Here is a 576,716-nt window from a genome sequence, read left to right as displayed (position 1 = left end):
TTGTATATTTAGTATAGATGGGGTTCAGCCATTTTGGCCAGGCTGGTCTCAAAGTCCTGGCCTCAAGTGATCCCCCTGCCTTGACCTCCCAAAGTGCTGGGATTATAGGCATGAGGCACTGTGTCTGGCCCAGACCCTGTATCAAAAAAAAAAAAAAAGAGAATTATAGACTCAAAAAGTTGCAAATATACTACAGAGAAATCCCATGTGCCCCTTGAACCCAGCTTCTCCCAGTAGTAATATCTTACATATCTACAGTTATCCAAACTAGGAAATTGACATTGACGTAATGCAGTTAACTAGATAATAGATCTTAACTCAGATTTCACATACTCATTTCAGTTTTTACATGCACTCATTTTTCATTTTCTTGTATGTCTGTGTGTATAATTCTAATTATTAAAACAAATACTTTTAGGCTGGACCTAGTGTCTCACACCTATAATCCCAGCACTTCAAAAAAAGATTAAAAATTAGCAGGGCTTTATGGCATGCACCTGTAGTCCCACTTACTCAGGAGGCTGAGGCAGGAGGTTCACTTGAACCGAGGAGGTTGAGGCTGCAGTGAGCCATGATCATGCCACTGCACTCCAGCCTGGGTGACAGAGTGAGACCCTATCTCAAAAAACAAACATGCAGTGAGCCATGATCATGCCACTGCACTGCAGCATGGGCAATAGATCAAGACCCTGTCTTTAAAAATAATAATAATAATAATAATTTTAAGCATAATTTTAGGTTTACAGGAAAGTTGCAAAGACAATACAGAGAGTTCCCACACAGCATTCACCCACTTTCCCCTGTTGTTGACATCTTGCAGTGTTGACATCTTGCAGTGTTGACATCTTGCAGTGTTGTTGACATCTTGCAATTTATACATTTGTTACAGCTAAGGAGCCAGCGTTGGCACACTACCATTCAACTCCACATTTTATTTGGATTTTACTAGTTTTCCCCTAGTGTCTTTTTTCAGTTCCTGAATCAGCCAGGTTACCATATTACACTTAGTCATTATTTTCCCTTAGGTTCATCTATACTGTGGCAGTTTTTCACATTTTCCTTGTTTTTGATGATTTTGATAACTTTGAAGAACACTGGTAACTCATTTCATAGAATGTCCATGAATTTGGTTTTGTCTGATGGTTTTCTCAGGGTTAGGCTGGAGTTATAGGTTATTGAGAAGGTCACAGAGGTGATGAAGTGCAGTTTTTGTCACAGATCGTGGATGTGTGCGGTCAGTATGATGTGTCCCTGTTGATGCTGACTGTGACCACCTGGTGAGGGAGTGTTGGCCAGGGTTTCTACTGTGAAGTTCCTCTGTCCTGCCCCTTTTCATTCTCGTTGGAACAAGTCACTAAGTGCAACTTGCACTCAAGGTGTGGGAGGTCTTAAACCTCCTGGAGAGGGGGATTGTCTACCAAGATTAATTGAATTCTTCTAACAGGTCTTTTTAAACTTGATGAAAACAGCATGAGTACCGAATCAGTCTAATATGTCTGTTCTTTGCAGGGTGGGAAACCCCGTAAACACCGGAAGGATCGGCTACAAGATTTAATTGATATAGGCTTTGGCTATGATGAGACAGATCCATTTATTGATAACTCAGAGGCTGTGAGTAATGTATCTTTAATATAGCAGCTGATTCATTGTTTGTATGGGATAGTAGAAGTCAAGGGTAAAGTAACTTAAATAGTGCAGTGAATGTTTTTATTTGTGCTTTTAAAAGCCATGTTCACTACTTAAAGATTTTTTTACCTTTTTTTTTTTAAAAGGATACTGCAGATTGAGAATTTTGTAATTTCGGGTTTGTCTGTGGTGAGTTGTTATTACACTGTTAAAATAGACCAAGTTTTATGGAACCTTTTTTGTAAAAGGCTACATAAGTATTTTAGACTTTGTGAACCCTATGGTTTCCGTTACAATTACACAAGTTTACCATTGTAGCATGAGAGCAGCCATAGATAATACCTAAAGAATAGTGTGGCTGCATTACAGTGAAACTTGACTTATGGTCTGGGAAATTTAAATTTCATATCATTTTCATGTGTCATGAAATATTAATTTCTTTTGTTTTTTTTTTCCAATAATTTTTAAAATGTAAAATCCATTTCTAGCTTGCAAGCTGGTGGGCTAGATTTGGTCAGTGAATCTCATGGTTGCTGACTCTGTACAATGTCTTTATTTTCATATGCTCTGCTCCTTTCCAGTTACTGAAAGAACCTCTTGGGATTCTCTAATAGTTGCTCATTTTCACATGTCTAATTATAGCGTTGACTCCATCATCATCCCTTGCTCAAACTGAGAACAAAAATAAGTTTTTAAAAAGGAAAAAGGAAAATCAAATGCTGAAAAACATTATGTTAAGCTAATGATTCTCAATCAAGGATGAGAATATTAGTACACTTATCTTAACTCAGACTTAAGGAATTAGGATTTCTGGAGGTGAGACCTACAGAGATTTTAGTGTTTTTTGTTTTGTTTTGTTTTTTAATATAAGATTAACATGCTTATGGTAAAACAACAATAAAGTACAAGGTGATTATGAAGTAGAAGGTAAAGTACACAAAGGCCCCACTCCTGAGAGGTAAATACTAAAAATCTTCTTGTGTAGTTGTCCAGAAATTTCAGAATTTCAGTGATACATATTAGTACATGGATATAATCCTAATGGCTGTTAGCAAATATACCTAAAGTACATAGTGTATTTGTCTAGTCCTATTTGATGTACATCTAAATTGTTTCTGGTTTTATGTACATACAAATAATTGAGCATCTGGATGCTTTTATCTACTTAAGGAAATGTGTATGAAGGGTATTTGGAGAGTGCATTTATATGGGTAGGGTAAATTTCTAACAGTGGAATTTATTGGTCAAAGGGCATATATTTGCATCTTGATTTTTACTGATATTCCCAAACTTGGGCAGGTGTGTTTCAAAATGACTTCCAACATAAGAGCCATGCAGTCTTAAATATTGGTGCTACTAGGTTGAAATTAATCTGGCAGACATCTCAAATACCTATTTAATTCTTTATTGCTGCCATGCCTTATTACCAGGATGGTATATTGAATGCCAGTCTTTATCACCAGTCTGTTTTGATTGAGCCCTACAGCTTTTCCCCTGGAATCCCCTTTCTCTTATAAAAGGAAGAGGAATTTAGGAGAGCATTTAAGGACTGTAGCAGCCCCTTGATCACATAGCAAATGAAAGACAGCAAGTCATGTTTTGCAGTAGAGAACGTGTATGTTCTTCCATTCTTGTTTATATACTAGAGTAATCTAATCCCTGGGATTATGATATCCTCTGCGATGTGCAGTAATTAAGGATATACAGAAAGTGATGCTAGGTGACTATTACACTCCCCACAAATTATATAGTATGTCTTTTTTCCTGTTGCTACACTGCTTGCTTATAAAGTTGATGACAGAACTTATAAAGTTAGTAGAATGACAGTAAGGACTCCAACCTGAGGCACATTGGATACTCTGTCAAACTCCTAAGTTGCTTCTGGTGTCCTGACATGATCTTATTTACCATACTAGGCAGCCTGGTCTGTAGAAGTAATATATTGCCAGCGCCCTTTGGAGTAAAGTGGGCTTCGTATTACAAAAAAGATTGTCAACCAATAAATCAGGGCATGGAATGTTTTTCCAGAGTCTTGACCTTGATTTGTAACTCAGTGAAGAAGTCTAGATTATAATCTTAATTCAGTTTGTAATTTGCTGTGTAGCCAGGAGCAAGTCTTTCAGCACTGCCCAGTTTTCTCTGCTGTGACTTGCTTACCTCACAGAATTATTGAGCCTTAAATAAGGTAATGAATGTCAACTAGCTGAAGAACGTGAAGCAAGTGCAAAGCATCAGTAGGAGTGTTAATATTATGTGTACATTTTGAATTCTAAATAACCCAAGAAGGAACTTAGCCATATATAAATGGGCATCACATGTACTCACACTTAAATAGCTTTTTTTAATTAATAAACTTTATTTTCTTAGAGCAGTTTTAGAGTCACAGCAAAACTGAGCAGAAAGTACAGAGCTTCCATGAACACCTTGCCCCCATGCACACACTACCTTCCCCGCTCTCAGCATCCTGTACCACAGTAGTACATTTGTTATAGTTGATGAGCCCGAATTGTGACACATCATTGTCACCAAAGTCCATAGTTCACATTAGGGTTCATTCTTGGGGTTGTATATTTTGTGGGTTTGGACAAATGAATAATGACATGTATCTACGATGGTAGTATCACACAGAAGTATAGTATCACTTCCCTCAAAATCTTCTGTGCTCTGCCTATTTATTCCTCCTTCCCTCCTAATCACTGGCAACTACTGGTCTTAACTGTCTTCATAGTTTTACCTTTTCCAGAATGTCTTATAGAGAAAATCATATAGTATGTAACTTTTATAAATAGCATTTTCAATATCTCCTTTTGTAGCATTTAGGATATTTTCATGCTGACTTTTGTAACCCATAATTGGATTATACATCAACTTAAAGGACATGACTGGTATTTTTAAAGAAAATGAACTCAAATAGAATCGGAATTAGTACATCATTGGTAGACTATGCGGTTTTTATTGTGTGTGTATGTGTGTGCTAGATTTTGATGGGTAATGTATTTTCCACTTGGATTGTGGTAAAGAAAAGTTGAAAGCTACTGTTAATTAATAAGTTAGGATAAATTTTGTAGATACAAATTGTTTAGTCAAACAACTAGTTTCTGAACAAGATAGGTTCCTGTTTTAGAAGAAGAAATTGAACTGAAATGCAGGTTGCTTGACTTACAAAATAACCTAGTATCTTTGCCCTTGACATATTGGTTTTTTTTCATGAGATAATTCAGACATAAAACAACTATGGTCGAACCAAATGATTCTTGTTCTTTTTATTTATCGTATTGCCAATAAGCTTTCTGCGTTGGCATATTTTTGATATATTCTGAATCATGCACTAATTACTAAAAATAAATACCTGAAAATAAATGCTTTTGAAGATTATTTTTAGTCTCATATTTATGCTACCAAATTGTAAAAGAGCTGAAAGAAAATGTTTTATTTATTATTAATGATATGAGGCATGAATCACACTTTATTTATTTAGATAATCTCTTTTAAATTTCACTAGAACTTTGTGAAGTAATATTGTCCCTGTTTTATAACCGTCCAAAATTGATGTTAAGTGATTTTCCCTGGGTCATAGTAGCTAGTCATAGGCAAGGAATCGAAATCCAGGACTTTGAATTCTTAAGTTCAGTGTATTACCTCTTAATACATTCTACTGAAATGGCTAAACTAAGTATTCATAAAGAGTGTATTCCCCTGAAGAGTGTTCGGATAGGAAAAGCTCAGCAGAGTACTGCATAAGAAAACAGACTTTGAGCACATCAGAATTGCCCTGGATACCTGGGGATGAACATGTTTCACTCCCACGTGAAGCTGCTTGATATAGTAGATGGGTTGGAGGCAGCCACTGACTTTGCCATAAAGGTGTATAGAATTGCTTTGGTAAGGTACTTACCCGGCTTTCACTTTTAAAGTGGGAGTAATATTTGCCTTTTTTACCTCACAAGGGTATCATGAGGACCAAATGAAATAATTTATATGAAGAAGTATTGAAAATTATAAAACATGGTACAGAACAATGTAGGCAAAGAGTACAGGTGTTTTTATCTTGTCACAGTTAGTTTTCAGAATTATTACAGTCTTTTCACTTTTAATCCTTCACTCCTCACATCACTTCTTTATATGCAGATGGTCCTGCCCCTTTTCTTCAAGATCTTTATAGTAGTGTAGCTCTTTGTAGTAGATTTTTCTAGTAGTGTATCAAGTAGAGCAATAAGAAGGTAGTTCATTTTTTTCTTTTACCTTTCTTCAATCATTTTATTTCTTTTTAATTCAGTGTAATTGAACTGGACCCTCTTCCTTTTTCCATTCTCCATATAATTGAAAAGGATACAGGTTAAAGTTACAGCTTTTGTAGTTAGCCTTAATATTCTTACAGTAACTAATAGGGTATGTATATTCCTTGCCCATGGCAAAGAAGTTTCCCTAAAAATCTGACTTTCTTAAAGACTAGTTAGATAATGTGAAGAACCTCAAAAGTAGAGGTCTGGAGATCCCAGGTAACAGATATCTTTCTGCAATCAGATAAGTTCCTTTTTTATTTCCTACTTTGAACACCTTCATTGGTTAAGTTGTTTATCAGGTGAGGTAATGGTAAACCTTAAGATGCAGCCTTTGGGGACATAAGTGTGATTTAAACAAATTGAGTTCCTTTCTCCAAGCAAAGTGCCTCCTCATTCTAGGTCCTCAAGTATGTGCTTTCTGAACAGGGCAGTTGTTTTTCTGTGCTATTCTTCTTTTAAAATATGTGCTATTCTTTTTCTAAAATGTATTTGCTGTTTTTCTTTCTTTCTCTTTTTATTTCTGAGACACAGTTTCACTGTGTCACCCAGTCTGGAGTGCAGTGGTATGATCTCGGCTCACTGCAACCTCCACCTCCCGGGTTCAAGCAATTCTCCTGTCTCAGCCTCCCAAGTAGCTGGGACTACAGGCACCCCCACCCCACCGGCTAATTTTCTTTTTGTATTTTTAGTAGAGATGGGATTTCACTATGTTGGCCAGGCTGGTCTTGAACTCCTGACCTCATGATCCGCCCGCCTTGGCCTCCCAAAGTTCTGGGATTGCAGGCGTGAGCCAACATGCCCGGCCTAAATTAAATGTTTTTAAAATTTTCTCCACTTAAAAGCATATGGCTAAGACAGGAACAAAAAAGTTTCTGTTAAATAAAATGTTGTGTTGTTTTTTGTTTTTTTAGACTGAGTTTTGCTCTTGTTGTGCAATGGTGCAATCTTGGCACACTGCAACCTCCACCTCCCAGGTTCAAGGGATTCTCCTGTCTCAGCCTTCTAAGTCACTGGGATTACAGGTGTACGCCCGGCTACTTTTTGGTATTTTTAGTAGAGACGGGGTTTCACCATGTTGGCCAGGCTGGTCTTGAACTCCTGACCCCAGGTGATCCGCCTCCCTCCACCTCCCAAAGTGCTGGGATTATAGGCTCCAGCTACCATGCCCAGCCAGTTTTGTTATTCTTTATAAAATCTCCTTATGGTAGGAAATGAAATTTACTCCTTATCTGGACACTTAGTCATCTTTTTAAACTTGATTTCTCATCAGAACCATTTGTCATTAAGAATAGTAGCAGTGGGAAGGAAAAAAAAAAAAAGGAATAGTAGCAGTGATCCTTAAATTTTTCTCAGCAGGTGATATATTTAGAATTTATTATTTCAGAAGTTTTTTTCTTATACCAAATTATCAGAGCTAATTTTTATTCCAGATAGTAACTTTTTCTAAATTTATTTTATAAACATCCTCATTGCAGTCTGTGTTGCAGTTAGGATTTAAGGGAGATGCTGCCATGGTGGATGAATTTCTTTGACATTTATAGAGTTAAAGACAATAGGATATAGCTGAAACTTTTTTTTTTAATCTAGTATGACGAATTAGTTCCCGCTTCTCTAACAACAAAATATGGAGGCTTTTATATCAACACTGGCACTCTACAGTTTCGCCAAGCTTCAGATACTGAAGAAGATGATATTACAGACAACCAAAAGCACAAGCCACCCAAAGTGAGTTTATCAAACATTGCAACAGTAATGAGAATGTTCAGTTATTAGAATTTTTTTTAACGTTACTTGTGTCACAAGTGTGAATGTAAGGAAAAGTAAAATACAAACCATTGTGTCATGGATATATAGTTACATGCTTTAAAATTAAATTATGTAGATACGGGAAAATTGGTATTTACATCATAGAATTATATTTTCTTTGAAAAACTTCTCTTTACAAATGTGGGCTAATAATTTACTGTTACTGGGAGAAGGTTATATTTCTCGGATAGGTTAAGACTTCCTATAGAAATGACTAATAGCTGTTACCTTTCCTGAGATGTCATTTGTAACAAACTCTATAGAATTTGTATACATTGTCTTTGGGAAAGATAGAGTGTCCTTAGATAAATGTTTCTTGAAGTGTGGTCCAAAGACTTACTTATACCGGAATCACCAGAATGCTTGTTTAAAATGCAAATTATGAGGTCCTACCCCAGATAACTGAATCGAAACCGGAGGTGAGAGTGCTCTTGAACCCCAAGGATCTGCATTTATAACAAGCGATTGTAATGCACACTGACATTTGAGAAAAACCACTGCTAATGCTGGATTGCTAACGTCAAAGAGTAAAGCATTGATACTTTCATAAATGATCATTCTTTTACCATTTTGCAGGTCCCCAAAATAAAAGAAGATGATATTGAGATGAAGAAGCGGAAGCGGAAAGAGGAAGGGGAAAAGGAGAAGAAGCCAAGGAAAAAAGTACCCAAACAACTGGGGTACGTTCAGTTAAACCTAAGAAGGGAACTGGTGTCACAGTATGACTGTCTCTCCCTTTAGAAAGATATCTTGCCATTAACTAATTCAACTTAGCTGAGTCTAATTTAGTACGTTATTGACAAATATTAGTGACTTATATTTAATACTACTGTAGTATTTGTTCATAAGTAGAAGGCCTTGTAATCTTAGAGACTGAGTGTTTTAGATGAAATTTATAGATTGGTTCATTAAGTATTTTGCTCATTATAACTTTTACCAACAAGAACCAGTTTGAAAAGATATTATAAACATTGAAAAAACTGTTCTAATCTTTTGGTACTAAAACTAAGATGCCTGGGGAATGAGGATTAGCAGTAGCCTATATGGGAACAATTTATGGTTGTTCTAATATTTAAAATTTTGATTTGATTGATTGATTGATTGATTAGAGACAGATTCTCATTCTATCACCCAGGCTGGAATACAGTGGCCCAATCTAGGCTCACCGCAATTTCTGTCTCCTGGGTTCAAGCGATTCTTGTGCCTCAGTCTCCCAAGTAGCTGGGATTACAGGTGTATGCCATCACACCCAGCTAATTTTTCTATTTTTAGTAGAGAATATTTTAGTAGTGAAACATGAGGGTTTCACTATGTTGGCCAGGCTGGTCTCAAACTCCTGACTTCAGGTATTCCGCCTCCCTCAGCCTCCCAAAGTGCTGGGATTACAGACGTGAGCCACCCACTGCACGCAGCCAAAATTTTCATTGATTGTATATAGCTGTTCTTTTTTTTTTTTCCCCTCCTTGAGACAGGGTCTTCTGGCACAATCATGGCTCACTGCAGCCTCAACCTCCTGGGATCAAGGGATCCTCCTGCCTCAACTACCTGAGTAGCTGGGACTATAGGCATGTACCACTATGCCCAGCTAATTTTTATATTTTTGTACAGATGGTGTTTCGCTGTGTTACCTAGGCTGGTCTTGAACTCCTGGGCTCAAGTGATTCACTAGCCTCAGCCTCCCAAAGTGCTGGGATTACAGGCATGAGCCACTGCACACAGCCAGTATATAGCTAGTATTAATGATATTGCTGCTAAAAACGAAATAGAATTTCTCAGAAGCCTTACATCAGAAGAACAAAATATTTGTATAATGTAGTCAAAAATTACCAATTGCCTTGACGTCTCTGTGGCTTTTTTCACAGAGCTAAGGGAAAGACACTTGCGAGAGGCTGAATTTTCTTACTCTACTTAGCAGTGGAGGCACATCTGAATTTTGGGTTATCAATATCCATAAGGTTGATGTAGGGGGTATTTCTCTCCCTCTAAAACTTGGGATTACAGTCATTAAAAAATTAGGAGAAAAAATGTATGTATTACTAATGGTTGTCTTAAATGTTCATTATTTACAAGTAGACTTCTTTGGAAACGTAGGCTACAAGTAATCCCTTTTATTGAATGTGTTGTTTTTCAACTTTATAACTTATTAATGTATTCAGCTAATATTTATTAAGTACCCTGCTGTATATGAGGCACTGATGTAGGGTTTGGGTTGTATAACAGTGACTGAAACATGGGGCTGCCTTCAAGATGCTAATAACCTTTTAGGTTCTGTAGTGCACATAGAAGCATTTAAGCTATAGGATTTAGAAAAGATTTCTAGGAGGAAGTAATAGCTAAACTGAGCTATTTCCACATTTTCTTCACTATAATGGCCATTTACCTATTTGCCTTTCATGGGTGACATTCCAGATTATTCTGAAGAAGATGCTATTGTAATGGTATAAGTTAATAAGAAATTAAGAAAACTGCTCTGTCACCTGTCAAATGATTATTTTAATTCTGTGCCTGCTTATTTATATGACACTTTAAAATCACACATAGCCTAACTGATCATTTTTTTCTTCACAGAGTTGTGGCTCTAAATTCACACAAGTCTGAAAAAAAGAAGAAACGTTATAAAGATTCTCTTTCTCTGGCTGCCATGATCAGAAAATTCCAGAAAGAGAAGGATGCATTAAAGAAGGAGTCTAACCCCAAAGTCCCAGTGACCTTGTCAACCCCCTCTCTAAATAAACCCCCATGTGCTGCTGCAGCACTGGGGAACGATGTCCCGGACTTAAATCTGAGCAGCACTGATCCAGACCTTCCCATTTTTGTTAGCACAAATGAACATGAGCTGTTTCAGGAAGCTGAAAATGCCCTAGAGATGCTAGATGATTTCGACTTCGACAGATTACTGGATGCTGCTTCTGATGGTAGCCCCCTATCTGAATCGGGGGGTGAAAATGGAACCACCACCCAGCCAACCTACACTTCTCAGGTTATGCCCAAAGTGGTACCTACACTCCCAGAGGGTCTACCTGTACTTCTTGAAAAACGTATTGAAGACCTTCGTGTAGTAAGTGTAATAATTCTCTTGCTTTTTATTTGCTGCACAAACATGAGAATTAATGCTTTTGTTTGTTTGTTTTTATTTTCCACATAACACTGATATAATTGCTTTTGTTTTTTAAAAGATAATAACCTACAATCCCAACATTTTTATAACTTTTTTTTTTTTTTTTTTTTTTTTTGAGACGGAGTCTCGCTCTGTCGCCCAGGCTGGAGTGCAGTGGTGCGATCTCGGCTCACTGCAAGCTCCATCTCCCGGGTTCACGCCATTCTCCCGCCTCAGCCTCCGAGTAGCTGGGACTACAGGCGCCCGCCACCACGCCCGGCTAGTTTTTTGTATTTTTTTTTAGTAGAGACGGGGTTTCACCATGTTAGCCAGGATGGTCTCGATCTCCTGACCTCGTGATCCACCCGCCTCGGCCTCCCAAAGTGCTGGGATTACAGGCTTGAGCCACCGCGCCCGGCCTATAACTTTTTATTTTCCATGTTTCCTTTTAGACCTTTCTTTTTTTTGAGACGAAGCCTTGGTCCATCGCCCAGGCTGGAGTGCAGTGGCGTGCTCTGCTCACTGCAAATTCCACCTCCTGGGTTCAAGTGATTCTCCTGCCTCAGCCTCCTGAGTATCTGGTATTACAGGCGCCCACCACCTCCCCCAGCTAATTTTTGTATGTTTAGTAGAAATGGGGTTTCACCATGTTGGCCAGGCTGGTCTTGAATTCCTGACTTCAGGTAAACTGCCTGCTTCGACCTCCCAAAGTGCTGGGATTACAGGCATGACCCACCGCACCCGGCCTAGACCTTTTCTTTTAAATAGAAATAACTGGCTGGGCGTGATGGCACATGCATGTAATCCTAGCACTTTGGGAGGCCAAGGCGGGTGAACCACTTGAGGTCAGGAGTTTGAGACTAGCCTGGTCAATATGGTGAAACCCTGTCTCTACTAAAAATACAAAAAAAAATTAGGTGGGCGTGGTGATGCGTGCCTGTAATGCCAGCTACTTGGGAGGCTGAGGCAGAGAATTGCTTGAACCTGGGAGGTCGAGGTTTCAGTGAGCCGAGATTGTGCCACTACACTCCAGCCTGGGTGACAGAGCAAGACTCCGTCTCAAAAAAAGAAAAAAAACCCAAATAAATAAATAGAAATATCTTAGTGATAACATCAATAGAGTTGATTCTTTTATTATTAAATAGGATTCACCTGACTCTAGAGGAGATGGCATAGGTATTTTGTTATCCCATGTGGCCCCATCTCTATAATCTTAGTTTCTTTTTTTTTTTTTTTTTTGAGACGGAGTCTTACTGTGTCGCCCAGGCTGGAGTGCAGTGGCCGGATCTCAGCTCACTGCAAGCTCCGCCTCCCGGGTTCACGCCATTCTCCTGCCTCAGCCTCCCAAGTAGCTGGGACTACAGGCGCCCGCCACCTCGCCCGGCTAGTTTTTTGTATTTTTTTAGTAGAGACGGGGTTTCACCGTGTTAGCCAGGATGGTCTCGATCTCCTGACCTCGTGATCCGCCCGTCTCGGCCTCCCAAAGTGCTGGGATTACAGGCTTGAGCCACCGCGCCCGGCCCGATCTTAGTTTCTTTTAGGTTTTAAAAAGTGCTAATGATGCAATTCAGGTTTTTCAAGGTGTAATTATTAATAATGGCTTATCATTTATTTAGTAAGAACCAGTCCTGTGTGTTAGTTCCTTATTTATAAGATAGGGACTGCAACACCATCTTTTTTGGCTGTTACGAAGGTTAAACATGGTGATGAGCATGAAGTCAGACACATGGTAGGCAGTAACGTGTATAGAAAGTGAGACATCTCCTTTCTGTCACCTTTCTGTTACCTTGGAAATCACAGCAAGAATTGATAAACCTATGGATAATCAAAATACACAAGATAGCCAAAGTATTTGCCTCATTTTGTGAATTTAGGAAGATAAATTATATGTATTGTATGTGTATATATATCAAATATGAAAGAGAAGGGTATGTATGCTGAATTTCAACACTCAAACTGCATACCAAGGATACAAAGTTAAGTGAATTATAGCCCTACCCTCAAGGAGCTTATTCTTTTTTTTTTTTTTTTTTTTTTTTTTTTGAGACGGAGTCTCGGTCTGTCCCCCAGGCTGGAGCGCAGTGGCCGGATCTCAGCTCACTGCAAGCTCCGCCTCCCGGGTTCACGCCATTCTCCGGCCTCAGCCTCCTGAGTAGCTGGGACTACAGGCGCCCGCCACCTCGCCCGGCTAGTTTTTTGTATTTCTTAATAGAGACGGGGTTTCACCGTGTTAGCCAGGATGGTCTCGATCTCCTGACCTCGTGATCCGCCCGTCTCGGCCTCCCAGAGTGCTGGGATTACAGGCTTGAGCCACCGCGCCCGGCCGAGCTTATTCTTTAGTAAATAGATATGGAAACAGTATCTTGTTTTTTGAACTGTGGATTGAGACTTATCAATGGGTTGGAAATCACAATAGAAGGTAAAGGCCAGCATATTTAAAAAATGAAATAAAAATGGCCAGGTGCGGTGGCTCACACCTGTAATCCCAGCGCTTTGAGAGGCTGAGGTGGGCAGATCACCTGAGGTCGGGAGTTTGAGACCAGCCTAGGCAACATGGTGAAACCCCATCTCTACTAAAAATACAAAAATTAGCCCCGCATGGTGGCAGGCGCCTGTAATCCCAACTAGTTGGGAGACTGAGGCAGGAGAATCGCTTGAACCCGGGATGCGGAGGTTGCGGTGAGCTGAGCCTGCCACTGCACTCCAGCCTGGGCAACAGAGCAAGACTCCATCTCAAAAAAAAAAAAAAAAAAGGATAGGAATACGTGCTAATACATCAAAAGTAGGTTCCAAAAGTATTGTTGTATGACATTTTTGTTTATATACGTGTGTAACTACTGGATGACTAAATCTAATTTTCTATAGCTAGGTCATATAAAAAGTCTTGCGGTTATAAAGTTTAAAATTCTATCAGAAATTCTTCTAGATGTTTTTACTCAAAGGAAATCTATTTTTTATTCACATTAGGCTTTGGTAAGTACTATAGATACATCATGGAGACATTATAACTTAATTTGCAGTTTGATACCTTTTATGACCTGTGATGGTGATTGAATTTAAAAATAGGCAGTACTAATTTATTATTCACATTACTTTTTAAAAAATATTGTTTTTGCCTTCACCAAATCATCAGTTAAATGACCTTTTAAAAAATCCTTTATTTCAACAGTTGTACTATTGATTCCATATTACTTTTTCACTACATGTTTGACTTTTTAACTTCCTCTTAGAGATTACCAACTCTACTGATTTTTTTGTTGTTGTTGAGTATATCTAAGATTATTTTTTTCCCCAAAATATAGCACACTGCCTCCAGCCACACATTTCAGCTGGATGATTGACTGTATCCTGGTCAGCAATCCTCATGGAATGTAGCTAACTCTATTAATAATTATGTCAGTGACTCCTTAAGGACAGAGTCATAGAATCTGTCTTCTTGGATTCAAGTTAGATATGGCACCAGATTCTTTTGTCTGCTCGTAGAAGTCTGCAGCTTCAGTGTGGGTCGATCACACGATTTGGACCTTTTTTTTTTTTTTATCCTACACTATTTTTGTTTGTTTGTTTTGAGACGGAGTGCAGTGGTGCAATCTCAGCTCTCTGCACCCTCCACCTCCCTGCAACCTCCGCCTCCCGGGTTCAGGTGATTCCTGCCTCAGCCTCCCAAGTAGCTGGGACTACAGGCGCGTGCCATCACACCTGACTAATTTTTTGTATTTTTAGTAGAGATGGGGTTTCATTGTGTTAGCCAGGATGGTCTTGATCTCCTGCTTCAGCCTCCCAAAGTGCTGGGGTTACAGATGTGGGCCACTGCACCCGGCCGATATTTTAAAAATCTGTGAAAGTTGTGATCCTAAGAATATGAAAAACAAACAGATCAATTCCCATCAAGGTTAAGAGCCTCTGGAGGGACCATGGGCCTGCTGACACCTTGATTTCAGCCCAGTGATACTGACTTTGTACTTTGGACTGAGGAAGGATAAATTTCTCTTGTTTTAAGCCAAAAAGTTTGTAGTTTGTTACAGTAGCTGAAGGAAACTTACACAGTACCCAGCTGAACTTGAATCTCTCAAATGGCTTTGCCTGTCTGTTCATCACAACTCATTTGGTGTTCTGATAGGAGCTTCTTTTTTTTTTTCATTAGATATTAATCTCAAAGTAATTGTTTATTGCAGCAGGGCACAGTGGTACATACCTATAATCCCAGCTACTTGGGAAACTGTAAGGTGGGAGGATTGCTTGAGCCCAGGAGTTTGATACCAACCTGGGCAACATAGTGAGGCCCTATCTCAAAAAACAAAACAAAACAAAAACCAAAAAACCTTTGAACATGTGTCCTAAGAATACAAAATAGAGTAATGGCTTATTTTGAATTATGACCATCTTTCTTGTTTCTCTAGGCTGCCAAACTTTTTGATGAAGAAGGAAGGAAAAAATTCTTTACACAGGATATGAATAATATTCTTCTGGAGTAAGTAATTTTCTTTAAAAAAAAATTAAGAATGATTCATTAAAAAATGTAATAGGCCTTTGAGCTACTGGGTGATTGGCAAGTCTTGGGCATGAGTTCTTCCCTTTAAGCCTTACAGCATGTGTGATTCACATTTGTTTCTCAGCAAAATTATGTTTCTGCATGTATTGGTTTTCCTGGACCACTTAGGATAATCAAAGCTTCCAGTAGTTACAACTGCCAGAGCAAGTGACCACTGTACAGGTTGGATATTTAGCTAGACTTAAATGTACTTCATGTCACCTTATGTGAAAGTGTCTTTCTGGGAAATGTTAGAGCATTTATATATGGATTTAGCATGATTTTCCATCTACTTTTATTACTTACATTGGGGAATAGTAATTCCATTGATACCTAGTGAGGTTAATTATAATTTGTACAAACTTTTATAGTCAAATGGAAAGTACAGTTTTGTAAAGAAATTGTGGTTGTGAGGTAGGATAGAGATAATGTAGAGGAGATAGCAGTTAGATTGAGAATAAGGTGAAGGAGGATATATAATATAGATTGTATTTAAATTAGCAAATTTTATATTTAACTTAGCAATAATTTTTTTTTTTTTTTTTTTTTTTTTTTTTTGGGGCCAGGTCTGGCTCTGTCATGGCCAGGCTGGAGATGCAGTGGCGGATCTCCAGCTCACTGCAAGCTCCATCTCTCCGGGTTTACGCCATTCTCCTGCCTCAGCCTCCCGGGTAGCTGGGACCACAGGCGCCCGCCACCTCGCCGGCTAGTTTTGTATTTTTAGTAGAGGCGGGGTTTCACCGTGTTAGCCAGGATGGTCACCGAATCTCTGACCTTATGATCCGCCCGTCTCAGCCTCCCAAAGTGCTGGGATTACGGGCTTGAGCCACCGCGCCCGGAGTAACTTAGCAATAATTTTGCACTCAGAGTTTGATACTAATGAAGCTGTAGGTTCTAAGGTTGTGGTCAAATAAACCGAACTTGTAAACCTTGTTCTATCGACTTAGATTTTAACCATTGTTTCCAGGAATCAGCTATATAATTGGATGCAGAACTGGTCAAAAAGTAATCATGGGGAAAATAGCAAATTTTCACCTCTCTGGTGAAAATAATATTTGCTTATTCTTAGTGATTTAGTAGCATCATATATTATAGAAAGACACAGGAAAGGCTAGGCATGGTGGCTCATGCCTGTAATCCCAACACTTTGGAAGGCCAGGGTGGGAGGATCACTTGAGCTGAGGAATTTGAGAACAACTTGGGGAATATAGTGAAACTCCATTTCTATAAAATACACAGAAAAATTAGCCAGGTGTGGTGGTGCACACCTATCATGTCAGCTACTCGGGAGGCTAAGGTGGGAGGATTCATTAAGCCTGGGAGATTGAACCTTCAGTGAGCTGTGTTAAGTGCCCTCTTGTCCCAACCTGGGTGATAGAGTGAGACCCTGTCTCCAAAAAAAAAAAAAAAAAAAAAAAAGAGAGGGAAAAGGGAAATAACGGGAAAAGGAAAAAAGGAAAAGGAAAGTAGTATTTATAATACTATAATTGCCATCTTTTAAATACATAATGGAGATAGTTTCTCATGAGATGTGAAGAAGGGCTGGTTGAATCATTGCTTCTGATAATGCTTGTAATTTATTACAGTCTATTATTTTGGAGTACTTAAAAATAGACTCAGAAAACATATAGTCTGCTGCTAGTATAGTGGCAGAGGAGTTTCTCATTTCTGTTCCTAGTTATTTTAACCAGGAATTTTCAGATGGAGTCTTTCTGCCTGGCAGCCAGACAAATGCTTTCTATCTACACCAGCTCCTTTTCCCTAGTTCCGTTTAAAACTCCAGACTCAGTGAACAGTGCAGCCATGACTTGTCAGAGCTGTTCCAGATTCCATAGTCAGGGATCTGACCAACTCTTCTTTTTCTTTCCACCTGTGAACCCAAAATGTGATCAGGTCCTTCTCTTGTGACTGAGGCTGTTCTTTTTTATTTTACTCTTCTGTAAAAGGGAGCAACTGTTTCTGTCCTGGGAGAGTCAAAAGACCATCCTTGGGACATAGCTTCTCAGATAAGCAGAATATCAGCATTCCATATACAGGCTTTCCTATTTATTCCTCTCATGTCTATCTTAAAACGAATCTTTTCATTTTTTGGAGCCCATCTGCTTTTTATTTCACAGAGGGTATGCCTCCAATTTCACAAGTACTAGTGTTCTGAGTTGAAGTTTTTCCCTTTTAGTCACTTTCTTATTCCCTCAGCCTCTTTTTCCACTTTCCTAAACAAACATGTCTTATTTTCTGTATTGAGTTGCCCTCCTAAGAGAATATGGAACATAATTATTTAGAGTAGGAACTCCTGTGAAGCTATCCAGTTGTATTGGTGATGCCTCGCCTTTGCTTCCTTATACTAGGGGAAAAAAAGATCAGTTTGTTGGAATAGGGAACCCTCTTCCCCCTTTTTTGCCTGATTGAATTTTGCCTACTCAGAACACTAGATCAAGAGATACACAACATGCTGACTTGATTTCCTTGCCTACTACCTAGAACAGACATTGCTCATAATTTTTTTTTTTTCTTTTTTGAGACAGGGTGTCGCTCTGTTGCCCAGGCTGGAGTAGTGATGTGCTCATGGCGCACTGCTGCCTTGACCTGCAGGCAGTTGCCACTGGGCTGAGGGGTAGTATAATATCTCTTTGAGGAAAAGAGCTTTTGGTTAATTACAAATTTATTGTGCTTTACCTGAAAACATAGAGTTTGCCCTTGTAACCCAAAAAATATTTCCAGCTTTTTCATGGTTATAGAAGTTCTACTCTTAGACTAATAGAATACTTTTATAGCATTACTATTTATTGGTATGGGGCTGGGCGCAGTGGCTCACACCTGTAATCCCACACTTTGGGATCAAAGGCCAAGGCGTGTGGATCACCTAAGGCCAGTAGTTCAAGACCAGCCTGGCCAACATGGTAAAACCCCGTCTCTACTGAAAATACAAAAAACTTAGCTGGTCATGGTGGCGGGTGCCTGTAATCCTGGCTACCTGGGAGGCTGAGGCAGGAGAATCGCTTGAACCCAGGAGGCAGAGGTTGCAGTGAGCCGAGACCATGACATTGCATTCCAGCCTGGGCTACAAGAATGAAACTCTGCCTCTAAATAAATAAACAATTTATTGCTATGGGTTTTTTTCCCCCCCCATGAAAAATACTCTTTAGGAAATCATGAAAAGATAAAATGAGAACAAGAACTGGCTTTGTTTTCTTGTCTGTACAATGCCACCTAAAACAAATTCTATATTGTTCATTGTTGTTAACTTTTTTGGCCAGCATTGAGTTACAGCTACAAGAACTAGGCCCTGTCATTCGCAGTGGTGTCTACTCCCACCTTGAAGCTTTTGTGCCCTGCAATAAAGAAACACTAGTAAAACGTCTAAAGAAGTTACATCTCAATGTCCAGGTAAGAGGAAGAACAATAATATCTACATCTTGGGTTTCATAACCTGTAAAGACAACTTGTTTTTATTTGGGGCCTTTGCACATTAATTGATTTAATATAAGTACTCACCTTTTTTTTTTTTTTTTTTGCTTTTAATACAGGGTCTTTCCCTGTTTCCCAGACCGGAGTGCTGTGGCGTGAACATGGCTCTCACTGCAGCCTTAACCTCCTGGGCTCAAGCAGTCCTCCCACCTCAGCCTCCCAAGTAGCTGGGACTACAGGCTGGCATCATCACACCTGGCCATTTTTTAATTTTTTTTGTAGGGACAGGGTCTCACTATGTTGCCCAGGCTGGTCTTGAACCCCTGGCAAATTTGAAGTTATTTAATATCCCTTTGGCTGTGGAAGAAAGATATCTTACCCTTGCTTTTCTTTATATGGTTTTATCACATATATTTGTATCCCTAAACATTTTATTTAGTTTTGCATGGTTTTGAGCTTCATATAAAGAAATACTGTCTGCTTTCTTCTGTAGCTTGTAATGTCCAACATTGTGCACCTGAGATTCATCTTATGTCTACATATAGCAGAATTTTTTTTTTTGGAGACACAGTCTCGCTCAGCCCAGGCTGGAGTGCAGTGGCGTGATCTCAGCTCACTGCAACCACCATCTCCCAGGTTCAAGCGATTCTCCTGTCTCAGCCTCCCGAGTAGCTGGGATTATAGGCACCCGCCATCATGCCCAGCTAGTTTCGTATTTTAGTAGAGACGGGATTTCTCCGTGTTGGCCAGGCTGGGGTCTTGAACTCCTGACCTCAGGTGATCCTCCCAGCTCAGCCTCCCAAAGTGCTAGGATTATAGGCGTGAGCCAACATGCCCAGCCGGAAATACATTCATTTTTACTGCTGGGTACACAGCATTCCATTGTGTGAATATATCCCAATTAATTTGTCCATTTGACTATTTATGGATATTTGGGTTGTTTCCGGGAAGAAGTCTAAGCTACATAATTCTTCAAAAGTAATCATCTAGGAACGATGATACTGGATGTTCACTTTTTTTTTTTCTGGCCACTGCGCTTGGCCAGATGTTCACATTTTTAAAAATAAGATTTTATGTCATATGTGTTATCATATTTATTTACTGGTGTTCATGGAATAGGTTAATATGTACATTTTTAAACATAGGATTTTACGTTATATGTGCTGTAATATTTACTGGTGTTCATGGAATAGGTTAATACGCTTATTTGTAATATTCGTGTTTTTAAAATATTTTCTTTACCAAAAATCACATTTTAAAAACAGTTGTTTTGGCTCGGTAGCTCACACCTATAATCCCAGCACTTTGGGAGGCTGAGGCAGGCACATCACTTGAGGCCAGGAGTTTGAGAACAGCCTGGCCAACATGGCAAAACCCTGTCCTACTAAAAATAGAAAAATTAGTTGGGTGTGGTGATACACACCTGTAGTCCCAGCTACGCAGGGCTAAGGCACGATAATCACTTGAACCCAGAGGGCGGAGGTTGCAGTGAGCCAAGATGGTGCCACTGCACTCCAGCCTGTGTGACAGAGCGAGACTCTGTCTCCAAAAAAAAAATTGTTTCGGTGAAGAAAAGTAAAGTCTTATAATATTTCTGCACCTATAATGGTGATAAAAGTATGTTTTAAGTAGTTACATATATATAGTTGCTTGTAAGATGAAAGTAGTAAATTGCAAGCCTACTTTCTTTTTTGTCCGGAAAACCCACATGAATAAGAGTTTTCGGGTTCCTTTCACTTTGTCCTTGACCTTGCATTTTTACTTGCAGCCTAAGTCAGAATTACTAACCGTAAGAGAATAGGATACCAACATCCGGTTGGTAGTCATCCAAACCAAACACGTGTGTTTGTGTTCCAGAGCAGTGTCTCTTCTTAGGGCACTGGTTTCCCATCATAATGGAGATTAACCAGTAGTAGTCTATACAAGTAGAAGACAATGATTTTGTTTTATGTTATCTATATGAAAGTGTCCATGGGGCATTTTTAAGAGTGTAATGGAACACCATTAATAACTATGCTGGGCAACAGGGAAAAACTGGGACTCTTCTTGGGTAACTTGGAAATGTCAGTCTAATTGTGTATCTAGTGTGTATTACAAAAAGTCAGTGTTGTAGGAGAAATGTCCATATTTAGATATGCTAATATTTCAAATCTATAATTGGTATCTAAAACATAATTTTTATCTTTTGAGGACCTGCTTACAAAATTTTGTGAATATGTCTGATAAAAACTTTTAGTATGTTTTTCTTTTTAGGATGATCGTTTAAGAGAACCTCTGCAAAAACTGAAACTGGCTGTTAGCAATGTCATGCCTGAACAGCTATTTAAATACCAGGAGGACTGCCAGGCTCGTAGTCAAGCTAAGTGTGCCAAGTATGTATCTCTTCTATTTGGACTGGCTTTTGTATTTGAGAAGTGTATGTATGTATGTATGTATGTATGTATGTGTGTATTTTGAGACGGAGTCTCACTCTGTTGCCCAGGCTGGAGTGGAGTGGTACGATTTTAGCTCACTGCAACTTCTGCCTCCCGGGTTCAAGTGATTCTCCTGCCTCAGCCTCACAAGTAGCTGGGATTACAGGCACCTGCCACCACACCCGGCTAATTTTTGTATTTTTAGTAGAGAGAGGGTTTTACCATGTTGGCCAGGCTGGTCTCAAACTCCTTACCTCAGGTGATCCACCCGCCTCAGCCTCCCAAAGTGCTGGGATTACAGGTGTAAGCCACCGTGTCTGGACGTGCATTTGAGAAGTGCTTTTAGCTGTTCTGATGTTAAGTGGACCTCATTCTCAAGTAGAAATCCACATATACCACTGACATGATATAATTGAGTATTTTGTAAATGGCACTCAGTTGCTTTGGAGTCAGAGACAAAAGGTGTTTGTTAATGGATTGTACGGAGGTGATCAAGCAAGAGCTGACACTGTTGAGACATTTCACAACCCCACCTTGACTTGCTGTGGTTGAATGCAAGCATTTTCTGAACTAAAAGATGAATGTTGGTGCCTTTACATTGTAATTTGAAGTCCTTGTTTACCAAACTACTTTATAACTCCTTTCAAATTCGAAGTATTTTGTGGAAAGGTAGATTCCCTCTTTACCCTCTCTTTTAACATTCAACTAAGCAATTCAACAAGTGTTTATGGAGCATATTATATAGGCAGTGATGGGTTGAAAGTTTGTTTTGTAAAGTGGTTTTCATTTTTAGATTGCATACAGATGAAGAACGTGAAAAAAATGGATCCGAAGAAGATGATGATGAGAAACCAGGAAAACGTATCATAGGACCAAGAAAGAAATTCCACTGGGATGATACCATCAGGTAAGATTTAATTAGTTTTCACTTTTAATGTATAATGCAGAAGTAAGATTCCTCATTTAAAAAAAAAAAAACAAAAAACTCTGTAATAAATATAAAACTAGATTGGAAGCAACCAAAGATTAGTGTGTAGGAAAAAATTATTCAAGAGAAGATTAACTGGGCTCTACTATCCTCAGAGTATTATTGATTTTATTTTCATATACACTGTAATACTTTTTATAAACTGATCTAATAATGGAGTGAGTCATACTGGTTTCAGAAGGTGAAGTACTTTCAACATATTTCTTCTTGAGCCATCTTTCTCAATAGTATTTCTGTACCCCAAGTAGAGAACCATCCCTTTCAATCTTTGGTGCTTTGATTAAAGATACCAAAGGAAATTGTTTCATATTGGGGGTTTGACTGTGGTGCAATGAATGATATATGTTAGAAATTGTTATTTTCTAAATTTTTCACATAATCTGTATTATTGCTGCCAAATTTATGTTCTTCTAAAAAAAGTTTCAAATTTAATTTTCAATCTGTTTAGAACTTTGTTATGTAACCTTGTTGAGATCAAATTGGGATGCTATGAGTTAGAACCAAATAAAAGCCAGTCTGCTGAAGATTATCTTAAGTCTTTTATGGAGACAGAGGTGAAGCCCCTGTGGCCTAAGGGCTGGATGCAGGCAAGGTAAGAAATGCAACTTACTGGATTTTATTTAATTTTATTATTATTGCTGTTATTAAAGATATACATACACATACACATACATGACATTGATTTTGCTAAGAACCTAATGTATTCAGCATGCTGTATAGTCATCTCAGATGATCCTTGCTTTGAAGACCTTAAGCACTTAAATGACAAAACAGTCATGCATACACAGAGATAGATGTAAAGGTGATATTTTACTTAACATTTTTTTTAACACCCAAATTTGCTAGTAGAGAAAAAGAGAGAAGACTCCCAAATGGTTATGAAGTTTGGAAGAGGAACTTCATATGGGTAACATGAAGATAAGGAACCAAATACGGGATTAGAGCATAAGCAAAGAGACATAGCCTTAGGTTCTATTGAAAATAGTCATTGTAGAGGCCGGGCGCGGTGGCTTATGCCTGTAATCCCAGCACTTTGGGGGGCCAAGGCAGGCGGATCGCCTGAGGTCAGGAGTTCAAGACCAGCCTGACCAACATGGAGAACCTCGTCTCTACTAAAAATACAAAATTAGCCAGGGTGGTGGCGCATGCTTGTAATCCTAGCTACTTGGAAGCTGAGGCAGGAGAATCGCTTGAACCCAGGAGGTGGAGGTTGCAGTGAGCCGAGATCGCACCATTGCACTCCAACCTGGGCAACAAGAATGAAACTCCATCTCAAAAAAAAAAAAGAAAAAAGAAAATAGTCATTGTAGGCCAGGTTCCCAGTGGCTCACACCTGTAATCTCAGCAGTTTGGAAGGCCAAGGTGAGAGGATTACTTTGAGCCCCAGGAGTTTGAGAACAGTTTCAAAAAATAAGTAAATAAATAAAATATTCAGTGTAGAGAAGTATCTCAAGAAACTAAGAGTCACTCTGTTTAAAATCTCAAGGGTTGGCCGGGCGTGGTGGCTCAAGTCTATAATCCCAGCACTTTGGGAGGCCGAGACGGGCGGATCACAAAGTCAGGAGATTGAGAGCATCCTGGCTAACACGGTGAAACCCCGTCTCTACTAAAATATACAAAAAATTAGCTGGGCGAGGTGGTGGGTGCCTGTAGTCCCAGCTACTTGGGAGGCTGAGGCAGGAGAATGGCATAAACCCGGGAGGCAGAGCTTGCAGTGAGTTGAGATCTGGCCACTGCACTCCAGCCTGGGCAACAGAGCGAGACTCCGTCTCAAAAAAAAAAAAAAAAATCTCAAGGATTAAGTAAAGAATGTCGCCCGTTGCGGTGGCTCACACCTGTAATTGCAGCACTTTGGGAGGCCGAGGCAGGTGGATCACCTGAGGTCAGGAGTTCGAGACCAGCCTGGCCAACATGGTGAAACCCTGTATCTACTAAAAATACAAAAATTAGCTGGGCGTGGTGGTGGGCACCTGTAGTCCCAGCTACTCAGGAGGCTGAAGCAGGAGAATCACTTGAACCTGGGAGGCAGATGTTACAGTGAGCCGAGATTGCGCCATTGCACTCCACCTGGGCAACAAGAGCAAAACTCTGTCTCAAAAAAAAGAGTTAAGTAAAGAATGTAAAAATTAAATTTGGCTAGTTCTACCCATGATCTTAAATTACTCCATCTTACATCAACAGAAAAGATCTGTTGACCAGGTGTGGTAGCTCACCCCTGTATTCTCAGCACTTTAGGAGGCACAGGGCCACGGTGTGAGGATTGCTTGAGGCCAGGGGTTCAAGACCAGCCCGGGCAACATAGTGAGATCTCTGACTCTGCAAAAAGTTTTAAAAATTAGCTGGGCATGGTGGCACACACCTGTAATTCCAGCTTCTTTGAAGGCTGAGTTAGGAGGACCATTTGAGCCCAGAAGGCCTAGGTTACAGTGAGCTATGAATAAAACTCTCCATAAAATAGATTATTGAGTATACTGTACCATTATAACTTTTATTTGGTAAATAAGCAAGTAATAGTCTGTTGAAAATTAAATTACTTTAAAAATAAAACAATTATGTTATTATCTGCTATAAAAAAATAATAATTGTGTTCTTTAAATTTTTCCAGAATGCTTTTTAAGGAAAGCCGGAGTGTTCATAATCATCTTACTTCTGCTCCGTGAGTAAATGCAGACTCCAGATTGCTTCATTTATTCACATTATGTGCTTTAGTGATCAAAAGTATCATTTATTAAATGCTAGTTGGAATAGGACTTAAAAAGATCATTTTGACCATTGACTATTTAGATTTCAGAACACATTTATCTATTGAAATAATTGTCAGGCTACTCTCTAAACACCTACTAAATGCATAGTGTGACACATAATGGCCTGGGATTCTGGTAGTAGGGAAGCGTGAAGGCTCAGGGGTTTTCCTTTGTTCCTGGGCCTTCTACCTGCCAGTCTTTTTCTCCACCTCTTAATGTCCATCTGCATTTGTAATCCACAGCCCTCTGCTGTCTTGAGTTACCAGGACAGATCCATATGCACACCCACCCTTGCTGTGCTGCAGAGTGTTTTCCATAAAATTCACCGACTCTTGAAGTCTTTCCTTCTGTTCAAAACGGGGTATTTCCTTAGTGATGTGATTACTAGAGAAAGATCTTTTATCTTACCCACATAAAACAAAAAGGCAAGTTTTTTCTGTGGTCACCTTTTTGGTTGACTATTGGTCAATTCCAAAACAGTTTTATTTTTCCCTACAACTTGGGGCACCTTCTCTGTAGCCTGCAAGGGTGGCATTAAGGGTTAAAACCTGGCAGAGTGGCTCACGCCTGTAATCCCAGCACTTTCGGAGGCCGAGGTGGGTGGATTGCTTGCCTAGGAGTTAGAGACTGGCTTGGGCAACATGGCGAAACTCCTTCTCTACAAAAAATACAAAACTTAGCCAGGCATGGTGGTGTGTGCCTGTAGTCCCAGCTACCCAGGAGGCTGAGGTGGGAGGATGGCTTACGCCAGCCAGGGAGGTGGAGATTGTAATAGTGGAGATCATGCCACTGCCCTCCAGCCTGGGGGACAAAGCAGACCTTGTTTCTAGGGAAAAAAAAGGGGGTTATTAAAATATAAAATTAGCAAGTTACTGAGAATTTACTGAACACTCTAATTCAATATTATGCTGAGAGGTCTGTTTAACATCTTTTGGGCAACATTATAAAATTCCTACTCTCCTTGTATGCAATTATATAGGAATTTTTTAGTTTTTAGGAAGGACATTTCATTATTACAGTTGACCCTTGGAACAACACAGGAGTTAGGGATTTCACCCCCTCACCCCACACAGACAAAAATCCACGTGTAACTTTCAGCTCTCCCAGAACTTCACTGCTGATAGCCTACTGTTGACCCGAAGCCTTACTGATAACATAAATAGTTCATGAACACATTTTGTATATTTTATGTACCATATACTGTATTCTTAACAATAAAGTAAGCTAGAGAAAAGAAAATGTTAATAAGAAAATCATAAGGAAGAGAAATTATATTTACTGTTCATTAAGTGGAAGCAAATCATCATAAAGGTCTTCATCCTCAGGAGTCAACTGTATATCATCAGGGATGTATTGAGTTGGTTGTGGTTTTTGGTTCTTAGTGTTTTTTTAGTGTAAGTTCTAAGTAGTTTGGTTTCATATATTATAGGCTTACTTGTTGCAAGTGTTTTTGTTGTCTTTGAAATAAATTTTATATACATATGTATATGTTTGTGTCAGTAGTATTTTTGGCTTTAATTTCCCTGTACGGTAGTCCCCCTTATCCTCAGACAATATACTCCAAGATGCCTGCAGTGGATGCCAAAACTGCAGACAGTACCGAACCCTACATAGACTATTTTTTCCTATACAGACATTCCTATGATAGATTTGAGTTTACAAATTGGGCGCAGTAAGAGATTGACAACAACAATAATAAAAGAGAACAGTTTAACAATATACTATAATAAAAGTTATGTGAATGTGGTTTCTCTCTATTTCTGGAATTTTCCATTTAATATTTTCAGACCTCAGTTGACCACAGGCAACTGAAACCGCAGAAATTGAAAACTGTGGATAAGGGGGGGCTACTGTAGTTCCAAAGCCATATATGCATTACAATTCAGGTACAAATAATGCATTCCTTTAATTCTAAAGGTGTTTACAAAAGATGTCTCCCTCTCTGTCTTTTTTTTTTTTTTTTGAGATGGAGTCTTGCTCTGTCACCCAAGCTGGAGAACAATCTCGACTCACTGCAACCTCCATCTCCCAGGTTCAAGCACTTCTTCTGCCTCAGCCTCCCGAGTAGCTGGGACTACGGGCGTGAGCCACCACACCTGGCTAATTTTTGTATTTTTAGTAGAGACGGGGTTTCACCATGTTGGCCAGGCTGGTCTCAAACTCCTGGCCTCACATGATCTGCCTGCCTCAGCCCAAAGTGCTAGGATTACAGGCTTGAGCCACTGCACCCAGCCTCCTTCTCCCTTTTTTAAAATATCTTCATTATGATCATTAACTTTGTGTTTTGTTTAACTTTGTGTTTTGTTTTGTACTGTAAAGTAGGAATCTATGGGATAAGTGGGCCTAGAGGTCGTTTCCCTAAATGGCCTTCATCAAAAAAAACTTAGAAAATTACTGTTGCCTAAATGAAGTTGTAAGTTGACAGTTTTAATCAAGATTCTTGTTAATCTAGTTAGTGACATTTTAGCCAAGTGAGGTAGACAAGGTGAAGTATTTTAGCTTGTCAACACTTATTCAACAAACATTTCAATACTTTGACTTACTATGGAACTCGTTAGTTTTTTTTAATCTTTGAACTTTTTCATAGTTTTCCAAAACTTCCAAGATTCCATAGTAATTTTTCTTGCCCTTTTTCTCCCTGTCATTTTGACATTTTTTATTTGAATTTTTACATTACAAAAATTTTTCTTTAAAAGCTCAGGGGTTTTTTTGTTTTGGTTAAGTTAAATCTCATTCACACTTTCTTTGCATGGTTTAATTTGAGCCTGAAGTTCCTTGAAGCTCTTTTAGGAGGGGGGTTGTTTTACAGTTTATGTATTTACATTTAATTTTTAGAAAATTGTATTATCTACATTTCATGTTTTACTGGTTGTTTGGCCTTTCAGTTAATCTGAATTGGGGAATATGTTGCTACACACTTAGTATAAACTGAGCACTTAAATATGGTTCCTTCAAAGAGCTTTCCAAATAGCAGAAGGAATTATTTACCACATAATTACAAAGCTATTTATTATAATTTTCTAATGAGCAATATAACTGCTACTGAAATAGCCTTTTAAAATCATTTTATCTTAGGGCAAAGAAAAAGGTGATTCCTGCACCTAAACCCAAAGTAAAGGTAAGTATTAAAACAAAATCTTTAATTAGTTATAGTTGGTGAATGTGAAATACATTCGTAAGATGAAAAAGATTTATGGTATTTAGCAGAGGTCAGTAGGCACTATAAGATAGGTGTTTTCAACTTCATAATAATCTTAGAACTTTTGTATTTGGGAGAATAGATTCCTGTGTAGCAGTGGGAAATATGCATATGCCAATTATAAAGCTTAACTTTATTAATACTTGGAAATGCTAGGTAAACTATAACAAATATTCTTTCATAGCACAGCTGAGATTGAAAATATGTAAGAAAAATTCCTAAGACCAAAAACAAAAAAGGAGCTGACAGTGTTAATCTGTCGCTTAAACTTTGGTTGCCCTTGGAGGCATTTGGCACTTTCTACCCATCACTTTATGGTTTCTTTTTATGTTTCTTCTCAGAGCATAGCAGTTAGGGTTTTCTTGGGCTTGTACAGGTTAAAACTTGGGATGAAATCTGTGTAAAGCTGGACCTTCAAACTATAACGTATTTAGTAAAAGAAAGAACTAGAAAAAAATCCAGCCACCAGCAGAAGACATTAAGAAAAGTGGCTCTTGGCCGGGCGCAGTGGCTCACGCCTGTAATCCCAGCAATTTGGGAGGCCGAGGCGGGCGGATCACGAGGTCAAGAGATCGAGACCATCCAAGCTAACATGGTGAAACCCTGTCTCTACTAAAAATACAAAAAACTAGCCGGGCGTGATGGTGGGCGCCTGTAGTCCCAGCTCCTTGGGAGGCTGAGGCAGGAGAATGGCGTGAACCCGGGAGGCGGAGCTTGCAGTGAGCTGAGATCGGGCCACTGCACTCCAGCCTGGGAGACAGAGCCAGACTCCGCCTCAAAAAAAAAAAAAGAAAAGTGACTGTCTTGGACTGGGTTCTGGTTTGGAGGAAGAATGTCCTTGCTGAAAATTTTTCTTGGCTTAGGAGTTTAAGTTACACTACCTCTACAATCTGAGAAAACCCCAAGCGGAAAAAGTAACTTAGTTATTGGATTAGTAGTAACCCAGGGCCTCTGGCAAAAGTAAATTCTATGTGGCATAATGTGCCCTCTTCAGAGGCCTCAAAGGCCTTCCTCCTATAAACCACGTCAGACCTGAACTTACAGTCTGAAATACAGAATACATGAGAGGATAAGTTACTATGAGTGAGAGTCAGTAGGAACAATAAACAACAGTTAGATCCCTAAGACAGACAAGTAGTGCATTTATGGAATTTAGTAAATAAAATAATTTTACTTAAAATTTTTTAATATTTAGAGAAATAGAAAAGGGAATAAAAGATATCCTATCAAAATAGACAAAGTAGATTTGAAAGAGAATCAAAATATAACCTCTGAAAGTAAAAACTATAGTCATTTGAAATTAAAATTTTAATGAAAGCCCATACCTTTTAGGTTTTACACTTTGCTCTGTAGCCTTTGTCTCTTTGGTTTTTTGTTGTTGTTGTTGTTGTTGTTTTTAACAGATGAGTTTCTTTGCTTGTAAGATTGTGTCCAGATGGTCAATATTTATTATTCTGTGGCCTTCCTGACTTTTTTGGTGTTAGAGCCTCTTTAAATGCAGGGTACATAGTCTTTTTCTTTTTTCTTTCTTTTTTTTTTTTTTTTTTTTTGAGACAGTCTTGCCATGTCACCCAGGCTGGAGTGCAGTGGTGCGGTGCGATCTCGGCTTACTGCAACCTCCACCTCCCAGGTTCAAGCAATTCTCCTGCCTCAGCCTCCTGAGTAGCTGGGATTACAGGCGCGTACCACCACGCCTGGCTAATTTTTGTATTTTTAGTAGAGACAGGGTTTCACCATGTTGGTCATGCTGGTCTCGAACTCCTGACCACGTGGTCCACCTGCCTTGGCTTCCCAAAGTGTTGGGATTTCAGGTGTGAGCCACCGTGCCCAGCCAATAGTCCTCTTTTTCTTAATAACCTACTACTTTGTCTTCTGATCCAAATAATATTGAGCCAATCTTTCATTAAATCTCTTGAGTTTGGACTTTGTTTTGACACTTCACTTTATTTTTATTAGAATACTAAAGTTTTAATAGCCTCCATAAAGGATTGGTTACATTTTGATACATCTGTTCAAACATATGATTAATAGAATAATTGGATAGGAAATTTATTAAATTCTAACACTGGATGTGTTAGAATGATATGGGGGAGTCATCAGTTTTTTTGTTTGTTTCCTTCTCTATGGTTAAATTACTTTTTCCTTTTCCCAAAATGGAAAAGCTATATTGTTGATGTGGTTTTTTTCCTACTGTAACTCCCCATACTGTTTCTAGTTACAAAGGTTAAAATAAGGAAATGCCTATAATAAAAAATGCAAATAACACAGAAAAGTAAGGAGAAAAGTAAAAGTATCTATAAATTTCTCCTCAGTGAGAGAATAAAAGCTCTTGGCTTTCTAGGACACATCTTCCTTCCCTTCTTCTGAAACTCTGTTCTTCCCTCCCTCCCTTCCATTCATCCATCCATGCATCTATCCAATTAGCTATCCATTTATTTAGTCTTTTATATAAATGGGACAACCTGCTTTTTTGACTCAGTTATATATCCTGAACAATTCTCTGCCAGTATAAATGTACACAGTATTCTATTAGAGTGCATTTGATGTTTTTATAAATAAAAATTAATAATCAAAAAGTCACTTTAAAACAGCAGTTTTATACTAGTAATACTTCCAACATTTGGATACATTTCCCACCCTTTATTTTGTACTTTTTATAATGGTATTTTCACTAATTACGTAAGTGGATGGCATATCAAAACAAACGTGTCTCATTTGTATTACCTATTCTTCTTAGCAGACATTTGTGACCTTAATGTAGTACACTTGTACTTCCAATAGGCAGTGAGGTTTTTAATCAGGGGTTTTAGAATAAAAGCTTAGAAAAAATACTAAGGAAGTTAGAGTGTAACAGTATTCTTAACAGCTTGCTTATGTAATACCTTAGGAGGTGATGGTAAAGACCCTTCCTCTCCATTCTTTCCCCACTATGCTTAAGGTAAGTGCTATGGTTGTATAAATCAGTATATAATATAACACTCTAGGTTTGTTTGGGTTTGTTTAAGAAACTAATTGAGGAGACTTTGATATGACTTTTATGTAATAGGTTTTTGCTTCTCAATCTTAATAAAATGAGTCAAATACTTTATTTATCTTTAAAAATAAATAGATGCTTTTTAATTATTTTGCTCTTTGAATATTGTAAACTGTGCTCTAGTTATTTTCCTTAAATATTAAGAAGGTTGATTCTTTGAGAAACAGACTCTAACAACTGTTAGGTATTCAGAGTTGTAATTCTTAATACCCTTGTTTTCTTAGCATAGAGCCCTGCTCACAGCGGACACTTAATGGATATATATTGAATAAACGACAAATGAATAATTTACAAATAAATTACAGATTCACCATAACAAATAGCATAATTTATATATGCTTGGATTGAATCATCTGCCACTTTGACGTACCAGTTTTTCTATGTACTGGCTGTAGGGTAGCTGCAGGACAGGGCATACAAAGAGGCAGAAATGCATGGAAGCAGAAAGTGAAGGTCAGCCTCCTAGCAAACCATCCCAGACGAGAAGGGGAGAGTCTTAATATAAAGGCAGAATTTCTCCTGAGTGCAGGGGAATAAAAAGAGAATAATCTGAACAGATGGATTTGGAGCAGGATGTGAAGATCTGATGCAGGTGAGGGAGGCTCATCAGTAATGTTACTAGTATATGAATGTTCCTTCCACTTGGTGTTAAGCTTACCAAGGTATGACAGCTATGTGCAATATATCAGATACTTTGTCTTGTGAGGACAGCTCAGTCAGGAGCTCTGTCATCTCAAAAATTATTTTTGTTTTGATAGTCTCTAAACATTTCCAGTAGAAAAACAATTTTAATTGTCATGAAAATCTCTTAGTTATTTAAAATTAACTTTGTAATTTTTTATTCACCATTTCTATTTTTTTCATATGATGCTTTACATTAGGAGTATAGTCCAAAAAAGGACCAGAAAACTCCGGCATCCCTGGTGGCTTCGGTTAGCGGTCCTCCAACGAGCTCCAGCACAACTGCCGTTGCTGCAGCCAGCTCTAGCTCTGCACCAGCCCAAGAAACCATCTGCCTCGACGACTCACTAGATGAAGACCTTTCTTTCCATTCACCTTCACTGGATCTTGTTTCTGAAGCTTTAGCGGTTATCAACAGCGGGAACAAGGGCCCTCCTGTTGGCTCAAGGATAAGCATGCCAACCACAAAGCCTCGTCCAGGACTGAGAGAAGAAAAATTAGCTAGTATCATGAGTAAGCTGCCACTGGCTACTCCCAAAAAACTAGATTCTACTCAGCCTACACATTCTTCAAGTCTTATTGCTGGTCACACAGGGCCAGTACCAAAGAAACCCCAGGATTTAGCTCATACTGGCATCTCTTCAGGCCTTATTGCTGGTTCTTCCATTCAGAACCCTAAAGTTTCTTTAGAACCTTTGCCAGCCAGGCTACTTCAACAAGGACTTCAGAGGTCAAGCCAGATTCACACTTCTTCCTCTTCACAGACCCACGTCTCCTCTTCTTCCCAAGCCCAAATTGCTGCCTCTTCTCATGCTCTGGGAACATCCGAGGCCCAAGATGCTTCTTCATTAACACAAGTAACAAAGGTGCACCAGCATTCAGCTGTCCAGCAGAACTATGTGTCTCCATTACAGGCCACCATCAGTAAATCCCAGACCAACCCTGTGGTGAAGTTAAGTAATAATCCCCAACTCTCCTGTCCCTCCTCGCTTATTAAGACTTCAGATAAGCCACTTATGTACCGCCTTCCTTTATCTACCCCCTCACCTGGAAATGGTTCTCAAGGGTCCCACCCCCTGGTTTCTAGGACAGTACCTAGCACCACTACCTCCAGTAACTATTTAGCCAAGGCTATGGTGTCACAGATCTCCACGCAGGGTTTCAAATCTCCCTTCTCGATGGCTGCCTCCCCAAAACTTGCCGCATCTCCCAAGCCTGCCACATCTCCTAAACCCCTGCCCTCGCCTAAGCCTTCTGCCTCACCCAAGCCCTCTCTGTCAGCTAAGCCTTCAGTATCAACTAAACTTATTTCTAAATCCAACCCGACTCCCAAGCCTACTGTATCCCCAAGTAGTTCCAGTCCAAATGCACTAGTAGCCCAGAGTAGCCACTCCAGCACTAACAACCCGGTCCATAAACAGCCCAGTGGAATGAACATCAGCAGACAGTCTCCCACCTTGAATTTATTGCCCTCTAATCGCACTTCAGGCCTTCCATCTACAAAAAATCTTCAGGCCCCCTCAAAGCTAACAAACTCATCATCCACTGGAACTGTTGGGAAGAATAGCTTGAGTGGAATTGCAATGAATGTACCTGCCAGCAGAGGTAGCAACCTTAACTCAAGCGGAGCTAATAGGACTAGTCTATCTGGGGGAACAGGAAGTGGAACACAGGGTGCTACCAAACCATTGTCTACTCCACATAGACCATCCACTGCCTCAGGGTCTTCAGTGGTAACAGCCAGTGTGCAGGTATGTATGTTCTGTATATCCATGTGATAAACTGTAAGATTGCATAGTGTCATCTTTCTTGTAGGTAACTTTAATAAGCTTTTTATGATATGTGGATTGTTCTCAATAGGCTTATTATAGCCTGTGGCCATGGAATATTCCTGATGCTGACATCATAGTGGTAGGCACACTTGTAGATGAGGTATTTGTTGGGATGTGGATTTTTTTTTTTAAACAAAGTAACAAAGGTGCACCAGCATTCAGCTGTCCGACAGAACGATGTCTTCATTACAAGCAACCATCACTAAATCAACTTTAAAATTATTTGAAAAAGCACAACTAAAATGCATATTTCAAACTTTCTTATCAAAATTCAGAACAAAGTAGTAACTTAGGAATTTAACATTCACTTAACTCTTCCCTTCCCTTTTTCTCCTGCCAGCTTTCTTATTTTTAAATCAAATTTTTACATTCCTGTTATTTTTTAATCATTTACCTTCTCAAAATTTTTATTTTGCATTAATTTTATAGTGCTATATAATTTTCTGTGTCAAATTAGTGTCAGTTGTCCTTTTATTCCACAGTTTTCCCGTTCATGAATTTTTAGTTTAAACTTATCTCTCGATTAGCTGAGTGCCTCACTCAAGCAATCTTTTTAAGAAGGGTAGCCTGGCGTGGTGGCTCATGCCTCTAATCCCAGCACTTTGGGAGGCCAAGGCAGGAGGAACACTTGAGGTCAGGAGTTCAAGACCAACCTGGCCAACATGGTGAAACCCTGGCTACTAAAAATACAAAAAAATTAGCCAGGCATGGTGACGCATGCCTGTAGTCGCAGCTGTTTGGGAGGCCGAGGCAGGAGAGTCGCTTGAACCCAGGAGGCAGAGGTTGCAGTGAATGATATCACGCCATTGCACTCCGGCCTGGGTGACAGAGCGAAACTCCATCTCAAAAAAAAAAAATAGTAATAAATTTTAAAAAGGGTAGCATGAATGCTATTTTACCTTAGCTCATGTGCACCTGGTAATTTCTTTCTGTGCTATCACACTTGAGTGGGCATAACCTTCTTGGGGCACTAACTGTTCCACTTCAAATTTTGTAAATACTCTTCCACTGACTCTTGCTTAGTATTTAGGATTATGGAGAAGTCTGAGACCATTCTCAGACTTTTCTCATTCTCCTTTTGTTACCTCATCATTAATGTGTTTTCTCTGCCTAGTTTTCATTAGTTGTATACCTAGAACATAATAATAGCATTCCATCTCAGACCTGGTTATTTATTTTAGATCAAGAATATTTTATTGTATTATGTGTCTGATTACTGTTTCTGATGCATTTATCCTAAGTTTTTTGAGAACCCTTTATTATATCTATTTATTTATTTTTTAATTTTTCCCTGAGACGGAGTCTCACTCTGTTGTACAGGCTAGAGGGCAGTGACGCAATCTTGGCTCACTGCAACCTCCGCTTCTTGGTTTCAAGAGATTCTCCTGCCTCATGCTCCCAAGTAGCTGGAATTACAGGCACCTGCCACCATGCCTGGCTAATTTTTGTATGTTTATTTATTTATTGTTATTTTTTGAGACCAAGTCTCCTCTGTCGCCCAAGCTGGAGTGCAATGGTGTGATCCCGGCGCACTGCAACCTCCACCTCTGGGGTTCAAGCAATTCTCCCTACCTCAGCCTCCTGAGTAGCTGGGATTATAGGCACCCACCACCGTGCATAGAGACAGTATTTTGCCATGTTGGCCAGGCTGGTCTTGAAATCCTGACCTCAGGTGATCCACCCACCTCGGCCTCCCAAACTGCTGGGATTACAGGCGTGAGCCACCACGCTCGGCCTAACTTTTACATTTTTAGTAGAGTTGGAGTTTCACCATGTTGACTGGGCTGGTCTCAAACTCCTAACCTCAAGTGATCCGCCTGCCTCGGCCTCCCAAAGTGCTGGGATGATAGGCATGAGCCACCACACCCAGCCTATGTTTCGTCTCTCTCTGCCACTTCTTTGTATTCTGACACTTTCTCAGATTTGTCCTTTATGTTAATGGTTTAGATTCTTTAACTTTTTTCCCCTGAAAGTAATTAATATGTGTTCATTGAAGTCAAATTTAGAAAAAAGAAAATAAAAATCACCTATTAATCCAACACTGTTTACGCTTTGTAGGTACTTTTTAAGACTTTTTTCGATAAAATGTGTTTTATATATTTCATTTTATAACTGGCCAAAAAAAAAAATACCATTTTATGATATGCAAGTTCTTAGGTTCTTAAATATTCTTTGAAAACATAACTTTTATTGATTTATGGAATTGCATTGTCTAAGGAAGTAGTCTTTGTACTGCCTCCTATTTATGTGGAACAGCAACATCTAATGAGAAGAGTTTCCCCTTGCTGTATGTCAAGGTTTACTGCTGTTCAATACAGTCTAAGGGTTGATACTCAATATACATTGCGTACATTCAGTATACGTATATTCACATCATCATTCTGCCACTGATGTAGGCATAGGAATGACTAGATGTCAGAATTCTAATGTAGAACAAATTCAGCTAACTGGTAATTCATTAATTGAAATCTAGGATTAACTGATGTTTTAGTTATGTACATTTACTTTCATCAGAAATAAAATAAAAACAAATTGATATTAGGGATTATATGTTAAAATGTATATGGAGATGAATGAATAAAGACCTTCCCTTATGAAAAAAAAGTATGTGGAAGATTGGAGTTAGTCTGCATTACTGTCTATATTATCTTTATTAAAAAATTTACTCTTGTTAAGATTCTTAATTTGATAAAAGGAATAAGTGAAAAGATAGCATAAATGGTAGTTCCCTGCCCCATATCCTCCTCCTAGGGTTAACTACTTTTAACCCTTTCAGCATTTTCTTTAGTGTTTTTAAATAAGAATAATAAATGGAAAACTCTTAATTTTATCAATTTTATAAAAATTTGAGGAGTTATTTCTGGAATTAAAAACTCCTTTTTATTTTCATTTGCTTCATTTTCTTTGAACTTAAGATTAAATCTTTCTTCATCCTTTGTCATCTCTACAATCTGTCAGTTCTATTTTGTTCCCAAAGATCTTCCTGTATTTGATCATTTATCGCAAAAGAACCCCTGTATCGTCTAACAAATAATTGGTTTGTCAGCATGGAGGCTACTTGGCAAAATATGCATTTCTGAAGACTAGCTACTCCCTCCCGGTTTTCTTCCTCTCCCAAATGGCTTTATGATTTGGAGACTGAAGTGTTCCTGTCTTCATATCTGATCTTTTTTTCTTTTTTCTGTCTTACTGGTTTGACTGAAGAAAAGTTTAATAATTCATTAAGGGCATTTCTACCCCTTGACGAAACTAAAGTTCTTTTTGTTTTAACGTAGCATCTCAGTGAAGTCTTACCAGCTATCTTGTGGCCTCTAGAACCTGTCTATAGCTCTCCAGTACTGAAAACAGATTTCCTATCTATGCGTGTAAAGCATTCACCTTCTGTCTGAAAGGCATCTGTGGGTGTCTACTCATTTGCAGAGTGAAAATGACAGGTCCTTTAACAAATGGCAAAAGGTAAACTCCTTCTGGGTTCAGGTTGTTAGCTCTGCTTGCTTTCTATTTAATAACTTTCCGCACAGGGGTTTCCTCCTGTTTCTTACCCTTCAATTTACTGATTTTCTTTGAATCTTGTCTTTGCCACTTTATAATTCCAAACATCATTCATTCATTAAGCAAATGTTTATTGAATGTTTACTATGTGCCAGGCACTCTTCTAGGTGCTGGGGAAATAGGGATGAACAGCACTCTCAGCATTCCTGCTCTCATGGAGCATATAGTCTATGTAGGAAGACAAGCAAAAATACAAGTTTTATGAAAAAATAAAATTTGTAGGATAATATGATAAAGAGTTATTGCTGCCACCATAAAGAAGGTGAAGAAGGTTTGAGGAGGTAACATTTGATCTGAGAATTGAATGAGCAGAAGCCAGCCATGTGGAGAAAAGAGGGGAAAAATAATTCAGGCCAGAGGGAACACTTGTATGAAGACACTGAGATGGAAAAGAGCCTGAAGTGAAGGCCTGCATGTCTGGACCATGGAGAGAGAGTGGTAGGTGATGAGATCAGAGAGAGACCAGAACCATGTCATGGAGGACCTTGTGAGCCACAGTAAGGACTTTGGATTTTATTCTCTGTGCAGTGGGAAGCTATTGGAGTTTCTTAAGCAGGGGACTGGTATGGTCTGATTTGCATTTCAAAAGGTTACTCTGAGTGTTGTGGGAAATAGGGGATCAGTGCACTCACCAAAGTAAAGTATGTGGTTTAAAAAAAATTTAATTGCAGCCGGTCACAGTGGTCACACCTGTAATCCCAACACTTTGGGAGGCCGAGGTGGGTGGATCACAAGGTCAGGAGAGCAAGGTCATCCTGGCCACCATGGGGAAACCCTGTCTCTACTAAAAATGCAAAAATTAGCTGGGTGTGGTGGCATGTGCCTGTAATCCCAGCTACACAGGAGGCTGAGGCAGGAGAATCACTGGAATCTGGGAGTCGGAGGTTGCAGTGAGCTGAGATCGCGCCACTGCACTCCAGCCTGGCAACAGAGGGAGACACCATCTCAAAAAAAAAAAAATTAATGCCCACTATGGGAAGAGCAAGGTTTCCCTTCAATGTTTTTTTCCCCTGGGAATAAAATGTAGAGGTCACGGAAACTATTTTTGACTGTGGGGCATAATCCTGAACTATTTAGCTGCTTCATGCTGACTTCTTGTGCATGATCCCAGATTATGTCAACATTGGAATACCCCACTGCTGAAAGGTCTCCATCTTTTAGGTTAGAGAGATTTGCAAATACCCATGTCACATTTAGATTATCTGATGCTTCCATTTATATTTATAAACAAAGTGGATATAGAAGTTACTTGAAAGTGTAAAATGTTAGGCAGTTATGGCATAGTATCACTTTTTTATTGCCCTGCCTAATTTACATCTTGCTTTTTTTTTTTTTGAGACAGGGTCTCGCTCTGTTGCCCAGGCTGGAGTGCAGTGGCGTGGTCTTGGCTCACTGCAGCCTCCGCCTCCAGGGTTCAAGCACTTCTCCTGCCTCAGCCTCCTGAGTACCTGGGATTACAGGCAAGCGCCACCATGCCCGGCTTATTTTTGTATTTTTAGTAGAGACGGTGTTTCACCATGTTGGCCAGGCTGGTCTTGAATTCCTGGCCTCAGGTGATTCACCCACCTCAGCCTCCCAAAGTGCTGGGATAATAGGAGTGAGCCATAGTGACTGGCCCTCATTTTGCATCTATTTTAATGCTTCAATTGCACTCCTCCAGAAAAGCTTTAAAAGATTCCTTTTATTAACAGTATTTAATGTTCCTCACTAGGGAACTCCAGTTGGGGCACACAGCCTTGGAGACTCTTTATCATTCCAAGACTGCAGTAGAATTATGATTAAAAGAAGAAGCAACTCTGGTTAATTTTTTTTTTCCCCGAGATAGGGTCTTGCTGTGTCGTCCAGGCTAGAGTACAGTGGCGCAATCTCGGCTCACGGCAACTCCGCCTCCCAGGTTCAAGCGGTTCTCCTGCCTCAGCCTCCCGAGTAGCTGGGACTACAGACATGTGCCACCACACCTGGCTAATTTTTGTATTGAATTAATTATTGTAATTTCGTATTTTTAGTAGAGACAGAGTTAGTAGAGACCACCATGTTAGTCAGGCTGGTCTCGAATTCCTGATCTCATGATCCGCCCACCTTGGCCTCCCAAAGTGCTAGGATTACAGGCGTGAGCCACTGCACTGGCCAACACTGGTTCATTTTTAAGTTGATGCGGGATCTTTTCTATCCTGGTTGCATTAAGATACTATTATCTCTAACTTGGTAATTTTTTTCCTAAATGCACTCACTTTGTATATCGTGGTTGGCACAGTACAGGAAAAGACTGGCAAATAAAAACTGTCAGGTTCAAACATGGAGTGGTGAAGGTTTGTACTTACGTGTAAGAGAAAATTTTGGCAAAAAAGAAAGAATGGGTTTGTTGACTATAATGTCATCATTTTATGATACTTGAAAACTAAGATTTCAAGCCTAAGTGACTGGAAAGAATGGAATTCCTTGGTGAAAGCAGTTGACAGAAGATGGGGGAACCCATTGGAGAAGATGATTTCAGCTTTGGATATGTCAAGTTGGTGCTAGATATTCAAGCGGAATTATTCAGTTAACTCTCAGATATACAGGATGGAAACAGATGAGAGGCCAGAACTACGGATATAAATTTCAGTTGTAAAATTTGTTATTTTTATTAACAAATAAAGGAGAACTGGGGAGGGAGGCAGTTAAAGAACCAGAAAGAAGGCCGCTTGTGGATATTCTTCATTTGTTTGTTCAGCAGTGGCATAACCTCTTAAGTGTACAAATATATGTAATGTTATGTGGTGTGTGTGTGGAAAGATTGTCTGCATTTTTCTTATACATTAAGAAATACCCGGCCGGGCGCGGTGGCTCAAGCCTGTAATCCCAGCACTTTGGGAGGCCGAGACGGGCGGATCACGAGGTCAGGAGATCGAGACCATCCTGGCTAACACGGTGAAACCCCGTCTCTACTAAAAAATACAAAAAACTAGCCGGGCGAAGTGGCGGGCGCCTGTGGTCCCAGCTACTCGGGAGGCTGAGGCAGGAGAATGGCGTGAACCCGGGAGGCGGCGCTGGCAGTGCGGAGACCCGGCCACCGCACTCCAGCCTGGGCGACAGAGCCAGACTCAGTCTCAAAAAAAAAAAAAAAAAGAAATACCCCACTAGCAGCAAAAGGACCAAGATTTTTAAAATAATAAGTCCTTAATTAATAATGCTTATTGATACACATAAAACTGGAAAGAGCTAACATTTATTATTTTTAAAATAGTCAACAAATTCCATTTTCCTGATCAAATTTAGATTTAGTGGGACGCGGTGGCTCATGCCTATAATCCCAGCACTTTGGGAGGCCAAGGCAGGCAGATCACTTGAGCACAGGAGTTCGAGACCATCCTGGCCAACATGGTGAAACCCCATCTCTACTAAAAATACAAAAATTAGCTGGGCATGGTGGCACATGCCTGTAGTCCCAGCTACTCAGGAGGCCGAGGCAGGAGAATTGCTTGAACCCAGGAGGTGGAGGTTGCAGTGAGCCAAGATTGCAGCACTACACTGCAGCCTGGGCAACAGAGTGAGACTCCCGTCTAAAAAAAAAAAAAAAAAAAAAAAAAACCAAAGAAAACCAAAAAAAAAGTTAAAGTTTTGACCAGGAAAATTTGGATTTGGTAAAATAAGACTACAAAAGAAATCTCAGAATGACAGAAACTATAATAGATAACATATGATAATGAGAAAATTTGATTGTATCAACTCCCTGTTGGTAAGTAAGTGCACATAGAAAAGAACAATGTTGGCCAGGCATGGTGTCTCATGCCTGTAATCTCAGTGCTTTGGAAGGCCTAGGTGTGAGGATTGCTGGAGCCCAGGAGTTCGAGGCTAGCCTGAGCAACGTAGACACCGTCTCTACAAAAACATTTTAAAAAGTTAGCTGGGTCTGGTGGCACACGCCTGTAGTCCCAGCTACTTGGGAGGCTGAGGTGGGAGGATCACTTGCACCCAGGAGTTTGAGTCTGCCGTGAGCTACAATTGTGCCACTGCTCTCTAGCCTGGGGAACAGAGTGAAACCCCGTCTCTCAAAAAATAATAATCTTTTTAAAAAAAAAATCAAAATGGAAAAAATGTAATTGTTGTGTAGAAAACTGTTCAAAGAATTAAACTAGGTATAGGAAGATATTTGCCAGGCGTTCTGGCTCACGCTATAATTCTAGCACTTTGGGAGGCACAGGCAGTGAGGAGATCACTTGAGCGTAGGAGTTCAAGCCCAGCCTGGGCAACATGGTGAAACCCCATGTATAATAAATACAAAAAATGTTAGCCAGGTATGGTGGCATGTGCCTGTAGTCTTAGCTACTCGGGAGGCTGAGGTGAGGGGATCACTTGAGCCTCCAGGAGGTTTGAGATGGCAGTTAGCTGTGATTGCACTGCTATACTCCAGCGTGGGCAACAGGAGACCCTGTCTCAAAAAGGGGGCGGAGTTTGGGCAGGGGGAATATATTTAAGTAAGTTCTCTGTGAAAGCCCATCCAGGTCAGCATATTTCTTATTTATTTTATTTTTTTAAAGTCCTCCCTGCAGTCCAAATATGTTAGCATATTTCTGATTTCAGTGTTTTTATTCGTAAACATGGCGTCAAAGCCCAGGTAGGGGAGTGTGAAAACACTGTCCAGTTTATCTTTTACCTTAAGGAGTATAATTTCAGAAAAGTAATAAAGTGAAAATCGCTTTCAGGACTTAAGTGACTAGAACTAAGGAAACTGAAGTCTGTCATTCTGTTTGATAATAAAAGGAAGACAAATTAGATAGTGGCTAGGAGTCGAGGAAGAGCTAGAATAACGGCGTGGTTATAAAAAGAAATAGTAAGTTTCTGTATCTGAGAAGGCAGAGGAAACATGGAAAAGGGGCAGTACTAGATATTTGTACAAGAAAGTTCTATACGGTGAGAATTCATGGTGTAAGTCAGGTGGTTAGCTTTGGAGAAGGGCAGGTGAGGCTCATGGCGAGGAAGAATGCCTCGGCCTGGTCTCTAAGCTGATGTGATGACAGTAAAGGATACTGGGTAGGGCCCTGAAAGCAGCAGTCTAGAGCAGCCGCTGCAGGAAAGATGATGAGACAGATAGTAAAGTGAGCATTTTCAGAGACCCAGCCAAAATTGCACGGGATTGTTTACTCATGGTTCAGGTATTTGGGCTAGGAGGCAAAAGTGGAGGAGTGCAAGTGTAAGGTTGGGAATTAGTAGATTGAGAGAGTGCGTGAGTGTTCATATAAGTGCCACTAAAATAACAGCGTCTGAGGAAACTACAGTGGTAATGAAGAGCCTGTCTCACAACGTTTCTGTCAGAGCAGATGTAAGGCATAGTCTTGCATCTGTGAGGATATTATAGAAAATAAATCAATTTGGATTACTTTATTTCTTACGTATTTTGACCCCTGGTTTCTGCACAGTCCACAGCAGGAGCATCATTATTGGCTAATGCCTCACCTCTGACTCTCATGACATCACCTTTGTCTGTAACAAATCAAAATGTGACTCCTTTTGGGATGCTGGGTGGCCTTGTTCCAGTGACCATGCCCTTCCCGTTTCCCTTGGAGATATTTGGCTTTGGAACGGACACAGCTGGAGTGACAACCACCTCGGGATCTACCTCAGCCGCTTTCCACCATAGCCTAACTCAGAGTAAGTGGGGCTCTTCTATTTGCTTGGGCTGTCTAGCTTGACAGAACAGGAAACCTTATAAATTTATTCTAATTAAGAGTAGTCCAGTTGGAGTTAATGAAGATTATAGTTTTTTCTTAAGAAATGCAGTTTATATGTATATATAGTAAGTAAAATTATTGGACACTGGGGTTTTATATACAGTTTTTAAGCTATCTATACCACATTTCCATCTTAATGAAATTTTTAAGAGGAAGTCAATTGTGTTGGGTTATGTGCATACACATACATTAAAATAAGTAAATTTTTAAAAACATGCTCTAGTTTTAGAAGGCCTTCGAAGTCAGGTGCTGTGCCGGCATTACATAAATCAGTTTTCATTTTTGAACTAAAAGGGCTCCAATCTGGATTTAAAGATGACTGACAAGTCTGTTTTCCTCTCAGATTTACTCAAGGGTTTACAGCCAGGAGGAGCCCAGCATGCAGCAGCGCTTTCCCACTCACCTCTGCCTGCACACTCACAGCAAGCATTTCACGGTGAGAATGCCGTCTCCTTCTTCCTCTCGTTCTTATTTGTATAGGCTTGTAGATATGGATTATACTTTTCTGAAAACATTGTGAACTGAATCACAAAGGCTGGAAAATGGAAATTTTCATAGACTGAATCCTCATTCCTCATTAGCAACAAATTCCTTTTAAGAGGAAGGAAATAGGTAAACGAGATCTTCTGTAACCTAAAAGCCTTTTTGAAGGTGTTTATTATGTGGAAATGATGACTAATGAGAGGATTCATAAGATGGTTAAAACTTATGTACAGTAATGATAGTTGTTTACATTTATTGAAAGCTTACTAAATGCCATATAGTCTTGTGGCAGCTTACATGGATAGCTTAGTCCTTAGATGACGGTCTCCATTTTACAGATCACGAAACTGAATCAGAGAGCTAAGCAACTTGCCCAAGATAATACACAACTTGCCCAGATAACAAATGCTTGATCTGAGATTCACACCCAGGAGATCTGACTCCATGACCTATATTCTTAGTCATTAAATGTCTTGGCATTTTAGCAGAGATGAAATTAATGTGATCCTGCCAGGCACAGTGGCTCGCTCTTGTAATCCCAGCACTTTGGGAGGCCAAGGTGGGCAGGTCACTTGAGGTTGGGAGTTTCAAGACCAGCCTAGCCAATATGGTGAAACCCCGTCTCTACTAAAAATACAAAAGTTACCTGGGCCTGGTGGCACGTGCCTGTAGTCCCAGCTACTCGGGAGGCTGAGGCAGGAGAATTGCTTGAACCCGGGAGGTGGAGGTTGCGGTGAGCCGAGATCACGCCACTGCACTCCAGCCTGGGCAACAGAGTAAGACTGTCTCAGAAAATAAACATTAATATGATCCAAGCTGTATGCATTATGTCCTTGTAGGCAGCCAGATCGCTCTGAAATCTGATATTAGGCAGTCAGATTAGGCAGTGTGCCAAACACACTGGGCTCCAGCTTCTCGTTTTCCCTAGCAGTTGACCTCCATAGACGCTGATATCATTCTGAAGCCCATTTTCAGGATCTTTTGAGCAGAAGTAACTGCTCAGCTGCCCGCTTAACTTTGAAAGTTGACTAGGCCTCACTTTTTTTTTTTTTTTTTTTTTTTTTTTGGCCACTGAATCAAAATGATCTTTGAACCAGTTTACATTAACCACAGTGCAGAGATGGGAACTGAGGAGCAATCTTGAGGCAACAGATTGCCATTAATCCTCTGAAAGAACTAAGTGGTGAGCTGTCCCAGTCTTACCCTTGAGAATGAGCATAAAACCACAGTTATGTAAAATGGGTAACAGAGAGTCGTGGCACAAATGTCAACAATCCCAATCTTCCTGAACTCTGACTAGTTTAAATATCTAAAGAGAATTGCCCTGTGACTAAAGCAGTTCCTCCCTGGGTGTAGACAACTGTTCGGTATAATGAATCCAGCTGAGGGTAGTGTACTCATGAGCAGATTGGCATGAATGTGGCCACCTGCAAGGAATTAAACAAGCAGGATTCTCATGGCTCAAAAAGACCCCAGTGTTCGCTCTTACACGAACTATCTCGTTTATCAATGCAGCACTGCTATTCCAGAGGGAGAAAGGAAATATGACTGTCAGTATTTTCCAAATAACTAAAGTTAAAAAGTTTAAAATTTTTCAACCAGCCTTGGTAGCTCATGCCTGTAATCCCAGCATTTTGGGAAGCCAAGCAGGCAGGTGGCTTGAGTCCAGGAGTTCGAGACCAGCCTGGTCAACATGGTGAAATGCTGTCTCTACAAAAAATTTTCTGGGCATTGTAGTGTGCCCCTGTAGTCCCAGCTACCCGGCAGGCTGAGGTGGGAGGATCACCTGTAGCTGGGAGGTCGAGGCTGCAGTGAGCTCTGATTATGCCACTACACTCCAGTCTGGGTGACAGAGTGAGAGTCTGTCTCCAAAAAAAAAAAGAGTTTAAAATTTTTCCCTTAAGACCCATTTTAAAGTATAAGTCACTGAACTTGAGGATCAGACTTGGATTTTTGAATTACAGAACTGCCAGTTTGAATAGGTTTAACTTGTTTGAACATCACTTTCTCTTGTAAACTGGAGACAACAAATGTTTTTAAGGACTTCATATGAGAATTTAATAAAAAATAATTGATTTAAAGCTTCTAGCATGGCACCTGGTGCATAGTAAGAGCTCAATTAATGTTAATTAATTTTATGTAGTGTAAAAGCTCAGTAAAATTTTTCTGTAAAGGGCCAAATAGCAAATATCTTAGGCTTTGCAGTCCATGTGGTCTCTGTCGCCACTACTCAACTGACCATTGTAGTGAAAAACAGCCATAAGAAGTATTTAAACAAATGAGTATGACTGTAAATAAAACTTTACATACAAAAGCAAGCAGGGAACCAGATTTGGCCTATGGGCTGTAGTTTGCCAAACCCTGGTCAAATTTATTCCTTTTCACCTGTGTATTTCTGCCATTCATGCCTCTTCCCTCAGAATAAAAGGTTTCCTTTCCCTGTCCTTTGCTGTCAGACCTGGGTTGTCTATGAGGCCTTATTTTTCTTGCTAAGGCCATGACCTGTTGGAGACTTTCTCCATATTCTGTTGGCTCTCCAGGTCATGGGGCCCTACCCTTGCCCTGGTATCCCCCTTTCCTCTCCTCCTGGCCAGTTTTTGTAGGTAATTTAGTTGAGGATTAAATGCAGTAATCAACAGTTTTTCTGCAAGCATTTAAACAGCAGTGTGTAAAAACAGAAATTATTTTGAGCTGGTCTGGTGGCACACACCAGTAGTCCCACTACTTAGAAGGCTAAGGCAAGAGGGTCGCTTGAGCCCAGGAATTTGAGGCTGTGGTGCGCTATGATCGTATCTGTGCATAGCCACTGCACTCCAGCCTGGAAAACATAGCAAGACTCTCTCTTTAAAAAAGAAACAGCCGGGCGTGGTGGCTCACGCCTGTAATCCCAGCACTTTGGGAGGCCGAGGTGGGCGGATCATGAGGTCAGGAGTTTGAAACCAGCCTGACTAACATGGTGAAACCCCGTCTCTACTAAAAGTACAAAAATTAGCCGGGCATGGTGGTGCGCACCTGTAATCCCAGCTACTAGGGAGGCTGAGATAGGAGAATTGCTTGAACCTGGGAGGCAGAGGTTGCAGTGAGCCGAGATCGCGCCATTGTACTCCAGCCTGAGCAACAGACTAAGACGCCGTCTCAAAAAAAAGAAAAGAAAGACCATTGTCCCATTAGCAGACTTTCCTGTCACTTAAAGCTAGGTTAGAATGAGCACACAGACTCAGCTGAATGTTTTTCACTACAGATTAAAAGTTTGCTACATTTGTTTACACAATCAGGAATTATGAAATGCTGTGTCCCAGGTTGAAATTTTATTTCACTTACCAAAAAAAAATGAAGTTGACTTGTCTTCTAAAGGAATTGAAAGATGTAGTGGGTCCCTCTGAGGTAGGAATTGTGTCTTCTGGTTCCTTTATAACCCTCTTACAGCATTTGACACAATTGGCTGGGACGTAAATAATAAAAACTTATTGAAATGGTATTTATAGAACACTGAAAACCACAGTCATTTGAAAGAAGAGGATCATTTTTCTTGAGTTTTTATCTCCATGATGTTTTATCAACCTCTATAATGCTATATGGCATGCAAGATATTAAAAGTTATATCTTTTCAGAGATGTCATCCACAAAAGATAAAAGTTAATTGTTCTTTTTGCTTTGTTTTTCTTACCTGGTTTTTTTAACATATGGACCCATACCAATTTAATATCTCTTTTTCTCAGATGGAGGCCAAAGTAAAGGGGACACTAAATTACCACGGAAATCTCAGTGACTGCCCAGCAAGCAAAGGAGACGAAATGTTTAGTTGACTGATGGAATCTACCTGATGGGAAAGTACTTATGTGGTCATAGGGCTGCTGTTTCTGTCGATGTTTACATTCTCTCGTCCCAAGCACTGTGGTGAGGAGGAAAAAGAAAAGAAAACATTACTTGAGCAAAGCCAGGTGCAGGAGGAAGAAATGCTTTTGTGCAAAGTTAGTGACCTTTGGTCTCTTCTAAAGAATGACAAAGTTACCGTATTAATAGACTTGAAAGAGACTCAGTTGTCAAACCCACAGAAATACAAATTTGATTTTTCCCGGGGGAGGAAGAAGGAAGTCAAGAGAATTTGGGTAAACTCCATCCATCCTGGGGGTTGGATCTGAACACTTAATAGACATAATTGCTAATAAAAGGCATTAAAAACTGGAATTAGGCCAGTTTGTCAGGAATAATGATCATGTCTATTTGAGTGGACTGTGTAGCAAATTTGCCACAAAAAATAATAACAATAGTGATTCTATCTCCGATATACAGTAGCTGAAGAAATACCATACCCTCAAAAATCCTGAACAAACTTGAATCTTCTCCAGTGTGTAGCAACTCCCCTAAATCAGTGGACTAAAGATCCTTCAGGAAAGTTATTTTAGCACAGTGATATATATTATTAAATCATCTAGATTTTTAAAAATCAGGAAGTTGAGCCTGTTGCTCTTAAGAGATGAAACCTAGATGTCCCCTTTTTGTAAAAGGGTCAATTTCATCTTCCATTCAGAAGCAGGTACTTAACTCTTTTCTTCAGGTGATTTGTGCATCTAGTATTGACTGGTTAATTCTTATTTCCATTCTTGATGTTAAAATGTGACTGTGTTCACATTTTTCTCTTGAGAAATGGGGATCTTTACAGGGTTATTGCTTTGCTGCTATTAGCCCTTGCAGCAACATAAACTCTTAAGTTTCCCCAATTCATCTAACTTCACAACTTCTCCTTCTGTTCTTTTAGCTAGTGGTCCTTCAGGTGATTATTAGCTATTGGTATAAACAGGCAGAAGTGTACACTATGTTTCTTCATTGGTCATTCAAATGGCATGAATATAGTTTTCGAAGTTTTAAGATGGTATTTTAAAGGGAGGAATCACATTAGGATCACAGTCACAGTGTATTTTTACTCCTTGTATCCAGTGTAGTGAAATTGTTTGGAGCATTTGAGATCCTAAAGCTTTACTAAAATTTACTCAGTGTATTGATATGTGAGTAAATCTGCAGAAGATAAGACTCCTTAGTTATTATAGCTTCCTTATGCAAATAGCATATTCAACAAAGGATGTTAAGGGAAAAATTTATGGTTCTCCTTGGATGCATTTGATTTGATTTTTTTTTTTTTTTTTTTTTTTGCTGTATTATTCTAGTTTTTTAAGCTCTGTATTTTCAAACTATATCAGAGAATGGTGTAAACTCTAAATGGTATAAGCTTGATCCATTTATAATGACACACTAACCTAAAAAAATCAATAGACTGGTAGTGGCAACATTTCTTGCATATGTGTTTATTACAGATTACCCTATACCATTAGATTACTCAATTAAGAGTGTTAACCAGGCCCTTTTTTCTTTTATACGCAAAAGTCCCAGATATCCTACAGGACTGTGAATAAATAACCACAGATCTGTTTAGATCTGTATGCCTATATTTTGACTTCAAAGTCACATTGGCTTGCTTCCTAGCAAAAAAGTTAATAAATAACTGAAAACTTTAGTTCCAAGAACTTGTTACAGTAAAGGGAAAGGATTATTTCAAAGGAATCACTGATATAATTTCTTGACTCTAAGAATTTAGTTTATCAATAAAACAATATGGATATAGTATGAACCCCAGTAGATACTTTGGAAGGATACTGGAAGGATGTTGCAGAGAGGTTTGACTTGAATTCAGTATGTCTGATGAAGATTTGCTTGGTTTCAGTTAGGGAAGCTTGCCCAATTTTTTTACTTTTTCAGATGTAGTGGACCTCTTGCTTTTATGAAAATTGAATAAAAAGGTCTTTGCTTAATACTAGGGGAAGTGATGAGATTTTCCTTTGGGAAGGTAACTTGTTTTACTTCTCATACCACAAGAGAAGTCAAAGTGCATATTAATCTCTCTTCTGGAATACTTGTATGTATGTGTGTATGTGTGTATATATATATACACACACACATACACACATATATTCATATAAATGACTAGTTTGAGTCAAAAAATCATTTGAATTTCTTAAAACCATCAATTCTGAATCATGCCATGTGAAGATCCCTGGTGACTCTCATCATTAGAAAAGAACAGGATAATCAGTTCTTTTCCCTGTAACATTTTATACTAACCAGTAAAAATATCTGAAGGCCCTTGGCTCCAAGAATATAATATGGAGATTCTTCTGTGTTCTCTTTAGTCTTGATTCCTTGAGGACTGCTGTCAGATCCCTACTTTAAACCCCCATCTGCACTGACAACTTACATTCATTTCAGTCAGGACCCCTCTTTTATGTTGTATGAATCAGTCAAACATCCTTGTATTTCTGTATAGATAAAGTATGATCAGAGAGTTTCTACATGTAAATACTAATCTATTTCTTTTCTAGATCATAACATTGAAAAAGGTGCCCATACTTTATGGTCACCTGTCTTTACCGTTTTTATTACTAAAAACAAACATATAAATTGGTTATTTTTTAGCACAGAGACTTGTGACTCATACTGTATTTTTGCACTTAAAAATCAAATTATGTTATTTTTTAAAATGGTGAGTCATTGGAAAGGATATCTATAGAGCAACGTGTATTTCTGAAGAGCATTAGCAACATCCAAATGCAAAAATAATCAGCACACATGATTATATCCCACTCCTCGGGATTCTTGATTCAGGAAGATTAAGCTGTTTGTTTTCAACTGTTTTATATTTTAAATTGCCTTCACTGATATATAAGCTGTTACTGTACATACAAGTTAATCCTCAGTATTCACAAGCAATAACAGTCAGCAGAGTTGTCCTTGGAGATAGCTGTGCTGAGCCTCAGTTGGAGACTGGGAGCAAAGTGTCAAGCTCATTCAGAGCATCCAGTATAAATGCAAGCAATAATTTCCACTATAAGTCAATTATAATTCTTGTATGCTTTTGAGGTCGGAGGGTAAATGAAATCATGATTTCAAAACAGCCTGAAGGAAAAGGTTTTGGGAAAGGAAATGAGGCTAATTCGTAGTCATAAAATTCTAATACTTTGCGGGAATTGGAAGATGGTGATAGTGCATTCTTTCGTGCCCACCACCCCTCTGATGGATGTTGTTAGCCCAAATTACATTGTTCATATCATGGACATTGAGTAGGGTTTATTGAATCACGAAGGTAAGGGGAAGAACCGGGCACATATGTGTTGGAATACTGTGGGTTTGACACCTGGTTGAAAACAATTTATTGGACATGATTTTTAACCCAGGATATTTTTTTTCCCAAAGCAGATCTAAATTGTTTACTACCCAGGGTTGGAAAGGGCAGGCACCTCTAATCTAGTCTTTCTCCTCTGGTTGCCCTCTCCCACACCCCTTTCCACCTATACTTGGTTCAAGACATTTTCTGAAACAAAAATTCTACTGTTATTCAAACTGCCATTGGTTATGAGAACTCTGTGTCCTTTGGGATCATCTCTTAGAACTCCAGTGATCTATCATATTTGCTGCTACATTTGTAAAATGAACTTTGCCTGTATTGGTTGACTTTAATCTAATTTACAGTTCTTTATTTCTAGGATGTTCTGTCCTCTAATTTGACTCATGTATAGAATTAGGATACTTTATTTTAGGAGTGTACCATAAAAGCACACTGGTCCCTATGTTGTTTTTATTATTTAGGTTTGGAATTTGTTTGCTTTTTTGTTTTTTGTTTTGTTTTTTTAAAGTTGGAAATAGAAGAATGAGAAAAATCTATAATCAGGCCAAACTTGAGAACTGTCCTGTGCTTCAGCACTGTAATTCTGCTGACCTAATGTTCTCAAAAGGGCACTTTTACTTTCTGTTGTGCATGTATGATTGTTGTTTTTTGCTTTTGGGGGGGCTTTTGTGTTTGTAATAATGAAGCAGAAGAAAAGTGCAGTAGTAGATAAATGACTGATCACAAACATGTTATGCAATTTTATTTTATAAAATTTTAAGGGGAAAAGTTTAACTCTTTGTAAATCATTTCTTAGCTCTGGTAAAATGCTTATATTACTCCTCTAAAACATGCTCAATTCAGGCCTTTGTCTTTGTTAAGTGCCTTTTTTCTTTCTTTTTTCCCCTCTTTTGAAACTGTTGTCAGATTATCTTAAAGTACAGACTGATAAGTCAGGGGATTGAGGAGGAAGAATCTCACACTTGCCAACGTCATGTCATGCTGTAACCCTCTTCCTTTTCTTTCTATGTATATGGATATATATGTAAGATACGTACATTACATATATATAAAACTAGGAGCTGCTGTACCATTGCATCCTTTCCAAACACTCCCCTTTCAATGTTTGCAAAACTTCTGCCTTGTTTATTCCATTGCTTTTAGTTGATTAAAGTGGGTGGATTAGAAAAGTATCTTTTCGGCCTGGCGCGGTGGCTCACACCTGTAATCCCGGCTCTTTAGGGGGCCGAGGCGGGCGGATCACGATGTCAGGAGATCGAGACCATCCTGGCTAATACGGTGAAACCCCGTCTTTACTAAAAATACAAAAAATTAGCCGGGCGTGGTGGCAGGCGCCTGTGGTCCCAGCTACTCGGGAGGCTGAGGCAGGAGAATGGCGTAAACCTGGGTGGTGGCGGAGCTTGTAGTGAGCTGAGATCGTGCCACTGCACTCCAGCCTGGGTGACAGAGCAAGACTCTGTCTCAAATTAAAAAAAAAAAAAAAAAGAAAAGAGAAGTATCTTTTCACAAGAGGCCATCTTTGCCCTTTGAATATCTGCTTGTAGAAGTTGACAGTAACAACACACACACACACGTCAGTTACTACAAGTAAAATAAACTTAGTGAATCATTGACTATTCTTGGATGTAACCCACTTTTCTTTGCTCTTTAATCTTGGCATAAGTAATACAGGAGAAAGCATTGGAATAACAAGAGTACCTTACAAGTCACATTGGTAAGGTGCGCTAGATTAAACATGTGAGAAGGCTAGTGTTAGAACCATGATATGGTATCTAAATAAGTTTAGAAGGAAGTTAGCAACTTGCAATGTTAAAAATGTATCATATTTTCTTCTGGAAAATGATTTTTGAAGAAACCATATAGCTGCATATCTATCTGTTAAAAGGTTAATAAACTCAGAAGTAGAAAGACTTCAGATGCTGAGGAAAACATTCATATAATCTATAGCATTCTTGAGAGATTTTCCATTTGCTTTTTATTTGCTAGATAATTACATTTGGCTTAATCTGATTTTATTGTTATTTAGATTTCTCCCTTGAGCAAAATAACATAATTTTCAGTATCTGAGATTCATTGATTTCTTGTTGAAAACAAATAGACATGTTAAGGGAGACCAAGTTGAACCATCCCTCAAACCCAGTACTAATATACCTAGTAAGTGCCCCCTTTTCAATACATTCTAATTGGAAAGAAGAGACTAGTGGCTTAAAAGGAAAAAGCAGAAGCTCCTGGTAGTGTTACCTGATAGCAAAACTTGCCAGGCAGTTGGAATTCACAAGTATTATTCTTGAATGACTAGGGGGAATATCGTTTAACCTTCGTGCCTCAGATTACCCATTAGACAATTGGGTATAATCATATTCACCTACCTCCCAGGGATATCAGAGACTTTACTATTTCAAAAATATTTTGAGTTTTTGTAAAATGTCCTATATAATTAAAAATAGTATTATCATCTTCCTGCAGAGGCTAGAAAATGTTTTCCTTATAATAAGTATAAAAAGCACCCTATGATTTTTAAATTTAAAAATCACTGGAATTTTAATTTAGATACGTATTTGTTATTTAAACATCTTTGAAGTGGGATAAAATGTTTAGTTTCAGGTTAACAAGGGAGAGAGATAACACTAAGTTTAAGTAGTTTTTGTTTTGTTTTGTTTTTAGCCTTTTACGGTGTTATTGTGATTTTTGTCAAGGTTATGGAGCTAAAGTTAGATAAAGTTATGATGCTTGGTTGTTGGAGTTGATAAATGATCCTGGAAGATTTAACTGCCTCACTTTCCCATCTTCTCAGTCTAATTTCCTTTTATTGCTTGTTTGGGGACGGAGAGCTAAGCTTTTTAACTTTCTAAGAATGAGTAGGATGTCTCCTCATTCTTGCAAATCAGAGATTGTGTACTAATTCCATTAACTGTAGGTGTATCCAGCTCTGCACTGAAGAGGTGAACACTACACACAGCCAGCTGGGTACTCTTGTAGCCATTGCACCTTTGTAATTCATGCTTCTTCAACCCGTGAAAGAGGTGGAGCCATCAGCTGCTCAGGTTGTAAGAAAATGGGAGACGGAAGGCAGGATTCACTTTCTAACTGCGTCGGGGTGGGGAAGGTCAGGGTAGAAGGAAACATGTTTCTCCCAGCTCCCAGGAAGAGACGAAGATCATTTTATCCCACCTTCCATCCCTGCATATTAAGTAGTACTACTACATAGAATTTTCCCATTATCATTGAAAATAGTAACAACAGGAAAAAAATGGATGCTGCAGTTTTAGTTGGGGTAAATGCTGAGCAATGATTGTTGGAGTGTATGTGTAAATTTAAATTGTAGCACATATTCAGGGTCAGGAAAGGAGAATGTGGGGGATGAGGAACCAATTTTATCAGGTTCAAGTGAGTCAGTAGAAAGCACCAGGTCCAAGCAGGCAAAGCATCTGGTTAATTTCCAGAATTGGGTGAGGTCCATTGACTCTCTAATGATGGGTTTTTGTTGCTTTTTCCTGTGTGTGTGTGTGTGTGTGTGTGTGTGTGTCTGTCTGTCTTTTTGGGTTTTTGTTGCTTTTTCCAGATAAGGCCTTAGTTAGTAGCCTCTAAATATCAACTATGCAGACAAACATACTTCTTTTTTTTTTCACATTTCCCTGTCTTTCCCATTCTCAGATAACAAATGTTAAGACCCAAAGAAATAAGGCATAAGGGTTTTTGTTGAATGTGTGTTTGTTCCTCTAGGGAAAATTAACAGAAGCATAAAATAGAGATACTTTGTGTGTTCATCTATCCTAAAATGTGAACTCTGCATTCAAAGACTATCTACAGATCCTTTCACTGGTGCAAAGCTGTAGTTAGTATCATGGAATGTCTTTGGGTTGTTAATGATAAAATCATCCCAGTGTTCAATTCTGAGAGTTTTAGATTATATGACGCGATGTTCAGGTTTATAGAGCTGAATGGGTGGTCAAACTCTAATTAAAAATAGCTTTGAATATTAATGTCGAATTCTTCTTTCTTGGTTTCCTTTAGTCTTCATTCTTTATTCAGAGCTCTTAATCATATTGCTACTCTAGAATATGAGTTGTGTATTAGGAGTCTGGGGAGGAAAGGTTAAATTGTCTTTTACATCCTCTTCTCACTCACTCTGGCAACCTGTCCTGTGTGCCCATAGAACTGAAAAGTAAAGCCCTGTGCAGGCCTGCTTTAGAAGACTGTTTACATCCCAGCAGAGGACTCGGGCAGGGACTCTCTTAGGATTTTAATCAGACTGCCTTTGAATAATGTGATACTAAATTTTATTTTTCTCATAGACTCTCAAAGTACCACTTGCTTGAAAGTAGCTACTTGTGATCTTTAATTTCCTCATATTGTAATAGTTCTACTTCTCAGTCTTTCCTGTGTATCTCCATTTCATAGTAGGTTAGTACTTAAACTTCCGACACTTTTCCAAACTGTTAAGTCAGGAATGCTTTTCAGAATCGCAGTAGTATTATTAGGGTCTCTGTATCTAGGACTTACAGTCATCGGTGGTCATCACTGGGACTAGAGGGGGTTTTTTTTCGTCTTCTCCTTTGTATTAAAAAATAGATTTTGCTACTGTATAATGCGGCATTTCATGACTTCCTCTTGTTACTTTTTCAAGGTTATTCTAAAGAGATGGAGATCTTTATTAGGAGCTATTTCTCATAACAGTCTGCCTTGCTTATTTTCATACTCCCCCTGAAATAAGCCTACTTTTGCAAACAGGCCATATGAATCAAATTTTATGTTTGTTCCTCACAAAATTTTCTATACATTATTTGTTCCCACTTTGCTAATAATAATATAATGATTTTATTGTAAATCTGTGTTTTAAATATTTTATAATAGAACACTAATGGAAACCTAATAAATACAAGCAAGATGACTATTACCCAAGATAACATGGAAATACTTCTGTTTTTGAAGTTAATAACACCATCTGCCCTCAAAGCACATTTAGGTGTATCAACCAAGACCAGCCAGTTGACATGTTTTTCTGTGTGACAGCCTGCCCATCAATTGTCAGCTCTTAGCTATCTTGTGTTTGCTGTGCTTGCAGCCATAAGCTTTCCTCCTTTTTTGCTTATCCCTGCTGTTTGTAGGGTTAGTGTGCCCTCTGTCAGCAAATTGGGTTTTCTTTACTGTACCTGCAAAATTACCAAGGGTTACCCCAATAGTGTCTAAAGGAATTAAAAAGAACTTATTCTCAGTTGACAGAAGTATTACTGTTTTACATAGTTAATTGGAAAGTTGGCCAACTTTGGTCAGCTATTTTTGAGTCTTGGCTATGCGTTTGTAATTAATTACATATACCTTCTGAGACCTTCAGATAATCAATGGGCCCTTCCCCATTAGAGGTAGGTTCCCAACCTACAAATAATTTCCTGTGATCCATGGCAAGCCTCCAGAGAAAAGATTCAAGCTTTGCACTGCCCTTTTGTTGGTTGTCACTGAAAACTTACTTTATTTTAGAAAGTATCAAAAATACCAAATTGGTCTTTCAGAGAGTATGTAAATCTGGGGCTTGCCCTTACATTTCATTTGTTAAACACCCTCAAACTTAAGAAAATAAATCTCCAGCTGGTGACAGTTTTGTGCCCCCCATAATATATTAATCCAAATCTACCAAGGTAACTAAGTGATGGGTGTTTTCTCTCTTTTCTTACAAGCAAGAAAGTGTATTTGCAGTTGTAAAAACGATTACAGAACTCCAGGCCTATTTGCTGTAACTGATTGGAAATAATGATTCTGATTTTTAGTCTGGGTGAGCACATACTTCTAACCCTTATGGTATGAATTTTGATAAGGGAAAGACTTGTTTGGTAGCCCAAGGAAAAACAGGATGTGTTTATACAGTGAATGTTCACTCTGCAGAGGAACTTCCCTCCAGTTACATCTTCCTCATACATTAGCCACCTCCACACCTGACATAGGTGCCAACATGTTTTAAAACCAATCTTGAAGGAGCCTAAAGAGTTGATGGTCCTCTAGGTGAAAGGCACGAATTACTGTATCGCATTTACTTATATGGAGGTGTGTTTTTGCTAACTTGAAGGGATATACTGTATTTCAAATAAGTGTGTGACTTAATATTTTGGGATTTTTTTTTCCTCCTTTAAAAACTGGACCTGAACACAAGCTTTGAGTTGATATTTGTAATAATCTCAGGACCTGAAAGATTGTAGCATTTAGTGTGTCTTAAAAATTATGTACTGTACCAGCCATGGATTTTTGTAAATATACCTGTCTCCCTTTTTTGTATTTTAGTAAAAAAAAAATAATAAATCTAAATAAAAGGGGGTGGTGATGACATGTGAATGGGTGTGGGTATGTGTGTGTGTGTGTTTGTATAAGGCTCTTTTGAGATGAACTGGTGCTTGTTTAATTTCCAGCTCAAATCGGAGCAGGAATATGGACAAACTGCTGCTACTGAACCCTGCACTGAGCCGAGGTATTTCCATTTGGTTAATTAAACGCTAGCTACCAGGAAATGACGCAGAAGTCACGTTCTTCTTCCCACTGCCATCTTGCCTTTGCATTCTCAGTTCTACGTGCCCTTTGAACTTTAATGGTAAAACATTTCAAACTTTGGGTGGTTTGCTTGTCTCTAGTTTTTAGAAAGCTCTTATTACTCCTTCCTAAGAAAAAAGAAGGACAGGTAAATTTTTTTAACCAAAATCACATATTTCATAAAACCCTGATGAATTTTGGATATGTGAGAGGGCATAAACATTCCTAAATATGGACCTGTGAATTTAGTAAATTATTCCCATGAATATACTCCTTCAGTGCAGGGATTTTTGTGGGGTTTTTTGGTTTGTTTTTTTGTTTTTAATTTTTTTGCAACAGCCTTGCTCATATTCCAGGTGTAGCTAGCAAACCCCTGTTTTTGAAGCAAGAGCCTTATTTGATTCAGTGTAGGTGTTTCCTGTCTATCCTTTGTGACAGGGCCTTTTAATGAGTGTTTTTTCTTTTTGTATATGTTACGTGTTTGTTGTTGTATTCAATAAAGAGGAATGTACATACTACCCTCGTGTCTGTTGTGTTATTGAGTTACCTTGGGTTCTAACATCACACTGTCAGCTCTGGGGGAGTATCTCCTGCCCATATCACACTGTGGTAGGCTTACAGGGTACAAGAAGCAAAGGACACAGTCTCCTGCCTCCCAGTGTACTCAAAATTTGCAGTCACATGATAAGTTAAAAGATAATGGTTCAAAATTTGTCACAAAGCTGCGGTCTGTTGTCACCTGACATTTGAGTTCACAGTGGGGAAGAAATGAGACTGGAGTAATCTGGGGAGACTCAGTGCGATGGATGGCATTTGAGGTAGGCCTCCAAGAACTGGTGGAATTTGGCCAAATCAGGAAGGTAGATCATCTGCTGTGAGGGGCATGTTTGGACAAGTGCAGGAAGGCAGAGTGTGGGAGTCCTTGATTGTGACTCACTCTAGGTTTTTTGGGTAATAGGGTATGTGTGTATTTGATGATGCTACTATGATCAGGACTTGAAATGTAGATGTGGGAATCATACAAAAATAATTCAACCTTAGAAATTCAGGTAAGAGGCTGGGTGCAGTGGCTCACGCCTGTAATCCCAGCACTTTGGGAGGTAGAGGCGCGCAGATCATGAGGTCAGGAGATTGAGACCATCCTGGCCAACATGATGCAACCCCGTCTCTACTGAAAATACAAAAATTAGCTGGGCGTGGTGGCATGTGCCTGTAATCCCAGCTACTTGGGAGGCTGAGACAGGAGAATCGCTTGAACCAGGGAGTCAGAGGTTGCAGTGAGCCGAGATCGCGCCACCGCACTCCAGCCTGGTGACAGAGTGAGACTCCGTCTCAACAAAAAAAAAAGAAGAAATTCAGGTAAGGGGTGGGAGAAGGGTGAAGAGAGAGAAAGCAACTTGCCAGAGAAAGTGGTTAATTCATTATTTTTAAGTGTATGTGTGATCTGCATAGAAAATATCAAAAAGGTTATTGCTGAAATGGGGTTGTAGGAAAAAATATCAAAAAGGACATACACCCCAAAATATAGAGTGATGGTATGAGTGCTTTTTATTTTTTCCTTTCAAGTGTATTTTCAGTGTGTTGTCATGAAGATGAAAAGAACTAAGAAATTCAAAAGGCATAGACCTCATACATTAGGGGATGAGGGGGACTGTAAGTGCCTTTATCATTTAAGGACAGTTTTGCAAAAGTGTGTTCTTGTCAGCAGCACTCCTCAAGATGATTTTTGACAAAACCAGAAACCCTGTGGTTATGTAATTGAACTGTACTTAACCATGTTTTCACCATCTTGTAAATGTAAACATAAAAAGGTGTCATTGTTAAACAAATTTTTTTTAAAAACTTACATTTCTACCAAGAGTATTTGGCATGGGACACTTTTTTAATGTAATTCCAATTAACATTAAATTTTAAAAGGTGGCCAAGGCGGGTGGATCACCTGAGGTCGGGAGTTCGAGATCAGCCTGACCAACATGGAGAAACCCCGTCTTCTACTAAAAATATAAAATTAGCCAGGCATGGTGGCGCACGCTTGTAATCCCAGCTATTCAGGAGGCTAAGACACAAGAATCGCTTGAACCCAGGAGGCGGAGGTTGCAGTAAGCCAAGATCGCGCCACTGCCCTCCATTCTGGGTGATTGTAAGTGTAAATACATGTGTGTGTACATACATGCATTAGAAAATACACAAAAGAACATATACCCCAAAATGTAGAGTGGTGGTATTAGTACTTTTTCTTATTTTTCCTTTTACTTAAATATATTTTCTATGAATGGATAACATGAGTATTGTTTTATGTAACAAATAGGTGACTTTTTGGTTGAAAACAGGGAGAAAGAAATGGGAAGGGGCCTCTCCCTGTCTTATCACTGGAAGAAGGGGAAAGGAAGGAATATATTTCTTCCACTCAGACCTTAGTAGATCCTAACACTGGATTTGGCTTGGAGGGAAAATGCAATAAACTGCTTGATTGAAAATAAAGATATGTTGGCCGGGTGCAGTGGCTCACGCCTGTAATCCCAGCACTTTGGGAGGCAGAGGCGAGCGGATCACTTGAGGTCAGGAGATCGAGACCAGCCTGGCCAACATGGTGAAACCCCATCTCTACTAAAAATACAAAAATTAGCTGGGTGTGGTGGTAGGCACCTGTAGTCCCAGCTACTCAGGAGGCTGAGGCAAGAGAATCGCTTGAACCCAGGAAGCAGAGCTTGCAGTGAGCCGAGATCGCGCCACTGCACTCCAGCCTGGGCGACAGAGCGAGACTCCGTCTCAAAAAAAAAAAAAAGAAAATAAAGATGTGTTTTGCTTTGGGAGACTGAGGTGAGAGGATCACTTGAGCCCAGGAGGTTAAGGTTGCAGTGATCTATCCTGGGCAACAGAGCAAGACCGTGTGTCTAAAAAAAAAGTTTATATTTGGTAGGGAAAAAAAGTACAAAGTACATGGGGATATAATGCGTGCAAAGCAAATCTTCCTACCCACAGTCCCATCTTCCTTCCCCAGAGCAACCACCTATCAATTTCTCCAGTTAAAAGCAATGATATGTATCTGAGTTTGTAATATAAACTTAGCATACATAGCTGGGCACAGTGGTTACGCCTTTAATCCCAGCATTTTGGGAGGCCAAGGGAGGCAGATCACTTGAGGTCAGGAGTTTGAAACTAACCTGGCCAACATGGTGAGACCTCATCTCTACCAAAAATACAAAAAAATCAGCCGGGCATGGTGACGCATGTCTGCAATCCCAGATACTCAGGAGGCTGAGGCAGGAGAATCGCTTGTGCTTGGGAGGCGGAGGTTGCGGTGAGCCAAGATCGTGCTACTGCACTCCAGCCTGGGCCACAGAGTGAGATTCCGTCTCAAAAGTAAATAAATACATAAACTTAGCATACATATACACTGTATTTAGCATTTTTAAGTTAATCTTGGAGGTTATTTCACAGTACCTAGAGGTCTGTCTGGTTCTTTGAACAGCTTCATAGTATTCTATAGTTGTGATACCACTTATTGATGGGTGATTAGGTTACTATCAGAGGTAAACCACAATATCCTTTATATATTTGCCATCTGTATATAATGCAAATGGACAGTCAAAAGTTTGCTTTGCCATGGACAATAAATGATCTAACTAGATTTGAGTCTGTCTGAAATCTCTACCACTGCTTCCTATACATACAAAGCTTTGAGAAATACTTGAGAAAATCAGTCTTTTGTTTAAGATTTTTGATAATTGGAAACAGGCAGAAGAGATGCCTTTGAATTTAGTGAGGGTTGGGTTAATCATGAGATCATACACTTTTCAAAGGACAATGACAATCTCTTCTCAGGCAGGCATACTCTGACATGTCATGAGTGTCCTTACTTCAGAAAACATCGGTCCTCCATACGTGCCTAGGCATAGTTTGGTTTTTCTCCTTCTGTATATTTGCCTCTTCTGTGTCTCTGTGTTTGTCCCTTCTTCATTTCCCTATCATCTTTTCTAGTGGGTGGCGTGGTGTGAAGAACAGGTTGACGGCAGACAGACGGGTTCACAGGACCCCATTGTGAAGCTGTGTCACTCTAGACAAGATGCTTTCCCTTTCAAGCCCATTTTCTCATGTGCACAGGGATGGGACCCCAGACGGGTGTGTTGTTTGGATTAGAGACAAGGTATGGAAAGCACCTAGCGCAGTGCCTAGCACATAATAAGAGCTTATAAATGGTGGCTACTATTATTCTGTCTCTTGTCTTTTTACTTCTTAAATGTATGCTTCCTCTTGGTCCCCTAATTTCCCAAAAGTATAGAAGTGAAGTTATAGTGTTGTTTAAAAATCTGGTGTATTTATTGCTTAAAGTACAGGCATAGATAGATAGCAGTTAAAATTGTTTCATCACAGGTATCAGAAACTCCTGGCTGAAAAAGTCAAGGGAATCTTCTGGTTCATCTGAGTAGTCTTACAGATACATGGTTTAGTTGAAGCGTCATGGAGTGACTCCGTGTCACCAAGATCCAGCTCTGTCTGCTCTGCCATTCCGAGGACCTGGCTCCGCAGGGAGTCCATGATAGCCTCAGTCTCTCTCTCTGTAATCAAATGCGTGCTGTAGTTTCAAACTATATGTGAGTATGTGCTGTGGATAATTTCTACTTTGTACTCAAATGCAAAGTAATGCGTCAATCATATGCCTTGATTCATAGCACATTGTCATCATCAGTCAGCTCGAGAACTCATTCCCTCACTTCATTATCCATTAAGTTTCTCCTCTTCCTTAGTCCCCACTCTGCTGTGTCCCATAGTCTCCACCCTTACTTTTTTGATATGCGTCCCTTGTTTTGCAGGCATTCTTCAAAGTAAGTAGTATTGTGTTTATGTATACAATTCTAATTCATACCAATGGTACTGTGATAGCCATGTTTCCTGTTTTCTACTTAGATGCATCCATGTTGCTGTGCGTCCATTCAGGGTGTTGCTTCTTACTGCTGCACAGATTCCCTAGTGTGCACGCACCACGTTATACACACCTGTTCCCCTCACAGTGGATAACTAGGTTATGTTCAATTCCTTATTACCAAAAACAAGGTGCTAGTTAGTCTTCCCTTCTGTCAGTTGGGTGCTGATCTTTGCTCATTGTGCAATTGCATTTTGGTGTCTTGTTGTGGATATTAATCTCTTACCAGTTTTAGATGTGTCAGTTACTTTTGTCTGTTACCTGTCTTTTAACTTTGTCTGTGACATACTTTATTGAACAGAAATCCTTACTTTTTGATTAATCTACTTTTTGTCTTATGTTTGTGTTTGGGACAGTTTACTTATGAAATATTTCCCTAGTCCTATGCCACAAAGATCCTCCAGAATTTTCTCCTATGAGCGTTATAGTTTTGCCTTCACATTTTCATTCACAATCCATCTGGCATCTACCTTTGTATATTGTGTAATGTAGGGATCCAACTTTATTATTCTATGTTTAGTGAAGCAGTTTTCCCAATGCCACCTAACAGATTAATACTTCTCCCATTAATTTGTGGTACCATTTTTATCATATACCCAGTTCTCATATATGGAAAGATCTATTTTTGAGCTTTGTTCTGTTCCATTGCTTTTTTTATTTCCACACCAGTATCTTACTGTTTTCTATTACCATAGACTTAACAATATGCCTTAATATCTAGTAAAGAGAGTCCCATCTTTGTTATTCTATGTTGGCCCAGCTAATTATGGATTTTTATTCTTCCATATAAATTTTAGAATAAACTGTCCACTTCCATTTAAAATCCAGTTGAAATATTGATTAGGATTGAATTTGCATTGAATTCACCTTCTTTGAGGCCTGTAGAGTGGTTTAAGGAGAACAATAGAATCTTTAAGTTACAGATTGTTTAGTGTGTCTTCCAATAAAGCTTGTAACACTTCTCTATGAAGGTCTTGTTTATACATTAATTTCTAGGTATTTTATAGCTGTTGCTTCCGTGAATTGTATCTTATTCTTTGTTTTCTGATTTGTTGTCAGTACTAAGGAATGCTGTTGATCCTTTAAAGTTGATTTTATATCCAGCAATTTTGCTAAACTGTTATTCTAATAACTCATCTGATTATTTTATTAGCTTTTCAATGGAAGTGATCATATAATGTACAAATAACAATGGTTTTATCTCTTTCAATTTCACATTTTACATCTTGTCTTAGAGCATTAGACTGATCCTTTAATACTATGCTAAACAGTAATGGGGAAAGTGGCATCTGTGTTCCGTATTTTAATGGGAACATTAAAATCTTGTTCCTTATTGATCTAAGTCTTCTCCATTAAGTATGGTGTTATTCTAGATTTTTGATATATAGTTTTCATGAACTTAAAGTTCTATTCCTAATTTTCTAGGAAGGTTGATTATATGCATGAGTTGAATTAGATCAAGTGCTTTTCCCATAATACCTATATATGATCAACACTGACAGAATTTTTTTTTCTTTTGAGACAGAGAGTTATGCTCTTGTTGCCCAGGCTGGAGTGCAGTGGCGCGATCTCGGCTCATTGCAACCTCCGCCTCCCGGGTTCAAGCGATTCTCCTGCCTCAGCCTCCCAAGTAGCTGGGATTACAGGCGTGTGCCACCACGCCCAGCTAATTTTGTATTTTTAGTAGAGATGGGGTTTCACCATGTTGGTCAGGCTGGCCTTGAACTCCTGACCTCAGGTGATCCACCTGCCTCAGCCTCCCAAAGTTCTGGGATTATAGGCGTGAGTCACCGCACCTGGCCCAGAAATTATTTTAGAAGTGTATTTGTGGCTGGGTGCAGTGGCTCACGCCTGTAATCCCAGCACTTTGGGAGGCTAAGGCGGGTGGATCACAAGGTCAGGAGTTCGAGACTAGCCTGGCCAATATGGTGAAAGCCTATTTCTACTAAAAATACAAAAATTGGCTGGGCGTGGTGGTGGGTGCCTGTAGTCCCAGTTACTGGGGAGTCTGAGGCAGGAGAATCACTTGAACCCAGGAGGCAGAGGTTGAAGTGAGCCGAGATCACGCCACTGCACTCCAGCCTGGACAACAGAGCAAGACTCTGTCTCAAAAAAATAAATAAAATAAAATAAAATAAAATAAAATAAAATAAAATAAAAAGTGTATTTGTGGGCCGGGCGCAATGGCTCACGCCTGTAATCCCAGCACTTTGGGAGGCCGAGGCGGGCGGATCACCTGAGGTCGGAGTTTGAGACCAGCCTGACCAACACGGAGAAACCCCGTCTCTACTAAAAATACAAAATTAGCTGGGCATGGTGGCACATGCCTGTAATCCCAGCTACTAGGGAGGCTGAGGCAGGAGAATCGCTTGAACCTGGGAGGCGGAGGTTGCGGTGAGCCGAGATCGCACCATTGCACTCCAGCCTGGGCAATAAGGGTGAAACTCCGTCTCAAAAAAAAAAAAAAAGTGTATTTGTGGATTTATTTATTTATTTATTTAGACATAGTCTCTGTCACCGAGGCTGGAGTGCTATGGTATGATCTCAACTCACTGTAACCTCTGTCTCCCGGGTTCAAGCTAGTGTCCTGCCTCAGCCTCCCAAGTAGCTGGAATTATAGGCATGTGCCATCGCACCCAGCTACTTTTTGTATTTTTAGTAGAGACAGGGTTTCACCATGTTGGCCAGGATGGTCTCAAACTCCTGACTTCAAGGGATCTGCCCATCTTGATCTCCCAAAGTGCTGGGATTACAGACGTGAGCCACCATGCCCGGCCAGTTTTTAATTGTTTGTAATCTCCTGTGTGTTTGTTTCTGTTTTCATGCTGTGCTTTGTTTAGATGCATCATCTTACTCTTAATCAGTCTTGCCATTCTTCCTTCTCAATAACTTTTCAAAGAACCATGAATGTTTTTGGATGCATATATGTTCATTATGGTTGTATCTTTTTGATATAATATCTTTTTAAAAATATGGACTGCTTCACGAATTTGTGTATCATCTTTGTGCAGGGGCGGTGCTAATCTTTGGATCATTCCAGTTTTAGTAGATGTGCTGCTGAAGCGAGCACTGATACAATGTTCTTTTACCAATATGATGTCCCTCATTTTTCTTTGTGACTGTTTCCCTGTCTGGTATTAAATTTAATATCCAGATATCTATACTCCAAATAATATCTCGTTGTATGAATATGTCACAGTTTGCCCATTCATCAGTTGACAGACACTTGGACTGTTTCCACTTTTTAGCTATTATGAATAATGCTCCTATTAACACTTGTGCACAAGTTTTTATGTGGATATATGTTTTCAGTCCTCTTAGGTATAGACCTGGGAGTGGAATTGCTGGGTTTCATGGTAACTATGTTTCATTTGAGGAATTACCAAGCTCTTTTCCACAGTAACCAAACCATTTTACATTCCCACCAGCAATGTATAAGAGTTCCAGTTCTGGCCGGGCACAGTGGCTCAGGCCAGGCACGGTGGCTCACACCTGTAATCCCAGCACTTTGTGGGACAGAGGCAGGCAGATCACCTGAGGTCAGGAGTTTGAGACCAGCTTGGCCAACATGGTGAAACCCTGTCTCTACTAAAAACACAAAAATTAGCCAGGCGTGGTGGCAGGTGCCTGTAATCCCAGCTACTGGGGAGGCTGAGGCAGGAGAATTGGTTGAACCTGGGAAGCAGAGGTTGCAGTGAGCTATCGCGCCATTGCACTCCAGCCTGGGGGACAAGAGCGAGACTTAATCTAAAAAAAAAAAAAAGAGTTCCAGTTCCTCTACATTCTCATCAGCATTTGTCATTTTTCATTTTTTAAATTATGGCTGTCATCTCCCAGTGGGTATAAGTGGTATCTTGTTATTCTTTTGATTTGAATGTTCATAATGACTAATGGTGTTGAACATCTTTTCATGTGCTTAGTAAGTTCTTAGTATATGAAGTATAATATACTTATATGAAGTATAAAAGTACTTATTCCAGGAGAGTTTTCAGAGAGGCTTCTGTGCTGGTTTTAAACTTGTTAAAACCTTGTATGTCTGAAAGTATCATCTTTGCTTCTTCACATTTAAATAATAGTTTAATGGGATGTAATTTTCTAGGTTCTTTTCCTTCATCACTTAGAAATATAATTTTATGGCCATATACGGTGGCTCATGCCTATAATCCCAGCACTTTGGGAGGCCGAGGCAAGCAGATCAGCCTGGCCAACATGGTGAAAACCCATCTCTACTACAAATACAAAACTTAGCTGGGCATGGTGGCAGGGGCCTGTAATCCCAGTTGCTCGGGAGGCGGAGTCTAGAGAATCACTTGAACCCAGGAAGCAAAGGCTGCAATGAGCAGAGATCACGCCACTGCACTCCAGCCTGAATGGCAAGAGTGAAACTCTGTCTCAAAAAAATAAAATTATATATATATAAAAATATAAATTAAAAAAATGTGTGTGTATATATATATAGTTTCATTGCTTTTTTGTCTCTAATTTTTCTGTTAGGAAGACTAATGCCAATCCAATTTTTATTCTTTTGTGAACTATATTCCTTCTTTCAATTTTGCTTTCTTTTTTTTTTTTTTTTTGGTCTTCGATGTTCCTAAATTTCTTTTTTTTTTTGAGATGGAGTCTTACTCTGTCACCCAGGCTGGAGTGCAATGGTGTGGTCTTGGCTCACTGCAACCTCTGCCTCCTGGGTTCAAGCAATTCTCCCACCTCAACCTCCCGAGTAGCTAGGACTACAGGCCAGTGTTCCTAAATTTCATTACAGTATGTCAAAGTTTAGATTTTTCCTTCTCTATTCTGTTTGATGTTCCACAAGACCTTTGCATTGCGATCTTTTTATCATTAATCTTTATTATTATTATTTGAGATAGGGTCTTGCTCTGCCATCCAAGCTGGAGTGCACAGCTCACTGCAGCCTCCACCTCCCAGGCTCAACTGATCCGCCCACCTCAGCCTCCCAAGTAGTTGGAACTATATGGTGCATACCATCACACCCAGCTAATTTTTAATTTTTTTTAGAGACAGGGTCTCACTACATTGCCCAGTCTGGTCTCCAAATTAATCTTTAAAACTTCACACTTAAGCATTTTTTTCTTCTTCTTCTTCTTTTTTTTTGACTCCCAACAGGAAATACACACACTTAAAATTTTTTAATACATTCTCTTTCTTACATCCATTTTCTCTTTTTCTGGAACTTGTATTAGGCAGATATTGACACTAATATTTTCCGTATCTCTTAAACGTTCTTTGGTATTTTCCATCTCCTTATTACTTTTCAGTACTTTCTAGAAAAATTTCTTCAGCTGATTTATTATTCATTTTTCAGCTATTCTTGTTTTTTTGTTTTTTTTTTTTGAGACACAGTCTCGCTCTGTTGTCCAGGCTGGAGTGCAGTGGCACAATCTTGGCTCACTGCAACCTCCACCTCCTGCGTTCAAGTGATTCTCCTGCCTCAGCCTCCCAAGTAGCCGGGATCACAAGTGCCTGCCACCATACCCAGTTAATTTTTGCATTTTTAGTAGAGATGGGGTCTCACCATGTTGGCCAGGCTAGTCTCAAACTCCTGACCTCGGATGAGCCACCCACCTCGGCCTCCCAAAGTGCTGGGATTACAGGCATGAGCCACCACAGGCAGCCCAACTATTATTGTTTTTATCCACTCTACTGAGTTTGTTACCAACTTCATATCAGTGTTTCCACTGGATTCTGTGCCACTGCTTGTTCCTCGTTACCATCCTCTTATCTCTCTGAGGATCTTTGTTGTGCTTATTTTAGAGTCCTGATTTGTGTAGGACAGTTTGTCTTCTTTGATGTGATTGTACTCTTAAAATATCTGGTGATTTTAACCTCCAAGCTTGTTTTTCCCTGAGCTTATCAGCTTCCTTAGCTGGTGACATACAGTCAGGGGCATGGGCAAAGTCCAGCCCCCAGCCTGTGCTTTAGCAAGTGGGCTGGGAGCACCAGCAGCCTTTCCTAGAGCAAACTTCCAGGCACCTGAGTCAGACCTGAACTTAGACTGTGGGTCTGATTGTGCAGTTTACTGTTTTCTACCAACTTGCTCATGGTGGCTTATTTCTCTGTGTGTTTAGTGATTTTTGTATGATATATCCCTGCACTTCAGAACTTTATGGACATTCCTTGAGGCCTGGATATTTCGTTTGTTTGTGTTTTTAAGACAGTGTTTCACTGTATGCCCAGGCCAGAATGCAGTGACATGATCATTTCTTACTGCAGCCCTGACCTCTTTGGCTCAAGTGGTCCTCCCACCTCAGCCTCCCAAATAGTTGGGCCTGCAGGTGCGTGCCACCACACCCAACTAATTTTTTTAAAATTTGAGGCCTGGATTTAAAGAAGAAGGATTTCTCCTTTAGAGAGGACTTGCTTTGCTTCTTCCAGGTTCCTAGGGACATTACTGACCCAAGACTGACCCTTCCAAATTAATTTTCAGCTTAGGATCTCTGGGCTGCGAAGTTAGGATGGATTTCAGCCACAAACTCATGCAAGTGGTAAGAGCTGGTGGTTAAGCACTCCTGTGGGCGGTTCTCCGGCTGGTGGTTAAGGACTCCTGTGGGGGTTTTCCACCCTGCCACCCACCCAACACTGCAGTCAAGACAGAAAAGCTTCTTCTCAGCAAGGTCAGGGATGCTTTTTTCATTCTCAGCAATTTCCTGTCTTTGAGGCCCCAGCATTAGGCAAGAGTGCAAGAATCTTTTTTTTTTTTTTTGAGATGGAATGTTGCTCTGTTGCCCAGGCTGGAGTTCAGAGGTGCAATCTCAGCTCACTGAAACCTCTTGCCTCCCGGGCTCAAGCAATTCTCCTGCCTCAGTCTCCCAAGTAGCTGGGATGACAGGTGGGCACCACCATGCCTGGCTAATTTTTGTATTTTTAGTAGAGACGGGGTTTCGCCATGTTGGCCAGGCTGATCTCGAACTCCTGACCTCCAGCAATCTGCCATCCTTGGCTTCCCGAAGTGCTGGGATTACAGACATGAGCTGGGATTACAGGCATGAGCCTTGATCTGCTGTCCCACCATGCCTGTCTGGGGCCTTCTTTCCTTTTGGTTGCCTGAGGCAAATTAAAAATCCACATTCTAAAGCCAGTTGCGCAGATGCCCACCTGTAGTCCCAGCTACCTTGGAGGCTGAGGCAAGAGGATTGCTTGAGTCCAGGAGTTCAAGTCCAGCCTGGGCAACATAGCAGACACTCCATCTCTAAAAAATAAAAAATGATAAGAAATTCCAGCCTCTAGGCCACCAGGGATTACCATAGGCCCTCAAGGCAAACGCCGCTGTTCCTTTCTCCTTCCAGGCCCTCCTCCTCTGACCGCCAGTTATTCTGGCCTTCTTTACTTCCCTGGTAGCTCAGTCATGCTTTAAAGTATTTTTTTATGTATTTATTAAAATTTCACCCAACACTCAAAGTAGTCTCTATTGACAGAGATTTCTCTGCACATCTAATTATCCATAATTTCAAAAACAAAAATTCTGACCAGGCGCGATGGCTCATGCCTATAATCCCAGCAGTTTGGGAGGCCGAGGCTGGCAGATCACCTGAGGTCAGGAGTTTGAGACCAACCTAGCCAACATGGTGAAACCCCGTCTCTACTAAAAATACAAACATTAGCCGGGCGTGGTAGCGAGTGCCTGTAATCCCAGCTACTCAGGAGGCTGAGGCAGGAGAATCGTTTGACCTGGGAGGCGGAGGTTGCAGTGAGGCAAGATGACAATACTGCACTCCAGCCTGGGCGACAGAGACTCTGTCTCAAAAACAAAACAAAATTTCACCCAACACTTTAAGGTAGCCTATATTGACAGAGATTTATCTGCACGTCTAATTATCCATAATGTCAAAAACAAAAATTCTGGCAAAGTGCTGGGATTTTAGTCACAGTGGCTCATGCCTATAATCCCAACACCTAGGGAGGCCGAAGTGGGCGGATCACTTGAGGTCAGATGTTAGAGACCAGCCTGGCCAACATGGTGAAACCCCATCTCTACTAAAAATACAAAAATTAGCCAGGTGTGTTAGTGGGCACCTGTAATCCGAGCTACTCAGGAGGCTGAGGCAGGAGGATCACTTGAAGCCGGGAGGCGGAGGTTGCAGTGAGCCAAGATCATGCCACTGCACTCCAGCTTGGGCGACAGGGTGAGACTCCATCTCAAAAAAAAAAAGAAAAAGAAAAGAAAAACATCCTCTATATATTTTATATAAAAAGCCATATTAATGTAAGGATGTAATATATAAATATGTAATAATTCTGTATTAGCTATGCCTTCACACAGCCCGCTTCCTAAGTCAGGCTGTCATGAGGCACCTGCGGCACATCAGGTATCCTGGCGTGAGGAAGGGGTTACTTTTTATAATGACAATTTCTTTTACTAAAATGGAACTCTTTCTGTGTCAGTTTCACCAGAGACCCCAAAGGCTGAGAACAAAATAGTAGGTGCCAAGTACTTCCACATTCTAAAGGCAGGAGGAGCTGGATCACCTTGGCAGCTCATGCTGAGGTTGTAAAACCATTCGCTCCACATTGGGAAGGATTAGCTTGGCATCCACATCCCGGCCTTGGCGGAACGTGAGAGGCTTGCTTTGGAGCAGTTGTCTGTGTGCTGGACATGGCCCTTCTCCCTAGGCAGGAGGGGGTGGGTGCCTCATCTTCAGCTCATGCTAAATAATGGAGCACTTCAAGAGGACCTTTTGGAAAGTGTGACATGTCTTCTGGAGTTTGAGGGACACGCGGACTGGGATTTGACTCCCTGTCGGTGGCTAGCCCCTGGAGATGGCCGCCTTTGGCGTGGTTCGCACTCTCAGAGTTCCTGCAGGCCTGCCGTGGTTTTCTAGAAAGGGAGGCGGCCTGGTTCCCCCCAAAGGGAACACCGGAGGGATGGGGTAACCTCAGAGGAGGGGAGGACTTCTGGAGCCTAAGGGGCTGGGCAGATATCCTAGTGTCCAGCTGGAGAAGGTGTAGCCTCGGGGGGACAGCAGGTGGCCTGGGGGTGGAGACTCTGCAGAACCCATGAGAAGACACCTAGGAGAAAAGAAGCACCATTTGGAATCTGTCACTCCCCGACTCAACTCATGGAGTGAAACCTGACCTTCCTTCGCCTGCTTCCCCAGGACAGCAGCAGGCCAGGGACAGCAGCCAGCGAGGCGGGAGGAGGCAGTATGAGAAAGAGGAATGACACTGACCGTGACCCCACACGCTCCAGGCTGGAGAAGGAGAGAGGCTTTCAAGTCAATGACATTTGAAGTTTTGAGATGACACTGGATAAGACTGACTAATACCTAGAAAAAGAGACTTTTCTTTTTTTTCTTTTTTTTTTCTTTTTTTGTTTTTGAGACAGAATCTTGTGTCACCCAGGCTGGAGTGCCGTGGCGCAATCTCGGCTCACTGCAACCTCTCCCTCCCAGGTTCAAGTGATACTCCTGCCTCAGCCTCTGGAGTAGCTGGGACTATAGACACGTGCCACTACACCTGGCTAATTTGTGTATTTTTAGTAGAGATGGGGTTTCATCATGTTAGCCAGGCTGGTCTTGAACTCCTGACCTCAGGTGATCCACCCACCTCAGCTTCCCAAAGTGCTGGGATTACAGGCATGAGCCACCGCGCCCAGCCAAGACTATTTTTTAAGAAAACAAAAACAAAACAAAACAAGAAACTCTTTAACCTGTTTGTTACCCAAAAGAGGCTGGAAAAACTATAAATGTCATCCAGGCCTAGGAAAGAACATATCATTACAACTGATTTGTAGGGGCACTCCTGAGAAAGCAAAGTTGTTTTTTGTTCATACCTTAGCTCCTTCAGCAAAAGGCTGCATGGGAGTGTAGAAGGACAGGTCAGGGAAACAGGTGGGCCATGTCCCCTGGCCCTCTTGGCCCACTTCCAGGCCAGGGCAATCTAAGCCAGCAATGGGAAGATGTTTCATTGGAACTTTGGAGTTTTCATGTTATACCATCTGGACTTTTGGTTTTTTTTGAGACGGAGTCTCACTCTGTCGCCAGGCTGGAGTGCTGTGGCGTCCCACCACACCCAGCAAATTTTTGTATTTTTAGTATAGACGGGGTTTCACCATGTTGGCCAGGATGGTCTCAATCTCGATCTCCTGACCTCACGATCTGCCCACCTTGGCCTCCCAAAGTGCTGGGATTACAGGCGTGAGCCACCGCGCTCGGCTGGATTTTTTTAAAAAACCAAAGAGGAAGATTGTTCTGCTATTTCCTGGAAGGGCTGTGTAAACCACCCCCCGTTTCACACAGGACAGAAAGAAGTCACCCAGGAAGCTGACAAGTGGCAGTGATGAGAAGGAATCGCTCACTCTCTCCTTGCATCCAGCAGGTCCAACTTGCCTGTTATGAGCTTCATAATATTCTGAGTATTATCATGTACTGCAGTTTCCATGCCGCAGGATGTCATCAGTGGGTTCACTTGATTAAAAGCAAGACCTTCAAATAACAGAAACTACCATGTAATGGAAAGAAGCCATGAAAATCTCATATACAAGAATTGTTGGCTGGGTGCAGTGGTTCATACCTGTAATCCCAGCACTTTAGGAGGCCAAGGTGGGCAGATCACTTGAGGTCAGGAGTTCAAGCTCAGCCTGGCCAACATGGTGAAACCTTGTCTCTACCAAAAAATACAAAAATCAGCTGGGTGTCAAATTCAAAATTAATCACCTAGTTTTCTTTTACAAAAGAGTCAAACATTTCTCATATACTGACCTCTCCTTTGATGACAAGAGGCTGTCAGGAGTGTGCTGCCCTGAGGTTCACAGCATATTTTTGGCAATCAGGCTTCGTTCCCAAATTTTTATATGCTACTCTCCGTATTACAAGGGCTAGAATTATGGAAACTGCATTTCTTAATATCTCTTGCCTGCAAGCTTCTGGACTGAATTTTTTTTTTTTTTTTTTTTTTTCTTTTTGAGACAGAGTCTCACTCTTATCGCTTAGGCTGGAGTTCAGTGGCGTGATCTCGGCTCATTGCAACCTCCGCCTCCCAGATTCAAGTCATTCTCCTGCCTCAGCCTCCTGAGTAGCTGGGATTACAGGCGCCCGCCACCACGCCTGGCTAATTTTGGTATTTTTAGTAGAGATAGAGTTTCACCATGTTGGCCAGGCTGGTCTCGAATAGATGTGATTTTTTTGTACTCATGCAAGTTCTCGTAGGTGCAAGGAAAAAGTGGTATTATTATTTTGGAGGCCATGGTAGACCTAAAATCCCACAGTAGCCTCCAAGTGATCCATTAGCCCCATCTCAGTGCTTTGGGACCTCTGCCATCAACAGGGGTTTCCTGCATTTTCCTGACCTGGGTGATAGAAGCAACCAACCTCCCGTACTCTGAAGCACTGTGTGGTGGCAGGCTCCCCCTAGCCCCTAATTCCCGCTGCCGTTCTTATGATGTCATAAGCATTTAAATACCCTGCACTCAATTCCTGTCTGCTTGAAAGGCCTACAGTGGTTCCCTTTTTCTTGCTAAACCCTGACTAATATGGATGCCTAGCTGATATTTGGGAAAAAATGGAGATCCTTAATGGGTCTCTTCAAGTTAAAAATTTTTTTAAGGTTTAATTAGACATGAACTGCCAATTTTAAAAGAAACTTATACTATGAAGAGAGAAATTTGAAAAATGAATGTTTAGAAATGTTTATCACTGTGCAATTTTGTTGCCTGAAATAATGTGCTAAAGATTTTTCAGAATATGGCTGGCTGCGGTGGCTCACGCCTGTAATCCCAGCACTTTGGGAGGCTGAGGCAGGCAGATCTCCTCAGGTCAGAAGTTCGAAACCAGCCTGGCCAATATGGCGAAACCCTGTCTCTACTAAACATACAAAAATTACCCGGGCACAGGCAGGAGAATCACTTGAACCTGGGAGGCAGAAGTTGTAGTGAGCCGAGATTGCACCATTGCACTCCAGCCTGGGCGACAGAGTGAGACTATGTCTCAAAAAAATAAACAAACAAATAAGATTTTTCAGAACAATGAAACATGCTGAATTACGTTGTTGTCAATAAAATACACAATAATCTTTCTTTACTGAGAGAAATTAGGACTTTTTTTAGTGTTGATAAAAATATTTTCAAAAATATTTTCAAAACATTTTCAAAACATTTCAAAAATGTTTTTAAAATATTTCTATTTTTTCATATTTTATAATGCTTCAGTAGTAAATGTATATAATTTAAAAATAAATACAAAGGCTTACAGGGGAGTGACAAGACTTTTACTGATACGAGTACATAATTAAAAAGTTTAGAAATCACTCTTTTTTTTTTTGAGACAGTCTTGCTCTGTCACTCAGGCTGGAGTGCAATGGCGCGATCTTGGCTCACTACAACCTCTGCCTCCTGGGTTCAAGTGATTCTCTTGCCTCAGCCTCCTGAGTAGCTGGGATTACAGGCGCCCGCCACCACGCCCGGCTAATGTTTTGTATTTTTAATAGAGATGGGGGTTCACCATGTTGGCCAGGCTAGTCTCGAACTCTTGACCTCAAGCGATCCACCTGTCTCGGCCTCCCAAAGTGCTGGGATTTGAGGCATGAGCCACTGTGCCTGGCCGAAATCACTGCTTTCAGACACAACATCTATAGCATCACACTCGACAGAAATGCATGCATACACATATACTCTGATGTATACTCATTTTCATCAGTCCTGACACTTGCCCACCAAAATCTCCCCCCATTTATGGTAGCACATCCAGGTTGCCAGTCCTTGCTGTAGTTGAAGAGTAAAGATGGGGCCCTCGGAGTCTGTCCCCACAGTTTCACTGGGCATAGTAAACTGTTGTCCCAGAACTCCTTTACCTTTACACAAAGCTTGAAGGACAGGATGGAGGAGACCTGACAATGGCTGGGGAGTGAAGGTAGGGTTTCTCTAGTTAAAAACATGGGCATTGGCCGGGCGCGGTGGCTCAAGCCTGTAATCCCAGCACTTTGGGAGGCCGAGACGGGCGGATCACGAGGTCAGGAGATCGAGACCATCCTGGCGAACACGGTGAAACCCCGTCTCTACTAAAAAATACAAAAAAAACTAGCCGGGCGAGGTGGCGGGCGCTTGTAGTCCCAGCTACTCGGGAAGGCTGAGGCAGGAGAATGGCGTAAACCCGGGAGGCGGAGCTTGCAGTGAGCTGAGAACCGGCCACTGCACTCCAGCCTGGGCTACAGAGCGAGACTCCGTCTCAAAAAAAAAAAAAAAAAACATGGGCATTGCACCAGGCACCGTGGCTCACGCCTGTAATCCCAGCACTTTGGGAGGCTAAGTGGGGTGGATCACTTGAGGCCAGGGGTTTGAGACCAGCCTGGTCAACATGGAGAAACCCCATCTCTACTAGGAACACAAAAATTAGCCGGGCATGGTGGCATGTACCTGTAGTCCCAGCTACTCGGGAGGCTGAGGCAGGAGAATCGCTTCAACCCAGGAGGCAGAGTTTGCAGTGAACCAGGATCTGCCTGGGCAACAGAGCAAGACTCTGTCTCAAAACAAACAAACAAAAAATGGGCATTGCCCCATATAGCATATGTACACACACATGTTGAAAATGGCAGAACCCTCCTATCATTTGCCTCTCAGCTCAAATATCACTTTCTCAGGAAGGACCTCCAGAACACATTACAAAGCAACAGGTCCAGTCCCCAGCCCTGGCTTTATTTTTCCCCATAGCACACATCACGCTTTGACAAACTTTGTTTTACTTGTTATTTATCATTGTCTGCCCGTCTCTTGAACAGAAGCTTTGTGAGGATAGGAACTTTTACCTGTTTTGCTTGCTCTGATTTCCTTAGCACCTAAAAGAGTGCCTAACTCATAGCAGGTGTGCAGTAAAATTCATTGAATGATAAAATATTTGCCTTCCCAGGCTTCCCTGAAGCCAAGACATGGGCACATCACCCAGGCCATGCCAATTAGAACCACCCACTTCAGAACATGACCCAGATGATGACTTAGACTCATCCTGGCACACGTGGGAGCAGAGAAGCCAGCCACTGCCAGTGTGCTGCAGCAGTAGCTTTGGTGCAGGTGTCCAGGTCCGGCCCAGGGCCACTGTGTCAGCATTGCAAACTGTGGTGACTGTGCCTGGGGATGTTTTCACTGGACCAGATCTGTGGCAGGATTTTGGGTGAGGTTGTTGGCTATGTCACTCCCAAGCCTGGTCTCTAGCCTTACCATAAAATTGTGAGAGGCACCCTGCATCCTTTTAATAAACGTATTTTCTTCTTCTTCTTTTCTTTTTATTTTATTTTATTTGTTTATCTTTTTTGAGACGGAGTTTCACTTTTGTTGCCCAGGCTGGAGTGCAATGGCGCAGTCGCAGCTTACCGCAACCTCTGCCTCCTGGGTTCAAGCGATTATCCTGCCTCAGCCTCCTGAGTAGCTAGAATTACAGGCATGCGCCACCACACCCAGCTAATTTGTATTTTTAGTAGAGACGAGGTTTCTCCATGTTGGTCAGGCTGGTCTCAAACTCCCGACCTCAGGTGATCCGCCCACCTCAGCCTCCCAAAGTGTTGGGATTACAGGCGTGAGCCACTGTACCCAGCCCAGAGCCAACATTTTATTATTTACTCTGTGTATTAGTCTATTTTGTGTTACTATCAGAGAATACCACAGACTAGGTAATTTATAAAGAAAATGTATTTATCATAATTCTGGGGGCTGGGAAGTCCAATATCAAGGTGCTGGCATCTGGTGAGGGCCTTTGTGTTATGTCAGAAGGCAGAAGGACAAGAAAGCAAAAGGGGCCCAAACTCACTTTTATAACAAGCCCACTCTAGTGACAGTGAACACTCTGCAATAACAATAGTAATGCACTCTGTCCTCATGACCTAATCACTTACTAGGCCTCACCTCCCAACACTTGCACTAGGAACCTAGTTTCCAACATATGAACTTTGGGGGATACATTAAAACCATAGCACTCTGCCTGAATGAACTAATAGCATAGAATGGAAGGTAAGAGTCTTCCGGCAGTTCAGTAAATCCAGAATTCTTATCACTTGTTACCACAACAGTTATTGAAGACTTATTTCCAGAAAATTATCCCACTTCTTCAGGGCTGGCTAAAATCTGCTGCATCCTTAGAAAACTGCTTAAATTTCTATCACAAGGAGAATAACTCATAGAATTCTCCCTAATCCCTCCTGTATATTTGCCCTTTAAAACCATATACTTATGAACTAGAGGTTGATAAACATGAGTGTGAGTGGGACAGATTAATTCATTATCCTTAAGTTATATAGTTTCCTCTTCTGTTGACTCTGGAAGTGTCAGGATTCCAGCTAGGGTTTGAAAGATTATATCAAAAGGAGCTGTATTCATCTATTTTCACCCTGCTATAAAGAACTACCTGAGACTGGGTAATGTATAAAGAAAAGAGCTTTAATTGATTCACAGTTCCATATGGCTGGGGAGGCCTTGGGAAACTTACAATCATGAGGGAAGGTGAAGAGGAAGCAAGGCACGTCTTACATGGTGTCAGGGGAGAGAGTGAAGGGGGAAGTGCCACACTTTAAAACCATCAGCTCTCGTAAGAAATCACTATCATGAGAATAGCAAGGGGGAAATCCACCCTCATGATCCAATCACCTTCCACGAGGCCCTTCCCTTGACATGTGGGGATTACCATTTGACATGAGATTTTGGTGGGGACACAGAGCCAAACCATATCAGGGGCCACAGCTAGAGCCAGTGGACCCTGACAGGGACCTAGGACAGAAGAGCTGCTAGAGTGAGAAGTCCTGACTGAGCAGTTGCATCCTGGCTCACGTGGAAGATGAGACATAGGTCATCTATCTTGTACTGGGAAAGAGTCCAGGGAAAATTAGGATGAATCATGACTCACACCAAAGATGAACCAGCATCAGCATTATGAAACTCACAAAAATATGTTAAATCAGAAATCAGATAGTCAGGTATGGTGGCACATGCCTATAGTCCCTGCTATTCAGGAGGCTGAGGCAGGAGGATTGCTTGAGCTGGGGCAGTCGAGGCTGCAGTGAGCTATGATCATACCACTGCATTCCACAACAGACTGAGACCCTGTCTCAAGAAAAAAAAAAAAAAGGAAAAGAAATTAGAAACCTGTCAGTAGAAACTAAAGATTAAACTCAAATGCAGAGGTTTTTAGCAGCAATTTAAAAATAATGAACTTCAGGCAGGCCGTGGTGGCTCACAACTGTAATCCCAGCATGTTGGGAGGCTGAGATGGGAGGATTGCTTGAGCCCAGGCATTTGAGACCAACCTGGGAAATATAGCAAGATCCAATCTCTATTTTTTTTTTTTTTTTGGTAATTATAAACTTCAAGGCCAAAGGCAGAAATTAGTGTGAAATAAAGCCAGGGAACGATTTAGCGGTCAGTATGGCCAGTTGCTGTGGCAAAATATTTTTTTTTTTCAAAAATAAGACTTGTTTCTTTTTTCTTACAGGGGCCTTGCCTTAGAGATGTCTCTGAACAATTTGGACCCTGACAACAAGGGTAAAGGAGAAATTGGAATACTCTTGTGATTCCCCCAGTCAACCACTGTTCCAGTTGCTCATCTGCTGAGACAGCAGTTCTTGACCCCAGCTACACATTAAGCTTGAAAAAAAGAATATTACTGTTGCCTGGACCCTAGCCCAACTTGTGAATCAGAATTTCTGGGAGTGGGTCCCAGTCACTCGTGTTTTTGAAAGTTTCCCTGGGTAATTCTAATGTATATTCAGCATTGAGCCCCACTGGCCTGACACTTTCATTCCCACTGAAACAGAAGTAATCCACTACAGAGAAGAGAAGGTTGTTCCATTCGAAGCCATAGGAGTTTTTAGTTATCATAGCTCCAAACCCATAGGAACTGGCAAGAGAGCATTCTTACATGGGCGATGGAGGTAAGAGCTTCAGGAAGTCTCAGAACATCTTGTCCCAGTATGTTTCTACTTGTACAGCTATTCAAAATGAGGGCCAAACCCTTCTTTGGAATCCAACTTTGCTCTAGGCTGGTTGGCTGCCCCCAGACCAGGATTTAGCACCCACAAACTGAGAATGTGATCAGAGGATTGGGGCCACTAACATAACTGGAAAGGAAAAGCAGAAAAACATTCTCCCAAATCCTGTTCCATTAATTCACCAAATAGCTGTGGCCATGGCTGGAAAGGTACCAAGGTGCAATGATTAAGAACTCTAGCTTTGGGGTCAGATAGTCCTGGGTTCTCATGCTGGCTCCACAAGGCCCACAAGTTGTGCACTCTGGGCAAGGTACCATATGACCCTGAAGTCCCCAACTCCCCCACCACCAAAAATCCTCAGAAAAGAGTTGTCTTGTAGTCAAGCCCTTACAACACCTCTCATATTATAAGGTGCCCTCTCAATTACTTGGAAAAATAACTATTTGCTTCAAATGTACATCACCTTAGATGACCTCAATTAATGCAAGTTTGGGGTATCTATAGAGGACAAAAATCAAACAAAATCAGTTTTTTAAGTGACAGAGAAATTTTTCAATTTTTAAGTGTATGAGAAATTCAGAACATTTATCATTCTTAACTATGTTTTAAGTGTTAAGTATATTTTCATTGTTGTAAAATAGATCTCCAGATCTTGTAGAACTGAAACTGTGTACTCATTAAACAACTCCTTTTTGCCTCTTACCTCCAGCTCCTGGTAACCACCATTCAACTCTCTCTATCTATGACTCTGACAACTGTAGATACCTCATATAAGTGAAATCATGTAGTATTTGTCCTTCTGTGACTGGCTTATGTCACTTAGTGTAATGTCTTCAAGGTTAGTCATGTTGTTTGTCATGTGACAGGATTTCCTTCCTCTGTAAGGCTGAATATTACATGCTGTGAATAGAGCACATTTTATTTATCCATTCATCCATTGATGGACACGTGGGCTGTTTCCACCTCTTGGCTATTGCGAATAATGCTGCCATGAATGAATGTGGGTGTACAAATATCTGTGTGAGTTTCTACTTTCAATTCTTTTGGATATATACCCAGAAGTGGGGCTGTTGAATCTTATGGTAGTTCTATTTTTAATTTTTCGAAGAACTGCCATACAGTTTTCCTTAGCGGTTGCACCATTTTACAATACCACTGTTGGGTTTTTCTCACACCTCTTCAACACCAAATAAGGGTAGTTGTTTTTTTCCCTTCCTGACACCAACCTATTCTCCAACTCTCCAGACACCAACCGAGAATCCTACCATTCAATTCCATTTTGACAGTAAGAGTTACTCTAAGACTCACAGGTTGAAGCATTCAGTCCCACAAGACTGCCTTCACTTATACGACTTGGGCCAGTCTCTAGCATTGGGTCCCCAAGTTACCCACACTTCTGTCTGACATAACTATAAACTCAGGGGTTCCCACAATCCTCCCAGATTTGATAATTTGCTAGAATGACTCACAGGACCCAGGAAAGTGCATTACTTACTATCGTCAGGTTATTATAAAGGATACACCTTAGGAACAGCCAAATGGAAGAAATGCATAGAGCAAAGTATGGGGACGGGATAAGTGGAGCTTCCATGCCCTCTCTGGGTATACCACCCTACTAGCACCTCAATGCATTACCAACCCCGAAGCTCCCAAAACCCTGTTGTATAGAAATTTTAGTGGCAGTTTCATACACAGTTACATGTAGGCCTGACTGATTCGACCATTGGCCATTGCTCATGGACTCAATCTAGAACCTCTCTCCTCTCCCAACAGAGGCATGGCTTTCAGGAAGAGAAAGTATTTCCCCTCCACTGAAACCAGGGCAGGCAATTAGGAGGGTTATGGAGAAAGGATGAGAGGGTTTTTTGTGAGTGAGCTACTCTGTTGAAAAGTGGATCTGGGCCGGGCGTGGTGGCTCACGCCTGTAATCCCAGCACTTTGGGAGGCCTAGGCGGACGGATCACGAGGTCAGGAGATGGAGCCCATCCTGGTTAACATGGTGAAACCCCGTCTCTATTAAAAATACAAAAAAATTAGCCAGGCATGATGGCGGGCCCCTGTAGTCCCAGCTACTCGGGAGGCTGAGGCAGGAGAATGGCGTGAACCTGGGAAGCCGAGCTTGCAGTGAGCGGAGATGGCGCCACTGCACTCCAGCCTGGGCGACAGCGCAACCATCTCAAAAATAAACAAACAAATAAATAAACAAATAAATAAAAGTGGATCTGCTGGACATGGTGGCTCATGACTGTAAACACAGCACTTTGGGAGGCCAAGGTGGGTGGATCACTTGAGGTTAGGAGTTCGAGACCTCACTGGCCAACATGGCGAAATCCCGTCTCTACCAAAAAATACAAAATTTACCTGGGTGCAGTGGCATGTGCCTGTAATCCCAGCTACTCGGGAGGCTGAGGCAGGAGAATTGCTACTTGAACCCGGGAGGCAGAGGTTGCAGTGAGCCGAGATGGTGCCACAGCACTCCCGCCTAGGCAGCAGAGTGAGACCCCGTCTCAAAAAAAAAAAAAAAAGAAAAGAAAAGAAAAGTGGATCTAATGGAATAGTTTTTCCTTCACTGAGGTTTCACCTTCCAGCTTGTTACTGCTATCAACCGATGTCTGAAAATGGGTGAGTACAGTACAGTTAGATGTTTTGAGAGACCACATTCACATAAACTTTATTATAGTATACTGTTATAATTGTTATATTTTATTAGTCATTAGTCTCTTACTGTACCTAATTTATAAATTAAATCTTGTCATAGGTATGTGTGTATAGGAAAAAACAGTCTATATAGGATTCAGTACTATCTGCAGTTTCAGGCATCCACTGAGGGTCTTGGAACCTACAGCCCTCGGATAAGGGGGAACTACTGAATCGGCACAGAGTGAAACTACAATGGTTTGAAGAAGCCCATAAAGTGCTGGGGAATGCCGCATAGAAGCCAATATTATGGCACTGGTTTCTGAGGGAAAAAAAAGCTTTATTATCACAAGTCAACTGGCAAGGAGATAGGAGGGAGGCAGCCGCCAAACTTGTCTCTCCAGTCTGCGGGTGGGTCCAGCCTTTATGGCCTGGCCATCTAGTCTGAGGGGATGCCAATGCAGCTGGTCTGCCAGGCTAGTGGTGGTAACAATGTAATTAGGAGGTTACAGCCCTTTCTATTGCACATGCCTGGACAATTTTGGCTCCGTGTCACCTGTCACAACTTGAGCAATGGTTAATCAGCTTGAGCTTGTCCCACGGCTACAAAAGGAAGCTCAGTCCCTAGATGACTTTTTAGAGCAGAGCTGCCGTACTAACCTGGAACGACCACTTCTAGACTATTATGCAACATAAATATTTTTTATTTAATTTTTAATTTAAGCTACTGTGTTTGAGGTCTCTTTGTTACAGCAGTTTAGCCTTTAATTAATACATATAGGAAATCAGTTCAGAAAGAGAAGACAACTGATAGACACAGAGTTTTCTGACCTGACTTCATCTGCTTAAAGTAGACAATTTTTATTTATTTATTTATTTTTCAGATGGAGTTTTGCTCTTCTCTCCCAGGCTAGAATGCAATGGTGCGATCTTGGCTCACTGCAACCTCTGGCTCCCAGTTCAAGCGATTCTCCTGCCTCAGCCTCCTGAGTAGCTGGGATTACAGGTGTCTACCACCACGCCCGGCAAAGTTTTGTATTTTTAGTAGAGACGAGGTTTCACAATGTTGGCCAGCCTGGTCTCGAACTCCAGATCCACCCGCCTCGGCCTCCCAAAGTGCTGGGATCATAGGCGTGAGCCACCGCTCCTGGCCTTTTTTCTTTTCTTTTCTTTTGAGACAGAGTCTTGCTCTGTCACCCAGGCTGGAGTGCAATGGTACAATCTCAGCTCATTGCAACCTCCGCCTCCTGGGTTCAAGCGATTTTTGTGCCTCAGACTCCCAAGTAGCTGGGATCACAGGTATGCGCCAGCAAGCCCGGCTAGTTTTTGTATTTTTAGTAGAGACGGGGTTTTGTCACGTTGGCCAGGCTGGTTTCAAACTCCTGACCTCAAGTGATCCGCCTGCTTTGGCCTCCCAAAGTGCTGGGATTACAGGCATGAGCCACCATGTCCGGCTAAAGTATACAATTTAATGGTTTTTGATATAACTGAAACCACTACCCCAAATGAGATTTCTGTCACTATAGATTGATTTGCATTTTATATAAATGGATCATATAGTATGTAGGCTTTGTGTCTGGTTTTGCTCAGGATAATGACTTTAGATTCCTCCGTGTTATGCATCAGTAATTTGTCCCTTTTTATTGCTGAGTAGTATTCCACTGCAGATATGCTACATTTTATTTATTCATCCCTGTTGATGGACATTTTAATGAGTCTATTATTCACATATCGAGTATGACTCCAAATGTGATGTCATTTCTTTTATATTCAACCTCATTTTCAAGTGGTCAAGCAGTCGCTAAGCAACAGCTCAGTGCCTAACACTGCAGCAGTTTCTAGACTGACTTGCTAAACTTCCACAGACCCAGTCAAGAAGGAGACAATGAGTCCAATGGGTTCAGATAGTTTATTATTTACACAGACAGCAAAAGCAAGATGGTGTCTGCTCCCATGTCCCCAGTCCAGCAGGATGACGATGAATCACAGAAAGCAAATGATAGCTTAAGTGGTGGATTGCTCTGCCACGGAGCCAAACCCAACTACAGCCAAGGCGTTTTATAAACTTATGCAGAAGTCTGCAGCTATACCATAAGCTAGAATAAAGTGGAAAGTTCTGTGCTCAACTGACATTAGAGAAGTTGATGAGAAATGGCCCTGTAGCAGTCTCCCAAAAAATAGGGATGAGAAACTATCCCCTTTTTGCATCAGGAGCAATCACAGGGCTTTCTACTGAAAAGTGGGGAAGTAGATTTTGGGGGTGCCTAACTGCAATATATGTGGCCTACATGGAGACATGCATGGTTGCCAAGATGCCGTGGCAGACCATTCCTACACTCATCTTCTACCATAATGACATCTTTTTTTTTTTTTTTTGAGATGGAGTTTCGCTCTTATTGCCCAGACCGGAGTGCAGTGGCACTATCTCAGCTCACTGCAACCTCCACCTCCTGGGTTCAAGTGATTCTCCTGCCTCAGCCTCCTGAGTAGCTGGGATTACAGGTGCCCGCCACCACGTCCAGCTAATTTTTTTGTATTTTTAGCAGAGATGGGGTTTCATCATGTTGGCCAGACTGGTTTTGAACTCTTGACCTCAGGTGATCCACCCACCTCAGCCTCCTAAAGTGCAGGGATTACAGGCGTGAGCCACTGCACCTGGCTTCCATAATGATATCTTAAGTCACATGCCATGACAACAAAAATGCACTAAAAAATGACTAGCAGAATGAATTTGTGTAATTCACTGAGCTTAAGATTTCTCACATAAAATAAAAGTAGCACCTAAATGAATTCCAAGGTCACTTCTACGTCATTTGAATCAATTCAGAATTGTGACTGTACCAAATGATTGTCATTAAATTCATCATGCTAGGTGCATTCAACCTGATAGTCAGGTTTCACCTCAGTAAATCATATACTTTCCCTCAAGTGTTCTTATTACAAACAGCATAGCAAATAGGAACCAAAGAAGTAAACTGTTTAGGTTTCTTTTTCTTTTCTCTTTTTTTTTTTTTTTTTTTTTTTTGAGGCGGAGTTTCGCTCTTGTTGCCCAGGCCGGAGTACAATGGCGCGATCTCGGCTCACCACTACCTCCACCCCTGGGTTCAAGCGATTCTCCTGACTCAGCCTCCCGAGTAGCTGGATTACAGTCATGCACCACCACACCCGGCTAATTTTTTATTTTTTTCATAGAGGTAGGGTTTCTCCATGTCAGTCGGTCAGGCTAGTCCTGAACTCCCGACCTCAGGTGATCCGCCCACCTTGGCCTCTCAAAGTGCTGGGATTACAGGCGTGAGCCACTGCGCCCAGCATTTCTAAGAGTCTCAGGAAAACTGTCTCCCTGGAGGTTCTATGCCATCTCTATTTGACAATTATTGGAAAAATGATGGCAACTGAGAGAGCTGTCTCAAAATATCATCACTCAGGTACGACATATTCCATAATAGTGGACCATCTCCAAACAAAGCTAACAGCACTTTGCAGGTTCTCTCGTGGAGATCAGCTATTCCAGGGCCAGCCCCAAAGAACATAGCTCCGCATGGGAGCTATATTACATCATCATCACGACCCAGGTAGGTACCAAACTCTCTGGGTGATAGCTTTAATTTAATTTAATTCATTCGTTTTAATTATTATTTTATTATGTTTTAATGTTTTTACTCTTTTAAAACCTGGCTGGGCACAGTGGCTCATGCCTGTGATCCCAGCACTTTGGGAAGCCAAGGCGAGCAGATTACTTAAGGTCAAGAGTTCGAGACCAGCCTGGCCAACATGGTGAAACCCCATCTTTACTAAAAATACAAAAATTTGTTGCGTGTGGTGGTGCACGCCTGTAATCCCAGCTACTCCGGAGGCTTGAACCTGGGAGGCGGATATTGCAGTGAGCTGAGATTGCGCCACTGCACTCCAACCTGGGTGACAGAGAGAGATTCTGTCTCAAAAATAAATAAATAAATAAATAAAATAAACCACTTCAAAAAGAAAAAACAAAATGTCTGGTGTGATGGCTCACGCCTGTAATCCTAGCACTTTGGGAGGCCAAGGTGGGTGTATCACTTGAGGTCAGGAGTGAAACCAACATAGTGAAACCCCATCCCTATTAAAAACACAAAATTACCATCCTGGCTAACAAGGTGAAATCCCATCTCTACTAAAAACACAAAAAATTAGCCAGGCTTGGTGGCGGGGCACCTGTAGTCCCAGCTACTCGGGAGGCTGAGGCAGGAGAATGGCATGAACCTGGGAGGCGGAGCTTGCAGTGAGCTGAGATTGTATCACTGCACGCCAGCCTGGGCGACACAGCGAGACTCCGTCTCAAAAAACAAAACAAAACAAAATTATCTGGGCATGATGGCATGTGCCTATAGTCCCAGCTACTCGGGAGGCTAAGGCAGGAGAATCACTTGAACCCGGGAGGTGGAGGTTGCAGTGAGCTGAGATCGTGCCACTGCACTCCAGCCTGGGCAACAGAGTGAGACTGTATCTCAAACAAAACAAAACAAAACAAAACAAAACAGAAAAACCTTCACAAAAAGAAAAAAGAATTTTTTTTGAGACAGGGTCCCACTCTGATACCCACGCTAGAGTGTAGTGGTGTGATCAAGGCTCACCACAGGCTCAAGCGATTCTCTCACCTCAGCCTCCCAAGTAGCTGGGAATACAGGCACACACCACCACACCTGGGTAAGTTTAAATTTTTTTTTGTAGAAGTGGGTTTTCGCTGTTGCCCAGGCTGGTCTCAAACTTCTGAGCTCAAGCAATCCGTCTGCCTCAGCCTTCCAAAATGCTGGGATTACAGGCTGGGATTACAGCCTCCCAAAGTGCTGGGATTACAGGCTGGGATTATAGCCTCCCAAAGTGCTGGGATTATTGTTATAATAATAATAACAATTATTATTATTTTAGAGATAGGGTTTCGCTGTCATCTGGCGTGCCATGCAGTGGAGAGATAATAGCTCAGTGCAGCCTGGAACTTCTGGGCTCAAGTGATCCTCAAACTACTGTGTAGCTAGAACTACAGTCACGCACCACCATCTATACGGCAATCTATTTTTTGTTAAGATGGGGTCTTGCTTTGTTGCCCAGGCTGCTGGCTATCACTGTACACTCAGTTAAATAATCAGTTGGTGTGTCTAGCCAAAAAGTACTATCCGAAAACCCTGAGTCTGAAAATATGTAAGAGCGGGGAACTTTTTTTTTTTTAGACAGGTTCGCGCTCGCTATGTCACCTAGGCTGGATTGCAACCTCTGCCTCCCGGGTTCAAGCAATTCTCCTGCCTCAGCTTCCAGAGCAGCTGGGACTACAAGCACACACTGCCACGCCCAGCTAATTCTTGTAATTTTAGTGGAGAATGTGTTTTTGTCATGTTGGTCAGGCTGCTCTTGAACTCCTGGCCTCAAGTGATCTGCCTACCTTGGCTTCCCAAAGTGCTGGGATTATAGGCATGAGCCACATCACCCGGCCAAGAGTGGGGAACATTTAAAATGGTAATCTTGAGAAAGCTGTTTAAGATGTTAAAGTTCCTTAATTTAGCCAGTGTGGTAATCAGCTGAGGGTGCTGAAGAGTGACCTATAATGAGACTGGGTTTTGAACAGAATCTTACATGTTAATACAAATGAGTTTACTACATTTTGTATTTATTATCAGGAGCATTTTTTTCCTAAAGATAAGGCAGGGTATCAGGCTAAGGAGATAACAGGAAAGAAGAAAATCATCTAAAAACTTAAAAAGACAATAAAGCTTTAAAAATTTTTCCAAAAAAATAAAAAGGCAGAATCATCAAAGCAGCTTTTTTTTCCCATGAAGTAGGCACACCACATGTTTTTACCTTTTCTTAACTTTGAATCCTACCGCCCTTTTTTTTTTTCTTCCTTCTTTCTTTACAGACTAGAAGTCTGTGGGGCTGTTCTGTTTGGCATGCAGTACTTTTTTTTTTTTTTTTTTTGAGACAGAGTTTCACTCTTGTTGCCCAGGCTGGAGTGCAGTGGCGAGATCTTGGCTCACCACAACCTCCGCCTCCTGGGTTCACGCAATTATCCTACCTCATCCTCCCAAGCAGCTGGGATTACAGGCATGCGCCATCACACCCAGCTAATTTTTTATTTTTGGTAGAGATGGGGTTTCTCCATGTTGGCCAGGCTGGTCTTGAACTCCTGACCTCAGGTGATCCGCCCACCTCGGCCTCCCAAAGTGCTGGGATTACAGGCGTGAGCTACCGTGCCCAGCAGCATGTAGTACTTTTAAAGTATTCATTAGTAGCCAATATTTAGAAGGAAAGCTATAGTATTAAAACAGATTTCCAGAGTTTCCTGAAAAATAATTTTTTTAAAGGATTTGCTTTCCTAAAATAGCAACAATCAGTGGAGGTGAGTAATGGCTGCCCCCTGGACAGGTGGGCTAGGTGCTGTCCAGTTCACCAGGTTTCCAACCAAGTCAGCTTTCCTCATTAATGAACAATTGATGTTCCATTTGTTTGTCATTCCTGCTCAGTAGGTTATGTCTCCTAGCCATCGGGGCCAGACAGTGCCAATCCCTTTAGGAGCTTCAGACTAAGCTGTTATGACTATCCTACCAAGGAGTAAAGCCTGGTGAAGAAACAGGCTTTTCTGTTAGGCACAGGGCTTTCGGAGCTGAACAATTTCCCAGTCTGATGGAGGAGCCTGACAATTACAGCATGGAGTAGTGGCCATGTACCTACATTAAGAGTTATTTATGATGAGTAAATAAAGGGAGCAACAGGGGACCAGAGGAGGTGAAATTGTAGCAGGACGAGCCGCAGACAAAACTCCTCAGACACCGGATTAAAGAAGGAAGAGGTTTTTTTATTCGGCCGGGAGCGTTGGCAGACTCGCATCTTAAGAACCGAGCTCCCTGAAGAAGAAATACATGGCCTTTTTAAAGGCTTACAACTTTAAGAGATCCATGTAAAAGGGTCATGATAAATCAAGCATGCGTGGAAAACGTGACGAGGGGCTACATGCATCAGCTAACAGAACAAAAAGTTTTACAGTGCTTTCTCATACAATGTCTGGAATTTACAGATAACACTAGTAGTTTTGGTCAGGGGTTAATATTATCATTATTATTTTAACCACCAGGGCCAGGTGGTGGTGCGCGTGAACCCGTGGGGGCGGAGCTTGCAGTGAGCCGAGATCGCGCCTCACTGCACTCCAGCCTGGGGCACACAGCAAGACTCCGTCTCAAAAAAAAAACACAAATGGTTAAGTTTCAGGCAGAGGGAATAACAGGTAAGGTGTGTGGTGGGGAAGAGACAATGAAAGTGGAGATACCTGGAGCAGAGGGTGACAAGAAGCGAAGTGAGAGATGAAGATTAAGATATAAGCGAGGATCAATTTATGTCGTCTGAACTTAGGGACAATGGGAAGCCCCTGTGATACTATAAGTAAGGGTAAGTTTACTGGGACTCTGAAGTGTTTTGTTCAAGTTATACAATTAGGGACGGAACCAAAAAATGAACTGCTAATTTTAAAAATTAATTCCTAATCAATGTACTATTACTTCCCCGCTCTCCCATGTTTATCGCTGACCCACCAATTCAAAGGACACGGCACATGTTTTTTTTTGAGATGGAGTTTCGCTCTTGTTGCCTGGGCTGGAGTGCAATGGCGCGATCTCGGCTCACTGCAACCTCCGCCTCCAGGGTTCAAGCAATTCTCCTGCCTCTGCCTCCCGAGTAGCTGGGATTACAAGCATGCGCCACCACGCCCGGCTAATTTTGTATTTTTGGCAGAGACAGGGTTTCTCCGTGTTGGTCAGGTTGGTTTCACATTCCCGACCTAAGATGATCTGAGGCTGATCCGCCCGCCTCTGGCCGCCCAAAATGCTGGGATTACAGGCGTAAGCAACCGCGCTCGGCCTGCGGAAATGGCCTCAACGCTTCAACCGGAAGCAGAAACTGACCGCGGCAGGCACCACCTAACGGCCGCTGGAGCAAATCTCCACCCGGAAAGTCGCAACACCGGAAAAGGTCAGACTGTTTCCGGTAAAAACCCAACAGGGCTGACGTTCAGAGGGCGAGTCTCGAATATCCGGCCAATTTACCCAGCGCGCGTGCTCCGCGACGACGTATGCCTGCTTTTGCGCAGGCGCGGGGACTACTGCGCAGGCAAGCGCGTACGCAAACGCGTGCGCGTGCCCGTTCAACGTCCGGAGCATCGGTGCAGTTTCGAGGGTAAAGCGTTTGGCGCAGTAATGTGGACTTTTGTTCTCTAACTACAAGTCCCAGCATACGTCACCCCTCACGTGGGCGCTAGGTGTGGTTTCGTGGGATAGGGTAAGGCAAAAATGAAATGACGATGACGTACCAAAGAGGAAAATAATTGAATATGTTGCTTGAGCGCGTCGCTCACAGAAGCCCCAGTGGCCTAATGGATAAGGCATTGGCCTCCTAAGCCAGGGATTGTGGGTTCGAGTCCCATCTGGGGTGGCCTGAAATTTTTGGCGTTTAAAGTACTTTTTTCCCTTTCTAAACAAAGCGAAATATGCCAACTTTACTTTTTTTTTTTAAATGGGAAGCGCGTGTGTTTGTGTTTTTACTAGCTGCAATTTTCGAGAATCTGCACACTCCCATGTCCTTTCTCTGAGCCGCAGGTGCCCTGGGATTTGGGGAAACGTCAGTACGTTGACTTTTGATATCCCTTCTATAAATCATTTTAAAATGTCTTCTCAGCGTGTTCCGTATCAAATCCACACCCACACCCCGCGCTGGGCCCGCTCCTCCTGAGACTCAGCGGTTGGTCGGCTAACGGGCATCTTAAATGACGTCGTGAAGAAAGGCCCCTATTTACCCAAATCCTTGTTGTGGGTTAGAGGACCTGGTAGCGTCAGTTAACGCTTGGGTTTTGTTTGCTTTTCTTGTTAGGGCGCCCCTCGGCCTTCGATTAATAAGGCTCGGTACAACGGACAAGTGAGCGGTTCCACTGCTAGTCAGTCGATAGGAGGAGCCGGTAGTCGTCCGACCGTACCATTAGGCGCCTGGGCGGGAGGAGGGGTTTTGCAGGGTCGTAGGACGCCGTCGGGCACCAGGCTCGGAGAAGGACAGGAAAATGGCGGCCTTAGGGTCCCCGGCGCGCACTTTGCGAGGACTTCTGCGGGAGTTGCGCTACCTGAGCGCGGCCACCGGCCGACCCTATCGCGACACCGCGGCCTATCGGTACCTTGTGAAGGCTTTCCGTGCACATCGGGTACGGGAGCCCTGTCCCAGGTTCTCCACGTGCTGGGGAGGGAGGAAGAGTCGGGTCTGGGCTGGGATGGGGAGCACGGTGTCTGATTCCGGTATTTCTGAGGCCAACCCTCCCACGGAGCCCTGGTTCTGACCAAATCAACCCAGGCCCTAGGCTCCATGCTCTGGCATAAACTCGGGGACCAAAGGACCGGCGGGGGCGCAGAGTCGCTCTGGGGACGTCAGTCTGTCCTGCAGAGGGGCGGACCCGTCCCGAAGGATTTCATTGGCTGGTCTGTTGCCTTTGTGGAGGGTAAAGTCAGGAAAGTGGAATAGAGGAAATGCTGGGGATTAAAGAATGAAGATGGACTTGAAGGGTGTACTGTCACTAGATTTAAAGCCACAGCATTTGGCCAACAATCTCCTCGTCCGTCCCCTAGAAAAGTTATTCCAAGAAGCATTTCTTTTTGAGACGGAAAAGAAAAACTGGGCTTTAGGGAAGGAAACTTGCTGCCCTTGAGCAATGTTGGGAAAGGGAGAACGATCAACTGTCGAATTTCTGAGCCGTGGACGTCAGAATGTAAAATCTTAGAACTCAAATTCACCTAGTTTTTAAAAGGTGATAACTTAGGGGCTGTGCTAGGAACCTGGTCTAAATAGAAAGAATCAGATGCACATGGGTCCTGTCCTTTAAGAAGCTTGCTCCCCACCTGAGGGAGCAATACTGTAAAGCACTTAGGATAAATAAGTGCTCAAGGTGTAGACAACAGGGGCTGGGGTATAAAGAAGGGGTAGTTAGGGAAGGTTTTCCGGAGGAAATTAATCAGGGACCTGAGGGCTAATTTGGAGTTAGCAAGTAAATTGGGGTTAGGGTCCAGATTTAAAAGCTAAACAATTGAAAGCCAAAGGGGAGAAAAATTGCCAATTGAGAGTGGTTTAGCCCTAGGGTGTGGTGGATGAAGTGGAGGTAGATGAGGTGGTAGGCGGAACAAGAATTTAAACTTTTTTGTAAATGTAATGGGAAGCCATTCTAAGATTGCGATCTCGGCTCAGCGCAACCTCCAGCAACCTCCGCTTCCCAGGTTCAAGCCATTCTCCTGCCTCAGCCTCCCAAGTAGTACAGGCCTGCGACACCATGCCCAGATAATTTTATTTTTCTTGGAGACGGGTTTCTCCATGTTGGTCAGGCTGGTCTTGAACTCCCGACCTCAGGTGATCCGCCTGCCTCAGCCTCCGAAAGTGTGATTACAGGCGAGCTACCGAACCCGGCCCCATTCTAAGATTTTTAAGGAGGTGACATGATTATAGTTGTACCTTATGGGGATACCATTACCCTTGAGAGAGACTTGGTAATGGTTCTGAAATTCATGGTACATTCTGGAAATACCACTCTGGAATGCACTTGAGCATAGGGGAAATGGTTTCTATTTCCTTCAGGCTCAGAGCTAACTCAGCCATCCCATTTTCTCTATCCTTTCCCTCTGGAGAAGGGATTCTATTAGGGAGAAACCTCCCTTCACAGGGAAAATGCAGTGTTCTATTTCATTTGATCTCTTTTATGTTCTTGTGATCTATTTACTGTTTCCTGTCTATTGCTGACCCTTCTGTCCTCATGATTCAGGCTCAACCAAATCAAGGGCAGTATTCTATCCTACGTTAACCTAGAATTCCCATGTCAAATTCCACACATTTAGGCTTATATATTAATAGAAATGGATGCTATGATTTGTTAATGCTTGATATTGGTGTTGATTTCTCATAAAGTTTTGATTACTAAAAAGTTAAATTTGTATTAAAGCAGATTAATAATGTTTTTAAGCAGCTAATGAATGTTGCTTTCAACATGATCTGCAGATCCTGAAACCCACATTCTAACAGCATGGGCAATATAGTGTAGTGAGACCTCCTCTCCAAAAAATTTGAAAATTATCCAGGTGTGGTGTCCCATCCTCTAGTTCCAGTTAATTGGGAAGCTGAGGTGGGAGGATCACTTGAGCCCAGAAAGTCAATCAAGGCTGCAGTGAGCCATGTTCATACCACTGCTCTCCAGCATAGGCCACAGAGCGAGACTCTGTCTCAAAAACCAAGAAGCCACACACATTCTAGTTTTCAGATTCTAACGCTAGATATTCAAATAGAGAAAGGGGATTAGACCAGTAGCAGTGGCTCACGCCTGTAATCCCGGCACTCTGGGAAGAGGCGGTGGGTGGATCGCTTGTGCCCAGGAGTTCAAGACCAGCCTGGCAACATGGTGAAACCCTGTTTTCATAAAAAATAGCCGGATATGGTGGCACGCATCTGTAGTCCCAGCTACCTGCGGGGCTGAGGCAGGAGGATCACTTGAGCTAGGGAGATCAACAGCCATGTTCACGCCATTGCACTCTAGCCTGGGTAACAAAGTGAGACCCTGTCTCAAGAAAAAAAAAGGTGGGGGTGGGGATTATGTAGGCAGTGGTACCCAGATTAATCCACACTTGGACATGGCTCCTTTAGTCACTCAGAGTTATGTACACATCCCCATTTCACTTTTCCTGCCCCTTTCTCACAGCCTTGAATACAGAACTAGTCAAAGAGGGTGCAGTGAATCTCAAAAGTATGATGAAGAAAAAAGGTTTAGAGTCATTTGGGGACTTTGGAATGGATATGGAATTTCTAGCTTCTTAAAGTCATGAGTCCAGATTTTTCAGATGGATAAGCAAATGGTGAGAGCAAGAACAACTATTTCTCAGTAACTCTGGGGATTGGTTCCAGGACACCCCCCAGCCCTGCTCAGGGATACCAAAATCCACGGATGCTCAAGTCCCTGAGATAAAATGCTGTAGTATTTGCAATATAACCTATGCACATCCTCCTGTATACTTTGTTATCTCTAGATTATAATACCTTGTGCAATGTAAACGCTATGTAAGTAGTTGTTATACTACATTGTTTAGGGAATAATGATAAAACATATGTTTGGTAAGACATGATCATCCCTTTATTTTTTTCTGAGTATTTTTGATCAGAAGTTGATTGAATCTAAAGATGCAGAATCCATGGATATGGAGGGCCAATTGTAATAAGTAATATGAACATAAGCATACTACTTTTATACATAAAACCTTCATTTTTTACTATTTAGCACAAAGCTATCATTTTTCAGACAAAGCAAGTTTTCAGTTTTCTTTTTTTTGTTGTTGTTGTTGAGATGGAGTCTCACTTTGTCGCCCAGACTGGAGTGCAGTGGCCTGATCTTGCCTCACTGCAAGCTCTGCCTCCTGGGTTCACATCATTCTCCCACCTCAGCCTCCAAAGTAGTTGGGACTACAGGCACTTGCCACCATGCCCAGCTAATTTTGTTTTGTTTTTTAGAGACGGGGTGTCACCGTATTAGCCAGGATGGTCTCTATCCCCTGACCTCGTGATCTGCCCGCCTCGGCCTCCCAAAGTGCTGGGATTACAGGTGTGAGCCACCACGCCCAGCCAAGTTTTCAATTTTCATTGTAATGAAAGGTGTATGCCACATTAATCAAAGTCACAGAAATATAAATAAAGCAGTCCTTTATTTGCTTGAAAGGGAGAAAGTTCTACATTATATTATTTAGGTGACATTAATGATCAGTGACCTAATTATAATTTCCATATCTACCATTAACCAACCTTTGAGCATCTCTGAGCTTTAGTTTCCTCATCTGTAAAATGAAGGAATTGAAACTAGTGACTTCTTGCAGTACTGACTGAATACAGGAACATTCAATGCAACTCCTTTTAAAAATCCGAAGTAGGGTCAGCTTTACTAATAATTACAGAGTGCTTTTATAGATGTAGTAGAGGTCAGCTTTACTAATAGAGTGCCTTTACAGATGTATTAAGTATACATGTATATATATACATGTCTGTATTTCCTCTGTGCAATTTACTTTCACTCTAGTGAATGCTTATTTATTAAATCTGTCTCTGTGGACCTGTATCTGTAGCTGGGTTAAGAGTTTCTGACTTGCTGCTTCTCTAGGTCACCAGTGAAAAGTTGTGCAGAGCCCAACATGAGCTTCATTTCCAAGCTGCCACCTATCTCTGCCTCCTGCGTAGCATCCGGGAACATGTGGCCCTACATCAGGAATTTCATGGCAAGGGTGAGCGCTCAGTGGAGGAGTCTGCTGGCTTGGTGGGTCTCACGTTGCCCCATCAGCCTGGAGGGAAGGGCTGGGAGCCGTGAACATGGAGAGTATCCTCGGATGCTACATTCATAGGAGAACTGAATAATTTCTATCAATATGTATTTACCATTAAATTTTTTTTAAGTTTAAGATTTTTCTCTGTAATTTTGTTTACTAGTTCTTAGGGGAATTAAGTGGAGGTTTCATGTTTACTCTCAGTGAATTTACTGAACTTTTTGCACTAGACTGATGTTGTTTTTCTACTTAAAAAAAATTTTTTTTTTTTTTAATTTAAAAAATAGTACAAGCCTTGGCCAGGCGTGGTGGCTGTAATCCCAGCCTGTAATCCCAGCACTTTGGGAGGCTGAGGCAGGTGGATCACCTGAGGTCGGGAGTTCGAGATCAGCCTGACCAACATGGAAAAACCCCGTCTCTACTAAAAATACAAAATTAGCTGGGCATGGTGGCACATGCCTGTAATCCCAGCTACTCAGGAGGCTGGGATAGGAGAATCGCTTGAAACCGGGAAGCGGAGGTTGTGGTGAGCCGAGATCACACCATGGCACTCCAGCCTGGGCAACAACAACAACAAAGTAGTACAGGCCTTTTGTTTAAGGAATTCAAATGTTATAAAATAAGAGAAGGCCTCTTTTCCTTTGTTCCTCCTCCCTTGTCCCCATTACCAAGTGGTCACTATTACTAACAGTTTGATGTGCATCTTTCCAGATATTTCCTATACATATACAGTTATACATACATACCTCATTTAAAAATACATAAATATGATGTGTTACAGTCCTGGCAGGAAATAGGTGGCACACTCAAATAGGGTCATTGAGGAGAGTTAAAGGGATACATAAAGGTGTGGGTGAATTAAGGTCAAGATGGTGAAGCTCTTAGGGGTTCTCAGTAGTAGAGGTCTTTTTATCTTTTAGTTTTAATTGGGCAGGGCCCGAACCAGAATAGGTTAAGAGAGACTCTAGTGGGGAGTTCTCACCTCCCCAGGCCTGACCAGTGCAGGCCCTTGGGTTGAGGAACATGGCCACAGCTCAGCTATAATCCACAGAGGGGGATGGATGAGTACATTGACATCTCTTTCTGTCTCCTAATCTTGTCAAATTGTTCCTCCTTTTGAACTCTCTATCTGGGCAAATAGCTCCACCATGCACTTGCTAACCAAGACAGAAACTTGGGCTTCATTTGCTATTCCTCTCTCTCCTTATTTTTCACAATTATTCAGCAATTTCGGCTTCTGCAATAGCTCTAATAACCTTCTCCCCCTCTGTCTCCACTGCCTCTGTCCTAATTCAAGCACTGAGAATCTTTTGGCTGAACCAATAAAATAGTCTCCTAAAGGGTCCCTTTGCTTCTTATATCCTTATTTCCTCAAAAATCATTCTTTCTGTGAATTGCCAACACTTATTTACTTTTGGCTCCTTTATGGTATATGTCAGTTTCTTCCGGTAGATAGATAACCTCTTTTCTCCTGGACTATGTCTCATTCGTGATCTTTGCAGTTTCCAAAGCACCTTCCACAGTGACTTACACATTGCATGTATTAAATGTTTTTGAATATATAACTTAGCTCCACTCGGAGAGGTACAATCTCAACAGAACTATTCATAAAGCAATTCAAGCCAGGCGTGGTGGCTCACGCCTGTAATCCCAGGACTTTGGGAAGCTGAAGTGGGCGGATCACCTGAGGTTGGGAGTTCGAGACCAGCCTGACCAACATGGAGAAGCCTCATCTCTACTAAAAACACAGAATTAGCTGGGCGTGGTGGTGCATGCCTGTAATCCCAGCTACTCAGGAGGCTGAGGCAGGAGAATCACTTGAACCCGGGAGGCGGAAGTTGCAGTGAGCCAAGATCGCACCACTGCACTCAAGCCTGGTGACAGAGTGAGACTCTCTCTCTAAAAAAGAAAAAAAGAAATATTTACATTGTGATTCTACTTTTATAATTTACCAGATGTATGCTCTTGGGCAGTTTAGTTGACCTGTGCTTTTTCCCTCTTATATTAAATGGGAAGGCCAAAAAGGTTGTTGTAATAAATGAGAATAATGTTTATATAAAACACTTAGGGCTGGGCCTGGTGGCTCACGCTTGTAATCCCAGCACTTTTGGGAGGCTGAGGCAGGTGGATCACTTGAGGTCAGGAGATTGAGACCATCCTGGCCAACATAGTGAAACCCCGTCTCTACTAAAAATACAAAAAAACTAGCCAGGTGTGGTACTAGGCCCCTGTGGTCCCAGCTACTTGGAAGGCTGAGGCAGGAGAATGGCGTGAACCCAGGAGACAGAGCTTGCAGCGAGCCGAGATCGCGCCACTGCACTCCAGCCTGGGCGACAGAGCGAGACTCCGTCTCAGAAAAAAAAAAACAACAACCAAAAAAAAACTAGCCAGATGTTGTAGCATACGCAAGTAATCCCAGCTACTTTGGAGGCTGAGGCACAAGAATTGTTTGAACCCGGGAGGCAGAGGTTGCAGTGAGCTGAGGTGGCGCCACTGCACTCCAGCCTGGGCGACAAAGCAAGACTGTCTCGGAAACAAACCAAGCAAACAAAAAAATCCAACACTTGCATGGTGCATAATGAGTATTCAACAAAAAGAAAATCTTACTGTTTTCATCTTTTTACTTTATTCTCATTCCTTTTATCATGAACCCTTTTCTAAGCCCTACTGCCACCAGTCTTCAGAAGTATATACGTATTATGTTATTATGGTTTAAATAATTTTCTCAGGCCATTTCTGTTCACATTATAACCAACCTGTATCTCCTATTCATAGTTGCACCATCAATAATCAGCTGAACTCAGTGTTAGAATCGATTCTAGAACACAAACTGTATTGGCAGTAAACTTTCTATACTGGAAGGTCCCAGCCTGGGAATCCTGAGGTTTGGTTACTAGTCTAGTGATAAGTGATAAAGCACTAGTGGAAAGTACTTTACTGCATTTCTTCACTTTGTTGTCTCTTGCTCACCTCCTTTAATGTCAGCTGCTCCCCCTCTCTGGATTCTCCTTCAATAGTACTTAATGTACATAATAATAACTTAAATATGCTTTTCCTTCTAAAAACTACTCTGCCTCTACCTCAAATGCTTTTTCAGCTACTACCCGCTGTTCCTCTTCACAAATGGATGAATTTATTCAAAGACTTGAATGAATTATATTCACTTACTATATTTTTGAAACTTCTAAAATAAGTTGTATCAAGGTACATTTACATATAATAAATATACCCATTTTAGGTGTACAGGTCAATGAATTTTGACAAATGCATACACCTGTGTCATAAACATCCCAGTAAACCAATGTAACATTTTCATCACCCCCAAAAGTTATCTTGTGCCCCTTTGCAGTCAATTCCCCTTCCCCACACCTAGTCTCAGCAACCACTGACCTGCTTATTGTCACTATAGATTTGGCTGTTCTAGTATTTTATCCAAATGCAGCCATACAGTATGTACTCTTTTGAGGCAGCTTCTTTTGTTGAGCATACTGATTTTGAGCCTTAACCTTTTTTTTTTTTGAGACGGAGTCTTGCTCTGTCGCCCAGGCTGGAGAGCAGTGGTGCGATCTCGGCTCACTGCAAGCTCTGCCTCCCGGGTTCACACCATTCTCCTGCCTCAACCTTCTGAGTAGCTGGGACTACAGGCGCCCGCCATGACACTTGGCTAATTTTTTGTATTTTTAGTAGAGATGGGGTTTCACGGTGTTAGCCAGGATGGTCTCAATCTCCTGACCTTGTGATCCGCCCGCCTCGGTCTCCTGAAGTGCTAAGATTACAGGTGTGAGCCACCGCGCCTGGCCACCTTATCTTGTTAGTAATCCATGTTGTTGTTCTGTATCCATTTTCTGCATTTTTCACCACTTATCCTCAATGCACTGCAGTCTGGTTTCCACCCCTCTACTACCATCAAAACTGTCACCCAGCGGTACAGATGACCTTCAGGACACCAAACCCCGTGGATCCTATTTATTTTTTATCTTTGTTGTCTAGGGAGCATTTGACACTATGGGCAATTCCCTGCTTTTCCCTTGGCTTTGATGACACCACCACATTATTTTTTTTTTTTGAGATGGAGTCTCGCCCTGTCACCAGGCTGGAGTGCAGTGGTGCGATCTTAGCTCTCTGCAACCTCCCCCTTCTGGGTTCAAGTGATTCTCCTGCCTCAGCCTCCTGAGTAGCTGGGATTACAGGTGCCCGCCACCACACCTGGCTAATTTTTGTATTTTTAATAAATTTTATATTTTTTAATATAAATTTATATAAATTTTAATAAATTTTGTATTTTTAATAGAGATTGGGTTTCACCATGTGACCTTGTGATTCGCCCGCCTTGGCCTCCCAAAGTGCTGAGATTACAGGTGTGAGCCACTGCGCCCGGCCCATATTCTTCTGTTTTTTTCTTACTCTAGTCATTTTTCAGTCATGTTCTGTGTATCCCTTACATGTTGGGTATTCCTCAGGGTCCTGACCAAGGTCCTTATGTCACACTCTACATGGTTTCCCCTGAGCGATCACCTTCACTTCCATGACTTCAGTTATTCTCAAAATGCTGATAACTCCAATTCAGGCTCCTCTGGCATGGTGAAGACCTGGATGTCCAACGGCCTGGCAGATGACACCACTTAGGTAACTCAGGTATCTCAAATTCAGTGTGTCCAAAATGGAACCTCCTCATCTTCCCCTACAAGTCTCTCCTGGTATTATTCCCTATCAGTTCAATGACACTTTCACTCAGTCCCTGAAGCCAGAAATCTAAGTTATTCTTTACTGCTTTCTCTCCTTCATATCTTCAGTTAAACATTCACTAAATCAGATTTTATCTCCCAACAAGGCCTTCAATTTTTGTCGCTACTATCCTAGTGTAGACCTCTTACATCTCTTCCCTTAACCACTGCCCTCCCTAATTGGTCCCTTTTACCTCCAATTGTGCTCTCTTCAAGTCCATTTTCCCCTATGCAACACAGATCTGATCTTGTCATTCTACTCAGAACCCTTCAAAGTAAGACTTTAACAAGAACCTCCAGGGCCTAGCCTTTGCCGGACCTCTTCAGCTTCATCTCTATTCTCTGTGTTTGACAGTCCAGCTAGAACTGAATACAGAAATTCAGTTACTGGGAGCCGTCGTCTTGATTTCAACATTTTGCTGTTCCTTATACAGGGAAAGTTCTTCCAATCATACTCCCCTTCAGTAGCTCTTTCCTATTCATTCTTCAGGATTTCAGGTTAAATCTCACTTTCTCTCTTTTCTTCCTTCAACAAAGATTTTTGAATGCCTACTATATGAGTGAAACTACCTTAGCTACCCTTACCTTTTCACTCTTAAAACAAAAGTGTGGGGAGGTGGCTCCTGTTTGTAATCCCAGCACAGTGGGAGGCCTGGATGGGAGGATTGCTTGAGGCCAGAAGTTTGAGACCAGCTTGAGCAACATAATGAGACCCTGTCTCTAGAAAAAATGTAAAAATTAGCCAGGTGTGGTGGCATGCCCCCATAGTCAGGAGGCTGAGGTAGGAAGATCACTTGAGCCCAGGAATTAGAGGCTGCAGGGAGCTATGATCATAGCCACTGCTCTCCAGCCTGGGTGACAGAGAAAGACCATCTCTACAAAAGAAAAAAAGCCAGGCATGGTCGCCCACACCTTTAATCCCAGCACTTTGGGAGGCTGAGGCAGGAGGATGGCTTGGAGCCAGGAGTTTGTGACCAGCCTGGGCAACGTAAGTAGACACCTTCTCTACAAAAATAAAAATAAAAAAATTAGCTGGGCATGGTGCCGCATGCCTGTAATCCTAGCTGCTCAGGACGCTGAGGTGGAAGGATCCCTTGAGGATGGAAGGTTGAGACTGCAGCAGTGAGCCACGATTGTGCCACTGTACTCACCCGGGTGACAGAGCAAGACCCCATCTCAAAGATACAAATTATTTTAAAAAGTTTCTTTCAAGCAGTATAGTTTGTATGCTTACTGATTTTAATTCCCCTGTCTTGAATAAACCGATTACTTAGTTCTTTTGGTTTAGGTTTGGCTCTTGTCATTTCTCCTCTCCACAAGCTTCAGATATTAATACATTTTCACCAGAACTCAGGATGTTTCTGGCTATAAAGTATTGAGTTCCTTGTCTGGTTAAGTGTTAGAGATACAAATATGAACGTGATAAGAACAAGATGTTCACATACTAGGATTATGTGGTGGGAAAAGTAATGTGTTGCTCTGAACCAAAGGCAGGTTAATCCAAGGCAGTCTGTAAAGTAAGTTTTAATTTAATCTGACTAAAAGATAGTAATTTTCAAAAAATTTGAACTTTAAAATCTACATTAATAGGCACCAATCGGGTGTGGTGGCTCCCGCTTGTAATCCCAGCACTGTGGGAGGCTGAGGCGGGCAGATCACCTGAGGTCAGGAGTTCGAGATCGGCCTGGCCAACATGATGAAACCCTGTCTCTACTAAAAATACAAAAATTAGCTGGGCTTGGTGACAGGCACTTGTAATCCCACCTACTCGGGAGGCTGAGGCAGGAGAATCGCTTGAACCTGGGAGGCAGAGGTTGCAGTGAGCCGAGATCACACCGCTGTACTTCAGTCTGGGCAAAAGAGCAAGACTCTGTCTCAAAAATTAATAGGCACCATGTTTATAAAATTTGATTGTATGTACTGATGCCCCAAATATAACTGCAATATTACTTTGTATGAAATAGCCTTTATTTACCATATTTAGTTCATAAATTACAATAAATTGAAGAGCTGTCTGTTGTGGACAGCTAGCAAAACATGTTACTTGTACCTATTCTGTTTTAATTACCTAGTTTTAAGTCTATAGTTCAACCCTACTTTACATGATGTTTCCCTCTGAGACCTTGTTCCTGGAAGAGGAATGAATGGTTATCATCGCTAAAATGTAGACATAGACATACAGAGATTTTTGTTTTCTTTTTCAGATGCTAAGATGAATACATAGTTACAACATTTAAACATTTTGCTTTGGGAGGCCGAGGTGGGTGGATCACGAGGTCAGAGACCATCCTGGCCAACATGGTGAAACCCCATCTCTACTAAAAATACAAAAATTAGCCAGGCATGGTGGCAGGCGCCTGTAGTCCCAGCTACTCAGGAGGCTGAGGCAGGAGAATTGCTTGAACCCAGGAGGCAAAGGTTGCAGTGAGCCTAGATTGCGCCACTGCACTCCGGCCTGGTGACAGAGCAAGACTCTGTCTCAAAAAAAAAAAAAAATTGAAGGCCAGGCACAGTGGCTCACGCCTGTAATCCCAGCACTTTGAGAGGTCGAGGCGGGCAGGCAGATTGCCTGAGCTCAGGAGTTTGAAACCAGCCTGGGCAACATGGTAAAACCCCGTCTCTACTAAAAATACAAAAAATGAGCTGGGCATGGTGGCTGGCACCTGTAATCCCAGCTACTCGGGAGGCTGAGGCAGGAGAATTACTTGAACCTGGGAGGCGGGGGTTGCAGTGAGCCGAGATCGCGCCACTGCACTCCAGCCTGGGCGATAGAGACTCGGTCTCAAAAAAGTAAAATAAAATAAAAAATTGAAAAAATGTACAAACAGGAGAACAAACTTCCAATTCTGTTAATGGCAGTCTAGGTAATTTGGAGTGACCCTTCTGTTGAAGACAACTGAAAAAAAAGTCAAAAATTTTTTTAAATTCTTAAAATCATTAAAGAGCTAATAAAACTAATAGTGAAATGCTGGGTCAGAACATAGGAGAAGACAACCAAGACAAGTAGTGTAGCACACAAAGACACATTGTTGGCTGGATGGCATTTGTCTATTTATTTATTTTTGAAGCAGAGTTTCGCTCTGTCACCCACGCTGGAGTGCAGTGGTGCGATCTTGGCTCACTGCAACCTCTGCCTCCTGGGTTCAAGCGATTCCCCTGTCTCAGCCTCCAGAGTAGATGGGATTACAGGCACGTGTCACCACAACCGGCTAATTTTTTTTATTTTTAGTAGAGATGGGGTTTCACCATGTTGGCCAGGCTGGTCTCGAACTCTTGACCTCAAGTTCTCCACTGGCCTTGGCCTCCCAAAGTGCTGGGATTACAGGTATGAGCCACCATACCCTGCCAGCATTTGCCAATTTAGTAGAAACAGCTTCAGTATTGAAACCGAGCTACACTTTGAGTGGGCTGTAGGACTGAGAGAAAAAAAGCAGTTTAGGCTCACAAAGGTAGGGACTCTAATAAATCACACCCACTTTAAGCTCGGACCCTGAAATTCAATCCCAAATGTGAATTGGAAGTAAATAAAACAAAACAAAAATCTTGCTGGACTTTTTTTTTTTTTTATTTTGAGACAGGGTCTTGCTCTGTTGTCCAGGCTGGAGTGCAGTGGTAAGGTCATGACTCATTGCAGTCTTGACCACATGGTGCTCAAGAGAGCCTCTTGCCTCAGGCTTCTGAGTAGCTGGGATTACTGGCGCACAACATGCTCTGCTAATTTTTATTTTATTTTTTTACTTTTTGTAGAGACAGGGTTTCTCCATGTTGCCCAGGCTGGTCTCAAACTCCTGGCCTCAAGTGATTCTCCTGCCTGGATCTCCCAAAGTGTGGGGATTACAGGTGTGAGCCATGGTGCCCACCCAGCCTCCTAGCCAGACTTTCCGCCCAGATTTTTGTCATTTGTTGGTCAAGAGAAAATGAGGCCTTGAACCTGTATTATGGTGGTTCCTGACTAGTAATCTCTTCAATTACCTAACAAAGTAAAATAAAAATCCTCTCTGGAGGAAGACAGGATTATATCCTATACTTAGGGCTTATATTATTTCTATAACTGGTTTTTTTTTTTTTTTTTTTTTTTTTTACAAATACATGTTCAGCACACAAAGAAAACCAGACACACAAGAAAAGATTTCATATGTGAGAACCAACACGAACAACAGACCACAAAAAACCTTAAGATATTAGAATTGGCTAACTCAGATTACACAACAATTGTTCACTAAGGTCAAAGAAGCAGCCAAGCTTGGAAATTTCATCAGGGAACCAGAAACTATAAAATGACATTATAGGTTTGATAAAGAACCTAATACAAATTCTAGAACTGAAAAATAATTCAACTGATGTATTTAACAAATTAGATACAGCTCTATAATGAGATTAGTGAACTATAAAATTTGTCAGAAAAAGGCATCAGCTTTGAAAGACCAAGGTAAAAGTGCAAAACTGAGAGTAAAGAGATGAGAGAGGATACAGTGAAAACTATCTAATATGCATGTATTTAAATGTCCAGAAGTTGATGAGAGAGGCAATATCTGAGGAGGTAAGAGCTAAGAATTTCCTAAATTGACAAAAGATGTTAGTTGATGGATTCTCAATGAATGAATGAAGGCTCATTGTTCAGTGAGTCCATAGCATGATAAAGTAGTCAGCTATCTTTAAAAGAGTGAAAAACAGAACTAACTTCTTAGGAGCAGTGGAGGGTAAAAGGTCATGTAGAATGTATGTGCCTAAAGAAAATAACCACTGGGCGTGGTAGCTCACACCTGTAATCTCAGCACTTCAGGAGGCTGAGGTGGGCAGATTGCTTGAGCCCAGGAGTTCCAGACCGACCTGGGCAACATAGGGAGATGTTGTCTCTACAAGAAAAATTTTAAAAATTAGCTCAGTGTGGTGGTGCATACCTGCAGTCCCAGCTACTTGGGGGGCTGAGGTGGGAGGATCACTTGAGCCTAGGAAGCCAAGGCTGCAGTGAGCCAAGGCAAGATCTCACCACTGCACTCCAGCCTGGGTGACAGAGCAAGACCCTATCTCAAAAAAAAAAAAAAAAAAAAAAAAAGAACCTCCAACCTTGGATTTAGTTGATAAAAATATCCATCTAGAATTTAAAGCAAAATAAAGATCTTTTTAGATAAACAAAATGGGAGCTTTCTCCCAACTAGCCGACCAACACAAAAGCAAACCCTGAAGCAAGGGAGGCAAACTTTATAGTCAGGCCGGGTACGGTGGTTCACCCTGGTAATCCCAGCACTTTGGGAGGCTGAGGCGGGTGGATCACTTAAGGTCAGGAGTTTGAGACTAGCCTGGCCAACATGGTGAAACCCTGTCTTAAAAACAAAACAAAACAAAACAGTCAGATAGTAAATATTTGAGTCTTGTAGGCCACACAGTATGGGATCCCTCACAGACCACTCAACTCTACTGTGGGGCAAAAGCAACCATTAACAATATGTAAATGAATGAGCCTGGCAGTATTCAAATGAAACTTTATTCACAAAAATAGGCCGTGGGCTGCATTTGGCCTGTGGACCGTAGCTTGCTGACTCCTGTGGTAAAGGATAAACTTCAGACAAAAGGGAAATGATCCCAGGTGGACAGGCAGAGATTTACGAAGGAATGAAGAGCAAAATAAGTGGTAAATAAAGAACACTGATTATATAAAACTTGGTTTTAAAAAATAAGACCTGGTAACTAGAGCATGTAACTTGGGATGAGAGTAAATGGAGTTAGTGTTCTAGGTTTCTTGTATTACTTCTCTTGGGGGAGGGGGGTATAAAAGTATTGATTAAATTAGAGTTTGATACCTTAAGGATACACATTATAACTTCTAGGGTAATCACTGAAAGAACAAAAATATAATAAAATGAAACTTCCACACTACTAGAGTGGAAAAAATTGGAATGAGTAAAAATCAGGCAAGAAAGATGAGAAAAACATGAAATAGGTGAGATAAATAGACAAAAATAAGAAATGAGGTGAGACAAATAGACAAAAATAAGAGTTTTAAACCCAAACACAGGAGTAATTACATGAATATAAATAATGCTTCAAAGAGTGAACATCACTTAAGTCATTCCTCAATTTCACTCCTCAGTTTTGATCATTATGTATTGTATAGACTATTTTTAATCCCCAATTATATGCTATTTATAAGAGACATCTAAAATGTAAACAAGAACTCAAATCTCTTCACCAAAACATAATTATTCGTTTTAGTGTATTTCCCTAAATACATTGTTTTTCAGGGTCAGATCACATTGTGTACATAATAGTGCATCCCTCTAAGACATATCAATTTCCACATTTTTCTATTATTGTAATCAGTTCCCAAAGGATATCCTAGTATTTGGAGTTTGGAATTCAGAGTTCTCTGAATAACTGAAGAGAAGCTATTTTGTCTATTACTAAAGATAACGTGATTAAAAAAAAAATTTTTTTTTGAGACGGAGTCTAACACTCACCCGGGCTGGAGTGCTGTGGTGCCATCTCGGCTCACTGCAACCTCTGCCTCCTGGGTTCAAGCAGTTCTCCTGCCTCAGCCTCCCGTGTAGCTGGGATTACAGACGCACACCACCACACCCAGCTCATTTTTTCTATTTTTAGTAGAGACAGGGTTTCACCATGTTGGCCAGGCTGGTCTCAAACTCCCGACCTCATGATTCACCCACCTTGGTATCCCAAAGTGCTGGGATTACAGGTGTGAGCCACCGCGTCTGGCCTCAAAAATTTTTATTGGCCCAATATGCATTTATTTTTGAGATAGAGTCTTGCTCTATCCCCAAGCTGGAGTGCAGTGGCATGATCTCAGCTTACTGCAACCTCCACCTCCTGGGTTCAAGTGATTCTCCTGCCTCAGCCTCCGAGTAGCTGGGATTATAGGCGCGCGCCACCATGCCCGGCTAATTTTTGTATTTTTAGTCGAGATTGAATTTCACCATGTTGGTCAGGCTGGTCTTGAACTCCCGACCTGAAGGTCATCCCCCCCGCCTCTGCCTCCCAAAGTGCTGGGATTACAGGCATGAGCCATCGCTTCCAGCTGCAATATACATTTAAAGGGATTTTGGGACTATTACTACTATTCATGTTTCTTACTGATCTGCTAATAACAGTTACAAGGCGATAAATATATGTTAACGGAACACAAATCTCTATTAATAATTTCCTTTCAAAGTATCTAGAAAGTGCCTGTCTTCTTAAACATTTGATTTTATTAACTCATTAATTTTTCTTAGTTTTAAATTTTTTAAGCAACTTTTCTTCCTGCACACAGACCTATATGTCTTACTTAAGGAATTTTTTTTTTAGACGAAGTCTCCCTCTGTCGCCCAGGCTGCAGTGCAGTGGCGTGATCTCCGCTCACTGCGACCTCCGTCTCCCAGGTTCAAACGATTCTCCTGCCTCAGCCTCCCGAGTAACTGGGGAGGCGCCCGCCATCACGCCCGGCTAATTTATATATTTTTAGTAGAGACAGGGTTTCACCACGTTGGCCAGGCTGATCTTGAACTCCTGACCTCAGGCAATCCGCGTCCCTTGGCCTCCCAAAGTGCTGGGATTACAGGCGTGAGCCACCGCGCCCGGCAAGGAATAAATATTTCACTAAAACAGATTTTAGAAACACCAGGGAAAGGCTCTGGGCTAAGTATTTTATTCCAGTTTGTTCTCACAGCCACGCCATAGGAGACATGTGACCACCTCCACGAGCCCTACGAGGGGTAGAACTAAAGCCAAGGCCCCAGTCACGGGCCGGGCTTCAGAACCCAGGCTTCCCTGCGGTCAGCGCCGCTGGCTTCCTGCTCCACGAGATCGCCTCCCCAGTAGCTCAGAATACACTGAGTTTTGATGGTTTCACATTCAGACTAAGCCGCCCGCGACCTTGTAGGTAACGATGAATCCGAATGGGTCGGCGCGCCTGTTTCTTAGGGTACTACTTTTGGATGCTTTCTCCTGAAGTTGACACTTCCCAGCCGAGGAGCCTTAAAGCCCCACGCAACGGAAGGAACGCGGCCCCGGCGGCGGCGAGACAGGGCTGCTCCCGGCCGGAAAAAGGGCACGAGAACCAGGACGCGTCCACGCCACTCGGGGCGGGCGTTCGCCCCGAGCACGCCCACCTCAGACGCCAAGGAGGCTGACCGCAGTCGGGTCTGCAATGGGCATGGTCTCTACTTACTTTCTGCCCAGGCTAAGCCTCTAGCGCATTTTGCTAATTTGGGTCTGAATCGCCATCACCGCGGGCCGCGCAGCCTTAGCCGCCAGTCCTACAGCTCGGAGGGAGCCTAAGGTTTGGCGCCTCGGGGCGGATCCGGCTTGGACAGTCAGTTAAGGAACCAGAATATCGCGAGATCCAGGGTAAAGGGACGGGAGGAGCGCGCGTGCACGCGCCCAGAGCCGTTAGGGTGGAACTCCACTCGGGAGGGGCGGGCGGAGCGATACAGCTGGATGCCAGTTGGTGGAGCCCCCGCGGGAAACGACTGAGCGCGAGGAGCGTGCGCGCTCCCGTCGTGGCGACGGTGGCGGCGAGCAGCGTCAGAGCTTGGAGGGGGGGTTGACGGCTTCTGGCGGGTGGCGGTGTTGAAGGCGAGAGCTCGCTTGGCCCGTGTCGCTTCTGTCCCAAGAACCGGACGGAGAGTGAGGGCACGAGGGTCGCTGTCGGGGGCTGTCGTCTTCCACGTACACGTCGTCGTGAGGAGCGCAGTCCGGACTCTCTCGCAACCCCTCCGGCTCCCTTTCCGCACGCCTCGAGGCGGCGGCGGCCACCGAGACAGCAGCGCACCTTCCCCCATCCCTTCCCCTTATTCCCCCGCCCAAAAGGGCCCGGTCTGCGCCCCACCCCCGCCCGTCCGCCCGCTACGCCGCCGCCATGTCGGCGCAGGCCCAGATGCGCGCGATGCTGGACCAGTTGATGGGCACCTCCCGGGACGGTAAGTCTCTGCCAGGGCCCTGGGGGTGGGGGAGGGGACGGGGACGGCGAAGGGAAGGGGTTCTGAGGGCGCACCTGGGCGCGCGCGTGTGGCTGAGTAAGGGGCTCCCAGATTGGTAACACGAGGTCCCCGGCCCCCGTCCCATCCAATCAGGGCTTGGCAGGCGGGCATGGGGGGCGGTGACCATGCGGATTGGCGGGAACTGCTGCCAATGGGGTGAGGCGGGGCCTGGAGGCAGAAAGGAGAGTTTGTGCTTTTAATGTTGACTTGGCTGGGACGGGAGAGCCCGCGTCTCTCTTGCGTAGTGGGGGGCCAGTTTTGTCGCTGGTTAGGTACCTGCGGACGGCTAAGGCCTCCACCCCCGATCTGATTCCTTAACCCAGAGCTTTGGGATCATCCCTCGCCGCCGTCCTCCAGAGTACCTAGAGAGAAGCTTCCCCCTCCTCCTCTTCCTGGGTGAGGAGGAAACCTTTATTACTAACCCAGTCCCAGAGATGCACCCTCGAGCCCCACAGAAACAACCATTTTTATGGAAAATCTGACCCAAACCATGGTTTCTTAAGTGGGTGTGTTTGGCCCCATTTTGTGAGAAGGAGCATGTTATGGCCTGTTTTTCCGAGAGACCTCCATTTTGTTAGACAATTTAATAGAGGCTTTGTTCAGTAAATATTGACAAATCTTGCATGTGCCCCAAATAGAACGATTTTGAAAATTTGGTACCCAGTGAAGTAGAATTGAGGAGAACAAAGATCCTTTCAGGCGCTTAGTTTAGATTCTGTATAGAAAGCCCTTAATTGCTGGATTATCCTTTGTCATAAAGAGAATATCTGAATAAAATGATGAAATGCTATTGCTTTTTTGGTGATGATAATTAGTAATGTACTCTCAAATTCAACTTAAATCCATTTAAATATGTAGGAAAGGTCTAGTTCATTACTTTCTTAACACAGCAAAATCTTTGGTAGTTTTTATGTGTTGTTTGTTGAGGCAGATAGTTTCTTAGCCACTTAGGAAATGCTTTTTTTCTTGACAAGTTATTTAAGTGTATTGATTTAAGAGAAAAGGCACATCTTAAATTTAGTTTTTAAGTTATTCTTTTAATTTACATGAGTGCTTTACAGCAAAATATGAGTAGATTTTAAAAACTTCATTGCATTCAAATCTTTCAGCAGCGCATAGAGTGGCTTTTCAGTGTTCACATTTTCAGTTTTAATAAAAACCCATATTGGGAACTTTTCTTTGTAGAACATATGGACAAATAGGTATAGATGGCAAACCTACTTGTTGTGTAGAGAGGAAAGATTGTGAAGGAAATTAGTTTTGTATGGAAACTTAACATTAACTTAAAAATGCCACTGGAGAAACTTAACTGTTACCATTTCTCACGTTTAAATAAGAATGGTTGCTTTATCACTGCAGCATGTCTTAACATTCCTCCTTTTCCAACATGAGAGAGGGTATTGGGAACGGGCTTCATTGGATCCTAGCTAACAGAATAATTTGTGTAATAAAATTAAATAAATTATTTAAGACTTGCTTTACATGATCCTTTTAATCCTTGATGGATACCATTTTTGGGATCTTCTTCATGGATTGGATTTCTTAGTTTTACTGGGAGGGTAGTTGAATCAAGGTAAACCATCTCCTGATAAGTTTCTGAATTAGGCAGCCCATCTAGTATTGCAAAGCTAAATTTAAATATATATATTTCTGTGTGTGTAGTCAGCAGAAACATGGATTTCTTAAAATCCACTTTGTGTATTTTTTTATGTGTCTGTTACTGGATTTTTTTTTTTTTTTGACCTTCAGACTTAGAGGATTTATGATTGAACTCATATTTACGAGTCCACAGTATTGTTTAGCTGAAATGACTGGATTTTCACTGTTGTATTGGGTCAGAACTACTTTCAAGGAAAAATAATTGAGTGGAGTTTTTTTTAGATATCAAAATCCTATATATGCAAAGTAAGAATCAGAACTTTTTTTTTTTTCTTACCATTTAATGAGTTTATATATATCATTTTATGATTCAGGACTTCTAATAATTAGGATTGTTCTTTTTTAGCGTACAGTCAACTTCAAGTTACCCAGGGATAGGGGAACATGGAAACGTCCCCTGAATAACACCATGTAATTTGAAACCATTTAATGGGAAGCCTTGTATTGGACACACAAACAGCTTATGGGAACGCTGTTGGGTGTCTTTGGCACTAAGAGGTGGAAATGGGGATCCAGGAGGTGGGAGAGAGATGGAAAAGGTAGGTAGGAGGGTATTTAAGGCAACTCTGTCCTTTTTTAAAAAAAAAATTCCAGAGACTATAAAGCAGCTACTCTCTTTTTTGGTAGTGGGGTTCAAGGTGGCAATGACCCCCTCAGCCCTTAGTGTCCTGTCTGTGAAGGAATCTGAAGTGGCACAAGAGTCCTGGGGCTTTGGGAAAACATTACCTCCTCACCCCCTCAAGGTTTCTTCCTCCTCCCCTTCCCAACAGTTTTTAATTAGTTCCTTTTAAAATTCATTGGAGATTTAAGTCTGTTAGTTAAATATACCTTAACTTGAATTACATAAAGCAGTTAATCATTTAGATTACCTAAACTTCACTGGAATCCTTAGGAGTAGGAATTTTGTTAGCAGGGAATTGGAGAGGTAATTTTGGATCACTGGGCACTTCAAGAAAGGGCATTCCTGGGTGAGTGGTGGAAGTTGGGGGCTTCAGACGATCTGAGGGCAGCATGATGGTGCCGGGAGGCTGGGCAGGGGGACTGCCAGGAGGTGGGAGAGGAATGCATAAGGGAAGTGGGAGGGCCAAAGACAAACTCTGCCTTCTTTGCAATTTTGCCTAGGGCCCTGGTGGTGGCAACCGCCTGTGTGCCACTGAAAATCGTGCCGATGCCTGGCATACTGCATAAATGGAAGCAGGGTACCGCGTGAGTTGAAACATTGGTCACACTATATAAAGTTTGTATATGTGAATCAGTGTAACTCATACCCATATAACTGGGGGTCTGACTGTATTTGGATTTTTCTGATAAGGCATCATGGGCTAAGGAAAAGAGCACTGGGCTGAGACTCAGGAGACCTGGTTTCTAGCCCCAGCTGTACCTCTAATTGTAACCTTGGGTAAGTCACTTACTTAACCTTTTTTGCCTCAAGTTAAATCTGTAATTTGTTATATGGGAAACCAAATAATTTCCTATGTTATACTCAGAAATGTTAAAAAATAAATATATTTTAAGTTTTTTTAGAAAGGAGGAGCTGTAAGTAGATAGTAATTACTGGTATCTTATTTTATCTTATTTATGCTTCATTACGTTTTATAAATATCTTTCTGTTTTAGTTGTTAGTATTAGCACGGGGGAGAGGGATAATTTGTTTTCCCTAAACATATTCATTCTATTTGAAAGCAGGGAAGAGGTGCACAGGAAAATCCAAGAAACAGTTTTGAGAATTGTCTGTGTGACGATTGGAAGAACCCACTCCCCTCACGCAGACTAGGATCATTTTTACTCAGTTGGATTAATTGCAAGGATGTTCCTTAGCTAAAGCCCCTTTGCCAACGAATATGATTTGGTCATAAGTCTCTGGTCTTGATCCCAGCAGTCTAGGAAGATGCATGCAATAAGAATTAAAGAAAATTGAGGCTGTGGATTTAGATTACATTTTTTTTTTTTTTTTTTTTTTTTTTTGAGACAGGGTCTCTGTCGCCCAGGCTGAAATGTAGTGGCACAATCTCAGCTCACTGCTGCAACCTCCACCTCCTGGGTTCGAGTGATTCTCCTGCCTCAGCCTCCCGAGTAGCTGGGATTACAGGTGGCCACCACCATGCCTGGCTAATTTTTGTATTTTTAGTAGAGACGGGGTTTCTCCACGTTGGCCAGGCCGGTCTCGAACTCCTGACCTCAGGTGATCCACCACTCCCAGCCTAGATTACATTTTAAGGTTAGAAATTAGGTAAGTTACAGAAGGTAATTCTGAGGGTTCTGTATCTCTTAATTGCTTTTACCTTTAAATGGGAGCAGAGACCACCTTTGAAAGATTAAAATAGGCCAGGAGTGGCAGCCTGCCCTCCAAAACAACAAGTAGACTAGGAACGTTAGATAGAATTTTATAGCATCATTAGTTGTCTCTTATGGTTAGGGACTGTTTTGGGCAAGTTAAAACTTTCAATAATTTTAACTATTTTAAATGTTAATCTTTCTAAATTGTAGGTAATCTTTCTAAATTGTAGGATATACTTACTCAGTTAATATATTAATCATAATATTTTTGCTGATCAGTTGTACAGTAGTTATAGTTTGTGGGATATAAAACTGAAAGGATACTCACACTCATCTCATACCCAGGAAAATACAGTTAGGAAAGCCATTTACCTGTTGCTAATGTAAGATTAGTAATACATACCCATATAATCTGTAGGATAGTATGACATTTGTGCCTTTCTGCAAAATTACGAAACCAAAGTTTGAAGTAGTGCGTTCTTTAATGGATTTTATTTATAAAATCATCTTTACTGTAATCTGTGTTCCTTGACTTTTCATCAACATTGAAAACATTTTCTCTTAATTTTTTTCTCATTAACATAATGAACCATATTATTTTTTGGTGAGTTATAAGCCATTCTTTTATTCCACTTGGATTGTTCATTTTAAGTGAAGGAGGCGGAGCCTTTAATGTATAAGCAGACGTTTTTGAAATAACAACAGGATATTTCTTAGTCTAGAGCTTGTAAATTCTTTAATATAAGGAATTCTATAGGATTAAACAGTAGTTTCTCTGAGTTTCAGTTAACTGTTTAACTTTATCAGAGTTTCAGGCATATCCAAAACACTGAAAGCACCTGCATAGTGAATCAATGAAAAAAGAAAAGTTTTCCTCATTTTGCATTTTGAACTCTGAATAATATTTCTATCTACACAGCAGCCCAGAAAACAATAAAAGTATCACTTCATATAACATTGCATCGTTCCTGGATTCTCTACAGTTGTTTAGCTCTCCTCAAGTAAGCATATGCTTCTGAGACATTCTTTTACTTCAGGTAAATATAAGCAAAACAAAGAAAAATCATTTTGTCTATTTCTGCATCAGTTCTATAAGGAGCAAGTAAATTCTTTATTTTCGTTTAGGTTGGATGTTGTCATATAAGGATAGACGGTAGTGTTCTACATGTTCAAGATGGGCAATAGGAATTCAATGGCCATGAGGTGTCATGGATCAAGGTCAGGTTTAGTGAATCAGGTACTCTTCAGTAACAGGTGGTTCATACAACGCATTGAAGCTTAAAGTTGCTGTGAGTTCAGCAAGCAGGAGGATTGAGAAAACAGGTTTAAAACTAAAGGTCAGTAAGTGGGCAAGACTAGTTAAAGGAGGCAGGTACTCCCCAAAGATGGAATTCCAGAAAAATGCTTGAAAAGGACTGAATCCTTAAGCCTGCTGCTGTTACTATGTAGAGTTCTTGAGGAAACAAGCAGTTTGACATAATTTAATCAGTCTACTAAGAAACTATAAGAAGATGAAGTTGGAACATCTTGCTGGAAAAAGAATGAGGGAGTAAATGAGGGTAAGTTTCTGACTGGAATCTTGTGAATTCAGAACTTGCAGAAAAGCTATTCTGTTTCCTTTTTGTTTAGGTTGTCATGCACTCGCAGCAGCTAGAGTAGATATTGGGAGGCAGGGCCAACATAGATCAGTTTTGCAAGATTATTGAGGATATAGAGGAAAGTAATTTGTAAAAACTCTGAAATCATCTGCAGCTCCATGTTTTTGTTTGAACTAAATAACTTAGGACTTTGAGAAGTCAAAGCCGTCAGAAAGTAACATGAAGTCCATTCAACTGAATGTCATATTTTGCTATTAGCATAGAAAAGAATCTTTAAAACTTCTTTTCCAAAAAGCACTCAGTATTGACCCATATGTTCCAATGTAGTTGTGAACCATGTACAACTGATGTTTGACTTACTTGACTCAACATGAAAGGAATTTAACCAGCTGCCCTTGCTGAATCTTGTCTCCTGAATATGGTAAATGGTTTTTGTTTTTAATCTTCTTAATACCTTAGATTTCTGCAGACCCCAGTTTTTTCTTTTAAGAGTTAATTGATAATTATTGGATAGTATCTATAGTAATTACCTGGCTGTTCTTTTCTGTATTCTGCCCTGCTATTTGTTTAAACGGTAGACTCTTCTCTTAAAGTAACTTTAATAGTTTAACTAATAGTTAAAGTTACTTGAGGGTATGTTTTAGATCAGGGACTGGCACTATGGCCTCCTGCTTTTGGTAAATAAAGTGTTACTGGAACACAACCATGCCAATTCATATACATATTGTCTGTGGCTGCTTTGGCTTATGACAACAGAGTTGAATGGTTGCAACAGAGTCATATGGCCTGCAAACCTGAAACATTTATCATTTGACTCTTTAACAAAAAGCTTGTCGGTCACTGTTCTGGTTTAGTTATTCTCAAAGTGTGGTCCTTGGACCAGCAATTCAGCATCACCTCAGCATCACCTTGTATTGTTAGAAATGCAAATTCTTGGATCCACCTACTGAGTCAGAAATTCTGGGAATAGGCCCTGGTAATCTATGTTTTTAGAAACCTTCCAGGTGATTCTGATACACATTAAAAGTTTGAGAAACCTTCTTCTAGATAAATGTTTCCCAAATGTTTGTCACACTTACTGCCTTTATTATTATTTATTTTTATTTATTTTTTTGAGACAGAGTCTCTGTCACCCAGGCGTGAAGTGCAGTAGCCTGATCTTGGCTCACTGCAGCGGCCTGATCTTGGCTCACTGCAACCTCCACCTCTCGGGTTCAGGCGATTACCTTAGCTTCCCGAGTAGCTGAGATTACAGGTGTGCACTGTTACGCCCTGCCAATTTTTGTATTTTTAGTAGAGATGCGGTTTCGCCATGTTGGCCAGGCTGGTCTCAAACTCCTGACCTCAAGTGATATACCTGCTTTGGCCTCCCAAAGTGCTAGGATTACAGGTGTGAGCCACCATGCCTGGCCTTGCCTTTATTATTTTTTACTGTTTTCTATTTATTTAATGTTTTCCTTTATGTCAACTCACTTTCTAAAAATTTTAAGTTAATTTTAAAATGAAAGTTTATACCACCATAAAAATAAATACAATGAAAACAAAATAATTACTATACCCTAAAGTATAGTAATTATTGTGTTTTGTTAACTAGACTCTTGTCACTTAGGCTTCCTGTGCTAAAAATTAGAAGTTGTTAAATTTATTAAACAAGTACTGTTGCAAATGGGAACTTTTTTTCTTGTGATTAATAATTTTCTAAGTGAGTGGTATTTAAACGTCATATTGGCAAAATCATGTAACACTTAAAGTCATCTTCTGTTTAGATCTCATACTTTGGAAATTACTGTTCCAGAGAGTATTCATGTGAAAGGAAAGCTGTTTGAACTATATATATACCCAAGCCAGTAAGCAGAAATGACTGGACAGAAATACAAGCCTGTGAGACAGAGAGATCTAGGAGATGTCTAGAGAGGTCCAGCTAGACCTCCAGGGTGAAATTACCTCATTTAGCTCAATTTCTCACCTCTCCTTTAGTGCTTTGGTCCTCGGGGGTCAGTGGTTCTGCAGGATTTCACCAACTGGTTCCACAATGGGAATGTGAAAAGGGGCCTGACTGTGGGAGAAGCTGCTTATCAAAGAGAGGCCTGATAGAAATGCTAGGGGAAGTGGCTGTGAGTCTGCATTACGGATGGAAGCAGAGCGGCAGGGCATGTTGCTAGGACTAAGCAGTCGATTCACCTAAGTCTGGACACCATGTATGAGTATTTGAAAAAGTCCTGTTACAATTTAATTTACTCCATGGTGTTAGAGGGAATGCTTCCCTGCACATGGTGTTCTATATATGTATTGGTTGGTGTGCTTTAGGGTATAGTAATTATTTATAGCAATAGATTCTTAACTTTGCATAGTATCCCCAGGTTGCTGAGTTGCTTTAGTTATATCTTTATTTCCTTTTCTTAGAGATTATAGACATAATTTGCTTCTGTCATCTTTTGACTGAAAATCTATTGGGAATGAATAATTACACTTGAATGTTTATTTTTAAGTAATAAGTTCTATGATAGGTGTCTGCATTTGAAAAAAATGTTTTAAAAAGTACAAAGGTCAAGGCCGGGCGCGGTGGCTCAAGCCTGTAATCCCAGCACTTTGGGAGGCCGAGAGGGGCGGATCACGAGGTCAGGAGATCGAGACCATCCTGGCTAACACGGTGAAACCCCATCTCTACTAAAAAATACAAAAAACTAGCCGGGCGAGGTGGCGGGCGCCTGTAGTCCCAGCTACTCGGGAGGCTGAGGCAGGAGAATGGCGTAAACCCGGGAGGCGGAGCTTGCAGTGAACTGAGATCCGGCCACTGCACTCCAGCCTGGGCGACAGAGCGAGACTCCGTCTCCAAAAAAAAAAAAAAAAAAAGTACAAAGGTCAAACAAGCATCTATATGATTGAACAAATGTTATTTTGCATACTTCTGTCAAATTTTAAAAAGTGGATAAAGCGGCCGGGCATTGTGGCTCACGCCTGTAATCCCAGCACTTTGGGAGGCCAAGGCGGGTGGATCACCTGAGGTCAGGAGTTCAAGACCGGCCTGGCCAAGGTGGTGAAACCCCGTCTCTACTAAAAATATAAAAATTAGCTGGATATGGTGGTGGGTGCCTGTAATCCCAGCCACCTGGGAGGCTGAGGCAGGAGAATTGTTTGAACCCAGGAGACGGAAGTTGCAGTGAGCCGACACGGTGCCAGTGTACTCCAGCCTGGGCGACAAAGTGAGACACCATCTCAAAAAAAAAAAAAAGCAACAAAAACTAGGAAGAAGTGGATAAAGCATTACAAATAAAGTCTTTTGTGGTCCCCTTCACAGTCTCAGTCCTTTCCCCAGAGGCAACCCTTTTCGTAAATTTGTTGTATATTCACTGTGACGTGGTATTTCTGCTGTGTTTAGTTTTAAGGCGCACGTCTCCTTCATGGCAATCTGTTTTTCATTTTAACTTCTTCCTTTATCATTGGGTTGTCTGTCACCTCTGTCCTTTGATATCCTTATCTTTTTTTTTTTTTTTTATTTCTTTTCTTATAGATTTGGGGAGGCTCTACTTGGCTTCTGTAACTATCACCAGCTCATGAGAACTTGTCTTTTTTAATAGATAAATCAGCCGGTCACTTTTTCTTTGAATCTTTTCAACTATTGCTTGGTAGCCAAAAGATAGCTTTCATTACTTCTAATTTTGTATATAGAAAGTTCTGGATGATAGGAAGGCACCAGCTATCCAGAGTGCAGTTGTTACTGTATCAGAATTGCAGCTCTGCAAGTAAGTATCAACATAAAAAATTTAGCAGGCTGCAACTTTTTATGCCATGTATCTTAAATTCTTTATAACCCATTTTAGGACTTAAAGTAACTATTCAGGCTTTTCTGGTGTCTCTTGTAAATTTAAGAAGAGAAATAAGCTGATAGATTTCCTAAAGCAGGTACCCCCCAAAACATGATGGCATTGATCCCTGCCAGCTGCCAAGACCTTTTGCTTATATTAATACAGTGAGAGAAGATAGGTGCAGGGCATGGAATAGAGCCCTTGGAATGGAGATTCTTTAGTATTCCTGTTCTCACATTTTCATCATCACTATTCTGGTTAGCTTCAAAAGATCCTACGAGCTTTTTCTTCTACTATCAAGGCTGTTTCCCAGTCTCATTCTTTATAATCTTGTGATACGGATTTTCACAGACAAGTGGGCCAGATTTTTAACATTTTAAAAATGTTATTAATCTTTGATCTTATCCAGCAAGAATGAACTTGTTCTGGAAATTTCTTCTATAATGGGCATTGCATTTTTAAAATGTTCGGCTTGTCGTGGGGATTATGGTGGGGGGTGATACTAGTACTTATTTCTGATTATAAACTTGTGGGACCATATGAACCAGAAGATTAAGGAGGATAGCTTTTCTGAGCTGTATGGCACCCTTGTGTTTGCATTTTCTGGAGGAAAGGAAAGCTGCTTTGTTTTATTAGAGATTACTTGATGTCACATTTGGAAGGCAGACTGTCATAATTGTTTTTTCCCGTTGCCATCTTTGGCATAGTAATCTTTCTTCCCTTATGTAATAAATATATGCCTGGAAAGTTTTACATAGATCAAGACATATTAAATGTTTTCAAAGCATCTGTATTATTATGTTAAGACATGGTGTGATGAGTCCTTTTGTAAAATGAACCCTATACTTTGGACTGTTTAAATATACAGTGAGTTAAACTGAGTGTATGTATGAACAAGGGAACATGTAGTAAGGGAGTAATGTTTTTTTAAAAGGTTAATTACAAAAGGATTTGTATAGGTGGATTTTAAGCTGAATTCTAAAGGAACAACAAAGGTAGGTGGGAGAATTTGGTAGAGTGGGTGAGAAAGTTTGAGGAAGGTGTAAAAATGATCAGATTGGCTCCTTAGTATAATAGTTACTGTGCAGCAGTAGTCATCGCTTTTACTTTGATTCCACATGAAGACACAAGGGTTTTTTGTTTGCTTGTTTTCAGAGAGAGAGCCTTGCTCTGTGGGCCAGGCTGGAGTGCACTGGCGCTCTCAGCTCACTGCAACCTCCAATTCCCAGGTTCAAGTGATTCTCCCATCTCAGCTTCTTGAGTAGCTGATATTACAGACATGTGCCACTACACCCAGCTAATTTTTATATTTTTAGTAGCAACGGGGTTTCACCATGTTAGCCAGGCTAGCCTTGAACTCCTGACCTCAGGTGATCTGCCTGCCTTGGCCACCCAAAGTGCTGGGATTACAGACATGAGCCACCGTGCCCAGTGACACAAGGTTTTACTTGTGCACTGCTTTAGATCTCTTCCTGCCCTGGGCTAGACTAGAAATTGGCCGTGGATCTTTGTACAGTTCCCACATTATTATATGTGAACTCAGCAGCTTATGTTGGAAGAAATGGAGGGAGGAAATTAGAGGGAAAAAGAGGGAGGAACATTTCTCTGCATTTAGGGATTCAAGGGGTCAGAAAAACAAGCTTTATTTAAGCTTTTGGTTGTACACCTCTTGAGCTCTAGCTTTCCTTTCACTGAAGGGTTATGGATCTTATTTCAGAGGGAAGGAAACTGTCCTGTCCCAAGCCCACTGTGACACGTGACCCTTAACTAGTGTACCTGTGGGGAGGGCTTCAATTGCCACACTAGAGAATGTGGGAGGGCTTCCCTTCCCCTGCCCCCATTTATAGACATGGGAGTGTCTCCATTGCTTTGTATGCTGTTGCATTTTCTCCTCCCTCTTTGTTTTTCCTAAGCTAAGCTCTAAGCTAATTCTGTGCAAAATAAATACTGATTGTTTTTATAAATTGCTTGCCATGAATGCCTGATAATGTACAGTAAAATAGGATTCTGCATACCATTAAATATGTCAAATATTACAAACTTTAAGGTTCTTTTGAAATTACAATACTAAACTCAGTTCACTTTTGCTTAGCCTTCACAGTTGTTGATCACATAGCATGGTCATCCACTCACAGCTTAAAAAAATACAGGGAGCATCGGAGAGAATGGGTAAAGTAAAATTTTGATGTTTTTAAAATAGCACCTAAATCTATGAAAGTTGATTTGGTTTCTTGTTTGTACGGGAGGGAGAGGGTGGGTAGTACTGGGGGGAGGGGGTGGATATTGGGAAGATAGCATGCAACGTATAAAATCATGTCGGATACTACCTAGGCTAAGGTTGTAATGTTACTAATAAAATTTAAGTGTTAATACATTAAGTTTCAGAAAAGGCAGGACCATAGAATGGAAGTGTTGGGAATTACAGTGGGCTTATTTTTTTCCCTCCTGACATATGGAAGGGGATTTTGAGAATAGCAGTATTTGAGTCAAATTTAGAGAGGAGGCCTCTTTTTAAAGTGACCTGTCCATATTCCCTGAATGGAACTGACTGCCTCAGTACCACGTTAGGTTCTGATACATTGGTGACAGACCTGGAGATGAATAATATGCATCCTCTTTTTTATTGTGTACTTGTGACTCAGGTGTTCTCAAAGATTATAATTCATGAAACTCATGAAGGGGTTGAACAAAAGAGGGAGGTAAGAGAGTTGTTGCTTGGCAGAGAATTTGGTAGAAATAGGAATTATTAGAAAAGTTGATGTTTCTATTAAAATGAAAAACACTTGCTAGAGTTCTAAATCTAGTTTCTAATTCTAAAAACTTGGCTGTGTAGTTATGTACAAGGCCTAATGAACTATTGTAGAGGTTATAGGACAGATCTCCATGGTTTTATAGGTGGGATATTTTTTGTTGTTGACAGAAGTAACTTCGTCTGATTTCTCTTCCATTATATTATTTTATTTTATTTTTTTACTTTATACACTAAAAATTTGGATTAAAAAATGAAAATTGTAAGAAATCAAATGTTACTCAAAAAGTGTTGTTCTGATCCCAACTCTGCAATTCTTCTACATGAAGCCATTTGCCAAAGCCAAATACGGTTTACTTAGGACTGTCCCCCCAAACCTTGTTTCTATAAGCTTTGTCAAAGCTATTACTCCAGGTTGTAGTGCTTGTTTTTCTACTTTCCTTTGATCTAAGTCCTGTCTTTCCTTCGAATTTTGGCTACTTACTGCATGAAGCTTTTCCCAATATCTCCATTCTTGGTGGTAATTTTAGTCTAAGAATTCCTGAAGTACTACCTAATTGAAACATACATTTGATACTTGGATCATGTTATCTTGTATTATAACTTATTACTCCATTAATATATCCTCGGCCGGGTGCAGTGGCTCCTGCCTGTAATCCCAGCATGTTGCAAGGCCGAGGAGGGAGGGTCATTTGAGGCCAGGAGTTGGAGATCAGTCTGGGCAACGTAGTGAGACCCTGTCTCTACAAAAAAATTTAAAAAATTTTAAAAATTAGTATGTCCTATCTCTTTAGCAAAATCGTTGGCTCCTTGTGGGGAGAGAGCTTGTCTTATATGCCCCTTTGTAATTCCATTGCCTAGCACAGCAGATGTGGTCACTGATAGGTTTGATTCTGTGATTTGGATCCAATGTCAGTGTGACAGGATACTTTTTTTCCCCCCATAATTTAGGTTATTTTTATATGACTTTATGCCCACAAAACCCAAAGATAAAACACACTAAATTGAAAATAATTTCTTTTATTATAAGGTGATTTGGTTCCTATTTGCAGTTCTTCTTCTTTTTATAAAGTAGGCGCTGTTTTACCTAGTTTCTTACGAAAAACATGGTTTGGGCCAGATATCTTGACAGAAACCAAATTATACCAGCATTTTTCTTTTAAAAATCATTGTTGATTTAGCTGAATTGTACTTCCATGGAATAAGCCCAAATAAATTTGTTAAGTACTGCATGGTTATGCAGCCAGATTGTTTTAAAATGTCAACCTTTATTAAAGTCCCCTAAGCAGAACTTTAAAAATATCAATAAACAGTCAGTTGCTATTCCCTCTCAGAGTATTTCTGTATCTGAAATTATTAAGCGTTTTATTATATCATTGTTTTAAAGATTTCTATAATGGCTGCTGTTTGATAGCTGTATTTGTTGTGTTTGCTACAGTTATCAAATATTTATGGAGCACCCATTCATTTGCAGTGAGAAGTTATTTTAAAATGCTTTTTGGCATTTATAGAAACAGATTCTGATTTTAAAAGCTCACCAGGGAAAATATGTACAATTACTATGTATCCATAAAAATTTTAAAAAACACGAAAAAACTCACTAGGGATACTTGCTGGTTTGCTATATTCCTATTAGGAATTGTTCATATTTTAACTGATAGCTGTGTCTTCAGGGCACAATTAACTTAATATTTGAATGTAAATTGTTAAGCAGAAATCAGTTACTCTAGTTGATGAAATGTTTGATTAGTAAACGTCATGAAAACTGATTTTATTCTAAGGCCTGAGCCATTAGTTTAACAGAGCACTGAAATGATTCTGCTGTTGCATTACCAAAACATTTAGATACTTTTAGCAGGAAAACTAATAGATACATAAGGGTTTTTTTGTTTTGTTTTGTTTTTTTGTTTCAACTTTAAAATTTTATCATTTTAAAATTCCTTAATATAATTAGGGTACAGATTTAAAATGAAATTTTTTTCTTAAATGATAGGAAGCAAAACGCCTGTAATTAAATAGCATTGACATTCTGATATGAGCTTATCATAGTACCATTCTAACATGAGCTTGAGGTCCTCACCAAAGTCTTGATGAAACATACTTTTTAAAGACATAATTTTTTAAAACCCCACTTGGTTCAGAGACATTGTCCAGAGCTCCAGCTTTGGACTTTTACCTGTAGTTAGTCAAACAATTATCTGGGGTTATGCTTGTTAAGTCAGTATTTTAAAAATGAAACACCCTGATTTTGTTCACTTTTGTTTTTATATAAAAGAATCTTTACAGTCAACATGTACTTCTAGATGCTGTATTGAAATTGCTGGCAGAGTTTATTCTATACAAAATGAACAATCTGGCCCCTTGTTTTATTTGTAAAGGTTCAATGTATCTATGCCTGCCTACCTCAATCTGCAAGGGAGTGTCAGAAAGGCCCCGCATTCGCCAAGCCGTGAGTTATCGCTAACTTTTCAGATGTGTTAATGAATGTGGAACAAAAGCAGTTGTGTTTAAAAGGAAAAAGGACCATCAAAATAACTTTCATTATAGTAGCAGGCGTAAACACTAAACTGAATATTCCAAATTGTGTCAAAAATAACCTACTAGAGACGAGCTTCTAGAAAACCTATTGTTGAACTGCTCTGAAGCCATCGTTTTAACTATAAATTACTGTTGTTAAAATTTTATATACCCTGGTTGCAAATTAGAATGTTTTGAAAATATCTTTAACCAAGTTAAAACAATTTGAACAAAATCTTACCCCATCTAAAAATGATAGTATTTAGTTGAATTTAAGTTAAGCTCTTTAGTATATGACCATATAAAGGGGTAAAATTTTAATCTTTTTTGTTACTTACATGTGAAAATACAGAAACTAAATGATTGAATCACATCCTACACGAAAGTTTTTGGAGTGCTCCAGGCATATCATGTGAAGTACGGAGGTATTTATATCTCTTTTGGCACCAATAGTTCTCGCTTCAGTATTTCACCAGTAGGTTTTCATTCATCGATAGTGTATCAGTTTAAGGCTAAAATAAAACACCTACATTTCTTAGGGCTTATTCTGTATAGAAAGGAAACATCCTTATGAGTTTTTTCTTTTGTCCTTCCGAAGAGATTCTAAGCAAAAAAATTGTAACTAACATCTGTATTTTGTTATTGGAGCTAGTTACCTTTCTTTTTCTTAGATTCTTTAACGTTTTGAGTAGATAGCCATATTTGATAAGCAGGTTGGATGCTTCTTTTGCTTAGGAGGTAGGTGTATTGTGTTATATGAAGACAGAATGAATTTAAATATACCCAGTTTGGCAGCATAGAAAAGCTCAGACTACATAAAACTTGGAGGTATGGAACCTTTGGACGCATTAAAGTTAACGTTTCATTAGGCAATGTGCCTTTGTTTGACTGGTGTGTAAGTCCTTCTTCCAGGTTTGTACGCTCTTAAACGCGTTATTCTACCCTCTCTAACTCCTCCCAGCAGCAAAAGGGAGACACTTCAGCTGGAACAAAATAGTGGAAGAAATGGCGTCTGGGGTTCAGTGGGGATTCGCAGTGTGTATGCAATGTTTGCAAGATTATTTTTTATGTTTTTCAATTACTGTAAATAAAAATATATCAATGCTTAGTGTCAAGAAGGGAACATTGTATACCAGTATAAACTCTCTTAGTGGGTCTGCAAGTTGCTTAACCTCTCGGGGCCTCAGTTTTCTCATCTGCAGTATGAAGGAGTTGGACTCGATAATCTTTAAAGTCCATTCCTGCTCTAAAATCCTATGCTTTTCTGAAGTACTCTATTTAACAGAATGCATTGCTTTCTCACTTTGACTATTTGAATTATGTATGCAGTACACTTACTGCAACTGCATGTTGTCTAAAATAGTTTTTCTATAGGATGTATATAAAAACTAATCCCTCTTGAGCTGATTTATAATGTGTGTATATAGCCACACATAAAAAGCTAGTAATAGTAGGGCTCTCAGAATAATACTTTCCAGTTGTCTAACCTTGAATGTTATTAACTCTTCTATATTACAGGAGATACTACTCGTCAACGAATCAAATTCAGTGATGACAGAGTATGCAAGAGTCACCTTCTCAACTGTTGTCCTCATGATGTCCTTTCTGGAACTGTATGTATTTACTAAATGTATTGTTTGATTACTGATATGCTGCAGTAATGAACTACTTGATAAAGTTTTAATTCTGTGTCAAAAGAATTGACTTGTGAGGGGGGATTTGCATCCTTTATTGTTTGTTTATTCAGGATGATTACTTAAATCTTCAGTAATGGGTTTCCTCCCAAAAGTGGTTGATATGTTTTGTTTTACAATATTTTCCATTCTTTACAGCAATTTTTTAAAAGCATGTTTTATTTGGAATACAGAGGTAGTTATATAGCATTTGTACTTTTAGTTCAAAAATAAAATTTTTTTAAAGTAGTTCCTTTTACTGTTAAACAGAGTAGACTTTTATCTAGTACAGTAGTATATATTTTTGTTAAGATTTTTACACACTTATATTGTGGAATCAGTGGGGAAATGTATTAGTAAATACTTATATCCACACAGCTTAATTTGGGAGTATTATCACTTAAAATATTGCTCCTGCTAATAATGTAAAGCTCAATTTTGATTCTATGTCTGCAGAGATGTTGATCTTAGAGTATCATTGTTTTAATTTGGAAGATAAACTGCATAATGGTGGACCTGTTGGAATATGGAACAAAGAATTTGATTCTCTGACTTTTGGATTTGGTTGAAATGATTACAAGTAGCTTCCCTTCATAGCTGCATCTGATGCTGGTGGGGAGCTAGTAGGGGCTAAACCTTGAGCTGGCTTTAGTTCTCATTTGCCAGAAATGACTGAAATGAAGAAAGATTTCTGACTTGCCTTTTCAGAAGCAATGAGTTTCTTAGCCAAATGAGTGGTTTCTTCTTTGATAGGAAGAGTTAAAATTAAGGACGTGCCCCAAAGAGATATGTATCAAGGCATATGCAACAGGAAACACCTTTGACTTTTTCCAGTAGGAAAGAGAGTTGAAACTGTTATGTTAATGGGAAAAAAAGAGCCTAGGTTTATTTTAAAGTATAATACTGGCCAGGCGCGGTGGCTTGCGCCTTTAATCCTAGCACTTTGGGAGGCTGAGGCAGGCAGATCACGAAGTCAGGATATTGAGATCATCCTGGCTAACACGGTGAAACCCCGTCCCTACTAAAAATACAAAAAAAAAAAAAAAAAAAAATTAGCTGAGCTTGGTGGCGGGCACCTGTAGTCCCAGCTACTCGGGAGGCTGAGGCGGAAGAATGGTGTGAACCCGGGAGGCGGAACTTGCAGTGAGTCAAGATCGCGTCACTGCACTCCAGCCTGGGCGACACAGCGAGACTCCATCTCAAAAAAAAAAAAAAAAAAAAGGTGTAATACTACAAGGCAAGAAATCCAGTTTCTGAGAACAGGAATTTGGAAGGACTATGGCAGATAATAAATATAATGAACTCTAAACTTTTTTTTTTTTAATACAGTCTCGCTCTGTCACCCAGGCTTGGAGTGCAGTGGTGTGATCTCAGCTCACTCTTACCTCCAACGCCTGGCTTCAGGCAATTCTCCTGCCTCAGCCTCTGGTGTAGCTGGGATTATAGGCGTACACCACCATGCCCAGCTAATTTTTGTATTTTTATTTTTATTTATTTATTTATTTTTTGAGATGGAGTCTTGCTCTTGTCACCCAAGCTGGAGTGCAGTGGCATGATCTTGGCTTATTGCAGCCTCTGCCTCCTGGGTTCAAGCGATTCTCCTGCCTCAGCCTCCCAAGTAGCTGGGATTATAGACACCTGCCACCACGCCTAGCTAATTTTTGTATTTTTAGTAGAGCTGAAGTTTCGTCATATTGGCCAGGCTGGTCTTGAACTCCTGACCTCGTGATTCACCCATCTTGGCCTTCCAAAGTGCTGGGATTATAGGCATGAGCCACCGTGCCCAGCCCTAACGTTTGTATTTTTAGTAGAGATGGGGTTTCACCATGTTGGTGAGGCTGGTCTTGAACTCCTGACCTCTTGATCTGTCCGCCTTGGCCTCCCAAAGTGCTGGAATTATAGGCATGAGCTACCGCGCCTGGCTTTTTTTTTTTTGAGACAGAGTCTTACTCTGTCAGCCAGGCTGTGAACACTGCCCAGTGCAGCCTCCACTTCCTGGGCTCATGAGTTTCTCCCACCTCAACCTCCTGAGTAGTTGGAGCTACAGGCGCGCACCACCATGCTCGACTAATTTTTGTATTTTTTATAGAGACTAGGTCACGCCATTTTACCCAGGCTTGTCTCCAACTCCTGGCCTCAAGTAATCCTCCTGCCTCAGCCTCCCAAAGTACTGGGATTACAGGCGTGAACCACAGCACCCAGCCATAATAAACTCCCTTGTCTACTTTCTAACATTTTCATAATTATTTTATACCACGCTATACTGCATCTGAAATCTATAAAATCTGTGGTTGTCTATAGTATACTGTGAGTCTCCGTGTTTAATATTGTATAAAATTTAACTGTTAAAGTTATTTTAAACATTTATTTTTAATTTTTATTTACTGGCTAAATTACCACTTGAGATACATTTTGAGAACAGCATTAACAAAACCACTTGAGGCCAGGAGTTTGAGACTAGTCTGGTCAACATAGTGAAGGCCTGTCTCTACAAAAAGAATAAAAAAAAAAATTAGCTTGGCATGGTGGTATCTCCTGAAGTCCTAACTGTCTGGGAAGCTGAGACAGGAGGGTTGCTTGAGCTCAGGAATTCAAGACTTCCAAGTGAGCTATGATCACACCACTACATTCTACCCTGGGCAACAGAGTGAGACCCTGCCTCAAAACAAACAAACAAACAAAAAACAAAAAAGGAAATAAGAATCAACAGTTATAATTCAGTGTTTTTCATTCTTCATTTGAACAGCAGAGTAGAAATAGCATCTTGAACATAAAGAGGTGTGAACTATCACACTCTGTCCCAAAAAGCATTTGTTCTATAGGGAATGACTGCTACGAAGCCATAGCTCTGTAATTACAAGCTATTTGTACACAGGGTGAGCTGTTAAGTTTTTCAGGTCCTTAAGTACACCATTGTATGACGCTTTTGGAGTCTTACAATGTCCTTTACCTAGTCCTCAAATCTCTGCTTCAATTCTGAAAGGTTCATAACTCAAGCAGTCCTCCCATCTCAGCCTCCCAAAGCACTAGGATTACAGGCAGGAGCCACTGTGTCTGGCCTTAACTGTTGACTTTATGATGCTTTTTCTTTGTTGTGTACCTAAAGATCATATGACTAAAGGTTGCCCTTTAGTTTTCTGGACCTTGTGTCTAAGATCTGTCACTTGCAGCAGAATATGATTTACCAGTATTTTAGATTATTTAGAAAAAGAATACAGAAAAGCCAGGCATGGTGGTACGTACCTATAGCCCCAGCTACTTTGGAGGCTGAGGTGGGGAAGATTTCCTCAACTCAGGATTTCATATGTAGCCTGGACAACATAGTAAGACTGTCACAAAGGAAAAAAGTATCCAGAAATGCATTTCCAAGCCTTTTCTTCATTGTAAAGAGGTTGGAACTTTATATCAAGCACTTAGAAATGGAGAGTGTGATTTCTAAAAATTCTCTTCATAACTGACAGTTTGGAATTTTTTGCTATTGAGTTTCATGAAAATGCACGTAAAACGTTTTACCTTTCATTACTCTAGTATAACTAATGCTTTTTTTTTTTTTTTTCCCCCTGAGACAGAGACTCGCTCTGTTGGGCCAGGCTGGAGTGCAGTGGCACAATCTTGGCTCACTGCAACCTCCACCTCTGGGTTCAAGTGATTTCTGCCTCAGCCTCCGGAGTAGCTGGGATTACAGGCGTGTGCTACCACACCCAGTTCGCCAGGGTGGTTTTGAACTCCTGACCTCAGGTGGTCTACCTGCCTCAGCCTCCCAAAGTGCTGGGATTATGGGCCTGAGCCGCCGTGCCTGGTCTGGCATAACTAATTCTTAAAATAAATTAATCAGGGCTGGGTGTGGTGGTTCACGCCTGTAATCCCAGCAGTTTGGGAGGCCGATCACTTGAGGTCAGGAGTTTGACACCAGCCTGACCAACCAATATGGTGAAACCCCATGTCCACTGAAAATGTAAAAAAACAGCCAGGCGTAGTGGCCTGCACCTGTAATCCCAGCTACTTAGGAAGCTGAGGCAGGAGTATTACTTGAACCCTGGAGGTAAAGGTTGCAGAGAGCCGAGATCACACCACTGCACTCTAGCCTGGGTGACAGAGCAAGACTCTGTCTCAAAATAAATAAATAAATAATAAATTAATCAGAGGAAGTAAGACAGAACAGAGGATCAAAATAATTATATGTTTAATGATTTTTATAAGAAATATGAATATTTTCTTTATCTCAGAAAGTTACTATACTTCAAAAGCTTGTGGCTGGGTGCAGTGGCTCATGCCTGTAGTCCCAGCACTTTGGGAGGCCGAGCCGGGGGAATCATCTGAGGTCAGGAGTTCGAGACCAGCCTGGCTAATGTGTTGAAACCCCGTCTCTACTAAAAATACAAAAAAATTATCCGGGCATGGTGGTGGGTGCCTGTGATTCCAGCTACTCTGGAGGCTGAGGCAGGAGAATTGCTCGAACCCTGGAGGTAGAGGTTGCAGTGAGCTGAGATTGTGCCACTGCACTCCAGCCTGAGCAAAAGAGCGAGACTCTGTTTAAAAAAATAAATAAAAGAAAAAATAAAAAGCTTGGATTACTTTTCTATTCTTCTAGAATATTTTCATATTGTAGTCTCTCTCTTTTCCTCATTTTGGCCCACTTTCTCCCTGCTAAATTCACTGTAGGCAGTATGCCCTTTCAGATTTAAGCAAAACAGAAAAACCTAAACCAAGTTGTCATTTTTTTCCCCAACACATTTCTTCTGGTACATATCTTCCCTGAGGAAAGATAAGGAAATAGATAGCTTTAAAAAATATTTCCATTTAGTTCCTTGTCATCTCGAAAAAAGATACGTGACGAATAATTTATAGTAGGCTTTAAATATAAAGCAAAGATGTTAACAGAAACTTGAAATTAAGATCTTAGGACGTGGAAAATGTATACTGTCATAGTATGCCTGTTCAAAATTCAGAAATCAGCACCACTAATTTTATTATAGACCTCATCATAGTGTAACTTTATCGTAGATAGACCCTCATATCTTCTAGTGTAAAGTCATCATTTTACAGTTGAGGAAAACTAAGGCTTAGAGAAATTGTGCTGCTAAGTGTCTCACAATAAAAAAACCACGGTATTCTATACCGTTTAGGAATCTTAAATCTAGAAATACTTAAAACAATTTTTTGTTAGTTTTTTAGGTAATTCAGTTACGTAGGGCAGTGACTTTCAGATGTTTCTGAAACATCCTTGGAGGCATCTCATGCACTAAGGATTTGGGAGTAGGCTAGTTCATTCTGTTTCAACTGGAATTTTACATATTTTGTTTTATTTTATTGAGACAAGGTCACACTCTTGCCCAGGCTGGAATGCAGTGATGCCATCTTGGCTCACTGCAACCTCTGCCTCCTGGGATCAAGCAAGTCTCCTGCCTCAGCCTCCCGAGTAGCTGTGATTACAGGTGTGTGCCACTAGGCTCGGCTAATCTTTTTTTTTTTTTGAGCCAGAGTCTTGCTCTGTTGCCCAGGCTGGAGTGCAGTGGTATGATCTCGGCTCACTGCAACCTCCCACTCCCGAGTTCAAGTGATTTTCCTGCCCCAGCCTCCCAAGTGGCTGAGATTACAGGCACATGCCACCATGCCTGCCTACTTTTGTATTTTTTGTAGAAACGGGGTTTCGCCATGTTGGTCAGGCTGGTCTCAAACTGCTGACCTCAGATGATCTGCCCGCCTCACCCTCTGAGAGTGCTGGGATTACAGGCATGAGCCACTGCGCCCGGCCTAATTTTTTTTTTCGAGGTGGAGTCTTGCTCTGACACCAGGCTGGAGTACAATGGCACAGTCTCGGCTCACTGCAACCTCAGCCTCCCAGATTCAAGCGATTCCCCTGCCTCAGCCTCCCGAACAGCTGGGACTACAGGCACACGCCACCAGGCCTGGATAATTTTTTGTATTTTTGTATTTTAGTAGAGTTGGAGTTTCACCATGTTGGCCAGGATGGTCTCAATCTCCTGACCTCATGATCTGCCTACCTCGGCCTCCCAAAGTGCTGGGATTACAGGCATGAGCCACCACCCGTGGCTAATTTTTGTATTTTTAATAGAGATTGGGTTTTACCATGTTGCCCAGGCTGGTCTCAAACTCTTGACCTCAAGTGATCTGCCTGCCTCAGCCTCCTAAAAAGAACCAGTCTTGAAAAATACTTATAGATAGGGTTAGGGACTTTGATATTGTCACAGTCAATATTATTTTTTATTGGGGACTTTGATATTGTCACAGTCTTATTTATTTATTTATTGAGACAGTCTCTCCCTGTCGCCCAGGCTGGAGTGCAGTGGTGTTATCTTAGCTCACTGCAACCTCTGCCTCCTGAGTTCAAGTGATTCTCCTGCCTGAGTCTCCCAAGTAGCTGGAACAACAGCTATGCCCAGCCACACCCGGCTTATTTTTGTGTTATTTTTGTAGAGACAAAGTTTCACTTTCACCATGTTGTCCTGGCTGGTCTCATACTCCTGGGCTCTAGGGATCCACCAGCCTAGGCCTCTCAAAGTGCTGAGATTACAGGAATGTGGCAGCATGCCCAGCCGAAAGTCATTAAAGTAAAAATTTATCTGCGTATTTGAAGTGATTGGATGGGATTATTGGTTGTCAGATATTCCAGCCAAATTTTATGGTGCCCCAGTAGGTTCCAGGTTTTATCCCAGGTGCACCTTTTATATTTGAAACTCCTTTTTTTATTGCTTCCCTGACTCTCTTTTAAAGCCTAATCTGAAAATCAGCTACGTGGGTACATACAAACCCAAACTTTAAAAACTGCTGAAGTATCTTTTTTGTTTTGGAGAAGGAGTGTTGGTTTGTTGCCCAGGTTGGAGTGCACTGGTGTGATCTTAGCTCACTGCAACCTCCGCTTCCTAGGTATAAACAATTCTCCTTCCTCTCCAAAGTAGGTGGGATTACAGGCGCATGCCACCATGCCTGGCTAATTTTTATACTTTTAGTAGAGATGGGGTGTCACCATGTTGGTTGGCCAGGCTGGTCTCAAACTCCTGACCTCAGGTGATAGCCCACCTTGGCCTCCCAAAGTGCCGAGATTACAGGCGTGATCCATCACTCCTGGCCCTGAAGTATCTTTGATAGTACATATGCAAAAGCCATGAGAATATGGAAATACAGAATAAGTGCTGAGAAGTAGACTTGCATAAAATTTTCTCAACCAGCCACTAGAATGTAAGTTCATAAGGGCGGGGACATTGTATTGTTTACTGCTATATCCAAAGCATCTAGAACAGGGTCTATTTATTGTATCAGATGAATGATCAGTCTACCCAAAAGTAGAATGCTACATAAATTATTTCAAAAACTAACTTTGAATTTCAAAAATTAACAATTATTAATGGCAAAAGGGTTACAGATATGGAGCTGGAGAGTATCTTGGTTTTATTGGATTTCCTTTTTTTTTTTTTTTTTGGTTGAGACGGAGTTTTGCTCTTGTTGCCCAAGCTGGATTTTGGCTCACTTCAACCTCGGCCTCTCGGACTCAAGCAGTTCTCCTGCCTCAGCCTCCCCAGTAGCTGGGATTACAGGTGCTGTGCACCACCATGCCCGGCTAATTTTTTGTATTTTAAGTAGAAACAGGGTTTTACCATGTTAGCCAGGCTGGTCTTGGAACTCCTGACCTCAGGTGATCCACCCATCTCGGCCTTCCAAAGGGCTGGGATTACAGATGCAAGCCACCACGCCCGGCCTGGATGTCTTTTTTTTTTTCCTTTTTTTTTTTTTTTTTTTTTGAGACAGAGTCTTGCTCTGTCGCCTAGGCTGGAGTGCAGTGGCATGATCTCAGTTCACTGCAACCTCCGCCTCCCAGGTTCAAGTGATTCTCCTGCCTCAGCCTCCCGAGTAGCTGGGGCTACAGGTGCCTGCTACCATGCCTGGCTAATTTTTTTTTTTTTTTTTTTGTATTTTTAGTAGAGACGATTTTACCATGTTGGCCGGGCTGGTTTCAAACTCCTGACCTCAAGTAATCCACCCACCTTGGCCTCCCAAAGCGCTGGGATTACAGGCGTAAGCCACCTCACCTGACCCGGCCTGTATTTCTTATCAAAATATGACACCAGTGGTTACCTGTGCAAGTGTGAAAAATCAATCTGTAAATTGTTTAAATCTTTTCCCATAAATAGTTTATTTTGGGCTGCCTTGGTATTATTTAAAGGTTTAAGTATTATTTAACTAAGATTAAAATTTGAAGAGATCTGAATGTGGAGATCTGATGTTCTTGGCATTAACCGTGTTTATTGGCTTAATATTTAGTCATATATATATATATGGTGTGTATTTCATATATACTCCAGGCTGGAGTGCAGTAGCGAGATCACAGCTCACTGCGACCTCTGCCTCTCAGGCTCAAGCGATTCTCCTGCCTTAGCCTCCCAAGTAGCTGGGATTACAGGATTGTGCCACCATGACCAGCTAATTTCCAAATTTAGATTTAAAGTGTGTTGTATTCTTATTTTAAGCAGATTTGCTGTATTTTATTGTTCTCAGTCTATTACAAAAATATACATTCTCTTAACTGTTTCTAGAGACTGTCTAAATAAAAAATGCATTTGGTGCCCAGAAAGTTAACAGCGCTTTAAAAGATTGTCAGTGAATAATTAAAATTTTACTATTAAACCTTAAAAACCAAGGCTTTAATCGTTTAAAGCATTTTTGGCAAATAGGAACAAGAATACTCAGAAATATTCAACTTGGGGTACTTACGCCCTTTGGAAATAATCCATTTCTGTCATTCTGAATAATAATTATTTTTTTAAGAGTTAGGGGGTCTCACTGTGTTGTCCAGGCTGGAGTGCAGTGACTATTTATAGGAGCAATCATGGTGCCCTACAGCCTTGAACTCCTGGGCTCAGGTGATCCTTCCAATTCAGCCTCCTAAGTAGCTGGGACTACTGTAGATGCACACCACCATATCTGGCTCTGTTCTGAATAATCTGAGATCATTCATTTTATATACTATTTAAAATAGTACAATTCAGGCTTATGGAGGTAGGTAATTTTTTTCCCCACGGTGACCCGTGTATAGTAATAAACCATGTATAAACCATGTATAGTAATACCTTGTTCTGGTTTAGTCTTTGTTTCTAGTTGAGGGTTGTCAGCACTTTTGTGTATTACTTGTATTAATGATTAAGTACAGATATATGTTCATATGGGTATGGCAGACTGTTGTGTTGATGTTTATTTAATGAATTCCATGTACCCATCAGCCAGCTTCAGGAAATATTTTACACACAGACTACTGTATTTTATTTATAATCATGTATATTCCCCCTGCAGCTTTTTTTTTTTTTTGAAGTACATCTTCAAAAGTCTTGAAACTATCAGTTAGGACGCCTTTTTTTTTTTTTTTTTTTAATTAAAGAAGCAGTCTCACTCGGGCACCCAGGCTGGAGTGCAGTGGTATAATCGTAGCCACTGCAGTCTTGAACTCTGGGGCTCAAGTGATCCTCCTGCCTCAGCCTCCCAAGTAGCAAGGACAGCAGGCTCATGCCACCATGCCCAGTTAATTTTTAAATTTTTGTAGAGACAAACTCTTGCCATGTTGTTCAGGCTCTTCTCAAACTCCTGACCTTGAAGGATCCTCATGCTTGGGCCTCTCAAACGTGCTGGGATACAGGTGTGAACAACTGTACTCAGCCGTAGGATGACTCTTGAAGTTAAAGAGAGTAGTAAAGACCAGTTATTCCCAAATAAAGTAGGAGGTCTGGGAGTCATTGAAGCCGATTGTTTTTCATAGTCTAGTACTGGTTAATATATTTCAGTGTCACGTTGATTTCTTTGTATGATGAGTCTCAATAAATGCTTATTAGCTAAGAATCAGGAATTATTCTCTTAGTATTTCCTGGACCCTCCAGATGTTTTTTAGAGATAAGTAGTTTTATTAACTGTATTTTAACACTTCTAAGGAAACAAGCGTGTTCTCTGAAACTGTTTGTTGAAAAAGGGAGTGTGGAGTTATAAATGCATCATTTGGAGGATGTAGTTCATTGAACACAATAGTAAGAAATGAAAACTTGAAACCGATAAATTTTTTTTTGAGACCAGAGTCTTGCTGTGTCTCCCAGGCTGGAGTGCAATGGCACAATCTTGGCTTACTGCAGCCTCCACCTCCCAGGTTGAAGTGATTCTCATGCCTCAGCCTCCTGAGTAGCTGGGATTTACAGGCACCCACCACCACGCCTGGCTAATATTTGTATTTTTAGTAGAGATGGGGTTTTGCCATGTTGGCCAAGCTGGTCTTAACTCCTGGCCTCAAGTAATCCACCTGCCTCGACCTCTCAAAGTGCTGGGATTACAGGCCTGAACCACTGTGCCCAGCCTAAAAATATTGTTTATATAGGCGATTAACCACAAACATCAAGCAAATTTACAAAGAATTACGAATTCTCTGTCACTGGAAATATTTTTTAACATGTGATGAGTTCTACCTTTAGGCAGGACCTACATGCTTTCTAGTTGATTCTTACTCATTAAGGGAACTTCTAAAAGCTCATTAGTGTTTTACTTTAACCTGTATAGGATTAAAGGATTTTTTTTTTTGGTTTTTTTGTTTTGTTTTTTTTGAGACAGAGTTTTGCTCTTGTTCCCCAGGCTAGAGTGCAATGGCTCAATCTTAGCTCACTGCAGCCGCCTCCGTCTGGGTTCAAGCTATTTTCCTGCCTCAGCTTCCCAAGTAGCTGGATTACAGGCATGTGCCACCATGCCTGGCTAGTTTTTTGTATTTGTAGTAGAGACGGTTTCACCATGTTGGCCAGGCTGGTCTCGGACTCCTGGCCTCAGGTGATCTGCCCACCTCAGCCTCCCAAAGTGCTGGAATTACAGGCATGAGCCACTGTGCCTGGCCAAAGCACTTTGAGAATAAATGGTCTCATAAACTTTTTTGGCTTACAGGATCAAAAATAAAGATGTGTGTTGATTTTACTCAGATAATATGACTTGTAAAACTTACTCTTTTTTTTTTTTGAGACGGAGTCTAGCTCTGTTGCCCAGGCTGGAGTGCAGTGGTGTGATCTCAGCTCACTGTAAGCTCTGCCTCCCGGGTTCACGCCATTCTCCTCCTCAGCCTCCTGAGTAGCTGGGACTACAGGCGTCCGCTACCACGCCTGGCTATTTTTTTGAATTTTTAGTAGAGACAGGGTTTCACTGTGTTAGCCAAGATGGTCTCAATCTCCTGACCTCGTGATCCGCCCATCTCAGCCTCCCAAAATGCTGGGATTACAGGCATGAGCCACCGCGCCTGGTGACTTGTAAAACTTCTAAGTTAGATAAAGTTTTTGTGTTTTTCTCCTTATATTTATTACAAAAATGTTTAGAGTGATCAAATTTAAGTGATAATTGGAATTAAGCAGAGGAAGAAATAGAAAAGGGTGAGCAAGAAGGATCAGATTAATAAGGTCTGAATAGAGAAAGTAAAGATAATTCACGGTACTTGTTTTGTAATTTCTGAAGTCGCATCATAAACAAATACCCATGTGACTGTAACTTTAACAAATAAAGACTAATTGTAAATTAGCTTTTACATTTAAAATCTAATAAAAATTAACAAATTACTTCAAATTACTCATTGAAGTAATTTGTTATTTTTTTTCTCTCTCTGAGGGTATTGCTGATGGCGGAAGTTAGCAATCATTCATTCACTCACTTAAATACTTGAGTACCTACTATGTGTACTGTGGTAGGTGGTGGGAATACAAATGTGGACCTGGGTTTCTGTTCCAGTGGTGGGAGTTTACATTGTAATGTGGGAGGCACACAGCCAAATATGAAAACAAATACTGTGATTTTAGGTAGTAATGAGTGTTATGACACAAAAGCATAGTTTGGTAATTCAGAGTGGGAATGGGGTGGGAGAGGGGGCCAAGGCCAAGGAGCTGCTCTGGCAGGGTTGTTGGAGAAAATTTTTATTTACTTTTTAAAATTCTTTCTTTTGGCCGGGTGCGGTGACTCAAGCCTGTAATCCCAGCACTTTGGGAGGCCAAGACGGGCGAATCACGAGTTCAGGAGATCGAGACCATCCTGGCTAACACAGATCAAGACCATCCTGGCTAACACGGTGAAACTCCGTCTCTACTAAAAAATACAAAAAAAACTAGCCGGGCGAGGTAGCGGGCGCCTGTAGCCCCAGCTACTCGGGAGGCTGAGGCAGGAGAATGGCGTAAACCTGGGTGGTGGCGGAGCTTGTAGTGAGCTGAGATCCGGCCACTGCACTCCAGCCTGGGCGACAGAGTGAGACTCTGTCTCAAAAAAAAAAAAAATTAAAATTAAATAAATAAATAAAATAAAATTCTTTCTTTTTTGAGACGGAGTCTTACTTTGTCTCCCAGGCTGGAGTACAGCGGTGCGATCTTGGCTCACTGCAACCTCCACCTCCCGGGCTCAAGTGATCTCCTACCTCAGCCTCCCGAGTAGCTGGGACTAGAGATATGCGCCACCACATCCAGCTAATTTTTGTATTTTCAGTAGAGACACGGTTTTACCGTGTTGTCCGGGCTGGTCTTGAATTCCTGACCTCAAGCGACCCACCCCTCCCAAAGTGCTGGGATTACAGGTGTGAGCCACTGCGCCTGGCTGAAAATTTTTATTTTATTTTTTATATGAGAACTCTTGTTTCCTAATGGAGAAAATTTTTGATGAAGTGACATTTGAAGAGATCCGAATGTGGAGAAGAAGGTAGTCATTTCTGAATGGGAATCAACTTGCCATTTTGTTCCTACGCAAAACTTGTGGTAGTTCTCTATTGTTTATACCTGTACTGAAAAATTTAAAATACTTACCCAGGGTACTTCTCCCTTGAATGAATAAATAGTGTAAGTTGTTTTTTCTTTTCCTTTTTTTTTTTTTTTTTTTGGAGACAGAATCTTGCTCTGTCACGCAGGGCTGAAGTGCAGTAGTGTCATTATAGCTCACTGGAGCCTGGAACTCTTGGCCTCACAGAGTGTTGGGATTGCAGGTGTGAGCCACCGTGCCTGGCTGGTTCCCTCATTTGACCAAACTGATTTGCTTATTGTCTCACTCCTTTCTTTCCCGCGCATGCTTCTCATTTTTGTTTACGCTCTTTTCCTCTGCTTGCAATATTCTTTCTCCTCACTAAAAATTTAAATCCTGTCTGGCTTACTATATGTGATTGCCTTACCCTGTAGCAGTTTAGCCTCTCAACCCCAGTATAACACCTGCTTTCTGTACTACTGAAAAAAAATGTGTTATTTATCTCATTTGTGTATATAGTTTCATTTTCTCTCTCTTTCCAGTTAGGTAGTACACCATAGTCTTTGTGTGACAAGACCTCTTGTTTTAACTTTTTCTAGTTTTCTTTGCACATCTAGGGTCAGAAATGGATACAAAAATATTTCCTACGTTCTTAAAAAAATTATAAAAAAGTAGAAAAATATCATGATTTATCTTTACTCTGGGAAAAATGGGTTTGGAGGTGGAACATACACAAGTGGAAAGAGGCAGTTAAGAAATTGGGAAGTTGTAGAAAACCAACAACGTTATATATGCACAATGTGCCCCATTTCTCTTCACCCTATACTCATGTCTAAGGTATAGTTGTTAACATGGAGGTCAGACTCTGTGTTCTTGTGTAATTTGTTACACGGTCTTCTGGAAAAATGCTTGAGCTGTAACTCTGGGGAGGAATATGTAAAACTTTCACCCTGGAAAACTTGAATAAAGAAAGCCTGTAGTGAATGTAGTCATATATCTGTATCATACTAGATGCTGCCACTTAGATTTCCTGTTATTCCTCAAAATCATCTTGTCCAGAGCAAGACATTTTTCCTCATAGAAAGTTTTCCCATTTGATTTAGTCAGTTCTCTTGGTGGCATCATTGTTTTCTCATGTTTGAAATGCTTGAAACCCTGAAAAGACTCCTTTTTCTTTCTTTCCACACTTAATTTCCATTTAGCTAATACCTGTAGGTTGAAAGTGATTGTGTTATTGAAAGAATATTGAGCTATATTAAAGACCTGTTGAGATTTTTACTCTGCCGCCATTAGCTTATGATCTTAGGCAGATGTTGATCTGAGTCTTGATTTCCCCATTTGTAAGAAGGTGTGATGGGATTCATTATTCTAGAGACACTTCACATTTTTTAAATGGTTTTGTTTGTTTGTTGGTTTGTGTGTGTGTGTGGGTTTTTTGTTTGTTTGTTTGTTTGTTTGTTTTTTAATTCTTCGGCAGTCTGATATACCTCTATCACCTGCTTTCTCTTTTCTGTTCTAATTTGACCCCAGTGGCTTTATTCCTAGGTTCTTGTAATATCTTCTCTTGCCCTTTGTCTCTTTCTTCTAGTCAATCTGTCTAGTGTTAATTGTTCTGAAACATGGATTTTATTGTGTCATATTTCTGCCTAAGTAGTCAAGTATTCTTTTCCTACAGAATAAATTCTGCATTTTTTTGACTCATTTTCAGACTCTTTCACAATCTAGTCAGAGGCTGTAAACTAGTGGCCTGTGGGCCAGTATAAATCCTACATCCTCTTTCCCCCCCATCATTTTCCTTTATCTTCTAGTAGAAATCATCTCGTTCCAGTTAAGTTGTTCCTCTTTATTTTCCTGATAGGAAATATTGTATTCTCCCTTGAAGCATTTGCTCTGGCTCTTTCCCTCTATTCTGTGTCTTCTGTGTAAATTATCTGCACTTGTCCTAGAAACTTCCTCATACACACTGATATTTAATAAAGATAGCCCTCTTTTGTGAATTCACTTGAAAATGGAAGCATTAGAAGTATGTAAAGTTATGAGCCAAGGAAATAAGTTCTTCACTGAACAAATAATTGAGCTGTAATATACTATTGTGTCATATTATATAACACAATATTGAGTACCTATTATGTGGTGAACAGTGTTATCTGATTGGGGTTGTTAGAATGATCAAGAAAGGCTGTGTTCCTCCCTCATTGAGCTTATATCCCATTGCAATCAATATGCAAAATAACTAGGTTGACAGCCTGCCTTCAGAGTGCTTTTATAAACATCTTACTTGATCTGAACAGCAATCCTGAAGTACTTGAGAAAACAGAAGTTCAGCTGGCACAGGCAGGATCACTTGAGGCCAGGAGTTACCAGCCTGGACAACACAGCAAGATTCCATCTCAACAAAAAAAATAATTAACTCGGTGTGGCATGCACATGTCGTCCTAGCTACTGAGGAGACTGAAGCAGGAAGATCACTTAAGTCTAGGAGTTCAAGGCCACAGTGAGCTATGGTCGTGCCAGTGCACTCTAGCTTGGAAGTTCAGAGTTTAAGTGAATTTCTCAGGATCAAATGGATAATACAAGGTGAAGGGAGGTGTTCTGATGTGGTCTAGTTCCCAGTCTCTTTTCTTTTCTTTTTTTTTTTTGGAGACCAGGGTCTCACTATTCCTAAAACGTTTGGTGGTGCCATCTGTTCACAACCTCCGCCTCCTGGGTTCAAGTGATTCTCCTGCTTTCAGCCTCTTGAGCAGCTGGGACTTTGTTTTGTGCCTACACACCCTTCTTTTGTATTTTTTTTTTTTTTGAGCCGAGGTCTGGCTCTGTCGCCCGGCTGGAGTGCGTGGCTGGATCTCCGGCTCTGCGAGCTCGCCTCCGGGTTGTATGCCGTTATCCTGCCTCAGCTCCCGGTAGCTGGGACTACCGAGCCGCCACCTCACCCGGCTAGTTTTTGTATTTTTAGTAGAGGCGGTTTCACACACGTGAAGTAGCCAGTATGGTCTCGTCATCCTGACCTCGTGATCCGCCCGACCGACCTCCCAAAGTGCTGGGATTACAGGCTTGAGCCACCGTTACTTGACCAATTTTTGTATTTTTAGTAGAGGTGGGACATGCTTTGTGCGGCTGGTCTCAAAGCTTCTGACCTCGGTGATCCTGAAATCCCAAAGTGCTGGGATTACAGACGTGAGCCACTGCGCCTGGCCTAGTCTGTCTTATTACTTAGACAATGTAGTTTTTAAGTACAAGAGAATAAAGCATAAAACATGAATGTTTCCAATTATACCTCACCCTCCTTCTCAGATCTAAACCTTGTCAACTATTTACTGTACATCTTTCACTCTCCTTTCTGTGCATTTACACAAGGTTATGTGTTTTAACGGATGGCGTTAAATTGTTTGAATTTTTTTTCACTTGTGTTGGAGAGGTTTCCGTATCAATTGTCTGCATTTTAAAAAATGCCTGAATAATATTTTGTAGTGTGGCTGTTCTCTTATCTTTTATATGCAGTGAGTATTAATAATAGTCTTTGTTTCTGTTTTTGGTGTACACTGTGGCAGTCAAATCCTTGTATGTACATCTTTGTAGACATTTGCAGCTATTGCTTTAATGTCTTGATTTCCATTGTGAATATAAATTCCTTGATTGTAGAAATTATATTCTCATGCTGTTCTGTAATTTTGTTCAGGATCTGGTTCATAGAACTGAACAAATGTTGAAACACATAACAAAGCAGGTGTATTTACAATTACGTGGAGCTATTACTATGCCAAATTCTATCGTTTATATATTAACATATTGCTACTATTAATTTACACTTAACAGTACACTCAAAATGTATAAATCAACCTTTTGATTTGCTCTACCATAATATTTCTATTCGTTAATTTTAATGTATAGTTTTCACATGCCTCTCAATTTTTTTTTCTCTAAAATTAAATTGGCTTCTTTTTTTTGGAGGAGGGGACAGGGTCTGGTCTCAGTCTGTCACCCAGGCTAGAGGGCAGTGACATGATCTTGGCTCTCTGCAACCTCTGCCTCCCAGGTTCAAGTGATTCTTCTGCGTCAGCCTCCCGAGTAGTTGGGATGCAGGCATGTCACCATGCCCAGCTAATTTTTATATTTTTGGTAGAGATGGGGTTTCACCATGTTTGCCAGGCTGGTCTCGAACTCCTGACCTCTAGTGATCTGCCTGCCTCAGGCTTCCGTAGTGCTGGGACTACAGGTGTGAGCCACCACCCCTGGCCTGGCTTCTTTGATTGTTCTAACTGTAATAATAATACATGCTCATTGCTTATAATTCAACTGGTACCAGAAAGTTCAAACAACCCTCATAGTAATACAGATTTGTAAATTCCAAAATACATATTTTATTACATCTTTCTTTGCCAGCTTCTCTTTTCTCCACTTGGTATATCAAGAACATCATTTTTAAAGACTAAATAGACACTGTGTAGCTGTTCCATAGCTGAATCAACCAAACCCCTGTTGAGAGGCTCTTAAAATGTTTCTTGTTTTCTAAAAAACATTGTTAAACTTTATTCTCCATTTATCTTTTTATAATTATTTCACTATTCCTTAGAAATAGAATTCCTTAGTCAAATTATCAGGTTTATTCAATAGTCCTGGTTTGTGCAAAACTTGGTCTCCTGGGAGGGATAAGTAAGAGAAACAGACAGTTTTTCTAACGAAGCTTAGAGTTTATTTGGGGAAATAACACTCACTTTTGGAATTTCAAAAGAAAAGTTAAAAATTCTTGACAATTTGGCTTTGTTACCTTGTTGGTAAAACAACAGTATAAAACGCTGTGGGGCTATAAGTTACCAGGATCAGGTATAGTTATTTGGTCAACATTTCATGGAGTAATAGATTCAGAATGGAGAAGACAAAATGCAGAGCTGAACTTAATTACAAATAAGCATTTTAAAAAAAATCTACAATCTAAGCATTTAGATGTAAAAATTAAAAACCAAGAATAAACTTGTGGAAGGAATTTAATTATGAAGTAAGCTACCTGATTTTTTTGTTTTTTGTTTTGAGATGGAGTTTCGCTCTTGTTGCCCAGGCTGGAGTGCAGTGGCGTGATCTCGGTTCACTGCAACCTCTGCCCCCTGGGTTCAAGCGATTATCCTGCCTCAGCCTCCCGAGTAGTTGGCATGCACCACCACGCCCGGCTAATTTTGTATTATTTTAGTAGAGATGAGGTTTCTCCATGTTGGGTCAGGCTGTTCTCGAACTCCTGATCTCAAGTGATCTGCCCGCCTCGGCCTCCCAAAGTGCTGGAATTACAGGCGTGAGCAACCACTCCCAGCAGCTGCTTGTTAAATTAAAAAATAGTTTAAGACCAGGTGTGGTGGCTCAGGCCTGTAATCCTAACACTTTGGGAGGCCGAGGTGGTTGAATCACCTGAGGTCAAGAGTTTGACCAGCCTGGTCAACATGGTGAAACACCATCTCTACTAAAAATACAAAAATTAGCTGGGTGTGGTGGTGCATGCCTGTAATCCCAGCTACTAGAGAGGCTGAGGCAGGAGAATCGCTTGAACCTGGGGGGCAGAGGTTGCAGTGAGCTGATATCACGCCACTGCACTCCAGCTTGGGCAACAGAGTGAGACTCCATCTCCAAAAAATTAGCCAGGTATGGTGACTGTGCCTGTTGGTCCCAGCTACTCAGGTGTCAGGTGGCTGAAGCGGAAGGATTGCTTGACCCTGGGAGGCAGGGTTGCAGTGAGCTGAGATCATGCCACTGTACTCCAGACTGGGGGACAGAGTGAGGCCCTGTCTCTAAAAAAGTAAAAATAAATAATACACACACACACACACACACACATATTTTGTGACAGAGTCTTACTCTGTTTCCCGGGCTGGAGTGCAGTGGCACGATCTCGGCTACTGCAAACCTCTGCCTCCTGGGTTCAAGTGATTCTTGTGCCTCATCCTCCTGAGTAGATGGGATTACAGGTGCCTGCCACCACGTCCAGCTATTTTTCTGTGTTTTTAGTAGAGACAGGGTTTCACCATGTTGCCCAGGCTGGTCTCGAACTTCTGACCTCAAGTGATCTGCCTGCCTTGGCCTCCCAAAGTGCTGGGGTTTCAGGAGTGAACCACTGCATCTGACCTTGTTTTAAATTTTAAATACTCCTCATGTGCGTAGCACAGTGCCAGAGCAGATGCTTAGTAGTCATCATGGTATGGACAGAGGAACATAGATGCCTAGTATTCTGAAAATCTGCCTTGGCTATACCTACTGTCCCACTAGGTCCCTGAAGAGATAACCACTGAAGATATTCCACATACAAAAAAGCCTTCTTTGTTACAATTAGGCCCTTGGTCCTAGGGCTTGTGGTGAGGCAGGCTAGACTATGACAAACCCTGCCTCTTGGAGGAAAAAAGAAGAGTAGCTCAAAACACTTAAGAAGGTAAGGAGTCCAAGCAAAGGAGATAATCCAAGGAGAGGCTAAGGAGAACCTCCCCTCCAGAAACTCAGATTAGTTTTGTCCTGTAATTCATCTTGAACACTCTGGCTTGTTAATAAGCCCCCCTGTGTCAAATGTTCTTCTTTGCCCTTTTTTCAGTTTGATTTGTTCAGCATAGGCACATAGTAGATAAAACAGAAGAATTCTTGCTCTATGGAAGTCACATTTTAGTGAGTCAATCTTACCCCTCTCATGAATCTTCCCCATGGCATGCCTTCCCCAAAAGGCTACTCTCACCAAGAAGTCCACTATAGTGGTAAAATTGTATGTTTTCTTGTGTTCATTTTGTTCTTGGTCTACATAGTTGCTTTTCTTCCTTTGGTTGGTTGTGTGATGTAACTTTAAAGATGTGGAGGCAGGGAGCCTAGAATTCTTGCAATAGAGACAGATGTTTAGGTTAAAAACAGTGAGGCAAAATTTATGTGTTACTTTTAAGTTTTTGTTGAATACAGATTGGAAATGTAGTTGATCAGGGAACTGATGAAAGTAAGATAAAGGAGATACAGAAGAAAGAAAGTAGACAGCTGCTTTGAATCTCTGCTGTGAGCTTTTTTAGATGTTGTGGGGAATGACTTACTGAAAAATATTGGAAGGTAAGTTAGTACTGAAATAACGGGAACTAGCATGGTAAAGTGGAAGCTATATTAGACTAGGAATCAGTCTAACGAGATTTTCTGATAAGCACCCTGAGCAAGTCATTCTTTCTGTGCAAAGAATGGGAATAAAACTAGATCAGTGAGTGGTTCTCAACACTGCACATTAAAAGTACCTGGAAGGCTTTTACAACTGAGTTAGTCTTTGGGAGGTAGGAATTGGGACTTTTTAAAAAGCTTCCATCAATATTATGTAAAAGTTCCCCAGGTCTAGTTTGAGAACTACAGTGGATCAAAAAGCCTTTCCAACTGTGACATCTTGCATTTTATGAAATAAAATTTAGCGTGTGAACAGCTATAGCTGTGGAAATAAAATAGTAAGGAAGTTGTTGGCATGATTGATGTTTAGAAATTGTTAATTTCAGAAACCTACTTCCTGGCATATCAAAGACAATGACAGCCTCCTTCTGCCGTTAGCTTCTTTCATTCCTATCATGTTTTCTGGAATTCTTTCTTAGGAATATTTAAGTTTTTCTGCATTTTCTTAATAATTGTTGTTTAATGAGCACCTTTTAAATTTGAATTTCTACACATTCATAGAAAGCTTTACTTTTTGTTTATTGTCACTGAAAAAACTCCTTAGCTTGTTAAACCAGACTAATGAATTGGAGGTAAGGATTGGAGCCTGGAAAAATCTCAGCATACTCAGTAACAGTACAGTACTTTAATACCACTAAGCATGATGAGGACTTTTATAACAGTGATGAGTCCTCATTATTTCCCAAAGGATAACTTTGAGGGCAGAATTTATACATTCCCATTCATTCCATTATGTAATTAAGAACCGAAGGTAATATAGTTTTACAGAAAAACATTTTCTGTTTGTTTTTACTTTTGAGACAGGGTCTAGCTCTGTCACCCAGGCTGGAATGCAGTGGCATGATCACAGCTTACTGCAGCTTTGACCTGCAGAGCTCAAGTGATCCCCCTGCCTCTGTCTCCTGAGGAGCTGGGAGTATAAGCATGGGCCACCATGCCTGGATAATTTTTTTTTTTTTTTTTTTTTTTACTTTTTGTAGAGATGGGGTCTTCTTATGTTACCCAGGCTGGTCTGGAACTCCTAGGCTCAAGCGATCCTCCCACCTTGGCCCCCCGAAGTGCTGGAATTACTGGCATTAGCCACTGTGGCCAGAAACATTGTTGGTTTTTTGTTGTTGTTGTTGTTGTTATTTTAATAGTCACAACATGTAAGAGTCCAAAGGAAGAAAAAAACTACCTGATGGTTGAATTCTTTCCTTAATATCCTAGTAAAAGGGTTGTCAAAACAGTGTTTGAACACCTCACTTATCTGGGAACTCACTAACTCTGAGGATGTTTGTTCTACCTTTGGAAGACTTTGATTATTGAAAATATTTTCCTGATCAGGTGCAGTTGCTCATGCCTGTAGTCCAGCACTGGGGGGCTGAAGTGGGAGGATCAGTCAAGCTCAGGAGTTTGAGACCAGCCTGGGCAAGATAGCACCCTTTGTCTCTATTTAAAAAAAAAAAAAATTAGCTGGAAATGGTGGCGGGTGACTGTAGTCCCAGGTACTTGTCAGGGAGGGGTGCTTAGGTGGGAGGATCGCTTGAGCTGGGAGGTGGAGGCTACAGTGAGCCATGATCATGCCACTGCACTCCAGCCTAGGTGACAAAGTGAGACTCTGTCTCAAAAAAAGAACAAGTATTCAGAGAGTTAAAAGTCTGACTCATAATAAAACAAATAATAATATTTGTTTATTTGGCCCCATAATAAAACAAATCTATTTCTGCTGCTTTATGAAAAATTCCTCAGTTGATTGAAGTTGGTTCAGTCTTATTTTTGTCTTCTCTATTTATTTCTGTTCCCTGGCTTTTTTGTATAGCCTGGTTTTGAGATACTTATGTCCAATTTTCTTTTTTTTTTTTTTTTTGAGACGGGGTCTCGCTCTGTCGCCCAGGCTGGAGTGCAGTGGCCGGATCTCAGCTCACTGCAAGCTCCACCTACCGGGTTTACGCCATTCTCCTGCCTCAGCCTCCCGAGTAGCTGGGACTACAGGCGCCCGCCACCTCGCCCGGCTAGTTTTTTGTATTTTTTTTAGTAGAGACGGGGTTTCACCGTGTTAGCCAGGATGGACTTATGTCTAATTTTCTCATATTCCTTTTGAAATGTGTTAGTACATAGAATGTGTTTTGGAGAGCAGTGGTTTGCTTTTAAAACCAGCCTTCAGTAGAGAATTCCTGCTTTGTTTATACTGTGTCCTCTTTGAGTTAGTTTTAGACAATATAAGTTTTTCTCAGTTGTGCCATACTGTAACCGTTACTCTTGACTACTTAAATTTTTAAATTGTCTGATTCTCTGCTCATACCTACTTATTTGTAAATTTATTGTCTTGGATATGTAACTATAGGACTTCATATTTGTTTCTTTTAAATTTTATCTGGTCTGTTAATACTTTTGAATCTTGATCTCGTGAATTAACTATGCTTTTTAGTTGGGATATTTTACAAAATTAATTATCATACTTTTTATACATATTTAGATTGTTGACAAGTTAAATAGGGAGACTCATTTTTAGATACTGTATACAAAGCTAAGACTCAGACCTGTGTGCCATACTCTGTTCCTGTTCCCTGTTACCATGAACTTCCCTGTGATTAACAGTGGCATATAAATAAATAAATACTTTAAAGATCTGCTTTCTAAATCTTCTGTACAACCTGGAACATTACTTTTTGCCTTTTCCTAAGATTCATTTGCTTCTCCCTCTTGAGATCCAGTTTAATTGTATCCTCTTCAGAAAGGTCTTCTCTGACCAGCTCATCCCAAGTAGCCCCCCATAGTAATGGGGAGCATTGCTATTTTATTACATCATCTAACTTTGTTCATAGACATGATTCTTGTTATTTGTTTCCCCTCAAATAGAATGTAAGCTCCATGAAGTCAGACTGTCTCTGTCACTTAACTCTATATCCCTAGCACCTAAGATAGTGCTTACCATAGTGGGACCTTAATAGTCAAAGGAAGGAGAATGACTTGTACTCCCTTTTTACCAACCCTCCAGAGATTTTGAGGTATTCCAAGGGTGGTCACGCCTCCAGTTGGAAAATCTCTGCCTTGCTTTGATCACCGATTAATCATAACTGTAATGATCTTGCATCTTGCCAATTTTTTCTCCTCATATTTTCCCCCAAAAAAGTTTCATGAAAGTTGCCTAGATACATGTAAAAATGGATAGATTTTTAGATATTTTGTCTCAGATACGAGAAAAGCCTCTGGTTTGGTAAATAACACCTAATTGGAGTTTCCAAGTAGAAGGACCCTAGGTTCAGTAAGAGTATTTATTTCCCTGATACATGTTTATTGTAAGTGGGGTTAAATGCTTGTTCTCTGTGCACTTATATTGGGTGTTATTAGTAAATCATCTCTTTACTAGTTTATTAGTCTTGTCCCCAGACAAGACTATCAGAGTCACCAGTCTGTTTTGTTTTGGGTTTTTTTTAATTTATTTTTTATTTTTAAAAATTGAGACAGGTCTTAGTGTGTTGCTCAGGCTGGTCTCAAACTCCTGGGCTCAAGCGATCCTCCTGCCTTGGCCTTCCAAAGTGCTGGGATTACAGGCATGAGCCACCATGCCCAGCCACCAGTCTGTTTTTTGAGGACTCCATCTTTATTTGAAAAATAAGATATTCTTCAAAGCACATTGACATCGCAATGATTCAATTTATATATTCTTCTAGTTTGGTTTAAAATTAACTATCTTTTTTGTGTTGTGGAGCTAAATGAACTATGTTGTGATATAGAAGCTAGAAGCTTTTCTCAGATTCTGAAAAGCTTTTCCATATCCATTTATTGTTAAGTACAAGTGATCCCTGTTCCCATCTGTTGGTAGACAGAATTGGTGCCATTTTCTTCTTCTGACACCACGTTTTTTATTTGTCTATGAAATTTTGTAATTTGGGAGCCCCTACATAAAAAAGCATCTGTATGACTTAATATGTATTCTGAAAAGAACTGTGGTTGTTGATGCATTTTTTTAAAAAAAGTGTTTTTTTGTTTCAATATTATGTCTTTTTTCCCTTCCAGAGAATGGATCTTGGAGAATGTCTGAAAGTCCATGACCTGGCTTTAAGAGCGGATTATGAAATTGCATCCAAAGAACAAGATTTTTTCTTTGAACTTGATGTATGTGATTTTGCTTTAATGGTTTGTTATCTTTTGCTGTAAAACATGTGGATTAATCTCTCTTAATAAGAAAAACTCTTAGCAGTTTATCCTCTGTGGTTATATGAAGGGTAAGACTCAAGTAAGATCATGTATTTTCTTGACAACTCTTTTAAAAATATGAGGTGAGACTGTATTTTAAGAAAATGTGTAAAAGTCATATGATTCATATATTCTTTTGAAAATTAAGCATATTCTTCCCAACAAAGTAGTAATGATTAAGGAAATATCAAGCAAATGTAAGCAACTAATTAATAGTGTATATAACGACATATCTTTAGTAATATAGTGAGTTTTTACATTCATAATTTATTTTTATATCTACTTATATATATACATGTATGTATAGTTGGCCCCCCATATCTGTCGTGGAATCTGTAGAAGGAACCAACTGGGGATTGTAAATATTTAGCAGAAGAAAGGGATTGTTGCATCTGTACTGAACATGTGCAGACATTTTGTTCTTGTTGTTATTCCCCAAACATTACAGTATAACTGTTTACATAGCATTTACATTGTGTTAGGTATTATAAGTAATCTGGAGGCAATTTAAAGTATATGAGAGGTTGTGTAATGGGAGATTATATGCAAGTATTACATAATTTTATATTAAAAAATGCACATTCATGGATTTTGGTATCCACTGGGTATCCTGGAACCAATCTCGCACAGATAGTGAGGGACATGTGTACAGGTGTTTGGGGGAATTTTTTTTTTTTTTTTTTTGAGTCAGAGTCTCGCTCTGTCGCCCAGGCTGGAGTGCAGTGGTGCGATCTTAGCTCACTGCAGGCTCCGCCTCCCGGGTTCGTGCCATTCTCCTGCCTCAGCCTCCCAAGTAGCTGGGACTACAGGTGCTCACCACCACGCCTGGCTAATTTTTTTGTGTTTTTAGTAGAGATGGGGTTTCACCTTGTTAGCCAGGATGGTCTCGGTCTCCTGACCTCGTGATCTGCCCACCTTGGCCTCCCAAAGTGCTGGATTACAGGCGTGAGCCACCGCATCCGGCCGTTTGGGGGATATCAAGGACGATGTTTATAATGAAAAACCAAGCAATGGAAGACACCATTTAGATATCTAAAAGAGCCTGAAATGTAACTTTATATTGTTGCTTTTACATGAAAATCGTTTGCATAAAAATAAACCTTTTTTGCATATAAAGCATAACAATCAGCATTACATAAAACATACTAATGTGCATAATCTTATATATTTTATTAGTGAAATAATAGATGTTTTAAATTTAGTTTTTAGGAGATAAACCAGTAAACAGGTCCTCCTGTCTTCTGAATATCCAACAATTTCTGCTAATGGAATTGAAATTGTTTTTGGAAATACAATTTACAACAAATTTTCCCTACTTTTTTGGTGGTTTTTGGCCTTGCGGAGTACTTTTATATTTATATTGTCTGATTTATCAATCTTTAACACATCTATAGCCGGGCGTGGTGGCTCCTACGCCTGTAATCCCAGCACTTTGGGAGGCCAAGGCAGGGGTGGATCACCTAAGGTCAGGAGTTTGAGACCAGCCTAGCCAACATGGTGAAACCCCATCTCTACTAAAAATACAAAAATTAGCTGGACATGGTGGTGGGTGCCTGTAATCCCAGCCACTTGGGAGGCTGAGGCAGGAGAATCACTTGAACCCGGGAGTCAGGTTGCAGTGAGCCTAGATGTGCCACTGTGCTCCACATTGGGGGACAGAGCAAGACTCCGTCTCAAAACACAAACAGAAAAACCAAATCTATTTCATTAATTCTAAAGGCTTTTCTTTTTCTGAGGTGCTAAGAATTCTCTCCCGTGGTTTCTTCTGGCATATTTTGGCTTCATTTTATAGACTTTTCGCGTTTATTCTGGTTTAAGGAATTGAGATATGGATCTAGTCACCTCCCAATGTGACATAGCTACTTAGTCACCCAACACTATTTGCTAATTAGTCCATCTTTTCTCTCAGTGCTTTGAGATGCCACCTTTATCTTTACATAAGGAAATTTGAATAGATTTCTGTTGTGATTTAAAAAGTAAATTTCAAATTAATTAACTCTTTTTGTGTTATCACAGATAAAAGCTTTTTTAAAAATGATCCTTATTGCTTTTCACATTGAAGAAATTCTTGGGTTATCCAGCTGTTTCTGGAATTCAGTGTGAGCTGAATAAATTTGTATTTTTAGTTAAACATTTGTATCTTGAATTAGTTATATTTCTGTACAGTAAGATTTGGAAGTCCAAACTTGAGAATGAATTCTTAAAGTTTACTTTTAAATGAACTATTAATTATACACATTAATATGTGCCTCACAAATATCGTTTATATAAATATTGAATTTTTATAGTGTAGATATTGCTAAAATTCTCAATGGTTTATTCTCTGAAAAAAGATAAGTTTTCCTAATGTGTGAGACTCTTGTCTCAAAAAAGAAAAAATTATAAAGCAGTTTGGAGAATTAAAAAAGGGTAAAAATGTCAGAAATGCTTATTGTTAGCATTTTGTATAGTTTTCCATTTTTTCCGTGTTTTTGTCCATTCAGATCTAGACTTGCAGCAGATTTTTCTGTCTTTATTTTACAAAATTGGGATCTTACTGCATAACATTTGTAATTTGCTTTTTATTTACAAATGAATCCTGAACATTTCTCCATATCCTCAAGTGATTTTTTTTGAGACACACTCTCATTCTGTCACCCAGGCTAGAATGCAGGGGTGCGATCTTGGCTCAGTGCAACCTCCACCTCCCAAGTGCAAGTGGTTCTCCCGCCTCAGCCTCCTGAGTAGCTGTGATTACAGGCGCACACCACCATGCCTGGCTAATTTTTGTATTTTTAGTAGAGACGGGGTTTCACCACGTTGGCTAGCGTGGTCTCAAACTCCTGACTTCAGGTGATCTACCTGCTTCGGCCTCCAAAGTGCTGGAATTACAGGCAAGATCCACCGCGCCCAGCTGCTGCTGCTTTTTTTTTAATGACCTCACTCTGTCACCCACACTGGAGTACAATGGCATCATCAGGGCTCACTGCAGCCTCAACCTCTTTGGGCCCAAGTGTTCCTTGTGCCTCAGCCTCCCGAGTAGCTGAGACTACAGGTGTGCACCACCCACCTGGCTAATTTTTGTATTCTAAGTAGAGGCAGGATTTCGCCAAGTTGGCCAGGCTGGCCTCAAGTGATCTGCCTGCCTTAGCCTCCTAAAGTGCTTGGATTACTGATGTGAGCCACCGTGCCCCACCATGGTAGCATTTTAAAAAGCAAAATGTGATTTTTGTATGAAGATATTTCTGAATAAAGTCGACTTTCTGACAGTAATTGTCTTCAATTAAACTTTGTAGGCCATGGATCATCTGCAGTCATTCATTGCAGATTGTGATCGTAGAACAGAAGTGGCCAAGAAAAGATTAGCAGAAACTCAAGAAGAGATTAGTGCTGAAGTAGCAGCAAAGGTAAGAATTTTAATCATTTCATTAGTACGAAGTATTGTTTCGACTCCTTTTAACTTTTTATTTTGAAATAATTAGATTTGCAAGAGATTGGAAAGACATATACGAAGAATTCTGTATACTCTCTTGTCTGCCCCAATGTTAACATGTTACACAATGTAGTACAATATCAAATAAGTTGACATTGGTCTAATCCTTATATTTGATTCAGATTTTGCCAGTTATGCATGCATTTATTTGTATATGCATGTCTGTTTGTATAGCTCTGTGCAGTTTTTTTGTTTTTGTTTTTGTTTGAGACAGAGTTTTGCTGTGTTGCCCAGGCTTGAGTGCAGTGTTGTAATCTTGGCTCGCTGCATTCTCCGCCTTCTGGGCTTAAGCAAGTCTCGTGCCTCAGCTTCCTGAATAAGTGGGATTACAGGCGTTCGTCACTATTCCTAGCTAATTTTTTTTATTTTTAGCAGAGACAGAGTTTCGCCATGTTGGCCAGGCTGATCTCAAACTTCTGGCCTCAAGTGATCTGCCCACCTTGACCTCCCAAAGTGCTGGGGTTATAGGCATGAGCCACTACGCCTGGCCAGCTCTCTGTAGTTTAATCACATGTGTAATTGCAACCACAATTAGGATGCTTAACTATAGCATTGCCACAAGGCTGCCTCATGTTACCCCTTTGATAGCTACATCCATCTTCACCCCTATCCAACATCTCTCACCTTGGCCATCACTAACCTATTCTCTGTCTCTGTAGTTATGTTATTTCATGGAGTGTTATATAAATGAAATCCTGTGTACTCTTTTGAGATTTGACCTTTTTCATTCCATATAACTTTCTTGAGATTCATTCAAGTTGTTTGTATCAGTTCATTCCTTTTTATTTCTCCATTGTACAGATATACTACAGTATTTTTATTTGCTTTTAAAAGCAAATGTTAAATGTCATATTTCACCTGTAAATTATAACCAGAGTAATACATACATAAAGTTAACAGTAATTTTTTAATGTTATCCAGTATATGTTTATTTTTCTTATATAGAGTTGATTTGTTATTAGGATCCAAACAAGGTCTTCGATATTGCATTTTGTTGATGACTTATTACAACATAATTAGATTCCAGTATGATCTAGTGTGTTTTATGAAAATGCAGAATGGGAGAAAAAGAGTTACCCAGGTGGAGTTTAGATGACAGTATTAAAATATGGTGTTCAGATATGTATATGCAAATGAAAATAGATTCCATCGTTTGAGAAAAGGGTTGCTTTTAGTCAGCCTTTTCTTAAAAGTTCTCTGAAGATGGGGACTGGAAAGACGGGCATCCTGAAGTACAAAGGATCTAGTATCTCATGGTTGGAAGAGATCTGTAAGTGAGCCTGAGTTGTATTGGTTGTATTGGTTATCCATCACTACAGAAATGCTGTATAACAAACCACCTCAAAGCTCAGTGACTTAAAACAGTAAGTATTTATTTAGCCCATGACTCTGCAGTCGATGATTTAGACTGAACTTGACTGAGTAGTTATTCTTGTTTTAGCTGGGCTTACTCACATGCCTTGCAGATCGCTGGAGGATGCAGAGCCATGCCCAGCAGGCTAGCCTGGCCGTGTTCTCATGGTGGTGGCAGAGGTGCAGAAGCATCAAGCCCCATCACACAGGCCTCTCCTTTGGTCATGTTTGCTACCATCTTAATAACCAAAACAAGTTCATGGCCAAATTCAGAGTCAGAGTACGATGGTACACAATTACATGGTCAAGGACATGGATACAGGGAAAAAGAGTTTTGGACAACAGTTTAGTTGTTCAGTAATGTATTTAAAGGAAAATACCATTTGGTAGAGAGGAAGGGTAGTAATAATAGAATTAGGACTCTCGCTGAGGGAAGAAATATCTTGGGTTGAAGGATATTTGAGAAGTAAAGATTATTAATTAAACCAGTAAACTGGTTTGTTGGGACAGGAAACTCATACCAAACTAAAACCTTCGGCCGGGTGCAGTGGCTAACACCTGTAATACCAGCACTTTGTGAGGCCAAGGTGGGTGAACTACTTAAGGTCATGAGTTTGAGACCAGCCTGGCCAACATGGTGAAACCTTTCTCTACAAAAACTGCAAAATTAGCAGGCATGGTGGTGCATGCCTGTAATCTCAGCTATGGGGGAGGCTGAGACAGGAGAATCGGTTGAACTCAGGAGGCGCAGAGGTTGTAGTGAACTGAAATCGTGCCACTGCACTCCAGCCTGGGGACAGAGCAAGACTCCATCTCAGAAACAACAATAACAACAACAAAAAATTAAAACCTTCTTTGCTAACATAATTGGCCATACAGCAAAGACTTTGTGGCCCAAGATAATGATTATATGTATGTTTTATGTGCCATTAGAACAGTAAGAATGAACTAAGTTGCTAGGATGATAATAGTGATAAGGAAGAGGAATGTATTCTTTCCCAAGGCAAGAGTTAATCTCAGTGGAAAGCTAAGGACTCAGAGTGGAGTTGCCAGGCAAGTATGCTGAAAATCAGTAAGGTGCTATGCAGTGTACATACAAGGCGTATTTTCTCATTTCTCACAACTTTGTGGGATAGGTACTGTCTCTACTTCTTAGATGAGGAAATGGATTCAGGTATAAGTAATGTGGCCAAAATTACACAAATAGTAATTGGTTTAGCAATAAGTCAGATCTGTTGGACTCCTGAGCTTGATCCACCAATTCATTTCTTTAACTCATATTTGAGCCTAGGCTATTTGCTGAGCACTAGAGATACAAAGATGGGAAATACAGCTAACTGTCCTTAAAGTAGTATGATATTTATGAAAGGAACTGTCAAAAAAGATACAAAGGTGACACAAAGGAGAGAGTATGGCCATGTTTACTGATGTGTTTAAGTGGGGCTGGGATGCAGTGAATGTTAGGAATGCTTTACAGAAATGACCCTTGAGTTGGATCTTGTTGGAATGAATGAACATTCAGTAGGCAGACGAAAGGTAAGGGATCCCATCCCAGAAAGAAGAGTATATGCAAAGTCACAGAGGTAGAAAACAACAGGGTAAGTTTGGGAAACTATAGATTATGTTGTGAGGTAGAGGAGTAGCAAGAGATGGTTTAGAAAAGTACAAAGGGCCAGATCATGGAAGAAACGGTATTTTAAACTAGGAATACACCACCTCGCCAGAGGACAGAAAGTTATATTGGGCCCAGTAGTAGCCCTGACTTCATTGAGGTAAGGCAGGCAGGCTCGGAACATCCTGATGTCTCAGTTCATTTGGGATATGCTCCGAAAGCATTCTTTAACCTCCTATTGCCTTAGATAACAAGTCTCTTCTCAGCAGTTCTGAAATATCTTGAAGTTTAAAATTCATTCTCTTGTTTATTCACGACCTGTTTTTATTTCTTTTTAGGCAGAACGTGTTCATGAGTTAAATGAAGAAATTGGTAAATTGTTAGCTAAGGTGGAACAACTAGGAGCTGAAGGGAATGTGGAAGAATCCCAGAAAGTAATGGATGAAGTAGAGAAAGCACGGGCAAAGAAAAGAGAAGCAGAGGTAAATTCTTAATAGTAGTAGACGAATTCTGCTTAATTCGGTAAGACTTAAAAAAAAAGTAGTAGATGAAACTTTAATATCTATACTTCTCTAAGAACATGTATTTGAATGGAAATTATTGAACAGTTATTAAAGAGAAGTTGAACTAAAAGACAAAAACAAAACACAGAAAAAGCTGGTTGGGGTGGTGTGTGCCTTTGGTCCCAGCTATTCCACAGGCTGAGGCAGTCGCTTGAGTTCAGTTCAAGTCCAGCCTTTTTTTTTTTTTTTGAGATGGAGTTTCGCTCTTGTTGCTCAGCCTGGAGTGCAATGGCACAATCTCGGCTCATTGCAACCCCTGCCTCCCAGGTTCAAGCGATTCTTCTGCCTCAGCCTCCCAAGTAGCTGGGATTACAGGCCCACACTACCACACTTGGATAATCCATTTTTGTATTTTTAGTAGAGACAGGGTTTCTCCATGTTGGTCAGGCTGGTCTTGAACTCCCGACCTCAGGTGATCCACTTGCCTTGGCCTCCCAAAGTGCTAGGATTACAGGAGTGAACCACCGTGCCAGGCCATTTTTTTTCCCCTAAAGACAGTCTCACTCTCTAAGGCTGGAGCGCAGTGGTGCGATCTCAGTTCACTGAAACCTCTGCTTCCCGGGTTCAAGCGATTCTCTTGCCTCGGCCTGCCGTGTAGCTGGGACTGCAGGCGTGCACCACCATGCCTGGCTAATCTTCTGTATTTTTAGTAGAGACAGGCTTTCACCATGTTGGCCAGGTTGGTCTTGCTTTCCTGACCTCAGGTGATCTGTCCACCTCAGCCTCCCAAAGTGCTGGGATTACAGGCATGAGCCACCGCACCTGGCCGGTTTTTGTTGTTGTTTTTAAAATTACTTTTGGTAAATTTGTGTTTCACAAAATCTCTCTAAGTTGTATTTATTGATATAAAGTTGTTCATAATGTTCTCTTTTAATATCTGTAGAATGTTTGCAGTTCGTGTCTTCTCTTTTCTTGATTTATCTAGCTGGTCAGTTTTATTTTGTTTTTCAAAGAACCAGTCTTCTGATCTTATTGTTTTCTTGTTTTCTATATCATTGATTTCTGTTCATGTTTATTATTTCTTTCCTTATACTCCAGTGGAGAGAGGCCCTAAGGATAGAGGATGGGGATAAAGGGAACCTATAATTTTCATAACAAAATAGCCATGCTTTGTTGTAATTTTTTTTTTTTTTTTTGAGCTGGAGTCTTGCGCTGTCACCTAGGCTAGAGTGCAGTGGCATGATCTCAGCTCACTGCAACCTCCACTCCCCAGGTTCAAGCGATTCTCCTGCCTCAGCCTGCCAAGTAGCTGGGATTACAGGCACACACCACCATGCCTGGCTAATTTTTTGTATCTTTAGTAGAGATGAGGTTTCACCATGTTGGCTAGGCTGGTCTTGAACTCCCGACCTCGTGATCCACCCTCCTTGGCCTCCCAAAGTGTTGGGATTACAGGCGTGAGCCACCATGCCCGGCTGCTTTTGTGTATTCTTTAGAAAACATTTTGGTAGAAGCATAGTATATTGTATTTAATTGGATGACTTTTAGTAAGATTTATATGGTCATTGTTTTTCTCACTTTTGTTTAGGAAGTTTATCGGAATTCTATGCCAGCTTCCAGTTTTCAACAGCAGAAACTTCGAGTCTGTGAAGTCTGCTCTGCCTATTTAGGACTTCATGATAATGACAGACGACTGGCTGATCATTTTGGGGGTAAACTACACCTGGGATTTATTGAAATAAGAGAGAAGCTTGAAGAATTAAAGGTACATTGGTAAAATATTCCTCACTTTATCCTCTTGTTCTTTTGATCTGTATCAGTTGTCTTTTTGTGCAATATTCTTGACTATGGTTCAGTAATATAGTAATCTAATGATGAATACTAAACAGTGTAGGATTGCAGATGGAAATTCAAGTTGGTTTAATGGATGCTGCCTGAGAAACAGACTTAAATATTATTCTGTTATTTTGGGAGTTACCATTTTATATTAGATATGACACTGAGTTAGGAATCTTTCAAACTAGTTTCTAATAGAGTCCTGTAAAATTTCATTGTTATCGTTCTTTTCAATAAAGTCAATAAGAATGTAATATTAATACAATATTTATAAGAAGTTTGAGAAAATGAGCCCAATATTAATTTGAAATATTTTGCAATTCTTTACTAAATAACAAGCTTGCAGAATCTCTAGTTTTATTTTACGCTCCTGCTTCCACTTCAGAAAGGACTTATGAAAAAATTTATATATTTTTTAAAGGGACAATCACTATTCAATATATAGGCTTTTGTGAGGAAAACAACATAGTTTTTACTCTTGTTTAGAGGGGATAAATGTGGTATTTTTATCATATTTGGTGGTATTTCTGAAGTGATAAAGATGAGTGTTCGTGGATATAATCTATTTACCTTTTAATATGCTGATAGCTTTTTAAGAATTGTGGCACTGTAGTGTTTTTCCATGAATTGAGGACTAGCTGACAGATGGGAAACATGGGATAGTCATTTTCTTTGTAACTGTTATCACTGGAATTAACTCAAGGCCCATAGCATTTAAAATAATGTAGAATCAGAAAATGCCTATGGACATCTCCAGATTCGCAGGTAACGGTGGGCTCTTTTCAGTATTCTGAGTAGCTAGGGTGATCTCAAGTAATTTTTTAAAAATTTTCGAAAAGAGTCACTATAGCAAATAGTTATTGGGCTCCAAGTTAAAACTCCAGTGGTTCCTACTTGGGAGTCTGCACATACAGACCTAGCAACAGAACTCAAGCATTTTACTCATATCTTTAAAAGCAGCAGCATCAGGATGGTAATTGGAAGTGACCTAAATATTTCCATATTAGAAATCACAGGGCTTGGGAACTTGTAATGATTTATAATGGTTGATTTAAAAAAAAAAATACTAGATAATACTAGAAAACAGAGGAGGAAAATCTTGTAGAAGTGACTTGGAAATGTCACTAAGAAATCATGAAAGGCCAGGCGTGGTGGCTTACGCCTGTAATCCTAGCACTTTGGGAGGCCAGGGCAGGTGGATCACAAGGTCATTAGTTCAAGACCAGCCTGGCCAATATGGAGAAATCCCGTCTCTACTAAAAATATAAAAATTAGTTGGGTGTGGTGGTGCGTGCCTGTAGTCCCAGCTACTCTGGAGGCTGAGGCAGGAGAATCGCTTGAACCCGGGAGGTGGAGGTTGCAGTGAGCTGGGATTGTGCCCCTGCACTCCAATCTGGGCAACAGAGCGAGACTCTGTCTCAAAAAAAAAAAAAAAAAAAAAAAGCATGGAGCTGGGTATGGTGGCTCATGCCTGTAATCCCAGCACTTTGGGATGCCAAGGTGGCCAGATCACTTGAGTCCAGGAGTTGGAGACCAGCCCGGGCAACATGGTGAAACCCTGTCTCCACTAAAAAATATTAATACAAAAATTAGCTGGGTGTGGTGATGCATGGCTGTAATCCCAGCTCCTCAGGTAGCTGCAGCTGGCAGGTGGAGGTTGCAGTGAGCTGAGATGGCGCTACTGCACTCCAGTCTGGGCAACAGAGTAAGACTCTGTCTCTTAAAAAATAATAATAGTAAGATCGTAGGCTGATCTCAGTGGCTCGCACCTGTTAATTCCAGCACTTTGGGAGGCTGAGGTCGGAGGATCACTTGAGCCCAGGAGTTGTAGACCAATCTGGGCAACATAGCCAGTTTCTGTCTCTATTTTAAAATAATTTGTTTTCATTAAAAAAAAAAAAAAATAGAAATCATGGAGAAAGGTGAAATTTTACACATTTTCCACAAAGTGGGAAAAGATGATGGAAAGAAGACTTGTAAGCCTAATGATTATTTCTGGCAGTAATTCAAATTGAATTGTTATTAAACAGATTTTGACAGCACTTGTACTATATTAGAAACCAGATAATGTAAAGTTTAGGATAAAGCTGATTAAGAATGGACTCAGTAAATATGCTCCTCATTTATTACCATTTTTAAGAGAGTCGTAGCTGAGAAGCAGGAGAAAAGAAACCAGGAACGGCTGAAACGAAGAGAAGAAAGAGAAAGAGAAGAAAGGGAGAAGCTGAGGAGGTATGGAGTAATGGGCCAAGTAATTGAAGTTGAATCTCTGGTTCGAAAAAGAGATACAATTGATTTTAAATTTTAGATGGTGATAAATCTGTTATGGGATGTGGGAAACTTCTGCTTACTTTAAAAAATATTACTGTGCGAATTATATAAATGTTTAATTATACAAGTATCATAACTCTTGGCCATTTAACGGAATGTGGTTTCCTTTAAAATGTGTGGAAGAGTGAATAAAGAATGCTTCATATCTTGTAAGATTTATAACAAAATCCTTTTCTAGCCCTTTGATTTTTCATATTGGGCTAGATTTGTACCAGGTTAGCATAGAATTATTTTTTTATGATGTATTTTGTGAATAAAAGGTTTAAGGGTGGTTGTTTCATTGAAGGGTTTATTTTACATTGATCTTTGGTTCGTTATTTCCTCAATTCTAGGAGCCATAACCTGTTAAAAAGTCTATTAGTAATACCTCAATGTATATAATTCCTCTTACATTGGTATTCATTAATTGATAAAATCTTATAATTCTTAGTATTTGGAATGTCTAAACATTCTTCTGAGTCACTTTTACCCATTGGCAGCTAAAATCACATAGCATCATGGTGGCAACATTTTTTTGTAACTCATCTTTATAACTTTTTCAGCAGCTTTAGGATGGACAATTATATCACGAAGGATTTGCCTGTAGTCCTAATTTATAGTGTTCCCTGAATCATATTACATTTATTTTTTTATTTATTTTTTTCTTTTTTTTGAGACGGAGTCTCGCTCTGTCGCCCAGGCTGGATCACTGCAAGCTCCACCTCCCGGATTTACGCCATTCTCCTGCCTCAGCCTCCCGAGTAGCCCGGACTACAGGCACCCGCCACCGCGCCCGGCTAGTTTTTTGTATTTTTTAGTAGAGACGGGGTTTCACCATGTTAGCCAGGATGGTCTCGATCTCCTGACCTTGTGATCTGCCCGTCTCGGCCTCCCAAAGGGCAGGGATTACAGGCTTGAGCCACCGTGCCTGGCCCATATTACATTTAAATGTCTGAAAGTTAAATACTTTCTCTTCAGAGTTAGCAGATGTGCTTAAGCTAATTAAAACCCTTTGTAGTATTAGGTTATGCTCACTTCCTTCAATCTTTGAGCATATTATACTCAGTATATTTCAAGAAGTTTAAACAGAATTTATGTTACATGGCTTATAATCAGGTAATCTTTTTGCACCATAATGACAATGAAACAAAACTATATGTCTGTATGGTTCCTTTTCAGGGGAAGTGATGTCAGTCGTCTATTAAGAGAGAGAGAGTTCTTCATTTACCATAAAGTTTACCTCAGAGCTTTTATCTGCTTGTTCTTTTGTGTACACTAAGTCCTTATGGGACTGTTGCCCACTATTCTAATATATAAGTGGAATTTTCAGTAATAATTGGGAATCTCATTTTAAGATTCAATTGAGGTGACAGTAACATGGAACAAAATTTCTTTGCAGGACTACATTTTCACATTTGTAGATGATGAAAAAGTATATCACATCTTACTCCTTTGTTTGCCAAATGGCAAGTTTCTTTTGACAGTGATTATACAATGCAAATTTCAGAAATGTTAAAATAAGTTGTTGAATCTGTGAGCTTAAATACGGAAGTACGAAAGATGAGGAAATTAGAAACTAGTATAAAATTATACAAGATGGGATAAACGAAAAAAATCAGTCATTCACTGGGTGCTTATTGTATGCCAGGCACTGTAGTAAGGAATTTATCCATATTCATCTAATCTTTATAAACCCCACCCCCACTTCATCCCGGTAAAATTTATATTAGTATCCCTCTTTTGCTAGTGACAGACTAAGCTGAGAGAGGATATATAACTTACTCAGGTCACACAGACAGTGAATTGTAGAACCAGAAATAAAACTCAAATCTGGCTGATCTCAAAGCCATGCTTTCAACAATGCTATGTATCATCCAAAAAAAAATAATCCCTGTGGTGTTCTACTAACCATAATATTCACTTTACATTTTATTGAGTGTTAACTGTGTGCTAGGAAACGTGACAAGTGCCTTATGTAGAGTATCTCATTTCATTTGAAGAAACATGTTGTAAAATTGAACTAGGTGTTCTAGAGATTATATTATGAGGTTGTAGCTCCGAGAGTATATAGATCTCAGACCATAGAATTTCACTCTTCCCAGAAGAGAAAAAAGAAATGACAGTTATAAAATAATTTTTTCCAAGCAGTTAAGTGGTTTCTGAAAAATTAGCAAGTTGTGATATATAGGTTGAGCATCCCAAATCCAAAAAATCAAATCCAGTGAGCCTCAAAATCTGAAACTTTTTGAGTGCTGACAGCATTTAAAGGAGGTGCTTATTAGAGCATTTCAGGTTTTGGTTTCTGGATTTAGGGATGCTGAACTAGTGAATTATAATGCAGACACTTCAAATTTTGAACAAAAATCGGCCGCCTGTAATCCCAGCACTTTGGAAGGCCAAGGTGGTAGGATCATTTGCATCCAGGAGTTCAAGACCACCCTGGGCAACAAAAAATGTAAAAAATTTTAAAATACAGAAAAAATCCGAAATACTTCTGATCCTTAGCGTTTCAGAGTACTCAACCTGTACTGTTTTAATCTCCTAGGAGCATATTCTTTAAGAGCCAGGTATTCTGAGTTAAGCAAACCCTGCAAGGTGAAGAAATCTGCCAAGTTTGTGGTGTATTTTGGAAAATTTTATGTGCATAGGTACATGCCTTGTATTTATAAAATTAATGTAAACATTAGAAATCAGGAAGAATATAATGTAACATTGTACTGTTTTCTTATTTATAGCCACTTTTCTAAAAATACATACTCTTTTTTTAGGTCCCGATCACACAGCAAGAATCCGAAAAGGTAGGTGTATTACATAAGACAGGTATAAGTAGTGAAGTTGTCTTTTTCAAAGGTAGTTTTTATAGATTAAATGGTCCTTTAAAAAAATATTTTTTTGGCCAGAGCACGGTGATGCACGCTTGTAATCCCAGCTACTCAGGAGGCTGAGGCAGGAGAATTGCTTGAAGCCGGGTGGCAGAGGTTGCAGTGAGCCAAGATTGCATAACTGCAATCCAGCCTGGGCAACAGAGCGAGACTCTTTAAAAAAAAAAAAAAAAAAAAAAAATTTAAGTCGTTTAGATGCTCAGAGTAGAGATGTAAAAGGATTAATTTTTAAAAAATCGATTTGGGTGGTACATTTAGGAAACATGTTCTAAGAGGTTGTAGCTGTTAAAAACATAAGTAGGTTAATAGTTGGAGAAAATTTTGATTGATAGGTTAAGCAAAACCAAAATGTTGAGTATACCCTGCAGTCTTGACTTTATGTGAGTTTATTACCCATTCCTTTATACAGTGATCACAGAAAGCTTTCGGAGGCATTTGCAGCCTTAAGGAGCAAGACAATACTTTATTTTGACTTTCAGCATTAATATTTGGGGTTTGAAACCTTTCTTTATCGTTTTTGCTAGTTGGTGATACATTTTTTTGGTCTGAGAAAGGCAGGGAAATGTGTTGTATTTACATCATTCTTTCTCAATTCTTCACTTGCCACTCTCATTCCAGTCGTTGAGCTTTTCTTCATAGATCCAATCCCACCTAGAATGCCCTTTCTCAGTCTTTTCCAAATTCTACCATTCCTCTTGTTCAGATCACATCTTCTTTTAGAAATCTTCTGAGTTCTCAGCTCTAGAGACAATTTCCCAAGAACTTTTCCCTAAAAAGTAGAGAATTTGTTTTTATGAAGGAAAAACCTGGCTGAGCGCAGTGTCTCACGCTTATAATCCCAGCACTTTGGGAGGCTGATCACCTGAAGTGAAGAGTTTGAGACCAGCCTGGCCAACATGGCGAAACTCCGTCTCTACTAAAAATGCAGAAATTAGCCGGATGTGGTGGCAGGTCCCTGTAATCCCAGCTACTTGAGAGGCTGAGGCAGGAGAATCATTTGAACCCAGGAGGTGGAGGTTACAGTAAGCCGAGATTGTGCCACTGCATTCCAGCCTGGGTGACAGTGAGACTGTCTCAAAAAAAAAGAAAAGAAAAACAAAAAACTTATGGTTCTGTTAGCTAAATCTTTCAATGGTGTTTCTGCCTAAAACACAGAAAAACTAAAGAACATTAATAAGTGGGGCCTGTTGTGTCCGTTAATTTCTATTATTGGTGAATTTCTCTGATCTAGCATGGTAAGTAGAAACATTAAACTGTGATACTGTTCTTGTTTACTGTTTGATTAATATAAGCTGGTCCCTTTGTTGAAAACATAAAGTATTGCACATAGAACATCTTTAGGTATTTGGGCCAGATATTTAATTTCTACTCCTCTAGTCCAGTTACCTAGATAGTACGTTTGTAACTGGGCTCCTTACTTCTCTGTGCTTGCCCACTCCCCTTCTTCACCTCATTCTATTTTTCACACATCAGCCAGGATAAGCCCTTTAAAAAAATGAAATACATCACGTCAGCCCTCTGACTCTCCAAAGGTTTTTCATCTCATTCATAAGAGAAGTTAACATCTTTACCAAAGCTTTTACATAGAGTGACGGTGTGGTCTGGGGTGTCTCATCTTTTGGCTTCCCTGGGCCACACATCAGATACACTAATGATAACTGATGAGCTGAAAAAAAAAAATAGCAAAGAAATCTCAGAATATTTTAAGAAAGTTTACAAATTTGTGTTGGGCTGTATTCAAAGCCATCCTGGGCAGCATGCGGCTTGGAGGCTGCAGGTTGGACAAGCTTGGCATAGCCCAAACTGCCCTGGGATAGTTCTGGTTTATGTCTTTTATCTCAGAATATGTATTAATAGCTTCTCATTACACTCAGTAACTTATTCAGAGCCTTCTGGTTTGAATGATAAAAGTATCTGGTCATCCTGCCTGTAAGACCCTGATGTTACTTCCTTTTGCTCACTTCATTCCAGCCACACTGGTCTTTTCCTTCGATATGCTGAGCTTTTTCCCACCTCAGGGACTTTGCATCTGTGTTCCCTCAGCCTGAAGCACTCCTCTCTGAGATGGCTGATTCACTTGTTGCCTTTCTTCTTTTAGCTTTGCTTCAGTGCCACCCTATCAGAAAAGCCTTCCCTGCTTATTCCGTATAAATATTTCCACTCTTTTCTCTTTCTCCACCCTGTGTAATACCTCTTTTAATTCTTTTTGAGATGGAGTCTTGCTCTGTCACCCAGGCTGAAGTGCAGTGGCGCGATGCCAGCTCACTGCAACCTCCACCTCCCAGGTTCAAGTGATTTTCCTGCCTTAGGCTCCCTAGTAGCTAGGATTACAGGCACGCACCACCATGCCCTGCTAATTTTTTTTTTTTTTTTTAACCACCTGACATACCTTTATTTACTGCCTACAAACCTGTATAGATCCCTTTCTATAGTATAAGCACTAAGTTTAGTTCAAGAACTTTATTTTGCTTCTCAACCTCCCGTAGTACCTAGAACAGTGCAAAAATACCTAGTGAATATTTTTTGGATGAAAAAATTACCTAGAATTTTTTAAAAGATGAATAAAGTTACACATTGGAAGAAAAAGCATTCATTAATAACTCAAAATGAGTGGTTAAACGAAATATAATCTGATAAAACTTATATTGAGTTTTATATCTTTTCCCTCTGCTTCCTTTTGGAATTATTTCAGCTGTGGAAATACGTTTTGTTTTTGTTTTAATTTTGTTTTTGAGACAGGGTCTCGCTCTGTCCTGAGTAGCTGGGACCACAGGGGTGTGCCACCATGTCCAGCTAATTTTTAAAAATTTATTGTAGATATGGAGTCTCCCTATGTTGCCCAGGCTGGTCTTGAACTCCTTCCGTTTAAGGATTAAGCAATCCTCCCATTGTGGCCTCCCAAAGTGCTGGGATTACAGACACAAGCTACTGTACCCAGCCAGAAATACTCCTTTTAAGAGTGGCTAAAACTACATCCATGTCATGTACCTTTGTTTGACTGTAATGTTGATATAAGCTGAATGTCTTTAAGCATTGTTTATAACAATCAGTTGAACATAAACTGTATTTGTAAACTATCTCATATGTATAATACGATTTTGAACTTGCTGTATCAAATTATGAGCAAACCCCACATTCTTAAAGTGACTTAAATTTAACAGTTTTATTGAGGTATTAAAAATGATTTACTCTGAAGTCAGTGATTTTTTAGCAAATTTAAAGCTGTGCACTATCACCATAATCCAGTTGAGAACATTTCCATCATAAAGTGATTCTTCTAACAAAATTGCATGCCTTTGTTTCCCGTCAAATGTTTATGTCCTCTGCATGCCATTTCCACCCTCCCCACGCACCCCCACCGACCCCACAAGTTAGTTTGTGACCTGGTGGAGGCTATAAAAGTGTCTTACACCTTGTGGGTTTCTTTTCAAAAAATGTTTTTATTTTGCCAGCACCTTGATCGTAGATCTTCTGGGTTTTCAGAATGTTTTTTGTTTCTCTATTTCTGTGTATTCATTAGAAATACATTTTGTTATTGCAATCTGAGTCAAGTTTTCAAAAATGATTTTCGCAAGTTTTCTTTCTCCCAAACTCTTTGCTCCTTGAATAGAGAACTGTCTTACTGTGTTTTTTCTTGCTCTCTATTGCCCAGGCTGGAATGCAGTGGTGTGAACACAGCTCACTGTAGCCTTGACTTCCCAGGCTTGGGTGATCATCCTGCCTTAGCCTCCCAAAGTGCTGGGATTAAAGGCGTGAGCTACCACCCCTGGCCCTTACTCTGTTTTGATTACACTGTGACTAGGCATGCATATTGTGGGCATTAAAAACGTATTTCTATGGTTATCTCACCTTTCTAATTGAGAGAGAGAGTAATTTATCCTGACGTATGCTTCCTCATCTCTTCTCTTCTATCCAGGTCTGTCAGGTACATATTTAATTTCTAGAGAATACAAAAAATGTTCAAGATATTTAAGTGCAATTAAATTCATAACACATCTAGATAATATAGTCCCTGGCATGTAGTAGTGGTTCGAAAGTTGCTTTCACTTGAAAAACTATTTCTGATATAAATTTATACATTACTGATTGATCTCTGAGAATTATCAGTGTCTTGTTTTTGTTTTTGAGACAGAATTTCACTCTGTTGCCCAGGCTGGACTGCAGCAGTGTGATCACAGGTCATTACAGCAGCCTTGACCTCCCTGGCTCAAGTGATCCTCCCACCTCAGCTTCCTGAGTAGCTGGAACTACAGGCACGTGCCTCTGTGCCCAGCTAATTTTTGTATGTCTTATAGAGACAGAGTTTTGCCATGTTGCCTAGGCTGCTCTCAAAATCCTGAGCTCAAGCGATCCTCCTGCCTCAGACTCCCAAAGGGTTGGGATTACAGATGTGAGCCACGGCGCCTGGCTGAGAATTAAGTTTTATTTTGTTTGTTTTTTTTTTGTTTTGTTTTGTTTTGTTTTGTTTTGTTTTGTTTTGTTTTTTGAGACGGAGTCTCGCTGTGTCGCCCAGGCTGGAGTGCAGTGGCCGGATCTCAGCTCATTGCAAGCTCCGCCTCCCGGGTTTTTACGCCATTCTCCTGCCTCAGCCTCCCGAGCAGCTGGGATTACAGGCGCCCACCATCTCGCCCGGCTAGTTTTTCTGTAGTTTTTAGTAGAGACGGGGTTTCACCGTGTTAGCCAGGATGGTCTTGAACTCCTGACCTCGTGATCCGCCCATCTCGGCCTCCCAAAGTGCTGGGATTACAGGCTTGAGCCACCGCGCCCGGCCTTAAGTTTTATTTTGAATTCTAGTATGTAGTTATTAACACACCAGCAATTTAGTGTAGATTTAGCTGACTTGGAATATAATTGACATTAAGACTACTGAAAAAAAGTTTCTCTTTAAATAAAAGCCTTTAATAAATGAGAAATGTAGTAATTACAAAGATAAAAACAAAATCTAATCTTGTCTGGTAGATCCAGGTCCAGAGAGCATCGCAGACATCGATCTCGCTCCATGTCACGTGAACGCAAGAGGAGAACTCGATCCAAATCTCGGGAGAAGCGCCATCGCCACAGGTCCCGCTCCAGCAGCCGTAGCCGCAGCCGTAGCCACCAGAGAAGTCGGCACAGTTCTAGAGATAGGAGCAGAGAACGATCCAAGAGGAGGTATTGATGTGTCAATCAGAGGATATGGAGCTCCCTTAATGTTTTAGAGTTGTTTATGTTTACTTATGTTGCTTATGTTTAGAGTTCAGATTATTGGTTTGAAACTTTTGCATCTGGTAATATGTACACATTTGTGTGTGGGTGTACAACGTTTTTCTGTGATTATATGGGTAGTTTTGAAAGAATATACTTATGAGCCAGAGCAAGAAATTGGAACCAATATGTGCAGAGGTTATTGCTTTTCTCTGGTTAGTGTGTCTTGGAAAAAAGTTCTTTACAGGTAAATAATATTAAATACCAATGCCCTTAGTATGAATCAGCAAATTAGGGGCTCTGAGAAGTCCTTTCATTAAAAGAGTTGTTTAGCTTTGATTTATTGTTTTCTAAACTTATTTGAGCTGGGATGCTTTTTCAGAGCAGACACATTCTAGTATATTCTTGTTTTATCTGCACTATAGATATGTATTGTTACATACCTTTAGCTTGGCAAGGCAGACTCGTAATCTTAAGGAAGTTCCAAGACTTCCTTGGTTTAATGAGAACATTCAAAAGGTGCAGGCATAGGGTAAGGTATGTTTGAGGACTTGAATGTCTATTAAGAATAGACAAAGGATTATAATGTGGTAGAAGAGTTTAGCATTCAGTCTGTATAGATCAAGCTCTCAAAACTTCTCAGGTCACATGATGGCCCTTAAACCAGGTAATTTCTGTGTAATGTAAGCCATGTTTAAAATTGCTTTTTTCTTGACAACTATTCAAAAGTATATGTATGATAAACATTTTTTGAGTGCCTAGTACCTACTAGTCTTACATATTCTGTGGATTACTCCACATAAAATCTATAATAAAATCCACAGAAAGCTGTTAAAATCTTTCCTTTTTTTGACTCAACTTTCCATTCCCTGAAATCACTCACAAGCTGAGTTTGTTAATAGGCTCTCAATATTTTATTTCTTATATTCTGGCCTTGTTTTTAGTAGTCCTTAAGGTGATTTTAATAATAATTGTATATGTTTTACCGTAGTAGACTTAGTAAAACATAAGAAAGACATATAACATAGTTGAACAACTTTAAGTTGCTCTAAGAAGTTTCCTATGTGAGGCCGGGCACAGTGGCACATGTTTATAATCCCAGCACTTTGGGAGACCGAGATGGGTGTACCACTTGAGATCAGGAGCTCAAGACCAGCCTGGCCAACCAACCCCGTCTCTACTAAAATACAGACATTAGCTGGGCATGGTGGCGCATGCCTGTAATCCCAGCTACTCAGGAGGCTGAGGAAGGAGAATCGCTTGAACCTGAAGGTGGAGGTTGCAGTGCGCCAGGATCGCACCATTGCACTCCAGCCTGGGTGACAGAGCGAGACTCCGTCTCTCAAAAAAAAAAAAAAAAAAAAAAAAAAAATTCCTATGTGAGTTAGAACACAGGATCTACATCTTTGACAATAATTAGACTGGCATAAGACTACCACATGTTACAAAGTGCTGAACTGCATATCATAGAGTAAATGATCCGAGAGTTCAGATGAGGCAAATAACAAAGTAATCAAAAATGGCTTCAGGTAATCGATAAAATTTGAACAAGTAGAATCAGCTAGGAAAAAGATACTTCATATAGAGTGAATATCCTAGGCAAATGCAGAGAATGAGCAGGGAGTTTGTAAAGGACAGAGTGATTTGTAGGCCTCTTATCTCACGCTCTTGAAACTGATTTTGGGGGTCCACCCTCAGTGCAGTGTTCAGAAATAAGCATTTTTTAAAAAGTTACCTGTCTTATCTGCACAATGAATTTTCAGAATTATCCTGCTAGGTGATGGAAGGTTTAGACATTTTCTTGTGTCAATCTGCCCAATTGTCATTGTTGTTGCTGAACTCTTAAATGTCTTTATTGGTGGTGGGTATGGGAAGGATGGGTGTGAAGTCCCCTCATCTGAGATTGTGTTTAGTCCCTGATGCTTCCTGCGTTTATGAAGTTGTATAGGAATTTTTCCACCATACATGATACATGATCATATCTAAGATGTCAGCATGTTCATAAGGAGGATTATTTTTGTAAAACTATTAAAAGTTTTGCTTTTCTCGAGCACTTTCTCATCTTTGAATTGAAATTATTCTCTTCTAAAGCATCATTCTTTGTTTTTACTAAAAATTACCAGATAATTATTAAAACTTGGTATTTCATACAACATCAAGTTATCGCTACATATTTGGGTTTAATTTTTCAAGGTAAAAGTTCTTATTGAAAGCCTTTTATGTTTTGCTGTTCTCCTTTCCCTACTGTAGAATACTGGTCTCTGATATAAGTAGATTGTCTTTGTGACCTCTTCCTGGCAATAGTACCCCGTGTAAATGAGGACCATTTGCATCTTTCTTTTTGCTCTGTTCAGACATGTTTAGTGCAGACTCCAAAGTCAGATTACTTGGGTTCATTGGTTTAGGCTAAGTAGTTTATTTTTTTGAGACAAGATTCTCTCTCTGTCACCCAGGCTGGAGGGCAGTGGCACGATCTTGGCTCATTGCAACCTCTGCCTCCCAGGTTCAAGCGATTCTCCTGCCTCAGCCTCCCAAGTAGCTGGGATTACAGGCCCGGGCCACCACACCTGGCTAATTTTTGTATTTTTAGTAGAGACAGGGTTTCACCATGTTGGCCAGGCTGGTCTCGAACTCCCAACCTCAGGTGATCCACCCGCCTTGGCCTCCCAAAGTGCTGGGATTACAGGCGTGAGCCACCACGTCCTGCCTTGGCTAAGTAATTTAATTATCTCACCTGTCTTTCCCCATCTACTAAGTGGAGATAGTAAGAATACCTGCTTTAAGATTATTGGCAGTTTGAATAAAATAGTATATGGAAACCACTTATGTGTGGGACATAGTAGTTGATAATCATAGTTTTTCAGTTATTATTACTGATCTCTGGGACTGTTTAGCACCTAGTGTCTTTTTAGGTATCATTTTTACCGTCTCTTTTCATATTTTATTCCAACAAAGGCTATGGATAGGACTGATGTAGACATGGAATCAGTAGACTTGGCACTGTGATTTGTGGGTTTTTTTTTTTTTTTTTTGGAGATGGAGTGTCGCCCTGTCACCCAGGCTGGAGTGCCGTGATGCGATCTGTGCTCACTCACTGCAGCCTCCGCCTCCCAGGTTCAAGTGAATCTCCTGCCTCAGCCTCCCGAGTAAGTGGGACTACAGGTGCGCACCACCACACCCAGCTAATTTTTTGTATTTTATGTAGAGGCGGGGTTGCACTATGTTGGCTAGGCTGGTGTCGAACTCCTGACCTCAAGTGATCAGCCCGCCTTGACCTCCCAAAGTGCTGGGATTACAGGTGTGAGCCACTGTGCCCAGTCTTTTTATATCATTTTAAAATTAAGTTTATTAAAACATTAAGTAGAATATTCAAAGTTTACATTATTTTAGAACCTTTTTTTGTTTAACCCTCAACTATATTTCTAAAACTGAACAGTCATATTTTTTATTTTCCTGAAAGTATTAATTATTCAGGTTCTTGGTAGTGCCTCAGATCCTAATTTTGAATATGGGTTGAGTGAGATAATTATGTAAAAGTACTGTGTCACCTGTAAAGAACCAAATAAATGTAATTTGTTGGATTTTAGGTGTTGGAAGTATAGAAGATTCCATGTTTATTCTGATTCCATAATATGCTTGGTTTTCCTTCTGATTGTTATTATTTACACCTTTCTTTTTTTTTTTTTTTTTTATTGAAGTTGGGTATGGGAATGGAGAAGGTAGTAAACAGTTACGGCTAATCAAGATTTATTAGTGTGAGCATCTTTGTCTTTTTTTATTTCCCCTTGTTGGTTGAATAAGCTAACTCAGTATGAGTCGATTTTTTAAAGTGGTTATTTAAATTCATATTAATAATTGAGTAGTTCTCTTATCTAAGTCAGGTGTTGGCAAACTGTTGCCGATAGGCCAAATCTGGCCGGCAGCCTGTACAACCAGCAAGCTATGGATGGTTTTTACATTCTAAAAAGAACAGAACACTGCCACAAAGATTGCATGGACCTGCAGCACCCCAGATAGTCACCATCTGGCCCCTATTCTAAGCCATTTTAAAATTTAGACAATACCTTTCTTTCACTTTTTAAAGCTATTATCTATGTAGTAGTTTTTATATTGAAATACCTTTATGAATTGGAGAAACTCTGTTGTCTCTGAGATAATGAGAGTAGCCTGTAAGAAATTATTTTAGCCTTCTGACCCTCAACTATTTGTTTTCACCCGTCTTCTTGTTTTAATGCCCTTATCAGCTATGGTAGTGCTCAGTATTTGGTCAGAAAACTGACTCCTCTGTCATGGGTATATTCTTCTATATATCTTCAGCTATCAAGAGCTTAATATTTATCCTATTCTTTAATTTGGGTTTTTGGGTTACCCAACATATTTTGCTCCTCAAATTAATATTTTTCAGATCCTCAAAAGAAAGATTCAGAGACCAAGACTTAGCATCATGTGACAGAGACAGGAGTTCAAGAGACAGATCACCTCGTGACAGAGATCGGAAAGATAAGAAGCGGTCCTATGAGAGTGCTAATGGCAGATCAGAAGACAGGAGGAGCTCTGAAGAGCGCGAAGCAGGGGAGATCTAACTAGCTGTGTACATTTCTTCAATCCTTAAGCTTCCTATGGAGTTACGTACTATTGTTTAGTTCACAGCTGTTCAGGGCGACAGTGAGCAGATCCAGACACCAGATCCAGCTAGGCTAGATGTACAGTATCTAACTTTATCTGAACTGAACCTGTTTTCCTTGATGATGCCTAAAACTACATCCATAGTTTCTGGTGAACCTGTAATACAGTTCTGAAAGTACAGTTTTATATAATAAGATGCTGATCTCTTTATTCTTTCAAGTAAGAGTGATAGTGAACAAATTGTGTTACTTGCCTTGGGATTTTTTGAACGTTTGTAAAATGCTGTCTTCCTAGTCCAAACAGCTGCAGCTTTGGGCATTTTTCTTTTTAATTCTTCTTCCTCTGACTTTGTATCCCTTAATACCTACACTCTCCAATTGTAAGAGAAAGGGGGCAGGGAAGCAATATAGCTTCCATTCTAAGGCTGTATTCCTGTTATGAATTACTAGCTGATTACAGTTCAGAGCATTGATCCTGGAATGTGTGCCGGAGAAATTTAAAATACTGGGGTTTGTTTAATGGTGCCTATTTAGAGTTGGAAGTTGAACAGCTGTTGCATTACATACTTTTGCTTTTTTATTGAAATTTTGAAATCAAACTTGTCTTGATTTTTCTGTTCTGTTGAATTGCTATGTTCAGGATGTTCTTGGGGGGTGGGGGCAGGGACTCTTTTCGTAATAAGCACTTGTTTTATTTTGTGTGTGTGGAGTATAAAGGCTACACCCTTATTGTAAAAAATAATAAAATGAAAGAAACAATCACCACCACCATTATTAAACTGTAACTTGTCTAGTAAATTGTCACTAGAACTATTTGCTGTGGGCATTTCCTCTATTCTGTTACATCATTAACAGTGCCTTACTGTGCAAGGCACCAAAGGACATAAATATGTACTTGCAAAGATTCCAGATGAGCTGTTCACGTGGGCCCCTTGCTGACTATATTCCAGCCACTTAAGGGTTGTTTGTAATGACCATTAGAGAGAAGGACTGGACCTGCAGAAGAAACCGGGGTGTTTTTATTCTCATTCAACAAACCCAAATAAAAACAGTATATGTAACCAACATAATGAGACTTAAGTTTCTGCATTGAAGAGGTGTATATCTACTAGTAACTTAAACTGTACTTGGCAGGTATCACTTGTGATTCTAGAAATTCTGAGGAAGAAAAATTCCTTAAGTAATGAAATTAGTATCTGTGGGTAAGGTCACCTTTCAAGAACTGTTAATGTCCTTCGTCCCCAAATTTGACAGATTTGATGTCACAGGCATGTGGGCCTGTGTGAAGGTGGTGAGAGAATGGGAAACTAAGGCCATTCTAAGTGATACCAGATTACATTAAAAAAAAAAAAAAAACCCTCATCAAGTTCCCAATTTACCAAGCTATGCCTCATTAACTGAGGGTTTTCTGCTGGATTTGGTTCCACACATGCAATTTATATGACATTTAATCTGAGAGACCCATCTGCCTCAGTGGCCCGTTTCCCTTCTTTTATTTTTGGTTGCTGAGAAATGTTTTGTATCTGCTTTGTTCCTGGTAGTCTGTGCTGTTCTAAATCCTTACAAGCACTTCGGATTTCATACATTGGGGTTTGGAGTAAAATCAAAAGGACTAACTGGTTGGTGTGAGGAAGAATGTCTGGGACCTGGCCCATTATAATAGTGTATCTGGACTTAGATTTTGAACTCTAAAGCATATATACAGTTGGAATGGAACACTTGTAGAAGTAACACAGGTCTGTGTATCAGTGGTTACTGCAGTTGTGGTTTCTAGGTGGTACAGGCTGCCCCAGCACGAACAGGGCATGAAGTGCACCGTCACTGCGGGGCTGCATGCCACACTGGACCACTTCAACTGCATGGCTCTTTACATGATTGATGCCACTGAATTAGAATAAAATCTCAAATCTTAATATCACTATCTCTTACACAGTTTTTGGTCTTTCTGTGTTAGTGACTGGTAGAAAGCAGAACTAAGTATGTCGTATTTGCAAAAAACTTTTGTTCCTCTGGGGAATGTTTTGCTAGGTTTTTACCTTCAGTAAGGTTTCCTTCATTTTGCTGTCATCAAGTATTACCCTAAAGCTCCTTTGCTGAGCTTATCAACACCAACTAAAACTAAGGAAAAAAGCCTCCTTTAATAGGTACGTTTTAAAATTTATTTTATTTTTTTTTGAGATGGAGTTTCACTCTTGTTGCCCAGGCTGGAGTGCAATGGTGCAATCTCAGCTCACTGCAACCTCTGCCTCCTGGGTTCAAGCAGTTCTCCTGCCTCAGCCTCCCAAGTAGCTAGGATTACAGACGTGCACCACCACGCCTGGCTAATTTTTGTATTTTTAGTAGAGACAGGGTTTCACCATGTTGCCCAGGCTGGTCTCGAACTCCTGGCCTCAGGTGATCTGCCCACCTCGGCCTCCCAAAGTGCTGGGAGTATAAGGCATGAGCAACCCTCCCCACCCTACCCCTGCCAGGCTTGTGTTTTAAACAAAGACTTTACCTGTGATTATTAGACCTAAAACCAATATACCTTTATCTTTTCCAAGTTCCCTCTTTCCCCTCCATGTTACATTTTAAGAATCTATTTTTAGTGATAACTTTCAACATTGGCCTTTTGAGCCATCACCAAGTATGCATTACAATTTCCACGAATACTTTTGCCATTTGATGTAGTAAATTCTTTCAAAATGGTTTTTAGGTAATGGTTATGTATATCATTTAAGTTTTTTCAAATAAATGCTGGTTATAATTGTTAAATGTTTATAGTTTTTTTTGTTTTGTTTTGTTTTAATACAAGGTCTTGCTATGTCACCAAGCTAGAGCACAGTGGCATGATCTTAGTTCACTGCAACCTCAATGTCCTGGGCACAAATGATCTTCCCACTTCACCCTCCCAGTGTGCTGGAATTACAGGCACGTACCACTATGCCCAGCTAATTAGAAAAGTATTTGTACAAGCCGGGTGTGGTGATTCATGTCTGTAATATCAGCATTTTGGGAGGCCGAGGCAGGCGGATCACTTGAGGTCAGGAGTTCAAGACCAGCCTGGCCAACATGGTGAAACCCCATCTCTACTAAAAAAAAAAAAAAAAAGAAAGAAAAGTAGCCGGGTGTGGTAGCACACACCTGTAGTCTCAGCTATTTGGGAGGCTTAAGGCACGAGAATCATTTGAACCCAAGAGGCAGAGGCAGAGGCTGCAGTGAGCCGAGATACTCCAGCCTGGGCAACAGAGTGAGACTTCGTCTCAAAAAAAAACCAAACAAAATTAGCTGGGCATGGTGGCACATACCTGTAATCCCAGCTACTCCAGAGACTGAGGCAGGAGAATCACTTGAACCCTGGAGGCAGAGGTTGCAGTGAGCTGAGATGGCGCCACTGCACTCCAGCCTGGACGACAAGAGTAAAACTCCCATCTAAAAAAAAAAAAAAAATGTAGAGATGGAGTCTTGCTTTATTGCCCAGGCTGGTCTCCAACTCCTGGGCTCAAGCAATTCTCCCACCTCAGCCTCCCAAGGTGCTGAGATTACAGGCATGAGCCACCACATCCAGCCCATTTACTGATTTTTTAGCTTTAAAATTCTAAGCAAATATTACATATCTAAAAAAAAAAACACACATACCTAATGTGGGTGTTCCGCTGTTACGGCTATCCCAGTTGTGAAACCATTGAAACGTCCTTTCAACTGGTAAATTACCTGCTGCCCTGGGCTAGTTGAGTGCCTGCCTCCAACGCAAGACCAGCAAACACAGCCAGGAACCTCCAGCATTAGTTCACTACCACATGCTATACTGACTTAAATATTTTCAAACACATTCTTGTCTGTTTTGTATCTGAAAAAGCAGAAGCTATTTGATGTAATACTGATTTTCTTTCAAAAATGGTTTTTAGGTAATGGTTATCTACTTTTTAAGTTTTTTTCAAATAAATGCTGTAGGGTTTGTTTTTTCTTTTTTTTCTTTTTTAAGACAGGGTCTCACTCTGTTGCCCAGGCTGGTGTGCAGTGGCGCAAGCTCGGCTCACTACAGTCTCATCAACATGCTGGGCTCAGGCGATCTTTTACCTCAGGCCCCTGAGTAGCTGGGACGACAGGCGTATACCACCACCATTCCTGGCTAGTTGTAGTCTAAGAGACAGGGTTTCATCGTGTTGGCAAAGCTCATCTCCAACTCCTGAGCCCCAGCGATCTGCCTGCCTCGGTCTACATCATGATTTTATATCTTGACTGTTGATAATTAAAATTTCCTGGGGTATAAATAAGGCAATACAAAGTTGCCCTTTCTCAGTACTTTTCTCTGTACTGCCTGTTATTTGAAAAAGCATTTTCTCCCTCAGGGGAGTTAGGAAAGGTTAGAGAACTGAGAGAACAAGGGTTTCCCTAGGCAGAGGCTAAGTAGGGGAGAGCAGGCAGGGTTCTGTCAGCAGAGTAGTACTGGGGCCATGCGTGAGTGGGGCCTTGCAGGCTCTAGGGTCAGCAGGCAGCACACCTGCATGTTCTCCAGGTAGCAGCAGAAACAGGGTGTTAGAGGTTTGGGGTCTGTAGGCATATCTGGGGATCAGAACAAGCTAATGGCCAGCATTGGAGGGTTTAGGCTGAAGCAAGGCATTGAGACTCACAGAATTGGGCTGTCAGTCAAGCAAGGATCCAAGAGATGGGGCCAGCCAAGCAGAAGTCAAAGGTGCCAGCATCAAAATCTGCTCTGACGATCCTTTGGGAGACTGATTCTTCAAGTCTCAAATGCTGTTCACACCTGTCTGGATGCTGTTGGCCACCTGTAAAAGAAAATACGCTCAAATGGGCTTAAACTCTGAAGGGACCTTAGCAGCTCATGTGATTGAGTTGCATGCCAGCTCCATATCTTGGACTAGCACCTGAGCCCTATATCCATATGAAGAGAAACCATTCCATCTTGTGTCTCTTAAAAGCAGGGCAACTTTTCCCAGGACCTCTCGCAGCCGCCTTCTCACATCTCTGTCCCTGGCACAAAGACCTACGTAGACGATGCTCGAATGTGGAATGAATTAATGAAGTGCCTCATTGTGCCCAACATAAGTTAACCCACACGATTTCATTTGATTTGTACAGCAATCCTGTGGTTATTTGAAGGGACCATATTCTATCACCATCATGCCTGTTTTCCAGAGTAGGAAGCTGAGCCATGCTGAGTGACTAATAGGACACAGTCAGCCGACAGCTTTTTGATTCTAAGTCCAAGGCTCTTCCTGGCATAAAGTTTTGTGATAGGTAGGTCTCAGCTGGGAGTGGCAAGAAGGGAGCAACAGAAATGTCCATCACAAAAAGGACTGAAATGAATGAAGCAGGATGATAACTGCAAGTACTGTCCTATTTCCAGCACCTTTTATTCTAGTCTCATAGTATCTCAAGCTGATTGTAACAGATAAACCTGTAGTTATCCAAATAACATGGTATATAGGAGTTACCATTTTTTGTTTTTTGTTTTAGACAGGGTCTTACCATGTTGTCCAGGCTGGGGTGCAATGGTGCACATGGCTTACTACAGTTTTGACCTCCTGGGCTCAAGTAATCCTCCTGCCTCAGCCTCTTGAATAGCCCAGCCCCACCCACCACCCTCCCACTCAGCTAATTTTTTTTTTAATTTTTAAATTTTTTTTTGCAGAGATGGGATCACGCCATGTTTCCCAGGCTAGTCTCAAACCCCTGAGCTCAAGGGATCCTCCCACCTTGGCCTCCCAAAGTGCTGGGAGTATAGGCATGAGCCACCCTGCCTGGCCAGTTACATTTTTTGATTTCTTGAAGTTTTTGTTCAGAAAGTTTAATACAAATTGCTTGAAATCAATACAAAAATCTACTGGGTAATGAAATATAAAGGAGACTGAAGAGATGATAATCAGTAAAAGGGCTTGAACTCTGATTGGATGTTTGTTTAAAAGGCTGGAATAACTGGAGAAATTAGGATATGGATTGAATATGAATTTATTGCTAATTTTATTAGGTATAATGGTGGAATTACAATTACACAGAAAAATACTCTTAGGAGATAAGTGCTAAAGTATTTAAGGATGAAGCATCTGGATGTCTGTGGCTTTCAAATGGTTCAACAATTTGCTAAACACATATGCAGAGCAAGTATAACAAATTGTTCACTGTTAGATCTAAGTAGATCATTGGTTTTTCAACTTTTGTGTATTTTTGAAAATTTTCACAAAGTTGGGGGAGGAACTCTTAGATTTTCCATTTAAATAATCACTTTAGGCCAGGCGTGGTGGCTCACGCCTGTAATCCCAGGCTGAGGTGGGTGGATCACCTGAGCTCAGGAGTTCAAGACCAGCCGGGCCAACATGGTGAAACCCCATTGCTACTAAAAATACAAAAATTAGCCAGGTATGGTGGTGCACACCTGTAGTTGCAGCTACTCAGGAGGCTGAGGCACGAGAATTGCATTAATCCTGGAAGTGGAGGTTGCAGTGGGCTGATTTTGCCACTGCACTTCAGCCTAGGTGACAGAGCAAGACCCTGTCTCAAAAAATAAGTAAATAAATCATCACTTTACATTGTTATTTTCTGGAGGCCATATATATTGGTGTTTTTAAGGCAGGGTTCCTCAAAATACGATCTGTAAACATTCTGAATCAGAATCACAAAAAAAAAAAAATATTCAAATGGCCAATGAGCACATCAAAGAAGAATCAACATCATCAGTCATTATGAAATGAAAGTTAAAACTGCCGGGCGTGATGGCTAATTCCTGTAATCCCAGCACTTTGGGAGGCTGAGGTGAGCAGATGACTTGAGGTCGGGAGTTGGAGACCAGCCTGACCAACATGGAAAAACCCTGTCTCTACTAAAAATACAAAATTAGCCAGGTGTGGTGGTGCATGCCTGTAATCCCAGGTACTTGGGAGGCTGAGGCAGGAGAATCACTTGAACCCGGGAGGCGGAGGTTGCGGTGAGCCGAGATCATGCCGTTGCACTCCAGCCTGGACAACAAAAGTGAAACTCCATCTCAAAAAAAAAAAAAAAAAAAAGTTAAAACTATGAGATCCCATTATACATCCACTAGAATGTCCAAAAGTAAAAAGACTGACAGCACTAAGTGTGAATGAAGATGTGGAGCAAATGGAACTCACATTTGCTAGTGGTCGTGTTACAGGGTATAGCTATTTTGGAAAACAGGCAGCTTTTTGCAAATAAGCATATCCTTACCATATGGCCCAACAGTCCTCATTGGTGCCCAAGAGAAATGAAGACTTACATCCAAACACTTGTATTTGAACATTCATAGCAGCTGTATTCATAAGAGCAGAAATATCCATCAATTAGAAAGCAGATAAAACAGGCCAGGCGTGATGGCTCACCCCTCTAATCCCAGCACTTTGGGAGGCTGAAGCGGGTGGATAACTTGAGGTCAGGAGTTCGAAACCAGCCTGGTCAACGTGGTGAAACCCCGTCTCTACTAAAAATACAAAATTAGTTAGGCATGGTGGCAGGTGCCTATAATCCCAGCTACTTGGGAGACTGAGGCAGAAGAATCGCTTGAACCTGGGGGGTGGAGGTTGCAGCAGTGAGCCGGGATTGCACCATTATACTCCAGCCTGGGTGATAGAGTGAGACCCTGCCTCACAAAAAAAAAAAAAAAAAAAAGATAAATTGTGATATATTCCTACAAAGGAAGGGATTACTGACACAAGCAGCAACATGAATACCTTTACAACAAGCTGAGCTAATAAAAGCTGAGCTAAAGGAATGAGACACAAAAGAGTACACATACTGTACAATCAATTCTCTTTATGTGAAATCCTAGAACAGGCAAAACTGTGGTTTCTAGGGACAGAAAGCAGGTTTGCCTGGGGCCAGAGCTCAGGGAGGACCAAGGATTGACGGCAGAGGGATACAAGGGAACTTTCTTGCGTGTTGGAAATCTTCCATATTTTGACTGGCAGTGGTTACATGGGTGTCTACATTTGTCAAAAGGCAGTCTTGAAATGGGTGCACTTTTTTCATTGTGCCTCAGTAAATCTGATTGAAAATATATACACTTTTTTTTTTTTTTTTTTCCTGTTGGCAGTATGGACTCTTTTAGGCAGGGTAGCTCAAAATATGGCTTCTGGACCACCAACCAGCATCAGAATTGCCAGGAAAACTGGGAAAGACCTTGTTTGGGGACCCCCATCCCACACCTGAGCTACTGAAAAACCAAATATCCAGAGCTGCTCTTCTGTGGCCAGAGATCCGCTAGGCCATCCTGAGTCAGAGCCTGACCTCAAAAGCTCCACTGCCTAAGCTGGGGCTGGTGGTAATGTTGAGTGTCAGTTTCAAACAATAGCTGGCAGTGCGTGGTGGAAAGAGACTAGTAGAGGAATTCCATGCAGACCAACCTGCTGTGTAGCTCTTCTCTTTAAACTTCTGCTTGTAGAAAGCAAAAGATACGCTCTAAAGTAAGGTTGAAACTCATGAGAATTTACCTTGGTGAAAGAAAGGGTTGGAAGCTATTTTTAAAAAGCAATCGCAGGAAGCATTTCTGAAGTCAGAACTTCTCAACCCAGGCTGTATACCAGACTCTTGTGGACCTTTTAAAACATCTAATTTCTATTTTTATCAAAGGAGACATGAATATGGTGTTTTTTAAAAAGGTGGATATGGTTTTAAGTTTGTAAATGTATGTTTAAAAAAAAAAAAAAATAAGTCCTGACCAGGCACGGTGCCTCACACTTGTAATCCCAGCACTTTGAGAGGCTAAGGCAGGAGGATTGCTTGAGCCCGGGAGTTCGAGCCCAGCACAGGCAACAAAGGGAGATCCTGTCTCTACAAAATATTTAAAATCTAGCCAGGCACAGTGGCCTGTGCCCGTACTCCCAGCTACTTGGGAGGCTGAGGCAGGAGGATCACTGGCACCCAGGAGTTGAGACTGCATTGAGCTGTGATCACACCGCTGCACTCCAGCCCAGTCGACAGAGAGGGACTCTGTCTTTGAAAACATAGAAAAAAAAAAAAAAAAAAGTCTGCCTGCAGCCTAGTCTGTCTGTGAACTGATTCCTCTTTGGAGGGAGACATTTAAAAATTTTAAATTATATGTAGGCGAAATACATAATCTTCAGAGTACAGCTTCATGGGTTTTTATATATGTACAGTCATTCCTCAGTATCTATGGGGGATTGACTGAAGGATACCCCAGTTTTTTTGAGACGGAACCTAACTGTTCCTCAGGTCTGAGTGCAATGGCGCGATCTTGGTTCACTGCAGCCTCCGCTTCTGCTTCCGGGGTTCAAGCACCAAATCTGAGGGTGCACAAGTTTCTCATATAAAATGGTGTGGTATTTGCACATAACCTATGCATATCCTCTATGTACTTTGTCACCTCTACTTATAACACCTGATATAATGTAAATGCTATGTAAACAGTTGTTACATTGTTTGTATATTATTTTTATTTTTTTGAATGCTTTTTTTCCCAAATACTTTAAACCCAAGGTTGGTTGAATTCACCGATGTAGAATCCATGGATAGGGAGGGCCAACACCCAACTCCCACCCAGATCAAGATACAGACCATTTCCAGCACCTAGAAAGTTCCCTGATGCTCCTTCCAAGCTAATAGTCCCCACTTCTCAAGATAATCACTATTCTAACTTCGGGCACCACTGGTTAGAACAACTTTGGGTGCTTTCTGCGGTTCCTTCTTGTATTTGTTTTCATAGTTCTAAATAATGCTTATACTGCTGTTTCTTGGCTTGCCAACTTGGGACTATAGTAACTTTCTCAAACAGACTTTCACTCAGTCTCCATCCTCACCAAGTAAAGCAAAAACGTTCCAGATTTACAGGCCCCGGGGTCACTCCTACCACTACCTCGGCTTACTCAGATTGAATCCTGCACCTGGGAGGAGTCTGAGTACCCGCGGGTTTTTTTGTTTTGTTTTGTTTTTTAAGAGATGTGGTTTTGCTCTTGTTGCACAGGCTGGATACAGTGGCGCAATCTCGGCTCACCAAGCAAACTTTCTTACTCAGCTAGAGAGTTCAAATCCACCTCCTCCTGGCCTCAGTCTCCTGAGTAGCTGGATTACAGGCATGTGCCACTACATCTGGCTAATTTTTATATTTTAGTAGAGGATGAGGTTTCTCCATGTTGGCCAGGCTACTGGAATCTCCCACTCAGGTGATCAGCCTGCCTTTGGCCTACAAAGTGCTGGGGAGTATAAGCAATTAGCTGCTGCTCTTTTTGAGACAGAGTCTTTAGCTTTGCTGCCCAGGCTGAGGAGTGGGCACGACCTTGGCTCATCGTAACCTCCACTCCCTGGCTCCAAGGGATTCCTTCCCTGCCTCAGCCTCCTGAGTAGCGGGATTACAGGTGCCTGCCACTACACCCGGCTAATTTTTGCATTTTTAGTAGAGACAGGGTTTCAACCATGTTGGCAAGGCTGGTCTCGAACTCCCGACCTCAGGTGATCCGCGCCCCCCAACCCCCCGCCCCCGCCGGCCTCCCAAAGTGCTGGTAGCACTTTGGTGTGAGCCACCGTGCCCAGCATCACCTGCGTTTTTTAACCTCAGGCGATTCCAGCCGGCACCTGGCCCCGGGGAGCCCTGAGCCTGCGGTACTTGGCCCTGAGGCTGAGAGGAGCTAAAAGGCTCCTGATGTCCCAGACACAGGATGTTTGCTGAGGAACTTGGAAGTTAAAATCGAATATGTTCTCAGACTGCCAGGTTGATTTGCAGTTGAAATCAGCGGCAAGCCATGAGAATCACTAAAGTGTTTCTAAGATTTTTATTGCTTGTCAAGTACATCCTTTAAGGCTCCGTATCTAAATATTTAAGATTCCAGCTTTGCTCTTATCAGAGCTCAAATGTGGCCACAGTTCTCCCACCCTTTGCCTGGTCATAATTCAGAACCAATTTATCATCAGGGTTGGTTCTCATTCTCCTTCTCTTACTCCCAACCAGTGAGACCCGGGCTTCTGCTTACAGCTGGAGGCACTGGCCACCTACCTTCCTTCCTTGGCTGGGGGCATCAATAGTCATCTTGATGAGTCGCTGGGGCCAAAGTCTGCCCTCCCTCCCTCCCTAAGCCGTATGGATTCCTTGTGGCCTTCTGAGCCCTCTCCTTGCTACTCAAGAGTTTCCAAATCAAAAGACTTGCAGCCTGTTCCTGTTTTTCAAAAGTATTTATAAAAGCTGAATGTCAATTTTCTAGTTAGAGTTATAAATAGAAGCAGATGCTCTTGTTTGTTGATCAGCACGCTGTATTCTTACAGGGGAAGTCGAAGAATCCAAAGTGTGCTTGGGAGCATAGAACTAGCACAAGAGGGCGCCAGTGAGGCGGCGCGGGCGGCCAGGAGCTAGAGTTTGGAAACAGACCGGTTTGAGCCCTGAATCTGCCGCTTAGAAGCTGTGTGCCCTTGGGCAGCAATAATACATTTACCAAAGTCAGACTAGATAACCCCAGCGCCGAGGAGTTATCCACATCATCTCTTCATCCTTCACAACAGTAAATCTATGAGCTAGAAGTTGTCATCTCCAAACGTACAGATGAGATTGCTGAGGCTTAAAAAAAAAAAGGTACTTAGGGTGTCATGATAGGGTCTGGGGGAGTTGAATGCAGTTTGGATTAACCCCAAGACCTACTACTTTATTTTTATTGCGTTTATTCAAAGGCAAAAACCTATAAGAGATGCCTAAAAATGATAATGGCTACCTTTTAAAAAACTGCTTTGAAATGTAATTTTCCCACAATAAAATTCACCAATTTCATCTGGGCACAATTGTAATTGCTCACACCTGTAATCCCAGCACTTTGGGAGGCCGAGGGGAGTGGATCACTTGAGGTCAGGAGTTCAAGACCAGCCTGGCCAACATGGTGAAACCCCATCTCTACTAAAAATACAAAAAATTAGCCGGCATGGTGGCAGGCGCCTGTAATCCCAGCTACTCAGGAGGCTGAGGCAGGAGAATCACTGGAATCCTGGAGATGGAGGTTTCAGTGAGCCAAGATCGCGCCACTGCACTCCAGCCTGGGTGACAGAGCGAGACTCCATCTCAAAAAAAAAAAAAATCACCAATGTTAAGCATATGGTAAGTTGACAAGTGTATCCTACCACTGCAATCATGATATAGAATAGTTCCATCTCCCCACAAATTCTCTCCGGGCCTCTCCCAATCCTCTCCGCAAACCTTTGGCCCTGACAGCCACTGATCTCTCTAGCATGAGCTTTATCTTCTCTAGAACTTTATATAAATGGAGTTATTGACATACAGACTTTTGTGCCGGCTTCCTTCCCTTAACATGATGCTGCTGAGACTCACCCGGGCTGTGTGCATCAGCACATCCCACCTTTTCACGTTGAGTAGAATCCATTGTAAGGGTGTCTCGTTGCTTATCCACTTACCGTTACGTGTTTATTTGCTTTTTGTATATCTTTTTGGTGAAGTGTCTATTCAGATCTTATATATGGTCTGTAATCTTTTTTTTTTTTTTTTTTTTTTTTTGAGAGATAGGGTCTTGCTCTGTCGTCCAGGCTGGAGTGCAATGGCATAATCTTGGCTCATTGCATTGCAACCTCCACCTCCCATGTACAAGCGATTCTTCTGTCTCAGGCCTCCCGAGTAGCTGGGATTTACAGGTGCGCACTACCACACTCCGCTAATTTTTGTATTTTTTAGTAGAGATGGCGTTTCACCATATTGGCCAGGCTGGTCTCGAACTCCTGACCTCAGGTGATCCACACACCTCAGGCTCCCAAAGTGGTGGGATTACAAGCGTGAGCCATTGTGCCTGACCAGGTCTGTACTCTTAACCAACACACACTATCTGCGCGTTTTCCTTGAGTCTCATCTATTAAGTGGAAATAAAAACGCAAGCATGAAAGAAGACTGCTGTTGTTCCATCTGCCCTTCCCCCACTGTCTGGGGAACCCCCCCCCCCCCCCCGCCACACACACACCTCTGCAGTCACACGAATGTTTTAGTCAATGTCGACCTTTCCACACTGGTAACAGTGACAGCTTAGTGGTCCAGAGGTGGGTGCCTGAGCCTGTTTAAAACAATCCCAGTCCTTCCTTGGGATTAGTTTCTAACTTGGACTGGCTGTTCTCTTGAACTGAAGACGTCGCGGAAGTTGAAAGCTGTTAGTGGCCATGTGCCGCCATGTTCTCCAGGAGCAGATAAAGCTGGCCACCACAGAAGAAAGTGACCCAGACACAGGAAGAGAGGTCGAGGCAAGACGCAAGGAGCCCGGCTCCAGCCAGTCCCAGGCCCAGTTGTATCCCTACTCTTGGCCTCTCTGAGGCCCTCCTGAGTCTTCTAATCATTTCTCTTTCTTGCTTAGGCAGCTTGGAATTGGGTTTTTGTCACTAAAAGCCCAAAGAGTCCAAACTAACCCACTAATGTACTGGGTCATTGTGGGAATTCCACGCACTCTGTACATAAACTGCTCACGCACACTACCTGTGGCATGGCAGAGTTGCCACAGATGGTGGCTACATTCTAGCAGTGCCAGCTAGAATGACCAGGCACTGGGTCCTGCTGCCCTCACTTCACTCGATGTCCTTGAATAGCCACAGCCTCACCAGGACCATGTGTGCAAGGACCTTAGGGGTTTGAGGCAAGGCCGGAGCTTGACTTGACAGGGGAACAACTGAAGACCCTGTGAGTGGGAAATGCTGTCTGTGAGAAAGACGCCATTGTGCAGAACTGACTGACACAGCCTCTAGACTCTTCCTACATTCAAGAAATGAATGATTCAGCTGGGCGCAGTGGCTCACGCCTGTAATCCTAGCCCTTTGGGAGGCTGAGGCGCGTGGATCACCTGAGGTCAGGAGTTCAAGACCAGTCTGGTCAACATGGTGAAACCCATCCCTACTAAAATACAAAAATTAGCCAGGCATGATGGCTGGTGCCTGTAATCCCAGCTACTCGGGAGGCTGAGATGGGAGAATCGCTTGAACCTGGGAGACAGTGGTTGCAGTGAACCAAGATTACACTACTGCACTCCAGCCTGGACAGCTAAGGGAGACTCCGTCCAAAAAAAAAAAAAATTCATCATTAGTCTTTTGTTTGAGACAGAGTCTCACTCTGTTGCCCAGGCTGGAGTGCAGTGGCATGATCTTAGCTTACTGCAACCACCGTCTTCCAGGTTCAAGCAATTCTCAGGCCTCAGCCTCCTGAGTAGCTGGAATTACAGGCATGTACCACCACACCTGGCTAATTTTTGGTATTTTCAGTACAGATGGGGTTTTGCCACGTTGGCCATGCTGGTCTCCAACTCCTGACCTCAGGTGATCCGCCTTCTTAGGCCTCCCAAAGTGCTGGGATTATAGGCATGAGCCACCGCACCCGGCCATCATTAGTCATTTTTCTACAAATTATTAGGCATAAATTGTGAAACATTTGCAGAAAGGATTGTGTGTTTGAGATCATCTCTGGTCCAGTTCTTTGCCTTTCCCCGCATCCATGCCCTTTCCACCTGAGCCTGCAGCTCCGTCTACTCCAGGACCAGCTGGACCCCCCACCCCTGCCTGCTGAGTTTGGCTGTTTCCATGGCTCCAGCCAGTGGCCTGTTGGGGAAAGGATGGTGTGTCAGTTCTGACTTGGCCTCAAAAGGCCTTGTGTGTTTCTTTTGGCTTTCTTGCCATTGTCACAAGACTATGCCCCCCCATCCCAGTAACTGGAGGACAATGAAGGATACACAGAACAGGGCTGCCCCACCCAAGCCAGCCTGCAGATGTAGGGGAACCCAGCTGAGATTGGTGGAGCCAGCCAAATAAATGTGTATTATTCAGAAGTGCAATTTTATTTATTTTTATTTGAGATGGCGGGGTCTCACTTTGTCACCCAGGCTGGAGTGCAGTGGTGTCATTGTAGCTCACTACAGCCTTGAACTCCTGGGCTCAAGTGATCCTCCCACCTGAGTAGCTGGGGCCACAGACATGTGCCACCATGCCCTGCTATTTCCTTTGGTATATATAGGGTCTTGCTTTGTTGCCCAGGCTGGTCTAGAACTCCTGGGTCCAAGAGATCCTCCTGCCTTGGCCTCCTAAAGTATTGGAATTAGAGGCGTGAGCCACTACACTGGACCAGAAATGCAATTTTAAATGAGATACCACTATACACCGATCAGTAGGGCTCAAAGTAAAAAGACAACACCAAGTGTTGGTGAGGACTTGTAGCACCTGGACTTTCATGCATTGTTGGTGGAAACAGAACATGATACACCTTCTTTGGGAAACATTTTGGCCATTTTTTTCCCCCCACATGGAGTTTCGCTCTTGTTGTCCAGGCTGGAGTGCAATGGCACGATCTCGGCCCACTGCACCCTCCGCCTCCCAGGTTCAAGTGATTCTCTTGCCTCAACCTCCTGAATAGCTGGGATTACAGGCATGTGCCACCACACCCGGCTAATTTTGTATTTTTAATAGAGACGGGGTTTCTCCACGTTGGTCAGGCTGGTCTCAAACTCCGGACCTCATGTGATCCCCTCCACCCCCCCCACCCGCCTCGGCCTCCCAAAGTGCTGGGATTACAGACGTGAGCCACCATACCCGGCTTGGCAATTTCTTAAAAGGTGAACTATGTACTTAGCATATGACCCAGTGATCCCATCCCCAGGAATCCTGGAGATATGAAAACACTTCCATATAAGTACTTGTACTGACATGTTCATAACAGCTTAATTCATAACCACCCAGACTGGAGACAAGACTAATGTCTATCAACTGGTGAATGGATAAACACATTGTGGTACTGTGTATCCATGCAACAGAACGAGCTGCTGGTAAGTGCGACGTGAATTTCCAGAAGCATTGTGCCGCATGCAACACACATGCTCTGTGGCTCCACTTCTACGAACTCTACGACAGGGAAGATGGATGCGGTGGAACACATCAGGACAGTATTTGTCTCTGGAGTGGGTGTGGGGGGCACGGGGAAGGGCCTCGAGGGAGCTTTCTGGGGTGCTGTTAAGGGGAAACAGTTCAGATGGTTAGAGCAGGGAGAGACCAGCCCGTGCAGTTAGAGACCAGGTTTGAAAGGTGGGCGAGGCCAAGCGGCAAGGGCCTTGCGGGCATCATCTGTTTCGGCTGTTATCCCAGGCTGGGCCAGAGACTCAGTCTTCCTCTTTTTGCCCAAGCTGCCATCCCTCAAGACACTTAGTAGTTCCCTGCTTCCTCCCCAGTTTCCGGCACGTGATACTCTGAAAACATTAAAGCCTGCGGGGTAACATAAACTCTCCCTGGACCCCCCGCCTCGTGGCAAGGTGGAGGGACATGTGGATGTTGCTTGGGAATAGGGGACACAAAGGTGACGGATCAGCCCCCAGGGCTTACCGCAACAAAGTATCACAGACTGGGTGGCTTAAACAGAAATCTTTTTACCAACCTGATGCTTTTGTTTAAAAAATAATTAAAAATAATTTTTAAAAAAAAACCCCAGAAATTTATTCCCTAGTCCTGAGGTCAGAGTCCAAAACCAAGGCACGAGCAGGGCCCGTGCTCCCTCTGATGGTGCCAAGGAAGGATCTGTTTCTAGGCCTGTCTCCTGGCTACTGGTGGAAGGCCAGGCGTCCCTTTGGCTGTCTCTCTCCTGTGGCTCCTTTTATGGCTGATGTGGGCTCTATGGGCATGTCTGCTCCTGTGTTCAAATTCTGGGTTTTTTTACGCCTCTATGGGTATGTTCCGTTTCTGTGTTCAAATTTCTGCCTTTTTTTTTTTTTTTATAAGACAGAGTCTTACTCTGTCGCCCAGACTGGAGTGCAGTGGTATGATCTCTACTACGCAGCCTCCGGCCTCCCAGGTAGGTTCGAGCGATTCTTGTGCCTCAGCCTCCTGAGTAGCTGGAATTACAGGCGTGTGCCGCCACGCCTGGCTAATTTTTTTGTATTTTTAGTAGAGACTGGATCTCCCTATGTTGCCCAGGCTGATCTCGAACTCCTGTGAGCCTCCCACCTCAGCCTCCCAAAAGTGTTGGGATTATAGGCGTGAGCCACCAGAACTGACTTAATTTGTGTGTTTTATAAAAACACTAGTCAAATTGGATTAGGGTCCAACCTAATGATCTCATCTATTTTTTAAATAGAGATATGATCTCACTGTGTTGTCCAGGCTGGTCTCAGACCCGAAGGCTCAAGTGATCCTTCCTCTTCGGCCTCCCTAGTAGCTGGGACTACAGGCATGTACCACAGTGCCTGGCACAACCTCATCTTAAAAGACCCCGTTTCCAAATAAGGTCACATTCATAAGTATTGGGAATTAGGACTTCAACATTTTGGGGGACACAATCTATAACAGCAGGCTCTATTTTAATATTTATTTATATGACCTTCATCTAGCAGTCTGTCAGCTTCAACTGACAACCATCAGCTGTGCAGATTATATTTCTTTTATAAGTGTCTTGAGGCCGGCCATGGTGGCCCATGCCTGTAATCCCAGCAATTTGGGAGGCTGAGGTGGGCAGATCACCTGAGGTCAGGAGTTCAAGACCAGCCAGGTCATCATGGCAAAACACTGTCTCTACCAAAAAATACAAAAAAATAGCTAGGCGTCAATTCCATTACTGGGTATATACACAAAGGATTATAAATCATGCTGCTATAAAGACACATGCACACTCATGTTTATTGTGGCACTATACATAATAGCAGACTTGGAACCAATGCAAATGTCCATCAGTGATAGACTGGATAAAGAAAATGTGGCACATATACACCATGGAATACTATGCAGCCGTAAAAAAGGATGAGTTCATGTCCTTTGCAGGGACATGGATGAAGCTGGAAACCACCATTCTCAGCAAACTAACACAAGGACAGAAAACCAAACACGGCCGGGCGCGGTGGCTCAAGCCTGTAATCCCAGCACTTTGGGAGGCCGAGACGGGCGGATCACGAGGTCAGGAGATCGAGACCATCCTGGCTAACACAGTGAAACCCCGTCTCTACTAAAAAATACAAAAAAAAATAGCCGGGCGAGGTGGCGGGCGCCTGTAGTCCCAGCTATAGGGAGGCTGAGGCAGGAGAATGGCGTAAACCTGGGAGGCGGAGCTTGCAGTGAGCTGAGATCCGGCCACTGCACTCCAGCCTGGGCGACAGTGCGAGACTCCCTCTCAAAAAAAAAAAAAAAAGAAAACCAAACACAGCATGTTTTCATAAGTGGAAGTTGAACAGTGAAAACACAGGAAGGGGAACATCACACACTGGGGCCTGTCGGTGGGGGGCGGGGGTACGGGACTGGGGGAGGGATAGTATTAAGAGAAATACCTAATGTAAATGATGAGTTGATGGGTGCAACAAACCAACATGGCACACATAAGCCTATGTAACAAACCTGCACGTTGTGCACATGTACCCCAGAACTTAAAGTTTAAAAAAAAAAAAAAATGGGCCAGGCGCAGTGGCTCACGCCTGCAATCCCAGCACTTTGGGAGCCCCAGGCAGGTGGATCACAAGGTCAGGAGATCGAGACCATCCTGGCGAACATGGTTAAACCCCGTCTCTACTAAAAATACAAAAAATTAGCCGGGCATGTAGGTGGGCACCTGTAGTCCCAGCTACTAGGGAGGCCGAGGCAGGAGAATGGCATGAACCAGGGAGGCAGAGCTTGCAGTGAGCCGAGATCACGCCACTGCACTCCAGCCTGGGCAATAGAGTGAGACTCCGTCTCAAAAAAATAAATAAAAATAGCTGGGCATGGGGGCGCACACCTGTAGTCCCAGCTACTTGGGAGGCTGGGGCAAGAGGATCCCTTGAGCCAAGGGAGGTGGAGGTTGGAGTGAGTCAAGATTGTGCCGTTGCACTCCAGCCTGGGCAACAGAGCAAAAATGAGTGTATTGAACCTCTTGATTCATCTATTGAATAGGGCTCTCCTCTGGCTGCCACGCTCTGAACCGAGGCTGGCTGTTTAGACAGGCTGCAGCACACAGCAGAAGACTTCCTGTTTAAAAATGTCAGAATAATGCTGCTTCTCTCCAAATCTACCCCAAAGCAGCAAGGAGAACAAGCAGCAGAAATCCAGACCTTGGCACTAAGGAAACTGGGAGACATCTGAAACCCTCAGCCACGAAAGTCTGAGGAAGGGATGCCAACTGCCCTGAATGTTAAATGGGTGCAAGGAGAGGGGTGCGTCCTGGAGGCAGCCAGCTGAGCATAATTCTCCAAAGTCAGTGACACGCCAGGGAGCGAAGCATGACAGGATGCTCAGGTGGGGACTTGCCCCGACCCAGGCAGGGAGCTGGAGTGAACACAGGAGGTGAGGCTGAATGTGGAGTCACACAGACAAGCCTTGTTTGAAGGAAGGAATCTGCAGGTGAGGTTGGGCAGAGGGGAGCAACTGTCCACCATGAGCCTGCATCCGATGAGCTCGGCAGACAGAAGGAGTGAAAGTTATCCACTCATGCGGATGCTGCTCTCCTAGAGCATAGCCCAGGCCCTTCAACTCCTGACATCTGGTGGTCTAGAGCTGCCTCATTCAAAGATGACTGATAGGCCAGGCATGGTGGCTCACGCCTGTAATCCCAGCACTTTGGGAGGCTGAGGTGGGAGGATGGCTTGAGTCCAGGAGTTCAAGACCAGTCTGGGCTACATAGTGACACCTCATGTCTACAAAAAATACAAAACTTAGCTGGGCATGATGGCTCACGCCTGTAATCCCAGCACTTTGGGAGGCCATGGTGGGCAGATCAGTTGAGCTCCAAAGTTCAAGACCAGCCTGGGCAACGTGGCAAAACTTTCTCTACAAAAAATACAAAAATGAGCCAGGCATTGTGGCACACACACCTGTAGTTACATACTCAGGAGGCTGAGGCGGGAGGATCGAGGGAGCCCAGGAGGCGAAAGTCATAGTGAGTCAATATCATGCTACTATACTCCAGTCTGGGTGACAAGAGTGAGACCCCACCTCAAAACAAAACAAAAGCCATCAAAGACAGCCAGGCACAGTGGATGCAGCACAACTGAAAAGAAGTAATCCTGAAATCATAAAAAGAGCAAGAAAAAAACCAATACATTGGGATTGAGAAAAATAGTAAAGAACAAAGTAGAATAGACAAAAGTTTAAAATGGATACACAGAAAATGATAGACATGAAGATCCAAGAAGTACTATATACATTTAGTTAATATTCCTGGAGGCAAAAACAAAAATAATGGAACAGGAAAAAAACTTTTTTTTTTTTTTTTTTTTTTTTTGAGGTGAAGTCTTGCTCTGTTGCCAGGCTGGAGTGCAGTGGTGTGATCTTGGCTCACTGCAACCTCTGCCTCCCAGGTTCAAGGGATTCTCCTGCCTTAGCTTCCTGAGTAGCTGGGATTACAGGCGTGTCACCAATGCCGGGCTAATTTTTGTATTTTTAGTAGAGACAGGGTTTCACCATGTCGGCCAGGCTGGTCTCAAACTCCTGATCTCAAGTGATCCACCCGCCTTGGCCTCCCAAAGTGTTGGGATTACAGGAGTGAGCCACTGGCACCCGGCCAGGGAAGATATTTAAAGAAATAAAATACGCCAAGAGGGCTTTCTACAAATAAAATGACTTGGATCAACATGCTGATAACGTATATACCAAGCCCTAGGAAAAAATGAAACAGTATGACCAGTGTATTAGTCAGGGTTCTCTAGAGGGACAGAACTAGATGTTTAGAGGATGTATGTATAGATGAGAGGGAGTTTATTTTTTGAGACGGAGTTTCGCCCTGCCACCCAGGCTGGAGTGCAGTGGCATGATCTCAGCTCACTGCAATCTCCACCTTCTGGGTTCAAACGATTCTCCTGCCTCAGCCTCTCAAGTAGCTGGGATTACAGGTGTGTGCCACCACACCCGGCTAATGTTTGTATTTTTAGTAGAGGCGGGGTTTCACCATGTCGGCCAGGCTGGTCTCAAACTCCTGACCTTGTGATCCGCCCGCCACGGCCTGAGAGGGAGTTTACTGAGAATTGACTTGTACTATCACTAGGTTAAGTCTGTTTGCTGTCTGCAAACAGAGAAGCAAGGAAGCCAGTAGTGGCTCAGTCCAAGTCCCAAAACCTCAAAAGTAGGGAAGCCGACAGTACAGCCTTTAGTCTGTGGCCAAAAGCCTGAGAGCCTCTGGCAAACCACTGGTGTAAGTCCAAGAGTCCAAAAGCTGAAGAACTTGGAGTCTGATGTTCAAGTGCAGGAAGCACCCAGCACGGGAGAAAGATGAAGGCCAGAAGCCTCAGCAAGTCTGCTATTTCCAACTTCTTCTGCCTGCTTTTATCCTAGCCATGCTGGAAGGCTGATTAGAGGGTATCTACCCATACTGAGGGTGGGTCTGCCTCTCCCAGTCCACTGACTCAAACATTAATCTCCTTTAGCAACACCCTCATAGACACATCCAGGAACAGTACTTTGCATCCTTCAGTCCAATCAAGTTGACATTCAATATTAACTGTAACTGGGATTACACGCGCCCACCACCAGGCCTGGCTAATTTTTATATTTTTAGTAGAGATGGGGTTTCACCATGTTGGCCCGGCTGGTCTCGAACTCTTGAACTCAGGTGATCCACCCATCTCGGTCTCCCAAAAGTGCTGGTATTACAGGCGTGAGCCACCGTGCCCAGCCGGTAATTTGGTTTAGATGAGGTCAAGAAGAGGAGCCCCTATGATGGAATTAGTGACCTCATAAGAGACACTAAAGAGCTTGCTCCTCCTCTCTGTGCCACACGAGGACACAGTGAGAGGGTGGCCATCTGCAAGGCAAGAGGAGCGCCCTCACCAGGAACAGACCCTGTGGACACCCTGATCTCAGACTTCCAGCCTCCAGAACTGGAAGAAAATACATTTCTGTGGTTTATGTTTACCTTGCACCCAGTCTATGGTATATTGTTATGGTACCATGAGCAGCCAATGCAATATAAAAATAGTCACTAGTCAATGACACAAAACTCCCAAACTCTAAGATACACACCCTACAGAGCAAACAGATTAAATAGTGAGATATTTTGAACATAAATATGCAGACAGCGCTAAAACCAAACATATTTTCTCCTATCCATAAGTATAAAAATAGGCTGATCTTCCTATGAAGTCTTAGATTGAATAATGAAGCAAAACCATCATAAACTGTGGACAAGAGACGAGATTCACCCAAACACAAAGAGATTCAGGAAGGTTCATCCCTTCCTCCTTTCCACTAAGGGGAATTAAGCATTTCCTATGGGCTGGCACTATTTCCTTTTTTTTTTTTTGAGTTGGAGTCTCTCACTCTTTCACCCAGGCTGGAGTGCAGTGGTGTGATCTCAGCTCACTGCAATCTCTGCCTCCCATGTTCAAGTGATTCTCCTGCCTCACCCTCCCGAGTAGCTGGAATTACAGGTGCCCACCACTGTGCTGGGCTAATGTTTTGTATTTTCAGTAGAGACGGGGTTTCCCCACGTTGGCCAGGCTGGTCTTGAACCCCTGACCTCAGGTGATCCGCCTGCCTCGATCTCCCAAAGTGCTGGGATTACAGGCGTGAGGCTGGGCTGGCATCATTCTAAGCACCAAGGTTGGATTCATGCATAGACAAATCCTGTCCATGTGGAGCTTACGCATAATCAAGCACACAGATGATTTCAAGCAGGTGATTTCAGCCATGGAAGGAGAAGAGGGAAGGAGAAGTGACAGGCGGACTTGAGAAACAGCTGGAGGGGAGCGAGCTCAGGGAAGAAGGGACATGAGGCCTGACAGGCGGCAGGGGACCAGATCTGACATTCAGAAGAGCGGCACAGCCTACAGATGCCTTTCTGAAATCATCAGCTTATGGATGGTATTTAATGCCATGAGACAGGGTGAAATCACAGGGGGCAGATGGATCACGGGTTCTTAACCTTTTTTGGTTTCACGGACCCCTTTGGTAATCTGCCTATAGAGTCCTTCCTCCAACCCCGGCTTCTGACATCCAGTCTCCTCCTCCTCCTCCAGCACCCTCTGACCTGCCTGCCTCCCTCTTATAAGGGTGCTTGTGATTACACTGGGTACACCTGGGTAACCCAGGCTCCTCTCATCTGAAGACCCTTAATATATATGTTTTTTAAGACAGTTTTGCTCTTTAAATTTTTTATTTTTTTGAGACGGAGTTTTGCTCTTGTTGCCCAAACTGGAGTGCAATGGCACGATCCCGGTTCACTGCAACCTCCGCCTCCAGGGTTCAAGCAGTTCTCCTGCCTCAGCCTCCCGAGTAGTTGGGATTACAGGCGCGCACCACCACACCCAGCTAATGTTTTGTATTTTTAGTAGAAATGAGGTTTCCGTGTTAGCCAGGCTGGTCTCAAACTCCTGACCTCAGGTGATCCGCCCGCCTCGGTCTCCCAAAGTGCTGGGATTACAGGTGAGAGCCACCATGACCGGTCTAAAATATTTTTAAAGTTGTGATACAGTTGATAGTGTTGCTACAAACTTAGAGGCTCAAAAGAATGCAAAATGTGTACCTTACCTCTGGGAGGCCAGAAGTCTGCAGTCTGACTGAGCCAAAATCAGGGTGTCGGCAGAGCCACGTTCCCCCTGGAGGCTTGAGGGGAGAATCCGTTCTTTGAGTTTTCCAGGCTGGTTTTTTTTTTTTTTTTTTTTTTTTGAGACAGTCTCCCTCTGTCGCCCAGGCTGGAGTGCAGTGGCACAATATTGGCTCACTGCAACCTCCACCTCCTGGGTTCAAGCGATTCTCGTGCCTCAGCCTCTTGAGTAGCAGGGATTACAGGTGACTGCCACCATGGCCGGCTAATTTTTTTGTATTTTTAATAGAGACGGAGCTTCGCCATGTTGGCCAGGCTGGTCTTGAATTCCTGACCTCAAGTGATCAGCCCTCCTTGGCCTCCCAAAGTGCTGGGGTTACAGGTGTGAGCCACCGCGCCCAGCCTCTTTTTCAGCTTCTGGAATCTTCCTGCAGTCCCCTCCTTCAAAGCCAGAGTGTAGCATCTTTGAGTCCCTCCTCCTCCCCCCCTCCCCTGCCTTCTGACATCCAGCCTCCTCCTCCAGCACCCTCTGACCCACCTGCCTCCCTCTTATAAGGACGCTTGTGATTACACTGGGTACACCTGGGTAACCCAGGCTCCTCTCATCTGAAGACCCTTAATTTAATCACAGTAATCCTAAGAAAAAAGATTTTTTAAAGCAAAAATTAATTAATTTAAAAGGAAAACTGCCTTTGGTCAGTGAAAGCCTCTTCAGGTTCGTCCTCGGTTCTTTTTTTTTTTTTTTTTTTTTTTTTTTTTGTGAGACGGAGTCTCGCTCTGTCACCCAGGCTGGAGTGCAGTGGCCGGATCTCTGCTCACTGCAAGCTCCGCCTCCCGGGTTTACGCCATTCTCCTGGCTCAGCCTCCCGAGTAGCTGGGACTACAGGCGCTCGCCACCTCGCCCGGCTAGTTTTTTGTACTTTTTAGTAGAGACGGGGTTTCACCGTGTTAGCCAGGATGGTCTCGATCTCCTGACCTTGTGATCCGCCCGTCTCGGCCTCCCAAAGTGCTAGGATTACAGGCTTGAGCCACCGCGCCCGGCCATCGTCCTCGGTTCTTTTGACAGGACCTGGAAGACTCTGAGCACTTCCTTGCCTACCCTGCCACACACATCAGTGGTGTTTCCTCCAGAGCTCAGATGACAGAGAGTCCTTATTCTTTTAATGAAGTCAGCATAACATTAAAATCCGATAAAATAGCATTCGAAAGAGATAGCTTCAGATCAAATACATTTTAAATAGTCATGTGTCACTTAACAACAGGGAAATGTCTAAGAAATTTGTTGTTAGGCGATTTTATCATTGTGCAAACATCATTTAATTACACAAACCTATAGGGTAGAACCTCCTACCCACCTGGGCTCTATGGTATGGCCTATTACTCCTAGGCCACAAACCTGTACAGCATGTTACTTGTGAAAGTTGATTATATGACTTGGGTCATTCTTTTTTTTCTTTTTTTTTTTTTGAGACAGTCTCGCTCTGTCACCCAGGCTGGAGTGCAGTGGTACGATCTCAGCTCACTGCAGCCTTCACCTCCTGGGTTTAAGCCATTCTCGTGCCTCAGCCTCCCAAGTAGCTGGGATTACAGCCGCCCACCACCACACCCTGCTAATTTTTGTATTTTTAGTAGAGACTGGCGGGGGGGGGGGGTTTCACCATGTTGGCCAGGCTGGTCTCGAACTCCTGACCTCAAGTGATCTGCCCACCTCGGCCTCCCAGTGCTGGGACTACAGGCGTGAGCCACCGCGCCCGGCCTTTTGAATTGGGTCGTTCTTGTCGGACCCAATTAAAACAGTTGAGAAGCTGGGGGGAAAAAGCACTTAGAGCACATAACACAGCTCCAAGAATGCAATTCTCTGCAAGCCTGGCGGCCAAAACGGCCTGCTCTCACCTGAAACCAGTTTTATCTAATGGCTTCTGAAACATCCTGCTACCGCTCTAAATCTAGTTTTACCTACTGAAGCCACTTACCAATCAGAGCGTGCCAGCTCCCCAACACTCTACTAGTGCTAATGAACTTTCTGGAAAACAATGCATAGCATTTCTCCTTTCTCTTCTTGTCGGACACACAGGTCTGGCTGTTACTCAGGCTGGAGTGCAGGGGTACAATCATGGCTCACTGCAGCCTCAACCTCCTAGGCTCAAGCGATCCTCCATCTTCAGCCTCCCAAGCAGCTGGACTACAGGCTGGGGGCCACCACACCCAACCTATTTTTTATTTTTTTTGTAGAGATGGGGTCTCACCATGTTGTCCAGGCTGGTCTCAAACTCCTGGGCACAAGCAATCCTCCTGCCTCTGCCTCCCAAAGTCCTGTGATTACAGGTGTGAGCCACCACACCTGGCCAACATTTCTCCTTTTTATAAAACCTCCTCTTTGTTCTTTGGACATATTGAAGACCAGTCAGTCTGTGTGTATGCCTGAAGTTGCAATTCTGGTATCCCAAATAACATGAGAAATTTAGGGATTCATCTCTATATTTTAATTTTGACTTCAATATACTGCACTGAATACTGTTGGCAGCTGTATGTAACACAATGGTAAGTATTTGTGTATCTAAACATAGAAAAAGTACAGTAAAATACGGTGTAAAAGAGAAATAGGCTGGGTACAGTGGCTCACGCCTGTAATCCCAGCTACTCAAGACTAAGGCAGGATTGCTTGAACCCGGGAGGCGGAGGTTGCAGTGAACCGAGATTGCACCACTGTACTCCAGCCTGGGTGACAGAGCAAGACTCCTTCTCAAAAAATAAAATAAAATAAAATAAAATAAAACAAAATAAAATAAAATAAATTTTAAAAACAGAGAAATAGTGCTTTCTTCAGTAGCACACATACTAAAATTGGAACAATACAGAGATTAGCATGGCCGTTTAAAAATTAAATTAAAAAAAAATTGACTGGGCACAGTGGCTCACGCCTGTAATACCAGCACTTTGGGAGGCTAAGGCGGGTGGATCACAAGGTCAGGAGTTCAAGACCAGCCTGGTCAAGATGGTGAAACCCCATCTCTACTAAAAATACAAAAATTATCCAGGCATGGTGGCGAGCACCTGTAATCTCAGCTACTCGGGAGGCTGAGGCAGAGAATTGCTTGAACCCAGGAGGTGGAGGTTGCAGTGAGCCGAGATGGCATCACTGCCTTCCACACTGGGCGACAGAAGGAAGGCTCTGTCTCAAAAAAAAAAAAGCAAAAACAAAAATTGCTGGGTGTGGTGACTCACACCTGTAATCCCAGCACCTTGGGAGGCAGAGGTGGGTGGATCATCTGAGGTCAGGAGTTCAAGACCAGCCTGGCCAACATGGTGAAACCCCGTCTCTACTAAAAATACAAAAATTAGCCTGGCATGTTGCCAGGCATCTATAATTCCAGCTACTCAGAGGCTGAGGCAGGCGAATCACTTGAACCTGGGAGGCGGAGGTTGCAGTGAGCAGAGATTGTGCCACTGCACTCCAGCCTGGGGAACAGAGTGAGGCTCCACGTCAAAAAGAAAAAAAAAAAAACGGTACACTTGTATGGGGCACTTACAGGACTGGAAGTTGTTCTGGGTGAGTGGGGAGTGACTGTGAAGGTTTAGGACATTACACACTGTTGTAGACTTTATAAACACTGCACACATAGGCTACACTAAATTTATGAAAAGTAATTTTCTTTCAATAATAAATCTTACTGTAACTTCATAATTTTTTTAACTTTTTGACTTTTTTGTAATAACACTTAGCTTAAAATGCAAATATTATACACCTGTACAAAAATATTTTCTTTATATCCTTATTCTTGGCTTTTAAAATTCTATTAACAATTTTTTTTTTTTTTTTGAAATGGAGTCTCACTCTGTCACTCTGGCTGGAGTGCAATGGTGCGATTTTGCCCCACTGCAACCTCCACCTCCCGGGTTCAAGTGATTCTCCTGCCTTGGCCTCCTGAGTAGCTGGGATTACAGGCGCGCGCTACCATGCCCAGCTAATTTTTGTATTTTTAGTAAAGATGGGGTTTCACCATGTTGGCCAGGCTGGTCTCAAACACTTGACCTCATGATCCACCCATCTTGGCCTCCCAAAGTGCTGGGATTACAGGCCACTGTGCCTGGCCATATTAACAATTGTCTTGATGAATTCAGAAGTCCCACAGGTTTACAAAGCCATTTTTAAATTGTGAAATATTTCAGACACAATCAGTTTTATTTTTATTATTACTTTTTAAGCTATACCTACTGGGATGGGAGACAGTTTTAAAAGTTAATGATTTTCTTGGATGTTGCTGTTTTTAACTCCGTAAGTACTTTGGTTCTGCCAGTGCTGCCCTGAGCACTGGGGCTGGGAGAGCAGGTAGCAAGGGCTAGCACTGGATACAGCATAAAGATATATTTCTCTTCCCCTTCAAACTGGCTGTCCCTGTAACCAATAAAATGTGGCCCATGTGACACTGGGTGACTTCTGAGGCTGGCCCTCCAGAGATCCAGCTTATGCTGTCCTTTATTTAGGAATGCTCCTTCTTGTAATCCATCTGCCATGCTATGAGGAAGCTCAAGCAGCCACGTGGAGAGCCGCACGTGCAGGAGAACTAAGGCCCCCAGCTAGAAGCCTGCACCACATTGCTGGCTGAGCAAGTGAGGCCATTTTGGACTTTCCAGCCATTCCAGCACTCCATCCAATACCATCTAAAGCAGAACTGCCTGGTCAATCCACAGAATGAGGGGGAGGAAAATAGTCATCTGGGGCAAATAGTTGTTGCTAAGTTTGGGAACAATTTGTTATAAAGCAGGCCATGCACTGTGGCTCACTCCTGTAATCCCAGCACTTCGGGAGGCCAAGGCGGGCAGATCACCTGAGGTCAAGAGTTCGAGACCAGCCTGGCCAACATGACGAAACCCCATCTCTACTAAAAATACAAAAATTAGCTGGGCATGGTGGTGGATGCCTATAGTCCCAGATACTCAGGAGGCTGAGGCAGGAGAATCACTTGAACCCGGGAGGCAGAGGTTGCAGTGAGCTGAGATTATGACACTGCACTCCAGCCTGGGCATCAGAGCGAGACTGTCTCAAAAAAAAAAAAAAAAAAATTGTTATAAAGCAACAGATAACCGAGGGTGTGGATTATCACAAGTGTGAAGTAACTTGGTACCTCCTTTCTCCCTCACTCCACCTGATGGCTTCCCACTCGGCTGCCACTAATACCTTTCTAGATTCCTCTACTGTGTGCTGGGATGGAAAGAGTGTGGCCTTTGGAGTCAGACAGCAAGTGGGTTTCATTCTAGACCTTGCACTTTCTAGCTGGGTGACTTTAAGTACAACACTTCCCTTCTCTAAAAGGTACTGAGAAGGCTAGATAAGGTTTTGTATACTCATAACCTACAGATGTGTCATTTCTCCAGGCACAGACCCTGGGAACATACGGCAGGGGGTGGGAGGGTAACATACACAGCTTCTTGCCCACATAGGATGTATTTTGATTGGCATCTGCCCCACCCGAGACACCCATTTCACCTCCAGCCAGGGAATTTCCATTTCTCTTTTTTTTTTTTTTTTTTTTTTGAGACGGAGTCTTGCACTGTCGCCCAGGCTGGAGTGCAGTGGTGCAATCTTGGCTCACTGCAACCTCTGCCTCCTGGGTCAAGCAACTTTCCTATCCCCGCCTCCTGAGTAGCTGGGATTACAGGCGCCCACCACCATGCCCAGCTAATTTTTTGTGTTTTTAGTAGAGATGGGGTTTCACCATGTTGGCCAGGCTGGTCTCGAACTCTTGACCTTGTGATTCGCCCACCTCAGCCTCCCAAAGTGCTGGGATTACAGGCATGAGCCACCGCACCTGGTGTCCATTTCCCTTTTCGTTGTTACATCTCAAGAGTGTGAGAAGTGCGGGGCTGGGGGACGGATAGCATTAGGAAAAATTTCTAACGTAGATGACAGGTTAATGGGTGCAGCAAACCACCATGGCACGTATATACCTATGCAACAAATCTGCACGTTCTGCACATGTACCCCAGAACTTAAAGTATAATAATACTAATTTAAAAAAAGAGTGTGAGAAATTTCTTCCATCTAGGACTCTCCATCCCATTCTCCCAGACAGCCCATTACTGGCTCAGATGCACCAATAAGGATTTCTGTTTAGGAGGGATCTGGGTGCGTGGTCTGACTTTAGAGGGAAGGCTGGCTTGCAAGGGCCAGTTGAGTGCGTGCCCAGCACCAAGCTAAGACGGAGGCCCAGGCTCCTGCTGTTTGGAGGTCTAGCTGGACTCAAGGGACTACATAACTCTGTCAGCCACTTCCTCCAGCCTGAAGGTCTTCACCGCACCCCAGCACAGGGACTTCTTCAGGCTGGTCGTCTCTGCAGCTGTGGGCGGAAGAGCTGCCTGGAACCTGCCCGCATTTCTCTGATTTCCTTTCTCACTCAGACTTCTCAGCTTCCACTTACCAAGCTGGGGTGCTCTCCTGGCTTCTCCTGCCAGGTGGCCCTGTCCTCTCTGTCTTGTCTTACCCTTGGGCATCAACTTGCCAGGAGCCGGCCAGCCCACATGCGGGATCTCCACCCAGAACCTTCCTGTCTGCCAACCTTTTGCCAACTCTCAGGGCGGGGAAGGAAAACCTTTCTCCCCACTCCTCCCAGGCCTGACCGCTCCTTTTCCTTGGTTAATTTTCCACAGAGGCTGCCGGTAGGCTGTGTCCGACGTACACCCAGCTGCCTGGAATAGAATTCACAGCAATGACGTTATCCCTGCCAAGTCCCACTGCCACCGAACAACAGCAGACTCGTTTCCATGAGTCGGAATGAGAACCCAGATTGGAATCAGCTGTGGTTGCTAACCCTGTCTTTTTCCTCTAGGGAGAAATTGTCATTTTAATGAAACCAAGGCACAGAAATGCTAAACAACCATCCCAATGTCATCAAACCAATCATCCACAGAAGCTGGAGACTAATATTGGCACTCAGGCCTGAGGCCACAGAAAATCTCCTTTCCCTCGGATGCATCTTCCTGGGTTGAAGTCCAGCTCCTAGACTCGCTCGTGTGTGCCCCCTTGAACAGAGCAGGGAGACCTGGATGCCTGGGTCCAGGAAGAGGCTGCCCAAGCTCTCAACTGGCCTCCCCTGTAGGGGTGCTGCATCCGCCTGGCAGGCTGAGGACAGGCAGAGCCCAGATCACTGGGTCCCCTTGGCACAGACCCAGGGTCTTGGAGTGCTGCAGTTTGCAGCCACCAGAGTGCCTTCATCCAGGGCCCCGCAGTTGATATCCGGGTTGTCCTTGCCGTCCTCAGGGAGTCTGGGGAAGGGTGGGAGGGGAAAGAGGAGAGGTGTTTAGGGTGCCGGGGCCTCACTTCCCAGACAGACCCTCTAGCCTGTGTGCCTGTCACCTCTACCGGCCTGCGCACTGAGTGAGTCACTGCACTGGTCAGCCACGTAGCACTGGATGAATCCCCAAACCTCCCTGGGCAGCTGAACCCGCATCTGTAAAACAGGGGTGACAACCCTGCTTGGGTGAACGTGCTGGGAACCCAAATAAGGAGTGAAGTGACAGGGACTCATCAGGCACCAGGCCGCGAGGATGGGCGTGGGTTGCTTTCCGAGTGGCATTCCAGGTTAGGGGAGCAGCAAGGAGGTGGACCCTGGACAAATGGAGGATCCAGAACAGCAGAGGAGGAAGAAAAGCCCATGGTCACTCACAGCTGGGGCGGCAGAGGGGCCTCGTCGATCCAGTGCCAGCCCTGGGGGCCTCGCCAGGCCCCCACCCAGGAGTGCCTGGAGACTGGGTATCTGCCCAGGAAGTCCTGAGGGAGAAAAGTAAGATGGTCACTCCCCTGGACACTGGTGTGGCTCACCTGGGGCGTATGGGTTCCACAGGGTCCCACCTGGCCAATCCAGAAGGATCCGCTCAAGCCAGTGCTTGCAGAACAAAACCACCTTGAAAGCTGGATTGGATGCCTGCTGGGTGCCAGGCGCTGTGCTCAGGGCTGGGGGCCAGAATGGGGGTGACCCTGTCTCAGCCAAAGGGATGTGAACGCCAAACACTACTAAGCGATGCTCAATGGCCGTTGAGTGGGCAAAGAAACAAGGAAGCTCAGAAAGCGAGGGAGGTGGTCAGGCACGGTGGCTCATGCCTGTAACCCCAGCACATTGGGAGGCCGAGGCTAGCGGATTACCTGAAGCCAGGAGTTCGAGACAGGCCTGTCCAACATAATGAAACCCCGTTTCTATTAAAAAAAAAAAAAAAAAAAAGCTGGGCATGGTGGCAGGTGCCTGTAATCCCAGCTACTTGGGAGGCTGAAACAGGAGAATCGCTTGAGTCCAGGAGGCAGAGGTTGCAGTAAGCCAAGATTGTGCCACTGCACTCCAGCCTGGGCTGACAAGAGGGAAACTCCATCTCAAAATAATAATAATAATAATAATAATAATAATAATAATAATAATAATAATGCATGCAGACGTGCAGGAACAACAAAAACCAAAGTATGTTGGAGAGGTACTAGAGGAGACTTTTTTTTTTTCTTTTAAATATTTACCCTCAGTGTCACATTATTTTTAACAATGAATTAAAACAAAAAAGACAATGTTTTAAAGTATATATTTAAGATTTTTTTCTTTTTTTTTTGAGACAGAGCCTTGCTCTGTCACCCAGGCTGGAGTGCAGTGGCACGATCCTGGCTCACTGCAGCCTCCGCCTCCCAGGTTCAAGCGATTCTCCTGCCTCAGGCTCCTGAGAAGCTGGGACTACAGGCACGCACCACCAGGCACAGGTAATTTTCATATTGTTAGTAGGGATGGGTTTTGCCATGTTGGCCCAGGCTGGTCTGGAGCTCAAGTACCTATCCACTTCAGCCTCCCAAAGTGTAGAATTAGTGGTGTGAGCCACTGCACCCGGCCAAGATTTTTTAACTTGGAAAAAAAAGTTTAAATATTTTAAGCCCCAGGGTCGGACGTGGTGGAGGGGCAGCGATGCCGGCACAGCCCGCATCAGCCTGTTCTTTCTGAAATGCCGTTTGGCGCTATGTAACAAGAGCAGCACCACCGCTCCTGCTCCAATGGGTGATTCCGCCGGGAAATAAATCCGAGAATATAAAGGGGAAAAATGAACTTATCTAAAGATAACACGGTGCCATTTGTGAAGAAAAACCGGAAACTCCCCAAATGCTCAGCAACCGAGAAATAACAAGGCAAATTATAGGATGTCGACGTGATGGGAAATTATAGTGCTATTAAAAATGACAAGTGTATAGAAAATGTCATTATGCAGGAAAAAATGTACAGGAAACTGCCAAGTGAAAAAAAGATCGAACAAGGCCCGGGTGGGAGTTCAAGCCTGGTCCTTAGTGACTTTGGGAGGCCGACGGAGGATTGACGCAGGCCAGGATCGAGACTATCCTGGAGCACACGGCTAAACCCCGCCTCTACTAAAAAAAATACAAAACTGGCTGGCGGTGGCGGGCGCCAGTCCCAGCACTGGGGAGGGGCTGAGGCAGGAGAATGGCTGGGAACCTGGGAGGAAGGAGCTTCTGTGAGCTGAGATCCGCCACTGCACCTCCAGCCTGGGCGGCAGTGAGCCGGGACTCCTTGGTCCCAAAAACAAAAAAAAAAAAAAAAAAAAAAAGAAAAAGACTATACTTAGAGAAGTATATCACTACAAATGGGAGGGCTACACATGTTCCTCTTGGAGGCAGGCTAGGAGCAGAGTGGGTGCATAATGCGGAATTCCCCGTGTACGCTGAATTCTTCCCTGAGAAAATGGTGTGTAGCCAACAAAAGATGCTCTCCTGGGACTCAGAAAGCCAGCACTGGAGTGATGATTGTCCCGTTGCTGCCACCTCCTCCATCCTTCAGATCTGAGCTAAAGGTTGCTTTTTTTACGGACACTGGGCTGACCCTCTCCAAGGTGAACTAGGTGCTCCTCTCTCCCCTTGGTTTCCACAACTTTCACAGAATAAAGTTGCCTCTTTTTTATTTTTATTTTTGAGACGGAGCCTTGCTCAGCTGCCCAGGCTGGAGTGCAGTGCCACAATCTTGGCTCACTGCAACCACCGTCTCCCAGGTTCAAGGAATTCTCCCATCTCAGCCTCCTGAGTAGCTGGGATTACAGGCACCTGCCATCATGCCCATTTTAGTAGCGATGGGGATTCACCATATTGACCAGGCTGGTCTTGAACTCCTGACCTCAGGTGATCCACCCGCCTTGGCCTCCCAAAGTGCTAGGATTACAGGCATAAGCCACCGCACCCAGCCTCTCTTTTTTATTTTTTAAGAGACAGGATCTCACTACGTTGTCCAGGCTGGCCTTGAACCCCTGGGCTCAAGCGATGCTCCCACCTCAGCCTCCAAAGTAGCCGGGACTCATGTGCTACCTCCTAATGGCTTGCCTCCTTGTCACTTTCCTGTATTAGATGGTGAACCTGGTGCAGGCCAGGAGCTCGTCTTACTCAGCATTGCACTATGACAGCCCAGCACACAGTAGGTCAGCTCAGTGAAACTGCCTCCCCGTGCTCATTGCCAAAAATCAGCAAAAGCCACAGTGAACCCAGGCCATCAGGCCACTGCGTGTCCCAGAAGTGTCATAGAAAACCCATCTTCTGCCCCTCAAGGTTAGTACCAGTCAGTCAGCAGTCCAGAGAGAAGCCAGGGGCAACTTCCAGGCTGAAGGTTGCTAATCTTACCCTTCTTGAATCCTAAAGAGCACACAGGAAAATGGAGAGTGGTGAGTGGGCGGAACAAAGAAGGTACACTGGGCAGCTGTTCCTTGGCTGGTGCTTCGGGGACACACTGGGGCCCAGGATGGGGCTGGGCGGGGAACCCTAGAGAGGATGGGAGGGCCCCAAGCTGCTCTGAGGTGTGAGTCAGAGGGCTGAGCGGCCCAACAGCGTCTTCCTGGGAGCCCTCAGCTGCCTGTTTGGGAAGGCACACCAGGGCTCAGTGCCTCTCCAGGGCTGAGATGGGGCCAGGCTACCCCATATGCAAATTCTGGCTCCATGACTTGTGAGCCACATGACCTTAGACAAGTTACCCAACCTTTCAGAGCCGCTGGGTGGTCCTCTGTAAAATGAGGATGCTTGTGATGAGGCTTGAGATACTAACATAAAGCCAGGGCTACCTAGTACACACTCATCCCAGTCCTCTTGCCTCTGATGTGTGGTGGGCAAAGCTTGTGACCTGCCTCCGACACACATGAGCCCCTTTGATGCTTACAGCAACCTCAAGAGGACCCTGCCCTTCTGTCAGAGCCCTAAGCCATCTGCCTCTCTCTCTCCCTTCCCCTCTGGGCCTCCTGGTGACAGGAGCCGAAGGCCTCCCCCAGCCCCAACCCCGCCTAGACCCACCCACTCCATTCCATTCTTCTTTTCCTTGCAGTTGAGACTCCTGATCTCATTGTTAGCAAAAATGGTGGTGTGGGGAAGGTGTTGTTCAGAGTTATAAATAAACTCCAGGAACTACTAAGTAATTTGTGGCTGAAAGGACTGCTCTGTGCAAAAGATTCTGAGGCCTCCTTAAACTGTGGATTCTCCAACTTTCCCACTAATATGGGGAGAGGGAATGTGATCCTGTGCAGAATGGACTGAAAATCTCATCTTTTACATCTTAAAATTATAGAAAATTATTTCCTATGCCTTCATACATTTCTTTTTAAAAAAATTGTGATAAAAGATTCACGGCCAGGCATGGCTGCTCGCAGCTGTAGTCTTAGCACTTTGGGAGGCTGAGGAGGGCGGATCACTCAAGCCCAGGAGTTTGAGACCAGCCTGCGTAACATAGTGAGACCCTGTCTCTACAAAAAATACAAATATTAACCAGGTGTGGCAGCACACTGCTGTAGTCCCAGCTACTCAGGAGGCTGAGGCCGAAGGATGGTTTGACCCCGGGAGGTCGAGGCTGCAGTGAGCCATGATCGCACCACTGCACTCCAGCCTGGGTGACAGAGCAAGATCCTGACTCAAAAAAAAAAAAAAAAAAAAAAATTAATGACATAAAATTTACCATTTTAACTATGGTAAGTGTTCAGTTCAAGGGCATTAAGTATATCCACATTGTTGTGAAACGGTCATCACCATCCATCTCCTGAACTTTTTCACCTCCCCAAACTGAAGCTGTCCTCATTAAACAACTCCCCATCCCCCGCTGCCCTGGCAACCGCCATTCTACTCTCTATCTTCTACCATGTCTGTTTTTATTTTATTTTTTTTTTTTTTTGAGACTGAGTCTGGCTCTGTCAGCTTCAGGCTGGAGTGCAGGTCGATCTCAGCCACTGCAGTTCCCGCCTCCCGGTTCACGCATTCTCCTGCCTCTGCCTCCCGAGTAGCTGGGACCACAGGCTCTCGGGCCACTCTACCGCTAGTTTTTGTATGAGCAGAGACGGGGTTTCACCGTGTTAGCCAGGATGGTCTCGATCTCCTGACCTCGTGATCCGCCCGCCTCTGGCCTCCCAAAGTGCTGGGATTACAGGCTTGAGCCACCGCTACCGCCTCACATGTCTGTTTTAATATTAAAATGTTTCAAATTACTTTTCTTAATCCTAGGATGTATATGTATTCATGGTTTAAACTTTTTGAAATTAGGATCGGGCTCGAGTTCAGCATGTGCTGTTAAGGTAGCTTCCTCCCTCCTCCACTCTGCAAAGCAAAGCTGTTAGTAAACTAATGGTGAGCACTTACAACTTCCTACTTTTCACTACTCCTGAGCAAAACAGGCTTCTGGGGAAGATGAGCCACGTCTATCCTGTACCCCTGGGCGCCCTGGCCCTGGTGCGTTCCTGGGGTTTGTGTGCGCTGCTTCTATGTGTGTGTCCTGTCCTTCCCACCCTGCCTCAGCACCTTCGGGAGCTTCCAGTCCTTGTCCAGAACTCAGGAAAATTCCAGAGTTCCACAACCATTATATTCCAGATTTTAACTGCCTGGATCTTGAATCTTAGCGTTGTTCTTTTTGCAGGGAAGGGGTTTACCCAGAATGTGATATGTTTTCTGTAGATTTACTTATGTTTCAAATGATTGATGCTGTATGCATTTTTTTTGTTAAATTCTTTATCTCAGGTTCTGTTTCCAATTTGGATAGTTAAACCCACCTCCCCACACTGGCAACAAGGAGGTCTAAAATCATCTGAGGTGAACCTGTCTGACGCGAGGCCCGTTTTACTGGCTTCCTGTTGGCATTTGCTGTGCTCAGTTGGTCTGTCTCAGGACAAAATGCCATGTTCATCAGTCTTAAGCGATGGGATTCCATAAGTAAGTAATGGGATGAACTATGTCCCTGCAACAGTCTGATCCGTGCCCTGCTTGGCTCCTGGCCCCAACTCCAGGCACTCTGGAGACCACCTTTGGACCCACCTACATTCCTATAGGCCTTCAATTTGCAGATACAACCAGTCTGGGTCTGTACAGTCTTGGTACAGGAGCCTGGGGTGCTTTCTTTGCACAGCCCATTCCCATCTCAACGACAACACCTCAGGGCCCAGCCCAGGAGCTGAGCAGAAACCGTTCTCTACTGAGCTCCTCTTGCCCTCATGGGCTACTGGTGCCCTGGCATATTCCCCCAGTCACAGCCTATATTATTTGTGGAACATTTAGAAATAAATGTTATTCCTGGTTACACAGTAATCTGTGCTCACTGTAAAACATCACCTCCAGCTGGGCGCGGTGGCTCACACCTGTAATCCCAGCACTTTGGGAGGCCGAGGCGGGTGGACCATGAGGTCAGGAGATCGAGACCATCCTGGCTAACACGGTGTAACAAACAAAACAAAACAAAAAATTACCTACAGCAGATTTTTTTTTTTTTTTTTGAGATGGAGTTTCACTCTTCTTGCCCAGGCTAGAGTGCAGTGGTGCAATCTCAGCTCACTGCAACCTCCACCTCCTGAGTTCAAGCGATTCTCCTGCCTCAGCCTCCTGAATAGCTGGGATTATAGGCACGTGCCACCACGCCTGGCTAATATTTGCATTTTTTTAGTAGAGACTGGGTTTCACCATGTTTGCCAGGCCAGTCTTGAACTCCTGACCTCAGATGATCGGCCCACCTTGGCCTCCCAAAGTGTTGGTATTACAGGCGTGAGCCACTGCGCCTGGCCCTCCAGCAGATTTTTACATGGGAAAAATGGGAAGATACCAGCCACCCTTTCCTGAGCCTGCCATGGGGGTCGTGAGGGGACCAGGCCCCAGTGTTGGTGGTGGCTCCAATGTCATCGTCTTGGTCTGTTTAGTCTGTTTTCTGTTGCTGTCACAGATTACCACAGAAAGGGTAATTTATAAGGAAAATAAATTACTTCTTACAGTTTTGGAGGCTGGGTCAGGTGCAGTGGCTCATGCCTGTAATCCCAGCCCTTTGGGAGGCCGAGATGGGGAGGTTGCTTGAGGCTAGGAATTTGAGACCAGCCTGGGCAACAGAGTGAGACCCTGCCTCTACTAAAAATCAAAAAAATTAGCCAGGCGTGGTTCCAGCTACTCAGGAGGCTGAGATGGGAGGATTGCTTGAGCCTAGGAGGTGGAGGCTGCAGCAAGCCATGATCACCACACTGCACTCCAGCCTGGGCAACAGAGCAAGACCCTGTCTGAAAAAAAGAGGGCTGGGCGCAGTGGGTCACACCTGTAATCTCAGCACTTTGGGAAGCCGAGGCAGGCAGATCACTTGATATCACGAGTTTGAGACCGGCCTGGCCAACATGGCGAAACCCCACCTCTACTAAAAATACAAAAATTAGCTGCATGTGGTGGCGGGAGCCTGTAATTCCAGCTACTTGGGAGGCTGAGGCACCAGAATTGCTTGAACCTGGGAGGCAGAGGCTGCAGTGAACCAAGTGGCGACCTGCCACTGCACTCCAGCCTGGGTGACAGAGCAAGACTCTGTGTCAATTTAAAAAAAGAGAAGGAGGTTGGGCAAGTTGGCTCACGTCTGTAATCCCAGGACTTTGGGAGGCTGAGGAAGGTGAATCAACTGAGGTCAGGAGTTCGAGACCAGCCTGTATTTTGTCTCTACTAAAAATACAAAAATTATCCAGGCGTGGTGGTGGGACCTGTAATCCCAGCTACTCAGGAGGCTGAGGCAGGAGAACTGCTTGAACCTGGGAGGTAGGTTGCAGTGAGCCAAGATCGTACCACTGCACTCCAGCCTGGGTGACAGAGCCAGACTCTATCTTTAAAAAAAAAAAAAAAAAAAAAGAGAAAGAGAAATGTGGGGGACACACTGAAACCATAGCAGCAGTGTTGGGGTGGGGCTTCTGAGCCAGGCGTTTGGTGCAAATATCTTCTCTGACACTCTGATCAAGCACAGGTTACTCAGCTTTTCTTTGCCACAAGATTCCTTATCAATGAAAGAGAAAAAGGAACCATCATCTCCACATCACAGGGCTATTTGAACTGTCAGGCCTCTGAGGCCAAGCTAAGCCATCATATCCCCTGTGACCTGCACGTACACATCCAGATGGCCTGAAGTAGCTGAAGAATCACAAAAGAAGTGAAAATGGCCTGTTCCTGCCCTAACTGATGACATTACCTTGTGAAATTCCTTCTCCTGGCTCATCCTGGCTCAAAAGCTCCCCCACTGAGCACCTTGTGTCCCCCACTCCTGCCCGCCAGAGAACAACGCCCTTTGTCTGTAATTTTCCACTACTTACCCGAATCTTGTAAAACAGCCCCACCCCTGCCTCCCTTCGCTGACTCTTTTCAGACTCAGCCCGCCTGTACCCAGGTGAAATAAACAGCCTTGCTGCTCACACAAAGCCTGTTTGGTGGTCTCTTCACACAGACGCGAGTGAAATTTGGTGCCGTGACTCGGATCGGGGGACCTCCCTTGGGAGATCCCGTCCTCCTGCTCTTTGCTCCATGAGAAAGATCCACCTACGACCTCTGGTCCTCAGAACAACCAGCCCCAGGAGCATCTCACCAATTTTAAATCGGATAAGCGGCCTCTTTTTACTCTCTTCTCCAACCTCTCTCACTATTCCTCAACCTCTTTCTCCTTTCAATCTTGGCACTATCTTTCAATCTCTCCTTTCTCTTAATTTCAGTTCCTTTGCTTTTCTGGTACAGACAGGAGACGCGTTTTATCCGTGAACCCAAAACTCTGGCGCCGGTCACGGACTCGGGAAGACAGTCTTCCCTTGGTTTTTAATCATATGGGGACGCCTGCTTGATTATTCACCCACGTTTCAGAGGTGTCTGATCATGTGGGGACACTTGCCTTGGTCCTTCACCCTTAGCGGCAAGTACTGCTTTTCTGGGGGGCAAGCACTCTCCACCCCTTCTCTCCGTGTCTCCACCCTCTTTTCTCTGGACTTGCCTCCTTCACTATAGGCAAACTTCCACCCTCCATTCCTCCTTCTTCTCCCTTAGTCTGTGTTCTCAAGAACTTAAAACGTCTTCAACTCACACCTGACCTAAAATCTAAACGCCTTATTTTCTTCCGCAATGCCGCCTGACCCCAATACAAACTCGACAATCGTTCCAAATAGCCAGAAAATGGCACTTTCAATTTCTCCATCCCACAAGAGCTAGATAATTCTTGTCGTAAAATGGGAAAACAGTCTGAGGTGCCTGATGTCCAGGCATTCTTTTACACATCGGTCCCTCCCTAGTCTCTGTTCCCAATGCAACTCGTCCCAAATCCTCCTTCTTTCCCTCCCACCTGTCCCCTCAGTCCCAACCCCAAGTATTGCTGAGTCTTTCCAATCTTCCTTTTCTACAGACCCATCTGACCTCTCCCCTCCTCACCAGGCCGAGCCAGGTCCCAATTCTTTCTCAGCCTCTGCTCCCCTACTCTATAATCTTTCCATCACCTCCCCTTCTCACACGTGGTCTGGCTTACAGCTTCGTTCTGCAACTAGCCCTCCCCCACCTGCCCAGCAATTTCCTCTTAAAAGGTGGCTGGAGCTGAAGGCATAGTCAAGGTTAATGCTCCTTTTTCTTTATCCAATCTCTCTCAAATTGGCTAGCGTTTAGGCTCTTTTTCTTTTCTTTTCTTTTCTTTTTGAGACGGAGTCTCGCTCTGTCGCCCAGGCTGGAGTGCAGTGGCACACGGTCTCTACTCACTGCAAGCTCCGCCTCCCAGGTTCATGTCATTCTCCTACCTCAGCCTCCCGAGTAGCTGGGACTACAGGCGCCCGCCACCACGCCCAGCTAATTTTTTTGTATTTTTTTTTTTAAGTAGAGACGGGGTTTCACCATGTTAGCCAGGATGGTCTTGATCTCCTGACCTCGTGATCCACCCGTCTCGGCCTCCCAAAGTGCTGGGATTACAGGCTTGAGCCACCACACCTGGCCTAGGCTCTTTTTCATCAAATATAAAAACCCAGCCCAGTTCATGGCTCGTTTGGCAGCAACCCTGAGACGCTTTACAGCCCTAGACCCTGAAAAGTCAAAAAGAAGGCCGTCTTATTCTCGATATGCATTTTATTACCCAATTCGCTCCCAAAATTAAATAAAGCTCCAAAAATTAGATTCCGGCCCTCAAACCCCACAACAGGACTTCAATAACCTCGCCTTCAAGGTGTACAATAATAGAGTAGAGGCAGCCAGACGGCAACGCATTTCTGAGTTACAATTACTTGCCTCTGCTGTGAGAAAAAACCCAGCCGCACCTCCAGCACACAAGAACTTCAAAATGCCTAAGCCGCAGCAGTCAAGGATTCCTACAGGACTTCCTCCCCCAGGATCTTGCTTCAAGTGCCAGAAATCTGGCCACCGGGCCAAGGAATGCCTGCAGCCTGGGATTCCTCCTAAGTCATGTCCCATCTGTACGGGACCCCAATGGATATCAGACTGTCCAGCTTGCCTGGCAGCCACTCCCAGAGCCCCTGGAACTCTGGCCCAGGGCTCTCTGACTGACTCCTTCCCAGATCTTCTCGGCTTAGCGGCTTAAGACTGACGCTGCCAGCCGGGCGCGGTGGCTCACGCCTGTAATCCCAGCACTTTGGGAGGCCGAGGCGGGCGGATCACAAGGTCAGGAGATCGAGACCATGGTGAAACCCCGTCTCTACTAAAAATAGAAAAAATTAGCCGGGCACAGTGGCGGGCGCCTGTAGTCCCAGCTACTCGGGAGGCTGAGGCAGGAGAATGGCGTGAACCCGGGAGGCGGAGCTTGCAGTGAGCCGAGATTGCGCCACTGCACTCCAGCCTGGGCGACAGAGCAAGACTCCGTCTCAAAAAAAAAAAAAAAAAAAAAAAAAAAAAAAGACTGACGCTGCCCCATCACCTTGGAAGCCTCTCAGACCATCACAGACGCTTTGGGTAACTCTTACAGTGGAGAGTAAGTTCATCCCCTTCTTAATCAATACGAAGGCTACCCACTCCACATTACCTTCCTTTCAAGGGCCTGTTTCCCTTGCCTCCATAACTGTTGTGGGTATTGACGGCCAGGCTTCTAAACCTCTTAAAACTCCCCAACTCTGGTGCCAACTTGGACAACATTCTTTTAAGCACTCCTTTTTAGTTATCCCCACCTTCCCAGCTCCCTTATCAGGTCGAGACATTTTAACTAAATTATCTGTTTCCCTGACTATTCCTGGGCTACAGTCACACCTCATTGCTGCCCTTGGATCTCCCTACCTTAATCCACAAGTATAAGACACCTCTACTCCCTCCTTGGCAATTGATCATGCACTCCTTACCATCCCATTAAAACTTAATCACCCTTGCCCCACTAAACGCCAATATCCCATCACACAGCACGCTTTAAAAGGATTAAAGCCTGTTATCACTCGCCTGTTACAGCATGGCCTTTTAAAGTCTATAAACTCTCCTTACAATTCCCCCATTTTACCTGTCCAAAAACAGGACAAGGCTTACAGGTTAGTTCAGGATCTGCATCTTAACCAAATTGTTTCGTCTATCCTCCCTGTGGTGCCAAACCCATATACTCTCCTATCCTCAATACCTCCCTCCACAACCCATTATGCTATTCTAGATAAACCTAGCTGACCCCATAAATCCTAAATCATTTCCCCACTCCCCTTTCCATTCCTTAAAAAACAGCCCTAAAAGCTGCACCCACACTAGCTCTCCCTAACTCATCCCAATCTTTTTCATTACACACAGCTGAAGTGCAGGACTCTGTGGTCCAAATTCTTACACAAGAGCCGGGACTGCACCCTGTAGTCTTTCTGTCCAAACAATTTGACCTTACTCTTTTAGTCTAGCCCTCATGTCTGCATGTAACAGCTGCCGCTGCTTTAATACTTGTAGAGGCCTTCAAAATCACAAACTATGCTCAACTCACTCTCTACAGTTCTCATAACTTCCAAAATCTATTTTCTTCCTCACACCTGACACATATACTTTCTGCCCTCTGGATCCTTCAGCTATACTCACTCTTTGTTGAGTCTCCCACAATTACCATTGTTCCTGGCCTGGACTTCAATCCAGCCTCCCATATTATTCCTGATACCATACCTGACCCCCCATGACTGTAGCTCTCTGATCCACCTGACATTCACTCCATTTCCCCATCTTTCCTTCTTTCCTGTTCCTCACCCTGAACACACTTGGTTTATTGATGGCAGTTCCACCAGAACTAATTGCCACTCACCAGCAAAGGCAGACTATGCTATCGTATCTTCCACACCTATCATTGAGGCTACTGCTCTGCCCCGCTCCACTACCTCTCAACAAGCCAAACTCATTGCCTTAACTTGAGCCCTTGCTCTTGCAAAAGGACTGTGTCAATATTTATACTGGTTCTAAATACGCCTTCCATATCCTGCACCACCATGCTGTTATGTGGGCAGAAAGAAATTTCCTCGCTATGCAAGTGTCCTCCATCATTAATGCCTCTTTAATAAAAACTCTTCTCAAAGCCACTTTACTTTCAAAGGAAGCTAGAGTCACTCACTGCAAGCAGCCATCAAAAGGCATCAGATCCCATCGCTCAGGGCAATGTATACGCTGATAAAGTAGCTAAACAAAGCAGCTAGCATTCCAACTTCTATCCCTCATGGCAGCTTTTCTCCTTCTCATCTGGCCACTCCCACCTACTCCCCCACTCAGACTTCCACCTATCAATCTCTTCCCACACAAGGCAAATGGTTCTTGGACCAAGGAAAATATCTCCTTCCAGCCTCACAGGCCCATTCTATTCCGTCGTCAGTTCATAACCTCTTCCATGTAGGTTACAAGCCGCTAGCCCGTCTCATAGAACTTCTCATTTCCTTTCCATCGTAAAAATCTATCCTCAAAAAATCTCAGTGTTCCATCTACTATTCTACTGCTCCTCAGGGATTGTTCAGGCCCCCTCCCTTCCCTATGCATCGAGCTCGGGGATTTGCCCCCGCCCAGGACTGGCAAATTGACTTTACTCACATGCCCTGAGTCAGGAAACTAAAATACCTCTTGGTCTGGGTAGACACTTTCACTGGATGGGTAGAGGCCTTTCCCACAGGGTCTGAGAAGGCCACCGTGGTCATTTCTTCCCTTCTGTCAGACATAATTCCTCGGTTTGGCCTTCCCACCTCTATACAGCCTGATAACGGACCGGCCTTTATTAGTCAAACCACCCAAGCAGTTTCTCAGGCTCTTGGTATTCAGTGGTGCCTGGTTTTACCTCAAACTGCCACCCTTAAGTCTCTCTTTAAGTGGATAGAAGATCTTCAGTGACAAAGTACACTCCAATACTTTCACCCTGATGAAGTCCTATTCTCAACTTTTATATTCTCTTATTCTCATTCCCGTTCTTATGCCACCCTCTACCTCGCCCCAACTATCTCCACCACACTATCAATCTCACTCACTCTCTCCTAGCCATTTTTTTTTTGAGACGGAGTCTCGCTCTGTCGCTCGGGCTGGAGTGCAGTGGCCGGATCTCAGCTCACTGCAAGCTCCACCTCCCAGGTTTACGCCGTTCTCCTGCCTCAGCCTCTGGAGTAGCTGGGACTACAGGGGCCCGCCACCTCGCCCGGCTAGTTTTTTGTATTTTTAGTAGAGACGGGGTTTCACTGTGTTAGCCAGGATGGTCTCGATCTCCTGACCTCGTGATCCGCCCGTCTCGGCCTCCCAAAGTGCTGGGATTACAGGCTTGAGCCACTGTGCCCGGCCTCCTAGCCGTTTTTTAATCCTTCTTTTTTTTTTTTTTTTGAGACAGAGTCTCTGTTGCCCAGGCTGGAGTGCAGTGGCCCAATCTCGGCTCACTGCAAGCTCTGCCTCCTGGGTTCATGTCATTCTCCTACCTCAGGCTGGAGTGCAGTGGTGCAATCTCGGCTCACTGCAAGCTCCGCCTCCCGGGTTCATGTCATTCTCCTACCTCAGCCTCCCGAGTAGCTGGGACTACAGGCACCTGCCACCACGCCCAGCTAATTTTTTGGTGTTTTTAGTAGAGATGGGGTTTCACTGTGTTAGCCAGGATGGTCTTGATCTGCTGACCTTGTGATCCACCCGCCTGGGCATCCCAAAATGTTGGGATTACAGGCGTGAGCCACCGCGCCCGGCCTTAATCCTTCTTTAACAAACAATTGCTGGCTTTGCATTTCTCTTTCCTCCAAAATCACCAAGGCCTTGACTTACTGCTAAAAAAAAAAAAAAAAAAAAAAAAAAGGGACTCTATATTTTTAAATGAAGAGTGCTGTTTTTACCTAAATCAATCTGGCCTGGTATATGACAACATTAAAAAACAAAACAAAACAAAACAAAAAAAACTCAAAGATAGAGACTAAAAACTTGCTAACCAAGCAACTAATTAGGCTGAACCCCCTTAGGCGCACTCTAATTGGATATCCTGGGCCCTCCCAATTCTTAGTCCTTTAATACCTGTTTTTCTCCTTCTCTTATTCAGACCTTGTGTCTTCCGTTTAGTCTCTTAATTCATACAAAACTGCATCCAGGCCATCACCAAATGTTCTATATGACAAATGCTCCTTTTAACAACCCCACAATAGTGCCCCTTACCACAAAATCTTCCTTCAGCTTAATCTCTCCCACTCTAGGTTCCCACATCGCCCCTAATCCCGGTTGAAGCAGCCCTGAGAAACATCGCCCATTATCTCTCCATACCACCCACCAAAATTTTCGCCATCCCAACACTTTACCACTATTTTGTTTTATTTTTCTTATTAATATAAGAAGACAGGAAAATCAGGTCTCTGAGGCCAAGCTAAGCCATCATATCCCCTGTGACCTGCACGTACACATCCAGATGGCCTGAAGTAACTGAAGAATCACAAAAGAAGTGAAAATGGCCTGTTCCTGCCCTAACTGATGACATTACCTTGTGAAATTCCTTCTCCTGGCTCATCCTGGCTCAAAAGCTCCCCCACTGAGCACCTTGTGACCCCCCGCCCCTTCCTGTCAGAGAACAACCCCCTTTGACTGTAATTTTCCACTACCTACCCTTGTAAAACAGCCCCACCCCTGCCTCCCTTCGCTGACTCTTTTCAGACTCAACCCACCTGCAGCCTTGCTGCTCACACAAAGCCTGTTTGGTGGTCTCTTCACACGGACCCGAGTGAAAAGGATAGCGTTCTTTTTTGAACTTAAGGATAGTGTTGTGTTCTCTTTTGAACTTATAAAACAATTTGATACATATCAAAATGTCACGTATGTCAGTCTTTTAAGTGTTGGGATTCCGTAAGTGTGACGGGATGAATTCTGTCACCCTAAAATTCATACGTGGGTGCCCTAACCCCCAGTACCTCAGAATGTGACTGTACTTGGAGTCATGACTTTAAAGAGTGCTTAAATGCCCATAAAGCTGTTCAGGTGGCCCCTAATCCAATGTGACTGGGGTTGTTACAAGAGGAGTAAATTTAGACATACCAAGAGACACTAGAGATGGGAGGGCACAGGATTGCCAGGTGAGGACACAGGGAGAAGGGCCACTACCTGAAAGCTAAGGAGAGGCCTCTGGAAACCCGGAACCTGCTGACACCTTGATCTTAGACCTCCAGCCTTCAGGACTGTGAGAACCTCAGCTTGTTGAAGCTACTCAGTCTGCAATATTTTGCTGTAGTAGCCCCAGTAAACTAATACAATAAAATTTGTTTATTTACTTATTCTTTTGAGATAAGATCTCGCTCTAGTCACCCAGGCTGGACTGCAGTGGTGCGATCTTGGCTCACTGCAGCCTCTGCCTCCCAGGTTCAAGCGAGTCTCCTGCCTCAACCTCCCGAGTAGCTGGGACTACAGGCATGTGCCACCACGCTCAACTAAGTTTTGTATTTTTAGTAGAGATGGGGTTTCACCATTTTGCCCAGGCTGGTCCTGAACTCCTGATCTCAAGTGATCTGCCTGCCTCGGCCTTCCAAAGTGCTGTGATTACAGGTGTGAGCCACCATGCCCAGCCTACTTATTTTTTGAGACAGAGTTTTGCTCTGTCACCCAGTAGCGTGATCTCAGCTCACTGCAACCTCTGCCTCCCAGTTTCAAGTGTTCTTCTGCCTCAGACTCTTAAGGAGCTGGGATCACAGGCATGCGTCACCATGTCCCGCTAATTTTGTATTTTTAGTAGAGATGGGGTTTCGCCATGTTGCCCAGAATGGTTGCAAACTCCTGACTTCAGATGATCCACCCGCCTCAGCCTCCCAAAGTGCTGGGATTATAGGTGTGAGCCACTATGCCCGGCTAATACAATAAGATTTGAAAAAAGGTTTTACTTCTTTAATAAATGGAAGACTACAGGACTAGGAGGAAGATCTGAGGGCTCCCACTGGACCGTGAGGCCCGGCCATGCCTTCCACACCCCTGCATGCCCAGTCCCCAGCACAAGGTCAGGACACTGTGGGGTATAAGGAGTAGAGATTCCTTATGGCACAAGTGTGCCTAAGGGCATAAGGATATTCCCTATATAACAGGCGGACAACCAAAGGAAAGAGTTCCTACACATCAGCAAGAAAAAGACTGAGTAATGCTAAGAGAAAAGAAACAGACAGGGCATGGGTAAGCAATTTTTTTTTTTTTTTGAGTCTCGCTCTGTTGCCAGGCTTGAATGCAGTGGTGTGATCTTGGCTCACTGCAACCTCCGCCTTCCAGGTTCAAGTGATTCTCCTGCTCCAGCCTCCCAAGTAGCTGGGACTACATGCGCATGCCACCATGCCCAGCTAATTTTTTTGTATCTTTAATAGAGATAGGATTTCACTATGTTGGCCAGGATGGTCTCGATATCCTGATCTCATGATCTGCCCGCCTCAGCCTCCCAAATTGCTGGGATTACAGGCATGAGCCACCGCACCCAGCTATGGATAAGCAATTCTAAGACTATTCCCAGACAGCCGAACCAGTATGAGCCATGGTCTGGCCTTACGTGGAAATACAAGAAATGCAAAGCCAGTCTTCCTTTTCCCCTGTCAAACTGACAAAGATTTAAACAAAAGTTAGAAAAAGAATTAGCCAGGCACAGGGACTCATGACTATAATTCCAGGACTTTGGGAGGCTGAGGTGGGAGGATCGCTTGATTTTGAGATCAGCCTGGGCAACATAGTAAGATTTCATATCTACAAAAAATAAAAAATTAGCTGGGTGTGGTGGCACATGTCTGTGGTTCCAGCTACTCGGGAGGCCGCGGCAGGAGGATTGCTTGAGCCCAGGAGAGTTTGAGGCTGCAGTGAGCTATGATGGCACCACTGCACTCCAGCATGGGCAACAGAGTGAGACTTGTCTCTAAAAACAAAACAAAACAAAAAAACAAAATAAAACCAGATTATGAAACAGCACATTTCTTTTCTTTCTTTCTTTCTTTTTTTTTTTTAAGAGACAGAGTCTCACTCTATTGCCCAGGCTGGAGGGCAATGGCACAATCTCGGCTCACTGCAACCCCTGTCACCCAGGTTAAAGCGATTCTCCTGCCTCAGCCTCCTGAGTAGCTGGGATTACAGGCACCCGTCACCACACCTGGCTAATTTCTATATTTTTAGTAGAGACAGGGTTTCATCATGTTGGCCAGGCTGGTCCTGAGCTCCTGACCTCAGGTGATCCACCTGCCTCGGCCTCCCAAAGCGCTGGGATTACAGGCGTGAGCCACTGGGCCCAGTCTTCCATTTTTGTTTTTTTTTAAGTTACATATCATAGAAAAAAGCCTGGAAGTAGATATTCCAAAGTATTTTGTTAGTGCTTATCTTTAGGTATGAGATAATGAGTAAAATTTATTTTCTTTCTAAATGTTTATGTTTTCCAAACTTTTTGCAGTGAACATATTAATAATGAGAAAAATATATAGCAATAAGAGATACTGGTATGTGTGTTCAAGACTTCACTTCTTGGCTGGGAGCAGTGGTTCACGCCTGTAATCCTAGCACTTTGGGAGCCCAAGGCGGGCAGATCACCAGAGGTCAAGAGTTTAAGACCAACCTAGCCAACATGGTGAAACCTCATCTCTACTAAAATACAAAATTTAGCCAGGCATGATGGCAGGTGCCTGTAATCCCAGCTACTTGGAAGGCTGAGATGGGAGAATCGCTTGAACCTGGGAGACGGTGGTTGCAGTGAGCCAAGATTGCGCCTCTGCACTCCAGCCTGAACGGCTGAGCAAGACTCTGTCTCAAAAAAAAAAAACAAAAAACAAAAAAACAAAAAGAACTCACTTCCTGTCCTGCTCTCACAAGAGTCCCCAGGGGTTCTCAGGAGGGCTCCTCTTGGCTCCTCCAGAGCAGGAGACATCAGGCACTCCAGGCAGCTGACAGGACAGGCCCAGTGGCCAGTTCTTCAGGGCTCTGTCCCTCCACTCTCACTCTCATTGTCCCCAGGCGAGGTGGCACGAACAGAGGTGAGTCTCAGAGGAGGCGTGTGTCTCAGAGAGGTGTGGATATGACAGCCAAAGTGGGTGGGATAAAGGGCTGGGAAGCCCAATGCAGAAGGTGGGGATACCAGACCACAGACTGTTTCAGATCTGTCACCTGACACGTGGCAGTTCCTGACCCCTATCCCCGGGCAAAGCCTGGACCCCTAATCCTTCTGTAATGCATGGCAGGCACTTGCAGGAACAATCCCACAGGAAGAAAAAGCTAGGCACTCCCTCCCCTCCCCACTGTGTGGGGCAGAACAACTTTGACTCCAGGTAGGGACAGTCCGACAAAATGTCATGCATCTAAAAATCTTCAGTGAAATATTAACAAGTCAAGTCCAGAAATATTTGGGGAAAAAAAATCATGACTAAGTAGACTTGATCACAAGAAGCCAGGAATAAAACAAACAAACCACCACAAGAGATTAAAAGGAGAAACAAAAAAGATATTACCATCCCACTGGATGCATAAAAAGCATTCAATGATTTAAACTCATTCATATTTAAAACTCTTAAATAAGAGTAGAACTTTTTTTAAATGATAAAAATAGAAAGAAAAAAGGACAAAAATAATGGGAAGAGAGGCTGAGTGCGGTGGCTCATGTCTGTAATCCCAGCACTTTGGGAGGCCAGGGCAGGAAGATCACTTGAGCCCAGGAGGTCAAGACCAGCTTGGGAAACATAGTAAGACCCTGTGTCTGTTAAAAAGAAAGAAAGAAAGAAAAAAAAAAAGAATGGGAAGAGACAACATCAGATGAGAAACATCACCATTTTGGAAGCTGGACAACTGTAACAGCCTCAGAGCTGAGAAAGCTCAGTGGTTTTCAAGGAAAGGACAGATAGACAGCTGGGAGAAAGCCAAGAAATACCCCAATTTGCATTGAGAAGCTCCCAAAGCTTAAGTATGAGAGACAACAGGTCCTTCTGAAGGCCAAAGTATGGGAAAAAGGACTGGTTGAAAGTCTGTAAAAGAAGCAGTTAGGATCCTCCGCCTCCAGCCCAAAGATCCACTCATCTTCCCTATGGAGCGAGCTATTTGGAAAGATGAACCACAGAGGCTTTTAGAATCCAGGATATCAGGTTCAGCTAAGGGTGAAGGTGTCTATACTAAAACGGGAAGGGGATACAGTAGCTCGTGCCTGTAATCCTAGTATTTTGGGAGGCCAAGGTGGGCGGATCGCTTGAGGCCAGGAGTTTGAGACCAGCCTGGCCAACATGGCAAAACACCGTCTCTACAAAAATACAAAAATTAGCTGGGTGTGTTGGTGCGACTCTGTAATCCCAGCTACTCAGAGGGCCAAGGCAGGAGAATCACTTGAACCTGTGAGGCAGAGGTTGCAGTGAGCTGAGATTGCTCCACTGCACTCCAGCCTGGGTGACAGACCGAGACTGTCTGGAAAATAAATAAATAAATAAATAAATAAACAAACAAATAAATAGGAAGGATATTTAAGTGCTACACACTTAGAGATGAAACCACCCCCTCCTACCCCTAGAATGATGACAGCTCAGCACTCACTAAGAAAATGACTGCGTCCCTGCCTGATTCCCATATGCTAAAGCCTGCCTCTAAAAAAGCTTAGCCTCACCCCCACCCTCCCACCTGACGTAGAACACTTAATCTGTAATTTAGTGCTTTACTCTCAATGACAGCGGCTGAGGATCACAACATTTGAGGAAATTTTCTAACATGAAAAAGACAATAAACAGAATAAAAAGTACACACAAAAAATCAGAGCTAATGCAGGAAGCAGAGGAAAATTTCAAAACCACCAGCATCCACAATGAAATAAGAAAAGATGGCATCAGCCAGGTGTGGTGGCTCACACACTCTGGGAGGCCGAGGCAGGCAGATCACTTGAGGTTGGGAGTTCAAGACTGAAAAGATGGCATCCATGAAACAGGAACAGGACAGCATAAAAAAGGAACATTTGGAAGGTCAAAAGAGTTCTGAAAATTAGAAACAAGGCAGCAAAAATGTAAATGAAGAAAAAGACCCACAGGGCATATTATTAAATTTCAGAACACTGAGAACAAAGAAGACACTGAAGTTTTCCAGAGAAGAAATAAAAATGAGTGACATACAAAGAACTGGGAATCAGAGTGGCTCAGACTTCTTTTTTTTTTTTTTTTTTGAGACCTAGTCTTGCTCTGTCGCCCAGGCTGGAGTGCAAGTGGTACAATCTTGGCTCACTGCAACCTCTGCCTCCCAGGTTCAAGCAATTCTAGTACCTCAGCCTCCCGAGTAGCTGGGACTACAGGTGTGTGCCACTATGCCTAGCTAATAATTTTCCACTGTGCCTGACCTTGGCTCAGATTTCTTAATGGCAACACTAAGAGCTGACAGTCACGGAGAATTCTGGGGGAAAGCGATTTTCTACCTAGAATTCTATACCCAGATGTGATATTATGATATCTATGTCTCTATCTCCATATCTCTAACTAAAATAATGTTTTTGGCTGGCATGGTGGCTCACACTTGTAATCCCAGAACTTTGGGAGGCCGAGGCAGGTGGATCCTTGGAGGTCAGGAGTTCAAGACCAGCCTGGCCAACATGGTGAAACTCCATCTTTACTAAAAATACAAAAAAATTAGCCGGCCATGGTGGCACATGCCTGTAATTCCAGCTACTTGGGAGGCTGAGGCAGGAGCATCACTTGAATCCAGGAGGCAGAGGTTGCAGTGAGCCGAGATCACGCCACTGCACTCCAGCTTGGGTGACAGAGTGAAACTTCATCTCAAAAAATAAATAAATAAAATAAAAAATAAAATAAAATAAAATAAAACAATGTTCTTGTCCACAGTTCCTGGCTCATAACTCCCACAGCCCTTGCCACATGATTTGTTATAATGCTGTGGTGCTCCAGGCCTCAGATGCAGTCCCAGGCCTAGGAAATAGAATCTCTCTCTCCGACCTTCTGCCCAAGGCAGGACTCTAATCTGCTGTGGGTCATAAGACCTTATTCCAGGGAGGGTCCTGGCCCATCTCTGCTAGAGCAAATTAATCAAATCCAAAGGGGGAACGTGGGAGCCCACACTTAAAGCCAGCCAGTCAGAAGTTCCAGAGGCCTGGACTTGTGACTGGTGTCTGAAGCTGGGCAGCCTTAGGGACTGAGCCCTCAAACTGTGGGATCTGAAGCTATCTCCAGGAAGACAGCATCGGAGTTGAATTAAATTACAGGACACCCAGCTGGTGCCCACTGCTTGGTGCATAAGAGAAAAAACAAAACAAAACAAAACACACATGTGGTCACAGAAGCCTTCTGGGTTGATGGTGGTTGTTGTGTGAGAGCAGAGGAAAGACAGTTTGAGTGTTTTTCCTACACACCAGCCAAGTGATTGGTAGCTTGGAGGTTAGAATAAAAGTTCTTTAAGCACAAAAGGTCTCAAGAAATTGAGGTCGGGTACGGTGGCTCACATCTGTAATCCTAGCACTTTGGGAGGCTGAGGCAGGCAGATCGCCTGAGCCCAGGAGTTCAAGACAAGCCTGGGCAAGGTGGCAAAACCCTGACTCTACTCAGGAGACTGAGGTGAAACTAATGAAAAGACAAGCGATCTGTGAAACAGGGAATCCCACCAAGGAGAGAGGCAAAAGGCATAATGAGGATGCAGGTAAATAGAAATTCCGGAACAGCTGTGCAGCAGGCCTGGTGAGCAACTGGTCCAGATTGGAACAGAGAAGAGAGGATTCCAGGAGGCTGTCTGGCCCAGTGTCACTATGTTTTTTTTTTTTTTTTTGAGACGGAGTCTCACTCTGTTACCCAGACTGGAGCACAGTGGCGCAATCATGGCTCACTGCATCCTCTATCTTCTGGGTTCAAGCGATTCCCATGCCTCAGACTCCCAAGTAGTGGGGACTACAGGTGCATGCCACCACGCCTGGCTAATTTTTGTATTTTTAGTAGAAATGGGGTTTCACCAGGTTGGCCAGGCTGGTCTTGAACTTCTGACTTCAGGTGATTCGCCTGCCTCCTCAGGCTCCCAAAGTGCTGGGATTACGGGTGTGATCCACTGCGCCTGGCCTCACTATCTTTTCTTGCAAGTGTTTTGAAAGGCACCTGGTGCCTTGCTCACCTTGACCTTCAGGACACATCCTCCTGTCATTTACTCTCGTAGCACTGTGCACCGCCCCTTCACAGCACAGATCAGTGTGGTCATTAAACATCTATTTCTATGATTTCCTGATTGATGTCTGCCTCCCTCACTGTTCTCTTAGCTTTGTCAAGGTGGGGGCTGTGCTATTCTGGCTCATTACTGAATCCCCCATGCCAAACACGGAGTAAGTGCTTAATACACACTCATTAAAGCACTGAAAGAAGGAATGCTGCGTTTTCATATGTACCAGAACAGCTAATATAAACTCCTGGCACCTGCCCCCAGGTAAAATTAAGCCAAGGATTGCTGGGAATGTAAAATTGCACAGCTACTGTGGAAAACAGTATGGCAATTCCTCAAAAAATTAAAAATAGGATTACCATATGATCCAGTAATTCTCACTTCTGGGTATATACTCTAAGAACTGAAAACAGGCCGGGCACGGTGGCTCACGCCTGTAATCCCAGCACTATGGGAGGCTGAGACGGGCGGATCACAAGGTCAGGAGATTGAGACCATCCTGGCTAACACGGTGAAACCCCATCTCTACTAAAAATGCCAAAAAATTAGCAGGGCATGGTGGTGGGCGCCTGTAGTCCCAGCTGCTCGGGAGGCTGAGGCAGGAGAATGGCGTGAATCCGGGAGGCAGAGCTTGCAGTGAGCCGAGATTGTGCCATTGCACTCCAGCCTGGGCGACAGAGCAAGACTCTGACTCAAAAAAAAAAAAAACTGAAAACAGGGTCTCGAAGAGATATTTGTCCACCCAAATTCATAGCTGCATTACTCACAACAGCCCAAACATGGAAGCAACCTGAGGGTCTGTCCACTGACCAATGAATAAATAAGCAAAATGTGGCACATACATACAATGGAATATTATACAGCCTTAAAAAGGAAGGGAATTCTCATACAGGCTATGACACAGGTGAGCCTTGAGGACATGATGCTAAGTGAAATAAGCCAGTCATGGGCGGGCACGATGGCTCACGCCTGTAATCGCAGCACTTTAGGAGGCCTAGGCGGGCGGATTACAAAGTCAGGAGATCGAGACCATCCTGGTTAACACAGTGAAACCCCGTCTCTACTAAAAATACAAAAAATTAGCCAGGCATAGTGGCGAGCGCCTATAGTACCAGCTACTTGGGAGACTGAGGCAGGAGAATGGCATGAACCCAGGAGGCAGAGCTTGCCGTGAGCTGAGATTGCACCACTACACTCCAGCCTGGGTGACAGAGCAAGACTCCATCTCAAAAAAAAAAAAAAAAAAAAAAAAAGAAATAAGCCAGTCACAATAAGACAAATACTGTGTGATTCCACTTGTATGAGGTTCTTACAGTAGTCCAAACCAAAGAGAGAGAGAGAACGCAGCATGGTGACTGCCAGGGACTGGGGACGGGAGCAATGGGGAATTAGTGTTTAGAGGCGTTAGAGTTTCAGCTGTACAAGATGAAAAGATTTCAGGAGATGGATGGTGGTGATGGGTGCTCAACATTATGAATGTATTTAATATCACTCAACTGTATACTTAAAATGGCTAGGATGGTACATTTTATGTTATGTGTATTTTAACACAATTTTTTTAAATGGGAAAAAAAAAAAAGCCAGGCACAGTGGCTCACACATGTAATCCCAGCACTTTGAAAGGCTGAGGTGGGAGGACTGCTTGAGTCCTGGAGTTTGAGACCAGCCTGGGCAACATAGCAAGACTTGTGTCTCTACAAAAAATAAGGTAGCCGGTTGTGGCACATGCCTGTAGTCCTTGCTATTCAGGAGGCTGAGGTGGGAGGACTGCTTGAGCCTGGGAGTTCAAGCCTGCAGTGAGCCATGACTGCACTACTGCACTCAGCCTGGGCCACAGAGTGAGGACCTGTCTCAAAAAAAAAAAAAAGGAAAATGCTGGGTGCAGTGGCTCATGCTGTGATCCTAGCACTCTGGGAGGCCGAGGCGGGCGGATCACCTGAGGTGGGAACTTCGAGACCAGCCTGACCAACATGGAGAAACCCTGTCTCAACTAAATATACAAAAATTAGCCAGGTGTGCTGGTGCATGCCTGTAATCCCAGCTACTTTGGAGGCTGAGGCAAGAGAACCCCTTGAACCTGGGAGGTGGAGGTTGCAGTGAGCCGAGATCATGCCACTGCACTCCAGCCTTCCTGGGCAACAGAGTGAGACTCTGTTGCAAAAAATAAATAAATAAATAAAAATGAAAATAAAAATTATGCCAAGGGCTGGATCCTGTCTATTGGTCCCTTTTTGTAGGTGCTCTCAAACCCACTGACTGGATTACTGTTCAGCAAACATCCACTCCTCTCCCTCTCCCATGGGAATGGACTATTCTACACTGCCCTTTGATATTTGGCTTGGCCATGTTACTGCTTTGACCACTGAAACGTTGGCCTGTGTGACAGGAGTGGCGGCTTCAAATGATGCTTGCACAGTTTGGCTTGTTTCTCAGACGTCTGCCATCTTTCTTATGAAGAGTTTCTCTCAGGTAGAAAGATGAGAGGCTTCTGGGGCAAACACAAACCCAACCTGCAGCCTCAAACCAAGCCCGGCAATCTGCATTCTAAAGCTAAGCTGTCCAGCCAAACCCAGCCCATCAAAAGATGACCCAGAGACCAACGATTAAAACATAAGTGCTTGGCTGTGCGCAGTGGCTCATGCCTGTAATTCCAGCACTTTGGGAGGTTAACGAAGGAGGATCACTTGAGGCCATAAGTTTGAACCAGCCTGGCCAACATAGTGAGACCCTGTCTCTTAAAAAATTTTTTATTTTTATTTTTATTTATTTTTTTGAGATGGAGCCTCGCTCTGTTGCGCAGGCTGGAGTGCAGTGGCGTGATCTCGGCTCAACTGCAACCTCCGCCTCCCGGGTTCAAGCAATTCTCCTGCCTCAGCCTCCTAAATAGCTGGGATCACAGGCACCCGCCACCATGTCCGGCTAATTTTTAGTAGAGACAGGGTTTCAGCGTGTTGGTCAGACTGGTCTAGAACTCCTGACCTTGTGATCCGCCTGCCTTGGCCTCCCAAAGTGCTGGGATTACTGGTGTGAGCCACTGTGCGTGACCAAAAAAAAATTTTTTTTTAAAGCTGGTCATGGTGGCACATGCCTATAGCTACCCGGGAGGCTGAGGCAGGAGGATCGCCTGAGCACAGGAGTTAGAGGCTACACGAAGTTATGGTCATGCTATTCCTCTATATCTTGGTGACTTCTATAATGAAGAGCTGGATTCAATCATTAAGCTTCTTTCCAGTGCTAGGATTCTGTGGTCTAGAAGGATCTGTACCCCCTTAGATTGGCCACCCCCTTCTCACCTGGGTGTGGCGTAGCAGGGGGAGGGTAGCGTGGTAGGCTGAGCAGAAAGCCTGGCTGGCTTCCCAGGACTGCGCTTCTACAGAGAAGTAGTAACAGTGCTCCTCGGACAACACCCAGCCTGGGGGGCATGGCTGACATCTGGCTCCTGCAAGCACAGAGACTGCTGGTGAGCTGCAGGGTAAGCTGCATTAAATAAACAAAGCCTGGTTGCCACCTCAAATGAAGGGGCATGGAACTGGCAAACCTCAGGGTGGGCAGGGCCCCAGGAAGGTTTTATAGTGTGTGCAGTGCACAAAGTCCCTGGGGTGACGGCTGGCATCTGATTGCTTATCAGTGCACAAGCTGTGTCCAGTGGGAGGAAGGCACCAATTTTCCTTAACTTTGCTCATCAAGTACCATGTCTTCATGTTGCCTCTCCCAGTGTCTCTTTCGAATTCTAAGGTGTTTTAAGGGCTGGAAACACAGTCCCAGTAGCGGAGCAGCAGGGAGAAGGGATGAGGACTGCGGGGGACACCATACCTGCTCTTGAGGCCAGGACCACAATGACAACCCCAGAGACTGCCAGGAGCACAGCCATGAACGCCAGGGCCCAGTACAAGGACTTCACATACATGGGCAGCCCTGGGACAGGGGCAAACACGACAGTCAGGTTAGCGGAGACCATCCCAACCAACCCAACTCAGAACCACAGACATAGCACACCAGCATCACACCCACCTCACCCCAGCACCCAACCCCTCAGCCTGGGATGCCAACATAAACCGCAACATTTAAGTTCCAACTTTATATTCTGGAGAAAGAAGTCAGATATTCTTTTTTTTTATGTTTTTGAGACAGTCTTGCTCTGTCGCCCAGGTTGGAGTGCAGTGATGTTTTTGAGACAGTCTTGCTCTGTCGCCCAGGTTGGAGTGCAGTGATGCGATCTCGGCTCACTGCAACCTCCGCCTACCAGGTTCAAGCAATTCTCCTGCCTCAACCTCCCGAGTAGCTGGGATTACAGGTGCATGCCACCATGCCTGGCTAATTTTTTTTTTGTATTTTTAGTAGAGACAGGGTTTCATCATGTTAGCCAGGCTGGTCTCGAACTCCTGACTTTGTGATCTGCCTGCCTCAGCCTCCCAAAGTGATGAGATTACAGGCGTGAGCCAACGCGCCCAGCCCTTTTATTATTCATTTATTTATTTATTTATTTATTATTTATTTATTTATTTATTTATTTATTTTTGAGACCGAGTCTTACTCTATCACCCAGGCTGGAGTGCAGTGGCATGATCTCAGCTCACTGCAACCTCCACCTCCCCGGTTCAAGCAATTCTCATGCCTCAGCCTCCCAAGTAGCTGGGATTACAGGTGCCTGCCACCATGCCTGGCTAATTTTTGTAATTTTAGTGGAGACAGGGTTTCATCATATTGGTCAGGCTGGTCTCGAACTCTTGACCTCAGGTGATCCGGCTGCCTCGATCTCCCAAAGTGCTGGGATTACAGGCGTGAGCCACCGCAACAATGTGGATTACAGTTACGTCGGCAGGAATGTTATTGATTGTAAACCCGAGATGCCAGATCGGGTGGGGGATCCGGATGGCCAACTGGGTCCCTTAGTCGGTCAGCTACCCAGCGGTCCAGGGCTGGGCGGGTGTGGGGGTTTCGGCTACGTCCACCCGACCGGGCGGCGCCGGCTGCCGGCGCAGGTGAGCAACTCACCGGTAAGCGTTACTGCCCGGGGCAGCTTCTCGTCGCCCTCCAACCCCGCGCGGGGCAGCAGCGCCGCATCCTCCTTCTCCAGCCCCAGCTCCTTGCAGCGGCAGCACGTGGGGGAGCCCGGGGAGCTTCCTTCCACTGGGCTGGCCCGGCCCTCAGCGTCGCGGCCGCTCTCCGTCCCGGCTGCAGCCAGCGTCGAGCCGCGTCCCCACGTGCCGCTCAGGGACGATGCGCGCGGCAGGAGCTGCTGGTGCGCTGGGTCCGCTTGGCGGGAGAAGGCGGGGGACTCGGGCACCGGCACCGTGAGGAAGCGCGTGGAGGGCCTGGGCGACGGCGTGCGGCTGCCGCCGGCCGCGCCCACGGGCTTCACAAGCACATCTACCTGCAGCTCCATGGGCGCCCAGGCGCCGGGCGCAGGCTCAGCCCCGGGCGCCTGGCCATTCCGGGGCAGCTTGACCGAGGCGGGTCCCGGCGACGGCGGCTCGGGGCAGACGCCGTAGTCCAGGCTGAGCGGCGGCACGCGCGGGGTCCCGGGGCGAGGCGAAGGCAGCTGCCTCTCGCTCGAGGGCTCCCGGCCTGCGCCCGCCGCCTTCTTCATGGCCCTGGAAGGACTCGGGCTGCTTTCGGGACCTTCAGGTTGTTGCGCCTTCTCGGGGACCTGCGGCTGCTCCAGCCCGGGGACCAGGCTTCCCGCGGGCTCCATTGGGAGCTCCGCCCCGGCTTGGCCTCCGGGCGCAGCCTCCCAAACCCGCTCCATCCCGCGCGCCCCGCGAGCCGGGGACCCTGAGGGGCGCACCTGGGGTCAGGTGCAGAGGAGCTTCGCTCTCCTGCGTCCAGATTGCTCCAGCTGAGTCGCCGAAGTTGTTAGGCCACGCCCCTCCCCGAAGGCCCCCGCTGTGATTGGCTGTGGCTGCGGTTCTGCTGCCCCGCCTCCACAAGGCACTGGGAGGGAGCTGGCAAGGGCGGCGGGGCTAGGTGAGGGTTGCAGGGTGGGCGGGAGCTCTCCGGAGAAAAGCAGAACGCGAGCGGAGGAGTGTGGCAGGGAACCCGGAGCCCCACCTGACCTTTCCCTCTTCTTTGTCTCTGACCTCACCCATTTTCCCCTCCAGCCCTATGCCAGGGTGTTGGTTCTGAGAGTTACAGTTTGGGCGGGGAAGGATTGGACAAGCCTGTCTGGATCCTGGGACCTCAGAGAAATCAGAACCCAAAGGAATTGGGGCGGCCTGTGGAAAAGTAGCCCAGCTGGTTGTCCTGACCATCACACCTGGGAGGACTCCCCCCACTGAGTAACGCTAAGATAAAAGATAAGCAATTTTCTTCTTTCTTTCTTTCTTTTTTTTTCTTCCTCCTCTTCTTCTTCGTCTTCCTCTTCTTCTTGTTCTTCTTCTTCTTCTTCTTCCTCCTCCTCCTCCTCTTCTTCTTCTTCCTCCTCCTCTTCTTCCTCTTCTTCTTTCCTCCTCTTCCTCTTCTTCTTCTTCTTCCTTCTTCCTTCTTCTGCTTCTCCTTCTTCCTTTCTTTTTTTTTTTTTTTTTTTTTTCCGCTTCTCTCTTTTGTCCCCCCGGCTGGAGTGCGGTGGCCGGATCTCAGCTCACTGCAAGCTCCGCCTCCCGGGTTCACGCCATTCTCCTGCCTCAGCCTCCCGAGTAGCTGGGACTACAGGCACCCGTCACCTCGCCCGGCTAATTTTTTGTATTTTTTAGTAGAGATGGGGTTTCACCGTGTTAGCCAGGATGGTCTCGATCTCCTGACCTCGTGATCCGCCCGTCTCGGCCTCCCAAAGTGCTGGGATTACAGGCTTGAGCCACCGCGCCCGGCCTCCTTCTTCCTTTTCTTCTTTTTCCTTTTCTTCTTTTCTCCTTCTCCTTCTTCCTTTCCTCTTCCTCTTCCTCCTCCTCTTCCCCTCTTTCTCTTACTCTCTTCCTCCTCCTCCTCCTCCTCCTCCTCCTTTTTTTTGACAGAGTCTTGCTCTCTTGCCAGGCTGGAGTGCAGTGGCGCTATCTCAGCTCACTGCAACCTCTGCCTCCCAGGTTCAAGCGGTTCTCCTGCCTCAGCCTCCCGAGTAGCTGGGACTACAGGCACCCGCCACCGTGCCCAGCTAATTTTTGTATTTTTAGTAGAGACAGGGTTTCACCATGTTGGCCAGGATGGTCTCGATCTCCTGACCTCGTGATCCACCCGCCTCGGCCTCCCAAAATGCTGGGATTACAGGCGTGAGCCACCGCGCCCGGCCTGGCCTCTGGTATTTTTAACTGCCCCCAGGATAGGGTTGGTAGACAAAATACAGGTCACTCAGTTAAATTTGAATTTCAGTTAAACAAGGGATAGTTTTTAGCAAAGTAGTCCTCCCTTATCCACTGGGATAGTTCAAAGACCTCCCAGTGATTGCCTGACACTTTGGATAGCACCAAACCCTATATATACTGTTTTTTTTCTATACAAGTAGTTTTCAAAAGGTTCATGGAAAACGCATATTATGCATGCATGGAAAATGCAAAACTATGAATGGATTTCAAAAATTTTTGGCACCAAAATAAATTTGTACTAACTTGTTATCACATGTCTGAACGAGATCTAGTTTGAAGCACTAAGAAGGATAAGACATCAGTTTGAAAAGAGTTCCTGTCAGAGCAACAAGAATTCTGCTAAATTTGAAACAAGAATAGCCATCACATTTATGGTGAAATCACTGATGTTTTTATGAAAACTCATGGGGACAATGCCCCAAAGAAACCAGCAGTTTGCAAATAGATAACTCGTTTTAAGAAGGGATGAGGCCAGGTGCGGTGACTCAGCCTGTAATCCCAGCACTTTGGGAGGCCGAGGTGGGTGAATCACTTGAGGTCAGGAATTCGAGACCAGCCTGGCCAACATGGTGAAATCCTGTCTCTACTAAAAATGCAAAAATTAGGCCAGGCGCGGCAGCTCACGCCTGTAATCCCAGCACTTTGGGAGGCTGAGGCAGGTGGATTGCCTGAGCTCAAGAGTTTGAGACCAGCCCAGGCAACATGGTGAATCCCTGTCTCTACTAAAATACAAAAAATTAGCTGGACGTGGCAGCATGCGCCTTTAGTCCCAGCTACTCAGGTGCCTGAAAGTACAAATAATTAGCTGAGCGTGATAGTGGGCGCCTGTAATCCTGGCTACTTGGGAGGCTGAGACAGGAGAATTGCTTGAACCCGGGAGGCAGAGGTTGCAGTGAGCCGAGATTGTGCCACTGTACTCCAGCCTAGGTGACAGAAGGAGACTCCATCTCAAAAAAAAAAAAAAAAAAAAAGAAGGGATGAGACAATGTTGAGGATAAAACCCTCAGTAGCAGACCATCCACGTCAATTTTTGAGTAAAATAATTAATCTTGTTTGTGCCCTAATGAAGAGGACCACTGATTAACAGCACAAACAACAGCCAACACCAAAGACGTCTCAGCTGGTTCAGCTTACACTTTTCTGACTGAAAGATTAAACTTGAGCAAAGTTTCCACTCTATGGAAAACCATTGTGTCCAGATCAACTGCAGCCAAGAGCAGAACTTTCAATGGAAATTTAAAACAAGGAGGATCAAGATCCTGAAGCATTTCTCTGAAGATTTGTAACAGGAGATGGGAACATGGCTTTACCAGTAGGATCCTGAAGACAAAGCACAAAGCAATGGCTCCCAAGAGGTGGAAGTGGCCCAGTCACAGCAGAAGTGGACAGGAGCAGAAGTCACAGCAACAGTTTTTTGGGTGGCTCAAGGCATTTTGCTTGTTGACTTTCTAGAGGGCCAAAGAGCAATAACATCTGCTTATTATAAGTCAAAGCTTTAGCAGAAAACCACCTGGGAAAGCTTCACCAAAGGGTCCTTCTCCACCACCACAAGGCTTCTGCTCATTCCTCATCAGTCAAGGGCATCATTCAACATGCTCAAATTTTAAATGCCTCCTTGGGCCCAACACCCTCCTCCTGCTAACACCCTCTCTATTCTTCCTTGTCATGGCTGTCTCATGCGTGTGTGTGCAGAGACCACCAAACAGGCTTTGTGTGAACCAGGCTGTTTATTTCACCTGGGTGCAGGCGGGCTGAGTCTGAAAAAGGAGTCAGCGAAGGGTGGTGGGCTTATCATTAGTTCTTATAGGTTTTGGGATAGGCGGTGGAGTTAGGAGCAATGTTTTGCAGGCAGGGGGTGAATCTCACAAAGTACATTCTCAAGGGTGGGGAGATTACAAAGAACCTTCTTAAGGGTGGGGGAGATTACAAAGTACATTAATCAGTTAGGGTAGGGCAGAAACAAATCAAAATGGTGGAATGTCATCAGTTAAGGCTATTTTCACTTTTTTTTTTTTGAGACGGAGTCTCGCTGTGTTGCCCAGGCTGGAGTGCAGAGGCACGATCTCGGCTCACTGCAAACTCTGCCTCCCGGGTTCACGCCATTCTCCTGCCTCAGCCTCCCCAGAAGCTGGGACTACAGGCGCACGCCGCCACGCCTGGCTAATTTTTGTATTTTTAGTAGAGGCGGGTTTTCACTGTGTTAGCCAGGATGGTCATGATCTCCTAACCTTGTCATCTGCCTGCCTCGGCCTCCCAAAGTGCTGGGATTACAGGCGTGAGCCATCTCGTCCGGCCTATTTTCACTTCTTTTGTGGATCTTCAGTTGCTTCAGGCCATCTGGATGTATACGTGCTGGTCACAGGGGATATGATGGCTTAGCTTGGGCTCAGAGGCCTGACAATGGCCAACTTTTTTTTTTTGAAACAGAGTCTTGTTCTGTCACCTAGGCTGGAGTGCAGTGGTCTGATCTTGGCTCACTACAACCATGGCCTCCCGGGTTCAAGCAGTTATCGTGCCTCAGCCTCCCAAGTAGCTGGGATTATAGGTGTGCGCCATCACAACTGCTTAATTTTTGTATTTTTAGCAGAGACAGGGTCTTGAGCTCCTGACCTCAGGTGATCTGCCCACTCAACCTCCCAAAGTGTTGAGATTACAGGCGCGAGCCACCACACCAGGCCATGACCAACCTTCTTTAACAAGGTAATTGCCCCCATTTGTCTGCCAAAATTTTCCTTGGCAAGGGTACCAGTCACCCAGCAAATGCTTTTTTTCCCTTTTTGGAAAAAAAAATACATATATATATATATACACATTATAAGGATGGGGGAGTCTCGCTATGTTGCCCAGGCTGGTCTTGAACTCCTGGCTGTTTGGGTGAAGGAAAAAGGACAAGATGGAGGAAGGTGAACAAGATGGAGCAGTCCCTGTTTCCGGGTTCTTCATCACAGATTTTCCCGCGCCCGGGAAAAGAACCAAATCAACTGAACATGCGCAGAATGACGTCAAGCCGGGGACACCGAAATTCAAGAAGCCACTCCTACATACACGCCCCAAACTCCTCCCCTTCCAGCTCCCAGGCATAAAAGTCCACCGCCGGCAGGAGCCGGCGTGACTTCTTCGGCCCCCCGCATTTGTGGACCGGAGAACATCACCCGAGAGCGCCAGCGCGACTTCCCTGGCCCCCCACACCTGAGGACCAGTGAACCTCGTCTGAGAGTGTATGCATATTTGCAATAAAAGACTGCCACTTTCTTACGTACTTTGGCCTCATGTTTAATTACTTAGCTCTCCTAAATTAAGTTACATTACATTAAATTAAAACACTGGCCTTAAGCCATCCTCTCGCCTCGGCCTCCCAAAGTGCTGGGCTGACAGATGTGAGTTACTGTGCTCGGCCTGCAGATGCTCTTCGGTGCTCGTTTTATCTCAGGTTTTGACATTATGATCATTTCTTCCTCCTCTCAAAACCCACTCATCTGTGGCTTGTGGCCTTCCTGACACCACCTCTACCAGCTCTCCTTCTGCCTCCCTGGTTGTTTCTTTGAAAGTTGCTGCAGAGCTTCTCACCTACCATATATGAGTGACCTTCAAGCCCAGATCTTTCTCCTGAGCTTAGGTTCTTCTTTGCAGGAATTTGACACTAGATCTGAAAGACCCAGAGCTGAATGTTGTCAGATTTCCTAGTTGGGCAGCTCCCTAGAGAGAAGGCCCAGAAACTCCGGCTCTGGGCCCCAGAGTTTGTCCAGTCTCAGCCCTTCCTAAAGCTTGTTTGTTCAATTCTGTGGATTTCATGAGACCCTGAGTATCCTTCCCATACCTCCTCCACTTTTTGCCTTATCATTTAAGACTGGGTCAGGCATGGTGACTCATACCTGTAATCCCAGCACTTTGGGAGGCCAAGGCAGGAGGATCACTGGAGCCCAGGAATTTGAATCTGGGCAGCATAGGGAGACTTTGTCTCTACTAAAAAAGCAAAAAGTTAGCTGGGTGCAGTGGCATGCACCTGTGGTCTCAGCTACTAGAGAGGCTGAGGCGGGAGGATTGCTTGAACCTGGGAGTTTGAGGCTGCAGTGAGCTGTGATTGTGCCATTGCATTCCAGCCTGGGCAACAGAGTGAGATCCTGTCTCAAAAAAAGAAAGGAAGGCAAGGAAGGAAGGACAGAAAGAGAGTAAAGGGGAGAGGAGGGAAGGGAAGGGGAAGGGAAAGGGGAGCGGAAGGGAAGGGTGAAGGGAAGGGGGAGGTAAGAGTAAGGATAAGGTGAAGGTGAGGGGGAGGAGGAGGCAGAGGGGGAAGGGAATGGGAGGGGGAGGGGGAAGGGAAGGGCAGGGCGAGAAGGAGGGAAGGGAAGGTGGATAAAAGGAAGGAAGGAGGACTCTGATTGCAAGTGGCCGAAAACCCAAGTCCCACTGGGCTCCACGTCTTTCTTGGGGTGAGGGCCAGGCTTCGATGACATCTCTCTGTACCTCCTGTGACACAGCACAGCAGCCTGGCACCAGAAGGCCATTTACAACTTCTAAAGTGGACATCCTAAGAGAGGTGAATTACCCAAATGTTTCAAGGGGGTTCAGATGTTGGCTGGCAAAAGGGAACAAATACCTACTGTGATCCTTCCTTTCATCTTTTCTCGCTTTCCCTCGCTTTTAAAATCCTGTTTGCTGCTTGCAACAGCAATGCATGCCTGCAATACGAAATGTAGATATAACAAAAGTGTATACTGTAGAAAATAAAGGTCACCTGTTTTCTATGCCCTGTTATTAACATTTTGGTATGCAGTATTCAAGATTTTTAAACAAATGTATATGCTAACCTGTACTGTTATTATATATAAAAATATCTTTATTTCCAAAACTTCACTCACATTAAACATTTTCCTATATGTAATTTATTTAAGAAGTCTCCTATTGATGGACATTTGAGTTATTTCCATTTGGGTGACATAATTACTGCAACGCTGAACATGATATAGGTATAATTCAGTGAGCATCCTTGTATATATTGTTTTTAAAAATCACATCTCTGATAATATCTTCAGAATAGAATCATTAAAATGAAATTGCTGACCGGGCGCGGTGGCTCAAGCCTGTAATCCCAGCACTTTGGGAGACCGAGACGCATGGATCACGAGGACAGGAGATCAAGACCATCTTGGCTAACATGGTGAAACCCTGTCTCTACTAAAAAAAAATACAAAAAAAAAAACTAGCCGGCCGAGTCGGCTCTGTAGTCCCAGCTACTCAGGAGGCTGAGGCAGGAGATCATGAAACCCGGAGGCAGAGCTGTAGTGAGCAGAGGATCCGCCACTGCACTCCAGCCTGGTGACAGAGCTTCAGACGCTGGCCTCAAAAAAAAAAAAAAAAAAGAAATTGCTGAGCCAAAGGGTGGTCAGAATTTCAGATGTGATGGGTACTGCTAAATTACCCGCAAGAGTCTCAACAAACAAAGGATGAGAGGGCTGTTCCCATGGCCGCCCCATCGCTCCGTATCATCAATCTTCTTAGTCCTTACCAATCTGATGGGCAAAAATATTGAATTCCAGCTTGCATTTCTTTAACTATGAATGAAGCTGAACATCATTTCATTTGTTAATTGTGCTACTAAGAAGTATCTTGGACACTGTCAGGACCTGGGTAAAATATCACTAAAATTTCCTCTAATGCCAGTTCCAGATCACTGGCTGGTTCTAGGAGGTGGCCCTGCAGGAATCATTGTTATTTTTCCTGCCCCACACCATGAAGTTCACTGGTCAAGGGTGGCTGATGGTATCTGGTCTGTCCGAACAGACTGAGGAGTTCTACAAGCATAAATTAAACTGCAGCTTAATTCCCCAGAGAGGAGGCAAACATTCCCACTCCTGGTTCTTGGCTGATGTCATCCCGTGGCATCTTGGGCCCCTTTGGGGCCCTGGAGACACACATGAGGAAGGAAAGGGGTTTCCGCACAGCCATCTCCCTGGCACAGCCCGTCCCCAGCTCACATTCTACCTGCTCAGAGGCTCAGAGGGTACCCAAGCCAGTATGACATCCCCCACCCTGCCTAAGCCCCCACCTTGGTCTCTCACCTGTCAGCTGTCTTTCTAGCACTCTCTGCTGTCTGTGGTCAACACATACACATGGTTGTTCATCCTTTAATGCTTATCTCTGGCCCCCTAGGAATCCTCACTGCATCCCCAGATCAGTATCTAGCACTCCATCCCTGGTTCTTGACTGACATCTCCACCAGGAAATTAGTGAATATTTATTAAATAAATTATGCTGAATGGGGCATTGTGCAGAGTGCTTCACACACCTGGTCTATCTTTTCCCCCCTAATCTTTAGTTGACACATTTTTAAACATTAAGAAAAATGGAAAGAATAAATGGTGATCACGTGAACACCCTCCGCCTTGATTCAACAGTTAGCATTTCACACCTTGTTCTTGTCCTTCTCTCCATCTCTGTACAAACATTCTCTCTGTTGTTATGGAACCATCTGAGCGTGAGCCGCTGACCTCATGAACCCTCACCCTTCAATATTTCAGCGTGCATCTGCTAAGAATACACGTGTTTTCCTTAAGTATAATACCATTCTCACACCAAAGAAATTAACAGTAACGCCAAGCTAGGTGATATTCTAGAAACCAAATTTAAATTTTTCTATTTTTTTTTTCCAACCAGGTTCCCATCAGGGTTCACACATTACATTCGACTGTTAGGTCCATTTACTCTTTATAATAACAAAATCCCTACTTCACAGGTGAGGAAACTGAGATTCAGAGAGGTTGAGGAGCTCGTGCAGGGTTGCATGGCTCCTAAGTGGGAACGCCAGCACGTCACTGGGCAGCTCTGGCTCCCAAACACATCTTTTCTCCCTTTTTGCTGCTTTATGCTCCCCTAGTTCTCCTGGTTCCCCGAATGCTTCATCCCGTCTCCCACTGATGGAGTCCTTGCAGGTCATGGGCTGGGGCAGAGGTATAGATGTTGCTCCCGTTACTTAGCAGACTAAGCCTCGCTTTCCAGTTTCTTCAGTCACACCACACCCCTGTAACTTTCCGAGACATCAGTCATCCATTGGGAGTGATGAGGCAACCTCATTTTAGTGAAGGATCCACCTGCAGCTGGGCGAGGCAGAGGAGAGAGCTAGGCAGCTCTAGGAGAGGAACAAAAGGTGGCTTTAGGTCGAGAGTGTGGGTAAGGCAGGGACTGAGAAAACATTCCACCTGAATGCACGCAAGCTTATCCTGGGAGAAATGGAGAAGAGCCATGTCCCAGCAGGAAAACAGCTCCCTGAGACATCTGCATGTTGAAACAAAGACCCTCCCTTGAGGTGGAGGTTGCAGTGAGCTGAGATCACGCCATTGCCCTCCAGCCTGGGCAACAAGAGGGAAACTCCATCTCAAAAAAAAAAAAAAAAAAAAGGAACATGAGGTCAGGTCAGGAGTTTGAGACCAGCCTGACCAACATGGAGAAACCTGCCTCTCTACTAAAAAAAATACAAAAATTAGCTGGGCGCGGGTGGCGCAGGGCCTGTAATCCCAGCTACCAGGAGGCTGGGGCAGAGAATCACTTGAACCCGGAGGCAGGAGGCTGCAGTGAGCTGAGATTGTACCATTGCACTTCAGCCTGGGCAACAAGAGTGAAACTCAGTCTCGAAAAAAACCCCCCAAAAAGCAAAACAGATTACGAGGTCAGGAGTTCAAGACCAGCCTGACCAACACGGTGAAACCCCATCTCTACTAAAAATACAAAAATTAGCTGGGCATGGTGGCAGGCGCCTGTGATCCCAGCTACTCAGGAGGCTGAGGTAGGAGAAACGCTTGAACCCAGGAGGTGGAGGTTGCAATGAGCTGAGATGGTGATGCTGCACTCTAGCCTGGGTGACAGAGTGAAACTCCATATCGAAAGAAAAAACAAAACAAAACCCTCCCTTTTAGGAACTCCATCCCCAGAATCCTTTCCTGTCCAATGCAGCACTTGTGGGATTGTAATGGTGTGGATAGACAGCTGTGACTCAGGGATATGGGGGGCAGACCTAGCTCTCCTCTGGATTAGTGTCCCCAGCCTTAGCTGACTTTGCCGAGTCTGGGGCTCAGCACTTGGAAAGACCTAGATGGGAGCAGGTAGAAGGACCAGGGGACCCGGGGGAGCAATGGAGTAGGACTGGGCTTGGATATACAAGACCAGGAAAAGCACTTCCTCGCATCACAGGTATGTAACAGACTTTTCCTGCCAGGCTGTGTGGGACTCCTGTCACCAGAGACTGAGGGGAGCAAAGGGAGGAGACACAAGTGCCCAGGAGCACCTTGGTGAAGAGGCCCCAGATTTAAGGATAATAGTATTCTCTTCTCCTTTGAACTAAATCATTATGAATGAGATTTGCTAGTCCAAGAGTCTTGAGGCCTAGGGATCCCCCATATCAAACAGGCCTTGCAAACATCTAATTAAAGGGCCTAGAACACACCACCAGAAAGTCATGACTAAATTTAGAAAATTGTAGTCTAATCAAATATATTAATAGCTATGTGTTCATATGTGTTTTAAGACAAAGGTGGTAATTATTTATATAATCAGGAAAAAAAGCCATGAAGCAATCATTTTCAGGGAAAAGTGGGGAGCAGTGGAGAAAAGAGTAGAATATAAGGTCTCCGAAATAACAAGACCTTGGCAAGTTGCTCTAGCACTGCCCAAGATAGAGAGACACCAGATGTTCTGATTCCCTGAGATGCAGGGGACCCATGCCTGATCCATGCCACCCACTGCCAGGCTCCTAACACTGAAGCCCTAAGCCAATATGGGAGGGAGAGCTGGCCTGGGAAGTATCAGGGGTCCTTCACCACTAATGTGCAGGTGGCTGGGAGTCTCTCCTCTGCTTCTGTCTTAGTCCATTTTCTGTTGCTTTAGCAGAACACCTGCCAAGTATTCTGAGACTGAGTAATTCATAAAGAAAAGAAAAGGCCAGGTGCAGTGGTTCATGCCTATAATCCCAGCAATTTGGGAGGCCAAGGCAGACAGATCACTTGAGGTCAGGAGTTCGAGACCAGCCTAGCCAATATGGTGAAACCCCATCTCTACTAAAAATACAAAAATTAGCTGGTGTGGTGGCGCATGCCTGTAATCCCAGTTACTCAGGAGGCTGAGGCAGGAGAATCACTTGAACCCAGGAGGCAGAGGCTCCAGTGAGCCAAGATCATGCCACTGCACTCAAGCCTGGGCAACAGAGCGAGACTCTGTCTCGAAAAAACAAAAAAATGAAAAAAAGAAAAAGAAAAAAGAAAAGAAAGTTGTTTCTTATAGTTCTAAAGACTGGGAAGTCCAAGGGCATGGCGGCAGCTTCTGGTAAGGGCTTTCATGTTGCACCATAACATGGCAGCAGAGGCGAAGGGAAAGTGAGTGAATAATTTACCCATTTATGCTCTCAAGAGAGGCATTGATTTCACTTAATGATCTATTCACCTCTTACTAACCTCACCCCTAACACTGCCACATTGGGGACCAAATTTCCAACACATGAATTCTGGTGAATACATTCAACACACAGCAGCTTCCCTGTCTAACCCCTGAGCATAGGGCCAGTCTGCCCAGGTCCTGGACTCCATTTCCTGCCAGACTCTCCTTAGGTCAGTCTCACCTGAAGCTTGGCCCAGTTGTCTGTCCCAACATAGTTCCTGGCCATTCCCTTCCCTTTTTCCCTCTCATTTAAAGCTGAATCCATTAGCCTGCTGTGAAAACCTGCCATTGAAAACCATCCACTCAACCTTGCCCCTTAGACGGGATCCTGCCTGCTTGGTCTAGAGTTTACTATTCTGTAGTCTTAGTGCTACTGCCTCATACTGGGGTCCCCTCATCTATTGTGATTTCTCCAGTTCCTCTTCTGCCTAATCATGGCTCTTTCTTCCCTTCAGAAAACTCCCTGCAGGTAGAAGGAGAGGCCATGCTGCAGTATCTCCCCCACCTTATATGAATGATCTTGTATTTGGATATATGTGTGATTTGGTGACCATCTGCTTTGGCTTTTTTGTTTGTTTTGTTTTGTTTTTTTTGAAATGGCGTCTTGCTCTGTCACACAGGCTGGAGTGCAGTGGCGTGATCTTGGCTCACTGCAACCTCCACCTCCTGGGTTCAAGCAATTCTGCTGCCTCAGCCTCCCGAGTAGCTGGGACTACAGGCGTGCGACATCATGCCTTGCTAATTTTTGCATTTTTAGTAGAGACGGGGTTTCACCATGTTGACCAGGCTAGTCTTGAACTCCTGACCTCAAGTGATCTGCCCACCTTGGCCTCCCAAAGTGCTGAGATTACAAGCGTGAGCCACGGTGCCTGGCCTTGTTTTGTTTTGTTTTGAGACAGAGTCTTGCTGTATCACCCAGGTGGAGTGCAGTGGCATGATCTCAGCTCACTGCAACCTCTGCCTCCCAGGTTCAAGTGATTCTCCCACCTCAGCCTCCCAAGTAGCTGGGGTTACAGGTGCGTGCCACCACTGCCAACTAATTTTTGTGTTTTTAGTACAGCGGGGTCTCACAATGTTGGCCAAGCTGGTCTTGAACTCCTGACTTCAGATGATCCACCTGCCTTCGCCTCTCAAAGTGTTGGGATTATAGGCGTGGGCCACTGTGCCCAGCCCATGTGCTTCATTTTTTAAGCAAGAGATTTTTAAGGGAGTTTTAAAATTTATTTTTAAATTTATGTCTAAGAGACAGGGTCTTGCTCTGTCACTTTGGCTAGAGTGCAGTGGTGTGATCACAGCTCAGTGGTGCAATCATAATAACTGCAGCCTTTATCTCCTGGGCTCAAGAAATCCTTTTGCCTCAGCCTCCTGAGTAGCTGGGACTGCAGGGACATAGCACAATGCCTGGCTAATTTTTTTTTTTCTTTTTTTTTGAGACTGAGTCTCGCTCTGTCGCCCAGGCTGGAGTGCAGTGGCGCGATCTTGGCTCACTGCAAGCTCTGCCTCCGGTGTTCACGTCGTTCTCCTGCCTCAACCTCCTGAGTAGCTGGGACTACAGGTGCCCGCCACCATGCCCGGCTAATTTTTTTTGTATTTTTTAGTAGAGACGGGGTTTCACCATGTTAGCCAGGATGGTCTCAATCTTCTGACTTCGTGATCCGCCCGCCTCTGCCTCCCAAAGTGCTGGGATTATAGGCGTGAGCCACTGCACCTGGCCCATGCCTGGCTAATTATTATTATTTTTTTTTAATTTAAGAGACAGGGTCTTGGTCATGTTGCCCAGGCTGGTCTCAAATTCCTGGCCTCCAAACGAACCTCCCACCTTGACCTCCCAAAATGCTGGGATTACAGGTATTGTCCAACCTGCCCAGCCAGGGGAGAGTTTTTAAAGGGAGATCTCCTAGCTCAACCATCATGTCTGCAGCATGCTTATCCCTGATGTCCCTGATCTCACTTTCTTTTTGAGATGGAATTTCGCTCTTGTCACCCAGGCTGGAGTGCAGTGGCGCGATCTCAGCTCACTACAACCTCCACCTCCTGGGTTCAAGTGATTCTTCTGCCTCACCCTCCCGAGTGGCTGGAGTACAGGCGTGTGCCACCATGTCCGGCTAATTTTTGTATTTTTAGTAGAGATGGGATTTCATCATGTTGGCCAGACTGGTCTCGAACTCCTGACCTCAAGTGATCTGCCTGCCTCAGCCTCCCAAGGGCTGGGATTACAGGCATGAGCCACCATGCCTGGCTCCCGACCTCACTTTCTTTAAAGTCCAACCCCACCGAACCTTAGGAAACAGCTTTGGAGATGAACTATTTGTTGGTTGAATCCTATCAACTTCCTCTCCTATTTCTGCATTACTGTTGTCCCTTAGGTGGACAGGGCTCCTAAAAGTCACTGATGAGTAGCAATGTGCTTCTTAACACTCAGGTATGAGAAATGTCACCTTCCTTATTTCCCCGAGTTACACTGTATCCAGCTCCAGGCCTCATTTATAAAGATACATGAGAACTCCACAATGTGTGCATTCTGGTGCTACCTCTTCCCAAGAGAGTAAACAAGGACCCCAGGGCTTATTCACGTCCTGAAAAAGGATGCTCACTCTTGGGCTGTGGGTCAGAATTTTGCTGCTTCTTCTGCCTGATGTAGATGTGGTTTCTGGGCACCAGTCTTTCACTCTTTAGGATGTAGATGCCCTTTATGTGGCATTGACAGCCATTGCACCTGCCCACACTTTCAGGGCCACCCCCTACAGGCAGCCTTCACTCACACCCTCCACAGTCTGGGGGCCTGCCGCCTCCCCAGACCCTCTGGGAACACCTGTCCCATCAGCCTCCTCCATCTTTGGGCTATTTTTAGCTCTCAGTCCATGGAGGCTTCCTTGATTCCAAACCTCCTGTATTATTATTATTTTATGAGTCTAGGCTTTTAAAAACAAAACACTCAACTCTCCCCTGAGGCTAGGCACACTTCCATTTTCAGGATACAAAGTTCAACTGCCCTCTTCAGAGGAGGAAGCAGAAAATCTCTCTTTTTTTGGGTAATGACTCAATAGGAAAGTGAAAGGGCTAATTTTAAACCAGACTCTCTCTAGCCCTCAGCAGGGTGTTTTTGTCACTGTCAGGAGCGGGGATGATGAGTGGCTCAGCTCCAGGGATGTCATTCACATCTGCATCGGGTGAATGGCACTCTCTGGGGCTAAGCAGCCCACAGCCTGCTCTGCTGAATGCACAGCCCTGGTGAACAGCCCCTCTCCTACAGCCTGTGCCCGGGCCCCAGTGGGTTGCCAGACTGCAGAGGAAGACCTGGGGGTCTCCTCACAAGACCCTGGCTACCCGCTTTGGCCTGACTATGTGGAGCTTGATGAGGACAAAGAGATTGAATCCATTTCAAACCCACCAGATTCTGGTTCCACCTGGATCTAAGAGAGTGGTCCTCCCAGGGAAGTCAGTCCACTGCAGTAAAGCTGGATGTCAGGCTAGATGGCAGGGCTGGAGGCAGCCAGCAGTCTGGGCTACCCCGGATTAAAGGGTAGACGCAAAGCCTCAGCGGCGCCACAGCTCTCCGGGATTCAGTTTTGCCTGACGGTCTCTCGGGCCCCGGCGTTGGCTCTATCGGGACTGAACTGGCCTGGTCGCCTCTGCCTGTCCTCAGTCTGAGGTCCACCGTCCAGCCAGGTCCTGGTGCATCTCAATCCTGTCTTGCTTCTGTGACGGCTCCCTCTCACCTGCCTTCACCTGTTCCCTCCATCTCCTCTGCCCACCTCAGGACAGGAGGGGATGCTTCCTGAGAGCTGTCGGATATTGGGAGGATCCTGAATACTCAAGGACTTGCCCATGTGAAACAGAGGAGGGGGCTCATATGGCCACCGTGCCTTTCCAGGGACACTCACACACCCCAAAAGGGAGCAGCCCTAGAGTCCAGGTATTCTCCACACCCTGCTCCCAAATCGCAGTCACTCCGTCCTGCAGGCCGAGAAACTAGCACACTTCAAGGCCAGATCTTCCTTTGGGCCTTAATCCAAACCATGTGTCCCTTTTCTCTGGGGGCTCAGGGTTACATCCTGCCTCCCGCCTCACATCCAGCCCTCAGTGCCCCTATTGACCCAAAACTGGCAATGGCAGGGAGAACCCTCCAGCCAGGACTTGCTATCCATGGGCATTTTGTGCCAAGCTCTTCTGTACCTGTTGGGACCACCCTCAAGGGTGCAAATCAACTGTGGCCCAGAAAAAGCCTGAAATTCCCTCACTGCCCTGGAAGTGGGAGTTGTAGGAGTTCCTCCTTGGCCCAGGTTAATAACTCTGGCAATAACCGTGGTCTTTAAGGGAGATTGGGGGCACACAATGACACTACAGCACACCAACACTAACATCCATGCATACGGCTTGGCTGGGGAGGAGGGTTCATGACGGCATCAGGCGGGGTTGCGTCAGACATGCGCTTTCCAAGCAGCGAGACTATCTGGTCAGATATCTGCACAGTCCTCTGTGGTACAAGCATAACATGATCGCCAGCCTGTCAAATACGAGGAGCCAGGTGGCTGGAGGCAGATGGTCACAGCCCACAAAGAGGCTTTTCTCCCCAGAGTAAAAGCCACATTCGTCAGTTAGAGAAGAATAAATGTCTGATGAGGAGCCTCTGGCTTCAGGGGAAATCTACTTCAGAAAATAGTTTAGGCTGGGCGCGGTGGTACATGCCTGTAATCCCAGCACTTTGGGAGGCCGAGGCAGGCACATCATTTGAGGTCAGGAGTTCGAGACCAGCCTGCCCAGCATGGTGAAATCCCATCTGTACTAAAAATATGAAAAAATTAGCTGGACGTGGTGCACACGCCTGTAGTCCCAGCTACTCAGGAGGCTGAGGCAGGAGAATTGCTTGAACCTGGGAGGTGGAGAGCCAACATTGCGCCACTGCACTCCAGCCTGGGTGACAGAGCAAGACTCCATCTCAAAAAAAAAAAAAAAAAAGAAAGAAAAGAAAATAGTTTAAATGCTTTGCTAAAATTTCCTAATTTCATTCTATAAAAGTTGGTATCTGGTTGTCCTTTTCTTAATGCAAAGTGAGAATGTTCCCTACCGCAGACCCCACGAATATGATCCAGATTATGTTGCCATGAACATGTGGCCCAAAACGCCTGCTGAGGTTTTCAGGATGCAGAGTTTCGCTTTGCTGAAGTCTAAGCAGATACAAATATTTTAAGGGTGAAGAGTAGAGGAGGATCAGGGTCAGATGAATGGGAGAAAGAGAAAGTTGGACAGTTTGGGTCCTAATCAAAAACATCTTGAAGCCGGGCACAGTGGCTCTTATCTGTAATCCCAGCACTTTGCGAGACTGAGGTGGGCAGGTCACTTGAGCTCAGGAGTTCGAGACCAGCCTGGGCAACATGGTGAAACCCCACCTCTATTAAAAATACAAAAATTAGCCATTCGTGGTGGCAGGCACCTGTAATCCCAGTTACTTAGGAGGCTGAGGCAGGAGAATTGCTTGAACCCAGGAGGCGGAGGTTGCAGTGAGCCGAGATTGTGCCAGTGCACTCTAGCCTGGGTGACAGAGCAAGACCCCGTCTCAAAAACAAAAACAAAAACAAAAAAATATTGTGAGTGCGTCAGCCAAGTGGAAATTGTCAGCCATCACTTAGCTCTGGCTGAAGTGAACAAAAACCTTCTATAGATGTGACCTTCTCTTTTTTTTTTGAAACAAGAGTCTTACTCTGTGCCCAGGCTAGAGTGCAGTGACTCAATCTCTTCTCACTACAATCCCCGCCTCCCAGGTTCAAATGGTTCTCATGCCTCAGCCTCCTGAGTAGCTGCGATTACAGGTGTGTGCTACCACACCAGGTTATTTTTATTTATTTATTTTTTTAGTAGAGACAGGGTTTTACCATGTTGCCCAGACTGGTCTGGAGCTCCTGAGCTCAAGTGATCCTCCCACCTCAGCCTCCCAAAGTGCTGGGATTACAGGCATGAGCCACTACCTCCGACGTATAGAGGTGACCTTCTAAGGGACAAATCTAACATCTCTAACAATCTTGGGACCAAGTCCATGGATCCACCAAGGTCCACCCTCCTCCCTAAGGGAATAGACACCCCTACTACTGAGTACCCATCAGAGACACCAGGCCCCTGAGGACAAAATCATTTGCCATTTTGTGATCACAGGGGCTCAGACTGCACTTTATAAATCCACATATGTAACCTTGACAGGAATTTCAAGGCCCAGCTTGGGAAATCGACCACTGTCAAGTTTAAAGCTTTTGCTTTCATTGCTAACAATTCTAGTTTCGTGATGAACCTTTTACACTTCAGGAAAAATCAGTTTACTATTTTACTCGTGGGTAATGGGAGTTCCTAGGGAAGTAGTTCCAAATTGGTTTGTATATAGATTCCTTGAAAATGCCAGTAAAAGTTGGGAAACTTCTCCCTAGTAAATACCTATACATTTCCGTTTCAGGGGGTCACAACCTGAAACCCACTCATGAGCAACAACAGAAGGAGCCCTGGTTCCAGGCGGGAGCTCTACCAGCTGGCTTACTGAGTCCACTGCTTTTTTGCCCAGGAGGCTGTCACAGGGCATGGGAGGGCTGTTTTCTTTTCTTTTTTTTTTTTTTGAGACAGAGTCTCGCTTTCTTGTCCAGGCTGGGGTGCGGTGCCGCCATCTCCACTCACTGCAAGCTCCGCCTCCCGGGTTCACGCCATTCTCCTGCCTCAGCCTCCCGTGTGGTTGGGACTACAGGCCCCCGCCACCGCGCCCGGCTAATTTTTTCTGTATTTTTAGTAGAAATGGGGTTTCACTGTGTTAGTCAGGATGGTCTCGATCTCCTGACCTCGTGATCCGCCCATCTCGGCCTCCCAAAGTGCTGGGATTACAGGCGTGAGCCACCACGCCCGGCCAGGGAGGGCTGTTTTCTATCCAATTCTTCAGAGCCCCAAACTGAGATGATGGATGGCTTTTATCCAGATTTAATACCAGAGTTAAATACCCTGACTCAGCCAGCATGAGAGCTAGTCTGATCATAGCGCTTGAGAATGGCACACTGTGATATTCAGGCAGAAAACTTTCACATTTCTGCAAGCAAAACACATCAACTAAAACAGGCGTTGCTTTGGGAGGCCGAGATGGGCTGATCACGAAGTCAGGAGATCGAGACCATCCTGGCTAACATGGTGAAACCCCGTCTCTACTAAAAACACAAAAAAACTAGCCGGGTGAGGTGGCAGGCGCCTGTAGTCCCAGCTACTCGGGAGGCTGAGGCAGGAGAATGGTGTAAACCTGGGAGGCCGAGCTTGCAGTGAGCTGAGATCCGGCCACTGCACTCTAGCCTGGGCGACAGAGCAAGACTCTGTCTCAAAACAAAAAACAAAAACAAACAAAAAAAACAGGTGTTGAAGCTATCGTCACTTTTGAGAGGTCTTCACAATGATGATGCAGAAAATGTATTTCAAAAGTTGAAGGGGTGACCTCGGCAAGGCCTGCGGTGGCTCAGGTGCGCTGACCAGGCCCACCTGGCCTTCTGCAGCTCTCAGTTTCTCTGGCCGCTAAGCGAACTCAGGGTCTGTTTTGGCCACCAAAACCTCCTTCCCCTTGGGAGTTTGTCCCCTGCTTGGATGCTTGCTGGGTGCAGAAGGTGCTTGCTCCTGGTGGCTGTGCCTGTGGGAAGGGTGGTGGGGAGCGAGGTAGTTCTGAATAGCTCTGAAGAGACTGTTCTGGGACCTAGGAGTTCTGCTCTCCCTGTCTTCAGGGTCTATAATGGAGGTGCCCTCAGGGAGGGCAGGGGGCAGGCCTTCTAGTCAGTGCTGGAGCCCCCTCTCATATCCTTGTCTCCCTGAACAGTTTTGTTTTTGTTTTTGAGATGGAATCTGGCTCTGTTGCCCAGGCTGGAGTGCAGTGGTGTGATCTCGGTTCACTGCAACCTCCACCTTCTGGGTTCAAAGGATTCTCCTGCCTCAGCCTCCCAAGTAGTTGGTATTACAGTCGTGCACCATTACACAGGGCTAATTTTTGCATTTTTAATAGAGACGGGGATTCGTTATGTTTGTCAAGCTAGTCTCGAACTCCTGGCCTTAAGTGCTCTGCCCGCCTCGGCTTCCCAAAGTGCTGGGATTACAGGCGTGAGCCACCGCACCCGGCCCCATCTCTGAACACTTTTCCCACCTGCCAACAAACGATGGGATTTCCTAAGCCCGTGGGACTTCCAGACAAGTCGTCTGCTCTGGAGACGCTGGGGATTCAGTCAACATGATCCAGTGTTTGCATTAGACCAGCCTTCCTCTGGGGAGTCGGCCCCAGGCCGCGTGTTGCCGAAGAGCCAAGGGCCCCCAGTGATGCTCCTCACCAGAGTCCGGATGAGGTGCACTGCGGCGCCGCAGAGTTCTCCTGCGCAGACCAGAAGCCCCAGAGCCGCAGCGGTGGAAGCCTTCGCGTGGGAACGTAGCAGTGCGTCCTTGTTGTCACTAGAGGGCGACCGCACGTAACAGGAAAGCAAAGCGCTGCGGGACCGCGCTCCCACGCAGGCTTGCGGAGGCAAAGAGGGGACGCGGAAGTTTTCCGAGGCGGGGGCCTTGAGGCCACGAAGGCAACGCAAGGCTGGAGAGAGCAGGAGACTCGGGAGATGTGACTCAAAAGCATTCCGGCGGGGGGCGTTGGCTCACGCCTGTAATCTCAGCACTTCGGGATGCCCAGGTGGGCCTCCGCAGCTCGCCAGCGGCGATCCAAGGGCGGAACCAGAGTGGCTCTGTGTGCTCACAGCTTGTAAACGAAATAATGACTAAAATTACATAACACAACAGCAACAACAGTGTGTGTTTGGGAGCTTGATGTGAATTCGCTCTGCCCTGCGAATGTGCCAGGCACAGGTTCCTGGGCGTCTGCTCAGGATTCCAGGGTCGAGGCTGTCAGAGGCCATTGGTGTCACCTGTTGGTTAATAAACTGGGAAAGAGTGAAGAATGGGATGGGGCTTCAGAAAGGCTGTAACCTGTTGTTTCCAAAGCCAAACCAGGGAAAATAAAGATTTAAAGGTGTGGAGTCCTTTGCAGCAACAAGGATGCAGCTGGAGGCCATTATCCTAAGTGAATTAACACAGGAACTGAAAACAAACCAAATATGCATTATCTAACCTTTTTTTTTTTTTTTTTGAGATGGAATTTCGCTCTTGTTGCCTAGGGTGGAGTGCAATAGCGCAATCTCGGGTCACGGCAACCTCGGCCTCCCGGGTTCAAGAGATTCTCCTGCCTCAGCCTCCCGAGTAGCTGGGATCACAGGCATGCGCCACCACCCGCGGCTAATTTTGTATTTTTGATAGAGATGGGGGGACGGTTCTCCATTTTGGTCAGGCTGGTCTCGAACTCCCAACCTCAAGTGATCCACCCACCTCAGCCTCCCAAAGTGCTGGGATTACAGACGTGAGCCACCACATCTGGCCGGTTGCATGTTCTCACTTGTAAGTGGGAGCTAGACATTGGGTACTTATGGACATAAAGATGGGAACAGTAGACCCTGGGGACTCCTAGATGGGGGAGGGAGAAGGGCAAGGTTGAAAAACGGGTGGATACTGTGCTCAGCACTTGGGGGAAGGAATCATGTCTACCCCAAACCTCGGCATCACACCATATGTCCAGCTCACAAACCTGCACATGTACCCCTTGAATCTAAAATAAAAGTTGGGGGAAAAAAAGATTTAAAGGTTGTATTTTTGCCCCAATCAAAATGAAAATACAAGGCCGGGCGTGGTGGCTCATGCTTGTAATCCCAGCACTTTGAGAGGCCTAGGCGGGTGGGTCGCTTGAGACCAGGAGTTCGAAACTAGCCTGGTCAACATGGTGAAATCCCATTTCTACTAAAAATACAAAAATTATTTGAACCTAGTGGCCTGCGCCTGTAATCCCGGCTACTTGAGAGGCTGAGGCAGGAGAATCGCTTGAACCCAGGAGGCAGAGGTTGCAGTGAGCCGAGATCACACCACTGCACTCCAGCCTGGGCAACAAAGCAAGACCTTGTCTCCAAAAAAAAAAAAAAAAAAGAACCAAAATGAAAATACAGTTTTAAAAACCACAGGAAACAATGCTTATTCATACAACTTTGGATACCTATTTAATTGGATCATAGAATGTGAGGGAAAAAAAGAACCCTGCTTTTATCCCCTAAAATGTGAATCAAGGTCTGGGCATATTTGAAAAGCGATCTGGAGGTAGCTTTCTCTAGTCTTTACCTCTTACATTCATTTGCAATACATGTTCGTGTGTATCGTTTAATTGCAGCCCTGAACTAACCCCATGAGGTCGATGGTGTCTCACTCTGCCCCATGGGGGCTGAATCCAGGCCTCAGGTCTGGATAAGGGAAAACGCCTAATAATAATTACCAAAAGTCACCTTTTGCATGGTCACGCCAAGCCAGCGCCTGGGCCTGGAACCGGGCCGCAGCTCCTCAGCCTCGCCCACCGCCTCCCGACTGTGGACGCCAGCAAAGTGAACAAGCTTCGGGCCTTTGTGAAAATGTGTAAGCAGGATCCGAGTGTTCTGCACACCGAGGAAATACGCTTCCTGAGGGAGTGAGTGGAGAGCATGGGGGTAAAGTACCACCTGCTACTCAGAAAGCTAAATCAGAAGAAAATACCAAGGAAGAAACACCTGACAGTAAGAAGGTGGAGGAAGACTTAAAGGCAGACAAACCGTCAAGTGAGGAAAGTGATCTAGAAATTGACAATGAAGGTGTGATTGAAAGAGGCACTGATGCCCCTCAAGAAATGGGAGATGAGAATGCAGAGATAAGAGGAGATGATGGATCAGGCAAATGATAAGAAAGTGACTGCTATTGAAGCCCTAAATGATGGTGAACTGCAGAAAGCCATTGACTTGTTCACAGATGCCATCAAGCTGAATCCTCACTTGGTCATTTTGTATGCCAAGAGGGCCAGTGTCTTTGTCAAATTATAGAAGCCAAATGCTGCCATCTGAGACTGTGATAGAGCCATTGATATAAATCCTGGGCCAGGCACGGTGGCTCACGCCTGTAATCCCAGCACTGGGAGGGCGAGGCGGGTGGATCACGAGGTCAGAGTTCAAGACCAGCTTGGCCAAGAAGGTAAAACCCCATCTCTACTAAAAATACAAAAATTAGCTGGACGTGGTGGTAAGCGCCTGTAATCCCAGCTACTCAGGAGGCTGAGGCAGAGAATTGCTTGAACCTGGGTTGTGGAGGTTGCAGTGAGCCAAGATTGCGCCACTGCGCTCCAACCTGTGTGACAGAGCGAGACTCCATCTAAAAAAAATAAATAAATAAATCCTGATTCAGCTCAGCCTTACAAGTGGTGAGGGAAAGCACACAGACTTGCCTGTAAATTGGATTATGATGAAGATGCTAGTGCAATGCTGAAAGAAGTTCAACCTGGGGCACAGAAAATTGCAGAACATCGGAGAAAGTATGAGCGAAAACGTGAAGATGAAAGAAAGAATAGAAACAGTTAAGAAGGCTCAAGAAGAGCGTGAGAGAGGCTGGAGGGAGGAAGAAGCCAGACGACAGTCAGGAGCTCAGTGTGGCTCTTTTCCAGGTGGCTTTCCTGGGGGAGTGCCTGGTCATTTTCCCGGAAGAATGTCTGGGATGGGAGGAGGCATGGCTGGAATGGCCGGAATCCCTGGACTCAATGAAATTCTTAGTGATCCAGAGGTTCTTGCAGCCATGCAGGATCCAGAAGTTATGGTGGCCTTCCAGGATGTGGCTCAGAACCCAGCAAATGTGTCAAAATACCAGAGCAACGCAAAGATTATGAATCTTATCAGTAAATTATCAGCCAAAGTTGGCAGTCAAGCGTAATGCTCTTCTGATAAAGAAAGCCCTTACGCTGGGTGTGGTGGCTCACACCTGTAGTCCCAGCAGTTTGGGAGGCTGAGGCGGGCGGATCACGAGGTTGGGAGTTCGAGACCAGCCTGACCAACATGGTGAAACCCCGTCTCTACTAAAAATACAAAAATTAGCTGGACGTGGTGGCACACGCCTGTAATCCCAGCTACTCGGATCCTGAGGCAGGAGAATTGCTTGAACCCAAGAGGCAGAGGTTACAGTGAGCCGAGACCACATGCCACTGTACTCCAGCCTGGGCAACAGAGCAAGACTCTGTTAAAAAAAAAAAAAAAAAAAAAAAAAAAAAAAAAAAAAAAAAAAAACCCTTGCCGAAGGAAAAGTAACCTAGATCACCTTATGGATGTCGCAATAATACAAGCCAGTGTATCTCTGACCTTCTCATCAAGAGAGCTGGGATGCTTTGAAGATAATTCCTACCCCTCTTCTCCAAATGCAACTGAAGCATTTTACAGAGGTTTGCCATTAGGGTACTCATTCGGATAATGTTTTTCTGCTAGGAATTACAAACGTTAAACACTTTTTAAACCTTAAAAATACTTAAAACAAATTTAAAGGGTCTCTTAATTCTTGTATTTTTCTTCACTAATCATTTTGGATTTTTTTTTCCTTTGAATTATTGGACAAGGAAAAGATACTTATGTATGGAAGATTATTGCTCTGAGTGAAATAAAAGTTTATTAGTGCGAGGCAAACATAAGTCATTTGAGGATAAAGCTTGTGTTGGACATGTGGTTCCCGAAGCATTTTGACTTGTCTTTTGAAATGCTTTATCTTTTCCTTTAAAGGTTTATTTCAGACCAGGCACAGTGGCTCACACCTGTAATCCCAGCACTTTAGGAGGCCGAGGTGGGTGGATGGCGAGGTCAGGAGTTCGAGACCAGTCTGACCAACATGGTTAAATTCCGTCTCTACTAAAAATAGAAAAATTAGCCAGGCATGGTGGCACACACCTGTAATCCCAGCTACTCAGGAGGCTGAGGCAGGAGAATCACTTGAACTCGGGAGGCAGAGGTTACAGTGAGCAGAGATCATGTCATCGCACTAGACAGAAGTAGACTCCGTCTCAAAAAAAAAAATTATTTCTTTTTTTTTTTTTTTTTTTTTTTTGAGACGGAGTTTCGCTTTGTCGCCCAGGCTGGAGTGCAGTGGCGCGATCTCGGCTCACTGCAAGCTCCGCCTCCCGGGTTTACGCCATTCTCCCGCCTCAGCCTCCGAGTAGCTGGGACTACAGGTGCCCGCCACCACGCCCGGCTAGTTTTTTGTATTTTTAGTAGAGACGGGGTTTCACCATGTTAGCCAGGATGGTCTCGATCTCCTGACCTCGTGATCCACCCGCCTCGGCCTCCCAAAGTGCTGGGATTACAGGCTTGAGCCACCGTGCCCGGCCAAAAAAAATTATTTCAATAAAACTAATTGGGACCACTAGTATTCAGTAGGACCCGGGTAGGGACTGGAAGTACTTGTCAGGGCTGCAGCAATCTTGCTGTGTTTTATGTAACATGCATCCGCCTGGGCGTGGTGGCTCACGCCTGTAATCCTAGCACTTTGGGAGGTCAAGGCAGGCGATCACCTGAGGTAGGGAGTTTGAGACCAGACCGACCAACATGGAGAAACCCTTTCTCTACTAAAAATACAAAATTAGCCAGGCATGGTGGCGCACGCCTGTCATCCCAGCTACTCGGGAAGCTGAGGCAGGAGAATTGCTTGAACCTGGGAGGCAGAGGTTGTGGTGAGCCAAGATCGCGCCATTGCACTCCAGCCTGGGCAACAAGAGCAAAACTCTGTCTCAAAAACAACAACAACAACAACAACAACAACAAAACATGCATCCTTGGGCAGGTTGCCCTTAAATCTTACACTGTGGTGAAGGGATGGATTTTGTAATGCTGCAGTAGAGTTGGAGTACTTAGTTCTGTTTTTGTCCAGTATATCTAATAAATGTTTCATATTATTTCCACATAAAAAAATAGTTACCAAAATCCAAAGAGGTCCCTACTGTTGTGGGCAGGACACACAGCTGCTGCTTGGCCTTCCAGAGAGCTACTTCTCAAGACCTTCCTGAACCAAACGTTCAAATATGGAAGTGGTTCCAGAAACATTTTTGGTTGTCACAACTGGAAGCCAGGGGTTGCTACTGGCCCCTGGTGGGTTGACACCAGGGATGCCGCCAAACATCCTACTATGCACAGGACAGCCCCCTGAAATGAGGAAGTTTCTAGTCCAAAATACGGAGAGTGTGGAAGTTGAGGAAGCTTGAAATATGAGAACGTTTATTTGGCTCCTTTAAAAATCGCAGTCCAGGCCAGGCATGGTGGCTGGCGCCTGTAATCCCAGCACTTTGGGAGGCCGAGGTGGGCAGATCACCTGAGGTGAGGAGTTCGAGACCAGCCTGGCCAACATGGTGAAACCCGGTCACTACTAAAAATACAAAAATTAGCCGGGGGTGGTGGTGCGTGCCTGTAATCCCAGCTGCTCAGGAAGCTGAGGCAGGAGAATCACTTGAACCTGGGAGGTGGAGGATGCAGTGAGCCGAGATTGCACCACTGCCCTCCAGCCTGGGCGACAGACTGGGACTCCGTCTCAAAAAAAAAAAAAAAAATTGCAGTGTAGAGTTGTTCCTTTGCCTGTTCTCCTACTGCACGGCAGGTGACCACCTTTCCATTTCCATTTCCAACAAACTTTCCAATTGCTTGACCATTTTTCAAGCCATTGTGCCAGTTCCTATCAGTTTTGGAGCAGCACGGAGAGTTCCGTAATGCGGGTGTGGCAGTGAAACGGCGGGGACATGTGGACACTGACTAACTGGGAGGCTCATCTGCTAGCTCTGGGAGTGTCCTTCTACACCATTCCATACTGTGGGCCTTTGGTCACTCCCAAAATGAGAACACTCACTCACTAAGACTGTCCTGGAGTCTTATTGTGTCACATTGTATTAACATTAGTTAAGAAGAAGTTTAGACGGCAAACATTTGCTGGCGAGTTTCAGAAGAAGAGAAATTGAACCCTGCCTTCTCCTCTAAAGGCAAAGGCCAGCCGCGGGTTGTGTGAGAACAGGTGCTGGCATCTGCATGACACCTGGGGGCGCTGTTCTTTCTACAGAGCAGCACCTACTGTGAGTCCGAGGACTTCTCTATCAGCTGTGTGTTCACAGTGTGTGGTGTGTTCACTTCATGACTACTCCTGAGGCCGCCATCAAAACCCTTCCCAAGGCCGGGCACAGTGGCTCACACCTGTAATCTCAGCACTATGGGAGGCTGAGGCGGGCGGATCACCTGAGATCAGGAGTTTGAGACCAGCCTGGCCAACATGGTGAAACTCCGTCCCTACTAAAAGTACAAAAATTAGCCGGGCGTGGTGGTGCACCCCCGTAATCCCACCTACTCGGGAGGTTGAGGCAGGAGAATTGTTTGAACCCGGGAGGCAGAGGCTGCAGTGAGCCGAGATGGCACCATTGCACTCCAGCCTGGGTGACAGAGCAAGACTCTGTCTTGAAAACAAAAACAACAACAACAAAACCCCCCAAAAGACCCCTTCCCAAGGTCTAGCAGTGGGATCAGGGGCACCCTGAGCCAGGATCCTTCTCTGCACATTTCCTGTCCTAGCAGGAAGGCAGTGACTGGAACATTTCTGAGCAGGCCTGCCAACGGCATCCCCTCCAGCACACTTCACAGTTCACCATGAATAAATAATCATGTGTATCATTTTCTGCCCCTCTGGTCTGCAGAGTGTTCACTCATAGGGTATTCTTTACCTCAAAATCAAATTCTACAATTTCAGACAGCTTCTGACCCAGTAATTCCACTTCTGGAAATTTCTTCCACAGAAATACTTCCACAAGGGCGCAGAAGTGTATGTGCTAGGATGTTCATCGTAGCATTGTAATAAAAATTTAGTTTGGGAGGCTGAAGCAGGAGGATCACCTGAGGCAGGAGTTTGAGATCAGCCTTGGCAACATAGCGAGACCCCATCGCTACAAAAAATACAAAAATTAGCTGGGCATGGTGGCATTTGCCTATAGCCCCAGCTACTCAGGAGGCTGAGGCAGGAGGGTCGCTTGAGCCTGGGAGGTCAAGGCTGCAGTGAGCTGTGATAACACCACTGTACTCCAGACTGCCTGGGTGACAGAGGGTGACCCTGTCTCAAAAAAAAAAAAAAAGTAACAATTTAAATGTCCATCAATAGAAGAATAGGACGGGCACAGTGGCTCATACCTGTAATCCCAGCACTTTAGGAGGCTGAAGTAGGAGGATTGCTTGAGCTCAGGAGTTTGAGACCAGCCAGGGCAACATAGTGGGACACCATCTCTACAAAAAATAATTTTTAAAAATCAGCAATGGGGCTAATGGTGATATGTACCTGTAGTCCCAGCTACTCAGAAAGCTAAGGCGGGAAGATGGCTTAAGGCCAGGAGGTTGAGGCTACAGTGAGCTACGATTGCTCTGCTGTACTCCAACCTGGGTGACAGAGTGAGATCCTGTCTCAAAAAACAAAGAAAAAACAACAACAACAAAATAGAATAATGAAATAATTGTGGTAACTCCATACTCTAGAATTCTACTTTTTCTTTCTTTCTTTATTTTTAATAATAAAATAGACACAGGAGTCTCACTATGTTGCCCAGACTGGTCTTGAACTCCTGGGCTCAAGTGATCCTCCCACCTTGGCCTCCCAGAGTGCTGGGATTACAGGTGTGAGCCACTGTTCCTGGCCTGCTCTGGAATTCTAGGTCAAGAATGTGATGAAGCTGTCTCTACTAAAATACAAAAAATTAGCTGGGTGTGGTGGCGGGCGCCTGTAGTCCCAGCTACTCGGAGGGTGAGGCAGGAGAATCGCTTGAACCCGAAGGTGGAGGATGCAGTGAGCCGAGATCGTGCCACCGCACTCCAGCCTGGCGACAGAGCGAGACTGTCTCAAAAAACAAAACTAAGCAAAACAAAAAAGAAAATAATTTTATTTAAAAAACCCAGTAGCTAGACATAAACATTAATCACCTCACATATAAACATTAATCACCTCCCATAAGGAATGGTGAGTGGCGTTAACGGCCAAAGCAAAATAAGCACTTCCGGGGCAGCTTTGGGGCCAGGGTACAAAGGAAGGGCCTGGGTGGGCTTGCAGTGTTCTGAGCTCCTCCAAAGGATCGTTGGACCCCAAATCCAGGCATGCACAGAGACTAGCCCTCCCTATCCCCAGCCTTGAGCTCTTACGGCTGAGCCCCAAGTTCCCCTTTTCAGCTGAAGGTATCCCCAGCCTCTGCCCCCAACAACAACAAAAAAATGTGATGGGGGGGATTTGCTTTGCCCCAGCTCCTGCTCTAGACCCCTGGGCTTTGCTATCAAAATCTCTTCCAGTTCACAGACTCCACACACCTACACCTACACACACCTATCTAGTGGTATTCTCCATTCTCTGTAGGGGTAAAAATTATAATATAGATGTTCTGAATGGAATTAAACCACTGGGCCTGGCTAGTTGGTATTCACTGAAAATGCACATGTACGCAGTTAAACATCAAAAGGCTAGAAAACAAAAAGAGTCTTCATTCCACCCTACCCAGCCAGGTCTGCGCTACAGAGATAAACACCATTAACTATGTCTTGTGTATCCTTCCAAAAATCTTCATGCCTATACAAACACACACACTCATCCACATGCACATGTCTTCTGCACCTTGCTTTTTTCTAACTTAATGTATCTTGGAGATTGTTCCAAATCAGGATATACACATCAGCATTATTCCTTTTAAACAGATGCATACTATTCCAGTGTATATGTGGCCTTTTCTTCCCCGGGAAGCTCTCCCCTTTCCTCTTACAATAGTAGCCTGAATTTTGATGGGGAATCATGTCTTCCCCATTTTCAGTTCTTTGATTTAGGTGGAGGTGACCCATTGTTAGGCAGATGACTCAGGCCTTACCACCATGATTGGTTCAGAGATGGACACAGAACCCATGCTGGGACAGTGCCAATCATGACCAGGACTTTCTTTGAAGTATTAAAGGAAGAGAAGCTCTCTTTTTTCTGCTGGCTTCACACATGAGGAGATACTGACCTGGAGTGCTGGAAGCCAAGTTCTTATGGTGTGGAGTCCAGGAATAAAGTTCACATGGTGAAGAACAAAGAGAGATGGTGCTCGTCGTATTTTTTTTTTTTAATTTTTAAAATTTTAAAAATTTTAATTTTTATTTGCTCTATTTTATTTTTGAGACAGTTTCGCTCTTGTTGCCCAGGCTGGAGTGCAATGGCGCAATCTCCCCTCGCTGCAACCTTCACCTCCTGAGTTCAAGCGATTCTCTTGCCTCAGCCTCCCAAGTAGTTGGAATTACAGGTGCCCGCCAACACACCTAATTTTCGTTTTGTTTTTTTTTTTTTTTTGAGACGGAGTCTCACTCTGTCACCCAGGCTGGAGTGCAGTGGCGCGATCTCGGCTCACTGCAAGCTCTGCCTCCCGGGTTCACGCCATTCTCCCGCCTCAGCCTCCGAGTAGCTGGGACTACAGGTGCCCGCCACCACGCCCGGCTAGTTTTTTGTATTTTTAGTAGAGACAGGGTTTCACCGTGTTAACCAGGATGGTCTCGATCTCCTGACCTTGTGATCCACCCGCCTCGGCCTCCCAAAGTGCTGGGATTACAGGCTTGAGACACCGCGCCCGGCCGATTTTCGTATTTTTAGTAGCGATGGGGTTTCACCATGTTGACCAGACTGGTCTCGAAGTCCTGACCTTGTGATCCACCCATCTCGGCCTCCCAAAGTGCTGGGATTACAGGTGTGAGCCACCGCACCCGGCCTGGAGCTTGTCTTGACGACACAGCCGAAGTGCCTGGTTCAGGCAGTACTCGGAACCCTTCCTCTCCACTCTGAACTTTCAGTTACATAAGGCAATGAATTCCTTTCCTTTTTTTTTTTTGCCAAAGCCAACGTGGGTTAGGCTTTCTGTTGCTTACCCTGGGAAGAGTCCTGATATAGAAACTGGCACAAAGAATGGAGGATTATTGACTAGGTACAGTGGCTCATGCCTGTAATCCCAGCACTTTGGGAGGCTGAGGTGGGAGGATCACTTGAGGCCAGGAGTTTGAGACCAGCCTGGCCAACGTGGCAAAACCCACTCTCTGCTAAAAATACAAAAATTAACCGGGCGTGGTGGCATGCGCCTGTGATCCCAGCTACTCGGGTGGCTGAGGCAGGAGAATTTGCTTGAACCTGGGAGGTGGGGGCTGCAGTAAGCCGAGATTGCGCCACTGCACTCCAGCCTGGGTGACAGAGCAAGACTCCGTCTCCCTCCCCAAAATAAGAAAAAATAAAATAATGGAGGATTGCAGTGACCCTAAAGTGTAGAACTGGCTGAATCAAGGTAAGATGAAGACCCCTCTATCCTTGGCTAGCATATTGGTGATTCTTGTTACGTAACAATGAAGCAAAAAATTAAATTGTTGCCCCTCAAACCAGGTGTTTACAAATACGGGAGAGCTAGGAGGCTGAAGAGATGAAGTTGATGAGCTTTTCCTGTCACTTTGGGTAAGATCTTACACGAAAGAAACAAACCTCAAGGACTTTCTGACCTGTGCTACAACTGTGTTGAATCTTGGCGTTTTCCTAAGTGAAATCAGCCAGCCACAAAAAGACAAATACGGTTTGATTCCACTTATGCGAGGTCCCTAGAGTAGTCAAATTCACAGAGACAGAAAAGAGAAGGGTGGTTGCCAAGAGAGTCGGAGAAGGGGAGACGGGGAATTGTTTAACGGGGACGGAGTTTCAGTTTTACAAGATGAAAGGGTTTAGGAGATGGTGACGGTTGCACAGCAATATGAAAATACTGAAGGAATGCCACTAAAATGTATGCTTGAAAATGATTCAGATGGTAAATTTTATGTTCTGTGTATTTTATCACAATTTACAAACAACAACAACAGCACACAGAAGGGAGAAAATGCAGCTTTATTAAGAAAGGCCCTTTCTGTCCAGCGATGCTGCCTTAGAACAGTGGAATTATCTGCAGTGCGCTAAATCTACTGTGAGCAAAGCCTGGGAGGCAGAAAACACAGCAAGAGAGAAGGATGGAATTTAGGAGAATAAGGATGATAACATTTCAGCTTGTCTTATAAATGTTTTACAGCCGGGAGCTGTAGCTCACGCCTGTAATCCCAGCACTTGTGAGGCTGAGGCAGGCGGATCACAAGATCAGGAGATCGAGACCATCCTGGCTAACGTGGTGAAACCCCGTCTCTACTTAAAATACAAAAAATTAGCCGGGCATGGTGGCGGGCGCCTGTAGTCCCAGCTACTCCGGAGGCTGAGGCAGAAGAATCGCTTGAGCCCAGGAGGTAGAGCTTGCAGTGAGCCGAGATCGTGCCACTGCACTCCAGCCTGGATGACAGAGCGAGACTCTGCCAAAAAACCAAAACCAAACACAAAAAAAGCTTTTACATATATGACCTCATCTATTTCTTATAACACCCCATGAAGCTGGTACTGTTCTACAGCTGAGGAAAATAAAGTCATGGGAAGCTAAATGAATCCATCCTGATGCAGTAAGCGACAGAGCCAGGCTGTGCCCCAGTCAGTCTGGGTCAGGCCTGAGCTTCTAACCTTTGCTCCATGTGGGTTCTGCAACACCTGGGCTCTTCTTCTTTGTCTCCGTCTCCTTCCCCTTCTCTTTTTTCCTCTCCCTCTCCCTCTTCTTGTTCTTTTTTTTTTTTTTTTTTTGAGATGGAGTCTCACTCTGTCGCCCAGGCTGGAGTACAGTGGTGAGATCTTGGCTCACTGCAGACTCCACCTCCTGGGTTCAAACAATTCTCGTCCCTCAGCCTCCTGAGTAGCTGGAACTACAGGTGCATCACCCCTGCACCTGGCTAAGTTTTGTATTTTTAGTAGAGGCGGGGTTTTGCCATGTTGGCCAGGTTGGTCTCGAACTCCTGACCTCAAGTGATCCACCCACCTCGGCTTTCCAAAGCGCTGAGATTACAGGCGTGAGCCACTGCGCCCAGCCCCTTCTGCTTCTTCTAAACACCTCCTTACCAGTACCTCAAGGCAGAGACCAAGATGGGGATCCTTAGCGGTTGATCAGAGCACTGAGGCCTGATTCAAGACATGGAAGGTTCCAGGGCGGATCCTGGAATCAAACACTGCCCCTTGGCAAGATCTCTGGCTTTGTGACGGCTCCACAGCATTGACTGGAAGCAAAAGCCAGAGTAGCCCTGAAATCCTAAGGGAATTGTGCCGGCAGAGGAACTGGCATTTGGTTCACAAAGGCTGGGGTTTGCTAACCTCACAGGTAATCTCCAAGCCCTGTTGCACCAGCGAGGAGCAGGCTGTGCCTCTGGCTCTGCAGACAAGACATGTCACCTTGCCGATCCTCAGGAGATCTTTCCTTCATTCCCACACCCTTTAAATCCTGCAGACTCTTCCTTCTCTAGAAAAATCGTTGGAGCAGCTGAGGGAAACATTCGACCATGAGAAATTATCTGCTGATTCAAACCACTTGATGTGCATGGATCCAAGAACTCACCCAGCCAAGGCTCACTTCCTGGGCTATAATATCACTGATGACATTTCCCACAGTTAACTCTGGGATCTGAACAGCTCTTGGCCCAAGTCCTCTGATGAGCCCCGCTCTTTCTGCTTTGAGTGATCTATTTGTGTCCCCTACTTGGGGTTGCACATGGAGGCTGTGTATCAGCGTTGGGCTGGGGGTGGAAAGGCTTCTGTGTCTTCACCTGGCCTGGGAGGAGGATGATAACAATGAGTTGAGGAAGAGTTCCATCACCGGGAACCCATGGCAAAGGCAGGACCCAGGAGTGGTCCTTAACTGCCGGGGAGACTTGTTCTAGCAAGAAGAGCCAGCATCCAGAGGGAAGCAGAGGTAGGCTTTACAGAGGCATGGGCTTGCACCCGTGCAGAGGCATTTCGTCAATAGACGGCAGCACCCACCGCTACTCCACAGAAAGGACAGTGTTCACCTGAACCCCAGGAAGAAGGGCCTTGAAGCCTCCATGGCTCCAAGCAGAGCAGTAGGTCATATAGTGATACTCACATGGTCTTGGCAATGGGAATTTGATTGTTTTTTAAATTGTTTTATTATAAACTGACAAATTATATATATATATATTTTTTTTTTTTTTTGAGACAGAGTCTCGCTCTGTCGCCCAGGCCGGAGTGCAGTGGTGCGATCTCCTCAGCCTCCTGAGTAGCTGGGACTACAGGCACCTGCCACCACACCTGGCTAATTTTTGTATTTTTAGTAGATACAGGATTTCACCATATTGGCCAGGCTGGAATTTTTTTAATTAAAAAAAATTTTTTTTAGCAATAAGTTCTTGCTCTGTTGCCAAGGCTGGAGTGCAGTGGCACAGTCATAGCTCACTGCAGCCTCGACTCCTGGGCTCAAGCAATCCTCCCACCTCAGCCTCCCGAGTAGCTGGGACCATAGGCAGTGCCACCACACCCGGGTAATTTTAAAATTTTTTTTAGAGATGGTGTCTTGCTATGTTGCCCAGGCTGGTCTGAAACTGCTGGTCTCAAGTGATTCTCCTGCCTTGGCCTACCAATGTGCTGGGATTACAGACGTGAGCCACTGCGCTTGGCCTATAATTGTATATATTTATGGATACAAAGTGATATTATATGTATACAATGTAGAATAATTAACTCAAACTAATTAACACATCCATCACCTCAAATACTTACTTTTTTTGTGGTGAGAACATTTGAAATATACAATACTGTACATTATTATTAACTATAGTCACTACGCTGTGCACTAGATCTCAAAAATCTTATTTCTCCTAAGGGAAACTTTGTGCCCTTTGACCAGCAACTCTCTGTGTCCCCCACTCCCCGTGGATTGGATTGTTAGTCAAGAATAGAGTGAGGAAGGAGAACGTGTCAAAATACGATCATGTAACAAAACGTCTTCCACTTCCAGTACTTAGTGTTTCTGCTCTTTGTTTTGGTTTCACAATTTGTTTTACTTGATTAACTTATTAAAATGTAGTGAATATTTATTTATTTATTTAGAGACAGAGTCTTGCTTTGTCGCCCGGGTTGGAGTGCAGTGGTGCAATCTCGGCTCACTGCAATCTCCGCCTCCTGGGTTCAATATATTTGTTATTATAAGTCACCTCTTCCTAGTCCTTTCTCCCAAGAACTAAGTCCTCCCTGGTGTCCCACAGTAACGTGAAGATAAGGGCAACCTGGTTGCAGATCTTAGGTGGCTTCATTAATTTCTGACATGTGGCAGGCTGGGGGGACGGGTATGTGATTTCTCAAGCCCAGGCCAAAGGAATAGACTGAGAAACCTATAACCCACTTATGGCTAAGTTCTCATTCATATGCAAATACCTTTTCCAGCATCCTCCCCATTCTGTGCCTCCTCATCGCCCCAACAGCATCTTGCGCTCTATGGGGCCGCTGCCACCCTGCCTTTGAATGTGTTGCTTAAATCAGGGATTGTGACCTGGCAGCTCAGGAGCTGAATCCATCCTGCAGATGCATTTTGCTTTGTTTGGGCTCAAAACAACATTTTATATTAAAAATCTGAATTATTTGCCGGCATTCAAACTTGCAGTTTCATGTAACAACTCAGATTCCCAGCTCCTTTGGGAAACTGGAAAGTTCTGGTAATAGTGGGGCAGTGATTTTAATGACCTGCTGACATGAGCAGAGGTTGGGGGACTTACTCCTTCCTGTAAAATGTCTAGGGAGATTTCACTTGCAACGCTGTCCCCTACCTGGTCCAGTAAACACCAACATTCCAGAAATGCTCAAGGACCCATTGGGAAAAGACAAAGGATTCAGGTCTAAGCACCACACTCTGGCAGGTGGCAGGATAATTTATTGATATAAAAGTTTTTGGAGAAAAAGGCGGGTGGGGAGGCCGAGGTGGGTGAATAACTTGAGGCCAGGAGTTTGAGACCAGCCTGGTGAAATCCTGTCTCTACTAAAAATAACAAAAACTAGCTGGGCATGGTGGTACATGCCTATAGTCCCAGCTACTTGGGAGGCTGAGTCAGGAAAATCACTTTAACCTGGGAAATGGAGGCTGCACTGAGCCAAGATCATGCCACTGCACTCCAGCCTGGGCAACAGAGTGAGACTCTGTCAAAAAAAAAAAAAAAAAAAAGAATGAGGAGTCCTCAAAACTGGCTGAGAAGAAAAGGAATAAAGAACTGACCCATGCTATGACATGTGACCCTTGAAAACATTATGCTCAGTGACAGAAGCCAGTCTCAGGAGACCATGAATTGTACAATTCCATTTATATAAGATGTCCAATATAGGCAAATTCATAGAGACAGAAAGTAGGTTAGTGGTTACTTATAAGTAGTAAATGAAAAATAGTAATACAGAAAAAGGAAAGAAAGTAGATTAGTGGTTGCCAGGGGCCGGGGGTGAGGTGAAATGGAGAGGGGCTGATTGGCGGGCGCAGGATTTCCTTATGGGGTGTGAGCATGTTCTGGAATCAGACAGTGGTGAGGGTTGTGAATATACTAAAAGTCTGAATTGTGGGCTTTAAAATGGTTAAAATAGTGAATTTTATGTTATTTAGATTTTAGTTCAATAAATTTTAAAGAAATCTTTGACGGAATTTTCTTTTCTTTTTTTTCTTTTTTTGACACGGAGTCTCATCCACTCTGTTGCCCAGGCTGGAGTGCAGTGGCAAGATCTCCGCTCACTGCAACCTCTGCCTCCCAGGTTCAAGCAATTCTTCTGCCTCAGACTCCTGAGTAGCTGGGACTACTGGCGTGCGCCACTACACCCAGTTAATTTTTGTATTTTCAGTAGAGATGGGATTTCACCATGTTGGCCAGGCTGGTATCGAACTCCTGGGCTCAAGTGATCCACCTGCCTCAGCCTCCCGAAGTGCTGGGATTACAGGCATGAGCCATTGCACCCAGCCTGGTGGAATTTTCTACCCCCATAATGGGATGGTGACCTGAAGTTACAATTCAGTTGACTTAAAAGAAGGAAAGAACATGTCATTATTTTTTTCAACCTCTGAATTTGTGGGCCAGGAGTCACACCTATTCCATAACTCTAAGAAAAGGAGATGGAGTCAATATCCTGAGACACAGGGGAAGGCAGGACAGAGCCATTCAGAGATGGGGACATACACTTTGTTAGACAGTAGTAAACAAACAAACAAACAAACAAAAACCCTGCCCAGAAGACCAAGGGAAGACTGGTGCTGGCCAGGCTGCATTTGAAATCTTCCCAGACCTCTACTTAAACTCACTCTAAGTCTGATCAAGTTTCCTGTTGGGCCTCCTTGACAGCACGTGGAAGTTCACATGCTGGGGTTCCCTGGGGAATTGTAGGTGTCCACTGTAAGAGTCTATAAATCTGAGGGAGTTTGAAAGCAGACGAGTTACTACTTGCTACACCCTCGTGGGACAAAACTGGGTCCCGAGAGGTAAGCAGTACATCCCCTGCTTGCTCCTGGGAGTTCAGCTGGTGCAGCCTGTCACCCAAGCTCCTCAAGGAGGGCCGTCTTAGAAACTCTACAGTCGCTCAGGGATAGAGGGCAGGTTTTTTTTTTTTTTTTCTGACGGAGTCTTGCTCTATCGCCCAGGCTGGAGTGCAGTGGCACGATCTCCACTCACTGCAAGCTCTGCCTCCTGGGTTCACACCATTCTCCTGCCTCAGCCTCCCAAGTAGCTGGGACTACAGGCGCCCGCCACTATGTCCAGCTAATTTTTTATATTTTCAGTAGAGATGGAGTTTCACCATGTTAGCCAGGATGGTCTTGATCTCCTGACCTCGTCATCTGCCCGTCTCGGCCTCCCAAAGTGCTGGGATTACAGGCGTGAGCCACCGACCCCGGCCTAGGACAGGGGGTCTTGATGGGTTTTATCTCAATTGTGGTGTCTATTTTCATGAGCACCTTTTTCTTGAGGAAGCAGACCCTTTCACAGCCCTAAGGGTCATTATCTTTTAGGTTCCCCCCAAAACAGACCCTGACACAAGGATTTAAGTGCAAGTAATTTATTTGGGGAGTGATCCCAGAAAGCATCAGGAGGGGAGCAGGGAAGTTGACAAGGGCACACAGGGACTCTGGGAGGCTTAGATCCTACTTCCGATAGGTCCTGGAGTATTGTGATTGACCGAGAAGTTCCTAAGGTCAGCTCGACTGCCAGTGCGTTGGTATTATGCCTTTGTTACTCTTTTTTATGTCAATGGTTTATTTCAAGAGTTTCTTTGCTGATCTGCTCCCAAACTGCTTTGTACCTGGTACCAAAGTTAATTTTCCTAAAGCATGGTGTGATCATGACCTTTCTTTGCTCAAACATCTTTGATGCTTCCTTGTGCCTACGTGAAGTCTGAAGCTTTGGGCCTGGTGTTCCAATGGGGCACTGCCCTAGGAACGGGGGATATAGCAGTGCCTCTGCCCTCGCACCACAGCTGGCCATCTGGTTGGGGATCAAGCAATGACAGTAGGATGTGTCAAGTGCTATGGGAAGAGAGGTGGAGAGTGTTCCAAAGGCCCAAAGGACAGGTGCCACAGTCTGGGATCACAGGAGGCTTAGGAGGCAGGGATTGCTGGTCATGCACATTTTCCATTCTCCCCTTCTTCCTATCAGAATCTCTGCATTGTTGGGCGTGGCAATGGCTTTAGCTAATTGCCCCTATACTCCACAGACTTACTTGGGATAGAAGTGGCCAGTGGAAGGTAAGTGGAAATCACTGGGGGTTCCAGAAAAACTCTTTAAAGGAGTCTGATTCAACAAGAGGCACGCCCTTTTCCCCTTGGTTTTTCCTACTTTCTGTAATCTGGTGTGCAGGTGTGATGGCTGGAACCACAATGGCCATAGTGAGACCATGAGGGAATCCTGAAGATGTAGGGTATATACTAAGGATGATGGTGAGCAGAAAGAGAGAAAGAGCTGGGGTCCCTGATGATCTTGGAGCTCTCAATCCAGCCCTGGGCTGATCACCTCTAGACTTCTTTCAGGTAAAAAACAAAACAAAACAAAGCAAAACAAAACAAACAAAAAACCCTTCTTTCTAATTAAACTCTTACTGGGGTTTTCTGTTGTAGTCTGCTGAACCTAATCTGAATGAATGCAGTATCCTAGAGACTGTGCAATCAGAAGCATTAAGCAGAAATTTGGTAGGCAAACTAGGGTGCATGGGGGCTACAAGGAGGGTTAGAAGGACCAAGGAGGAGATGGGTTCCAGGCAGAGGGAAGAGTGTTCAAAGGCCCAGAGGAAGGAGTCAGAATAGTTGGGTGTGTCTGGGGCTGGCAGAGAAGGGGTGGGAGGAGAGGAAGCCTTAGGTAGGAGCAGGACTTCGACCATGAGGGACCTTCAGGCCTTGTAAAAAGATGGCCTTAACCCACAGGTAAAGGGACCCCTGAAGGAGTGGTGAGTTTGCACTTTAGGGAGATGCTGCGGGTGCGGAGTGGGAGGGGCTGGAAAGGAAGGAGCAAGAGTGGAGGCTGGGAGACCGCTTAGAAGGCTGCTGCTGTGGTCGGACAAGAGAAGGCATTGGCTTGTACTTGGCCAGTGGCTAGAGGGATGGAGTGCAATGGGCAGACTAAGAGTTTAAAACGGGCCGGGCACGGCAGCTCACACCTGCAATCCTAGAACTTTGGGAGACCCAGGTGGGAGGATTGCTTGAGCTTGGGAGGCCGAGGCTGCAGTGAGCCGTGATTTTGACGCTGCACTCCAGCCTGGGCTACAGAGCGAGACCCTGTCTCAAAAAATAAAAATAAAAATATTTTAAAAGGGAGAATTCACGAGAGTCAGTGGCCTATTGGATTTGGGGGAGGGAGCAGGAAGAGCTGCGGATGAAGAACTGTAGATTGAGAGAGGAACCAGAGGTGGGACTGAGAATGGTGGAGGGGAAAGAGGATCAGGGCTGGAGGCGTAGGGCCTCAGGCGACGCGAGGTCAGCTGAGGCAAGGGGCCAGTGAAGACTCCGGAGTCAGACACCCGCCAAGCACATACCTGCCTGGCGCCGCCTTCGGAAATGTCCTTGACCTCAAAATTCCACTTCTCGGCCTCACCTGGGGGCGTTGTCAGCTAATATATGTGAAAGTCCCTGGCGCTTAGTAGGTGCTCAATAAACGTTAACTGAATCTGCAACGTTGCTTCGCTCGCTCCTTTAGACTCTACTCTCTCTGTGTTCATGGTTCGGACGTTTCTCTCCTTTATCAAGAGTTTGAGGGTCAAGTTACAGCCCCTACCACTCTCTGCTCTGGCTCCGGGGCAGCCTGGAAGAAAGGCGCTCATCTTCCCTGAGACTCCCTGCACTGTCCGCGTGAACTTTATTCCCATTTTCACAGATGATGAGCAGGCGGCTGGAGAGGTGGAGCTGAGTTAGAACCAGGTCTCCCGGCTCCAAGACTGCGCTCCCAGCTCGGCAGCATCCGGCCTCCAGCTCAGGTGGCGGGGTCGGGGACCCGGCTGTCCCCGCTCCTCCACGCCTCCTCCCTCTCCGCGCCCGCCCCGCCCCGCGCGGGTCCACGGCTCCCGGCTCCCGCGCGCCGCCTCGCGCTCCTCCCCAGCCCGGCTGTGCGTGGAGGCTGCGGCTCCGCGGGGCAGGCGCTGAGCGCACGGCGGCGGCACCCGGCGCAGAGGCTCCGGCGCGGGGAGCCGGGCTCAGCCCCGGCCTGCGAGCGCCGCGGTCCTAGCCCACCCGAGGCCGGCCTGGGGGGCCCGCAGGGCGCGCGGGCGCCAGTGCACGCGCATCGGGCTGGGGCCTGGTGCAGGAGCGGCGCGGGCGCGGCGCGGCGGAGCGCCCCGCATGGAGCCGGCCCGGGAGCCCCCTCGCGGGGGCCAGCCGCCGCCGCCGGCCCAGCCGCGCGCCCCGCGCCCGCCCCCACCGCCCCCGCCCCGCCGCCCCCAGGCCTCGCTCGCCCGCAGAGGCTGAGGCCCGCGGCCCCGAGGGGCTGCTGCGGCGATCCGGGTCGGGCTACGAGGGCAGCACCAGCTGGAAGGCGGCCTTGGAGGGTAAGCGCGGAGCGGCCTCCCTCTCCCGGCCCAGGGACCCCTGCCCAGTCCCGACCCGGGACCCGGAGGCGGTCAGAGTCACCTTGGCCGCTGTCCCAGAGGGGAGAGCTGGGAGCGCGGCGCCGGGACGCGGCGGAGTCATTCATTTCAAGGCGGCCAGACGCCGCTTCATGGGGTGGGGTGGGAGGGAACCGGGGGCCACCGCGAGTCACAGCCTCAACCCCGCCGCTGCTGCGACTCCCTGTCTGACCTTGGAGCGCGCTTCACGCTCTGAGCCTTCGTCTCCTCACGCATGAAGGGGACAGCCACTGCCTGACACCCACCTGAGGGTGGCGGAATCTGTGGCCGTGAACATACTTCAAGTAAAGTAAGAAAGCTGGAGACCCCAGAGGTGGTGCACGCCCCTGTGAGAGCCGCGGGGACCCCGTGTTGGTGGGGCATGTGGGGAGGGCAGGGCAGGGGTGGAGAATCCACGAGAGGCTCTTCCTTGCAAGGTCAGGAGTCACACCTACTCCTCCATCAGACTGCCTCAGGGAGGGACCTCTGGCCTGCCACGGGGGCAGGAACCCAAGTGGAGAATTGATTTCAAGTTCACGAGCTTTTAGGAAACTGGTATTAGCTACCGCCAGCGGCGTGTGGTGTGGGAGATGCTGGAGTTGGTGAGAGGGTGGCTGGCCGTTTGGGTGTTTCTCAGGGTGCTCCTGGCACCCTGAATCCAGGGACAAGGAGGACCTGGGCAGCATTAACTAGGGAAGCCCGGAGCCTGGATCACTCATCCTTATGGAGGCAGTGTCAGAAAAGGAGGGCTTCCTGGAGTAGGTGACCTCTGAGGGGGCGTGGAGACAGAGGGGAAGGTGTTCCAGACCCAGAGCATTCCCGGCCGATGGTTCCCGGCCAGGTGGTCAAAGCTAGTCTGTCCTATGTGGAAACTGAGCCCTGGAGTACTGGGATGGGGCAGGGTGGAGAGAGATGGGTCTGAAGGACCCGGACGGTGAAGGGCCAGCCAGGTCTTGCCCAGGAGCTTGGACTTTGCTCTGAAGGGGCTACTGAGGGGTGGAGACAGTGGGTTTGCCTTTGGAAGACTGGTGGTGGCCCAGAGGGGTGGGACTGAGGCTCCAGGTCAGGGAGGGGGTGGGGCAGTGCACCAGGAGGGACATAACCAGCACCTGGGCCAAGACAGGTCATGGGGGCTGCTGAGGGTGGTGAGGTGGGGGTGGTAATACCAGCCTTCTGCACAAAGGCTGTGGGCCAGGGGACGTGCACTGTCCGAGGAAGGGCTGTGCAGACTCTGAAGCTGGACCCCCAGACAGTGGCAGGGACGGAGGAGGCGAAGATGTTGCGTCACCGAGGAGAAGAGCTGTGGCAGAGCTGTGGGTTGTGAAGAGTTGTGTGGAATGGATGGAGGTGGTGGGACACCTCCCTGTGACGCTGTCTCCGGCTTTACTGTTGGAGTGGCCCTGTGTTCCCACGCTTCCCTCCTGCCAAAGCTATTTCTTGAAGTTGTTCCCTCCTCTTGCCTGTGTTTCTTCATTCATTTATTCATCAGCATTGCTGAAGGGTCTGTCCTAACCTTAACCGAAGCCCCCATGGTAGGGCTGCTTCTGGGCTGCTGTGGCTCTTCAATGCCTCCTGTTTGCTCTTCCTGTCCACCTCCTGCCCTGACTTCTACCCCCTTGGGCTTCCTCCTCTCCACTGTGGCTGGGTTGCCCACCTGCCAGTCAGGCTGCAGAAGAGACCACACACCAAGCTGGAAGGTCACCCAGAGGCTGCCTGGGACCCTGAGTCAAGCCCACTCCCATGCTTAGCATCTTCCTGTGGTCCAGCCTTGCCTCACCATGGCCTCCTGCCTTGCCTTGCTCTCTGACTCATGCCACCTGCAGTCCCCTCCTCCTCCTTTCCCTGGACTCCCCAGGAGCAGTCCCGCTCCTGATGGCCTGTGGTCCTTGGGTGCTCAGCATCTCAGGCCTACTTTCTTTTCCTGCAGGGGTTTTAGGATCTGGAGTCTGAGTCTGACCAGGGGCCTCCCCTCGGCCAGTTCTCTGAAGGTCTCCTTGGGTACCCCCAAGCTCCTGTCTTCTGAGAGGAGCCTGGAAAAGGAGCCTGAGAGGAGACAGAGGGAAAGGTGTCCCAGACCCAGTGCACGACGTGTTCCGGGTCAGGCGGCCAGAGCTAGTCTGTCCCATGTGGGAACTAAGCCCTGGAGTACTGGGGATGGGGCAGGGTGGAGAGAGACAGGTCTGGAGGACCCAGATGGAAGGAGGGGTTCTCTTCTGGAGGACCCAGAAGAGAGGAGCTCGAGCAGCAGAGCTGGTCCTCTCCAGGGTGCTGCTGCAATGGCCCAGTGCTGGCTTTTGCACTGGTCTCCAGCATGCATTCATTCTTTCTGCAACATCCAGGTACCAATCTGGGCCCTGGGCACATTTGTGTTCTCTCAGAGGTTCCAAGACAGGGCCTGAGACAGTGTGGGGAGGTGCAGGAAGCAGAGCATCTGGTAAAGCTGGGGCAGAGCCTTCCATTGCCACAGGCTGGTGGGCTTTCCAACTTCTAGGAGCATTTGTTTCCTCATCTGCTAAGTCAGGTCATGATTTCTACCTCTCAGTAGACAGAGGCCCTGTAGTGTGGGCTGTGTGTACGGTGACTCCTCTTCCCAACTGCCTGGACTTGGCCTCCTGCAGCTCTGCCAGGGGAGCCCACGCCCAACTGCAACACTTTGACTTCTGGTCAGCCTCCCTTGATTCTGCTTCCCACCGCAAACCTGAGTCCAGAGTTCACATAATGAAACACTGTCAATGGGAGGAGGGATCTGTCCCTCTGGGGAACCAGGGTTATGCTGCCCCTGCTTAGCCAAGCACCTGTCTTGAGAGAAATGGGACATTTCCTGACTTGACCAAGCTGAACCCTCCCAAGAAGTCTCTGCTCCTTTATCGCCGGGTTTCCAATGCACATCCAGCACCTGCTACGTGCTGGAGCCATGCTGGGGCTTTCATAGTCATCATCCCAGTCCTCACCTCTCCCCCTTGCAAGGGACTGGTGAGTGTTCTGTTTCATAGACAAGGGAGCCGAGACTGAGAGTCTGAGTGTCTTGCCCAAGGACATCCCAAAGCCCTGTTGTGAAGGCTCTGACCCCTTCCTGCATGGCCAAGGACATCAGCCTTGGTGAGGCTAGCTGGGGATCATCAGATTCCCACACACAACCTCTCCTCCCCTGCTCCCCAGACAGCCCTGCCACCTCCAGCATTGACGTTTTTCCCTCCTTATGGGTTAAATGAGTCAGAGAGCTTCTTAAATCAGAAAGCTGGGATTACAGCCCAGGTCTTTAAGACTTTTCTGAGATGCATAACTAGCTTTATAAACAGGAAGCCAAACAGAAGTTGCCTTAATCAAGTATTTTCTCTCACTGTAGGTATGAACCTTTCCTTCCAGCCTGGGGTATGAGGCTAGAAAAGGTGACCCGGAGAGCCCGCCTGGGTTCTGGGAACAAGAGAGGTGATTCGAGATGGGGATATTTCCGGCATTGAGAGTGGCAGTGGGGCGGAGTGGCCTGGGGGTACAGGAGAGGGGACAGAGTGAGCCTGCGTGCTCAGCCTATAGATTTTTCAGTGCTCACCGATTCTGAATTTTTAATGCTGAAAGTTTCTTGATTAGGCAAAAACCCACAACTTCCTGATCAAAACCACACACATGCTTTTAGCCTCTTAAAAATTTAAAAATTACCAAACTTCACATTTGGTAGTTTTTAAGTCAAGATTATGCTTGCCAGGCTGTGTCCCCGATGACTTAGAGACAGCAACATGGGCCTTTTTTGGGATATGAGTGTGAGGATGATGGGAGCTTTGTCTGGGCCTGGGAGTCAGGTTTTTTCAGTTGTTCTTTCTAATATTAGGCAAAATCACACACAGTTAGAAACCTAAATAAACTGCACCCTTAAACGCCATCTAATATGGGCCATGGCATAGTAGGGAACAAGAAATGAGTTAGACATTTGTTAGAAGTTGAGTTGTGTCCCCACCAAAAAAGAGATGTTGGAGTCTTAACCTCTGGTACCTCTGAATGTGACTGCATATGGAAATACAGTCTGGCAGATTATTTGTAGTAAAGATGAGGTCAGATTGGAGTAGGGTGGGCCCTAATCCCGTATGAACTGGAATTCTTATAGGAAGATGGTCTCATGAAGACAAGGGCACTGTATTAGTCCGTTCTCACACTGCTAATAAAGACATACCCAAGACTGGGTAACTTATAAAGGAAAGAGGTTTAATGGACTTATAGTTCCACATGGCTGGGGAGGCCTCACAGTCATGAAGGAAGGTGAAGGAGGAGCAAAGACACGTCTTACATGGTAGCAGGCAAGAGTGTGTGCAGAGGAACTGCCCTTTATAAAACCATCAGATCTTGTGAGACTTACTCACTATCACAAGAACAGCATGATTTTGGAAAAACCTGCCCCCATGATTCAATTACCTCCCACCCAGACCCTCCCATGACATGTGGGAACTATGGGAACTACAATTCAAGTTGAGATCTGGGTGGGGACATAGTCGAACCACATAAGACATACCGAGAGAATACCATGTGATGATAAAGGCAGAGATTGGAGTGATGTGGCTGCAAGCCAAGGAGTGCCAAAGTCCGTCAGCAACCACTGGACACTAGGAAGAGGCAAGGAAGGAGTACCTGCAGAGTCAGAGGAAGCATGGTCCAGTGCAGCATCTAGAGAAATTATCCCTGAGACATAATGAAGAGGCACCTCGGGTCTGGCAGTGTTGGAGATACATGTACCGATCCCTCTTCCCTGTGTGGTCTTTCCTACAAACTCAGTTGAATTTAAGGTTGACCAAGGATGTTGTCATTTGGTGTGACTAAATTTCTCTCATAGTTTTTGAGTCCCAGTGGGTGCTCTGTAACATGCAAGGCAATGACCCAGCCCTATTTCAGGGAATCTGAAGGTGAGTAAAGCACAGTCCTTACCCCAAAGGAGCCTAGGGCTGATGGTCATCATCACACTGATGGCCCGCATAATCACCACAAGTTGATTGAGTAGAGTTTATTACGCCAGGCACTGTGCTAAGCACTGTACACTGAGTTCCTATAACACTCTAAGAGACAGATAGATATTATCATTACCTCATTTTCAAGATGAGGAAAATGAACTACAATAGTGGCTAAGAAACTTTACCATCCGTACACATCTAGAAAGTGGCAGAGCTGGGATTTGAACCCAGGCAAAGTGATGTAGATGCTATGCTCTTATCTTCAGTGCACAAAGGATTACAGCATCAATGATAGAGAAGAGGCTAATAGAAGGGAGAAGAAGGATGCACCCAGCATGCTCACCATAGGCAGCCATCCTGTAGCTCCAGGGAACTGTGATGAAGCTGCCACCAAGGACAGCAGAGCAGGAACAGAGAGAGCCCAGTCCAGTGCAGGCTGAAGCCTCTGCTCTTACCATATCTGAAGCTACCTACCCAGGACTCCCCGTCACTTGCCAACATAGACCTTGCCCATAGGAAAGACTAGAAATGTTTGTTGGACTTGCAGGTCAAGATGGCAGACTGAACACATGCATTTTTTCTTTTTCCCTTCAGAAGCCCACTAATACAACAGTAAAGGGGCCAGGTGCGGTGGCTCATGCCTATAATCCCAGCACTTTGGGAGGCTAAGGTGGGTGGATCACCTGAGGTCAGGAGTTTGAGATCAATCTGGCCAACATGGAGAAACCCCAACTCTACTAAAAATGCAACAGGTTAGCCAGGCATGGTGGCGGGCGCCTACAGTCCCAGCTACTCAGGAGGCTGAGGCAGGAGAATCACTTGAGCCTGGGAGGCGGAGGTTGCAGTGAGCAAAAAAACCCCAAAATTAGTCGGGCATGGTGTCACGTGCCTGTAATCCCAGCTACTCGGGAAGCTGAGGCAGGAGAATTGCTTGAACCTGGGAGGTGGAGATTGCAATGAGCTGGGATTGTGCCACTGCACTCCAGCCTGGGTGACAGAGCAAGACTCCATCTCAAAAAAAAAAACAAAAACAAAAACAAAAAAACCAAACCAAACAGCAAAGGGATTTTTAAAAGGCCATAAGGACAAGAACAAGAGAGAAAATAGCAACAAAATAGAGAGCTAAGGAGCAAGTGGATAAATGGTAACTGACTTCACCCCACCTGAGAAAGTCCAGAGAGGACAGGAGCCACCTGAGCCTCACGGGAGGACTCCTAAGGCTCAGGGGTTGGTGGCAGTGCTTGAAGATGGGGCTGAGAACAGGAGGACTGGTTGAAAATTTCTTTAAGGAGGATTTAGATTCCCATTCTGTACAGATTCTCCCCAGCCCTGGCAGGAACCTGGGGTGAAATCTCTCAAGAGGGCTTCAGCCGGGCACAGTGGGTCACGCCTGTAATCCCAGCACTTTGGGAGGCCGAGGCAGGCAGATCACCTGAGGTCAGGAGTTTGAGACCAGCCTGACCAACATGGTGAAACCCTGTTTCTACTAAAATTACAAAAATTAGCTGGGCGTGGTGGCAGGTGCCTGTAATCCCAGCTACTCGGGAGGCCGAGGTGGGAGAATTGCTTGAATCCAGGAGGAGGAGGTTGCAGTGAGCCGAGATCACACCACTGCACTCCAGCCTGGGTGACAGAGTGAGATTCTGTCTCAAAAAAAAAAAAAAAGAAAAAAGAAAGAAAGAAAGAAAAAGAAAGACAGCACCACCCTGAGAGCAAGCAACTAAGCCAACATTTACATATTGAATGCTGAGGACAACGTCCCAGCCTCTTCCCTCAGCTAGCCCGTATTTTCTAGGGGAGAAAACAGAAAAGCCTCCTCCATGGACTCTCATCCATCCAAGAGGAAAAACATAATGAAATAAGCATTCGGAGAATCCCAAGGATCATCCCAGCCAGATCACTCTACTGTGTCCCCCACAGCTAATAAGCCCCCATCTATGGGCTTGGAGGCTCCAACAAAGTCATTAGTCTTCCTGCCTTAATCATGAACAGATAACTGTGGTCCCCAGACCACTGAGGAAAGTCTCTAACATGGAAGCTCAAGACCAAAACAGAGGTTATACAGGGGGAAATAATCTTTCTGCTCATTTTCCCCACCCCTCCAAAAAACCTGTCAGTCATATCTTCAGAGAGAAGAGATAAGAGAAAGTACTGCATCATTAAAACAAGAATAGGATTCTTTAAGAGTGGGTATTCATAGAACAGCAGCAACAAAACCAAGCAAACCTTGGAAATTAAAAATATAGTCACAGAAATTAAGAACTCAGTAGAAGGGTAGGATGATAACATTGAGAAAATGTTCCAGGAAATAGAGCAAAAAGGCAAAGAGATAGCAAGCAAGAGGGGAAAATAAGGTGAGAAATTTGGAGGACCAATCTAAGAGATCCGACATTTGAAGACTATGCCTTCCAGAAGAAAACAAAACATGGAAGAGAAGAAATCATCAATAATATAATTAAAGAAAATTTCCTGGCTGGGCACAGTGGCTCATGCCTGTAATCCCAGCAGTTCGGGAGGCCGAGGCGGGTGGATCACCTGAGGTCAGGAGTTCAAGACCAGCCTGGCCAACATGGTGAAACCCCATTTCTACTAAAAATACAAAAAATTAGCCAGGTGTGGTGGAAGGCACCTGTAATCCCAGCTACCTGGGAGGCTGAGGCAAGAAAATTGCTTGAACCCAGGAGGTGGAAGTGGCAGGGAGCGGAGAACAAGACATTGAACCCCGCCCGGGGAAAAAAGGGAGAATCTTTTCCAAAAAAAAAAAAAAAAAAAAAAGAAAGAAAAGAAAGAAAATTTCCTGGAACTGAAAAATACCACTTTCCAGATTGAAAGGGCCTACTAGAGTAGATGAAACAGACCAAACCAAGGCATGGCATGCAATTATGAAATTTTAGAACATTGTGCGATGAAGACCCTAAAAGCATCTAGAAAGAAAATAATTAAGCAGTTGAAAAGGATCATGGGTGAGAATGGACCTAGACTTTTTGAAAGCAACACTGAAGTTAGAAGACAATTAAGTGATACCTTCAAAATTCTGAAGGAAAATTATTCTCGATCTATAATACTTAGTCCTCTGGGTTCACAATTCCACGAGCAACATTCACCAGTGCACCATGGAACACAATGAGAATCTTTGCTCCTCGGGTTTGTGCAGTGCAATGCTTTGGCTCTACCCTTCCTCAGGCAGCCATTGGATGATGTGCTTCACCAAGATGAGGGAGTAAACCAAGGAAGGGGAAGGCATGGGAGAAAAGGAACAGAGGAGTCAACATAGGAGAGGGGCAGATAAATCCTCAGACTGCTGGTGTGGGGAGACCCTGGATGGCAGCTGGGCTTAGAAGGCAACTAGTCAGATTCGAGCAGGTCAGAAAGTTCCAAGGGACATTTCTTCAAGATGGTCGTTATGGCCTGCATGTTGGTTTCCTCCCCAAATTTATAGGTTGAATCACTAACCTCCAACGTGATGATATTGAGGTGGGTAATTGAGCGGTAATTAGGTTTAGATGAGGTCATGAGGGAGAGCTCCCATGATGGAATTACTACCCTTATAAGAAGAGGAAGAGACACCAGAACTTCCTCTCTCCACTATGTGAGGACACAGTAAAAAAGCGACTGTCAGCAAGCCAGGAAGTGGGCCCCCACCAGAACCTGACCATGCTGGCACCCTGATCTAGCCTCTAGAACTATCAGGAGAAATAAATGTCTGTTGTTTAAGCCACCCAGTCTATGACAGTTTGTTGTAGCAGACTGAACTAAGACCAAAGTGAAAGAGAAATTCCGATTTTGTCTCATCATGAAAGAGGAGTTTTGGCGTTGAAATATGATACGCATACAGAAACTGAGCAAAGGGAAAAGAAGACCAGGATTAACAGGGAAACGAAGTTCTGTGGACATGATCACAGCACACGGCATGGCTTTGCTGAGAGTACTGTTTACACTGACCTAAGAATATAACACCAAAGTATCAAGCTAATACAAACTATGATATTGAGAGGGCAGGGAGTGAGTGGTCAGGGTAGAGTGGTAATGCAGAGAATTAAGTCTGCATCACTATAATGGGAAGTCAATAAATTATATCTAAAACAGAAAAAAATCTAGAAGTATTTACATACACATGGCACTTAGAAATTTGGAGCTAATACCAAAAGAGTCAGCTAAAAGAGTTGAAAATGGTTGGCTTTGGGGAAGGAGCAATGTTATTACTACTATTATTATTTTTTGGAGACAGAGTCTTGCTTTGTCACTCAGATTGGAGTGCACCGATGTGATCTTGGCTCACTGCAACCTCCGTCTCCTGAGTTCAATCGATTCTCCTGCCTCAGCCTATAGGTAGCTGGGATTACAGGCACACACCACCACACCCGGCTGATTTCTGTAATTTTTGTAGAGACAAGGTTTCACCATGTTGGCCAGGCTGGTCTCGAACTCCTGACTTCAAGTGATCCGCCTGCCTCAGCCTCCCAAAGTGTTGGGACTACAGGCGCAATCCACTGCGCTCTGCACTATTATTTTTTAAATGAAGCCTATTAGAATTTCTTGATTCCTTAAATCTGTGCTTTTCAGACTATCCTTGGTGAAGGAAACAGGTTTCTTTTCAAAATCCTTTGTAAAATACAATACAAATGAATAACGAGCAACAGGCACTTGGATATCGGGTAATGCTGAATTGCTACAGATTCTTCCTCTCAATTTTGGCACTTTTATCATGATGGACAAGTAACAGTTTACAGACAAACACTGAACTGCAGAGACAGTGTTTTCATCTATGATTTATGTATAACATTGACTAAAAAAAACACTTTCAAAATGGGTGCACAACAACGTAACTGCACTTAACTGTGCACTTAATGGTTAAGATGGTAAAAAAAAAAATCCAAACAAAGTTGTAAAGGGAATTCAGACCTGCTAGGAGGGCCGTAATCAAAACAATGCAAACCAACAAGTGTTGGTGAGGATGTGGAGAAACTGGAACCCTTGTCTATTGCCAGTGAGAATGTAAAGTTATGCAACCAGTGATGGAGTTTGTGGTTCCTCAGAAAGAACTACTGGGAGCGGCGGCGGTGTCGGCAGCGGCTGTAACGAAGAGAGTTTGGCGCGATGTCTCACACCATTTTGCTGGTACAGACTACCAAGAGGCCAGAAGGCAGAACTTATGCTGACTATGAATCTGTGAATGAATGCATGGAAGGCATTTGTGAAATGTATGAAGACATGTGAAAAGAATGAATCCCAACAGTCCCTCTATCACATATGACATCAGTCAGTTGTTTGATTTCATCAATGATCTGGCAGACCTCAGCTGCCTGGTTTACCGAGCTGATATCCAGACATACCAGCCTTATAAAAAAAGACTGGATTAAAGAGAAGATCTATATGCTTCTTCATCGGCAGGCTCAACAGGCTGAGAAATAACTGTGTTGGAAGCATTGGGGGATGGGGGTGGGCTTGGAACACGGGTGTGTACAGTGTGCTGTAGTGGAAGTTTTGTATCATAGTAATCCTGTTTCCACTTTGTTATACTCTAGCCAAGATTGACTGTATTAGATGAAATGTGAAGATCTTGTTCAATCAGAAACCCCTGTTGCCCCCTCTTTTTTTCTTTTCTTTCTTTCTTTTTACTCAAACATTTTTATGATGATTTAGATGGAAGTTGTTCTTTGTCAGTTAATGTTGGTTCCAGTCCTTCAGTCTCCAACTGGGTTCCAGTCCATTCAGCTGGAATGCATAACATTCACTGTAGTAACCCTTCTTCAAGTTGGAGGGGGGAGGGTGGAAACACAGTTTAGCCATGTCCTCAAGATAAAGTTTTGGTAAAAATAAATAAGTGTTCTTTAGTAAAAAAACAAAACAAGTAAAACTACCATGTGATCCAGCAACTCCACTCCTAAGCATATACCCAAAAGAATTGAAAGCAAGGACTTGAACAGATACTCATACACCATGTTCTTAGCTGCATTATTCACAATAGCCAAAAGGTGGAAACAGCCAAAATGTCTACCAACAGATGAATGGATAAACACAACGTGGTCTTGCTATACAGTGGAACATTATTCAGCCTTAAGATGGAATGAAGTTCTGACGTATGTGACAACATGGATGAGCCTTGAAAACATGCTGTGAAAGGAACCAGACACAAAAGGACAAATACTGGATGTTTCCTCTTATATGAGCTTCCTAGAGTGGTCCAATTCATAGAGACAGAAAGGAGAAGGGTGGTTGCCAGGGGCTGGGGAGAGGAAGGGATGGGAGTTGTTTAAGGGGACAGAACTTCTGTCTGGGATGATGAAAAAGTTTGCAAACAGACAGTGATGATGGTTGCACGACATTGTGAATGTACTTAATGCCACTAACTGTACACTAAAAAATGGTTAAAATTGCAAATTTTACGTTACATATTTTCATCACAACTTAAAAAATTCTTAAAATACCCTAGGTTTAAAGTCTAAAAGGTTTCTCTCGTTAAATATAAAATGAGAATATTAAATGATAACAAAATAAAATAAATAAATGAAAATAACAAAGGGAGAACCCAGAGGATCAGGAAGAGGACGGATAGTGTAGAGGTGGGTGAGTTTTAGAAAGTATCTATGGAGGAGGTGGAGGAGGAGACTTCGGGAGCAAAGATTCAGTAGCAGGGCTGTGAGGGCTGAATGGGTTATTTTGAGGAACCCATGTGGCTGAAACCTGCGACCGCATAGAGAAGAGCAGGAGATTCAAGGTGGAAAGCTCTGACCATCACTGAAGATTCTGTGAGCAGTGGGTAGCCCGGCAGGGAGGGTTTCAAGCTGAGGAGTCACAGAATCAGAACTGCATTCTACATCAGTGGGTCGCAAACTCCAGCCTGCATCAGAATCACCTGGAGGGCTTGTTTAAACACAGCTTGTTGGCCGGGTGTGGTGGCTCACACCTGTAATCCCGGCACTTTGGGAGGCTGAGGTGGGCGGATCATTTGAGGTCAGGAGTTCGAGACCAGCCTGGCCAACACGGTGAAACCCCGTCTCAAAACAACAACAACAACAACAAAACACAGTTTGCTGGGCTCCACCTCCCCCTGTTTCTCATTAGCAGGATATGGGGCTGGTGGTGGGATGGCAGTGGGACAGGTGGTGGGATGTTGAACTCCTCTCTCTTCTCCTAGACACCACCACACGTCTCCTGCTGGGTGCCATCGCGGTCCTTCTGTTTGCCATCTTGGTGGTGATGAGCATCTTGGGTGAGCATGCATGTCAGAGCATTTATGCAATTCAATTTGCACACTCCTTGTTAAAAGCACATCTAATTAGTTAAAGAAAGATTCTAGACGTTCCAAGAATCCTGTGGGGGACTAAGTAAGTAGAAAATACATAGTGTCAGTTGTTGAGATTTTAGCTTAAAATAATATATTCACACACAGACTATACATGTCCCCTTTATTAAGCCATGCAAGTAAAGTGGAGATGTTACTTAGGTATTATTTTTTAAGTGCTGTGAGAACTCAGAACAAACTTGGGGTAGGTTAGGAAGACAGTGCTTCTTGGAGGAGATGGTTTGGGAATAAGGATCATATTCAGTCAGGCGCAGTGGCTCACGCCTGTAATCCCAGCACTTTGGGAAGCTGAAGTGAGTGGATCACCTGAGGTCAGGAGTTTGAGACCAGCCTGGCCAACATGGTGAAACCTCATCTCTACTAAAAGTACAAAAATTAGCTAGCTGTGGTGGTGGGTGCCTGTAACCCCAGCTAGTCGGAGGCTGAGGCAGGAGAATTGCTGGAACCTGGGAGGCAGAGGTTGCAGTGAACTGAGATCGCACCACTGCACTCTACCCTGGGCGACAGAGAGAGAGAGACTCCATCTCAAAACAAAACAAAACAAAACAAAACAAAACAACAAAAAAACCCCCACACATCACATTCAGTCAGCAAACATTTATTGAGTGCTGCTGTGTGCTAAGCTCTGGGCTAAGTGCTAGGGTTAAAAAGAAGACGAATATGACACTGTCTCCTGTGTCCAGGGGTAAGTGCAATAATAGAGGTATTACTGCCCAGTGGCTTCCCAGAAGGAAAACACATGTGCAATGAACCCTGAAGAATGAATAGGAGCTTCCCAGAGATTAGGAGGTAGAGAGTGCTAGGGAGGAAAAAGCTTTTCCTCTGCCCTCTTAAGTTCAGTGTCTAGGGGCCTGTAAATTAAACTATCAAAGACAAATTAGCAGGAGAAAAGGTACCTAATGTTTCTTAATATTTATGTTCATGGGATTTCACAGATAATAAGTGAAACTCAAAGAAGAATTTAGACTCAGGGGCTTACACACCTTTTTAACAAAGGAAAGAGGGCTTGGGTTTCAAGAGCTGGTAAATTAAGGGAAGTGACTAGGAAATACACGGAGGAACAAGAGGAGATAAAGGCTATTTTAGTAAGCTTTGCTTATGCAAACTAATCTTGGTGTTGATTCCTTGGCATGTTTGATGATGAGTCACTCTTCCCTCCCTGGTTTAGGGTGGGCAGTGGGGGTATGGGAGGGTATGGGGTGAGGGATGGGGAGTAGGGCAGCTCCCTCCCCAAAGGGAAATTTATGCCCTACTTTCTGGCAGATGAGAGGGTAGAGAACTCTTCCTGTTGATTCTGAATTGCCTTCAGCTTAAAATGATCCATATGTCAAAGTGGCATATTTTAGGGTGGCATATTCTGGACCCTATCAAGGGAATAGAACATTCTAAGTGGGAGAGGCCTGAGAAACAGAGAGAGTGTGTGGAACTGACAGGGTTGGATAAATGAAAAAGGTAGAAGCTGCAACTAAGACCGTGTGAGGCTATATGAACAGGGAATCTGATTACTTTTAAGAGATTCAAATACAAGTGTATTGTAGGTTCTGAAGGGTTTCCAAAAATGATATTAGTGCCTCTGTCTTTAATCTTTGAGAAATGCCGTAAGACCAGAGGTGGAATCCATAAAATGGGGGAAAATTCCACCAAGATTATCAATTCCTACCAAACCCTCCCCTATAGGGCTTGTATGACAAGGACAGGGGTTCTGAGTGTTTAGAAATGGATATGGCAGCTGGGTGCAGTGGCTCAAGCCTGTAATCCCAGCACTTTGGGAGGCCAAGGTGGGTGGATTACTTGAGGTCAGGAGTTTGAGACCAGCCTGGCCAACATGGTGAAACCCTGTCTCTACAAAAAATACAAAAATTAGCTGGGCATGGTTGTGTGCACCTGTAGTCCCAGCTACTCGGGAGGCTGAGGAAGAAGAATCGCTTGAATCCGGGAGGCAGAGGTTGCAGTGAGCTGAGATTGTGCCACTGCACTCCATCCTGAGTGACAGAAGAGACTCTGTCTTTAAAAAAACAAACAAAAAATAAGGGTAACCACTGGGCCTAGCTTAAATTCACCTAGAATAATTCCTACAAATTAAATCAGTTTTCTTTTATCCTCTTACATCAGTTTTCTTTTATCCTCTTACTAGGTTGGGAGGCCAGAGAATGTGTAGACATAGCTAATATGATTTCAATAAAGCACAACAGTCTCTTAGGAGATCCTTGCGGAAAAGCAGTTGAGATGTGAGATGTAACCACACCATGGTCAGTACTCCCAGGTGGACTTGCATCTCATTGAACACATATATATGCCCAGGGGGTGTCGATGAATGAATTGGTGTCTGTGTGGCTGGAGATCCCTAGGGGCTTGAGTACCAGAGGCCTGTTCTTGGCTCTGTCCTGGTCTACATTTTAATCAATCACTTGTATGAAAACAAACAAAAAGTATGCTTATGGAATTTGCAGCTGACACAATCCAAAACCACAATCCCACATGACAGATGGGTGAAAGAAATCAAGATTCAAATGTATCTTGAAAAACTCAAATGATGAGCCAGAGTGAATGAGATAAATGTGGAAGAAATAAATATAAGGTTCTGCATTTGGATTTAAGAAGTTATTTTCACATGTTCTGACACTGGGGGAGACCTGGCTTAGAATCAGATCATATGAAAACAATCTAAGATTGTGGATTAATTCCATTTGGCAAGGAGGCCCTTTGAGAAGCTCCGGGCTCCCTTCCCAGAAAAGTCCATGTATGCACATACCCGCCGATCTGTTCACGGAAGCAGTCTGCAGACTGGAGATCCCATGACAACTGGAAGACAGCATGGTGGTCACTGTCGCTGCTGGTAGAGCCACATCTGATGTGTCCCAGTCTGTCCTGGTGGCAGTGATTCAGTGGTAACCTGGGGACATTGCAGTGAGCAGGCAGGATGGAGAGCAACCCTTGCCAGGAATCTCGGGAGAGATGGCATCTGTTTCAACCTGGATGAGGCAGGCTGGTGTGCTTCTTTGAGTAGGGGGTAGAAGACAGAACGGGTGTCTCTGGGTCACTCCAGAGGCTAGATCCTAGACCAGCAGGTCTCGGTCACAGGGGTACAGGTTGGGACTCAACATTTAAGAACTTTCCATGCACACTAACAGCAAGGGGGTTAAGAAAATAAAAAATGCAAAGAACTTCCCAGCAGTTCAGTGGTGGAATGGCAGCCTTGGTAGCTAATGTGGGCATGGTTAATGATAGCGGGCAGTCTGTCCTGCTGTTGGTACCTGGCCTAGCTGGAAAGAGAGGACACATAGCTGCCAGGTCTCTTCCCAGTCTGAGTTTCTGGCGTTCCATGCCTCTGGGAGTTTGGAGACAGAGGAGATCCTAACCCAGTAGCTGCGCCGCTGTCATGTCCTCCTGCGGTGACGCCTGCCAGGCTTCCCACTGTCCCCTTTCTCGTTCATTTAGTGGCCACCCTTTTACCTCCAGGCACCAGGAGAGGTGCTTACCGGAGAGGACAGCCATGCCTGCAGTGTCCCTGGAGGATGCCAAAGCTGAGGCAGGGGAGGGAGCCACAGAAAGCAGAGTGGGACTCTGGCTGGGGAATGGGGCGGGCAGGGCCAAGCCGGTCTCTTCCCTGCAGCTTCCAAGGGCTGCATCAAGTGTGAAGCGCCCTGCCCAGAGGACTGGCTGCTCTACGGAAGGAAGTGTTACTTCTTTTCTGAGGAACCCAGAGACTGGAACACAGGCAGGCAGTACTGCCACACCCACGAGGCAGTGCTGGCTGTGATTCAGAGCCAGAAGGAGCTGGTGAGTGTGCCGAGGTGAAGGGCGGCGGGGGAAGGGATCTTCAGGGCCCCCAACCTTGACTCTAGGGGACAGTCACACCCTAAAGGATGCAGTGTTCCCTGTGACCCATCTCCAAAGCCACCACCTGCTGCATAACCACTGGGGGTGCAGGAAGACCTCATGGTCTGAGCACGTCAATGAGTGGCTCCAGTTTCCACTTCCATTGTCAAGGCCATCTATTTCAATCCAAGGCCCACTGGTTGAGGTCACTTAGCATTATAAACCATAAGAATGACCAATTATAAAGTTGGTGATGTGGTATACACCGCTAGTACCAGCTACTTGGGAGGCTGAGGCAGGAGGATCACTTGAGTCCAGGAGTTAGAAGCTAGTCTGGGCAACACAGTAAGACCCTAGCTCTACAAAAAGTAAAAGGAAAATTAGCTGGGCATGGTGGAGCGTGCCTGTAGTCCCAGCTACTTAGGAGGCTGAGGCAGGAGGATCACTTGAACCCAGGAGTTCAAGGCCAGCCTGGGTAACATAGCAAGACTTTGTCTCTCTTTTTTTTTTTTTTTTTGAGGCAGTCTCACTCTGTCGCCCAGGCTGGAGTACAGTGGTGCCATCTCGGCTCACTGCAGCCTCCGCCTCCTGGGTTCAAGCGATTCTCATCCTCCTGAGTCCCTGGGACTGCAGCCGTGCGCCACCACGCCTGGCTACTTTTTGTATTTTTATTTATTTTTATTTTTATTTATTTATTTTTTTTGAGACGGAGTCTCGCTGTGTCACCCAGGGTGGAGTGCGGTGGCCGGATCTCAGCTCACTGCAAGCTCCGCCTCCCGGGTTTTTACGCCATTCTCCTGCCTCAGCCTCCCGAGTAGCTGGGACTACAGGCGCCCGCCACCTCGCCCGGCTAGTTTTTTGTATTTTTTAGTAAAGACGGGGTTTCAACGTGTTAGCCAGGATGGTCTCGATCTCCTGACCTCGTGATCCGCCCGTCTCGGCCTCCCAAAGTGCTGGGATTACAGGCTTGAGCCACCGCGCCCGGCCAACTTTTTGTATTTTTAGTAGAGACGGGGTTTCACCATGTTGGCCAGGCTGGGCTCGAACTCCTGGCCTCAAGTGATCCACCTGCCTAGGCCTCCCAAAGTGCTGGGATTACAGGTGTGAGCTACTGTGCCCAGCCACAAGACTTGTTTCTTAAGAAAAAAGAATTGGCCGGGCGCAGTGGCTCACGCCTATAATCGCAGCACTTTGGGAGGCCGAGGTGGGCAGATCACGAGGTCAGGAGATCGAGACCATCCTGGCTAACACTGTGAAACTCTGTCTCTACTAAAAATACAAAAAAAAAAAAAAAAAAAAAAATTAGCCGGGAGTGGTGGCAGGCGCCTGTAGTCCCGGCTACTTGGAGGCTGAGGCAGGAGAAAAGGCGTGAACCTGGGAGGCGGAGGTTGCCGTGAGCCGAGATCGCACCACTGCACTCCAGCCTGGGCGACAGAGCAAGACTCTGTCTCAAAAAAAAAAAAAAAGGAAAAAAGAATTACAAATTATAAATGCATTGTGAAATGTAAAAACACGTTGTCATTTTCTAAAGATCCAAATCAGGATATGGTCTCTCATTTAACATCCAAAACAGTTTTAGCAACAGAAACATGAAAGAAATACAATTAATGGAGTCTATTGGCTGTTTTGGATTTTGAGGTTAACAGTGGTGTTAACCAAAATAGAAGATAATCTAAAAATCACTTCTGTTTGCCTTTGATACACAGTATGATATCCCCAGTCTGCAGGGAAAGTCCCAGAAATTTGCAGGTAGGACAACCAACCTGAGCATTGAGATTTGTCCCAGATCCTCCATCCAGTGGGCAATCCCCAAGCTTCCTGCAAATCAGGAATGCTGGCCTGCTGAGCTAGGAGGGCAAGCCCTGTACGGCCTTCCTGGCCAGTGGGTGTGCACACAGAGCCAGGGTCCCTTTCAAGCGGTCGGAGGCAATTGCTGTGAGGTCAGCGAGCAGCTCAGAGCCGAACTCTGGCAGTGTGACTGCGGAGGACCCTCTAAGCCTAGCTCCTCCCTTTCGGGATGCAGCGAGACAGCAGTCACTCGCTTGGCGTCTGTACCTCCCGAGAGCCAGTATCTTCCAAGCTGAGGTTTGTCTTGGGATGTGACAGGAGACCGCATCTGACCCTGAGGTGTCCCTCTTTCCTCGGTGCAGGAATTTATGTTCAAGTTCACGCGGAGGGAGCCCTGGATTGGACTACGCAGAGTTGGGGACGAATTCCACTGGGTCAACGGGGACCCGTTTGATCCAGACACGTGAGCTGAGGCTTCATCTTCTGGCCACCGAGCTTAGACTGAGAAAGGCCTGACTCACCCCCTGGACACAGCTCCCGAAGAGAGAAGCCCTTGGTTTTGTGCTAGCTAGAGATACTAGTCTCGGGGTCCCGCAGCGTGCGCCAGAGACCCAGTCATGAAAATGCCTGTACTTCTCCCTCTCTCACAAAAGTCCAGCCTGGCTTGGTGGCTCTGCCCTGTGAAGCCATTGGAGCTTCCCAGGGTCTCTCCACCCTTGAGTCCCCGATCTATGCAGCCTGGCGCTCCTCAGCTCCACTCTGGCACAACCACATCCCATTCAGCCCCAACGGGACAGCGAACGAGGGGGAGGGCCCTGGGTGGCCTCACCCCATTGGCCAGAACTTAGTCACATGACAGCACCTGGCCGCGAGGGAGGATGGGAGACGCGCCTTCGTCCTGGGCAGCCACTTGGCACCTAAGCACCGTAGCTGTGGAAGAAAGGGGATGTGAAGGCAGGCACCCGGAAGTGTTCTAGGCCACATTTTCCTGGCGAACGCATCTCTTGATGGAGGGGGCACTGCTGAGGTGGTGGCGTGTGCCGTGGTGGTTTTGTAAGACTCACGTGGTGTGGAAATGAGTGTGTGATGCAGGGTCTGGTGTGTGGTGTGGGGGTGATGGTCATGGGTGGAGTGGGTGGCAGATGTGTGGCTGTGGCAGTACAGTGGGGACTGTGTGGGGCGTGGGGAAAGGAGTGGTCTAGGCCTAGAGAAATGCAGGGAGGTGCATACAGGGGAGTGGGACCCTCAGAACAGACCCTGTGGCTAGAGGAATAGGCTCTGAGGTGCCAGCGGGAGGGCATGGGGTAGGGTGGGGAACACAGCTCCTAACCCGATGATGATGACACGTGAGCGTCCCCAAGGCAAGGGCTAAAGCAGAAGGGCGTCTGAGACCCTCGGATCCTCCTGGTTGCCAGAGGTGGCCATCAGCTGCCCTCCCACCTGAGGGTGGCTTAGGCAGTCACGCCCATGGCAGTCCTGCAGGCAGGGGCATTCATGATGCTTCCCCTCCTCCTCCTTTTCCTTATCTCAAGCACTCTTCATTTTTGCCCCTTACTCTGGCCTCAGTGCCCCTTCCGTTTCTCACCCACTTTCCTGTCCCCCTCTCAGGTCTGCTCTCAGAGTGGCTGAGCAGGTCTTGCACTTTCCACCCCTCTCCCTGCCTTTCTGGAAGCTTCTTGCTCTCAGAGCCCTGCAGGTTGGGGTCTGTGGCATCCTGACCACCTGGCAACCAAGGGGCCTTTGGCCACATTTCTCAGACACTGCAGAAGTTCTTTCCCTTGCACTCCTTCTTGGGGTCCTTCCAATGCCCTCTGTTGTGAGGGTCTACCTCCAACCTTGGCAGGGATCGGAGGTCTGGGTGAACAACTAAGGTTAAGAAGAAACCTCTGAGGCTGGAAAGGGGTGATTTTAGGTAGGGGGGAATCTTCCCACCGCACACGTCTGTGTGTGATGTCAATGAGTTCCTGGGCAACACAGCCTCAGTTAGCCCATATTGGGGTTATTGCCGCCTGCCCCTAACCTGTGAGGGGTAGCTGACTTCAGCCAGCTCTGCGGAGCTCCTCCTGTGTGCTTGACTCTGCGCATTGCAGGGGACCAAGATGAGAGGACACAGAGCTCGCTGCTCAGGAGCTGACTGCTTTGGGGACCTGTGTGGACAGACAGGTAGAGGCCCCAGGGGGCTGTGGGAGTGCCCCACAGAGCAGGCAGGGGACTGTGGGGAGGTAGGGTGGGCAGAGAGTGGCCCTGAACTGGGTGTCATGGAGCCTGGGACCTGTGAGCCAACCCTGCAAGGACATGGAGAATGGGAAAGTGTGTGTGTGTCCAGGACGTGTCTGAGCGGCGTGCTGGGGTGGCTGAAGCTACGGTGCACAGAGTAGGAAGACAATGGGATGCCAAGCTAGAACAGTCTGTCAGCACAAATGTCCTAGAAGGCAGCTCCAGTGATGAAGTGAGGGAGGGATAGGCCTCAGGGCCTCCATGGCCTCCCCTGCCACTGGGTTTTGGGCTGAATGTCCCAGATCATAAATGCCTGGTCTTCTCTCCTGGCCACAGGTTCACCATCGCAGGTCCAGGGGAGTGTGTCTTCGTGGAGCCCACCAGGCTGGTGTCGACGGAGTGTCTGATGACCCGGCCCTGGGTGTGCAGCAAGATGGCCTATACGTGAGGTGGGTGGGGCCAAAGGTGGCCCCTCCCCCCAGGCCTGTGGGAGGTGTCTGCCCAAGACCTGCTCCAGCGGAGCCGCCTGCCCTCTGCAAGACCAAGCAGTGGGGTGGGTGGCCTCTGCCCCAGGCCCCTCTCCCAGGCCCTGGCGCTCTGAGTCCCTGGTTCCTGGCCTCCTTTGTCTCCAGGCAGGTCATGTGGCTCAGCAGTTAAATCCCATATGCTAAGTAGTGTAGGCATCTGCCCACCTACACGCGCACACACGCATACGCACACGCACGCGCACACACAGACGCATACACGCACGCACGCACACGCACACCCACGCACGCACACGCACACGCACGCACACACATGCATACGCACACGCACGCACACACACTGTCCCCTCTGAAGCTCAGTGTCCACCCTGAGCCACCCCACAGATCTCTCTCTGGCCCCCTAGAAGCCCTCTCCTCACTGCACCCCTGGTGCTCTGGGGAAGGAGGAGCATTGACGGGTGGTTTGACTGTTCACTCAGTAGTCCCACTTCCCCAGTGGTTTCTCTCATGGCTGCCGGCGGAGGCAGGCTGGGAAAGCTTCCCCCTCACCTAGGCCAGGCCAGCCCTGGGCCCCAGAGGTCCCCTGCGTCCCCCTTCTTTGCCTCGCCTAGGTTCTCGGGCAGGGCCCCTGCTGTGTCCGTGGTGCTTTGTATTGGTCACTAACGGAATAAAGAGTTAATAACTCGTGTCCAGAGAAGTCTGCTGCCATTTGTTCCAGAGTCAGAGCTTGGGGAGGGATAGCGAGGGGCACATCTCTGGGTGCCAGTCTGTGGGGACCACCACAAAATTCACCTGTTCTAGTGCAGCAGATAGCGGTGTGTGAGGATGAAAAAACGCACCTTCTGGCCTCAGGGCATCATTTCATGTTGCTAAGCCTTTAAGGTATTCTTAGGTGGTCATTCCAGCTCCTTCATTGCTAGTCACCTCAAGATGACAAATGTTTATTCACACCTACCACAAGCCAGACACCACACCAGGCATGGGGGATCTATGCTATGGCCTTATCCCCCAAGAAGCACACAAGAAGCAGAGGAAACAGCTCAGAAAGTGCTAGAACATTCTGGAACACACTCAAGGGATGGTTTATTCTGCATTGGGGCAGGATGGAATGAAGTGAACGGGAAGATTAAGTAGTGTTCACATTGAGCTGGAAAAGAGTTTGTGAAGGTCTTATGGCCTCTTCCTATCCCCCTTGATCTGCTTGGGGAGGATGTGGTGGGGGCATGGGGTTGGCAGGCAGTGCCCTCGGGCCTGTAGGGGCTCCACACTCTCCTCCGCACACACTTGAGGCTCCAGCACCAAACTGCAGTGGATCCCGGGCCTCTCTGGCCTCCTGATGTTCCCAGATGAATGAGATGTGGGTAGCCTGCCTGGGAGCCCAGTGTGTGCATTTGGGTCCTGGCCCATTTTCAGAAAATAGCTCGGAGAGAGAAACCAGGTCCTGCTGTGCTCTGCGCAGTCCTAGTACTGGTTTTATAGTCTTCAGACAAAACCTCCAACTTGGGTTTGTTACATTTGCGGCATGCTTTCCAGATACTTTGTAAAATACAGGTGGTTTGTGGTTTTATATTGTGCTGTCACTGGGAAGCCAGTTGGGGGATCTGAGTATACAATAAAGTACTTAAGGGAATTCAGCTGGTGGTGGTGGGCCTGTAGGGGTGGCTGTGAGGGGTTGAGGGTTGAGGAAGTGGTCAGCTGCTGCCGCTTCTCGGGTGGGAGTCCCACACTCCCACCTGTTCTCAGTTACGTATAAGCCTGTGTTTCTCACCAGTATCCACCCCTCAAAGACAGCGAGGTTCAAAGCCTCAGTAGTGTTTGCTTTACGTATGGCAGCTCCCTTAATTCTCGCAGAAATACTGGAGGCAGGTCATGCTGCCAAAGGTGAGTAAACTACCTTGCCAGGGTCCTGAGAACCACATGACCGAGGGCTTCAGAGCCCTGCTTTCCTCCAGCCCTGTGGGTTCAGGGAAGCAATGTGAGAGGACACAGAATGGGTAACCTGTGCCTTTTGGGTTTTATTTTATTTTATTATTTATTTGTTTTTCCAAGAAAGAGTCTCACTCTATCGCCCAGGCTGGAGTGCAGTGGTGCAATCTCGGCTCACTGCAACCTCTGCCTCCTGGGTTCAAGCGATTCTCCTGCCTCAGCCTCCCGAGTAGCTGGGACTACAGGTGAGTGCCACCATGCCTGGCTAATTTTTGTATTTTTAGTAGAGACAGGGTTGACCATGTTGGCCAGGCTGGTCTTGAACTCCTGACAGGTGATCTGCCTGCCTCGGCCTCCCAAGGTGCTGGGATTACAGATGTGAGCCACTGCATCTGACCTGGGTTTTATTTTTTATTAAATGATCCAAAACCCGCTGCCTGCAGCTTCTAAAACCTAGTGGCAAATAAGGTCTTTTAACTTTAGATTTGCCCTGGGACCATGCAACAATTCTAAATCAGTTTGGGAGAGCATGTGCCCTGATCCAGAGTCATCAATGTTTTAAGATTTTTTTCAATCTGTTTTCTACCAATGAAGGAAGTACAAGATAAAAACAAAACACTGGCACACCCAACTTCAGAAATGTCGAAAATCCTTCCAAAGGTTACAGACCAGCCAGGCCGCCCCTGTCCCCTTTGTGGGCTGAATCAGGCTCAGTTTGCAGAGCCTTGGCACTCTGTGCTGTGCTCTCAGCAGCTAGAGGCGACAGCACTGAGGGCAGACATGCCACTTTTTTCTGATCCCCAGGGTTCATGGCTTCTTCAGCCAGGAGGGTCTATAGGACCACATATCTCCAAGTCTCACTCCTCATCCCCTGGGGCAGATTTTTCCTTTTTGAGGTGACTGGCCTTGGAGCTCAGAGCTGGGGAAGGTGCTCCCTAGGCAGGGTTGAGCCCTAATCCCAGTAGGCAGGGGGCTTGTAGAAGCCAGAGCACACACACAGCCACCCACAGATGCACTTCGTGATGGAGGATACCCAGAAGAGACTTTTTTATTTCATTAAATTAAGTAATTCATTTATTATTATTATTATTTGAGACAGAGTCTCACTCTGTCACCCAGGCAGTGGCGTGATCTTGGCTCACTGCAACCTCTGCCTCCCAGGTTCCAGCAATTCTCCTGCCTCAGCCTCCCGAGTAACTGGGACTACAGGTGTGCATCACCACACCCAGCTAATTTTTTGTATTTTTAGTAGAGACAGGGGTTTCACCATGTTGGTTAGGCTGGTCTCAAACTCCCAACCTCTTAATCTGCCCACCTTGGCCTCCCAAAGTGTTGGAATAACAGGTGTGAGCCACCGCGCCCAGCCTATTAGTTATTTTTTTTTGGAAAGGGAGTCTTGCTCTGTTGCCCGGGCTGGAGTGCAGTGGTATGATCTCAGCTCACTGCAACCTCCGCCTCTCGAGTTCAAGCGATTCTCCTTCCTCAGCCTCCGGAGTAGCTGGGATTCCAGGCACGTGCCACCATGCCTGACTAATTTTTATATTTTTAGTAGAGATAGGGTTTTGCCATGTTGGCCAGGCCGGTCTTAAACTCCTGACTTCAGGTGATCTTCCTGCCTCGGCCTCCCAAAGTGCTGGGATCATAGGCATGAGCCACTGCGCCCGGCCCTAGGAAAGACTTTTTAAGAAGCTTGACTGGGTGGTAGCATTTGGTGCTGTCCTAGAGGATTAACTAGTGTTGTATGCATCTTCCTCATAGCCCTGCCAGGTCAGAATGATCAGCCCAGCTCATCGGCTACAGGACTTGCCCCATAGTACACAGTTAGGAGGTGGCAAAGCCAGGATTTGTTGGGGGGTGGCAAAGTCAGAATTTGAACCCAGACCCATCCCCACAGCGCCCTCGGGCAGCTGCATGTGTGGCAGGCGAGCTGCCTGCTGCGCTGGCCAGCTCTGGAGAGGAAGGGTAGGAAGTGTTTGTGTGTGCCAGTGGCTGAGAAGGGGCCACCCTGGGAAAGGAAATCTACATGCCCACGGGCGATTCTTTTTCTGGATGCCTTTATCTTCATTACACGACATTCATGTGAATTACCCATGGAGAGTGCGTGATGTGAAGAATGACTTCTGTCCTTCTCTTCCTTTAAGGTCCAGCTCCAGCCTCCCTGGAATGCCTCCCTGGCAGCAACAGCACTCGTGACCACTCCCTTTGCCCAACGTCTCTGCCTCTTAAGACTGAGGCTCTTACATGACCCTGTGTCTGTGTGGCTTGTCATCTTGTGACTCTTCTCTTTATGTCATCTGACCACTCCTGTCATCTGTTGATACGCCTCTCCACAGTGGCCCCGAGATGGCAGGGACTCCATTGTTGGTCTCTTTGTAGTACACATAGCAGATGCTCAAAAATTGCTGTGTATGATAATCAGATCGCCTGGAGTGTCATCTGTGAACTATTTGCCATGGTGGGAGGTAGCGATGGCTGGCTATTGTCCAGAGCCTCATCTTTTTGGCTTTGGTGGCATGGCATGATTTCAGAAGCACAGCCAATACGAACTCCTTGCTTATGTTAAATGAGCTCATTCATATTCTCTAAGCGTGCACATGCTGGACGGGTTGAGGGTGGGGTGGCCCAAAAGTCCAGGGGTGCTGAGGGAAAGCTGCCTTCATCTCCCGAGTGTCCTTCACATCACACGCTAAGCCCAGTGATGAGGAGACGGCTGAGAGGAAGCCAGGCCCAGGAATGTCATCATCAGTAACTGGGGTCGGCATTTGAAGGGTCCTGTGATCGCTGGGAAAGTCCTGTCCATATCATATCACTGTGTTGTTCTGTGAGAGGTGACCTGGTTTTCAGAAATGCCCACTCTCTGCACCAGGAGCGGGTGGAGAGGTACCTGCCTCTTTCTTCTTGGTCTGTGGCCAGCTCCAAACTGTAAGTATGGGATTCAAATTGGGAGCAACAAGAAAGCCCCTTGCCACGCCCATCAGAGATTCCCCACTCTCTGCCAAGGCAGCCTGGAGTGGACGCACTCTACACAGCTCCCAAGGCCTGCCTGGATCTGGGTCTGGTTCTACCAGCAAGCAGTTGTGTAACTCCGGCTGCCATATGAAACCTCTCTGACCTTAGGCTTTCCATCTGTCTATAAAGTTGGAATAATAGTTGCCCTGCTGACTTCACAGGGCTTTGAGAATTGTAAATGTTAGTATTTCAGGAGCTAGAAATGATCTACCACATCTCACTATCCATGAGGCCCAGGGCAGTTAAGTAACACATCCTAAGTCACATCACTCCGGCCGTGTGGCTCTCCTGTTCTGGTTTATATTCATTATTGCACGTGTCATGTTTTGTTGAATTGTTTACTAGTCCATCATTCATGCAGAGGTGTGAGCTCCTAGAGAGCAGGGATCCAGTCTCACACTTCTCTGTGGCCCTAGCACCTGGTACATACAGAAGGTGCTCCATAAATGTGTGTTGAATTAAACTGATCTTGCCTCCTAGTTCAAATGCTCTTTTCTTTACGCCATGCTGTCTGTGATCCTAGAAACCCATATTTCCAATTCAGCTGCCCACAAAGTAGGAAACTTGCAGATGGTTTTGAGAAAAAGATAAATGAGATGCCAGCCACTTAGGATATCTATTAGGGTCCTGTGGTTTTGAGGACAGACCCTTTTCAGCAGATAAATATACAACTAAGACGAAATTGGAATAGCAATACCTGGAAGAAGAGTAGCAATAAATTGGAATAACAATAACAACATTAATTAAGAGCTTGTTATGGACTAGGTGTTGTGCAAAGCATTGTGCTAGCTTCTCTACTAATGCCCAAATTTCAGAGGCTGGCCCTTCACATCTGCGGGTTCTGCATCCATGGGTTCAACCAACCATGGATTGAAACTATTTGAAAAACAAACAATAAAAGAATACAATATAGCAATTATTTGCAGTGGCTCGGGCCTGTAATCCTAGCACTTTGGGAGGCCAAGACAGCTGGATCACTTGAGGTCAGGAGTTTGAGACCAGCCTGGGCAACATGGCGAAACCCTGTCTCTACTAAAAATACGAAAATTAGCTGGGCATGGTGGCACATGCCTGTAACCCCAGTTCCTTGGGAGGCTGAGGCAGGAGAGTTGCTTGAACCCGGGAGGTGGAGGCTGCAGTGAACCAAGATCGCGCCACTGCACGCCACAGAGCGAGACTCTGTCTAAAAAACAAAAACAAAACCCACAATTATTTGCATAGCATTTACATTGTATTAGGTATTATAAGTAATTCAGAGATTACTTAAAGTGTATGAGAGGACATGCATAGGTCATATGCCATTTTATATAAGAGAATTGAGAATCCGTGAATTTTGGTATCTATGGGGGATCCTGGAGCCAATCCCTCATGGATACAGAGGGATAACTGTATTTCTTGCTCACACCACAGACTAACGTGGGTCAATGATAGGAACCACTTGGCTCCAACTAGGAGCCATTCACGCAAGATGTGCATTAAGGGGTGTGATAGATATGACTGCCCTGCACTAATATTTGTCACTTTTCTTTGTCTCCAGGCAGGTGGAAGGACTATATTTCCTGGCCTCTTGAAGTTAAGTGTCCATGTGACTTGCTTTTACCAAGGAAAAGTGACACATGCCATTTTTAGGTGGAAGCATTTAAGAACCAATGTCTGCTTCATATTTTCCCTCCCCATTGTAGTGATTGAGTTGGAGGTTCCATAATACGGAAGCATCCTGGGATGCTAAGCCAATATGTGGGGAACAGGTTTCCTGGAGAGTTGCTTGGATTGGTTTTTTGGTTTGTTTTGAGGTAGAATCTTGCTTTGTTACCCAGGCTGGAGTGAAGTGGTGCGAGCTCAGCTCACTGCAACCTCTGCCTCCTGGTTCAAGCGATTCTCCTGCCTCAGCTTCTTCCCAAGTAGGTGGGATTACAGGCAGCTGCCACCATGTCCGGCTAATTTTTGTATTTTTAGTAGTGACGGGATGTCACCATGTTGGTCAGGCTGGTTTTGAACTCTTGACCTCCAGTGATCTGCCCAACTTGACCTCTCAGAGTGCTGGGATTACAGGCATGAGCCACCGCTCCTGACTGGCTTGGACTGTTTAAGTGAGAAATAAAGGCTCTGAGATTTTGAGTTTGTTGCTGTGGTATATCTTAACCTATGTTAGACAAGGGCCAGATCTAGAGGTGGCACACAAACCTTCTGCCTACATTTATTGGCCAGACTGGTCATGGAAGGCTGAGAAATAGAGTCTAGCTGTATGTTGTGTGGAGTGAAATTCTTGATTTTTTGAGTGTATGTCTTTCATCAATTTTGAAAAAGTCTCCACCTTTATCTCTTTAAACATTTTTTTCTGCTATACTTGTCTGTTTCTTCTCTCCTTCCAAGATTCCAATTAGGGCTGTTATATATGTGTGTGTATGCATTTGTGTGTGTGTGTATATATATATATACTTTTTTTTTTCCTTCTTTTTTTTTTAGAGACAGGATATCACTCTGTCACCCAGGCTGGAGTACAGTTGTGTAATCATAGCTCACTGCAACCTTGACCTCCCAGGCTCAAGTGATTCTCCTGCCTCAGCCTCCCAAGTATCTGGGACTAGAGGCATGTACCACCATGCCCTGCTCATTTTAAATTTACTGTAGAACACACTCTCCTTACATTGTCCAGGCTGGTCTTGAACTCCTGGGCTCAAGCAATTTTTCTGCCTCGGCCTCCCAAAGTTCTGGGATTATAGGTGTGAGCCACCATGCCTAGCCAGTTTGAATGTTTTCTACAGTTTGAATGAAATCTTTGAGTTAAGTGGTACTTTCTTCTGCTGTGTCTAGTTTGCTGTAGATTTTTCAATAGATAAAAATTTTTCAAAGTACATTTTAGATAATGTACTTTTCAATTCTTCAATTTCCTCTTGGTTCTTTTACAGTTTCCATTTCTCTGCTCAAATTATCTATCCTTTTATTAACCAAATATATTTTTTCTTTTTCTTTAACATATTCGTAATAGTTATTTTATTTTATTTTATTTTTAATGCTCCTGCAGAGATATAATGTTTAATTTAAAGTCTTTGCCTGCTGATATCTGTGGGTCTGTTTCTACTGATTATTTCTTCTACTGCTTATATTGATTATTTATTTTCCTGCTTCTTCCTATGTCTTATAATACTTATTTTTTGAGGTATAGTTACATACATGGAAATGCATAGATCTTATGTACACTTTAATGAGTTTTGACAATTGCATACACTCATAAAGTCCACATTCTTATCAATTTTCAGAACATTACCATCATTCCAGAAAGCTTGCTCATGTTCCTTCCAAGTCAGTCCCCACTCCTTAAGGCAACCACTGTTACAATATCTTTCACTATAGATTAGTTTTGACTGGACTCTCACAATACGTGCTCTTGAGTGTTTCTCTTTGTTCAGTCACTATAATATTTTTGACATTCATGCATATTATTGCATATATTAGTAGTGTATTCTACTTTTTTAGTTGTATTCCACTGTATGGATATATTATTTCTTTAATCTTTTCTCCTTTGATGTCACTTGGGTTGTTTCCAATTTTTAGCTATCATGAATGATATGGTTTGGCTCTATGTCCCCACCCGAATTTCATCTTGTAGCTCCCATAATTCCTACATGTTGTGGGAGGGACCCAGTGGGAGATGCCTGAATCATGGGGGTGGGTCTTTCCTGTGCTGTTCTCATGATGGTGAATGGGTCTCACAAGATCCAATGGTTTTAAAAATGGAAGTTTCCCTGCACAAGCTCTCTCTTTGCCTGCTGCCATCCATGTAAGACATGACTTGCTCCTCCTTGCCGGCTGCCTTGATTGTGAGACCTCCTGAGCCACATGGAACTGTGAGTCCAATAAACCTCTTTCTTTTGCAAATTGCCCAGTCTCAGGTATGTGTATTTATCAGCAGTGTGAAAATGGACTAATTCAGTAAATTGGTACTGGTAGAGTGGGGTGTTATTGAAAAGATACCCAAAAATGTGGAAGTGACTTTGGAACTGGGTAACAGGCAGAGATTGGAACAGTTTGGAGGCTCAGAAGAAGAGAGGAAAATGTGAAAAAGTCTGGAACTTCCTAGAGACTTGTTGAATGGCTTTGACCAAAATGCTGATAGTGATATGGACAATAAAATCCAGGCTGAGGTGGTCTCAGATGGAGATGAGGAACTTGTTGGGAACTGGAGCAAAGGTGACTCTTGTTATGTTTTAGCAAAGAGACCAGTGGCATTTTGCCCTACCCTAGCGATTTGTGGAACTTTGAATTTGAGAGAGATGATTTAGGGTATCTGGCAGAAGAAATTTCTAAGGAGCAAAGCATTCAAGACGTTACTTGGATGCTGTTAAAGGCATTCCATTTTACAAGGGAAGCAGAGCATAAAAGTTTGGAAAATTTGCAGCCTGACAATGTGATAGAAAAGAAAAACCCATTTTCTGGGGAGAAATTCAAGTTGACTGCAGAAATTTGCGTAAGTAAGAAGGAGCAGAATGTTGATCATCAAGACAATGGGGAAAATGTCTCCAGGGCATGTCAGAGGTCTTCAGGCAGCCCCTCCCATCACAGACCCAGAGGCCTAGGAGAAAATGATTTCATGAGCCCAGGGTTCCTGTGCTGTGTGCAGCCTAGGGACTTGGTGGCCTACATCCCAGCTGCTCTAGCTGTGGCTGAGAGGGGTCAATGTAGAGCTTGGGTCGTGGCTTCAGAGGGTGCAACCCCAAAGCCTTAGCAGCTTCCACGTGGTGTTAGCCTGGGAGTGCACGGAAGTCAAGAATAGGGGTTTGGGAACCTCCTCCTAGATTTCAGAAGATGTATGGAAATGCCTGGATGCCCAGGCAGAAGTTTGCTGCTGTGGGGGAAGGCGGCGCTCATGGAGAACTTCTGTTAGGGCAGTGTGGAAGAGAAATGTGGGGTCAGAACCTCCACACAGAGTCCCTACTGGGGCACCACCTAGTGGAGCTTTGCGAAGAGGGCCACCGTCTTCCAGACCCCAGAATGGTAGATCCACCGACAGCGTGCACTGCTCACCTGGAAAACCCACAGACAATCAATGCCAGCCTGTGAAAGCAGCCAGGAGGGAGGCCACACCCTGCAAAGCCACAGGGGCAGAGCTGCCCAAGACCATGGGAACCCACCTCTTGCATAAGCATGACCTGGAGTCAAAGGAGATCATTTTGGAGCTTTAAGATTTGCCCTACTGGATTTTGGACTTGGCTGGGGCCTGTAGCCCCTTTGTTTTGGCCAATTTCTCCCATTTTGAATGGCTGTATTTACCTGATGCCTGTTACCCCATTGTATCTAGGCAGTAACTAGCTTGGTTTTGATTTTACAGGCTCATAGACGGAAGGGATTTGCATTGTCTTGGATGAGACTTTGGAATGTGGACTTTTGAATTAATGCTGAAATGAGTTGAGACTTTGGGAGGACAGTTGGGAAGGCATGATTGGTTTTGAAATGTGAAGATATGAGATTTGGGAGGGGCCAGGAGTGGAATGATATGGTTTGGCTCTGTATCCCCACCCAAATCTCATCTTTTAGCTCCCATAATTCCCACGTGTTGTGAGAGGGACCTGGTAGGAGATGATTGAATCACGGGGGCATGTCTTTCCCGTGCTATTCTCGTGATAGTAAATGGGTCTCATGATGTCTGATGGTTTTAAAAACGGGAGTTTCTCTGCACAAGCTGTCTCCGCCTGCTGCTGTCCATGTAAGATGTGACTTGCTCCTCCTTGCCTTCTGCCATGATTGTGAGGCCTCCCCAGCCATGTGGAACTGTGAGTCTCACAAACCTCTTTCTTTTGTAAATTGCCCAGTCTCAGGTATGTGTTTATCAGCAGCATGAAAACGGACTAATAAAGTGTAAAAGAAAAATCTATCATGAACATTCTTTTAGAAGTGTATTTATGTATGTATGTGTTCATTTCTCTTGAATAAATGCCTAGAAGTAGAATTGCTGGGTCATAGGGTGTTCATAGGAACTTTATAGGAAGTTGTCAGATCAATTTCCAAAGTGGCTGTTCCATTTTACACTCCCATCAGCAAAGAATCAGAGTTTCATTTGCTCCAAATACTGTTGTCGGCTCCACAGGGTATGTAGAGGTGTCTCGTTATTCTTTTAATTTACATTTTTTCTGATGAATAGCACTGTTGAGTACTTTTCTATTTGCTTATTGGCCATTTGTCTATCTTCCATTGTGAAGGGAAAGTTCAGAAATTTCACTTATTTTTAAAAACTGGGTTGTTTGTCTTTTTATTCTTGATTCATAGGAGCTGTGAACTTATGCAATATTCTGGATACATTTCTTTCCAAGGTATATGTATGTGAACATTTTCTCCCAGTCTGCAACTTATCTATTCATTTTTTAAATGATGATGTTTGATGAACAGAAGAGTTTAATTTTGATACAGTCAAATTTTGTTAGTTTTTTCTTTTGCACATCTTGCTTTTTTATGTCCTAAGGAATCTTTGCCTATCCAAGATTGTGGATACTTTTCTGTTATATATTCTAGAAGCTCAATAGTTTTAAGTTCTGCACTTAGGTTTATGATCTATCTTGAATTGGTCATTGTATATGTTGTGAGGTATGGATCAAAGTTCCTTTTTTTCCCATATAGACAGCCAGTTTTTCCATATAGATAGCCGTTTGTTGAAGAAACTTTCTATTTGCCATTGAAATGCTTTGGTGTGTTAGTTGAAATGAATTGACCCTGTAAGTGTGGATTTATTTTCTTTCTTTTTTTTTTTTTTTTCGAGACAGGATCTGGCTCTTCGCCCACGTTAGAGTGCAGTGGCATGATCTCCACTCACTGCAACTTCCACCTCCCAGATTCAAGTGATTCTTGTGCCTCAGCCTCCCAGGTAGCTGGGCTTACAAGCATGTGCCGCCATGCCCAGCTAATTTTTTGTGTTTTTGGTAGATGTAGGATCTCACTTTGTTGCCCAGGCTTGTCTTGAACTACTGAGCTCAAGCGATCTGCCTTCCTCAGCCTGGATTTACTTTCATACTCTCTGTTTTGTTTCATTAATTTATTTGTTTATCTTTACAACAATATTATACTTCATTCTTTTTCAAAATTGTTTTGACTCTTCTTTGGGTTCTTTAATTTTTCACATACATTTTTGTCATCAGTTTGTCAATTCTAAAAAAGAAAGTCTAGGATTTTGATTGAGATTGCATTGAATCTATAAATCAGTTTAGAGAGGTAATTTTAACAATGAGTATTTCAATCAATGAACGAGGTGGCTCTCTGGATTAATTTACAATTTTAAAAATTTTCTTTTAGCAATGTGTTACAAGTTTTAAGGATAAGCTTTTACATATATTTTGTTAAATTTATCCTTAAATATTTTTTATTTTTGTTGCTATCACAGACGGTATTGTTTTTAAAATTTAATATTCCAATTGTTGGTTGCTAGGATAAAGAAGTGCAAATGATTTTTGTACACTGACTTTTTATACTGTAACTTTGCCAGATTGGCTTGCTAGCTCTAGTAGGTTTTTATGTAGATTGGTTAGGATTTTGTATGCAATCATGTTTTCTCTGAATGAAGACAGTTTTACTTCTCCCTTTTCAATATTTTTATTATATGGTGTTTCATATTATACAATCTTGTGTTTTGTTGTATTTTTTTTTAACTTTTTTTTTTTTTTTTTTTTGAGACAGAGTCTTGCTCTGTCGCCCAGGCTGGGGTGCAGTGGCCGGATCTCAGCTCACTGCAAGCTCCGCCTCCCGGGTTTAGACCATTCTCCTGCCTCAGCCTCCCGAGTAGCTGGGACTACAGGCGCCCGCCACCTCGCCCGGCTAGTTTTTTGTATTTTTTAGTAGAGACGGGGTTTCACCGTGTTAGCCAGGATGGTCTCGATCTCCTGACCTCGTGATCCGCCCGTCTCGGCCTCCCAAAGTGCTGGGATTACAGGCTTGAGCCACCGCGCCCGGCCAAGTGGTCCTTTTCAAGGTTACCTGTAATCTAGCATTGCTTTAGAAGTGGCAGCAAATGAGGAGTGACCCTGTAGAAGAGACCATAGACCTAGAGATCTCCGTACATGGACAACAAGCATTTACAAAATGGAATTGATGGTCTCACAACACTGGATGAAATGTCTAGTTTCTAGCTATCGGTTTCTTCCGTATAGAATGAGGGTTGGGGTTGATGCTGAACAGTGGATGTTTTTCATCTTCAAGTAGTGCAAGACAGTGTATGGGAAGTCATGAAGGAAATAAATTTCCTAAGAGGAAGTTTGTGTGGTCCAAGTTGGATATAAAATGTGTGAGGTGGGTGAAAGAAAGAGTCCCAGACTCTTTTTGTTTTTGAGACAGAGTCTCGCTTTGTTGCCCAAGGCTGGAGTGCAATGGCATGATCTGGGCTCACCGCAACATCTGTCTCCTAGGTTCAAGTAACTGAGATTACAGGCGTGAGTTACCGCGCGTGGCACAGATTCCTTCTTTAAAGCTGAATGCTGGCAAAAAGGAAGGACTGAAAATGAAAGTTAAGAGACATGAGGATATTCAAGTGTTACATCTACACTTTGCTCTTAATGTATGCTCTGCTTTTATACTTAATATTTGCTTCAAGTTATCTATTTTAGTAAACGGTTAGAAAACATATATAAGCTAGACTGTCATAAAAAACTTTACACTTGTTTGGAACAGGCTAGGGCATAGCTGTTGAAACCCAGCCATGTGCCCTAAAAGCAAGGAAGGGTTTGCGATGCAGGAGCATCCCGTCTAGAGCCAAAGCCGCAACAGGGACCACCACAACCTGGATGCCAAATGAGGGCGCCATTTACTTGTTTACTTGGTCTTTCTCTAGGGGCCACCTTGGCAGGTAAGCAGCTTATCAATTTTATTACCCCAATATTAAATATGCTTAAGGGAAATACTGACAACAGTAAGTTTATCTTTTCATTTTAGACTTAAACAACTTCGCGGTACACAGATGTGAGCTCCTTGGATACAGCTACACTGCCTTCCCCTTTGACCCACTCTTATCTCTTTTTTGTTTTTGTTTTTGAGACAGAGTCTGGCACGATCTTGGCTCACTGCAATATCCACCTCTTGGGTTCAAGCCATTCTCCTGCCTCAGCCTCCCGAGTAGCTGGGATTATAGGAATGCACCACCACACCTGGCTAATTTTTATATTTTCAGTACAGACAGGGTTTCACCATGTTGGCCAGGCTGGTCTCGAATTCCTGACCTCAGGTGATCCCCCCAACCCCGCACCGGCCTGGCCCACTCATACCTCACTGGTGTGCAGAATCTACTTCCCTTTCCGTTTCCACATGATGTGATTCCTCTCAGTGCATTTGTCGTAAAAATGACAAAATGCATGATGGAAGAATTCTGAAGCTTTGTCCAAATGTGTTGCGTGGATTTCACATAGTTTACATTTTAGCTGAGTTGAATTTAATCTGAGTTGAAGTGTGGGCCACATTCAGGGTTTTGTTTGTATTACTGGAGTTCTGGGAGATGCTGAATTTGGAGACTGGAGAGGTGGGTTGGGGGTTGGATGAAGGTGGCTGAGGGGTGTGTTCATTCACCCGAAGATGCCTTGACCACACACTCTGTGCCTGGCATTGTAATAGATGCCCCGGAAGCAGATGAAAGACAGATCTTTACCTGAAAGAATGTTAGGGTTTTGTGGGGAAGGAAAATAAGGGAAACAATGTTGACAGTGTGGTCTAATGAGGAACAATGTACAAGGCGCTGGGAACCGAGACCGGGGCTACCTGCCTCAGTCAGGAGCGTTAGGGCAAGCTCCCTAGAGAGGGGACTCAGGCTGCTTCTTGAAGGACATTTGGGAGCACGGCTGAAGGTCTGAAAGAGGGAGGAGACGTTTGAAGGAGAAAGAGCCCTGGGGAGACAGGAAAGGACGGGGGGAAGCACAGGGACTTTCTCCCCTGGGGCTGAAGGGATCCGAGGCAGCAAGGCGGATGCCGCTGGGACTGGAGGAGGGGGATGAGAGCACTCTGTCCAGCAGCCTGAACCTCTTTGGGTTGCCTGGGGAGTAGAGGTCTCATGAGAGTGCGGCTCAGGGCCTGGAGAGATTGGTGTTTCCCATTAGCCACAGAAGTTGCTGCTGGAACAGAAGGCCTAGCAAGGCTGGAGGTCGTTCGTTTTCAGGGCTTGGTGGTCCTCCCCAGTAGCCCTCGGAGCAGAGGTGGACGGCAGAATCACTGAGCCATTGTGAGGGGGTGTGGCAGAGGCAAAAGGCGGTGAGTTGCGGGTGTGGGGGAGAAGGTGGGTGGAGTGAAAGGCTGTGGAGTTTAGCCTGGCCAACCTAGAGGCACAGAAGACTGAGGGCTTGGAACCCAGAGCTCCTCAGACTTGAAAATCCTGGAAATGGAAGCCAGGATGAGTGCTGGGTGGAGAAACAGGGCCCCTTGTGCATTGCTGGTGGGAATGTGAAATGGTACAGCTGCTATGGGGAGCAGAATGATGGGACTTCAAAGAGTTAATCTTAAAATTGCTGTACGATCCAGCAATTCCCTTGTGGGTACGCTCCCAGAAGAATAGAAAGCAGGGATTTGAACAGATCTTTTGCACACCAATATTCACAGCAGCATTTGCACAACAGCCAAAAGATGGAAGCAACTCAAATGTCCATTAACAGATAAATGGATCGGCCAAATGTGATCTCTCCATACAATGGAATATTATTTGGCCATGAAAAATAATGGAATTCTGAGGTATGCCATAACATGAATGAACCTTAAAAACATTATGCTAAGTGAGATAAGCCAGACACAAAAGGACAAATATATGATTCTACTTACATGAAATATCTAGAATAGGCAAACTCATGGAGACAGAGTAGAAGGGTGGTTGCTAGGGGCTGGGTGGAGGGAGAAATGGGGAGTTGCTAATGGGGACAGAACTTGTGTTTGGGATGAGGAAAAAATTCTGGAAATAGTGGTGACGGCTATATAATAATGTGAATGTATTTAAGGTTGCTAGCAGTCCACTTAAAAATGTTAAAATGGTAATTTTATATTATGTATATTTTACCATAATTTAAGACAAAAAGAGTGTCAGAAGGCTGGGAAACCCCAGTCCCAGCAGGATGTGGAGTTTCTTAGGCTTGCTGAGGTGGAGCTGCTGCAGGCACAGGGCCTGGATGGGGCTGTGGAGCACAGGTGCAGAGTGACAAGAGCCCTGGCGATGGGTTAGCAAGCCACAAGGCTGCGGGTGCTGATGGTGTCTGGTGAGACGGCAGGGCCTGGGTGCGGAGGATCCGGGGTGCATGTTGGAAAGCTTCCATGACAGCAGGTGACAGCCACACCTTAAGTGTCAGGGACAGAGATTGGGAGCCGATGGGGCTGAAATGGCTTGGAAGAGGCAGTAGGAAGCTGGGAGACTCTTAGCCCTACTCAGCTGCATGGGAATGGGTACTAACATGAGCTCAAGGCCCTCCCTCTCTCTGCAAATTTTCAATGCAGTGGTGGCTTCTACACATTTCCAGAGCCATTAAATAATCTCGGCTGGGCACAGTGGCTCACGCCTGTAATCCCAGCACTTTGGGAGGCCGAGGCAGGTGGATCACCTGAGGTTGGGAGTTCAAGACCAGCTTGACCAAAAATGGAGAAACCCCGTCTTTACTAAAAATACAAAATTAGCCAGGCGTGGTAACGCATGCCTGTAAATCCAGCTACTTGGGAGGCTGAGGCAAGAGAATTGCTTGAACCTGGGAGGTGGAGGTTGCAGTGAGCTGGGATCGTGCCATTGCACTCCAGCCTGGGCAACAAGAGCAAAATTCCGTCTCAATAAACAAACAAACAAACCCAAAATACGTTACTTGTAACAATAAACTCTTCACTCTTATGACAGGTCTGGTTCCAGGATAAATAAGCATGCCAGGCAGGTGTACAGTGATTTCAAACAGTTTAATGTAATTCCAAGACAAAGTGTGATTACATTTCTACACATATACAATATGCATATGTGAGTTTACAAATTTTAATTAATAAGTCGTTTCACCTCGGAGACCGAAAAAATGATCAAAAAGAAACTGTGAGTAACAAGCTATAACATAGTTCACCACAATGGGACCCCCCTTTTTCTCACCCTACAGTTAGTAATATTACAATTAAAATAACTATATTCTTCTATATTTTTTCTGTTAAAATCATCTCATAAATTTACAATGCTATTATTAGTTTCCAAGACTAATATAAATTCACTCCATTTTTCTACAACGAAAATGATTAATTTAGAAGCACACGACGTCATGATGAAAAACACAAGCATTTTAGTAGCAAGGACTTGATCAGTTAAGAATTAGTTTTCTTGTAAAACATTCTAAAGCCAAGTAAAATATCCATTCTTATAACATACCTATAATATGAGACTAAGGAATAGGTTACATATAGGTCTACAACACATTGGTTTGTCTTTAAAAAAACAAAAGTAGACATTTATAAATAAAAAAGAGGGACAATTCACATAGGAAAAAGAGGTACACGAGAAAATACTGTTGCACGCAATAATTTTCACACAGATTAACATGGATTAACACTTTTTATTACAGAAACCGTACAGTGAAGGAACACAACAGACCAGGGCTTTCATAGGGTTATTGAGATTGAGCTGAGATGACCTGGGAGAGAAAGATCTAGGTGAGATGACCCTGGGGAGGGAGCCACGTTCCTTCGACCTGGTGACTTAGTGTCACCAGGTCTCCTCTTCCCTGTTCTCATTTTGGGGAGTGAGTCTTTCTATCCAGTGTCCTGAATTCATGGGCAGTTGAAAGGTAAACATTTCTACAGATCCGTTCTCTTTCTATCCTAATGGATACCATTTTTGGAAATGTGATAGAATATCAGAGGCTGCAGCTCAATACATGTGGTCAAAGCAAAACGGGATGGAAAATTCCAGTCACTCTGATTTGTTGCCCCCGTCACCCACCGATGCGCTTGAAGCTGGGACCCAGTGAGAGCAGGGGCACCCTACAGGGCCCGCTGGCTCTGCCATGGTGAGGTGGATGACAAGGGCCTGGTGCCATGCCTCAGCCCCATGTGTGCGGAGTGGCCTGGGACAAGGCCCATGCACGTCCAAGACACCAGTGCTAACTCCGACCTCTAAAGAGCTCTTCCTCCTCCTCATCCGTAAAGCTATACTTCTTCTATCAAATTTGGTTTGATATATATACACAAACATATATATCAATATCTATCTCTATACAGTGATTCTACTAAACTAGAAATTCTGCTGCCCCAAAGCATGACTTTCTGGTCTATTTCATTTGGTTAAAAAAATGCACACAAAGAGGATGAAGAGATGATTTGGGGGCCAGAGATGATTGTGCCCTGGAAAGTCCATGGAAGAAGCTTGAAGTGAGCAGGAACACAAAAGGGAGGAGAGCCAAAACGCGGGACCCACTGACTCACGGCAGTGCAGACGGGAACATCTGCCCGGGGACTGGGTGGGGCAGGACAGGGCGGGGTGGGGGTGCGCTCTCTGTTCATTAGTTACAGGAAGCTACCAGGGATGTGCATGGTCAAGTCACTTTCTACTTCCCAAGTTCCTCCTTATAACCTGAGCCAAACAATTTCAACAATGACAATCTGTTGCCCCTTCAGCCCAGCAGGCGACTCTTGACAGGGAGTTCTGACCACCAGTCTCAAGGCTGACTGGGGCCTTCTTGCCGGCTCTTGCGCTTTCTGGGAGTCCTGGGTGCCTTGGCCCGGGGCAGTGGTGACAGCAGGGTGGAGGCAGAGGTGGCCCTGGGGACAGTGACCCTATATGAGGAAGGGGGCAGTGCCAGGAGAGATTCATTGGAGATTGGTTACAAGGAAGCTAGGGAGAGCAGAGGCAGAGCCCTTTTTCAGATACAACATACTTACTTTTCAAATGAACAAAAAGGCAATTTCTATGTTTTAAAAACATAAGCCCTAAAAACAATGACACAAAATTCATTTGGTTAATTCATGTAAAGGAAAAAACAACACCACCACTACACAAACAGGAAAGTGGGAGTATGATTAGGAGGGGTGAGATGAAAACTATTTTACAGTAACATTTCTACCAAAAGACTGTCGTAAGAACACACTGTCAATGCAGTTCACAGGGAAAAAGCAAAAGTGGTATATTTTTTGTATTTTTTAAAAGCTCCCTGGTCCCAGGTGTTTTGCAGTTTTCAAGGTCTTATCTGCTAAAGGAATGCCCTTTAGGTCACAGCAGGTCCTCTGCAGTTTGGTGGTGGCACAAGAGAAAGCAAAAGAAACCAAGACTCAGGGAAACTGCCATGCCCCCAGTCTGTTTCTGCGTGACAGTGGGGCCCATTCCCATCTCAAAGCATCTCTCTCGTTCCAAACACGATGTCTGTTTAGAGTAGGTCTCAAAGGACCAGGCTGAGCTGCCCCTCTGTCTCCGCCTTCTTCTCCTGCTCAGCCCTGACCATCTCTGAGAGGATGCTAAGGTCCCCCTCCCACCGAACTAGGCTTTGAGTCTAAGCTGGACAATAAGTAAAACGTAAACATAGCCTTTTACACTGATTTTGCTTTCAAGGGGAAAACGAATAAATGACAGCAGATATATGGAAAACCCAGCCAGCGACCATGGGAATAGGGGTAAATGGTCCTCCCCTACAAAGCGCTGATGAAAATATCACCCCGGGCCCAGAAGTAGCAGCTGCGCCTTCATGGTCACCTGAATCCCAGTCTCTTCTACTGCCTGGTGCCTGGAAATCAGTGGATCTATTAATAAGTTAAATATTCAAATCAAGACAAAAATCAATGAACCAGGTTAACTGTTCTCAATGACTTTTCCAAGATCTCAGAGAGAAGGCCTTGAACTCAAGTGTTTAGATGACATGCATGAGACCTTCGCATCTGGCCCGGGCTGCGGACTCACACCTTCTCCCTCCATCTGGATTGCCTTTCATGTTCTCTCGAGTTCACATGGAAACTAATAATCCGGAGGGCAGTGCACATGCTGGACTACAGAAGAGTCTGGGACAACACACCTGCCTTGGGGGAGACGCAGCCTGCAACTAAGAGGCATTCGCTGGGGTTTGCAGATGTCAGTTATAAACAGAACTTTTCTTTAAAAAGTACCAGTCTAAATGTAAACTATAAAACACTTTAACTATAAAACGTAGCCAGAAATATGCTTAAGTATCCACAGTCAATAGTTTAGTTTCCTCATTTAAAATGTGACTCTCTTGATAGCTTAGAAGGCTAACAGCATTTTACAGTAGCTAAAAACATATATACTTAACATGTGCATTTGAACATCACATTTGAGTACAACACACAAAGAATAATCTCTTCCTTGGTTTCATTTTTGTTGTAAAGATGAGCTATTTTCAGAATTCACTTAAGCAACGATGACTGGGGTATGAAGTAATCATTATTTTCAGCCCACAGAGAATTCATAGTCTTTAAATTCCAAGATCAAGCTGGCTACATGATTTCAAAAAAGGCTAAAACCAGGATGAATGCCCACATTTGAGGTAATTATTGCCATTAGGTCACAGTTTGTGTAAGATAATGTATCTAAAACCTTCTAAAAAAAACTTTAGGTGTTCTGCCAGAATTCCAGAATACCTATTGAAACCAACCAGGATTTCAAACTCCGATTAGTTGGGTTTGCTTCCAATGGAGTTAAAGTTCTAAAAGATTCTAGAACTTGTGTAAACTACCTAAGAATTTAGGCAAACAAGCCTGGAGCCAGTCAACAAAGAAGGTTTTAAACGAAAAAAGGAACAAGAAACCCACTGAAAACAACTGAAAAATATTTCATAATAAATGATAATAGTTCTTTTAAAAAATTAAAAATCTAGTCCTAAGCATTTCTAAATTCTCACCATCTTTCAACCAAAACAAAAATGCATCTGTATTTCTGTTAATCTCATACCAGGGCAAGAGACACTCCTTCCTTTTATCATGAAAGCTGGCTGGTTTTCCTGTTTATACAATTGTTGCTATTTCTTTGAGAAGAGTATCTATCTCAACAGAAAACGTTCTTTTGTTCCTCTAAGTCTTGTCTTTCTTCCACCTCTACTTCTTTTTTTTTTTTTTCTTTTTCTTTTTTTTTCTTTTTTAACAGAAAGAAAAAAGTTCCTGGACACCAGACCCACATATGGTATTTACAAATTTGGTGTGAACCCTGCCTCTGGTTCTGCCCAGAGCTGAAGAGTGAATCTATCACAGAGATCAGAGCTGTCAGGATAATTATCAAGTGCAGTAAAAAATAGCATTTTGAAAAAAATATATACCTTTAGTATTGCCTTTCTAGAATTAACTATAAGCAAGAAAAAATTATTTTTTAAAGAAGAAAAGAATACTTCTTTTTCACTCTTACTTATAAGAGCTGGTTGTAGCAGCACTACTAAAGCTAGTTGGTATGCTGGAAAGAAATCTAAAAGGAATTCTACTATGAATCAAAAGAAACTCTCCAGAGATTTTCTCTCAAAATCAAACTAATTCTGCCCCTTTTGCCTAAATCCAACTCAGGAGCCCCCTCTTTGCACAGTCCTTCAGCTGAGTCCCACAGTGCACGGGATGGCACAGGGTGATGCTGTGTAAAGGCCTTTCTTTGCTCAGACATGCAGGAGACAGCTGCCAAGCTCAGTTCTGGAGCTGGGCAGACTCAGGTTCAAGCCCTCCTTGCTCCTCATGAGCTGTGTGGCTCTGGCCAGTTTCCTCGGCTGTAGGGGGACTAATATTGCCGATCTCACAGGGCTGCTGAAAAGATGAAACAGGACGACCCATGAGCAATTCCCAGCACAGTGTGTGGCATGCAGGAAGCGGGAGTATCACTAAATGGTTCATAGAAATACGAGGCCACGCATTGCTATTAATTTAAAAAGTTAAAAGATTAAAAATCACATCTCAGGAAGGGCACCTTGGGAATTCTGGCCCATCACTGCTTTATCCTTCCTTCAACACCTTCCACTTCTCGGAGCATCTGGTCAGCTCCCTTATCTATAAATGGGGGCTGTTATCCGCCTCCCTGTGGGGTGGCTGTGGGGGCCCCTTGAGACAACGCTCATAAAGGCGTTGGCCCGGGAGTCGTGAAAGTATTCAACAAATGCTGGCTATTATTTACTTGAGAGATATTGCAAATTTTAACAAATAAGGGACAGTCGGTGCCATGTTCAGCACAGGGATCTGAGATGAGGGGCTCCCATAGGCTTGGGCAAGTCCAGCAGGGGGCATCAGGAAGACCCCCTCTGGTGCTGGTGTTCTGGGACAGGAGACCTGCAGGGGGCACTTCTCCACAAACTCTCACTGGGTCTGAGCAAAGAACGGCCTGGAGTTCTTTTTTGAACTTTCCGGAAGCTGCAACAAAGACATGAGAAACCTCTACTATGCTGGGTCCCTCTAGTGAGCCATGGTGCCAAAAGCCTCCAATACGTTTCTTTTGCATTTAAATCCTGTTTCACCGCCTTCCATTCTCTAGTGGCCTGAGATTTTACTGAGTCTGGTCTGTGGAGATGAGAAGTAAGAGTTCTAAGGCATCAAAGTGGAAAAGTACTGCTATTCCGAGCCCAGCCCCCACGTGCTCTACGTCCCTGATGCAGCTGAACTCCTGGCAGCTCTGCTTTGCTCGCTCCCATGGTGGCCCGGGATTAGTCAAGCCCACCTATTGGTACAGCTCCTTGTCTCCCAGTAGCAGCAGCATCCAAGGGGTCTCCTCCACTCCTCTTAAAAGAATAGCACAGTTTTGAAACAAATACAATTTTTTTTTTTTTTTTTTAAAAAAGGAGAGGAAAGAGAAAGACAAACAGAATTGCATCACTAATGATGTCATTATTGCCTGGAAAGAAAGGAGGGGAAGGCCATTTTGTCCATCTCTGGAGGCATCTTTGAGAAGGGTTCTTTGGCTAAAGAAAGGAACAGCTTCACTTTCCTTTCCAATTTGGTAAGGACATCTCTGGCCTGCTCAAGTTTGAAGCTTCCCCGTCAGAAATCTGTAAAACACATCAGAAGGAAAAGACACAGACAGGGAATGAAGCCTGCAAAGTCCCTTGGGCTGGAATGTCTCGTGGCAAAGTCACTCCTGCTGGCGCTGTGGAGTCCCAGGCTGCCTGCGGAAGGAACCCTCGCCTCTCTTGAATTCTCTCTGCTACTGGAGAGCACTGAGTCATTTCCTTCTTTCCATTTTCTGTCCTAGTGGCTACCTGACAGGCCAGCAAGAGTGGTGGTCCCACACCCCACCCTGCCCTCAGCATCAGACAGAGAACCTGGGACGAAAGCTGGGGCGAGCTGGGGCCCCATGTCACTCTCTCAACCATAAGCCATCAGTAATACTTCCCGAAGCCTCCTCATCTCCTCCCTCCAGTTTCCAAGAAAGTTTGTTCCACTCACTCACACACGCTCACACGGCCTAAATCTTCCACCCCAAGCTTGTTCCAATATGAGTGTTTGCCATTCCCAAGGTCCAACCAAGGGAAATCGTTCTGTCGGCAGTTGGGCTAATCTCCCCTTCCCTTCCTGACGTCCATTCGTCTCACATGTTGTGTCGGGCAGGCTGAGTCTTCCAGGTTGAAGAGGACAAAGGTCAGCTGGCTTCCCCAGCCTGCAAACACCTCAGCCACCAGGAAGACTAGAAAGGCTAACAGTCCAGGAGATGAATGCCGCTTTGCTCCAACCCTTCTTTTTCCTCTGAATTCCACTGACCGCACGCTCCACTTCACAGTATTAATTGGCATCAAGCCTCGACTCTCCCACCCCCTTGATCTGCTCACCCACTTCCCTTGGAAACATCCAAAACATCATGAAGAGGCCCTAAGCACAGAGACATGGGGGCCCACGTCCAGACGGGCCAGTCAGAACCCAGTGAGCAGAAGCAAATCGCCCTGCGGTTCACCAGGCTCCAATTAAACACTCCTCCATGACCTGATATTTCAAATCTTCCCCTCTTCCTCTGAACAATGTTTCTTCAAAAGGGAAGGAGGAAGCCCACGAAAGACTAGAGGATGCGCTAGATGATTTGTGGGCTAAGTAAGGACTAGATTGGCATCCCTCTGCTTGAGAGCTTGGTCCTAGTGACAGCAGCCTATTTGCCAAGGTGACCACATGGCAGATTCGGCCAGGTATGCAACTGGGCTTTCAGGGAGCTGGCCTCTCCTGCACGGAGCTTCTCCTGGGGCTTCTGATGTGGCAGCTCCATGCATGGGGTAGAGGAGGCCATCGGGTGAGGACTAGGAGGATGTGCACTAATGTTTGCTGAGCATCTGTGGGGCTGGCATCGCCCAATACTTCCCTTCCCTTCCCTTTGGTGAAGCTGGCTATTTCACCCCTGTCTTCATCTGGGGCCTAGCACTTTGTGGGTCTGGGGACACCATGTGAGCACCCAGCACACACAGCACAGTGCACTGAGGATGTGGCTGGAGCCCACTTTCAGAGGGGGCATAACTTGTGATGCCTGAGCAGCCACCCAGCTTTGTTCAGGGTTTCTCTGGCTTCTTGCCATCCTTCCACCCACTTCCAGCTGGCCAGAATTGGGTGCTGGGAGCGTGCATCACAGGGGGAGGGGGCAGGCTAAGGAACTGGGTGGTGTGGTGAAATTTCCTGGGGGAGGTACCACCTGCCAGTCACTCTTACGCCACCTCACTGTGCCCAGCAGCTTCTGGGAGGGGGCAAATGTTTCTGCCGTGAAGAATCTAAGCCACGCCCCAGGTGCGCAGATGGGAAAAGGGTGGATGTGTGGGGAAGCGGCTGGGGTCACCTCTGGGAGGGAATTTTCTTGCTTAAATATCAGAGGCAAGACAAAGATTTAGTTAACAGATTTCAGAAGCACAGGAGAACTCTGAGGATGTGGGAGAGAAGCCAGCTAAGGGCTGGATAGTCAGTGACTCAGCATTCCCCGAGCCCACGAGATGCCACCTGACATCGCATCCCAGCTCGCTAGGATCTAGAAAATGACAACCTTGATGGTGACCATGTTGTCAGAAGCCCAATCAAGGCTTTGATTCTTCTTTAAACTTTTGTTCTGTGGTGGATCTTTCTTGACGGCTCTTGGTGGGATAGAGATGACAGAAACAATTTTCCTACTTCTTAAGTCTTTCCTTTTTTTTTTGCCTGACAAAACTGGACATCTGGATGTCCCTCCAGTCTACTCATATACTCACAGAGAGAATAAGTTTAAATATTAAAGAGAAAACACAAAGATACTTGGAATAAACGTGCATTTAAAACCCTGACTAAAATATCAACATAATGATCATAATTACAATGGTAATAAAAATAATTAGTACAATATTATCTTTATGAGCAGCATGGAAATTTCATTCCTGATCTGGAAGAATAAAAGGAAAGAAAATGTCAGGTGAAAGTAGCCTCCAACTTAAGCAGACAGAAGAATTTTCTTTAAAACAAAAAGAACATTTTAAGCTGTCTTTCCCCCTAAAAGATCAGATCTAGAAAGGGCTGGAAGTGAACTGTGCCCTGGAGTCTGGGGGTGCTCTCCAATAAGGCGAACTGAGGCTCATTTGCAGCCACGACTTGGAACTCGGGATGAGACCTAATGGGCTACTGCTGCCATCTGGCTGCCAAAAAGTCCCTAACAGATGGATTTTCCAGGCTGACCCAGCTGTGGAGCAGGGGGTCCTCTGGCTTCTGTGTCCTCTGAAACCTTTGCTGCCCTCACCCTCTCTCAACTGACCATTGTCCTGCTGTCTCAGAGGGTTGCACTTCCCCACCTCCAGATAAAGATGGTATTGACAATGGCCTGAGGGGAGGGCATCTCCTTGCTGTAGGCCTCTTGCCTGCTCAGCCTCCAGCGGGCACTTGGCAAGACGGCCCAGCTGTGCCCAGCATCGAGCAGTCATGGTGCCCTTCCTTCTCGCTGGACTAAGCTGTTTCCAGTTTGGGGACCTATTTCTTTGTAAGTAAGAATTTATGGTTGGGGTGGGGAAGTTTCCAGAGTTATTTCACAGCTAAGAGCTAAGTAACGGCTTCGTTACTGAGTTAGTTGGATATCACTACAAACACACCTTTCACAGTAGATCCTTGAGGAGGACTGCAGAGTGAGGAAGTAAAGGGCGGGAGGATAAGGATGGGGCCGCTGACTCGGGAAAGATCTCTTTGCACCTTGGAAACCTGCCTATGGGGTCAGCTAAGGACTCAACATCAGAAGCAAACAATTAGAACCACCCTTTTCGGCCCCATCCTTGGCCAGATTCTCCTGCCAATCACATTCACATATTTCAGAGTTATTTACTATGAAGACAGAGAACTCCCCACCTCTCCACACCTCCATCCCCAGCAGTGTCCAAAGCCTGAGAAAACTTCCAGAATGTGTCAAAGGTGCAAAGAGGGCAAAGGGCAGATTTCTTTGGAAATTTAACTGTGTGAATTTTTCCAAAGTGCAGCGTCAGACCCCCGGTCACCCTCATACGTGTCCCTCCAACCTTCTGCCCACCAGAACTCTTGGAAACCAAAACCAAAATCATGTCTTCAGCAGACCTGGGTAATGTGAGGAGAGAATTCAACAGCAAACAGAGGTTGGTGGTTGTCTACAGAAGAAGGGATCTGGCAAGATCGTTAGAGCAAAACAGCCCAGGGAGTCGTAGGAGAGAGTGGAGTCCCGTGCGAGGCTGAGAGCTCCAGGCTCTCACCGTGGGAGGGACTAGGGGGTGCTGCCTGGGGCGGGAGACAGCTGCCTGGCAAGGCCAACAGTCCCGAAACCTCTGGCCTCACAAATGGCAGAGCTGGGGACAGAGTGGGGCAGGGGTGAAGGGTGGGGAGTCTCTCTGGGCCTCCGCCCACAAAGTACAACTCAACTACTACCACAACTCAACTCCCACTGTCCCCATCTCCAGACGCACCTGCCAGGCATCTGTCTCCTATATTTCTTTCAAGATCCATGGACTCTCTCCTAGCTCCTGCCAGCTTCCCTGGCATCCTTCCGCTAGCAAACAGCCCAGGAAAGACAATGGGCATTAACATTTTAAAAAGAAAAAGAAAAAAAAAAGGCCAGAGTAAACTGTTACAACAGCACAACAGAAGAGCTGAGATTGTGTCTGACTAGCCTCAGTTTCTTGGAGTACCAGTGGAAGTAAACCCTCACGCCGCGTCTGTCGCTCGGTAAGGCACTAGGAGGGAAGGATGCAGTGTCAAGACTGCGCCAGCTAGGGTGGCGGCGCCAAGGGCCACCCGGGGAGGGCGGTGCGTGCACACCCACACGCGCTCCCTCACCCGCACACCTGCACCGCCACATTGGTTACATGCCTATGTTATATCGCTTTTTTTTTTTTGTGCAATTACATTGAGGAATATTCTATTGGTATCATTGGAGTTGAACACAAGGTAGGAGACAAGGGTGCTGAGTGCTACATTCTACTAGGGTGTCCGTGACGACCGCTAGCCCTACGCTATGCGACTAGGGGTGGATTCAAAGAGAAAATACATTTTCAGAAAAGAAGAAAAATCTAAAGTTTGCAACACACATTATTAATGACATTTGAGGAACAACATTGCTTAGGGATTTATCCAGAGTGCTCAGAAAAAGAAAACCTGCCCCGCGCCCCCGGGGGCCTTCCAGCAGCCTGGCGTTCCCCATCATTCCTGACTAGGGAGCCTGGACTCGGCCTCGCCAACCCCACACCAGCTCCAAACATCAGCCTCCTCAGGCTGCAGCGTGACGTTCTGGAGAGCTGTTGACCCTTTCGAGTTCTGGAAAAATCCCTAAATCTTATGTTCAATTAATTAAAAATCTATTTGATTTCCATATCAGGTGTCCCTGACAGCAAAGTCTTCCGTATCACTTGCTGCCATATGAAAATAATCTTTGAAAAGTTCATAAAGTTCTTCAAAAACTGGGGCCCCCCGCTTCTGGAATCTTCCTGTTGCTCTCTTCTCCTTTCCAGTTTGGCGTAGAATGGGTTCTTGAGCTGTGTTTTTTGTTATTGACTTTTTTTTTTCCTTTTTCTTTTTTAAAATAAAAACCATAGATTTCCCACCCTCTATAATCCCTTCCTCTTAAAAATGTTCTCTTCTCTGCTCTACGTCCTCCCACTTCCCGGTTCAAGTTTCACTGGTGTCCCGTCCCGTCCCCCTGCCCCCCGCCCCTGCCCCTTTTGCATTGTTTGTGTGCGGCATCTTCAGTATAAAAGGCCAGCGCCCACGGTCCCAGGAGCGCCTCCCTCCTTCTCTCCCTCCTCCCTCGGGCCATTCTCTCCCTCCCTCCCTCCCTCCCCTCCAGTGTTTATATGTAAGGGTACTGGTTGACCTTGGCGGGGCTCAGTGGGTATCCAGTGTAGACGGTGGAGGCTGGCGAGGCGCTGATGTAGGTCTGGTGGGCAAACTGGGCTGGATACTGACTCGGGTGGATGGTGGGTGAGGGCAGGACCCGGGGGCCCATGCTCACGGGGACCTGGTGGACGATGCTGGCTGGGTAGGCAGTGTGCTGCACGGTGTGGCGCGCCGAGCCTTGCGAGGCCACCAGGTGGGCCACGGTGCCGGTGGAGCCCAGGGCTGCAGGCGCGGTGTAGGTGTAGAGGTGAGGCTGGGTGGGGAGGTGGGCGGCGGCGGCGGCTGCAGCCAGGTGGGGGTGGACAGTGCCGTGGCTGGGGCTGTTGTGCGGGAAGGAGTAGGGAGCCTGGGCCATGGTGGGAGTGATATAAGCCTGCTGCCGTCGGTGGCTCCCGGTGCGGTCCGCGGTGATGTGCTGCTGAGCCTGGGGAGGAGAGGCACCAAGAGAGACGTCACGGGCTGACACATGGGGAGGAAGGAATGGGAGGAGGGGCAGGAGGGCAGGAAGGAGGAAGAGAAGGGAAAGACGCCAGAAGTGACAGAAAGGGCTTCCCTCTGTGTGTTGAGAAAGTAAAAATTTACTTGGGACCCGGTGTGGTGGCTCATGCCTGTAATCCCAGCACTTTGGGATGCAGAGGTGGGCGGATCACCTGAGGTCAGGAGTTCGAGACTAGCCTGGCCAATATGGCGACACCCCGTCTCTATTAAAATACAAACAAATTAGCCGGGCATGGTGGCATGTGCCTTGCCTGTAGTCCCAGCTACTCAGTGGGCTGAGGCACGAGAATCACTTGAACCTGGGAGGCAGACGTTGCAGTGAGCTGAGATCACACAAGTGCACTCCAGCCTGGGTGACAGAGTGAGACTCTGTCTCAAAAAAAAAAAAAAAAAAAAAATCACTTGGACTGAGAAAGTCCCGACTTGGCCTGCCACTCACCAGGCTGGGGTGATACACGATAAAGCCAGCTGCAAAGTTACAGGAGAAAATATTTCTCCCAAGGACACATAGAAGCTGTGGCATTATCAGGATGCCCCAGGTTGGAGTGCAGTGGCATGAACCTAGCTCACTGCAGCCTTGAACTCCTGGCCTAGAATGACGCCCCCGCCTTGGGCTGCCGAGAAGCTGGGACTACAGGAGTGAGTCACCGCACCTGGCCAGGACACACTCTTTGAGCAGCAATTGCTTTCTCACTCACTGTAAAATCTTGTTCTCAAAATTGTTGGCTCTCACAGCATCTCTACAAAAAATTTTGAAAATTAGCTAGGTGTGGTGGCTCATGCCTGTAGTCTCAGCTACTCGGGAGGCTAAGGTGGGAGGATTACTTGAGTCCAGGAGGCAGAGGCTGCAGTGAGAGCCAATACTGTGCTACTGCACTTGAGCCTGGGTGACACAAAAAGACCCTGTCTTTCAAAAAAAAAAAAAAAAAAAGGGTTGGCTCTCAGAGGCATCGCTGTCCGAGGCTCTGTCAGTCCAAATAAAATAGCCCTGTCCTACCTGGAGAACCTAAGTCACATGACAGAGACACATGCTCCACTGATGACCTGGGTAGCACTTCAGCTGAGAAGCTCTGAACACAAACACCCCATTTATCTCATCTTGTTTCTAGAGAAACAGGGGCCCTGAGTCCACCGTGTGAGTCAGGCCTGATGAAGAGCCCTTGACACAGCCCTGTGCCTGCAGAAACTCGGGTCACTCCCATTTCACCTCAACCCACCCCCCTTCCTCCAGGTCCTGGGACAACTCTTCCCTTCACTTGGGGGCTGTGGTGTGTGGGCCCTCCCTGCAATGAGTCGGATGCAGGTCTGTCCCTGGAGTCCCAGGCCGACAGGGCCGGGACACAGTGCTCTACCCTTTGCTGGGTTGAAACAGCAATATGTGGGCCATCCTATTTTTAAGCTCTAGCACCATGTCACTAAGGGCTTTGTAACATTAGACAAGTTGCTTTGCTTTGGGCCAGCTCTCTGTACACTGGTGATATCAACTTCCCCCAGGGTGACCTGTGTTGGAAGAAGCCACCAGAGGTCACCAAGGGCATGTGCTGCCACCCGTGGCCAGGACTGCAGCCCTGTGAGGTGGGTGAGGGGCCGCCACAGTGATCCTCTCTGAAGCGGAAGGATGAGGGGATGGGGGCTCTGCCTGGCCTGGGGCGCCAGCCGTGGTACTTACCTGGCTGAGATTGAGCGGCTGCTGCTGCTGGAAGTGGGGTCCTGGCCGCTGCTGCCGGTAGGTGATGGCTCCAGATGAGCTCCCTGAAGAGTGACCGCTGGTGGAGGTCACGTTGCTGGAGGACTTGGACTTGTAGGAGGACGAGTGGTGACTGGTGTTGACTGTGGCAGGAGGAGAAAGAGGTCAGATGGGTGGCAGGGTCCCAGCTGCCCAGAAGATGCTACCCCACCAGAGAAAAGTGGTATTCCAGGAAGAAACATGTGCCTGAAGCCGGGCAGTCACAAATCAGCCTCATCTCCTCTGGACCCACTAGGACTTTGCCTTGACTCTGGATGCAGTGGGGCTCTGGCTCACTTGCTTGGCTGGGAGGGTGGATGGGGCTGCATGAGGGGACGAAGAAGGGAAAGTGGAAAAGAATCAGGAGAGGCAAGGTGGGCCGGCAGCCTAAGGCCAGGCCCAGTGCTGCTCCTCTGGGAGGTGTGACTTCCAGCATCTGGAAAATGGGTGGGAGAGATCTGCTATAATTTGAATGTGTTCCCTGAAGTTCTTATGTTAGAAACTTAGTCCCCAGTGCAAGTGTTTAGGGTGGGGCCAGTAAGGGATGTTAGCTTCTGAGGGCAGAGCCCTCACGAGTGTATGACTTATCAGTGCATTAATGTTGTTATCTCAGGAGTGGGTTAGCTATTGAGAGATTGGCTTTTTTGATGAAAACAAGTCTGGCCCCCTCATCCTCATGCTTTCTTGCCCTTCTGCCTCCTGTGCTGGGAAGACGCAGCACAAAGGTCCTCGCCAGATGCTGGCACCCTGTTCTTGGACTTCCAGCCTTCAGAACCGTGAGCCAAATAAACTTCTATTGATTATAAATTACTCAGTCTCAGGTACGCTGTTACAGCAATACAAAACAGACTAAGACAGGATCCCTGCTTGGTCCCCACCGTGGGTGACTATGAGTATCAGAGGAGGCAGTGTCTGTGGTGGGACATAATGAACTACTAGAAGCTAAAATAACCCTCAGAGTCACCTGGTCTAGTTACCTGCCTCTAGGCAGGATGAGACTAAGTCATCCAGGAGTGGCCCTGTGAGCCAAACACAGCCAAGCACAAAATGGCTTCCATGTTATTGCCCAGGGGGCTGAAGAGTGGAAGAAACACTGCGACCCACCAGAGGTGACCTCATGGTCAGCAGGTGGCTCCATCAACACTTCCCAAATGTAATTCCTGCATCTTGTTCAGTGCAGACTCTGGCCAGCAGCTCTGGGAGGCCTGAGCATCTGCATTTCTGACAAGCTCCCAGGGAGTGCCAGTGCTGCTGGGCAGTGGACCACGCTCTGAGTAGTCAGGGGCTCTGAGAGAGGCAGGTTGAACCCTGAGCTGGATGGCTTCCATGTTACCCAGCCAGAGAGCCACAGGAGCCTCTTCAGAGCCCAGTGGTTTTAACTCATCCAACAAGTATTTTCTAGCTCCTGCTGTGTGCTAAGGACAGTGACTGTGTACCACCAGGGACGGAGGTGGCAGGGAGAATGCTGAAAGCGTGAATAAGGAGGAGGCATCACAGATCACGCAGATGAGGTGGCGAGGCCAGAGGATAAACCAGGTGAAGATGCTGACAGGCAGGGACAGCCCAAGTCCAGGGAGGCCACCAGAACAGGACAGGGCAGGACAGGGCATGAATGTCCAGCCCAGCAGGGACAAGAGCCCCAGAGGGCGGGAGTTCTGCTGCTGAGTGGGGGTCATCTCCCCACCTCGGGTGGTGGAGCTCTGCAGGCAGGACCATCACCCCTTGATAAGAGCAGAAGAGATGCTTTACCTCAGCTCTCCTCCAGAAGGGGCCCACCTAACACACAATGCAGTATTAATACGGACCGAAGTGAAATTTCAAATCAAATGCACCCAGATGCACCGGCCATAGCCCTTCATTAAATGCAAGCACTTTTGTAACGGCAAAAGCAACAAACAGACCCAGACTGGTGAGAAGATACTGGGCTTTTTTTTTTTTTGAGATGGAGTTTCAGTCTCGTTGCCTAGGCTGGAGTGCAATGGTGCGATCTCGGCTCACTGCAACCTCTGCCTCCCAGGTTCCAGCAATTATCCTGCCTCGGCTTCCCGAGTAGCTGGGATTACAGGCGCCCGGCACCATGCCTGCCTAATTTTTTGTATTTTCAGTAGAGATGGGGTTTCACCACATTGGCCAGGCTAGTCTCAAACTCCTGACCTCAGGTGATCCACCTGCCCTTGGCCTCCCAAAGTGCTGGGATTACAGGCATGAGCCACTGCACCTGGCCGACACTGGGCTTCTTTAGGAGCAAACCTGCATAATAGCCTACAAAAGTGTGGGAGGGAGAAAATTCCAGACACCTTTCTCTAACTTCAATGCCGATGGGAGCAGAAAAAGAGGGGTTTAGTAAGTGAAGGCTACGACAAAGCAGCCTGAAGATTGTGTGGTTTGTTTTGTATAGTTAGAAACCATAGTTACAAAAAGCATTGCTTCTGTTCCTTAAAAGCTAAAGAACAGTAGAGTTAATGGAGAAGAAAACATCTTCCAGGTGGAAAGACAGGCAGATGGTCCCCCACCAAGAAGCGGAGGGCAGACCAGGGAATGAACAAGAGCCTGGTGCTGGGGCTGGGGGCTGTCCTGCCTCCTTGGGCAACCAGTCCTGCTGAGGTGAGACGTGCACAGAGACAATACTGATTCTTTTTTTGAGATGGAGTCTTGCTCTGTCTCCCAGGCTGGAGTACAGTGGTGTGATCCTGGCTCACTGCAACCTCTGCCTCCCAGGTTTAAGTGATTCTCGTGCCTCAACCTCCCAAGTAGCTGGGATTACAGGCATGCACCACCATGCCCAGCTAATTTTTCTATTTTTAGTAGAGACGGGGTTTTACCATATTGGCCAGGCTGGTCTCGAACTCCTGACCTTGTGATCTGCCTGCCTCGGCCTCCCAAACTGCTGGGATTATAGGCAGGAGCCACTGCGCCCAGCTGCTAATTTTTGCATTTTTAGTAGAGACAGAGTTTGACCATGTTAGCCAGGCTGGTTGTGAACTCCTGACCTCAAGTGATTTGCCTGCCTCGGTCTCCCAAAGTGTTGGGATTACGGGCATGAGCCACCGTGCCCAGCCATGGTACTGATTTTTAGTCTAAGAACCAGACTGAGGAAGGCTTTCCCCAGGAAAAAGCGAGCACATTTTAAGACAGAAAGGTAATGAGTGACCTCCTTGCCACTGTCCTTTGTTGATCTGAGCACTTTCTGTGTTGTATCTTGTACTCAGTCATTTTTCTTCATTAAGTTTCTGGAATGTGCTTGAAATATTTTTATTACCTTGACTTTCCATGGAGGACAGCTAAATTCCTTTTTTTAATTTGAGATGGAGTCTCGCTCTGTTGCTCAGGTTGGAGTGCAGTGGCGCAATCTTGGCTCATTGCAACCTCCACCTCTTGGGTTCAAGCGATCCTCCAGCCTCAGCCTTCCAAGTAGCTGGGATTACAGGTGCGTGCCACCAAACCTGGCTAATTTTTGTATTTTTTAGTAGAGATGGGGTTTTGCCATGTTGGCCAGGCTGGTCTCGAACTCCTGACCTCAGGTGATCTGCCCACCTTGGCCTCCCAAAGTGCTGGGATTACAGGTGTGAGCCACCATGCTGAGCTGAGGACAGCTATATTTCTGTGATTTATATTTTCTGGAAACCTTGCTGTACTTTAGGATTACTGCCTGGTGACACTGAAAAGTGTAAGGAAGCCCTAGGAGAGGAAAGATGAAATAACTGAGTATGGGAAAGAGCTTTGGCCAGGGAATCCGGTCATCCGCCAAACTGCAGCACTGTTGTTCCACAGAGCCCCAACTCTAAAGCTGTTCATATTTGAGGAAGTTGCCCAAAGTAGGGGTGTTCAAAGGATGAATCAGGTAGAATGTTTCATATTAAGGGAGAGGCAGCAAGAACATATTGCAAGATGTCCAAAGACAGGTCTACACCCCATGTTCAGACGCAAGAATTTGGAGCATTCATTTTGGGGCCTGAGCATCTTAGGTGAACCGGAAGGCTCATATCATCTCAGTGAAGTATCCTGTGGGTGGTTAGTGTAAAAGGAGAGAATCTGGTCATTCTTGGGGCAGAGGGTGCTAAATATTAATGAGCCATGCATGGAAATGACCAGGCCCTTGATTGAATTCTGTTGGATCAATTCTATTACAAATCCCAGGGCGATGAAATCAAAGTCAAAGAGGAAATGCCTGAGGCTAAAGCCCAGCAAGAGAGAATGCTGATTAATTGTTGATTAAGAGAGAAATGTGCCTCTAGAGGTCTCAGCCTCTCAAGAAGGTCAAAGGAAAACCGGAAACCTGGGGACAGGAGATTCTGGTGCACACTGCAGGTGGAAGGGGGCCTTCCTGACCCCAAAACCCACAGAGCCCCCTGCTCTGAGTGAAGGGTGAGCTGCCTCAGTGGGGATAGGGGCAGTGGGTGCAACTCAAAGGCCGCAAATCCAACCATGCATTAGCGCCTGGGGCCCCTCCCACCCCATCTACTGAATCAGAATTCCTTGGGTAGGTGCGGGAAATCCGGAATTGGTATTCTTAGCAAGCTTTCCAGGACTCCAGAGCCGCCTGGCCCTGGCTGAACAGACCTGCATTTGGGAATCAGGGCCTTGCGACCCAACACTATGCCCAAGCCAAACCCGGTAGACTCAAAGGTCCCCCAAAACCTGGCGGATGGAGGGATTTTTGTGGACTCAATGTAGAAAAAAAAAAAAATAGAAAGCTGCAAACACTGGTTCTGCAGAGCCTGCTTCCCAACTTCTGCAGCCACACTGCTACTTTGTTGGGGAAAGCCCCATTCCTGTTCTGCAGCGGGTCGCTGGGCCCTGCTGTGCATGTCACCTACTTCTTCTATTCCAACTTCCTGGGCATTTTGTGGTAATGATATTTGAGGGAGAAACACTGAGCTCGAGGGATCAGCGAAGGGGTCAGGGAATGTTAGATGAAATGGGCGTGATGCAACTCTGATGCTACCGTCAGCATGGGGACAGGAGATGGGGGTTGGCTCAGAGCTTGCCAAGCTCTCAGAGGACGAGAGCCCCGAGTAAGGGAGGACGTCCTGAAGGGGACCAAGAGATTAAAGTATAACAGTAACTCCTCCTGTGGCGATGGACAAAGCGACAACGGGCTAATGCTGAAGGTCAACCTCCTAATGTGCACTTTGGAACAGTGAGGAAACATTCTATAGAGTTTTCCAGTCATGCCTTGTCCAGCTACTCTCCATGATCCCCTGTGCTGAGAACAGCTACAGCGGCCCTGTCTGCACTAGGTGAGTTGGGGGGCGGGTTGCTTACAGCACAGATAAGCTCCAGGGCCAGACCTCTGGGATGCCCAGCCACATGGCTCTGGAAAGGCTGGTCAACCCCTCTGTGCCTCCGTTTTTAACGTGGGAAACTGGGAAAATCATGGCAGCTCCAGGTAGGGCAGTGATGAGGATTAAATGAGTTAACAGGTATAGAATGCTTAGTATCTGGCATATAAGGGCTTAAGTATTGAGTATCTGGCATTTAAGTTTTTAGCTACTGTTGGTGTCATTATTGAACTGTGTCTCCTGGTTAAAGCTGAGGCTCAAAAAATAGGTGTCTTGGCCTGGCGTGGTGGCTCACGCCTGTAATTTCAGCACTTTGGGAGGCCGAGGCGGGTGGATTGCCTGAGCTCAGGAGTTTGAGACCAGCCTGGCTAACACGGTGAAACCCCATCTCTACTAAAATACAAAAAGTTAGCCAGGCGTGGTGGTGCATGCCTGTAATCCCAGCTATTCGGGAGGCTGAGACAGCAGAATTGCTTGAACCCGGGAGGCGGAGGTTGCAGTGAGCCGAGATCGTGCCATTGCACTCCAGCCTGGGTGACAGAGCAAGACTCCTCTCCGAAAAACAAAAAACAAAAGTCTCTCCAAGCTGGGACAATCAATTCTGGTCTCCTGGAAATGGGACACTGGGAGCCTGGGAGCTGCTGGCTGTGAGTCGGGTGAAGGCAGCTTCAGAGAGCAGGCATCTGGCCCCCAGGGCTCAGGTCCCAGGGATTCTGGCTCCTGCCCTGCCTGGGACTTAGTTGTTGAACTTCCCCTTAGCCCTGCATCCTTCCAGTAAGTTGTTTGTCTTAAGCCAGTGTAGAGTTCATTCTGTTGCTTCCAAAAGAAACTTCACTAGTCCCAACCTGAGAAGGACTGAAAGGCTGAGAGCCACAGGAGGGGCTGAGTATGGCGGAGAAACAGCAGCGCATATCCTGGCCTAAGAGGGCTGAGGGAGCCCTGAACTCTCCCATGCTCTGGGCGCTGCAGCTGGGGTAGCTGCTACTGGCTCTACCTTGGCCTGTGTGCATCACTGCACCCCAGGGAGCTGAGAAAGGCTGCTTTCCTGACTTTTCCAAGCCTAGGATGGTTCTGCAGCTAAAGGTGTGTATGAGTATCGAACGCCACTGGCTGGGGAAGGGCAGGCACCAGACGAGGAATGCCCCTGCTCGCGAGGGCACAGGCAGCACTCCCGCATATGGAATGAGTTCAGTCTGCAGCTTCGAGGTTTGCACAAACATATATTTAAGGAACTTAAATGATACAAGACAAATGCTATCCTTTGCAAATCTTTAAACTTAAAAATGTGTGCTGCATAGAGCTTTAAACAATATTTAAAGGATAGCTGAGCTGAAAAGCGTGCAGCTCTCTCTAAGGAATCCTGGCTCCTGGCGCGAATGACTTCGGGTGCCTCCCAGAAGGCACTTTGGTTACTGCTAGAGAATGTTGCTCCCTGGCAAGGTTTCCACCAAAATATTTGCCTGGGGGGAAAAAGATGGTTTTTGGAGAGAGATGTCCTTGTAGCCTTGTGGAAGGGACAGCTTCATTTTCTTTTCCTCACAGAGGTGCCTAATTTTGGGAGGGCTCCAGCCTGTTCTCTGTCCCCAGGTCACCAGACCCTAGCAGTAAGTACGGTCTGGCCCCTGTCAACCAGAATGCTCGCCCTGTCACGTGGCTGCTGTGGCTCCATTTTTCCCGCAGGTAAGGTCTCCTCCTTCCGAGAGAGCGCAGTGTGAGCTGCGTGCTGCTTGTGTCTTTCTTGTGGAGCAGCCAGGACACCGTGGGCACGACAACCCCCTGCCCCCAGGCCCACAGGAACGCTGGCTCTGACGTCAAAGCTGCTTGGGGGCTGCATCGTCACGATGGTACTGCTGGGGACAGACCAGGACTTGAAAACGGAGATGTTTTAGCAGGGTGCTGAGAAGCCGTGTTTCACAAGCATTTCTTCAGAGGAAAGGTAGCTGGGGTAACTCCAAAGTCAGGGAAAAAGAACTTCCGATACAAATGTCGGAAACGGTGATGCTGCCTTGGGTTGGGAAGTGGACGGCAGGGAGCATGAGCCTGCAGCTGTCACCATCTCCCCTTCAGGCAGAGCCTCTCAGCAAAAGGGGCCCCATCCCAGGCAATGCCATGAGCTCTTGGGAGAGCGTCCCAGGGCGCTGACCCTCACCGTGCAGGCTGGCCTGAGGCACTGGGCTGGAAAAGTCCTAATGACCCCATCCTGCCTCCACTCTTCACCCGCAGTGGCAGCCCCTTACACGTGAGGTCCTCCTGAGAAGTAACAGCTGCTCACATCTAGACAAAAGCTTCTTGGCGTTTCCTTTCCTTCCCTTTTCCGTTGCGCCATCATGCAGGTGCAGGCTGGCTTGGGTGTGGTTCGTGGCGGAATTAGCGGGATGTGCAGATTTCTTCTGGTTTAGTCCCCACATTATTCCACTGTGAGCATGAGCAAGGGAAATGCTAAATAGATGCTACAAAATCTACGGTGAGCCGCTGAGTTTATTCAGAAGGTTATGTTCTCAGCCTTTATTCCAGGGCCCAATTTTCAGGACGAGCCTTTGCGGGACAGGAGGAGTCCTCTGAAGAGAGCAGCGCGTGAGCAGAGAAACACGCATGGCTTGGTCTCGCTGCCCGGCAGCTGATTCCAAGGAGGGGCTGGGAGGGGCTGATTTCACCCTTCCCTAGCAAGACTCGGAGGAGGTTCTTCCTACACAAGAAGCCCACCTGACCACCAGGGCTTCCTGGAAGGGAGTGGTGCTAGATGTCAGCCAGAAACTCCCCAGACCAGGTATTCTTCCAGGCTCGGGCATAAAGAACCAGGAGGCTTTTATTTTCTATTAATCAACCTAGTTGGAAGCAGAGCCATTGTAAAGGCAGAGAGGTATTGATTACAGAATTAAAGAAGGAAAACGCTGCTTATACAACGTGCTGTTAAGCAGAAGCCTCCCCTGGCTACTTCAATAACATCCTCGGTGAGGATCGCCTGTAGTCACTGGCTGGACACTTTCTATTGTACTAGCTCCCATACAGCAACATTTCTAGCAGCAGAAAAACAGGAAAACCGCTCTCCAGGGAGATGCTCCTGTCCTGTCCTGGCCCCAAATTACCTGGCACCAGGCTATCACACTCCACCAATACTTCGCTGGCCTGGGTTTTCAAGGGTGGCACGATGATGGTTCGGGGGTTCCCCGTGCAGTGATTCTCCAGGCTCCCCTTGGTGTCAAAGGCGTTGGCGTTGTTGTGCCCAGTGCGCTGCTGCACAGAGTAGGGGCTGGTGTTGCTGGAGGAGTCGGAGTAGGGGGAGTCGTGGACCGTGACACAGCTGATGACGTTTTTTCTTTGCTTGGAGACAGTGCTGAAAATGCAAAGGGAGAAGTCAGAGGTGGGAGGCGGCCATGAGGTGAGACACCCAACTAGCATTTCATGCCCTGGGGCAGGGGAGGGAGGCAGAGGGGAGAGGGCAGGAACAGGGCTTTTGCTCGCCCTAACCCCCCTGGGGAGGCTGGGCATGCAAATGTCCCCTGTGTAGCCAGCAGCAGGGGGACATGTGAAGACATGGAGAAGGGGCTGGTGCTGGACCCACAGGTGCTTCTGGAAACTAGGGAGTGCGATGCTTCAGGGCTGGCCTGGGCTCTTCCTGTGCAGCAGAGCTCAGCAGAGCGGCAGGGGAGACACCTGCAGCCCAGAGCTGTGTACAACCCCCATGGGCCCACCAGAATGGAACATCTGAGCAAGGAGAGAACCAGCAAGAACCCAGCAACCTGGGGACCAGGGTTAGGAGTCAACCTTGCTGGGAGAAGAATGTCATAAGTTTAGGTTTGGTGCCTGCGGCCTGGCAAAGCTTATGCAGGAGGGCACAGAATGTCCAAGGAATGGGATGCAGTGTGAGGCTCTGAGGAGGCTGCACCCACACAGCACGGTGCAGACATGCCGTGGAGAATGCAGAGCTGGAGTTGACACCCTCTGCCTCTCCTTGCTCTGAGTGTGCTCTGTGGGCTGTGTGCAGGCCACTAGGACCTCTGCATTCCCCTTTTCAGGAGCCAGGCCCACCTGTGGCTTTTCCACTGCCTGGGCCAAGGATCGGGGGAGATGGTATGCACTGGGGCCTGGTGGGAAGGCCCCTGCCACGTTGATGCTGTGTGAAAGCCACTCTGACGCCCTGGCCTTCATCTTACATGTGGAACTTCATACAATAGGGAGGCACTGGCTTTGGATGGCTCTTGGCCAGCATGTTTGTTCAGAGATGTTTAAGTTAGTGTGGTTACTTTGGGAACTACTTCTGTCTGTCTTCAAACTCAGTGAGAGGCTGCTGGCATGATGGATGTGAAATTTATTGTTTATTGTGTGCTTATATAAGGCTTTAAAGATGAGTGTGCATCTATTTTTATATATTGATCATTTATTTTTAAGAAATGAAAATTGCCTAGGCAAGCTGGTCAGTTTCCAGCTAATTGGATGAGAGAAGCCGCTGGTATTTATAGAGCCTCAGAGTCACAGGCACCTCCGGGTATATTGCTTGAGGCCACACAGCCAGGTCAGGCTCTTCCCATGATGGATCTCCATCACCCTAGGGGCAGCAGGGAAGTGGGCAAGTTCCAGAGCCCACAGCAGCCAGGCAGGAGGGACAGAAGAACAGAGCCCTGCTGCTGAGCTACAGAAGGCTGAGGGAGCTGTGAGATGCAGTCCCCAGGAGGCGCTGGCCCTGCTCCCCAAAGCCCAGTGCTCCTGACATCTAGATTGGATAATTCTTCCAGTGGCTGGACACTATCCTCTCTGGTTCAGGGTGCCTAACCGTGTTTGTGGGTGAGAACATGAACCTTGCAGTCAGCTATCTAACGTCAACATGTGCTGGTGACAGGGCGGTGGGCAGCTATTTAACCTCTCAGTGATTCAGCGGCCTCATCAGTAAAAGGTAGGTAACAATTGGACCTATATCATAGGCTTGTTTTGATAACTAAGTGAGAAAGCACATGTGCTTTAAACGATACACAACACATGATAAGTATTCCATAATGGCTGCTATGATTCTTCTTCTTACAAGTTGTGTTACCTTATTTAACATGTGAAAACAGGTTTGCAAAAAACTTATCTAGGCAAAGAGAATTCTATCAGGGTGAGGACTTGCTGGAAAAGTTTCCTTTTTTCTAGCCTGTGAAAAAACCAGAAGATTGAAATGAAAGAAAATTAAAACTCATGATATCTTGGAGATCTATGCGGGGTACTACAGGGAATAGCTGCTATACAAAGAAATATGTGTCTCTGCCCTCGAGGAGATTAAAATCTCAGTGGAGGACTGTATAAAAACATGACAAGTTAAATAGTAAAAGCTTTAAAATAACCAGTTAGAGAGAATAATGGATGTCACAAAGCCTCCGTGATTAACTGTCAGATGAATCGTACAGATGATAATTGTTAAGAACCAAAAGAAGGTGAGGAATGAATTGGTTGCATATATTTACAGCTCTTCACGTTAACTTACAGTAGATAAATTTTAATTAATACAGACCCACACCTCCCAGTTATGACAGTTTAAATGTGAAATGTCCATATGCTTGTTCCTCAAAAAGCTAAACACAGAGTTACCATATAGCAATTCCATTCCTAAGTACGTACTTAAAGGATTGGAAACAGGTACTCAGATACAGGTAAGCCAATGTTCACTGCAGCACTATTCAAAATACCAAGAGGTGGAAATGACCCAAATGTCCATCGACTGGTGACTGGATAGAAAATGTGGTGTATCCATACAGTGGAATACTATTCAGTCATAAAAATGAATGAACGCTGGGAGGGGTGGATCATGCCTGTAATCTCAGTGCTTTGGGAGGCTGAGGTGGGAGGACTGCTTGAGGCCAGGAGTTCAAGACCAGCCTGGGCAACACAGTAAGAACCCATCTCTACAAACAATTAAAAAAATAAGCGAGGTATGGTGGTGTGTGCCTGTAGTCCCAGCTGTTTGGGAGGCTGAGGTGGGAGCCCAGGAGTTTGAGGCTGCGGGGAGCTATGATCACACCACTGCCAGCCTGGGTGACAGAGTGAGACACTGTCTCCAAAAAAAAAAAAAGAAAAAAAAAAGTTCTGATACATGCTGCAATATGGATGAATCTTGAAAACATTAAATGAAATAAACCAGACACAAAAGGACAAATAGTTTGTTTGAGTCTACATATATGAAATATCTAGAATAGGCAAATTCATACAGACAGAAAATACATTAGAGGTTACCAGAGGTTGGGGGCTAGGGGAGAGGAGAGTGGGAAATTATCGATTAATGGTATAGTTTTTGGTTGGGGCAATGGAAAAGTTCTGAAAATAGATAATGGTGATGACTATACAGCATTATGAGTATAATTAATGTCACTGAATTTACACTTAAAAATGGTTGAAATGTCAAATTTGTTATATATATTTTACAATTAAAAATTAATAGCCTAAAACCACTGAATTATGCACATTCAATGGGTGAACTGTACAGTACGGTACATGAATTACATCTCCATCAAAAACAAAGTCCAGGCCGGGTGAGGTGGCTCATGCCTGTAATCCCAGCACTTTGGGAGGCTGAGGCGGGTGGATCCCCTGAGGTCACAAGTTCGAGATCAGCCTGACCAACATGGTGAAACTCTGTCTCTACTAAAAATACCAAAAATTAGCCGGATGTGGTGGCAGGTGCCTATAATCCCAGCTACTCAGAGGCTGAGGCAGGAGAATCACTTGAACCCAGGAGGCAGAGGTTGCAGTGAGTCAAGACTGTGCCATTGTACTCCAGCCTGGGCGACAGAGCAAGACTCTGTCTCACAAAAAAAAAAAAAAAAAAAAAAAAAGCAAAAGAGATTGAGAGTCTTGGGCACTTTGCAGCTGTACATCAGGGCTCAGCAGAGACACCTAGAGAGTGGGAGGGCACTGACATCCAGTACAAGAATTACAAAGTGGGAGCTAGGTGCGGTAGCTCACCCCTGTAATCCCAGCACTTTGGGAGGCCAAGGTGGGAGGATTGCTTGAAGCCAGAAATTTGAGACCTGCCTGGGCAACACAGTGAGATCCCATCTCTACAAAAATAAAAACATTAGCTAGGCATGGTGGTGTGCGCCTATAAGTCCTAGCTGCTCAGGAGGCTGAGGCAGGAAGATGGCTTGAGCCCTGGAGTTTGAGGCTGCAGTGAGCTGTGGTCATGTCACTGTACTCCAGTGTGGGTGACAAAGAGACCTCCACTCTAAAAAAAAAAAAATTAAAAATAAATAAAAATAATTAGGTACGGTGTCTCACACCTGTAATTAGCACTTTGGGAAGTCAAGGCAGGCAGATCATTTGAGGTCAGGAGTTTGAGACCAGCCTGGCCAACATAGTGAAACTTTGTCTCTACTAAAAATAAAAAATCTGCTGGGCATGGTGGCTCACACCTGTAATCCCAGAACTTTGGGAGGCCAAGGTGGGCGGATCACTTGAGGTCAGGAGTTCGAGACTAGCCTGGCCAACATGGCAAAACCCCGTTTCTACTAAAAATACAAAAATTAACCAGGCGTGGCAGTGTGCACCTGTAATCCCAGCTACTAGGGAGGCTGAGACAGGAGAATCGCTTGAACATGGGAGGTGGAGGTTGCAGTGAGCGGAGATCGCACCACCACACTCCAGCCTGGGCGACAGGGAGACTCTGCCCACCACGCTCCGCCCCCGCAAAAAAAAAAAAAAAAAAAAAAAATCCTGGGTGTGGTGGCACATGCCTGTAATCCTAGCTTCTTGGGAGGTTGAGGTGGGAGATTGCTTGAACCTGGGAGGTGAGGTTGTAGTGAGCTGAGATCGTACCACTATACTCCAGCCTGGGTGACATAGCCAGACTCCGTCTTAAAAAGAAAAAAAAGATTGCTGTCTACCAATAACAACAAAAAACAGTATCTCAACATATTTTATAAATATAAATTAAGTAAAAAAAAAAAAAAAAAAGAATTAGGAAGTGGGACTCCAGGAGGTCTCTGAGCTAGGAGGTAGGGAGGAGGGATCTGAGAGCAGGGAGACGCAGGAGGCTGAGGACAAGGAGGGAGCAGGAAGGAAGGAGAGCTGCCTTAACAAGACAAGGGCAGTGAAACCTGCAGCTGTCTTCTGGGATGAGTGGTGGGGAGCAATGGGAAACAACTGGTGTGCTGCAGTCTCTTGTGTAATAAGGGAACTCCTCCCACCCGGCACTGTTTCAAAGTGCTCGAGGGCCAGGGGAAGAGCTGGGAGCCATGACTGGGAGCAGCTGCTGGTTCCTGAGGGGAGGTGAGGAGGAGATGGTGCTGCCCTGCCCTTTACTCTCAGTTTCAGGCACAGCTACTCCTGAATGATGAACATGCCTCTGGTCATTTCACGAAACGCAGACATGTTCTGTTGCAGGTGCACATTCTGTGGGCAGAGGACCCCAGGTGAGGATGGAGGCTGACTCCCAAATGTGTCCTGGGAGCTGGTGCTGCAGTCCTAGCTCTGATGTTCCTTTACTGGTGTGGCTCTGGACAGTGTCCTGGATAACCTGTAACATCCATCCAGCTCCAACCTGCTCTGCAACTCATTGAGAGAGATTACTCATGATTAAAGGAGCCATTGTGAGGATCTCTGAAAGATTCCTAGAGACATTTTAAAATAGGAATGGTCTAGCCCTAATCTGGGGAGGAAAGAGATCCTTTTAGTAGATATACTTTACATATAGACCCAGATCTGGCCAGTTCTTGCTGATCATATCTTCCTTAGGATCTGAGTAGTTTAGAAAATGAGCAATTTTTTTTTAAAAAAACAAAAAGACAAAAACACACACTAATTTTGGCAAAACTGTAATCTGTCCTCGAGTAAAATTCCAATTGGGCATATTTGGAGCTCTTCACTCAAATGTGGAAATTGTGGAGAAGCTTCAGCTTAACGTGAAAAAGAATTTTCTAACTAGAACTATCTCAAGACACAATAGCCACTTCATGAGTCACTGAGCTTCTTGTCACTGAAGAATGGCCTTCTGGCATGAGTCTTGTGAGAGCGGACAGCTTGGCCTGGGTGACCTGTGAGAACTGAGGGCCATCTACTTAATGGAAACCCAACAGGTAGTGAGCCTCCCACCAAAGAGACTGAAGAATCTGCATGTCACCGTCTAGTTAATCTATAAGGAGTGTGGGATAAAACCTTTATAAACCCTTCCCGGGTCCCATCCCTTTGTTGTAGCTGGGGAGCCCCTAGCTTAATGAGTAAATATGTACGGCACGGCTTGATGCTGATTTGCCTACCTTTTTGGATTTACAAGTGGCACATTTATTCGCAGAAGGTGAATTCATTTGCTAGCTGTTTTTCATCTCTTCCATTGTGAGAAAGCTCTGCGCTCTACCTGAACACACTATGCAGATTAGAGAACTAATGGGAAGCTCTGAAATGAGTCACTTTAGAAATGAGCACACATTTGAGATGACTACTGCAGATTCTTTAGGCTCGTATCTATCGATACTACTGGGATTCATTCCATGATTGCATCTAATTATTATTGACAGCTTATCAATTCCATTATGACTTGGTTAATGCAAGTGAGAGAGAGAGCGATAGGAGCAGAATGAGAAATATTTGCTGAAATGGGCTTGAAAGAACATCACTTCTGAATAAAGAACAAAGCTGTCAGAGTTCACAATTGCATTATGTTGTCATGGCAATAGATAATTTTCATCATTTTAAAATGATGAAAATAAATAAGGAGCTAAAAAGTAAAGCAATCCCTAAAGGAGAAAACACTGGGAGAAGATCAGCTATAACCTGTGACCCCTTCCCTGTAGGGTCTTATCTGGAACGTGTCTCTGATTTCTATTTGCTAATCTGAGTCAATTTCATCCTTCAAGACCAGGGTCAAAACTCATCTCCTCCAATAACTTCTTTCACCCTTCTGATTTCATAGTCAATGCTATATGTTCTATTACTATGATGCTGATTATTAAGTACAGGTAACATTTATTGCATGCATACTAACCTACGGCTTAAAGTGCGTTATATGTGTTATCTCCTTTAATCATCATGGAAAGATGATGTGGTAAAGAATATGACTACTTTTGGCTGGGCACAGTGGCTCACGCTGGTAATTCCAGTGTGCCTCCAGACCACAGTGTTCCTTCCTGATACCTGCTGACTTAGAGTCATCAGAGAGAAAAAAAATCTTCATTTTAATATGGCACATACATTCCATTCAAAGGATTATTATTATTTTTAGAGGCAGGGTCTCACTCTGCCATCCAGACTGTAGTATTGTGTTGTGAGCGGAGCTCACTGCAGCCTCGAACTCCTGGGTGGAAGCAATCCTCCCATCTCAGCTTCCCCAGTAGCTGGGACTACAGGCACGTGCCACTGCTGGTACCACTTCCCAAGTAGCTGGGACTACAGGCACGTGCCACTGTGCCTGGGGAATTAAAAATTTCTTTTTGTAGAGACAGGGTCTTGCTATGTTGCCCAGGTTGGTCTCAAACTCCTGGCCTCAAGTGATCCTCCCACCTTGGCCTCCCAATGTGCTGGGATTCCAGGTGTGAGCCACCATGCCTGGCTCCTCCTTTCAAATTGTATTATCTGCATATTTATGTCTATGTCTATGTCTACACGTGTGTATATAAACACACATATATCACCACTAAGATCATTTTTTATATGACTACTTTCTAGTGAAATCAGAAACAGGGTCACGGAAGGAGCCAGGAGTAGTCACCTCGTCCTTGTCCCATCAGATGCAGCGGAAGGAAGTGTTTGCTCTCCTTCCATGTTCTTCTGAAGCCCAGTCTCTCTTCCCAACTGGCCTGGGTGATTAGGACTCATCTCTCCAAATCACCTTCAATCTATCCACTGAGCACCACTCTGCCCTATGGTATCCAACCCTCTTCTCCCACCCCTCTTCCTCCCTCTTCCCTGTGGAAAGCCAGGAGCAAACCAGGAAGCTGTGGCACATCAGTGACAGCTTTGTAATGTGACAGCAGCTGGGGACAGTAGGGTGGAGTGTCTCTTCTTCAAAATACACCCCTAAACCATTCCACTCAACCCACTGGAGTGTCTTAAATGGAGCCCTGTAAAGAGGGTGCGGCGAAGTCAGCTGGACAAAAGATCCTTCCATCATCTCTCCAGGTGAGTCACATGACTGAAGTAGCTTTCAACTGGGGATGTATTGTACTCAAAATGGAGAGACACCAAAGTTCCTTCAAATGGCACTGTGTGTTTGGGTTCCTTTGTTCCTTCACTCAAGCTTGATTCCCACGTCCCCATGAGCACAGCAGGAGATTGGCTGTAAGTAGCTTCTCAACCAACGGCAGGATGGAGCAAGCTACATGGTTATAGGTAGCAATGGAGGCTAATCCCACTTTGGGTTTTTTGCCCATGCAATAATAAATGAGTGTGTGTGGGTTTTGCTCCCTCTGTTAAGTGGATGTTAATTTTTCAGGCCAAAGTAATTTGAGCAGCAGTTTATCAGTTTTCTAACCTTGCTTTATCTATAATAATTTCTCTAGACTTTCAACTTAGTATAAAGAAGGAAAACATTTCAGGTCAAATTTTTTTTATATATAAACATGTTAAGAGTGACCTAAGTAACTGTTTCTACATCTAAAATACTGAGTGATATTTATGAATCATTTTTCTGAAAGTTTTCATTTTTGGTAACAGTGGCTGAAACAGTGGCTGCTTACAAAGGCACAGTGAAGTGCAGCCTGCAGGAGGGTCTTGATGACCGAAGCAAAACAACCCACCCACCAGAAACATCCAGGTAACTCAATGAGTGAATACATGAGTGAATAATGGAGCTGGACAAAATCATTTCTAGCTGATCAGTTGACACAAGCCACTTTGGTTTACACACTTAAAAAATTACTCTTGGCCAGGCATGGTGGTTCACACCTGTAATCCCAATACTTTGGGAGGCCAAGGCAGGAGAACTGCTTGAGCCTAGGAGTTCAAGACCAGACTGGGCAACATAGTGAGACACTGTCTCCAGTTCTTACTGAAAAAAAAAAAAAAAAAAAATTACCGTAATGACTAAAGGTTGTATGCTACAGCCTTTACAAGACCATTTCAGTACAGGCTAAGGTTAGCAGGGGGTTCTGGATCAGGAGACGTGTACCTATAAACCGTCCAAGAGAGTCCAGGAGAGAAAAGATGGCTTGTTCAGTATGTGTAGATAATTAAATGCTTTTCTAATCAAAATTGTCTATAAATATTTAAAAGAAGACCAGTTCTACTACTTAATCCTGGGGGACCCAGAACAATATCTGTTTGTCTCATCTTTTGGCCAATTCTCTAGCCATGACCAGAGTCCCCTAGTCCACAGTAATTCACTGAAAAGGAGTCCCTGGCTCTTCCCTGACCTTCCTACTTTTAAAAGAGCTGACTCTGCCCTTCTCAGTGCCATGGCTCCAGCACCCTGACAAACGCCCAGCACCAAGAGGGGGCTCAGTGGACAACACTCTAGACTCCCTGTGGCCCTGGCATGGTGCCCTGCACACAGTGGGTGCCACCACGGCATGGTGGTAGTCACGGGAGGGAGCAGGATGGAATTTGTATTTGTTGAATGAATGACTGAAATCAGTTATTTTTTGCCAGTTATTAAGTTTGCCATTTCTTCAAGAGCATGGCACCTGAGTCCCAACTCTGCTATTTAGAACCTTTATCAATTTGGGTGAGTCACCTACCTTTCTGAGCCTCAGTGTCTTCATCTATCAAATGAGAATAGGAATACCAGCCTCGCGTGCCCCATCAAATGATGGAGGAGCTAGTGCGGGTGCAGCATCCGGTGTATGTTTGCTGTGATTCTCCTGTCTTTAGCTCAGCGTCTCCCAGCATCTGCCTGCAACATGGCCTGGAGTTCTCACGAGTGGAGCTGCTAGCCAGCCATCTGCTGTGCAACTAACAGTGCCACATACGTGGGGTCAGGAATAATGATTTTGCCTCGGCCTTCTTTTAAAAATTCTAGGCTGTATCGTCTAGTCCTAGAGGTTTAGTGACACCCTCAATCTGGTCTAAAAGCCCCTTTGGTGGTGGAGGCACTGCCATCCCTCTGAAGGTCATCGGCTGCCTGACTCTGGCTGCCAAGCCGAGGCTGAGCCATGTTAGGGGAATTAACCAGTATTTCAGGCAAAGTTACAGGACCGGCACTGGGGTAAGTAGCAAATAGAAAACGAGGCTGGGAACACAGAAGGTGGGAATCAACATGCCCACGGCACAGGAGAAATCAGGCTTGGGAACGAGGATGATCAACATGTAGGAGGGAAGGTCTCCGTTGCTCCAGCTGGGACACAGAAGGGCTGGGGAAGCTCTTCAGCTGGAGAGGGACCAGGTGACCCCTCCATGTGGCTGCACTTGGGGGTGCATCCTTGTTTTCCCAGGACTGATGCTTCCCCTTGAGCCCCTCAGTATCTCCTGACAAAGCTGACCACCCCCATCTAAGGGGAGATCCCTCCCCAACCCCCTTTCCATCCTGAAGCCCCTTTTGGATAAGCTCCTGCACAGGGCTCTTGATCCTGTTCGCCTGCCTCAGAGGCTCTGCCCCATCAATCCCCTCACTTGAATTTGCAACCCCACCTCCTCTACGGTGTGGACCTGCGAGACCTTTAGCCTTCAAAGCCCCCTCCCCTGCTATTCCCTTAAACTTTTTCCCTTTGAGTCCCCCATGGTACTTTGCTCATTTTTATGGGACTGATACTCTGTTTTGTGTTATAATGATTTGTATGTGTTTCGTCTTGCTTATTACCCTGCAAACCTCATGAGGACACAGACTGTCTACCTTATTTATGTAACACCTGCAGTTCCCAGCATAATATCTTACACTAGTGGGGCCAATAAATACCGACTGTGTTAAATTTTATGATAATTCTGACTTCTAAGAACAAGTAATCATATTTCCCCACATTTTTTTTTCTCATTCCAAAATGTAGTCACAATAATGTGATCACAATTACACAGTGGTTTCTCTATAAATAAAACAGCTACTGGTTTCTGTTTTATCCTACTCAGACTCAAATACACTTTCCTACCTTCTTGAGTGTGAAGACATTTTCTAAGGCAATAGCCATTGGATCTCTCTAGAAAACATTATTCTGGGAGCTCCCAGTCACAACTGCGGACAGCTGAAGCCTTTTGGATGACTCCCTAGCCTCAGTCTGCAGCTTCCCTATTCAGCCTGATGTGTCCGGCACATTTTCATGACCCTGGCAGGCTGGCAGTCCCTGCCACTCTTCACTGCAGGATGCTGTGGGACTCAGTGGCCACTGCTACTGTCTGTGGCTGTCCCTCACCTGTGCACCTGGCTCCCACTCCTAGGTTTCTTTGAGTTGTTCTCATGAAGGTCCTCATCTGCTGCCCAGCCTCTTGGTTCTATCATTTCCTTCTGGGGGCCTTAGGGGCTGCCACGGAGGCAGGGACATGCTCGGGCTTTGCGTTCCGCTCTCAGCCCTGTCAGCTGTCTGATTGGTGGAGAGACGGCTCTCTCATCCTCCTTCTCAGACATGCTATTCAATTCTCTCCTGGGCACAGATGTTGAGAGTCTGTGTCAACTCAGATCTCATACGTTAGGAATGAGATTCCAATCCAGCTGATTGTCAGATTTTAAATTGCTTTTGCTTTCCTCCATTTGTGGCAAAGGGCTGGGCAAGGCTGCTAGGCCCTTCTGATGACCAAGGCTACCCATGTGTGGGTGGCTGCTCCAGGCCAGGCTTTCGTCTGGGGCTGGGCAGGGCCATCCCCTTTGTGAAGAGACCACTGGGCCCACGCAAGGACTGAACCGACAGTATTCCTGGGTAGTGGGGTGGGGCACTGTAGAGAATGGTCCATTGACTCAACTTGAGGCTGTCATTAAAAAGGGACCTGAGGCCAGTTCTGGACTAGGCAGATGGGGAGTAAGGCAGTCCTGGGCTGCCAACGTATTCAGTGCTGTGCCTGGAACTTTGACCTGGGTCCCCTCTGGCACCTGGCACAATGCTACAGCCACAAGTGCTCCACTACATTCTTCTCCAAAAGACAATGACAATTAGGCTGTACCTAATTGTTGGGAAGAGGACGCTTGAAAGAGACATGTACTAACCCCACCCGGCAACAAACTAAAACCACTGGACTTCATTGTAAAGACGGAAGGGAATGTCCCATGCAGGAATAGTTATAATGAGAATGTTTTCATCAGTCTCTCTATATATTTTGTAATGATTTCAAATGTGAGAATTTATTATCTAATCAAAGGATTTGTGATTACTAATTAGTTACATTGTATCCAATCAGGAATTAATAATTCGAGCCTAATTGTGAATTAGAGTTCACATCCCGCTGCGGGATGCGTGCTGACGGGCAGCGCTGGGCTTGGGAGGGGCAGGCCTCCCTTCCCTGGCTCTTGGTCCCAATGCAAAGGAGCCAGTAGGGTGGGGTCATGAGATTTTGGGCTCTACAAGGCCACAGGGACTCTAGGGGTGCAGAAGGCCAGGAAGACAACTGTTCTAGAAGGGTTGCTCAGAACCTGAGCTGAGCGGCCCAAACAAAAACCACATTTTACTGAAGTCTGGCTGGGCAGTACAGAAAAAGAGGCTCTGGCGCCAGGGTTAATAGTTTTGTAAATATAATAAAGATTTCTTCCCTCTCCCCCGGAAGCACACAAAGACTAAAATGAATTATTATTACTTTGGGATAAACAGTAATGCTCTCTGGGTGAAGAGCCAACTGGCAATTTTGAAAGATTAGGTTAATCAGACACAGGGAAATTTCTCATTAATTGGACAATTACTTCGTATTCTGAGTGAGCCAAGGCAATGTCAGAGAAGTATCCTGACCAACTGGGAATAAATTCACTAGCTTGAGGGAGAGACTTTTAAACTTACAGAGGATGAAATACACTGGCATTGTGTGCCCGATTTTTATGGTCTCAAGTTCCCCAAATGTATAGGGCCTATAATTATTTTTTAAGACCAAAGTGATTCAACATTATTTTGGTTTTAAACAATTATGGGAAACCTGTTTGACATTCTCTTGAAATAACTTTAGGACCACAGTAGATGGCAAAACCAAACTTTAGGGGTCAGAAGAGAGGGATCCTTATGTTTGATGATGGAAGATGGTCAGATCCACACACAATGCAAACCCTCCCGGCTCCTTCCTGGAAGGCTAAAGTGGCACCGCCTCACCTGGTGGGGGCGTGTTTCTGTTCCTCCTCCTCGTCTGTGTCACTGCTGATGGTGATGACGCTGACCGTGGGGCTGGGGGTGTCGGGAATGACAATTGTCTGCCGCTGCCGCTCCCGGGTGGTGCTGGAGGCCACGTCGCCCCACCCACAGGTGACCGAGGTGCTGCAGGCCGGGCTACTGTGCACCATGGCGCAGCGGGGAGGTGTGTTCTCCTTGACACGCTTGGATCGCTGTGGGGAGCTGATGGCCTGAGAGGAGGACACCTCACAGGTGGAGACATTTCTGTAATGAGAAAACCACACTCGCACACAGAGGAAGGTCAGGCCCCACAAGTCCTTCGAAGGAGCCCAATTGCCTAGAAACACCTGCTTTGCCAAATCTCTGTAAAACAAGTCAGCGGCTGGACAATGAGTCTCCATCTGTGACTGGGAATGGGATCATTCAGTGAGCAGCTACACAGGCCTTCTCTGGGCTCTGGTTTGGATCTACATGCCTGCTCCCAGCAGGACAAAGGGAGCAGCCAGGGCTTTCGGAGCAGGGAGGGGGCTCTTGTGCCCCAGTCTCTATAGGTCTTGTAGGAGCAGATGTCATGCCAGGATTCCAATTGTGTTTGCTCCAACACAGTCCCTTGCCTTCAGGGTCAAGGCCCTACTTCTGAGCTCTGTCTTGTGTCATCCCTTCAAAGGTACTTAAGTCTTGTTTTGGGGGTGGTGGAAGAACTGGTGTTTGCCACATCAAGCTTTGGTTTCCTTGCTAATGGTTATTCTACTGAAACATTTATTCCTTAAGAGTTTCAGGATCTATTTATTTTATTTTATTTTATTTTATTTTATTTTATTTTATTTTTGAGACAGAGTCTTGTTCTGTCGCCCAGGCTGGAGTGCAGTGGCGCGATCTCAGCTCACTGCAACCTCCGCCTCCCGGGTTCACGCCAATCTCCTGCCTCAGCCTCCCGAGTAGCTGGGACTACAGGCACCCGCCACCTCGCCCGGCTAATCTTTTGTATTTTTAGTAGAGACGGGTTTCACGGTGTTAGCCAGGATGGTCTCGATCTTCTGACCTCGTGATCCGCCCGCCTCGGCCTCCCAAAGTGCTGGGATTACAGGCGTGAGCCACTGCACCCGGCCAAGAGTTTCAGGATCTAAAGGACCTAACCTTGGTGACTAATGGTTCAGTTTTCCTTCTTTCCTCCTCTGGAAAAAGAACATGACCATCAAAAATATCTGTGTGCATATAATTGCTAAAAACCTTAAAAATGATTTTTCTGGATTTTGTCTCATGGAGCCTCATGGCAGGCTCAGTCTAAATTGTAATAGAAAATTTGGAAAAGTGTAAGAGGAAAAAGCACTCTTAAAAAGAGACCTTTTAATCTTAATTTTGATCAACTTGAAATTCCTTACTAAATTAACCAATGTGATTTTTGGTAACTTTAGGGGAAAAATACTTTCTCCCCTCCCCATTAGATCCTCACTGACTCTGGCACAGGTTGAACATCTTTATCTGAAATGCTTGGTCCAGAAGTGTTTTGGATTTTTGTTTTTTTTCAGATTTTGGAATATCTGCATATACATAATGAGATATCTTGGGGATGAAACCCAAGTCTAAATACAAAAGTCTTCTGTTTCATATACACCTTATACACATAGCCTGAGGTCATTTTATACATTATTTTAAAATAATTTTGTGCATGAAACAAAGTTTTGACTGAGACCACATGTCAGGTGTGGAATTTTCCACTTATGGCATCATGTCAATCCTCAAAAAGTTCTGAATTTGGGGAAAATTTTGCATTTCTGGATTAGGGATGCTCAACCTGTAGTATCTATGCAGTGAGGGACTAACGCCAATGTATAACGAAACTCAGACTTTTATATGTCTTTAGAGATTCTAGCACCTTCTAGCTAAAGGGATGGCAGTAAAATGAAAGTAATTCAATAAAGGTGGATTTATTTTTCTATCTAGCTAGTGCCAGATACATTGCTTGCTCCTTCCTAGGGACTGGTAATACGTTTCACTGGGAAGATTGTACCATTGTTTGTACTTACTATAAACCTATGTATTTGTTGTTGCTAATACATTACGATTTTAAGATTATGTTTTTCACTACCAATGGTTTTAATATCTCCACTTGGCATTGTTGAGGAAAAGTACGCCTGGCCACATCACCAACAAGGGAGAGACTACTGTTCTTTCAGACTGTTTTGCCTAAGGCATTGGTCTTAAAAATAAGCAAATACATAACTTTCACTATAATTATATCGATCTTGAAATGCACTGGCAATGAGCCTTCGTGAGGCCAGCTGGGTGGTGAGTAGACAAAAAGGAGGGACTTGCTAAACAGCTTGGGAGGCTAAGGGTTCTTACTGCCCCTACTCAGCCAAGGTGAACCACAAAGATGCTACGCTCAGTCCTGGGACAGACTAGTGTTCCATGTGACCTTGCTGGGCATGACAGCCCATGAGGATCGAGACAGTGGACTTTGTTGCCACCCAGTCTAATAATGACATGGGTGAGCTGTCACAAGGCTGCCACACAAAAGCGTTCTGGAAAGCTGCCAAAGATCTGAGATAAATTTTCCTGAGTCGTCAGAAACACCCAAAAAAGGAATCTTGAAGGATGACAACTTCAGCCCTTGGATGAATTTTTGAATGAGAATGAAAAGAAGAAGGCCTAGTTTCTGGTATCCGGTTATATGAGGAAGCAAAAAACCAAAACCACTAGACATTTTGTAAACCGGACTTCTCTTGATTAACTTATCACAAATAAGCAATTAAGCACCTCAAAGCTGTGCCATTAGGAAGAGATGTAGGAGCAATCCTGTAGTCACACGATCTCTCTCTCACTCTCTCTGTCTGGCTTGGAAATCTCTATTTTTTAACAAGTTAGGTTTATTAAGGTATAACTGACATAGAGTAACATTTTTCCCTTTGAAGTGTTTGATGAGTTTTGACAAATGCACAGTCATAACCCCCTACTACAATCCAGACTTAGAGCTTTTTCCCTCAGGCTTCTTCGCAATCTCCTCCTGTCCTACTGGTCTCTGGCAAGCCCTGATCCGATCTCTGTCTCTATGTTTTGCCTTTTCCAAAATGCCATATAAATGGAATCATACAGCATGCAGCCTTTTGTTGACCTTGATTTTTTAAAGTGTTCACTGAGATGAGAATGGATTTAAAGGGAATGGGAAAGATTCGTGTTCTGCTGGTTAGTGTCTGGTATTAAACAAGCTATTGCTTATATTTAAGCAAGGTGCTACATGAGTTAAACTTCTGATCTTAGATACAAAGAAAGCACATTTCTTTAGTATTTTTAAAACATTTTTTAACACCTTCAACATTTTAAAACATTTTTAAACAAGTATTATGGTAAATCGTTTCCAAAATGAAACTTCAGGTGAGGCTGAGTGTTCTCTGGACAAGTAGAAAGTGACAAAAGATCATTTGCTTCACCAAACTTTAGCCAGGCTTGAGAAGCTTCTCCTAGGTCTAACTGTGCACTCTGCTGTACAATCTCCTTTTGGCAAAAAACCCTGCTCAGTCAGTTTAGCAAGAACCCACCATCCTTGATATCTGATCACCCTTGATATCTGATTAGGTTCCTCAGCCTCCAGGTGTGATGTCTGATCACCTGGGCCTGTCATTAGCAAGAGTCCTGTTAGGTCAGCTTAGGCAGAATCTCCCTTACCCCTGATGCTTCCTCTTAGTAACTTCCCATCCACTGACACTCTCCAACCCCGCCTTGGCTATAAATTTTCACTTGCCCATACTGTATGGAGTTAAGCCCAATCTCTCTTGCCCACTGCAAGATTCCGTTGCATCCACCCCTACACTATTACCACGGTCTTAAACCAAGTGCTTCCTGCAAACCCTAGGCCAGTCCATGTGGTACGGGATCTTTTGCTAACCACTGCAGGAAGAGGAGTGCCCCCGTCCCATGCAACTGTCCCATGTTCAGAGTGGGTGCTGATACTCCCTAATCCTAAACTACCTTTCTTTAGCACTCACATCTCCTGGGATTTCTCTTCCCTAGGGTGGCTCTCACCACCTACCTCACAGATGACTGGTGCTGCTTACTCTTCCGGGAGGAGGTGGTGCTGGTTGGCTGCTGCCGCATCACGTGGGCCACACCCACATTTAAGGGCTGGGCTGCTGGAAGGGTCACATGACCGGTCAATAGCGCAGGCTGCTGCATGATGGGATTGTAATGGCTTCCGTGAGCATGCGTGTTCCTGAAAGGGAGCCGGGACAAGGTGCCTTAGAGGTCTTCTAAAAACAGAGCTCCTCTGAAAGATCAAGCTTCCTCCCCAGTTAAACGCTGACTGCAGTTGGTTATTTCACTAGCTGTTTCGCGGCTAAAGGGATGAGCCTGGCCATGTGTGCTCATCGAGTGGGTTTCTTCTACTCATAAGGAGTAGGAGAAACACAACTGGTTGTGAGTGAGAAAGAGGACTTTCAAGTGGGAAGAATGCCAAGTGCACCGGCTCTGAGTTTTTAAGTTCTAGGGACAGGAGATAAATATTTCCTCCAACTTTTAAAGTCCCTGAGCACGTAGGTGATTATCCTGAACAATATTTTATTTTAGAATTTACAGGCCAGGCATGGTGGCTCACGCTTGTAATCCCAGCACTCTGGGAGACCAAGGCAGGCTGATGGTTTGAGCTCAAGAGTTCGAGACCAGCCTGGGCAACATGGCAAAACCCCCTTTCTACCAGAAATAGAAAAAATTAGCCAGGCATGGTGGTGTGCACCTATGGGCCCAGCTACTTGGGAGGCAGAGGTGGCAGGATCACTTAAGCCTGGGAGGCAGAGGCCGCAGTGAGCCGAGATAGTGCCACTGCACTCCAGCCTGGGTGACAGAGCAAGGCACTGTCTCAAAAAAAAAAAAAAAAAAAAAGTTTCACCTTAATTTTATAAAAATAATTTTTAAATGAAGAAAAAGTGGAATTTACAAAGTGTCATCAATGGGTTATTTTATTCCACTCTGTGATGAAGGCAGGATATCTTAGCAATACCATTTTATTAATGAAGAAATTGTACTTTACGTGAAAAACAAACTTTGAAGCCTGGGAGCCATATGCTTCTGGTGTTAGGAAGTGTTAACGTTCTTTTGAATTACCTCAGTGGCTAGAACAATGCTCAGGCATGTAGCAGCTGATCAATTAATTACACGCTTGCTGAATGAACAATTAGATTAACTGAAGGTTGACTAGACAAGTATAAAGTTGGTATTAAATCAAAATTAATAAGTCATGATAGAAATACTGGCAGCCCTCATCCTAAAAATGGGTTATGTTTCAAAATTCTTATAATCTGGGTTGTATGAAGCTCAAAGCCTTGTTTTCCCACAGAAATGTTAAAGGTGGTGACTGACTCAGAGATTTGCCCATAAGAGCTCATTTAACACATAATAAAATTCAGAGCTAAAGGATAATTCATTTGAATTTAAAAAAATTATAAGAACCTATTGTTGCAACATGGGGAAAAGGATGAATAGGAAAAAAAAAGAAGTAGATGAATACTTTTATAGGGATTTTGATAGCGTCTTCTGGGCATTTACATGGACTTTAGAAACTCATTACGGCTTTTTTCTTTTTTGAGATGGAGTCTCACTCTGTTGCCCAAGCTGGAGTGCAGTGGTACGATCACAGCTCACTGCAACCTCTGCCTCCTGGGTTCAAGCGATTCTCCTGCCTCAGCCTCCTGAGTAGCTGGGATTACTGGTGTGCACTGCCACGCCTGGCTAATTTTTGTATTTTTTAGTAGAGACAGGGTTTGGCCATGCTGGTCAGGCTGGTCTCAAACTCCTGACCTCAGGTGATCTGCCTGCCTCGGCTTCCCAAAGTGCTGGGATTACAGACGTGAGCCAAGAAACTGATATTAGGCTTCTTTATTTTGTTGTAGCTCTTTCTCCCATAGACAGATGGCATTCCTTCTCCTTTGAGTCAGGCCCAGCACTGGTACCTCTGTTTCTTATAGATACTAGATATTAGATATCTATCCACAATAATAGATATTCTTTGGCTCACACAAGACATGGAGAGAGACCAGGAAGAGAGTATGCTGGCTTTGGATGTCTTCTGTGGTCAGTAGGTAAGAGATGTCAAAAAGAAAGGAAGGAGGGAGGAGGAATAAGAAATACGTAGGAATTAGTAAGTGTATGTGTATTTCTGAAATTAGATGAGCTATAAATGCTGAAAGACAAAGGGGGAAAATAGGAATATGTTATGTGTGTGGTCTTTTAGGAGAAAAAGGGGCGAGGGAAAAAAAAACCCAGTTGGTCAGACAGCTTTCCACTTGGCTGCTCCTAATGAACTGGAGGAGGAAAGGCGATCTTGCTGAGCATGGGCCGATGTGATAGTGGGGAGGGAAGATGACAGGTTTATTTAATGCCTGTCATGTACCAGGCACTGCGATGGTACATGTTAAATATAGGCCAAGTGCTTTGTATTTTATCTCAATTTAAACCTCCCAACTATCCTGTGAAGTAGGCATTACTATCCCTTTATTGAAGAAGAAACTGAGGTGCATAAAGGTTAATTGCCCCAGGTCATGCAGAGCCAGGATTGAACTCAGCTCTATGCTGTTTGAGATGGAGTCTCACTCTGTCGTCCAGGCTGGAGTGCAGTGGTGGCATGAAGGTGTTGCCAGTGGGGAAGTGAGTGGGACTGTGGGGAAGGGCCCAGATACTCTGTACTAGGCAGAAAATGAAGTGGAGGAATGGAGGAAGCTGCAGTAGGGGTCTGACTGGGGGCTTATATCACCACCTTTCTACTTTTCCCTGAGAGATCTTAATTCACAATAGCCATGTAGGTCAGAATAAGAACTGTGGGAGGCTCCCTGGGTGATATGGAGGCTGTCAGGGGGTTGAGGGAAGTGACCTGCCCTGATATTCGTGCAGAATGAGAGATAGCCCAAAAGGGCCGTGAGGAGTTGGGGACAACTTGGAGGGCTGCCATTTGGCTCTGCACTGGTGAAGGGGGCCATTGTGGTGGTGTTGGGGGGAAGGTACAAGGGTATCTAGCCATAAAAATAACAGAGGAGTGCATCTGTGAGGAAATCATGAGTTGGACAGGGAAGAGTTCTGGAAACAGATGCAGGGGGTATGCAGTGCTGGCAGGCAGGCAGGTGGATGCCTCTCGGGTGTGTGGGAAGTAGCCTCTAATCTGTAAGATATGCCTATTAACTGAAGAGGCACACTCAGCAAATATGCCAGCATTTACCCTTCCAAATAAACCCCATTCTGTCAAACCTTCCCCTGGGAGGTCAGATAGACTCTAGAGTACCCCCATCTCAAACATCTTCAGAACACTTTCTAGAATTGCTTAGGGCTTTGGGGACCCTCTTCTGCATTCTTTCACTGGTGACAGACCTTTGTTTTCTGAATGTGGAAGTTAATTCTGAGAAACTACCAAACATCATCCAGAACCAAGTCTGGTGAATTACACTGATGATTAAATGATATAACTGAATTCTGGATGGGAATGACAACTGAGCATAAATTAATGAAGCAGGTTTTCTTGTATCCTGGTATATTATTTAAAAATTGCTTCCTGTTACACTGCACTCATAGTCCACACAATATTTTTAAAAGCTTTAAAAAGCTCTCTACAAACCAGAGAATTCAAGTATAGGCCGGCCTGGCAGCCCTGTGTCTGCAGTGGACATGCCTCTCATCCCAGACACACCCACCCACCCTAGAGGGGTTTCCTGCTTACCTCCAGTCCGCCAACTGCTGGGTGCCTGCCATGGTCTCAGGAATGACGGTGGCGTGCTGCACTGATGTGTGGGTGGCCACTCCAGTCAGCTGCTGCCATGCTGGGGGAAGCAAGATCTGCTGGGTCCCACTTGGCCAAGCCTGCTGTAGAACACAGGACATGTGCAATGACCATGTTTGCTAATCACATAATTGATTTGCATGAATCCGCACTTATTCTGTGCCTGTGGTTGTGCTAGACATTCTTATGGGTGTGAGAGTGAGGGCCTGGTCTCTGGCCTCAAAAACTAAAGTAAGGGAGATAAACAATGAACATATAGGCCGGGCGTGGTGGTTCATGCCTGTAATCCCAGCACTTTGGGAGGCTGAGGCGGGTGGATCACGAGGTCAGGAGATCGAGACCATCACAGCCTAACATGAGGTGAAACCCCGTCTCTACTAAAATACAAAAAATTAGCTGATGAAGTGGTGGTGAGCCTGTAGTCCCAGCTACCAGGCTAAGGCAGGAGAATGGCATGAACCTGGAGGTGGAGCTTACAGTGAACTGAGATGGCCCGCCACTTCCAGCCTGGGCAACAGAGCGAGACTCTGTCTCAAAAAAAAAAAAAAAAAGAACATATATGAACTAAGTACAAGATAATTAAGTACAGGGACACATCTGTATGGAAGGGATTCATTCATGTTGAAGAATGATTTGACTTTATAAATTTGCTCTAATGAGCAATGCTTGAAGTTTCTGAAAGTTTATTATTTATTTACTTGTTCTGTCCCACAACCATGTACAGAGGATTAGGGTAGTTGAGTTGGGCTAGATGAGGGTGACTGCTGGCCCTCAAGAAGCTTTCTGCCTACTATTATTTATTTAACATTTTACCTTTGATTTATCAATTAGAATCTAGGTTCCAGCTTGTGAATCTTCTGAATCTAAGTTTACACAATTCTAAGATCACCAAATATCTGGAACCTACATCTGAGAGCAAGCAAGTATGAAGTAAAATTCTTAGCTGTGACTATAGCATAATTGAGAATTACCTTGATTTCTCAAAGCAAAAATGAGAGACAGGTGGAAGTCACTGCTTGAATCTAATTTTTCTAAGAAATCTAAAATGAACGTTTGTAATTCTTCCTTGATAGATTCACTGGTGTGTGTGTGTGTGTGTGTGTGTGTATGTTGTGTTTTAAGCTCTTTTTATCCACGATCACTATTTCTGCTTGTCTTTGGTCATTAGATGATTCAGACTGAATACCACTGCCTAAAGTTGGACACTTAAAGGATAGTCACTAAGGTAAAATACCTTTTGGACAGATCAAATATTTAAAGGTTTGATATCTTAGCTACCTCTCTTTCTATCAGAGTGGATGTGACTAACATTGGGTAATTTATCGAATGCAGTGTTCACAGACTGTGCATGTGCTCAATGTGGGTGTTTTATATGTACAAATAAGCACTTCTGGAAATGGATTACGGATTTGAGTCAGGGCTTAAAAAATATTGATGCTTATAAAAATGATAGAATCACATTTGAGAGCTGAGTGGACCAGTTCACCTATTCCATTATTTTCATGTTGCACCTGAGGCCCAGTGAGATCTCTTTGATGTTTCTGATACTGTTTGTTTGCTTTTGATATAGGCAGAAAGCTCAGGGACCACAGCTCATACCAAGAGTGCTTAATAACTGTTGATAAAATGAAAGAAGCAACTCCACAAAGGCTATTAACTACAGTTAATTGTATTTCAGGTTTACTTAATTCACAGAATGCAGAAACATAATTAATTGATTAAAACAGTTGCAAATTCCAAATATTAAATGAATAACAATTTCGTTTGCTGTAAGGTTTCTACTGACTTAGCCAATTGGAACTCATTTCAGATCTCATGAAAAGCATTAGTTTTAACTAATGTCATTTAAAAAAATAAATCTTGATATCAAGCTAAGGTTATCATTTTTCTTCTATTTCCCTGAAATGGATATTAACATTTTACCTCAAAGAGATGGGGTAGAAAGACTGTTTTTGACTTATTTCACTGATTGATATGCTTGGCTCATTTGTGACAACACTTCATCAGACATTTTTATAATTTATTACTACTACCAAGAATGCAGCGAACATTTCTTAATGCATACTGTGTGCCAAACACAGAGTTAAGTCATAAATGGGTTTCTGACTACTTCTTTTTTTTCTGACTTCTTAACACCAGTTCTGTGAGGTAGGGACTGTTATTTTCTTCCATTTCTCAGATTAATAAAGTGAGACACAGAGAGGTTAAATATTAATAACTTGCCCAGAAATATGGTAAATCAAACATACACATTTATTGCCTTCTTTACACTCAACTAAAATGATAGTAAAGGAATAAAAAATACAGATTCATAAGGGCAAAGAGAGTAGGAGAGAGGCAATCACCATTAATAACATTTTAGAAGCTCAAAAACTGATGGACAATTACTAAGTGAATTAACAGACTGAAGAAATCTCAGGTCAGGTCTTCATTTCCCCTTAGTTCCCAGATTCTTGGTGTACATGCTTATACCACCCTCCACTCCCCGCCCCAAAGCAGGAGGCTAGAGGATTCTCTCTAGGGGAAATGACTAGTCCAAGAGAAAATAACTACAGATATGACATTTAAGGATCAGGGGATCTGCCAGTGAAAATGCTGGACTTGCCTCTTTTCAGCCTATAGAGAAGCCCACATTCAATAGTCTCTACCCTGCCCTCCAGCTTTCCAATTAGTTTTTTAGTGCTTTAGTTTTAAATAGGAATGAATAGCTAATGAACACCAGACAGTAAAGGAAGCTTCTAACCTAAAGAGAATAAAATAAGCAAACAAAAGAAAGAGGAAACAAAAACAGTGTGGGAATCAGAAGAAAATTTTCTAAAATCTATAATTAATGCCGTGCAGAGTTAAAAAATATATCTACGAAACAAGATCATATAAAGAATCATTATTCAGAGAACATGCTCTTTTTTGGTGGGGAGGGAGCAGAGAACAAACTCTTGGAAATGAGAACTATGACAACAGAAATTAACCATTCAAAAGAAGGTTTTTAAAAAGTTTAAGAAATCTCTTAGAAAGTAGTGCAGACAGAGGATAAACAGGAAATAGAGGGGAAAAAAGATAAGAAAATCAGAAGATCAATTTAGAAGTACCAACACTCAATTAATAAGAATACTGCAAAGGAGAAACAGAGAAAATGGAGGGAAAGAAATTATCAAAGGAAAAAAAAATCCAGATTAAAAGGGCAAATAGGGTGTTCAGGACAATGTAAGAAAAAAGATCCAAAAGAAGGCATGTAGTCATGAAATGTGAGTCCAATGTGGATGAGGAAAAAGTCTTAAAAGCTTTCAGAGAAAGAAAAAATAATATACTGAGATAAGTGTGCTCAAACACAGCAACACAGCAAACATATAAACCTTTTATAGCTCTGGAATTCTATATAATGAGATATATAGAAAACTAACCCAATGGGAAAAATGAGGCAATCATTAACTCTAGGAAAAACAAAAAGATGTGTAAGAAAGGAAACATAATCATGGTATATTATAAGGCTCAACTGAGAATAATCTTATATAATATTGATAATTACGTAAATATTAAAAAGTAGTTGAATCAAAATTATGTGGGAGGAATAGGAGAAAAGAGTGAGTGAAAAGAGGAACAGGAGAGAAACTGTGTGTGTGTTATGGGGATGGCAGTGGGTTAGAAAGCTAAATCTTCATCTTCCTTAATAGGAAGTCAATGGATAATACTTAAAATGGAAAAAAATCCATAAAAAGCAGTCTAAACATGTTATTTAGAAACACAGAGTTAAAGAACAGATTAAACAGTTAAGTTAAAAATTATTGTTATGGGCAGGGCACAGTGGCTCACACCTGTAATCCCAGCACTTTGGGAGGCCAAGGCAGGGGGATCACTTGATGCCGGGAGTTTGAGACCAGCCTGGCCAACATGGTAAAACCTAGTCTCTACGAAAAATGCAAAAAAATTAGCCGGGGCATGGTGGCACATGCCTGTAATCCCAGCTACTCGGAAAGCTGAGGCACGAAAATTGCTTGAACTCAGGAGGCGGAGGTTACAGTGGGCTGAGATTGTACCACTGCACTCCAGCCTGGTGGCAGAGCAAGATTATGTCTCAAAAAAAATGTGTGTGTGTGTATGTGTATATGTGTGTGTGTGTGTGTGTGTGTATATATATAAACTTTCAGGAATAATATATATTATATATATAATATATATAACAGGGATAATATATATGTGTGTATATATACACACACATATATACATATATAATGTAATAATATATATATTGTTATGGGGAGTAGACATTAAGGATGGGATAGAGCAGAGGACTATAATTTTCCTATAAGCTTATGGTATTAAAAATTTTTTAAATTATGTACTTTTAAAAATTATGTACATGTATTACTTTGAAAAGGAATTAAATTTAAATTTCAAAAATAACTTCCCCAAAGTCACACAGCCATACAGTGGTGAGGCAACCATCTGAATGTGGGCAACCTAATTCCAGCGCCCATGCTTTCAGCCAGTATACTACCTCTCCTTGTGCTGATAATACACAAAAATAATGGCCCCTATTGAGGATCAGGCATTGGTGGTTAACTGCATAAAGGTGGCATGAACAAGTCTTCTTTATTCTCTAACAATATCAGGTGCCAGTCAAGAGAGAGGCAGACAGCAGGACAATGTAGCAAAGACTGGTTGCTGAAAATGTTATCAGAGGAAACATTAAAGTTTTGTATTTTAAACAGTTTAAAGGGTGAGAAACATTAAAGTTTTGTATTTTGAACAGTTTAAAGGGTTCAAGACAACAGTTTGTTTTTAGGGAAGTATTTAAAGGTTCAGTTGGTCAAATATGAACCCAAAAAATAAAGTAAATAAGTAAAAAATAAAGAGGTTCAGGTGATATGATCTGATTGGCTAGAAGAATGCAAAACACTTCATGGAAAGGGTAGAGTCTACAGTGACCTGGCATTTCTGAATTTCTTCTCTAACGCTGCCAGTCAAAGGAGATTTTAGATCCTGCCATTTGACAAGTGAGATAAATTCAATACTGTCTCAATCAAGAACTGTGCTTCCCATCTCTCCACTATTACCTGCTCATTCACAATTTCTGTTGGTGGCCAAGATGCTAGCTGTGGCGTGGGGCTTGTGAGGATGGAGATGACAGCTCCTTTTAGGCAGTACCAAAAAAGCTTTTGTTGCAAGGTGATCCACAAAGATCACTCCCATATCACTGACATAAGCAGAATGATTACCATTTCCACCTGCCATGCACACATCCTCTGGGTGCCCCACAGAGGCTCGCTGCCCTGAAAGTTTTATGTGATGCTGCTGGGAGGTGAGGAGGAAAAGGGCAAAGAAAATGAAGTTAATATGAGGAGTGGATTCAAAGATTCCATCTCTAAGTGTTCACAAGTAAAATCCTTTAAAAGATTTTCAATATTTAGAGAAAAAGAACAATGTCAACTTTTTGAATACATTTATGTCAAATAATAGTATTTGGAATGCCTCTGCCTGGTGCCTAGAAATTTAACCGTAGGAAAATGAAGGCTTCAGTTTAAATGCTTAATTGTTGCTTTTTTATAGCCACCATAAGAGTTTTATAAATTAACTTATTTTTGTCCTTTGAAGGGAACATTTAAAAATATCTAGGAGAGAGCCCATCTCAACAGGCTAACATATTGGCATGGATTAAGTGACAAGCGGAGAGAAAAACAAAAAGCAACAGACAAAAAGACACAACATGATACTGGATAGGGAAGGATTTTTTTCACTTAATATATCTTAGAAATCTCTGCATGTCAAGACACATAGGTCTACCATGTTCTTTTAATGGCTACATGGTGTTCTATTTTATGTATGCATCAACTTATTTAACCAATCCCCTACTGACGAACGTTCAAGTTTCTTCCAACAATCTCAGTTATAAACACAGTAGCAATTAAAATCCTTACACATATATTTTTTGCTCACTTTCCTAATTACAGCTTTAGGTTAAATCTACTTGGAGATTTACAAAACTCTAGGGACCCTCTTTCAAGGAAGCAAAAGGTAAAGTTCTCCCCTGCTACGATTAAAAGACTGAAACAAATTCTGACTGCTGAGGCTACTGGTTCCACCAAACTGAACAATGAAGAATCCCTATTTTAGCTAATAAGAGATGCTAATTATTATTTCTTTCAGAGATGGTTCCTGGCTTACTAGGGTTAAGTATGCAAATATAAAAAAGATCTGTAATTATCCTTTAAAAGTACATGCGAGTTCTGTAGATTTGGGCTCACAAAGGTGGAGCACTGGCAGACTAGTGTGGATTTTTGCCACTCAGATAAAGTATGAACAAGCTTTTTTGCCCCTGGACTGAGCTGTAGTTCTTTCTCTCATCTATCTAGGCCTTTTCTGAACTCCCCGCTACTGTATCTAGGCCTTTTCTGAACTCCCCTCTACTGAACTATGCAAATAAAAGGAAGCTACAAGGACCCACTGGAGAGAGAGGAAGGAAGAGAAGGCCTGTTTTAAATAGAAAAGGTTCTCTGTTTACAAACTTTCAATAAGACAAAACTTTGTGTGCTACCAGTCACTGGTGTTGCACAGTGTCATTCTGGACAGAAGCACAGAGATGAAGAATGCTTAATATCAATCTTCAACAAACTGTTCTGGAAAACAGAATAGATAATAATGTAACCACAGCAGTCTGGTTCAACTTCTATGTAACAAAGTTGTGAGCTGTTTTTCATTTGCCATGGATCCACAGGTTAAAGGTCACATAACCTAAGCATGCCCAGATGAACCAGGTATGCAACCACAGGCAGAACCTAAGTGCCTGGATTGAGGCGAGTGGATGGAATTTAGAAATGGACACCACATGGCAGGATCCAGGATCCAATCAGATCGAGCTCTGGCATCACCGCATGGCAGGATCCAGTCAGATCATGCCTCTCATATCAATTCGTTGCAAAATCCAATCAGATTATGCCTCATTACCCTATGCTTATAAAACCTGACCCAGCCCTTCGCTCGGAGACACTGCTTTGGGAACTATCTCCAGTGTTCTCCTTACTTGTTACAGGTAATAAAACCCCCTTGCTAAATACTCCTTGGCTGTGGTCATTGGGGTGGTACATGTCAAGTGACCAAACCCACTCGTGTGGGTAACAACAACAAGAAGATAGTTTATGAGCCCGGTGTAACCTTGTACTCAAATCAGATGAGGATTTTATAAAAAGGAAAATTATATGCCATTTTTCACTTATGAACATAGATATAAAAATACTAACTACAGTATTTATAAACTGAATCCAATATTAAAAAGCATACCATATCAAGCACATGAGCAAATGGGGTTTATCTCAAAAATAAAAGGGTAATTTAATATTACAAAATATATTAATATGACTTGTCCCATTAGTAGATAAGGAACAAAAAGCATATGAGTGTCTTAATAAATACAGAAAGAACATTTGATATAATTCAATATTCATTACAAAACTTAAACATGATAAAGTGTTTCTATCAATTCTTTTTTTTTTTTTTTTTTTTTTTAAACAGACAGGGTCTTACCCTGTTGCCCACCCTGGAGTGCAATGATGTGATCATAGCTCACTGCAGCTTCAAACTCCTGGGCTCAAGTGATCCTTTTGCCTCAGCCTCCTGTGTATCTGGGACTATAGGCATGTGCCACCATGTCCAGCTAATTTTTAAATTTTTTTGTAGAGATGGGGTCTCACTATGTTGCCCAGGCTGGCCTTGAACTCCCGGGCTCAAGTGATCCTCTCATCTCAGCCTCCTGAGTAGCTGAGACTACAGGCCTGGGACTACAGGTGTGCACCACCACACCCATTACAGAGTGTTATACCACGTTCATGGATAAAAATGACTTACATGTTTAAAGATGTCAGTTGTTCCTGAAGTAAATATAAATTCAATGTATATCCAATAAATATAAAGCAGATTTTTTGTTTCTGGAACTAAAATTCTTATGAAAGAGTGATATTAAAATTCACATGAAAACGTGAAGGGACAAGAACAGACAAGGAAAATTTGAAGAACTCTATGGGAACAGGGCTTCCCTACTAGATACCAGGACAGATTAAAGTTACAATGGTTAAGACAACAGGATATTAGAGAAGCCCATGGAATAGAAGAGAGCGCAGAACAAACCTATGCAATTTGATTACATAAAAACTAAACAACAACAAAAACAACTTCCATTTAACAAGACAGAGCAAATAGTGTCTTTGGGAAAAGACTTTGTGAACCTATCTTATTTAAAAATAAAGTTGCTTCTAAACTAATAACATTAAGGTCAAGCTACTCAATAGTAGAAATGATTATACAAAAGTAGTGGCTTTTGGTGGTTGAAATACAGATGCTGGCATCAGGCTTATCGGGTGTGTGTCCTGGTTCTGTTACCTAATTGTTGTGTAACTCTGATGAGCAAGTTATTCTGCTTCAGTTTCCCTGTTTGTCAAATGGAGACAAATACTGTGGCATTGTGGGGATTAAATCAATTAACAACTGTAAAGTGCCCTGGTATAACGATGATGCATTTGTTATTAGGGTTCAAGTGTCATTAAGGATTGTTACTGTTATCACTGCATCACTACTGTTACCTTATGTTTACATAACACTTTACAAATTTTCAACCATTTTTCATCTCTGCCATCTCATTCTACCATCAAAGCACCTACATGGATAGATAAGGAAGGTTCCCGCTTACAGTTACCTTGAGCCTGGTTTTTCAACTATAAAATGAGAGGATAATCGCCAAGGTTCCTTTTGGCTCTAAAAACTCATTTCTATTTTACAAGAAAGAAATTTGAGGCAAAGAGATATTAACTGACTTGCCTTAGGTCATAGACAAGTTACTAGCAGTTAGGATTAAAACCTAGGTCTCCCAGATTAATTTGCATTTCAAAGATAGAATAATAATAATTTCCCCAGACTCTCCCTGTATCTAAATTTCTTCTTGGAATTGTAAGCAGATACTTAGGAAGGTAATTCACTTGGGGACCATTTACAATATTACAGATACATTCCAATGACTAGAAGCACCTAACTCATTACTAGGGAGAGAGGGAGTGGAAAGATATATCTTTTGTGAACAACATTAACATGGGTGATGGTAATACCAGTAATAATAAAGGAGAAAGAATTACCTGGGCAAGCAGACCTGGTTGGATCTGAAGAGGCTGAGCTCCTGGAGCTTGAGTGACGATGGGAACTGCATTTTCCATTCGCACCGAGTAGCCAGCGTGCTTAGAGGGAGAGGCCTGCAAGCCTGTTCCAGACAGTGTGAGGGAGAGAAGGGTTAGCTGAGAGGCTGTGAACTGCTGGATGAAGAAAACCTTCCTAGCCAGCTACGTCATCTTTCAGCTTCCCTTTGCACTGGTCACCGACAATAACCAGGTATTGCCTGGTCCTTGGGAAGTCTCCCCTTAGCTTCTAACGAATTAAAAAACAAAACTCCTCCTGACATCTTGAATGTTTTCAAAGGCTAGAAGGTCAAATTAAGGAGGCTGTGAGGCCAAAAGTAGGACAGTTATGCTGACAGATTACAACAGGAAAACAAGGACTTCTGACCATCAAGATGTACTTGTGTATGTCAAAATAAAGGGCGTTGGGGAGACGTATGAACCCATTTGGAATTGCATTGACTATAACCACACAGTTTACACCATGAGGCTTGCAAAAATAAATTCTTAAGCTTTCTGGGTAAATTGTAACAAAGTACACAGTTTAGCTTCTTAGAGTCTACAGAAGAGAAGTGCTGGGGTCATGGCCAAAGAATCGTTTTGAGGAGGGGTTCCAGGGAAGTACTTTTCAGACTGATTGATATTCTTCATGGGAGCTGGGACTACATTGGCTGTCAGAGATTGGCAGTTTTCTATAGATAACCCACACAGAGGATATTTCATGCAAGGAAAAGCAAGAGCTGACATCAGCATAACAATGAAAGCACAAACAATGTACTTATTTACAGACAGCTGGCCAGGGACACAGTCCCTGGCAGGTGTGAGAGTCACAATGAATTGACTTGGTGCTGAGGCATAAGCCCTATTGTTTGTAGGTTGGCCACAGTAGGAGAGGAGCCCTCAAGTTCAGTGATACCAGCGCTCTCACTGGAAGAAATGAGGAGGGCCTTTCTCCATGAAAATGAGCGTGACAGAAAACTGCAGGTGCCGAAGCCCCAGAGGCCATTCTGTAAGGAGCAGGTGAGGGGCTGTGGCTGCTTGACCTTACCTTGGAAGCCGGGGGGACACACGATGAGAGCTTGCTGGAACGGGTCAGGCCGGGCACAAATCTGGGCTGTTCCTGTCTGCAGGGGCATGCTCCGCTGGGCCACTGCAGCCATGGATGCCGCTGAGGGCTGGTAGAGTGTAGATGGGTAGTTTAGTATGGAGACTTCGGGATTGGCTAAGGAAACAGTGGCACTGGTAGAGGAGGGAGCCTAAAGGAGTGATGGGGATTAAACAAAAATAAACAAAAATAAAAAATGAGGGAGGTGGTATGTTGGGAGACACGAATCTAAATCAAATAAATGAACTCAAAGAAGAACCAACCAACAAAAACTAAGAGCAAAAAGGCAGAAGCAGAGAGGAGTGGAAACACAGCTGAAAGTCACAGGGAAAAGCAGGTCCCTGAAGGCACGAGAGACAGTCACCTTGGTGTTCACATTCAGACCTCCTCCTGACATTTGTGGGGCCCGGACAAGAGGACACATGGATGTCTGCTACCATATGTCTAAATGCTGAAAAGCCTAAAAATAAAGCTAGAAACCTGTTTAATAAAATGTTCTGCCTTTTCATTTTGACAAAAACACCTTCTCAATCACCCGGAAGACCAGGCGTGAGTTGCGGACTCTGGGATTCCTTGGGTTCTGTGCTGGCGCATGGTGACGGGGAGAGCGCTGGACCTTGCCCTCCTTCTCTCTGCCGAGCCCCATTCCATCCCACAACACGATGGGCTTTGAGTGCCTGGACCTGCCAGCCTGCACGTTCAAGCTCTGCTCACACTCCCCTCGGGCCTGGTGGGTGCAGTCCACATGTGGGAGGACAAATCTAGGGGGAGGCTCTTGCAGGCCCTAAAGAACTATGCTCTCAGGTACCCAGAGCTTGGCACAGAAGCACATGCAACAGGCGGAGAGCAGGGCCGAGGATGGGCTCAGGTCTACGGGCAGTACTGTTTATAGATGTCCTTAGATGGCTGCAAAGCAGGTTACTGCTAAGAGAAGTGCAGGAGACGTATGCAGAGAGGGAGAGGGACATGCTGAGCCTGGGCTTTGTGTCTGAATCCCATGCATTCATGCTGGTATGCAGTGATGAAGCCTGGCAGATAGAAAAGATGCTGGTGAGTTCAGATAACTGAAATGGAGGTGGCTTTGACAAACACAAGCCACTGACATTATGTCCTCTCGCCTTTCTCCTTCAGAAAGAGACATCACTTGAGACTGAACTTGCATGTAAAATGAGGCTGTAGAAGGAAAATAAATTCTAACTTTGGAATTCTCCCGTTTCCCCCATCTTAGCCTTCATACTGATCCTTTAGCAAAGTAAGTGGAGGTTACCAGTGGTTTCACGTTCAGCACTGTCTACAAGAGGTTTTGCCTCTAGAAGTTGCAAGGACCAGGGAATATGGAGGCAGAAACCATGAAGATATCTTGGACACAAATAGACTTTCAAGTAGGGTGTGTATGTGTGTCACATTTGATAAAAAGGACAAAGTCTTATTTTACATATGTTTTCTATACTTAGAAAGATTTTGTGCTAAATTTCATTGCAAAGCAAATTGATTTGTTTGAAAATAATCATGAAATTGAGTGGCACAGATGTCTGATTTTAAGCCACGTTTTTTTTTTTTTTTTTTTTTTTTTTTTTTTTTTTTTTGAGACGGAGTCTTGCTCTGTAGCCCAGGCTGGAGTGCAGTGGCGCGATCTTGGCTCACTGCAAGCTCCGCCTCCTGGGTTCACGCCATTCTCCTGCCTCAGCCTCCCGAGTAGCTGGGACTACAGGCACCCGCCACTGAGCCCAGCTAATTTTTTTTGTATTTTTAGTAGAGACGGGGTTTCACCATGGTCTTGATCTCCTGACCTCGTGATCCACCCACCTCGGCCTCCCAAAGTGCTAGGATTATAGGTGTGAGTCACCGTGCCCGGCCAAAGCCACATGTTTTAAAGTGGGTGTGCTTTTGCAGCATCGCATAGTCTGCTTGGGACATGTGTGCACATATGTGCACATCAGTGTCTGTGTTTTGTCAGATGACATGACTTGTATTTCCTGTTTTCTCCATATCACGATCTCTTCCGGAGGCTTCTTCCCCCTCAACCCTCCACATTCCCCGTGGTCTGCTCATATCTAGACTCCCCCAGCCCTTAGCCCCTGTGGGTGTCCCTGCTGGGGGTCCAGGGACCTGTATCCTCTAGGTTCCTAAACTTGTGCTCAGTGGTTCTACCTTCTTGCCAGCCACTGCTCCTGCTGCTTCCTTCCTGATGTCCCTGGAACCCACTGACTCTTTTCAGTTGCGACTTCCTGGTGCCTGGGACCTGTAAGGCCCTGACTAGAAATGTTCTGGTCTCTACTTCCCTTCTGGCCTTCTTGAGCACAGAGGCTAGATCATGCTTTCCAAAAGACACCTTTGTGCATGTCAGCACCCCTGCTCCAAAGTCCCAATTATGGCTTGATGAACATGGTATGCGCCTTGGTCTGGCATGCCCTGTGTTCCCTGGTTTGGCCAACCTTACCTTCTAGACTTATTTCCCTCTGCCCCTCACTCTTCTGACACCAAGATTAGTTTACTTATTGTTTTCCAAGCATACTGTGAGCACAGGCCTTTCCCCTCATACAAGTTCTCTGACCCACAGCATTCTCTCCAAGCCTCTGTGCTTTAAGGCCTAACCTGGGTCCCATATGCCCCATTGTGAAAGCCTTTCAGACACCATTAATGGAAATGAATTGCTCCTTCCTTGGCTATCACACAGTACAATATAGCCTTCTAGCCCAGCTCCTGTCACAATCTGCCTTACAGTACAGTTGGTCTTTCCAGCCTAAAGTCTCCTGGGAGAGAGGGGCTGTGTCTTAGTGGTGTTTTCCCCCAGCCTGCAGTGGGCTCTCCTTCCTTTCGATTCTGTAACACATAATCTGTTCGTCTACCTGGCCCCTAGTGCATGCTATTCTACATTTTGATTAATGAAGCTTACAGGTCTGGCTATGGATAGCTTTAGGGCTGGGCAGGGTTTGTTTTCAGACTCCCAACAGCTCTTTCACCCTAAGGAGAGTTTCAAGAATGCTTTTTCTTTTTGCTTCAGCCTGTCTCACCATGGAGACCATAAGCTCCTTGAGCGGCTGAATCTTCCAGTTCTTTGTAGACTCAAGGACAAATGGCACAGTCTCCAGTGTGACCATCAGACATGCATAAGGTTTTCCCCCAGTTTCTAATCCTGCTTAAGGACCAGTTGAAGAAGCCCATGTGAGGGCAACAAAAAATTTTCTACTTCTGTATATCTTCCTGTAGCTCTCAGAAAGGTAACTAGCCTATCATTGCCAGAGAGGAGCACACAGAGAACTGGGAAGAGCTCTTGCAGCTGACAAATAGTAATAACAAGAAAAAGCAAGTTAAAAAAAATTAGAGACTGGGGTCTTGCTATGTTGCCCTGGCTGGACTTGAACTCCTGACTCAAGTGGTCCTCCCACTTCAGCCTTCCAAATAGCTAGGATTACAGGTGTGCACCACTGTGCCTGGTGAAAAAGCAAGTTTACTGATGACACAGGTTTTCCAAAAATGAAAGAAGTGATTCCTGGAAGCAGTTTTAGTAGATGTTTCAAATGGTTCCAGAAAGAAGGGGTTTGAGCTTGGTCTATAAACCCAAATTCAAATTCTTGGTAGAAGACTAGGTCCAAATAATAGAATTCCACGGAAATATTAGAGAAGTGGCTGACACACATGATAAACAAGGAATAGCTGAGAGAAGACTTATTATTCAATATGTTACCAACTGGGTAACCTGAAAGTTTTAGAAAGCAGAGGAAGTCAGCTGCCCTGAGACATAAGGGGTTATGAATTATTGACCCAGCTTCCTTGAGAAATAAAGGATTGTAGATTCATGATCATTTGGGAAATGGTTCTTTGGTTAGTCTACTGGATATATGTTAAAGGCAGCAAGAAATTCTTTAAGTAGTTTAACGTCCTTCAACTTCTAACAGAAAACTATGCATATATTTTATTGCTTCTAAATATCTAAATGGGCAAACAGCTCCAAGGAGCTCATGTAGAAAGCAAGCTACTAGAACCAGCAATGAACAAAAGAAGTCTTTTTGGATTTAAAGAGCAGACATCATCTAGGAAAGGCATTTGGGGACCTTCATAAGACTTACTTAAGGCTTACTTATGCTGCTGTGTATGTATATTTTAAGAGTCCAGACTCTGAAGTCAGATAGCTGGTGTAAAGCCCAAGATCATCTCTCATGAACAAGGAAGGGCCTTGGGTAAGAGAATTAATCACTCGGTGCCTCAGTTTCCTCCTCTAAAATGGAAATGATAATAATAAAACCTATCTCACAACGTTGCTGGGAGGATTAAGAGTTATGGTGCGCTTAGTAGAGCCTGGCACATAATAAATGTTAGCTATTAGTAATGATGTTATTTATTAACAACATTATCAGTGGAGGGAAAGCATGCCTTAGAACTTAAGGCTAGGTGTGTCCTGAGTAATTTTTTTTTTTGATGTATTCAAAAGTAGGGAGTAGAATGTAATGCAAGAGAATGGAAATCCTGTTCTTGGACCCTTTGCTTTTGTGGGATGTCATTTTCCCTTACCCACAACTCTGGCCCAACCATTACACTAAGTTACCAGCTACTTCTACTTTACCCCAGTCCCAAGCCAGATCTGGATGGTCTCAGTGCTGTGGAGAAGAGGGGTGTTCTTATTTGACAACTGCCTTTTGATGAGAAACCCTTTTAGTTTTGCAGAGCCTTTGTGACACTCTTTGGAGTGGATTGCTGGCTGTCATATGACCAGCAAGATGGCGGTGGCCCCCCCCCGGTCTGGTCAGGGACCACAGTTCTCCAGCCCAGCAGAAAGATATCCATGGGAAGGACAGCCTGCTGGGGAGACTCCACCTGACATGACGCCTGCATTAGAGGGGTGCTCCTTCCTCCTATTTCTCAGATGCCTTTGATACCTGATGGGGCAGATGGCAGATGGGGACAGGTAGTTTGGGGTTAGGGAGTTAAGATCAGGTGTCTCATGAGGGCTGGTGGGAAAAACAAATATCTTCAAGGAGGTAATGAACAAAACCATGCTGATTTTTGTCAAGAAGCTCACAGGTCTGGCTATGGATGCCTTAGCCTTAGGGCTTGGCAAGGTTTATTTTCGGACTCCCAACAGCTCTTTCACCCTAAGGAGAGCTTCAGGAATGCAAACGGCCCCCAGGGGGCAGCAGATTCCAGGTGGCCTCTCCTAGAATTTGGGCAAAGGGAGATGGCAGGCTGGGAAGAAAAGCTAGGCCTGAGCAGGGCAATGTGCCACAAGGATGGCCTAGGGAAAAAGGGTGAGAAGGGAAGGGGCTGAAATGCAGGTGGCACTGACTCTTCAGTGACAGGAGGCACCTTTTAAAAAGAATGGACATAAGGTATTCACATTTCAGGTACACACACATCCACACAGAAGTCTTGTCATTCCAGATTGACATTAAGACCAAAAATCTGGGGACCTTTCTTTGGGGGAACTAGGAAGATTGAAACATGGGAGTAGGAGTTACAGTTTCTTAGACACTAGAGGCAGTCTCAGCTCGGACTTGGAGATTATCCATTCAATAAATATTGCCTGGGTGTCATCCAGGTTTCAAGCAGTATGTTAGCTGCTCGTTCTGCCAATTTCCTGGAAATCTGGGGAAGAAAACCTTAGCTTCCTGATCCCATTTAGTTCCAGCTGCTGGATTCTGGTGACAGGCTGATGAACTGATTTTCTCCATGACTCGGAGAAAGGACAGGTTTTATCTGTCCCAAAAGGAGATCAGGTAGATCCAGCCATGTGGGGATGAGGGGAAGGGCCTGAACTGGGTGATTCCCTGAGTCCTTCCCAGTTCTAGAATTTTTATTTTTTTTTTAGATTAAATCCATGTTTCCATGATCTTTTTCTTTGTTTTCTGAGACGGGGTCTCACTCTGTCCCCTAGGCTGGAATGCAATGACATAATCATAGTTCACTGCAGCCCTGAAGTCCTGGGCTCAAGTCAATTATCCTACCTCTGCCTCCTGAGTAGCTGAGACTATAGGCATGCACCACCACACCCAGCTACTTTTTGTATTTTTTGTAGAGACGGGGTCTCACTGTGTTGCCCAGGGTAGTCTTGAACTTCCTGGCTTTAAGTGATCCTCCTACCCTGACTCCCAAAGTGCTGGGATTATAGGCATGAGCCACTGTGCCTGGCCAGTTCTGGAATTCTTTATGAGGCAGATATCAGGCATAAAAAGATCATAGCACCCCCTTCCCCCTATTCTCACATCAGGTCAGAGGAAAGCAGTAAGGGGAACCCTCTCAGAGAGAATGCCCCTCACCAGTCCTTTCTGGGACCTGTCAATGGGGCCCGTAGTCAACATAAAATGTGCCTGGGTCCCTCAAAGGAAATAACCTTGGCTGCAAATACTTGGTTCAGTTGTTGAATATGACAGCAGGAATTTGGTCTCCTGACTAGGTATGATGGAAAATACAACTTCTGAGGCTCACACCGTGCAGCCCCGCCTCTTTCCCCTCTGCTCCCCACTTACCTGGTTGTGGACAGTGGTCAGCTGGTTGTTAAAGGTCATGGTCAGGTTGGTGGACGTGCTGGGGGCCACGTGCGTGATGAAAGGGGTTTTGCTCTGGTTCACTGTGTCATACATATTCACCCGACGCTTGCAGATCTCCATGTTCTGGAAACATGATTTGACGCTGTTCATGCAAAAGGCAGAGGCATATAGAGACATTGGGGAGGGGAAGAGGGTAACATGGGATGAAGGGGAGAAAACAGAGAAAGAAAAGGAGAGAAGGGTTAATTCAGGAAACAGGACAAGCAGGGAGACTAAACTTTAGGTCTAAGTTTCTTGGATTGCTTGTGCAAAGTCTGTGCATTTGCAACAGGCACGGTTATTTAGATGAATTTCCTCCAATGCCCTGCTACCCTTTCTCCATGTAGGTTCTACATATCACAACAAAACTGTCTGCTCACACTGCATGCTCACTCACATCCACCTGCAGCGTCACTGCTCATTCTCAACTCTCAGCCTGCTTTCTGGCCCATAAACCAAGGCATAAGCTCTCTGAATGGGAACATTAAGTAGTCACTTAAAACCCGTTATAACCCGCCTCCACCTTTCCCAAACACAGCCCTTGTGCTCACCTTCTTCAGCTACCCTGGGTCACCAGCACCACCTAGGGGACGGCCAAAGAACTCTCCAACCCAGTATGGTGACCCTATTGCCATGCTTTCTCCCACAGGAGTTGTGCAGGTAGGTAATGGAAACAGTAATAATGCTAACAATTAATAATAGTGGTTAACATTTATTAGTGTCCTAATAATAATACTCTGCAACTTCTCACTCGGTCCAGCGACATCAATAAGACAGAGACATGATTCTCGTCCCTACTTTACGAGTAAGGCTGAAGCTTAGGGAGGTAGGGAGTTTCCCGAGGATAGGTAATCACTGGCTACTTTCGCATATACACATACGCACTGTTTCACCAACTTCAGCCTTCATTTTCTTGTCTAAGTCTTGCCCAGTTACATGAAATATAAATTTTCTCCTTTTCTTCCCCTATTGCATCTGTGTATCAAAACAAAACCCCAACTACAAAAGTAAAGTATAAAAGTGGTGCTGAAACCAGCATCAAGGAAAAGGAAAGCCACAAGTGGCCTCAACCACCCAAATTCTTGAAAATTGACCAAAAAGTGTCCTTCAGAATTTATACAGCGCTTCTCATTCATTTCTTGTAGTTAAACTTACTTTTCCTCAAATGCTAATATTCAAGATAATAAAATCCCTTTTAGTCTGTGTAGGGTAGCTCTTGCCTTAATCCCAGCACTTTGGGAGGTCAAGGTGGGAGAAGTTCAAGGGCTCAAAACCAGCTTGGACAACATAGGGAGACCCCATTCTCTATAAAAAAAACCATAAAAATTAGCTGGGTGTGGTGGCACATGCTCATGATCCCAGCTACCTAGGAGGCTGAGGTTGGAGAATCACTTGAGCCTGCAAGGTCGAGGCTACAGTGAGCCATGATTATGCCACTATATTCCAGTCTGGGTGACAGGGCAAGACCCTGTCTCAAAAAAAGAAAAAGAAAAAGAAAAAAATCCCATTTAATTTTCAATTCAAAATGTCTATTTTACTTATAAAAAATGTAATAACTGAATATAAAAGTAAAATAAAAGTTTTATACTATTTTAGGATTACAAACGTGTATTACTTCAGCACTCTGTGAGTATGCTATCTTTGGGGCTAAGCAGGTGTCTGTGGGCTATTCCCAAACATCCTTGCTGTGAAAAATGCATTCCAAGTTTCAAACAACTGACTGAGACGCGACTTAGAGAGTCCTACTTCTTTCTAAGATTCTGACCACTTACACTGCCCGCGTCATGCACACGACATAACCATTTACCAACTGATGATGCTGGAGAGAAAAGAAAACATATTGCACGATATCCCATAGCTAAAAATACTCCTAATAATGCTGTTACTGCCAGTGTGTTTTCAGCTCCTACTAAGCACCAAGGTCTTGCGTGTGGAGGCTGTAGCATAAAACCAATGTATTTTGTATTCTTTTTGGAATGGGTTTAAAGCATTTGATGGTTTCGTGACAATTCAACACAAAATTTTCATACTCCTTCAGAATTTTCTAACTGAAATATTTCAAGTTTTGGGTTTTAGGAAAGGGCAAGTGCTTTCACTTTAGGTTTATAAGAAAATTGGTTTTAAAAAAATTGTGCACTGGAATCCTGGTATGGAGAAAGGAGTGGGGTCTCTTTCACCTAGTAATCCAGTAGCTGTGGCTCAGCTCCCAGGGTGGGGGCGCTACAGCAGCATGGGCCTGGAGGTTTATCCTTGCCCTGGAGTTCTTCAAGGTCTTCCCAGCAAGTTCTAGAGAACTTTAGGGACCAGGCCTACTTTCAGGCAAGCCTAGGTGTGTTCAGAGACCCACTTTTCCTTCTTACGCTCATTTCTGAGTTCTAACTTGCCAGTGCCCCTCTTGGGTCCCAGACAAAGTTCTGAATTGGTTGCTGATGCTCACCGTCTCCATGTGACCAAGCCGTGAAACACTCTACTGATGCTTCCTTACAGAATCCAGAGGTGGCTGGACTCTGAGGTCATCAAAGCCCCAGGCTTTATGGGGGCGGCTATCTAACTGTTTTGGTGCAGACGACTAACAGGACCTCTGTAGAGGGTACCCCCACCCTCAGTCTCCTATCCATAGCTGTTTCTCAATCATCCCATTTTACCCCTGATATCAAAAGACAGAACTCATGGGAGCCCTATCCAGTAAATTGCCAAGTTTGCCTTTCTTGGGGTACAGACGGACAGCTCTGTGGCTGACCCCTATGGCACTCGGAAACAGGACAAATCCAGGCCAGGTGCAGTGGCTCACGCCTGTAATCGCAGCACTCTGGGAAGCCGAGGCGGGCGGATCACCTGAGGTCAGGAGCTCAAGACCAGCCTGGCCAACATGGTGAAACCCTGTCTCTATTAAAAATACAAAAATTAGTCGGGCGTGGTGGTGTGTGCCTCTCGTCCCAGCTACTCGGGAGGCTGAGGCAGGAGAATCGCTTGAACCTGTGAGGTGGAAGCTGCAGGGACTCAGTGAGCAGAGATCGTACTGCTGCACTCCAGCCTGTGCAACAGAGTGAGACTTGACCTCAAAAAAAAAAAAAAAAAAAAAAAAAAGAAACAGGACAAATCCCCTAACAAAAGTAGGGGAGGGATGGGTCCAGATTCCTTCTCTGTATGGGAGTTTAGCTGTTTCAAGCATCCTTTTACATTAAAGAGGCACTATCTGGTTCTTGCAATGCCATTTGACTTGCATCGCTGAGTAAGACACAAAACTGAAATGGACGCAGCACTATCTGTGGTGGTGCCGCCCACTCACTTCCTGTAGGCCAGGAAGGGGCGGGTCCAGCCCTGAGACCCAGCCCCCTCCGACTCTGGAAACAGCAGGGCCCGCCATGACACGCACAATTCTCACATCTCTAGGCTCTTCTCACAGGATTCCCTTCCCCTGCTGATCCTTACAGAATCTGTTGTTCTCGAGGACACCCCTTTTCCTTGCAGATGTAGGATGTGTTTATTTATTCTTTCACATCCCAAGTACTTCAGGGTTGAGAGGCTGAAGTGAGACCCTCCATTAGCTTCCCATCCACCAATGGCTTCCTTTTTTTTTTTTTTTTTTTTTGACGGAGTCTCGCTCTGTCTCCCAGGCTGGAGTGCAGTGGCACTATCTCAGCTCACTGCAACCTCCGCCTCCTGGGTTCAAGCGATTCTTGTGCTTCACCCTCCGAAGTAGTTGTAATTACAGGTGCTCCCCACCACGCCTGGCTAATTTTTGTATTTTTAGTAGAGACGGGGTTTTACCATGTTGTCCAGGCTGGTCTCAAGTTCCTGACCTCAGGTGATCCGCCCTCCTTGGCTTGCCAAAGTGCTGGGATTACAGGCGTGAGCCACTGCGCCCGGCCATGACTTCCTTTCCTCTCCCCTTCGTTCACTGAGGCCTTTGCCACTGGCTGGATCTTCCACTCCAAGCCATTCCCTGCCTCGCCAGGAAGGCTTCAGAAGTCACAGGTTCCTTGTCAAACACGCTAGCTTCCTGCTTACTTCTCATATCCAGTGACTCTTGTCCTCAACCCAGTACAGCAACTCATTCCCTGGACCGTCACACCTGAAATTGCTCCACCTCCAGAAACTGTTAAGTTCAAGCATCCTGTTTCCCAGCCACATTCTTCCTCCATCCGGCTCATTCCACTATGACTATGATAACCCTTCTCTGCATTGACTAGAACACTGCGTTTACTTGGATCCCCTCCCATCTTCACTTCCTTTCCCTTTGGGCAAAGCCTCCAATAGCCATCATTCTGGATTACAGTTACTGTCTGGCTAGCCTCATCAGCTTCCTTGTCAATCTGTCTTCTTCTCTTATCAGCCTGGCAAAACTTCCACCTGGATAAACCCAGATCAGGAGACTGATCTGTCTTCTCTATGCCTTCACCTGGGGAGATCAGTTACACTATAAACGATTCATGTCCAACCTCAGGGCTCAACAATTCCACCGTATTTCTCTGGTCTGTTTGCTCTGCCACCTTCTGCTCCAGCTACTTAAATGTTCTACCCTTCTTAAACCACCCTCCACCTTGTTCTCAACAGATAACCTCATTGCCTACTTCTGAGAAGCAGAAGCTGTCTGACAGGACTCCCTCAACTTTTCTCCACTAGACCAGCACATACGCTGCATCCACACGCCCCTCCATCCATCCATCCTTCCAGTGACACTAGCCCATCCCTGTGCTCTGAACCCTGTCTAAAAAACAATCCCCCTGACCCCTCCCCAGTCACCCCTCTATTTCTTCTTTTGCATAGCCTCACTTCATGAAAGGTTGCTATTTCTTCACCTCTCATTTGGTCTTTCAACCTGCTAAACTGGTTTCTGCTTTTACCACTCCACTGAATGGCTGCCACTGCGTTACTGACAACTTGCGAATTGTTAAACCCAATGGACATTTTTTTGCCAGACTCATTTCACTTGTGTGGCAGCAGACAGATCTTTGCTCAGCACAGATCTAACCAGCTATTCCCTTGCTTAAGAATCATTTAATGAGTTCCCATTGCTTTTTGGATCAAGATTAAAAACCTTAACATGTACGGCCTGCCCTGGCTGACTGGGTGCCTCACTGTCTCACCTACTGCCTTCTGGGATGGGTGCATGGTCCTGCCCATGGGGGAGTGTCCTGTCCACACAGGCAATGCCCTGCCTGCTCATGCCCATCCTCTTCCTTATCCTTCACAGGCCACTTCCTTGGAGTCTTCCTGGTCTGCCCCAAAATGATGCTCCCCTGTGGTATGCTCTCATCACACCTGATACTTGTCCTGGGAGCAGCCTGCTGATTTGGGCATCACTTCTTTTATACCATTGTCTCCTGTGGATTGCAAGCTCCAGTGGGCAGGGCCGTCTGCTCTGCTCACCACTGTACCCCAGCACACAGCACACTGAAGAAATGAACAAATCCAAACCCAAACTAGACTGGGTCCACTCTGGGATGGTTCTGGGAGCAACCTTTGGCCCTGAGACTGGTTTTGCTCTACAAAGACTACCATTTCGGGCACCTCTCTTCCTGCACAGATACCCAGAATCAGGTTCATCCAGCTCTGTGCTCTCCTCTTCCTTCCTTTTCAGTGTGAAGCCAACTGCAGGCCGGGGACCCAATCCAGCCACTGCCCACTTTCTTTCTTTCTTTTTTGAGAGGGAGTCTCGCTCTGTCACCCAGGCTGGAGTGCAGTGGAGCAATCTTGGCTCACTGCAAGCTCCGCCTCCCGGGTTCACACCATTCTCCTGCGTCAGCCTCCAGAGTAGCTGGGACTACAGGCGCCCGCCACCATGCCCAGCTAATTTTTTGTATTTTTAGTAGAGACAGGGTTTCACCATGTTAGCCAGGATGGTCTTAATCTCCTGACCTTGTGGTCCGCCTGCCTCAGCCTCCCAAAGTGCTGGGATTACAGGCATGAGCCACCGTGCCCGGCCTCTTTTTTTTTTTTTTTTTAAGACGAAGTCTTGCTCTGTCACCCAGGCTGATGTGCAATGGTGCAATCTCGGCTCACTGCAACCTCCACCTCCTGGGTTGAAGTGATTCTCCTGCCTCAGCCTCCCAAATAGCTGGGATTACAGGTGCGCCCCACCATACCCAGCTAATTTCTGTATCTTTAGTAGAGACAGGGTTTCACCATGTTGGCCAGGCCGGTCTCAAACTCCTGACCTCAGGTGATCCACCTGCCTTGGCCTCCCAAAGTGCTGGGATTACAGGCGTGAGCCACCATGCCCGGCCCTGCCCACTTTCATAAATGTTTTATTAGAATGCAGCCTCACTCATCTGTTTATGTATTGCCTCTGTGGCTGCTTTCAGCTACAGTGACAGCAGAGTAGCTGTTACCGAGACCTTATGGCCGCAAAACCTAAAATATGTAGTGTCTGGGCCTTTAAAGTTTGCTGATCCCTGGTATGAAGTATCAAACAGGACACCTACTGTGTGCTGTGGGGAAAATCCAGTAAGTGTGTCATGGTGACAAAGGGATGGTTCAGGGTTTCGATTGGAGTGATTCTCTTGTCAGCATCAATGGTCAGCATCTTCTTCAACAGGTCAATGAACTCTCGCCGGTCAGCCTTTTCCACCAACATGTCGCTCCCTTCCAAATCTGTTGTCATGTTCACCTGGACGCAAGTAAGGACAGGTTACCAAGGACAACCCCAGCGTGCCTCCCCTCTCCTGGCTCCCCTTATTTTTTGCCCTGCAGCTTCCTCCTGATCTCTCAAGCCCCCTTTCTCAGTTCCCAGGAACTCTGCCCCATGGGAGGCACCACCCACATGTTGTCATTGCCCACAGGATGTGGCTTTTCTCTCTGCAGGCAAGGCAGAGAGGGGCTGTGCCCCAGGAAGGGGAGAGGGCCGCTGCTGGGACCTGTAAATATAGCTGAATGACAGGATGTAAACTGCTCCTGCTTTCATCAGTTAAGTTGAAATGCAGCTTTCATCACTCCTCATTAAAAATAACCACAAGATGAAAAGAGTCCTGCAGACTGGCTGCATAACAATGGGAGTGTTAATACTATTGAACTGTACCCTTAACAAAGGCTAAGATGATAAATTTTATGCTGTGTGTGTGTTTGCCACAATTTTTAAAACAGAATCACAGCCAAGCAGTAGAAATAAGATGCAAAAAAGTCTATGTATGTATGTATTTAACCTTTAGAGGGAAGTGGAAGGGCCGAGTGTGCCCCTCCTCCACCTACAGCATATCATCCTTCTCATGGCTCCCCCAGTTACGGCCAGAATTATTTTAGTCCCTGTGTTCAGTGGAGTCACCTCTGGCCAAGACAGGCAGGATATCTGAACACAGGATTTTTCTTCCAAGGGTGAGTCTACACTACGATCGCCTTTAAAAGGCTTGTTTTGTGGTGATTTGTATATTTTCCAGGACATGGTGTGAAAACCAATTTCAGTTTTCTCAGACAATCTAAGTTACTAAACAACTGACAAGCACACTTTACTCAGAATCATGATTTCTGGTTATACTCATCTACAGTAAGAGGGGTGCTAAGTGCTTACTGGTGTATGGCTTTTTTAAAATTATTATTATACTTTGAGTTCCAGGGTACATGTGCACAACGTGCAGGTTTGTTACGTATGTATACACGTGCCATATTGGTGTGCTGCACCCATCAACTCGTCATTTACATTAGGTATATCTCCTAATGCTATCCCTCCACCCTCCCCCCTCCCCACAATAGGACCCGGTGTGTGATGTTCCCCTTCCTGTGTCCAAGTGATCTCATTGTTCAATTCCTACCTATGAGTGAGAACATGTGGTGTTTGGTTTTCTGTTCTTGCGATAGTTTGCTGAGAATGGTGTATGGCTTTGTTTCTCATTGCTTTAAAGAGAAAATTCACTTTGGATTGTCCTGGTTTCAGACTAGTTTTCACACTAAAAATAGCTGAAGTTCTAGAATTTTCTCTGGGGCACAAAGGTGAGAGCCTGTGGTCCCTGCCAGTGAGCTGAGACTGTGTAGCAGATTGAATTGTATCCCCCTAAAAGTATATTAAAGTCCCAGTCTCCAGTAGGTGTGAATGTGACCTTATTTGGAAATAGGGTCTTTGCAGAGGTAATCAAATTAAGATGAGGTCATACTCGATTATGGTGGGCCCAGTGACAAGGCAAGGGAGATGTGGACACAGAAGCACAGAGAAGACACAGGATAAAAGCCATGTGAAGAAGGAAGCAGAGATTAGAGGGATGCAGCTACAAGTCAAAGAATGCTGAGGATTGCCAGAGCTGCCAGAAGCTGGGAGACAGACATGGATGCTCTTCCCCAATGGCCTTTACAGTGAACATAGGCCTGCTGAAGCCCAACTTCCAATTTCTGGCCTCCAGAACTGTGGGGGAGTGAAAATCTGTTGTCTTAAGCCATCCAGTTCATGGTACCTTCTAACAGCTGCCCCAGGAAACATATACACTCAATCATGAGCATTAAATCCATGGGTACTAATGGGCTGGAATTCTTCTCACGATAACATCAGGAAGATTGGCCAATACTATATTACAAGTGGGAACCAATAAATTGGAATGATTTTTTTTTTTTTTGAGACAGAGTTTTGATCTTGTTGCCCAGGCTGGAGTGCAGTGGCGTGATCTCAGCTCACTGCCTCCTGGGTTCAAGTGATTCTTCTGCCTCATACTCCCAAGTAGCTGAGATTGCAGGCACTCACCACCATGCCCAGCTGATTTTTGTATTTTTAGTAGAGACGGGGTTTCGCCATGTTGGCCAGGCTGGTCTCGAACTCCTGACCTAAGGTCATCCACCCACTTCAGCCTCCCAAAGTGCTGGGATTACAGGCATGAGCCACCATGCCCGGCCAACTGGAATGATTTTTATGGAGCTGGTATGACGTTTTAAAAATGTTTTATACACCAAATGGTATTCTTACTAAGGTTGGCTGTAACTGTTTAAGGTCAAGGTCAACCACTGCAGTTGAATAATGTGGATTTCAACCCATTATCTTATATTACTATTGCAGAAGTCTTGCTGCCCTTGGTTTTAAAGGGCTCACATTTCATACTCACCCATGAAGCTTACCTGGGCCATATCATCTAAACAGTTGAAAATGTATTTTCTTGCTTCTTTTGACTTAATCCCTGTCTCTGCTTCATGGTCATCTGGTGTCTGCCAAGAGAGGCAAAAGCCAATTGGTAATGTGACTTAGCTCCTCACCACTGGGACTCAAGCCTGGAATTCCTGTGTCTCACCGAGGGTCTCTTTCCCACCTTTCAGAAGAGATTTTGATTCTTCAGTGGCCTGCACTGCAATTCCTTTCTCTCTTCATCCACACCAACCCATCCCTCCTCCTTCCCATGCACATGTGTCAGGGGCCGGCTGTCAGTCAGGTACGGAGCAGTCTTGCTCCATACCACAAGCTGATCAAGGTATGCTATATCCTTGATCAGCTTACAGCCTTCTCTGAGTCTAAGGAATAAGACAAGATTCCACTGTGGAAAAGCAAAGGGCTTTTCCATGCATTTTCCAATTTTATTTAATAAACCCTTATGCACATAGCTCTTGCTACGTGCCAGACATTGTTCTAAAGCACATTTATTCATTTAATAGTTTTGACAACCACATTAGGTAGCACACTTACTATCCCCATTTTCCAGATGGGGAAACAGGAACAGAGAACCCAAGGCACTTGCCGTGGTCACATGGCCAATAGGTGGCAGCTGGTCCCAGAGTCTGTGGTTGGGCTGCCCCTCTATTGGCGGCTGAGACACAGACATACATTCCCCAAATGGCTGGGGAAACTGCTATTTCCAATTATTATGGGTTTTTGGACTCTTCCATGAGGTAATCCAGAGGTAATTAATCCTTAAAATCTCACTCAAGGACAGCACACCTGGAGCGGCTTAAGTCCTGGGAACAGCTGGACATGTGGGACTGAGGCTCTTCAATAAAACCCAGCAGCGAACTCCAGCCTCACCCTCCTCCACTGGAGGACTCTTTTTACTGGACACTCACCCTCACAGTTGCTAAATGCCAGGCCTCCCATCATTAGCCTGAGTGCTTGCTCAGTTCCCAAATCTCTTTTCTCAGTCTTTTGTCACTAGTGGATATATATTATCTTTAAACCGTATTAGAATTTGGCTGCAGTTTCCATTTAAAAAAAAAACAAAACCCAAAACAACAACAAAACAAACATCCACCCACCCTGCTGCACAAAAAGAAATACCTAAAATGAAACATATTTAAGACTTTATTATTTTATTTTTACCAGGAACATACTTCGATTTTAATTGCTAGGCACAGATCAAAGTGAAAGCAAACTATGTTTCTGTTAAAGTGAAGCCCCTGCCCTGGAGTTTCAGGTTTATGGTCACTAGAGTGAACCAGACGCCTCCCTGGGCCTCAGGACGTTCCCATGGGTTCATCAGGCAGCCTCCTTTGTCTGGAATCCCTCTCCCTAACCCCCACCACCCCAGCCGCCACCCTGCACTTCTCTACTGGGCAAACCCGCTTCATTGTTCCTTGTCTTTTTTTTGAGACACAGTCTCACTCTGTCGCCCAGGCTGGAGTGCAGTGGCACAATCTCAGTTCACTGCAACCTCCGTCTCCCAGGTACAAGCGATTCACATGCCTTAGCCTCCCGAGTAGCTGGGATTACAGGCGCATGCCACCATGCCCAGCTAATTTTTATACTTTTAGTAGAGACGGGGTTTCACCATGCTGGCCAGGCTGGTCTCGAATTCATGACCTCAAGTGATCTGCCGGCCTCAGCCTCCCAAAGTGCTGGGATTACAGGTGTGAGCCACTGCACTCCCTCTTCATTCTTCAGTGCCCAGTTCAAATGCTCCTCCTTTCTCCTCTGCTGCAGGCAGAACTAAATGCTCCTTCCCCTTGGCACCCACACCCATTCTTGACCAGGAACAGGGCCCTTATTACAGAGGGGCGGGAGCTTGTGGCACATGGTCCCGTCTCCCGCTGGAACTGCCAGCTTTCAAGGGCAGAGTGGGGTTTGTTTCTCTCCCTAGCACAAATCAGACAGTCATCAAGGCTTATCGGATTAAATCCTGGGAGTTCAGCAATCATAATGTGGGACTCTCACAGGCGGTGATAGGCCAAGAGAAAGAGGGGCTTCTGAGCATTCAGATTCAGTCACACCGTGTATTAACAACAGCACCCCAACGCCCTCATTTTGCTGACTGAATCAAAAGCTCCCCACTAATGAGTCTACGGCCCTCTTCCCTAAGCGCCGGGCCACCGTGAGGAGTGGAGGGGATGCTCTTCCTACCTTCAGTCTCCACAAAGGATATGGTGAGTCCGTGTCACGGTTGAAAAACCTAGTTGTCTTTGTCCCTGCGCTTAATAAATATTCAGCAGGCAAACCCTGTGTTTGTGAAATATACCGAATCTGCAAGAAAAGATAAGAATGAGGTCAGGGCTTTTCCTGTCACTATACATATGGTACACTAATGGCTCTGCTGGCTTTGAGAAAAATGAAAATGACAATTTTTGTAGGGAAAGAAGTTAACAAAAAAGAGAAAAAAGAAAAAGGGAAAAGAGAAAGGAGTAAAGAAAAAATAGCAAGGTTAAGGGAAGCAAGGTTTGGGAGACAACATGACATTCCACAGTCCCGCCCCTTTGTCATGTAATCAATGCAGTGCTAATCCAGGCTATTTTCCAGATGAAGAATGAGGTGTTGTGAATATCTGTGTCATCTGGACCCACCTGATCATACTCTGAAGCTCCTGGATATAACGGCCAGCCCAGGAACAGTTCTGCAATCACACAGCCCAGGGACCACATGTCAATTGCCTCACAAAATGGTAAACCAAGGATGATCTCAGGGGCCCTGAAAATGAAGAATGGAAGAAACCATTAGCAAGTTGGAAATGCAGGCAGCTGTTTCTATATGAATACTATCTTTCAAACCTGGGGTGCCATTACTGAATCTTCCTCTGAAGGGCCCGTGGCTCTCAGGAGAGGCGCTGTGCTACAGTGATCCTTCCATTCTTTGGCTTGGTCCCCTCCATTCGTGGAGGACCCACTTAGAAGGTTGGCTGAGATGAAGGATAAGTCTGTCTTTAGAACACACCTACAGGGAACCACACCTACTGACTTCAGTACTTTCACATGCCAATCAGATGAGCTAACAACCATTTTAGAGATATTCTTAAGTTACCTTTTGTAGCTGAAAGTCTGGGAAACTAATCTTCAGAGAATGCCTGGTTTTTACAAAGCAATTCTGAAATGCAGGTCTTCTATTTTCTTCTGTCTCTCTAGAGATGGGAGCTCACTATGTTGCCTAGGCTGGAGTGCAGTGGCTATTCACAGGCATAATCATAGCTCCTATAGTCTTGAACTTCTGAACTCAAACAATCCTTCTGCCTCAGCCTCCTGAGTAGCTGGGTCTACAGGAATGCACAATCACACCCAACTCAAGGTATTCTATTTTCAGGAATATATAAAGCAAGCTGCCCCCCTCCCAAAATAATGGGATTAAATCCAATATCTGTTCATGCCAATTATCCTTTCTTAAGAATTTACATCACACTTTCTTTTTTTTTTTTGAGACGGAGTCTTGCTCTGTTGCCCAGGCTGGAGTGCAGTGGCCGGATCTCAGCTCACTGCAAGCTCCGTCTCCCGGGTTTATGCCATTCTCCTGCCTCAGCCTCCCGAGTAGCCAGGACTACAGGTGCCCGCCACCTCGCCCGGCTAGTTTTTTTTTGTACTTTTTAGTAGAGACGGGGTTTCACCATGTTAGCCAGGATGGTCTTGATCTCCTGACCTCGTAATCCGCCCGTCTCGGCCTCCCAAAGTGCTGGGATTACAGGCTTGAGCCACCGCACCCGGCCTACATCACACTTTTTTAAGGAAACATTGCTTTTTTTTTTTTTTATTAACTTCTAAAAAGCTAATCTTCTTAAAAGTTACCTAATATTACAATTATAGAACTCCATTCATCAATACAGAGTTTTGTATCAACCAGGATTCCAGCATAAACTCCATGAACAACCTGTTCCTGAATGTCCCTTCAAGGAAATCACCTAAACCCCAAGAGAACATTTCACAGGGAGTTGGTAATCAACACCAAAGAGACCACCCAGCTACATCTTCTTTTCTAAGAATTGGTCATGATTAGGTAGGGGTATGTTTTGGACAAAACCAGGCTCAAAGTTTGAGATATGAACACAGCTTATGTTTTTTTAAACATATGTCTCAAGGCCAGGCGCGGTGGCTCATGCCTGTAATCCCAGCACTTTGGGAGGCCGAGGCAGGTGGACTGCTTGAACCCAGGAGTTCAAGAGCAGCCTGGGCAACATGGTAAAACCCTGTCTCTACCAAAAACAAACAAACAAAAAAACCCAAATTAGCAGGGTGTGGTGGTGTGTGCCTATAGTCCCAGCTACCTGGGAGGCTGAGGTGGGAGGATTGCTTGGACCCGGGAGGCAGAGTTTGCAGTGAACTGAGATTGCACCACTGTACTCCAGCCTGGGCGACAGAGATAGACCTTGTCTTAAAAACAAAACAAAACAAAACAAAACAAAACAAAACAAAACAAAGTGGCTCAAGGCATTCTACTGATAATGAAATGCATTAGCCTGACTTTTGTCTTCTCTATAAATTTTCCACGTGACTAAGCGACGCTAGAAGAGGCTACTTTCCTACCCTTTCTGCAGCCTGGAGTGGGAGTGAAGGGAGCTGGGGAGCCCTTTCTCGGTTACCTTTCACCCACCTAGCATGAGAGTGGAGAGGAAGGGGGCAATCAGAAACACCCCCACTGGTCTTGGATCTTCTAGTTGAATTTTTCTCTACTGAAAAAGCATCTCCTCTTCCCCCTTCAAATTTATTCTCATTGATAATCTTTTTTCTTTATATAATAGTATTGAAAAGAACAAAACAAACAAAACCCAAAAATGTCTTATTACAAAGTTTCGATTTTTCACATGTAAAATGGAGTTTGGCCAGGGGTGGTGGCTCATGCCTGGAATCCTAGCACTTTGGGAGGGTGAGATGGGAGGATCACTTGAGTCCAAGAGTTTCAGACCAGCCTGGGCAACACAGTGAGACCCTGTTTCTAAAAAAAAAAAAAAAAAAAAAAATAGCTAGGTGCAGTGGCTCGGGCCTATAATCCCAGCCCTTTGGGAGGCCAAGGTGGGAGGATCATTTGAGGTCAGGAGTTCAAGACCAGCCTGGCCAATATGGTGAAACCCCATCTCTACTAAAAATACAAACATTAGCTGGGCGTGGTGGTGCACGCCTGTAATCCCAGCTATTCAGGAGGCTGAGGCATGAGAATCGCTTGAACCCAGGAGGCAGAGGCTGCAGTGAGCTGGGATGGCACCACTGCACTCCAGCCTGGGTAACAAAGTGAGAGTCTGTTGTAAAAAGAAAAAAAAAAAGTTAGCCAGGCATGGAGGTGTGCACCCGTGGTCCCAGCTACTCAGGAGACTGAAGTGGGAGGATCGCTTGAGCCTAGGAGTTTGCAGGTGCCATAAGCCATGATTTGCACCACTGCACTCCAGCCTGGTAACAGAGCAAGACCCTGTCTCAAAAAAAAGAGGAGTTTATTCCTTTCCTCAGAACTGGAGACTGGGTACTGGCTACTAGGTGCTTCTAGAGTGCCAGCCACAGTTGCTGGTCTGGGCAGCAGGAGGAGTGACCGCTGGGGGGTGGAGCGAGTTGCCTTGGTGCTATTTAATGAGCCTTCCGTTGTCCCCATCCCTTGCTGCTGGGCATCTTCAGCTGCCAGTGTTCTGCCTGGCACTTCACCTCGTCTTTGGCCTTTATCTCCTTTAGTCCCCACACTGGACCGTGCATGTAGCGTCAGGGGCCACTCTTACCCACAGGCACTGATGAGCTGGGGATGCCTGTGGTGGCACGACATGTCCCTGCAGCAACCTCATCTTCCATGTGGTCACGAGCCCGCCACCTGCCTAGGCCACCTGTGTCAGTGTTGGCCATTCACCAGGGCCCCCAGGTTCACTCACCATTGTGTGTAACTGATAAGATTACTGCCAGACTGCCTCTAGCAGTGCCTTTAGAGATCATTTCCGTTTATTTAAAAAATCACATCCCTTAGAAAAGAAGGGATTATCTGTGTGTGTGTTTTGTTTTGTTTTTTTTAATTGAGACAGAGTCTCTCTCCGTTGCCCAGGTTGGAGTGCAGTGGCATGATCTTGGTTCACTGCAACCTGTGCCTCCTGGGTTCAAGCGATTCTTGTGCCTCAGCCTTCCAGGTAGTGGGGATTCCAGGCGCCCACCACCAGGCCTGGCTAATTTTATTTTTAGTAGAGATGGGGTTTCACCATGTTGGCCAGGCTGGACTCAAACTCCTGATCTCAAGTGATCCACCTGCCTCAGCCTCCTAAAGTGCTGGGATTACAGGCAGGAGCCACTACACCAGGCCAGAAAAGAAGGGAATATCTGAAAAGAACACTGTCAAAAAAAGTATTATGGTGTCAGAACCTGTTTCTTTCTGCCCTCCCTGTTCTAGAGTCAGGGGTGGCCTCCTGCCTCCTCTCACATGGATCTAGGCCTCTTCGTGGGAGGAGAGTTTTGGCCTGGACTGCTTGCTCAAGGATCAAGCACATTCTCACCTCTGTCCCCCGATTCTTGTCACCTGATCCCTCGGCTGGCCCCTGCCCTCTTGCAGCCTGACGTTTGGATGCTTGACACTCCAGTCTGTAGGTTTGGATGTTTGACACTCAAGTCTTAGGAAGAGGCCAGTCTGGCCCCGGGGGACTTCTCTGAACTCGACTACATGCCTGCCCTTCCTATCAGGTTAGTTACATGGTTCTCATGGCCTGGAAGGCTGTTCCTAATCCATGGAAACCTTGTTTTCCAGTTTCTATTCCCCAGTGATGAACAAGGCAGACTGCAACAACTAAAACGGCCACACAAAGGCACTTTAGTGATGTTCTTTAGCAGGAAATACCAGACAGACTTTGACGACTGACATGACATGAACGGGGCCTGTGAAAATTGCTTGTAGTCCACCAAGAAAATGAAATGGCAGCCATTCAGGGTACCATGATACATGCTGCAGAATGCTCCTGCTGCGACCATAAAGAACAAATACCCAGACATCTGGCTAGGTGGCTGGGAGACAGTACTGTCCACGAAGGCCTCCAATGCTGGGAAAGCCACATCAAAGCACACAGGACAACTCAAGTCGAATACAAAATGTGTGTCACAGAAACACACAGACATAAAAATTGAGCCGACACAGTACACCACATGCTCTAGCGGCTCCCACGTTAGAAAACAAAGCAGAACACAAGAACAAAACAGAACACAAAAAACAAAACAAAAGCCCCAAACACAAACCTTTCCTAATCCCTTCGTCTCCCAGCAGCTGTTGCCCTAGTTCTCGGCTCCCCTTCAAGGCCCACACTCTGGAGAGTCATCTCCCCCTGCGGTTCCCACCTCTTCACCTCACAGCATTTGCTCAGCCTCCTCTAACTGGAGTTGGACACTCCGCATCACTGACGCGCTGCACTTGCTGAGATCAGCAGTGATCTCTATGCTGTCACATCCGTTGATCAACTTCTTAGCTTTGTGACTGGGAGCTGCATTTCTTTCATGCGGGTAATCATTCCTTCCTGCCCTGAAACACTTATTCTTGGTTTTCATGGCATCGCTTGCTCCCCATATCTGTCCCACCTCTCTGCTTGTGGCTTGCCCATTTCCTTTGTAGACTCGCCCTCTTCTACCCAACTGCTGTGTGTTGGCCAAGTCCTAAGCCCGCCTCTTCTCTCCTTCTACCCTTGCCCTAGATAATTGTTATGGGTTGAACTGTGTCCCCCCGAAAGTTATGTTGAACTCCTAATTCCTGGCACCTCAGCATGTGACTTTATTTAGGAATGGAGTTGTTGCAGATATAATTAGCTAAGATGAGGTCATACTGGAGTAGGTGGGCCCTAATCCAGTGTGACTCATCCATATAAGAGGGAAATCTGGACATAGAGACTGACACAGCAGCAAGATGGTCGTGTGAAAAGTGAAGAAGAGACTGGAGTGATGCGGCCACAAGCCAAGGAACACCTGGAACCACCTGAGGAGGGAAGAGACAAGGAAGGCTCTAACCCTGGAGCCTTCAGAGGGAGCATGGCCCTGCTGACACCTTGATTTTGGATGTCTTTTGTTTTAAGCCAGTATTTTGTGGTACCTATTTCAGCAGCCCTAGGAAACTGACTCAGTCATCTTACTCACTCCACAGGTTTAAATTCCATTGGTATTTCCAGGTTTGTCTCCATCTTGGAATTCTTCTGGCTCTAGATTTACATTCTGGAAGCCTGGTATTGCCTCTGGAATGTCTCATAGTCATCTCCAATTCCACAAGTCCAGAAGGGAACTCTTCTCTGATCCCCCTCTCTAAACATATTCCTTCCACTGTCCTCCTCATTTTATGAAATGGAATCACCACCCTCCAGCTGCTTAGGCAGAAATCCAGGAAAGATGTTTGATTTCTTCATCCCCACCATCTATCCACTAACATGGCCAGCTCCAAAGTCTCAAGTCAGCCCCTGATTCTCCATCCCCCCTGCCGCAGCAGTGGAGCTGGTCACCCCTGCATCACCTGGGGCTTCCACCACAGCCTTTCCACTTGTCTCTCCCTTCCTCCTGCCCACTTCCTCCATGGCAGCCACAGGGAACAGATGGCACTCCCCCTTGCTTAAGCCTTCAGGGGCTCCCCACTGGACTTGGAATGAAATCTAAACCCCTCCATGGCCATGGGGCCTCCACGACTGGGACCCTGCCCACCTCTCCACTGTCCCTGCCAACCACTCTCCTAGTTCAATATGTTGCAGGCCCGTCAGTTTCCTTTCTATTTCCAAGAGTATCCGGGGCTCCTTTGGAGCTAGAGTCTTCATGGGATGCTGTTGCTTCTGCCTTAAATGCTCTCCCTGCTGGCTGTCACATGGCTGCCTCCTTCTCATCCCTCAAATCTTAGCTCAACTGTCATGCTACAGACAGGCCTCCCTTGACACCAGTTAGTCTTCATATAGGGTGCCATAAATGCCACTTCACAGCACTTTCTTAACCTGCTCACTGTCTGTCTTCCCTGACCAAGTCTATGAGGGCAGCACAGGCATTCGGTAGCCACTCATCAAGCATCTGTTGATCAAATAAACCTTTACTAAATATAAAAAAGTGTTAAAATATGGATTAAGACAAAGCTCTAAGGCAGTGCAGACAAAAGAGAGTAGAAGGGCTGAATCGTTATGCAGCAATCAAGGCTGGGCATGAGGGGGCAGGATTTAGCCCAAGGAAGAGGAGAAGCTGAGGCCCAGAGAGCGGCACGAGCATCCCGGCTTACACTCACCTGTCCAGGACAGACAGCAAGAGTGCCGAGGACAACTACTTGTAGGTGGCCAACGAAAGAATTACAGCAAAAATGACAGGAGGAGCAGGAGGGGTGGAAGTGGCACCTGGGTCATGCAGGGTTAGGACTTGGGACCTCAGGGATTTAGTCCAAACCTCTTATTTTATGGCCATTGTCATTATGCCCCCTAGAGCCTCTATCTTAGCTCTTCTGTTGAAGCCTTTTTATCCCGCGCAGTCCCACTGCAACATGCTAAATCGCGTGCTCTTCCACCTGGGCCTCACCACAGCCACCTGCTGCTCTCTTGCCTTTGGTTTCAACCTTTTCCGATCCCCTCTAGATCCCTCTCCCATCCCTAAGGGTGCAGCCTTTTCTCTGTACTCATGAGACATATTTCGGATACAGCCTGCCCCCCTCCCTGCCCCCTTCTATTCTTCCTTATTCAAACAGACACTGCCCACTGTCTCTGTGCTGGCTCTACCAGGTGATAAGGATACAAAGATCAGTGACATACTCAGACCAGACTGGTCCAATAAATACTAACTGAGCACCCACTGGCCCCACAGAACCATCTTAAAGAAATTCCTCATCGCTATTTTGGGACATCAAAAATAAACATATATATGAAGTGTCAGACAAAATCTGCACCTAAGGAAGACGACTCATTCCTTTCCAACATTCCCAAAGCAAGCCACTAAACATTCTTGTTCTGGGGAAAGAGAGTAAATAATTGTCATTTTTGACACATAAATACGTTTGCATATCTGCCTCTACTATACCTCCTGGAGGGCAGGGTCTGCGTCTTACTTGTCCTTGATCCTCAGCTTGGCACACAGAAGCTGCTTCATAAACAGCTGCTCAACACCCAGCCCATAAACCCTCAGGTAAGGGAAGTAGTTCCCCATCTGGCCCCTGGGAATCTTTGGGGACTTCAGACCATTTTGCTGTGATCTGATCTTGCAGAGGCCTTGTCCCCCTCCTCTGCTAGTCTATAAGGCTCTGAGGTACTAGAAGTTCAAAGTCAAGTCTAAAATGTTTCTTTTTTTTTTTTGAGACAGAGTCTCGCTCTGTCACCCAGGCTGGAGTGCAGTGGCGCGATCTCGGCTCACTGCAAGCTCTGCCTCCCGGGTTCACGCCATTCTCCTGCCTCAGCCTCCCGAGTAGCTGGGACTACAGGTGCCCGCCACCATGCCCCGCTAATTTTTTTGTATTTTTTTTTTTTTTTAGTAGAGACGGGGTTTCACCGTGTTAGCCAGGATGGTCTCGATCTCCTGACCTCGTGATCCCCCTGCCTCGTCCTCCCAAAGTGCTGGGATTACAGGTGTGAGCCACCGTGCCAGGCCGTAAAATGTTTCTTTTCATCCAGCCACCTGAAGGATGTTGGATGATTGCTAAAGCATGCTTAGTCTTCAGGGAAGCTCATTCTTACTGATGGTCATTCTGAGCCAGAATCTGTTTCAAGCTGTCCTCACTCACTTATTAGAATATTCAACCACCATTTACTAAGTGTTTCCTCTGGGCCAGGTACTATGCTGGGTGCTAAAGATCAAAAAGTAAACCAGACCTCATGGCTCTTCCAGGAGTTCACTGTCTAACCAAGGTAGCAGCATAGTGACATCTGACATACAGTGTGTGAAGTGTGTACACAGTACACAAAGATGGGGGAAACTAGAGGAGAGTGAAAGCAGGATGGGCTTCCCAGGAGGAGTCTGAGCTGAGCCTTAGTAAGTGGCCAGGCAGGGGTGGCCACCACACACAGAGCAGCGCAAGTCCCCCGACCCCCATGTTGCTGCTCTATCTCCAGTGTCTAGCATGCAGCCTGGGCATGCAGGTGCTCCATACACATTTGTAGAAGGAATGAATCTACGCCAAGTGCACACCCCCAGCAGTTGCCAGTTTTCCCTGGAGCTGGCAATGCCACCTTGTCAGTACCTCCTATGTGAGAGGCAGACATCTTGGCCTTTCTGTTTCAGAGTTTACATGGTTTTTTGGGTTGATCATCACATTTCAGTTGCTTCCATGGGGGCTGTTTCTGTTCTTGGTTCGGGTTCAGGCAGGTAGGGCTGTTGGTTCCTGAATGCTGTGAGTGGGCATCTCCAGGTTCTGTTATAACTGATCTCTCATTTGCTGTTCCTCACCTTCCCTGCTACAGCTCCACCCCATGGAACCATCTTAAAGAATCGCCTCATTACTATTTTGGGACATCAAAAATACTTTAAACACACATGAAGTGTCAGACAAAATCTGCACCTAAGAAAGGGGGATAATTTCTTTCCAACGTTCTCATAGCAAGACGCTGAAAATTCTATCTTTCTATAGAAAGAGGAAAAACAACTGTCATTTTGGACACCATCAATATGGAAGTTTTGATAATTTAGCTCCATTCACTCTCTTGACTGCACACACTGAGAAGCATTCCCAGGTCACGTCCAGATCATGTGACCCTGCAGGGGAATGGCCTCCAGTGGAGGTGTAGAGGCTGCGGAAGTCAAGAGGTTGTGGCCCACACTTGGGATCCCAGTGTTCACGGGGTCGAATCCCAGCCCTGTCAGGTACTGGCTGTGTACCTACTTCTGGGTATGGGTATGAAGATTAGGTGAAACAGAGCATCATGGGGGCACCTTGCATAGGCCTGGCATAGAGTAGGCAGCCGAACAATACTAAACCACTTGTCTATAATACGTCTAAGTCCATGTGAAAACAATGAAATAAACAGATCATCCCTCTTCCTTATTATTATTTTTTCCTTTTTGAGATAGGGTCTCGCTCTGTTGTCCAGGCTGGAGTGCAGTGGCACGATCTTGGTTCACTGCAACTTCCTGGGCTCAAGCAGTCCTCCCTCCTCAGCCTCCTGAGTAGCTGGGACCACAGGCACACACTACCACACCCAGCTAATCTTTTTATTTTATGGTAGAGACAGGATTTCACCATGTTGCCCAGGCTGTTCTTGAGCTCTTGAGCTCAAGCAATCCTCCCGCCTCAGCCTCCCAAAGTGCTGGGATCATGGGTGTGAGCCACTGCACCCAGCTTCCTCATTTTTTAAAGCCACTTTCTTTCTGATATGGAATACTCTGTTGAAATATATTAAAGCGTATACACTAAACAACTGTTTCATTTATTTACATAAAAAGGTGAAAAGATTAATATAACCAACAATGAAGTACCTACCACCTAGCTTTAGAAATAAAACTCCCTGGCCGGGCTTGGTGGCTCACGCCTGTAATCCCAGCACTTTGGGAGGCCGAGGTGGGTGGATTGCCCGAGGTCAGGAGTTCAACACCAGCCTGGTCAACATGGCGAAATCCTGTCTCTACTAAAAATACAAAAATTAGCCGGGTGTGGTGGCACGCACCTGTAGTCCCAGCTACTTGGGAGGCTGAGGCAGAAGAATTGCTTGAACCCAGGAGGCGGAGGTTGCAGTGGGCTGAGATTGAGCCACTGTACTCCAGCCTGGGTGACAGGGCAAGACTCTGTCTCGAAAAAAAAAAAAAAATGGAATAAAACTCCCTATCCACAATCCTCTTGCTTCTTCCTTGTGTAGGGAAATACTGCTGTAACCTAGTGTTCCTTTTATTTCATCTCACATGAATGCTGGGTACATGCAGTGCACTAGGCAATGAAGACTGAAAAGACAGCCCTGCCCTTGGGCTGCTTGGTGTCCTAACAGTGTGCCAGGCTAGAGGTCAGAGTGATGCCCAGGGAACACAGCCCAGGGAATACGTTTGGGAGGGTAGTCCCGTGGGTCTGAGAGCCCCGGCGGGCAGAGTCAACCCGTATTACTGTGTTTGCTTATGGCATCAGTGGCAACAAGGGCTGTGACGCAGGATTCAGGGTACGGTCCCTCGCTCACCCCAAACACTTTGGGCAAGTCTGAGACCAGAGTCAGTGTCTTGCTCATTTACACAGTTCACTGATAAAATAAGGGCAGGGTTCTCTGCCACTCCGAACTTGGGCAATGAATTTGCAACACTAATCGCAGCGCACAGGCAGAGCTGTGCATTTCTGGAAAAATGTTACTCAATTTCTCTGAGTTTTTATTTCACCATCTATAAAATGTGATTATTAATCTTGCTTTTTCTCTTGTCTCTACGGCAGCTTATGAAGATAAATTATGGTTGGCAGAATTATAAAGCAGTTTGAACTCCTTGGAAGCAAGACACTCTATTAGTCCATGGTATTTTATAATCACTGATATTATAAGGTGTACTTGAATTGAACTGCAGTGAAAAAGTCTGTTCCCACAAATATATGTAGATTGAAAGTAACCTCAGTATGGCTGGGGCAGAAGCAATCAAAATGTAAAATTGTATTTCAGATGGGTTGTTAAATCTTACGTTTCCACTGCAAAAATAAGGAGACTTGTATCGCTGTCTTGAGCTCTGAGCCGCTGTTTGAGCTGGTGACTGCAAGTGGGAGGCGAGGGATTACAGTGAAGCAGTGCAGGACCCGAGAAACAGTGGCGGAAATCTGAAGAGCAGGGAGGGGGAGGAGGCTATTTTAGAGGAATTGGAGGCAGAGGTAAGAGAGAGCTGTACAGAAGACAGTCAGAAAGGCAAGGGCTGGAAAGCACCTTGGGGCAGCCGCATAGAGAAACATGCCCTGTGACCACAGGCAAGCCTGCCGGGGAAACAGAGGCAGCCTCCCCACAGGATGAATCCACACCATGCCTGGGGGGATCTGGAGGGTCCAAGTGGAGATGTAGATGGCCATCGAGGTGAGCTAATCCCAGGTCAACCTGTGATTTGATTCTGAAAAAGACACAGCTTCCTAGGCAAACAGGAGACCGGAGAGAAATAGCTTTGTCTTTGATTAGGGTGTTAGGTAGACAAGCAAAAGGAAAAAGGGACCCAGAGACGAAGCTCTAGAACCAAAACACAGGGGGAGGTTGACGAGGGGCCCACCCATTGTGCTGGCTTCCACAGAGCCATCCTTGGAATGGCCCAGCCAAACACCGTGGACCCCAAGATCTCTGTGCACTCTGCAGCAGGGTACTTTTGCCTGGTTAGAAGCTGAAGAAATTAGGGTGGAGAACGGCTGCAAGGGAACAAGGTTCTGACTCCAAAAGGAGAGCTGGGGGAACAGACATGCCACTCAAACTTCTGGGTGGTTGCAGTTTGATGAAACACACGTAGCACCACTGTTGCAGAGATGTTCTACCTAAGGGGATGCTGCTGATGTCCATAGAACTGTGTGCTAAGGAGGATCATTTCAGACCCTCACTGATGATTTTGTCATAATTGAGTATCTTCAGCTATCACCAATAGAAGTGCTCAAGACTTCAGAATGAACCATCATATCCATATGGAGGTTGACATAATTGCAGCTGGGTCTAGATGTTGACATCATTCTCATGCCACACTTGGACAGTCTCCTAAAGGATGCAGGCTTTCTTCATTCAACTGGCCATTCCCTGTATAATGTTAGAATCAGAGTGGCAGTTTTTTCTATTCGTACTGGCAGTGAACATCTTGGCTCTGAATATGTACTAAATACACACACGCGCACACACACACTTTTCACGCTGATCCTTCGTTCCTAGTCCCGCTCCAACTCTGCTAAGTGTAGCACCAAAATCTAACTCACTTGCTTACACGCCAGAGGAGAAGGTTGCATCTGCAACCGAAATGAATATAATCTCCAAAGGCTTCTAGTGATGTTGGTGTAAACTGGAAACCAGTTCTCAGATGTCCAGAGCATACTGGCCTCTAAATTTGTGGTTATGTGCTTGTGCATGTAGAATAAAGTGAAGAAAGTACAGCCAGGGACATGGATCCACCTAAACGATATTGACTTGACTTGGTGAAATAAGAAAAGCAACAAGGGAAGTAAAGGAAAGAGAAGAAAAAAAGAAAACCATAAATTGTAATGTCAACGAGGAAGGTTCCTAGAAGAACCAGCTTGGACTCCGTGGTGAGGCATTTCAAAGGTACTCATGCTGCCCTGTAATTCCTGTGATCCTTATACTCCTGACACGTGCTGTGCCTGCTTTACCCATTCCCAGCCTGGGTGGCCCAGTATCCCCCAATCTGGTCTCCGGCAGTTTTACCATGAAGCTCTGTGTTGCTGGAGAAAGCCTTTTCTGGCCTCCCAGCACTCTACCAGACTACGGTGTCACCAGGCCAGGCTTTATGCTTGGTGACTTTTGCCAAAGAATGTGCTCAACAAATGTTTGCAGAAGCACAGCTGTGCTCTGCCACTGCGCTCAGATGAGGCTCCTAACCAGGTGAGCGCAAAGGCTGGGGCCAGGAATCCTAACACAACACAGTGGCTGAGAAAGCAGCCAGGCCTCAGCCATTCTTTTATGATGGTCCTCATCATGGATCCTTTTGTTGATTGTTTTTCTTCCGATTCATTGTTAGCCTGTTGACTGAAGCGGAGGGTTGAAACTGGGCATTCAGAGCTTTGTTGGGAAGCCTGCTGATTCTGGGAAGGCCTAACCCAAGGCCCACTGTCACCTGCTGTCACTTTTCAGCTTTCTAGGGCCACTCCTCTTTTCTCCGCACTGGCATGGGATTTGGAATTTCAGTTCCTGTGGATCAACTGCAGATATGGCATCTTCACTTTATTCAGCCTGGTGATGTTACCCACTTATAGGGATCATGAGATGTGAGGCTGGGGAAAAGGCTGCCCTCTTCCACATTGACCTGTTAATTCAAGGTTCACCCTCTACTGTAGATGGATGCATACTAAGAAAGTAACATTATTTATGTGCAACTTTACTGATTTAAATGCAAAACTTCTCATTGCTTCGACATTCAGCTTTGACTGGTTCATGGTGAGTACTCAATAAGTGTTTGCTGGATGAATGAATGAACCAACAACAGGCAGAAGAAACGATGCTTTCCTTCCCAAGGTTCCCCGTGCCTGCACTGGAGAAGCCCCGAATCTCCAACTCTCAGACAAGTGACTGTGCCATAGTCAAGGCTCATCTTTGGGGTATTTTCTTTCCTTACAGTGCCATCTGATCATGTGGCTTGTGGAGCTAAGTCACAGCCAGTCTTTATGGCTGATAGTCTGGGATAAAAGACAGAAACTTGCTCCTTCTTTGAAAGGGAGATACATTCAGTGTCAGCAGCCGGAGATATACCAATTAAGAGAACAGAAGCCAGAAACTTGTGCTATGAAAAGGAACTTACTGAGTAAAAATGTCAAACACAAGTTAGAGAGTGAATTTCCATTGCAGCCTAAGGGATATTCCAATAAAACAGGTATCGTCTGAAGAGTCTCCCTCCCTGCATTGTGTGTTAGGTGGAAAACTACTGAGAAAGCAGGGCCAAAACCCACCAACACCCTACCGAAGCAAGTTTCCAAATAAAGCCACTACTCCTGGCCGATGGAGTAGGCTCTGACCCTGTAAGTACAGGACGCGGCCTGACTCCAAGCAGGCAGGTGTGAGTGGGGTGAGGGGAGCCAGGTGGATGAGGATGGCCTTGCTCTCCGGAGACATGCACACCATCAAACCAGCAGAACAGGACTCACTGAGGGTATGTTTTTTACCCAATTTTAGAGCAGGAAGCATCCACAGAGTAAATGTGGCCACGACCCGCCTGCTCACAGCACGCCTGGTTAGGACCTGCTGTGGTCTGGACGAGAGCGAGCTCTCACGGTGACTCGTTGGTTATTCCAGCAGGAGTTAGGAACAAGAAGGTCTTGTCAAACAAAATGGGCATAAACTCCAGGTCTCCAGCCAAGGGCAGCTTATTCAGGGAAAACCTTCCAACACTCAACTTTTCTTAAAGGAGCTGAAAAAGAACAAACCAAACCAAACCAAAGTTGGCCTTCTTGTGTTTGGGTCACAGAGGAAATACTAAGCTGGCTCTTTACACCTCCCACTAGGGGGCACTAAAGTGCAGCAGACACAGGCTCCGAAAGCCACCTGAACCTTTAACTCCTATGGAGACAGAGGGACACGACCCACTGGGTAAGGGAATAAAGGGTTCCCTTAAGGCTGGTATGGTGGCTCACCCATGTAATGCTAGCACTTTGGGAAGCCAAGGCGGGAGGATCACTTGAGGCCAGGAGTTCAAGAGTAGCCTGGGCGACACAGTAAAACCCTGTCTCTACAAAAATTTTTTAAACAAATTAGCCAGGCATGATGGTGCACACCTGTAGTCCTAGCTACTCAGGAGGCTGAAGTAAGAGGATGGCATAAGCCTGGGAAGTCGAGGCTGCAGTAAGCTGTGATCACGCCACTGCAGTCTAGCCTGGGTGACATAAGACCTTGTCTCAAAAAAAAAAAAAAGGAAAGGAAAGGAAGTTGTTCAGATGAGGATACCACTGCTCCATCTTCTCATAAACCAGTTTTCTTATCCTAACAATGGGGCCTCTTTGTAGTCCAAGAGCAGGGACTCTCCTACAGTGCCTCTGGAATGGAGCAACATTCAGCAAAAGAGACGAGAATGCTCATTTTGTTCTCGTGAGCCTTGAACACTACTCCAGCCAACTGAGCTAACCAGTTGTGGAATCAGGGAGCTGTCCCACATCAGCGGGAGCTTCAGGTGGAGAAAGGAAGAAAGGAAGGCAGGAGGAAGGGAGGGAGGGACTCTTGAGGGAAGCCAGAGAAGGAAGAATGAAGGGCAGTGAGGCAGCACCTGAGACTCCTGGCAGTCCCGGACTCTCCCTGAGCACACCCAGGCTTCCCCTCCACAGCTTTGTCCGTGGCCCTGTGGAAAGCACATCTGGCCTGGCTCTCATGGGAAGCCTTCAAGGCTTTCTACTCAAACCTTACCTGCTCTAGCACTCCCTGCTGACTGAGGCTCCCTCCTGTGCTCTATTCCTACATTGCTAACGATGTCTCTACTGCCAATTCAGCTCTTTCACTCATCCTTGCACCGTTTTTTTTTTTTTTAATGAGAATAATCTATAATCAGCTCCTAGACTGGAAGCATCCCGAGGCCATTGCCTGTGCATGACTGATCTCTGTACACCTCATAGTACCCAGCGTAGTCTTGTCTACTGGGGTAAGAGGGTCAGTGTCCACAGACATTGTGTGTCATTGTTCACACTCATGAGCTAGAAGAGACTGTGGTTTCATCATCTTCTTTCCTACCACCAAGCACTGTGCTAAGAACAGTAAATACCCAATACACAGATGTTCGCTGAACTGAGTAACTGATTGTGTGAAGAAGTGAAAACTGGGATTTCTTACTGTTTATTTACTTTTAAGGAAATAAGTGGTAGGGAGCGAGCTCTTTTAGTTCTTCTATGATAATAAGGATTTCAATGGTGAAATCTGAATAGAAACCTATAAAGCTCCACTTTTTAAAAGGAGAAGTTAGACATAGGGAGTCTGTATCTTAAAATATATATATGTTTTTTTACATACTGAGGAATATATATATATACACACACATACTGAGGAACATATATATACATATATATGCATGCTGAGGAATAGTGGGTGATAAAGGAGATACTATTCATCTACCTGAAGAAGAAGAGAGAGTAAGTGGAGATAGGCAGCTACGGAGATTTTGAAAATTAAAAAAAACCCATAAGCAATTAAACCCATAAAAAACCCTGTAAGATGTTTGAAAGAATGACAGTGATCATTGGTATGAACAGCTTAGTTTCGTTTTTTGCTAAAGAAGAAAAGTTTTGTGGCATCACTGGAAGTCAGTGAGTGCCTGCCTGGCAGGCCTGCCTCTGTAGTGTCAGCTGTGTAAGTAGGTCTTTGTATGGTTGTATTTAGGCTTGTCCCGGATTCCCCCAAGAGATCAAAAGTTCCTTGAGGAGACAGAACCTACATTTGCTTCCCAGGGAAGTGCTCAGCTGCCACACAGCTCAGGGTGGTGATGCACACAGCAGGGGTTCAATCGACATTAACCCACTAAATGGAGCTAACCAGATTCCACCCCCAGTCTGAAAGGCTCTGACACAGAACTGTCTAGTTCCTTTTCATTTGGCCTCAAAAAGGGTACATTTTTCAAAAACAAAACAACCCCACATACCCCAAAGATTCAAACTGAGATTCAGTTTCGAGGCTAAGTGAACGATTCTGCCTAACTCTTTAGTAATTCTTGCTGGTGTGAAAATCAAACAGAAGTGTTCCCTCTTCCCTCTTCTGGGTTTCCCTGACTGTAGAGAGGCTGACAGACTTCCATGATCACAGAACCCAAAGTTACAGGCCATCACTAGGGAGTCACAGTTCAGACCAGGAAATCAATAGCGGCAGAGATAAGTGTGGAGGGAAACGATGTAGCAGCTTTCGGGTTGCACAGTGGAAAGGCTGATGAAGGGAATACGGCACACAGTCCCCAGCCTTATTACTTTTCCCCCTGGGAGTCCATCAATAGCTTAAATGTTAGTGAGCATCGTTCCTGCTTGTACCTTCACGTCTGGTTAAAATGACTTTATTCTGCAAGCCAGGGCTTAGGTTCCATCATCTTTCCTACCGAGCAACGCCCCCCACACTTCTATCAGCCCCATCTGCATCCTTATGGAGGACGGCTCTCAGGACTGTCTTGCTTGGCAGTGGAGGGCGGAGCAGAGGGAGCGAAAGGGTGCTGTGGGGTTTTTTTCCTTTCCCCAAATGTATTGTGTTCAATGTGGACAAATATTTGTGTAGTCTGTATTTACCATTAATACTAGGATAAAGTCATTGGTGATTCGATTTTTCTATGGAAAGCAGCAAAGCATGGGGCGGGAAACAAAACCCCAAACGGAAGAACAGAAACTCTAAAAGCTGGCGTCTGAAGGTATTATTCAAAAACAAGATGGGAAAAGGCAGCACTGTATTTCCTCTGTTCTTCTAAGGGGAAGTTCAGAAAAAGGTCAGAAAGAGAACAATGCAGGCCATCTATCATAGCAGCCTCTAACCTAGAGGTGACTTGTCCACTGCAGCCTCATTTCTCAGTTCTGTAATTACCACCCCTCCCACAGACTGCACGTCACCGCGGCCTATGAATTATGCATTTCATTTCCACCTCCCCACACCCCGACTCAGTGACCACTGCCGCGGCGGGCAGCTGCGGGGGGCGGGCCAATGCTGCACCCCTTCCCCCAGGTACACGTGCAAATGTTACAGGGCCCCAGAGCCCCGACGCACAGCCGTGGATGCTGCCCGTGCTGACCTTCAGTTCCCAGCCTAAGGTTTTGTTTATTGAGCAAATAAGACTCGTTACCAGTAAGCATTTTCCTAGGGGAAAACACACTGGGCACCTTTCCTTCCCCTTCACATTTTTATTCAGGCGAAATCTAGTTAAAATGAATATTAAGGGTGGTCTTGAAGGAGGTAAAGGTGACGTAGAGCCCGAGGGTATGCGTGTGTGTGTGTCTCCTACTGTTTGAGTTGGGAGGTGAGTTGGAAAGTGGGTCCCAGAAGTGGATACTGCGGCAGGAACAGGAGCAACCCTGCTCCTCCCTGTCTGTGCCTCTGATTAACTGGTGCCCCTCTCCTACCAATTCAGAGGTCCCAGAAAACTTCTGAGGCCACCTGTCTTCACAAGTGCTTCTGGTATACCAAAGCAGGGACTACTCTTTGTTCAGGATGATTTTCCTTTCAAATCTTTACAAAACATTAGGTTTAGTAGAGAAGTTGGTTAGACTTAGTTGCTCGGGCAACTGAGAGACCTAGGAATATCCCTGGAAGCATACAGGGGTAAGCAACAAGCGAAAGGGTTCCCTTGAGAAGCAAGAGTTCTTCTGTTTGGTACACCTCAGTCTATCGCTTGAAGAGGTGGTATGGGTACGATTTTAAAATATATTTTTAAAAAGTGATTTGAGACACATTCAGGGAAGACAGTTCTAAGATGGGATATAAAAAATACGATATTTAGGCCAGGCATGGTGGCTCACGCCTGTAATCCCAGCACTTTGGGAGGCCAAGGTGGGCGGATCACCTGAAGTCAGGAGATCCAGACCAGCCTGGCCAACATGGTGAAACCCCATCTCTACTAAAAATACAGAAATTAGCTGGGTGTGGTGGCATGCACCTGTAATCCCAGCTACTTAGGAAGCTGAGGCAAGAGAATCGCTTGAACCCAGGAGGCGGAGATTGCAGTGAGCCAAGATCGCGCCATTGCATTCCAGCCTAGGAGACAGAGTGAGACTCCATCTCAAAAAAAAAAAAAAAGGATATTTAATTTCTGAAGCTGATCTTAGGAACACAATAGTAAGTGAGCTAAATATTAGGTGCAAATCACTATGACATATATTTTATTCCCTTGGGTTTTTTTTTTTTTTTTTTTTAACTATTCTCAGGGTTGGACCATTTGTTTATAAGGGACTGACTGAGGGCTATGATTATAGCTGTGACAGCCAGCCCCTAAGATGGCCCCTGAGGACCCAGTCCTCCTGGAAGTCAACACCCTGGTGTGGTCCCCTTTCACATGGAAAAGGGCAAGCCTGTGTAACCAATAAGACAGTGTAGAAATGACAACGTGTGGCTTCTGCTTTGCTCTGTCTTGAATCACTTACTCCGGAAGAGGACAATCAATGGCCTTGTGGAGAGATCCATGTGGATGGAACCCAGGCCTCTGGCCAACAGCCAGCACTGGCTTGCCAGCCACAACAGTGACCCACCTGGGAAGAGGACCCTCCAGCCCCAGTCACGCCCTTGGGTGACGGCAGCCCAGGCTGAGAGCTCACTGCCACCTCGTGACAGAACTTGAGTGGGAAGTGTCCTGTCATGTTGCTCCCAAATTCCTGGAGCATAGCAACTGTGAGATAATGTTTATTGTGTCAGCCATGGAATTTTGAGGTACTTCATTATGCAGTGACAGATATTCATTGGGCATCTCTAAGAGGGGAGGGAGCACGCAGAGAAGCTCTAGACTTGTGCTACCGACAAGCCTTAGGTGAGCACCGCCTGATACCCAACACAGCAATGGGTCCTCCATCCAGCCCCTGCCCTGCCCTGATGGGAACCAACGAAGCACATTCTAAAAAGGTAGGAGGCACAAGGAAAATGAGGCCTGAGGAGGACTTCCAAGCACCCAAATGCAGGCAAGACTGAACGGATGGCATGAAGTTTGCAAACTGCTATCCCACAGGATGAACCTGAGACAGACACTCTTTGGCCTGCATAGATAATAAATTTTTTCAACTAGCTATTAACATTTAGAACTCAGGTGATATTCCTAAATGTTTGGATTTCCTGCTGAAAATCAAAAGCTCTGGTAACTCTGGGCCACTTGTCAGTTCTTGTCCACAATGACCTGGGGCTGGACAACGCTGCCCTCTGCACGTGTGTGTCACCAGATGCAGGCCTTAACCATGACTAGCTCACTGATCGCCTGCCTAGCCCGGGAGGCACTTGAGTTCGTGACTCCTAGGAGACAGGTGAGCTGGAGGGGGACAAATGAAATACTTATACGGAATTACTGTGTTTCGCTCTCTAGTGGGGGCACTGAGGAGGGGACACAACTTGTTTTCTTTTATTAAACAAACAAAAAAGGGTTAGTAAACAGCTGCCCCAGAAGGAACTTCTTAGAACTTACAAGGAATGTAAAACGATTATTCCACTTTACATTACACAGTGTGAACTGTAATAGGAGAGATCCGATGTTAAGTTTCTGCAACGTTTGTTTATGAAGGGCTTCGTTATATAAGACCTCCGTGGAGAGGAAGTGCAATGCTGGAGTCTTGCTTTGCCGATCTGGCTTTCTACTCTAACAATTATTTACAATAACATTACAGAGGAAGGCTCTGGCGCCATAACTCAGTGAATATCTGCCGGATTCTTCCCTCCTACAAGATACAATAATATACCCTTTATTGGCCTTCTCCCAATTCTCCATTTGAAACAGGATCATAATCAGTTTTCAGAGTGGCTTACTCAGGAATTAAGTAGCCAAGCACGGGATCACTGCTTCTTGAACAATTCTATAGTCCTTTGCATATTTTTGGAAAAGGAATGTGATGTCAACAGCCTCATGCTCTTGAGAATATCCTTCCTAGGTGGGCAAGTGCTGGGTTGGGGGAGAATGGGGCCTTGTGTTTGCATAAGATGCTGCTCAAGAGTGGCTTTATATAAGACAGCAGGAGGAAGGCATTCCACCTGCTTCCCCCTTCCCCTGAGCTTGCAGAACATGATTGGATTATTGAGTGATTATGTAGTAAGTTCAATCACCGATATTTATTGAGCTCCCAGCATGTTCAAGACTCTGCTAGAAGGTGATATAAAGTCATGGTTTCTGTTCTCAAGAAGCTTATCATCTCGTGTACATGTATAGAAAAAGGAATATGGACAGAAATCATGAATGTCAGATGCCAGCTACGATTAGAGGGATCAATCTCTCTCATTCAATAAACATTTATTGAGCATCCATTAGGTGCTGGGCAGTAAGTATTTGGCAGTGAACAAAAAAAGACAGTCTCTGCTCTCATGGAACTTGAACTCTAGTAGACCTCAGTGGACTCCACTCCAGGCTGGGAAGAACAGGAGAGAATTCAAGGAGGCAGAATTTAAATAGAATCTTTAGGGACCACTGACTTCAGAGCTGAGAGAAGGGAGAGGGCACTGCAGGTAAGAAAACATCATCAACGAAGGTACAGAGGCAGGAAAACACAAAGAAGACTGTTCAGGGCTGGGCACGGTGGCTCACGCCTGTAATCCCAGCACTTTGGGAGGCCGAGGTGGGTGGATCACTTGAGGTCAGGAGTTCGAGACCAGCCTGGCCAACATGGTGAAAGACCGCCTCTACTAAAAATACAAAAATTAGACGGGCATGGTAGTGGGGGCCTGTAATCCCAGCTACTCAGGAGGCCGAGGCACGAGAATGGCTTTCACCTGGGAGGCAGAGGTTGCAGTGAGCTGAGATCACACCACTGCACTGTAGCCTGGGTGACAGAGCAAGACTCTGTCTCAAAAAAAAAAAAAAAAAAGACTGTTCAGGAGAACAAGGAAGTGACACAAGGGCTAGGGCAGCAGGACCAAGGGGCAAGTGGCACCAGGGCAGAAACAGCGTCACCGTCATCCTTGATAATAACTCTGGACCTCCTATGCCACGGTGCTGAGGCAGGACAACAGCTGCTCTTTGATTTCTTCAGAGAGCAACTACAGACAAAGGGACATTTGTCTCTAAACATGAGTAACTAGAAAATGCAGTGCTGAGGACTATCAAGTGTTACAGAATGGGTGGTGGATTTAGAGATCTTATGGGGCAAATCACACCTCCCACACCGCCACCTCGTATGGTGAAAGTCTGACCCATGGACCTCTGGAAGGAGGCCTCTGCCTCCTGTTAGAGACAGGCCATTGAGAGGCACAGGTGATAAGCGAGCAAAGGAAATCAGCTTCCACTGCTTCAAGAAGCACAGTCTGGGATTAGTTGACCCCGTGTGATGAAAATCGCCAAGTTTTATGTTGCATTAGTGAAGCTTTTCCACTTGTACAATGTTTTTTTCTTTCCAAAGGTAGGGGGAACAAAACATGCTCCTCTGGCCTCCTCGAGACGGTTTTTTTTTTTTTTTTTGAGATGGAGTCTTGCTCTGTCGCCCAGGTTGGAGTGCAGTGGCCAGTGGCATGATCTCAGCTCACTGCAAGCTCCACCTCCCAGGTTCAAGTGATTCTCCTGCCTCAGCCTCCTGACTAGCTGGAGTTAAAGGTGCCCGTCACCAGGCTCAGCTAATTTTTGTATTTTTAGTAGAGATGAGGTTTCACCATCTTGGCTAGGCTGGTCTCAAACTCCTGACCTCAAGTGATCTGCCCGCCTCGGCCTCCCAAAGTGCTAGGATTACAGGCGTGAGCCACTGTGCCCAGCCAAAACTGTTTCTTTACTACAGAGACAGGTTTGTGTATGTGCAGCCCAGCTTGTTGAATGATAAAGCAGCAAAACAGAGCCTCAGTGACACAGGGGCTGGCAGGTCCCTGTTCCTATAGGTTTAACAGCATGAGATACACATAAGAGCTGCTGCTATACAAGTGAGGCTCTTAAACATCATTAAAAACACATACTTGAGGTTAGGCACAGTGGCTCATGCCTGTAATCCCAGCATTTTGGGAAGCGGAGGCAAAAGGATCCTTCGGGCCTGGGAATTTGAGACCAGCCTGGGCAATATAGCGAGACGTTGTCTCTACGAAAAAATCAAAACATTAGCAGGTGTGGCAGTGCACACCTATAGTCCCAGCTACTCGGGAGGGTGAGGCAGGAGTACTGCTTGAGCCTAGGAGGTTCAAGCCACAGTGAGTCATGATCACGCCACTGCACTCCACCTTGGACGACAGATCAAGGCCCTATCTCAAAAACAAACAAACATAAACAGCCCAAAAACCCCAAGCCAAAAAACACATCTTTGGAACTGCTTAATGCATTTAGGAAGCATGGAGTCCTTATGGTGGTATGGGCTTGAGGCTTCACCGAGCCCCTATGAAAACTCCAAGCGCTGTCTCCATGGTGGGGGTGCAGTCAGTAGCAAGATGATAAAACTCAGACGGGAAGGACAAAGTGCAACATGGATGCTCACGAGTCCAGCCAAATTCTGAGTGCTTAAGAAGAGGCTTGTTCATTATGATATTCCTGGTAATAGCAACTCTCAAACTACTCCTTGGATCACCTACCCAATATTTATTTTTGGGAACATTTTAAATCAAGAGAAAAGCTATTAATAAGTTAAATAAAAGCTGTTGAAGGGATTCCTGCGAGTGGGAGGTTGAATAGGGTGATTTCTAAAGTCCTTGCCAACACACGATTCTAGGATTCTATCACTGCTTTCCTCCCGATCCCATGCAATTACATATTCACAGGCGACAAAGAGCAATAGAAAATAGCTAATTCACATGAAGGGCTGCTCTGACTGTGGGGGGAATTCGCTTGGATAAGAAAGTGTCTGTAGGAATTAGGGTCCCCAACCTGGAGCTGAGGTACTGATGAGCCAGTTACTGAATTCTCAGTGCCCATAAGGTGCAGAGTTGATGACGAGGATCACAGTCAGTTAAGGGACCAGAGTCATGACAAATACAAACCAGGAGATAGTTCAGGGAAGGGTTAAGCAGGCACACAAATAAATTCAGAGCAAGCGAAGCAAGTTACGATAAACAAAGAAATGTCAGTCTTCCTTTTGGGACAAAGATGTAAGCTGCAATGGAGCCAGTAGAGAGTGAATGGGCAGGCCCTGTGCAAGAGGCTCCCGCCAGGCAAGGAGGCTGCTGCCTGCAGTTCTGCAGGTGTCTGTAGACAGAAGGCATGTGGGAACCTGCACAGCAACTCTGTCTTCCTCTGGAGTCTTTCCGCTTATCCCACATGGCAGGGTCTTCTTGGCTCTTGCTTCTGACATGCTTACTTCCTTTTTCTTTTCTCCTTGGCCCTTTCTCTCCTTCTTCCTTTAAGGTAGCACTGCTTGTCCCTGCTCGCCGCCCTGCACTGATGGATGCACAAGTGAGGGGTCTACGCATCCCTCTTTCATCTCCTAAGCAACCCACAAGTCCAAGTGAAGATGTATGATTACATTTGTATTTTGGAAACATAACGATTGATTGTGGTTATGACTTTAAGGGAAGGGTACCCTTGTGATGGGCAACTGGAGAATGAATTAAGGTCAAGAAGGCTTGGGGTGGGGAGGCGAGTCAGGAGGCCTATATGATAATTGGATGATGATTTAACCATGGATGAGGAGGCTTGTGCCAGGGAAGCTGGAGAGGCTGCACTCACACATCACCACCAAGCTGCTTTTGGGACCCACGGGCCTTCCCTTGGTTCTCATCCTCAGCCTTGCCTCTCTTTGATAACTGACCCTGTTGACCTCAATTCGCTTTCCAAGTCCCCTCAGGGTTGCTAATGTGTTCTGCTGGTGTCTGCTCATTTCTCCCATCATTCTTCTCTCTCCTCTTCCTTCTCCCGCTCCCTCACTCTGTACCGTGGTCCACCTCCATGGTGAACTCATTGACTGCCAGGCATCTACCACCAGGTGGATGCATTCTCAGCCCTGATCTCTCCTAGGACCATATTCTCATTGACTTAAGTATCTCTAATTGGATGCCTCAAAGTGAAGTCATCACATCCCTCCACCCCCACAAAATGGGGCTCCTTTCCAGCTCGCCCCACTTATTCCAGCAGAACCATTACTTTTTCATCTCCAAAATTAGGATGCTCAAGAGTCATCTTTGCTTGTCGCATTTGCCTTTATTTCTTGCGTTTCTGCCTTCTTTTGGGGATGTACCTCATAGTCACTTTTTCTTCTTTATTCTCAATGCCACTACTCCCTTGGCCTGGGCCAGATAACTGAAATAGTCTCTTGCCCAGTTTCTCTGCCTCTAATCTTTCCCTCCGTCCAATCCAATTTACAGTCTGCTGCCTGACTCACTTTTATCATCCCACAGCTTTCCTCAAGAACCAACTTGCCTATCACACGGAATCCAAATTCTAATTACTCCCAAGGCCCCAGAGCTGCCCTTCTTTACCCCATCATGTTTTTCCGTGTTCAGTTCATAACATCCTCTTCTTTTAGGTCTGACCCTTCCCTGTCATTTGTGCACACCATGGCAATACTCTCCTTACTTGACACTTGTGTGCATGTTGCTTTTTTCATCTGTGATACGCTCTCCTTCTCTTATTCAAATCCTAAACATCCTCAGAGTTCAGTTCTACCTCCACTTTTTTTTTTTTTTTTTTCTGAGATGGAGTCTCGCTCTGTCACCCAGACTGGAGTGCAATGGCACAATCTTGGATCACTGCAACCTCTGCCTCCCAGATTCAAGCGATTCTTCTGCCTCAGCCTCCCAAGTAGCTGGGGTTACAGGCTTGCACCACCATGCCTGGCTAAATTTTGTATTTTTAGTAGAGATGGGGTTTCACCACGTTGGCCAGGCTGGTCTCGAACTCCTGACCTCAAATGATCCTCCAGCCTTGGCCTCCCAAAGTGCTGGGATTACAGGCGTGATCCACCATGCCCGGCCTACAAGTTCTACCTCCGCTTCTATTAGCAGTCCCCCGACAGCTCACCCAGGCTTCTGCTGAAGTCAAGAGCCTTGCACTGCACTGTATCCACCTTGGACGCTGACCCTCCGTGGGAGGTGCTATGTCAGTCAGAGTCTTCTGTTAGACAGCATTCACCGGGGCATGCTAGGTAGGGATTGCGCTGTTAGGGTGGCTTGTGTTGACCCAAATGTCCCTTCAGACCTCGTCCATTCGATTTTTCACTGTGTTGGTTTCAAATCCCCAGGACTTATCTATGCTGAGCTTATCAGACTTCACCTTCAGGTGCACATCTCCAGATAGAGACAGGACCAGCACATTCTGCCTCCACCCAAATGATTCTTGGCCATAATCCCCTGCCTGGGTAGACCGTTACTCTCATTGGCCTCTGGAATGACCCAGTGCTATCTCTGCACAATGTTCAGTTTCAGTTCTTCCTGAGGAACTTTTTGGTGCCTTCCAGAAGGCTCTTCTTTCCCTTCACACACCTTCCATTAAACTGTAAGAGTCATGCCAGGCACTTGTTTCTCGGTGTAGCAGTTATCTCTCCAATTAACCTATAAGCTTCTTGATTTAAAAAAACCCAGAAACACAGCATCTTCTTTTCTTGGACAGCCGTATCACTGAACACAGTGTCACATAATAGGTGCTCATGAAAACACAACTGATTGACTTATTTTGTGTCATACCATGTGACTGGCCACTATCCTTCCAGATGCCCTTTAAGAGGTCTGCATAGGGATCAGGAGACCTGGGTTCTCCACATGACCTTGTCACTATGTACTTTGTGTTCCTGGTTGAGTCACTTAAATGTTATGAGCCTAAGTTCCCTCAGTCGTAAGATGGTAGCAGCCATTCCCACTTGATCACCTTAAGAATTAACAGGGGATCACCTGAAGTCAGGAGTTCTAGACCAGCCTGAGCAACATGGTGAAACCCCGTCTCCACTAAAAACAGAAAAATTAGCTGGGCGGGGTGGTGTGTGCCTGTAATCCCAGCTACTCCGGAGGCTGACGCAGGAGAATCACTTGAACCCAGGAGGCGGAGGTTGCAGTGAGCAGAGATCGTGCCACTGCACCCCAGCCTGGGTGACAACAGTGAAACTTCGTCTCAAAAAAAAAAAAAAAAAAAAAAAAAAAAAGAATGAACAGGGGAAAAGACCAACAGAGTGTTGACATATTTGACAAACTTCATTGTACGTTTAATTAACTCATTCACTCACTCAAATCATTCAATGTATATATGCTACACAAATGGCCATGTTATGAAATGAAGATGAGTCAAGAGTTTTCAATTCCACTGAATTATTTTCATGGAAAGTGACTTCATGAGAAGTAGGAAAGTGAAACCAAAATTTTCTCCATAGAAACTAATTTAATGCCCACACTACTTTAGCTTATTTTATAAACCAAATACCAGAAATTTGGACAGAGAAGAGTCTTTGACAATATATAACCTAAGCAGGAAAAGGGGACAATCAGAGTTCTGGTAGGTACGGCAGAGTTGGGAGGCGCTGTGAAGGTGGGGATAAGATCTTGTTTTGTACATCCTAATTCCAAGTGCCCTTTTATTACAACTGCTTCCTGCCATCTCCTTCAGGCAAAACCCCAGGTTGCTGAAGTGCGTGCTGATTTTATATTGGAAGGCCAGTTCTGGGTCACTGCACTACCAGTCTTTCTCAACCAGGGTTTTCTATCTGAACTACAGAACACAGAAAGCGATCTGTGTGACTGTAACCTTCCTATATACCACTCTCAGTGGCCAGGAGAGGAGCCGATTCATTACAATGGATGTCTTAAAGCAGGAGGGCTTAATTCTCCCTGGGAACCCTCACTGGGGAAGGCTAAACACTGACTGATGGACAGATTTCTCACTGAGGCCGACGGCATGTGGTATTGGTATTGGCTGACCAAAAACAATAGGGCCCTGTCTCTGCTGCAAGGGGGCCGGGAGGGATTTTTTCACTGAGGAGCACTACCTTAATGAACTCCGTTGCTTTTCTATGCCCCTTGTGTCCACATGTCCCTCACTGCCCTACTTCTTTCCTGGGACTGTCTCTTGTCTTAACCTTTTCCCTGCCACGCATCACAATTAGGCCATTCAGACCAAATTTTCTACTCTAAAAGCATTCACAGATAAGCCATTTCACACAGCTGAAGATTCAACAGGCATGATTTAATGACATCCGACTCTTTCTGCACCCTTCAAGTAGTAGCGGCCTTTCTTGAGTCCATCTTTTCAGTGGGTTCCCTGGCCCTGAGCTGCGGGGTCAGAGCTCTGGCCAGAGGACCCAGCACAGACCCCTGGCTGCAGCTGCAGCTTGTGCATGGCTAGAGAGAGATTCCTGCTTGGGCTATTACTGTCCCAGGTCTGGACTCTGGTTAATATGGTCGTCACTGTCACCTCTGCTGCTGCTATTCTGTAGTCTCTGCAGCAGGAATTCAGTTTTCTCTTTATTCCCTGTCCTTGGCCTATGCCACAGACCCTTCCTTTAAAGGGTGTGTCTCCAGTCCATGAATTTCTGGCTGGCTAGAGCTGCACTCTCCCTCGTTTCTGCTCTTTTCTTCCTGACACCCTATTAGAAAATTAGGGTTATTTCTTTCTTTTCTTTATTCAGTTCTCCCTGACCCTTCTACGTATGCCACCATCATACAGGCATATAGCTAATCTTTACTTGGGTTTAGTCTCTCCAAAAATAGACCTATTTATAGCTTCCCAATATATAACTGCATATTAAATGCAGCCCCTATACTTCAACTCTCTTACTTATAATTTGAATTTTGAAATTCAGAGTTGTTCCATGGTTCAAAAATCACCTTTGGGCGGGTTGTTTTGCCAAGAAAACCTTTTATCAAAAATAAACAGTTCACTGGCTGGCAATACACACTTTACTGGAATGGCCTCCCACAGTTTGAGAAGCTCATATCTGGTTGTAGCCTCACTGGTCAAGGGTGTTCTTGTCTGTTTCTTGGGAAACTACTAAAGGAAAGAGTGGGAAGTAGGCATCCTTGGGGAAAATGGCAAAGCCTTTAGGGTTTCAAATGGAACACAGTAGGCAACTAAGAAAAGTAAAAACAACCAGCTTTTTTTTTTTTTTTTTTTAATTAGAGCCTCAACCAAACTCAAATACAATTTGCATGACCACAGCTGAATTTGCCTATCATGTATACCACAGGACATTTGCTTTTCCTGGTTACATCATGACTCAGACTTTATTTAAATCCTTTTTACAAAGAAATAAGGGAGATAAAAATGACAGAAATAAAGTCATTGTTTGCTCTCTGCCCAGGCAGCATGGGGACAGGCTGATCTGACGTCAACCCCAAGTCCCCATCGGTTGGGCTGTTATTGCCATATGGCCTGCGGGGCTTTGTTATATTTGTGGGTTGGACCTTGCTCCGATAATCACTTGTTCTCAACAGCCCAGGTGTTTCCAAATCCTATTTCACTGCTTGAATTCATCTGATATTCACAGTCCTCGAGGCTAGTGCTAAGAATGAGGTGGGAGGCACCTCTCACAGAGGGCTAGCCAGTCTAGATGCATAACAAGGAAAGAATTATTCCAAGCAACAGAAGATATCTGCGTTTTCCTGGCAGATCCAGTGACAGAGAAACTCACAGGCCCCAGATCTTGGCAGGAGATAGGAAGTGGTATGAGCACCAAAGGGGAGCTACGCACCATTAACAAGGAAACAGAATCTGAAAACTCCAAAGAACATGCACATGGATGTTCCCACCCCCATCTGCTCTTCCACATTCCAGAGAATCCCGGCTTCTAATAGACACCTTTTTATTATGGATAACCCGGGTGGTATGCTGGCACGCTGACACTGGGGGGAGAGGGGTGGGGTTGATCTATTGTCAATTTCCTTGGTATAAATACTGCCTCCATGGCCCATTTCAAGCAAACAACATTTTAACTACTAGCCCTTAAAAATCCTGATTATTTAACAACCGGCTCCTGCAAGCTGGTATGAACTGGCTCCGGCACACCACTGGGTAATACTTAACACACTGGAAACCCTGAGAACGATCCGACACCCAATATAAGCGTCTCTTCTACAGAATCCCTGACAGCTGTACACCAAACCTGTTCTGCTCTCCACGGATGAGCTGCTCATGAAGTCAAACATCTGCCCAGCTTAGAATGCCCTAAGTGTGCCCACCGGAGAAGTGCAGGACAAATCCTCCCATCTGTGGTGTCTTCAACATGGCAACCTTTTACATACTTGAAGACAGTGGTCATGAACCTTGGCGTCTTCTCCTTTCTTCTCCACGCTCAAACACATCCCCAGATCCTTCTGTTACCCTTCACATCAAAAGTGTAACGGCCCTCCCACAATAAAATGAATATAAAAATGTACCACATGTAACATAACACAATGGGGCCATTATCTCCCTTGCTCTAATCAGAAGAATTGTTTTGCATCACACATAAAATACACTAACACTAATGATAGCTGATTAGTTAAAAAAAAAATTCATACACAAAAAAATCTCACAATGTTTTAAGGAAGTTCAGGAATTTGTGTTGGGCCACATTCAAAGCTGTCCTGAGCTGCATGCAGCCTGCAGGCTGGACAAGCTTGCTCTAAATACTGTTTTTCTTACTCTCCTAAGATTGCATTAACCCTTTTGACAGCCATCTGATACTAACCATTCATCCTTATACAACTATCTCCCCCAAAGCCTTTCCCTCCTCCCAGAGTCTTTTAATATCATTTCAGGTTTTTCACATTAATTGATTTTTAAAACATACTTGCTAAGACTATATTATTCTCACCACATGTTTTATGTTCAGCTTCGCTTCTGTCCTCTATTGAGATCTTTTTCAATTGTGATTCCCTCATCTGGGATCTTATTTATTCTTCCAAAGGGTGTTACCCACAAAAGTGCTAAAAAGCCTTTTATGTCTTCATTCAATTCACTCACATAGATTTCTGCAGCATCTACAAGGGACTTCGCCCTCTTTAATCCACGCTCTTTGAGTACAGTCCTTAGCTAAAATCCAGCCAGCGGCACTACTCTCCAATCTGCGTTTCTCCATCTTGCTCATAGAATTTCACACACTTGTCAAATGCCTAGTTGAAATTTAGAATGTACTTTTAGCAGGAAAGCACTGTATAAAGGTAAGGATTTGTCTGTTATTTCCCTGCCAGAACTCTCTGAGAATGTTATGAAGAAAATAAATGGGATTCATTTGGCATGCCTTTATCCTCAGTGAGGTCACATGGGTACCCTGTGGTCTTTCTATAGTTGCTTATAAACCACTTGCCAAAGAAATCCTGTAAGAAATTTCCTTGGGAATCAATCACATTCAGGTTGAGTTTACCACTCGGGCCATATACCAGGGTTGACAAGCCTGTCCCTAGCTCTCTCTCCTGTGTACGACTGCCAGGTGAAGTTTCCTAAAACCCACTTTCTTTTTTTTTTTTTTTTTTTTTTTTTTTGAGACGGAGTCTTGCTCTGTCACCCAGACTGGAGTGCAGTGGGTGGTGCAATCTTGGCTCACTGCAACCTCCACCTCCCAGGTTCAAGTGGTTCTCCTACCTCAGCCTCCCAAGTAGCTGGGATTACAGGGGCACACCGCCACACCCAGCTAATTTTTATATTTTTAGTAAAGATGGGGTTTTATCATGTTGGCCAGGCTCGTCTCAAACTCCTGATACCAAGTGATTTGCTGGCCTCGGCCTACCAAAGTGCTGGGATTACAGGCGTGAGCCATTGTGCCCGGCCCGAAATGTCACTTTCTTCAGGTTGCCCTGTTGTTCAGACATTCTTGACACTATCCAAGTCTTGTCTCTATCAGGGTTCTCTGTCATGAGACCCCACCTTCCCATTGGCCGCCATCGCCTCAGGCTGGGTTTCAGGCCACCCCCTTTCTATCCACGACCTTCGACCTTCGATACTAATTCCTGCTCACATGTCCCTTAGCCCAGGAACTCTCCCTGCATCCTGCCCTTCTCATGCCCACGAACCTTTCAAAGTGCACTTCAAGTCCCCTCCACCATGAAGCTTCTCCTCCAGGTTCTAGTCTCCACTGACCTTCACCTTCTTTATATGATATTCAAATACTTACAGCCATGGATTCACAGAAGCCTTACTTGGAAGGCTGGACTGGAGGTCACCTAATTCAGCTTTCTTCCTAACGAGGAAGGCAGCAGTGCAATGCGGCTGGAGAGCCACAGCGGCCCTGAAGCTGGCTCTGCCACTGATGAGCTGGAGGCCTCACGGGCTTCCTCCATTGTCCTGACGCTGGGATAGGACACTGCACTGAAAATCCTTCAGAAACTAAAAAGAGCACCTCAGCTGTGTCTACTGGAGTTTTACTGGTATTCTAAGCCAAACCATATGTACCCATAAAGGTAACTGGTGGGAAGGAGGGGCTCCAGGCAGGGCCGACCTGAAACAAAGCTATTCATCTATGTTAGGGATCCCAACCCAACAGAAACTGTAAATAGCTTTGGGTAAAACAGGGTTTTGAAACATTAGAAACAAACAAACAAAATGTAAAAGTTAAATTCAGTTAGACTCCGGGGTAAAATTTAACCTTGAGACGTTAGCATTCTCCACAATGCTGATCTTGGAAGCTGGAGACAGACTAAGCAAGGAGAAGGAACTAGCCAGGAACTTCCTCAATTCTATCTCCTGCTTTCCCGAAGCCCACCCGTAATGCCAGCCCAAGAGTCTTCCTTCACCAGCTCTCAGAAATATTCTTGTCCTCAACTTCTGCCAAGCCAGTGTCCACATACAGGCTGACCAGCGAACAAACCCCAGAGGCCTGGGCCAAGGGGCCATTCTTCAAGGAGGACTCTGCCCCCATGCTTGGTCCCCTGAGTCCCTGACGACCCTCCTTTCACACTTGGTCATCTCGCTTCAGTGTCCGCTCCTCATGCCCAATCTGATCCAGGTTTCTCCTGAAGTCAAACGAGCAAGCAAACCAACCAACCAACCAACCAACCCACCCACCCACCCACCCAATATCTCACCTTAATCTCACTTTGCATTCAACTACTTATTTTTCCTGTCATCTGCACCCTTCTTTCTCAACTACAGTAAGTAGCTTGAGGGGTTGGGTACAGTGGCTCAAGCCTGTAATCCCAGCAACTTTGGGAGGCCAAGGTAGGTGGACTGCTTGAGACCAGGAGTTCGAGACCAGCCTGACCAACATGGCAAAATCCCGTTTCTACTAAAAATACAAAATTAGCCAGGCGTGGTGGCGGGTGCCTGTAATCTCAGCTACTAGGGAGGCTGAGGCAGGAGAATCGCTTGAACCTGGGAGTCGGAGGTGACAGTGAGCCAAGATCACGCCACTGCACTCCAGCCTGGGGAACACAGTGAGACTGTCTCAAAAAAAAAAAAAAAAAAAAAAAAAAGTAGTTTGACGATTTTTCTCCCGCAAGCTCTTGATTTTTATTCCTCCCACATGGCTTCCACCCTTCCTGCTGTGGTGCAATATCCCTTTCAGGGGACAATGAGGGCCACCTCTGCTGGTCTCTTCTTTTGGTAGTGAGCGGCTCTAAGCTGTACTGTAGCCCTCAATTTCTCTACTGTCTCCTTTCTCGCTCTCCACCATTAACCTAGGTGTCCCTTTGACTTTCAGCTAGCTTTTCCTTCCGCATATTAACTCAGCCAAAGCAGAAATGATCAAAAAACCTAATCTCTGCTCCTAACTGTTCCCTAATTTTTTACCTTAATCATTTGCATAGACATCCTACAGATATCAGCTATTTACTACACACCAACAAGCAGCTCAGACTCCTTCCTCTGACCTTAATACAGAGTGTCCCTAACACCACCACAACAACGGTTTCTAAAGGCTTAAAATTTCTTCCAGCTCTTTCCTTGGTTACCTTTCTTCATTCTTTCTCTCTGTCTCTCTCTTTTTTTTCAGACAGGGTCTTGCTCTGTCACCCAGGCTGGAATGCAGTGGTACCATCATGGCTCCCCGCAGCCTAGACCTCCTGGGCTCAGACGGTCCTCCCACCTCAGCCTCTTGAGTAGTGGGGACTGCAGTTGCATGCCACTATGCCAGGTTGATTATTGAATTTTTTACAGAGATGGGGGTCTCACCATGTTGCCCAGGCTGGTATTGAACTCCTGGGCTCAAGAAATCCTCCTGCCTTGGTCTCCCAAAGTGCTGGGATTACAGGTGTGACCTGCTGTGCCTAGCAGGGCGGACCTGAAACAAAGCTATTCATCTACATTAGGGATCCCAACCCTTCATCATTTTTGTCTCACATTCAACACTTTTAAAATACAACCCAATAGACTCCTTTTATGTAAAGTATCAGGAATTTGCTGTGTCTTCCCCATTTTCTTAGCTTACGCCCTAGCTATGCATGCACTGACCTGGCCCTCCTGGATAGAGTCCTGCCTTCAGCTTCCTGGCAACATGAATCCATGAATCCATGAATCCATCCATCCCTCCCTCCCTCCCTCCATCCCTCCATCCCTCCCTCTCTCCCTCCCTCCCTCCATCCATCGTACTTAGTCACAATTTTTATTCTGCTACCCACCAACCAGAAATCTGCAAGCGTTCTTTATCCTTATTATATTACCAAACTCCTCGCCCCTAAATGAGTGCCTAGCCCTTCACTTTTCCTTCCATGCATGCTCACTCCATTTGGGCACCCAGTGCCATCTACCTGGCTACTATGACCCAGATGCCCATTGGTTCAAGGTCCTGTGGCATTCAGTTCCGTTCACATGTCTGTAATGTGACTTGTTCATGTTGAGCTTTGAGAACATTCTTCAGTCATTTCATGTCTTCTGTTTACAACTAGACTGTAAGCTCTTTCAAGTCAATAAGGAGGTCTGTTTTTTTTTTTTTTTTTTAAACACTGAGCTGCCCAGATGGTGCTTTCAAGATAGCAATTATGTGATAGGTCCTGCCGATAGACAGTGACTGTTGGGGGCCAGAAGCCAATTTCCATAAGGACTGGCAATGACACCCAATCAAAGATACATAAGAGAAAAGGGTAGGGATGACATGGTAGCCTGTTTCGGGAGATTGCCATTGTCAAAATAATTCACTGGTATACTGAAGAGCAATGTTTTACCTGTTTTGGTCCTCCTTCAAAGAAAAGGTCAAGAAGAGTGTTTTTTTAAAAAAATTACAGTTTAAAATGAGGTGGGAATGTCAAGCTATTATTTCTAGCTACCATGGGTTCAGGCCTTCTGAGACTTGAGGAGCAGGGGCTGCTGTGGTGTGTCCTCTGAAAGAGGACTTCGCCACGAAAGCACAGAAGACAAAGGGCTCACTGGAACCATCATGGGTCCTCTGGCGCTTCTTAAAGTCAAAGATTAGGTGCCAAAATGTCAGTTTATGTACTGGTAAATATCATCTTCTTCCTTAGAGTTTTCAGTATTCAGATAAGATGCAACAGAAGGAACTGCCCCACAGAGTAAATAACTTTCTGGGAGTAGGTCAGAGACTCTCAGTAAAGCAGTCACTCTTTTAGAATGCCACAAATGAATGCAATCATTTGTTAAGAGGCACCACAGTACAACAAGACACCATATTTTGGGGATATGGACTGATGCCTTCTAGTCCTCCATAAAGTGCTGATGCAACAAAAACATATCAGAAATGTATTAGACAACTTTGTAACAACACGAAAAAAACAAAATTAAAAAAATCACATTCTGGCTGGGAGCAGTGGCTCACATCTATAATCCTAGCACTTTGGGAGACTGAGGTGGGTGGATCACCTGAGGTCAGGAGCTCGAGACCAGCCCGGCCAAAATGGCGAAACCTGTCTCTGCTGCTATACAAAAATTAGCTGGGTGCGGTGGCAGGTGCCTGTAATCCCAGCTACTCGGGAGGCTGAGGCAGAAGAATCGCTTGAACCTTGTCGTGGGGCAGAGGATGCAGTGAGCCAAGATTGCACCACTGCACTCCAGCCTGGGCAACAGGGTGAGATTCCCTTAAAAAAAAAAAAAACACACACATTCTAACTCTAACACAATATATTTTCATTTAACTCCTTAAATACATAGTTGTAATCATAGTATCATATAATTTTGTCACTTGATAGCCTATAATTACCCTTGCATAGTTTTGGTCTTTCTACTTATAATCAAGTCCACCAATTATTAATATTCCATCTTACAAACTTTGTTACTGCTCATTTGCTGATTTTGGTTGTTTTTAATATTTAATCTTTAGAAACAGTTGCATAATCACATATACGCATACAGCTTTTAAAAAATTAATTACTTGTAATTTTAAGGTAAAAGGATATCAGGTAAAAGGATATAAAAATATTCATGGCTGCTGCTATGATTTGAAAAACTGACCTTTAGAAGAACTGCACACATACATAGTTTTAAATTAATTTTATAATTTTTGATCCACCCTTTGTGACAACTGGTAACATGGCCGAGTGTCACTAACCTGGTGCTGAATCACTGCTGCAGGATCCTAATGTAGTGACTGCCATTTCAGAAGTGGCACTGACTCACTACTGGCTTTTATCATCAGAAAACAACAGGAAAGAATGAGCTGCTTTTTAGAAACATTGCCAGATTCTCAGGAAAATATTTGTACATTTGTATAATATATAAAACATATTGGTCAATTTCCTTTATACATTAGAACAATCTAGTTTCATAGGTATTAAGTAGCAAATATATTCTATTTTACTTTGGCTTATCTTTTGGGTAAGAACAAAGAAAGCAGTTACTTGTGGCTGGGAGCGGTGGTGTACGCCTGTAATCCTAGCACTTTGGGAAGCTGAGACAGGTGGATCACCTGAGGTCAGGAGTTCGAGACCAGCCTGACCAATATGATGAAATCCCGTCTCTACTAAAAATACAAATACTAGTTGGGTACGATGGCATGCACTGTAATCTCAGCTGCTCAGGAGGCGGAGACAGGAGAATCGCTTGAACCCAGGAGGTGGAGGTTGCAGCGAGCTGAGATCATGCCACTGCACTCCAGCCTGGGTGACAAAGCGATACTCCGTTTCAGAGAAAAAAAAAAAAGAAAGCAAGCAGTTACCTGCATATGATATGCAACTAAAATCAACAGTATCTTATGCAATAATAGATAACCTCAATGTTAACTAAATAAGTATAATTAATGTGAAATGCTATTTTAAAAAGGTATGATTTACTGGCCGGGCGTGGTGGCTCACACCTGTAATCCCAGCACTTTTGGAGGTCAAGGTGGGTGGATCATGAAGTTGGGAGATCGAGACCATCCTGGCTAACATGGTGAAACCCCGTCTCTGCTAAAAATACAAAAAATTAGCTGGGCGAGGTGGCGGGGCCTGTAGTCCCAGCTACTCGGGAGGCTGAGGCAGGAGAATGGCGTAAACCCAGGAGGCGGAGCTTACAGTGAGCCAAGATTGTGCCACTGCACTCCAGCCTGGGTGACAGAGCAAGACTCCACCTCAAAAAAAAAAAAAAAAAGAAAAAAAAAAGGTATGATTTACTTTTCATTTAACTGGTGTCTGGTGAGACATTTCTCACCTGAGGCATGAATAAATATCTGAAGTTTGATTAGAAAAAATTAACAAATGGAATCTATTCTGTTAGAGTTTAATGCCATTAATTTTGTGATTAAAAATTACAAATGCTATTCAAAATTTCTGGGTCTGACTGGTTACAGTTGCACATTAAATTGGATATAACTGTTCTATTTAGTTGAAATAAAATCCAGCTTTGAATCCAAATGGTTAAAAATGGTGAAGTAAAAAAAGACTGATGGCTGCCTTTTACTCCTCTAAATGTAATTATTTACATGATTGGCTTTTGTCTGTATGCCTTTCAAATGTCAAGATATTCTGAAAATAATCAAATAACCATGAAAGAATTCAAGTGGCAGGATCACTTTAACCTGTGCATTATATAATGCAGTCAATTTACAGAAAAGCCAATTCCATGTTCTTATCCAAAACAACAAAATCAATGATGCAGTCTTAAAATCTCTTCCTTGAATTAATCCCTTTACCTAACAACCACATTCTAAAAATTGAGGACTTATCATTCTGGATAGAGTGACCTTTCGGGAACAATCACAGAGTCCTCTCCCCAGCCCCAGACCATGATCAATCCCCTCTGGCTAGGGGGTCAACTGTGTACTCAGTTTCCTTTTAAGTCATTTCAAAGGATGAACAATAAACAGAAGCTGTGCTCTCTCACTTTGAGGCGTTGGTGATCTGGCAGGGGAGATAACACCCAAATAGGGAGATAATTGTATTGTGACTGTACATAATTAAAGGCAGCGGTGACAGTAATAAGCCCATTTTTTCTTTTGTGGACTGAGAGAGGAAGATCTTAAAAACTTGTTTTCTTGAATTCGGCCTTTCAAGACTCATTGGTGAATGAGAAAACGAGATGACTGATTCTCCAAAATGTATCTATTGAGCATGGTTCTTACACGGATGATATCTGGCAAAGAGAGACGAGCGTGAGACCACATAAATGCCATAGGAAATTCCCAGGTCTCATTGAACTGTTTCATTTGCAAAAACACTGTCACAGTCGGTGGGGTTGGGGAGGCAGGCAGGGGTGACACAATTAAGTAATGAAATAAAAAGTACTAAAGCATAGAATGTCAGACATTTCACATACACAAAAACTACAATGCTAGGCTACATCAACTATAATGGAACAAAAAGACTACAAACACGATAAATGTGTATGTGTGGCTTTTTTAGGAAATTGATTAAATATAAAGAGCTATTGATGGTGGTCATATGGCAATGAGGTCAACACGAAAGCCAGGCACAAGAGTACCCATGGATGAATTTTCAACTGGAATAATCAAGCTTTATTGACTTCTTGTGGCCATCATTTTAACCTTTTACTTATTGAGCTGCCACGACAAATCCAAACGGCACACAATTAACAGGTTAAATTTATTTTTCACAAGGCCTGCTAAAAGATTTGGTTGAAATTACTCTCAAATTGCTTTCGGAGGTTTGGCAAGTGAGACCATACAAGAAAAATGAAACATTTTCAAGTCATGTTGTTTTGAGAGGCAGGCCTGAGAAGGTTCAAGTCCTACAAGGCTGTTCTTCTATACCACAGTCGTTTTTCTGGGCGGGTCGGAGGTGCCAGACTCGAAGAGTCCCCCTGATCTGCATTCTGAATTGAGATTCGGGACATTGCACCCAGCTCTTCATATGTCAAAAGAAACTGTGGCTGGGGATGGTGGCTCACACCTGTAACCCCAGCATTGTGGGAGGCTGAAGAGGGAGGATCATTTGAGGCCAGGAGTTCAAGACCAGCCAGGGCATCATAATGCGAGCCTATCTCTACAAAATATCAGTTAAAAAAAAATTAGCTGGGCATGATGGCACACACCTGTAGTCCCAGCTACTCAGAAGGATCGCTTGAGCCAAGGGGACTGAAGTTGCAGTGAGCCATGATGGCACCACTGCACTCCAGCCTGGGTGACAGAGCAAGACCTTGTCTTGAGAAAAAAAAAAAAAAAAAAAAAAAAAAAAAGAAAGAAAGAAAGAACAAAAAAAGTGAAGGAAAAAGAAAAAAAAAATTGTGTAATTATTTATGATTCCTGTTGACTGGAGCAATTAAACAGGGAGGTGTGTAGCTGCCATCTTTGCATTCCCAATCGTTCAAAATAGGTTTTATTTCCTTTTTTTTTTTTTTTTTTTTTTTGAGGCAGAGTCTTGCTCTGCTGTTCAGGCTGGAGTGCAATGGCACAATCTCAGCTCACTGCCCTCTCTGCCTTCCGGATTCAAGCAATTCTCCTGCCTCAGCCACCCTAGTGGCGGGGATTACAGGCGGGCACCACCATGCCTGGCTAATTTTTGTCTTTTTGGTGGAGACAGTATTTTGCCACATTGGCCAGGCTGGTCTCCAGCTCCTGGCCTCAAGTGATTTGCCCACCGTGGCCTCCCCAAGTGCTAGGATTACAGGTGTGAGCCACTGCATCCAGCCCAAAATAGGTTTTTAAGGCCAAGTTTAAATACCTTCTAGTTCTCATTACAACTTGAAAAATAACACTTTAAAACTCCACAACTGGACACAATGAACCAAAAGAGTGATCTGCTACAGAAAGAACATTAAGATATTTTTATAATACTTGAAAACAAAGTATTACAACTGGAATTCAGGGAATTGAAATTGGCATGTCAAACAGTAATAGAAGATTCTAAAGGTAAAAAGTAGAATAATTAAAAGAAATACTAATTATACCAAAGACAGGTTTATAGAAAACAACACTGGTGAACTTTTTATTTATAGACTTACTTAAAAAGAACTTCTAGTGTGACATTTTTTCTAACATTGTAATTGCCCTGCACCTATCTGTACATCGGTCTCCATAAACACTGCTGAATGTAGATCAGAAAATTGAAGACGATTAAGAACTATTTATATGATCTATGTACCAAAATGGATTAGACTCACTGGTGGTACTTTCAGTTGAGAATAAAGTTTTTTTTTGAGACAGAGTCTCTCGCTGTGCCACCCAGGCTAGAGTGCAATGGCATGATCTCAGCTCACTGCAACCTCCGCCTCCTGGTTCAAGCAATTCTCCTGCCTCATCTGTCCAAGTATGTGGGATTACAGGTGCACGCCACCGCACCCAGCTAATTTTTTTGTGTTTTTACTGGAGACGGGGTTTTGCCATGTTTGGCCAGGCTGGTCTCGAACTCCTGACCTCAGGTGATCCGCCTGCCTCGGCCTCTCAAACTGCTGGGATTACAGGCGTGCGCCACTGCGCCTGGCTGAGAATCAAGTTTTAATGGAGTGACTTTAATGCATTTATGAGAAATGGGCATCACTAAAATCTAAGCCTTGAATGTGATAGTTCAGATTCGAGGTAAAGAATTTTTAAATTCCTCCTATTTGTTTGCTACTTATACCTCCGGTATAAGTTTAACATTATAATATATGATTCTATATTTTTAGAAAAGATTTTTATGAGTTTCTTATAGTTTATGTCTATAGCTCACTCATTCATTTGTTCAATATTTATCTAGTGACCACAGTGTATGCTGAACACTGATTTAGATGCTAAAGATAATGCAGGGAATAAAGTAGATGATTCGCCTATGGGTGACTCCCTGCCCTCATGGAATTTACATCTACCTCATAACACTTGAAGATAAGTAGAACTGATTAGCTAGTGACTTAGTTATTTGAAAATCAAATGCTACATTTATGTAAGTTAGCATGAAATTATAAAACATCTTTCATACTGAAGACCAGTCAAGATGATAAAAACTACTGGGAAGTTCTAAATATGTCACACCAAGTAACCATTAACTATTTGTTAAAAAAAAAAAAAATGGTTAGTTTAAGTCTTGACTTAGAACATGAAGACTTCAAAAAAATAATTACAAGTGCCTTTTTTGTTTTTTGAGATGGAGTTTTGCTCTTGTAGCCCCAGCTGGAGTACAATGGTGCAATCTCAGCTCACTGCAATCTCTGTCTCCGAGGTTCAAGTGATTCTCCTGCCTCAGCCTCCTGAGTCGCTGGAACTACAGGTGCTGCCACCACACCCGGCTAATTTTTTGTATTTTTAGCAGAGATGGGGTTTCGCCATGTTGGCCAAGCTGGTCTCATACTGCTGATCTCAGGTGATTCACCCACCTCAGTCTCTCAAAGTGCTGGGATTATAGACATGAGCCACCGCGCCCAGCCACAAGTAACATTTTTATTAACTCTGGTGATTAATTAGAATCACTAAACCAGAATCATAGTTTATTTAATCAATGCAAGTTGTTTTCTACATGACTACCTCATCTTTAACTTCTGTATTAATAAAGAATTTGCACTTTCACTATTCTCAGTCATGGTATGACTCAATGTACTAGAACTGACTTAGTATCCTCCTTGCAAAAAGTAATGCAAGTTGGAACAAAGCCCATAAGGCAACATTTACCACCTGGAACAATTAAAACAAATATTTTAACAGCAATAGGTTTGTGGAGGACAGAAAGTCCTAGTGGCTAGAACAGTGGTGATTAGAAAAGCAGTGGTTAGAACATTTTTTTTTTTTTTAATGAAAAAGATGGGAGGGAAGATGGCCACTAAATTGTATTTGAAACCAACAGAATGATCTATCTGCTCTGGGGTCCATGGAGAGGGAAGAGAGCGCAGATTATGAACTGGGAAGGCAGAAGACAGAAAGATGATCAGTTGGAAACAAACTGAAGGAGTGTGTTGGCTAGCAACACATAACGAGAGTAGCGGCAGGCTTCTGACCTTGACGGTGACAGAGCCTTGTTCTCTTGTGTAATCTGTCAGTTCTCTCTCCCTCTTACGGGAGACCAGCCTGTCTGGGAAAAAGTCACTTCGCTACCAGTGCCTCTGAGCACACGGCCAAATTCCCCCAACCTCCTCTCTGATCAGCTTCTGCTTCTTTTTGTAACACTAAGTGGGTTGGGGAAGCCCCTGGAGGCTGAGGGCTGTCATAGACATCTGTGTGAGGACTCCCAGGGGCCGAGGGAGCTGTGAGGAGGGACACAGAGACTGGGCTGACACCAGGTGCTTACTATTATCATGTAAGTTCTCTAATTGTTTCATGTGGGGTCTTCCCTATCCTTCTACCTACAGTGATGGTAGGTAACTTGAAGAAGTCCGACTTTTTAAAATTGGCACAGAGCAAAGCCCATTCATAAGGGATGTTAAAAAATTTGCTGACTTTTGACAGGACGTGGTGGCTCACACCTGTAATCCCAGAACTCTGGGAGGGTGAGGCAAGTGGATCACCTGAGGTCAGGAGTTCAAGACCAGCCTGGCCACCATGGTGAAACCCTCTCTCTACTAAAAAAAAAAAAAAAAAAATAAAAAAAAAAAAAAAAATTAGTCAGGCATGGTGGCACACGCCTGGTAGTTCCAGCAACTCGGGAGGCTGAGGCAGAACAATCGTTTGAGCTGAGGAGGCAGAGGTTGCAGTGAGATGAGCCTACTGCACTTTAGCCTGAACGACAGAGTGAGACTTTGTCTCAAAAAAAAAGAAAAGAAAGAAAGAAAAATTTGCTGACTTTTGTCTGGAGATTTTAAGTACAAATGTAGTAGAGAAGCTAAGATTAATATATAAAATAATCATACTGATGATGCCAATAACTAAACGTTGTGCGGACTTTTTAGTTTCTAAGGAATCTTCCCTACATCACTTCATTTGGTGCTCACAGCTGTGTTGGGAAGGCCTCTCACCAGCTCAGTGAGGTCAGATTTCACACGCCTAATGCAAGTGAGGGGAGATGTTTGGTTTATCAATCTTTTAATTCTTTTTCATTATTCCACACATAAAGCAATAAGAAAAATTAAATGCTAAGCTGTATGGTATTGATTAGGTAAAGCGGTGACTTAAAGGAGACCTCGGTAGTGTCAGAAGAGCGCAAATCCATCCTGGGGATGAGATGCGCACTGAGCCTGAAAGAGCAAGGTTTTAAACGGAGGGCCTTCCGTCTGTGGAGAGGGCAGGAAGAAAGGCACCAGGATGGGAAGCAGACAGGCTACGTGGGAAAGACGAGAACAGATTCCAGGCAGCATGGTGCTAGCCCAAAGCAGCAAACCTGGCATGGACCAAATTCTGGCTCCTTTCCATGAAAGGAAGAAAAACAAACACAGTAATCTATTAATCAATTAGTCTTCTGTTTTCAACTTCAATTCCCAGAGCTAATTAATCACTTCATTAAGTAGGAGATTCTCTCTTGGTTTAGGTCATTAATGAGTATTACTAAGTAAAACCTGGTTTATATTTCTAAAACTTTTGCACTTCAAACTCCTGGTAGGGCTTAGGGTGAAGATGTAAAAGAGGTGTCACATGTGGACTGGAGGTTCCATCCCAGCCACCGCTTCCTGCCATCCACCCTGGCTCTTCTCTGGAACAGCCATCTCCGGACCCGTCCTGGAAGTCCGCACGCTTCTGCATTTGCCTTTGTTATCGTAAGGCTAATGCTGGGAAACGTGCTCATGTCTTGATTGTATTTATGCTGTGTCTAATTTTAGTTCTATTGTACCAAAATGACTGACATGGGCTTAATTGCTTGATCCGATAGATGTTGGTGCATCAGACCAACAGACGCTTGCTCTTACCGTTATTAACCTGATATATTCTGACTAATTCACAGAATGAGGGAGAGTATGTTTTCTTCTTACAGCATATCCTGCTCAGTGACTGTGTCATCACCAAACATTTAAAAAGGGTCTGTTCTGTTAAAAATATTATGCTAACCACCGAGAACACAAAGAGGTGTGGACACAGTCACTGCCCTTCAGGGTACTGAGAGGTTGTGCAACAGGTCACTTTACAAACAAGACCAGAGGACAACATATGAAAAACAGTGAGCAAGGCCACAGGCACTGGGTGCTTGGAGTCCGGAGGCCCAGACTTGCTTCCATATTTAAATGTCAGCACTCACTTTGCTGCCAGTGACTCTTGTCTTATTTCTCACGTGCGGACTTGACACAGCATGAGGGGCAGGCAGGTGGGGAGGTAGGAGCAAAACGAGAATGCATGGTTCTGACCTCAAGAAGCCTGAGAGTTACTGTGGAGAAAAGAAAAAATAATCTGAAAACAGTTACAAAGTTGATGTCAGCAAGAACCAGACACCATGCTGTGAGTTAAATGTTTGTGCAAAGATCACCAGAGAGGAAGTTAGCATGTGACCAGTTGGGTGGGGTTGACCTGAGGTTTCTGGAGCTGTGAGGTGGACCCCCAATTTAGTGACATGAACTGGGAGAAGGGCAACGGTTTCTAGCCTAGGAGATAATACATGCCAACCCAATGCTTAGATAAGACTCAAACTGATGCTCTTTCTTCAATGATGCCTGAACAGATGGCTGTAATATCCTAATTGGTTTTCTTATACTTGGTCCCTTTCCCAAAAGCTCCAGTCCACTGAAGCACTCACATGTCAACTTTCCTAAACCATACTATCTCCAATCAGGTCAGTCTCCCGATCAAAAGAGAACCAAGTATGCATCGCCACTTTACAATGGGGCCCCCTAAGGTAACTGCACTCATTTTTGTTCTATGCCTCTATGGCAGAGTTCAACAAACTCTTTCCATAAAGAAACAAATACTAAGTCTTTTCGGCTTACCAGGCTATCTATATACTGCAACTCCTCTCTGCTGCATCTACTCATGTCTGCTGATAAGGCACAAGAGTTGCCACAGACCACAGGTACATGAATGGATGGGGCTGGCCTGTGGACCCTAGTTTGCTAACCCTGGCAAGGGAATCCCTGGCCTCACCCATGCTGAACTTCTGGTTGCCCTCCTGCAGGTGTCTGAGCCTACACAATAGTCTCCTTACCAGAAGTAGCCTCACACCCATCACTGACAGTCAGAGTCCTACACTTGCCTCTGCCTGCCTCGCAGACTTCCATCACATCTTTCTGCTCACCCAGTGTGCTCCATTTAACAGATATTTGTTGGTTACCCACCATGTGCCAAGCACCTCCCAGGTCCTGGGTATACAAAGTGAATGACAGCCCTTTTTCTGTGAGCACTTAGATCTAGTAGGGAAGAACAGACAGTTAGAAGATCTGTTTATTTGGTTCAACAGACCAAAGCTAGATATGAGTCCCCCTTCTTCCAACATGCCATTGCACTTCTTTTCTGCAATGCAATACTCACTAGGCATCTCTGGAGAGCAAGTGAAGTGCTCAAAAGGTACCTCACACAGTTCCTTGTACACAGTAGGTACTCGAAAAACATGTACTGAACTGAATTAAACTGAAATTAATAGCGCCATACATCTAATTGACACATAAATCCAAATTTTAGAACCATAGTATTTCTTTTTTTTCTTTTTTTGAGATAGTTTCACTCTTGTTGCCCAGGCTGGAGTGCAATGGCGCGATCTCGGCTCACTATAACCTCTGCCTCCCAGGTTCAAGTGATTCTACTGCTTCAGCCTCCTGAGTAGCTGAGATTACAGGCATGTGCCACCACGCCCAGATAATTCTGTATTTTTAGTGGAGATGGGGTATCACCATGTTGGCCAGGCTGGTCTTGAACTCCTGATCTCAGGTGATCCACCCACCTCAGCCTTTCAAAGTGCTGGGATTACAGGCGTGAGCCACTGCGCCCGGCCAAACTGTAGTATTTCTAATGTGGAATATGTGTGTGTGCATGTGTGTGTGTATGTAGAGAGAGAGAGGGACCAATATTATATATATAATATATATAATATATATGGAGACTGACATACACACACACACACACACACACATATACACACACATTTTTTAAACAACAATAACAATAAAACAACGATCCTGTGACTATCCTTCTAGCTGGGTAAAGTGACTTCATTTAGTCAGAAAATGTCTTAGTTCGTTTGTGCTGCTATAAGAGAACACCCGACATCGGGTAATATATAAAGTTTATTTCTCACAGTTCTGGAGGCTGGGAAGTTCAAGATCAAGGTGCCGGCATTTGGTGTCTGGGGAGGGCCTTCTTGCTGAGCCCTCACACAGCGGAAGGCAGAAGGGCAAGAGAGCAAGCTAAGCTAACAGCTACATGAAGCCACTTTTCTATTATTATTATTTTTTAAAATTATACTTTAAGTTCTGGGATACATGTGCAGAATGTGCAGGTTTGTTACATAGGTATCCATGTGCCATGGTGGTTTGCTGCACCCACCGACTAGTTATCTACATTAGGTATTTCTCCTAATGCTATCCCTCCCCTAGCCCACCACCCTTGACAGGCCCTGGTGTGTGATGTTCCCCTTCCTGTACTCAAGTGTTCTCATTGTTCAACTCCTACTTATGAGTGAGAACATGGCAGTGTTTTGTTTTCTGTTCCTGTGTTAGTTTGCTGAGAATGATGGTTTCCAACTTCATCCATGTACCTGCAAAGGACATGAACTCATCCTTTTTTATGGCTGCATAGTATTCCATGGTGTATATGTGCCACATTCTCTTTATCCAGTCTATCACTGATGGGCATTTGGGTTGGTTGCAAGTCTTTGCTATTGTGAACAGTGCTGCAATAAACATATGTATGCACGTGTCTTTATAGTAAAATGATTTATAATCCTTTGCGTATATATCCAGTAATGGAATTGCTGGGTCAAATGGTATTTCTGGTTCTAGATCCTTGAGGAATCACAATGGAATCCTTGAGGAATCACATTGTCTTCCACAATGGCTGAACTAATTTACACTCCCACCAACAGTGTAAAAGCGTTCCTGTTTCTCCACATCCCCTCTAGCATCTGTTGTTTCCTTTTTAATGATCGCCATTCTAACTGGTGTGAGAGGGGTATTTCATTGTGGTTTTGATTTGCATTTCTCTAATGACCAGTGATGATGAGCTTTTTTTCGTATGTTTGTTGGCCGCATAGATGTCTTCTTTTGAGAAGTGTCTGTTCATATCCTTCGGCCACTTTTTGATGGGGTTGCTTGTTTCTTGGAAATTTGTTTAAGTTCTTTGTAGATTCTGGATATTAGCTCTCTGTCAGATGGATAGATTGCAAAAATTTTCTCCCATTCTGTAGGTTGCCTGTTCACTCTGATGATAGCATCTTTTGCTGTGCAGAAGCGCTTCAGTTTAATTAGATTCCATTTGTCGATTTTGGCTTTTGTTGCCATTGCTTTTGGTGTTTTAGTCATGAAGTCTTTGCCATGCCTATGTCCTGAATGGTATTGCCTAGGTTTTCTTCTAGGGTTTTTATATTTTTGTATGAGGTGTAAGGAAGGGGTCCAGTTTCAGCTTTCTGCATATGGCTAGCCAGTTTTCCCAACACCATTTATTAAATAGGGAATCCTTTCCCCATTGCTTGTTTTTGACAGGTTTGTCAAAGATCAGATGGTTGTAGATGTGTGGCATTATTTCTGAGGCCTCTGTTCTGTTCCATTGATCTATATATCTGTTTTGGTACCAGTACCATGCTGTTTTGGTTACTGTAGCCTTGCAGTATAGTTTGAAGTCGGGTAGCATGATGCCACCATCTTTGTTCTTTTTGCTTACGATTGTCTTGGCTATACAGGCTCTTTATTGGTTCCATGTAAAATTTAATTCTGTGAAGAAAGTCAGTGGTAGCTTGATGGGGATAGCATTGAATCTATAAATTACTTTGGGGAGTACGGCCATTTTTATGTTATTTATTCTTCCTATCCATGAGCATGGAACATTCTTCCATTTGTTTGTGTCATCTCTTATTTCCTTGAGCAGTGGTTTGTAGTTCTCCTTGAAGAGGTCCTTCACATCCCTTGTAAGTTACATTCCTAGGTATTTTATTCTCTTTATAGCAATTGTGACTGGGAGTTCACTCATGATTTGGAGCTCTGTTTGTCTCTTATTGGTGTATAGGAATGCTTGTGATTTTTGCACATTGATTTTGTATCCTGATACTCTGCTGAAGTTGCTTATCAGCTTAAAGAGATTTTGGGCTGAGACGATGGGGTTTTGTAAACATACAATCATGTCATCTTCAAAGACAGACAATTTGACTTCCTCTCTTCCTATTTGAATACCTTTTATTTCTTTCTCTTGCCTGATTGCCCTGGCCAGAACTTCCAATGCTATGTTGAATAGGAGTGGTGAGAGAGGACATGCTCGTCTTGTGCCAGTTTTCAAAGGGAATGATGAAGCCTCTTTTCTAAAGGGCCTTAAACCCATTCACTAGGGAAAAGCCTTCATGGCCTAATCACCTCTTAAAGGCCCCATCTTTTAATACTCTCACACTGGCAACACCTGAATTTTGAAGGGGACCCATTAAAACCATAGCAACAAACAATTATAAAGATTGTGCTAAGAAGATGTGGGTACTTCGGGTAGACAGAGACACGTAAATGGGGTTAGGAATTGCATTAGGAACACTACATGCTCAGAAGTACCAATCTTTAAATTAAACAACCTATTGAACTGCCTTCACATGGTGCACTGCTGGTTATAAATGTGCAATACCTGATGGGGGGGGGAAATTCCAGGAGAGCTTATAAAAGCATGCTAGAAGCCTTAAAAATTTCCAGTCATTTCATTATTTGTCATTCAGCAAATGTTAATATTTCTCTTTGTATTCCTACTGAAGCTTGAAATTAACATGGCTTTTTGTTTATTTCTTCATTTCTGCCCCCTTGTCAGCTCATCTCAGGAATGCAGTTGGTTAGCTAGCTGCTGCAGAGCCAAATAAAAAAGCCTAAAGAAACTCAAACACTGACTGGCAAAAAGGCTCTGCATGAAAAGGCATTTGTTTTTTAACCTCTCAGAAGTAGAACATTTAGCTTAAAATAAATATTTAACATCTAGGATGCTTTTATCAAGAATCATTTTGACATGGACATTAGTCTTTATCCCGAAAGCCAGATACCCTGGGGAGCAAAGTTCGCTGCAAATGTATGCAAAGGAATAGCGTGTGCAGGATACGAGGAGGCCGGAAGGCCGGAAAGCAGGGTGAGTACAGGATTTCCTAAGGTAAACTGATCTCTTAAGAATGCCTGTCCCCCTGCCGCAAATAATCATTAAACAGAATTTAGCATAAGTTCAGCATTTTCAAGTCACTCTGGGACACAGGTACCCGGGAATGTTCCCTCTGCCCCTGGACTGTTTGTGTTGGATTCCGATCTGGCTCCTCCTGTCCCCCGACTGCAGGACTGTTTCCCACATGGAATCACGATTCAGTCATGATTTACACCCTCCCCACAGCGTGGCTGGTGCCCAAGCAGCCCCAGTAGGGCTTGGGCCTTGTGGAGGAGAGCCCTCCCCTGGGTGAACAACCCAGGCAAGCCAAGTCAACTCTGGTTTTGGGATTGAACATTAAAATCATGTCACTGGCTTTAATTCTTTCCTTACCAGGTGCCTTGGGTTTTGAGGGGATGCTGTTTTACGAGGGCTTTTGTGAGGGCCAGGGATGTTTTCAAAACTACAGGGCTTGGCAGACATTGGTACTGAATGTCCCCAGGAACAAAGTAACCAGGGATTGTATCCAAAACTGGCTTGAAGAAATGCCTCAAATGTAGCAAATCATTTTTTAAAATTCATGTTAAGATCAGCCAACAGCCTTCAGAAGACAGAACCTTTTTCACGTCTGTGGCATGTGTGTGTTCATGTGTGCTCCCTGAATTTCCCAACCAGGACATGAAGAGCACAGCCCACTGGGGTGTTTTGCTGGTGGCTTCCCATCCGGGAACAGGCTCTGAGAGACGATCTGAGCGTGCTTCCTGCATTGTTTGAGGCCAGCTTCCATAGGGCTGCCATCAGTCAGCCCATTACTCAGCCATGGGCCCAGTGAGGAGGCCACAGGGCCACCGTGCTACAAGCACCCTCCCTGTCCCTGGTTTTCATGCCACGGGTTTCCTGTGGAGAACATCGTCACGCTATATTCATCTTTCCTCTTAGCTGGCGCTGAGTCACTCCATGATAAAGCCACTCTTCAAGCTCTATTTTGGGTATACTTTACACTCTGAGGGAGCCGGTAACACATCTCTCCTGATATAAATGTACAGGAGAGCCCGTTAACCACAGCTCTCTGATGGAGCCTACAAGTTGCAATTGGGTCAATGTTTTCACTGTCACCGCACTTAATCACTTGAAAACTTTATCTAAACTTGTGAAGTTTTTCCTGCTTTTAGCTTTTCATTCTTCTCTTTGGCCTGTTTTGATAATGGAAGCATGCTGCCATCCATCCCAGGTCAGAGCTGGTGGCAGGAGAGAGGTGGCTGGGAGAGGCGGGAGGACACAGCCCACTTCTCAGGTCCTTTTGAACGGTCTTTATTAGGCGATTTCAAAATTTTGTGGTGAATTATCAGAACACCTGGCACCTCCACATTTAAATGGAAGCACAAACCCAATTCCAAAGCCAAAAGCTTCTTCTGGATCCCCTGCTGTTTTCTATAATCAGTGCCAGCGCTGCACTCCCCTTGCCTCCCCCGCCTCAGTGGGGTGTCAAGAGGTGACCATGAAAGAGGCACTCCGGTGGCTGCTCAACATCACCTGAGAACAAAGCCTCCTTTCCTGCGATTGCCAATGAAGACTGTTTGCTGTACCAGAAAATTAAGGATGCTGTGGCTACCACCAGAGAGCACATTTAAAGCTCCTCACATGAAAGGCCCTTGCGCTCCTGGGGAAAATATTCTCACTTTAAGGAGCGTCACAGGGTGCAGAGCCTGGACTTTCCACGCACCAAGCCCGGGGTCCAGCGTAGCCACCACGGCTCCAGGTAGCGGAAGGCCTGACGTTCTCTGAGCTCGAATCTTCCTACGTTTCTTTGTCCACTTACTGGGGGCCTTGGTTCTAGGACAGCGTCTCTCCTGGTGCTAGAGTTGCTCACACCACCATGGCCTGGCCTGAGTGGGCTCTATCCTTTCCAGGGCAGGCATCACAGTGGAGCCCTCGGGTCTGGTTGACACTTCTGTTACTGGCACACGGTTTATGTCATGCTGGTACAGACACTGGGCCATGTAGAGGACTCATGGTGAGGTGCCAATGTAGCTACTGCCCCAGCTTCTGCCCTCACTTGGCACATACCATAGACCATGTTGCTTCCACTCCTTAGAAGGAAAACCTCCTCTATTGCCAAGCCATTCAATATTCACGATAGGCAAGGTCCTTATGATTCTGTCCTGTTACCTCTCTAGCCTCATCATCCACCACATTCCCTCACTCACTCACTCATCGAACATCCACGGAGAGACCACAGTGAGTCAAGACCTGGGCTTGGCACCAGGAACACCGGGTAAAATCCATCTCTAGCCTCAAGAAACTCATCCATGAGCAGGGGTAGCCAGACCTGTAACAATACATGTGCAATGAGGGGTTGGAATGAAGGGCTCTGTTGAGGCACCAAGGACAGAGATGTCAGTTCCACCTTCTTCAGGGGCAGAGCGGACACCACCTCTTACAGGAAGCCTTCCCTCATCCCCCGGCTGCGTGCCTGTGCCCTCCTCTGGGTCCCTGTGGTGGGTGGGGCTGTAATGACTGTGCTTGGCTGCTCCTCAAGAGTAGGAACCCTGCTTTACTCATCTCCTCCCCACGGCACCCTGCACCATGTCCTGCCACAGAGTAAGTGCTCCACACATGGTTATTGTTTCAAACGCGCCTAACGGTAAATCTCAGACTCTGAGTCAATGGCAATCTCCCAAAAGCACTGTGTTAAGAACCCGCATTCCCCTTTCTTCTAATGGAGGGGACAGAAGGTGCTGGAAGACTCTAGTCAGGACATGTGACTGCTGGAGCAAGCCTAGCTGCTCATGAGCTTTGTGCATTCCAGAGATGCTTCTGGCCCCTCCTGCCCCTTGTCCCCTCCTCTGTAGGCCAGTGAAGGGCTCCTTGGCATCACAGGGCCACAGACAGGAAGTGGGGTGGAGCAAGAGAGGCTGGTCCTTTCTGGGAAATGACAGAGCAGCAAGAACCAGACTTTCTGGTGGGAGAGAAAGGAGAATGTGTGTCCTCTCTTAAAGATAAGGCATTTTTACCACCAACACGCCACTCAGTAAGGTCACTCCTGGGTTGATGAATAAAACCTTGCTGTTTGTACAATATTTAGTATTACCTGGAAGGGCTTGGCTCTCACCTCAGAGCCTGGACGTGACCTGTTTCATGCTTATCTGTATAAGATGCATGCCACACACAAGGATAAAAACATGAATAGAGACTGCGTTAGCTGTCTGTTAATGTGTAACAAGCTACCACAAAACTTAGTGCCTTAAAATAACCATTACTTCATGGTTGCTCTAGGCCGGTGCTTCAGCAGCAGCCTAGCCGGGTCTGGTGCAGGGTCCCTCGTGAGGCTGTGATCAAGATGTTTCCAAGCTCCCCACGCCGGCTGTGGTCTGTGAGCCTCAGCTCCTCCCTACGGGGGCCTCCACAGGACTGCTCACAACACGGGAGCCAGAGCGAGAAATACCAGAAAGACAGAGACACACGCACACTAAGACAGAAGCTGCAGAACCTCTCAGCGTCTAATCTTGGAAGCGAAACACCGTCATTTCTGCCAGATTCTCTGGGTCACACAGACCAATCCTGGTGAATACCAGGAGGTGAGGGTCATTAGGGGCCTTCCTGGAGGTTGGCTGCCACTGTCATACCCTGACAATGGCATTGATACCACTGCAGGCAATGGCACGTCATACAGTTTTGTGAGGGTTGGCGATTTCCTTTCCAGAGTAAAATAGATAGATTCATTATTCTGTATTACACCAACAGTTAGGTCTTACTCTCTTGTGGTTTTAAAGGGCAGGAAATACTTCAGATAATAGTTGTAAAATGTTGAATGGGCTTGGAATTTGGGGAGGGGCATATATATATATATATATATATAGACATACCTCATTATATTCCCCCTAGCTTGACTGAGCTTTGCAGATACCGTGATTTTTTTTTTTTTTTTTTTTAACAAATTGAAGGTCTGTGGCAACCATGCATTGAGCCAGTCTGTCAGTACCATTTTTCCAAAAGCACGTGCTCACTTCATGTCTCTGTGTCACATTTTGGTAATTCTCACAATATTTCAAACTTTTTCATCATTATGATATCTGCTACGGTGACCTGTGATCAATGATCTTTGATGTTACTATTGTAATTGTACTGGTGCGCCATGAATCGCACCCATATAAGATGGCAAACTTAATCAAACATGTGGTGTGTATTCCATCTACCAGCTGTTTTCCCATCTCTCTCCTTCTTCTCGGGCCTCTCTCTTCTCTGAGATACAATGATATGGAAATTAGGCCAATTAATAATCCTACAATGACTTCTAAGTGTTCAAGTGAAAGAAAGAGTTGCGTGTCTCTCATTTTAAATCAAAAACTAGTAATGACTGAGCTTAGTGAGGAATATATGTCAAAAGCTGAGATAGGGCTGGTAATGGCGGATCATGCCTGTAAGCCCAGCACTTTGGGAGGCTGAGGCGGGAGGAATACCTGAGGCCAGGAGTTTGAGACCAGCCTGGATGACATAGTGAGACTCTATCTCTACAAATAAAATATTTTTAAAAATTAGCTGGACGTAGTGATGTGTACCTGTAGTCCTAGGTACTCTGGACGCAGGAGAATCACTTGATTTCAGGAGTTTGAGGTTGCAGTAGGCTATGACTGCACCAATGCACTCCAGCCCGGATGACAGACTGTCTTAACAAAATAAAAAAGGCTGAGATAGGCTGAATGCTAGGTCTCTTGTGCCAAACAGCCAAGTCGTGAATGCAAAGAAAACATTCTTGAAAGAAATTAAAAGTGCTACTCCAGTGAACACATGAATGATAAGAAAGTAAGGCCGGGCGCAGTGGCTCACACCTGTAATCCCAGCACTTTGGGAGACCAAGGCAGGTGAATCACGAGGTAAGGAGATGGAGACCATCCTGGCTAACACAGTGAAACCCCGTCTCTACTAAAAATACAAAAAAATTAGCTGGGTGAGGTGGCGGGCACCTGTAGTCCCAGCTACTCGGGAGGCTGAGGCAGGAGAATGGCGTGAACCTGGAAGGCTGAGCTTGCAGTGAGCCGAGATCGCGCCACTGCACTCCAGCCTGGGCGACAGAGCGAAATTTCATCTCTAAATAAATAAGTAAACAAACAAACAAACAAACAAATGCATAAAAAGAAAGAAAGTAAAACGGCCTTCCTGCTGATATGGAGAAAGTTTTTTAGTGGTCTGGATAGAAGATCCAACCAGCCACAACACTCCCTTCAGTCAAGCCTAATCCAGAGCAAATCCCTAACTCTTCAATTCTGTGGAAGCTAAGAGAGGTGAGGAAACTGTAGAAAAAAAGTTTGCAGCTCAGACGTTGGTTCATAAGGTTTAAGGAAATAAGCCATCTCCATAACATAAAAGTGCGAAGGGAAGCAGCAAGTGCCCATGTAGAAGCTGCAGCAAGTTATCCAGAAGATCTGGCTAAGATCATTGATGAAGGTGGCTACACGAAACAACAGATTTTCTTTTTTGTTTCAGACAGGGTCTCATTCTGTCGCCTAGGCTAGAGGGAAGTGGCCCGATCTCAGCTTACCGCAGCCTCAATCTCCTGGGCTCAGGTGATCCTCCCATCTCAGCCTCTCAAGTAACTGGGATTACAGGCATGCAGCACCACAGCCAGCTAATTTTTTGTGCAGACAGAGTTTCGCCATGTTGCCCAAGCTGGTCCCAAACTCCTGGGCTCAAGCAATCCTCCTTCCTCAGCCTCCGAAAGTGCTGGGCCACCACACCTGGCCAACAGGTTTTCAATGAGCCACCACACCTGGCCAACAGGTTTTCAATGTAGATGAAACAGCCGTCTATTGGAAGAAGATGCCATCTAGGGCTTTCATAGTTAGAGGGGAGAAGTCAATGCCTGGCTTCAAAGCTTCAAAGGACAGGTTTGCTCTCTTGTTAAGGGCTGATGCAGCTGGTGACTTTTAAGTTGAAGCCAGTGCTCATTTACCATTCTGAAAATCCTAAGGTCCTTAAGAATCGTGCTAAATCTACTTTGCCTGTGCTTTATAAATGGAACAACAAAGCCTAGATGACAGCACATCTGTTTAAAGCCTGGTTTACTGAATATTTTAAGCCCATTGTTGAGACCTACTTCTCAGAACAAAAAGATTTCTTTCAAAATATCACTGCTCATTGACAATGTACCTAGTCACCCAGGATCTCTGATGGAGATGTACAAGATTAATGATTTCATGCCTGCTAACACAACATCCATTCTGCAGCCCACAGATCAAGGGGTAATTTTGTCTATCATGTCTTACTATTTAAGAAACACATCTTGTAAGCCTATAGCTGCCATAGACAGTGAGTCCTCTGATGGATCTGGCCAAAGTAAATTGAAAGTCTTCTGGAAAGCATTCGCCATTCTAGATGCCATTAAGAACAGTCATGATTCATGGAAAGACATCACCATGTCAACATTAATAAGAGTTTGGAAGAGGCTGATTCCAACTTACATGGATGACTTTGAAGGGTTTAAGACTTCCGTGGTGTAAGTCACTGTAGATGAGGTAGAAATAGCAAGAGACAGAAAGAGAAGTGGAGCTGAAGATGTGACTGAATTGCTGCATTCTCATGATCAAACTTAAATGGATGAGGAGTTGCTTCTTACAAATAAGCAAAAAAAGTAGTTTCTTGAGATGGAATCTATTTCTGGTGAAGTTGCTGTGAATATTGTTGAAATGATAAGAAAGGATTTAGAATATCTGATATGGTTTGGCTGTGTCCCCACCCAAATCTCATCTTGAATTGTAGCTCCCATAATCCCCACGTGTTGTGAGAGGGACCTGGTGGGAGGTAACTGAATCATGGGGGCAACTGCCTTCACGCTGTTCTCATGATAGTGAGTTCTCATGAGATCTGATGGTTTTATAAGGGGCTTTCCCCTCACTTTGCTCTGTACTTCTCCTTGCTGCTGCCGTGTGAAGAAGGATGTGTTTGTTTCACCTTCCACCATGATCATAAGTTTTCTAAGGGCTCCCCAGTCCTGTGAAACTGTGAGTCAATTAAATGTCTTTCCTTTTCATATTACCCAGTCTCAGGTATTTCTTCATAGCAGCATGAGAACAGACTAATATAATATTCCATAAGCCTCGTTGATAAAGCAGTGGCAGGGTCTGAAAGGATTGACTCCAAATTCGAAAGTTCTGCTGTGGCTCAAATGCTATCAACCAACATCATATGCTACAGAGAACTCTTTTGTGAAGGGAAGAGTCAAGTGATGCAGCAAACTTCACTGCTGTCATTTAAAAAAAATTGCCACAGCCACCCCAACCTTTAGCATCCACCATCCTGATCAGTCAGCAACTATCAACATGGAGGTAAGACCCTCCAACCAGCAAAAAGATTATGACTCACTGAAGGCCCAGAAGATCACTAGCATTTTTAGCAATAAAGTATTTTATTCATTCATTCATTCATTTATTTATTTAAAGATGGTGTCTTGCTATGTTGCCCAGACTGGTCTCAACTCATGACTACAAGCAATTCTCCTGCCTCAGCCTCCCAGGTAGCTGGGATTACAGGTGCAAGCCTAGCTCTAGCATTTTAAAATTAGCTCTAATATTTTAAAATTAAGTATGTGCAATTTTTTTAGACATAATGATATAGCATACAAATGATATAAATACAAACAATTGCACACACAGACTACACTACAGTTTTGTACATGCACTAAGAACCAAAATAATGCATGTGATTCACTGTATTGCAATATTCACTTTATTGAGGTGGTCTGAAACCAAACCCGCAATATCTCTAAGGTATTTATAATATGCCAGGCATTATTAGGTGGTTGGGATATAGAATATATTGGTGAAGAAAACAGACTAACATAGTAAATACAGGATATTAAATGTTGCTTAAGAATTTTGGTTTTAATTGGATATGGGTGATAAGCTGCCCCCAATTCTTGTCTCAGTCTATCCCATCCCATCTCATCCTATCCCATGTCTAAAGTCCCTCAGCAGGCACCCCTCACTAGGATCGGTATGCCAAGAACCTGGGAGAAAATACTAGTCTCCTGGATTCCTAAACTTGCAAACCTCAGGCAGTACAGGGCAGGAACCAGCTCTTCCTGTCCCAGGCTAAACAAAATTCTGGCTGAAACAGCTTAGATTTGTGTTTAACAATATTCTGGGGCAGTGTGGGGGCTGGTGGATATATGGGTGAGTGGGAGAAGGATCCAGATATGAGAGGAGATGAAATTTCCCAGAGAGAAGGCAAAGATCCTTGGGAAGAACCAGATTCTAGGATCCTCCTTGGCCAAGCTCTGCAAAGCTGTGCTTGAGCACATCCAGGGATAAGTTCAACCTTGTTCTCAAGCAGCACGGATTCTTATCACCCCAATTCACACAGGCAGCCCATTGGGACTGCAGGGACAATCCACTGGGCCAACACACACACACACACACACACACACACACACACGCAGCCCACTGGACCTGCAGGGACAATCCACTGGGCCAACACACACACACACACACACACAGCCCATTGGACCTGCAGGGATAATCCACTGGGCCAACACATACACACACACACAGCCCATTGAGACTGCAGGGACAATTCACTGGGCCAAAACACACACACACACACACACACACACACACACACACGCACACACGCCATGCATGCAGCCCATTGGGCCTGCAGGGACAATCCACTGGGCACACACACCCACATCCACACCCACACCCACACACACACCATCCCTCCTCTTGCCCTCTGAAGCCTGGCCAGACCGGGCCTGTGTGAGCTCCTCCTCGTTCATGACCACGTGAGTCTGGAGCTGATGACTCATTCATCGAAATCAAGAGGCACTCCCTTTCTCATTCTCTTGGCCTGGCAGTCTCCTCCACTTTTCCACTTTTTCCCTTTCAATCTCCTCTCCTTACTGCTCCCCCTAACTGGGAGTGATTGTCAAGTAAATGATAACTTGACCTCTGAACATCAGAAGCAGTTGAGAACAGCTAGAGACTGGAAGACACAGGAAGGACTGGAAGAATGGCCTCCTCACTCCCTCAACTCTAGAGTTTGGGCCGATGTCCAGGGCCAAAAGGCAGGAGCTGATGGCTGCTGCCTGGTTCTCTTCCAAGGGCTATGGTTGCGGGTATGATCCCAGTTAAAGGTAGATGTCTCAGAGGGCTGGCAGGCTATTTATTTTCATCTACAGTCTACAATTTTAGCATCAAGTCCTCCCCTGAATAATGTGGCACAGGATAATATTTGTGTATCAATCATATGCCTCCATTGACTATTTTTAACACCAGAGATGAGTTCCCATGTAAAATCACTTTCCCTCTTCCCACCTCCCACCTAACCAAAATCCAGACAGCAAAACTTAAAAATACTAATGTTCATTATAAGACGGATTCTGCCTGCATGTGAATTTAATGCCACAAGTATAGAACATGAGGAAAAAAAGTCAAAGTGACCAACAACTCGTATAAGACTTTTGGGTACATTCAGGGGCTTATGTACAGTAAAATAGCACAATTTTATTCCCAGTTTTACTAAGAGTTTATACCTTATGGTATCACTACAAGTCAAACCTGAATATTAACAAGGTAAATGAAGAGAAACTCTCAAAATGAAAACTTTCCTAACTGCCAAGTGGTGACCAAGAGCAAAAGCTAAGGTTGAATCTTTGTGCAGCCTGGAGACAACCGATGAGTGCCACGTTTGGCTGGGGTGTAAATGCAGCCACAGACCCCACAGAGTCCTCCCCAAGGGCTGGGGAAATGAACTGCTGGCAGGGAAAACGGCTATGGGGAAAACTTGGAAGTTGGGAAATGCAATCAGAGAAAAGCGGTCACATTTTGTTGGCGTTAACAGGGCTGCCTAATTCAATCATCACAATGAAGCCCACATACCAAAAGGAACCTTGACGTTCTCAGGATTAAGATTTAGGCAGTACAAGTGTGTCATTCTGAAGTTATGTATGTTATATGCTGTCTTATAGGAAAGAATTGGCTTGCTATCCAACTTGGAATGAAAATAAATATTTCTTGTGAAACAGCCCGGAATTACTTTCACACAACATCATTTATATATATTAGCTAAATTGCAAGTTCCTCATAGGTAGCACCTTCCTGTCTCAATTACCTTATGTCTGTTGATGGTGAAGAATACTGGGTCTGCTATGGGGGAGCTGTGCAGAAATGTTTCTCACCTCACGAGCCCAGCCTGGAACTTTCGTATTACAAACCTGCCCATCCCTGTCACACACAGCTTCCCACTGGTCCAGGGGTCACGTCTGGCCCCACATGTAATTGTGTGGCTCAGAAATCCCAAGCTATGGCTTGCGCTTTGCTACAGAGGAGCCAGGACTAACTAGGGTCTGGAGACTTTTAACTCCAAAATGCGAAAAAGAGGAGTGGGAAGGAGTCAGGTGGTGAGTCAATCAACAGGAGAGAGGCAGAGCTTCCCTGACAGGACAAGGACAAAGGCCTCAGGCAGCCTGTGAGGGGGAAAAAAGCTGGATGGACGTCCTTGCTCACCATCCACAGTGAGCACTCACGCAGGGCGCAGGGCACCTCGGTGTGCACGTGGGACTGGGGGAACCTCAAGGTGGGGCCCAATCGATGCAGGTCCATGAGGAGCGGTGGGGGGGTGGTGTGGGGAGGGGCAGCTGACACAGCAGGTTTAAAGGGGTGCCGGGGAAGGCGCTTGGGAAATGAGCTGCACCCAGAAAGCCCCCAGACCCATTCCCGAACACTTGCTTGCCGGACTACCCCAGTGTAAAGGGGTGGTGAATGCGTCAACACAAGGGCCATTTGCTAGAGCATCGGTCCCCACTTAGTGGTATGAACACTGCACACAGAGTCAGGGGAGGACAGAGGGCCAAGAAGAGTAGGGACACACAGCAGGCTGTGGACAGATGCTGGCTTCCCTATGCTACAGTCTGGATGTTTGTTCCCCCAAATCTTATGTTGAAATGTGATCTCCAGTGTTGGAGGTGGGAACTAATGGGAGGTATTTGGCTCATGGGGACAGATCTCTCATGAATGGCTTAGTGTTGCCCTTGCAGTAATAAATGAGTTCTTGCTCTATTTGTTCCCACGAGAGCTGGCTGTAAAAAAGAGCCAGCCCCAGCACTTTGGGGTGGGGGGCCAAGGTGGGAGGATCGTTTGAGCCCAGGAGTTCGAGACCAGCCTGGGCAACATAGTGAGACACTGTCTCTACAAAAAATAGAAATAAATTTTAAAAATAAAATAAAATAAATACAAATTGAAAGGAGCCTGGCACTCCCCTGCCCCCGCCTTGCTTCCTCCAGTGCCATGTGATCTGCACACGCTGGCTCTCCTTCCCCTTCAGCCATGAGTGGAGGCAGCCTGTGGCAGCAGATGATCACATGTCATGTTCAGATGATCAATCTTGAACTTCTGAAGACATCAGAATAATGAGCCAAATAAACCTCTTTTCTTTATAAATTACCCAGTCTCAGGTATTCCTTGATAGCAACACTAAAGGGACTAAGACGTCCTATGAACCGGGTGTTTGATCCCGGCCAATCTTGGCCTGGGAAGCCTGCAAATGCTCACCTTTAGCACCTGGCCGAGAGCCTTAAGCCTCGAATGTATTTGACATAAATAACAAGAATCTGTAATGAAGGAGGTGAGATTACATAATTGCCAAGATCACTTTCGGGGCCACAGTGTTGAGATTCTGTGGGAAACCTCTTTTCTTTGGACAAAAGGGAAACGCCCCCCTACCCTTATTATCACAGTGTGGTATTGGCTCTATGTGAGGTTAGCTGCAGAGCTGCTTTATATGTCCCTATAGTTCCATAGCTTCTATTGTGCAAACATCTGGCACCCTTGCTGATAAAACCGAACATCAAATAACACTGCAGTTGCCGGTAATTTAGCACGCTGACGAGCCCCTCCCCATTATGACTAAGAAAGTTCAGTGTTTATATCTGCGGAGAGAGTGACAACAAACTTAGGCCCTCTTTTCATGTAATAAGACAATAATAGCAGATATCCAGTGTCATTAAGTCTTGCTCTTTTGCAACCCCGCTCCCTGCCCACCCAAGAGTAACATGTGGCTTAGAGTCACTTACACTCTGACCTGGCACTGCTGCATGGAGCACAATTTCTATGTGAAACATTGGACCAAAATGAAAGCCTGACCCTTCACCTCATGAGCCCTCATAAACCACATGGGATAAGTGTGGCACAGTGAGCTGCCTCACAGCAGCGAAACCAGCTGGGGTAAGGAGGTGAGCCTGGTATGGAGAGAGCTGGCTGGGGACCAGCTGGCTTTACTCCTTCGTGGCTCTGCTTCCAGGGACAGGGCAGAGTCTCAGTTTCCACCTGTGCAAGTGGGGATGAAACAGAGCTGCTCAGATGATTAAATGAAACTGTATACATGATGGTACTCTGTCAAGTACAAAATTATATTAATACCTCAAAAATAAATAATACATTAAAAACTGCGGCCTATGAAAAAAATCCAGAGTTCTTGGGGAATAGAAATATATGTGGTATACTTATTTCTCCTTTTAGGGAAGGTATTAAATCCACCAAAACCAGGATATTTATAAAAAGACGATTTTTAAACAGTCATATATTAAAAAGTAAAATTTAAGGTAAAAGGTTTTTGATATAGCATTACATGCATATCAGTAGACCGACAGTAGATGGACAGTTTTTGGTTTTCTAAAACTTTTAAATAGGCCAGCGCTCAAATAAACGACCAACACCCTTGGTGCAGTTTCTAATTTTGAAGTATCCGAAACAGTATTTTCTTTTTTAAAGAAATATATACATTTAATAACATTTGAAGCTCATTTTCATTTGGCACCAGCAACTACCTAGAACATAATCCAGAACCTGGAAGTGAACTCAAAAAGGCCTTTGAGCACCGAAAATAGATGTTGTAAAATCCGTGCATAAAGCTCATGCACACTGGCTACAGAGAGGGCGTCAGGCCCTCCCTGAGAGCCTGCTTAATGCCAAGGTCAAAGGTATAGAGCTAGCTCTGTATACCCTGCACTATGTTCCCACATCCTAGACTTGCACAGCAATCCTACTAAGGGAGCAGGACAGGTTCTTTTCCTGTGTACAGACAGGGGTGACTGTGGCTCCCTGACATGAAGTGGGTTTCTATCCTCATCTGTAGAACTGGGGGTGGGGGAATGGTTAGATCCCACATGATAGTAATTGCATTGTTATTATCTTCCAATTAGGAAAATACAAAATACCAAAAAGCCACAGTAGCCAAGCCACATTTTCCAATTTATTAATCACAATAGCATCTATATGCATCAGAAAAAAAGTTACATGCTTATGTCTCAAACATAATTTCGTCTGTACCCATTATGTGGGTGGAGCATATGCAGATTCTCACACATTCGTGACAAATGCCCATCCCAGGCAGGAAAGAAGTAAGGCTCTCAATTCCAGGAGCCAAGGGCTTGCTTAAGGTCACATGCCCAGCTTGGGGCTAGAAGCCAGGTCGTTTGGTTCCTATGCCAATATTTTTTCCATTACCTCCAACAGGTTTGGTGACTTGATTCTGCGGTCACGAAGAGATGGGAACATGACATTAGAACAGGAGACAGCCACTGCAGGAAGGGGCTGGCATACTGACAACAGTTCCCAACCCTGAGAGGAACAGAGACCAACCACAGTGAGAAGATGCAAAGGTTTTAGAGGCAGAAAGACTCCAAAGGCTCTATCACTTAGTAATTATAGGATTTGGGGCAAGTTATTTGACCTCCTTGAGCTTGTTTCCTCATCCACAGAATGGAAAAAATACCTTGTGAAGAACAGAGACAATGCATGTAAAATTCCTTGCATATAATTGGCACTTAATAAATGGCAGCTAGAGTTAGAATTTTAACTGAATGAACACAGATACAAGGAGCCTTTTAACTGAAGCAAAGATAATTAAACATCTAAATAGAGCATCTAAGTGCATGTCTGTGTTTGAACACATTTCATCACGTTCATAACAACTCCGAGGGATTAGGAAGGGGTTCAGTTGGAGAGACAGCACCACTTGGTGGAAGAAACGTGTGTCTGGGGGTCAGACACACCTGGTTCAAATCCCAGCAGCACTACTTCTAGCCTTGTGCCACTTGGCAGTTGGCTTCCTCAGACTCAATTTTCTCACCCACTAAATGGGGAGTTGTCCCAAAGATTAAATGTAGGCCTCTGGCCTTTAGCAGACGCTTATTAAAATGCCAGTACCATTCACTCCCCTTTGTCCGCTACTCTGTATCAGAAGGTGTGGGATGCTATGATGTCTTCCTGTTAAATTTCTGTCCAGAAAAACAAAACAAAACAAAACATTTTAAGTATGGTGTTGAAATGGATAAGTTTTAGTCACTTGGAAAATTTATATACACATGATATCTTTATTATCCAATAATGTGTGACTCAGGTAAACATTTCTAAAAACATATGCATTTATCAGATACTAAAATGCAGTATCCAGCAGGCAGTAGGCACTCAATAAATGCTTGCTGCAAACTGAACGCATGAAAGGAGTGATAATCCAACTCTAAAAACAAGCCACTTCTATGTGCATAAAGAGTGCAGTCTTTCCTTGAAGTGATTAATTCTAAACTGAGAAGAAACTTGGAACTGCAAAAGCAGAAATATACTTTTTTTTCCTATTCAATAAATCATCAAGAAAGGTTAAGTCTGAAGGGTCTGCATTACTCAGTACAGAAGGTTTCTCTCAGATTTCTCTTTTGACCTGGCTGAAACAGACACACTTCGAATTAGCAAAAATTCATCGGCTCTTTATGACTCATGAAATAAAAGGATGAACTTTAATCCATCCTCCTGTAACTCTCACAGTCTGCCATGCTCCATTCTGCCAGAGACATGTGTGTCCTTAAATGCTCCACAAGACATCAGATATGTATCGACAGAGCAAGGTTCTGTCACCTAGCCCAGTGACAGACACCCATCACCAACACAAAGATACCCTGGATCGATGATCATGACGTATCCCAGCAACACACGGCTCAGAGTTCCGACAGGTGTCTCCTCCCAAGGCAGGACCAAAGGCATGGGGCACTGTCATGCTGAGGGGTCATTCCTGCCCCAGCCCAGATCCACCTTTGGTCTCTGGAACTACATGGGGAGTCTGTTCTGGTCTGCCTGGGTATCAAAGCATTCTCACCACCTGCCAAGGTTCACTGATCAAGACAAGCCCACCATTGCCTGGTGGCCTGCTCATTCCTGTGCACATGGCCCACAGTCACATCAAAACAGAGATGGGCACTCAGCTATGATAAATGAGGGAGGTAGTGTCTGCTTTGGTTTGGTGGAAAGATGTCAGGTGAGCAGAGGAAGGTGGAGGATGAGTGCTGGAAGGTGCAGAGTGAGCGGGCAGGAGAACAAGGCTCTGCCTGTTAACCCCAGGACAGGTGACTGGGAACCACTTATGGGGCAGGGCAACAGCCTAACAGTTGCATGCAGACATTACAATAGAAAAGGAACAGTCAAATGAGGAATATCCTGCAAAACTGCTGAACCTGTGGTATTTACCTGCCTCAGAAAACAGTTAAAATACAGAAATCCACAGGCTCGCCCCGTATGATATGGCCTGCTAATGTTTACTGGCATTTTTCCTAGCTAGCTGCTCCTAAACATGCTCTTGCCTCTGGCTGCAAGGTTCACCATTTTGTCAAGAAAACAAAACGCCTGTCTGTAGCTCAGTGCATGGACTTCACTCACAAACACCATCTCCATGAAAACCTAATGAAAAAGTAATAAAAGTGAAATATAGTTTATTAATATTCATACTGTCTCCCACTGCCAGCAGCCATATGTGTTCCATCATTAGAGGAGCAGGCTGCTTGCAGGCCGATTCTTAGGGAGCCATGGTCCTTGTCATCAAAGTGACCATCACAGCGGGCGGCTCACAATGGAGGGTTAGGCCTCACTGGAACTGCACGACTACTGTGTGGCCCGGGGCTGCCTTTCACCACCTGCTAGTTAGACAGGCTCAGGGCCTTGCCACTCCATCTCTTGGGGCCACCATGAACTGGGAAATGAGGCCAAGAATGCCAACCTGATTGCCCAACATTAATGCTACATGGGAAGGAAACTTCTATACTTGAGAACAGAAGTAGATATATTTGAGCTTGAGGACATTAAAAAGTTCTTCAAGAGGCCAGGGGAAAGCAAAGATTTAGAACAAATCAGAACTGCTCTACGGAATGGTTTACAGGACAAACAGTTCATTAAAACCCATATAAACTTCCAAGAGGAGAAAGAACACACACTCAAAAATTTAGGAAAGGGGGATTTATAATAGTTCCAAAATATAACCTGCAAAAGGTGTTTTGGACAAATTACCCAAAATTATGGAAGAAGCATGACTCAGGGATGAAATGGCTACAAAACCAGAGTTCAGTAAAATCCTGTCCCACAGCTTAACTGTGATCAGAGTGATTTCTGTCTAATTCTCTGCACTGGACTCTCCTTGCGGGAAGGGCCTGGTTCTGATTCATCATAGCACCCTGCCTTGCTTCTAACAGGTGTCCAATAAATGTTTCCTGAATTAAGGAAGCGGGGAAGAAAGGTACTAACAAATCAGAATTTGAGGAAGAATAGACATTCTAATCAATGTCTAAGACTTGGGAGAACTGGTCAGAGGGAGAAAAAGTGTGCTGTAGATGAACAGAAGGAAACCAAGGCAAAGAGAAGGTACCCGGAAAGCCATTGATAACGTGATGTTTGTTGAAGGTCAGTGATTTTGTTGACAGTAGAGAGGGGGACGCAACTATGTAAATACACAGGGGTAATGTGCACATTTCTTTCTTATATAAAGGCCTGTGAGAATGAAATATAATTATCTATGTGGCAAACCAGGAATGGGAAGAGAAAAAAAGCAGTCTTGGCTGGGCAGGGTGGCTCATCATCTGTAATCCCAGCGCTTTGGGAGGTGGAGACAGGAGGATCACTTGAGGCCAGGAGTTTGAGACCAGTCTGGGCATCACAGTGAGAACCCCCACCCTGGCAATCTCTACAAAAAATTTTTAAAACTAGAAAGGCACAGTGACACACACCCGTAGTCCCAGCTACTCGGGAGGCTGAGGCAGGGGGATGGCTTAAGGTCAGGAGTTCGAGGTTGCAGTGAGCTGCGAGTACACCACTATACTTTAGCCAGGGTGACTAAATGAGACCCCGTCTCAAAAAAAAAAAAAAAAAAAGGTAGAAAAAGAAAAATGCGGTCTTCTCTACTTAGGGAAGACAGTTGATGATAAAACAAAACAAAACCCAGATATTGTTCACTTCCTCTAAATGGCAGCACGAAGAAAGGGACATAAAAGTAAAGGGGGCGGGGTGAAAAGGGTAAAGCGGGAAGAGTCACACAGGCTGAAAGGAACACTCACATTTCCCCGGCATCAACACTCAGAGGTGACATGTTTCAGAGCATTGCCTCCTCAGAGAGGTGAATGTTTCTGTGCATCTCCATGGGCCAGGCACTGCATGTGTGGATTTCATCTAATCCTTAAAATCTTTATAAGACAGCGTTATGATCCCCAATTTAGGGGTCAGAAAGCTGCGGTGCAGAAAGTTAGGTAACTCGCCAAGGACACACGGATAGTCAGTTGCAGAACTGGAATTTTATTTAGGCTTACCATCTCTACAGCCAACTATACCATATACTTTAGAATTATTGAAATATCATAGACAAAATACTCCCCCTTTCGCCTCCTCCCCAACCTCCTGCTGGGGATCAGTCCTTCTTGTAAGACAGAGAGAGCACCATCTCAGAGGCAGCTGGTCTGACTTCACCTCCTGCCTCGCTGTGCACACTACACCTGTTCTTCAGATAACAACACCACGTCCATCAGGGCAATGCCGAGCTCCGCTTACACACAGGTGGCTGGGGCCTCAGACAGAGCTGCAGAAAAGCTGCTCCTTTTTTCTCCGAGTGAAGGAGAAAACAAAATATTTACCTTAGTGTTCCAGCCTACAGCCAGAAAAGTATAAATCATCTTCGCAAATCTGCTTTTATTAGGATTTATAAAATCAGCTCCTACGGCAACGACACAAACATGGCTCTCAAAGATACTCGCATTCTAGCTGGCGTCTCTAACAATGTGAGGTCCCACGTACAAATAAACCAAAAAGGGCCTGAATCTCAGTTCCTAGTAAAAATCTCATCCCATTCCTACTTAGCCTGAAAAAGCTGTTTTTCCCTTTTCTGTTGAAAAAATAATTTATTGAGGCGAATTGCATGCATTAGAACTCGTCTTTTTAAAGTGAACAACTCAGTGGCACTTAGTACACTCATCACTCATAATGTTGTACAAACCATCACATCTATGTAGTTCCAAAATATTTTCATCACTTGGAAGTAAAATCCCTTATCTATTAAGAATTTCTCCTATTATCCCCTCCTCCCAGCCACCAACCTGCATTCTGCCTTAATGGATTTTTTTTTTTTTTTTTTTTTTTTGAGACAGAGCCTTGCGCTGTCACCCAGACTGGAGTGCAGTGGCATGATCTTGGCTCACTGCAACCTCCGCCTCCTGGGCTCAAGTGATTCTCGTGCCTCAATCCCCTGAGGATTACAGGTGCACGCCACCATGCCTGGCTAGTTTTTTGTATTTTTAAGTAGATGAGGTTTTGTTACGTTGGTTAGGCTGGTCTTGAACTCCTGGCCTCAAGTGTTCTGTACATCTTGGCCTCCCAAAGTGCTGGGGTTATAGGTATGAGCTACTGTGTCCAGCCATCTTAATGGATTTTTCTATGCTGCGTATTTCATATAAAGAGTATCATATGATATGTGTATGCCTTCTTTCACTTAGCATGATTATTTTGGATGTATGTTCATGTTGTAGCATATATTAGTACATCATTCCTTTATATGGCGAAATCATATTCCATTGTATGTCTATACCACCATTTGCTTATACATTCATCCACTGATGGACATTTGGGCTGTTTCCACTGTTTGGCTGTTGTAAATAGTGTTGCTATGAAGATACACGTACAAGTATTGGTTCGAGTCCCTGTTTGCACTTCTTTTGGGTGTATACCTAGGAATGGAATTGCAGCAATCATATGGCAATTCTATGCTTATGTTTTTGACGAACTGCCAAACTGTTTTTTACAGTGGCTGTACCATTTTACATTCATACCAACAATGTAAGAGGGTTCCTGAAAAAGTTATTTTAAACATAATTTATGAAAAAAAATCCTGAAATGATTTTCATTAACACTGACCTTTGTAGCTCATGAAAGGATTAGGGGATTTATATAACAGCTTTCCTTTAACAGGCCTTGTGAAATCTCTAATCCTTACCCCACCCCCCCATCAAGTACAGAGAATATGTTAATCACCAGCACAGACACCCAGAAGGGTTCCAGTCTAGCTCCTTGCCCAGGACTAACACCCAGGACACAGCTATAGAACAAAAGTTCCAAAGCTCAAAAGTTCCATCAAATGCAAGGAGGTATATACTATACCACAGATTTTACATGCAGCAAGAACTTACAGCAGAGAGGAGCAGAGTGTCCAAAGAAAGATGAATAGAGAAACGAAACCTGAGCAGGACCTTGAAGGACGGGTATAATAAATAACAAAAATGATGACCCATGCAGAGCACAGAGCACCGAGCACCACAGCTACCAGGATCCGAACAACCTGCTTTTCTGAGGGCGGCCCGGCCAGCTGCCAACACACTGTAGCTTGGGCAGCAAGAACACTGGAGACACTGGAGAGTGGCACTCGCCATCTCTCCCGCCAGCCCGGGGCAATATCTCATTTCCTCAGGGCCGCAGGGAGTACATCTCCTAAAAAGATCTCCCTTCCTACCTGCTAAGAAAGGCAATGTTGTCATGTTTCGTTAGAAATGTTCAATTTCTATGGCAAAACAAACTCAGCAATCCTCACGCAGTGCAGGTGAAATGGAAAGTATTTAAGTGTGGCGAGTCTCGCTTGCTAGATGGAAAGGAGGATAACATGAATATGTACAGGCTTCCTCCCCGCCTCTTCCCTATCACCTGGGGAACAGGACCATGCTTAGGCCACACATACCTACCTGCCTTCCACAGCCTCCAAACCAGCAAGAAGTTACATTTTGTCCAGGGGAAGTCTCACCAAGGAGCAGGAGAGTGTAAGCCCCTCAGGTACACCCTGCTATCAGGAGACAAGGCTGGGCCTGCAGCTGGGGAGGGTGGAGCCAGCATGGGTCCCTCTGCACCAGGCACAAGGTGGCCTTTCCCATGGCAGAACCCCTCATCCTTCACCTTTGGTGATCTTAGGAGATGACTGCTGTCCAGCTGGCATGGCTGTCACCTGCATCCCTCCCATTGACATTCTTAGGGTCAATTCAAGGCTGCCCCGGGTCTGAATCCCTCACAGCACTGGGCCACAATCTGCGCACACGGGGTGTATGCAGAGTGAATGCACAGATGTGCCTCCTAGGAGGCACACCCTGGAAAACTCGCGTGCTTCCTGTGGCTGCACACCACACCGCCATCATCGCCTCGGACAGAACTGAGCAGTGATGCAGATACACGACGTCTGTGCTAACCAAGCACGTGGTTCCCAACGGGACAGGAAAACAAATCCTCAGTGGCGCTCTCTAGAGGGCAGTGCACTCGCCTGTGCCAGGTGGGGGAGGGGAGGGCTGACGTGAGACTGCTGAAATCAGACGTGTTTTCGAGGGTGCCTGAGGCCAGGCCTTTCTAGAGAAGCTGGGGGTTTCCTGCTGTGCACACCAAGCCTGGAGACCCTCAACATGCCCGCTTTCTGCAATGGAGCAGGAATCATCTAGACAGAGTGGGACACAGAGGCTGTACTGTTGTAGTGGTCACTAACATGCGGGTGACCTGGGGCCAGGCACTGACCACACAGTACCCTAAGTGATGGGGACAATAAGGCTGCAAGAGCTACCCTCAGAGCTATGATGATAGTCACAAAAAGCCTGTTCCTGGAAATACTCAGAAAACGTGAGTCACCATCATCAGCAAAGGCCTGCTTCAATACAAGCTCTTACGTTTAGTTCAAATAGAGAGCCATGCACCCAACTTCTTAAATGGGTATTTCCTTTGTGTACATGCACGCTGTAGTCTCTGAAATCTGCACGTTTACAGTTAACCCTCCCACTCTGGTCAACCTATAAATGATATTTCCTCTCCTCAGTTCATTTCTCTTGTGAGGCTTTCTCAGCAGAATTCCCCTTTTGGTCCATGTGGGACCGAGTCTCGCAGGCAGCACTGTGGCTCATTTTCTGGGGCCTTCCAGTTCCTACGCTCACTCAAATGGGGTGTGTCCAGAAGAGATGGTCCCTCTCCAAAGAAGCCCCAGCACATTCCTCAAACCCAAAGCAGCCTCCTCCTTCTGCAGGGCTGTGAACATAGTAGGTATTCAAAATCACTTGCAGAATAAACTTTACAAAGCCAAGCACTGAGAAGAACAAAAAGACAGACCCTTCTATACGAACCTTGACATGCAATAGAAAGAGAAAAAGTTGGGAAAAATTAAAAAATAGCACATTTCTCAGAGAAAATCTATCTTTAATCTTTCTGTTTCTGTCAGCGCCAGCACCAAACTAACTGGGACCTGCGGAGAGCCACGTGAATGCATTTCTTGCAAGGACAGCCCTGATGGAGGAAGGTAAAGCAGTGAACTGGCATCGCTCCAGAGGCTGGAATTTCTCCTCTTTGTGCCCAGTGTCTAAGTCGGGCGGTGTCTGGAGATTCCCTATCTACTTCCGACGTGTCCACCTGGATTAGTTTGAGAACCTTAGAAACACAAACAGGTAGCAGGAGGAGAAGAACAGGGAAAAGCCAGGGACAGAGAGTCCACGGTGAGAAATAATAATGTATTTATAGACTCAGCTACCTGCGGGACATGAAGAGGCTATAAGGCTAGACATGAGGCTTAAAACTTACCAAGACCTTTCCCGTTCCCAAAGCCCTCACCTAGAACGTCAGCTCTCATCCAGTGAGCCATGGGAAAGCCATGTCGGAGAGGTGGTGAGACTTATCCCAACTCACACAGCTGGCGGGACGCTGAGACCCAGGTCTCTCAGTCTTACTACCCTAGTCTAGGCCAAGGGTGGCAGGCCATTCATGTTCACCATACAACCAGTGGATAAAATCAGCCTTGGTTCTCTCCCTGGGTCTAAGAGCCAGACCCTGGGCCTAAGAAATGTATCATTTCTTTGGAGATCAAACGGATAAATGAGTAAGAAGATGGATTATACTAAATGCAAATATTTAGAGAAGGGAGACATCTCTTTTGCTTATGGCAAAGGTGGCACTTGAGTTTCACAAGGGGAATGGGGCAGGGCTAGGTTTGGAGGCCTGGGGGCCAAGGGAGGCAGGGAAGGCACCCTATGCCAAAGGCACCATGCAGGTTGGAACAGACAGTAAGCAGGTCAGGCTGGTGTGGAGGCCACATGAGGAGAGAGTGCCAGAGGGGCAGGCTGGGGCTACCCAGTAGGACTTCAAATCCCAGACCTTCCAATCCCAGGTTAGGGATCTGGACGTGGGAGCCAAGCAGGGAGCACAGGAGAAACAGAGAAAGAAGAACACACTTTAGGAGGTGTCTTTTGACAGCAAGGAAGGACGGTCCCTCCCAGTGCTGCTCCGGACTCCAGCAGCGCAGGCCGGGGCACGAGACAGCGGCAGGAGAGGCTGGGCAGCCTGATCATGAGTTCAGCTCTGCAAATACTGGGGCCTCTCGCTGCCAGGAGCGGCCCTGAAAACCCACATCTTACACTGGCTGCTCTGAGCTGCAGAGGACACCGTGGAAGGACATTTACAGGCTGCTGACCCTCTTATTTCCTCCAAAAAAACAAGTGAATGCCCCTATCTGTGGAGACGGGGAAGCATCCCGGCTCCGAGCCCAGCATGTGGCCTTGGGCCACAGCCCAGTTACTGGGGTGCGTGTCCCGGGTCAAGCTGCTAGGACCACTCCAGGCACAGGGACCCTCGCTGAGGCCCAGCACTTAGAATGAGGACACGGTACCCCATGACATCCAGGATAAAGGCAGTGCTCTCCCTGCAGGCTGGGGGGAGACCTTTCCTGCCAAGCCAGCTGCTTCTCTATAGTAAGCTTGAAAATGCCCTCAGGAGGGAGGGTTGCCACAGGGGAAAGCTGGTTTTCAGAAAACGATTACAGGGAAAACCATGATGTCTCATGCATGGGCATGCAGGCCGTGGGCGTAAATAATCATGTCAGAAGCAAGGTGAGGACCCCTGGGCACACGGAGGACCCCTGGGCACATGGAGGCTGGATCAACAACCCCACTCAGGCTTCACCTTCTCTCTGGACTGGCAGAGTCCTGCTATTTCAGCAGTAATAGTTCGTCACTTCTATGTTTCTAGCAGTCAGTCCTTAATTTTTGGAAGACAAGTTGATGAACCACATACACAAAACAGCACACGAACTAAAGAAACTGCACGCTGTCAATGCTTCCGCCGTCAGCAACTGTTTATGCCCCAGAGTTGTTTTCGTAGGTTCCCCTGTCCAGCCGTTTCCAGAAATGACTGGTTACCCTCCTGGCCATCCTGTGACAGGATGAACAAAGATATCTTTTTTACCCAAACACAGCACAACAAAACAAAAACAGGAAGAAAAATTAGGCACGGTAAGGCTTATGGGTTTAATATTATCAACAATTTCCCTAGAGGTCGTTGGGGTAAATAGATTTAAAATCATTTTGAAAATATTTTAAAATTAAATATTTTAAAAACATAAAGTTCTATGAATTTTAGCCCATGTATAGATTTGTGTCACCACCACCACACTCAGAATACAGAACAGCCACATCATCCTAAAACCTTCTGACGCTGCTCAGGGTGAATGTTTGACTTTCACAAGTGCGGACATCATCTGGCTCTCTTGGTGCCAGATCTATTTATATTCTGGGGGTTCGTACTTAGTGCATTTTATTTGCCAATGTAAGTTCTAATTTACAAAAACAGGAGGACAATAAATCCTTCATGGAGGTCAGAGGATGACAAAGAAGTGGCACTAACAGTTTCTCCCTCGTGTTCTGGCCAAAGAACTTTTATGGCCAACGTCCACATATATAAGGCTGTGACTGGGGATGACACTTCCCCAGTCATGAGAATTAGGACAAAGAAGGGGATCTAAATACAGGGAACACCATGCTGCCACTGGATACACTGCTGCCACTGGATACACACGCAGCAGCACACGTACCCAACACACACACCACACCCAACACATGCTACACATGCCCACACTACACCCAACACCAAGTCAGAGGGGTTCCTTTTTAAAAACATAAAGTTCTATGAATTTTTAGCCCATGTATAGATTTGTGTCCACCACCACCTGCCTCAGAATACCAGAACAACCACATCATCCTAAAACATTCTGACGCTGCTCAGGAGTGGTGTTTGACTTTCTGGTGGACATCATCTGGCTCTCTTGGTGCCCAGATCTATTTATATTCTAGAGGTTCATTACTTAGTGCATTTGGCCTTTGAAATGTAGTTCTAATTTACAAAAACAGAGAGGATAATAATCCTTCATGGAGATTGAGATGACAAAGTATGCTGTTCTCCATAGTGTTCTGGCAAAAGAACTTGTAGCGTCCATATGTATATAAGTGTGACTGGGGATTGTACTTCCCCACAGTCATGAAACAAACAAAAGGGGATCTAAATACAGAACACCATGCCACTGGATACACTGCTGCCACTGAATACACGCGCAAGGCTGGTATGGGCGTTAATGTTAACGCGCGCGCCGCATGTTGCGGTGGCTCGCGCGTTATTGCGCGCTCGCGCATGACCTGGACGTTCCGCGCCCGCATGGTGGCCCATTAATATCGGTACGCGCTGAATACGCGTGCCTGTTACCTGTGCGCTGACCTGGACCTTATCACAAAAGCACGCTGGTTCCATCTTCTTATTGCGTGGGCCGTCGTACGCGCGTGCGCGCTCAGGGCCGCGCTCATTTGACCCTGGACATACCTCGCATCGCGCTGTGTGATCATGGCGCTGGGACCGCGCCGCGGCGCTTCATTACGCTGACGCGCACGCTGCGTGGGCCTGGACGCTTATCTGCGCGCCCGCGCTGCTGCGTGTGCGCTTCGCGTGCGCGCGCGCGCTGCGCTGGCCTGGACCTTATCTGCGCCCGCGCTCAGTAGCCAGACCGTGCGCGTACTGCTGCGCGCCGCGCGCGCGCCGCGCCCAGACGCGCGCTGCGCGCCCAGTACCAGTTCTTCGCTTATCGCGCCCGTGGCTGCAAATCCGGGCCGTGCCAATTTCGAATGGTTCGCCGCGCCCAGGCCCTTGCCGTTCGCCCAGGTACGCGCTGCGCCGGGCGCTGTTGCATCTTTAAAGCTACGCGCCTGGCGCCAGTTGTGCGCCTGTTGCGCGCGTAACGCCGCGATGCCGCATGCGCCCGGTACGTGGCATCGCCGCGCCCGCGCACTGTGGCAGACGCGCGCGCACGCGCCGCGCTGAGGCGCGCGCTGCGCTGATGTTCGCATCAGTACCTGGACCTTGTTCCGCGCCGCGCATGTATCGACGTGCGCGCGCCTGATTAACGCGCGCGCCATGACGCGCGCCGCATGACCCGCGCCTGCGCCCAGTGGACATCCGCGCCGCGCTCGTGCTTGTTGTGCCGCGCCCTGACTGCGCGCACGCGCCTTACCGCTGACGCGCGATAATCTGACCCGCGTGCGCATCTTCGCCCGCATAATATGACGCGCGCGCGCCGTGACCGCGCACTGTTGCTCCAGGCTGCGTGTATGATTTATTTGCGCGGCAATATCGACGCGCACGCGCTGTTGCGGCGTGCGATCCGCGCATGACGGTAATGCATTAGCCCCGATGTTGGTTTGTGCGTCGCGACGCCGTGCCTTAGTATACGTGCGTGGGCGCATGACCCCGCACTTCGTACGCTTTCTGGTTCGACCATGCCGATCATGTTCGGGATCGATGGATAGGATGTTTGATCACTCAGCCTTGGCTTTTTGACCCTAGTGATGTCAATAGTGATGCACGTGGCTGCAGGAGGTATCAGCAGGTGTCAAAGGCAGTTTAACCCCCAAGGCCTCCAGTGTCCCATCCCACCACTCTCCTCAGAGGCCCCTGCACCCCACCCTCAGACCACAGGACTCCAGCGTTGCTCCCGGGCCAGCAGGAGCAGCCTGGAGATGCAGCTCTCAAGTCAGGAAGTGCACCCCCACCTTCCTCCCCACAGCAACCAAGATCTGTCCTCCTCCCTCTGGCCTCGGGAAGAGGTGTCTCCTCTCTCCCCAAATGCTGGACCCTGTTCCTTCCTGGTGCCAGAGGAAACCCACTGACCACACTCCCAACATCCAGGCCCTTGTTCCTTTGGGTCCTAGTGAGTCTGACACACGATGCTGGGCCTCCAGGCGTCTATAAGATGAAAAAGAAATGATGCACAGCCCCAAGAAGCTTGGGAATACTGGGGATGCCCGGCTTACAAATCATGAATGATGACACCAGGCCAAGGAAAATGCATGCTGTCACAGAAGCATGGACCTGGGCGGGGGGCGGGGTGGGGGAGCATGGTGCTTATTCGTGACAGAGCTGCTGTGTGCCAGGCATGACAGAGGGTGAGTTAAACACATGCAGCTATCTCATTCAGTCCCTTCCAACCTCATCTTGTCTTAAAAGGGAAAGCCTCAGAGAGGTTTGGGAACTTGCCTGGAGTCACACAGCTGGAAAGTAGCAGATCTGGAATTCAAATCCAGCTCTGCCTGCTGCATGATAGTAATGATAATACAAATAATAACAAGGATGATAAGATTAGTAGAAAAAAAAAAGCAGCTAACATTTCTGGAGTGCTCACTATGTGCCAGGCATGGGTTGAGCAGCTGACGATTGGCCTTATTCTCTCCAGAAAGCCTTTGTTCACGCAGCTCTTACGTACGAAGACAAAGTTACAAGGAACATGAGCAGCATGTCCACAGAGCCTCAAAAACAGAAAAGCAGATGGGAGGTTACGAGGCCCCGGGGATGACGCTGTCTTTCTATCCTCAAGGTTACTCAGCCAGGTCTTGCTGCATTTGGCCCCTTCTTTATGCTGGGGAAGTCGCTTCTCATTTTCTGTGAAGGTATAATGGGACAAGACAGATGTTGGCTGATTTCAGGGAACTGATCCGTTTGAAGCTGAATCAGCTGTCTGCAGGCCTTAAATCTAAACTTCACACAGGTGGAAAGACGAGCTGGGAGGGAATACATGTTTTTGGTGAGATGTGTATGTTCCCCAAGAGGCGGATGCGGCAGCCCCTGTGATCCAGGGTTCTGAGATGCTGGATGCCATGGCCCAGGACTTAAGCAGCAGTGAAAGTTCCTGTATGAAAGATGACAAGAAACTGGGCACACGAGGGTTTCTGGTGACGGGATGAGCTAAGCTACAAGGCATGTGAGGCTGCTCATATCATTCATTCATCCATGTAGGCATTTGGTCATTCATTCATTCATTCCACAGATGAGCCTTAGGAAATGATGTCTGCAACACTTAATAAGCATGAAGGGAGAAAACATGGGAGAGAGTAGCTGAGCTCCACCTACTTCCACTGCTGCTGTGGCGAGCTTGTATTTCGGCTTTCAGCCCCTCCCCTGCTCCAGAGTTCTATTTCAGAGCCCAGCCTGGCTCCTGCCTGCTCACACGGGAGGTGGAGATCCCCAACTCCTCCAAAACAACGTTTAGAGCTCAACTGTGAATTCTTAGCCTGAGTTCTCAGATTTGCCTATAAAGGCATTTTGCTTTTATTCCCTTTCCATTTACAAATGCCACACATGTGATTGGCGGGAAGGGCAAAGAGTGACGCCCCGGCACACTGTGGTTCACACTCTGTCCGATTCAGCCACACTGTGGCCTCAGTCCAGTGCACCTTGCATCCCTTTGCTTTTCTGCTTCACAGCCACCTCTGACCCTGCTCAAGCCCCCTCAGTACTGGCACAAGCTCTGCCCAAGCAAAGACACGGGGGAGTTAACACCCTGGGGCAGCCCTCAACCCCTGTGACCAGAGCCCCGGCCTCTGGCCCTTCCCAGGCACATTCCTGGAGGCCTCGGGCAGGCTCCTCGGAGGCGGGATGGAGACCTGTGTGTATATCAGCCCAGGATCATGGGGCTTACTCCTCTCAGCATCACTGTCCCGATTCCTTTATGCCTGTAATCATCTCCCAAACAGGCGATCTGCACCCAGGCCCTTGCTCTTGGGGAAATCTGAAAGACAGTTGCTTCCATAACAACACCATCTCAATCTGTCCCGGAACAAGGGCCACAAGCCAAATACCCGCAAAGCCCTGAGGCTCATCCGGCACTGGCCTCAGGTTTGCTGGCTTCGATCACCCTCCATAAGACCTGCAGGGGAGACTGGTGAGCGAGAGAAGGGTGGCCCTGTTTGCACTGCTGCAACGCAGGGACATGCTGTCACAGGGCAGCGTCTAGGACTCAGACATGCTAGTGGCTCTAAAAGCCGGAGGAACAGGCAAAATGATTCAAGGTAACAAAGTCCGCCTTCTCAATTAATGAGAGATGTTCAAGCTGGGAGACCAGGGTGGGCCAGGACAGTGGGGGCTGGCTGTCTACCCTGGGACAGCCTCTTCCATCGCAGACTGGGGACAGATACTGCATAGCCGAGGGCACTCCTACTCACATCCTGAGACCTCAGCACAACACAGTGTATGGCACATCTTCGGAATTCAAAAAATTACCTGTTGGATGCATATATGAGAGTTACAGCTCCAAACCCAGCTGTGGCTACAGGGAGAGTTCAGCAGCTCCTTGGCAGTGAGTGCGCTATCCATCGTAAATCATGCAGGAAGGAAGGCACGTTCATGTCTCTTCTGCTGTTCACCTTTCTCATTCCCACCAAGTTCCAGCCTTTCCCCTCCTAACCACCCACTGCTTGCCAGTTCACCAACCCACATAACCCCTCCTATGGTACCCCCCAATTATTCTGGATCTCCTCTGTTGCCCCCCTTCCCCCGGAGGGCATAAAGGGTCTGACCACAGGGAATCTGACAAACGGGCCTTGTAGAGGGGCTCTCAACCACTTGGGAAGCAGACAGACAGCTCGATGCCAGGCTGTCATGCTGGCTGCACCCTCTAACCTCCACAGGGTCTACAGCACAGCCCTGTAGGCTGACACTCTGGAGCCCATGCCATCCAAGCAACAATTCTCAAAGTATAATAATAAAATAAATAAAAAGGGCAGAGGAAACTTTCGGAGGTGATGGATATGCCTATGGCATAGGCTGTGGTGGTTTCATGGGTATATACTTAGCCCCGAATCCATCAAGCCGTGGATATTAAGTATGTGCAGCTTTCTGTAGGTAAATCATACCTCAATAAACTGTGTATGTGTTTTTAAGAATTTGCTGCAGAGCTTGTCCAAATGTATGTCACCTGGCCCCCACCCCCAAAGGGCCGGTTAATTAGGTTTGTTTCAGCAAGTACCCTGGGTCATGATGGGGCAGGAGGGCACTCAGATCCCACTTGGAAAATGACTGGTCTCTACCTTGAGCCCAAGAGTAGTTCTGGCCCTACTGTCCTCAGGTTAGGGACATGTATTTGGCAGCTCTGTGGCAAGGCAGAAAACTGGGCCAAGTTTCCAGGGCATGAACACCGCTTCTGCACTTGGGCCCTTAGTCTCTGGGGATACTGGGGTATTTTCATGTCTTTAAGTGTGTGCGTGTGCCCTTGCATGTCCACGCTTGCTTGGTGTGTGTGCCTTGTGGGCATTTGGGTGTGTGTGCATTATCAGTAGCTCTGTATGGAGGGCTGAGTGTCAGCTTCTTGGTCACCATGGTTCTCATAAGCACACCTATGCCTGCATGTCATGCATAGGCTTAAACTGTGTCACCTGAGTCTGTGTGTGTGCATATATGTGTGTGCATGAAGAGGGGACTGCAGTACCAGGGCAGTATACACAGAGCATTCCAGTTCAGTTATTTCATACTTATAATTATATAATAATACTTATTAAGAGAAATTTTAGGGCCAGGCGCGGTGGCTCAAGCCTGTAATCCCAGCACTTTGGGAGGCCGAGACGGGCGGATCATGAGGTCAGGAGATCGAGACCATCCTGGCTAACACCGTGAAACCCCGTCTCTACTAAAAATACAAAAAACTAGCCGGGCGAGGTGGCGGGCGCCTGTAGTCCCAGCTACTTGGGAGGCTGAGGCAGGAGAATGGCGTAAACCCGGGAGGCGGAGCTTGCAGTGAGCTGAGATCCGGCCACTGCACTCCAGCCCGGGCTACCGAGCAAGACTCCGTCTCAAAAAAAAAAAAAAAAAAAAAAGAGAAATTTTAATTGCAAAGTATTTTACCAAACAGCTGAAGGTCCCGGAGATGAATAAGGGAAACTTGAAGATAACCTAACAGCCTAGATAACTTATTGATTACTTCTCTTCAGAAGAGAAGCTGCAACATGAAACGCATACACATATGTATTTATAACAGTCTGCCTGGGCAAATGAAGTTATCAGTGGGTTGAATATTTCACTTCATATCTTCAAGTGCAAACTAGAACCTTCTCCTGTTGTTTCTATTAGTAAAAGGCAAATTAATTTTAAAAGTTCATGCCTGCGATGCACTTGGCTTTCAGGGCCCCTGTTTTCAATCAAACCTAACTTCTAGTCAGTCACTTTCTATATGCTATAATCTGCATAAGCTATGCAATTTTTGAAATGACTTATATTTATGGCTTTATAAAGCTATGCCCTTTTTGAAATGACTGACATTTCCAGCCCAGGGCATGGCATTTTAGAATATGCCCTGTTCTCTGTTGATCAGGGGATCATGGAGGGTTCCCAGTTTCAGCTAATGAGGCCAAGGTCAGCCCACAGGAGAGAAAACTGCTCCCTGGCCACAGACTGAACCACCAATTCTGGCCAACCGCCTCGTAAACACAGGCCCTGGTCATAATGGGATCCAGATGGAGGAGTGTGGACAGTCACAGCTGACATTCTACTGACCATGACTCAGTGGAACACAGTTAGCTTGGGGCAGGGCTAGGACTGGTTCTAAGGTCTCTTGTCTCTCCTTTCAGAGCCTGTTTCTTTATAGCAGTGGTGGGATTTGAAACTAGGCTCTGAAAGATTGGAGCTTCAGAACTGAGCCTTAGAGACAGCAAGGTCATTAAACAAAAGAAAGCAAAACAAACAAAAAGCTATTCCCTCTAAGTCAATTCTGCAATCAAACCATCGGAAAAGCTAAATGCACTAACAATGTCCACATTCATACTACGAGGGGGGTAGAACCCCCCATTATAATCTAGGGCCTCGTCCCTTCATTCCTGAGTAACAACAGTTGTCTCCTAGCCTCTGGCTCTCCCCACATGCCCACAACTTTTTTTTTCCTTTGCCATTCCAATTGATTTATACCATCATTAATTTTCATTAAACTTCTCCTTTGTTCAAGAATTTACAATGGCTCTCAGCACTGGCACTTTGGCTCAACCCAAGCTCCTCAAGCCTGTATTCAAAACTCTCTATTGTCAGGCTTCACTCACGGGTACAGGCCTTCGACTCCCGCCAGGTGTCAATGTCTAAGGAGTCACCATCATTTCTCCCATCTTCCCTTATTTATTCCAGTCTCCACGACCCCTAGTCTTCCCCACCCCTATCTCATGTTAACTTCCCTATTAACCCATCTTGCAAAATCTTTCACTGACTTTTAATTTCTTGAACTGGCTTTGCTCATCATTGTTTCCCTAAAGTCTGGCACACAGTAGGTTCACAATAAATCTCTGTTGAATGACCAAACATTTAAAATATTGAAGCATCAGCATTACAGTGTTGGCAGTGGGTTTGTGTTTTCCATCTCCTCAGAGACTGTGAACTCTGCAAGATTAGGGATCATGCCTTACCCTCTGCACTCTGGAGCATGTATCTACTACGGGACACTCAGTAATGAATGTCTGATGAATTGAACTGAAAATTAATCTCCACCCTGATACGGTTTGGATCTGTGTCCCTATCCAAATCTCATGTTGAACTGTGATCTCCAATGTTGGAGGAGGGGCCTGGTGAAAGGTGACTGGGTCATGGGGGCACACTTCCCCCTTGCTGTTTTTGTGATAGTGAGTTCTCATGAGATTTGGTTGTTTAAAATCATGTGGCACCTAACCCACCTCTCTCTTCCTCTTTCTCCAGCCATGTAAGACGTGCCTGCTTCCCCTTTACCTTCCTCCATGATTGTAAGTTTCCTGAGGCCTCCCAGCCATGCTTCCTATACACCCTGCAGAACTGTGAGTCAATTAAACCTTTTTTAAAATAAATTACCCAGTCACAGGTAGCTCTTTACAGCAATGCAAGAATGGAATAATACATACTCCCACCTAAAACCACCATGAAATCAACTTGAAGACAGTGTCTGCACCCCAAAGAATCAGACAAATAAAAAAGCCGGGCGCAGTGGCTCACGCCTGTAATCCCAGAATTTTGGGAGGCCGAGGCAGGTGGATCAGGAGGCCGAGGCAGGTGGGTCAGGAGATCGAGACTATCCTGGCTAACACGGTGAAACCCCATCTCTACTAAAAATACAAAACAATTATCTGGGCGTGGTCATGGGCGCCTGTAGTCCCAGCTACTCAGGAGGCTGAAGCAGAAGAATGGGGTGAGCCCGGGAGGCAGAGCTTGCAGTGAGTCGAGATTGCGCCACTGCACTCCAGGCTGGGCGACAGAGCAAGACTCTGTCTCAAAAAAAAAAAAAAAAAAAAAAAAAAGAAAAACGTTAGATTATTCTGAAAAAGTGGATTATTTGCTATTTTTCATGTTCAATTTTTGGGTCCTGGTAACAGTCTTACGTGTTTCAAAAAAGTCTAGACAAGAATATTTTGAATAATCCAGAGCAGAAACCAAAAAAAATGCATATATTTTAATCACTGATTACTCTTTACCTGAATGGCATGTGTTTTTGTTTGTGTTTTTCCTGAAAGTGGAGTTTAATATTTGGTCTTATTTTTAGTTTGCTGGTTTTGCTGATAATGGAAATACCCCAGTACCAATATACTGCTTGCTCCAAAAAAAAAAGAAAAAAGAAAAAAAATTAACAAACAAAATGAACTGGCATCAATGTAGAATTAAATAAGGAAAGGGCAGGGGTGCCCAAGGTGAAGTAATAAAAGCAACGACTACCTACAACTCTGTTCTTTTGGGTGTGAATACCTGAACGGTGACACCATTAAGAAAATACCTCTGTCCCTCAGAATAGTGTTTCTCAAAGACTGGTCCGAAGACCCCCTGCCTGGCTCACCTCCAGTTCTCTGAGGCAAGTCTCGGGGGTGGTGGGTGTGGACTTTCTCCCAGGGCACGCCCAGGGAGAATCTGTTCCCAGCAACCTCTCCAGGTGATTCCTGTGCACAGTAAAACCTGAGAACCTGGGCAGCTGACAGTTAACTACATAACTGACCTTCGACTTGGAAGGGAATACCCCTGCTTCAGACTCAAGAAAAAAACTGAAAAAGCAGCCTTTGTTTCCTGAAAAACACACCAGTGGGCTTGCCTCACAGAATACCAACAGCCACTGCAGCCAGGCACATGCCTGAGAGCTGGGGAAAATAGTTGGCTCTGGGGACACCACCTCCTTTGCCAAGTCCCCCAGGCGAGGATAACATATCCTTGTCTCACACCGTTTCTGTATCACCAGGCGGGGACAATGGTGGGATGAGACACTTAGCCCAGTCCCATGTAAAATGACAGAGGGACACATAAGTACTCTACCTTTTGAAAGTCAGATGTCCTGGGATGATAATGTGCCCCGCTCAGATACAGGGGGCCGAGGGGAGACAGTCCCCACCCACCACCTGCAGGATGAAGGCCAACCTGCCGGGAGGCTGGATGCACGGCATGCAATGACTTCCCCAGCCCAGGTGGCTCAAACACAGCCATTCTCTCAAGATGCAGATGCAGCTGAAAGCATCTTCCTTCTGGGACACGGGCCTTAACGATGGACAATTAAAGAGCTTTTCTTGTCCCCTCTCTTTCCTAATAAGAGGCAAAGCCATCAGGAAAATCAACTTGATAAACGTGGCCTAGAGCTGGCTGTCCCACACAGCTGGGACGAACAAAGACAGAGCACTAGAGACTGTCCTCGAAAACTCGGATCGATCTATATGGTGGCACACCACTGCAGGGCTCAGACAAGGCCTGAGGGAGAAACAGAACATTGAGCCAACTTAGAAATGAAGCCTCATTTCAGGCAGAAGAGCGGCTGCCTTTCCTGCTGACCGTATCCTTGGAACCAGGGATGGACATAGGCAGGCTGACGTGAGGGCCTGAAGGTGACCACAGAAAGGAGGAAGAGGCCTTCCTGCTCAGAATTTTAGGCAATGGTGATTTCAGGGGTGAAAAGAGGATGCTATCACAACTAAGCGGAGGGTCCTTCAGAGGGATGTGGGGATACAGTGGCCAGATGTGACTGTGCCTGTCACGAAGTGGGGAGAAGAGGGCTCCTGAGGGCCCAGGAACGGCCAGCAAACCAGCCTGCCACACCCACCAGAGGCGTCCAAAAGGCCTGATCTCACCCACAGAGTGGGGCAGGAGAGGATCGCCATGAGTCCAGGTGAAGGAGTCAGCCCTCCCCAGCCCTCACAGGCAACCTCCTACTGCTGCCGCAGGCTTCCTGAGCTAGGATCCCCGATTTTGCGGCCTGTCTCCTCAGCACTAGGGGCACCAGCACCAGGCAGGAAAGCAAAGAAAAACTGCAGAGTCCAAGGGGATGGGCAGGGAGGGCTCCAGGAAGTGTCCTGTGGGCACCAGAAGGCAAGATGACAAGCGGGTCTTAAGAATCCCCAATTCAGCTTACTTGATTCACCAAGTTTTGCTCTAAGGATGTGCTGCCTTTTAAACAGAGTTTGTTGAAGTCTTTTTACAAGTTGCCATGCTAGCTTTTAGTAAATTTTAATAACACTGGTATGTGTTCATAATGCAGCAATTCAGATGAACTAAATAAAAGCCCTAGCAGCCAAGTCAGGGGCTCTTCACCCTGAATTCAGGCCAAGAACTAGAAAGAGCCAGCCTTTGGCATGCTGAATTTACCAACCTAAATATGAAGTGGCACAATGGCCTCCCATGTGGGGTAACAGAGAGCCAGCACAGCACCAGCGAGACCCCAGTGGGGCTGGTACCCAGCACGGCCACCAGAGCTGGCTTTCAGAGGCCCAGGCACTCTCTACAGAGAACATGTGCTGTCGGTACCGGGCACCCAAACCTCCAGATTCACTCAACCATTGCCCATCTTTCTCCTCTGGACACAAGGAGGTGCCCACCTTTCTTGGGGGCTCCCACCCTGGGCTTACTTCTCCCTGTCATTGGCTCTGGGGCCAGCGGGCAGAGAGTGGATAGCATGGTCAGGAGGAGGGAGTGGAGAGGAAGTGGAGGGGCAGCAGTAGACCTGTCTGTCCACACAGGGCCTGGTGGCGAAAGCACAGGCCAGCAGAGACCTTTCCTGCACATAGGAAATGAGTAGGAAAGGAATCCTCAGGGCAGGGCAGAGAAGAGGCTTGCAGAGAGCTGCTCTAACTCAGGAAATGTCTCCTAAAGGGAAGAGGGAAGACAGAAACAGCACAGGTGGAGAGGCCTCAAAACCTCCTGTGTGACTCAGGATTAGGATGAAAGGAGATGGGGTGGAAGGTGGGAGGGCATCTGGGGACCGGAGTGGAGGGGCTGTTGCTCTCCCAGGGAAGGAGGGCCTAGTGCCCAGCAGGCTGAGGGAGGGGCTGGGAGGAGACTTGCAACAGCTCTGCCTGCAGCCAGGCTGGGGGCCCAGACAGGGAGCAAGAAGGAGAAGCTGGCCCAGGTCAGCCCCAGGAATGGGTGACAGGTCAGCTGTGTCGACACGGCACTGGGGCATGTTCCAGCCTTCTCTCTGTGGCCTTGAAAGGCGCATGGAGAAAGCACACCCTCAAGCGAGTGTGGGGCAGGAGGTCTCAGCAGGATGGCCTCCGGGGACCCTGGTTTTCCTGCCTACATGGCATGCTCTTAAATGTGCATCCGTCCCATCTTCTCATGGGAGTTTCAGTTTTCTTTCTTGTGACTTCTATCTCTACCGGACTGTTCGGCACCACCCCAAACACATGCCCAGGCTGGTTCCAAGAGCAGGGTCTTGCATTCCATCCCTGCTGCCTCCCTGCTGCACACCTGCCATGGCCAGCCACGGAGTGACGCACCTAAGCCATGTTACAGCCGTGTTACCCCCCAGCCGCCCACGAGGCTGATGAGAGGATTTCTCCCACTTCATGGGTTAGGAAATGAAGGCATGGAGGGAAATCAGGCAATTAGGAGAGGAGGGACCAGGTTCACTCTGGCCTTTCCTGACTCCAAAGCCAGCACTCCCATCTCAGCTCCGTGTCGGCAGCGGTTCCAATCCTGACTGCATACAGGGGTCCCTAAAAAGCTTCCAGATACCCCAGGATGGCAAGGGCCCTGTCTACATCCCTATACCTAGCACTGTGCCTGGCACATGTTAGAAGTAAAATCAAAGCTTGTTGAATGACTGCATGTGTGAGTCCATGACTGAACACACTGCCCTGCCACAGACACTATCATTCCTCCATCATCCTGACCCAAGCCTGGAGTCACCTCACCACCGGAGCCAGCCAGCTGGCCCCAGACTAGTCTCTCCCCTCCTCCAGCCCTTCTGCACATGGATAGACAAGGAACCTTCTCAGAACATCCTTTTCACCCCATTACCTTATGTTGTTCAAGGTTTCCAGGACTTGCTCTGGGTTTGAGGACACAGTTGAAATTCCTTGATCTGACATTTAAGACCCCCAGTGACCTGGTTCCAACCAGTCCTTTCACTTACATCTCCCACCACTCACAAACTGTTCTGGCCAGGCGGGTGTCCTTCTTGTCTCCTGTAAATTCCTACTAGTGTGACTGTGGACTGTGGATGGCACGTCCCTCTCTCTCCACCACCTGCCTGGATCCTACCCATCTGGGAGGACGGAACTCCACTGCTTCGCCTCTGCTCTGCACCCCAGGTCCCAGGGAGCCATTCCAAAACTGAATGCCTATGCCACGGATCTTACCTGGCTCCGTTCTAATGTGACTTCTAATTGACATCGCAATGTGCACATGTCCTAATTTCCTAAGTACATTAAGATCACCTGAAGGTAAGAACTGTAGACATATAATTTTATCTCACCACAGTGACTAAGGCTGCACATTTTCTGTGAGTGCCACTCCTGTCTCCGTGTGGACAGTCTTACCTGTAATATCTAGACTGCAAGTAGGTGGAGCACACAGCCTTGGACACGTGGCTGGCTGAACCAAAGTCGATGACCTTGACTCTGTATGGTTGTCTAGATGGATCCACCAGCATGATGTTTTCTGGTTTGAGGTCAGCATGGATAAGACCTAGGCTTTTCAGTTTCATCAGGGCTGTGGCTACCTGCTGGAGAACTGGGCGAATGTATTTGAGGGGCAACGGGCTAAACTTGTTTTGCTTCAGAAAGTCATAGAGGTTCTGCTCCAACATCTCGAAGACCAAGCACGTGTGGTTCTTGTGCTGAAAGCATTCGTAGGCCCGGACGAAGTTATAGTCATCGGCACTCTCCGTGCTCAACCGGGCCAGGATGCTCACTTCAATCTGACCTTGTCGGGCATAGGACGGGTGGTTCTTCAGGATCTTGATGGCTACAATCTCATTGGTGCCCCGTTTCCAGCACTTGACCACTTGCCCAAATGTCCCTCGGCCCAAGAACTCTAAGACCTCGTAAGTGTTGGTCATGGAGCACAGCACCTCATGCTGCACCAGCTGATAGTCGCCTTCGCTGTTGGAGCCACTGTTTTTGGAGGTGGCAGTTGACGTGGTGGCAGTGGCAACAGTGGCCCCGCTGGCATTATTCTGAATCATGGGTGGGTGCTCCTCGATGATCTGCACGCTGCTTGTGTTCTCGATCTCCTCACTCTTACGCTTGAGGCCACATTTTTGGTAGGTATCAAGGAGGCTCACAGTGCTTCGACGCATTAGGTTGTGTGGTCCGCCGAGGACTTGCCCGGTGACAGAAGTGCTGCTTGCTGAGGTGACCACGATGTGCCCGGTGCTTCCTGGGAAGATGATGGTCTGCTCGTAAGGTAGGCTTGGGTTTGGGACCGGCAAGGAGGTGCTGACGGTTGTGGTGGCTGGCTGCGACGGGGGAATGTTCTTGCTCTGGCTATACACTTTGCTGTGGGAGCCGTACCCAGTCATGTCCCAGTTGGAACTCGGCTCTATTTTCAGTTTCTTCACACTACAGAAGGCACTTGATTGAAGGGTGTGAGGGGAGAAAACTTGCACATGTGAGGCCATACCTACAAGGAAAGGAAAACGAAAAGTAAGTATCGGATTCAGCTTGGTATAAGTAAACTCAACAGATCCCCTTCAGTTCTCATCTTGGTTTGGGCCACACAGAATGTTTCCTTCCCACTTGAAAACAAGGTTGAAAAAGTCAATCTATTCCACCCAGAAGCACGTTCTGGTCACTGAGTTTGTGGAACCAAGTGGTTCCAGGGTGCCATCTGCCACCATTAGGTGCCAGCAACACAGTTGAGACTCAGAAACAGTATTCCAATATCAGGACATAAGTCATCATTTTTTAAAATAAACATTATTTGTGACAGAAATGGATTCTTCTTCAGTTCTCCCTGGGTTGCTTCCTACTGAAACTCAGGAGGCTATGCTAACTGTCACGTACTTTGTTGCCCACATAATCAGCTCAGCCTTGTGGACAGACCCTGTCAGGTTCACTGGTTTGAGGAAACATCTTCCCAAACAGGCCCCAACACCAGGCCACTCAGGATCTTCTGGATCCTGGATGAACCCTAATTCTAATTACCACCTGGCATCTTTGTCACCGTAAATGAATTCCGTAGGGTTGAGTGGATCAGCAGTTGGTCTGATATTTTTCATTTCAACAGCGTAAAACATTTTATTAGCCTTACTGGTGGGGACTGGGTAGCACAATTTGTGGCACAGTTTACTCACTTTTCCTGCTAAATTCATATATCAATACATTTCTCTAGAAAGTACTATTTTTTGTTGTTGTTGATGTTGTTGTTTTTTGAGACTGAGTCTCGCTCTTGTCATCCAGGCTGCAGTGCAAGGGCACGATCTTGGCTCACTGCCACCTCCTCCTCCCAGGTTTCAAGTCATTCTCCTGCCTCAGACTCCCAAGGCTGGGATTATAGGCTCGTGCCACCACACCCGACCAATTTTTGAATTTTTAGTAGGGATGGGGTTTCACCATGTTGGCCAGGCTGGTCTCAAACTCCTGACCTCAGGTGATCCACCTGCCTCAGCCTCCCAAAGTGCTGGGATTACAGACGTGAGCCATCATGTCTGATCAAAAGTACTATTATTTCATACCAACATCTCATCCACAATTTAGATAAACTTAGAAACCTATAAGACCATTATTCTGGAACACTTGTACAAATTATGGTGACACTGAAACAAAAATTCATAGAAAATGTATTAAGCAAAAATAATAAGGTGATGAAGAAGGATAACTCCTTAAAAGTTAAAAGAGTAACAAACATTGCCCATCTTCTAAGCCACAGTCAACAAACATTTCTCACAGAAGCCACAAGGAAGTGGAGCGTCTGCAAGCTCTGCTGGTGGTTGGCTAACCTAGTGTTCCTGTCTCTCTGAGCCCCTGGCATTACCTAGAGTGGTTATTTAACATGCTTTCCACTCCATCAACCATCACCCTAGCCCGCATTCTCTCTCAGTAGATGACCCAACTTCCACTTTGTCCAGAAGCCTGAGGTCAGCCTTACTTTCCTCCTTTATTTCCTTCTTCATTTCAGAACATTCCTGAATCTACATCATCCTCCATCCTTCATTCCTTCTCTCCAGTCTGAGAGAAAGAGGTGTTGCTTTTTTCCAATACTAAAAAAGTTCCCGATTCTCATGATCCGTATTTGTCCCATTTTCTCTTGAACTTGCTTCCACCACTGTTCTTTCTCTCATAGCTTTCTACTTCTCCCTGCACTTAATTGGATCCAAGTACTCAGTAGGAACTTAATATGGCTGGCCAAATGAATCAATCACCTCATCTTTTTCTTCTGCCTTCATGCGTGTGCACACACAAAAGCCCAATGTGGAAGGCAAAAGGAGTAACAGCCGCATTCCCCCCTCTTAATTCTTTCCCTCCTCTCACCTGTGATCAATGGTTTATGCTCCCTTTTCTTCAATGCCCACATCTTAATCCATCTCCCCCCCACTTGTTAATGCACTATAGGCTCGTGTTCTTGAAGGTAAATGACTTCCTAATTGCCTAATCCAATGGCCTTGTTTCAGCCCGTTCTTCTTAACCTCTGCAACATCTGATACTGCTGACCACAACTTCCTTCTTGATGCTGTTATCTGGACTTCAGTGAATCTGTAACCTCCCCCTCCCGTGTCTGATTGCACATTGTGTGCTCAGGTGGTTCCTCTTTCTCCATTACTATTATTTTTTTGGAACAGAGTCTTGCTGTCGCCCAGACTGGAGTGCAGTGGTGCTATCTCGGCTCACTGCAACCTCTGCCTCCCGAGCAGGTGGGACTACAGGTGTGCACTACCACGCCCAGCTAATTTTTATATTTTTAGTAGAGACAGGGTTTCACATTGGCCAGGCTGGCCTCAAACTCCTGACCTCAAGTGATCCGCTTGCCTCGGCCTCCCAAAGTGCTGGGATTACAGGTGTGAGCCACTGCACCCAGCCCTCTTCCTCCTTTCAAATGTTGGCATTTCCACCGTTTTGATTCTGTTCTCTCCGGCAGATATCATCCATTCAAGCAGTTTAAGCCGTCACTCTCTGTGTAGGTGACCCCCACATGTTTATCACAGGCTGGGCTCTCCCTCAGAGGTTACAGTGATATATTGCTACCTCCTGCTACAATGTCAAAGATGAGCTTCCAGAGCTGAACCCCTTTTTTCCTAAAAATCTCACCCTCCATCCTAACATCTCCATGACTGTTCATAAAATATTTTTCTAGTCACTTGGCTCCAAAACTATGAACTATGATGGTTCTTCTTTATGTTCATAGACAAAAATGTGCTAAGCCTTATTAATTTCTCCTTCTTTCAAAACACCTCTTGCATCCAATTCTTTATTTCTGCTGTTGCTGCCACTTCCATAGTGAATGCATTTATCACTTTCTAGTAGGACTAAAGCAAATCCAGACATCTCATCTACCTGAGCACTCTGTCTCCCTTTAATTTGCCTATATTTGGCCACCAGATTAATCTTTCTAAAACATCTCTGAGCATGCCACTTCCCTCTCCAAACTTCCAGTGGCTCCCTAGTGTCAAGGAGATAAAGCTGAGAACTCAACACCTTTACATGTTGATTCCAACAATCTTGTTAGCTCCAGCTCTACCAATCTTCCTGGGTGCTCAACTTGAATGAAGCTGGTCTATTCGCCGTTTCTAGAATGTCTCTTATACTTTCTACCTTCACACTCTTACATTGTTCCTCTATCTGGCATGCCTTTGCTGCTTTTCTCAACTTATCCAAAGACCAGCCAGCTTAGATTCCTTCTCTTTCCAGACCACTGTAACCCAGTGATCATTCCCAACTCTCTGTTCCTACAGCACTTACCATATGCACCATCTGACTTCAGCTCCGACTTCCTAGGGGCAGTTCTGCTAACACCCAGCACCTGCTCGGAGCCCTACCTCCACCCTGCGCCCATGGATCTGCTGAAGGGTGTTTCCTTCTTGCTTCAACCCTGAACTCCGACCTCCACCTACACACTGTGACTGCACATCTGTAGGAATCCTCGTGCCTGACAAGACTATTCTGGCTTGCTTATTCAGAATTTGTACTTCACCCGTTTCTTCCCACTGTTCTTTTTGTTCAATTCAACATCCCCCTTATTCAAGAACAACACAGAATATGGCTATTCCCTATTTATCAGTATCAAGTGAATATCCATATTATTCTAGATGTTGTATAAAATATAGAAATGACCAATTAACTTGGCTTTCAGTAACTTAGCCGCTGAAGAGACAAAGCAAAACAGCCATTTCCTTCATCCTTTCATGTCCAGCCTCCAGCCTGCTGCTTATTTTTCAGTCTTTAAGTACCTGGAAGGGGGTGGTCAGAGAAGGCAACAGCAGAAATATGCTGTTCATACATAAAGAAGGTGTTTTCACTGTTTCAAAAAGATCTTGGTGGAAAGGCTGTCCAGGGTGCGGAAGTGGAATTTTACAGAGGGGAAGAGAGTGGCTTATGACTTATTTGTTATTGGGATGACAGCCAAGGGTCATAAAATTGTGGAAATCATCACTGGCTGCCTCTGGTGACAGATGCCCAGGATCAGAGAGGAGGCCTGCATGGCTGGAAACACCCTGCACCACGGCCAGCTGCCTCAGACTCTGGCCTGGCCTGGTGTGGCCCCTGCTGCCCCTTTATGAGGTCAACAGCCACTATTCCAACGACTGGACCCAATGGCCAGTGCAGACGTGTTACCTTTGTTCTGTAGCAGAGGCCACTTTGCTTCAGGCAGCAAAATGCTCAAATAAGATATAGTTAAAGAAAGTCTTCAACAGTAATACTTTTTTAAATCCCTGAAATATCTTCATAAGGAATAAGACACTGTTGGTGGTTTTGTAGCTTAATCTTAAAATATTCTTATGGCAACACACTTATTTCCAAACATTTCTCCTTGAGAGCATTTCTCTGGAACAAACCTTCCTTCCCGATTAGTTTAGCTCTCAGAGAGTTGAGCCCACAACATTTACTTCTCTATTTATTCAGATCTTAAAGTGGGGGACAATAAAGTGAGGGTACAGAGGGGGATTCGATGTTTTTTTGTTTTTTTTTTTTTTTTTCTGAGACGGAGTCTCGCTCTGTCGCCCAGGCTGGAGTGCAGTGGCCAGATCTCAGCTCACTGCAAGCTCTGCCTCCCAGGTTCACGCCATTCTCCTGCCTCAGCCTCCCGAGTAGCTGGGACTACAGGCGCCCGCCACCTCGCCCGGCTAGTTTTTTGTATTTTTTAGTAGAGACGGGGTTTCACCGTGTTAGCCAGGATGGTCTGGATCTCCTGACCTCGTGATCCACCCGTCTCGGCCTCCCAAAGTGCTGGGATTACAGGTTTGAGCCACCGCGCCTAGCCTGATTTTTTTTTCCACTTGAAAGCAAGAGCTAAATGTCTCCTCTAATTTCTTTCTGTACTGACCTCTGGACTAGTAAAGGCTACTTCCCGCCTCATTTGTCAATACCCTTTTCAGGAAAAACAGAGGCTTAATGCACATTGTCAGTTTGATCCAATGGCAAAGTCTCAATCACTTTTTAAGTCATCTCTGCACTTCCTAGTTGGCTCTTGAAACAGAAGGCGAACTTTACTCCTCCTAGGTGAGAGACCAGGGAGGCTATCGTACTTGGGAGGGCAGGTTTTCAGCCCATGGGGAGCATGCCCAGAGGAACCCAGGAGGATAAATCTGCCATAACCACACCTGCTCCTAGAGGGGTGACCTGACCCAGACTTTTCCACAAAAGCCTTAGTGGTCTCCCAAGATAAAATCTGTCAAAATGGCCACATTTTCATTCACTAAAGGACAGGGAGTCACCATAACCTAGAACTAAAGCTTTTAACAAGTAGCGTGCCTATTACCATACTACTCTGTCTCATAAACAGGCTGAAATCATAAACACCAAAACTCAGATATGCACGGGGTCTTACGTGCTTGTTAATTATACAGACAAGAGTTCATGTGGATGCTACAGAAGTGACAAGTAAAAAGCATTGAAGAACAAATTTATTAAAATTTAAAAACAACTTCTATTACACAACTATATATAAATTCTTCATTGCATATGACGAATGAAAAATAGCACCTATAAAACTGACATTAAAATATATCCTATAGTTAGAAGAATTAAAGTCCATTATTTGTAAGACATTTTTCCTTATTACCATAAAGCTGACAAAGTCTCTCATGCCCGAAACAAATACAGGTTACCCAGACTAAGAGTGCACTTTGATATGCTAAAGGCAATGAGGGTTCTGACCCTTCTTTTAGTTACTTTATTCAAATTCTCATTTTGCATTTACAGAAAGCCTGTATAAGTAAGTCTGCATTTCAAAATACTATTTTTAAAACATCTGCCTTCTAGCCTTGATTATAGATGCCATTTATGTCTATAAAATGCTACACTTGACTTTATCTGCTATTCCTCAGGATTCTTAAAACACTTATGAGTCTCCAGGTTTTAAAATCTTGAGTATTAAGTACATACCAGGCTCCAGGACAGATGTTTTATGGACAGGGTAAGCATACATCCCACTGCCAGTTGGACATATGCTTATCCTGTTAGGCTAATTCAGTTATTAAGAGCACCCTCTCTACTTTCATTCTCACAAAGGTCCTACTTTTAAAACTGGGAAGTCATGTGATGGGTTTAAGCTTCTGTGATGAGTGAAAAAAATCAGACCCTGACCCCAGAAGTTCAAACCCAGATCTAATTCTTTTTTTTTTTTTTTTAGGGACAGGATCTCACTCTCTGTTGCCCAGGTTGGAGTGCAGTGGTGCAAACATAGCTCACTGCAGCCTCGAACTCCTGGGCTCACATGATTCTCCTGCCTCAGCTTCCCAAGTAGCTAGGACTATAGGAGCATAACACCATGCCCAGCTTCAAACCTATGTTAATTCTATGCACCTTTTGGTTTCTCTTTGTCTTAGCGGTTTAATGAGAAATTCATTTGTCTAGGGCTACAAATAATGTAATAATAAGAATACCTAAAAATATTCATGATTTCTTGAAGTCTTAACTCACACAGTTTTTTAAAAATTTAATTATATTTTATTTATTTATTTTGAGACAGAGTTTCGCTCTTGTCACCCAGGCTGGAGTGCAAAGGTACAATCTCAGCTCACCACAACCTCTGCCTCCCAAGTTCAAGTGAATCTCCTGCCTCAGCCTTCAGCGTAGCTGGGATTATAGGTGTGCCCCACCATGCCCAGCTAATTTTTGTATTTTTAGTAGAGATGGGGTTTCACCTTGTTGGCCAGGCTTGTCTGGAACTCTTGACCTCAGGTGATCCACCTGCCTTGGCCTCCCAAAGTGCTGGGATGACAGGCGTGAGCCACCGCACTCGGCCAACTCATACAGTTTTTAAAAAAATGATATTTGTTAAGGGATTGGCTCATTTAGTGTATTTTTCCCCACTTATTTACTCAGTTTCTTCATGACTTTATATTTCACAATTAGATGAACTGAAAAGTTGCTTCACATCTGAGTACATTTCCTTTCCATTTCACCACCCCTAAATAAATTATCTACTGGAAGATCAGACTACAAGGATGAGTGAGGGTTCAACTACAATAAAACAAAAAAATTGAATTCAATTTCACTGAATTCTAGCAAAGCTCAAGCTCTGATTCCCAGGGAGGTGATCTCTAAAATAGTGGCACCAATTCTATCGGTATATAATATTTAATTTGGGTTTAGCAGATGTAAAACAGATTACCGCTCAGAATCCAGTTGTATTATTAAAGAGAATGGAATCATGAACACCTGATTTTAAGAGGTACTAACTTCCTTACTTCCTAAAATCTTTTGGACACATGCTCTGGCTGAATAATGAGTACTTAATAGATGCTACAGATCTTTTTTTTTTTTTTTCATAATAAAGAACTCAAAGGAAGAATTCCCATATTTAATGAAATGCCATATCTGCCTAATATAGATTATGTAAATAAGATATAATAAAATCATAGAATACGTCAAAAATATATGACTGTTAGAAATATGCATCCAAATGGACATTTTTAAACACCTAGAAAAGAGTTAATCTGTATAACCCTTGAGAACCCTGGATGACATGGTGATCTAATATCTCAGGGGGTCAAAAAGTACTCGGAAAGTTTCCTTCATTGACATACTAAATAATATTCATAGAGTTTTAATAATCCTGCTTATCAAGTTTAAATTTCACAAAGAGTACAAAGATAATTTCAGGTTAGCCCATTCTAAATGACACATTTCCAAAACAGTGTATACTGAATGTCCCTGGGGCTTTTATGCCATTTTCAATCAATGTCTGTCTATCCACTAGTTGTGTAATGTTAAATATATAGTATATTCCACCAGAGCACAGCTTAGGATCAACCACAAGCTCTGGAGAATTCTTTTGTCAATAATGACAATAACATTACTACTGATTGCAGCACTGGGCATTTGAAAGAAATAGAAAAAAATCTGAAATAAAATCAATCATCAAGTCTGTATTACGGGTCCTCTATATAAAAAGAGACTAGGGTTGAGCACAACAGGAAACACAAAGCCATCTAAGACATCGTCACTGACCTAAAGGAGTTTATAATCTCATGGGGATTGCCAAGTACAATGCAAATTAAAAAGGACAGCTGGTAATTCTAAGGCAACATAAACAACTTGCCAAAGTAAACACTAGAAGTTCAGAGGCAGGAGTCACTATGCGTTGTGGTCAGGCAAGGTTTGACAGCAGAGCTAAGACTGAAGCTGCAATTAGAAAGACGGGGCAGAAGGCTGGTGCTCTCAATCCTGCGAACTGGGTGTACTTCAGTCCACCAGGAGAGCGACACTCATGGTGGGAGCGGCCAGCACTGCGGTCTCTGTCCTAGGAAGCTCAGGTTTTGCTTGGAGACAACTGAGGTGTGTTTGCATGGTGGCAATACAATAACGAATGCTAACGCAATAAATAACCACCAGCATGCACTGTGTACACAACTACCTAGTTATCCAGAATTGTCATCTTCTGATAACTTCTATCTTCTAGAAGTAATTTCTAAATACTCAGAGAGCTGGGGGGAAACCCAACCATGACAGCCGCTCACCTAATTTCTCCTTTCGCCTTCTCTCTCACTGGCTGCCATCTAACACATCACTAACAAGTGGTAGGTGACTGTCCTGACGGCCTTTGCTGTCTATACGTCAGACTCCAGGTGTTTACTTGATACAACAAAAATACAGCGTTTGCCTGTTTTAGAGATGAGTAAATGGAGCTTTAATTTGTCCAAAGTCACTTTGCCACTGCTAGCAGGACTGGGATTTGAACTGAGGTCTGCCTGATTCCCAAATCCATGCCACCAGCCAAACTTCTTCATTCTTTAGGTTCTCAGACTAGAATCACCAAACAACGAGATGAATCCCACACCAGCCAAAGCAAAGATGAGGGCTGGTAAGTGAAGGAAGACAGATTGAAACTACAGGACACAGCTGACTATATGTCACCTGGTAAAATAGTGGATATCAACAACAATGACCCTAAGTCATCTCTCATTTCTGTATCTTCTGGTTATGACATTTGAGAAATATAACCATAAGAAATGATTAAAATAAAATACATTTACCTATTTAAAGAGATAACCGCTGCTTATCTGATGCATAGGGGGTCAGTGCAGAGAACTGGTCTTGAGTAAGAAGAGCTGGGCTAAGGGACCTTGGGCAGGTTCTCAGCCAATGGGCAGGCTGGTCCAGAGGGGTAAGGAGGACATGGACAAAGGAACTGCCTGAGAGAATAAGAAGCAGCAGAAATATAAGACTCTGCAGAGGAAAAAAAGTAAGACATGCTGACAGATGAGATGTGAGAGCAAAGGAGAGAGGGGACTAGAACACATTTGGGGGTCAGAAGGAGTGGGGCTCCATAAGTGAGAAGGAAGATGGGAAGTGGAGTTAAAGGGTTGGGGGAGGGGAGAATGGAATCTATTTTCAACAAGTTGAATTAAGAGCACTAACGGGATATCTACGTTGAAATGTCCAGTGTTCAGCTATTCATACTGAAACTCTGAGGCAAGAAATTGCTTAATTTACTGAAGTGTCAGGAGCTAATGGTCTTTGCTAATCAGCACCCAGTTCCTAGTTGCTAGGTTGAATTGTGAATGACGATCACCCACTTTGAAAAGAGAATGGAAATCAATAGGATGGGCTGAGCCTGCATGGGATTAATTGGAAGGGGGAAAGAGCAAGGTGACCCTGCACTAGTTCATGGGTAAGGCCAAAGACAGAGGGACACAGCCAAAAGACCAGTAGGACAGAATGAGAAATAGCAAATGGGGAAAAGAGCTAAATCAAAGGTTCATGCCCCAAAGGGCCTAAGAGAATGGTGCTGCGGACGGTAAGAGCACAGGTCAGCCAGAAGAGCTCGGTTTGGGGCAGATTTTATTTTAGGCATTAGTAACAACAAAGAGGAAATGTTCTATATGCAACAAGAAAAAAGCCAGGTTAGGGAATGGGCACAAGGTCCTGGCTGGAGATGTGGACCTGAGGGCTGTCATCGACACCTGGGTGGAAATGGAGGCCCATGAGTAAAGCTGTTTCCCAGGAGAAATGCTGTAGAAAGGAGAGCAGATGGCAAATCAAGTAATCCTTGGGGGCAGGGACATTGTCAAATAGTATGAGGAGGACAGTATGAGTCACAGGGAAACATCAAGGATGAAATGATGATAAACACAATTCAGGGATTGATCCAGGAGAATAAAAACAGAGAAAGAGCGGCAGAGCCTGGCTGGGAATGAGCCAATAGCCCTCTTTTCCCACAGGGTCAGGAGCAGGGAAAGAAGGGGTGCTCTCCTGGGAAGAGAACCAAATGCACCATGTCACGCCTCCTGCTCTTCCAAGAAATGTGGTTCTCTTAAGAACTTTCAAAATCTTTTATGTCATCTGCCTAGAATCTGCAAATGCTATCATAAGCTCTGTTTCTTTGAGAAAACATCCCTTTCCTAACATTTGCAAATTCTCCACACATCTATCTACCTATTGACTCATTATTTGTCAGAGTTACATGTTCAGACTTAATTCTCTTTCTGCAAGCTGCTAACTTGGCCCCAAATAACTCCTTTTGGTAACTCTGCTATACTGCTTCGAATGAAGCCATCAACCGCTGTGGGTGAGCCAGCCTTGCCCTGTAGTAGGTGAGTACAGGCAACTCATAATTGTTTATCTACAGGACATGGTGTCAAGAGCTCATAAGTAATCTGAAAATTCCCAATCCAATCCAGTGCTGAAGCAAACACCAATAAGACACAAATGCTTTTTCAGTTTCTTTCTCCAGAAAACGGATGGGATCAATGAAAAGAAAATAAAACAACTCAAAGAATCCTTTTTGAAACAAGAGTTGCATTGGCTAAGTTTTTTTGTTTTGTTTTGTTGTGTTTTGTTTTGAGACAGGGTCTCACTGTCACCCAGGCTGGAGTGCAGTGGTGCAATCATAGCTCACCGTAGGCTCAACTTTCTGGGCTCAAGAGATTCTCCCACCTCAGTCTCCCAAGTAGCTGGGATTACAGGTGTGCGCCATCATGCCTGGCTAATTTATTTATTTATTTTTTTATAGAGACGGGGTCTCCCCATGTTGTCCAGGCTGGTCTCAAACTCCTGGGCTCAGGCGATCCTCTTGCCTCACACTCTCAAGGTGCTGGGATTACAGGTGTGAGCCACTGTCCTTGGCTGGGTTAAGAACCTTAATTATTTAGAAAAACACAAAACACCACTTTCTAAACATAGCGTATGAATCTGCCAGGGTTGCGGTACCAAAGCACCACTTACTGGGCAGCCTAAACAGCAGACGCTGTCTTGTAGTTCAAGAAGCTGGAGTCCAAGACCACGGTGTCAGCAGGGCTGGTTCCTTCCGAGGGCTGGAAGGGAAGGGCCTGTTCTAGGCCTCCCTCCTTGACTCGCTGATGACTGTCTTCTCTGTGCGTCTCTTCACATCACCTTCCCTCCGTGTGTTATCTGTGTCTGAATTTCCCTTTTAAAAAGGACATCAGTTGTATTGGGTTAGGGCCCACTCTGATGACCTCACTTTAACCTGATTCCTTCTATAAAGTCCCTACCTCCAAATAAAGTCACATTCTGAGATACGGAAGGTTAGGAATTTAAGGCATGAATTTGGGAGGGGGGAGACACAATTCAAACCCTAACAACAGTTTTAAGGAAACCAAAAGCATTTTACTAAAGTATAATTTTCTCAGGTTAAATAACTACCACATGCCAAAAGAAGTCTCTTCGGAGATAAGACATTTCATTTTGTGCTTTCTCTGTATCTTGCCTGAAAGGACCTATAAGTTCATTTCAATTAGTCTAATATCATAGATGGAAACAAGTAAAAGCATAGTGTCTATTCTAAATTAAGCTCTGCATGAGTTGATGTTACAACGCTTCTGAAAAGGGCCATACAGGAAAGTACCTCTCAATCTACTGAGGGGCAACTGTAGTCACTTTGGTATAAAAGAGAATAGGGGCCAGGTGCAGTGGCTCACACCTGTAATTCCAACACTTTGGGAGGCTGAGGTGGGTGGATTGCTTGAGCTCAGAAGTTCAAGACCAATCTGAGCAACATGGTGAAATCCTGTTTCTACAAAAAACAAAAAAAAATTAGCCAGGCGTGGTGGTGCACACCCATAGTCCCAGCTATTCGGGAGGCTGAGGTGGAAGGATCGCTTGAAGCTGGGAGGCAGAGGTTGTAGCGAGCTATGATTGCACCACTGCACTTCAGCCTGGGTGACAGAGTAGACCCTGTCTCTGAGAGAGAGAGAGAGAAACAGAGAGAGAGAATTGGGAGTGGCTTATTAGTAACACATAAACTAGGTTTCCAGTTCTGATTCTGTGTGTGTCTGAGGCAGAACCTAAGTAGGCCCCCAAAGCCACCTCAGGAGTGGCTGGCAGCAGGCGGGCAAGGTCCCTCTTCATGCCCTTCAGCATCGAGGAGGAGCCCTGACTTGGTCCTTCCTCACGCACCCTCTCTCACCTGCCATCCACATTGTTCCATTTTTCAACCCTGCATTTTCTTTCCAATGGAGGATCTCAAGAAGACAACCTTTTAAATAAACTTGATGGGATGAAAAAGGCAAACACCCACAAACTATAAAAACAAAATCAGCTGTACTTCTGGTTTCAACCCAGAGGAATTCCATTTAAATCTACGTTTTTTCAAAGATCTAGAAGGCTGCTCACTTGGTCCCTGAAATGTTCTAAATAAGGATGGTTAAAGTTTCAGCAGTACTAGTTTTCAGGTGTTTGAGTCACAAACCTTTACGAAAGCACCTTCCCTGAATTTTTCAGCCACTTCCTAACATGACATACTAATGTCCCTCCATTCACTATTGGTTCAAAATCCTCACTGACCACCTCAAGAGACAAGTTAACCAGACCTGCAGCAGATAGTGAGGCCAGGTGTGTGCCTGGCAACGCAAGGTAAGCTTCATATGGACTTTTCCTATCCTTTAGAAATGTTTGGTAAAGTCTAAATCAAGACTAAAAATCTGGTAGGCTTTTTCTCTTTTGTGCAAAAGTGAATTTGTTAGCCTTAAATATCTGGTACTATGTTAGTAAAGTAAAATAATGCGTTTTACTAACTGTACACCCATTTCCTGCCCAGTCCACAGCTGAGGTGCCTTTTTGAGCTAACTCAGGTTCTACTTCAGAAATGTTTGCTGCACACAGAATCAGAACTGGAAATCTACTCTATTCTTTCCCATTTTGGTGGTGGTGTCACCATGTCACAGCTAATTTTTTTTTTCTCCTTTTTTTTTGGAGACAGAGTCTTGCTCTGTCACCTAAGCTGCAGTGCAGTGGTGAGATCTCAGCTCACTGCAACCTCCACCTCCCAGGTTCGAGTGATTCTCCTGCCTCAGCCTCCTGAGTAGTGGGGATCACAGGCATGCACCACCATGCCCGGCTAATTTTTGTATTTTTAGTAGAGATGGGGTTTCACCATGTTAGCCAGGCTGGTCTCGAACACCTGACCTCTGGTGATCCACCCACCTCGGCTTCCCAAAGTGCTAGGATTACAGGCGTGAGCCATCGCACCTGGCCCTAATTTTCATTTCTACTAAAAACTGTGTAGATTCTATTACTATGTGTCCCCCAACCAAATGATATGTTAAGTCCTCACCCCTAGTACCTGTGAATGTGATCTTTTTTGGAAATTGGGTCTTTTCAGAGGTAATCAAGTTATAATAAAGTCATTAAGGTGAGCCCTAATCCCATATGACTGGTGTACTTATAAGAGGAGACACAGGCATATACACAGAATGGGGGCCACACAGCGACAGAGGCAGAGACTGCAGCAATGCAGCTGTAAGCCAAGGGATGCTCGGCATTGTTGGGAGCCATGAGAAGCCGGGAGAAGGCAAGGAGGGGATTTGTCTGGAGTCTCCGAGGGAACGTGACCCTGCCAACTCCTCCTCCAAAACTGTGAGAGAAGACATTTCTGTTGTTTTAAGCCACCTAGTAACAGTTTGTGTTAGTTTGTTACAGTCACCCTATGAAACGAGTACCCTCTGCAAAATAACTCAGGATGTATTTCGTTGAAAAGGCACATCTGTACTCAAGCTATGATAAAGTATTTGTAACAATCGCAAAGTGGCGCTGGCCAAATGGCAGGTTGCCCTCTCAGCCTCCCAGCCTGTGTCTGTGGCCTCTTGGTTGAAAAGCAACAGAAGCATCTACAGCTTTACTCCCACGTTTTAGTCTTAATTCCTGCCAGGGTACTATACACCTCCTCTTCTTATGCAAATATATTTGTTCATTGTGATTGAAGTTTGACTTCAAAACAACAAATTTCTAAGGAAGGCATCTAAAGTTCGATCTGTTCTCATCAGCGACGTCCACAGTTAAGAGGCTACAGACGGCACTTCCTCAAACCTGCCTTTTCTAAACCTCAACTTCTTGCTGAGTTATATAAAGAAACCAGGACAAAGGGCCGCCATCTGGGTTCTGCTCTCAGTGCAACACCTGTTTGCACACTCCTTGTACTCATGTTTATGTATTTCTTTGAGCATTTCTCTCATAGGCTGTTCTCTAACTGCAAATAAAACTTTGTGAAAGATGTTTTGCAGACACAGTGATGCCAGGGATGCGAGATGCAGATAACCCTTTCCCCTGGGCTGTCTTTAAATACAGGATTCATTTCATCCCCCTCTTAAAGCACAATAATCCATCCTTCTTACTCGATTTAAATAGCAACTGCTATTTACAACAGGAGCTCCATGTTACAACTCTTTTGTTCCTTGGAGAATTGTTTCATTCCCCCCAGTTGCCTTTAACTGACAACTGACTAAACTCAATTAGGGATCACTTTGGGAAAGGTACCACCTCCACAACTCGCAGGGAGAGAGAAGAGCAGGAAGAAATGAAAGGAAGAAAGCTGGAGTGTGGGGAAAGTTGGCAGGGATGCTGAGAGGAAAAGGAAAAAGAAACTACAGATAAGGAAAAGGAAAAAGAAACTACAGATGAGAAAAAGGTGAGAAGAGAGAAGGCAAGTGAAATCATATTGGGAGCATACTCACAATAATAAAGTAGCATTGTAATGTGCTTTGTAAACTATAAAGCACAATAAAAATGCAATGCACTATTATTTGCAATATTTAAATAGATGCTTTTGTGTGTGTGTGTGTGTGGATATGAAAATCAGCTGGTACAGGGATCCTTTGGCAGGGCAACCAGTGGCCCATTCTAAGCTGTGCAAATTAAAGTGGGTTCTTTGGTCTGTTGCAAGGACATTTTTCTACTCTGAGTCACTGTCATCAAGCCAGTCCTGGCGTTATTACCCAACAACTCTATGGCACTGAGCCACTTACACCCAGTGCTGGGAGGTGGTGCCCACTCAGATAATACTGGTTCTTGCAGTGGGGCGCCTTCCTCCTGGCGTACATCTAAGACGTCTGATAGCTCTCCTATATCTTGCTTTAAAACAGAAAGGATGGCATTTGGTGATGTAGGCCATCCCTGTCTTCCTAGGGGTCTGTATTCCAAGAGCTCATTTTCAGATTGTTTCTGCATTCTCAACAACTAGGTCAGATGCCAGTGCTGCCCTTTCTAAATGTGTGATCTCAGCAAGTTAGTTAACCCCTTTCTGCCTCTATCCCCTCATCTTTAGAGTGGAGACAGTAATATTTCATAGGGTCCTTGTGAGGAGTAAATGAACATACATATATAACATAGATTATATATAATATATGACATATTATATATAACATGCGTAATATATATAACATATTTTATATGTGTGTATATATATGCACATATATATACATACATATATTTTACATATACACATACATATATATTTTATATATATATATAAAAAATAGTGAGTCCCTGATATGGTTTGGATCAGCGTCCCCACCCAAATCTTGAATGGCAATCCCCAGTATTGGAGGTGGGGCCTGGTGGGAGGTGACTGGATCATGGGGGTTGCTTCTCAAGAATGGTTTAGCACCATACATCTTGGTACTGTCCTTGCAATAGGACTGAGTTCTTTTGCGAGATCTGTTGGTTTAGAAGTGTGTGGCACCTCCACCCTTGCTCTCTCTTGCTCCTGCTCTGGCCATGTGAAAGGCTGGCTCCTCCTTCATCTTCCCCCATGACTGTAAGTTTCCTGAGGCCGCCCCAGAAACTGAGCAGATGCCAGCATCATGCTTCCTGTACAGCCGGCAGAAGCAGAAGCCAATTAAACCTCTCTTCTTTATAAATTACCCAGATTCAGGTATTTCTTTATAGCAATACAAGAACAGACTAATACAGTCCTAAACAAGCATTTAGTGAAAACTGAGGGGAGGGTGGTCAGCTAGCTCCCCGAGGCCTAGCTAACACAGAATAGAATTTACTTTCAAAGCTTCTGCATCTCTTTTCCATGTAACATTTTAACCAAAAGCACTATCCTTGGTCATAACTGAGACCCAGTTTCTATGTACAATATGCTTATTGCAGATTTGTATCTACTGTATAAACAATGACCTCAACTTTTTTGATTAAGCACTTAATCAGGAAGAAAAAGAACACTCCTGATATACGTGATTTTTATACTTAAAAATAATCTATGTTTTACTTTCTAATACAGTATCGTTAACCAAAAACACAAATATAGAAAAATTTAAAGGATAAAGTGGGATAAAGTATACATATTCAAATTTTCGTCTGTATCCTAATACACTGTCTTACACCCTTGACTTTGAAAAGCTGTGCTGTAATTCAGGTAAGCTAAGCCATGTAACTTAGAATTAGCCTGGGCCAAATGATCCATCTTGGACAAAAAAAAGTACGTGAGAAGTAGCATTCCCAGGCAAAAGCCTTTCCGGCCAGTGTGTGACTCCTCTTTCCCTGATACTACGGTAACCAACCATGGTCCGGGGAGGAGTAGCTCCTTCGCCTGGTTAGTGGAAGAGGATAACAAAGAGCAGAGACCCCAGCTGACCCAAGATGTGGCGCAAGTGTGAAACAAACCTCTGTTGTTTGTTACTGCTGTATAACTTAGTCTATCCTAACCAGTGCTGGAATATTCCTTAATGCTGCCATCCCTAATGAGTCACAATTAACGTGGTTCAGTATAATGCTATTGTGATGCTCAACTAGCAAAACCAGAGCACACGTTTTTAAAGACAACTTTAAAATTCCGAAATAGTTCAGTCCCTTTCTTCCATATTTTAGCATCACTTCCGTGCCCCATGAGAATGCTTCAGAAGATCAATGTGTCAAATGCTGAAACAACCCTCATCATCACCAGTGTTAGTGATTTCAAGTGTGCGCACACGAATCCCCCACCCAATAACTTTTCTGAACAAGGGGAAGGCACAGGATCTTCAGTGACAAATGTTCTGGTTTGGTTTGCAAACTTTGACGCAAGTCACTCTCTGGTGACTAAAATGGGAAGATGCCCTTCACACTGACACCAGGAGTCCGACACTGCTGCATACAGGCCTAAGTGCCCCCATGGGAGAATCAGCTTTTACCCTGGGCTGATGTTTTCTCTGGGAAAAATGGACTTTCCGCACCCTGCCCCCAAATGCATTCTCATACTCCATGACACCACGGTTGTGTTCTTGGTAAAGAATATTTAAGTTCTGACATCATAATAACCATGGGTATTACTCATGGTAAGCTTACAAGGCTGGGAAGGCACATTCTGTACTCTCTTTATCACTGAAGTCAGCAATGGTTTTAAAAATAGCATGGCTCACACACCCAGGGGACCACTGATTCACTAATGGCCAAATACACACTATTGTGGACTCCTAACTCGTATGGTGTTTAGATTGTGATTTCTAGAATCAAGGCACACATATTTATCATTTCCCTCATAGGAGTGTTATGCTGTACTAATTTATAAATAGAGATCTGCAGATCCTAAAAGAAGGAACCCTAAAAAATTACAAAACCAGGATTTGACAAGCCATCTGATTTGTTACTTCCAAATGACGTAAAATTTAATTAATGAGAGTATCTACCAACTTGGCATAACTACAATATGTCACACCTAAATAAAGAGAGATGACGTTACAAAGATAATTGACACTAATCTTAGTGAAGTCTAGAAGTAAGTTATAGGTTTTTCACTGTTGAGGGGGGAAGGGAATATTTGATTCTAGATGTCTCATGCAGGTTCTTTAAGAGAAGTATACCATGAGCATAGAATGTTTTCATGATTTATAAATACATTTAGAAGTACACGACCACTTAAGCCTTTTGCTTAAATTCTGTGCTAAATCAGCAACTTTCTCATCTCTTACTGGGATTCCAGAGAGGACCTTCTGACCAAGGAGAAAACACCTAGATATGTAGGCCTAGCTTCTCTGGATGCTAGGATTCTCTCTCTTTAAATTATTCAGATTGATCCATCAGCCTTTTATAGAATTAGTTAGTATGAACCAGTCTTTTAGAACCCAATAATCCTCAAATTTATGGAGTCAAATTTCCAAATCTGCAAAGCTGAGGACTGTAGAGGCCAGAGTGAGCAGCATCCAGGAATATCTGCTGAGCACCTACGACGTCCAAGCACCACCCCAAGAGTGGTAGGTGACCACTGGCATTGTGAAAGAAAGGGTTACCCGCTTTTCAGGAGGTCAACATGACGAGATGTGGCAAGGGGAGAAGAGATAACTGACCACAGAAGGAAGTCACAACTGTCGCCCATTGAATGGTGCAGGCTTCAGAGAATGGAAGGAGTGCTTTCAGAGTCAGCGCCAGCTTTACACACGAGAGTGCACCCCAAGGGGAAGCCAGGGGTGAGCTGAAACACAGAGGCCAGCAAGCACTGGGTTCCAGGGACAGATGAGACCCATTTTTATTTAAGATTCATAAGCCATCCACTGCCTACAGGACCTGGGATAGTGTGCAGATACAATACAAAGCACAATATGAAAATAAGATAAAACAGGACCAAACCCCTCTAAGGGAACATCAGGAAGAATAAAACCATGCCTGTGGTTGAGGGCTCTTGTAGCAAGTGACAAAAGGGTCTGGAAAGGCTGGAGTCAGCATGGCAGGTCTTTGGTGCCTACTTTCGATTTTGTTCTGTTGAGGAGTCACAGGAGGTGGCTGAGAGAGGAGGGAGGAATGGTACCACTTCTGAATGGGAAATGAATGCATGTGGCCAGGGGCTCTGGCACCCACCACGGAGGAGCATCTGAGAGGCGATGGAAACCCACAGGGAAGGTGCAGACAAGAGACTCGAGGGATGACCCAAAGACCTTGGCACTGACAGATGGGAAAAGAACCATGATAATGTGGAAGCTGCAGGATCAGGTGAAAGGAGAATGAAGGGAAGGCTGGTCCCCTTTGGCGCCCTTGCTGACTTCATGTGGCAGAGGAAGGCATGCCCTGGTAGGCGGAGGGGCCAACGCCCTGAAGAAGCATTCACCGGGGCACTGCAACTCTATTTCCAGAAGGGGCCCACACACACCAGTGTCAGGGCGGCCAAGGTGCTTCCCTGAGGGAACTCCCACAGCAGGAAGCAGAGAGCACACACTCCTGGGAAAGATGCCCTCTGCTCTGTCCTGATTCCCAGTGAGGGCATCTCCAAGGCCAGAGCTGACCTGAGACAAAATCAGCTCTCAGACACTCCTAGGAGTTACTGTCCTGGGCCAATACCCTTTGTTGAAGCCGGGAGGATGCTATTGAATAACATAAAAATCCCTAGGCTGGAGCTGTGGAGTACAACAGGAACTACAATCCTACAAAACACAGCAACCCTTGTGGAACCACAAAGGCCAATCAAAGCCATTTACCCAACTAGGATGCCTCATGTTACACATAAGATATTAACAGAGAATGTCCGAATGTATGTTTTCCTTCCAATGGCTGGATGCAGGGAAGCTCTCTGGTTCTTTCACCAGCATCAAGTATACTCAATTTACTCCTCCAAACAAGCCATGCAGGCCCAGCGCTAAGAGTCTTCCCTGTCAGTTCTCAAAAGCTGGTCAAGGGGTAGAAACTCTGTTGCCGTCTTGCACCATACGGCTCTCAGCAGCTCGCCTTGTGGTCCTGACCCTGCCAGCCAAGCCCTTTTCATTCCGTTTTAGTTAAGCAGAAAATGAAGCTATCAGCTCCATTTCCACTCTCTCTGCATGAATTCATTTCCCTTTGCCATCCTGGCTCAAACTATATGGCTCATATAGTATTCCTACCAAGGTCTTACCTTGCTAAAGATTCTACTCTTCTAAGACTTGCTGAATCCAAACAAAAAGGTGGGAGGAAGTATGAGGATACATTCTAAGGGGCAACTTGAAATACAGGAAAGGATTCAAGAATAATAAGCCTGTTGATTTCTTGTTTGCCAGCTTTTACACCGACAAAACCCTAAGAATTATTAGAGGATGGGGAATGTCTATGGAAGTGAAGTCAGTGACCCAGGAATCTGTTTTCCATACCTACTCATGCCATGAAATCCCATTAAGTCACCAGAAACCCCTGGAGGATAAGCTGTAACACCAGTTGGTGAAAGAATAAAAACCACTCTGCAATTTGCTCATTACCCCAGCTTGTCACCCAAACCATGGCTGAAAATCGCTAGAAGCCCACCTTTCTCCTGGACTGCGGGAAAATGAACTGCCAAGGGCCCTGCACATCTGGCCTCTGCTACACCAGGAGTTTGGCGCCAGAAGCTCCCAATGCCCCATTGGTCCTGGGTCACATGAAGTGATTCAGAGCTACAGGGTCACGACTAAGCCACAAAATAAGAAACAAAGAACAAGATGAGCCTTTTCTTAGTTGCAAGCTAAAATTTGGGGAAAATGATTAGAAAAAAGAAAAACAGTGTGGTTGCTGGGAAGGCCAATTTCCTTTTACTCACAGGAAATCTTTTCTGCTGATTTAAGAGCAGAGCCACACCTGCTCACAGACCAAATGTCAGCACAGAAGGAAGCTGCACCTTGAGTTATTCAACCAGTGACAAAAGCATTAAAACAATTCTGAGCTAAGGAAATTCAACCTGGGCTCCAGGGCCCAGACCCGATCCATCTGCACATGAGTTAGAGGAAGGATTCGAGTTTATGGAAAGAAAGGGTATAGAAAAGGCACAGGCTCAATTCAAGACTTAGCAGTCCTGTTTTATACATGTTCCCCGAGTACAGACCAGCAGATCTGGGCTCACAAACAAGACCTAAGACCTACATTCTAAAAGAAAGGAGAACTCCACTGGGTCAACTGACAAAACTGGAATGCAAACAGTGGCTCGGAAAAAAATACTGTATCAGTGTTACATTCTCTAAAGTTGATCTCTGTACCATGTGTGAGAGTGCCCTATTCTCGGGAAACACACACTGAAGCATCAGGGGTAACGCGGCGCTGTCCAGAGGAGCTGTGTGTGCGACTGGAGAGGTTCTGTAGTCTCTGTTGTCTGAGGCAGCCACACATGTGTCTATGGAGCCCTTGAAAATGTGGCTGGTGTGACTGAGGAACTGAATGTAAAGTTTTGTTTAGTTTTAGTTTAAATAGCTACTTGTGGCTAGTAGCTACCATTCTGGATGGTGCCGGAATAAAGGGCCATGATATTTGTAACTTACCCTCCAGTCAAATAACTATCATTAGTGTGTCTGTATATACAAATACACCACAGGCACACACACGACAACCAAAAGAGCAACAGTGAGAGACAGCACATTCAAGGGCATGACAAAACAAATGGGCTGAAGTGATAACAGAAAAATCTGGATACAGGGTATAGGGGAGGGGAATCTGGGTGTGGGGTATGGGGTAGTCTTTGTACTATTTTTATTTTTGCAGTATTTTAGTAACTTGGACACTAACTCCAAATAAAATGTTTTTAAATGTATAAGGATGAACATTTATTTATTAATCACTGAAATCTACCAGGCTACAAGTGGAACTCATTTACGGGCAGGGATTGGAACTCAGGATGTCCAAGACATTGGCAAATTTTGAACGAATATCATGGATGCCACAGGACACTCCTCTCTGAATACTGCTCCTCCACACCCATGGCACGGTGCTTCCCCCACAGGGGCAGAATAAATGTCCTCGCCCAAGATAAATTTTCTCACTTCTTTCCATCTGACCTCTAGCCTGTCTATGTCCATGAAGGACTTGGCTACAAAGGTAAGTTTCGGGCAGGTTTTGCTTGTTTTTGAAACAGGGTCTCACTATGTTGTCCAGGTTCAAATGATTCTCCTTGCCTTAGCCTCCCTATTTGCTGGGACCACAAGTATGTGGCACCATCCCCAGCAGGGCAATTTTTAAAGTAACAGCTTTATGGACACAACAACTCACATACCATAAAGTTCATGTTTTAAAAATGTATAGTTCAGGCCGGTGCAGTGGCTCATGCCTTTAATCCCAGCATTTTGGGAGGCTGAAGTGGGCAGATCACATGAGGCCAGAGTTCAAGACCAATCTGGCCAACATGGCAAAACCTTGTCTCTATTAAAAATACAAAAAATAGCAGGGTGTGGTGGCACATGCCTGTAATCCCAGCTACTCGGGAGCCTGAGGCAGGAGAATTGCTTGAACCCTGGAGCCAGAGGTTGCGGTGCGGTGACCCACTGCACTCCAGCCTGGATGACAGAGTAAGACCCTCTCCAAAAAAAAAAAAAAAAAAAAAAAAAAGGATAGTTCAATAGTTCGGTGGTTTTGAATACAACTGTGTGACCATCACTGCTATCTAACTTCAAAACATTATCATCACTCTGATGATCAGAAACACCATACCCATTAGCAGTCACTCCCCACTCCCCCTTCCCACAGCCCCTGGAAACCATGAATCTCTATTTTCTATCTCTGCGGACTTGCCTGTTCTAGACATTTCATATAAATGGCATCACACAATATGTGTATGTCTGTCTGGCTTCTTTTGCTTAACATAAAATTCAAGGTTTACTCATGCGGTAGCATGTATCAACATTCCATTCCCTTTTATTGCCAAATAATATTCAGTGGAATATTATTGCACATTTTGTTTATCCACTCGTCAGCTTATGGACACTTGGGCTGCTTCTACTTTTTGCTGCAATGCAACCATGTGGACACGTGTTTTTATTCGTCTTGCGTACATACCTGGGAGTGGAACTGCCAGATCATGTGGCGACTCTACGTTTAACCTTTTGAGGACCTGATACTTGTTTTCCAAAGTGGCCTCCTGAAGTCCCCAGGAGTCATGCAAAGTCCCCCAGAGATCCCAGGCAAAGCACACAGAAGGCCCTTCTGCAGAGATGCTGCCATTCTGTCCTTCGGTAAAATACCAGCCTAAATTCAAAGCAGGAGTCAGGGTTTGTTTGATTTGAGGTAAATAAATTAGAGAAGCTGTGACTCGCTCGGTGCCAGCAGCATGCTTAGCCTGGTAGCACCCCGGAGAAAGAGCCAGCACCTGGCATGGCAGACGAGAGTTGGCACAATGCACACTTGCTTGCCAGATGAAGAGGCGCTCTGTGCAAAGCGCAGCTGCAGCAGGACACAAACTGGTGCTCTCTCTACTGTCCCTCACCAGGGCAAAGCTGTCTGTGCTCCTGGTCAAGGCCTCAGGAGACTTATTTACTGTCACCCACACACTGTGCTCCTGAAAGTGCTGCTCAGAAACTGGCAGGGAGAAGACTTGGAGCGGGTGAGGACCACGAGAAATCAGAGAGCAACTAGACAAGGCAGATATCAAAAAAGATGGGTCCTTCGGGGCCTGCACACCTGTTAGTCCTAATATATTCCAGAGCAAGGGATCAGACTAGTGCACACATGGGCTGAAGCCCAGGGAAGGAGCCAAGTCCACCACCAATGCAACTGGTGAGTCAGTATCAGGCATGTGTCTCCTCCAAGTTGGCAGTAAACAAACGCTTGTGCTTCATGTTTGGGCACCGAACTAAATTACCAGGCAAAAAGCACAAATTCTGGCCAGGCACGGTGGCTCAAGCCTATGATCCCTGCACTTTGGGAGGCCGAGGTGGGTGGATCACTTGAGGTCGGGAGTTCAAGACCAGCCTGGCCAACATGGTGAAACCCCATCTCTACTAAAAATATGAAACTTAGCCGAACATGGTGGTGGGTGCCTGTCGTCCCAGCTACTCAGGAGGCTGAGGCTGGAGAATTGCTTGAACCCTGGAGGCAGAGGTTGCAGTGAGCTGAGATCGCACCACTGCACTCCAGCCTGGGTGAGACTCCATCTCAAAAAATACGAAGTACAAATTCCAAAGCTAGTCAAGCAAGCTCAGAGGTTGGTGAAGAGTTGGTGAGGAGAGGAGGATTTCTGCAGAGAAGAGCAGAAGTCCTGGAATGGCTGGCTCTCTCTTTTGTTCCCTTCAAAAGCACTTTTCTTCCACATGTGTGCCCTGGGGAGACACTTGGTTTCATCTTAGAGTCACTGTGCTGAGCTCCGTAGGCCCCTTCTTTCACTCTGGACCCCATCCTTTGTATCGTCCTGTCCTCTTGCAACGTTTCACTTGTCCTTCACCTTTGCCCCCTCGGGACAAACTTTGTTGGCAGGCCTGGCATTATTTTTGTTTTTGAAGCTATTGTATTTCAAAAACAAACTGCTACATATTTAATAAAGAAAGCTCAACCACGGTTTGACGCGGTGGGGACGCAGAAGTGGCAGGCAGCTAGCTTGAGATCCTGAATATGTCCTACCAGCGCACAGCCTGTCCCCTCGGCCCCCATTAATCTCCACGCTCTAGCCTGTCCCACCTTTGTTATTTCTCCAATTTCGTGAATATTGATCAGCTCAGTAGAGCTCTGATTTTCACAGGTAACTCCTCCTATGTCCTGCGCATTCACTCTCTCAGTCACCATTCGATAAATACTCAGTACGATCACCACGATTCACGTTTTGGTGTCTGTAACATGGTTCACTTTCTGAAATCACAGATAAGTGGCACAGAACCTGGTATGATAAAAACGTCAGAGAAAACAAAGATAAGAACATTAACTTGATCTTTACATACACTCTCTCATCTAAGCCTCACGGCAACCCTGGGAGGTCATTATTATCATCCTCATCTTACAGAAGAAAGAGATTCAGACAGACTAGCAGGATTCGCTCCCCCAAGGTCATGAGCTCGTAAAATCAGAGGACCTGAATTCAAACACATGTCAGTATGACCCTAAAGCCTTTACATTTTTCATTAGGAATGTAAATGACAACATTTTAAAAAGTCATAAGCCCTTACTCAGCCATGACATGGTTATGAATTGCAGAAAGAACAATGGAGTGGGAGTTAGAAAATTTGGCTTCATGAAGTCTGGCTTTGTGTTGATTTCGAGCAAGTCACTTAATATTTCTGAATACAGATCTCCTCTTCCATGAAGGGGGCAATGCTTCCCAAACTGTGCTTAGTGTCCTGTGAGGTGCTAACATTTATTATGAAAAAAGAAGAAAAACATGAGGTCAAAACAGTTTAAGAAATGCGGGGTTAAATCAAATAAAGCGGTTTTCTTTTTTCAGGACTTCTCAGAGCCTTTACTATAGCAGTGCACACTGGATCTCCAAGAGGGACATACAATATGTTCTGAGGCCCAAATTTATTTACCAAGGGAAAACTTTCTCTTTTTTTTCCACACAAAATACTCCTTTTTGTCAGGATAGGAGATTGAAAATAATGGATTGGACAATCCCCAAGGAATCTTTTAGCTCTAACAATGGGTAATTTTCTGATTTATCTTATCATTCCAAATGGATAGCAGATTTTCTGGGGGTAGAATGTACTTTTCTAGGAAATCAAGAAAATGGCAGCTAGGTAGGGGCAGGCCAGAATGTTCAGAGAAGCAAAAGGAGCATGAGGACTCATCACAGACAGCTGTTCCTATAAAAGACTTGCACATCTAGGGGTATCTTCCCCTCTTTAAATTAAGTCAGCATCATCCAAATGCCATTGGGCTGGCTTTGTCTTCCAAAGCAAATTTCCTGGGCATTACAGAGACTGTAAACTGCCTTGACTGACTTATAAGGAAGAATCAATAACGTCTGTCCACGACCCATCAAATCTATGTCTAAGGAAAGACCAAGTCTTTAGGACAGAAACGTGGCATGGCAGCTTCACAAACTAGTGGAGATGGCTCTCTGGAGGACAGTCTAGGTGGGACTCCCAAGGCCTTCACTGCTTTGCAGGCACCTCTTCCCCAGGTGTGCAGGAAGAGGCCCCAGCCATAGAAAACCTAAAAGGCTTTTTTGGGGAGGAACAGGTGACCCTGCCAGACCCTGCGGGTTGGATCTTTACTGGCTGAAAGGGAGGGCTGCACACATCAGGGAAGAGAAATAGAGGAAGAAGATGATGGGCACAAAAGCAGAGGGGCAACAAAGTACAGATCACATTTTGGGGACACAGGGTACAGTTCTCAGAATAGAGAAGAATGTCCAGGTCAAAGGTTTCCTAGAAAACTCCCTTCTCTTTAAAACAGACACATGATTTTCCCTGGGACATTTTTATATACAACTTACAATTGCCAGATCACTCTTGGAAAATACGCTGCTCATCTTGGTAGTGGCAGTGGAAAGAAGCCAGTGTCCTTAGACATACCTCTTTGTGGACCCCAGCCCCAACATGCAGGTGTCCACAGCACAGGACGGAGGACTCCATGCAGCCAAAAATCTGTAGTTACCCCTAAGTCCTCCATCTAGAAAAAAAATGAGACTTGGTAGTAGCCACTGCCCCGTGGATTCAGCTGGAGCCCATCTCCAGACCCCAGTTATCCCCCTGCTGTTCCAAGTTCCAGACTGGGGCTCCAGGATCAAAATGGCTCAGGGCTTTGTGCTAAGAGCTCTGAACAAGACACAAGGGGATGGTTTAAGACTCAGGATGCTGAGGATTAAGTATCTGGGCAGTTAGTTCTAGAGGTCACCTAAAAGATTATAGAGTTCTGCGAGAGACCTGGAATGGGGAACTAACACTGGTTGTATGCCTATTTAAAAGCCAGGCACAACATCCAAAGTATATAAAGAACTCTTACAACTCAACAACAAAAACACAACCTAAGTTTTAAATGAATGAAGAACTGAATATACATTTAGCCAGAGAAGACACAGACATAGTCAATAAGCATCATTAATTATTAGGGAAATGCAAATCAAAAACACAATGGGCATCTACTTTTGTGACTATTTTTTAAATGGCTTTATTGAGATACAACTCACATACCAGAAAGTTTACACAAAACCGTGTCCACGAATGTTCACAGGAGGATTATTCATAACAGCCAAAAAGTGGAAACCACCCACATGTCCATCGAATGATTAACAGATAAGCAAAATGTGGTATATTCATGCTGTGAAACACTATTTGGCAATACAAACAATGAAGAACCAATACCTGCTACAACATGGATGAACCTCAAAAACATGCTAAGCAAAAGAGGCCAGACACAAAAGATCACATATTGTCTGATTCCATTTCAATGAAACGTCCAGGACAGGCAAGTCTATAGAGACAGAAAACAGATTAGTGGTTGCCAGGGGCTAGGAGGAGAAGTGAACACGGAGTGAGTTAACAGGAATGGGATTTCCTTTTGGGATGATGAAATGCTGGAATTGGATAGTGATGCCTTATGTACAACTTAGTGAATAGGCTAAAAGCTGATGAACTGTACACTTCAAAAAAGTGAACTTTCTGGTATGTAAGTTATATCTCAACAAAGCCATTTTAAAAATAGTCACAAAAGTAGATGCCTGATACATATTCTCACCCACTGGACCTGAAATGCGCATCATCATCCCATTTCACAGGTGAGGAAACTTGCAGACCGGTGAAAAGCAGCTAATTGCCAAGAGGCCCGCTGCTAAGCCACGTGACAGACTTCTGGCAAGTGGATTTTAACTAGGTTTGCTGACTCCGGAGGCCACGTTCTGCTCGCTTCACCATGCTGCTCCCTGCCAAGATGATAAGCTAACCAGCAACTGCAGAACGCTTCCTCTGGAAAAAAGATCACTCCCTGAACAAAGGATCACTGACCTACATAAAATGCTCGTGCTGGAAGTCACGTTAAGCGGCATCTCACCAAATCCCTTCATTTCACAGATGAATAAGTAGAGTTTCAAGGCACTGTACTGACCTGTCCAACCAAAGCAGCAAGGCTGGTGGGCGCAGTCACCCTCTCATTTTACAGAAGACAAGCTGGCGTATTGTTCACTGCAATTAGTTAGGAATCAAAAGGTAGAAGGAGTTCACCTGGTTGGGGCATGCGGGTCAACAGGCATTCACCAACCTTCAAACATGCCAGCCTCACATCCAGGTCCCAGCCAGAAGATCACTCGGGCCAGTTATAGCTCACATTATTCTGCGGTTACCCTGAAATTTCTCTTCTAACCCCAGGAGTGCTCTGAAAAGTCCCACCAGGGTGCGACTGTTCCAAGGATCCCTTGGAGCTTTTGAACTACTTAGCAGGAACGAGGAGTTCTGGATTTAGCATTCAAGTGTGAGGATAAAGGCTAGGGAGACTGAGGAAGCAACTATCCTCCCCCCCAGTCTAAAGTGACTCCATGGGGAACGACTTGAGAAGGAAAGGGAAGGAAGCCGAAGCGGATTATTTCACACTGCAACCACAGGGCCTCGAGGACTCTAAGTTGGGGGTCTTTTTATTGCCTGCTTAATGTCTCCAGGGAATGTCCTGTCTCAAACTTAAATGTCCCAAATGGAGCTCATTACCCCACTGTTCTCCATCCCACAAATCTATTCCTCCTGTTTTCTTTTTCCCCCAGGACTATCATTCGCATTCCCCAGTGGCTGAGGCTAAGCACCCTGGCTCACCTTCCACACCCGCCTCACCCCCCAACTTCCAGGCAGTGGCCAGGCCTGCTGGCTCAAGCTCTGCCTCCACCTCCTCCTGGAATCACCACCTCCTCTGCATGCTCACTGCAAGCATTGTCCTGAGGACTCAGTAAATGTTTACTGAATTGAGAGGTCAATCCTACCCAGTACTAGTTAAGTCCTTCACAGCAAGTAGCGGCCATGATTATTTCAACACAGAAAAGGAGAAAAAGAGGAGTTGGATGACCTCATGTAAATAGGTGACAGAGAGGTTATTAAAGCAAAGCTCGAGCCAGGAGGAGCAGAGCAGATGGGGCTGTGAGCCACTCTTCGCACGCGTCCTGCTGGAACAGAAAGGCACACCAAGACACCAGGGCTACCGACTGCATCTGCAAATTATTCATTATTTCAGTGCAGTCCCTCTGAACTCTCCATCTGCTGATGGCTACTACAGTCAAATAATTACATTCAAATGAAAAAACCTGTGACCTGTAACTTGTTCCAGTCAGCCCAAGTGAGACACCCACTGTCTCCCAGCCGGGCCTTGTGCACCCCTGTGTGGGGCAACCTCGGGCTTGCTCCCTGGCCACCTTTCCTTCAAATTCCAGATCAAATGATGCATCCCTGGTCATTGGGGACCTAGGGTTTTCTCTTTGTGCCTAACAGTGCTCATCACGTATTACCCTGCATCAGTTGATGTCTTTTGTTGCTTTGTTTAGTCTTGTCTGCAATGAGTTTATGAGTGCTTGGAAAAGACAGCGACTGTGCTGAAGTGGGCTAATGTATGTAAAGTATTAAGCTCAGAACTGGGCTTGGCACACTATAGGCACTACCAATATAAGCATCAGCTACTGTCAGCTATGACTACTTACTGATGTCCCCCGCGTCCCCAAGCATGATGCTGCACATGTAGCACAAGCTACCGAATCTGCTGGAGGTTGACAACAGGTTTCCCTCACCTCCTTTCTCTTCCTAACCTCTACTCAAACTAAAACTCCTGTCCTCCAAGCCCAGGAATTCTAGCTGCACATCCACCAGTCTCACCACTCAGTCCTTCCTTCTAGGCCATCCCTTCACTGTTCGGAGTCCAGTCAGCCAGGGCGACGTGGGCCAGCGGAGAGGCAGGCTCTAGCCTGACATAGCGTGTCTCTGCCTCACACCCCTTGCTTGTCTCAGGGTTAGAGATATTGTAAGACTTGGTGAACCATTTGTTTCTTTCTGAAATCAGATAACTAAGTAGAGCTAGAAAACGAGGCAATTTTTAAATTATACCAGGCACTGAGCCAAAGCCGGTGGTGATACAATGACAACATTCATTTGTCCAGGGCAGGCCAAATCAGTCACAGGGACCCCTTTTCAGTGTGAAACTGCACCTAATACTGCCCAGTCAGGGTTCCATCTCAGATTCTGAGACGTCCCACACGCACGCTCTCTAAACGGCATCCTCTGGTCACAGTCCCTGTGGCAGCCGTCGATTCAGCGGCTGGGGGCAGGGTGGAAACTGTGAGGAACGCAGAGGTGGCTGAGCCTCAGTAGCTTTTGTCAGGCATCTGCAATCAACAAGTCTAGTACAACAGACTCCAGGGGAGACCCTCCCAGCTTCAGAGAAGGTGGTTTGCATCTGGACATCCCCATCTTCCTAGCATTGGGACTAGCAGCCCCTCTGGGCACATCAAGGGCCGGCACTTGAAACCTGTAAAGAAACATCTCAGTCTGCCCATATCCAGAGACCCAGCTTCCTGGCTTCTCTTCAAGTGTCTTCATCTACCCTGTCTCTACCGAGCACTAAACCAGTTGAAGATAATTCGGGCTCAGAGAAGGAACTGCAGACAAAGCCTCACATTAAGCATCTCTTTAGTAAAGCATCCAGAAAATTCTGCCTGTGTTACTTCATTTTTACTCCCACCTAGGCCCCTGTCGCTGAGGACGAGACCACACATGAGGGAACTAGCCAAGCCAGGGTGACCAGTCAGCCCCAATCCTCCTGTGGCCTCCACTGGATATCCAGGCACCCACGGTTCTTCCGTTGGGCCCCAGTCCACCACTATTCTAGTGATCTGGAGCCATACTGACCAACACAGAAGCAGCCAGCAGGCACAAGTGGCTATTTACATTTAAATTAATTAAAATAAAACATTGAGTTCTTCGGCCCCACTGGCCACATTTCAAGTCCTTACTGGTCACGGGGCAAGTAGCTACCATGGGAGAGAGGGTGGACCAAGAGAAACATCGGTACAGAAAGCTCTATCAGGCAGAGCGGTTCTAGATGGTGACATTTAGACTTGCAGGTGGCCAATTTTTTTTTTTTTTAACTGTCACTTTGTGGTCTTGAAGAAAATATTTTTCCAACCTAAAAAGACAAAATTGCTTTCTCTAAAAAACTCAGTGAGGTAAAAGGTCACCTCCACGCAATGACCTTCAGAGAACACCCGTGTTCTTCGGAAGCTGGTCTGCCCATTGGAGCCGCTTCTCTGCTTTCTATGACACTTTCGGAACCCTCAGCCCTACATCCAGACTCCCACGCTCCGATGGAAACTTTAACCAAAGCATAGGAGGGGCTCTTGCTTTTCTTCTGGAGTTTGTAAGTCACTGTTTTTCCATGGGCCCTATGTTACTTTATTTGGCCTAGCATAACACAGCACCACAAGCTGGGGGCATACTCAACACAATTTATTATCTCACAGTCCTGGAGGCCAGAAGTTCAAGATCACGGTGTCGACAGGGCTGGCTCCCTCCGAGGCTGTGAGGGACGGTCTGTTCCATGCCTCTCTCCTAGTTTCCAGTGGGTGCTGGCAATCTTTGCTGTTCCTTGGCTTCAATGCCTATTAACCCAGTCTCTGCTTTCATGCCGATGAGCCATGGTCCCTGTGGGCGTGTGTCTGAATTTCCCCTTCTTAAGAGGACACTAGTCATACCAGATTAGGGGCCCACCCTACTCCAGTGGGATCTCATCTTAACTAGCCACATCTGCAATGACTCTATTTCCAAATAAGGTCACATGCTGAAGTACTGGGGGTTAGGCCTTCAACACGTGAGTGGGGAGGGGGACACAAAATTCATCCCCTGACAGGCCCTCAAAGCCTCAAAGAAAAAGCACTCCTCCTGGCACACCACCTGCCTTCCATTTTTCTATTAATATGAAAAGATTTGTAAGAAATTACTGGCTACTCAGCTTTGTGGCAGCAGCTGGTGACCCCAAGCAGAAGCTTACACCACAGGAGGCTACTTCCATGATACACCAAGTCCATTCAAGCCCACTATCCTCGATTTAACAAGGTCCAACAACAAAAACCTGACTTTGGATAGGGTGTGAAGGAAAAACTGTCACAATTGTCATGGTCACAAGTAGAGTGCTGAGGAGTTCCTCCCAAGTTTATCAAACTGCCTTCTTTTACAGATATGTTCTCTGGGTGATGTGGCAAAAACAAATGAAAAAAGTCCCTCCTGACCCAGACTCCTTAACACACTGCCGGAGTGTTACTGTCATCATACAAATCACCGCCAAGCTCATCAAACGTGATTATCACAAACAGAAAGCTACCCACCAGTACAGTGGATCCAGAAAGGTGCTGTGGGTTCATGGCCCACGTCACATGTCTGAGTTACAAGACACAGGTGAGTTACCAATAAATTCAGGCAGCATGGAATGGAAAAATCCAATAAGATTTAGTGCTAGAAAGCCTAGTTTGAATCCTAGCTTTGACACTTACTGGATAAAAGATCTAGCACAAGTGAATTTGCCTCTCTATGCCTCAGTTTACCCCACTGGAAAATGCAGAGCCTGAGATCTACTTCACATCAGGCTAAGAAAGCTCTCATGATGGCCATCATTGTGTTAATTACTGGGCGTAGATGACGTGTTCACGACAGCTCCCAACAGGTGTGAGGTAAGACACCACTATTACCCCATTTGCTGGGAGAAGACTCCGGCTTAGAGCCTCTGATTACACACCTGCACTCTAACCATTTCCTACTACTGCCTCGCAGAGGAGGTCGGCAGGGGAAATAGTGGCAGGCTGTATACATGCTTGTTCCCTGCACCCTCCTCTGGTATCCGCCATGCCGCACGACAGTTCATACTGTCCTGGCACTGTCCACTCCCAACATCTTCACAAGGACAGAAGATCATCAAAAGTCATTTAGACGAAATAACACCTCTGCCAGGACACAGTCATTCCCTCATCTGATATTTCCCCAAACTCTCTTCCCTAACCTCCTCCCATATAACATTCCTGACAGCTGGGAGAACAGCACTGACCACTCTCCAACCTCCCATCCAGACCTGCCTCTGTCTATCTGCTCCTTCTCACCCTCTGTTCATCCCCTGGAGACATTAATATGGAACCCAACTGTCTGGCTTCTGACCTCCATACTCTTTTAAAATTGCAGTATAGAGATGACAGTGCCCCTGGGTAAATGGTGGTGTCTTGGTTATGGCCTCATGGTTTTAGCAGTTAGGCTTTGTCCCTTGGAGTGGTTAAATAAAGACAGACATTAGCACAGTTTTCCACCCAATTATCCTATTTACAAAAATAGAACTCTCCTCTGTGAGCATTTTAAATAGAGGCCTTAATTTCCACAGACGTCAACTTTACCAGGTCGATTCCTAAAGCCTCAACTGGTGAGCTAGAATACAGCATGGTAGGCAATGGAACGTATCCTCAAATGATCTCTTCCTATATATACTATTTTGGATGTATACATCTATTCATAAATATACAGATATATTTACACACATACGCACATACATGCATGCACATGTCAGTTAAAAAAAGTAGGCCAGGCGCGGTGGCTCACGCCTGTAATCCCAGCACTTTGGGAGGCACAGGCGGGCAGATCACGAGGTCAGGAGATTGAGACCATCCTGGCTAACACGGTGAAACCCCGTCTCTACTAAAAATGCAAAAAATTAGCCAGGCATGGCGGCGGGCGCCTGTAGTCCCAGCTACTCGGGAGGCTGAGGCAGGAGAATGGCATGAACCTGGGAGGCGGAGCTTGCAGTGAGCCGAGATCGCGCCACTGCACTCCAGCCTGGGCGACTGAGCGAGACTCCGTCTCAAAAAAAAAAAAAAAAAGTAATGGTCTTGAAGGTTGTCTGATAGACATGTAGACTGGCAGTTCTGCTGGGTGTTTTGGGTCTTCGTGTTCCATCAAACCTCACCAGTAGAAGGATAAGAAGAAGTACTCAGATCTGTTATTTTGGCCTTCCGTGGAATGATATTTGCTGAGTTGCATTTTCATTTTAGGCCTTGAGCTTCCAATGAGGACTGCTGTGAGAAGAGCTTAAGAACCCGGTTTTTCATTTGTTGTGGGGATGCTGAACACCCTGTTCATGATACCTCTCAGTGCTTCCTAGATAAAAGTCCACATGCAAAATTTAGTTGAAAAGAACTAAAAAAATCTTTGCTCCTCTTGGGGACCTGGTACGCCTTCCTTCTCTGACAGCAAGAATTACCGCAGTGACCACATTTGCCTTTTCTCTTTGATGTTATGAAGCTCAGCTAAATAGCAATGTAAGGGACTTACTGTCTGCATATCTGTAATTCTTTTTCTTCCTGACTTTGAACTTCTATATTTATTTGTATTTACCCTGATCTTGTCCTAAATTCTTTTATGTATCATATGGTTTATTACAGTATATGTATTTATACTATAAAATCAATCAAAATTTGTAGAACAAGGTGAATTACAAATACTCAAATAGAACTCAATTAAAATAATTACCATAGTAAACATAGCCAAATTTAGAGAATAGTATAGTTAAAAACACTACACAATCAGAGTAAAACATTAAAAAAATGAACATGTTGAAGCAGACACTCTAAGTTGCCTTCCTAACAGCCATTTCCTCTTTCTCCTCTGGAGAGGCAGGATTTAGTTTAGATGTCACTCTCCCCACCACCACCTCCCACCTCCTTCCACCTCCCCTTCATGGGACTCAAGAGCCAATCCTGGCTAGTCTAAGCTAATTGTTTGCTGTGCCTGGAGTGAAGATCTGGGCTAGGCATGTTGCCCAGTTATAGCCTATGAGAAGGGGAGAGAGAACAGCTGGGACCTTTGGGGAAGGTTCCCTTATTTGATGAATGGTTTATTTGGAGGGACCGATGGATGGATGGATGGATGGATGGATGGTGGATGGATGGATAGATGGACAAACATATTTCTACTGGGCCAACCATGCACACGAACCATCACTTAGTGCTAGGCACAAAACTGAGATATGAGAGTAAATATTTAATGACTAAGGGCTGGAGGAGGCGGATGCCATAAGAATCACAATCTTCTTCAGAAGACACCCCAAAGATGGAGCTTCCAGATTCTCCCAGATATCATGTTAATCTCTGAGAAACATGTTGAGAAACTCTATGTAAGTACCAAATTTGTATCACTACATACGAATAGCTCTTGCTTTTCCACAAAAGATCACAGAAGGAAGGAAGGATGGGAGAAAGGGAAGAAGAAAGGGAGGGAAGAAGGCAGGCCAGCCAGAAAAGTTTACTGCCCCTTTCCAAAGTATACTTTGTGTATTCTCTGGATTAGGTAGAATTCCTTCCATATTCAAAATCAATTGTAACTGCTCTCAGGCCACTCACAACCTTGCTTTTCTCTAAATGCCTTTTCTCTAAGAGACACCAGCCACACATGTGCCTGTGTGCACACACATGCTCAGAAACTATTTCAAATGGTCTACCACCTCTTCAGCCCCCTACCCCAAAGGTGCAGCTCCTTTGCTAGAAAAGAGACTGAAGTCCAAGCTGCTTGCTGCATCCGCTGGCTCCAGTGTCCCCCAGACGCCTGTCATCGCCCACCCTGGGAGCTCTTCTCCACTCCCCAAACTGTCTTGTTCACGGCAAAATAAAATACTATTCTTTTCTACTCTAATAAGATGCCCTCTGTCTGGCCGTGCAGAGTCTGTCTCATGGTTTCTCACTACTCAACGTGTCTGCAGGTGATTTTCTCCCGTACCTCTCCCCCTTCTGCACAAAATCATGTCCACCTCCCTCTCAAATTGCTAGAAACCAAAATCTTCCTAAAAGCACCCCAAGCTAACTTATGGGGTTAGGACCATCACACCCAGGACTCCCTCGGTCCTCCTATCTTTAGGCTTCGTTTCTTTTTGAGGACACGATTCTCCAAAGTTAACTTCTATAAAGCAAATCCTATTTCTCACTGACCCATATTTTACCAAACAGCTGGCACTGCTTTTTTCACAGTTGAAAAAAAAAAAAAAAAAAGAAAAGAAAAGAGAAAATAAAACTCTGCTGAAGCACGTGGAGAGCCGGCCATGCAGCCCTGCTGAAACATGAGGGATTTTCCTTCACCGGACTTTCCAGGCTCAAAATTCCTGAACTTCCCACATTAGTCCAATGCTGCTGCTACGGGTTGGACTTCTGCACGTTAGATGTCATCATAAAGAGAATCTAGGTGACAAACAAGGCAGAAATGAGCACAAGTTTGTCCTCACCACTGGGAAATCAATTCCCAGTGCACATCCCACAAGAGGGCAGTCTATGTAGGCTTGGGCAAGCACAGGTGTGGCCTCTGTCCCAAGGTTCTCCTGTCCCTCTTTACAGCAATCAGATGGGCATGGCTGTTTTCTATTCTGTTCTTGGCTGAACCACTGGGCCCAGGGCTTTGCACACAGTGAGCCCCCCTTGCTGCTGAGAGACTGACTTCTGAGAGGGAGGTGATGGAGACTGAGGCTGCCTCTGCAGAACAGAGGGCAGCAGCAATACCAGACATGCCCTCTGAGAGGTCTTTGCTTTAAGCTGACTGGCAGGTAATAAAAACCCAGGTTCCAAAGGAGCTTAATCGAGGGCGCTGGCTTGGCAGCTGAACTGGAGATCAGAGGGGACCAGCAACCATGGGAGCCTTCCTACATGTCACACCATTCTTTGGGACCAGTGGTGACTCTTTAAGGATGAACCACACCATCGCACACACCTGAAGCTGGGAGTGGATGAGAAGGGGGAAATCTTCATGGAGAAAGACGCCAAATGTCATGAGTCATAAAGCAAATTCTGCCTTGGAACCATCGAGGGAGATTATCTTTCAGTTCAGAGTGCAGTTTTTTCCAGCAAGATACAAAAAGCTTCACGGATCATAGTAACCAGCTTGCCTGTTATTGAGTTGAGCACAGTAGGAAAAATGCAAAGCTAAAGTGTATGCATGTAGAGTGGCTCTGAGCACTTCTGAAAATGACCACTCAAGGGCTGGAGGGCCAAGGGAGCGTCTCTGCGAGGGCAGGCGTGCGCACACACCAGCGGCCCCCAGCCAACGCCCTGACCCAGCACACACAGGCAGCAAAGGAGGTGAGCCTGTCCCTTTAATTATGCCAATTGTGAGATGGGGAAGGCGCCAGTGGAGAAGGCATTTAAAGCAGATTGCCCCATTTAGGGAGATATGATACTTGGAAGTCAAGACTGGCACTTTTCCTAGACTAAAGGTTGTGCTGAACGGCCAGAGAGCAGGAGGGCAGCAGCCCTGCCTGTGGGGCTTTCACCTGACTTCAAAGACGGGCGCCACGCCGGAGCCAGTGCACAACACAAAGAGAAGCGGGGGCTCGAGGCCCTGGGCTGCTATCTGCTCCAATTTAGGGGACAGTCCTGCTTCTCCCCAAGAGACACCCTTTGGATGTGGGAAGAAAGCAGCTAAACAGGCCTGAACACGAGGGCTGGAAAGAGGAGATACTGCACCTCAGGCCTTGCCCTTTAATTTCAGAACCATTTTAAGCATGGTAAGTATTGTATCTAAGTCTCCTATAGAAGAAGCATAAATGGTAGGCGCTCAATTAATGTCATCTCACTTTGAGTCACAGAAACATCTTCACCTTGCATTACTGCTGAACAGAACTGAGGGCCCTCGAGACCACTTTGTGGTGGCCATAAGGAAAAGGCCTCGAAACTCATGCTTCAGACACTTTCCACCACACCAGGGCTGAAAAGAGCGGCAGGAAGGGGTCTGTGTACAGAGCAAGAAAGCTGGTTCCACCAAAGTCAGGTTAGAATACAGATACATGTACACACGTACACATAGAAAAGCTAAGTGTGTGAGAGAGACAGAGTGTGTGTGTGTGCAGTATGTTAACTAAACCTCTTACAAAAGTCATTAAAATTTTCTAAAAACTAAATTCTGAACAATAATTAGTTTGTGAAACCAACAGAACAAAGTGCTAAGGGCCTGGGAAAACACCATCTCTTTACACAGATCACTGAGGACTTGATAAGAAACTTCCTCTGTCACAGGGCAGCCTCTGGGGGCAGTGGGAGGGGAGCTGAAAGGGAGAGAAAGAGAGACAATGATGGAATTCCACAGCTAGGAGGGCCTTCCAATATGTTGTCTTGCTACGGAGGACACAGGTGATACGGCTTCTTGGAGATCACACAGTGAGTCTCTGATTCTCTAACTACAGCCTGGATGGTTCATACGTATGACACCACCGGGGCACAGAGATCTCCATAAGCACTTTAACAACAACATGTGTTGGGTGATCTTTCTGTTCAGATCCCGACTCTCAGGGAAGATGGCCTCACTTCTGGCATGGCGGGGATACACATCCTGGTCAGTTTAACTCAGCCAGTGCTCATGCTCTTCCTGTTGTCAATGACTTGACTTAGGCACTGGCACACACCATCAGCCTGGTCAATAAGGTGTGAAGGGAGGTCTGCAGGAAGCCTCTGGAAAAGGTTTGCTTGCTCTAAAGAGATGCTCTTTTTCCCATGGACACTCTCGAGTTGGATGTGATGCCTAGAACTGTGGCAGCCAACAGCCCAACATACCACAGACAGTGGGGCAGAAATACAGGAAGAAAGTCGGTTCTTTATAACCAACCCTGGAGCTGACGCCCTCAGAACTTCTTGTTAACCAGACAGTCAGCTTTCCCTTTTGTTTATACACTTTGTGTTGGTTTCTGGCTATTGAAGCTAAAAGCATCTTAACCAATAATCTACTAATAAACAGTCCATGAAACAAAAAACAATTTGTTTTCTACCGTCCTACTCGCTCTGAAGAGAAACAAGGTCTCCTGAGCTGACAGGGAAAATCCCCACCTAACTCTTTTCCCCGCTTCTTCCTTTCTTCCCCCTCTATGGAACTGTAAACACACTCAGAACTACCAACCTCTCTCAGAAGAAGCCTGAAAGATGCTCTGGTCTCACATCCGTGTTCTGCCGGACCCCAGTCTCCAGCAGTCCCTTCACAAGGCACTCATCCTGAACACCTCCAGCACTGGAGAAATCGCGGGCCCCACGGCTGTCCACATGTGGAGGGCTTCGGTACGATGTCCTTCCTTAGAGCCTGATGGAAGTCTGCCTCCCATGGCTTTCCAGCCATTGATTCGACTGGCACCACAGCTACCTTCCTTTATCCATCTGCCCTTCAGTTACTGCTTCTATCTCATACAGCCTGATTCTCAATTATCATCATTCCTTTCAGATAAATGTTTTCTTACAGGAAATGCATATTCTTTTGAGCCATGTTCTACCGTCCCCATCTCTCAGGCTCTGACAGTTAGAGGAATCAATCTGTCCCATTTAACCAATGAATGAATGAGTCAGTCAACCAATCAATCTCCCTCTGTCTTTTTCCTAAACCCAACCCAAACGTGTCTAATAATGTAAGGGTAATAATAAAGTTAACAGTCACATGTTTTTAAAGAAAATTGGGGTAATATAAAAATCCAATATTGTCAATCTCAAAATCCTTGGATAGTGTCCAAAAGTCTCCTGCAAATACACACACATGTGTGCACACACACGATCTGACTTAATTAAAATACCTTTCTCCAAACACTGATATTAAAGAGAAATATTTCTTCTTCAAAATTATTTTTCTGATATTTAATTATTTCCCTTTTCCTAGACAGTATATATATTTCAGCTGTGTTCTCTCTTTTTAAAAGTTACCAGACATTATTTATTTATTTATATTTTGAGACGGAGTCTCACACTGTTGCCCAGGCTGGAGTGTAGTGGTGCAATCTCGCTCACTGCAACCTCTGCCTTTCGGGTTCAAGCAACTCTCCTATCTCAGCCTCCTGAGCAGCTGGGACTACAGGCACATGCCACCTTGTCTGGCTAATTTTTGTATTTTTGGTAGAGATGGGGTTTCACCATGTTGGTCAGGGTGGTCTCAAACTCCTGACCTCAGGTGATCCACCCACCTCAGCCTCCCAAGGTACTGGGATTACAAGCATGAGCCACTGCGCCCAGCCAGACTTTATTTTTGCAGAGCAGTTTTAGTCTCACAACGAAATTGAGTGGAAGGTACAGGGAGTTCCCATACACACTGCCTGCTCTCATGCAAGCATCAACTACTCTCTCGCGAGACCCAAATCTCAGCTGATAGCACTTTATTGTTAACTGTGATGTGTCCACACAACTTGCTTACAAAAGAAGTTTTGGAACACAGCCCTTGGTAAACTTAGAACTTGTAAAATACATATGAACTGATCCATCTCGTTCAAAACTCCTTTCTCCCAGGCCCAGAACTTTACCTAATTTCTCACTTCTATCTTACACATATTACTAAGTAGTTTTCAATAACAATAGAATCTAGGGCTAAACATCATCCTCCTGAAAAGATGAGACACAGACACTTAGACATATGTACCAGAGACTCTCAATCATTCATTTTAATGTAAGAAAAAGTGATATTGACCATCACAAACCATGTATCAGATAAAATTGCTTTTACCAGGCTTTCCTGGAGGAAAAACTCACCCTCTAATTATGTTTCACCTAGGAAAAGATAAAAATTAATTTATATATGCCAAGCTACATTTTAACTTTAAAATGTAGAGGTGGCCTAGAAGTATACTATATCCAATCATTCATTCAATAAGCATTTATTGAGTACCAAATATTTGCCAGACACTGTGGGAAGCACTGGGGATCTGGAATTAAAAGCCAGCCTCCTGCACTCATGAAATCTCAGGAAAGAGAACTAAATACATATAGAAATCAGCAACACTGAGCCACAGTGGTACCCTTCGCACTCACAAGGATGGCTATCCTATAAAAGGCATGCTACAACATGGATGAACCTTGAAAACAAGCTAAGTGAAAGAAGCCAGCTGCAAAAGACCACATATTGCATGATTCCATTTATATAAAATGTACTGAATAGAAAGTAGACTAGTGGTTTCCAGGGGCTGGGGGAGGTTGAGAATGGGGAATGACTGCTAACTGGTACAGAGTTTCTTTCTGGAGTGACAAAAATGTTGTAAAATTAGATAGTAGTGATGGTTGCACAATTTGTGAATATCCTAAAAACCACTGAACTGTACACTTTGAATGGGTAAATTATGTGAATTATATCTCAATAAAGCTGTCAAAAATACATGTGGAAATAAATAGTCCTCATATGCAAACAAGAGGAGGTAATAAAAGATACTATTTATAAGGATTAACTTAAGACATGTATATAACCTATATATAGAAAACTTTTACACATTACTAAAGTACACACAAAAAGAGAGCACAGAGAAAACATGATCTTTGACAGGAAGACTCAACCTGGTAAAGATGATAATTCCTCCTAAGTAGTTTATAAATTTAATGTGATCCCAATGGAAATACCAACAGGTTTTTTTCTGGAATCAAGAATGTTGGGTCTAAAGTTCATATGGAATAACAAACATGGAGAATAGCCAGGAAAAGGCTAAACGGGAAGAGCAATGAGGGAGAACTAGTCTTTTCAGATATGAAAAGATTATATAAATTTCAATAATTAACAACAGATCAACCCATGGAAAAACATAAGAGTCCAGAAATAGACCCCAGACCTATAGAAATTTAGTATATGATAAAGTAGGGATTATGATACTATGGGAAAAATATAAACTTTTAAACAAATAACGTTGGGACAATTGAGTATTGAAAAAATATAAAGTTGCATCCAATCCTCAGAACATACTCTAAAACAGGGGTCCCCAACCACTCCCCACCCTGTCCTGGCCCGGCCGCAGACCAGTAGCAATTCTGGCCTGTTAGGAACCAGGCCACACAGCAGGAGGTGAGTGGCAGGTGAGTGAGCATTACCAGCTGAGCTCCGCCTCCTGTCAGATCAGCAGCGGCATCAGATTCTCATAGAAGCATGAACCCTATTGTGAACTGCGCATGCGAGGGGTCCAGATTTTGCGCTCATTATGAGAATCTAACTAATGCCTGATGATCTGAGGTGGAAGGTTTCATCCTGAAACCACCCTCGCCCCCAGTCCATGGAAAAATTGTCTTCCATGAAACCAGTCGCCAGGACCAAAAAGGTTGGGGACTGCTGTTCTAGAAGAAACACCAAATGCACCAAGATGTAAACAGAAAAAAAGTGAAATTACAAAAGTACCCAAAGGAACTGAAAAATATGAGACAGGCAAAGTCTCTCTAACTTTGACTAAAAATACAGAAGCCATAAAAAAAATAAATTTGACTACATAAAATGAAACAGACTTCCAAAGGGCAAACCACCGCCACTAAGTGAATCAAAACACGCATGATCAACCGGAAAAAAAAAAAAATGCAACTCATAGCAAAGACAATATATAAAGAGCTTTCAGAATAAAGAAGAAAAAGACCAACAACATAGTAGGAAAATGTCCGAAATTCAAAACACAGTCCACATAAAAATAAACACAAAAAGACATTTAAATACATGAAAATATGCTCAACCTCACTTATAATAAAATAAATATAAATTAAAGCTATAACAAAATAACATTTCTCACCTACCAGCAAAAATCCAAAAGTTTGACAACAGATTCCATGGGTGATGTTCTGGGGAAAAAGGCACTTTCACATATTGCTTGCATGAGTAAAATAAGGTATAAACCCTACAGGAAGAATTTGTCAATAACTTTTAAAAATAACAGATGTATCTGTCCCTTGACTATACAACCCCACTTCTAGGATTTCATTTCGCAGATGCACCTACACAAGTATTAAATGACATGTCTACGAGGTTATCTATTACAGGTGACTTGAAAAGAGCAGAGGATTAGACACAATCCAAGATTATGTTGTTGTGCCGTCATCACACATCAACAAAATGCAGTACTCTAAGGTTATAAAAAAGACTGAAGTAATCTCTATGTACAAATATGGAGAGTTCCAGAATGTATTAAGAGAAAAAAGTTAAGAGGTAGAACAACAGACTGTATGTGTTATGTTATCCTTTGTGTAAGAGAATAAGAACACACCCATACACACACTAGAACCTCTAAAGGCATGAAAGACTCAAAGGGTTAAGTTAGACACTAAGAAAAATGGTTATGAGGGAACAAACTGCACGGGGCTCATCTGCAAAACAGAAATAATAAAAATGAAAAAAAAAAACAGTTCGCAGGTTAAGACTTCATTGTGTATACTTCTCTACATTGTTTAATTATTTTAACTTTCCAATACCAGAAGAAATGTAGAAAGAATGATTTAACAATTTTTCACAAACCCATCATCTAGATTAAACATCTACATAGTTTTGACCCTTCAGCCACGTAATGCATTACCCTTCTTAAAAAAGTTCCATTCAAAATTTCCTAAACTGAAAAGAAATGGAATGATATGAGCCTAACCATACATCAACCTGGGTGGCATACCTGCTGAGGAAGAATTTATTTTTAGGAATTTTAGAACACAGTATTTTTAACACATACCCTTAGTGGAATGCATTTTAAGAACAAAACGAAAATTACAAAGAAGTATTAAACTTTCCTCTGTGTTGCATATTGGTAATAATATAAATATTGGTATTTTGAAACTATATTCTTTATATTTATAGGTTAAAGAAAAAAAATAAAGATTTTTCCAAACCAGAAAAAGGGAGTTAAAACAATTATTGAGGAAAGTGAGAGCACAAGGATTTTAAAATTAAACTGGGCTTGTCCACCTGAACTCCTAAAATTTAACAGTATATATTTTCCAGCTTTGTCCATTGAAATTCTCTAGGAACAAGTCACCTCTGTAGCAATAATCACCCCTAATACCCTGATTGTAGTCTCTAATACCATTGTCCAATACCACTGAAAAGCACAAGATGAGTTTAGGGCATTTGTGTCATGAATCAAGACAGCTTTTCAAGATTATGGAAATTCTGTCAAAACGTCACAGGAGCTAGCTGAAGGAGTCTCACTGCCTAAAAGTTATAACAAAAGAGTAATGATAAGAACACACCAAATCAATAAAAATCCATCAATGTATAATGTTAGAAAGAAAAAAAAATTTGTCACTACTTGAAGTAGTTTAATTAAACTCCTTACTTTGAAAGTTAATGGGGCAAGGGAAAGCATTAGCAGAGATCCTACCTTTCCAGTGGGAACCATGTGTCAGGGTAACCATGCCCCAGTAGTGCAGGAAAGCTCTACTTTATAGAAGAAATGAAAGAATTACAGAAACATTTCCCAAAACCCAAGGAAGGTATGGTTCAGGCAAGAATGACCACTGGGTACAAAACCATTAAGTAAACGATTTGTATGCAAAGTTATACCACACAAGTCACTTGCTGGTCTCTAGGGGGAAAGTGTAACTGGATGATGGTGGGTTCAGGCTGTCACAGCCCTAGACCAGGGGTCAATCTCAGCATCCCCAGTAGTGGGCCTTTTTAATAACAGCAAGTGAAGTACACTGAATCAGCTCTGGTGAGATCTAGTCAAAACAACTTGAATCCTGCAAGCCTTTCCATACAGGAAATCAGAGGATGGAGAAATAAGCCTAACCCCACCCTAAGGAAGCAACCTCACACATCTAGCAGGTCAGAGGTTCTGGAGGCAAGACCAGCAACTCATCTGCTGCTTCAATAAGACATTGTGCTGGATTAAGAGACTAAAAGGAAGTGACAACCAGGCACAGGGCATGATACTCGATTAGATGGTGATTTTGACAAACCAGCCTCGAAGGATATTTGAGGGCCAGTTATGGAAACTGGAATAGACACAAAGTATTAAATGAGATGAACTTTATTGAAATATAAAGTTGGAGATTGTTATCCAAAAAGAGCAGATAATGAAACAGTAATACATCATTTTGGTTAAAAAATTGTGCACATATCTATGCATACAAAAATACCTAAAAGATGTAACAGTGGTCATTTCCGGACAGAGAGAAAGAGAGAGAGAAAAAGAGAGAGAGACTGTGTGTATGTGCAGTGTTTTGCTTGCCTTTATTTTCTAATTTCCTTTAATTAGAAAATGTTATTTCTGTACTAAATACATAAAAAAAGCAGTCACGTAAGGCTTTACATTTCACTACTAATCTACACAAGGTCATCTTAGAAATGATCTGTTACCTTTCTAAAATATGCTAAGTGGCTTGTCCATCACTGGCATGGAGGATTCCTGGAATGACTTGGGAACAATCCCTAAGTTGGAACTTCATTGCTTAGATGATTCTCTGACAAATCAAAGATTTCTTCCCCAGATGGGGCAACGCTGTAGAAACGACAACTTGCACCAACAAAGTCTAAGAGAGATGGGGTGATGGTTTGAGCGAAGAAATGAGAGCAAAGTCAATTTTTAAGAGGGGTGCTGAAATGCCTCCTTAAGCAAACTTTACCTCCACTTCCTCATGTGAAAATGTTACCAGCAAAGTTCCAAAGCTCTAGGGGAAAACTGAGACCAGCAGGATTGAATGCAGCACTCAAGTGCCAGGGAGAAAACTTCACACCGGATATACCTGTTCACAGAGTGTCTGTCTCAGAATCACCCTTTGACAATAAAGATACACATTCACACCCATTTACAAACTCACCTATCAAGATGTCTTTTGCTTTTAATCATCACTGTCAATTTTTGAAGATACACTATATACTCTAAAAGAGTGGCAATTTCCTCGATTGCAGTTTCATACAAAAATCTATATGAACAAAAGCATGTTGTACAATCATTGACTGATTTGCCAAGTTTTCGGAAGTGTCTACAATGTGCGTGATGGTAACGGGGTAGAGAACACAGAGACAACCACAGATGCGTTTCTATCTTCGTGGAGCTTGCAGCCTAATGGGGAAGGCAGGTGGAAAACAAATATGCCCAAATAAGTGGGTTCCCGAAAATTGTCAAGTGTCATGAAGGAAAAGAAGAGGGTGCTCTGAGATGAGAAGAGGGGAATTTGATATACGCTGGAGGACCAGGGAAGGCCTCCTGAAGGAAGTGACATTTGAGGTGTGACCACAGAGTGAGCATGAATTAACCAGGCTGCCAGGCAGGAGAGCATTCCAGGAAGGGAAGACTGTTGTGTGGGAAAGGGTGCTGAGGCAAGAAACAGCTGGGAACAGTCACAGAACTGAAAGAGGAAAGGATGGGGCAAACAGAGGGGAAGACTGGTGTCCAGGGAGATCAGAGAAGCAAGCTGGGACTGTGCTGTGACCCACGCTGTTTGGGATTCCGGATTTTCTTCCAAGTGTGATGGGACGCAGTTGGACATCTGAAGTGCGATAGTGACAGGATCTAATGTGCACTTAATATCACTATGGGAAACTGGCTGGGGAAGGTCAAGAACAGGTATGGGGGGACAAGTCAGGAAACCAGTTCAGATGAGACATTATGGCGGCTTAGGCTAGCTACCGGGATCCAAATTGCAGGCTGGGCGCCAAATTCAAACCCAAGTCTGCTTTTAGGAATAAGATTTTGCTGCAACACGCCCCCTCCCACCTCTCCCCACCCCCGCGCGACTCGTGTATGTATTGTCTGTGCAGCTTTCACTCTATAACTCGGGTAGCTGCGGCAGAGACCAGATGGCCTGCAAAGCCTCAAATATGCACCATGTGGACCTTTACAGAAAAAGTTTGCCAACCTCCAGACAGGGGTGGCAGTGGAGAGAGAAATGGATGGCTTCACAATAAACAGTCTGTCGTCATTATTCCTGGATTCCACATTTGCGAATTCACCTACTCACTAAAAGGTGTTTGTAACCCCAAAGTCAATACTCAGGGCACTTTTGGTCATGCCTGCGCATGCGCGGAGCAGCAAAAAAGTTGCACTGCCCAACACACGCATTTCCAGCGGAGCTCCACGATGGTGACACTCCGCCTTCCTGCTTCAGTTCTTACACTATAAACAAGTACCCTTTCAACTGTCTATATAGTGCTGCATTTTTTTTTTTTTTTGCATTTTGGTGTGTTTTCTTGGTGATTTTGCTGTTTAAATGGACCCCAAGCACAGTGCTAAAGTGCTGCTTAGTGCTCCTAAGCACCAGAAGACTGTGATGTGCCTTATGAGAAATGCATGTGTCAGATAAGCTCATTCAGGCATGAGTTATAGTGCCATTGGGCATGAGTTTGATGTTAATCAAAACTATACGCTAAAATATATGTTTAAACAGAAACACACATAAAACATCACACCAACGTATGTAATGCTATACCAACGTACAACATCTACCAACATACAACATTATTACACCAATGAAACTGATACTACGTATTGATCAGTCAATGTTAATATGACCAGAGGCTCACAGGAACCTAACTCTGTATCTCCCTTAGGAGTAATGACTGATTCAGTATTCACTAATTCAGTGTTCCTGGCGACTTTAGAGAACACAGCTACGGCAAATGATGAGAATGGCTACACCTGGGAGGCAAAAATCTATACAATTTGGTGATGGATTAAATGTTAAGTAAAACAAAGTCAAGGATGACTCTGGGTTTCTGATGTGAACTACTGGGTGACAGAAGGTGCCGTTTATGGAAATAAAGAATTCCAGAACAGGAGTATATTTCAGGGGTTGACCAAGATGTTTCCTTTGCATGTGTTAAGGATGAGATCCCTATGAGATATCCAAAGAGAGAAGTCCAGTAGCTTGATGGCTTTATGACTCTGGAGCTCAAAAAAGAAGTCTAGGTCAAGATACAACTTTAGGAGTCCCTAACAGATAGAGGGAGCATTGAAAACCTGGGAATGATATGACACCTGGTAAGAGGGTAGAATGACAGCAGGGCCAAGACAATGAGAGAAGCACCCAGACAAACAGGTGGGTTAATTTAAATTTTCATCTTGGTAGTTTGATTTGTTTAATATAAACATATTATACTTTAGGCTGGACGTGGCGGCTCACACCTGTAATCTCAGCACTTTGGGAGGCCAAGGCAGGTGGATCACCTGAGGTCAGGAGTTCGAGAACAGCCTGGCCAACATGGTAAAACTTTGTCTCTATGAAAAATACAAAAATTAGCCAGGTGTGGTGGTGGGTGCTTGTAATCCCAGCTAATCAGGAGGCTGAGGCAGGAGAATCACTTGAACCCAGGAGGCAGAGGTTGCAGTGAGCTGAGATCGTGCCACTACACTCCAGCCTTGGTGACAGAGCAAGACTCTGTCTCAAAAACAAACAAACAAACAAACAAAAAGTATTAAACTTTGGAGAGGAAATTAACCTGGTGATGTATCTAGAACCCAACAGATGTTCAAATCCCTTGACCTAGTATATCTACTTTGGAGGACCTATCCTAACATCTAGACAAACCTCAACGTTACATAGAATTACACTGAGGAATAACTCATGATAGTAAAACTGGAAATAACCTTAACATTTGGGGAATGTTTATGCTTATAAGACTAAAATATTTTCCTCTGTGAGTTCATCTCTAGCTTCTAATCTTAGAAATTTCAACTCCTCCAGAGGTTTAATAAATATACACTTCCATTTCCTTCAAGCTTTTGTGAAAGTGGAATATTTGCCTTTATCTGCTAAAATGCAAGCTGCTTCAGGGCAGGAGTTTTATCCGTTTTGCTCAATGCTGTACACTTGGCACCTAGGAGAGTCCCCAGAACACTGAATGTATTTTGAACATATTTTTGTCAAACTTCACATTTTAATCAGGCAGAATTTATGCTGGTGTAATGATGTGAGGTGATGATACCCACTGAGATTTTTCAAATTGCTCTCATATAGTTCCATTCCCATTTGGATAATCAGCTTTCCTTTCCCCATGGCCTCACGGCACCTCCTCCACCATCTGGTAAATGCTCACAGACTATGGAACCTGAAATCTCCTCCCCTCTTCTGCCCTATGGATGGGTCTGTCAAATTTTGTCCCAAATGTGAAGTGCTATGGTTTATTTTGACACTGGATAGAGCTAACCCCTTCACCACTCTTATGGTCCATGCCTAACCTATGTCCTACCACCTTATCTTTTAAGAAGAGTAACAGAAATTGGTCTCTCAAGTTTTAAAATACTTCTCCAGATTTTGATGAAAACAAAGACCATTTATACTTGGAGAAGAACCAATGTATTCACAAGTTTCCCTCTCTCATCTAGGAGGGATGGGGAAGACTGTCCACTGGGCAGCTGGTGGTCAGGAGTGAGCTCTGGACCCAGACTGCCTAGAGTCGATCCCATCTCTGCACTCAGGAGCTGCCTCACCTGCCTGTGCCTCTGTGTAACACTGTGGAAGTGGAACCTCTTTTGAGTGTTACTACATGGATTCAATGAATTCACACATGTAAAATCTTAGTGCAGAACTGGCAATAGCAAGTGTGCGGTATTAGCTGTTATGATCATCTTCTTATAATATGTTTTTCCTTAGAGGTCTCAGTAAGAGTATTCCTGAATGTTTGGTATGTTTTATTCTCAAAGGGGACTCGTGGCTTGGCTGCCCTCTACTACACTCCTACATGCCAGCCATGGGTCCAAGTGCTGTACACTCACCACCTCACTTGACCCTGTTTGATGAACACGACAAATGAAACAAGAGCATCACAGACATCTGTGTTAGCACCTTTGGTCTCCAGCTTGACTGCCTCTTCTCCAAGGAGGATCCCAGATCCTTCTTACTGGAGTCAGTCTTGTACATGGCATGGATCACTCTAACTTACCTGCGAGAAGCAGGGTGGCCTGCCAGTGAAGGTAAGGGCATGCACTGGCGACAGGTGGACTGAGGTTCAAACTCTGGCTCTACCAATTACTTGTTACGAGTCCTTGCATACGTTATTTCATATCTCTAAGCCTCAATTTCCTCTTCTGTAAATGGAGAAAATCATAGAGCTCTTAAATATTAGTTAATGATAGTGTATTATTATCGTAAGGATAATATTTGGTCCATTTTATTCTGGGGCCCCAAGACCAAACTGGATGAACTACACAGACAAGCTGGCTCTGGATGAACAAGAGAAAGTGGTTCCTGCACTTTCTGACCTTCCCTGAGAAGATGTGAAGGCGGGTGGGAGGAGAGGAAGGCTGGAGGCTGGATCTGCACATGCCTGTGGCTTCTGGAAGTCATGGCTACAAAAGGCAGTAGAGTTGCGAAGAATGCTAATGCCAGGTCCTTGACTCTGTCACATCCAAGAAAAGCTCTCATCAAAACAACCACCATCTGATTTTAAATATTTCTGACTTTCTGTTCTGAATGTACTCCTCCAAAACAATGGTCCTCAATTGGAAATGCAAATTCTCAGGCCCTACCACAGATCTACTGAATTAGAGACTCTGGGGGTGAAACCCAGCAATCTGTGGTAACAAGCCCTCCAGGGACCTGAAGGGCAGAAAGGTTGAAGAACCACTTCTTCCACATAGTCCCTTACACAAATGCACCCCAAAGATGGTTCCGTGTGTACATCCACTTAGACCTTCAAGCCTACAAGTAAAACAAGGCAAATACACACTCAAGGAACACACAGTCAAAGAATAAACAGGTAGGTAAGGAAGCCTGGCTCTGTGGGCAGACAAGCGGGAAAATATACATAGGTGGAAGCAGAGAGGAGAGATGCCATCAAAGAAGGATGGTAGGAGAGGCCATGGAAGTCAGTGGCTGAAACCTACAAAACACAACCGCTATCATCAACTTTACCAGGTTCTCTGTCAGGTTTCACCAGCAGAAGGAACATACTGGTTACTAAGCTACTTTGGCAAGCAACAGGAAATGGGTCAGTTTCATCAACTATGCTTTAGGAAGCAATCATATGTATGAGACCAAGGTTGAGGAGGAAAAGGAGAGCAAAGGATGCAGAAATGCAACCACCAGCCATATAAACAAGAAACATTTCAGGTTGCCTTTATTGCTTAAGTTTTTGAAGCAAGGTGTCCCCTTATCAGTACTGCCTTTAGGACAGAGAAATGAGGGGTCAAGCCCTGAACCTTATTAGGTCAAGGCCCAAGCTCACCCCACCCCAAGGGTCAGGAGCTGTGCCCATCCATACGCTGAGCACTCACTCTCTTCTTCAAGGCCAGGCTCTGGGCCCCTGGGGCCATGATATTCCCTGCCCAAAAGGCTTCATGCGTGCTTCCAGGCCATTTCTCAGGGCCTGTGGGTGTACAGGTACCTGGAAGGTGGGCAAGAGGCACCCCAGGTCCAAGGGGAGGCAGGAGTGGTCGCAACTTGGACACACAGACCAGGAGTAGAGAGAGAGTTGGGTCGATGGCAGACCGGGGGCCTCGCTTCACACGCTTGACCCAAGACCCACAAATGTCAAGGCAAGCTCACCCCCTGGTTTGTGTCTTATAAGCGTGAAAGTCTGAGTGTTCAACTAATTTCAAAGGCTGCTCATCTGGACTGAAATGCTTCCCAGGCAGGTGTGAAGTAGCCCCAGACAAAGACTACAGCAACAGGAGCCTATCTGAGGTCAGACTGCCATGCCTAGAAACAAGAGGTAGAGCTCAAGTTTTGGTGATGTCAAAGAGATAGAATGACTTTAAACTGTACCTTGGGAAATCAGTTTTGTTTTGTTTTTTTTAAAGCTGCTTAATGACTTAAAAGTGCTTTGAGGTTCTGTAAAACTCATCATGATTGTACTGACTTCTCTCCTGTGATTTTTGTTGTTGTTGTTAATAAGTAGATCATGGTGACAAGCTGCGAACTTTCTCAGGAAAACACAAGGAACCACTGGGGGCACCGTGGCCTTGCTTTCCTTGGGACAGAGGGAAACGCTCCCCGCAGGAGGGGCTCAGTGCAGCACTGTGGGCTGCAAGGGGACAGGGAGAACCAGCACTCAGGAGCTTCCGTATGCCTCTGGGGAAAAAGGAAGTGGCTCTGACAACCTGGTGGGAAACACTATACCCGGAGCCCCACGCGGCAGTGCAGCCTAGCAAAGCTCCACTCAGCATTCTGGAGTGTTCTGGGGCTTCTGTGCATACTGTTACAGGGGAAGGGAGAGGAAGAGCCCTAGCTCTGCTCCCCCAGCACACATAACATTGGGGCAGCATCTTCATTGCTTTGGCCTCAGATTCCTCACGTGTCGAAGACTGAATATTAATGCATGAAGATCCCACCAGGGTTATACTACGACCCAGTCGGATCCTGTGAAATGCGAGTGAGCTTACAAAAAGAGATGCTTTAGAAAAACAGAACATCATGGTATTGCCAATCCCAGTAAGTTTTCCTGATCCTAGATCACTGCCATAAGGTGTGGGGAGGAAAGCAAAAACAAACCCACATTTATTGAATCCCTGGACCAGGCAAACCGACAAGTGCTCAATGTGTGTTCTCTCGCACCACCCCAACAAGAGCCCTGTCCCATCTCCACGGCCGCAGTGCCTTTCACTGCACCACAAGGCCTCCCAGCATGGCCTGCCCCTGGCTGTCTGGTTCCTTCTATTATACCCAGGCCAGTAAAAATTACCTTGTTCAAGTACCATTCTGATAATATTGGTCCCCTTCTCCACACCACAAAATGTCACTTGAATTAGAACCCCTTTTAAACCTTTTAACAACTGATCCCAAACACTTACCATTCTCATCTGCTAGTCTATTTTGTGCTTACCACTCCAGCCAAGCAAAAATTACTTTGCAAATGAATTCCATTATGCACTCTGCTTATTCACCTTGTTAAGCCAACACAAGAGCTTTGCCTGTTTCTGTTGTCTCTTTCTACAGGAATACCTCATTTATCCGACATCCTTGGAAAGAAGCTATCCACAAAATTGATCTACATAAATTAATTTCCCTCTCTACCCGAAACTTAACCATTTAAGCAGCCTTAAATCCTCTTTGGAGTAAGTCACTGTAACAAGCAAATGAAAGAATTTCTTTAACCATTGACTAGCGGAAGCATTTCTGTAATACATTAGAGAACCTCCCAGGCTCAGTTAACAGAATGTAATGAACACTGATGAATCTTTTCCTGATGGTGCAGGTCACACTTAATGAATAATAGTAATGACACTGTGCTGGAGCTGCAGAGGTGAGTGGTTCAGGGGGAAAGGCCAAAAGCACATGTGCCTTCTGTCTTGGTGCTCCTTCTCCCTGTCACGAGTTCCCCTGACACTTACTTTCCTCCGGAAGTCCCTGCTATCTGCTCAGATTCTGGTGAGTAGATGCCATGACACAGAATTCAGGAAGGTGTCACGTGCTGTCTTTCTGCACAATTTCAAAACTGTACCTGCTGGTTTTTGTCAGAGCCCTATAAATCTTTCATTAGATACAAAATAAACAAATTTTAAAAGAACATATTTCCACAATTGGCAATAAGCTGGAGTTTTCCAAATCTCCCTGCCCTGTGACTTTTTAAAATTTTTTAATTTAATACTCACAACCTCGGCATTATAACCCTGTGACTTTTAACAGAAATCCAGGCACAAACACCATTAAAATTTGCTTCCTTAATGCTATGAAACTATAAGTTCTATATTGTATGGAGGTGGCTTCTTATCATAAGCTCTTGGACAAATGATTTTACTTCGGAATAACAATTCCATAGGTTGAATTAACAGGGAAATATTACTATGAAGGAAAATGGTAAAAATATACAAACAAACCCTTTGTTCATCAAGATGCCAATCTGTAACTGTGTGGAGCCAGAAGTGCTTTTGTAGTCAATGTTATGGAAGGTTCTGTGGTGATCTCTCACTGCAGACGGACAGAACCACCTGGAGGAAAATGCTCTTGTCCACTCACGTATTAGACTGCATTCTTTTTGTGACAAAGGTTTTTATAAAGTTGACAGCATTAACACATGCAGAAGAACTGATCAATCTTAATTCTGCTTAAACACAGTGGCATTTAATTGATCAGAACCTACTAAGGCAAAAGTACTTAGGCAAGAATTGTTAAAACAGACTACTTTCAAAAACACTACAAATTTGTTCAATGCTGTGTTCAGAAATAAGTCGCTATAAAACCACGAAGTTATTTTGGAGTTTTAAATGTTTGCTGCCTTTTTTTTTTTTTTTTTTTTTTTGGCAATGATTTTACTAGCTTGCTTTCTAAGGGCAAAGATATCTGTTAGAAAAAACACAAGCTGCAGTGATGTCGTTCATTACATCTTTTGCCTTTTCCATTGGCTTTAGACCAAAGACAGGGAGGACTACCCTCTGAAAGTCTGACTTGTAACCACTCTCATAAACACCTAGCTCACTCACCTTGGAGAACCTAGTAAAACAGGTATGGCTTTAGCTGACTCAGAATCTATAAAGAATTTGACAAACTGTCCTTTCTAAATGAGGATGACCTGACACTGTTTGCAATCATCAAGATTCTTCTGTGTGCTCACCCTTCTTTCAAGTGTAGTTTAAGAAGTTTTCATATTTATGGCCTCTGCATTGTTTGTCATATCTACAGGAGATAATTAAGCAAGATTCTAAAGAGTTGGAAGTTGAGGGGTGAAATGCAAAGTGATCAGTGGAGTTAAGCAGAAGGTGGCTTTGTTGGGGTGAGGGATGCTAGACACAAGTACAAGAAAAATAAAGACTCACGGCCGAAATGAATGAGAGCTACAGATGAGTCACTAATCCAGGGCTGTGTAAGCTATAACTTAGATGCATTAAAAGGAACAGTCAATTCCACAAATATTTATGAAGCGCCTACTAGGTTTAAGGAACTGCACGGCTATTGTAGGGGATACAAAGATGAATCAGACATGGTTCCTGCCCTCCAGGGGTTCACGATGATGCAAGAACCCTGAAGTCGTTTTTCTCTTATACACGGTACTAATGAGAACATTATTAAAGAGCTGTATTCAGTTTTAACTGCCACCACTTTTTTAAATAGGGAGAAACTAGAGAGAGTTCAGAGGAGAAGAGATGCTTTCAGTGACACAAAACAGGCTCTGTGAGGAAAAAGCTAAAGAGACCCAGTTATTATCTTTAAGTATATGAAAGGTTTTAGAGAAAGGAATTGAGTAAAAGAAAACAAGTTTGAATGACAGCAGGCGAGATTTCAGCCAGGCCCAGGAATTTCTTGACAATCAGGTTAATAGAATACTGGAATTGGTCACTCAGGGAGTTCCAACTGCCCTTTCCTGGGGAAAAAAAAAAAAAAAATTAATGAACTGACAATTTCAAGTCACGGACATTCACCTTCCTGAAGACGGGGGTGAACTATATCTCTGTCAAGGTCTTCTGCGCTGGGGCTCTATGCCCCTGAAGCTAGGCCAGGCTTTTCTTTTTCCACAATTCCCTGAATGATCCGCTCTGTGTAAGCAGCCACTGAATGCTTTAGAGTGACCCCCTGATCTACAGCCCCACCACCAAGTGCCACTCAACTACCTGGAATACAAGGTCTCAGTCAGGCGACAAGGCTGGGAATCAGTTCTCCAACAGCCACGTATGATGCAAGAGTCCACTCGCAACAGCGCCTACGACACACCAAATATCGCAAACGAACATCTCTGAGAACTTGTGCAAATTAGAAACATATTTGCATTGGCAAGGATATAAAATTTAAGTAACAAATAGAGGAAGACAGGATCTTTTGCATGTCTTTTGTTAGAGACAGTAATATCTAAGGACATTTCTAAGAAAGCTTGTAATGAGTATTTTCTATACTCAGAAACACTTTTCTGAGTCCACGTAAAGAAAATACTTCAAGAGAAAATAGGGAAATGGGGTCTTCCCGCTCTTTATTTATTTACCTATTTATTGAGAAAGAGCCTTACTCCACTGCCCTGGCTGGAGTGCAATGGCACAATCTCAGCTCACTGCAACCTCTCCTCCTGGGTTCAAGCACTTCTCCTGCCTCAGCCTCCCAAGTAGCTGGGATTACAGGCACCCACTACCACGTCTAGCTAATTTTTTTTTTTTTTGTATTTTTAATAGAGATGGGCTTTCGCATGTTGGCCAGGTTGGTCTCGAACTCCTGATCCACCCGCCTCAGCCTCCCAAGGTGCTGGGATTACAGGTGTGAGCCACCATGCCTAGCCAAGTCTTCTCATTCTAGCTGAAGAAAACATAGGCATGTCAGAAGTACGAACTGCCACTAAAAAAAAAAAGAAGAAAAAATTCCATCTCGAATCAGACCCAAGGTCTAATGAGTCTATGCTTCTTTCACTTCCCCCATCCTGTAAAGTCGAGGACAGGGATTAAGATTTTTGTTATTTCAACAAACCCAGAACCTGCCACAGGGCCTGGCACACAGCAGGTCCTACATAAATGTTTGCTGAATGAATGCATTAAACATGGGCCCTCGTCTGTCAGGTGGTGGCACACGTGAGTTCATGTGGGTGAAGGGTGCAGGGCGGTGCACAGCACAAAGTCAATATGGCCTAAGTCACCATGATCACCATCACCCTCAAGCATCTGGGTTTCTTTTAGAGGAAAAATAAAGATCTTCCTATATTCTAGGTTTTTCCTTTTCTTTTTCCCCCCAACAGGGAATTGCCATATGAAATGGAACTCTTGCGAGTTTGGGCCTTTCAAGTTCACATCCCATCGGTGGTTCTATAAAGTCTGTTGCCATTATTCTGAAGCCCGTCTTTGATACCAACCCAAAGTCCTTGAATTGTCATTAATATGACTACCAGAAAGCATGGGCGAATTACATGGTCAGAGAACAATAAGAAATGCTCACATATCACACCCTCTTGATCATCACTACTTTGTTCCATATAAACCTCAAAGGTGGTTCACCAAGACTGGTCTCTATGGGAGGAAGAGAGAGAGAGAGAGAGAGAGAGAGAGAGAGATGAAGAAATATAAAACATAAAATACAAAGAATCTGAGCCGCTGTAACTTACAGAAAGCACCAAATTGCCTTTTGTAGGAAAATGACGTTTAATGCATGATGAGGCAGACCCTGCCTTGTGGTGGGCGAGGAGCCTCCCCTTGGAAGAGGCCCTTGGTGAACCACCTCTGGGTGCTCCCTTGCCCAGCCTGCTGCTTTGTTTAGGAATGGATCTTGGTTAAGGGCAAAGGTTATCTTTCATACCTGGGGATGCTTTCCAAAAGGCACAGCTGCAGCCCCTGAAACTGCCCCAGCAGTTTATTTCCACATTTTTCAAGTAGCACAGAAAGTGCCACTATAGAAGAGAAATTCTCTACCTGAAACTAGCAGAAGCTCAATGCAAATAAAGAATCTGGAAAGGTCACAGAAGGGGTAAAAAGAAGGTTCTTTCTTCTATGGCTATAGGGGGTTTATTGTTGCTGGTGCCCAAACTGGAAAGGGAATCGCAGGAGATTAATAATTGAGATGTTGCTATTATTGGTTTTCTAAACCATTTGTGGGTTATTCTTTCCCTGGAGTCATCATGCCTGTAAGCATCTCAGAAGATAGAGGGATTTAACACACACTGAGAAGATGCCTACTATAGCCAGGGACTTTACATGCACTAGTTTCTAATGGAGTTCCTGCACAATCCAATAAAGCCCAAAGTCATATGGCTAGATTCAAACTCAGGTTTCTCTGATGCAAGTATCATAGCACACTGTCTGAAATCAAGGATAAGATTAAGGCACCTTACTTACTACTCAAATGTGGTGAGAAGAAAAGCAATATTTATACTTACTAATTTTTAAAATATAAAGCCTAAACACAGGAACAGATATTTTAGGGCATGTATCATCAAACTCTGCTAACTGAAGATGATTCCGAATCTCATTTCTTGGGAGACAGCTTGGTAGATAGGCATCTTCAGGTCTATCTGATGATGAATTGCAGCAGAACAGTTTTTGGAAGTCTGTGAAGTGTTCCTTTACATAAGCCAATAGTAATCAACACAGCATATCTCAGGGAGAGGAAAACATAAATAACTTGGAATTCAGGCTCCTCTCATTCAGAACCCATGGCAATAGAGACCTTGGCTGTTGGCCTTTGCACTAGATATTGAAAAAGCCTTGCTAAGCAAGTTGATAGAGGAAATACAATCACAAGGCAAATGTTTAACCTTCTAAAGAAAATAAACCTTTTTATAAGAAGTTCAGTTCCAAACCACCAAACACTAACGTGCTATTTATAAACCTATCCTTCAAGAAAGCCCGGGAAGACTGATTCTCTTTGCCACCCATTAATTTGTATGATCAAATACCCCTTGTTTCAAAAACAGCATTTCTGTCTAAATCTCTGGCGGTTCAGAAAGCTCCATTAATGCATCTGGGCCTTCACCTGGTATTCCAACCTGGTACAGCAGCACCCCACTGAAACAATTCCCCCTTGTGTCACTACACTTTTCCTGAGAAGAATCATGCACAGAGGAGCTCAAAATCCATGAGGAATCCCTCTTCTTATAGAAATCTGCGGGAAAAGCTCTGCTCATTTAGCATGCACACAGGGAGTCCATGTGTTCTGATTGAGATAGGGGAAAAATCAGGTTTCCTGAACCCAGAGGATGTTACCATGGCGGGAGAAAGGAGGTCATCAGAGTCTTGGCACAATCATCAGTGAGTGAATGCGGGTCCTAGCAACCTAATCCTTGATTCTAGAGGTCACCTGTTGTAGAGCATATCCAACAATCTCTTTCAAAAACACCCAGGCCTGGGCTTTTGGCAGAGTGATGTGGGCTAGTTGAGGTGGGATAGGGAAGAACATTAGAAAAATAATTATAAAGGTGCACAGTGAAACATCCGGAATAAAAGGGTGCACAGCGCGGGAAGAATGAAGAAGGCACATGGATAAGATGGAGGGAAACCGAGGGCTGAAAGAGGCCACCACAGAGGTCACCTGAGAAAGGGAAGGAAGGCTGGCAAATAAAAACAGTTCATGAGACTTTTGAGATCCATGATTATTCTTAAACCGTAACACCCTACACACCTGCAATTCTTTATCTGGCGTAAGGAACTGGAAGAACAATGTAGCAGGAATTGGGAGAGCCAAGTCTCAGCCTCGGGGGCATGGCCTACATTCCACATGGATTTAGAATGAAAGGAGCAGGAGGAGAACAGTGCAGTTCCCAAGATGGCTTTCCACAAAGTTGACAAAATACACCCCAACTCACATACCTGGTCCCTAGTAACAGGGAAACCAGCCGTTTACTATAGTTCTGAATTCAATGCCAAGTTCCTTCTCGCAACTCACCAGGAGTGTCCAGCAGAGGGAGTCTCAAGGAGGTACTTAATAAAGAGAAAACTGTTTCATTTTAACACTCTAGACAGTGGGAGCATTGACTGTAGCCCCCTCCTGTAGACGCAGATGAACAATGAACGCCCGACATGGGTTCTCCCGCATGTTCACATGTCCACCGGCATGTTCTATTCTGCGTGGTGGAGTGATCAGAAATTTCGTTTTGTTTTGTCGAATGGTTAAATGGACCTTGTGTTCTTCAGAATCAAAGAGGAAAGCCCCTGGAATAACATCTCTCTGTTGCCTTCTAAACAGCCCCTTTGTTTCTAAGAGAGTCTGAAAAAAAATATTTACAGTCCATAGGTTATTTACAGCCTCGTTATCCAGGGCCTGACTGGTAACTTTATTCCGGCCAGAAACCTAATTCATTTGGAGCCCTGAATCTAATAACAGATTTTCTTTTCAGATAAGTTTTTTTTTTTTTTTTTTTTTTTTTTTTAAATCAGCCTCTTATAACAGAGATAAAACTATTAACGCCTTCCCTGTCTCACTGGCCACAACTGTTCTCCGGATTTACAGGCGGATTACATTCCCCCCTCGTGCCCTCCTCTGTGCCACACAAACCCTGTCCCCTCTCATTTGCGATTTCATCCACAGAATATCTGAACAAAACCGAAAGAAAGCCAGGGGGACCCACACTAAAAGTATGTGAAGGCTGCGAATTCAATGATTTCATGAGACAAACATTTACACGATGAAACGACTGAAAAATCAGACACACTTGGGTTTAAAATTTCTCCTACTACAAGCACACAAAAACACATCGAAGTGTAAAAACTTAGTTGATTCTGGGTTGCTTTCTGGCTGGAAGCTGACAGAACGGACTGAAGAGAAACGAAAGACAGTGTGCGAGGCAGACCTACTGCTTTTCTGCCTTGCGTTCTTTTCTTTCTTGCTAAAGGCAAATGGGGAAAAATACCCCGACGCCAGGTGAAGGTGCACAACACAGGTCGACCCAGACCGAGCCAGGAAAACGTATCCGCCGCTCCCCCGGCTGGAAAACCCAAAGTCCACGTCCCCTTCCACAGGCTAATGCGGGGAGATTTTCGCCTATTTCATTGTTCTGCCTGGCTCTGACACGGACTTTTCATCTCTCTCCCCACCTAGCCCCGTGCATTCCGATTCCACAGCCCCCCCAAAATCGGAGGCTCGCGGAGAATAAAGGAGCGTGGGGTGGGCGCGGAGAGAAATGGGAAGGGGCGCGGGGCGGAGAGCGAAGTGGAAAGGAGGTGCTCCGAAAGGTAATGTGGGGGGGCGGTGGAAGCTGAGCCGCATCACCTTCATTTTTCGCAAATAAATAAAAAGCACAGTCACCGGTCCGCCTTCCCCGGCGCCCCTGCCCTCCGCGGGCAGCCGCCCACCCTCGCACACGCCCCCTCCCCTCCTGCGCCCCCGGTCCCTCTCCCCGCCCTGGAAGCAGGACCCTGCCGGCGCCGGGTCCCGGTCATCTTCCGGGCGAGGGAGGGGGTCGCGGCCCCCTCGGGCCCCGGGTGGGGGCTGGGGCGGGCGCCGGGGGCTGCGGGCGCGGAGCCGCGGGCAGGCACCAGCGCCGCGGGGCCGCGGCGGGCGGCGGGCGCGGGGTCGGCGGGGCCGGGCGCCCCTTACCTTCGTACACTGGGGCCATCGGGGCCGGGGTGTCCGCGGTTCATGGCAACGGGGACGGGAAAGCGGCGCGCGAGCTCGGCCCCCACCCCAGCGCCTCCTTCCACCCGCCATCTTGAGCCTGTGTCTCCGCTCTCGGCGCAGCCGAGGCCGCCCGCGCCCGCATCACCGCCCCGGCCGGCGCCGGGAGGGCCGGGCGCCGCCGCTGCCGCTGCCGCCCGGCCCGCGCGGGGGCTCGGGGGCCTGGGGCCAAGGCCGGCGGGCGGAGCGGCCGAGGTCGAGGCGCCGTGATGGCTGCCCCGAGCGGGTCCGCGGAGGGGCGGGAGCCGGGGGCAGCGCGCGGCTGAAGTCGGCGGGGTCACCAGCATGGCTGGGCGGCCCCGCAAAGTTGCTGGCGGAGGGGGGCGGCGGGCGGGGGCGGGGCGCGGGGCCGGGAGACATTGAGGAGTCCGCGCGCAATCGAGCGCCGATGGCACGGATGCGAGGCGGGGAAGGCCGAGCCGAAGGGCAGAGCCGCGCCGGCGGCCCGAGGGGACCGCGCCGGGAGGGGCTGCCGCGCAGCGCGGGGGGACTGGGCGCGGGGCGGGCCCGGGGTAGCGGGTGAGAGGGCCGGCCTGGACCCGGCGGGCGCAGGGCTCCGAGCCCAGCGCAGCCGAGCCGGTCCGCAGAGGGGCCCCCAGAACTTTGCGTGTTTGTGTGTGTGCACGCGCGTGTGTGTGTGCCCAGGTGCGAGGGTGCGCGCGTGTGCTGGCGGGGAGGGAACCGACCCGAAAGAGAGCCCCGGGCTGGCAAAGTGGCTCGCCCATCTCACAGCCGGTTGGCGCTCGCGGAGTTAGGAGTGGAATGAATGAATGAAGGAGTGGGCGCGCGCCGTGCTCCCGGGGAGGGCGGGTGAGTGGAGGAGCTTCGGAAAGCCACGCGAGGTCAGAGGCACCGAAGCCCTACCGTGCACGCCGCGGAAATGCAGCCCCCGGGGTGGTCGTTGGGTTCCTGCCGGAGTCTGGCTTCGACGTCACCCTGATCTTCGCCTCCTCGCGTCTACACTGTCCCGAGGGTCCCCCTTCCATCACTGAATGGGCGCTCACAGCTGTCTGGGTCCTCGCTTTTCACAGCGCTCTCTCCTATCAGGGCTTTCGCTAAACACTCTCCAAACTCTCCCCAGCCCGGAGCCTCTCCAGGTTTGCTTCTCCAGCTGCCTCCCGGATGCTTGGATAGGATGCCCTACCATCCCCTCCAACTTAGGAAGACTTGTTGAGTCTCCTCTTAGGCACTGTTTTTAAAACTGTGGGTCGTGATACAGTAATAGATCATAAAATAAATGCAGCAGAGGCAACCGGCTTTCAAAAAGAATGAAATGGAATCCAATAGAAAATATTAGAGTCCATTGCCCTTAGTAAGGGCAACTATTGTTTCATAAACCTTTTGTTTCGATTATAGGTACTGGACAAGTGTACTAGACCATGATGTCAATTTTATTTCCGACTGTAAATCGTGGGTTTAGAAAAGTTGAAAAGCTATCTTTTTAAGGTGTAAAATAATGATCTCTAACACTGTATGACATTCTTAAAAACAACCCCGTGATTTTCTCACTACTTCTTATCCTTTCCGGTCTCCATCTTCCATTCCCATCCTCTATTCCCCGCCCCTCCCCCCAAAAAAGGCAAGCTCTTTCACATTTTGTTAGTGGCACATCACGACCCCTTTCTCTCTGTGATCTTGGACTCTGCCGTCTTCCTTGCCCCCATAATCAATGCTACACTTCCTACCCCTTCTCTTAATGCCATTCACATTTGCAGAATCCTAGACCACTGTTGCTAAAAGGGACCTCAGAGGTCATCTGGGCCAGCCCTGCCCTTTTAGAATTGAAGAAATGGAGTCCAGAGAAGTAAAATCTGTTGCCCAATGTCACACAGTATTGAAGCTTAGGAACAGGTCTCGTGGCTCCCACTCTAGTGTTCTTTGCTCCACACCTGTCATTTATCTCTTTCCCTTCTATCCTCCCTGCAATCTTTGACTTTAGTCTTGGCCCAGGTCATCCTAAATACTGCCACCTTCATAATATGTGGTTCTGGCCATGCCATGCTCCTGGCTAACATCCTCTAAGGACTCAAGCTCTGCAGGTGGGGCTGAGTTTTCTAGCGCCTTGGCTTTTCATCAAGGCAGGTGAGTCCTGACTTAGCTTTCTAAGGACATGAGTTCAGCAAGTCACTACTTCTCTAGCCAGACTGGTTTACTTGTAGCCCACTGCCAGCCTCACCCATCTCTGTCATTGTGCCTTTGCCCAAGCTGTCACTTTCCCACCCACTTTCCCAGAGGGGTGCCTTCTCCATCTTCTCTCTTTAACCAGATTCTACCTGTGCCTGGATCGCCTCCTCCACAAAACAGCCCAAGATAGCATGGGAGTAAGTCAGACCTAGGTTCAAATCCTAGCTCTTCCACTTAACTATGTGATCTTGGTCAAATTGCTTAACCTCTCTGAGCCTCAGTGTCTGTATATTGATTATGAGAAGGAGAACAATAGTAATGTTCTCCTTTTGCATCTATAAATCTCTATCATAGCCTTCACCACACAGGTATGTAACTCTCTATTACATACATACCCTACATACATGTCTCTCTGCTCCTTTCTAGTGCTGGCCATTAGAACTTGCTGCCATAATGGCAGTGTAGCCACTTATGTCTGTGGAGCCCATGAAATGTGGCTAGTATGACTGAGGAAATGAATTTTTAATTTTAATAATGATGGATGGTTAGTGGCTACCATTTTGGACAAGGCATCTCTAGACTGTAAGCTCAGTAAGGACAGAAACCATGTTTTTCTTGCTTTGTAGTGTATGTCCAGTAACTGTGCATTGCCTAATGCATGGTGAGTACTGCACACATATTTGTTGAATGGATGATAACTGCAATTTGTTGTATGCCCCGTTGTGTCCAGCACAACACTAAGAACTTGATAAAAGGCATTTCATATTGTCCTCTTCACAGCCCCTGAGGCTGGGTTAGATTACAGAGAGAGTTTTGTATAGAGGGCAGACATATAGTAGGGATTCAATAAAAGTTATTATTATTCTAACTCCTCCCTGTGAGCAGCCACGCTGACTTTTGTCTCATCTTTCCTTAGGCTCACAGAACATTTCCTGCCTGTTGCTCACGCTCTGTTGTCCACAGCATACCCCTACCCTAGATGGCTGACTCTTGTCTTCTGTGTAGGTACCCTGTGTTCATAACTGGATTGGCAGCGTCTTGGAGCAAGGTCCCTGCTTTACAGGACTGCCCCTGAACTCAGCACTGACCAGTGTTCATGCCCTCTAAGTCCATCCCAGCTGCTGTCTAGCAGTGAGTGATTCTAGGCAATCTTAAAATGAGTATCACTTGTGTCAACTGAAAACATTTTACAGGTAGTCTCCTCCCCATAAAAAGGGAACCATCTTGGGCAAGGAAATAGAGTCCCATGAAAGGGGAACAAGATGGAGCCAAAAGGATAGAGGCCTACCTTCTTTTCAGGCCGCCATGACTGAAGCTGTATCCATGAGACGCAAAACATGCATTCAATTGAGCTAGCGTAGTTGGTATGATATAATGGAAAAATATTCTTGAAATGAGCTTAGATTTTCTTTCATGAATTGGCAGACTGAGTATACTAATTGTCTCCTTTCCCTCTGGGGACTGCAATCAAGTGGCAGCAAGGTATAAACCTAACAGTGAAATGTCACCGAAGGAGAGCATGGGAGCTGGGAGGAGAGAGGATCTGCGACAGAGCCTGGAGGGTACCAGTATTTGAGGCATGGGAAGAGGAAAAAGAGCTCCCCATGGACGAGAGGGCAGAGAAGTTGGAGGACAGCCGGGACAGCGGGATTCCTCAACATCCCAGCGAGGCCAACAGTGCTGCGTGATACTGAGAGGCCCACATCAGATAAAAGCAGAAAGGCAACTGGGTGCTGTGGCTCACGCCTGTAATCCCAGCACTTTGGGAGGCCGAGGCAGGCAGATCACCTGAGGTCAAGAGTTTGAGACCAACCTGGCCAACATGATGAAACTCCGTTTCTACTGAAAACACAAAAAATTATCTGGACGTGGTGGCAGGTGCCTGTAATCCCAGCTACTTGGGAGGCTGAGATAGGAGAATCACTTGAACCCAGGAGGCAGAGGTTGCAGTGAGCCAAGATAGTACCATTGCACTCTAGCCTGGGCAACAAGAGCTAAATTCCACCTCAAAAAAAAAAAAAAAAAAAAAAAAAGCGGGGATGGGGGGTGCAGAAAGGCATCCATTGGATTTAGCAAGAAGAATTGCATTAGTGACTTTGGTGAAACTAGTTTGGAGGGAAATACAGGTTTCTTAAATTCCACCTGAATATGTGTCCTGTTTTATGGGTGGAGATAGTAGAAGGATGGGGAGGGTTAGGGAGGTACCAGAAAAGAGAACCAGAGAGTACTCCAAGCAGAGAGGGCATTGCCAGTCATGGGCCTGAGACAATGAGAGGGTTCTGGGAGCTGTCCCATTTGGCTACAGATAGTGTGCATTGTATTTTATTTATTTAATAAACACATTAGCAGTCAGTGTTCTAAGGAGTTTAATCAATCATTTAAAAAATCACTTTTTTTTTTTTTTTTTAAAGTACATGGAACTCTATGTTGCCAAAATACCGTTTAACTTCAGGGTGCGTTGAAGAACAATAATAAAGGCGAGAAAATTGGAAAGGATTTAGTAACCATCTATACCGTTACCTCTCCTTAATTTGCCTTTCTACAAAATGGTGTAAGTCATATCTTTCTTGGGAGTTGGTAGAGTGAACATGGGGGAGCTTTGACCTCCTTTCAAGTTCATTTTACTTACAGGACATGGAACGAAGGGTCTTTTTTTTTTTTTTTTTTTTTTTTTTTTTTTATCATGTATGCCTATAGTTGTGAAGCTGCACAACATAACAATATCTTCAAGGCCACAGGATAGAGATAACCCTTGTTTTGGTGTATGCATTTGGGTGTGTATGTCTCTATTACTCTCAGGGTATTCTTAGCATGATGTCTGTGTGGCTCGTATCTTATTCTCACTTGGTGTATGTTGCTTTTATTTTCCTGACAGCTCCTTATTTTCCATGTCCGAGCCTGTGGTTTATCTCTCAAGGATGTGCCTGGGGGAGGTAGGTCACTATCTCAAGTTCTGTCTTTTGATATCACACCTCTCTTTTGGTCTCTTACTCTATCTCTATTTTCTTCTCTTTCTGACTGTGTGTCTAATTTTCTTTTTCTTTGTATCTTTCTATCTTTTCCACACATTCTTTGTTTCTTCTTCCTCTCTTTTTCTTTTAATTCTGTTTCTTAACAAGTCATAGTAGAGACCTATTTTTGTTTGGATTATTCTTAAGAAATTATCTTGTCTTTCTGCTTTAAGCCTTTGATCGGTTTCAATGATACAATATGTAACACAGTAGTATTTAATAACAAAACTCTTTAACTGAAAGCTTCAGTGACAAGACATCACACTCACAGAGAATTTAAAAGAGTAGACATTGCATTCAAATGAGGAACAATAGAGCTGTGGCTTTAAGGGCAAAGGGGAGAGCGAGGCTTGGCAGAGTGAAGGGAATCTGATTGTGGAAACGGCAGTCTTGGAGAAATTACACTGGCAAAATCAGGGGAATAGGGAAACATCATTCATTTTCTGCTTCTGCTCCTCGAAGGAAAATGATCAGACACCTGAACAGGGGTGCAGGTTTTCCTGCTGTTTTCCTGATGCTGTAAGAGCATTCAGCAGAAAGGAATTATGGCAAAAAAAAAAAAAAAAAAAAAAAAAAAAGTGCAATCAGCCCATGAATGAAAAGAAGCTGTAATGTAGATGCACAGAAGGTAGGGCGATTTTGTTGGAGGCTGCGGGAATGGCAGATTAGGATGGATTTGCACATGAGAAGCAGTTCAGAGAAGCAACCCAACCCTGCAGATAAATTTCTCTGATGATGGGAGGAAGGTAATAGCTTGGTTTCCCTGACCTGCAGTCCAGGCTGAACTTGGACAGACTAGGTAGAAATGGTGCAGAAAGCAGCTTGGGGGTGGAGGTAGAAGTAAAGGTAGACCAAGGAGAGCTCTTTTAAAAGCCTACAGGTCCTGTTAAGCCAAGTTAAGCCTACCTCAGTCATGAATCAGTGGACATGTGCATTTCTGTGCAGTGTGAAGTTTCAGTTGTAAGGTTTCCTCCCACTGACATGAAAGAGCTTGCTCCTATGTGGCAACCCCTGGAGGGGCTTGACCGTCCTGGCAGAGGGCAGTTAGGACTCACTCTTTGCTCTGAGGTTGCCAGTGGCTTCTTGGATGCCAAAACCAGGTACAGGCCCCTATAGTTCTCCCTCTGCCAGTCTCTAAGCTTAAACATGAGTTCAGGCGCTGTGTCACCTGCTCTGCCAGCAGTCCCTTCCCCATACCATCATACATGTTTTGTTTGATTTTTGTTTGTTTTCAATATTCCTAGTCCTTCCTCCCTTCACATGCTTGTTTAGGTTTTTGGATTTTTTCCCCAATATTTCTGGCCTCCCTTGCCTTGTCTTTCCTTCCTTCTCCCTTCCTTCCCTCCTTCCTTCCGCCTCTTTCTTTCTTTCTTTCTTTCTTTCTTTCTTTCTTTCTTTCTTTCTTTCTTTCTTTCTTTCTTTCTTTCTTTCTTTCTTTCTTTCTTTTTCTTTCTTTCTTTCTTCCCACCTCCCTTCCTTCTTCCTTCTTCCTTCCTTCCTTCCTTCCTTCCTTCTTTCTTTCTTTCTTTCTTTCTTTCTTTCTTTTCTTTCTTTCTTTCTTTCTTTCCTTTCTTCCTTTCTTTCTTTCTTTCTTTCTCTTCCCAAGGAAAGTCAATTCACCAAATGTTCAGCTACTGGCTTACTAGCCTTTGGATTCTATATAGCAGACTGGAATTCCTCTAAGAGATAAAAGCCATAGCCCTGGCTTTCAAGGAGCTCAAGTTCAAAGAAAAACCACCAAGCAAGGAGCATAATACAATGTAATGAGTGCAGCAGTAAAAAGGATGCACATGGTCAAAAGATAGTACAGATGGACAAATGGCAAGGAGTGTGTTTGGGGCAGGGGAGGTGGCACGTCTGTGTACGGCACTGTGAGTTCTAGCAGGGGACAGCATATAGGATAGGTATGAGTGTCCAGGATCTGTAAGAAATTATAATATTACTAAACATGCAAAGCAAGGCCGAGACAGTGGTCGAGAATGACGCTGGAGATTGTATGTCAAGCTGAAGAACTTGTACTGTATTCTGAATGCACCAGGTGTGGGGAAAAATGAATTCAATTTTGAACATGTTGAGTCTAAAGTACCGATGAGATATTCAGATAGGGATACTCAGTTGCCAGGTGGGTGTACAGGACTGGAGCTCAGCCAAGGGTTTTTAATGGGAGATAGAGATTGTTTTGAGTCATCAGTAAGTATATAATGGGTGGCTCATCCACAGAAGGAGGTGAGATCACACAGGGAGAGGTTACATGGCAGCACTTCTCGAAGTGTGGTCCTTGGGCTGCCTGCATCGAAGGGGCCTTCTAAGGACGCAGACTCCTCAGGCAGAACCCCAAACCCACTGACTCAGGAATCTCTGGGGATGGCACCCAGCAATCTGTATTTTGAATTTACTCCCTAGGGGATACATTTACACAAAGCAGTTCCATAACTGCTGGTGTGGAGGGAGAGGCTACGGGGCTAAAGGAGGGAACTAAGAAGAGAGAGACCTGATCATTTAGGGGCCATGTCCTTCTCCCTTCACCCTCTTTCTTGATGGACTGAATCCAAGCCTTTCTTGTCTCTTCTGTGTTCTCTCTTTGGCAAGCCTTTCCATTCTAGGATCTCTGAGGTTGGCATTTCCAACTGACATAGTCCCCTAGCCTTGTCCCACATTTCCACCTGCTTTCTGGACACCTCTACCAAATGGAACTCATCTCCTCCCAAACCTGCTTCTGATAAACAATAACCACCTCCTAGTCCTTCAGCTCCAGCCATTGCAGGTCAACTGCCAGGACCTACGTAGGTGGTGGGAAGCAGGAAAGAGCAGCAGTGAGCATAGAGAGCTTGCCATTCTCTTCCCACTCTCTTTTCATTTCTTTTTTTTTTTTTTTGAGACTCCTGAGTCTCGCTTCTGCTGCCTCCAGGGCCAGAGTGCAGTGGCTGATCTCAGCCTCACTGCAAGCCTGGCCTCCTGGGTTTATGCCAGCGCCTCTTGTTTTTAGTTTCTAGAGTAGCTGGGACTACAGGCGCTCATCACTCTCGCCTGCATTTTTAGTAGAGACGGGGTTTCACCTCGGGTTAGCCAGGATGGTCTCATCTCCTGACCTTGTGGATCTGCCACCTGCCTCTGCCTCCTGGGATTATAGGCTACTCCTTCTTTCTATTTCTACTAAGTGTAACCCGATCTCAGCCTATCCCCACCTCCCTCCTGGGCTACTAAAAGTATTTTCTAACAGTGCCCTGACCCAGTCCGTCCCTCCTTAACTACATAACTCATTGTTGACAACAGTGTCTTCCTGCGCACTGCATACCATTGCTCAGAGATGTTCAGAGTCACCGTATCACCTGTACAATAACCTTCATAACCTTCATCACCTAAATCCCATCATGATCTGCCCAAAATTCCCTTCCCAATCTCATTTCCCACTCTTGCCTCTCATGCACCCTAAACAATAGCTGCACATCTTTGTCTTTGTACACGCCAGCCTCTCTGCCCAGAGTGTCCTGAACGCCACGTCTTCCCCATCCTTTAAGACCTAGTTCACATGCTATTTCCTTCATGAAGCCCTTCCTATTCCCCAACCCACATCCCCAGAGGTAATGTCTCCTTTATTCTCCCCAAAGCATATTTTAGGTCTGTTTGTGCTGCATTCATTTTTTCCTATCTAGTATTACAGGTTTTTGTTTTGTTTTTTAAATGTCTCACCTTTCCCTCTATGGGAACAGTGAAAGAGGGGCTGACCATCAGGAAAATTAGGTCCATCACTTTTAACTGGGTGATGATAGGGAAATGATTTCATTTCTCTGCACCTCAGTTTTCTCATCTATACAGTGGGATAATAATGTCTGCCTCTTCAGTAGAAATTATTCATGTGAAGGGAGGGGAAGATAAACTATACAAGGCAACAAAACACCATAGTGTCAGATATGAAGGAGATAATAAATGTGTACTGAATCCATGAGAAAGGGAATACTTCTAGACAGCTTTGAACAGTTCTGGGAATATAATAATTAAGTGATAGAATGCAAGGAAGAATTTAGTTTTGGGATTACCTGTTATTATTTTAGTGAAAAGTTTCACAGATAGACCTTTTACTTCAAATAACTTCAAAGCTTAATTTTATTTTTTAAGCCTAGGGTTCTTTTTTCTTTTCTTTTCTTTTTTTCCATATAATCCAGAAGCTTTTTTTCACTCTATGTGGAAGACACATGTGGTTGTCTGCTCCCTAGCTCTGGTGCCTTCTTCCTCAGTTGTAGAACTCTGATTTTATTTAGGCAGTAATGTACCTGCCCAGGAAAGTAAATTATGATTGGTCTAAGTCAGTTGCAGCAAATCAGTCATGGTTCCAGTGGTGGTCATGTGGCCCAATGAGATAAAAGGTAAAACTTGGAGACTTCTGAGAAAGTGTCTCCTTTCTCATAAAGGTGTGTTCCATGGGAAGAGGTGGTCCATTTCCTTTCCCTCTTCTTCAGCCATAACATAGTAGGATGGGATGCTTTGGGTGGGATCAATTAGTGACATCTTGCAGGTGAGGAAGTAAACTGGCCTTGGAACCACTGACCTCCAGCCTTATTGAGAGGAGAGCTGTCTTTACGAAGGCATCTTTAGCAAGGATCCCATTACCTACAGCTAACAACATCTTAGTCATTTTAAGGAAGAATTTAGTTTTGTGATTTCCTTATAGTGTTTTATCACAGTCTGTGTATAGATCTTTTAAAAATAATTCACCAACCTCAAAGTGTAAGTTAAAAAAAAACAACAAAGAATCTTTTGTCAGAATTCTGAGGATTTTCTTATGTATGTATGAGATGAATTTGAATTTTTAAAGAATTTCTTTTGGAATATGCCAATATCTTCAGCTCGCATTCCACTTGCCCTAGGTGGTACACTTCATCAACTTTCAGAAGCTGCTGATTTGCTTTGCTTATCTTTTCTTTAGGAGACTTACACTGCCTGGACCGCCTGGCTGATTTGAGCTAGTTTGTCTGGTTGAGTTGGGTGTTTAAATAGAAGGCACAACAACAACAGGTAAGATTTTTTAAAATATCCTTGAATTTCTTTGTGCTCTATTGACATTATTACATTCATTACAAACTTCTGAATGTTAAGTCCTGTGTTGAATAGCCAGAGAGGGGAAGGTGGTGGGCAGTTCGAGAGTGGTGACTAACAAGATGGCACCACCGGGTTCCTGAGTCTGATGGTTGTGTAAAGCCAGGGCAATGACTGGGATGGCCAAGGAGAGCAAGCAGTAGAAACTTGGGTCCAAAGGGCATTAGGCATGAAACCTAACCTGACCACCCTATTTAATATTGCAACTTGCCCCTCCACCCATGCTGTCCTCTACTGCACCCCATTTTTCCTTACCTAGTGTTCTCAACCTTTTGTCTTTTTCTCGTGGATTCCTTCTGCAGTCTGGTGAAGCCTGGGATTACCCTCTCAGAATAATGTTTTTAAATGCATTGAATAAAAACACATAAGACTACAAAAGAAGCTAATTATATTGAGATACAGTTACTAAATGTGTATTTCTTTATTGATACAATTTTGAGAAACAGTTACTAAATGTATGTTTCTTTACTGATACATTGCATATCAAGATTTAACCACAGATCCAAATAGCTACAAAGTAGTGATGAATGTAAACAACAGTTCAAGAAATCTGCAACAATTGTCGATCTGATACAAAATATCTGTGATTTCAATTGGTAACAAAGTTGTAGGTATTGCTGTGGCTTCTGAGGTTGGTTGCCTACAGTCAGGTTTGAAGGTTTAAGATTAATGAAAACAAATGTGTCATTTTTCCTTCTATCCAAGTTCACAGATCCCTTGAATTCTATCCATGAACCCACTATGAGTCTGGAACTCTAGAATAAGAATCCCTGCCCTTATCTTATTCTGCTATATTTGCATAGCATTTATTCTCTTCTAACATCATTTATTATTTACTTATTTTTAAAGTTCATTTTATGTGGTCTGATTCATTTTATATGGTCTGATTCTTTCTATTAGAATGTAAGTTTCACAAAGTCATTGTCTGTTTTGTTCACTGATACTGTGTCTAGAATAGTACCTGGCACTTACTTGAGGTTCAATAAATACTTGTTACATGAGTAAGGCCAGAATGCACCAGCATCTGAGTCCAGACAGAGGAGCCAGACCCATGGTCCTTCTGAATGTGGGGCACCATGCAACTGCACCCGTCAGACCACCCACCAACCAATTCTCTTGTACTTTGGAGGGGGCCAGACCGCTATGTGGAGGTGGACTTGGAGACACTGAGTTCTGCCCATGGCACCACTGGGATTGGATATGTGGAGGAGAGGAGGAAAGGCTTAGGGCTGGGAATGAAAAATGGACATGGCACATGGAATGGCTGTGCCCTAGGGATGGCCCTGCCCTGGACTGGGGCCAGGTGTTAGACAACAGTTAATACAAAATATGTTTAGACAAATAGATCAGGCCTGGACTGGGGAGGGCCTTTACTGCCCAGCAGAAGTATTTACATCTATTTCCAAAAGCAATGGAGAAGCACTGGATATTTTTGAGCAGGAGTCCAAGTAGGTAAAATGGAAGAATGGCTGGAAATAAGGGCTATAAGATTTTGAGTGTAAGTGCCCACCTTATAAATCATTAGCAAAAGCAGGATATAACCCTTTCTCCAATTCTGTACGGATGACACCCACCAGTCTGGTAAATGGAGGTCCTTAGTGTGATGGGGTGTCATTCTCACCTTGTTTAGCACCCCCACCAGACATACATATTCACTTTTTGCCTTTTTTAAATAATAATTTGAGAAGTTGTAGAAAATGCTTGTACTTTTAATACGTTTAATCTCTCTCTCTCTCTCTCTCTTTCTCTCTCTCTCTTTCTCCACAGGGTCTTGCTCTGTTGCTCAGGCTGGAGTGCAGTTGCAGTGGCATAATCACAATTAACTACAGCCTCAACCTCCCAGGCTCAATCAATCCTCCTGCCTCAGCCCGCCAAGTAGCTGGGACAACAGGCGTGCACCACCATGGCTGGCTATGTTTAAAATTTTTTTTTGTAGAGACATGGTCTCTCTGTGTTGCCCAGGCTAGTCTTGGACTCCTGGGCTCAAGCAATCCTCCCACCTCAGCCTCCCAAAGTGCTGAGATTACAGGTGTGAACTATCTCACCCGACTTTTAATCTTTTTATTAGTGAAATAAATATCTGATCCAACAGCTAGGATCTGATGGTCTTTTTAGTATGACCTCAAATCACTGTATCCCGTAAGCATTTTTTTTTTTTTTTTTTGAGTGGGAGTCTCTGTTGCCCAGGCTGGAGTACAGTGGCACAATCTCAGCTCCCTGCAACTTCTGTCTCCTGGGTTCAAGTGATTCTCCTGCCTCAGCCTCCCGAGTAGCTGGGACCACAGGTGCCTGCCACCACACCTGGCTAATTTTTGTATTTTTACTAGAGATGGGGTTTTGCCATGTTGGCCACGCTGGTCTTGAACTCCTGACCTCAAGTGATCTCCCCACCTTGGCCTCCTAAAGTGCTGAGATTATAGGCGTGAGTCACTGCACCCAGCCTATAAACATATTTTCTTCTAGAGTGTTTTAGGTCTGTACATGGAGTCCTAGGTCAATGCTATCACCAACTCACACTGACCCCTAACTGTGGAATCTGAGCAACATCATTAGTTAGGCCCATGGACAAAATACCGAAGTCATCTGTTTCCATGTTCCATTATTTCCTCCTCTCCATACATTATACATACAACAGTTTCCCTTTATCACACATACCTGTGACCACGTGGCAATCATTCTACCCCAAACTGCTGCAACACAATCTGAGGCTTACTAAATATTCACCTCAGTCATAAAGCTGGGGGAGCGTTAGTTTAAAATGCAAGTAGGGACCATGAGGATCTTCTGGGTTTCATGTTGAAACATTCAAGCTGCTCCTCCTACTACAACTATTACTACTAAATGCTTATTATGATTTTTGAAAACTAGAACAATCCAAGTCTTGCTAATTTTTTTAAATTCCCATTTCTTTCACTGTCCCAACTGTTGTCTATTCACCCTTTATTCTACCTTTAAAGCAAGAAAAACTGAAATAATTATTTAGAAAGTTTTTTCACTTCTGTCAAAACAACAAAACCTATATCGTTTGAGTGATTAGTCAGGGACAGTTGATGAAAGGACAGTGGTCAAAAAGAAAAATGGCTCCTTAAACTCTTAGAGAAAAGAAATCAAGCTTGCATTGTGATCAAACTAAATGAATGTACATAGTAATAAGCAACAATTTGAATGGTAGACCATGTTTTTCTTGCCCCTATGAATTCATTCAGATGGATAAGACAGATGGCTTAGGACTCCATATTACATTTGTATGAATTAATAGATATTAGAGGAATGTGTAATAAGTGACTTCATGATTGACTGATACAGGTTTTGGATTTTTATTTTTATTTTTCTGAGACAGAGTCTCACTCTGTCACCCAAGCTGGAGTACAGTGGTGCGATTTTGGTTCACTGCAACCTCTGCCTCCCAGGCTCAAGTCTTCCTGCCAACTCAGCCTCCCGAGTAGCTGGGACTACAGGCACCCACCACCACACCCAGCTAATTTTTGTATGTTTTTGTAGAGATGGGGTTTCACCATGTTACCCATGCTGGTCTCGAACTCCTGAGCCCAAGCCATCCTCCTGCCTTGGCCTCCCAAAGTGCTGGGATTACAGGCATGAGCCACTGTGCCCAGGCTTAGGTTTTGGATTTTATATCTGATTATCCACAAAAAAAGAACCCAGAAACACTAATAAAGTGGAAGCCGTTGCCTCAGTTAGGTAACACAAGTTGCAGTGATAGATAAGTGCTAACAGCAGCCTAACACAATGAAAGTTTATTTCTCATTCTGACGACAGTCAGGATAGGGATTTAGCAAGTGGCCTTCCACATAGTAATTCAGGGACCCAGGCTTCCCCCACCTGTGAGTGGGAGCCTTGGAGGCCTTCACTTCCAGCTGGCAGATAGAAGGAGAGAATGGAGGATACCCCCACAGGAGATTTTTAGAGGCCAGTCGTAGGCATGGAGTGCTGGTTCCCTCTGCACTCCATGGACCACAACTCAGTGACATGGCCACATCTAACCACAGGCAGGCTGGGAAATGATCACATATGATGCAGCTGCCAAAAATAATGTCTGAGTTATACCCATTGGCCAAGGGGAAGCGTCTGTGATGTATTCGTGAGAGGAGTAAGTTTCAGAGTATGTTGTATTGTGTAATATTTATAAAAAGAAATGTGAAAATCCCTAACTATACTGCATGTCTTTGTATAATCCTAGTGAAAGGTACAGGGGGCTGTATACCCCAGGCCCCGCACATCTGTTACCATGGAGTTGGGTATGGAGGCAGTGGCAGAGACATGAAATTATTAACTTTTTCTTTATATACCTTTGGAATTTTTTTTTTCATTTCTTGCAGTGATCTCATACTTACTTTGGAATTAAATTTTTAGGTATAATTTTAAAGTATGGGTGGTAGTCTTTGTGAAATTCAGAAAAAAGAAGTGAAGAAGAGTGTGTTTGTGCATCTCCACACTGTAATATTCTTTTCCTGCGGGAAGATATTTTTCCAAGTGGAGCAGAGCTTGTGTGTGTTCCAGGGTATGCTGTATCCCATAGAAAGCACACCTCAAGACTGATTCCATGTTTAGCAAGTTATCTCCACATTAAAACTTTAATTTATCAGTTTTGTGCATATCATGCACATAAGTGCCCTGAACCTGAACATTCCTGTCCTAAAAGGATGTACTTCTCATTCTAAATTAATATATTGATGTTCTGATTTGGGAAAGATAAAGCCAGTCTGGGGTTTTGTAGGAATAGATCAGCTCATCAGATCCTGTCAACTCTTGAGTAAACTAGTAAAACAGAGTTACCAAAACCACAAAGCTAAGACCTGGACTCCTGGCTTTACAGAGATTCTTCCAATATCCACCCCTTCCAAGGAGAGCCAGCCAGCTTCACCCATGGTCGGCTTGGTGGTTTGTTTACTGGCCTGCATTATCACCTACCTACTTGTCTTTATTCCCTCTGCAGCTCCCCGAGGTTTGCCTTTTAAGTCCAATTTTTCTGTAGAACTCCACCCAGCATCTAGATACAGTTTATTGACAATGAAAACAAAACAAACAGATATAGAGCACAGGTGGCTATTCTTGAGGGACTGCATGAGGCACAGTTGGACAAATAGCCCATCCTCTTTATCTGCAGGGATGTGGGTAGGGACAGAAATCAGACTCCCTGTTTGTTTTCACTCATAGGAGACTGAGTTTGCTCTTCCCTGGGTCCTAGACTTCCAAGTCAACCCTGCTACAAAGGGTGAATGAGGAAAGAGAGGAGGGTATACTTTCACCCTTTTCCTCCAAAAGAGATATACTGGAAAATGCACTTTTAAAGTCATGAGTATCATTTGAGGCCCAGGTACGAGAACATGAATAGGAAACAAAGCAAGATGGTAAAGGAAAAGAAGCGCGATAAGAATGCTTGGTGTGAAGAAGGGTCGTGTGGCTGTTTGTCTGCAGCCTGCCTGATTCATGGCTAAACAGACAAAATGTTCAGACCAGGTCACCAGTTTTTAGATATGTAATTGAATGGTTATCTACTATGGGAATTGCATAAACTAAAAATATTACAAAACATATCTCTAGAAATCCTGTGTCACTAATACAATTTAAAAAGTATTTATTGGGCCAGGTGCAGTGGGTCACACCTGTAATCCCAGCACTTTGGGGAAGGCTGTGGTGGGCAGAGCACTTGAGGTCAGGAGTTCAAGACCAGCCTGGCCAACGTAGTGAAACCCTGTCTCTACTAAAAGTACAAAAAAATGTAGCTGTACATGGTGGCGCACTCTTGTAGTCCCAGCTACTCAAGAGGCCAAGCCAGGAAAATCACTTGAAGCTGGAAGGTGGAGGTTGCAGTCAGCCAAGATCCACCGCTGCACTCTAGCCTGGATGACAGAGCGAGACTCCATTAAAAAAAAAAGTATTTATTGAACACCTACTCTGTGCCAAACACCATTTTAATGAGTGGCAAACAACAGTGAACACCTTTGTACTAAAAGGCAAAATAGACACCCAGAAAAAACAAACCAGGTTGTGTAGTTTGTGATACTGGGGCCAAATGAAAGACTCTTGTTATAAATTTGATGGACTTTTAGGGAATGAGAAGATCATAGTCTGCCGAAATAGTCAAAGAAAGCTTACATTTTGAGCCAGGCATTTAGGGATGGATTTGATTTAAAAAAGCAGAGGGGAAAAGGAAACATATTTCATATGAGATGGAATAGCATAATAATGAGAACATTTACAAAGTGCTTTACAGTTTGCAGAGCATTTTCTCATTCATGATTCAGAGTGAAAATAAGCCAAGCTTTTCAGAGCCAAGTGTTGAGACCAATCTGACTTAGTAGAAAGTAATCATTCCTTCTTACCTCTGTCTCCTGTCTTCTCTTTCCTGATCAGAGTTCATGGTTTCATATTGACTTTTTAATCCAAAGTCCTTTTATAGTGGATTTCTTCTACAAAGAAGTGGCAAAGAGAATGAGAAAGCTATATTTCTTAAAGAAAATGCATCTTAATGCTTATGTGGGTATGTGTATAATACACGTGTGTGTGTGTGTGTCTGCTAACAGTTGGCACAAGACACTTTCTATTTTTTTTTTTTCTTTTTTGGTCTGTTTATTTAAGATGGAGTCTCACTCTGTCACCCAGGCTGGAGTGCAGTGGCCCGATCTTGGCTCACTGCAACCTCTGCCTCCCGGGTTCAAGCAATTCTCCTACCTCAGCTCCCGAGTAGCTAGGATTATAAGCATGCACCACCATGCTGGCTAATTTTTGTATTTTCAATAGAGATGGGGTTTCACCATGTTGGCCAGGCTAGTCTCAAGCTCCTGACCTCAAGCGATCCACCCACCTTGACCTCCCAAAGTTCTGGGATTACAGGCATGAGCCACCGCACCCGGCCGACACTTTCTATATGGGATGAACAAGACATTTTGTGCTTTATGATCCCAGCGTAAACATCTCCTGGACTTTGAAGGACTTCCCTTTTCTAGCCAATCTTATGTCTTCTCCCTTTCTTAACTCAAAGTAGATGTGTTCCTCCTGGCTATTTCACCACCCCGCCTCACTTTCACACCTCTCCTGGTGCTGTCTGCTCCTCTGCCCACCTAACTAGGCCCTACTACCACCCTTCTGTTTTCAGACCAAGCCTTACCTCCTTCATGAGCTCTTCTCCAGTTACAAATGCAACTGATGATCATTTGCACTCCTCTTCATTTTTGCAGTAGTTCTTAATTTTGTGGGGGGCATATTATATCCCCTTAAGAATGTGATGAATGCCTTGGACCCTGGACACATATACACAAAAAGTATGTGTCTAATCTCAGAGGATCGTGTTCCCCTGAAAACATTGCTTTCCTGGATCACATTTGTTTGGAACTAACCATATACTTCAATGCATTAAAATATACTTTTATATCACTTTGCCTAATACATGTCTTCATAATTAGACTAACCTTGAGGAGAAAACTGTAGTAGAATTTTTTGGTATCCTCATAGAGCTTGGTTAAATGTAGAGCACATAGCGGTATTTAATGAAAATGAATGAACAAACCAACTAGAGTTCATCTATGCAATGGCACAGCATTCAGTAACAAAAATAAGCTATTGAGCCACAGAAAGACATGGAGGGGTCTTAAATGCATACTGCACTGTGAAAGAAGCCAATCCAAAAAGGCTGCATACTGTGTGATTCCAACTCTGGCATTGGCAAGACTATGGAGACATGAAGAAGACAGTGGTTTCCAAGGATCTGAGGGGAGACAGAGGGGATGAACACGTGGAGTACAGATGATTTTTAGGCCAGTGAAACTATCCTGTCTGGTACTGCAATGGTGGATGCATGTCATTAAACATTTGTCAAAACTCATAGAATGTATAACACAAAGAGTGAACCTTGATGTAAACTATGGTCTTGAGTTAATGATAATGTATCAATATTGGTTCATTGATTGCCATAAATGTACCACACAAATATAAGATGTTAATGATAGAGGAAACTGGAAGGAGGACCAGGGGTATGTGGAAATGCTGTTATCTGCTCATTTTTCTGAAAACGTAAAACAGCTTTTAAAAAATAAAGTCTATTAATCTAAAAAAAGAAGAGTAGTTTCCGATTTTGGCTGCGGCCTCTAATGACCATAGGGATAAAGAAGAGGCAATGCCTTAACACAATGCATGTATTTTAACTTTTTGAAAATTGTATCCGTCATTGTTAGCCTCAGTTAAACTTGCTGCTTGACGTGATGTCGACACAATGTCCATTTTAAAATGAACTAACAGAATTGGTAGGATATGCTCTCATGGTACTCAGGCAATTCTAATGTCAATGAAAGCCTCCACATTTAATGTACATATTTCAACATGAAGAAAATCCATTAAAATATAATTAGTGAGTTTTACCCATAAATAGAAAGAAGGCCCACCTAGACCTTGCTGCCATTTAAAAGAGTTCTTTCTTCTTTGTCTGTTTTTGTAATTTTCACAGAAGCTTTGAGGAAGAGCCATAACTACCTGGAGCAGAATGATTATTTGGAGCCACAGAAAATCATTTTAGGGAGCAATGGGTCCAGGTTCAGTGTTGTGTGTTCAACTCTGAAAGAACACAGTTGGGTGACTGACCGGGTTACTTCTCCCCTGTGGCTCTGCTTGCCTTGGTTATTCTGAGGTCAGGCAGGGATTTGGCCACAGTGTTAGCCACTGGCCCTGCATTTATCACATATTAACATCTTGTTTGGTTATTAAAGTGGCTGAATTGTTGGAATGAAGCATTGCAAAGTCTTGTTATTCCATCCATCTACACAAAGACTGTAAACTAACTTCACCATGTGGCGACTCAACTGGTTGGCTAGAAAGCACCTTGTAAGATGGCCTCTTCTGCCAACCTTTCCTATCCCAAACAAATCTCCCAACTCTCACCAACTCTACATTCCTGTGTACTCTTTAGAGTGAGGGGCTGGGAGTGGGATGGAGGAAAAGGTAGAAGAATGAAGTAAAGGGTCCGTGCACAGGCAGTAAGTACTGCTGATCACTATAATGTCCACTCACAGCTGAAATACAGTGTTCAAACTTCCCCCCTAAAAGCCACGCTGCCCTCACAGTGACTCCTTGGACCGCAGCCATGGATCTGGCCACAGCATTCATTTGATTCCATGTATGACCTTCTTGAATAATTATAAAAATTATGTTTTCCAATTAGAACAAAGAGATGCTTCCTGAAATTCTTCTCCTTGGAACACTCATGATACGCATTCAAAGTGCTTAGCCTGGGGGTCGCCATTGTGTACACACAATAAATCTTAGTGTATCAAGAATTCAGGCAGTCATGAAGCTCAAATGATAAGAATTTTTATTTTTATTTTTTAACAGACAGAAGTCAGGGAGGGCAGTCATTGCTTAGACAATGAGATTCAAGCAAGTGCTGTTCTGAATCTCTGAGCTCTGTAGGGGAGAAGATGGATGAAGCAGGCGGCTTGAAGAAGGAGACATGCCAGCCAGAAGGGAAAGAAAGAAGCCAGTGAAGCAGGAAGAGAAGAAAACATGAAAGGGTAGGAAGATGAGAAACGGATGCCAAGGAGAGGGAGAAAGAGATTGTCAGCAAGGGAAGCGAACCGGGGAGAAAACAGGGAGATTCCCACATGGGTGGAGCCAGGTTTCCACTGTGCTGTGAGCAGAGGAAGCCAGGTGTATTGTTCCTGAAACTACATTATTAACTGCCTAACATATGGCTCACAAGGTACACGTGGAAACGAGAGCAGGAAACAAAATGCAAGTCAGCTGGGCTAACACTGAAAAATAGTGATCTGTGTGAGTTTTGAGAAGTGTGAGAGTAGAAACCTTCTATGCAGGAGATCAGCATCTCTGTCTGTTTCCTACACCGAGGCTCAAAGAGAACATTTGCTCCCAAACCATGGTAGTTCTGTTTCAGATAAAGTTGTCTCATACAACCATAATTCATGTTCCTGATGGTGACCCTGAAGCGCAAGAACCCAAGGAAGCTTCAGAATTTTCAAAGAAAAATGAATTATGTAGAGTGGTATGACTAGCAAATGCAGTTTGAATTTTAAGTGTGTATTCTAATTTTTTAGAAGATTCTGATTCTGTGTGTGAAAGATTGAATTACCCTCAATTATCTAGGATGTGGCCCATTTGCCAGCCAGCCTGGACCTCAGATCTTAGTTCCGGTTCTGTAACTTCAGTTGCCCGCCAGACATTTCCATCTGGGAGCCCTGTCATCACCCTGAAGCACTGTCAGAACCAGCCTCCTTCTCCACCTGCCCTCAGACATTGGCACCATTCCTCTCCCATTGTCACCTTCGATTGTCTCTTCTTTACTTCTGTATACTGCTTTTTTTTTTTTTTTTTTTTGACAGTCTCACTCTGCCACCCAGAGTACAGTGGTGCAATCCCTGGTTACTGCAGCTTCCACTTCCTGGGCTTAAGTAGTCCTCTCACCTTAGCCTCCCAAGAAGCTGAGACTACAGGTACACGCCACCAACCCCAGCTAATTTTTTTTTTTTAGATGAAGTCTTGCTCTGTCACCCAGGCTAGAGTGCAGTGGCACACTCTCGGCTCACTGCAAACCCTACTTCCCAGGTTGAAGCAATTCTCCTGCCTCAGCCTCCCGAGTAGCTGGGACTATAGGTGCACACTGCCACACTGGCTAATTTTTTTTTATATTTTAGTAGAGACAGGGTTTCACCGTGTTGCCCAGGCTTGTCTTGAACTTCTAAGCTCAGGCAATCCGCCTGCCTCGGCCTCCCAGTGCTAAGACTACAGGCGTGAGCCACCACGCCCGGCCTAATTTTTGAATTTTTTTGTAGAGATGGGGTTTCGTCATGTTGCCCAGGCTGGTCTTGAACTCCTGAGCTCAAAAGATCCACCCCACTTGGCTTCCCAAAGTGCTGGGATTACAGACATAAGCTGCCATGCCCAGCCCAATATGCTGCCAAATTTTTCTTCAAATGATTTCCTAGTTCCTTCCTTGCCATTCTTGCTGCCCTGAATGAAGCCCAGGTCCTCATTTATTGGCTTCCCAATTGACTCCTTCTATTTTAGCCAGCACGCATGTTGTAGAACAACTTCCTCAACGTGGCTTTCACTTGGCTCCCGACTCAGAGTCTATGAGGCCTCCTAATTTCCTAGGGCAGCAGGCCTGGCCCATCCCCACAAGCCTTATCACCACTTTATTTGCTCATATCCCATCACCCTCTATTCACATCTTTGTATCCAATGGGGAGTTTCCACTTCTAGGTTGCAAGCCAGAAATGTGTGGATCATCCTGTCTTCCCTCACTTCCTTAAACAACCCGTCGGCAAGTCCCACAGATTGGATCTCCAGGGTTTCCCTGCCTATAGCTCTTTTCTCCATGCTGACCACCCTAGTTTAGGCCAATGCCACCCTTTACTGAGACTCTGGAAGAACCTCCTGACAGTTCCTGCTCCCCTCTGGCCCCTCCAATCCATTTTCTACACAGTGGCCCAGAATCTTTAAAAATGCAAATCAGGTTGTATCATGCCTCAGTGGCTTCTAGGTGCAATGAGAAGCCTCCAGTGGCTTCTCGTTGCACCTGGGGTAAAATCCAAAATCCTTATAGTAGCTTCCAAGGTCCTGCATGGCTTATCCTCTGTCTCCCTCCTCAAAGACCTCAATGCACCTGACTGCACTGATCTCAGCACGTTTCCACCTCCAACCAGGCTCTCTACCTAATGACCCTCCTCCCTGCTTTTTGATTAATTCCACCTCTCATCTCCTAGGTCTTGGCTTAAATATCTTCAGTGAAGCCCTTCTGATCTTTCCTCAGTAGTGTCATTCCCACTTCCCGCCACTATTCTTATTACCTGTTTATTTCCTTCATACCTTTTTATCATTTGCAATGATTGTGTTTGTTTCCTTGTCTTTTTTCTGCCTCCCCCTGGACCCAAAGCTCCAAAAGACCCTGGAGTGTTTGTCTTGTTAATCATCGTTTCTCTAGCTCTCGACACAATGGTCAATATATTAGCTATTATAATTACTATTTTAATGTCACTGTTTCTTGATGATTTCAGACTCTGTGGATGGAATAGTATCCCTTCTGTTTGAGGGTGTTTGTGCCCTTCTCATATTTCCTCATGTCCTCTGGAATCCTGATGTAAATTTTTAGTCTTTCCCTATCAATTGTCAATTGCTTATTTGTTGTTTTCACTTTTAAAAACTCATTCAACTCCATCCAATCTTTCTTCTTCTTCTTACAAAATAGTTTATACCTAACTGTATTTCCTTATTCTCATTTGTTCCTTCCCTGTATTCAGTGTCTCCCCATCAATATCTTTTATTACTCCAAAATAATTTCAGAAACAGTTTTAGACAGTTTTAAAAATAATGCCACTGGCATTTTACTAGGGATGACATTAACCTTATCAATTAGTTTGAGGGAAATCAGCATCTTTGCAATATCAAATCTCTTCCTAATCAAGGACAGACCACATTTTTCCATTTATGTGTTTTTAAATAAAATGATTTTTTTGTTTGTATTGGCTTTTTAACATTAATGTTAAATTCCCCTTCAACATTTAACGGTTTCACTAGAATATGTCTAAATCTAGGTCTGTTTTTTATTAATTTTGGCTAACATATGATGAGCTTTGATCTACAAATGCAGGTCTTGCTTCAACTTAAAAATATTTTCTAATATCTTTAAATATTTCTTCTGTTCTTTTTTCCTCTCTCCTTCAAAACTAGATTTCTATCACCTGTCTTTCTACATCTAGACTTTGTTTCTGATAGTTTTGACCTCTTTGTCCTTTTTTTTTTTTTTTGCTTTTTTTGAGGCAGGTTCTTGCTCTGTCACCCAGGCTGGTGTGCAGTGACACAACTCAGCTCACCACAACCTCCGCCTCCCAGGCTCAAACAATCCTTCCACCTCAGCTTCCCAAGTAGCTGGGACCACAGGCACGTGCTACCATGCCCAGCTAATGTTTGTCCTTTTCTTTTGCATTACAGAATACAGTCCCATGCTTAGCTTTCTTTTCACTGATTGAATTCTCTTCCATTGCCAGTTCTAACCACTGTGGTTGCTAAGTTTATTTACAATTCTTCCATGTCGTTAAATGTTTCATTATTATTATTATTATTGAGACGGAGTCTTGCTGTGTTGCCCAGGCTGAAATGCAGTGGCGCAATCTCGGCTCACTGCAAGCTCTGCCTCCTGGGTTCACGCCATTCTCCTGCCTCAGCCTCCTGAGTAGCTGGGACTACAGGCGCCCACCACCATGCCCGGCTAATTTTTTTGTATTTTTAGTAGAGACGGAGTTTAACCATGTTAGCCAGGATGGTCTTGATCTCCTGACCTTGTGATCCACCCAGCTCAGACTCCCAAAGTGCTGGGATTACAGGTGTGAGCCACTGCACCTGGCCTATTATTATTATTTGATATGGAGTCTCCTTTTGTCACCCAGGCTAGAGTGCAGTGGCCTGATCTCTGCTCTCTGCAACCTCCACCTCCCAGGTTCAAGCAATTCTTCTGCCTCAGCCTCCCAAGTAGCTGGGACTACAGACGTACACCACTGCACCTGGCTAATTTTTGTATTTTTAGTAGAGACAGGGTTTTACCATGTTGGCCAGGCTGGTCTCAAACTCCTGACCTCAGATGATCTGCCCACCTTGGCCTCCCAAAGTGCTGGGATTACAGGTGTGAGCCACCGTGTCCAGTCACATTATTTTCTTAACCGTGTGAACTCTCTCGTATCACTTTGTTGGCTTGTCTCATTCTTACCTTTTATTTCATGGAGTCTGAGATTTTTATCTGTCCCTCCATCAAATGTAGTTTAAATGTTGTTTTAAGTGTTGTTCAAATGTATTTCCATTTTCTACAGTAGGTTTTTCTTTAAAATATGCAATTTTAACACTTCTTGAGTGCTATGTGTATCCATCCATTTTCTCGTTACAGAATAGTTGCATACGTTACATGTGATATAGTTTGGCTGCATCCCTACCCAAATCTCACCTTGAATTGTAGCTCCCATAGTTCCCACATGTTGTTGGAGGGACCCAGTGGGAGGTAATTGAATCATGGGGGTGAGTTTTTTCCATTCTGTTCTCTTGATAGTGAATAAATGTCTAGAGATCTGATGGTTTTATAAAGGGCAGTTCCTGGCTGTTCACAGTGGCTTATGCCTGTAATCCCAGCACTTTGGGAAGCTGAAGTGGGCAGATAACCTGAGGTCAGGAGTTCGAGACCAGCCTGACCAACATGGTGAAGCCCATGTCTGCTGAAAAGACAAAAATTAGCTGGGTGTGGTGGCGTGTGCCCGTAACCCCAGTTACTCCAGAGGCTGAGGCAGGAGAATCGCTTGAACCTGGGAGGTGGAGTGGCAGTGAGCTGAGATCTCTCCACTGCACTCCAGTCCGGGTGACAGAGTGAGACTCGGTCTCAAAAGAAAAGAAGAAGAGGAAGAAGAAAGAAGAAAGAAGAAGGTGGCGGCAGTTCCCCTGCACATGCTTTCTTGCCTGCCGGCATGTAAGATGTGCTCCTCCTTTGCCCTCTGCCATGATTGTGATGCCTCCTCAGCCACGTGGAACTGTGAGTCTGATAAACCTCTTTTTCTTTATCAATTATCCAGTCTCTGGTATTTCTTCATAGCAGTATGAAAATGGACTAAACAGTAAATTTGTACTGGTAAAGTGCAGTGCTGCTGTAAAGCTACCTGAAAATGTGGAAGTGACTTTGGAACTGGGTAATAGACAGAGGTTGGAACAGTTTGGAAGGCTCAGAAGAAGACAGGAAAATGTGGGAAAGTTTAGAACTTCCTAAAGGCTTAGATGGCTCAGAAAACAGTAAGATGTGGGAAAGTTTGGAACTTCCTAGAGACTTGTTGAACGGCTTTGACCAAAATGCTGATAGTGATATGGACAATAAAGTCTAAGCTGAGGTGGTCTCAGATGGAGATGAGGAACTTGTTGGGAACTGGAGCAAAGGTGACTCTTGTTATGCTTTGGCAAATAGATTGGCAGCATTTTGCCCCTGCCCTAGAGATCTGTGGGACTTTGAGCTTGAGAGAGATAGTTTAGGGTATGTGATGGAAGAAATTTCTAAGCAGAAAAGTATTCAAGAGGAAGCAGAGAATAAAAGTTTGGAAAATTTGCAGACTGATGATGCGATAGAAAAGAAAAACCCATTTTCTGGGAAGATAGTCAAGCCTGCTGCAGAAATTTGCATAAGTAACAAGAGACCCAATGTTAGTCACCAAGACAATGGGGGAAAATGTCTCCAGGGCATGTCAGAGAACTTTGCAGCAGCCCCTCCCATCACAGACCCAGAGGCCTAGGAGGAAAAAATGATTTCCTGGGCCAGGCCCAAGCCCTCAGTGTGTGCAGACTAGGGACTTGGTGCTGTGAGTCCCAGCCACTCCAGCTGTGGCTAAAAGGGGCCAAGGTACCACTTGGACTGTGGCTTCAGAGGGTGCAAGTCCCAAATCTTAGCAGCTTCTACATGGTATTGAGCCTGCAGGTGCACAGAAGTCAAGAACTGAGGTTTAGGAACCACCATCCATCAGAGGATGAATGGAAATGTCTGGATGTCCAAGTAGAAGTTTGCAGAGCTCTCATGGAGAACCTCTGCTAGGGCAGTGCAGAAAAGAAATGTGGGATTGGAACCCTCACATGGAGTCCCCTCTGGACACAGCCTAGTGGAGCTGTGAGAAGAGGGCCACCATCCTTCTGACTCTAGAATGGTAGATCCACTGACAGCATGCACCATACACCTGGAAAAGCTGCAGACACTGAACTGGGAAAGCAACCAGAAGGGAGGCTGTACCCAGCAAAGCCACAGGGGTGGAGCTGCCCAGGGCCATGGGAGCCCACCTTTGTGTTAGTGCACCCTAGATGTGAGACATGGAGTAAAAGGAGATCATTTTGTAACTTTAAGGTTTAATGATTGCCCTATTGGATTTCAGACTTGGGTGGGGCCTGTAGCGCCTTTGTTTTATTGCCAATTTCTCCCATTTGAAATGGATGTGTTTACCCAATGTCTGTACCCCCATTGTATCTAGGAAATACCTAACTTGCCTTTGATTTTACAGGCTCATAGGTAGAAGAGATTTGCCTTGTCTCAGATGAAACTTAGGACTTGGATTTTTGGGTTAATGCTGGAATAAGTTAAGACTTTGAGGACTGTTGGGGAGGCATGATTGTGTTTTGAAATGTGAGGAAAGGAGATTTGGGAGGGGCCAGGGGCAAAATTATACGGTTTGGCTGTGTCCCCACCCAAATCTCATCTTGAATTGTAGCTCCCACGTGTCATGGGAGTGACACAGTGGGAGGTAATTGAATCATGGGCATGGATTTTTCCTGTGCTATCCTTGTGATAGTGAATAAGTCTCATGGGATATGATGGTTCTATAAAGGGCAGTTCCCCTGCATGTACTCACTTGCCTGCCACCATGTAAGACATGCCTTTGCTCTTCCTTTGTTTTCCCACCATAATTGTGAGGCCTCCCAGCCATGGGAAACTGTGAGTTCATTAAACCTCCTTTTCTTTATTAATTACTCAGTTTTGGTATTTCTTCATAGCAGTATGAAAATGGACTAATACAACATGTTTGTTTTTCCCTCTTAATCTATTCTGGAATGAGGAAAGATGTGTCTTGACTATGCATTCCCCCAAAAATAATGTGAACGGATTTCTCACAGTTTACCTGAAGTCAATTAGAATAATATTTTTCCATCTTGAATTGGAGGATGGACTGAGATAAGTTCAGTGATCCATCAGGCAGATGGGTGTAGCAGGGAGCCTGGGGCTGGGAGTGTCCTAACAGCAATCCTGATCACAGCCATCAGTGGCACTAGCCAGGTGCCAGGCCTGATTCTGAACATTGCATATGTGTTTCCTTGTTTAATCCTCACAATTACTCTGTGAGTATATATATTATCATCATTCCCACTACATAGATGAGGAAACTGAGGGCTCAGTTAGGAAAACTATCCAAGCTAATAGTGAGCAGAATGAGCAGTCAAACCCAGACTATCTGACTCCAGAATTCATGGTCTTAACTTCTAGGTTATATTGCCTCATTTGCCCCTGGGCTTGGGGCTCCAATGCCACAGCCTCCAAGGTAGGAAGGAGTGCTTCCTGTTCCTCAGTGGGCTCAACCCGAGTGTTCAGTGGGATCCCCTCCACTTTCATCCCATGACACACAACTCTTTGAAGTGAGTTGAATTGTGAGTCTTCTAGTTCCTCCTCGTCTTAATATCTAGAATAAAAGTCTAGAACAAATCCCTAGATTTTATTTTTCTTTTTTCTTTTTCTATACAGCTTGCTGCCCAGGCTGGAGTGCAGTGGCTTGATTTCAGCTCACTGCAACCTCCACCTCTGGGTTCAAGTGATTCTGCTGCCTCAGCCTCCCGAGTAGCTGGGACTACAGGTGTGCACCACCATGCTAGGCTAATTTTTGCATTTTTTTGGTGGAGAGGGGGTTTCAACATGTTGATCAGGCTGGTCTTGAACTTCTGACCTCAAGTGATCCACCTGCCTCAGCCTCCCAAAGTGCTGGGATTGCAGGTATGAGCCACTGTGCCTGGCCTATTTTTATTTGTATTTTATTTTATTTTATTTTATTTTATTTTATTTTATTTTATTTTTGAGACAGGGTCTCACTCTGTTGCTCAGTCTGGAGTACAGTGGCATAATCTTGGCTCACTGCAATCTTCACTTCCTGGATTCAAGCGATTCTTATGCCTCAGCCTCTTGAGTTACTGGGATAACAGGTGCGTGCCACCATGCCCAGCTAATTTTTGTATTTTTAGTAGAGACAGGGTTTTGCCATGTTGGCCAGGCTGGTCTTGAACTCCTGACCTCAAGTGATCCAGTCCCCCTTGGCCTCCCAAAGTGCTGGGATTGCACGCATGAGCCACCGTGCCCGGCCTATTTTTATTTTGGTCTTTTTAGGAATTTCTAGGGGCTGGAGATTGAACGCCTGTGCTCTGCTCCCCTTTTTCCAGGTCTCTTCCTCTGCCCTGTCTCCCTCTCTGTCTCCTGCTTCCTGAAACACTCTTCTGCCTTGCCTGCCATTCTGCTGCATTCTCTTCAGGGTCTCCGGCTGTGCCCTCCCCATCCTCCTTCTCATCTGTCTGCATCTTGATTCCTCCTTGGCTCCATCCTCAGTTGTTCTTTTCCCTCTCCGCCCTCCTTGGTGACCTCACACACTCTAAAGCTTTCACTACCATCCACACTGGTGTTTGGTCCCTGGCCCCAGCCCAGATGTCTCCCAAGCTTCTTTTCAACAGTGGTTGTCTGCCGAATACTTCTACCCAGGGGGTTTGCAACCGGACAGCACACACTCCCATATGGAACACTGCACCGGTCACCTTTTATCATTGAATGTGCCTTCCACTTGCCAGGGAGTCATCCTGAATTCCTGCCTCTGGTCTGGCCACTCTCCAGTCCAACCGTCCTCCCTGCTGTGGGCAGATGACCTCTCCCTTCCTCAAGTTCTCCAAAGTCTCCAGTGCCAGCTCTTCCATGTGGTCTCAGAGGTCATCAAGGATTTGGTTACTTTTTACCTCATTGATCTCTACTCTTTGCTGGATTCTGTTTCCTGCTCTGCCACCCAGGCTGGAGTGCAGTGGTACAATCATAACTCACTGTATCCTTGAATTCCTGGGCTCAAGTGATCCTCCAACCTCAGCCTCCTCCAGCCTCAGCCTCCTGAGTAGCTGTGATTACAGAGGTGCCCCACCGTACCTAGTTAATTTTTTCTTTGTCTTTTCTTTTCTTTCTTTCTTTTTCTTTTTTTTTTTTTTTTTTTGAGACAGAGTCTCACTCTGTCGCCAGGCTGGAGTGCAATGGCGCAATCTTGGCTCACTGCAACCTCCACCTCCCGGGTTCAAGTGATTCTCCACCTCAGCCTCCCGAGTAGCTGGGACTACAGGCGCCCACCACCACACCAGGCTAATTTTTTGTATTTTTAGTAGAGAGGGGTTTCACCATGTTGGCCAGGATGGTCTCGATCACTTGACCTCATGATCCACCTGCCTCAGCCTCCCAAAGCACTGGGATTACAGGCGTGAGCCACTGCACCCAACCATTTGTTTCTTTTTTTTTACAAGACAGGGTCTCACTGTGTTGCCCAGGCTAGTCTCAAACTCCTGGCCTCAGTGATCCTCCTGCCTCAGCCTCCTATGTATTTTCCCAGCTTTCTGCATAGCTTGGAGTTCCCTATGTTTATCTTGCATGGCCTTGACCCTGTCTGCTGGTAAATGGCCTTCTGGTGAGGGGAATAATCTCTGCTCTTTAGCATTTACTGACATCTGTGGTGTAAATATTCCCATCACTGCCAATCTCAAACTAACTAACACAACTTCATTGAACTTGGAGTTGGGTAGAGATATTGAATAGCCACCGTTAGACAATATTTCCACCTTACAGATACAATAGAACTAAAATGAACCCTCAGCCAGGTGTGGTAGCTTTCACCTATAATCCCAGCATTTTGGGAGACTGAGGCAGGTGGATTGCTTGAGCCCAGGAGATTGCGACTAGCCTAGGCAACATGACAAAACCCCATCTCTACAAAAAAAAAAATGCAAAAATTAGCCAGATGTAGTGGTGCATGCCTGTAGTCCCAAATACTTGAGAGGCTGAGGTAGGAGAATCACTTGAGCCTGGGAGGCAGAGGTTGCAGTGAGCTGAGAGCACACCACTGCACTCCAGCTTCGGTGACAGAGTGAGACCCTGTCTCAAAACAAACAAACAAACAAAAACCCTCAAGGGCATAGATAATAGTAAATGGTAGTAAAATAAGTAGGGAGTGATATATTTTTAGTATCTATTATCTTTAGTATTTTGTATTTTAGTATTTGTAACCTTTATTTTAAATATAATTTATTTAATTGTAAACTTATATAATTTAATTATTAATAATGGCCACATGTAGCAACTTGCTGGCAAAATTCCTGAACACTTAGCGAGCGGCCCTCCTAAGCTGGTTTGAGCCAGCTCCAGCATGCTCCTGGCTCCCCTTCCCAGAGATCCCTCGTCTCCACCGACATCTGGTCAACACTTATCCTTCCCTTAAGTCAACTCTGCTCACACTGGGAGCGTGTCCCTCTGCCACTCCATCGCTGCTCTCCCACGTTGCAATGATCTATTTACACACCTGTCTCACCTCCTGGTCCATGAACTTCTTGAGGACAGAGGCTGTGTCTCATTTATCTTTGTAATCCCAGTACAGCGCCTGGAACGTAGTACACATTTGGTGAATTATGATTTAAAGAATTGATGGTGCCTTTTCTGTTAGCACCATTCTTTTCTCGTCTGTCTCTGTTTCTAATCACTTTGGGAAATTCTCTTGGCTGCATGATGAAACAGACTGCCAGGTCTCCATTTTAAAAAATGCTTGTTGATTGGATAAACTCACCAAGCTGACTAGAGCAGTTTTAAGTATAAACAGTTTACTCATATGTATTCAACGGGTATGGTCTCTACTAGTCCCCAGACATGGGGTCTCCATGCCCCTGACTATCATGGCTCATGCTGCCTGTGGCTATAGAATACAAATTAATCACTTTGGCAAAGTGTTGTATTAGAGTTCTCCAGAAAGACAGGACCAATAGGAGATAGGTAGGTAGGTAGATAGATAGATAGATAGATAGATAGATAGATAGATAGAAGAACCAATAGGAGATAGATAGATAGATAGATAGATAGATAGATAGATAGATAGATAGATAGATAGAACCAATAGGAGATAGATAGGTAGGTAGATAGGTAGATAAATAGATAGATAGAACCAATAGGTGATAGATACATAGGTAGATAGATGATAGGTAGATAGAGATAGAGATAGAGTTATAGATATATGAGAAGGGATTTATTCAGGGAATTGGCTCACGAACTATGGAGGCTAAGAAGTCCCATGATAGGTCATCTACAAGCTGGAGACTCAGTGATGCTGATAGCATGGCTCAGTCCCAGTCCAAAGGCCTCGGAACCTCAGAATCAGGGGAGCTCATTCTGTAACTCTCAGTCTGAGGCTGAAGGCTTGAGAACTTGACGCTGAAGGCTTGAGAACTTGCAGGCTTGACAACTTGAGGGTCTGCTAGTACAAGTTCCAGAGTCCAAAGGGCAGAGGTCTTGGAATTCTGATGTCCAAGAGCAGGAGAAAGGGTGTCCCAGCTCCAAGAGTGAGTGTGGATTCACCTGCCTTTTTGTTCTATCCAGGTCCAAAGCCAAATGGATGGGGCCTGTCCATGTTGAGGGTGAATCTTCTCTGCTTAGTCCACCAACTCACATGCCAGTCTCTTCTGGAAACACCCTCAGAGACACACCCAGAAAGAATGCTTCACCAGCTCTCTAGGCATCCCTTAAGCCAATCAAGGTGACACTTAAAATTAACCATCATAGTGATAATTTAAGGCATTAAGGACATCGTTTGATGTCCTGCAGCTCTTTAAGCCCAGGCTTGGTCATTTTCAATGAGTGGAAATCAACTTTTTTTTTTTTTTTTTTTTTTTTGAGACAGGGTCTCACTCTGTCACCCAGGCTGGAGTGCAGTGGTACGATCTCAGCTCACTGCAACCTCTGTTTCACGGGCTCAATCAATTCTCCAACCTCAGGCTCCCGAATATTGGGATTACAGGCATGAGCCACCAACGCCTGACATTTTTTTTTTTCTTTTTGGTAGAGATGGGGTTTTGCCATGTTGCCCAGGCTGGTCTCAAACTTGTGAGCTCAAAACAATCCACCCACTTTGGCCTCCCAAAGACTGGGATTACAGAGGTAGGCCACCGTGCCCAGCCTGGAAATTAACATTCTAAGTCATCATTGTGACTGCCAGGAAATCAGAGTAGTCCACCAGGAAGAGCTATCTCTTGGGCTGAACAGAACAGTGATTGAGTGTCTCTGGTGTGACAGGTGCTGTATTTGCCATGGGGATGGATGAACGGAAAGGAATTTGTAAAGGTACTGACAATGATTTTTGAGTTTTTAAACAGGATGCTTGTCATTTTAATGACACAGGCTTTAATTTCTAAGCATTTTTAGAAGGACACATATTTTTGTATACAATGAACTGCATAGTCTTCTTTCTTAGAACGCCTAATTTACCAGACATCTACAGAACTTTAGCTCAAGCCTCACTAAGAAGATGTAGCAGTGCACTCTCTGGGATTATTTTATACTTCACTAGGGTGACTTATTTATAGAACAGAATCTTTTTGTTTTCCTACAAGATTCAACAGTTCTATTAAGCAACAGCAAAAGAAACAGCTACTTCTCCAGAGCAGACTTCAATCTTAAGCAAGATTTATATTTTAAAAATAAATATTTAAAAGCAAATCATAACAGAGCTAAAACCAACAATACCACACATACCCAAACTATGCCAGTGAGTCTGGGTCCATATCTTGTAGGAATTATATGTTTCTGAAACCTAAGAGATTTTATTCTCTCCCTAAATAAAAGCTGAGGGTCTCATTCTATCCACACACACACATATCAGTCTGAAAAGCAAAATCAGAAGACTGAGTTAACCTGAATTTAATTCAAATTCGAGGAAGTAGCATTTGAAATAGCTTATTTTTTGACTGGATTCAACCTGAAATATATTGTGATTTCTCAATATCTCCTTCTACAGGGAAACATTATTTCTTGCCCTTGATGGGTACAAATCTATATATACTCTGCACATACAGTCACTCTTTGTCACACTTGATAATGGGTCACATTTGTGGTGAACAGATGTTTCCTGAGAGTCTGAGACTCATGAGCAAAGCCGTGGTGTGGGTAAGAGGGATGAGCTGTTCTCACTGGATGCTTCAAAAGGAGCTATGCTGTACAATTAGTCTGAAAGCCAAATTATCCTTATTGAAGAAAGACAAAACGGCATGGGCAGGCTCTTCTCTCCTGTCTTTGGACAGACACTGCTTATGAGAATTGTCTGTACCTGACTTTGATGATTCTGGAGTAGAAACGGTTCCCTGGCATGACTGGGTGTCTCAGAAAGGATACTGTGGAGTTAACTTCTGGAAGGAAAGTCTAATGTGATCTTCAGGCTCAATAACAGATAAAGGGAAACGAGAAGGGAAAGACGACAAAAGGAAAGGAGTTTTTCACTCTGATAAGAACCACGTGAGTGACTAACCCTAAAGATGGAAATAGAAGATGACCTTTGGTGAAGGATATTTTCTGAACATTCAAAGCTGGATTTGACTGCTTTATAACACTTCAAATGGCGTGGAATATACTCTGTTGTGAATGAGAAATGCCCCCTTTAAAATGAGCAAAGCCTTAAATTAGTCTACACGACAGTGACTCTGGCCAGGTAGAATATTTCAATCCTGCACTTCCTGGCCTGTACCCTTTCAAGCAATTGCATTTCATAAATTTCAGGAGCATGCCTGGAGCAGATGGTTGAGACATAAGAAGGATCATAAATCCGGGCCTCAATGGCTTCCAGCTCCCAAATTCAAGGCTCTGAAATGCTGGCCTTGGCAGAACTTGGCGTCCATGCCACAGAACAGTCTTCCACAGGTGGTAGTGCAGCATCTTATGTTTAGTTCTTATTGCCGTGCTTGAGAAGCTGCAGTGTATAGAAATGGTAAAACACTCCTCTTTTTCTTGTGTGCCATAAAAAAGCTAGACAGAAACTCTTTTCAAAGCAAAGAAAGTTAGATTGAAATGTTCTACACTTTGTGGTTGAGGCTGAATTCTGACTGAGCAAACACACACAAATGCAGGGAGACAATATCAACCCCATAATGTTGGGGTGAACTCCTCGGTGACAGGTGGAGAAACATACACCCTCAGTGCAGTTATCTTCATATCAGATGCTTCACCCTCAACCAAACATTTTTCCAGAACTTTTTTCTCTGTTACAAAAGTAATACACATTCATTCTAGATTTTTGGAAGTTCAGACAGACATAAGGAAGAAAATCTCCTTTGCTTTTTCTGTACATGTACACGTACAAAAACATCCTTTGCCTTGGGTCCTGTTGTGTGGATTATGCCTCATTAAAGACAGTACTCTTCTTAGAGACCAGTTTCAAAATGAGTCGGGGGTACCTTCAAGAAGGAGTGGATGGGATGTATTCATTTCTCCACATTCCTATCCCGGGATTTTGGGGAAAGGTGGTGAGCCCCTATGTCTTGCATTGATAACCTGAGAAGCACCTGAGAGCTTCTCGCGAGAAATGAACAGTCACTGTACCTCATCTAAAGTGCTCTGAGGCCAGGCACAGTGGCTCATGCCTGTAATCCCAGCACTTTGGGAGGCTGAGGCAGGCGGATCCCTTGAGGTCAGGAGTTTGAGACCAGCCTGGCCAACATGGCAAAACCTGGTCTCTACTGAAAATACAAAAATTAGCCGGGTGTGGTGGTTGGTGCCTGTAATCCCAGCTCCTCAGGAGACTGAGGCAGGAGAATCGCTTGAACCAGGGAGATGGAGGTTGCAGTGAGCCGAGACCGCTGGGTCACTGATGTCCCTTCAGGATATGAGTAACCTCCACTGATGACTGCAGACCTCTGATCACTTCCTTTAGTGTGACTCGCTCTGCACAGCCACAAAAGATGGGCTGCTGCCTGGCTGAGGAAACACCCTTCTGGTTAAGGGGCCGAAGAAAATCTATTGTCCACTAGACTGAGGATGGCTTCCTGACAAGTACTGCACATGGAAGAGTAAGTTCGGGTTTCCATAGGTTTGTCCAAATGTTTGGTTATGTTATATCCTGCTTCTTTTGAATGATAACATCCATCATAGACTTATAGGCTGTGGTCACCTATTCTCAGACCTTTCGTTGGGTCCCCGAATCACATGTAACTGTTTTTCTGTAATCGTCATCAAATCCACCTTACCTGTGGCTCTAGAACTCAGCAACTCTAGAACACAGGGCTATTAATTTTCTAGATCTTCCTTGTAACTGTGTTAAACATTAAGAAATAGGCTGGGCGCGGTGGCTCAAGCCTGTAATCCCAGCACTTTGGGAGGCCGAGACGGGCGGATCATGAGGTCAGGAGATCGAGACCATCCTGGCTAACATGGTGAAACCCCGTCTCTACTAAAAAATACAAAAAACTAGGCGAGGTGGTGGGCGCCTGTAGTCCCAGCTACTCGGGAGGCTGAGGCAGGAGAATGGCGTAAACCCGGGAGGCGGAGCTTGCAGTGAGCTGAGATCCAGCCACCGCACTCCAGCCTGGGCGACAGAGCAAGACTCCATCTCAAAAAAAAAGAAAAAAGAAAAAAAGAAAAAAGAAATACTAGGTTCAGGAATGACAGGCATACAATGCGTATGTATCGTTTTCTGTCAAAATGAGGTGTGAATCAGTTAATGCATTTGAGACCTGGTACCCAAAGCAGCCAGGACGAATGAGGTGAAGAAGGCACAGGGTGGCCCTCAGGTGCCATCTCCTCTCCACTCTACAAAATCAGAAGTCTCTGCTGCTTGCATGTTGTGCGGATGTGGTTTTCATCTTTCTGGCCCTTTTCGATTGACTTTCTTTTGAACTGTTTGTGTGGCATTGATGCTGTCTTCCCCCAGCATGGCCTTTGCTTCTGCCTCTCCTAGATGAAGCACCCCACTGTCCAGATGGTACCATCTCTTCATTACAGGAAAATCATCTAAGTAGAAAGAAATAGCCTTTGAGCCACATCGCTATGTAGTATCGGGAGGAACAGTTTCTATTGACCCTCAGCTCACCTCTCAATCAACTCAGCCTATGGCTCAGACAATTGGTCTGTTCTCCACGAAGACTTAAAATGTGGAGTACACAGTTCCAACCCTCAACCTCTCACTCAGTTTTTCTGGGAAAATTAGCTGGCATGATACATTTCAGATTCAAAAAGCTGGACTCTCGGATGCCTTCTCCAAGATGCCAGAGCTTTAGGATGAAAACACTGTCAGGCAAGGAGTTGGGTAGCCTTGTCTTGGCCTAGGTTCACTGAACTGGCCAAGCTTGATTGCAACCGGTTGGTCAAGTGGACACTCGACATGACTTTGCTGGAATCACAAGGTGGTTGTTGCCATAGGAGGAAAGAACAGATGTGGAAGTCCTAATACAAGGTGGGAAAATATAGTTCCCTGGAGTTCCAATGAGAGAGTTTCAAGGCCTCACTGAATTAGGGCCTTGGGGAAATATGACACAGATTCTGGAGCTGAGCAACAAGAGAAAGGATGTCAAATGAGGAAGTGAGCTCCCCGGAATTGGAGGATTTCAAGCAGAGACCAGGTGCCTAGGTGCCAGGGGTGCTATGAAGGTAGAAGATAGGACTAGGTGCCCAGAGCCTCTGTGTGGTGATCAGACTTTTCCAAAGATTGTAGTTTTTGGCACTGACCTGGAGTCCTCAACAGCTTCTGCATCCTTGGTCTCAACTTGGGTCTGGTGTCCTCGTCCGTAGGTGGTGAGCTCCCTGAGCATAGGATCTTGACCATTGTCTTTCCCTAGCACCTGTCTCTGAGCCTTTCACCTAAAGAGTGTTCTACAAGTGTTTCCTGAAGGGGTGGTGGCTTGCTGGCTCCTCCAACCCCAGCTGTGAGCTGAAGTCCTGTCTCAAATCCAAACTGTCTACATGATACCGATAAGAAATAGGATATGAATCTCAATTTTGCTACCCAAGGATTTTGATGTTAAGAGAATATAAATTTAAAACCAACATTAGGACTGTGAGTTTGAGACTAAAACCCTGGCCTTGCTGTTCCATGGCCTTAGGAGAAGCACTGGGATCAGGACAGATGGAAAGAGAGAGAGGGAGACAGACGGACAAACAGGGTGCCCTGTAAAGCAGCCAGTGGGCAGAGGAGCCCCCGTGGAGTTCCCAGAACTTATCTTAGTGATTTTCCAAGTTCTTAGGCAGCCTGATCAAGTAGGAAGAATAATTTGGTCAACTCCGTGAAGTGGTTCCCTCGTTTGCAATGTATGATTCTAATCCGCAGCTCATTCATCACAGCAAAGGCAGTGAATAACACAGCCCAGACTGATTTTGTTGGTAAACACCACCCAACTGTTTTCTTATTAGTTTACCTTGGCAATACCTCTCTATGATGTAATTATGTGAAGTTTCAGAGCCATATTTACTTCCATCCCACACATACCGTATGTTACCTCATCTTTCACTGCCATATTGAGAGAAAGGAACACCTCTCAGTTCCTGAAGAAACTTGAAGAATCCTATTGGGAGATAAGACAGACATTGACTCCAAATAGTTGGCTGGTGGTGAAGTGCAGGGGTTAAGACCAGGGCTTCAGTAGGAGGTCACTTCAGAGGAGGAGGAGAGGGAAAGAGGCAACCCCCAGGCAGTAAGTGACCAGGAAAGCAGTAAAGTGATGGCTACTCATTGTGAAAGAACCAAGTTGGAAACAGTTCATATCAATCCTCAGAGAGGGTTGGACAATTCTGGCCAATTTGGTACACCTGTCAGGGAAAGATGGTGGTATCGTTTGGCTCTGTGTCCCCACCCTAATCTCATCTCAAATTGTAATCCCCCCTTGTCAAGGGAGGGATCTGGTGGGAGGTGATTGGATCATGGGAGCGGTTTCTCCCATGCTGCTCTCATGATAGTGAGTGAGTTCTCATGAGATCTGATGGTTTTATAAGGGGCTCTGCCCGCTTTACACACTCTCTCTCCTGCTGCCTTGTAAAGAAGGTGCCTGTCTTCCCTTCTGCCATGATTGTAAGTTTTCTGAGGCCTCCCCAGCCATGCAGAACTGTGAGTCAATTAAATCGCCTTTGTTTATAAATTATCCAGTCTCAGGTAGTATCCTTAGAGCTGTGTGAAAATCGGCTAATACAGATGGGAAGTCAGCGTCTCTCCTGGGGAACAGAGGAGCGTGCTTGAGACAAAATAGGGGGAAGTTCATACAGAATCCAAAGAGTTGCTGACATGCTGCTGCCCAAATACAGCAGCTTCTTCAGACCTCAGGTGTCCCCCAGAGGTGCCATCTTTGAATCTAATGTGTAGATTCTTATTCAGTTGGTCTGGGTAGGGTTTGGACTTTAGAATTTTAAAAGATCTCCCTAGTGCTTCTAATGCACAGGTAGGGTTGAGAAACACACTCTTCTCAAAGAATGGTCCCAGACCAGCAGCATCAGCATCACCTGGGAAATTGGTAGAAATGCAAATTCTAGGGCCCCAACCCAGAATTACTGAATCAGAAACTCTGGCAGTGGGGCCCAGCAATCTGTGTTGTAGTTAACGAGTTCTCCAGGTGATTCCGATATTTGCTGAAGTTGAACTACTACAATAGAGATGTTTGAACCTCAGGATGCTCCAACCCCTGCCCCTGCCCCCCACCTTCCTTAATTCTCCAAGAAATTCTGTCTCTGGCTACCCCATCCAGGCTAGGAACCCTGGAGGCTTCCTCGCAAGGCTGCGTAGAGCAGGCGGGGAGGGCAACTCCACAGCACTAGTCACCTGTGAGCTGCGTAGACAAGACATTTTTCCAGCAAGTAGAAGTCAAGTGTCCTGGGGAAGGTTCGATTTGCACAGAGTCAGGGTTTAGTTCAATAATTGGGCTTCCTGGACTCTCTCCTCTCCTCGTCCTTCCCAATCAGTTGCCAAGCCCCCAGCTGTTTCATTAAGAAATATCTGAATCCTCCTCCGCTGATCACTGTCTATTTTCTCACTAGTCTCATGCCTCAGCCCTACTTCCTAGATTCCTGTAGGGATCTCCCAGTGGGTCTCCCTTGCTGCTGTCTCCCCCCACCCCAGGCCCCACCAGTTGTCTTTCTCGACACCACTTGGCACCTGTTCCTTCCTATTCCACCCTGCTTCCCATGTGAGCTTGACACAGGCATGCCGCCCACCTGCACATGCATGCACACGTGCCTACTCCACAAGACGCCGCCAGCAAATCCTGTGGCCTGTCCTGTGGGTAAAGTCCATGCTCCTCAGCCTGGTATCCAGAGACCCCCCTGCCAGCCCCTCCCTACCACTTCAACCTTATCCCTCACCAACCTGCTTCATGAACATTGTGCTCCAGCCAAACTGGTCTACTGGTAAAACCCCGATAAGATAAGCAAGTAAAATTAGGGCCCATAAACCCAGAACAGGTACAGGCAGCCACAGGCTGTCCAGTGGAGACAGCTTTAGTAACTTCAAGTGCTCCGGGGTGGGAATGGGTACACTCGGGTCTTTGAGTTAAATAGTATGAAAGTGAGATGATGTGGAGAACTGAACTAAGGACTCAAGGGCTCGAGAACTCACTGCTCTCTCCGCACCTCTTCTTTTCTTTATGGTAGTTCACTCATTATATCTTTCTTAGAAAATCTAGATTGAGAAATGATTTTATGGTTACTTTAATAAACTGATATATTTCATAGAAAATGAGCCAGGTCCTTGGATCATGGAAACAGACCTTAATTTGTGTCAGGTGTTCTCGCAGAAAGAGTGGTGCCACCTACCTTCATAACATGAAGAGCACCATTGCTACCTGATGACAGCTACCTAAAACACAGGCAGTAGCACATTCATTCATTTCAGAAACATTTCATGATCACCTACTGAGTGACAAGCAGGCATTCTCCCAGTCACTGGGGATACAGTGTTGAATCAGATATAACTCTTCTCAAAAAGCTTACATCTAGAGTGTTGGTAGAGGCAAACTCACTGGGTAGGATTGGGGTGCTGTGGCAGGACACGGATCAACAATGGATCATCTCTGGGAGGTCCTGGAGGGCTACTTGAGGAGGTGATGGCTACTCTAAGTCCTGGAAATGCACAGAAAGAAGTCTGCCTTTTTAGGGGAGGGTGAAGGTATAGGATGGCACAGGGCCTGTTGTAACTCAGGTGGGTGCAGGTACAAGTCAGGCTGGGGTTCAGTACAGAGACCAGTACAGACAGGGATGGAACTGGGATCAGTAAAGACAGGGGCTTGGTCAAATGTTCAAGGTATGAAGGTGTTGGCCAGGCTGACCTCAAGTGATCCACCTGCCTCGGCCTCCCAAAGTGCTGGGATTATAGGTGTGAGTCACCACGCCCAGCCTCCCTGACTCAGTTCTTATTTCTATATTGCCATTCTAGGTGGAGACTGGGGCCCTACCACCTGCTGACATATTTCTTTGGAGGCAGCTGCTGCCGAAACTTCGGATTATCTTCTATTTAAGGGTTTACCATTATTGGGTCTGTGCCTAGGTCACAGTGCCCCTCTTTGAAGGCAGAGTGAATATTTCTGATTTACATTGTTCATTGGAGTGTGGAGAATTGAGCCTTGATTCAAGTAGAAACCATGTTTTCAGAGGGTCCGGTTGGGCCAGTGAGATGAATACCACACACAGATGGCTCCAGTGGCTTCACCGAGCTGGGGAAGGCTCCTGGCAGCACATCTAGAGCAGACCCCCAATAACAGCTCAGCATCCTGGGAGAGAGTTGGGAAGACTGGGTCAGATGCTGGCATACCAGCATCTCAGAGGCTCGTCCCTCTCCATCCCTGATCCCTGAACTAGCTACTGGGCTTTGGCTTTTTAGCAGAGGGCTGCAATTGCCACCCTCCAGCCTGTTCTAGTGGCTTGTTTCCTACACAGGAATTGGTGAATTGAGGACATACCCACAATGGGACCCTACCTGTGGCAGGAATGCTATGTGCTTCCCAAAAGTCCTTCCTTTTCCTCCTGGGCTGGCTCCATTTCTCAGCCTCCTTTGCAATTAGGGGTGGTCATGTTTCCAAAGAGTGTGTACACCACTTCCAGGCCTGGCCTATAAAATTCTTCCTCGCATCATCTTCTTTTCTTTTTTCCATTTGCCAGCTAGTTGTGGATGATCCAGCATAGGCATCTGAGGTTCCGAACAGAGGATGACAGGCTCACAAGATGGAGAAAGCCTGAATCCCTGAGTCACTGCATGGAAGGCTGCCTACTGAACATACACATTTGTGCTGTTACATGAGTGAGAGACACAATTCTGTAGTGTGAAGCTCTTGAGATTTGGGGGCTCCTCATTACAACACTTATACTAGTCATTCTTCCCCCAACTCAGTTCTTTTGTTTGTTTGTTGTTTGAGATGGAGTCTCACTCACTCTGTCTCCTAGGCTGGAGTGCAGTGGCACGATCTTGGCTCACTGCAACTTCCACCTCCCAGGTTCAAGCGATTCTCCTGCCTCAGCCTCCCTAGTAACTGGGATTACAGGCGCACACCACCATGCCCGGCTAATTTTTGTATTTTTAGTAGAGATGGGTTTTCACCATGTTGGCCAGGCTGGTCTGAAGCTCCTGACCTCAAGTGATCCACCTGCCTCAGCCTCCTAAAATGCTGGAATTGCATGTATGAGCCACCACACTCAGCCTCCCCAACTCAGTTCTTATTTCTGTATTGCCATACTAGGTGGAGACTGGGGCCTTACCACCTACTGACATATTTCTTTGGAGGCATCTGTTGCCAAAACCTTGAATTATCTTCTACTTGAGAGTTTCTATTATTGGGCTTGTGCCTGGGTCACAGCACCCCCTTTGCTCTGTAGTGGGACTTCCTGGTCCTGACAGCTTGCCTGGAATGCCACTTGTGACCTTGCTATCAATCTCTGGATTCTAACTTCTGCTTTCTGAGCATGCTGTCTGTCTCCTTATGCCTGCTTCCACTCCCACTCCCAGTGACTAGGAGGTGAAAAATGACTGTTTCAGGCACTAGCTTGCCTCAAAGCTCCAAGACTTGCCTTAAGGCAGTCAAGCTGCCTGCTGACTCTCCACTTTTGCAAGGAGAACTATGTCTAGTCATCAACATGTAGCCACATCCAGCCATGAGGAGGGGCGGGAGAGATTTGACAACAACTCAGGAAGTGCTAACATCTGACAAGCTGAGATCATGAGTGTCATAAATTGATAGAGAGGCTGAAATGGGAAGGAGATAGGATGGGCCATGTGTGGTTAGCAACATCAAGAGCAACCTGTAGTTGACAACCTCATTGCTTATCTTCTGCTGACACGTACAGCCAAGGTCTGAATGGTGGCATTGATTCAACTCCCCTGCTGTGTGATGGGGGCACCTGATTGATCTTGACATGCTGATGTTGGGCTATCATTGGAGGAGCTCTGTATTAATTTTAAAAATGAAAATAGATGGGTTACAGTTACCCCTAAATAGCATCAAGTCACCCCACTGCATATAAAGCCCTTCAATTGCTTCCCTTTCCTTTTGGAAGGAAGTAGTGCATTTTTCACATGGTCCACTGGTTCTTAGATGTCCTGACCCTTCCTTATCTCTCCTGTGTCAGCCAGTCCTACCCTTTTCCCTGCTCAATGCCTCCCAACCATGCTGGTGTTCTCTGTATTCTTCATGTGCACCCAGCACAGTGCCAGGCACCCTGTTCAAATTCAATAAATAATTCTTGGATGAATGAATGAGAGGTCAATCAGGAGATGGCTGCAATCTAGTGAGAGACCACGGAGCTGATATTTGGGTGGGTGCCTCTAAATCTAAGCCCTAAGAAACCTTGTTTGTTCACTGTTCCAGTGTCTTCCCATTGCCTAGAACAGTCTCCCATGCCGAGTAGATGCCAAGGCATCTGTTGAACCAATGAAATGAAGTAGAATGAATGGATAAAGGGAGTAGTGGCCAGAATGAGGGAGACTTCACAGGCAGGACCAGCTGGGCTTGCTGACTAACTGGATGTTGAGGTGAGGGGGCTGAGACAAGTCAAGGATGATCTCACATTTCTGGCTTGGAGCTGAAAGGAAGGAGGTACACTTTACTGAGACAGGGGAGACGGGATGAGGTTAATGGAGGAAGGAGGCTGTGTCAATGAGTCTAGCTTTAGAGATTTGGAGTCTGTAGCATCTGTAGGCTGGTTGCCAGAGGAGGTCCAGTGGGCAGCTGGATATATTGGTCTGAAACTCAGGAATGAGAATTGGGCTGGAGAGAATAGATTTGGGAGTGAACAGCCTGTGATGTTAATGAAAACCGAGTGAATGGATGAGATTGCAATGTGATAGGCGGTGTGGTTGTACAATGATGTATAAAATATGGTCCCTGCCCTCAAGACTAATACAAAATCAAGATTTGACATAGACCTTAAAACTGTTTATGAGCCCATCCATATCTCCATAGCAACCTTGAAGCAAAGCGATAGCTCTGCCCTTACCACAGGCAGGGGAAACACACAGATGGCTGCTGTCTCCCACAAGTCTCCCGCTGCAGGAGACGTTCCCTCTTCCCCGTGGGACCCACAATGAGTGGCACCTGCAAATTCCACTCTTCTAGCCAGTCCATAGGGCCGAAGCGGGGTGGGCGGGGGGGACGTCAGAATCAGCCCTTTCTGTCCAAACCCCCTTTTCTCTAGGTCTTGTCTCTCTACACCCTCCACTTCACCAAAGCCAGGAAGGAGGTGGCCATAATGACCACATTGCCACTTTCCCTTGACCTTTCTGTGGCACAAATACTCTAGGTTGTTTCCTGCTTCTTGCAACTGTCCTCCAGTGGCTTCAGTGAAAACAATCACAGACCTTGTGTATCGAGCGCTCCCTATGAGCCAGAGCTCCACTAATCAGGCCACACGAGGAACTCATTTTCCTCTCAACCACTCTAAGCAGAGTGGACGGTTATTGCCACTTCACAAATGAGAAACCGAGGCTCAGCAAGATCAATTTGTGTTTTAAGATTGTCTAAGCTAGAGTGCGGAAGGGGTAGGATTTGAACACAGGTCATTTGAAAACAAAAAGCTGCATCCCTAAAGCAGTAAAATAAGGTCCCTCTGCTAATGATCCTGTTGTCTGCTCGCTCTCTCCTATGCTCTTTCTCTTTCTCTCTCTCTCTCTCTGGTTATATCTGCTCAATCTTTTTCCACACATCTCTTTGGTATCTCCCTGCAAGGCTGCTCTTCTTGGCGTTGGTTCCCCTACCCCCAACTCCATGGTTCCCTTCTCAGCACTCTACCTGTTCTCTGTAGCCCACTTTTATCCCTATGGCTTTGCCCCATCGACAAGTAAATGGCTCTCAAAATGAAAACTGTTTCCCTACTTCAGATTTTTCTCCTGACCTCTACCGATCTGGCCACCTCTTGAGCATCTTAATCTGTGGGGTCACCAGAGGCCTCGTGCTCAGTGTGCAGAACACTGAAGCCATGATAGCTTCCTAACACTTGCTTCCTTCCCCGAGTCCTCGTCGTGCTATATGGCACCATCATGGGCTCACTCAACAGAGCCGGACATTCAGGGGTGATCCTTGATGTCCCTCTCTTCTTCACCCCCACACTCAATCAGCAACCAAATACTATGGATTCTGCCTTCCTAGTGATCTTAAAAACCAGCCCTCTCTTGCTCATTTCCACGTCCACTGCCTTAGTCAGGCTGCCATCTCCCGCCTAGCTGACCCGCAGCCTTCTGGCTGGTCCTCATGTCAGGTAGAAAGCATCCAATCCACCTCCTGAGTGATATTTCTAGAAGCAAATCTGATCATGTTGCTGCTCAGTTTTACCTCCTACTCTTGCTTTCCCTGACCGTAGCATGAAGCATGAACTTTTGGCATGGCCCACAGTGCCTTGCAGGATCCAGCCTCTGTGTTTCTCCCCATCCTCCCCACTCACCCCAGCTTCTGATGCCTTTGAGCAAGTGTCAGCTATGCTCCCTCCGAGAAGCACATCTGTCCTACTCTCTTCTGCTTGGTGAATTCATCTGCACAGTCTAAGCTCAGATGTTATTAGATTCAAACCTTTAACCAATCTCCTATCCTCCTATTTGTGTCCCCTCTGTGCCCTGCATGTATTTGTGCCATCATAACTATAAGACAGATGGAACTTAGGTGTTTATATGCCTATTTCCTGGAAAGTGAGCTCCTTGTTGGAGAGATGTGGGGTTTATACACTGGGATTCTCATCTACTGCCAGGTCCCCAGTAATTATTCAATAAGTGTTTTCTAGAAGGAGTGAAGGAACAGAGGAGTCCTCCTAACCTGATCTCCCGCTCTCAGAAATGGAACAGAGTCCATAAAAGGATCATATTGAAGAGACTGGACTGCAATGGGGGTAGCTGAGGTTTTCAGGCTTCCAAAGGGCCCCTAATATCTTTTGCAAGGAGGTGAAGCAGACCCCAAACACATACCACCCATCCTCTGTCTTCCCTCCAGCCACTCTGCACCCTGGAGGGAAACACCAGAATAAACGATATCATAACCGTGGGCTGGCTCGGTGAACTATGAATATTCTAAACCAAGATGTGATCTTAGATTTAGTGGGAAAAAAAAACACTGCATGTAAAGCCAAAAGATCGGGGCTTGAGCCTGGCCTCTAGGTTGTGTTACATGTATGACCTCAGGTAGTCGTGGGACATCTCTGAGCTCCAGTTTTATCAACCTGGGAATGAAAAGTATTGGTCACTTACTTCCTGAGGTTGCTCTGAGGCTGAGTAAAGTTAAATGGACAATTTCTTGGTACTTGTATGGTTCTGAGGAAACTCCATTGTCCCTTTACCCAGCATCTTTCATGGCAAAGAGAATGTGCCTGCTGACACCTCTTTCAGCCTCTGTCTCAGCCTCTGCCTCAGTCCTCGCCAGAGATGTCAGACTTAGCACAGAGCAGCTGGGAGCCTTCAGCAGAGAAGGAAGGCACCGCTTAGACATCTGCACGGGCAGTTTTTAAACATAGGGAACATGAAGGAAATACCACAGAATTTATGGAGTGAAAGCTTTAAAAAGAAACACAAGTCTGAAGTCAAAACAGTTGACTCAATTCTCGGGGAGATGTCTGCCTGGAGGTAGGAGGGGGGAAAAAGATAGACTTGGAGTGAGTGGAGACAGGAGAAGCAAAGCTCTGCGGGGAGCCCTACAAAGTGGGGCAAGTGGGCACCTCCCCACACAGCTCGAGACGGAAAGTCGGTCCTGCCTGTACACAGGGTGGCACTTCCCAGCATTTTTGAAACACACATCTTTGGACCCAGCTGTTCCACTTTTAAGAATGTCGCTTGAGATAGCCTCATGCAAGGGCACAATAATATATATGAGAATGTCCACTGAAGCCTCATTTGAAGTTGAGAAAACTTGGAAACAACTCGAATGCTGTTTAGCAGAGGACAGGCTAAACAAATTACAACACGTCTGTACAGTGGAGCCTGAAGTAGCAAACGGCGCATGTCTGTAAATATGAACAGGAAAAATATTCATTATACAGTAAGTGAGAAAGACCAGTTGCAGGATGGCTCAGGTATGATGATACTGTTTCCATAAAAACTAAAAGTATACCTGTGTCCGTGTGTGCGTGGAAAAACACGAGAGGATAGGTATTAATCTATGACCAGAGTTTGTCAGTGGGAGTTGGGATTATAGGATATTTTCTGTACAGTTCTGTAGAGTTGATTTTTTCTTTTCTTTCTTTTTTCATTGAGACAGAGTCTTGCTCTATCATCCAGGCTAGAGTGCAATGGCGCGATCTTGGCTCACTGCAACCTCTACCTCCTGGGTTTAAATGATTCTCCTGCCTCAGCCTCCCAAGTAGCTGGGATTACAGGCACTTGCCATCATGCCTGGCTAAGTTTTGTATTTTTAGTAGAGACGGGGTTTTGCCATGTTGGCCAGGCTGGTCTCAAACTCCTGACCTCTGGTGATCCACCTGCCTCGGCCTCCCAAAGTGCTGAGATTACAGACACGAGTCACTGAGCCCAGCCTGAGTTGATTGTTTTTAATAGACATATTAGTCAAAGAAAAATACACAGAAAATAGTGAAATTACGGGAAATATGGCAACTGTCTGACCTTCATCCTAGAAAAACCCTGATGAGTGTCCCTGTATTGCATCCCAGATACCAAAATTGTAATACATTCTTCATCATGCTACTGTCCCAGTGAAAACCCTGAGCATCTCTCATTTCTTCCCTTCCACTCTATCCTGACTAATTTACTGTCCACAATTCACAGAGTATTGTCTCCGCTCTGCGCAGCCACAGAATGGGCGTGGTAACCTCTCCATGGCATTTATGGTTTCTACAAATCACAAATCACATAGGAAGGGCTCCAAGAATATTAGAGAAATAAGCAAGTTAACTCAGAGTCTGTGGGGGAGCTGGCAACCCCCCAAGAAAGCTGGACGTCTCCAAGCTGGCCACCAACATTCCATAGCCTCTCCACGACCAGGGTGGGAGCTGTCCTGGATGCACAGTGCCATGTCCACAGGCTGACATGAGGGGCACATTCTAGATCAAGTGCCTGAGAAGGGCTTCGGAGACCTAGATCCTGTCCCTAGACAACTATGGGACCATGTACCAGTTACTTTCCCTTTCTGGGTCCGCGTTTCCACCTCTGTATAAAAGAGTAAGACTTGGTCAGTGTTTCTCAAAGCACTCTCCTTGGAAAACTACGTCTGGGATATGTTATAAATGTCCCTGAAGAGGCTTTTGTGGTAAAATACACTTGAGAAATGCAACTCTCTGTATCGTGCTCTTGGATTCCCAACACATGTTAGCAGGTTAGAGTCTCCAAGGTCTGGCAGTAAATAAACTTACTTATCGGTGCTTATACCATGTTTATTTCACGTTGGCATCCTTTAAAATATTTTTTTCCTGAGCATCTTGGTGATATATGCACTGAATTAAGTGTTATCCACAGTCACTTCTCACTCCTTGAATCCATGACCACGATGAGTCGCTCTCCATGCCACCCCCTCCATGCTGCCTGCCATCATCCTGCAGTGTTCCTGCAGCTGAATGTGGAGTATTTCAGGTGATCCCTGGAAAAACGAAGCTCTGTTTTGTGAGAGAGAATGGGTTAGCCTCTCAGTACAGATCCCAGTGAAATGGGATGAAGGAGAGGTAGCCTAATGACAAAGGAGAGGGGAGGGGAGTCTAAAAGGGTTTGAACTGCAGCCAGGAGCACCCAATGGGGTGGTGCAGTTGGGGGACACTAAGTAGGAATAACATGGAGGGACACTAATAAGTGGGGAACTACAGAGGAATAATTTTCATAATAAGTCTATTAAAAACAGGGAGGCAGGACAAATGATCAGAAGGAAAGGAAGGTTCTTGGCACCTGTGCAGTTCACTATCTTATTTGTGGCTGTAACTTCTCTCTTCCCCTGGATTTAAATACCAATTTTATGTTGATGGCTTCCACGTTTGAATATAATCTTTTGAGGAAGAGCATGGGCTTTAGAGTCATACGGCCCATGCCTCAGTTTCTTCCTCTGTAACATGGAGTTAACCATAAGATTTACCTGCTAGGTGTGTGTATGAAGATTAAATGAGTTGACACATGGGAAAGCTCCTAGAATCATAACTAGTGCATAGTAAGCACTCATAAATGACATGATCATGATCAATTGTTATCGTTCATGTTTTCAGCTGTCAGTCCTCTCCGGCTTGACACTTCCACTCAGATGTCTCCAGGGCATCTCAGGCTTAACAAAACTGAATCAGAATCCTTGATTTTCCCAACAATACCCCACCTTCCCCAGCCTCCCTGTTTCAGTGAATGGCACCTGATATACCTGTAGCTCAAGTTTGGAATCTGAGGGTCAGGTGTGGTCCTCCTTTCCCCTTCCCTTTCATATGCACCCCACCAGGAACTTCTGCAGAGCACAAGAGTCCACTCCCAAAATATATTTTAAGTCCATCCACTTCTTCCCACCTCCCTCCCTTCTCTAGCCAAGCATCCCTTCTCTCTGGGTGAAGGCAGCAGCCTTCTGTGTGCCCTCCCTGTCTTTCTTCTCACTCCTTTCCAGGGAATCTGCACTTGTGGCCACAGCCTTTTGTAACAAATGTACCTGTGACTATCCTAAGACCTGTGGGGGCACAGAAAAGGAAGCCCATAGCTACCTTTGCTAGTTTTTGGTGTCCATTTGCATGAAATGCCTTTTTCCACCCCTTTGCTTTAAATTTATGTGAGTCCTTATGTGTCAGGTGAGCCTCTGGAAGGCAGCAGATAGTTGGTTGGTGAGTTCTTATCCATTCTGCAGTTCTGTATCTTTTAAGTGGAGCATTTAGGCCATTTACATTCAATGTTAGTATTGAAATGTGAGGTACCATTGTATTCATCAGGCTGTTTGTAGCCTGTGTACTCCTTTGTTAGTTTGTTTTTTGCTTTTGTTTTTTAGCTTGTATTTTTGTT

General features: G+C 44.7%; 6 protein-coding genes, 3 long non-coding RNA genes, 2 other non-coding genes and 2 pseudogenes across 40 annotated transcripts in view; 9 read left to right on the top strand and 4 right to left on the bottom strand.

The window, feature by feature from the left end:
* UBN2 (ubinuclein 2) overlaps window positions 1–79,625 on the top strand; it is a 100,566-nt gene extending 20,941 nt beyond the window's left edge. For 3 of the 12 annotated variants that reach the window (XM_017957214.3, XM_017957213.3, XM_003896668.5), the window contains exons 3-18: window positions 1,510–1,611; window positions 7,497–7,634; window positions 8,292–8,395; window positions 10,284–10,773; window positions 15,213–15,283; window positions 18,601–18,730; window positions 21,005–21,123; window positions 21,959–22,072; window positions 22,602–22,745; window positions 24,759–24,809; window positions 27,973–28,015; window positions 30,984–31,034; window positions 32,012–33,562; window positions 42,595–42,826; window positions 43,250–43,342; window positions 47,109–51,340. In XM_017957214.3, the coding sequence (XP_017812703.1) occupies window positions 1,510–1,611; window positions 7,497–7,634; window positions 8,292–8,395; window positions 10,284–10,773; window positions 15,213–15,283; window positions 18,601–18,730; window positions 21,005–21,123; window positions 21,959–22,072; window positions 22,602–22,745; window positions 24,759–24,809; window positions 27,973–28,015; window positions 30,984–31,034; window positions 32,012–33,562; window positions 42,595–42,826; window positions 43,250–43,342; window positions 47,109–47,158 (3,483 nt within the window). In that variant the 3' untranslated portion in view covers window positions 47,159–51,340. Of the gene's footprint in view, window positions 1–1,509; window positions 1,612–7,496; window positions 7,635–8,291; window positions 8,396–10,283; window positions 10,774–15,212; window positions 15,284–18,600; window positions 18,731–21,004; window positions 21,124–21,958; window positions 22,073–22,601; window positions 22,746–24,758; window positions 24,810–27,972; window positions 28,016–30,983; window positions 31,035–32,011; window positions 33,563–42,594; window positions 42,827–43,249; window positions 43,343–47,108; window positions 57,601–78,427 lie in introns of those variants that run through there. The other 9 variants (XR_004183108.1, XR_001901256.3, XR_001901258.3 and 6 more) reach the window with 9 other exon arrangements.
* LOC116274705 lies at window positions 64,973–65,076 on the bottom strand. Its single transcript, XR_004183488.1, has one exon. It is a non-coding gene; the product is annotated as a U6 spliceosomal RNA (small nuclear RNA).
* Window positions 79,626–89,281: 9,656 nt separating the features above from the next.
* On the top strand, window positions 89,282–95,029 carry FMC1 (formation of mitochondrial complex V assembly factor 1 homolog). Of its 2 annotated transcripts, none has more exons than XR_001901260.3 (2): window positions 89,282–89,855; window positions 94,735–95,029. XR_001901260.3 is itself a non-coding variant. In XM_003896669.5 (2 exons), the coding sequence occupies exons 1-2, from the start codon at window positions 90,628–90,630 to the stop codon at window positions 94,936–94,938; spliced, it is 342 nt and encodes a 113-aa protein (XP_003896718.1). In that variant the 5' UTR covers window positions 89,941–90,627; the 3' UTR covers window positions 94,939–95,029. The 2 variants fall into 2 exon arrangements, 1 of the variants encoding a protein (XP_003896718.1); XM_003896669.5 differs by lacking the exon at window positions 89,282–89,855 and adding an exon at window positions 89,941–90,765.
* Window positions 89,936–90,008, top strand: TRNAR-CCU. The gene has a single exon. It is a non-coding gene; the product is annotated as a tRNA-Arg (tRNA).
* Window positions 95,030–108,056: 13,027 nt separating the features above from the next.
* Window positions 108,057–175,475, top strand: LOC101015671 (putative RNA-binding protein Luc7-like 2). 9 transcript variants are annotated; one of them, XM_021936324.2, is made up of 14 exons: window positions 108,420–108,533; window positions 111,375–111,651; window positions 113,449–114,548; window positions 120,026–120,102; window positions 123,061–123,131; window positions 124,718–124,812; window positions 148,765–148,863; window positions 152,220–152,330; window positions 155,720–155,863; window positions 157,473–157,649; window positions 159,861–159,952; window positions 162,799–162,828; window positions 167,872–168,063; window positions 172,502–175,475. In XM_021936324.2, the coding sequence occupies exons 5-14, from the start codon at window positions 123,074–123,076 to the stop codon at window positions 172,677–172,679; spliced, it is 1,176 nt and encodes a 391-aa protein (XP_021792016.1). In that variant the 5' UTR covers window positions 108,420–108,533; window positions 111,375–111,651; window positions 113,449–114,548; window positions 120,026–120,102; window positions 123,061–123,073; the 3' UTR covers window positions 172,680–175,475. The 9 variants fall into 9 exon arrangements, with proteins under 9 accessions (XP_021792018.1, XP_017812709.1, XP_021792016.1 ...); XM_009203962.4 differs by lacking the exon at window positions 113,449–114,548; XM_003896672.5 differs by lacking the exon at window positions 123,061–123,131.
* Window positions 175,476–201,839: 26,364 nt separating this feature from the next.
* On the bottom strand, window positions 201,840–231,772 carry KLRG2 (killer cell lectin like receptor G2). Its single transcript, XM_003896673.5, has 5 exons — window positions 230,894–231,772; window positions 229,712–229,813; window positions 229,192–229,337; window positions 203,781–203,884; window positions 201,840–203,379 (listed from the first exon to the last, which is right to left on the bottom strand). The coding sequence occupies exons 1-5, from the start codon at window positions 231,645–231,647 to the stop codon at window positions 203,259–203,261; spliced, it is 1,227 nt and encodes a 408-aa protein (XP_003896722.2). The 5' UTR covers window positions 231,648–231,772; the 3' UTR covers window positions 201,840–203,258.
* Window positions 231,773–252,835: 21,063 nt separating this feature from the next.
* Window positions 252,836–253,559, top strand: LOC101017218 (annotated as a pseudogene).
* A 17,648-nt stretch (window positions 253,560–271,207) lies between these two features.
* On the top strand, window positions 271,208–292,711 carry CLEC2L (C-type lectin domain family 2 member L). Its single transcript, XM_031665125.1, is given in 6 exon segments — window positions 271,208–271,270; window positions 271,272–271,413; window positions 283,543–283,617; window positions 287,324–287,490; window positions 289,680–289,780; window positions 291,871–292,711. Coding segments are annotated over 6 exon segments (660 nt in total). The 3' UTR covers window positions 291,983–292,711.
* LOC108585180 lies at window positions 280,842–283,340 on the top strand (annotated as a pseudogene).
* Window positions 283,624–289,359, bottom strand: LOC116274459. The gene is made up of 3 exons (XR_004183107.1): window positions 289,293–289,359; window positions 286,463–286,603; window positions 283,624–283,728 (listed from the first exon to the last, which is right to left on the bottom strand). It is a non-coding gene; the product is annotated as an uncharacterized LOC116274459 (long non-coding RNA).
* Window positions 292,712–308,815: 16,104 nt separating the features above from the next.
* Window positions 308,816–527,817, bottom strand: HIPK2 (homeodomain interacting protein kinase 2). Of its 9 annotated transcripts, none has more exons than XM_031665119.1 (15): window positions 527,453–527,817; window positions 465,970–467,053; window positions 379,994–380,117; window positions 379,557–379,676; window positions 377,354–377,440; window positions 374,749–374,933; window positions 368,261–368,423; window positions 361,740–361,947; window positions 360,656–360,777; window positions 351,480–351,622; window positions 347,814–347,993; window positions 343,766–344,047; window positions 330,746–330,993; window positions 322,321–322,481; window positions 308,816–320,577 (listed from the first exon to the last, which is right to left on the bottom strand). In XM_031665119.1, the coding sequence occupies exons 1-15, from the start codon at window positions 527,469–527,471 to the stop codon at window positions 320,107–320,109; spliced, it is 3,597 nt and encodes a 1,198-aa protein (XP_031520979.1). In that variant the 5' UTR covers window positions 527,472–527,817; the 3' UTR covers window positions 308,816–320,106. The 9 variants fall into 9 exon arrangements, with proteins under 9 accessions (XP_031520979.1, XP_031520984.1, XP_031520981.1 ...); XM_031665124.1 differs by having other exon boundaries at window positions 361,740–361,866; XM_031665121.1 differs by lacking the exon at window positions 527,453–527,817 and adding an exon at window positions 493,443–500,451 and having other exon boundaries at window positions 351,480–351,619; window positions 361,740–361,866.
* On the top strand, window positions 399,400–442,713 carry LOC103883286. Its single transcript, XR_645483.4, has 2 exons — window positions 399,400–399,483; window positions 442,304–442,713. It is a non-coding gene; the product is annotated as an uncharacterized LOC103883286 (long non-coding RNA).
* A 3,856-nt stretch (window positions 527,818–531,673) lies between the features above and the next one.
* LOC103883285 lies at window positions 531,674–548,071 on the top strand. Of its 2 annotated transcripts, none has more exons than XR_002521201.2 (3): window positions 531,674–532,587; window positions 537,590–537,678; window positions 546,221–548,071. It is a non-coding gene; the product is annotated as an uncharacterized LOC103883285 (long non-coding RNA). The 2 variants fall into 2 exon arrangements; XR_002521200.2 differs by lacking the exon at window positions 546,221–548,071 and adding an exon at window positions 539,527–539,567.
* Window positions 548,072–576,716: the final 28,645 nt, after the last annotated feature.

This window comes from Papio anubis, chromosome 4, assembly GCF_008728515.1.
Source record: "Papio anubis isolate 15944 chromosome 4, Panubis1.0, whole genome shotgun sequence".
NCBI lineage: Eukaryota > Metazoa > Chordata > Mammalia > Primates > Cercopithecidae > Papio > Papio anubis.
This window is presented reverse-complemented; position numbering and strand designations above follow the sequence as displayed.

What these genes read in the sequence shown, in the direction of transcription:
- FMC1 (XM_003896669.5), top strand. Translation starts at nt 90,628, where the DNA reads ATGGCGGCCTTAGGGTCCCCGGCGCGCACTTTGCGAGGACTTCTGCGG. An exon ending in AGGCTTTCCGTGCACATCGG is followed by an intron (nt 90,766 to 94,734) that starts GTACGGGAGCCC and finishes CTGCTTCTCTAG; the next exon opens with GTCACCAGTGAAAAGTTGTG.
- KLRG2 (XM_003896673.5), bottom strand. Translation starts at nt 231,647, where the DNA reads ATGGAGCGGGTTTGGGAGGCTGCGCCCGGAGGCCAAGCCGGGGCGGAG. An exon ending in GGTCCTGGCCTCAAGAGCAG is followed by an intron (nt 229,338 to 229,711) that starts GTATGGTGTCCC and finishes CTGTGCTTGCAG; the next exon opens with GAGCCAGATGTCAGCCATGC. An exon ending in CCCTGCTACGCCACACCCAG is followed by an intron (nt 203,885 to 229,191) that starts GTGAGAAGGGGG and finishes TTTCTCCCTCAG; the next exon opens with GACTTCCTGGGCAGATACCC.
- HIPK2 (XM_031665116.1), bottom strand. Translation starts at nt 493,539, where the DNA reads ATGGAGGACTTAGGGGTAACTACAGATTTTTGGCTGCATGGAGTCCTC. An exon ending in TTGCAGTCTAGATATTACAG is followed by an intron (nt 380,118 to 465,969) that starts GTAAGACTGTCC and finishes CTTCATTTTCAG; the next exon opens with GGCCCCTGAGATCATCCTTG. An exon ending in GTGTGATAGCCTGGTGCCAG is followed by an intron (nt 322,482 to 330,745) that starts GTAATTTGGGGC and finishes CTCCTGCCACAG; the next exon opens with TCAACACCAGTCACCACTCG.
- LOC101015671 (XM_017957220.3), top strand. Translation starts at nt 108,473, where the DNA reads ATGTCGGCGCAGGCCCAGATGCGCGCGATGCTGGACCAGTTGATGGGC. An exon ending in GTGCTGAAGTAGCAGCAAAG is followed by an intron (nt 152,331 to 155,719) that starts GTAAGAATTTTA and finishes ATTTCTTTTTAG; the next exon opens with GCAGAACGTGTTCATGAGTT. An exon ending in AGAAGCTTGAAGAATTAAAG is followed by an intron (nt 157,650 to 159,860) that starts GTACATTGGTAA and finishes ACCATTTTTAAG; the next exon opens with AGAGTCGTAGCTGAGAAGCA.